The sequence below is a fragment of the Dendrobates tinctorius genome, unplaced genomic scaffold (genome assembly GCF_039654945.1).
Source record: "Dendrobates tinctorius isolate UK_male_01 unplaced genomic scaffold, ASM3965494v1 ptg000018l, whole genome shotgun sequence".
Classification (NCBI taxonomy): Eukaryota; Metazoa; Chordata; class Amphibia; order Anura; family Dendrobatidae; genus Dendrobates; species Dendrobates tinctorius.
The window spans coordinates 9,290,869-9,850,413 of NW_027361686.1; the positions used below are offsets into that span (position 1 = coordinate 9,290,869).

The 559,545-nt window shown below is 47.0% G+C and overlaps 3 protein-coding genes across 10 annotated transcripts; 2 read left to right on the forward strand and 1 right to left on the reverse strand.

Moving 5' to 3' along the window:
- Nucleotides 1–45,230: 45,230 nt before the first annotated feature.
- MFRP (membrane frizzled-related protein) lies at nt 45,231–274,118 on the forward strand. Of its 3 annotated transcripts, none has more exons than XM_073566439.1 (13): nt 45,231–45,330; nt 46,635–46,802; nt 76,861–76,984; nt 131,187–131,300; nt 135,880–135,984; nt 140,863–141,070; nt 141,152–141,282; nt 141,352–141,477; nt 147,095–147,320; nt 148,968–149,098; nt 158,047–158,181; nt 228,713–228,840; nt 270,573–274,118. In XM_073566439.1, the coding sequence occupies exons 2-13, from the start codon at nt 46,653–46,655 to the stop codon at nt 270,795–270,797; spliced, it is 1,803 nt and encodes a 600-aa protein (XP_073422540.1). In that variant the 5' UTR covers nt 45,231–45,330; nt 46,635–46,652; the 3' UTR covers nt 270,798–274,118. The 3 variants fall into 3 exon arrangements, with proteins under 3 accessions (XP_073422540.1, XP_073422541.1, XP_073422542.1); XM_073566440.1 differs by having other exon boundaries at nt 76,861–76,963; XM_073566441.1 differs by lacking the exon at nt 141,352–141,477.
- Nucleotides 274,119–276,403: 2,285 nt separating this feature from the next.
- C1QTNF5 (C1q and TNF related 5) lies at nt 276,404–327,988 on the forward strand. 6 transcript variants are annotated; one of them, XM_073566442.1, is made up of 6 exons: nt 276,404–276,784; nt 285,266–285,476; nt 299,205–299,285; nt 307,307–307,416; nt 310,320–310,534; nt 326,803–327,988. In XM_073566442.1, exons 3-6 carry the CDS (start codon nt 299,280–299,282, stop codon nt 327,339–327,341), a joined length of 870 nt encoding a protein of 289 aa, XP_073422543.1. In that variant the 5' UTR covers nt 276,404–276,784; nt 285,266–285,476; nt 299,205–299,279; the 3' UTR covers nt 327,342–327,988. The 6 variants fall into 6 exon arrangements, with proteins under 6 accessions (XP_073422543.1, XP_073422544.1, XP_073422545.1 ...); XM_073566443.1 differs by lacking the exon at nt 285,266–285,476; XM_073566444.1 differs by lacking the exon at nt 307,307–307,416 and having other exon boundaries at nt 276,405–276,784.
- Nucleotides 327,989–363,077: 35,089 nt separating this feature from the next.
- On the reverse strand, nt 363,078–365,646 carry RNF26 (ring finger protein 26). The gene has a single exon (XM_073566448.1). It carries the CDS (start codon nt 364,816–364,818, stop codon nt 363,502–363,504), a length of 1,317 nt encoding a protein of 438 aa, XP_073422549.1. The 5' UTR covers nt 364,819–365,646; the 3' UTR covers nt 363,078–363,501.
- Nucleotides 365,647–559,545: the final 193,899 nt, after the last annotated feature.

The following is a 559,545-nucleotide window of genomic DNA, read 5'->3' on the forward strand; positions in this document are numbered from 1 at the left end:
ATTCTTCTTATTCAACTATTATTCTTCTTCATATTCTACTTCTTCATCTTCTTCCTATTCTTCTTCTTCATCATATTCTTATTTGTGACAGGCATTCCTGTAGTTGTTATCTATAAAAGTTCAAAGATTACACCTTCCGTTCTGCCTGTCACAAAAGATTTACAACAGGATTTGTCCGCGTTCAGTTTGGAACGCAGCAGCGGGCATTTTCCAGGGGCACCACGAGGAGGAACGGACTCACCCCCATACACTGCTTAGTCTTCTTCTGCTTAGAATTTAGATAATATCTTTTGCTCTGATTTTTAGTCTTATGCTTAATGTTCTTCTGCTTTTTGTTCTTCTGCTTTTTATTCTTCTGCTTTTTGGTGTTCTGTCTCTTGTTGTTCTGCATCTTGGTGGTTGTCTTCATGTTCTTTGTCCTCTTAGTCATCTTCTTCAGGGTCTTCTTTGGGGTGGTCTTCAGGGTCGTCATCTTCAGGGTCATCTTCGGGGTCGTCATCTTCTTCGGGGTGGTCTTCAGGGTCATCGTCTTCAGGGTCATTGTCTTCGGGGTCGTCGTCTTCTTTGGGGTGGTCTTCAGGGTCGTCGTCTTCAGGGTCATTGTCAGGGAGATCCAGAGTGATTACCAAAAACCATTTCAAAAAGCTTGAACTTGGAAATGTAGCAGACGGTACAAGAAGACTGAGGAACTTCCGAGAACCAGCTGATGGTACTGGAACCCGGATGGGTAGCAGAAGGAACAAGAGCCAACGGCACTACCGAGGACCAGTTGATGGTACTGGAACCCGGTAACTAAGCAGGAGGTACCTGTACTAGAAAGCACTACCAAGGACCAGCAGACGTTGCTTGAACTCGGATTCCGAAAAGGAGGCACCTAAGCCAAAGGCACTGCCGAGAACCAGCTGATGGTGCTGGAACCCGGATGGGTAGCAGAAGCTACAAGAGCCAATGGAACTACCGAGGACCAGCTGATGGTGCTGGAACCCGGAGGGGCAGCAGAAGGAACAAGAGCCAAAGGCACTACCGAGGACCAGCTGATGTTACTGGAACCCGGTTACTAAGCAGGAAGTACCTGTGCCAGAAAGCACTACCAAGGACCAGCAGACGTTGCTGAAACTCGGATACCGAGAAGGAGGTACCTGAGCCAAAGGCACTGCCGAGAACCAGCTGACGGTGCTGGAACCCGGATGGGTAGCAGAAGGTACAAGAGCCAATGGAACTACCGAGGATCAGCTGACGGTGCTGGAACCCGGAGGGGCAGGAGAAGGAACAAGAGCCAATGGCACTACCGAGGACCAGCTGATGTTACTGGAACCCGGTTACTAAGCAGGAGGTACCTGTGCCAGAAAACACTACTAAGGATCAGCAGACGTTGCTGGAACTCGGACACAGAGAAGGAGGCACCTAAGCCAAAGGCACTGCCGAGAACCAGCTGACGGTGCTGGAACCCAGATGGGTAGCAGAAGGTACCCATGAAAAACAAAGTTGCAAGGCCGCGAGCCGGCTGCAGTTACCGAAACCCACAGTCCTACAGGGGGTGCTTGTCCTATTGGCACTACGGAACCAGCCTTTATTGCCAGATCCCGCAGCCCACATAGGAAGCCACAAAACTGCAGGAACCATAGAGTCGGCAACACGACAGGACAACGTATTGGTGGCAAAGTGATGTTGACACTACCCGGAAACAGCCGGCATGCTGGAACCAGGCTGGGCAGGGGTGAGTACCCGTGCCAAAGACACTGCCGACAACCAGCTGATGGTGCTGGAACCCGGATGGGTAGCAGAAGCTACAAGAGCCAATGGAACTACTGAGGACCAGCTGTCGGCGCTGGAACCCGGATGGGTAGCAGAAGCTACAAGAGCCAATGGAACTACTGAAGACCAGCTGACGGTGCTGGAACCCGGAGGGGAAGCAGAAGGAACAAGAGCCAATCGCACTACCGAGGACCAGCTGATGGTACTGGAACCCGGTTACTAAGCAGAAGGTACCTGTGCCAGAAAGCACTACCAAGGACCAGCAGACATTGCTGGAACTCGGATACCGAGAAGGAGGCACCTAAGCCAAAGGCACTGCTGGGAACCAACTGACGGTGGTGGAACCTGGATGGGTAGCAGAAGCTACAAGAGCCAATGGAACTACCGAGGACCAGCTGACGGTGCTGGAACCCGGAGGGGCAGCAGAAGGAACAAGAGCCAATGGCACTACCGAGGACCAGCTGATGTTACTGGAACCTGGTTACTAAGCAGGAGGTACCTGTGCCAGAAAGCACTACCAAGGACCAGCAGACGTTGCTGGAACTCGGATACTGAGAAGGAGGCACCTAAGCCAAAGGCACAAAAACCAGCAAATAATTCCAGCGGATGCTTCCTACTTGGCCATAAAATCCATTTTATTTTTATCTTTTAAAATAGTTCCATGTGGCCGAAACCCAAATATATACTGGGGGTCAGAAGAAAAAAAGGGCACACTGCTGCTTTATGCCTGCAGACTACGCGTTTCGACCTTACTAGGTCTTCTTCTAGGTCTTAAGCCAAAGGCACTGCCGAGAACCAGCTGACGGTGCTGGAACCCAGATGGGTAGCAGAAGGTACCCATGAAAAACAAAGTTGCAAGGCCACGAGCCGGCCGCAGTTACCGAAACCCACAGTCCTACAGGGGGTGCTTGTCCTATTGGCACTACGGAACCAGCCTTTATTGCCAGATCCTGCAGCCCACATAGGAAGTACCTAAACTGCAGGCTCCATAGAGTCGGCTAACCCGACCGCAACATGACAGGACAACGTATTGGTGGCAAAGTGACGTTGACACTACCCAGAAACAGCCGACATGCTGGAACCAGGCTGGGCAGGAGGGAATACCCCTGCCAAAGACACTGCCGGGAACCAGCTGGCGGTGCTGGAACCCAGGGTAAATACTACAAACAGAGTGGAGACAGAGGCCTAATTGGAGCAAGTTTAAAATCTGTAGTTGTGTGAGTGTGGACAGAGCAGGAGAAATTGCCGGAAACACAGCTGGGGATCAGCTGACATTACTGAACCCCAATTAAAACAGGAGCATATGTTGACTGTGCAGATGGCACTTCTGAGCAGCAACCGGCGTTGTTGGAGCCCAGGGTCAATAGCACAAACAGAGTGGAGGCAGAGATCTGTACCCGGCTCCACAACAATTACCCAATGGGCAGTGAGGGAAAGATATCGTCCCTGTCTATGGTTACTGGTCCACGCATCGGTGGTCAGGTGGACCTTGCTACTGATGGCGTTTAGTAGCGCATGTTTAATTTTTCCCTCCACATGCTTTTGCAGGGCAGGGACGGCTTGCCTGCTGAAATAAAAGTGGCTGGGCACGTTGTATTGTGGGACTGCCAATGCCATGAAGTTACGAAAGGTGTCAGTCTCCACCAGCCTGAATGAGAGCATTTCAAGGGACAGTAGTTTTGCAATGCCAGCATTCAGATCCTGTGCTCGGGGATGGTTTGCCGAGTATGGCCGCCTTTTCTCCCATGCCTGTGGCTGTAGAGTGGCCTGGGAGTGTGAGAATGACAGGGAACGTGGTGCTGTGGGTGGAATTACACTGGGTCTCTGGACAACAGTGCCAGAGGTTCTTCCATGGCGATCCTGTAAGGAAGCCGAACCTGCTGTGTGTGAGCTGGAGGAAAAGGCTACAACACGAGCTGAAGACATAGTAGGTGGTGCTGTAGGTTGGCCTACGTCTTCAGTGTGTCTTTGTAACTCCACCACGTGCTTGGTCCGCACATGTTTCCATCTATTTGTGGTATTGAGGTTGCTGACACTTTTCCCTCTTTTGACATTCTGATTACACAGCTTGCATTTGACAAAGCAAATGTCATCTGCAACTGTCAAAAAAGGACCACGCACTGCAAGTCCTGGGAGCGCCCATTTTGGGTTTTGGAAGAGGAATGCTCCTAATGGGTGCCGAAGTAGAGGCTACAGGCAACCAAGTCTGCCCCCTCCCTCTCCCTCCTGTTTTTGCCGTTCGGGGAATCTCTTCCTCAAAGCTGCTCCCACCACCTTCCTGTTCCTCACGCCATGATGGGTCAAGGACCTCATCATCTTCTCTACCCTCTTCAAACACTTGCTTCTCTTGGGTAGTCTCGCCAGCACAGTACGCACCAGAAAGTGGCACCTGAGTCTCATCATCAGATGCGTACTGAGGTGTGCTGACCATAGGCACTGGCCCACCCGCCTCTTCAGATTCAGAGAGACAAAGCTGTTGCGCATCACTGCATACTCCCTCTTCTTCACATTCTAGAATGTTGCTTGGCTGGCCCCCTCTTTCCAAGCCAAGAGATTCAGAGAACAGAAGTAGAGATGGCTCATGTCCAGGGCTCTCTGACTGCCTGGGCAATTTGGCAGGTGGTGAAGAGACAGATGGTTGCTCTTCAGTGCTCTGGACATGAGAGGATGTGGAAGTAATTGAAATCGATGCGTTAGCTGCCATCCATCCGACAACGGCTTCAATTTGTTCCTCCCACAGCAGTGGGGTACGGCGAGCTCCTACAAAGCTGCGCATAAAGGACTGTTCCCTGGTAAACCTGGGGGATGCTGAGTCACTGGTGCCCGCAGCAGGCACAGAATCCCCACGTCCTCTCCCTGTTGAAACTCCACGCCCACGACTACGTGCCTTACTCCCTGCCTTCTTCATCATGGTAGACTGATAAAGATAGGCAGAAAAGTACTAAGGGCTTAGTGTGCTTATTCCTGAACAGCTGCTAACAGGTATAAGAAATAACAGGTATAAGAAACACTAATTTTACAAAGTGTGGACTACACTTTAATATGAGCTAATGTGGCCTACACAACTGTAAAGTGGAGTGTTTGGTGAACTTTATTTACGTGTTTTTTTTCACAAAAAAAAAAAATGGATGTGACCAAAGATGTAAAAGCGATAGTATCACAAACTTTTTGTAGCTATTACAATGCAGGAAGGTAACCTACAATGCAATAGATGAGGCTCCAAAAAATAAGCTAATACTAATCTGGCTGGGGCTGCAGGGCACAAGCCAGCAGAAAGGCTCCTCTATCTACTCCTATATAGTGTTTGCAACCAATCTAGCTGGATACGGATGGAAGCACACTAATAGGAGAAATTCAGTAAAAATAAGCAGCACTACAGAAAAAAAGGACAATGTATGAGGCAGTGACGCACGCTGAGCGGACTACAACCAGAGGTGGCTGCAGAACACTACAGCGTGAGCTGCATCACACACACAGACCTTGCAGACAGCTGTGAACAGTGCTGCAAGGCAAAATAAAGCTACAGCGGTTGATAAAGTAGCCTGGGTAAAGCACTATATAGAAAATCGCTATCTCTAACTGTCCCTCAGAGTCTGAACAGCAGCAGCGTCCTGTCCCTAACTGAATTCACAGCAGAGTGAACCCAAAATGGCGGCGGCGGCTTTTATAGTGCATCATGACATCATTTTAGCAGCCAATCACAGCCATGCCATTAGTTAACATGCCTACATGCCTAACATGATGTGCCCACACTTCTTAGGATTCTTCATTGGCTGAATCAAATCAAACTGGCTCATAGCATTATGGGAAATTCCGATTCCGGTATACGATATGCAAAAAGTATCGGAACTCAGTATCGGAATTCCGATACCGCGAATATCGGCCGATACCCGATATTTGCAGTATTGGAATCCTCAACACTATCCAGGACATAACCTGAGATACGTTCCTGATCCAAGGAACCCACCTTGAGGAAGAACTCCTCTAAGTCAAAATTAACAACATTCTTAACCAGATTTACACACAAGGTCCTTTATCACAGATGCCCGTAACTCATGGGCTGCACTTACTTTTCATAGCAAATTTTACCACCTATTTTTTTTGCAAAAATATCTAATTATCCAAGAAGCAAAAAAATAATTTGAAGTGTCACAAAGTTTTATTTTTTAAAAAATATCAGTTTATTAATTACTCATTAAAATAAAATATTTTTTCTCAAAAATCTTTTTTTGCAGGAAAAGGTACTGAAAAAATAGAAGTTTTTAGGAGTTCTCAAATGACCATTGGAATAACACAATAACTAGATTTGTATAATCATATAGTGGAATAGCCAAATATAGACTGTAAAGTGCAAATATACTGTAATAATTAATAGACAAATTCTCATAACAAAGTAAAGTGCCAAATGCTATATATGTCTCATCAGAGAAAGAAATTTCCAAATGAAATTATTAATACTTTGCTATTAGGTCACAAGCTGGCAGTATTACTCCACAAATAGATTAAAACATCAAAAGAAACATGAAATTCACTAGTGAGCAGCTCAGCAAAAGGTATTTTTACATCTCACATTATATATGTACCAGCCACAACACTTTTTCTCTACTGAATACACCTAATATCAATCAATTGATTATACAATAACTATTATTCCATGAGGTGTTGGGCATAACATACATGGACTTATCTAAGAAAACACCGGTGTGCCATATAAAACAGGCCACAGTTCTCAATTCTCATATTTCTCGTCTGCTTGCAGTCGAAATGTTGCCTTTAAGTCTCATGGAGATGGAAGCTTTCTGCAACCTGATGGCGGTGGCCGTCCCAAGGTACTCAATCTCCAGCCACCAATATTTCTCCTGCTCTGCTGTCCCGGCATTACACAAGCACGTGTCCCACAACATTACCCGTGCCCTCAACATTGCAGTTACTGAGAAAGTACACCTAACCACGGACACATGGACAGGTGCTTGTGGCCAGGGATGGTACATCTCGCTGACGGCACACTGGGTTAACATAGTGGAAGCCGGAACCCAGTCAGACCTTGGGATGGAACACATCCTCCCGACGCCAAGAATTGCGGGCCCTTCGTCAATCAGGGTTGCCCCCACTGTGTCCAGCTCCTGCACCTCCTCCTCCTCCTCTTCAACCTGCATGTCCGAAATGAGCACATCAGTCACAAGCTGGAAGCACTGCAGCACTGCCAAAGCAAAGCGGTAACAGGCTGTGCTGAAGCTAATTTGCTTAGGTGACAAACCACACAATGCTGAAGAGTTGTTGTCAGCTCTGAAAGAGCAGGCAGATGTGTGGCTGACCCTGCTGAATCTCCAGCCAGGCATGGTTGTGTGTGACAATGGCAGGAACCTGGTGGCGGCTCTGAGTCGAGGCGAACTGACACACATACCATGCATAGCCCATGTGCTGAACTTTGTTGTTCAATGTTTTCTAAAAAGCTATCCGGAGCTGCTGGTTAAAGTACGCCACCTGTGTGCACATTTTAGAAAGTCAGCTACACCTTCAGCCGCCCTTGCCGTGCTTCAGCAGCTATTGCAGATTCCAGCTCATAGACTGGTGTGTGATGTCCCCAAGCGTTAGAACTCTACACTGCATGTGTTAGAAAGGATTTGCGAGCAGAAGCGGGCAGTTGAAGAATACCAGCATCAACAAGGCCGTCATTTTTTAGGTTTGACTCCACACATAAGACCTCAGGAGTGGACATGGATGTTAGACATATGTAGCATGCTCCAAAACTTTGAGGAGTCCACCAAGATAGTGAGCGGCGATGACACCATAATTAGCGTCATCATCCTGCTGATCTGCATTCTGAAAAACTCTCTGCTCACAATGGAAGAGGATGCATTGCAGGTAGAGCACGAGGACATGGATCAAGGAACCATACAGGGTGATTATACACAGCCCAGCCTCATGTCATCCCAACATGGATTGGTTGACAATGAGGAACAGGAGGAGGAAGAACAGGAGCTACTTTCATGCGCTACAGACGAGACTACAACCACTACTGTCATACCGTCTGTTCAGTGTGGATGGCCTGAGGACAGGCAAGAAGAGGAAGAGGAGGAGGACACCTTGGTCAGTCGTCCTCTTGGTGAGGACACGGAAGGCTTGCCTGTTAACAGTCTTGGCTGACTTTATGTTGCGCTGCCTTTCCGTGACCCTCGTATTGTCAAAATATTGGGTACCAGTCATTACTGGCTAGTGACACTTTTAGACCCACGCTACAAGGATAACATTCATTCTCTTGTTCCAGAGGCAGGTGTACCCAAATGGAGCAGTACCAATGGGCCATTGTTGCAGAATTATGAAAAAAAATTCCCATCTCAAAACGCTGGTGGCAGTTTGTTGGCCAACCAAGCAGGACAGGCGAGAGAGACAAAAGTCCACTCCAGCAGAGGCAGGGGAACACTGGCAAAGTTCTTGGACAGTTTTCTAAGACCCTCCCATCGCCCTGGCACTGAGGCGCGGGGTAATCTCACAAGGAATGCAATGTTTTCTAAGATGCAGAAGGAGTACCTTGCTGACTGTACCAACGTCCTCTCTGATTCCTCTGTGCCTTTTAATTATTGGGTATCCAAGCTGGACACATGGCACGAGCTTGCTCTCTATGCCTTGGAGGTCCTGGCCTGCCCTGCCGCTAGCATTTTGTCAGAGCGGGTTTCATACCCTCTCAACTTTTGAAGAAGGCAAAGAGGGACATAGTCTGCGGCACGCGTAGTGCACTGCGGCAAATTTTAGGCCACGTCCCCAGCCACACCCATTTTAGTAGTCACGCCCATATCCACGCCCCAACTGCACCCATTTAGCACTGCTGATCACACTGTTTCATAAACAACTATTATAAACAGAAAAAAAATAAATTTATTTAAAAGTAATGAATTAAAGTATTAATGCAAACTTGGTAAAAGAGGAGGGGTTTTCTGTGAAGACTTTAAGGGGCAGGATGCAGAAGGAGGCCGAGGAGCTCACCAAGGAGATGACTGTGCCCTTTTACACCAGCTGCATCGACGATGTATTACTGCACCAGGACGTGGACCTGGTGGTGCTCATCAACCTGCCCCCTCCTCTCACCAAGCAGACCCTAGGTGAGTGGCTATATACTAATCTCTCAGTCCTGAGGTATGACAGCCAAGTGAGACACTGTTTATAGCCAGAGAGTTACGCAGACAGGGCTTAGGCGCTGCACTGTGCCAGCCATTTGTTTCCACATCATCCAAAGCACTGAGGATGATATGAAAAGAAATGGCTGGCACAGTGCAGCACCTAAGCCCTGCCTGTCTGCGTCACTCTCTGGCCAGGTTGTAAACAATTCCTCCCCCTGGCCCGGTGGACAAGTGAGTGCTCCATACAGTACCCGGCTCTCACTCTCTAACATATGAGATCCCATCTTGCCTGTCTCGCTCTCACATGCTGCTGCTCCATGCGCTGCAGCAGCATGTGACAGAGACAGGCAGGATCTGGGATGATCATCTCTGTTAGAGTGAGAGCCGGGTACGGAGCGCTGATGCTCCGCCCGCCGCCGCTTCTCTGTCCTCCCGCGGAGTCCTGAGTGATTACCTCCTCCTGAGGTGACATGCTGTACTGTATACAGCGCTGATGCGCCGCAGCCGGATTTCTGTCCTCCCGCGGAGTTCCAAACGATTACCTCCTCCTGAGGTGACATGCTATAAGCTGACCTCCGGAAATGAGGTCAGCAATCATTTCCGGCGGTCAGCTTACAGCACGTCACTTCCGTTGGAACGTGATGTGCGGCTCAGAGTGCTGTATTTTGCGGTCATACACCGCGATCGCGGGATAGAAAGCTTCCCGGCGGGGATGGCGGGATACGGACCCGAAATCGGGACTGTCCCGCGGGAATCGGGACGGTTGGGACCCATGCACACGCGGCTCCACTCCGTACACCTCGCACATACAGTTGTGGCCAAAAGTATTGACACCCCTGCAATTCTGTCAGATAATACTCAGTTTCTTCCTGAAAATGATTGCAAACACAAATTCTATGGTATTATTATCTTCATTTAATTTGTCTTAAATGAAAAAACACAAAAGAGAATGAAGCAAAAAGCAAAACATTGATCATTTCACACAAAACTCCAACAATGGGCCAGACAAAAGTATTGGCACCCTCAGCCTAATACTTGGTTGCACAACCTTTAGCCAAAATAACTGCGACCAACCGCTTCCGGTTACCATCAATGAGTTTCTTACAATGCTCTGCTGGAATTTTAGACCATTCTTCTTTGGCAAACTGCTCCAGCTCCCTGATATTTGAAGGGTGACTTCTCCAAACTGCCATTTTTAGATCTCTCCACAGGTGTTCTATGGGATTCAGGTCTGGACTCATTGCTGGCCACCTTAGAAGTCTCCAGTGCATACTCTCAAACCATTTTCTAGTGCTTTTTGAAGTGTGTTTTGGGTCATTGTCCTGCTGGAAAACCCATGACCTCTGAGGGAGACCCAGCTTTCTCATACTGGGCCCTACATTATGCTGCAAAATTTGTTGGTAGTCTTCAGACTTCATAAGCCATGCACACGGTCAAGCAGCCCAGTGCCAGAGGCAGCAAAGCAACCCCATAACATCAGGGAACCTCCGCCATGTTTGACTGTAGGGACCGTGTTCTTTTCTTTGAATGCCTCTTTTTTTCTCCTGTGAACTCTATGTTGATGCCTTTGCCCAAAAAGCTCTACTTTTGTCTCATCTGACCAGAGAACATTCTTCCAAAACGTTTTAGGCTTTTTCAGGTAAGTTATGGCAAACTCCAGCCTGGCTTTTTTATGTCTTGGGGTAAGAAGTGGGGTCTTCCTGGGTCTCCTACCATACAGTCCCTTTTCATTCAGACGCCGACAGATAGTACGGGTTGACACTGTTGTACCCTCGGACTGCAGGGCAACTTGAACTTGTTTGGATGTTAGTCGAGGTTCTTTATCCAACATCCGCACAATCTTGCGTTGAAATCTCTTGTCAATTTTTCTTTTCCGTCCACATCTAGGGAGGTTAGCCATAGTGCCATGGGTTTTAAACTTCTTGATGACACTGCGCACGGTAGACACAGGAACATTCAGGTCTTTGAAGATGGACTTGTAGCCTTGAGATTGCTCATGCTTCCTCACAATTTGGTTTCTCAAGTCCTCAGACAGTTCTTTGGTCTTCTTTCTTTTCTCCATGCTCAATGTGGTACACACAAGGACACAGGACAGAGGTTGAGTCAACTTTAATCCATGTCAACTGGCTGCAAGTGTGATTTAGTTATTGCCAACACCTGTTAGGTGCCACAGGTAAGTTACAGGTGCTGTTAATTACACAAATTAGAGAAGCATCACATGATTTTTCGAACAGGGCCAATACTTTTGTCCACCCACTTTTTTATGTTTGGTGTGGAATTATATCCAATTTGGCTTTAGGACAATTCTTTTTGTGTTTTTTCATTTAAGACAAATTAAATGAAGATAATAATACCAAAGAATTTGTGTTTGCAATCATTTTCAGGAAGAAACTGAGTATTATCTGACAGAATTGCAGGGGTGTCAATACTTTTGGCCACAACTGTGCACGGCTCCGCTCCGTACACACATTGCTCTGCTCCATACACACACGGCTCTGCTACATCCTCCCTGTAAACCCCTCCTGACCCCACACATAAACTTCACTCATCCAGCACCATGACAACCAGCACAGCAGAGCCCTGCACACACTGAGGCACCTGATCACCGCTGCCCCTCCCCATACTTGCCCTCCCAGAGACGCCTCGCAGCCCCTCACAGCCTGCAATGAACGCTAGGGTGTAGTTAGTTCTCTTCTCTGTGCGCACAGGACCTGTGATGAGGTCACAGGAGGAGAGGAGTCAGGAGTTACCCAGCCAACCCTCATCCTAGAAGGGGTAACAGTCCAGATTGGTGCCGCTCTAGCTATGGAAGTCTGATGGACACCGGGTAGCCCATTGTAGGAGTTATTAGCCCACTTTGGGGGCTAATAACTCGGCCCCCTTTAATGCTAACCCCACCAAAATTGCTACACATATAGATTAGGACCCCCTGAACATGAATCCAGTGTCAAATTTCGTTTCCCTGAAATTTTTTCTGTCAGATTTTTTGGGGTACGGGGGGCCAACCCCCTGACCCCGAAAATGGCAAAATGTGACGGGACAGTCAATGAGAGAAAGTTAGCTCATACTGTCAGATAACTTTCTCTCATTGGCTGTCCCGTCACATTTTGCTGTTTTCAGGGTGCAAAACCACGCCCACCCATGCCCCCCCCACGACCGTGAAAAAAAAATGTCCAAACTTTTTTGACACTGGATTCATGTTCAGGGGTCCTAATCTATATGTGTAGCAATTTTGGTGGGGCTAGCATTAAAGGGGGCCGAGTTATTAGCCCCCAAAGTGGGCTAATAACTCCTACAATGGCCTAGCCGGCAACTGTGGGAGGGTCGAATTCTAGCCCAATTTGACGGTTCATAACTCGGCCCCCTTTAAAGGTAGCCCCACAAAAATTGCTACACATATATATTGGATTCCCATGAAAAATGTGGAGCAATTTGGGTGGGGCTAGCTTTAAAGGGGGCCTAGTTATTAACCCCCGAAGTGGGCTATAGGGTCAAATTCCTAACAAGGGTGGGTTGTTTTGCTGGGCATAAAATTCTTGTTATGGATAAGGTTGAGGTGTACCCCACAGGAGAAAATGTTTGACAGCCAACACACTTACTTCATGGGCCTTCCAAGTCAAGGAGACCCGCTCCTTTTTAATGGGACATTTTTTGTTAAGAGGCCCTCCTCCATGTTTCTTCCAAGGGGGATTGGGGTTATTGGGGTGCATGTGACTGGGTAGCAGGGCAGGCCTTGCAGTCAATGCATAAGAAAACAGAATGGGAGTACACAATGAATAATGTGAAGTGGATTTTCCTGTGCCCATCCAGTATGTGGGTTCAAAGGCATATTGGGGTGCATATGACTTGGTAGCAGGGCAGGCCTTGCATTCAATGCAATAATTTTTATGGAAGCCTTCCTGGACATCTCGTGAAAGGGGTATTGGGGTGCGTCGTAATTCTTGGCAGCCCATCAACTCACTGCATAGGCAATAACAATTTAGGAGACCCACTGATTAATAATGGCCTTTTAAGAAAATTAATGCCGCCTGATGCCCCGGTAAAAATAAGCTCTGTGACTTTAAGAGTCCCTCTATCATAAATGAAACAAGACGTGTCTGCTTATGTGTCACACACCACATGGCCAGCTAGGGTTGGTAAATGTTACAATGACATTTCCCAGTGAATGCATTTGGGTTGGTTGACAGCAATGTTAAAGTTGAAAAACTCTTCAAAAACGCTGCATCTGAACATAGCCCAAGTGGTAGAGGAACATTTTGGTCTGGGGTTAATTATTTTGCCTTATATACAAGTCACTAACCTGGAAAGGATGTACCTTAACATATTTCCCAGCAAAATCCGTTTTGGTTTTGTTTTGTTATGTTCTTTTGAGCACCGGTAAAAATGGCGTGAAACTCTGACATTGTTTAAAGCTGTGAACTAGGAGTCAGGAATGCTTCCAGGGGCGATCTCCATGATATCCCTGTGTCATTTGAGCAGTGTTTCCATCATTTTCAGACATTTTTAGACCTTAAAAGGACCCCCAGGGGGATCGCAGTAAAAATGCTCGGGTCTCCCATAGACTTACATTGGGCTTGTTGTTCTGTCCGACTACCCGAGTATTCCAATTTGCTTGACCCCCAGCAACACGCTCCCGAGCATTTTAGTGCTCGCTCATCACTACTGGGTACCTTGACTGTGTGCAAGGCATCATGAAATCTGAAGATTACCATAGCATTTTGAGTCGCAATGAAGGGCTCAGTGCCAGAAAGCTGGGTTTGCGTCCTAGGTCATGGGTCTCTCAGCAGGACAATGACTTCAAATACTTCAAGAATCATCCAGAAATGGATGGAAACAAAGCGCTGGAGAGTTCTGAAGTGGCCAGCAATGAGTCCGGATCTAATTCCCATTGAACACCTGTGAAGAGATCTTAAAATTGCTGTTGGGATAAGGCACCCTCTAAATATGGGAGACCTGGGGCAGTTTGCAAAAGATGAGTGGTCAAAAATTTGAGTTGAGAGGTGTAAGAAGCTTGTTGATGGTTATGTATTCCAAAGGGTGTGCAACCAAATATTAAGTTGAAGGTGTCAACAATTTTGTCCGGACCATTTTGGGGGTTTTGTGTGAAATTATGTCCAATTTGACTTTTTTCCTCATTTTTTTTGTTTTCCCAGAAGACACAATGGAAATAAACATGTGAATAACAAAACATGTAATTGCAATCATTTTCTGGAAGGAATACTTCATTTTCTGCAACAATTTCAAGGGTGCCAACACTTTCTATCATAGCTAAACAAGAAAAATATATAAATATGTATATATACTGTATATATATATATATATATATATACATACACAGTGGGGAAAAAAAGTATTTAGTCAGTCAGCAATAGTGCAAGTTCCACCACTTAAAAAGATGAGAGGCGTCTCTAATTTACATCATAGGTAGACCTCAACTATGGGAGACAAACTGAGAAAAAAAAAATCCAGAAAATCACATTGTCTGTTTTTTTTTTCATTTTATTTGCATATTATGGTGGAAAATAAGTATTTGGTCAGAAACAAAATTTCATCTCAATACTTTGTGATACATCCTTTGTTGGCAATGACAGAGGTCAAACGTTTTCTGTAAGTCTTCACAAGGTTGCCACACACTGTTGTTGGTATGTTGGCCCATTCCTCCATGCAGATCTCCTCTAGAGCAGTGATGTTTTTGGCTTTTTGCTTGGCAACACGGACTTTCAACTCCCTCCAAAGGTTTTCTATAGGGTTGAGATCTGGAGACTGGCTAGGCCACTCCAGGACCTTGAAATGCCTCTTACGAAGCCACTCCTTCGTTGCCCTGGCGGTGTGCTTTGGATCATTGTCATGTTGAAAGACCCAGCCACGTTTCATCTTCAATGCCCTTGCTGATGGAAGGAGGTTTGCACTCAAAATCTCACGATACATGGCCCCATTCATTCTTTCATGTACCCGGATCAGTCGTCCTGGCCCCTTTGCAGAGAAACAGCCCCAAAGCATGATGTTTCCACCACCATGCTTTACAGTAGGTATGGTGTTTGATAGATGCAACTCAGTATTCTTTTTCCTCCAAACACGACAAGTTGTGTTTCTACCAAACAGTTCCAGTTTGGTTTCATCAGACCATAGGACATTCTCCCAAAACTCCTCTGGATCATCCAAATGCTCTCTAGCAAACTTCAGACGGGCCCGGACATGTACAGGCTTAAGCAGTGGGACACGTCTGGCACTGCAGGATCTGAGTCCATGGTGGCGTAGTGTGTTACTTATGGTAGGCCTTGTTACATTGGTCTCAGCTCTCTGCAGTTCATTCACTAGGTCCCCCCGCGTGGTTCTGGGATTTTTGCTCACCGTTCTTGTGATCATTCTGACCCCACGGGGTGGGATTTTGCATGGAGCACCAAATCGAGGGAGATTATCAGTGGTCTTGTATGTCTTCCATTTTCTAATTATTGCTCCCACAGTTGATTTCTTCACTCCAAGCTGGTTGGCTATTGCAGATTCAGTCTTCCCAGCCTGGTGCAGGGCTACAATTTTGTTTCTGGTGTCCTTTGACAGCTCTTTGGTCTTCACCATAGTGGAGTTTGGAGTCAGACTGTTTGAGGGTGTGCACAGGTGTCTTTTTATACTGATAACAAGTTTAAACAGGTGCCATTACTACAGGTAATGAGTGGAGGAAAGAGGAGACTCTTAAAGAAGTTACAGGTCTGTGAGAGCCAGAAATCTTGATTGCTTGTTTCTGACCAAATACTTATTTTCCACCATAATATGCAAATAAAATGAAAAAAAAACAGACAATGTGATTTTCTGGATTTTTTTTTCTCAGTTTGTCTCCCATAGTTGAGGTCTACCTATGATGTAAATTACAGACGCCTCTCATCTTTTTAAGTGGTGGAACTTGCACTATTGCTGACTGACTAAATACTTTTTTTCCCCACTGTACATATATATATATATATATATACACATACATATATGCACATGTATATTTATATATATATATATATATATATATATATATATATATATATATATGAGGCGTGTTCATTAAAGATTTCCCTAGAACCACCTCTATTTATCACTGGATGCTGAAACTGCACATGTGTAATGATATGTCTCTATAGGTTACATGCCAGTTTGCAACTCAGAACTCATAACGGTTTTGATTTTACAGGTGCAGAAGTGGGGTGAGGTTTGATAACGGACCGAGTGGAATACAGAGGAGTCATCAAGTTCCTTTGAGGAGGAGGAGACGTTCTATGAGATGAAAGAGGTTTATGGTGATGATTCCCCATCATATGATGTAGTCAAGAACTGGCATTGTCAATTCAAATGTGGTCAGACTTCGGTGCAAACAGCTCCAATTCCAGGGCGACCCCACTCTGCTACTGATGAACACACCATCCAGCAAGTGGAGGATCGCCATTTTGGAAAATTGCTGCGTAACCATTGGCCACTTAGCCAAAAATGCAAAGATTAGTGTGGGGTCCGTGGAAAAAAAATCATCCAAGACCATCTTCACATGCATAAGGTATTTGCTCGCTGGGTTCTCCGGCTGCTCACACCTTTCTAGAAGCAGGAAAGAATCAAATGCTCTCAGGCTCTATTGACGATGTGCCATGGAAACTAGAAGGACTATTTCAACTGACTGATCACTCAGGATGAAAGCTGGGTCCATCACTATGATCCTAAGACTAAACTCCAGTCGATGCAATGGAAGCATCATGACTCGCCGCCTCTAAAGAAGGCATGTGCCAACCCTCAACAGGCAAAGGTCATGCTCACAGTATTTTGGGACCAGCATGGAGTAGTTTTGATGGATTTCCTTGCAAAGGGTACTATGATCACTGAGGCATACTATGGTTCACTGCTGCAGAAATTGCAGGAGACCGTCAAAACCAAGACATGTGGCATGCTCACCAAAGGTGTATGCCTTCTGCAAGACAAAGCACCAGTTCACAAATCACATGTTGCCCATATGGAAGTATGATAATAATAATAATATTTATTTTTATATAGTGCTAACATATTCCGCAGCGCTTTACATACATTATGATCCTGTGGCTTTGAAATTCTACCACATCCTCCTGTGCTGTTCCATCTGAATTATGCTTCGATGGTTTCCATAGATTGTGTTATTTTCCATGCCGTGTATAATTGTCTTGCATTTGCTCTGCTGCCACCTACTGGTCTTTTTTCTGTATGGCAGCCTGCAGCTAATTAATCCTCATGCATACCTTTCACTTCCGGTTCAGAGGTCACGCCTTCATTTCCTCCTTCTAGCAGACATTGTTAGTTTCACTTTCTCCTGGGAGAGACATGCTTGTACCAAGCTGTGAAATGCATCAGTCTTTTGACCACATACTTTGTTGCTCACACCTTGTTGTTAACACTGCATTTCTGGAGAACTTATTGTAATGCCAATCATACACTGTATGTCCAGATTTCCAATTAGACAAGTCTGGACTGTACAATCCCTGGTGCGCATCATCTCTCCGGATACTGAGCAACATATTGGTCCTGTCTGCCCTGCATTGAGGAAATAAAGGTATGAATCTCTCCCAGCCCCAATCAATTATACCTCCATTCGCCTCATGTGGGGACAGAACACCTCCTTATTGACCCGACCTCGCGCCATCGGACTTCCACATCTTTCAAACAATGAAGTTATTTTTGAAGGAAAAGCATTCTCTAGGTGATGAGACTCTGATTTCCGGAGTCACAATGTAGTTTTTGGAGCAACCAGTCGACTTCTACAAGCGAGGTGTTTACAGGTGCTTAAAGAGATGGGAGAAGTGTGTATCCCTAGGTGGCATCTATGTAGAGAAGGGCTAATAATTGTGCCAAGTTTCATTGCTCTCAGTCCACAGGAAGTGGGTCAGGGGAAATCTTTAATGAATGCCCCTCATACCCAGAATGCTGTTCTGAGCACAATAATTTTGTTTTCTATTTTCCCTTGGCGATGTGTTAATTGATAAAAATAAACTGTTAACACTTTCATTTTAAAAGCACTGTTACTTTGCAGATTTCTTTCCGCACCTGCCTAAGAACTTTGCACGCTGCTAATATATGTATATAGTACTGTCAAAGATTTTAGGAAGATGTCGGAAAAAGTCTGCAAAGTAACAATGCTTTTAAAGTTTTAACAGTTTATTTTTATCAAATAACACATCACCACCGGATTGAACATAATAGAAATGTAAATGTTTTCCTTTAAAACAGCATCAATTTTTCTACATACACTTGAAGTAAGGGAATCTGTAAAATTGTAGTCTGATGTATGAGCAACCAATTATAATGATTATCATTTCGATACGTAGGTTGAAGCACAGTCATTAATTGAAACAGAAGTATTTGTGTCAGAGGCTTAAAACTGGGTGAAGAACAGCCAAACTCTGCTACAAAGATGAAGTTGAGTTTCATGTCACAGGTCGTACACTATAGCAAGATTTAGTACAGCAACAAGACACAAGTTAGTCATACTGCATCAGAAAGGTATCTCCAAGGCAAAGATGTCAAAGCAGACTGGGGTTTCAAGATGTCCTGTTCAAGCTCTTTTGAAGAAGCAACAAGAAATGGGCAACCTTGAGAATCATAGATGCAGTGGTTGAGCAAGAAAACTTAATGCAGCAGGTTAAAGACACCTCATGCTTCCCTTTCAACTCCGTAGATGTCCAGCAGTTCCATAAGCTCACAACTGGCAGCAACCAATGTGACCCAGCTATACTTATCTACTGCTTGGAGAAGCCTGGCCAGTGGCCAGAAGTGGTCTTCACGGAAGAATTTTGTCAAATGCCATTCTTTCAATGTGGAAGCAAGGCCAAGCGACTCAACTATACATAAAAACAAGGAACTGGGATGCAGAATGACAGCAGGTGCTCTAACCTGATGAGCCAAAAACTCAAAATTAGAAATATCAGAATGCAGTTTGTTCACTGAAGGGCTGGTGAGCAGTGCAATAATGAATTTCTGCCAGCAACAGTGAAGCACAGTGGTGGGTCCTGGAAAGTTTTAGGGCTGCATTTCAGCAAATGGAGTTGGTGATTTTGTCAGGATTAATTTCTTCAATGTTGAAAATTAGAGGCAGTTACTTACTTATTTTCAGCCTAAAGAATAACTAGGAGTTCTGGAAGTGATGAAAAACATCATCGAGTCTGTTTGGGATTACATGAAAAGACAAAAGGATTTGTGTGCCCCTGCATCCATGGAATATCTGTACTTAAGATATTTGTAGCAACCTCCCTGACAAGTTCCTGTGTACAAGTGTACGTAGAAGAATTAATGATTTGATGCTGTTTAGAAGGTAAGGTGGTCACGCCAAACATTAATTTAATTTAGATTGTTGTTCATTCAACACAGCAGTTAAACATCAAGGAGAATAGCAATGTAATCCAATAGCTGCTTTCCTTAGCGTGATTTAAAGAGGTTCTCCAAAAATAAAAAAGTAAAGGAAATTTTACTATAAAAAATTCCAGATACTTTTATTAGTAAATCAAACACCTCTATGTCTGGGGAAGTAATCACTATATTACATTAAAATGACTGCCATCTTGTTACACTTGTTATCCAAAAACCTTTCCTAGATTGATAAAACGACCTGAAGATAGCTCAATAGTACATAATATAGGTTATCTATAGTTCACAGCAGTCGCTTAGCATTCAGACAAACAGGGTGAATTGCTGCGTAGCTGCATCTTTTGTTATCTCAGTACCCCTGCTCTTTCCAGTATTAGAAAAGATACACAGGGTGGACAGCAGTGTGAGCAGCCTCCTCTTACCTCAGCACCCTGGTATCTCCAGTATTAGATCAGATAGACAGGGTGGACAGTAGTATGAGCAGCCTCTTCTTACCTCAGCACCCTGGTATCTCCATTATTAGATCAAATACACAGGGTGGACAGCAGTATGAGCAGCCTCTTCTTACCTCAGCACCCTGGTATCTCCATTATTAGATCAAATACACAGGATGGACAGCAATATGAGCAGCCTCTTCTTACCTCAGCACCTTGGTATCTCCATTATTAGAGCAAATACACAGGGTGGACAGCAGTATTAGCAGCCTCTTCTTACCTCAGCACCCTGGTATCTCGAGTATTACATCATCTAGAAATGGTGGACAGCAGTGTGAGCAGTCTCTTCTTACCTCAACATCCTTTTTTTCTCTGGTATTATTTCAGAAAGGGTGAACAGCAATGTGAGCAGCCTCTTCATACCTTAGAACTTTTATTATCTCTAGAATTAGATCAGATAGACAGGGTGAACATTATTGTACACATCATTTTCTTACCTCAGCAACCCTGGTACAGTGGGTACGGAAAGTGTTCATGCTCCTTTAAACTTATCTCACGTTGTTTCATTGCAGCCATTTGGAAAATTCAAAAAAGTTCATTTTTTTCTCATTAATGTACACTCTGCATCCCATTTTGACTGAAAAAACAGAAATGTAGAAATTTTTGCAAATTTATTAAAAAAGAAAAAATTTGAAATATCACATGGTCATAAGTTTTCAGACCCTTCGCTCAGACACTCATATTTAAGTCACATGCTGTCCATTTCCTTGTGATCCTCCTTAAGATGGTTCTACTACTTCATTGTAGTCCAGTTGTGTTTAATGAAACTGATAGGACTTGATTTGTAAAGGCGGACACCTATAAAAGACCTCACAGCTCACAGTACATGTCAGAGCAGTATGTGTGGAAAAAAACAGGCACTGCTCATCACCTACTCAATACAATCCAGTGAAACGTGGTGGCAGCATTATGCTATGGGGGTGTTTTTCAGCTGCAGGGGCAGGGCGACTGGTTGCAACTGAAGGAAACATGAATGCAGCCAAGTACAGAGATATCCTGGATGAAAACCTCTTCCAGAGTGCTCTGGACCTCTGACTTGGTGTCACGGGGGCTTAGTTCAACTAAGGCTGAAATACCCGGGGCCCCTGTGGTGTCCCTTTTACTAGGGGAAACCCTGTCTGACCCTCAACCCAGGGTTTTTGCTGAAGGTGCAAATGCCTGAGCCTCCGACCTTTCCTTATCTCCTGCTCAGCCCTGCACTTAACCCTCCACCCTCCACCCAGTGAGGAGTCACACCACCAAAGCTCCCACACAAATAATGACAGACAGGGAGAACTTAAACTGCACTGCGCCGCACACACACAGGAATAAACAGTAATGTGAACAGGGCACAACTAAACACAAATATGGGAAGGAGAAAGGATAACGATGGATCATACGACACCAGATATGAATCTCTCTCTCTTGAACACCTCCACTCCAGACCGGAACCACTTGGTATGAAACACAAGCTATAATCGGCGACGCCCATATGCCAGTATGACTATTTAAAGACCGTGGGCGTGACTAACCTTCCAACCTGGTCTCCAGCAGGATTAACCCCCGAGAGCCTGAAGATCAAGCCGGCGCCATTGAGGCTATAGTGGCTGGAGGTGGAACTACCTCTGCCTGCCGGACGCTGTGGTGTGAACAGCGTCCGACATGACAGTACCCCGTCTTCTACGAGGGACCCCAGGGCCCTCAAGACTCATAGGACCCGGCTTGTCCGGATGACGACGGTGAAAAGAACTGACCAGCCGATCCGCATGTATGTCTGAGGCTGGAACCCAAGACCTCTCCTCCGGACCATACCCCCGCCAGTGCACCAAATACTGAAGAGTACGGCGTACTACTCGAGAGTCCACTACCTTGGCGACCTCGAACTCTAAATCGCCATCCACCATGACTGGAGGTGGCATCGGCGTCGTGTCCACCAAGCCTACCACCTTTTTCAATAAAGCCCTGTGAAAAACGTTATGTATTCTGTACACCGCAGGAAGTTGCAACTGATAAGCCACTGGGTTAATGATGGCAGAAATCCTAAAAGGCCCAATAAACCTTGGACCCAGTTTTAAAGATGGGATTTTGAGTTTTATGTTCTTCGTAGCTAACCACACCCATTCACCCACACACAGGTCCGGACCTGGCACGCGTCTACTGTCAGCCACCCGTTTGTACCTGGCACTCATGCTCAACAAACGCTGTTTCACCCGCCTCCAGACTGATGACAATTGGGCTCCTAGCTGATCCTCCTCCGGGACACCCCCGGAGTCACCCTGACGTAAGGTACAAAACTGAGGATGTTGACCGTACACACAAAAGAATGGAGACTCTCCTGATGACTCTTGGCGGTGATTATTTAACGCGAATTCGGCCAGAGGAAGGAAAGTAGACCAATCCTCCTGGTTGTCGGACACAAAGCATCGTAAATACTGTTCTAGATTTTGGTTCATGCGCTCAGTTTGTCCATTAGACTGTGGATGAAACGCCGATGAATGTGACAACTTGATCCCCAACCTTGAGCAAAAAGCTTTCCAAAACCTCGTCACAAATTGCGTACCCCTATCAGATACTATGTCAGACGGTACTCCGTGGAGTCTGACCACCTCCTTCACAAATACCTGAGCCAACGTCTTAGCATTGGGCAAAGAAGACAACGCCACAAAATGCGCCATCTTTGAAAAACGGTCAACCACCACCAGGATGACCGTGTTCCCTGCCGAGGCTGGCAAGTCAGTGATAAAATCCATGGAGATTTCTGTCCATGGCCTATTGGGTACCCCCAGAGGCTGTAGCGTGCCAGCAGGACGGGTTCGGGGTGACTTAGCCCTAGCGCACGTGATGCAAGCTGCCACGTACGAGACCACGTCCTGCTGGATTTTGGGCCACCAGAAACGACGCGATACCAGCTCTAAGGTGCCCTTCACCCCTGGGTGACCAGCCAGTACCGAATCGTGGTGTTCCTTCAACACCTTAAGCCGAAGATGCAGGGGTACAAATGATTTGTTGGCGGGAAGACCTGGTGGTACCTCCTCTTGGGCCTCGGCAATCGGCAATCTCCGCCTCTACCTCAGTCGTGAGAGCCGAGACCACTACCCCTTTCTGGAGGATGGGTACCGGCTCTTCCCGAAGTTCTCCCCCCGGAAAACACCTAGACAAAGCATCTGCCTTGGTGTTTTTAGCCCCGGGACGGTACGTCACAAGAAAATTGAAACAAGTAAAAAACAATGCCCAGCGAGCCTGCCTAGGAGACAGACGTTTGGCCGACTCCAGGTAGAGCAGATTCTTATGGTCGGTGATAACTGTGACCTGGTGAGCCGCCCCCTCCAAGAAGTGTCGCCATTCCTCAAAAGCCAGTTTGATGGCCAACAACTCCCTGTTGCCGATATCATAATTCCGTTTGGCCGGCGACAGCTTCTTGGAGAAGTAGGCGCATGGATGCATCTCGCTCAAGGACGAGCCTTGAGACAGTACTGCCCCCACTCCCACCTCCGACGCATCAACCTCTACCACAAAAGGTTTAGACACGTCTGGTTGCATCAGAATGGGGGCTGAAGCAAAACTATTCTTCAGACGCTCAAATGCACGTATAGCCACCTCAGGCCAGTTCGCCAGATCGGCACCCTTTTTTGTCATGTCCGTGAGCGGTTTGGCGACAGTCGAAAAGTGTTTTATAAATTTCCTATAATAATTCGCAAACCCAAGGAACCGCTGGAGTGCTTTCAGACTCTCCGGCCTCTCCCATTGCAGCACCGCTTGCACCTTAGCGGTGTCCATTTTAAAACCGGCTGCGGACACAATATATCCCAAAAAGGGCAACTCCTGGACAAAAAATAAACATTTTTCCAGCTTAGCATAGAGCTGGTTCTCCCGGAGCAACTGTAACACCTGCCTAACATGCTCCAAATGAGTGTCCCGATCGCTAGAATAAATGAGGATATCATCCAGGTATACAATCACAAATCTCCCCAGGACATGAGCAAATACATCATTAATAAAATGTTGGAAAACGGCAGGCGCGGTGGTCAACCCAAACGGCATAACCAGACTCTCAAAATGACCCTCAGGAGTGTTAAACGCCGTCTTCCACTCATCCCCCTGACGGACCCTTATGAGGTTATACGCCCCCCTGAGGTCCAGCTTGGAAAACCATTTCGCCCCCGCTACCTGGTTGAACAAATCCGGGATCAACGGTATTGGGTAGGGATCACGGATAGTAATCTGGTTTAACTCTCGGAAATCCAGACACGGGCGTAACCCCCCATCTTTCTTCTTAATGAAGAAAAACCCCGCGGCTACAGGCGAGGACGAAGGCCGGATGTGACCTTTGCTCAGACTCTCCGCGATGTAGTCTTTCAGAGCTTGTCTCTCAGGACCAGAAATATTAAACATCCTGGCCTTAGGTAATTTGGCCCCGGGTTTTAACCTAATCGCACAGTCATAGGCTCTATGTGGAGGCAGTTCTGAGCAACCCTTCTCAGAGAAAACATCCGCGAAATCCTGCAAAGCCTCCGGCAGGCTGGGCGTCACGGCGGACACACATGTGGCCAAGCAATTGTCTTGGCAGAAACCACTCCATTGTACTATGTCCTGAGTTTTCCAATCAATTACCGGGTTGTGCCTGGACAGCCATGGAAAACCCAGGACCATTTGAGCTGGGAGATTACGGAGGACCCTACATGTAACCGACTCAGAATGTAGGACCCCAATGTGGAGTTTCACCTCTGCCACAAACTCAGTAATCTCCCCTTGAGGGAGGGGAACAGCATTAATGGTCACCACCTGTATGGGGTGAGGAAGTTTTTCGATCTTAAACCCGGCGGTGTGTGCAAACTCCTCATCTATGAGATTGGTGGCGGAACCGCTATCCACAAACACTGATATAGGTAGCTCTCTGCCGGCGATAATAACCTTGGCAGGGAGCATACATTGAGATACCATCATGGAGGATATGCATACGCTCAGTTGGGTCTCCTCTATACCCTCTGAGCTTAACAGTTTTCCGCCGGTGTGACCCTCTTAGGTAGTACCGGGCAAACGTTAACATAATGACCTCCTTTACCACAGTAGAAACATACTCCGGGCTTCCGGAATCCCGGAGCGCGAGGCTGAACCTGTGCCACGCCAGCAATCTGCATAGGTTCAGGGGACTCATCTACTTCAACCACACCTGCACCTCTGTTTTCCCCCAGAGGTAGCGTCTCCTGTGCCCCCTGACGAAAACGGCGATCAATACGTATCACCAAACTCATGGCAGACTCCAATGATGCCGGAGTCTCATACATCAGGAGGGCTTGTTTCACCCTCCCTGATACCCCATGAATAAACTGGCTCCGCAGTGCTGGGTCATTCCACTGTGTGTCTACAGCCCAGCGGCGAAATTCCGAACAATAGTCTTCTGCCAAGCGCTCCCCCTGGCGGAGGGCGCGGATTTTAGATTCCGCTAGAGCCAGTCGGTCAGGGTCATCGTAAATGAGCCCGAGGGCAGAAAAAACATTATCGACCGAATGAAATGTAGCAGAGTCAGCTGGTAAGGAAAATGCCCATGCTTGGGGGTCACCACTCAGTAATGACAACACCAGCCCTACTCACTGGGCCTCATTACCTGAGGATATTGGCCGCATGCGGAAGTATAATTTGCAGGCCTCCCGAAATACGACAAATTTGCTGCGATCGCCTGAAAATCGTTCTGGCAGCGGAAACTTCGGCTCTGCACCGATACCTGCAGATGCCGTTTGCACCTTTGCTACTACCAGGCCCTGCTGCTGAACTGCCCCTTTCAACTCGGAGACCTGTAAGGACAGCGCCGCCAACTGGCGGGTTATGGAATCTAATGGATCCATGGACTCCTGAAAAAATGTGGGCCGATTATAATGTCACGGGGGCTTAGTTCAACTAAGGCTGAAATACCCGGGGCCCCTGTGGTGTCCCTTTTACTAGGGGAAACCCTGTCTGACCCTCAACCCAGGGTTTTTGCTGAAGGTGCAAATGCCTGAGCCTCCGACCTTTCCTTATCTCCTGCTCAGCCCTGCACTTAACCCTCCACCCTCCACCCAGTGAGGAGACACACCACCAAAGCTCCCACACAAATAATGACAGACAGGGAGAACTTAAACTGCACTGCGCCGCACACACACAGGAATAAACAGTAATGTGAACAGGGCACAACTAAACACAAATATGGGAAGGAGAAAGGATAACGACGGATCATACGACACCAGATATGAATCTCTCTCTCTTGAACACCTCCACTCCAGACCGGAACCACTTGGTATGAAACACAAGCTATAATCGGCGACGCCCATATGCCAGTATGACTATTTAAAGACCGTGGGCGTGACTAACCTTCCAACCTGGTCTCCAGCAGGATTAACCCCCGAGAGCCTGAAGATCAAGCCGGCGCCACTGAGGCTATAGTGGCTGGTGGTGGAACTACCTCTGCCTGCCGGACGCTGTGGTGTGAACAGCGTCCGACATGACACTTGGCTGAAGGTTCACCTTCCAACAAGACAATGACCCTAAGCACATAGCTAAAATAACAAAGGAGTGGCTTCAGAACAACTCTGTGACCGTTCCTGACTGGCCCAGCCAGAGTCCTGACCTAAACCCAATTGAGCATCTCTGGAGAGACCTGAAAATAGCTGTCTACCAACGTTCACCATCCAGCCTGATGGAACTGGAGAGGATCTGCAAGGAAGAATGGCAGAGGATCCCCAAATCCAGGTGTGAAAAACTTGTTGCATCATTCCCAAGAAGACTCATGGCTGTACTAGCTCAAAAGGCTGCTTCTACTCAATACTGAGCAAAGGGTCTGAATACTTATGAAAATGTGATATTTAAATTTTTCATTTTTAATAAGTTTGCAAAAAATTCTACATTTCTGTTTTTTTTTTTAATCAAGATGGGGTGCAGAGTGTACATTAATGAGGATAAAATGAACTTTTTTGAATTTACCAAATGGCTGCAATGAAACAAAGAGTGAAAAATTTAAAGGAGTTTGAATACTTTCCATACCCACTGTATCTCCGATATTAGGTTAGATAGACAGGGTGGACAGCAATGTGGGTGACTTCTTATCTCAGCTCCACTGGTATCTACAGTATTAGATCAGAAAGGCAGGATGGACATCATTGTTCTCACACCTTTTTTTTAAAATCCGCATCACTAATATATCCATTATTAGTTAAAAAAGGCAGGTTCACAGCTGTTTGAGTGGTCTTTTATTACTTTAAAGCTCATATTATCTCCAGTACATGCTTTTCTTAACTCTGCCTTTTACACCTCAGCACCCTGGTCTTTCCAGTATAAGCTCAGAAAAAAAACGGTATCAACAACCTTTTTTTTTTTACCTCTGCACCCCTGGCATCTCCAATAGTAGATTATGAGTGTGTGAGTGTTATGACTGCACAAGCACCAACACATGGGTGATGTACAATTCAGGGAGACTAATACCTAAACCTGACAAATCCCTGTTCAGACTGGTAAAAGCCCTACTCTGATCCTGGTTGGTCCCACACCATACCTGACTATGGAGGTTGGCAAAGTTAAATAAATGGCACCCCAAATCAACAGTAGCTCACCCTGAATGTCCTTAATAGCTCCTACAATATGTGTGCTTGTGTAGCAACTCCCTCAGGAAAATAGGCTATACACTAAAAACTGCAACTGACCCTGCCTATTCCTGTACAGACTAGGTATCCTGATTCCACAGTCCTCAAAGGTGCCTGAGGGTGCAGAGATAGCACTAACCGCAGACCAGGAGATGGCAACTCTGACCTAAACTGCCTAAAAGGCCCAAGATTTGCATCATGTTCCTCTTAAAGAACAGGAAGGCAGAGCAGAGTGTGAATACCTACAAGAGGAGTGTAACAACCCTGCTGGCATCACTGCATGGCCTCCCATCCCCTGCACATCAACTTACTCTCTGCTTTGGGTCATGCTGTGAATTCTGTCTGTTGCCAGTCCTGTGCTCTGTGCCTCTGCTCTATGCTTCCAAGCTATGTGTGTATAGGGGGGCGGCGCCAGAACTCTCTGGTTCTTATGCAGTCAGGGTGCACCTGTGTAATATGTCCCTGACCAATCACCTAGAGCCCTTGACTATTTAGTTCCTCCACTCCCACTAACCTGGGCCTGTGCAATGTCTATACTCAGTTAGTATCTTGCTGCTGAGGAAGCCAGGCCCTGTTCTGTGTATCTCCTTCTCTGTAGGAATACTCTTAGCCTTGCTTTGTGTTCTTTGTCTGCCCTCCAGGAGGCTGCATATCCTGGTCTCTGTGTCTTGGTTCTAGCTTTGTGTTTACTTGTCCTTCCGCCTGCCAGGAGGCAGAATATCCTGGTCCTTGAGTCTTTGTCCCTGTACCTTGTCTGAACTCTGTCCTACCTCAGTCTCCCTTTCTCCTTGTCTGTGGCTTCCTTCCCTGCTGTGTCTTTCCTTGTGTCCTCTCCGTCTGTGCATCTGCACCCTTGCAGCTCCGTCTGTGCATCTGCACCCTTGCAGCTCTGTCTTCTCTGCTGCTGCAGAACTTCTTGCTGCAGGTTCACCACAGACCTTGTGGTCCAGCTCTACTCCACACTACTGCGGCTCCGCCTAATCTGCACTACTGCGGCTCCGCCTACTCCGCACTCCTGCCTATATCCATACCTGCACCTCCAGAGTGAACAGGTCCAAATCCTGTTCCAACATACACCACTCCCTCCTACCTGCACCTGCTGTGTGACCAGGTCCCTACCTGTCCCTTCTCATACCACGCCAGTCTGTCCTGTGTCTCCAAGCCATGCCTGCTTGCCCTGTGTCTCCAAGCCGTGCCTGCTTGCCCTGTGTCTTAGCCGTGTCCGCTTGCCCTGTGTCTCAGCCTGCTTGTCACTCGCACCTGTCCAGGTGTCCTGTTCTCGAGTGTGATCAGCAGCCACAGCCAGACACCACCCTGGAGTGGCACCCGGCAGCTACCTGCCGCACAAGCCTGACCTCACCATCAGAGGCTCCAGTGAAGTCCGAGGGAGCTGCCGTAGTTACGCCCCTTCCAGGGTAGTTTGGTTTGTGGCACAGTGGGGCCACAACCCCCCGGCTCGCGCCATTCAGCCAAGGCGCGAGCGGGACAGTTAGTTTACACAGGCCATGGTCCCCGCTGAGTCTCATGTCCTTTCACTCCCGGAGCATGATGAACTGTTTTACCCAAATGGGCAATTGAATAAAGTCTTTACCGAATCTGAAGTCCAGTCCTTCACTGCTCCACCCACCATTGTTGTCTCCAATGAACTGTTTGCACAGCTGGAGGCTGGCATTCCTAAAGTTGAACCCCCTTCGGAGCCACCAAGATATGATGGGAATCCTGAGCAGTGTCGTGTCTTCTTTGAACAGTGCTTATGGTACTTCCAATGGCATGCTCCTTTCTTTGCCACTGATGGGGTAAAGGTAGGACTGCTATTGACCTACCTAACAGGAGATGCCTTGGAGTGGCTTACCCCCCTCTGGGAAGCAGGGGATCCCATCACCTCGAGTCTTCCAGCCTTCATGGTGACCATCTGCAGAGCCTTCCACAAGCCTAGTACCGCACCTCCTGAGAAGTCTTCCCCCCAAGCTTCCAGAAACGGACCAGACGAAGAGAACCCGAGGCTAATTCATCTCATCCGTCTATGACCGTCCATGACCCACCTGTTCCACAACCTGCCAGGACAACCCCCAGGGCAAGATCCAAGAGGTCTAAGAAAAAGGGGCTGGCTAGGTTGTCGTCAGAGTCCAGTCCTGAGAAGGAACATCCTGACGGTCTCTGCCCTGTGAAGCCAGTGCTCCAAGATCCTTGGCCGGTAGGAAAGACGGCCCTTGGCATGAGCACTCCCTCTCCATTAAAAGCTTGGACTGTTTCTCTGCCTTCTGGGAGCTTTGGTGTGTATGAACCGCCAGCCATACGGAGTCAGTGTGTGGTCTCTGTCATACAGCTCCCAAAGCCGGCATGGGCATTGTCTCGAGGTGGCCGAGCCCTGTTGGAGAACAGTCTAATCCTGCAAGGACAACTACAGCTCCAGATCGGAGCACTATACACGAAGAAGTTCGTCTTTCATTTTCTGTCTGGTGTACCCATGCGTCATTTTGAGCAAGAGATCCTTGTGCCCATTTATGTCTGGAGACCCAACAGGGTACCATGCTTGAAACAACCAACTGACAGAGGGTGTCTGGTTCCCTTGCATCAGACTCAGTTAGCTATGTCGTCTTCTTCGCCTGGTCTGCTGGTCGTCGAGTCTAGGGGTGATGACGCCTCCGAAGAGGGCAAAGAGGAGGCCTCCTCGTCACACATCTCCAGCAATAATACCAGTGATCTGCTCCCTAGAGCATCCCTGCCTCCTTATTGTCTTCCCCAGGATAAAGGGCTGAAGATGGATCCTGAGTGGATGTCCTCGGCTCCTCTTTGGCCAGTGGGTGAATGTCCCAAGATGGAGCATTACTCATCCTCTAACCTTAAAAATGGGGCCAGTTTATTCTGAGTAACAGGTTGAAGTGGCTCTCTGTATTTATGCCTCCAGCTTCCATATGGCAGGTGGATGCAGAGGTGGGAACAGTGGCCTACGTATCTCCGTTGTTCACTCACCTGGAGGAGATCCAATTTTCTTTGGATAACGGGCTAAAAATGGACTCAGTGAAGGTCTCCTCTGTTTCCAGCTGGCCGGCTGATGTAGGGGTCAAGTCTGAGGCTTCCAGGTCCCTGATTTCTGCCACTCAGGAGGAAGAGATCCAAGTTCTTACACCCTCTGTGTTGGACGCTGACTCCATCGGACACCAAGAAGTTTGGCACTCTGGGATTCCTGATGGCACACTTATTCCACCCTACCAGAAGGATGTCGTGTCAACCTGGACTGTGTGTGGTCCCATACTCCTTCAGGTCATTCTGGCAGGCTTGAGGAAGAGGGGCCGTAAGGGGGGGTACTGTAACAACCCTGCTGGCGTCACTGCATGGCCTCCCATCCCCTGCACATCAACTTACTCACTGCTCCGGGTCATGCTGTGAATTCTGTCTGTTGCCAGTCCTGTGCTCTGTGCTTCTGCTCTATGCTTCCAAGCTATGTGTGTATTGGGAGGTGGCGCCAGTACTCTCTGGTTCTTATGCAGTCAGGGTGCACCTGTGTAATATGTCCCTGACCAATCACCTAGAGCCCTTGACTATTTAGTTCCACCACTCCCACTAACCTGGACCTGTGCAATGTCTATACTCAGTTAGTATCTTGCTGCTGAGGTAGCCAGGCCCTGTTCTGTGTATCTCCTTCTCTGTAGGAATACCCTTAGCCTTGCTTTGTGTTCTTTGCCTGCCCTCCAGGAGGCTGCATATCCTGGTCTCTGTGTCTTGGTCCTAGCTTTGTGTTTACTTGTCCTTCCGCCTGCCAGGAGGCAGAATATCCTGGTCCTTGAGTCTTTGTCTCTATACCTTGTCTGAACTCTGTCCTACCTTAGTCTCCCTTTCTCCTTGTCTGTGGCTTCCTTCCCTGCTGTGTCTTTCCTTGTGTCAGCTCCGCCTGCGCACCTGCACCCTTGCTGCTCCGTCTGCGCACCTGCACTCTTGCAGCTCCGTCTGCGCACCTGCACCCATGCAGCTCCGCCTACTCCGCACTCCTGCCTATATCCATACCTGCACCTCCTGTGTGCACAGGTCTAAATCCTGTTCCAACATACACCACTCCCTCCTGCCTACACCTGCACCTGCTGTGTGAACAGGTCCCTACCTGTCCCTTCTCATACCACGCCAGTCTGTCCTGTGTCTCCAAGCCGTGCCTGCTTGCCCTGTGTCTCAGCCTGCTTGTCTCTCGCACCTGTCTAGGTGTCCTATTCCAGAGTGGGATCAGCAGCCACAGCCAGACACCACCCTGGTGTGGCACCCGGCAGCTACCAGCCGCAGAAGCCTGACCTCACCATCAGAGGCTCCAGTGAAGACCGAGGTAGCTGCCGTAGTTACGCCCCTTCCAGGGTAGTCAGGTTTGTGGCACAGTGGGGCCACAACCCCCCGGCTCACGCCATTCAGCCAAGGCGCGAGCGTGACAAGGATAAATGTGCTGAACAAAGGAAAGACCCCAGAGTGAGTAAAGTTAATAATGAAATACCAAACTAAGAAAAAAGCAATTACTGTTAACAAATATACTGCTTATTTCCTAATAATAAATAGAAGATAGGTGCAAATTATAGCTAAGAAACAGCTAAGCGAAAACCCTTAGCTGCAATCTCACAGACTGACCTCAACATCAATAGAATGTCAGAATATCCAATTGAATCTATCACAAGCAGGAAACTCCAGCATGGGGAAATAATATAAAGCTGCACCCAAAAGGTTATAGGAGTTAACAATCATGAAACCAAACACAAATAATGAGGAGGGCCCCACTAATTAGTTACAAGGAGATCAACCCTATGCATGTAGTTGAGTCATAAGTGAACACGAGAGATAAGATATGGGCAACTGGGGATCTCACAAAAAAAAAAAATATTTATTGGCATATAATAGAATTAAATTATATACCAATAAATATTTTCTATTCTTGTGAGACCCCGAGTTGTGCATATCGTTTCTCTCTTGTTCACAAAAGGTGATAGGCAGACAAATGAAAACACCTGTGTTAAGCCAGACAGACTGCAGCCAGAAAAGCGGAAACCCAAACACCTAGAGAAAAAGAGTGTCTCGCGTGACTCGGCAGAAAGAGAAGCCAAGCACAGAACACAAACTCAAGGGATCGAATAGAGGAGCATGAACAATGAGAATCATCTTATCTCATCACTACTGGTATCCATAGTATTAGATCAGATAGACAGTCTGGACAGCAGTATGGAGCTGCCTTTTCTTATCTTAGCACCACTGGTATCTCCAGTGTTAGATCATATAAATAGGGTGGACAGCATTGTGAGCAGCCTCTTCTTACCTCAGCACCCCAGGTACACACGTGGTTAAAATTGTTGGTGCCCCTCGTTTAGCGACAGAAAAACCCACAATGATCACAGAAATAACTTGAATCTGACAAAATTAATAATTAAAAATCGATGTAACTGAACAAATGAGAGTTGGACATTGCTTTTCATCCTTGCTTCCACAGAATTTTTAAAAAAATAAAAATCATAAAATAGGCCTGGACAGAAATGATGGTACCCCTGAAAATAATGTGACAAAAGGGAAATGTTAAATCAATGAGTGTCCACTAATTAGCATCACAAGTGTCTACAATCTTGGAATCAGTGAGCGGCCTGTATAGAGGGCTACAGATGCTCACTGTGTTGTTTGGTGACATGGTGTGTATCACACTAAACATGGACCAGAGGAAGCGAAGGAAAGAGTTGTCTCAGGAGATTCGAAAGAATATTATAGACAAACATGTTAAAGGTAAAAGTTATAGGACTTTCTCCAAGCAGTAGCAGGAAAAAAAGGATTGACGTTCCAGCTCTATAAAATCTCATTAGTTTTTTAGAAAAATGTAAAACACCATGGTAAGGCAGAAAAATCCTCCACAAAGTGCACATAAACACTGGTAATACGGCAACGCGTTTTGACCACAGATGGATTTTTGTCATAGCTATGACAAAGATCCATCTGTGATCAAAACGCATTGCCGTATTACAAGTGTTTATGTGTACATTCACTATTGTGGAGGATTTTTCTGCCTTACCATGACGTTTTATATTTTTCTAATAAACTAAAGAGATTTTATAGAGCTGGAACGTCAATCCTTTTTTCCTGCTATTGCCTTCACGCCTGGTTTTGACAGAGTTCTGAGCACCTGTGGCAGTCGGTCAGCTGGCTTGGGCTCTAGCTCATTATTATTGTTTTACATCTCCAAGCAGCTTAATGTTCCTGTGACTACAGTTGCACATATTATTCAGAAATTTAAAATCCATGGAAATGTAGCCAACCTCGTTGAACGTGGCTGCAGGAGAAAAATTGATGACAAATCATAGTGACGGCTAATATAAATAGCAACAAAAAAGCCCAGTAAAACTTCTAAACATATTAAAGGTGAACTTCAAGCTCAAGGAACATCAGTGTCAGATTGCACCATCCTTCGTTGCATGAGACAAAGTGGACTTCATGGGAAACGACCAAGGAGCCCACCATTGTTGAAAAAAATCATTAGAAAGCCAGACTGGAATTTGCCAAATTACATGTTGACAAGCCACAAAGATTCTGGGTTAATGTTCTATGGACAGATGAGACAAAAGTGGAACTTTTTGGCAAGGCACATTAGTTCTATGTTCACAGATGGAAAAATGAAGCATATCAAGAAAAGAATACTGTCCCTACCGTGAAACTTGGCGGAGGCTCTGTTATGTTCTGGGGCTGCTTTGCTGCATCTGGCACAGGGTGTTTAAAATCTGTGCAGGGTACAATGGAATCTCAAGACTATGAATGGATTCTACAGGGTGGGCCATTTATATGGATTCACCTGGGTGGGCCAGTTATAAAGTTGAATCCAAAATGGCTGACTTCAAAATGGCCGCCATGGTCACCAACCATCTTGAAAAGATTTCCCCCTCCCATATACTAATGTGCCACAAACAGGAAGTTGTCCTCACCAACTATTCCCATTTTATTTAGGTGTATCCATATAAATGGCCCACCCAGGTGTATCCATATAAATGGCCTTCCCTGTAGAGAGAAATGTGCTGCCCAGTGTCAGAAAGCTTGGTCTCAGTCGCTGGTCATGGGTCTTGCAACAGGATAATGACCCAAAACACACAGCTAAAAAACCCAAGAATGGCTAAGCGTAAAACATTGGACTATTCTGAAGTGGCCTTACATGAGCCCTGACCTAAATCCTATTGAGCATTTTTGAAAAGAGCTGAAATACACTACCATTCAAAAGTTTGGGGTCACCAAGGGAATTTTGTGCTTTCCATGAAAACTCATACTTTTATTAATCAAATGAGTTGCCAAATGAATTTAAAATCTAGTCCAGACTGTGACGGAGTCAGCTTATGCTGAGTCGTTTTCTTTAAAGTGGACCCTCTGGGTCGTGGCACCCACCTATGGCGAGCTAACGTTGTGAGGAACCACCCCCTATACAGGGAGTTTCAGGGGCAAGACCAAGGGGGTGAGCCACCACGACTGCTGGAACCAGACGGCCGGCTCAGGTAGGCACTAAGTACGAGTGTCTGACAACAAAGGACGTGCAGGAAACAAGACAAGACAAGACTTGAATTCAAGGTATCTTCAATAAGGCAAACTCAGGGTTACATCAGGTGCAAGACGTGATAACAGGGAAAACACAGCAAGGTGCGTGCCAGGGCATGCCAAGGTCCATGGTATGGTACGTGCCAGGTGGCACGCCTGGGTACAGGCAAGGGCTCAATGGCATCGGTGTTATGAATGAGCCACCGAGGAGGAAAAAACAAAAAGCAAGCTAAGCCCAGAAAACCGGAGAGGTTGGTAACTAGCGGATTGCAGACCCCTGATCCTATCCACAACAACTAGCAGTAGCCATGGAGCTAGCCTACGGTGATCCTAGACGCCTCGTCATGGCCGGAGAACTAAATAAGCCTAAAGAAAGAAAGGGAAAATCTAAACTGCCCCAGAGCAGACCCCAAAGCAATAGACAGCCCCCAACATGTATTGTCGGTGAAACAAGATGAAAACACAGACACAGGCAGAAAGATAGGCTGAGCAAACGACGGGGCCCTCGATATTTAGAAAGGGCAGGAAAGAAAAGCTGCTGTCTGCAATCACACAAAAAACCCTGCCAAAAAGAATGTTCAACACGTCTGATAGAAAAAGGCCCTGAAGTCGCTAGACTTGAAAACACTATATCAGCACTCAGGTATATTCTGAAGACAGAGCAAAAGAGATCAACTGATTAGGGACAAAATGGGGATTCAGCCCAGTCCCAGCCAGGGCTGGCTGAACACAAAAACGTAAACCAGACAAAAACTCATATGAACAATAGCAGAGAAAACTTAGCTTTAGGAAGGCAGGAACCAAACTGGAAACCAGGAGCCACAGTCAGGAAAAATCACCAGCAAGAATCTAGGGAGTCGGCTGCCTTAAATCCAATCAGAAACTCCTGATGTCCAGTCGCAGTCCTCTTCCTCAGGTGGCCGGTCTCTGCCATTTAGATCAGCTTCATTACCTCCCTTCACCAACAGAGGGAGTCCAGATAGAGAACTCACTACTCCTCTGTCAGCACAGCCAGCTCCATAACCCTCACCAGAAGCCAGAGGCAAACCCGAAAATGAGCTCACAACACACATCGGACTCCGGACAGCTGGCAAAGATCGACATGATCAGGGCATCAGGCTGCGGACATCAGCTCCGGAGATCAGGTCGCAGTCGTCAGGCTTACGATCTCTGGCAGCGATCGGCAGGTTCTGGGCATCCGGCAGGCAAACCAGGGTTCAGGCAAGGAGGCACGGCAGAGCTCCAGACATGGTGCGTGTTAGGGAACACTCCAAGGCAAAGTTCCAGGCAGGGTGTGTGCTAGGGGCACACCAGGGTCCAGGGCAAGGTGCAAGGCAAGGTGCGTGTGTAGGGGACACACCAGGGTTCAAAGTAAGAGACACAGTGCGTGTGTAGGGGACACGCCAGGGTTCAAGGTCCTGGGTGCACTAGAGGAGCCGCCAGGGTTCAGGCTAAGGTCCTGAACATGCAGAGGGGCACGCCAGGGTTCAGGCTAAGGCAAGGGCCTGCGCGTGCTAAGAAGGCACGCAAAGCACAGTGCAGAGACAGCGTGGGTGCAAGGAAGCACAGAGAGCACGGCTGGGGCACTGGCTAGCTGGTCAGGCTGAGGCACAGACAGACGGGCAAGACTGAGGCGAACCCAGCTGAGGCATAACAGGCGACACAACTGTCACTGGCCGACGAGCACGGCTGAGGCACAAGCAGGTGGGCACGGCTAGGGCGGGCACGGCTGAGGCACAGACAGGAGGCTAGGAAGGCCAGGCGCGTGCAAAGGGCACGCGAAGAAACAAGGCAAGGCAAGAAACAAGGCAAGGCTAGGCAAAGTACAGAACAAGGAGCGGAACGTAGGCAGAAGCACGGAGCCGTGTTAGAGAGAGTATAGGGCTAGCAGCGGAACGTAGGCCGAAGCCCAGAGTCGGGTCAAGGGAGAACCCTGAGACTAGCCATGAAATGTGCTAGAGAGCATGATAGGACAGAGTCTAGCAGCGGCGCATAGGCCGAAGCCCAGAGCTGGGTCAAGGCAGAACCTTGAGACTAGACATGGAATGCGCTAGTGAGCACCAGAAGACAGAGTAAGGAAAACCAGGCAAAGACAGGGAACATGAGAAGTACTACAAGGCTCAGAATAGCAAAGACCAGGCATGGCGAAACAGGCAAGGCAGAGAACATAGGAAGTACTACAAGGCAAAGCATAGCAAGGACACAACATGGCGAAAACAGGCAAAGGCAGAGAACATAGGAAATACTATAAGTCAAAGCATAGCAAGACAAGACATTGCACAAAAGACAACACAAGACATGGCACAAGACAAGAGGGAGAATACAAGCACAGAGCGTGTGCAGAGAAGCACTACAGGGCAGAGTGCAGTGGCACAGAATACAGAAAGCGACTGAGCAGACCATGCAGCCATGCAGGGAAGCAACACGATACTCGGGCACCGACCATAGGAAGGGGCGGTCTGATATAGGGCATTAGCACCTGCACTTCCGGGTCAGGATCAGGAGAGGACTTCCAGTTCAGATCCTCCAGGATCATAGAGAGGCTAGCTAGATAAGATTCTGCTGGACCATAGAGAGGGTCACATGATCAGGGAGTCCAGGACCATAGGGAAGATTGCTGGATCAGATTCTGCTGCACCATAGTGACGATCACAGCAGGCAGAGCAGAGATGGATGGTCACACAGCAACGGCGTGTAGCCATGAGGTAAAACACACATGCGCAATGGCAGGCAGCCATGAGATGAGGCGCACATGCACACTGCTCCAGGCATCTTGCAGCACAACAGTCATGAGGTGCGTGTGCACACTGCTTCCAGGGATCTTGCAGCATAAGACATAACGGGCATGATAGTTCAGTGCACGTGCACACTGCTCCAGGAGTCATGCGGCATCCCAGATAAGGCGGGCATGATAGTTTGGTGCGCGTGCACACTGCTCCAGGGTTCATGCGGCATAACAGACATGGCAGGCATGACACAGACATTGACATGGTTCGAAAAAAAGATTTTTATTTAAAATAATAATTTTCTCCTTCAAACTTTGCTTTCGTCAAAGAATGCTCCCTTTGAAGCAATTCCAGCATTGCCAACCTTTGGCATTCTAGCAGTTTATTTGCGGAGGTAATCTAGAGAAATTTAACCCCATGCTTCCAGAAGCCCCTCCCACAAGTTGGTTTGGCTTGATGGGCACTTTTTGTGTACCATACGGTCAAGCTGCTCCTACAACAGCTCAAAGGGGTTGAGATCTGGTGACTTCGCTGGCCACTCCATTACAGATAGAATACCAGCTGCCTGCTTCTTCCCTAAATAGTTCTTGCATAATTTGTAGGTGTGCTTTGGGTCATTGTCCTGTAGTAGGATGAAATTGGCTCCAATCAAGCGCTGTCCACATAGTATGGCATGGAGTGATAGCCTTCCTTATTCAAAATCCCTTTTACCTTGTACAAATCTTCCACTTTACCAGCACCAAAGCAACCCCAGACCATCACATTACCTCCACCATGCTTGACAGATGGCGTCAGGCACTCTTCCAGCATCTTTTCAGTTATTCTGTGTCTCACAAATGTTCTTCTGTGTGATCCAAACACCTCAAACTTGGATTTGTCTGTCTATAACACTTTTTTCCAATCTTCCTCTGTCCAATGTCTGTGTTCTTTTGCCCATATTAATCTTTTCCTTTTATTAGCCAGTCTCAGATATGGATTTTTCTTTGCCACTCTGCCCTCAAGGCCAGCATCCTGGAGTCGCCTCTTCACTGTAGACATTGACACTGGCGTTTTGCGTGTAATATTTAATGAAGCTGCCATTTAAGGACCTATGAGGCATCGATTTCTCAAACTACAGACTCTAATGTACTTGTCTTGTTGCTCAGTTGTGCAGGGGGACCTCCCATTCTTCTTTTTACTCTGGTCAGAGTCTGTTTGTGCTCTCCTCCGGTGGGAGTTGTACACACCGTTGTAGGAAATCTTCAGTTTCTTGGTAATTTCTCGAATGGAATAGCCTTAGTTTCTAAGAACAAGAATAGACTGTCAAATTTCACATGAAAGTTCTTTTTTTCTGATCATTTTGAGAGTTTAATGGAACTAACAAATGTAATGCTCCAGATTCTCAACTAGCTCAAAGGAAGGTCAGGTTTACAGTTTCTCTAATCAGCCAAACTGTTTTCAGCTGTGCACAAGGGTTTTCAAGAGTATTCTAACCATTCATTAGCCTTCTTACACAGTTAGCAAACACAAAGTACCATAAGAACACTGAAGTGATGGTTGTTGGAAGTGGGCCTCTATACACCTATGAAGATATTGCATTATAAACCATACGGTTGCAGATAGAATAGTCATTTACCACATTAACAATGTATAGAGTGTATTTCTGAATCATTTAATGTTAGCTTCATTGGAAAAAATGTGCTTTTCTTTAAAAAAATAAGGTGATTTCTAAGTGACCCTAAACTTTTGAACGGTAGTGTATGCCGTCTGGAAAAGGCAACCTTGAAAGACAACTGGAGCAATTTTCTTTTGAGGAGTGGGACAAAATACCTGCCGAGAGGTGCAGACGTCTCATTGATAGTTACAGGAATCGTTTGATTGCAGTGATTGCCCCCAAAGGTTGTGTAACAAAATATTAACTTAAGGGTACTATAATTTCTGTCCATGCCTATTTCATGAGGTTTTTTTTTTTTTTAATTCTGTGAAAGCATGGTTGAAAAACAAGGTCTGACTTTCATTTGTTCATTTTCATAGATTTTTAATTTATTATTACTTTTGTCAGATTCAAGTTATTTCTGTGACCATTGTTGGTTTTCCTGTCATTAAACAAGGGGTACCAACAATTTTGACCACGTGTGTATCTCCAGAATTGGATCAGATAGATATCGTGGACAGCAATGTGAGCAGCCTCTTCTTACCTCAGCACCCCTGCTACCTCCAGTGTTAGATCAGAAAGACAGGGTAGACAGCAGTGTGGGTAGCCACTTCTTGCCTCAAAATCCCAGATATCTTCAGTATTAGATCAGCTAAACTTAGCAGACATCACTGTGAGCAGCCTCTTCTTACCTCAAAATCATGGATATCTCCAATATTAGAGCCAATAGATATGGTGGACAGCAGTGTGAGCAACCACTTCTTACCTCAACACCTCTGGTACCACCAGTGTTAGATCAGACTGACAGGGTAGACAGCAGTGTGAGTAGCCTCTTACCTCAAAATCCCTGATATCTCCAATATTAGATCCGATAGATATGGTGAACAGTAGTGTGAGCATCTTCTTCTTACCTCAAAATCCCTGAAATCTCCAGTATTAGATCAGATAGACATAGCAGACAGTAGTGTGAGCAGCTTCTTCTTTTCCTGCACTCTGGAAGGTGACTGGAGTACATTACTGATACGGGTGTATCACAGTTGAAATATTCAGGTAAATAAATCCAGCTTCCAGGAACATCTATTAAGATCCAAACAATTTTATTGAAAAAGCATTTTAAAAACAACCGCAGCTACACACCTGTTATGGACTGACTTGACTTGGAGTAGTGATTACATAAAAGCAAGTGCATTTCAGACAAAAACGTCCTTAGTCATTTATACTACTAATTGGACAAGTTTGAGATTTTATTCATTCATGTATCAGTGTGCAGTGTACAATATGAGCTACAATAGTCCAGTCCGGTCAAGTCCCGTTATAAAGTTAGTAATTTTGCTTTGTTGGCAAAAATTGTATGTACAGTACTAATAAAAGGTATTTTCTTGCTGCTGCATATTGGGGTTCCCTAAATGTAAAGTATTTATAGGTGAACCATGCATGATAAAGTCTGTAAATACTAATCCAAAGATTCAAGTGATATATAGGAACTACTGCAGCTGGAAAGTTACTTAATGTGACTATGAATGAATAAAGCTCTGATATACTGCACTAACAACACTTTTATAAGATTAATTGTTTCACACAATGCAACCAAGGAAGGTCAGTATTAAATTCCTTGTTTCTAATTTTGCAAATAAAACTAAATTCTGAATTCAAAGCTTGTGTATTACTGAAAGAGTGATTCCTGTTTTAGATGGAAAAGCCAAATTATTTTTTGACTAGAGGTGTGCCCGATGCTATCGCATCGGGAGGGAAGTGTGTGTGTGGTGTGTGTGTGTGAGTACGTGTGTGTGAGTACATATGTGTGTGTACATGTGTGTGTGAGTACATGTGTGTGTACATGTGTGTCGCGCAGCTGCCTGCCCACCCACCTCCGTGCAGTCACAGCCGGCAGGAAAGAGAGTGGGTTGCGGCCTGTGCTGGAGATGTGAGTACATGTGTGTGTATGTGAGTACGTGTGTGTTTATGTGAGTACATGTGTGTGTGTGTATGTGAGTACGTGTGTGTGTGTGAGTACGCGTGTGTGAGTACGTGTGTGTATACGTGAGTACGTGTGTGTGTATGTGAGTACATGTGTGTATGTGAGTACATGTGTGTGTGTATGTGAGTACGTGTGTGTGAGTACGTGTGTGTGTGTATATGTGTGTGAGTACATGTGTATGTGAGTACGTGTGGGTGTATATGTGAGTACGTGTGTGTATATGTGAATATGTGTGTGTATATGTGAGTGTGTGAGTATGTGTGTGAGTACGTGTGTGTGAGTACTTGTGTGTGTATGTGAGTACGTGTGTGTGTATGTGAGTATGTGTGTGTGTGTGAGTAAGTGTGTGTATGTAAGAATGTGTGTGTATGTGAGTATGTGTGTGTGAGTACGTGTGTGTGTATGTGAGTACGTGTGTGTATGTGAGTATGTGTGTGTGTACGTGTGTGTACGTGTGTGTACATGTGTGTGTACGTGTGTGTACATGTGTGTGTGTACATACATGTGTGGGTGTGTGTACGTACATGTTTATGTGTACATACATGTGTGTACGTACATGTATGTGTGTGTGTACATGTGTGTGTATGCACGTGTGTGTGTGTGTACATGTGTGTATGTACATGTGTGAGTGTATGTACATGGTAGGCAGGCAGCGGTGGGTCCAGTGGGGGGGTCCGGCGGTGTGGCCAGCAGCGGCGGGTCCGGCGGCGGGGGGTTTGGCGGAGGGGTCCCAGTGGTGTCCCGCTGGCGGTACTCTGGAAGGGCCTGGTACCACAATGGAATACCCATCACTTGGGTATTCCAATATGGTGGTCGGCGTACTTCCGGTGCGGCACGGTGGATTGTGGGATTCGGGGACATCCAGACGGAAGTGGATGACAGACAATTTAAGGCAATTATATATATAGAAAAGCAGTCTGCATAATCCAAAAACAGAAACATTTTTGTAGCCCACATCATTGCTCTAGTAGTCTAATATGAGACACATACACATACCACATGAATTAATGCAAAATCTCAGATACAGAAACCATTATGCACAAAAGCATTCCCTAATCTATCTATTAGGACTGATAGAAGTTATAACCCTATGAAGCTCCACATAAAGTGCCAATGCATATATTTGTAAAGAAATCCAAACCAAAATGACAGACTCCTATCATCATCTAAGGGAACCAAGTCATAATATAGGTATTATGAAGTCAGTGACTAACAAAGTACTCTCTCAGATAGTGGTGCCTATATTACGTATTGGTTCCCTTAGGTCAGTGGTCCCCAGCCTTTCTGACATTGAAAGCCACATTCAGCACAGAGAGCGTCGCAAGCCACACCCAGCTTCCACCCCCTTCAAAGTAGTGTCAACCAAAGCCACCATTACAGGTATAATGATAACCAAAGCTTTTCCACATAAATCACTCCAAAGCAGTACACTGAGATCCAGGGGTTCCTACAATACCCCCATTCAGTATTCTTCCATCAAGGACTCCCAACACACTGTCACATCCAGCTTTGAACGTCTCTTCTAACAGGTAGGACCATCCTCCAGCGTACCATACCTAAAACATCTCTAAACCCCTAAGACCAGTAAATGTGCAGCCAGATCTGCTCTTCTGTGCAGGACTACTCACAAAATTCACCATTTTGAGATGTTCTCTTCATACCTGTTTGCTAGACCTGGAGCTAATGCACCAAGCTGGCAGACAGTCACGAGCCACAGTTCATGGGACCGTGAGCCACATGTGGCTCCAGAACTACAGGTTGGCTTTCTTTACAAAAATATGTACTGGCACTTTTTTGCCTATATATTATTTAATGTGAAGGCCCTACTCTCTGTGGTCATGCCAGTGGAGTGACACCATTTTTTGGTGCACCTTTGACCCGATTTGAACAGCTCTATGAATGATTAATCTGTTGTGATTCATGTATTGTACTGTATATTTTTAATTAATTGTCATTAAAAAATATACCTTTTAGAATATTTTATGGTGGTTTATATGCTCCGTGTGTTTTTGTTTCAAAACCACATGAATACAGTAGCCAGTTATACTGTATGTGCTTGCTTTTGGGACTTGATTCTACTCAGATTTTTTGGCCCCTTCCTATTGTAAAGGCACATGGCAAGGTTAAATTGTTTTTTTTTTCACTTTTAATATAAAAGGTCTTTTTTATTAATAACTTTTTTAATTGTCTACTTTACATAACATACTTCCCAGTAGCATACTGCAATTTTTTGTAAGTTTTCGGTTGTGAACTTATGTTTAGCAACTTCACAACTTAGCATTTTTGGCTTATTTAAACTATGGTTTGATTTAATTGAAGTGAGGGGGCCATCAATATTTAAACAAAAATAGTATAAAAAGCAAACAAACAAACAAACCCCAGAACACAAAAACTGAAGGTTACATTTTTGCAACTGTTTTAGTTGCATTAAACAATCGTAGGCATCACAACCAATACTACTGTACTTTCAGTTGCTACTCACAAAATTATTATATCATCAAAAAGTTAATTTATTTCAGTTCTTCAATGCAAAAAGTGAAAATCATATATAGAGTCACTACAAACACAGTGATATATTTCAAGTGTTTATTTCTATTAATGATTATGGCTTACAGCCAATGAAAACCCAAAAGTCATTATCTCAGTAAATTAGTATAATAAACAAAAAAAACACCTGCAAAGGCTTCCTAATCATTTAAAAAGGTCCCTTAGTCTGTTTCAGTAGGCTCCAGAATCATGGGGAAGACTGCTGACTTGACAGATGTCCAGAAGGCAGTCATTGGCACACTCCACAAGGAGGGTAAGCCACAAAAGGTCATTGCTAAAGAAGCTGGCTGTTCACAGAGTGCTGTATCCAAGTGTACTAATGGAAGGTGAGTGGAAGGAAAGAGGGTGGTAGAAAAAAGTGCACAAGTAACCGGGATAACCGCAGCCTTGAAAGGATTGTTAAGAAATGGTCATTCAAAATTTTGGATGAGATTCACAAGGAGTGGACTGCTGCTGGAGTCATTGCTTCAAGAGCCACCACACACAGACGTATCCAGGACATGAGCTACAAGTGTGGAATTCCTTGTGTTAAGCCACTCATGACCAATAGACAATGCCAGAAGCGTCTTACCTGGGCCAAGGAGAAAAAGAACTGCACTGTTGCTCAATTGTCCAAGGTGTTGTTTTCAGATTCAATTAAATTTTCATTTCATTTGGAAATCAAGGTCCCAGAGTCGGGAGGAAGAGTGGAGAGGCCACAATCCAAGCTGCTTGAGGTCTAGTGTGAAATTTCCACAATCAGAGATGGTTTGGGGAGCCAGGTTACCTGCTGGTGTAGATCCACTGTGTTTTATCAAGACCAAAGTCAGCACAGCTGTCTACCAGGAAATTTTAGAGCACTTCATGCTTCCCTCTGCCGACAAGCTTTTTGGAGATGTGGACATGGACATTTAATTCTCCAGCAGGACTTGGCATCTGTCGACAAAAGCACCAATACCTGGTTTACAAACAACAGTATCACTGTGCTTGATTGTCAGCAAACTCGCCTGACCTTAACCCCATAGAGAACCTTCATTTCAATAGGTCAACAGTTCAGATTTTAAAATAATTTTTCAAACTGGTGTTATAAAGTATTCTAATTTCCTGAGATAATGACTTTGGGGTTTTCATTGGCTATAAGCCATAATCATCAACATTAACAGAAATAAACACTTGGAATAGATCACTCTGTAATGACTCTATATAATGAGTTTTACTTTTTGTATTGAAGAACTGAAATAAATGAACTTTTTGATGATATTCTGATTTTGTAAGAAGCACCTGTAGATGTGTGTGCGTCTGTGTAGATACCAGTGCGTAGAAAAAATTAAAGTTGAATGAATGTTTGTATAACTAACTACTTTACATGAACTTACTTATAATCACACAAGAATGCAGGAAAGGGCAAAGGGATATATGGTAAATATAAAGATCACCACGGTAATACACATTCAAAACAAAACATGATTAAAACTTAGTGGTTTCCTCCGCAGTAAAGGGAGGGTTACTCACCTGACTCGGATTAGACTGTCTGGCACATTTTCTAGCAGACCCCTGCTCTGCTTTGGCACTCTGCAGAAGGCTTAGGGCATTTCACAAATAGTGCAAAGTTTGCTTGGAATCCAGAACTGGTGAGTACTAGTTACTGCATTAGTATATACAGATGTATGTACATTAAATGTAAGGGCTGGAATGCTTCTTTTTAGCATTTCCTAAGTGTTGACCTGCAGACGAATGTTACTGGTATCTGCTATGTTAGTGTGGTGGCTTCAGTTTATACCCTTTACAGACTGGTCTGTTTACTGTATATCCAAATTGCGTCTATTCTACACTATGCATTTCCAATACATCCAAATATTTTCCACCGAAAGGAAATATTATCATTGCCTTTGTCAAAGTCAACATGGATTTCTGGTCCGGTTCAGCCACTCATGGAATAACGGTGAGGGGTAAGCTGAGTGCAGGCTAAGAATGTAAAATATTCTAGTATTTTTCTTATTTATCTCAAGTTCACCATACAGAGAGCATCAGGAGATGACGATTGCTCTTATACTGCTGAGCAGTCTGTGAAATACAGGTCAGGGCAGGTCCTCCAGGGATAGAGACATTCTATAAGTTTCCATATACAAAGGACTAAGAAAAATTGGAGTCAAAGAATCTGTCTTTGAAGTATATACAAAGTCATTTTTATTTCTATATAGACCATAAGTATGAACATACAATAAAATCATTATATTCTAATAGAAACTTTAGTTATACATATTTAACTGGAGAGGTTTAAATGAAGGACACAGGTAAGAAATGTCTGGAAGTCATCACTAAACTACAAAGTGTAAGACCGGTAAGATCAAGTTCATGAGAAAATAGACCACTATATAATGTGTACATATGACTTTAAGAGGTGAACAGTATAATGGCTAACTCAGGATTGATCCTTCGTTACCCATATCAGTCTCAGTGTGACACCCGATGGCCAACCCCTATGTGCGTTTCAGGTAGGCTTCTTCGGGGGGCCGAAGCACCTCCAACTACTCAGATCAAGCTGCAGCTGTCAGTTCGGCTGGGTGGGCAGAGTACATTGGGACTTATGAGCTCTCCTGCTCAATAGCTGGACTTTAATATCACTATTATGTGGTTATTATGATACTATGGTGACAGATCCATTAATTTTATTATTCGAGAAGGTTGAGATCAGCGGTGACACCAAACGATGAGTTATACTGTATATCCCAGTGGATAAGTAGAAATGCCCTTCTGCAATAAACTCATCATGAGAACTATCATATAGAATCCTGACAAATAGCATAGTATGGAAAGATATACAGGAGACCAAACGCCACAAGTTAAGATACCCACTTTAGCCATGTGGATAGAAGTGAACATAACCAAAGAAATCCACTTTGGATAGATCAGATAACTCTACTTGTCTTAACAGAATCATTTGACTTCATTCATGACTATAACAAGACACATCCAGAGCTGGGTAACTTTGCATCCTTCAAACCCAGAACCAGGAGGATCTGGAGATGCAGAACTTATACAACAAGAACAAGCAATGAGTGAAAGCAGCTGCATTTCTATCTATGGGATATCTGATGAGGAGGTAAGAAGATACCAAGAAAATAGCATAACAGTTACAAATACAGGCACATCAAATACATGAAGGCCCCATTATTTAGGCATCATTTTTACAAATAGCCTACTTTGTAGTGTGCATTTTGGAATCTATGTGGATTGCTTCTTCATGCTTATCTGCCTGTTTTGAAGAATTCTTTGCTTATTTTTACACAATAATTTGTATTCTTCAGTTGTAATACTAGGCCATATGTAGGAAGATAATATTAATGGTTATTAACCTAATATGTGAGGAGAACATATATGCACATGGTGGCGGTTTTTCTAAGAATATACTTCCATCAGACATACAAGAAAGCGAGGTTAAATGCAAAAAAAAAACTGTAATGTGGTCCAAAATCCTATAAACCTGGCTAGTGTAATGGTTCTCAACATGTGGTGCGTATCCCCGAGGGAGTACATACATAACCTCAGGAGTTATGCCAGGAGTAGTAATTAAAAAAATGGTTGAGTGTCCTTGAGGTGGTTCACCTCTAATAGTGGGAGGACATGCAGCCACGATGAGGTCTGGGTCATGTGCTGGAAGGGCCCAGTGCTGTACAGTACCTTCCTATGTCTGTTGTGTCAAGTTCAACAATATCTTCATTCTTAGTATGCAGATATGGTTGAACACGACGTGGAAACTGAAAGTTGTCAGCTCTCTGAGAGGTCTCTGCCCAAGTCTCAGTTCAGTAGGCACGATGACATCGCTTTGTCAGTCAGTACTGTGTTGGGGACACTGTTGGGCTTCAAAATGTCTGTGGGGCAACTGTGGTGCATTATATAGTGTGCAGGGTACCATATAGTGAGGCAGTCACTGTGGTGGCATCATTCTGTGGGGGAGTTAATGGGGGCATCATACTGTGTTTCAGGAACTGTGGGTGCATACTACTGTTCTGTGATGCCATCTTACTGTTTTGGGGCTTCGTGGTAGCATCACATTGTGTTGGGCACTGTAAAGACATCATACTATGGGGGAATCACACTGTGTTGGGGGCACTGTGTGGACATTATACCGTGCATGTTGGTGCTTCGGTGGGACGAAATTGCATGGGGGGATTTTACTGTATCTGTATTGTACTGCGTGCAATGCAAGGAACTTATCTAGATATGGGGTGAGCACTTTGAACCCCCCAGGTACTACACAAATGGTTATAACGTAGAGCCGTGAAAAAAAGAAATCAATTTTTTTTCACGAAAATAATCTTTTAGCTCCAAATTTTTTATTTCCACAAGGGTAACATGAAAAAATGGACACCAAAAGTTGTGCAGTTTCTCCTAAGTACATTGATACCTCATATGTGAGAGAAAACCATCTTTTGGGCACACGGCAGGGCTTGGAAGGGATGGAGTAGCATTTGACTTTTTGAACGCAAAATTGGCTGCATTTGAGAGCGGACGCCATATTGCATTTGACAAGCCCCTAATGTATTTAAACAGTGGAAATCCCCTATTAGTGACCTCATTTAGGAAACTAGACCCATCAAGAAACTTATCTAGATGTGTGGTGAGCACTTTGAATACTCAGCTATTTCACAGAAGTTTAGAACAGAGTTGTGAAAATAAAAAAAACACATTTTTCAACAAAAATGATCTTTTAGCCCCAATTTTTTTTATTTTCACAAAGGTAACAGGAGAAAATTGACTCCCAAAGATGTTATGCAATTTCTCTTGCATAAGCTAATACTCCATATTTTGGTGAAAACCACTGTTTGGGCGCATGGCAGGGCGCACAAGGGAGGGAGTCATGTTTTGGGATGCAACCTTTGATGAAATACTCTGCGAGTGTTATGTCGCGTTTGGAGGTTACCTGATGTGTCTATACAGTGGACATGCCCCACAAGTAATCCATATTTGGAACTGATATACTGTTTCCTGTTATGTGAATTTTATAATGTGGTGGCGTGTGTAAGTTGTGTAGAGTGCATCAGGTTGATATACGTGAGTAGTTTAGAGTGCATCAGACTATCATTTAGTAGTCCATGGATGTGCTGTACAGTTTAAGGCATTCTTTAATACACAGGCCAGATTTGTCAGGGCAGGTGTCGCATTGATAAGAGGTGTCCTTGCGCATAACTCCTCTTTAACACACTCTGCTCCTCTTTTTGCTACCTTCCTTTTTTGTGTCTTGAGGGACCTCCCCAGAGAAATGTTGGCCTGGTACGATACAAACACCTTCAGTTCTGGAAGTATTGGGGCCTGCTCCTTCCTGATCTCCAGAGTAGGGCCTTGAATTGATCACTACCTTCTGGAACTGAAGTTACAACCGGTCTGACCTGCACATTGTGATACCATGAAAGCATTGTGCATTGCCATCTGTACCATTTGTATGGCCAGCTTCGCGTACCACACCTTGGTTTTTTTCTTGACACTGTATTGCTGGAGGCCTTGACCAGAGAGATCCACTCCCTTCATATTCCTGTTGTACCCCAGGGCACAGTGTGGTTTATGGACCAATGTAGAGGTACCTCATACAGTGCGGGGTGTTGCCATCACAATGTATGGTGGTCAAGAAAAGGATATCCCTCTTGTGTTTGTACTTGCACCAGCAGGTGTCCTTCCTTTCATTAACCCTAAATTTATGAATGTACCCTGAGGCACTCTCACACAGTTTGTAGAGCTTAATTCCATACCTGGCCCTCTTACTGTTCAGATGTTGCCAGAATTTGAGCCTCCCATTGAAATGGAATAGGAATGTCCCTTTGAGGCACGTATACCTCAGCAAACATGAGTGTGAAGTGATCAATGAACAACCGAGCTTTGAAAGGATTTGAAAACACGGTCAAAGTTGGTATCACCTCGGGGAGGGAGGACACCGTTCATTATCTTTGTAATGCAAAAATGTTTGGATGGCCTCAAAACATTTATGAGTCATAGCCATGTGGAACACTTGATTGTTATAAAAACCATCCACACTTCAATATTTCCGGAGCTCTGGCTTCTTCACTAACTCCATGTAAAGAACCAGGCCCCAAAACGTCATCATTTCTACTGCATCTACAGGCGTTCAGATAGAAAATGATGAAGGGCGATTTTGTGGCAAAAATTGCTGGGCGTACAAATTTGTTTGGGCCACCATGAGATTTACAAAATCCTCACAGAAAAAGTCAATTTCTGTAAGGTCAGTGGTGTCAACTTTGATTCTTGATTGTGGGTCGACCTCCCAGGGCTGTGGGGTACTCGGTACCGGGCCCGATGAGCTTCAATAGGAGATGTCACGGCAGCTGTGACCCGGCCCGTGGCCCTGGGCGCCCATTGTAAAAGGGGTTGTTTCAGTGTTTCTTGTGGTGATGAAAGTTTATAAGTGATTCGTGACGCCACCTGTGGTGTGTTCGGCAATGAAGATATAAGCCGACGCTGCAGACAGATCCTCTGGGACAGATGGTGTGGTGCAGCAATGATGTTATAGCCCTCCACAGGCAGGGCTGTAGTCCCAGGGCAGAGTAAATGGAGTGACACGTAGATGGTGTAGTGTCAGGTGCAAGGGATGTAGCAGTGCTGGGCAGGTTGGCGCAGGAATAAGTGGAGGACACCAGGGCATATAGTTCCAAAGCTTTACTCACAGTCTGTTGTACAAACAGGTGCCTGCCTCCGGGTCAGGGACTCAGTCAACCTCCAGGTCCGATGGAATACTCCTTTCCAACACTCCGCCAACATGTACCTTTCTGAACGTCTCCTCTTATAGCGCCTTTAGGTGAAGTACTCCTAGTACTGAGTTACACTGGAGTTCCTCCTGTCCGATGTTCTTATGAACTCTACTTGTACGGCAGACAGCTGTAGCCTGCTTCGGGGACTCCTTGCTACTAAGTCCCGGCTCACTATTATGTTGCTGTTGTGCCCCCAAGTCTTGTGTGGGAATAAAGTGGTCACTACTTCTATTCCTCCGGTGTCTGCTGCAGGACCATTAGTATCCATACAACCTCGGGGACCGGGCCCCGGTCTTGCGCTTAGAACTTCTAGGAAAGGTTCTCTTCTAACCCACGTCCTCTGTTCTCTTTTACTCCTCACGTTCCGTCCTGATCTTCCTCTCTATGGAGAGTCAGGCTTCCAGTCTACGTTGCTCTCTCTCTCTTCCTTTCCCGTGCCAGCAGACCCAGATCACTGGGATCTGCTGCAGCACTTCCATCCATCTAGCCCTCTCTCCGGAGATCTTCTCTCCAACTCTCTAACCAACCAACTGACTGACTGACTACCCGAAACTCTTCCCGCTCTTTGTAATGTCATCTAACTCCACCCACCTCCCAGTATGTTTCATGTTCCAAGCAGGGAGCCACCAATGGGTGCTTTTCTATAATCCAAGCAGGGAGCCACCAAAGGTGCTTTGCTACACTACTTTGTGGTGTGGGGTGCAGGTGTTGGAGTGTGGTCAGGAGTCTCCACCTTACCTGGATGGTGGGATACCACACCTCAGGAGGAGGTGCAGTACCTCTGTGGCGACTGAGCCTCAGGGGCGCCACATACCCCCCATTAAACACAGCACGTCCGTGGGCTGCAAGGCAAATACTGTTGACAATACAGGATCATACAAATTTTTTATATTGCATAATAAACATGACTTATACTAAACTTCCCAATGTGGGAGGCACTGTTTCTTGAACGTTGCAAACAATTTAACTGTCTATCTATATTTAAAGTTATGCTACCTAATTTAAAGTGCTATGGAAGCAAATTCACTATCAGAACACATTTTCTAGTGACACATTTCTTTTCTGTTATCTGTTACACTTTCCACTTTCTTCATGAGTGACAACCGTCAACACCTGGTTCGCCACCTGCATACTTTTACTCAATTTTCACATCTTTATTCATGTATTATAAAACATTCTCTATATTGCTTTCTCAATTGGACCCTATAAACTTTGTCATGAATACTGTTACTACACATTATCACTTTCTAGTTTCCTGTTCAAAAATACTAAGCATTATTCATAAGTGCAAAGAATAGACATTGGTCCGGCCATCATGTCTGGAAATGTCCTTATAACGAGGTAGTCCTTGTTCAAGGGAAGGTTCCTATGTAAAACCAAGAGAAAGCACCTAAAGAGGTGCAAACTATTTACAATGACAGTTCCCGATCGCTCAGCGTCCATGATCTCCACAGTTCCAGTATGCAAAACGCTGCCAATAAAACTGGGCAACAACAGGATCAACAAATAAACATCATAATCAAAAATATAAAAATATTAGAAAAAAAACTGAAAAAACAAGCACAATTGTGCAAATACCCTCCTGGGCAACAAAGTTAGTTTACTGTAAGTTACTAGTGATGGTCCCCTCCTGGGGTGAAAAACGAGTTGGCAGACCGCAGGTAGTTTTCCTCCCAAGGGGTGAAATTGGTAACATCCTGTACTCTTGGCTGCGGGACTGGTGCTGATGCAGCTTTTCTTATGGGGACAGGTACCCGCACGGCTTTGGTGATGACTGTGGGTGGAGGAGCAGCAGGTTGCTTCTGCCTGTAACGTTCGATGAATTCCTCTGGAATACGGTGTATATTTATGGCATACCACCCCCTTAACCCCTCATGCCGGGTGAAAGTCACGTAGTCCCCTGGGTGTAGGTTCCGGGAAGGGTGTCCCTTTTTCAGATGGGAATCCACGTCTCTCCGACTAAAGAACAGGTCGGAGATCAGGCTCAGAAATAAAGCCGAACCCCCGTTCATGGTTCACATTGAGAACCTGGCCCCATCCTGCCGAATCCCGGGGACAGTAGTGACCAGCACGGGTTTTTTCTTTGCGGGCTAGGTCAGGGCTCAGCACAGACAACCTTCTCTGTTCCCTCTCCCGCTGTTCAGCTGCCAGTTGTCGGATGGTCTCCTGGCAGTGGGCCTTTGTCACTTCCTCCTCTTCCCAGGACTGATCTCTGCCCACCCTAGCCCGTGGTACTATGGTTAGGGGTTCCGGTGTTCTCCCGGGGGGACTGGTATCCCAGTCCCAGACCAAATCTAGCACACTCTTTGTAATGTCATCTAACTCCACCCACCTGCCAGCACGTTTCATGTTCCAAGCAGGGAGCCACCAATGGGTGCTTTGCTATACTTCAAGCAGGGAGCCGCCGAAAGTGCTTTGCTACACTACTTTGTGGTGTGGGGTGCAGGTGTTGGAGTGTGGTCAGGAGTCTCCACCTTACCTGGATGGTGGGATACCACACCTCAGGAGGAGGTGCAGTACCTCTGTTGCGACTGAGCCTCAGGGGCGCCACAATTGCACAATTGCACCACAAAATCAAAAGATAGTGGCTCATAATCTTCGGGTGGTAAGGTCAGTAATAGTGGGCCCTGGTTCAGTTTCTGTCCTGGGGTGTTTGTGTAGTGGTTCAGCATTACTTGAGGAAGAGAAGGAGGAAAAATAAAAGCAGGTGGGATCCATTCCCTCCCTATCAGTGTCGGAGGGAAGAAAGCCGTATGTCTCCTCCACGGAATACAGTTATTGAGACAAGCGGGACATTTTTTTACGTATGAGGTTTTTGTGTGAATACCAAATTTTATTCTGGTGTGTGTATGTGTGTGTGTGTGCTTGGTGTAAACTTTTTTTATTTAGAAGATAGAAAATAATCTAGACAGAAAAAGCTAAAAATAAAATAGCAACCACTGGAGGTTCATCACTGATGTGCTTCAGTGATCAGCGCTTGATGACTGTAGGACGGACGCACGGATATGATTCATTTTTTCCACGCTCTCTGACACTAACTCCATTCAGTAATAAATACTGTAGTAGATGACGATTACTACGGTATATTTTACTGTCCCTAATCGAAATTATTTTTTTATTCTTTCTTTCATTAAAAAAACCCAATCCCAGGTTGATCACTGATGTCCATCAGTGATCATTGTTCGACGGCTGTAGAACACGCGCACAGATGTTATTCTTTTTTTCAGGTGCTGAAACTAACTTAACTCCTTAAAAAATACTGTAATAGATGACGATTACTGTGATATATTTTTATTATTCCTAATCTAAATTATTTTTTATGCTCTCTCAAAAATAAACAAACAACTACCAGAGGTTGATCACTGATATGCAAGCAGTGATAACCGCTAGACGGCTGTAGGACAGACGCATGGATGATTCTTTTTTTCTGTCCTGACACTAATCCTAACTCAATTCAGTAAAAAATACTGTAGTAGACGACAATTACTACAGTATATTTTTACTGTCTCTAATCTAATCCTATCAACCAATCTAAATTCCTTTTTTATGGTTTACTATCTGACACTAACACTAACTTAATTCAGTAAAAAATACTGCAGTATATTTTCACTGTCCCTAAGTTAGTCCTATCAACTAATATAATTTTTTAAGCTATTCTTTTTTCACAAATACGGATACGTCCAAGGTTCTAAAGGATTTAATATAAAAAAAATTGTGGAATATTTTTCATCTCACTATCTATGTATATACGTATATGTCAAAGAGGCAACACCAAACGGGCCACTCAGAATCCCACCGCTGCCACCAATTTGACAAATATCGCAGCCAGTGGGGTCGTAGCTCAGATCCACCAACTTTTATCTTTCGAGCGAACAGCTCTCTACTGTCTCCATTTTTCTGACAATTAAGCGATTGACCAACGATTAAAGGAGAAGGTCATATGCTGTTTCCACTAATAGGCTGGTTATTGAGAAGCTATCAGTGAACATATGGTATGCACCCCTCTGATTCCAACTCCTGGAATATATGCTTATACCCCCATACCCCCAATGAATCCCGTAGAAAACTTGGCACCCAGGTAAATGTTGTAAGAAGATAATTTTATTGTGTGCAGGCAATCCAGACATAGAGAAAACGTTTCGGTCATACAATGACTTTCATCAGTCAGACTGCATATAAAAAGCAAAAAAAACACACACACAAATATATATACTAGCTGTTTCCAGCCAGCTAACGCTCAGCACGCTCATTGCTATCTAATTAACGCTGCTGGTGATTAAACTAAAGTAAATAATGACAACATTCCATAGCGCTTATGCAGGTGGTAAATTAAATTAAAATGAAGTTAATAAAGTTAATAACAATAATAATCATTAAAAATCTGAATAATACTAATGATATATTTTATTCACAGTCAAAATCAAAAACAAACTGGATTCAGTAAGATGTGCGTTTTTTATTCATTCCAGCATCTAAACAAATTTCATAATGAAACATAAATTAAGTTAAAATTTCTCCGTAAACACAATTCAATGTATAGTCATTTTCATCATGTGTGAATACAGGATCAGGTAGGAGAACGCCAATCTTATCGAATGTGGTGATGTGGTGGGGGGGCGGGATTATGTGTGGTGATGTGGTGGGGGGCGGGATTATGTGTGGTGATGTGGTAGGGGGCGGGATTATGTGTGGTGATGTGGTGAGGGGGCGGGATTATGTGTGGTGATGTGGTGAGGGGGCGGGATTATGTGTGGTGATGTGGTGGTGGGGCGGGATTATGTGTGGTGATGTGGTGGGGGGCCGTACTATGTGTGGTAATGTGGTGGGGGGGCAGGATTATGTGTGGTGATGTGGTGGGGGCAGTATTATGTGTGGTAATGTGGTGGGGGGCGGGATTATGTGTGATGATGTGGTGGGGGCGGGATTATGTTTGGTGATGTGGTGGGGGGATTATGTGTGGTGATGTGGTGGGGGGCGAGATTATGTGTGGTGATGTGGTGGGGGGTGAGATTATGTGTGGTGATGGGGTGGGGGGCGGGATTATGTGTGGTGATGTGGTGGGGGGCGGGATTATGTGTGGTGATGTGGTGGGGGGCGGGATTATGTGTGGTAATGTGGTGGGCAGGATTATGTGTGGTAATGTGGTGGGCGGGCAGGATTATGTGTGGTGATGTGGTGGGGGGCGGTATTATGTGTGGTAATGTGGTGGGGGGGCGGGATTATGTGTGGTGATGTGGTGGGGGGCGGTATTATGTGTGGTAATGTGGTGGGGGGCGGGATTATGTTTGGTGATGTGGTGGGGGGGCGGGATTATGTGTGGTAATGTGGTGGGGGGACAGGATAATGTGTGGTGATGTGGTGGAGGGGCGGGATTATGTGTGGTGATGAGGTGGGGGGATGGGATAATGTGTGGTGATGTGGTGGGGGGCAGGATTATGTGTGATAATGTGCTGGGGGGTGGGATTATGTGTGGTGATGTGGTGGGGGCAGGATTATGTGTGGTGATGTGGTGGGGGTGGGATTATGTGTGGTGATGTGGTGGGGGGTGGGATTATGTGTGGTAATGTGGTGGGGGGCGGGATTATGTGTGGTGATGTGGTGGGGGGCGGGATTATGTGTGGTGATGTGGTGGGGGGTGGGAATATGTGTGGTGATGCGGTGGGGGCGGGATTATGTGTGGTGATGTGGTGGGGGGCGGAGCTATATATATATATATATATATATATATATATACACAGCTCTGGCAAAAATTAAGAGACCACTGTAAAATGTTCAGTTTGTCTGATGTTTCTTTTTATAGGTATATTTTTGAGTAAAATGTAAATTGCTCTTTTATTCTATAAACTACTGGCAAAAAGTCTTCGAATTTCCAAGCACTAAATTTTGATTTATTTTCAGAAAATGAGAAATGGTCAAAATAACAAAAAAATGCAGTGCTTGCAGACCTCAAATAATGCTAAGAAAACAAGTTCATAATCACTTAGAAACGACAATACTAATGCTTTACCTCAGGAAGAGTTCAGAAATCAATATCTTGTGGAACCACAATGATTTTTAATGCTTTCCACCAGTCTTTCACACTGCTTTTGGGTGACCTTATGCCACTCCTGGTACAAAAATTTAAGCAGTTCCTTTTTGTTTGATGGCTTGTGACTATCCATCTTCCTCTTGATTACATTCCAGAGGTTTTAAATGGAGTTCAGGTCTGGAGATTGGGATGACCATGACAGGGATTTCATGTGGTGGTCCTTCATCCACACATTGATTGATCTAGCTGTGTGGCATGGCGCATTGTCCTGCTGGAAAAACCAGTCCTCAGAGTTGGGGAATATTGCCTGAGCAGAAGGAATCAACTGTTTTTCCAGGATAACCTTGCATGTGTCTTGATTCATACATCCTTCCCAAAGATTTTCCTGCCTAACTCCAGCCTTGCTGAAGTATCCCCAGATCATCACCGATCCTCCACCAAATTTCACAGTGGGTGCAAGACACTGTGGCTTGTACACCTATCTAGGTCTACGTCTAACCATTAGATGACCAGGTGTTGAGCAAAGCTGAAAATTAGACTCACTTGAGAAGATTACCTTACTCCAGTCCTCTATGGTCCAATCCTTATGGTCTGGCAAACTTCAGCCTGGCTCTCTTTTGCTTCTCATTGATGAAAGGCTTTTTTCTACCTTTACATGACTTGAGCCCTGCCTCTAGGAGCCTGTTATGAACTTTTCTTGCCGTGCACTTCACCCCAGCTGCCATTTTCCATTCCTTTTATAGGTCACTTGATGTCATCCTGTGGTTGCTGAGTGACATTCGAATAAGATGACGGGCATCCCTGTCAGTGGAGAGTCATTTTTGCCCTCTACCGGTCTGTAGCTTTGTTGTCCCCAATGTGTGCTGCTTGACCTTGTTGTAATGGACTGCTATCTTAGAAACTTTAAGGATGGAGGCAACATGACGCTCACTGTATCCCTCTGCTAGAGCCAGAATTGAGCGCTTTTTTTCCTCACGCAACACTTGTCTTTTCAACTCCTTTGGCATGGTTAAAAGTTATTTTTTCAGTCCTATTACTTTTGGGATATTACTAGCACTTGTTTTGCCATCCAGCTTGTCCTATTGCAAGAGGATTGTGAACACCACAGCAGGGTTCTTTTTACACTTTCGTTCATTAAATAAGATTTGGTTCAGGTGATCACCTAATCAGAAGCACATTAAGTAGAATGAGATGTACTCTGGTTGGAAATGAACTGACACTGGAATGGCTGTCAAACATGTAGAGAAGCTGATTTTTTGATTTTTATAAAACTGTGCAGTGGTTTCATAATTTTTGCCAGAGCTGTATATATTGTGTGTGTGTATATATATATATACATATACTGTATATACTTGTGTATAAGCAAAGATTTTCAGCCCATTTTTTGGGGCTGAAAGTCCCCCTCTCGGCTTATACACGAGTAATATTTGGGGGTCAGTGGGGGAGGGGGAGTGGGGGGTGTCAGAGACCATACTCCCCCCTCCTAGCACGGTCTCTGCAGCCCCCCTGCTTCCCCCATGATCTCAGTGTCCCAGCTGTTCCTGCATTCAGCGGTCACGTGGTACCGCTTATTAAACTCATGAACACGGTGCATCAGTGGTTAGCACTGCGGCCTTGCAGTGCTGGAGTCCTGGGTTCGAATCCCACCAAGGACAACATCTGCAAGAAGTTTGTATGTTCTCCCCGTGTTTGCGTGGGTTTACTCCGGGTTCTCCGGTTTCCTCCCACATTCCAATGACATACTGATAGGGAATTTAGATTGTGAGCCCCATCAGGGACAGTGATGATAATGTGTGCAAAACTGTAAAGCGCTGCGGAATATGTTAGCGCTATATAAAAAAATAAAGATTATTAATATGCGCATATTTAATGAGCGGCTGCGGTACCACGTGACCGCTGAATGCAGGAACAGCCTGGGATGCCGACATCATGCTGGAAGCAGGGGCTGAAGAGACCGGGTGCCAGGAGTGGGGTAGTGAGTATGACGGGGGAGCAGAGCAATACTTACCACTCCCCGTTCCATTGCTGTCTCCCCTGTCTTCTGGCTGTGACATTTAGCGGAGGGCGCGATGACGTAGTCAGTGCGCGCCCTCTGCTAACGTCACTGCACAGGACCCGGGAAACAGCGATGGAACCGGGAACGGTAAATATAGCCAGTGCTGGGGGCCTGAGCCAGCAGCTACACCGGCACCTGGCCCCCAGCGACGGAGAGGTGAGTATGTCTTTTTTTTTATAGCAGCCAGCGGCAGCAGCAGCATATGGGGGTTATTTATGTATGGAGCATCTACTTGGGCCACCATTAACCCTTGTGCAGCATATGGGGGGGTATTTATGTATGGAGCATCTACTTGGGCCACCATTAACCCTTGTGCAGCATATGGGTTGTATTTATGTATGGAGCTTCTACTTGGGCCACCATTAACCCTTGTACAGCAATATATGGGGGGTATTTATGTATGGAGCTTCTACTTGGGCCACCACTAACCCTTGTGCAGCATATGGGGGTATTTATGTATGGAGCATCTACTTGGGACACCATTAACCCTTGTGCAGAGATATATGGGGGTATTTATCCTTGGAGCATCTTGTTGGGCCACCATTAACCCTTTTGCAGCATTTTATGGGGGTATTTATCTATGGAGCATCTTTTTGGACCACCATTAAACCTTGTGCAGCACCACCTTCAGCTTATACATGAGTCAATAAGTTTTCCCAGTTTTTTGTGGCAAAATTAGGGGGTCGGCTTATATGCGGGTCGGCTTATACACGAGTATATACGGTATAAATATATATATATATATATATACATAAAGTAAAAAACTAAATGCAAATTAAATGTCATGATGGCATAATGTGACAAAGCACAAATCCACCAAGAAAAAAGAGGAATGATGAGTCAAAAAGGTCGGGGGCCAGCCAGAATCATATTTATCAGCGAGTCCAACACAAAGGCAAAGAAAAGGGGAGAAAGAGGTTGAAAAAGGGAGAAAAGGGTATACCCTGTGGTATGACTGGTGGTCGCTTGGTTAATGGGAGGTATATGTCACAGGGATGAATGCTCCCTGCGATGCAACCCGGAGTATTTTGTCTTTAGTGCACATGAGCACTAACATGTCATTTAGTGGACTGGGTCCGGGTTGCGGGTAGCTATGAGAGATGGAAGGGTCTGGCTACCCATATTACCTCACCTCTGGGTGAGGGTGCTCACTGTATTTCTTTTTCCCTATGTGTGTGGTTGTGAGTTTCAGGACCTGCAGTAGTCATGACCATGTGACCAGCCCATGCGATCCATACCTCACCTGTGGGTGTTGTTACAAGCTATGCAATCAAGGTGTGTTTAGCATAGGGGGTGAGTGTTTGAGAGCCTGCCAGTGTGGACAGACTTCCATGTGTCCAGGCTGGACACTACAGAGTGGTCTTTGTCTTGAGAGGGAGAAGCCTTCCTGTGTCTTTGGCTCCAGATAGAGCATGAGTGCTGGACATTGCACAGCCTGTGTACCCACAGGCCTGAGAGAGCAGTGCTCTGCTATGGACATTGATGCTGTGTCTGCCTGATGTAAAGACTGTTTACCTTTTTGTTGCTGACTTGATGGTTTATGAAGCAAATAAACCCACATGGACGTTGAAGAGAATGTGCCTCCTGTTCCCTCCTACGCACCCGAGTACAAGCCTTACAACCACTAATACATTGACTGTAATCTCACACAATAACTCTAGACTACTCGCTGCCACCACCAGTTGTGTTTTATACAGACTGACCGAAGGCCTGGTTCTGGTAGCGTATGGGTTCAGGAGTGTGGTTTACCGAACAAAAGGAACAGAACTTTTCCATTTTATATTTAATCCAAAACAATAGGCAATGTTTATAAAAAAGATTTTACAAAGGGGACAAAGCAATTGTCACGGTCACGTGTGTCTGCACGCAGCGCGTACCGCAAGGCGAACCCATATGACACACGTGACCCTGGATACACCGCCTCCAGTTGTGCGAATTTAAATAATAAGACGTGCAGCTGGATACACCGCCTCCAACTGGCGAATTTAGGTATTACACGTATTTACAATAGTCTGGAAACCCCGCCTCCAGTAAGGCGAATTTAAATAATAAAGGGGAACGTGGCAACATTAACAATGGTGGGCCCTGCGATAGGGAATAGGGAAGTGGAGACCTCCTGTACTCCCCTGAGCCAGTGTCCCTGCACTCCTAACGTTCCCTATGCCGGTTCCGCACCAGGCGACGCACAGGAACCTAAAATCCCTAGCTCACCCTGAACCTAAACCCTCACTAGGGAATTAGTCGGTGCAGAGACTAATCCCACCACTGCACTAAACACACATGAGGGAAAATGACAATACAGGGGAAACACCACTTAGCTTTGCTCTGTTGCGTATGCTCCTAGCAACAGAGCCCACCACCTGCGTGCATCTTCTCCTCCACCCGGATCCATCACCATAATCAGATCCATCCCCATAGTGCAGCCTTAGAGCAGAGTCCACCACCAGTTGCAGCTGCCAAGTAAACAAAGTCCCAAAGATGAGTTCAGCTCCTGCCCAAAAAGTCAAGCATGCTTGAGTCCAGCTCTCAGCAACCAAGTCCCGCATGCTGAGTGCAACTCTCTCCATAGTCGCCACTGCACCAAGCCATGCAAGCACTTCCTGCCGACACCATAAACTGTGACTCCACCACGCCATGCCAGCCCTTCTTGCAGACCACATAGCTGCCACTCGTCCCCTCTGGCTGGGCTGCGCAGGACTCATGTTCAGCTCCTTCATCACCCATGCTTGCTTCCCAAATGGCGAACACACAATATCACCAACAGTGATTGAACACACCTGACTCTCTTTTATAGAGCCTCACACCTGATTTATAATTACGTGCACATTAAACCAAAGAAACTAAAGTGCAGTACCGCTCACCACCACCGGGGCAACTTAGAATGAACGACACCACGTGTAATAATTCTAATGGCCACCGGGGGCAATCACACCACTTTGGCACCTAGCCAAAGGAAAAAAAAGTTCACTTATCCATTTATTCTGTCAGATCCACGCTGGATCATGACAGCAATACAGTATATACAATACATAAAATAAAAAGCTCCAGAAATAAAATTGCGTCGTTCGGATTGACCCTGAGCACCACCCGTTCAGCACCGCGGCTGGTCACGTGACGTCACGCCCCTGGCTCTCTGTGCTTTGCAGTGTGTTGTCGGCGGCACTTCGGCCGGAGCCCACCGTCAGCCTCTGCCCTCTCCAAACTCCCTGCCTGCACCTTTCACGTGCTGGCAGCACGTTAACCCCTAGCAACGCATTGGGAGCTTTCTTCCTCAGACCATATGGCATCCTGACTTACCACCTAGCCTTAGTGCCTCACCACCTAACAAGTAAGTGTCTCATATCACCACTACCCACTGACATTGGCAGGCTGTAATTCTTTGTAACATTTCTGTGATCCAGCAGCATTTAACCACTATATTTTACAGCCGCACCAGTGGGGGTTACATTTCAACACTCTCTGCTGCAGGAAGTGAGAGGTTAATCTACATAGCGCTTACTCAGCACAGCTATTATCTGCTATTTTAACTCATTGCTATCTGGCAGAGGCAGTGAACAGTCTATCTGGAGGATTTTTTTAGGTACACATGTTTTTTCTTAGTATGTAATCTTGCTAGTTTTCAGTGAGCAAGCGCAGTGAATTTTATTTCTGAATCTTTTACTTGGAGCTTATCTGGCAGGACTTGCACAGTGCCTGTTTTCACCTGCAGCTTCTCCATCTAGGCATCTAGGTGCACTTGTAAAAGGAGCGCCAGTGTGTACATTTGTTTATAAAATAAAAAACAATAATGGAAGAAACTTACTAAGCTTTTCATAGAGATGAATCAACTTAGCTGAAGGAGAGCACTTTGATTGGGGATGTTCAGTGAATGGGATTCATGCATACACAATGTGTATCTCTCTAGAGAAACATTGATTGTAATGTGTCTTTACTTTTCATCAGTTCCTGAGTTATACCCACACACACCCTAGTGATGACCTCATGTGGGTCAGGTTGGGGGATGTCCTCAGCCTTTCAGGATTTTAAGAAACCCACAACTTATGCTATAAGACTTGGGTATACTAATAGGTCACAGACTGTACATGAGTCAATAGTGTGATGCAGCAGCAAAAAAGGCAAACACAGTTCTAGGATGTATTAAGAGAAGCATTGAGTCTAGATCATGTGAAGTAATTATCCCCCTCTACTACTCCATGGTCAGGCCTCATCTGGAATATTGTGTCCTGTTTTGGGCACCACATTTTAAAAAAGACATTGAAAAACTGGAGCAAGTTCAGTGAAGAGCTACCAAGATGATGAGCGGACTGCAAAGTATGTCCTACAAGGAACGGTTAAAGGATCTGGGAATGTTTAGCTTGCAAAAAAGATGACTAAGAGGAGACTTAACTGTGTACAAATATCTGAAGGGATGTCACAGTGTTGAGGGATTATCATTATTCTCATTTGCACATGGACACACAAGAAGCAATGGATGAAATTGAAAGGGAGAAGATATAGATTAGATATTAGAAAAAACTTTTTGACAGAGTGATCAATGAGTGGAACAGGCTGCCACAAGAAGTGGTGAGCTCTCCTTCAATGGAAGGCTTCAAACAGAGGCTGGTCAGATATCTGTCTGACATGGTTTAGTGAATTCTGCATTGAGAAGGGGATTGGACACGATGACCCCTGAGGTACATTACAACTCTAACATTCTATGATTCTAACTTCACTCCTGATGATCACAAAACTTCAAGATAACTGACATATTTTCCATTGGGATTTTACCTTTCCCCAGAGATTAAACTGTTGTCAGTTATCTGGCCACTTCAGATTTGTGGCTTATAGGCAGTGGTTACAGTTATGAGAAAGCATGCATATTCTTTCTCATTTAACCCTGAAGTTGAAAATGTATGTTCCATCCCTATTGCATATATACAAGCCCCAATATTCATACCTTTTATCGGTGCCAGGAGTCTGGAAAATATTCTGGGATGAAAGGACCTGTGAAGAAAAATAGCTATCTCAAAAGAATGTGAGGTATTCACTTTATTCCTCTCACTTCATAAAGGGGCATGCTGCATGTTAATGAGGTGGATTCACTTCACTCTCTAGGTAATTCCCTACCTTCTTATGTTCATTGTACTAATCTGAGTCTAGGAGATTCAAACTGTCAGCTGTTTTCTTCCTCACTGGAAATGTTTGCATTAAGGAAGGAGGGAGGGAGCGAGTGTCCCCTTCACTAGGCGCTTAGATATTTTAATATTTTCTATGACAGTAAATAAAAAACAAAATTAATAATGTTGAAGTTTTCAACCTGGTCACTGGGTCTGTTTGCTTGTAAAATGCCGTTGTCAATCTCTGACAGCAGCATTTGCAGTGCATGTCCTGGAGGATGCTCTATTTGAATATCCCATTAACTCCTCATGACACAATCAATGTGCATCAGTGGGTTGTCATGATAGCCATTGCTGGTATTCATAGGAGACCATGATTTTTACTATATAAAACAATGCTGTGATATTGCTTTGAATATTAATAGCAGTTATATAATTACAGGTTCACATCCCCTGAGGAGTCTACAAAATATAGTAAAAAAGAAAAAAAAGTTTATACAAATACGAAAAAAATGAAGATTTAAATAAACCTCCACTTCCACATTAAAAATAAAGAAATAAAGTAAAAAAATTGATCAAAATATAAAATTAATTATCCTGATCAGCAGATGATGTAATGAGAAAAAAATCATAACTGCATAAATGTAACATTTTTGTGACTGTCGCAGCACTGCAAAATAAAACAATAAAAAGCGACCAAAACATTGTGGCTGCCCCAAAATGGGATAAGAAAAACCTCAACTCAAGGTGCTAAAAGTCCCATTGATTAAAAACTTAAAGGGTCTTGGAATCAGTACATCGTGCCAACCCATGGGTGGCACCAATCTCTCACTGGCCGCAAATTAGAAGTAGCCTGCAGTCAGTCCCAATAGCTTCCAAATTGGCTGATTATAATAGTTACAACTTCTGTTCTATCTGTCAAAACATTTTTCTTCTTGTACTGTACATAAAATCTGGATGTGCTTTTTTGTTTCATCAAAGGCATTCATGTAATGAAAACATTCTTGGCCCAAATCTGATAAAACCAAGCAATAAATCGCAGAGCTTAATGAAAGCTATCAAATAGGAAACAAAACCAAAATTAGATTTTTGGCGCTGTGACAGCAGTAAAATGCTTTTATACTACGCTAAGCACAACTTCCAATAGTAATATTGTTATAGACCAGTGATGGCGAACCTTTCAGAGACCGAGTTCCCAAACTGCAGCCTAAAACCCAATTATTTATGACGAAGTGCTAACACGTGCCAAATGACCCATCATGATCCCCTTCTTGTAGTAATATGCCCCATCCTTGTCCCCTTCTTGTAGTAATATGCCCCATCATGATCCCCTTCATGCAGAAATGCTCCTTCAAGATCCCCTTCATGTAGAAATATGCCCCATCATGATCCCCTTCATGTAGAAATATGCCCCATCATGATCCCCTTCATGCAGAAATATGCCCCATCATTATCCCCTTCATGCAGAAATATCCCCCATCATGATCCCATTCATGTAGAAATATGCCCAATCATGATCCCCTTCATGCAGAAATATGCACCATCATGATCCCCTTCATGTAGAAATTGCCCATTCCACCACCTCCATCATTTCCTGCTCCCCATCACCCCATCATTGACTCTCTCCCCATTACTGGCCCTCACCTCATCACTCCCATCACTGGCCTTCTCCCGATCACCCCCATCATTGGCCCTCTCCCCATCACTGGCCCTCTCCCCATCACTCTCATCATTGGCCCTCTCCTCGTCACCTCCAAGTTGATATCACCAACCATTCTCTTTATATTTAGGTGTATCCATTTACATAGCCCACCCAAGTATATCCATAAAAATGGCCCACCCTGTATAATGTCCATTAAGAAATAAGGTAGACACTCTCTTAGGCCTCCTTAACATGTGCGTATATTATGTCCATATGCAATCCTTTTTTTAAGGACTGCAAATACAGACACACGCACACCCATTGTATTCAATGGTGGTGCCACATGTCAGGTTTTCACTTAGGTTGAAAAAAGACCTAGGTCCATCAAGTTCAACCTTTCTCCACAAATTGCACATTTTGCCAATAAATTAGCTATAACTCACAATGTTAGGTGTATTGTGGAAATCATCAAGACCTTTTTAAAGAGCTATGTCTGACATTACTACCTCTTGTGGTAGTGAATTTCACATTCTGACTGCTCTATCTGTAAAGAACTCTTTCCTATGTAGCTGCCGGAATCACCTTTCGTCTACCCATAATGAGTACCCCCTTGTCCTAAGTATGGTTTTTGGAAGGAATAAGTCATGTGCCTGTCCCTTGTACTGACCACACATATATTTATGCATATAAATGAGATTTCCTCTGAGACGTCTTTTTTTAAGCTAAAGCAAGCCTAACTTTTATAATAATAATAAGCTTTATTTTTATATAGCGCTAACATATTCCGCAGCGCTTTACACACATTTTCATCACTGTCCCCGATGGGGCTCACAATCTAAATTACCTATCAGTATGTCTTTGGAATGTGGGAGGAAACCGGAGTACCCGGAGGAAACCCACGCAAACACGGGGAGAACATACAAACTCCTTGCAGATGTTGTCCTTGGTGGGATTCGAACCCAGGACCCCAGTGCTGCAAGGCTGCAGTGCTAACCACTGAGCCAACTTTTCCAAACTCTCACCATATGAGATGCCTTCCATCCCTTGTAATAATCTTGTCTATGATAAACGAGCATGAAATAAATAAATTAATTAAAAAAACAGCATAGGGTCCCTCTTATTTTTAATATCTTGCTCAGGGAAAGCAGACAGCTGGGGGCTGGTGTTATTATTCTGGAAAGGGGCAAATATCCATAAAGTTTCCCATCCTATTAATATCAGCTCACAGGTGTTTGTGAAGCCTTTACTAGTTATTACAAAGGGGGTCTCAAACAAAAAATGACGTGTGGTCCCCTCTATTTTTAATAACCAGCAAAGGCTAAGCCGACAACTGCATGGCGATTTTAATAGACTACGAAGGGGCTATGGATATTGGCCTCCTCCAAGACTAATAACACCATCCCTCAACCACCCCAGAAATGGCGCATCCATTATATGCGCCAATTCGGGTGGTTAATTTTGGCTCTTCCCGCTTGCCCGCCCTGGTGCGTTGGCAAGTGAGGTAATGGTATTGAGGTTGATGTTAGTTGTGTAATGTTCTGACATAAAGCCCAGGGGTTAGTAATGGAGAGGCGTGTATAAGACACCCTCATTACTAACTCCATAGTTAAAAGTAATAAACACACGCACATGTGTGACCTGCGGTGACCTTACTGACGTCACAGCTCATAGTGTGAGAGCTTTCTCATGCTGCAAGCAGTAACGTCAGTAAGATTACAGCAGGTTGGTTCACACAGAGGTTAGTGTGAGGACCAACATCTGTGACCTGCGATAATCTTAATTACATCACCACTTGTCACTGCAGCCACATTCTCACACAACTTTCAGCAGGCGTGCTGTGCAGTAACATTACTGATGTCACCGCTCAGCACAGACTTTAGATGTAGAAGAGTTAGGGATTGTCGTTGGACCTCCTTCTTATGGATCTACAGTGGACAGGTGGGAATAACTTTTAATTTTGTGGTATTAAATGGTTAAAAAGGTTATTTATCGGGGAGTGATTTTTGCAATTAAAGGACTTTTCTCTGTGTTTTTCTTACTTTTGACTACGGGGTTAGTAATGGGGTGTCTGACTGACATCTCTCCATTACTAATCCCTGGGCTTGATGTCAGTAGACATTACACATCCATTATCCTGCTTGCCAATGCACCAGGGCAAGCGGGATGAGTCGAAGCTTATTGCCAGAATTGGCGCTTCTAATGGATGTGCTATTTCTGGTGCGGCTGAAGGCTGATGTTGTTAGTCTGGGAGAGGACCAATATCCATGCCCCTTCCAAGCATATGAAACTCAGCCAGCACTGTCTATTTAGCCTTTGCTGGTTAATTAATGTGGCGCCCCTGAGGCTCAGTCGCCACAGAGGTACTGGACCTTCTCCTAAGGTTTAGTGCCCCACCATCCGGGTAAGTTGGGGGCTCCTGACCACGCTCTTACACTCGCACCCCACACAATAGAGTAGTTCAGCACAACCACATTGCGGCTCTTTGCTTACAGAGAGGCAGAGCACCTTTGGTGGTTCCCTGCTTGGAACACTAGACGTGCTGGGAGGTGGGTGGAGTTTAGACTAGATATAAAAGAACAGGACAGTTCCACGATTGAAGCTCAGTTGGGGTTCAGCTCAGTTGAGTAGGAGAGGAAGACACTCGGGAGGAGTGGGGATCCCTGGAAGAAGGGATGGAGGAAGGAGTGCTGCAGCTGCCTCAGTGACCTGAGCCAGCTGGCACCGGAAAGGAAAGGAAAGAAGGAGAAGGACCTTGAACCGAAGCCTGAGGGAAAGAAAAGTACAGAACGTAGGAGTAAAAGGGAACATAGAGGACGTGGGTTAGAGGAAGAACCCTGCCTAGAAGTTGTAAGCGCAAGGCCGGGGCCCGGTCCCCGAGGTTGTATGGACACTAATGGTTCTGCAGCAGACACCGATGGAGTAGTGGGCTGTAAATGCACTACTCCCATCTAAGACTTGAGGGCACAACAGCAATAAGGATAGAGAGCCGGGACTTAGGAGAAGAGAGTCCCCAAAGCAGGCTTCAGCTATCTGCCGTGCAAGTAGAGTTCTTGGGAACATCTGTCAGGAGGAACTCCAGTGTAACTCAGTACTAGGAGATCTTCACACTTAAGGCGCTATAGAGGAGACGTTCAGGAAAAGCACATAAGTTGGCGGAGTGTGGAAGGGAGCTTTCCATCTTGCCTGGAGGTTGACTGCGTCCCTGACTCGGAGGACATTCAGACTGTGAGTAAAGCTTTGGAACTAAATGCCCTGGTGTCCTCCATTCCTTCCTGCATCTGTCCGGCTAGCACTGATGCATCCCCTGCGCCAGACACTACACCATCTAAGTGTCCCCACATCTACACTGCCCCGGGACAACAGCCCTGCCTGTGGAGGGCTATACCATCATTGCTGCACCACACCATCTGTCCCGGAGGATCTGTCTGCAGCGTCGGCTTAACACCTCCCTTGCCGAACACCACAGGTGGCGTCACGAACTATTCATCTAACTACATTCCACCATTCACATCTTCCTATTACTTGGGCGCCCAGGGCCACGGTCCGGGTCACCACCACTGTGACACGTCCCCCTGATACCGGCCCCACAGCCTTGGGAGGGCGACCCAATTTTGACGTCACGAATAGGATGATGAGAGTCGATGCCATCGGGTTCTGTGTGCCTAAGATTTGTTGGACTTAAAACTTTTGAGAATGTGCAGAAGACCCAGTTTAATAGACTGTGAAATGAACATTAAAAATGGCCATTGGCGTGGAGAAGCAGGGCGTGAAGAGATGGGAGATCCTAGGAAAAGACCGCGAAGAGTCTTGGGCCTCCCCTGCCTGAATTACTATGTGACAGCGACATGGCCCACCCCCCGAGGGGTTCGCATACTGGCTTGGTATGGAGGCGCTGGAAGAAGACGCTGCCCCAAAAAGAAGGGGCAGAAGCTATACCATCATTGCTGCACCACACCATCTGTCCCGGAGGATCTGTCTGCAGCGTCGGCTTAACACCTCCCTTGCCGAACACCACAGGTGGCTGTTGTGAATTCATTTTCCCCTTCACCATTGAGGTCTGATGAACTCCCTCTTCTGGTGAAGGAAGGTAGTGAGGCTGATTACAAAGCACCTGAGCAGAATGATGATGACTGGGTGACTGGAATTGCTGACTGGATATAAGGCAGCTGACGCCCTTCTGCCTTGCGGGTGATTTCTCTGAGGGATTCTAGGAGACCAGTCTGATTCCTGCTCCTCAAAAGCTAAGTTTTCTGCTCTGCTTTTTGCATTTGTGTTTTGGTTTTGTTTTGCCTTGTTTTTCTGGATTTCTGCCATTCCCTGCTGGGGTGAGCTGAATTTCTTTTTGCTCTGTCTTCAGAAAATACCTGAGTACTGATATAGTCTTTTTGAAGCCTAGCGTCTTCAGGGCTTTTTTCCCTATCAGTCTGTTGGCTCTTGTTTTGAGAGGTTTTTGGCGGATTGCAGACAGCAGCTTTTCTATCCTGTCCTATTTAGATAGCTTGGGCCCCATCATTTGCTCAGCCTATCTTTCTATCTGTGTGAGTGTTTGTTCATCTTGCTTCACCATCATTATATGTTGGGGGCTGCCTATTGCTTTGGGGTCTGCTCTGGGGCAGTTTAGATTTCCTTTTCTGTCTTTAGGCTATCTAGTTCTCCGGCTGTCATCGAGGGGTCTAGGGCACCGTAGGAACCCCCCACGGCTACTGCTAGTTGTTGTTGTTAGGTTCAGGGGTCTGCAATCCGATAGCTGCCAACTTCTCTGGTTTTCTGGACTTAGCTAGTATTTCTGTTTTTGCCTCCTATGGTGACTCATTCATAACAGAATCACCCGCCATACCACAGATCCTAGGGTACTCAATAGCAGGAAAGAATTGTAAAAAAAAAAAAAAAAAATGTGTGTATATTTTTTCCTCTATATCTCTGAGGCCGTAGGGGGAATTTTTTTTTCTCTCAGTGGAGATAAAGCAATTGTCTGATTGTGTGGAGCAGCTCGCTGCGGAAGTGCGGGGAATTTCCGCCTACCTTGCTCATTCACATGCTGCTGAACCAAAGATCCCTACTCCTGATGTGTTTTTTGGGGATCGGTCTAAATTTTTGAATTTCAAAAATAATTGTAAATTATTTTTTGCCTTGAAGCCTAACTCGTCAGGGAGCTCCGCGCAGCAGGTTAAAACTGTCATCTCTTTGCTGCGTGGTGAACCCCAGGATTGGGCGTTTTCATTGAAACCAGATGATCCTATTCTGACTAATGTGAATGCATTTTTTCAAGCCTTGGGGTTGTTGTATGACGAACCTAATGCTATTGATCAGGCTGAAAAGACCCTGTTGACATTGATTCTGCAGAATTGTACTGTCAAAAATTCCGAAAGTGGGCGGTCCTTACTACCTGGAATGATAATGCCTTGGCAGCTCTCTTTCGGAAGGGTTTGTCAGAAGCCGTAAAAGATACTATGGTGGGATTTCCTGTTCCCTCTGGTCTTGGCGATTCTATGTCATTAGCCATTCAGGTTGATCGGTGTTTACGTGAACGCAGGACTGCACGAGAGGTGTTGCCACTAGAGTTGAGCGACTTTGGTCGGATCGGGTTTCGTGAAACCCGAATAAAACAAAATAAGTTTCAGATGAAACTCGTCCGACTAGAGCAAAAAAAGTCGGAGTTTCGTCCGACTTTTATTTCCCATTGACTTGCATTGGGGTCGGGTTTCGGACGAAACTCCGACTTTGTTTTGCTCTAGTCGGACGAGTTTCATCTGAAACTTATTTTGTTTCATTCGGGTTTCACGAAACCCGATCCGACCAAAGTCGCTCAACTCTAGTTGCCACCTGTTGAACAAGTGTCTGAACCTATGCAATGTGATAGAGTTTTGTCCAGGGAGCAACGTCAGGAGTTTAGAAGGCGTAATAAACTGTGGTTTTTTTTGTGGAGATGCCTCGCATATTATTTCTGTCTGTCCTAAACGAGAGAAACGTTTTGCACACACGTTTTCTGTGGGTGGTGTTCAACCTAAGTTTCTTCTGGCAATTACTTTGATCTGCTCCCTGTCCACATTTTCCGCCAAGGCTTTTGTGGATTCGGGAGCAGCCCTGAACCTAATGGACTTGGATTTTGCTAAACGTTGTGGATTTCCGATGACACCTCTGCGGACGCCTATCCCTTTGAGGGGGATTGATGCTACTCTTTTGGCGAAAAATAAACCTCAGTTTTGGACCCAGGTGGTAATGCGGGTCCGCCCCAGACCATCAAGAAAATTGCAGATTTTTGGTGTTGCATAATTTGCATAATACCATTGTTCTGGGGTTTCCCTGGTTGCAAATTCATAATCCAGTTTGCATAATACCATTGTTCTGGGGTTTCCCTGGTTGCAAATTCATAATCCAGTTTTGGATTGGAAATCCGTGTCTGTGGTGAGTTGGGGTTGTCGGTGTGCCCTTAGTGACGCTCCTGTTTTCTCCACCTCTCCCCAGTTGCATGATGTTCCTGACTATTTGGCTGACTTTTATGATGTATTTAGTGAGAATGAGTCTGCGTCTTTGCCTCCTCATAGGAGTTATGACTGTGCAATTGAACTGAGCCCGGGGTCTAAATTTCCCAAGGGTCGGCTCTTCAATTTATCTGTACCAGAGCACGAGGCTATGCAATCCTATATTAAGGAGGCGTTGGAGAAGGGTCATATTAGACCATCCTCTTCACTCTTAGGTGCCGTTTTTTTTTTTGTGGCCAAAAAGGATGGTTCATTAAGGCCTTGTATTGATTATCGTTCCCTCAACAAAATTACTATTAAATATCAGTATCCTTTACCCCTGATTTCGGATCTATTCTCTAGAGTTAAAGGTGCTTGCTGGTTTACCAAGCTTGACCTCAGGGGGCATATAATCTTATCTGCATTAAGCATGGGGATGAATGGAAGATGGCATTTAATACTCCGGAGGGACATTGTGAGTACCTGGTGATGCCTTTTGAGCTCACTAATGCCCCTTCTGTCTTCCAGTGCTTCATGAACGACATTTTCCGAGACTTTGTGGATAAATTTTTGATTATCTATCTGGATGATATTTTGATCTTCTCCAAGGATTGGGATTCTCATGTGGAACATGTTCGGACTGTGTTCCGGATCTTGAGGGAGAATTCCCTGTATGTCAAAGGATCGAAATGCTTTTTTGAGGTACAGAGGATTTCATTTTTGGGATTTATTTTGTCTCCATCAACTATTGAAATGGACCCGGCCAAGGTACAGGCCATTTATGATTGGGTTCAGCCCACTTCTTTGAAGGCCCTCCAGAAGTTTTTGGGTTTTGCTAATTTTTATCGGAAATTTATAGCAAAATTTTCTAGTATTGCCAAGCCATTGACTGATCTGACTAAGAAGGGTGCTGATGTGTTGAATTGGTCTTCGGAGGCTGTTTCTTCCTTTCAGGAGCTGAAGCGAAGATTCACTTCTGCCCCGGTTTTGCAGCAACCTGATGTCTCACTCCCGTTCCAGGTAGAGGTGGACGCTTCTGAGATTGGTGCAGGAGCTGTTTTGTCCCAAAAGGATCCTGTAACATCTAAAATGAATCCCTGTGCTTTCTTTTCCTGAAAGTTCTCTCCATCTGAACGTAACTATGATGTGGGGAATCGGGAACTGTTAGCCATGAAATGGGCATTTGAGGAGTGGAGTCATTGGTTGGAGGGAGCTAAACATCAAGTCGTGGTCCTCACTGACCACAAGAATTTGATTTACCTGGAGTCGGCCAAACGCTTGAACCCTAGACAGGCTAGTTGGGCCTTGTTTTTTACACGTTTTGATTTTGTGGTCTCTTTTCTTCCTGGCACTAAGAATGTCAAGGCAGACGCCCTCTCTAGGAGCTTCTTTGCTGATTCTCCTGTGCTGACCAAGCCTGCTACCATCTTAGGCGAAGGGGTAGTTCTTTCTGCCATCTCGCCCGATTTGAGACGTGCCCTGAAAGAGTTCCAGGAGGACAAACCTGAGCCTTGTCCCAGTGGAAAGTTGTATGTTCCTGACCAGTGGAAGAAGAGAGTGATGTCTGAAGTTCATTGCTCTCCATTGGCTGGTCATCCAGGTATTTTTGGTACTAGAGATCTGGTGAGTCGGTCTTTTTGGTGGCCCGCCTTGTCTCGTGATGTCAGGAATTTTGTGCAGTCCTGTGGGACTTGCTCCCGGTCTAAACCTTGTTCTCGCTCTAGTGGGTTGTTGATGCCTTTGCCGGTCCCCAGGAGGTCATGGACCCATATTTCAATGGATTTCATCTCTGATATGCCTGTCTCTCAGAGAATGACTGTTATTTGGGTGATTTGTGATAGGTTCTCTAAGATGGTTCATCTTGTACCACTCACTAAGTTGCCATCTTCCTCTGAGTTGGTGCCCCTGTTTTTGCAACAGGTGGTTCGCTTGCACGGGATTCCTGAGAACATTGTATCTGACAGAGGAGTTCAGTTTGTGTCTAGATTTAGGAGGACTTTCTGTTCCAAGCTGGGAATTCAGTTGTCCTTCTCCTCTGCTTTTCACCCTCAGACCAATGGGCAGACGGAGAGAACAAACCAGACCTTGGAGTCATATTTGAGATGTTTTATTTCTGCTGACCAGGATGATTGGGTTTCATTTTTGCCCTTGGCCGAATTTGCTTTAAATAATAGAGCTAGTTCTGCCACTTTGATGTCACCTTTTTTTTGTACAGTAACTTTGGGTTTCATCCTCAATTTTCTTCAGGGCAGGTGGAGCCTTCTGCCTGCCCAGGTGTTGACACTGTGGTGGAGAGAATGCACCAGATCTGGGACCAAGTGGTGGATAAGTTATCTCTCTCCCAGGAAAAGGCCCAGCGGTTTTCCAACCGACATAGGACCATTGGTCCCCAGTTTAATGTTGGTGATATGGTTTGGTTATCATCAAAAAATATCGCTATGAAGGTGGCTTCTCCTAAGTTTAAGCCTAGATTTATTGGACCTTACAAGATTTTGGAGATTATTAATCCGGTCTCTTTTCGTTTGGCTCTTCCTGTCACATTTAAAATCCATAATGTGTTTCATAAGTCCTTGTTGAAGAGGTTTGTTGAACCAGTTGTTCCTGGGGTGGCACCTCCGGACCCTGTATTAGTTGAAGGTAACATGGAATATGAGGTAGAGAAGATACTGGATTCCCGTCTGGCTAGACGGAGACTCCAGTATTTGGTTAAGTGGAAGGGTTTTGGTCAGGAGGATAATTCCTGGGTCTCTGCCTCTGATATTCATGCCAAAAGATTGATGCGTGCCTTTCATCGGGCTCACCCTTATCGCCCTGGTGGCGTGGATGAGGGTTCGGTGACCATTCCCCAAGGGGGAGGTACTGTTGTGAGTTCATTTTCCCCTTCACCATTGAGGTCTGATGAACTCCCTCTTCTGGTGAAGGGAGGTTGTGAGGCTGATTACAAAGCACCTGAGCAGAATGATGATGACTGGGTGACTGGAATTGCTGACTAGATATAAGGCAGCTGACCCCCTTCTGCCTTGCAGGTGATTTCTCTGAGGGATTCTAGGAGACCAGTCTGATTCCTGCTCCTCAAAAGCTAAGTTTTCTGCTCTGCTTTTTACATTTGAGTTTTGGTTTTGTTTTGCCTTGTTTTTCTGGATTTCTGCCATTCCCTGCTTGGGTGAGCTGAATTCCTTTTTGCTCTGTCTTCAGAAAATACCTGAGTACTGATATAGTCTTTTTGAAGCCTAGCGTCTTCAGGGCTTTTTTCCCTATCAGTCTGTTGGCTCTTGTTTTGAGAGGGTTTTGGTGGATTGCAGACAGCAGCTTTTCTATCCTGTCCTATTTAGTTAGCTTGGGCCCCATCATTTGCTCAGCCTATCTTTCTATCTGTGTGAGTGTTTTTTCATCTTGCTTCACCGTCATTATATGTTGGGGGCTGCCTATTGCTTTGGGGTCTGCTCTGGGGCAGTTTAGATTTCCCTTTCTGTCTTTAGGCTATTTAGTTCTCCGGCTGTCATCGAGGGGTCTAAGGCACCGTAGGAACCCCCCACGGCTACTGCTAGTTGTTGTTGTTAAGTTCAGGGGTCTGCAATCCGATAGCTGCCAACTTCTCTGGTTTTCTGGACTTAGCTAGTATTTCTGTTTTTGCCTCGTACGGTGACTCATTCATAACAGGTGGCGTCACAAACTATTGATCTAACTACATTCCACCATTCACATCTTCCTATTACTTAGGCACCCAGGGCCACGGTCCGGGTCACCGCCACTGTGACACGTCCCCCTGATACCGGCCCGGTACTGAGTACCCCACAGCCCTGGGAGGGCAACCCATAAACATAGGAGGACCTCATGTCATTTTTGTGGGGATCCTCCCTTCTTAATAACCAGTAAAGGCTATGCAGACAGCTGTGAGCTGTTATTAATACACTGTAAACCTTTATGGATATTGCCCCCCCCTCCCAGAATAATAACACCACACACAATTTTATTTATTTATCTACTCAATAAAAACAAGCATAGAAAACTACTCACTCAAAGCACTGATTATACTGTATATTGCACTGACATCTATCTGTCTATCTATCTATCTATCTATCTATCTAGCTATCATTTATGTTCCTCATCGCTATCTATCTCTATCTTTGAACATCTTTAATACTTAACACTTTTTAATTTCTATGCTGCATTTCCACACTGACAGCACATGGACACAAAGATATGGACAGCACATGGACACACAGATGTCACATGAATGTCACACGGATGTCTCATACGTTCACACGGATGACAAACAGACATGGACCATGGATCTCACTAATACTGGTTTTTCCAGTGCTGGAATCATCAGGGTGTGTTAATGGGGCCTTACACATGGGAAAGGGAAGTTATGTTCAATGGTGAACACCATTCAATGGGAAACTGAAATGAAGCAAGATAGGTCCAATACTCCATTGACTAAAGATCCATTTAGATGAGCCAACAATCAGGAATGAGCATTCATCTGAATGCTTGTTCGCCAATTATTGGCTTGTGTAAAAAGCTGGCAATCATCAAAACGCTCTGTGGTTGAGTTATTAGATTGTTCATGTGAGCAGTAAATTCTTTATTATCGGTGGCACATTGTCCGGTGTAAACAGATGTGCTGCCAACGACAATGATATTCTGTGCATACAGAGTCATCATATTAACAATCATTCCGTGTGCAACGCTTCACTTTCCTGGACAAACGTGAAGGACATACAGTTTATATTTTCAGCCATCTTATGTTGCTTAGCAAAATGTAGGTAAACACAAGTATAAATTCAATATCCTCATCAACTGTATAGTCAGACATTGGATCTATTTTATAAAATGACAGCTATAAAGAAGAGAGTAATATCTCCTTTCTTAAGAGTCCTACATATTTGCCATATATTCTATATCCTTTCGGCGCTGATTACCTATAATTGAAGAATATAATATTATAGTAATTCGATATTATAGAACTAAAAATGAGTTGGTTATTAGGCAGGCAAGCTGCCCAAAGGTCTAAAGTAATATCTGTAGCACTCCTACAGGTTACATACTCCACACTCTGCCCCTCAACATCATCTTTTCAATCTCTCACTCATGAGTTTTTCTATCTGTGACAGACGAAGTACTGCAACCTTGTGTTTGACCCTGTGTCGGAGCTGTTATCAACAGGATCTTCTTCAGAAAGAGATTTTGTCCAAAATTCCTGCCAGGTCAGCACCGGTAAGAAAAAAAATCTCAAAGGTAAAATTTGTTCTGCTTATTTTTTACTCACTAAGCCCGGCATCACATTTACGTATGGAGGAGTTGTGGATGGATGCGGACTTCCTCTGTGAAGCTCCGCCCACTGCCGTGCCTCCTCTGGTCAGCTCCGCCTACATCCACATGCGGCCTGCGTATCCTATCTTTAACATTGGGTATGCGGGCCGTGCGGATGTATGCGGATGCCTACGCATGCGTCGTTCTGACTATGCGGCGACCCGCTTCGAACGCAACAAGTTGCAATTTTGATGCGGTCGTCGCATTGTCAAAATGACACATGCAGAGGTATCCGCATGCATCTGCATGGCCTGCGTACCCAATGTTAAAGATAGGGTACGCAGGCTGCATGCGGACATAGGTGGAGCTGACTGGAGGAGGTGCAGCAGTGGGCGGTACTTCACGGAGGAAGTCCGCATCCCTCCGCATCTCCTCCATGCGCAAATGTGAAACTAGCCTAAGAAAATATTAAAAAGTTTTTGTGCAAATTGCCAGAAGAATCAGAAAAGCAATTAAAAGCTATTTTTTTTTTCATTTTATTGAATAGAACCAAATTGGGTAATTTGTCCATGATACAGGGAATGGGATTCTGAAAAAGACAGTCAGAAAATTCTGAATTGATATTTCCATTTTAAAAAGTGATGGCATCGTTATGATTTAGAAAAAGTACAGCTCACCCTGTTATGTCCAGGTTCCTTGGTTGGTCATAGCGCACGGAACCGCCCTGGTCCCGGTGGTATGGAAATCCAATGTGCAAGAAAAGCTGTCTCCAGTGACCACAGGAAATATGATTCTTAAAACTTGACGTTTATTTGATCATCATATTAAAGAGCGCAGATATGGGCAATCCCACTGCAAGAAAAACCCTACATGTTTCTACCTACAACTTTTCTTGCACATTGGATTACATTATGATTGGTGGGTCTGTTCTGAGACCCTGAACATCCTGAAAATGAAGGTGCAGGTATTTTTTTTTTATATAATACTGGCCCAGTCACCAGCTGGTGGATTGGACTGACTGTAGTTACTGGATCTGACATCTGGGCCTGCAATGGTAATGAATTGATGGCATATCCTACCTGTATGCATCATTTTCTAAAATGGAATATTCCCTTAAATAAACATTTTTAGGACTTAATGTTATTCTTCAATATTTTACTTTCAGTTTATGACTAGTTGTAGAGCAAGACAGATAACACAACTACATGAATGAAAAATCACTTAAAATGGTAATTCAGCTATGTGTATGTTTTCTGATCGCGCATTTTAAAGGGAACCTGTCAGGCGATTCATTCTACCCAAACATCGGACAGCATGAATTGCAGCATGGCTCTGGGAAGAGCCAGTCGGGGCTGTGCTTCTCTCTGGTTATGGCCCCAACTACTCTAAGTATATTTTCTCTGAAACATGGGAACATTTCAGAGGATAATATACCTGCCTACAGTCATTCAGCCAGGCTGCAATTCATGCTGCCCAAACCACGGGCAGAATGCTTTCTACACTATGGCAACAAGTGACTGAAAGTAAACTAACCACATGACTGATGCGTATAAAATTGCCAGAAAAAAAGATGCATCACATAAAAGGTTCATTCTAAATTTTCCAAGTTACTTCATGTTATAATTTGTTTGCATCAATCAAAAGTAATAATAATAACTCAAATTTCTTGTTAAAGACTGTGGTGCATGATTGATCAGGTAACATTACGGCAATAATAATTATAAGATTTAAGAGACTTAAATGATTCAGTAGCTGAAAGAGGTTGTATGATTTAAACTTGAGAGGTTATTCCAAAAATCATAATGTTGTCTTATAGCAATGTACACATATCCTTATTTAAAGAAAGCAAAAAGCAAAAAACAAAATATCCTGAACTAAAAAGTAAAAAATAAACTGCAAATAATGCATAAAGGTAATAATAAAAATAAGGGTATTTAAATATTATTTTTATTATTACCTTTATGCATTATTTGCAGTTTATTTTTTACATTTTAGTTCAGGATATTTGTGTTTTTTGATTTTTACTTTCTCTGGTTAATGGTCATGTGTAACTTACTTTTTCAGTTCAGATTTGTTTTTTATACATATCCTTATTTGTGTCAATCTAAAAAAAAATTATAAAGAAGCACTCCCATCAAAGTTTTTATTCTCTTAATAAATTGCAATCATCATATTATATAGCACTGTGTACTTGTAAGAGGGAGGACATTGGGTCCTGTTCCCCCAGAAGATGTTGAGGCAAGATGCCAATCGTTATTGCTGTGTGAAATATATTTTCTTGTGGCAACAAGTGTTAATTTCTCTGTGGGCTGCAGTTCTAACTAAAGGCCACAAGATGTCACTGTCGCCCTTTTTACTCTTGCGCAGTAATGGGTGAAAGGTTAATGCTGGTTTCACATTTGCGTATGGAGGAGCTGCGGAGGGCTGCGGACTTCCTCTGTGAAGCTCTGCCCATGGCCGCACCTCCTCCGGTCAGTTCCGCCTCCGTCGGCATGCGGCCTGCGTACCCTATTTTTAGCATAAGGTATTCAGGCCGTGCTGATGTATGCGGATGCCTCCACATGCGTCGTTTTGATGGTGCACGACTGCACCAAAATGTAACACGTTGTGTGGCGCCCTGCGTCTTTGTCGCCACAAAAGGGTTAAATATGTACTGTTTTGTATGTGTTTTGTGAGCAATGGGAGTTAGGCTTTCTCTGCTAGAGTCCACAGCACACACACACAATTTACCTCACTCCCTTACTTGTCTGAAGCTTAGAGCTTTGCAGACATACCCTAACTGGGAGGGGGAGGAGTCAAGAGTTGTTGTTTTCAGTGAAGAAGATGGAGGAAAGATGGAGAACGCTCTTGGAAGCCATGCCATGTGCTCCCTCCAGGAGTAAAGCTAATAAGAATCAGGGAGTCAGCCCCTAGGCCATCCATGCTTTCAGAGCAAGGTGGTAAGCTGAGAGACTGTGTGAGTTTATACAACCAACAGCAAAGTGTTTTCCCCGGGAAGACTGCAGCAAAATAGGATCAGTGAAGGATTGTGCAAGAAGGAACTGGAGCTTCACACAGGATCCAAGCTGCAATTTGCCAGCAGAGGAATACACAGTGAGTAGTGGCTATACTGGAAGTTCTAGACTCCAGGAAGCCTTGGTTCCAGAAGGGATTAGAATAGCAGGAAGCTTACACCGAGTCACAGCAGAGTGAAGGATAACTCCCATTCTGCAGAGCAGACTGTACCCTGTTGAGAGTTGTAATATCTCCTCTGAACTGCACCTGAACTACAGTAAATGATAAAGTGACTTTCATTGTCTCCTGCCTTATTACTCCATGCCTTATACTTCCATCACAATCTCTGGGGGTCAGCCCTGGTTGGAGAGGGTTAAATATCTGCACTGCCATCACCATCTACTCCCCCAGGGATCATCTGCAGTGCCGACAATACTACAGTCGAACACTCCAACTGGCGTCACAAATCACTACATAAACTTTATCCCTAATCAATACTCCCCTTTTACATGACCGCCTGGGGCCATGGACCGGGTCACTGCCACTGTGACACATCCCTTTAAGACGACCGGTGTCATTTTGGCGTCATGAACAGAATACCATGCGTGTCTAATGTCCTACAGGAGCAACAACCTGCAGCAACTGAAGCGGTGAGTCGCACCCCTGCAAGGGTTAACTATGGGAGAAAGATGTCTAATCCTGGCTATGCTCAGGGTGCAGCAGCTGCAGCTTCCATATTGCCTCTCACCATGCCTTATTTACCAGGTTCGAAATGGCTGCCACAGTACACTGGCAAATTGTGCACCTTAAGTGACTTCAAAGAGAAGCTGCACAGCATGGTTGAAATTTACCCTATGTCAGAGGAGCAGAAAGTCAGTATACTTACAAGTCAGCTCAGTGACGCTGCTCAGAGACAAGTTAAATCTTGGCCAGCGACTGATAAAAAGACTGTAAAAGACATTTTTGCAAAACTAAGGGATACTTTGACACACATACTGCTTCAGAAATAAAGATGCGATTTTTCAGCTGCAGTCAGAAATCACAGGACGCTGTTAGAGTCTATGCCCTTAACCTGCACGAGGCGCTGTGGGCCATTAAACAAATTGATCCAGACAGTGTAAGAGATGAAAACAAAATGCTGAAAGAGCAGTTCATTGAAGGTCTTTTGTCTGATTCCAGTAAGGCACAACTGCGCATGATGTCATTGCAGAACCCTAACATTGACTTTGTTTAGTTTAAGGACAGATCCATCCGTATCTTAAGAGAATCTACCTATGTCTGCACTGAGCCAGTTAAACATCCAGCAGTTACATACCACCAGGGGGCTGTATCCTCACCCCAGGTGCCTGCAGTACAGCATGTGCAGATTCCAGTTGATGATTCTACTGCAGATTTACGACTGCAAGTACAGGAACTGACTAAAAATATGGCTGCTCTATGTAAAACTGTTCAGACTCTCCAGACTTGTTCCACCACAGAGAGGATCCAACTAGCATCAAGCCCGGATGATCTTCCATGGTGATGGCCAAAGAGGATGCCACAACATCAGCGACGACTGACTCTCACCGGCAGAAGAGCAATGGACCGATTTGACTCTTCTGGGAGACCCATCTGCTGACAGTGCCATAAGGTTGATCATATTGAAAGGGAATGTCCTTTAAATGGGCGACCCATGGGGCCGAGGACCAACCACCAGGAGTAAGACAATCTGGTCCAACTAACTGGAGGAACAGGTATGTTGGAGGACGTCCACATATACCCGTGGTAGTGGATGGTATCCCCTTCACCGCCCTCATGGACACTGGATCACAGGTAACCACAATGCCTCACACACTGTAACAGGGATATTGGACTGATGCTGATTTCACTCAACTTCCTGATGGTGACTTGTTACTAATAGCAAGTAATGGTCAACCTCTGACACAGGTGGGGTACAAGGAGGTTGTCGTTAAAGTGGGGAAAGTGGAGCTCAAAGCTCAAGGTCTCGTGGTGGTAGAGGTAGAAAGAGCAGAGTGTCAAACTATCATAACATTGGGCACAAATGTGATTGAAAATTGTTTAAGTGAGGTCATCACCATTTTGAAAGACATAGCCGAGTCGGCCCCATACAAAGAACAGCATGCCCTCAATAAAGATATCAAGGCCCCTGTGCAGCAACAGCAGGTGGTGTTAACTGGTGGAGAGATTGGTAGTGTAAAGCGGGTTTTACACTAAGCGATATCGCTAGCAAAATCGCTAAAACGTCACTGGTTTTGTGACGTTATAGCGATATTGCTAGCGATATCGCTATGTGTGATACTTACCAGCGACCGGCTCCCCCGCTGTCCATCGCTGATCGCGCGAGAATGTCCGGCTCCATTTCTCGTCGGGCGCTTCCTGCTGGGCTTCCTGCTGTGACGTCCAGCGACGCGTGGAGGCGGGCGGGAGGACGCAGGATCGCTGTGTGTGAAAGGTGAGTATCGTGCGCTGCGTCGCTGCTGCATCGCTGTGAGGTCTTTCTGTATGAAAGCTCACTAGCGATCATTTAGCGATGCACCAGCGATCCTGACCGGGTCGGATCGCTGGTTGGATCGCTGGTGCATCGCTAAATGTAAAAGGGCCTTAAGGGTGAGTGATCCCCACTCCATTATGCTTCCCCCTAGGAGTGAGATCCTCATCTGGTGCAGAGCAGCCATAGGCATCAGAAGACGGGACTACCAAGCTCTCCTTGAACCAGTCTACTCAGATAGCAGACCTACTGTGTGGACGGCCAGGGGATTTGTTGATGTTAAAAGGGGCAGGGTCCCGGTATGTGTTCTGATTCTGAACTGTGGAGAGGAGGAAGCTTGCTTGCCCCATTATGCAACCGTAGCCAAACTATTCACAGTCAGCAACAATGATATTCAGGCTGTAGGACCCTTGTATCTGTCAGAAGTGACGGATGGCAATGACTCTTCTGTTCAGACGGTGGAATGGTTCCAAAAGATACATGTTGGCACCGACTCCACTCCTGTACATCAGAAAAATGGAGTGCAGCCGGTGATGCAAGAATATGAGAGGGTTTTCGGTAAGCATCCCTTGGATTTTGGGCAGGTAAAAGGGTTTCAACATAACATCCCCACTGGAGGTCACCCACCTATCAAAGAAAGGTATCGTCTCGTGCCTCTAGCTCATTATCAGTGCGCAAAAGGTATGCTACGAGAAATGAAGCAAGCAGGGGTAATCAGGGATAGCTACAGTCCTTGGGCGGCTCCCCTGGTGTTAGTCAAAAAGAAAACTGGTACAATGCGCATGTGTGTAGATTACAGACAACTTAACAAAATTACTCACAAAGATGCATACCCCTTACCACACAAAGAGGAGTCTCTAGCAGCTTTAAAATCAGCTAGGTACTTCTCCACTTTGGACTTAACCAGCGGGTACTGGCAGGTTCCTGTTGCTGAGGCAGACAAAGAAAAAACTGCTTTTACTACTCCTATGGGGCTATGTGAATTTAACTACATGCCGTTCAGATTGAGCAGTGCTCCTAGGACCTTTCAGAGAATTATGGAATGTTGTCTGGGACATATAAACTTTGAAACTGTGCTATTGTACTTGGATGATGTGATTGTATATTCCAGGACCTATGAGGAACATCTGCAACATCTGGCAGAGGTCTTGGAGGCGTTGTCCAACTTTGGCTTAAAGGTAAAACCATCTAAATGTCATCTAAAGCCCAAAGTGCAGTATTTAGGCCATGTCGCGAGTTCAGAAGGATTAGCACCCGACCCAGACAAAGTGACTGTCATCAGAGACTGGCAGGTACCCACCAGCATCCAAGAGGTCAGACAATTCCTAGGCCTAGTGGGATACTACAGATGCTTTATCAAAGACTTTACTAAATTGGCAGCCCCCTTCAAGATCTCCTAGTTGGCCAATCCAAAAAGGCCAGAGGCAAGAGTCCCCTGATTGAGTGGAATTCTAGGTTGGATGAGTCATTCAACAGCCTTAAGCAAGCACTTACTGGAGAAGAGATCTTAGCGTATCCAGACTATGATCAGTCGTTTATCCTGCACACCGATGCCAGCAATGTTGGGTTAGGAGCTTTTCTATCTCAAATGCAGCAAGGTAAGGAGAAAGTCATTGCTTATGCCAGTCGGAAGCTTCATCCTACTGAGAGGAACTCTACCAACTATAGCTCCTTCAAGCTAGAATTCTTGGCTATCGTTTCGGCAGTGACCGAGAGGTTCAAGCACTATTTGGCCTCATCCAAATTTACCATCTATAAGGACAACAATCCGTTTACCCATCTGGAGACCGCCCGGCTCGGCGCCTTGGAACAAAGATGGATGGCTCGGTTGTCCAATTATGAGTTTGTCATTAAATACCGAGCTGGCACTAAAAACGCCAATGCCGATGACTTGTCCTGTAAGCTCCTGATCCAGTAGAAGATCTAGAAGACATGTGTCATGATCTCAGTGTGGGTTTGACTCCCACACGTGGGGTTAATGTCTGGAACCAGTGCTGATGACTGGCATTTATGGGGTTAAAGGTTGTGATCCCAGTGCAGGCTTACCTGCACACTTGGGGCTATGATTATGGCCTCTCCCTGGTTCTGGGAGAGACTTCTTATAGCCTCAGGATGCTCCTATCCCCATCAGTTATACTTTCGCCCTTGGCATTGTGTGGTGACCCCTGAGTGTGTTTGTGCTGTGTTCTGGTTGCTTGATTCTCTGTGTACGACTCAGTCTGCTCTCTGGATATTGCTTTGGATTCTGCTTGGTACCTTCTATGTCTGTTTGGTTTTGACTTCTGCTTGGCCCTGACTATCTGTCCTGTCTCATCCCTGGTGCTTTACTGATTTCTCTGTGTATGATCTCCATTTTGCCTGACTCTGAGTATTTCTGTATAGTGTCCTGCCATCTCTGAAAGCCCTGCCCCCTTGCAGTCACATGACCGTAGGTCCTGTGACTGCTTGCTGAACTTCAGCGTCCACAGGTCCTGTGTATCTGTACTTTCTGGCTGTACCTGACCCCTACAGTGCAGGTGAGTCCCTGCTCAGTGGAGGCTGCACGCTGGCGCTGACAGGATCCTGACATTATAACTGACCGTTAAGTTTTTTTTTCTTTTTTTTTTCTTTCTCTACTGAGAAATATGGATCCTATACAATCTCTTGCTGAGCAAATGTAAAATCTGAGTCAGATGTTTCAGGGTTTATCTCTGGAGCAGCAAGCTCTGGCTCATTCTCAGCAGCAGGTTTCTGAGACAGTGCGGGGGGCTTTAGCTGCTGGGTCTCTGGGGGCTGGGGCGAGTGATGTTGTTTTGGTGTCCCCAGAGCCACCTGTTAAACTGCCTGATTTCTTTTCTGGGAACAAAAAGGAGTTCAGAGTCTTCATGGAGGGGTGCAAACTCTTCTTTAGTTTGAGGCCACGTTCCTCTGGGGACGAAAGTCAGAAGGTTGGGGTCATTATGTCTCTGTTAAGAGGGTCCCCACAAGCTTGGGCTTTCTCCCTTCCTCCCACTGCCCCTGAGAGAATGTCTGTGAATGCGTTTTTTGAGGCCCTCAGGCACATATATGATGAGCCGGACCGAGTGCGATTGGCAGAGGACATGGTGATGAGTGTCTGTCAGGGGAAACACTCGGCTGAGTGGTTTTGTACAGAATTCCGCCGCTGGGCCTCAGAGGTCACTTGGGACGATGCCGCACTCCGAGGACTCTTTCGCAGAGGCTTGTCCGAGCGGTAACAGGATGCCTTGGCATTACATCCCCCAACTAACTCACTTGAGGACGCCATGACCCAGGCCGTCCGGATGGACCGCAGGCTGCGGGCCAGGGGGGTGATGCAGGCGGAGACTCCATTGTTCCCTAGTGGAAAAGAGACTGTTTCTGTGCCCATGGACGTAGGGGCTCTCTCCCTGAAGGAAAAGGAGAGACAACGCCGGAGAGAAAAGCAGTTATGCTTCTACTGTGGTAAAACAGGACATTGGAAAAGGGAGTGTCCTGATTGTCCATCCTCAACCCAGTCGACGGGAAATGACTAGGTCTGGGTAGTCAGCGGGGAGACTACTCAGACCCTCAGGTACCCTTTTCCTCGTTTTCTAAGGTGTTGCTTCATGTGGAACTGTTAGTGAACGATTGTTGTTTTCCCTCTACAGCTTTCGTGGACTGTAGATCATCCATCAATCTCATTGACTCCCAATTGGTCACACACTGTAAGATAGGGACAGTTAGACTTAAGGTTCCGATCAAAGTGGTGGCCATTGACTCCTCCCCCCTCACTAAAGAGGGAATTCTCTTTATGTCTGACTTATTTTCGCTCAAAGTGGGCGCTACCCATGTGGAAAACTTAAGTTGTTTGGTTCTGGACAATCTACCAGCAGGATTGGCGTTGGGCATGTCCTGGTTACAACGCCATAACCCAGTCACTAACTGGAAAACGGGGCGGATTGTTCAGTGGGGGTTTAATGATTTGATGTTATGTGATAAGTCTGCACTATTAGTTGAACCTGTTAAATCTGTATCTGTGTCATCTGTCGAGCTGGAAGGTATTCCGGAGTACCTGAAAGAATTCGAAGATGTGTTCTCTGAAAGCGAGGCCGAGACGTTGCCGCCACATAGACCCTTTGACTGCGCTATCGAGTTAGTCCCGGGGGCTAAATTGCCTAAAGCCCGTCTGTTTAATTTATCTGGCCCTGAGCACTTGGCCATGAAAGATTACGTTGCTAAGAGTCTTCGCAAAGGACACATACGTCCCTCAGTCTCACCTGTGGCGGCAGGGTTTTTTTTGTAAAGAAAAAAGATGGTGGTTTACGTCCCTGCCTTGATTTTCGTGAGCTCAACAAGATTACTGTAAGAAATACGTACCCTCTTTCGTTGATTTCCGATTTGTGTAACCGACTTTCAGGGGCAAAATGGTTCTCCAAACTGGATCTTCGGGGGGCATATAATTTGATAAGGGTCCGGGAGGGGGATGAATGGAAAACCGCGTTCCTCATGACCGAGGGACTGTTTGAAAATTTAGTCATGCCGTTTGGTCTTACCAATGCCCCAGCCATATTTCAGAATTTCATCAACGTGGTATTCTCGGATCTCATTGGTCGCTTTGTTGTTATTTACTTAGACGATATTCTGATATACTCTCCCGACAGTCAATCTTATCTGAATCATGTACGAACCGTTCTCCAAAGACTGAGGGAAAATCATCTGTATGCCAAATTGGAGAAATGTGTGTTTTTTGTTCAAGAATTGTCTTTTTTGGGATTAATTGTGTCCTGTGAGGGTTTTCGCATGGACCCCAAGAAGGTGCAGGCCATTGCGGATTGGGTGCAACCCCGAGACCTTAAGGGTCTTCAGCGCTTCTTGGGGTTCGCCAATTATTACCGCAAATTTATTCGGGGGTTTTCACAGGTGGTCAAACCACTCACAGATCTTACTTGTAAGGGTGCGGATGTGAGATACTGGTCCTCGTTCGCAAAAGAGGCCTTTGCGACCCTGAAAAGAAGCTTTATGTCTGCTCCCGTATTAGTACAGCCAGATCCGTCCAAACCATTCGTCGTGAAGTGGACGCCTCTGAGGTGGGGGTGGGGGCGGTGTTGTCCCAAGGGCCTGCCACTCTAACCAACCACAGGCCATGTGCTTTCATTTCCAAGAAGTTCTCTGCTGTGGAAAGAAATTACGACGTAGGCAATAGAGAATTTCTTGCGGTCAAATTGGCGTTTGAAGAATGGAGGAATTTTTGGAGGGGGCCAGTCACTCGGTTACGGTGATCACAGATCACAAAAATTTGTCATACATTGAGTCTGCTAAAAGACTAACGTCCAGACAGGCCCGTTGGTCACTTTTTTTTTCCCGTTTTCAGTTTACGGTTACATTTCGTCCAGGGTCTAAGAATGTCAAGGCTGACGCCTTATCGTGCAGTTTTCAGCCCGTGTCGCCCCCTGAGCCACCGTCCTCCATTCTTCACCCTGGGGTTGTGATAGCAGAGATCTGGTCTGAATTGGAAAGGGAGATTCAGGGGGCCCAGTCGCGGGCCCCGGCGGCCAAGCCGGAGGGGAAGCTGTTTGTCCCAGAGCAACTTCGCCTGAAACTCTTGCAGGAGTTCCATGAATCCAAGCTGAGTGCTCACCCTGGTATTTCAGCCATGCGTCTGGCGGTGGCTAGGATCTTTTGGTGGCCTACCCTTGGTTCGGACATAAAAAAATTCATTGCTGGTTGTGGGGTCTGCGCTCGTTCTAAAAGCTCTCATAGCCGGCCGGCAGGGGAGCTGATGCCCTTGGCAGTGCCCAAAAGACCATGGACTCACTTATCCATGGATTTTGTTACCAATCTCCCTCCATCTAAGGGTAATACAGTGGTATGGGTAGTGGTGGACAGGTTTTCTGAGCAGGCTCATTTTGTACCCCTGTCCGCACTACCGTCAGCTGAGACGTTGTCCAGGTTGTTTGTGCAGCATGTGATTCGGTTGCATGGGGTACCCCTGAATGCGGTGTCTGATCGTGGTGTGCAGTTTGTGGCTAAGTTTTGGCGTGCTTTCTGCAAAAAATTAGGGATGTCTCGGTCCTTTTTGTCTGCATACCATCTTGAAAGCAGTGGTATGACTCCTTCTTTGATCAATTATGGGTTCAGTCCTCATTTTGGTGAGTTTTCTCATCTGGACTCGGGGTGTCCCGGGGCTGAGGGCTTTGTTCAGCGATTACACGACTCTGTTACAGAATACATGGGCAGAAGTTCAGCGGAGTATATCTAGGTCTCAGGGCATGTATAAGTTTTTCGCGGACAGGAAACGAACACCAGGGCCCACGTTTCAGGTTGGAGACAAGGTTTGGCTCTCCACGCGAAACATTAAGTTGAAGGTTCCTTCAGCCAAGTTGGGGCCCAAATTCATTGGCCCATACAAGATTTTGGAAAAAATCAATCCAGTGGCGTATAGGCTGTGCCTTCCACCCACTTTCAAGATCCCTAACGTCTTCCACAAATCTCTACTGAAACCATTTGAAGCAGTCCGGGGAGACTCTGAGTCTGCTGCTCCTCCTGTTTTAGTCGAGGGGCAGGTGGAGTACGAGGTTGGTCATATCATAGATTCCAGGTTGGTACGGCGGTCGGTACAGTACCTGGTTCATTGGAAGGGGTATGGACCGGAAGACAGGTCCTGGGTACCAGCCCGGTTGATGCATGCTGATCGCCTGGTGCGGGCTTTCCATGCTAAGTACCCAGGCAAGCCTGGGGGTCCACAGGCCCCCCGTTGAGAAGGGGGTACTGACATGATCTCAGTGCGGGTTTGACTCCCAAACGTGGGGTTAATGTCTGGAACCAGTGCTGATGACTGGCATTTATGGGGTTAAAGTTTGTGATCCCAGTGCAGGCTTACCTGCACACCTGGGGCTATGATTGTGGCCTCTCCCTGGTTCTGGGAGAGGCTTCTTATAACCTCAGGATGCTCCCATCCCCGTCAGTTATACTTTCGCCTTTGGCATTGTGTGGTGACCCCTGAGTGTGTTTGTGCTGTGTTCTGTTGCTTGATTCTCTGTGTACGACTCGGTCTGTTCTCTGCATATTGCTTTGGATTCTGCTTGGTACCTTCTATGTCTGTTTGGTTTTGACTTCTGCTTGGCCCTGACTATCCGTCCTGTCTCATCCCTGGTGCTTTACTGATTTCTCTGTGTATGACCTCCATTTTGCCTGACTCTGAGTATTTCTGTATAGTGTCCTGCCATCTCTGAAAGCAGGATGCTAAGCCTCGCCCCCTTGCAGTCACATGACCGTAGGTCCTGTGACTGCTCGCTAAACTTCAGCGTCCACAGGTCCTGTGTATCTGTACTTTCCGGCTGTACCTGACCCCGGGCCCCCCTACAGTGCGGGTGAGTCCCTGCTCAGCGGAGGCTGCACGCCGGCGCTGACAGGATCCTGACAGCCTGGAAGAAATAGAGATGCCAGCATTCCTCTGCAATGGTGCCTCCCAAGACTCTAACAACATGACAGGGAGAAGTCTTGCCATTCACAAAGTTTCCCTTAATCCACTACCCCACCATGGTTGGGCAGAGACGCAGAGCAGTGACCCGGCTATATGTATGTTCAAAGAACTTGGAGAAACAGATTCGTCTCCAGCTCCTGATGTGCCAGTGGATGTCCAACAGTTGTGGAAAGAGAGAAAGAAGCTGTTCCTTTATGAAAGCAAGTTGATCCGAAGAGCTATTAACCCACGTACACATGAATTGGTATGGCAGATCGTGGTCCCCAAAAAGGATGTGCCCATGGTGTTAGAAGCTTACCACAACCAAGTGGGACACTTTGGTTGGAAATAGCTGGAAGTAGTCATCCGCGACCGCTTCTTCTGGACAGGTATGAGACGGTCTATTGAACAGTGGTGTAGGGAATGTGGCCCATGTAATCTCAGAAGAAAGAGTTCTGCCAATCAAAGGGCCCCCTTGAAGCCCATCATCATTAAAAAAACCTTTGGAACTGATGGCCTTAGACCACGTGCAACTAACCCCAAGCCGATCAGAGAATACTTATGCCTTAACAATAGTGGATCACTATTCTCATTTCCTAATGGTCATTCCGGTGAAAGACCAAACAGCAAGAACAGCTGCAAAGGCATTCCAGGAATATTTCTGCAGACCCCATGGCTACCCAGATCAAGTGCTGACAGACAGAGGTCCAGTCTTCGAAGCAGAATTCTTCCAAGAATTTTGCTCCCTCTATGGATGTAAAAAGATTAGAACTACACCATGCCACCCACAAGGCAATGGTCTTTGCAAAAACTGAACCATCTGGTAATCAATTTATAGCAGATCCTACCACTGGAAGAAAGGAACCAATGGCCTGAGAAATTACCTGATTTGATTAAAATGTACAACCATATCCCAACCAGTGCAACAGGATATGCTCGAGCTTACTTGATGCGTGCACGGCCAGGTAAACTCCCCATTGACCTAGAAATGGGAGTCCTAACTCCTGAAACCATATCCAGCCAATTGGACACTGATTGGAACACAGAAAGACAACTGCAGTATCAAAAAGTTCAGCAATGTGTAGAGGAAAGTCTTGCTCAAGCCAGGCAAAAACAGGAAAGGAACTTTAAAATTCATGCTGTGTCAACCCCCTTACCAACAGGTGAACAAGTGTTGAAGAAAAAGAGAAGAAACCACAAGTTAAATGACCAATGGGATGCTCAGCCTTACACTATTCAACCATCTAGCTATGAAAACAGCAAAGTGTGAACCATCTCCAAAGACGGCAGAAAAACGTGTACTACCGTATCCAGAGACAATCTGAAAGTAAGTCCAGTACAATTGCGTGAAAGAGTTGAGACTAATATGCAAATAAAGTCCGTGGAGCCTCATTTAAGAGTCTCAAACACACGAGAGTTGCGACTAAGAGAGATCCTCAGCTGATGGAAAAGACTGATACAAAGATTCGCACTGTTCTAGGTCAACTCCCTAGTTCTTGGCTACAAATTAACAACGCAGTGGTAGTTCCAGTAATGGTGTTCCCACAAGGGTCTTTACCAGAGACACCAAATTGTTCTGGAAGCATCGAATCGCTAATGCCAACCACCAACACTTTGCATGCGGAAGAATCAGAAAACTTGCCAGCAGTTAGCAGTGAACCTGTTGTACCCATGGTAGGTTCAAAGAGTCATAGGAAGTCGTCTAGTATTCCTATCTTGCGCAGATCACAGCATAGCACACAGGGCCAAACCCCTTCTCACTATAGAAATGATTTGTAAAATAGTCAAAGATTAATAAGTTAGATTTGAGTTGTACTTACATTGAACTTTGCCTTAGGTAACGTCACTAAAAATGTTAAAGAAATTGTGCCCACATGGACTAATATGAGATTTCGGTAGTTATTATGCCTTATTCTACTACAAGAACTCTTGTAAAGACTCTTAAACTTGAGAAGAAAAATCTGTTCATCGTGCCTTGGCAGGAAGCCATCTAAAACAGCCAGTGCAGTGAATTTTCTATTATGGTCTGTGTGCCCTGCAGCTGCACTCAGGGATGATCCAACCAATCAGAAGTGGTTTTGGGCTGTAATCTATGACTCAACTCAGGTTAAATGTTGTCATTTTATTATATGCTTATGTTCCGTGTGTAGCCCGATGATGTGCTACCTTTAACTAGGGGGGAATGTGGCGCCCTACATCTTTACCGCCACAAAAGGGTTAAATATGTACTGTTTTGTTTGTGTTTTGTGAGCAATGGGAGTTATGCTTTCTCTGCTAGAGACCACAACACACACAATTGACCTCACTCCCTTAATTGTCTGAAGCTTAGAGCTTTGCAGACATACCCTAACTGGGAGGGGGAGGAGTCAAGTTGTTGTGTTCAGTGAAGAAGGAAGAGAACGCTCCTGGAAGCCATGATGACATGGAGAAAAGCTAAGAAGCATCAGGGAATCAGCCCCTAGGCCATCCATGCTTTCAGAGCAGGGTGGTAAGCTAAGAGACTGTGTGAGTTTATACAACCAACAGCGCAGTGTTTTCCCCAGGAAGACTGCAGCAAACTAGGATCAGTGAAGGATTGTGCAAGAAGGAACTGGAGCTTCACACAGGATCCAAGCTGAAAGTTGCCAGAGGAGGAATACACAGTGAGTAGGGGCTATACTGGAAGCTCTAGACTCCAGGAAGCCTTGGTCCTAGAAGGGATTAGAATAGCAGAAAGCTTACACCAAGTCACAGCAGAGTGAAGGATAACTCCCAATATCTCCTCTGAACTGCACCTGAACTACAGTAAATGATAAAGTGATTTTCCTTGTCTTCTGTCTTATTGCTCCATGCCTTCTACTTCCATCACAATCTCTGGGGGTCAACCCTGGTTGGAGAGGGTTAAACATCTGCACTGCCATCACCATCTACTCCCCCAGGGATCATCTGCAGTGCCGGTTATACTACAGTCGAACACTACAACTGGCGTCATGAATCACTACATAAACTTTATCCCTAATTAATACTCCCCTTTTACATGACCGCCTGGGGCCACGGACCTGGTCACTGCCATTGTGACACACCCCTTTAAGATGACCGGCCTGGTACCGAGTATCCCACGGCCTCTGGGGCGCGTCACAATCATGCAACCAGACCCTTGTTAGGGATGAGTGAGCACTAAAATGCTTGGGTGAACGTCGCTTGAATCGAGTAATTCCTGATATTTACATGCTCATTTTGAGTTGCGAGTATAATGAGAGTCACTGGAAAAGCCAACCTTTTTTGGCAGACCCTACAAAGAGGTCTAGGGGCAGTGAAAATGTTCAAATGGATGGGAAAAACGCTGAATGGAAGGAGAACAGGATGGGGAAGACCGCTGGAAGCATCTCTGACTCCCAGATCTCTGCTGAGAGCAATGGTGTCACACTTTAACTCCACTTTAAGGACTGACAACAAAAATTGCATTTTACAGAAAAAAAAGTTAAAAAGTATTTTAAAAAATATAGAATCAAAATAAAATAGGAAATTTCAGTGTAATTTATTAAGGAAGCAAAAACTGCCAAAAATAAGATATCCATAAGGACTCAGATACACCCTATATTAAACATAAAGGAAGGCCTCATACACATTCTGTTCATATTGTCATGTATTGGTACTCCTAGACTATGCACTTTTGAGGGTTATACCAAGGAATTGTACTCCAGACCACGGAACAGTCTATAGGTGAGCAATAAAATACCAATACATTTTTTAACAAGTTTTTTTAGGTTTTTATATGAACTAAATGAATGTACTCCAGAGCATGGAATAGTCTATGGGTGAGCAATATAATACCAATAAAATTTTAATTACGTTTTTTGAGGCTTATAGAGCAACAAAATGTACCCAAGAGGATGTAATACCTTATGGAAGAGCAATTTAATACCAATACATTTTTGAGGGTTATATACCAATGAAATGGATTCCAGACCACAAAATAGTCTATATGTGATGAATATAATAACAATAACATTTTGAACCAGTTTTTTGAGGGTTAGATTACCAGCAAAATGTATCTAAGAACACATAATTCTGTATGGCTGAGAAATGTAACCAAGCAAATTTTTAAACATTTTTTTTTAGTCTTATAAATCACAAAAATATACTCCAGAATACAGAACAGTGTATGGGAAAGAAATGTGAACAAACAAGCAAAATTTTCAAACGCTTTTTTCTATTGCTAGATACCAATCAAATGTGAGAGAAAACACGTAATACTCTATGGATGAGCAACCTAATCCTGAAATATTTTTTTTACACTTTTTGTAAGTTTTACATACCACGATAATGCAACAATAACTGTGTTAAACTATATAGATGACAAACAAAGTTGCACTTTGTAGTGCTAAAGCATGTAAATATGAAATATATAAAATAAGACATAGCATTACTTCTTTAGATAATAAGAAAATATGGAGATACTTAGCACATAATTTGGCCAATTCATGCATTCCCAGCAGCCAATGACAAGGTGGTCTCTGGTTTGCTGGGAACCTATGTATCTAGTGTGAATACCTCTCCTAGGATAAAGCCTGAATTTATAGGTAGGTAGGGTGGGTATGTAGGATCCTGCTGCAATGAAAACCACCGGAGGCTGGAGATCGGAGTGCTTGGTCAAAGAGCAAATATACAAATAACAAAAAACTGACTGGCACTTCAAAATCAGAAAACTGGTGTTCATGAATTGGCAAAATTATGTGCTAAGTATCTCAATTTTTTTCTTATTATCTAGAGCAGTAAAGCTACAGGTGCTTCTCACAAAATTAGAATGTCATCAAAAAGTTAATTTATTTCAGTTCTTCAATTCAAAAAGTGAAACTCATATATTACATAGAGTCATTACACACAGAGTGATCTATATCAAGTGTTTGTTTTTGTTAATGTTGATTATTGTGGCTTACAGCCAATGAAAACCCAAAAGTCATTATCTAAGTAAATTAGAATACTTTATAATACCAGCTTGAAAAATGATTTTAAAATCTGAAATGTTTTCCTACTGAAATGTATGTTCAGTAAATGCACTCATTACTTGGTTGGGGATCCTTTTGCATCAATTACTGCATCAATGCGGCATGGCATGGAGGCGATCAGCCGTGGCACTGCTGAGGTGTTATGGAAGCTCAGGTTGCTTTGATAGCAGCCTTCAGCTTGACTGAATTGTTGGGTCTGATGTCTCTCATCTTCCTCTTGACAATACCCCATAGATTCTCTATGGGGTTAAGGTCAGGTGAGTTTGCTGGGAAATCAAGCACAGTGATACTGTTGTTTTTAAACCAGGTATTGGTACTTTTGGCAGTGTGGACAGGTGCCAAGTCCTGCTGGAGAATCAAATTTCCATCTCCAAAAAGCTCGACGGCAGAGGAAAGCATGAAGTGCTCTTAAATTTCCTGGTAGACGGCTGCGCTGACTTTGGTCTTGATAAAACACAGTGGACCTACACCAGAAGATGACATGGCTCCCCAAACCATCTCTGATTGTGGAAACTTCACACTAGACATCAAGGAGCTTGGAAGGTGTGACTCGCCACTCTTCCTCCAGACTCTGGGACCTTGATTTCCAAATGCAAAATGTACATTCCTTGTGGAGTGTGTACATGACTTCCTTCTGGACATCTGTCAAGTCAGCAGTCTTCCCAATGATTGTGGAGCCTACTGAAAAAGACTAATGGACCTTTTAAAACATCTAGGAAGCCTTTGCAGGGTTTTTTTGTTAATTATTCTAACTTACAGAGAATATGACTTCTGGTTTTTCATTGGCTGTAAGCCATATTCAACAACATTAACAGAAATAAACACTTGAAATAGATCCACGCTGTTTGTAATGACTCCATATAATATATAACTTTCAATTTTTGTGTTGAAGAACTGAAATTAATTAACTTTTTGTTGATATTCTAATTTTGTTTGAAGCACATGTATTTCATATTTTAGGTTTCATATTTACACGCTTTAGCACTACAGAGTATAGCTTTATTTGTTTGTTAGATATAGAGATGGCCACTCCTAGTTTGCACCTGTACACACTAGGTTTCTGATTTTGATGAGCATGTTATTTTTTTTTTTTGTTAAACTGTATGGATGAGTCATAGAATCCATAAAAAAATTTTTAAACAAAAATTTTTTTTTTAAAGTGTAGTTGATGTACTTATATGGTCATAAAGGCATTGAAGAAACTGCAAAGCCAGACAGAAATTATGAGGAGGGTCATCTATAGGCCTCTGAAAGGCAACAACTGCTGGGCCTCAACAAACTATTGAATGCTACAAACACTTTATGTGCTTCTGTCATCTGGTGGTGTGGAAAAGTGAGGACTAATCATGGCTTTGCTCATTTTTACGAGAGTGATCCTGTCTGCATTCACTGTTGACAGGTGAAAGTGCCTGTCTGTTATGACCCATCTGGCATCACTAAAAACCTGCTCAGACAAGATGCTATCGGTAGGGCAACACAACACCTCTAAGTCATAGAGGAACAGCTCATGCCAGGTGTCCAGTTTTGAGAACCAATAGTTGGAAGTCACAGAGGAATTAGGGAGTATGCTATTTTGGACAGCCAGGTATTGCTTGACCATCTTTAAAAACTTTTCCCTCCTTGTCAAAAATAACTGGTCATCAGGCCCTTGGCACTGGGCTGGTGTCATGAAATTGGCCCTCGCATTTGAAAGTGTACTCCTGCCTCTGCTGTCTGTCTCTTTGGCCTTTCCTCTCTGGTTGGGAAAGACACCTTGCCCACTACCGCTAGCATTGCTTGATGGGAATTTTTTCAACATATTTTCCACAATAGCCTTCTGATATAGCACCGTTTTATAAGACCTCTCCACCTCAGGAAGAAAAGATGCAAAGTTCTCCTTGTAGCATGGGTCTAGCAGGGTGAATAGCCAGTACTCTTTTTTTGTCTAAGATGAATGTAACGCAAGGGTCACGGGAAAGGCAGAGGTACATAAAGTTGGCCATATGTAACACTTCCCTGTCTTCACCATGAAGAAAAATCTCCGTCTACTCCTCCTCCTTACTCTCTTTCTCTTCATTCCCATCTTCAGCCAATACATGTAGGAGAGACAGGACGAAGATTGTGTGGCTATTGCCCTCTGTTGCGCTAGCCACTAGCTCCTGTTCCTCCTCAGACCACGTAACACTGTATGTCTGAGAAATGGAAGCCTACAAAATTTTTAAAAGCTTTTTAGCAGGTTTAGATATCACAGAAATGTACTCCACACTATGCAATAGTGTATGGATGAGAAATGTAGCCCAGGAAAATGGTTCAAGGATTTTTTCAAGCACGTAATGCTTCATGAATCAATATATACACAAAAAACTGCAGCTAAATATTTGCCAATGGACTACACAGCCCTAATCCCTGTCTACATACTGGATTCTGGCACTGTCCCTGCTCCTTACAACTCTCTCTCCCTACCTAGACTATATGCAGATTGTATGTGATATAAACAGCAAAACAAACAATTAGCCCTTAGAAGGGGTGTTAGTATGATGGCTCAGCTTCAGCACCAGTATCAACACTACAGTCCTCTGATTCACTATACTGTGAATCCAGGCCTAGACAAGCACTCTCTTTCTCCAATACAAAGTGTCACAGAGCTGTGCAATGGCATCAGGGTGATCAGTCGGGCAGCGCCTGTCCTTTTGTAATCCCTAATGATGTCATACTGCCAGCCAATCATAGTAATGCCACAACCAAGGTGGCTACTGCATTAGAGTGACTCACATTCAATCCACGCATGCTTATTGCCTGTGTAACAGGCGCCAAACATGCGGGGTGGGGATTTGAGTTTTACATTGAGCACCGCCCTTTACTCGCCGAATAAGAAGCACATCGGAGCACCGTGATACATGTGTAGCCAGGCTCAGACTCATGTACAGTCTTGGCCAAAAGTATTGACACCCCTGCAATTCTGTCAGATAATACTCAGTTTCTTCCTGAAAATGATTGCAAACACAAATTCTTTGGTATTATTATCTTCATTTAATTTGTCTTAAATGAAAAAACACAAAAAGAATTGTCCTAAAGCCAAACTGGATATAATTCCACACCAAACATAAAAAAGAGGGTGGACAAAAGTATTGGCACTGTGCGAAAAATCATGTGATGCTTCTCTAATTTGTGTAATTAACAGCACCTGTAACTTACCTGTGGCACCTAACAGGTGTTGGCAATAACTAAATCACACTTGCAGCCAGTTGACATGGATTAAAGTTGAATCTACTTCTGTCCTGTGTCCTTGTGTGTACCACATTGAGCATGGAGAAAAGAAAGAAGACCAAAGAACTGTCTGAGGACTTGAGAAACCAAATTGTGAGGAAGCATGAGCAATCTCAAGGCTACAAGTCCATCTCCAAAGACCTGAATGTTCCTGTGTCTACCGTGCGCAGTGTCATCAAGAAGTTTAAAGCCCACGGAACTGTGGCTAACCTCCCTAGATGTGGCCGGAAAAGAAAAATTGACAAGAGATTTCAACGCAAGATTGTGCAGATGTTGGATAAAGAACCTCCAGTAACATCCAAACAAGTTCAAGCTGCCCTGCAGTCCGAGGGTACAACGGTGTCAACCCGTACTATCCGTCGGCATCTGAATGAAAAGGGACTGTATGGTAGGAGACCCAGGAAGACTCCACTTCTTACCCCGAGACATAAAAAAGCCAGGCTGGAGTTTGCCAAAACTTACCTGAAAAAGCCTAAAACATTTTGGAAGAATGTTCTTTGGTCAGATGAGACAAAAGTAGAGCTTTTAGGGCAAAAGCATCAACATAGAGTTTACAGGAGAAAAAAGAGGCATTCAAAGAAAAGTACACGGTCCCTACAGTCAAACATGGCGGAGGTTCCCTGATGTTTTGGGGTTGCTTTGCTGCCTCTGGCACTGGACTGCTTGACCGTGTGCATGGCATTATGAAGTCAGAAGACTACCAACAAATTTTGCAGCATAATTTAGGGCCCAGTGTGAGAAAGCTGGGTCTACCTCAGAGGTCATGGGTCTTCTAGCAGGACAATAAGCCAAAACACACTTCAAAAAGCACTAGAAAATGGTTTGAGAGAAGGCACTGGAGACTTCTAAGGTGGCCAGCAATGAGTCCAGACCTGAATCCCATAGAACACCTGTGGAGAGATCTAAAAATGGCAGTTTGGAGAAGGCACCCTTCAAATATCAGGGACCTGGAGTAGTTTGCCAAAGAAGAATGGTCTAAAATTCCAGCAGAGCATTGTAAGAAACTCATTGATGGTTACCGGAAGCGGTTGGTCGCAGTTATTTTGGCTAAAGGTTGTGCAACCAAGTATTAGGCTGAGGGTGCCAATACTTTTGTCCGGCCCATTTTTGGAGTTTTGTGTGAAATGATCAATGTTTTGCTTTTTGCTTCATTCTCTTTTGTGTTTTTTCATTTAAGACAAATTAAATGAAGATAATAATACCAAAGAATTTGTGTTTGCAATCATTTTCAGGAAGAAACTGAATATTATCTGACAGAATTGCAGGGGTGTCAATACTTTTGGCCATGACTGTAGCTCATGGTTTGGACAGTATGCATCAGGTGACAGATTGCCTTCAAGTGAAATATGCACAAATATTATGATCACTGTAATGCACCATGCTACTAATGTGAAGTAATGGCTGTCAAGTTGGTGAATGCTAGATATGTTAAAAAGAGTGTTTCTACTGTAACACCCTCATCTGTTAGTGAGAGTGTCACGCTCGTGCCTTGGCTGATTGGAGCAAGCCGGGGGGTTGTGGCCCCGCTGTGCCACAGACCAGACTACCCTGGAAGGGGCGTGACTAAGACAGCTGCCTTGATCTTCTCTGGAGCCTCCAATGGTGAGGTCCGGGTTGTGCAGCAGGCAGCTGCCAAGTGCCACTCCAGGGTGGTGTCTCGCTGTGACTGCTGATCCCACTCGGGGACAGGACACCTGGTCAGGTGCGACTGACAGGCAGGCTGAGACACAGGGCAAGCAGGCACGGCTGAGACAAAGGGCAAGCAGGCATGGCTGAGACACAGGGCAAGCAGGCATGGCTTGATACACTGGCAGGCAGGCACGGCTTGGAGACACAGGGCAGGCTGGCATGGACAAGACACAGGGCAGGCTGGCATGGACAAGACACAGGGCAGGCTGGCACAGCTTGAGACACAGGGCAGGCAGGCATGGCTTGAAGCACAGAGCAGGCAGGCACGGCTTGAGACATAGGGCAGGCAGGCACGGCTTGAGACACAGGGCAGGTGTGTACGAAGGAACAGGTAGGGACCTGCTCACACAGCAGGAGCGGGTACTGGCTGGAAGGAATGGAATATGGAGGAACAGGTAGGGTCCTGTTCACACAGGAGGTGCAGGTACAGGTACTGATAGGAGGGAGTGGCATATGATGGGACAGCTTTGGACCTGTTCACACGGTATGAGCAGGTATGGATACAGGCAGGAGTGTGGAGTAAGCGGAGCAGCAGAAGTGCAGAGTAGGCGGAGCCACATTAGTGCGGGGTAGGCAGAGCCGCAGGAGTGCGGAGTAGGCGGAGCTGCCGGAGTGCAGCATAGGCGGAGCTGCAGGAGTGCGGGGTAGGTGGAGCCACCTGAGTGCGGCGTAGGCAGAGCCGCAGGAGTGTGGGGTAGGCGGAGCTGCAGGAGTGTGGAGTAGGCAGAGCTGCAAGGGTGCAGAGCAGGCAGAGCTGCAAGAGTGCAGAGCAGACAGAGCTGCAAAGGTGCAGAGCAGGCAGAGCTGCAAGGGTGCAGAGCAGGTGGAGCTGCAAGGGTACAGAGCAGGCAGAGCTGCAAGTGGGCAGAGCAGGTGGAGCTGCGTGGGTGCAGAGCAGGTGGAGCTGCAAGGGTACAGAGCACAGACAGGGAGGACACAGGGAAAGACACAGCAGGGAAAGAAGCCAAAGACAAGGAGGCAGGGGTAGGACAGAGTTCAGACAAGGTACAGGGACAAAGACTCAAGGACCAAGATATTCTGCCTCCTGGTGGGCGGAGGTAGTAGGCAAAACAAGGTGAGGAGTTATAGCACAGAGACCAGGATATTCAGCCTCCTGGAGGGCAGACAGAGAAGTACTAGGCAAGGTAAAGAGATAAGCAATAAGAGCCTTCAGAGAAGGCGAGACACAAGACAGGGCCTGGCTTACTCAGCTGCAAAACACAAACTGAGTTTAGACATTGCACAGGCAATGTTCCAGTGGAAGAGGCAGCCCTAAATAGTAGAGGGCTCTAGGTAATTGGTCAGGGACACATTAGAAAGGTGCACCCTGACTCCATAAGAAGCAGAGAGTTCAGGTGCCGCCGCCCTATACACACAGCCAGAAAACATGCAAAGAGAAAGCAGGAGACAAGAGGCATAGTGCATGGAGCTGGCAGCAGACAGAATGACCTGGAGCAGTGAGTAAGTTGGTGTGCGGGAGATGGGAGGGCATGCAGTGATACCAGCAGGGTTACTACAGAGAGTGCAGTTAAGAAGAAAATCTTTCTTTCTTCAAGCCTTAAAGGGTGTATCAAGGACTATTTTTTCTACTATTGGCCTAAAACTAAGTCAGGTAGTTGCTACCTTGCTTGTTGTGCCCAATGCCGAAGTCTGCTGTCACAGATTGTTCCTGTCAGTTATTCAGCAGCTTCCACTGATGTGATGTTGACAGAGCAGAGGCTTCTCTTCTACTCTGCTCTGCTGATGGGGCGTGACTGTTGATTTTATGCTGACAGCTGGCTCTCCACCGTTAGGCAGCAGGGAATCGGCTGTCAATCAGCATGACATCAGCAGCCACGCCCGGGAGAATTTCACTGTGGTGAATTTCAACTGCGGTGAACTCGCCTCTGCACTGTGCGACTTTCTCATGGTGCTAGTGGGGATCTCACCGAGGTCACTGCAGTTCAGCCTGGCTGGGAACACAGTCTCAGTGACGTCACTGCTAGTCACTGATGCAGCGCTCGCAGCAGCTCATTCCCCAGTGGTTTTCAGCCTGGACGGTCTCATCTTGGCACCATCCAGGCCAAGATGAGACCTTCTAATTATTCCCCAGACATGGCTTATGACATGGGACACATCAACAGACAGGTATGGTATATTGCTGTTTTTTTTATTTTAGGTTTATTACAGGTTATTACACTTGGGGGACAGGTTATTAGAGGGTGGGTGGCGCCTCTGAGGCTCAGTCGCCACAGAGGTACTGCACCTTCTCCTAAGGTGTAGTGCCCCACCATCCGGGTAAGGTGGGAACTCCTTTCCACACTCCAACTCTCGCACCCCACACAACAGGGTAGTTCGGCATAACCACATTGCGGCTCCTAGGAAAAGAGTCTTGGGCCTTCCCTGCCTGAATTACTATGTGACAGCAACATGGCCCACCCCCCGAGGGGTTCGTATACAGGCTTGGTATGGAGGCGCTGGAAGAAGACGCCACCCCCGGAAGGAGGGGCAGAAGAAGCCAGTGGCGGGAAAGGGGCTGAGGCGGGGAGAGGAACGCCAGAATGCCATTTTGGAGAGAGAGGGAAGGAGGCCTACAGAGCGCGCAGAGGTTGAATCGGATCTCCCTGGCGCCATGGCTGAAGGCTCCGACCCCGTCTCTGAGATGAGCCGCCAGCAGCTGGAGGATGACATCGCCCAGCTGACGTGCCGTCTGCAACTGAGGCAGGAAGCGCTATGGACATTGAATCTGCATTGCGCCCAGGAGGGGCCTACACCTGCGGTACCCGCGACACCGGTACCAGCCGCTGCTGCATCGGACCTCTTCCCGGCAGACCCTGGGGAGCCTGCAACCGCTGCCATGTCACCGGCAGCGTGCCTTGTTCCCTCTCTGCCACTACTATCGGAGAAGTTGTACACGCCCAGGGAGCTGACGCGGAGGAATATTTGAGGACTGTAGATGCGTTCTTTTCATCTGGTAGCAGTTCCCAATCAGCTTCCAGAACCCCAGGAGGGGATCAACATCAGTAACTCTCGTGACCCAGGAGGGTTTATTTGCACCGTTGTGCCTCTTGCTTTATTTTTGACCATCATGGTTAGTTTTTGTTTTTCCAGAGTTGCCCTGTGTTGTTGGCAGCCTTCATATTGAACTAGCGATCATGAACTTGGAGTGATCCACAAACTTTTACTTGTAAATAGTTGCACCTCTTTAGGTGCCCTCTCTTGGTTTTACATATGGACACCTTGCGAAGATGATGTCTACCTCAAAGGGCACTGCAAGAGATCCCGGCTGGGAGCGGTGTCCATCACTTACAAGAATAATTGTTGAAAGTTTTAATGTGAAGTATTTGATAATGTGTTTCATGATTGCTTTTATATAGAATGAGAAATGTTTTGATACAGGGATGAGAGCTTTGAATAAAGAGTTGAAAATGTAAATGGTGAACCAGGTATCATGGGTGTCACTTGAAAGAAAGTAGAAAATGTGCACTAGAAAGAGAAGAAATGTGTACTAGAGAAAGAAAGATGAAGAATACTGAAGTGATAGTGAGCCACAGATAATAGCACTTAGAATTACGTAAAGAATGAAAAATTGCACTTTTTGACTTAGAATTTTTGGTAGTTAATTAATAACTGTTTGCAACGTTCAAGAATGAGTGCCTCTCATATTGGGAAGTATAGTCTAAGAAATGTTTATTCAGCATTGTAAAATTTGTATGTTCCCGTATTGTCAACTTTGTTTGCCTTGCAGACCGCGGACGTGCTGTGTTTAATGGGGGGGTATGTGGCGCCCCTGAGGCTCAGTCACCACAGAGGTACTGCACCTTCTCCTAAGGTTTAGTGCCCCACCATCTGGGTAAGCTGGGAACTCCTTTCCACACTCCAACACTCGCACCCCACACGACAGGGTAGTTCGGCATAATCACATTGAGGCTCCTTGCTCAGAGGGTAGCAGAGCACCTTTGGTGGTTCCCTGCTTGGAACACTGGATGTGCTGGGAGGTGGGTGGAGTTGAGATACATAAAAGAGTGGGAAAGTGTAGGAGGACAGGTCAGTCTGACGGAAGGTCAGTCGGGTAGGAAGTCACTCAGACAGGAGTGAGGCTCCCTGGAAGAAGGGATGGAGGAAGGAGTGCTACAGCTGCCTCAGTGATCTGAGCCAGCTGGCACGGGAAAGGAAAAGAAGGAGAAAGACGTAGAACTGAAATCTAAGCTTCCATAAGAAAGAAAGACAATTACGGAACGAAGGAGTAGAGAGAACAGAGAGGACGTGGGTTAGAAGAGGAACCCTGCCTATAGGTTCTCAGCGCAAGGTCGGGGCCCGGTCCCCGAGGTTGTATGGACACTTATGGTTCTGCAGCAGACACCGGTGGAATAGTTGGCTGTAAATGCACTACTCCCATCTAAGACTTGGGGCACAACAGCAATTGGATAGAGAGCCGGGACTCAGGAGAAGGGAGTCCCTGAAGCAGGCTACAGCTGTCTGCCGTACAAGTAGAGTTCTTGGGAACATCTGACAGGAGGAACTCCAGTGTAACTCAGTACTAGGAGATCATCACACTTTAAGGCGCTATAGAAGAGTCGTTCAGAAAGGTACATGTTGGCGTAGTGTTGGAGGGGAGAATCCTATCTTGCCTGGAGGTTGATTGAGTCCCTGACCCGGAGGACACGGCCCAGAGGCAGGCACCTGTGTGTACAACGGACTTTGAGTAAAGCTTTGGAACTACAAGCCCTGGTGTCCTCCATTCATTTGTGCGCTAATACATTCAGCACCGCTATAGCTGGGTACCATTCTCCACACCGCCTGCACCTCTCCTCTTCTTTTGCATCCATGCTGCCCTGGGGCTACAGCTTCACCTGTGGGGAGCTACACCATCTAGGCTGCAACACACCACCAGCCCCAGAGGATCTGCATGCAGCGTCGGCTTAACACCTCCCTTGCCGAGCACCACAGGTGGCATCACAAACTATTCCATTCCATTAACTACATTCCCCATTGCTTGGGCGCCAAGGGCCACGGACTGGTTCACCGCTGCTGTGACACATTCCCCTGACACCGGCCTGGTACCGAGTACCCTACAGCCCTGGGAGGGCGACCCAACTTGGCGTCACGAACAGGATGACGAGACCCGATGCCATCAGGTTCTTTGTGCCTGAGATTTGTTGGACTTTGAACTTTTGAAAATGTGCAGAAGACCCGATTTAATAGACTGTGACATGAATATTAAAAATGGCTGCTGACGCGGAGAAGAAGGGCGTGAAGAGATGGGAGGTCCTAGGAAAAGTCTTGGGCCTTCCCTGCCTGAATTACTATGTGACAGCAACATGGCCCACTGTTATGAACAGGTCGCCGAGGAGGAAATAAAAAACAACAAGCTAAGTCTCAGAAAACCAAAGAGGTTGGTAACTTTGCAGACTGCAGACCCCTGATCCTAACACGCAACTAGCAGCAGTCGTGGAGCGTTCCTACGGTGGTGCTAGACGCCTCGTCACAATCGGAGAGCTAAATAAGCCTAAAGCAGGAAAAGAGGAAAATTCACTGCCCCAGAGCAGACCCCAAAGGAAAGACAGTCCCCCACATGTATTGACGGTGAAACAAGATGAAAACACAAACAAAGGCAGGAAAATAGGCTGAGCAAACGATGGGGTCAAACTAACTAGAAAGGACAAGAAAGGAAAGACACTGTCTGCAATCTGCCAAAAACCTTACCAAAATGTCCAACACAACTGATAGCAAAATTAACCCTGAAGTCACTACACTTCTCCCACTATATCAGCACTCTGAAATATTCTGAGACAGAGCAAAAAGAGGCCAATCTAATAAGGGACAAAAAAAAGGCAATTTGGCAAATACCGATAAATAAGAGTGGAAATTCAGCACAGCCCAGCCGGGCAGGCTGACCACACAAAAAACTGAATTGACCAACAAGAGCAAGTGTGAACATTAGCAAAAACAAACTTAACTTGAGAAGACTGGAACAGAACTGAGTCTAAGACCTGAGAAGCAGACTGAATCACCAGCACCAGGATAGGGCGTTGGCTGTCTTATATCCAGTCTGATACTCCAGAGATCCAATCGTTATCTTCTTCACCAGGTGGCAGATCACTACCAATTAAACAAACCTCACTACCTCCTGTCACCACCAGAGGGAGAACGGAAGGAGAACTCTCAACTGGTGGAGCAGAAAAAGAGCTCATAACAGTACCTCCCCCTTGAGGAGGGGTCACCGAACCCTCATCCATGCCACCAGGCCGATCAGGATGGGCCCGGTGAAAAGCACGAACCAATTTATTGGCATGAATATCAGAGGCAGAGACCCAAGAATTATCATCCTGGCCATAACCCTTCCATTTGACCAAATACTGGAGTCTCCGTCTAACCAAACGAAAATCCAATATTTTCTCTACCTCAAATTCAATATTGCCTTTAACCAGCACAGGGTCAGGAGGTGCCGCCACAGGAACTACTGGCTCAACAAACCTCTTCAACAGTGATTTGTGAAATACGTTATGCATTTTGAACGTAACTGGAAGAGCCAATCGAAAAGAAACAGGATTAAGAATCTCCAGAATCCTATAAGGTCCAATAAATCTTGGATTAAATTTTGGAGATGCAACCTTCATAGGAATATTCTTAGACGACAACCAAACCATATCACCCACTTTAAACCGGGGACCAATGGTCCTATGCCGGTTGGAAAAACGCTGGGCCTTTTCCTGAGAGAGTGACAATTTATCCACCACTTGGTCCCATATCTGCTGCATTCTCACAACCACAGTGTCCACACCTGGGCAGGACGAAGATTCCTCTTGCCCTGAAGAGAATCGAGGATGAAACCCAAAATTACAGAAAAAGGGTGACATCAAAGTGGCAGAACTAGCTCTATTGTTCAGCGCAAATTCGGCCAAGGGCAAAAATGAGACCCAATCATCTTGATCAGCAAATATAAAACATCTTAAATAAGACTCCAGGGTCTGGTTTGTTCTCTCAGTCTGCCCATTGGTCTGGGGATGAAACGCGGAGAAGGATAACTGAATTCCCAGATTGGAACAAAAGGCTTTCCAAAATCTGGAAACAAACTGGACCCCTCTATCAGACACAATGTTCTCAGGAATCCCTTGTAACCGAACCATCTGTTGTAAAAACAAGGGTACCAACTCAGCGGAAGATGGCAACTTTGGGAGTGGTACAAGATGGACCATCTTCGAAAATCTATCACAAGTTACCCAGATAACAGTCATTCTCTGAGAGACAGGAAGATCAGAAATAAAATCCATTGAGATATGGGTCCATAGCCTCTTGGGTACCGACAGGGGCATCAGCAACCCACTAGAACGAGAACAGGGTTTAGACCGAGAACAAGTCCCACAGGACTGTACAAAATTCCTGACATCACGAGATAAGGTAGGCCACCAAAATGACTGACTCACCAAATCTCTGGTACCAAAAATACCTGGATGACCAGCCAATGAGGAGCAATGGACTTCAGACATCACTTTCTTTCTCCACTGGTCAGGAACATACAATCTTCCCATAGGGCAACGCTCAGGTTTATCCTCCTGAAATTCCTCCAGGGCGCGTCTCAAATCGGGCGAAATGGCAGAAAGAACTACCCCCTCACCTAGGATAGTAGTAGGCTCGGTCACATTAAGAGAATCAGCAAAGAAACTCCTAGAAAGGGCATCTGCCTTAATATTCTTAGTGCTCGGAAGAAAAGAGACCACAAAATTAAAACGCGTGAAAAACAAGGCCCATCTAGCCTGTCTAGGATTCAAACGTTTGGCCGACTCCAGATAAGTCAGATTCTTGTGATCGGTGAGGACCACAAATTGATGTCTAGCTCCCTCCAACCAATGTCTCCACTCCTCAAATGCCCATTTCATGGCCAACAATTCCCGATTCCCCATGTCATAGTTGCGTTCAGATGGGGAGAACTTTCGAGAAAAGAAGGCACAGGGATTCATCTTAGAAGTCACAGGATCTTTTTGGGACAAAACAGCTCCTGCACCAATCTCAGAAGCATCTACCTCCATTTGAAATGGAAGTGAGACATCAGGTTGCCGCAAAACTGGAGCTGAAGTAAATCTCCGCTTAAGCTCCTGAAATGCTGAGACAGCCTCAGGAGACCAATTCAGCACATCAGCGCCCTTCTTGGTCAGATCAGTCAGCGGTTTGACAATACTAGAAAAATTACCTATAAATTTACGATAGAAATTAGCAAAACCCAAAAACTTCTGAAGAGCCTTCAAAGAAGTAGGCTGAACCCAATCATAAATGGCCTGTACCTTGGCTGGGTCCATTTCAATAGTTGATGGAGATAAGATAAAACCCAAAAATGAAATCCTCTGTACACCAAAGAGACATTTCGATCCCTTAACAAACAGGGAATTCTCCCTCAAAATCCGGAACACAGTCCGGACATGTTCCACATGGGAATCCCAATCACTAGAAAAGATCAAAATATCATCCAGATAGATTATCAAAAACTTATCCACAAAGTCTCGGAAAATATCATTCATAAAGGACTAGAAGACAGAAGGGGCATTGGAGAGCCCAAAAGGCATCACCAGGTACTCAAAATGTCCCTCCGGAGTATTAAACGCCGTCTTCCATTCATCCCCGTGCTTGATGTGAATAAGATTATACGCCCCCCTGAGGTCAAGCTTAGTAAACCAGCAGGCACTCTTAACTCTGGAGAATAAATCAGACATCAGAGGTAACGGGTACTGATATTTAACCATCATCTTGTTAAGGGAACGATAATCAATACACGATCTTAACGAACCATCTTGGCCACAAAAAAACCCCAGCACCTAAAGGTGATGAGGATGGTCTAATATGACCCTTCTCCAACGACTCCTTAATATAGGATCGCATAGCATCATGTTCGGGTACAGATAAGTTGAAAAGCCGACCCTTGGGAAATATACACCCAGGCATCAACTCAATTGCACAGTCATAACTCCTATGAGGGGGCAAAGACGCAGACTTACTCTCACTAAATACATCAGAGAATTCAGCCAGATAATCAGGAATATCATGAGACTGAGGAGACGTGGAGAAAACAGGAGCGTCCCTAAGAGCACACTGACAACCCCAACTCACCACAGACACAGATCTCCAATCCAAAACTGGGTTATGAGTTTGCAACCAGGGGAAACCCAGAACAATAGTATCATGCAAATTTTGCAGCACCAAAAATTTACAATTTTCTTGGTGGTCTGGGGCAACTCGCATTATAACCTGGGTCCAAAACTGAAGTTTATTCTCCGCCAAAGGAGTAACATCAATACCCCTCAAAGGAATAGGCGTCGACAGAGGTGTCATGGACAAACCACAACATTTAGCAAAGTCCAAATCCATCAGATTCAGAGCTGCTCCTGAATCCACAAAAGCCTTAGTGGAAAACGTGGACAAGGAGCAGATCAGAGTAATTGCCAAAAGGAAATTAGGTTGTACACTGCCCACAGCAAATGTGTGTGCAAAATGTTTCTCTCGTTTAGGGCAGACAGAAATAGTATGAGAGGCGTCTCCACAGAAAAAACACAGCTTATTACGCCTTCTAAACTCCTGACGTTGTGCCCTAGACAACACCCCATCACATTGCATAGGTTCTGACATTTGTTCACAAGGTGGCAGTGTTTCCCGTGTAGTTTTACGTTCACGTAAACGCCGATCAACTTGAATGGCTAATGACCTAGAGCCATCCAGACCAGAGGGAACAGGAAATCCCACCATAACATCTTTTACGGTCTCTGATAAACCTTTCCGAAAGAGGGCTGCCTGTTGTGAGTTCATTTTCCCCTTCATTACTGAGGCCCGAGGAACTCCCTCTTCTGGTAAAGAAAGGTAGTGAGCCTGATTATCAAACACCTGAGGCTGATGATGATGACTGGCTGAGTGGAGTTACTGACTGGATATAAGGCTGCCGACGCCCTTCTGCCCTGCGGGTGATTTCTCTGTGGGATCCTTGGAGACCAGTCTGAATTCCTGCTCCTCTAAAGCTAAGTTTGCTGCTCGGCCTTTTGCATCGGTGCTTTGACTTTGTTTTGCTCTGTTTTTCTGGATTTCTGCCATTCCCTGCTGGGGTGTGCTGAATTCCTTTAGCTCTGTCTTCTGAAAATACCTGAGTGCTGATTTAGTTTTTGAAGCCTAGCTGCTTCAGGGCCTTTTTCATATCAGCTTGTTGGCTTGTGTCTTTGATAGGGTTTTGGCAGATTGCAGACAGCAGCCTTCCTGTCCTTTCCTATCTAGGTAGTTTTGGGCCCCGTCTTTGCTCAGTCTATCTTTCTGTCTGTGTTAGTGTTTTCATCTTGCTTCACCGTCATTATTTGTTGGGGGCTGCCTATTGCTTTGGGGTCTGCTCTGGGGCAGTTTAGATTTCCCCTTTCTTTCTTTAGGCCTACTTAATTCTCTGGCTGTGATTGAGTGGTCTAGGGCATCGTAGGAACCCCCCACGGCTACTGCTAGTTGTGTTGATAGGTTCAGGGGTCTGCAATCTGATAGTTGCCAACTTCTCTGGTTTTCTGGACTTAGCTTGTATTTCTGTTTTTGCCTCCTACGGTGACTCATTCATAACAGAATCACCCGCCATAACGCAGATCCTAGGGTACTCAATAGCAGGAAAGAATTGTAAAAAAAAAAAAAAAAGTGTGTATATTTTTTCCTCTATATCTCTGAGGCCGTAGGGGGAATTTTTTTTCTCTCAATGGAGATAAAGCAATTGTCTGATCGTGTGGAGCAGCTCGCTGCGGAAGTGCGGGGAATTTCCGCCTACCTTGCTCATTCACATGCTGCTGAACCAAAGATTCCTACACCTGATGTATTTTTTGGGGATCGGTCTAAATTTTTGAATTTCAAAAGATAATTGTAAATTATTTTTTGCCTTGAAGCCTAACTCGTCAGGGAGCTCCGCGCAGCAGGTTAAAATTGTCATCTCTTTGCTGCATGGCGATCCCCAGGATTGGGCGCTTTCTTTGAAACCAGATGATCCTATTCTGACTAATGTGAACGCATTTTTTCAGGCCTTGGGGTTGTTGTATGACGAACCTAATGCCATTGATCAGGCTGAAAAGACCCTGCTGGCATTGAACCAGGGTCGTGATTCTGCAGAATTGTACTGTCAAAAATTCCGAAAGTGGGAAGTACTTACTACCTGGAATGATAATGCCTTGGCTGCTCTCTTTCGGAAGGGGTTGTCAGAAGCCGTAAAAGATACTATGGTGGGATTTCCTGTTCCCTCTGGTCTTGACGATTCTATGTCATTAGCCATTCAGGTTGATCGGCATTTGCGCGAACGCAAAGCTGCACGAGAGGTGTTGCCACCTGTTGAACAAATGTCTGAACCTATGCAATGTGATAGAGTTTTTTCCAGAGAGCAGCGTCAGGAGTTCAGAAGGCGTAATAAGTTGTGTTTTTTCTGTGGAGATGCCTCGCATATTATTTCTGTCTGTCCTAAACGAGAGAAACGCTTTGCACACACGTTTTCTGTTGGGGGTGTTCAACCTAAGTTTCTTCTGGCTATTACTCTGATCTGCTCCCTGTCCACATTTTCCACCAAGGCTTTTGTGGATTCGGGAGCAGCCCTAAACCTAATGGACTTTTGGATTTTGCTAAACGTTGTGGATTTCCGATGACACCTCTGCAGACGCCTATCCCTTTGAGGGGGATTGATGCTACTCCTTTGGCTAAAAATAAACCTCAGTTTTGGACCCAGGTGGTAATGCGGGTCGCCCCAGACCATCAAGAAAATTGCAGATTTTTGGTGTTGCATAATCTGCATGATACTATTGTTCTGGGGTTTCCCTGGTTACAAATTCATAATCCAGTTTTGGATTGGAAATCTGTGTCTGTGGTGAGTTGGGGTTGTCGGTGTGCCTTTAGTGAGGCTCCGGTGTTTTCCACCTCTCCTCAGTCGCATGATGTTCCTGATTATTTGGCGGACTTTTATGATGTATTTAGTGAGAATGAGTCTGCGTCTCTGCCTCCTCATAGGAGTTATGACTGTGCAATTGAACTGAGCCCGGGGTGTAAATTTCCCTAGGGTCGGCTCTTCAATTTATCTGTACCCGAGCACGAGGCTATGCGATCCTATATTAAGGAGGCGTTGGAGAAGGGTCATATTAGACCATCCTCGTCACCCTTAGGTGCCGGTTTTTTTTTTTGTAGCCAAAAAGGATGGATCATTAAGACTTTGTATTGATTATCGTGCCCTCAACAAAATTACTGTTAAATATCAGTATCCGTTACCCCTGATTTCTGATCTATTCTCCAGAGTTAAAGGTGCTTGCTGGTTTACCAAGCTTGACCTCAGGGGGGCGTATAATCTTATTCGCATTAAGCATGGGGATGAATGGAAGACGGCGTTTAATACTCCGGAGGGACATTTTGAGTACCTGCTGATGCCTTTTGGGCTCACTAATGCCCCTTCTGTCTTCCAGTGCTTCATGAACGATATTTTCCGAGATTTTGTCGATAAATTTTTGATTATCTATCTGGATGATATTTTGATCTTCTCCAAGTATTGGGATTCTCATGTGGAACATATTCGGACTGTGTTCCGGATCTTGAGGGAGAATTCCCTGTATGTCAAAGGATCTAAATGCCTTTTTGGAGTACAGAGGATTTCTTTTTTGGGATTTATTTTGTCCCCGTCAACTATTGAAATGGACCCGGCCAAGGTACAGGCCATTTACGATTGGGTTCAGCCCACTTCTTTGAAGGCCCTCCAGAAGTTTTTGGGTTTTGCTAATTTTTATCGGAAATTTATAGCAAAATTTTCTAGTATTGCCAAGCCATTGACTGATTTGACTAAGAAGGATGCTGATGTGTTAAATTGGTCTCCGGAGGCTGTTTCTTCCTTTCAGGAGCTGAAGCGAAGATTCACCTCCGCCCCGGTTTTGCGGCAACCTGATGTCTCACTTCCATTCCAGGTAGAGGTGGATGCTTCTGAGATTGGTGCAGGAGCTGTTTTGTCCCAAAAGGACCCTGTAACATCTAAAATGAATCCCTGTGCTTTCTTTTCCCGAAAGTTCTCTCCATCTGAACGTAACTATGATGTGGGGAATAGGGAACTGTTGGCCATGAAATGGGCATTTGAGGAGTGGAGACATTGGTTGGAGGGAGCTAAGCATCAAGTCGTGGTCCTCACTGACCACTAGAATTTGATTTACCTAGAGTCGGCTAAGCGCTTGAACCCTAGACAGGATAGGTGGGCCTTGTTTTTTACACGTTTTGATTTTGTGGTTTCTTTTCTTCCTGGAACGAAGAATGTCAAGGCAGACGCCCTCTCTAGGAGCTTCTTTGCTGATTCTCCTGTGGTGACCAAGCCTGCTACCATCTTAGGCGAAGGGGTAGTTCTTTCTGCCATCTCGCCCGATTTGAGACGTGCTCTGGAAGAGTTCCAGGAGGACAAACCTGAGCGTTGTCCCAGTGGAAAGTTGTATGTTCCTGACCAGTGGAAGAAGAGAGTGATGTCTGAAGTTCATTGCTCTGCTTTGGCTGGTCATCCAGGTATTTTTGGTACTAGAGATCTGGTGAGTCGGTTTTTTTGGTGGCCCTCCTTGTCTCGTGATGTCAGGAATTTTGTGCAGTCCTGTGGGACGTGCTCCCGGTCTAAATCGTGTTCTCGCTCTAGTGGGTTGTTGATGCCTTTACCTGTCCCCAAGAGGCCATGGACCCATATTTCAATGGATTTCATCTCTGATATGCCTGTCTCTCAAAGGATGACTGTTATTTGGGTGATTTGTGATAGGTTCTCTAAGATGGTTCATCTTGTACCACTCCCTAAGTTGCCGTCTTCCTCTGAGTTGGTGCCCCTGTTTTTACAACAGGTGGTTCGTTTGCACGGGATTTCTGAGAACATTGTATCTGACAGAGGAGTCCAGTTTGTGTCTAGATTTTGGAGAACTTTCTGTTCCAGGCTGGGAATTCAGTTGTCCTTCTCCTCTGCTTTTCACCCTCAGACCAATGGGCAGACAGAGAGAACAAACCAGACCTTGGAGTCATATTTGAGATGTTTTATTTCTGCTGATCAGGATGATTGGGTTTCATTTTTGCCCTTGGCCGAATTTGCTTTAAATAATAGAGCTAGTTCTGCCACTTTGATGTCACCTTTTTTTTGTAACTTTGGGTTTCATCCTCGATTTTCTTCAGGGCAGGTGGAGCCCTCTGCCTGCGCAGGTGTTGACACTGTGGTGGAGAGAATGCACCAGATCTGGGACCAAGTGGTGATAAGTTATCTCTCTCCCAGGAAAAGGCCCAGCGGTTTTCCAACCGACATAGGACCATTGGTCCCCAGTTTAAGGTTGGTGATATGGTGTGGTTATCATCAAAAAATATTGCTATGAAGGTGGCTTCTCCTAAGTTTAAGCCTAGATTTATTGGACCTTACAAGATTGTGGAGGTTATTAATCCGGTCTCTTTTCGTTTGGCTCTTCCTGTCACATTTAAATTCCATAATGTGTTCCATAAATCTTTGTTGAAGAGGTTTGTTGAACCAGTTGTTCCTGGGGTGGCACCTCCAGACCCTGTATTGGTTGAAGGTAACATGGAATATGAGGTAGAGAAAATACTGGATTCCCGTTTGGCTAGACGGAGACTCCAGTATTTGGTTAAGTGGAAGGGTTATGGTCAGGAGGATAATTCCTGGGTCTCTGCCTCTGATATTCATGCCAAAAGATTGATGCGTGCCTTTCATCGGGCTCACCCTGATCGCCCTGGTGGCGTAGTTGAGGGTTCGGTGACCCCTCCTCAAGGGGGAGGTACTGTTGTGAGTTCATTTTCCCCTTCATTACTGAGGCCCGAGGAACTCCCTCTTCTGGTAAAGAAAGGTAGTGAGCCTGATTATCAAACACCTGAGGCTGATGATGATGACTGGCTGAGTGGAGTTACTGACTGGATATAAGGCTGCCGACGCCCTTCTGCCCTGCGGGTGATTTCTCTGTGGGATCCTTGGAGACCAGTCTGAATTCCTGCTCCTATTAAGCTGAGTTTGCTGCTCGGCCTTTTGCATTGGTGCTTTGACTTTGTTTTGCTTTGTTTTTCTGGATTTCTGCCATTCCCTGCTGGGGTGTGCTGAATTCCTTTAGCTCTGTCTTCTGAAAATACCTGAGTGCTGATTTAGTTTTTGAAGCCTAGCTGCTTCAGGGCCTTTTTCATATCAGCTTGTTGGCTTGTGTCTTTGATAGGGTTTTGGTAGATTGCAGACAGCAGCCTTCCTGTCCTTTCCTATCTAGGTAGTTTTGGGCCCCGTCTTTGCTCAGTCTATCTTTCTGTCTGTGTTAGTGTTTTCATCTTGCTTCACCGTCATTATATGTTGGGGGCTGCCTATTGCTTTGGGGTCTGCTCTGGGGCAGTTTAGATTTCCCCTTTCTTTCTTTAGGCCTATTTAATTCTCCGGCTGTGATTGAGGGGTCTAGGGCATCGTAGGAACCCCCCACGGCTACTGCTAGTTGTGTTGATAGGTTCAGGGGTCTGCAATCTGATAGTTGCCAACTTCTCTGGTTTTCTGGACTAAGCTTGTATTTCTGTTTTGCCTCCTACGGTGACTCATTCATAACAGCTGCCAATGCAATATTATTCCATTTAGTAAGGACCGCCCACTTTCAGAATTTTTGACAGTATAACTCTGCAGGATCCTGACCCTGGTTTAATGCCAACAGGGTTCTCTCAGCTTGATCAACAGCCTTAGGTTAATCATACAACAACCCCAAGGCCTGAAAAAATGCATTCACATTAGTCAGAATAGGATTTTCAGGTGTCAGAGAAAACGTCCAATCCTGGGGATCGCCGCACAGTAAGGAGATGACAATTTTAACCTGCTGCACAGAGCTCCCTGATGACTTAGGCTTCAAGGCAAGAAATAATTTACAATTATTCTTAAAATTCAGAAATTTAGACCGATCCCCTAAAAACACATCAGGAGTAGGGATCTTTGGTTCAGCAGCATGTGACTGAATGAGGTAGGTGGAAATTCCCTGTACTTCAGCAGCAAGTTGCTCCACACGATCAGACAATTGCTTAATCTCCATTAGGAAAAAAAAAAAATCCTCCTATGGCTCCAGAAAAAAAAGAGAGGAAAAAATAAATAAAGATAAAAAAAAAATTCTGACACTTTTTTTCCCTTTTTTTTTAACTTTTCCTGCTTTTGAGTACCCTAGAATCTGCGGTGTGGCTGGTGATTCTGTTATGAACGGGTCGCCGAGGAGGAAATAAAAAACAACACAAGCTAAGTCTCAGAAAACCAAAGAGGTTGGTAACTATGCAGACTGCAGACCCCTGATCCTAACACGCAACTAGCAGCAGTCGTGGAGCGTTCCTACGGTGGTCCTAGACGCCTCGACGCCTCGTCAAAACCGGAGAGCTAAATAAACCTAAAGCAGGAAAAGAGGAAAACTAACTGCCTCAGAGCAGACCCCAAAGGAAAGACAGCCCCCCACATGTATTGACGGTGAAACAAGATGAAAACACAAACAAAGGCAGGAAAATAGGCTGAGCAAACGATGGGGCCAAACTAACTAGAAAGGGCAGGAAAGGAAATACACTGTCTGCAATCTGCCAAAAACCCTAGCATTAGCAAAAACAAACTTAACTTGAGAAGACTGGAACAGAGCTGAGTCCAAGACCTGAGAAGCAGACTGAATCACCAGAACCAGGATAGGGCGTCGGCTGTCTTATATCCAGTCTGATACTCCAGAGAACCAAACGTTATCTTCCTCACCAGGTGGCAGATCACTACCAATTAAACCAACCTCACTACCTCCTGTCACTACCAGAGGGAGAACGGAAGGAGAACTCTCAACTGGTGGAGCAGAAAATGAGCTCATAACAGCCCACCCCCGAGGGGTTCGTATATTGACTTGGAATGGAGGCGCTGGAAGAAGATGCCGCCCCCGGAAGGAGGGGAAGAAGAAGCCAGTGGAGGGAAAGGGGCCGAGGCGGGGAGAGGAACGCCAGAACGCCATTTTGGAGAGAGCGGGAAGGAGACCTACAGAGCATGTGGAGGTTGAATCGGATCTCCCTGGCGCCATGGCTGAAGGCTCCGACCCCGTCTCTGAGATGAGCCGCCAGCAGCTGGAGGATGACATCGCCCAGCTGACGTGCTTTCTGCAACTGAGGCAGGAAGCGCTATGGACATTGAATCTGCAGTGCGCCCAGGAGGGGCCTACACCTGCGGTACCCGTGACACCCATACCAGCCGCTGCTGCACCTGACCTCCTCCCGGCAGACCGTGTGGAGCCTGCGACCGCTGACATGTCACCGGCAGTGTGCCTTGTTCCCTCTCTGCCGCTACTATTGGAGGAGTTGTACACAGCCCAGGGAGCTGAAGCGGAGGAATATTTGAGGACTGTAGATGCGTTCTTTTCATCTGGTAGCAGTTCCCAATCAGCTTCCAGAACCCCAGGAGGGGATAAACATCAGTAACTCTCGTGACCCAGGAGGGTTTATTTGCACCGTTGTGCCTCTTGCTTTATTTTTGACCATCATGGTTAGTTTTTGTTTTTCCAGAGTTGCCCTGTGTTGTTGGCAGCCTTCATATTGAACTAGCGATCATGAACTTGGAGTGATCCACGAACTTTTACTTGTAAATAGTTGCACCTCTTTAGGTGCCCTCTCTTGGTTTTACATATGGACACTTTGCGAAGATGATGTCTACCTCAAAGGACACTGCAAGAGATCCCGGCTGGGAGCGGTGTCCAGCACTTACAAGATTAATTGTTGAAAGTTTTAAGGGAGGTAATGAAGCTGATCTAAATGGCAGAGACCGGCCATCTGAGGAAGAGGACTGTGATTGGACATCAGGAATTTCTGATTGGATTTAAGGCAGCCGACTCCCTAGTTTCCTGCTGGTGATTTCTCCTGACTGTGGCTTCTGGTTTCCAGTTTGGTTCCTGCCTTCTTAAAGCTAAGTTTTCTCTGCTATTGTTCATATGAGTTTTCGTCTGGTTTGCTTAGTTTTTGTGTTCAGCCAGCCCTGGCTGGGACTGGGCTGAATCCCCATTTTGTCTCTGATCAGTTGATCTCTTTTGCTCTGTCTTCAGAATATACCTGAGTGCTGATATAGGGAATTGAAGTCTAGCGACTTCAGGGCCTTTTTCTATCAGACGTGTTGGACATTTTTTGGCAGGGTTTTTTGCGTGATTGCAGACAGCAGCTTTTCTTTCCTGTCCTTTCTAGTTAGTGAGGGCCCCATCGTTTGCTCAGCCTATCTTTCTATCTGTGTTTGTGGTTTCATCTTGTTTCACCAACAATACATGTTTGGGGCTGTCTATTGCTTTGGGGTCTACTCTGGGGCAGTTTAGATTTTCCCTTTCTTTCTTTAGGCTTATTTAGTTCTCCGGCCGTGACGAGGCGTCTAGGTCCACCGTAGGCACGCTCCATGGCTACTGCTAGTTGTGTGGATAGTATCAGGGGTCTGCAATCCGCTAGTTACCAACCTCTCCAGTATTCTGGGCTTATCTTGCTTTTTGTTTTTTCCTCCTCGGTGACTCATTCATAACAGGGAAGTATAGTCTAAGAAATGTTTATTCAGCATTGTAAAATTTGTATGTTCCTGTACATGTAATAGATGTGCCTTTTCTGGGCAGCTGTGGGCTGCTATTTCTAGGCTGTGAGGGGGCCAATATCCTTGGTCCCTTACCAGCCTGAGAATGCCAGCCCCCAGCTGTCTGCTTTAGCAAGGCTGGTTGCAAAAAATGGGGGCCCCCAAGCCATTTTTTAAATTGTTTATTCAAATAATTCAAATAATTAAAAAATAGTGCATGGGGACCACTCTATTCTTGATAACCAACCTTGATGAATTTGACAGTTGAGGATTGCAGCCCCCAGCTAGGAGTTTTTCCTGGCTTGTTATCAAAAATAGGGGGAACCCATGCAGTTTTTTTTAAAATTATTTATTTACAGCACAGGAGCAGCTGATGAATACACCCATCATACTATTTCAGCTTTCTTTTCTGCTTGCTTTCTAAACCTGAACATGGACAAAACAGAACTCATCATCTTTCCTCCATCTCACTCTACCCCTCCACCAAACCTACCTATCAATGCTCACTTTCCCCAGTCCTGTATGCTCGGTGCCTCGGGGTGATCATCGACTCCATCCTCTCTTTCAAGCCACATAACTAAGCCCTTGCCTCCTCCTGCTGACTCATACTCAAAAATATTGCCTGGATCCATGAATTCCTTGACGATGAAACCACAAAAACACTAGTGCACACTAGAGTTGAGCGAAACGGGTCGAAAAATGTCAAAAGTCGCCGACTTTTGGCAAAGTCAGGTTTCATGAAACGAAACCCGACCCTAGGATGAGGTCGGCCACGAGGTCGGCGACTTACGCGCCAAAGTCGCGTTTCAAAAGTTTGTTTTGCGCTCTTTTTCAGCCAATCAGGATCCAAGGACACTGTGGGCAACGTGATGACATAGGTACGGGTCACCACCATCTTTCAGAAGGGCATGCAAGTGATTGGCTTGCTTTGGTGGGCGTCACAGGGGGTATAAAAGGGCGTGCACGCCGACCGCCATCTTACTTCTGCCGATCTTAGCATAGGGAGAGGTTGCTGCTGCTGATTCTGTAGGGAGAGCGTTAGGCAGGGAAGAAGAAAAGAAAACTGCTTCTGCTGCTAGCGATTGTGCCTGTACAACACACCAGTCACTGTGTGTGCAGTGCAAGGGGAGGCTATATTGTGGTGTATCAGTGGTGTTGGTTGTTGGGCTGCCTTCTAAGGCTTCCTGACCGCTGCATTGCTGTTTACCCACTGCTCTGCAAACTGCTTTTTTAAAAGCAATCCAATCTCCCTTATCCTCTCGTCACTTTTGTCACAGCTGTGCCATCGAGCCTGTGACATAGCACTCAGATATCAGTGGGCCTCACACAATCCAAAAGTGTCCAGTGTCCACAAGTGTCTGCAGAAATTAAAAATCTCCCTTATCCTCTAGTCACTTTTGTCACAGCTGTGCCATCGAGCCTGTGACATAGCGCTCAGATATCAGTGGGCCTCACACAATCCAAAAGTGTCCAGTGTCCACAAGTGTCTGCAGAAATTAAAAATCTCCCTTATCCTCTAGTCACTTTTGTCACAGCTGTGCCATCGAGCCTGTGACATAGCGCTCAGATATCAGTGGGCCTCACACAATCCAAAAGTGTCCAGTGTCCACAAGTGCCTGCAGAAATTAAAAATCTCCCTTATCCTCTAGTCACTTTTGTCACAGCTGTGCCATCGAGCCTGTGACATAGCGCTCAGATATCAGTGGGCCTCACACAATCCAAAAGTGTCCAGTGTCCACAAGTGTCTGCAGAAATTCAAAATCTCCCTTATCCTCTAGTCACTTTTGTCACAGCTGTGCCATCGAGCCTGTGACATAGCGCTCAGATATCAGTGGGCCTCACACAATCCAAAAGTGTCCAGTGTCCACAAGTGTCTGCAGAAATTCAAAATCTCCCTTATCCTCTAGTCACTTTTGTCACAGCTCTGCCATCGAGCCTGTGACATAGCGCTCAGATATCAGTGGGCCTCACACAATCCAAAAGTGTCCAGTGTCCACAAGTGTCTGCAGAAATTCAAAATCTCCCTTATCCTCTAGTCACTTTTGTCACAGCTGTGCCATCGAGCCTGTGACATAGCGCTCAGATATCAGTGGGCCTCACACAATCCAAAAGTGTCCAGTGTCCACAAGTGTCTGCAGAAATTCAAAATCTCACTTATCCTCTAGTCACTTTTGTCACAGCTGTGCCATCGAGCCTGTGACATAGCGCTCAGATATCAGTGGGCCTCACACAATCCAAAAGTGTCCAGTGTCCACTAGTGTGTACAGAAATTCAAAATCTCCCCTGTCCTATAGACACCTTGTACCTTGTTTTACATTACTATATAGTTTGTTGAATTTTGTCTACATTTCTACAAAAAATGAGGAAGTCTATTGGAAGAGGCCGTGGAATTGGGCGGGGGTTGGCAGCTGGTAATGATGGTGTTGGTGGTCGATCTGATGGTAGTGGCAAGAGCAAAATAGGACCGAATGCAGGAGGTGTTGAGCCTGCGTCATCGTCTGGCTCCATAAGGCTTCGAAGGCTTAGTTTTCTAAGAGTTGGCAAACCGCTTTTAAAGCCAGAGCATCAGGAAAAAGTTTTGTCTTACATTGCTGACTCAGCCTCCAGCTCTGTCGCCTCCTCTTCTTCAGTTGTAAAAAGTAAAAGCACTGAGTCGTCATTGGAGGCTCATGTTCATGAACCACACCTTTCCTTGTGTCCTTCACCCCAAACCACGATTGAAGGATGACGCAGGCCATACTACTTATTACTCCATGGAGCTGTTTTCACATACCATGCCTGGATTATCAAGTGAAATGGTGAATTACCCAGGCCAAGATGAATCTGACATGGAGTGCAATGATGCACAGCCGCTGATGGATGATTCTGCTGGTACATTCACTCAGAGCACTACATTGTCCACGCAGTGTACAGAGCCAGATTCTGACCCTGATGAGACTCAGGTGCCCCTTCCCGCACACTATACCACCATACACGGTGACACAGAGGAAGGTGCACATGACATTGAAGAGGAGGTGATGGATGACCCAGTTGTTGACCCAGATTGGCATCCATTGGGGGAAGAGGGTGCTGCTTACAATAGCTCAGATGAGGAGCATCCACAGCAGACATCGACATCGCATCAGCTGTTATCTGGCAGGCCTGGAGCACTCCAAAGACAGGTTCCAAAAATCAAAAGAGTTGCTGGACAGCTTGTCCAGAGTGTCAAAAGATCACAGCGTGCTAGGCCGCAAAATGTCTGCCAAAGTAGGAAGAGTGCAGTGTGGCACTTTTTTGAACAAAATCCTCATGATCAGGCCAAGGTTATCTGTAAGAAGTGCGCAAAGACCTTTAGCCGAGGGAAAAATCTGAAAAATTTGAATACCAGTTGCATGCTTAGACATTTAACCACCATGCACTTGCAAGCGTGGACACAACACCAAACCTCATGTGCAACTGATCACAACGAAGGTAGTCAGCAACGCTACATTGTTTCCCCCACTGTAAGCCCACCGGTTAGCACAGCAGCAAATGTTGAGGTGTCGTTGCAAGGCCACAGCAGTCAGGGAATCCCACTGTTATATCAACAAAAGACTGATTCTAGGCCATCAGAAAGAACACCAACTCCATCACCATCATCAACCCTCTCTCAGTCCGCCCTGTCCACCGCTACTTCCACCATATGCAGCTCTCAAGTCCAGCTCACCCTCCCAGACACTATGAGTAGGTCAAGAAAGTACTCAGTCTCTCATCCGCGTACACTGGGTTTGAACGCCCACATTGCCAAACTAATCTCGTTTGAGATGATGCCCTTTCGGTTGGTGGAAAGCGCAGCTTTCCGCGAACTCATGGCCTATGCAGTACCACGCTATGACCTACCCAGTCGCCACTTCTTCTCTTGCAAAGCCATCCCAGCCCTCCACCATTATGTGAAAGACCGCATTGTCCATGCACTCAAGCAGTCAGTGAGCGGAAAGGTGCACCTCACAACTGATGCATGGTCCAGTCGGCATGGCCAGGGCCGTTACGTGTCCATCACTGCGCACTGGGTTAATGTGGTGGATGCAGGGTCCACAGGGGACAGTGGTGGTGGGACAGTGCTGCCTAGCCCACGGTATAGGAAACAGTTGGCTGTAGGCGTTCGACCCTCCTCCTCCTCCTCCTCCAGAAGCGAAAGCTCGTCCACAGAGCGCAGTTGTACGAGCACTCCATCTGCAGCTGCCACTGTTGCACACGAGGTGTCCCCCTATCGAGCAGCTAGTGGAAAGCGTCAGCAGGCTGTGTTGCAGATGATGTGTTTGGGCGACAGACACACCGCCGAGGTGCTGGCCGAGTACTTGAAGCGACAAACTGAGTCATGGCTGGGCAGTGTACATCTTGAGGCAGGCAAGGTAGTTAGTGATAACGGCCGTAATTTTGTGGCAGCCATAGCCCTTTCAAAACTCAGCCACATACCTTGCTTGGCTCACACCTTGACCCTGGTGGTGCAGTGCTTCCTCAAAAATTATCCGGAGTTAACAGCCCTGCTCCAGAAAGTGCGAAGACTGTGCGCGCACATCCGCCGGTCGCCTGTACACTCCGTTCATATGCAGAAGCTGCAGCGATTGCTCCACTTTCCCAACCACCGCCTCATTATCGACATTGCAACAAGGTGGAACTCCACCCTGCACATGGTGGAGCGGCTGTGCGAGCAGAGGCAGGCCATAATGCATTTGTGGGAGGATACACAGCCAGGCACTTTGAGAGCAGACATGGAGTTGACAGGTGTGCAGTGGTCGAAGCTGAAAGACCTCTGTAAAGTCCTTCAGTGTTTTGTGGAATGCACACGGCTGGTAAGCGCAGACGACGCCATCCTAAGCATGAGCATCCCACTTATGCGTCTGCTCATGCAAACTTTGACGCACCTTAAGGAGCAGGCTTCTGCAGCCAATGTTGATGAGGAGGAAGAGGAGGAGGGAATCCTTGATGACATTCAGCCATTGTCTGCTCAGGGACCTCTCCTGGACGAGGTGGAGGAAGAAGAGGAGGAGGAGGAGGAGGAGGATGATGGGGATGATTACTTAGGGGAGGATGCATCTCGTGGGGCAAGTGAAAATGTTGGCGTGCCAAGGTCTGGTACAGGGTTTGTGCGTGACTGGAGGGATGTGGATTTTCCAGAAAGTGCTCCTCCACCCAGCACTCGCAGTGTATCATTGACACCGGGAACATTGGCCCACATGTCAGATTATGCCTTGCAGATCCTAAAAAGGGACCCCCGCATTGCCAAAATGATGAACGATGACGACTACTGGTTGGCCAGCATCCTGGATCCACGCTATAAAGGCAAATTACAAAACATCATGCCACAGGAGAACCTTGACCTAATATTGGCTAATAAACAAGCAACTCTGGTAAATCGGTTGCTTGAGGCATTCCCAGCACACAGCAGCGGTGATGGTTCTCACACGAGCCGTACGGGCCGGGGGCAGCTTGGCAGAGGTGTTCGTGGTGCACACAGCAGAAGTGGCGTTGGAGACAGGGGTTTCATGACAATGTTGTGGACTGATTTTTCAAGTACCGCTCACACAACTGGTAATACTGCATCGATGGAAAGTGACAGGAGACAGCAGTTGTCAACTATGGTTACAAACTACTTTTCCTCCCATATCGATGTTCTACCACACAGGTCATTCCCCTTTGACTATTGGGCCGCTAAACTGGACACCTGGCCTGAATTGGCACAATATGCCTTACAGGAGCTCGCTTGCCCAGCTGCAAGTGTGCTATCGGAAACAGTCTTCAGTGCAGCTGGATCAATCCTGACAGAAAAAGGGACCCGTCTGTCAACCCAAAATGTGGATGATCTAACCTTCATTAAAATGAACCACGCATGGGTTTCCAAGGATTTTGTCCCACCTTCCCCTGATGACACATAGGGTGACAGAAAAATGGCTTGATTTGGTCCACCTCTTCCTGGGACTTGACCTATTTCACCTTTTGCATCAGCTGAATGTCCAACATCAACATATGCCACTTTTTAAAACTCCCTAACTGTGCTGCCTCCCCCCCATGGCCGGGGTCACCACCTAGCGCACGACACCGTGCGAGTGCCGTTGCCCTGGACAGGTGGGTAGGCCGACTCTTGGGCACGGGCACTGGCACAGGGTCCCTCATAGTGCAATCAAGTGTCTCTGACGGTGGTGGTGCACACCCGCCATCAGACACACCGCCGTACTATGAGGGGCCCAGTGCCAGTATTGACGCCCACGAGTGGGCCCCCCTTGCTTGGGCAGGGCCCCAGCATTTGCAATCTTTACCTCTCCCTGCTCCTGCGCTGTGTAGTCTGGGCCGTCAAATCCATACTGTGCCTGACACCGTCTGAGCCTGCCTCCTGATGTATAGACATATATTTTGAATGTGTTCGCTATCCATACATGTTATCCGGGGATACGGTACCCTTTCTAACCTTTGTGCAATCACGTGCAATCCATACTGGGCCTAGCACCATCTGTGCCTGCCTCCTGATGTATAGACATATATTTTGAATGTGTACGCTATCCATACATGTTATCCGGGGATACGGTACCCTTTCTAACCTTTGTGCAATCACGTGCAATCCATACTGGGCCTAGCACCGTCTGTGCCTGCCTCCTGATGTATAGACATATATTTTGAATGTGTACGCTATCCATACATGTTATCCAGGGATACGGTACCCTTTCTAACCTTTGTGCAATCACGTGCAATCCATACTGGGCCTAACACCGTCTGAGCCTGCCTCCTGATGTATAGACATATATTTTGAATGTGTACGCTATCCATACATGTTATCCGGGGATACGGTACCCTTTCTAACCTTTGTGCAATCACGTGCAATCCATACTGGGCCTAGCACCGTCTGTGCCTGCCTCCTGATGTATAGACATATATTTTGAATGTGTACTCTTCCACACATGTTATCCGGGGATACGGTACCCTTTCTAACCTTTGTGCAATCACGTGCAATCCATACTGGGCCTAGCACCGTCTGTGCCTGCCTCCTGATGTATAGACATATATTTTGAATGTGTACGCTATCCATACATGTTATCCAGGGATACGGTACCCTTTCTAACCTTTGTGCAATCACGTGCAATCCATACTGGGCCTAACACCGTCTGAGCCTGCCTCCTGATGTATAGACATATATTTTGAATGTGTACGCTATCCATACATGTTATCCGGGGATACGGTACCCTTTCTAACCTTTGTGCAATCACGTGTAATCCATACTGGGCGTGAGAACGGCTGGCGAGCTGTTAAGCAAGCTACAGCACCTGTGGTTTGCACACGTAAGTTTTTCATTTTTTCAGGATTGACGGTTAGGCCAAATTCCGGAACTGCGGTGGATCTGCACTTACTGGGAAATCATCGTTCGCGGGTAATAATTGTAATCACAGATCCCCATCACTAACGTTGTTCAGCGGGTTATCTGCACCTGTAAGCGACAAACGCTGGCCTTTTCAGTGTAGCGCACATGCAGCCACGGACATGTAAGGGCATGACACACCAGTTATTGGCCAATCTCATGTGCCAGAGCCTCACGTGTCCCTCTAGTAAGCCGGACTCGGACCGCGGGGCATGACGGAGTCTCGTTCGTTAACGGAATTAAGCTTGCAATGTGTGCATCTTTTCTGTAGCTGGCATGGTTGAGGTTTCCCAGGTGGAGTCGAATTAAACCGTAGGCTCCACTCCTGGTGGTGCCCTTCTGGACATTCCTTTAAGGTTCAGCTTTGCAACCATACTGCCCACGTAAAACAAACACTTTGCCTTCATGAACGCTGTTTGGAGGGTCATGACTCGTGGGAATAACACCGCCCAATCAGTTAACCTGCTAGAGAGATCCTTCGTTGCTCCCAAGCATGACATCACACTCCCTAGGAGGAAGGTAATGCCACTGTGGCGACCGTACTCCTGGGGGCGACACAAGTGCACTGATGCCCAGCCACTGCTCGATGAATCTGCTGGTACATTGACCCAGACCACTACATTCCCCTCGCACGCTACCCGGCCTGAATCTGACCCTGATGAAACTCAGGTTACCCTTCCCATATACAGTTCCATCTTACACGGTGACAAAGAGGAAGCTGCAGATGAAAGTGCAGGTTCAGCCCACCCGCCATCAGACACACCACCGTACTATCAGGGGCCCTGTGCCAGTGCCGTCGCCAATGAGTGGGCCCCCCCTGCTTGCTCAGGATCACAGCACTTGCAAGGTTGAAATACTATGCAGTGAGATGGAAGATGGGGACGACGAGGAGTCCAGACTAGTACAGGGATTCCCTAGCGAGGAGACTTATTTGATTGTTTTCAATGTTGGGACAGCAATTTTTGGGGAGCACTATACTCTGGAGAATGATAGATGGGGCCCACCATACACTGGAACATTCCAAAGGTGGACATCAGACACTGGAGCAGCATTTACAGGGCCCATTATACACTAGAGCATTAGAAATGGGGCCCATTATGTTTGGAGCATTATTTGGGCCCATAAGACAGTGGAGCTTCATCCATGGGGACCAACATATACTGTAGCATTTTGTGGAGCGCATCATATACTGTTTCAAACATTATATGGGACCAATGATTCTGTATGGAGAAATAGATGGGCCTCGTCATGAGATGTAAAAAGTGAAGTATTTTTCATTGTACTATACCGCTTTTTCTCTGCCGTATCGGAGCATCATGAGTTGTGGTATGTGTTAAAGGGGTGCTCTTTCGCCCAGGGCACATGAAAATCTGGAGCCAGCCCTACCCCCCCACAACTTTAGCCAAATAACCCCCATTTTTCAGTGCGTAACTAGTATTATGAAGTAAATTAAGGTTGACAAGCTTAAGTAATAAGAATTGATGCTTTTGGCATTCAAATGGGCACTGTAGGTGTGTTTCCTGTCCTCCTCTCACTGCCGACTTTTATTCCCCATTGACTTACATTGGGTTTCGTGTTTCGGGACGACCCCGACTTTTCCCTATAATCGGCCGATCTTGCTCGACCCGACTTTTGGAAAAGTCGGGTTTCACGAAACGAAACTCGACCCTAAAAAACCAAAAGTCGCTCAACTCTAGTGCACACCCTTATCATCTCCCGCCTCAACTACTGCAACCTCCTACTCTCTTGCCTTCCCTCTAGCACCCTGGCAACATTACAATCCATCCTAAACTCTGCTGCCAGATTAATCCAACTGTCTCCCAATTATTCCCCAGCCTCTCCTCTATGTCAAGCCCTATTGTACAGAGGCTCCAATTCCAAACCCTAACTATGACACTCAAAGCCATCCACAACTTGTCTCCTGCATACATCTGCGACATGGTCTCCCGGTACTTACCTACATGCATCCTTCGATCCTCTCTAGATCTCCTTCTCTACTCCCCTCTTATCTCTTCCTTCCACAACCACATACAAGACTTCTCCCGTGTTTCCCCTATACTCTGGAACTCTACCCCAACAAATCAGGCTTTTGCCTACCACGGCAACCTTCAAACGGTACCTGAAGACCCACCTCTTCCAACAAGCCTACACCTGCAGTGATCCTCAGTCTGCTGAACCGCCGCACGACCAACTCTACCCTTTCCTAGTTTATCCTCACCCATCCCTGTAGACTGTGAGCACTTGCGGGCAGGGTCCTCTCTCCTTCTGTACTTGTGTGTGCCTTGTTTTGCTCATGTTTGTTGCACTTGTCTATATTTGCCCCTTTCTCATGTAAGCGCCATGGAATAAATGGCGCTATAAAACTATATTATAATAATAATGCGCTCCTGCTCTTACTGTTATTAGCGGCAGCAGGTGTCGGATGATAGGAGCAGTAGTCCCATCAGCTGACACCAGTGACCGGAGGTGAGCTCGAACACAGCTGAGAGCTCACGCTGTCTTTTGACAGCATGGGAATCGTGGCTCTCTGACTGGCTGGGATGATTTCACTGCCGATCAGAAGTGGTGTTTACCACACTGTCATGCATATGACAAAGTGTCAAACACTGTATTGTTGGGCCCCCCATTCAAGAGAATGGGATTCGAGTCCACTCTGCTGGATGACAGGCTGTATGGACGCATCATGCAGCCTGCCATCTAGATGTAGCAGAGCCGAGTGTGATGTCACATCTGAGCATCTGAGTGGTCAGAAGTGCTAGGAAGCAAAGGGAAAGCTGAGGCTGGAAAAACTGACAAAGTGGTTAAGTGCTGTACTGTAATTGCCATGGAACCTTTGAACTTGTTGAGTAAAGTTGGACTGTTAAAAATGGACACAGGGACTGTCGTTCAATGTGTGGTGGCATCTGGATCTGGGATCATGAAACCAGCAGAGACTACAGGCGTAAAAGTGAGTGCTATATATTTCACCTAAACCACATGACAGAGAGAGCACACTATTTACTCGTGGGGTGCCAGGGCATGAAAGAACAGTTGCCTCTCTCCCCTGACTTTTCCCCTGCGCCCCTCACAGTAGAGCAGCCCGGAAAGAGGAAAAGCTGCTCTGTTGACATTGTGCTGCTGAATCGCCGGCAGGAGTCGGTGCTGGTTACTCTGAGTTGGTGCCGGGTAGAACAAGTAGTTAGTTGTCTGTTAGTTTTTAGGTGCATAGTAAAAAAAATTAATTATATTGCTTTACTTTACCTGCTGCGGCGCTGCAGGAATAGTAAATATTTCTGCCAAATTCCCTCTCAAATTAGGATATTTCTGAGTATGATATTTATGGATTTTAATAACTTTTCCAACCCTTTGCTAAAAATGTCTTAAAATTTCAAAGCTAATTATTCTGACTAGAGCAGCATAAAGTCTATTAAATTACTAAAGATATACTGTTTTATTTTGTGAGCAAGAGTTAAAGGGAAACTGTCAGCAGGATTGTGCTCCTTTACCTACAGACATGCTGATTAATGATACCTAGTGATGAAATCTGTCTTGTGGTTGTTGTTTAATCTTTATTTTCAGTTTTCAGCTAAGTAGACTCTCGTGCTTCTCGGCGGCCTGTTTGCAGGGGTGTGGGGTGGGGGGTACTGTGGGCGGGGCTTTATTTGGTGTTCTGGCCTCATCTTCATTATGGCAACTTAACTGACTGGTCACTGATCCTTCAGTGACCTGCCTCCTATTTGAAATATTGCAGTTTATATTGTGGGCTTTGAAAAAAAATGTACCTCCAGAAAAATGGTGCCAACGACGGCTGCGCAGTAGCATCCATTGCATACTTATAAATGCTACTGTGGCACCCCAGAGTCCGGTTGCCACGGTGACATTGCCTGCCTCTAAGGGGTAATGTTATGCCTGAAGGCAGGGGGGTCCCAATGCCAGGTAACACAGTGTACATGTCAATTCCTGCTCCAGGCCAGTAAGGGGAGCGTCCTTATAAATTCTGGCCAGCAGGTGAGGTTAGTGAGGCAAAAAGAAGTCAGCTGAGAGAGTAAACAGGGGAGTTGTCATGGAAACGGGAGCTAGCTGGAGCTCGTGGCAGGACAGTGAGAGAGGAGAATTGGCAGTTGGTCTGTGGAGAGGGAAGGGACAGGAGCAGAGACAAGAGCTCAGGGGAATAAAAACTGCTATAGCTGACCCCAGAGTGGAGCCCTGACAGCCGAATATGGAGGGCAGGGGACTGCAAGCTCCCTGGCCACACCGAACACCTGAAGGCACGACAGCAGACCAAGAGCCCGGGATGACAGTGAAAAGGACAGTGCCCATGATAAAGCTCACGCTACCTGCCATACAGGTTAGAAACCATCACGCAGGAGAGGGCTGCAGCTTAGCTACAAGCAGCAGGGACCTGAAAAAAAAACGCAGAAGGAAGGTCCCCAACCCCACCTGACAGGGTGGATCCCTTGAATGCCTCCAGACAAGCCGGACTCAATCCGTCATCTGTAATTGGTACCCCAGATTGCATCGACTTTCAAGTAAAAGGTAAAGAAAACTGCACTTCTCTGTGTCCTTCACTTATTCTCTGCACCCCAACATTCACCACCATCTGAAAAATCATTATATTTGCCCTGGGGCCCTGCTCTACCTGTATGGAGCTGAACCATTTTTCCTGCGTCACAGTCAGCCCCAGTGGACCAAAGCCACAGCGTCAGCCACCCATTGCTGAACACCACGGGTGGCCTCATGGTTAAGCACCACATAACTATCCTCTATTTTATGACACGGCCAGGGCCACGGAAATGGATCACGGCCCCATGACCTCCCCCATAGAACTGTCTGGTCTGATTTCGGGTACCCCACGGCCTTAGGGGGCACGTCACTGCTATCCATGCGCCCGCACCATTTTGCGAGAACCAATTTTCTTCTCCAACAAAATAATGCCAGAGGCGGTGCACGTGCAGTAGCATCTATCTGCCAACAATGCTCATAATCTGCACAATCCCCATCCCCTGGTGGGTGGTGCTAGCGCAGACTCAGAGCATAGCTTGTCTATAGCTGCTACTGCTTATTCGCTACCATGGGCGCCATTTTGTTGGAAGTAAAAAATTTTTTTCAAAGCCCACAATACCAACTGCAATATTTCCAAACAGGGGCAGGTCTCTGATGGATCAATGATCTGTCAGTTAAGCCACAAGAATGAAGATGAGGCCAGAGCACCAATTAAAGCCCCACCCACAGCCAAGCCCACACGCAACCCCAAAGCACGAGAGTCTACTTAACTGAAAACTGAAAACAAACATTAAACAACAACCAAAAGACGGATTTCATCACCAGGTATCATTTTAATCTGTATAATGGCGCCGACCTGACAGTCTCTGTAGTTTACGTATCAAAATCCTGCTGACAGATTCACTTTAAGCTGAGTTCCAGCTACACACGGCATGGTAGGAGCAGAAGAATCTGTTTTTCTGCAGTAAATGAATAATAGTATTTCTTTTTTCAGTTTCTCTACAGAGCAGAAGACTTCGGACAAATCGCATCTCCATATTGATTATTACCACCATTATTCTGGTCTTTGTGGTGATTTTCAGCCTGACAATGGGGATTCTGATGAAGAGTGAGTTATTTTGTTTTTCATATTTGTACTAATGGATGCTTCCATTTTTTCTGCATTATGTATTTTTGCATGTTCCTGGTTTCTCCACTTGCTCCGGATGCTGCTATTCAATGTATGCAGATTCAGGAGGGCTTCTGACCGAGGAGGGTAGAGGAAACCTCTCTATTCTTCAGGGCAGAGAACCGGAAGTGTGGAAGAGTTTGGATTCATACACCACAGTAGTCGCAGTGACTTTGGAAAAAAGTTGCACGTTTGTTACACAGCAGGAAGAAATACTGCAGGAAGTCGCAAAATCTCGGATCTAGCTGTGGTTTAGTGTGGGATGGAGTCCTTAGGTTGTCTGGGGTGTAGACTGCCCAAGTCAAAAGGGTCTGCTTCCCAATGCATTCAGGCTTGCAACTGATACATAAGATGGACAGGCATAGTCCTAATTCCCCAAGAGCTCTGCTCTGTCTGCAGCACAATATGGCAGCTCACGTGCTACTGCACATAAGCCATGGACTTGCAGAGAGGTGGCCTCAGATGCCATGGTGTTGGAATATGTTTGGTGCAACAACTCCATTCCTGTCTATGAGTGCTTAGTTGCTAAATTTGTATGCTGTTCATAAAGTTAGAATGAAAAAAACTCCCAGTGGCTCACACAGGGATAGCATGTGACTGTATTTCCTGTTTCTGTGTATGAGAGAAGCAGCCTGCTGTAGATGCTGCACAGATAGAGACACATAAACGATTTACAGTATTCCTGATTTATTAAGCTTATCATATATTGTTACTGATTGTTCATGAATAAAGAAGCTGCGTTGTCACACACTTGGAGAGTATCCTGAATAATCCGCTGCCAACACACAGTATGACTACCACCGCAAGATCGCAGCAGTGGCCTAATCTAATGGAAATCTAAGATAAACGATAAAGATCCAGGAAATTATACAGAGAACATTGAAACATCCGAAGGTATTTGCAAATTTCCAATTTTAAATAAGGAAATCATTTGGAAATTGGCGATCCTTATTGAGGTTGGAATACTCCCTTAACGTCCTCTGTATTCATAAATTACACCCTTTTAGAGATTCTAAAACAAGTGGACAATGCAGAAGCTAACAGGCCAGTGTGAACAGAGCCTAATCCAGGACAAATAACAGCTGATACAAAAGTCATCTGAACCCATCGATTTCATGTGTATGGGAGCAACTGCAGGAGTCCAATATGACTCACCCTGTGCTTCCGGTGGAGATAAGCCTATGATGTGCAGGTATTTGGGCCATCACACAATAGATAGATGCAGAGAATATTTCACCCGCGAGCCTTTAGTAGCCATTTATCTATGGCATGCAACAAGTTAATTATGAACAGGGGAGATTTTCTACGGCAAATGTCACTTATGCTATGTGGGACATGTCTATCCACAGCAACGATAACACCTTGTACTGCTGTGTATCGGATCCAAGACCCTTAGAAACACACGTTCTTACAGCTTAGATTTGTAACTGCATGACATCCACTAATCCCTGAACGTTCATTTAGTGGCTCAGAAAAGAACAGTGGGTCTCCCTCCCAGGCCTGTGGGGTACTCTGTACCGGGCCGGCATCGGCGGGATGTGTCACAGCAGCGGTGACCCGGTCCGTGGCCCTGGGCGCCAAATTAACAGGGGAAGTTTCAATGGTGGAATGTAATTAATGGAATAGTTCGTGATGCCACCTGTGGTGTTCGGCAAGTGAGATGTTGAGCCGACGCTGCGTGCAGATCCTCTGGGGCTGGTGGTGTGTTGCAGCCAAGATGGTGAAGCTCCCCACAGGTGAAGCTGTAGCCCCAGGGCAGTGTAGATGTAGGGGTAGAGGAGAGGCACAAGTGGTGTAGAAGCTGGTACCCAGATGTAGCGGTGCTGGGTGTGTTGGCGCAAGAATCAATGGAGGACACCAGGTCTTGTAGTTCCAAAGCTTTACTCACAGTCTGTAGTACACACAAGTGCCTGCCCCCGTGCTGTGTCCTCCGGTTCAGAGACTCAATCAACCTCCAGGCCAGATGAAATGCTCCCTTCCAACGCTCCGCCAACATGTGCCTTTCTAAACGTCTCCTCTTATAGCACCTTTAAGTGTGAAGTACTCCTAGTACTGAGTTACACTGGAGTGCCTCCTGACAGATGGTCCCAAGAACTCTACTTGTACGGCAGACAGCTGTAGCCTGCTTCGAGGACTCCTTACTCCAGAGTCCCGGCTCACTATCAAGGTTGCTGTTGTGCCCCCAAGTCTTAGATGGGAGTAGTGCATTTACAGCCCACTACTCCACCGGTGTCTGCTGCAGGACCATTAATGTCCATACAACCTCGGGGACCAGGCCCCGGCCTTGCGCGTAGAACTTCTAGACAGGGTTCTCTCCTACCCCACGTCCTCTCTTCCCTTTTACTCCTTCTTTCCGTACTAATCTCTCCTTCTTATGGAAGATCAGGTTTCAGTTCAATGTCTTTCTCCTTCTTTCCTTTCCTGTGCCAGCAGACCCAGGTCACTGAGATCTGCGGCAGCACCTCCTTCCTCCATCTCTCTCCCAGGGATCTTCTTTCCTCACTCCTCTCTGAGTGACTCTCCGACTGACTGACTCTCAAATCCTAACCCTTCCCGCTCTTTTATGTATTCTAACTCCACCTACCTCCCAGCACATTTTGTGTTCCAAGCAGGGAGCCACTAAAGGTGCTCTGCTACACTCCAAGCAGGGAGCCGCAATGTGGCTTTGCTGAACTACTGTGTTGTGTGGGATGCAGGTGTTGGAGCGTGGTCAGGAGCCTCCAACTTACCTGGATGGTGAGGCATCACACCTCAGGAGGAGGTGCAGTACCTCTGTGGCGACTGAGCCTCAGGGGCGCCACAACAGCAAATCTTGTTTTCGGCTTTTGGAACCAAATCATTATTGTCAGTAAACAAACTGCAAATCCAGATGGGAATATTATCTTCCAAGGCCAAATAATCGTGTGCGGGAACAGATCTGAACTCCTCTCATCTGTCATTATTTTTACCAATGTGCATATTGTTCTTTATAATTGCTTGCTGTGAAACACTTTTATATTCTCTGGCTACTTATATCATTAACAGTATGTCTGTAGAGATGATTCAATTGGTTCTGAACTACCAAGTAGACATTAAAAAGCTTTATTTTAACAAATTTAGGAGCCTTAAAGGAAATCAGTCATCAGGCTTTACTGCCTAATTGAGAGCAGCATAGTGAAGAGGCAGAGACCCCGATTGCAGTGATATGTCACTTACTGGGCTGCTTGATTTTATCAGCAGGCGATTATCACTACCTTCTGTCATATTTCTGAGCTGTGTATAACCCCACCCCCACTACTGATTGGCCACTTTCTGCCTATGTACAGTGTACACAAAAAGCTGCCAATCAGTAGTGTGGGTGGGCTTAAACAGAGCTCAGCATACAGAGAACAGGTAGAAAACTGTAGCAAGCAGCTCAGTAAGTTACACATTGCTGGAATCTAATTATCTCTGTTCATACTCCACCCACACACACAAATGATACACCATTTGAAAGGTAAACTTGCCCCCTTCAGCAAGAAAATAGCCAAACAGATCACACATCCACGATTTGATCACAAAATACAGTTTAAACATTAATTTTCATAAACCTGCAGTAAGGAAATATGACCTGCAGGTGGCACCAAAGTACCCCAAAGCACACTGCCACAAAGCTGCTTACAGACATCCCAAACAAATCCAAAAATTTGCCTTGAGGGCTTTCCAGCTTGCTGAACTGCTTGCCCAGCCTTTTTTAGCCAAATTGGAGGATTGCACACTTCACTGCAAGTGAGGCACATATGCAAACACATTTGTAAACATGCATTACCTATTGAAATGCACACTTGCTCCGTTCATACTCCACCCACACAAACAAATGATACACCATTTGAAAGGTCAAATTACCTGCAGGTGGCAGCACATTACCGCAAAGCACACTACCACATAGCTGCTTACAGACATCACAAACAAATCCAAACACATTTGTAAACATGCACTGCTTTTTCGCTGATTACTTTGCACCACGCACACAAGTGATACACCATTTGAAAGGTAAACTTGCTCCCTTCAGCAAGAAAAGAGCCAAACAAACCACACATTCACGATTTTAAAACTAAATACAATTTAAACATTCATTTTCATAAACCTACAGAAAGACACAATGACCTGCAGGTGGTACTTCAACAGGAAGACATTTTTTGGCCTCTACTTGTCAAACCAATTTATTGTATTACCAATCTACTTATATAAATACCTGTCTGTGTTCATCATCTCATGAAATACATTTACATTTGACCAGCTTGCTTTTTCTGAAATTGCCTACGCCCGCGACAACCAATGTGCAAAACTTTTGCACGGGACAACTAGTGTTTTAGAATAAGAGCTAGCAAAAAAGTACAAAAGTTTTGTTATACTAACCAGATTCCACCTTTCATTTTTAAGGTTTTTCTGTGAAATGTAAGGATCAACACAATTGGTAATTCCCTTTGCAGTAGTGTTATTACCCCTCACCCTCTGTATGGTTTGCATAATGTATATATATATTTTTTCTTGAATGCAGGATATAACGTGGATGATGTAAAAGCGGTTCTTTTATCGTCCAATCAGAGTGCAGCTCCTGCTTCGGGAACCAATGTGATCAATGACTTTACAGAGGCTCCTCAAGGTTAGGCTCAGGCTTTGTCATTTGAACTTTCCGCTAATCTTTCAGTATTTCACGCTGTAAAAAGAGTTCTTCGATTACCAGGGGGTTGTCTCACAAATATATGTTATAATTCTCTGTTAGATGGGAAAAAAACATTTTAGCTGAAATAATATTTTTTCCCAATATGCCTAGATATTGCTGTTACATAACAGTTATGGCGACTCCTGGTGTTCGTTTGGTTCCCTGTAGGAATGTCCACATATAGTACTAGCCAGTGGTCACACATGCTAAGTAACTCCGTCCACCACCCAGATGGCTGAGTGCCAGGCCCGCTACTGGAGATGCTCATTAGCACTAGATGGCTGTCGACTGACTGCCATCTCTCTCAACTCCCATGTACAAAAGACAAATAAGGGCCAGCAAACGGTCTCACAATGGTTTGAGGAACAGTCGTTTCTCTGCAAGTAAAAAAAAACACATCACAGAATTTATCTGCCATGTTGGATTTTTTCATCAGATTGCAGTCATGGTTGATGGACCAGGTCGTGCAGATCAATTCACACCAACTCTACCAAAATCAGATGAAAATTTGATTCAGCACATAATGAAAATTGGCCTATTGTTTGTGAAAAGTCAAGAATGTGTAAATTTGATTTAAAGTGATCCCGACAGCTGATACATGCTGCCCAATTCACGGGGCACTAGTTGTATGATCTCAGCCAGATGGGGACTGAGCAGTGCTGGAGACTAGTCCAACAGGTGACTCCCCGGTGACTTCTCCCCACCTGCTGCCCTGAAATGACAGGTCTCTGCTTACATGTGGCTATTAAAGTATGTTTACTTTGAAATGCCAAACTTTTTCAGGGTCAAGCATACATGACTGAGATCATACAGCCAATGCCTCATGGATTGGACAGCATGTATCAGCTGTCAGATTCACTTACAGGATGAATTCTCACTTCAGTGTGTTGTTGTCCGACTGGCCTCAGGTCTCCTGACCTGAATTTTACCACCTCATATATGCCCATGAAGTTGTAGAGTTTGAATAGAGAGATCCGTGGCTGGTCCATGAAACAAGGTTCATTACACACAGATGTGTAAATTTGGTCCTATACAGATGGGAGGAGAGCACAGCCAAGATATAGGCAGCCATTCTCCCAAAAATGTACAATGTACCAGACAAGGTAGATCAGCAAATGAAATAAATGGTGAAGGTGGAGAAATTAAATCAGCAAATGAAATAAATGGTGAAGGTGGAGAAATTAAAATCTCCATTTTCTCTGCACTAGAGATGAGAGAACCTTTTAAGTTTCACGATGTTCGCTGAACATAACCAAACATAACCAAACAGCACTGAATTCAATGGGTGAGAAAACCAAACGCATAGACAATACCTTCAGGGGGGCTCAAAAGGTGCCAAAACAGATCAAATTAGGGGCAGACGCCATGAAAAGTAACATCAATTAGCCAATCAATTGCGCTATAGAAAAATTGACATGGGGTTCCCCTGTATTTTTTATAACCAGCCAGGCAAAACTGACAGCTGAGGGCTGCAACCCTCAGCTGTCAGTTTTAGCAAAGCTGGTTATTAAGAATAGAGGGATCCCCACATTTTTTTTTAATGATTTAAATATATAACTTAAAAAAAAGAGTGGGGTCCCCCCCTTTTTTGACAACCAGCCAAGCTAAAGCTGACAGCTTGGGGCTGGTATTCTCATGCTGGTAAGGGGCCATGGATAATGCCCACCCCAACAGAAAAATAGTAGCCCACAGCTGCAACATAAAAGGCACATCTATTAGATGTGCCAATTCTGGTGCTTTGCCTGAATTTTCCCACTTGCCCTGGCAAGTGGGGTTCATATTTCTGGGGTTGATGTCACCTTTGTATTGTCTGGTGACATCAAGCCCAATGCGTAGTAATGGAGAGGCATCTATAAGACAAATATCCATTATTAACCCCATACTGATATTGTATAAAAAATACACACAACCAGAATAAAGTCCTTTATTTGAAATAATGACAGAGACTCATTTATTGTCTCTCAATTAAACCATACTCACATCATTGCTCAGTACACTGAAGCCAATGTCCTCTGCAAATGGTTTAAAATAATAAATAACTATATTCTTCTCTTGTCTGAAGTGAAGAGATAATCCATAATGTCCCACGATGATCCTGATGACTGGTGGCAGGCAGCAACACACTGACAGGAGCATGTAATCACTCTTGCAGTGTGTAGCGCTGAGCTAAGATGAGAAAGTTCACCGGCGTTCATCAGCTGATTATCCCCGGTGATCTCACTTACGGAAAATATGCTGTGTGAGAACTTTCTCACTCAGCGGTGCCAAAATTGAGTATGAGAGAGGACCCTGCCCGCGAGGGCTCACAATCTACAAGGGATGGGTGAGGATACAGTAGGCAAGGGTAGAGCTTGTTGTGCATCGGTGGTTACAGCACCGGATGCATCGGTGGATCGGTGGTTACAGCAGGTTGTAGGCTTGTCAGAAGAGGAAGGTCTTCAGGTTCTTTTTGAAGGTTTCCAAGGTAGGCGAGAGTCTGATATGTTGTGGTAGAGAGTTTCAGCATACGGGGGATGCACGGGAGAAGTCTTGTATGTGATTCTGGGAAGAGGAGATAAGAGGGGAATACAGAAGGAGATCTTGTGAGGATCGGAGGTTTTGTGCAGGTAAGTACCAGGAGACGAGATCACAGATGTATGGAGGACTCAGGTTGTGGATGGCTTTGTATGTCATGGTTAGGGTTTTGAACTGGAGTCTTTGGGTAATGAGGAGCCAGTGCAGGGATTGACAGAGGGGAGAGTCCAGGGAATAGCGGGGGGGACAGGTGGATTAGTCAGGCAGCAGAGTTTAGAATAGATTGGAGGGGTGCGAGAGTGTTAGAGGGGAGGCCACAGAGCAGGAGGTTGCAGTAGTCAAGGCGGGAGATGATCAGAGCATGGACTTGGGTTTGTGCAGATTCTTGGTTGAGGAATGTACGGATCCGTGAAATATTTTTGAGTTGAAGTCGGCAGGAATTGGAAAGGGCTTGGATCTGTGGTTTGAAAGAGAGATCAGTGTCAAGTATAACCCAGAGGCAGCGAGCTTGTGGAACTGGAGAGAGTGGGTAGCCATTTACTTTAATGGATAGGTCCGTTGGGGGGGGTCACGTGAGATGGGGGAAAGATGATTAATTCTGTTTTGTCCATATTAACTTTTAGAAATCTAGCGGAGAAGAAGGATGAAATTGCAGACAGACAATGAGGGATTCTGTTTAGTAGGGAGGCGATATCTTGTCCAGAGATGTAGATCTGTGTGTCATCAGCATAGAGGTGATACTGAAAGCCAAGAGATTCTATGAGCTGTCCGAGGCCGAAGGTGTAAATGGAGAAGAGCAGGGGCCCTAGGACTGAACCTTGCGGGACTCTGATGGATAGGGGGCGCGGTGAGGAGGTGGTGTGCGAGAGGGAAACGCTGAATGTCTGGTCTGTTAGGTATGACGCAATCCAAGATAGGGCCAAGTCTGTGATACCAAGAGATGAGAGGGTCTGTAGTAATCTTGAGTTGACTCAGAGAGAAAACACAGATGTCCTCCAACAGCACCAAAGAGGAAGATAGCCGACTGCAATAGCTCCAGGGTTCAACAGGAGGAAATGGAAAGAAGCAGGGGATATCCCAGAAGTAGGCAGGAAGTCTATAAACACCCAGGTCCTGGTGTGTCAGTTACAGCCGGGGGAGGTTGCCACTGGGTCCAAGAGTCAGAAGAACTAGGAAGGCGTCTGCTAAGCCAACCACAGAGACCTTCTGCAGCCAGATGCTGTGTGACTGTCTGCAGCCTCTGACACACCCGTGACATCTACAAGTGATCTGAATCGTCATGGGACAGTATGGATTATGGCGGATAAGTGAGGAATGTGGTGGTTTATTATTTTTTCTCTTTACCAGGTGACATGAGCATGGGGTTTAGGCGTTAAGATGAGTACATGGTGTTTTTTATTTCTTATAGAAGACAAGGGCTTGAGGGATTAGGTTAAGGTGAGTATATACTGTTTTTTATTTTTATTTAAATATTTATTTCTTTATTTTAACTTTATTTTTTTTTTTACTTTGAGCACAGACGGCAGCTGATGAATATGTCCTTCAGCCGCCGCCTGCTCGTGCTGTTATCAGCAATAGCAGGCATCATTTATTTTATTTATTTTATTTTTGTTAGCCATTAAAAGGTATCATAACTACAATATTATCTTCTTTTTCACGCTGAGAGCAGGCATAGGCTGATGGGAGTAGTAGTCTCTCATCAGTCGACACCTGTGAAATGCAGTAAGCTTTTTACCCCGGGTCACAGTCACAACTGCGAGGTCACGCTGACATCTGACAGCGTGACCCTACAGCGCTCTGACCGAAGGTAACGATCTTACCGACAGTAATGTTACTGCCGATCGGAATCGCCGTGTACACACAGCCTTAATGGAAACTCAATCATTTACCGAACTTTGGCCTAATTTTGCCAATTTTGAGGAATCCGAACATTAATCCAAATGTGCAACGTTTGTGCTGAATTTGAGATTGACACAAGTTTTCTGAACAAGTTCGTTCATCTCTACTCTGCACCTGTGCTGCGATTCTCTCATGAGAGAGAATTGGACTACAGTAAGTTGACACTCTGACATTCTGACAGCGTTTGAGCTGAGGGTCAGTAGAATAATTGGCCTGATTCTCTCACATGAGAGAATATACGGCAGAGTGAGCAAGCCCTAAAAGTGATCTGTGATGGACAGGAATAGGTAGTGCCTGTGCTAGGCAGTGCCGCCCATCCCTCTTCAACTGTCCAGTTCGAGTACTAATAGCTGTTTCCTTTTTCATTTGTGCTTTTTAATACTTTTTTCTTCTATCCCTCCGTAGCATGTGGTGGATTTTTGAGGGAGTCTGAAGGTTCACTGCGTTCTCCAAATTACCCTTTTCACTACCCCCCAAACTGTCACTGCTCTTGGATGCTGCAAGCAGGTGAGGGACATCTGGTCCAGCTGAAGGTCACGTTCTTAGATGTGGGACGTTATGGATTTTGCATTTTTGATTGGTTGGAACTTAGAGATGGAAATACATCACGCAGGTACAATTATCACTGTGATATCGAGAGATAATAACAGGTCTATACAAATGTTACCTAGGATGACTCCTCCTAATATTGCAGATTCTGTGGATCCGTGGCTCCCACCACTTTCATTTCCACCTCCAACTGGTTGCAGGTTCAGTTTGTGTCCGATGATCGCAACGGAGGTACCGGCTTCCTCGCTACCTATCGAATGGTTGAAGTCACTCAGGGTAGGTAAGTCTGCGGAGTACGTGAAGAGTTACTGATTGTTCATCTTCACTGATCTTCTGTCTGTGCAGGGAGCTGCTCCTGGGATGAATTCTTGTGTGATGGAAGACGCTGCCTTCTGCTTCCTTCCCTGTGTGATGGCGTTTTAGATTGTGCTGACCAGAAAGATGAGCAGAACTGCAGTGAGAGGCGCTGGGGTATGTCTGTGGGGAGCAGAGTATATAATATGAAAGCTCTGCATGTGTAATGTAATGGTAAGAGTGAGAAATACTTAGGACTCGATTCATTGTTGCATAAATACCCTTTTTTTCAAGATTTTGGTGTTTTATGCCTGTTTTTAATTTGTGCCTTATTCTTTTCATTTGCGCCTATTGGACCCAGGGTTTGGTGTTTACAGATGTTTTCAGCTGATTCAGAAATTGCAACTTATTAACAAGCATTAGTGGAAATATCTTTAAGTTGTCTATAGGACCTTTTTTAATTTGGAGTCATGGTCTATTTAGATCTCATTTCCCATTTAAAACACTATTATTTTTTATAAAATGTTCTATAGCAACTTTTTTGCCTACAGGTCACAGTTACCTGTCACAATATTTTGCTTAAAAGTCCTGTGACAATGGCAAGAATTAAGAAGTGGCTGAAATTCTGGCACTTGTCAGTTTTACTGCTGATTTGTCTATTACAAGGAAAAATGTAAATTATACATAATTTACGATATTAATGCACTTTTATTGCTACGAATGGGCAACCAAAAATAACCAATGAGCGTTAACATTACAATGACTGGATGATATTTCCATGGAACGCTATTTGCCTGCATGTTGGAAACAATAGGTTGTAATGCTCATTTTTACATGTGCATATATATACTGTATATCATGCCTAATGAAATCTATTTCAAATTCTTAACCCCATCTAGAACTAGAACATATTACATGTTAATGGACATACAGGGGCATATAAAAGTTGGGGCAACCCTGGTCAAAATTACTGTTAATTTGAATAGTTAAGCAAGTTAAAGATGAAATTATCTGTAAAAGGTCTGAAGTTAAAGATGACACATTTCCTCTGTATTTTAGGCAAAAATATATATTTTCATCTTTTACATTTTAAAAATTAGAAAAAGAAAAATGGGCCAATGCAAAAGTTTGCACACCCTGCATGGTTAGTACCTAGTAGCACCCCCTTTTGAAAGTATTGCAGCTTGTAAACACACTTTGTAGCCAGACAGAAGTCTTTCAGTTCTTGTTTGATGTATTTTCATCCATTCTCTGATCATTGTGGCCAAGTATTCTATTTTAACCTCATCGGTCCACAGGACTTCTTTCCAAAATACATCAGGCTTGTTCTGATGTTCTTTTGCATTCTTTTAACACTGAATTTTATGGTGAGGACGCAGGAGAGGTTTTCTTCTGATGATTCTTCCATGAAGGCCATATTTGTGCAGGTGTCTGAACAGTAAACAATGGACCGCAACTCCAGAGTCTGCTAAATCTTTCTGAAGGTCTGCAGAGAATCAGGGGTTCTGATTTGCCTCTCTAGCAATCCAAGAGCTTCTTCCACTGAAATGTTGCTTGGTCTTCCATACCTTACCTGGACTACCACTGTTCCTTTTAACTATCATTTCTTAATTACATTTCAAATAGAGGAAAGGGCAATTTGAAAACGCTTTGCTATCTTCTATGCAGCTTTCTCCAGCTTTGTGGGCCTCCACTATTTTCATTTTCAGTGCTAGGCAGCCTCTTAGAAGAACCCATGACTGCTTTTATTTGGAACAAGGTTAGAGGAGAGTGGGTTTTTATAAAGCTGGGAAATTTGCATCACTTGGCCTTTCATAACGATGAAAGTGAGCCAGTCTTAACCCTAGCTGGATAATTAAGGTCTACAACCTTGGTCAAAGTTATCTAATCACAAAAATCTCCAAGGGTGCCCAAACTTTTGCATTGGGCCATTTTTCTTTTTGTAATTTTTAAAATGAGAAAAACGACAATATATATTTCTTTGTCTAAAATTAGGGATGAGCGAGTATACTCGTTAGGATTCGGTACTCAGCGATTAATGCGGTAATCGAATCCTGGCCAGTATTTCACTACTCGCTTCGCAATATTCGGCACAGCCCGCACAGTCCCCGCACAGCCCAGCACAGTTCCCGCACAGTCCCCAAACTGCCCAGCACAGTTCCATACAGCCCAGCACAGTCCCACACAGCCCGGTATAGTCCCCGCATAGTACCTGCAAAGCCCAGCACAGTCCTGCACAGTACCTGCACAGTCCCACACAGCCCGGCTTAGTCCCCGCACAGTACCTGCAAAGCCCAGCACAGTCTCGCGCAGTACCTGCACAGCCCAGCACAGTCCCATACAGCCCGGCATAGTCCCGCTAAGGCCACCACAGTCCCACACAGCCCGCCATAGTCCCATCACAGTACCTGCAAGGCCCAGTATAGTCCCACACAGTACCTGCACAGCCCAGCACAGTCCCACACAGACCAGCATAGTCCCCCCACAGTACCTGCAAAGCCCAGCACAGTCCTGCACAGTACCTGCACAGCCCAGCACACTTCCACACAGCACGGGATAGTCCCCGCACAGAACCTGCAAAGCCCAGCACAGTCTCGCACAGTACCTGCACAGCCCAGCACAGTCCCACACAGCCCGGCATAGTCCCCGTGTAGGGAGGAGGACCCCACAGAGTGTCCGGGCCGGAACCAAGGGGACCGCCATCTGAGTTCCTAAGGAAACAGTATCCGGGGGACAGAGGAGGAGAGTGGACTGTTGAGCGTGACAGGACAGCAAGGGGAGGGGCGAGTATAAAAGGGGCAGGGAGCGTGCAGAGGAGGCAGTTGGTGATACGTCAAACGCGGAGCAGGAGACGGAGGAGGCGTGAGAGTGCGGGAAGGACACTGACAGTTCAGAGAAGAGACCAGCAGCAGAGGGTAGATACGCAGTGGCCCTCAGGAAAGAGGCACCAAGCATACCGACAGGGGACTGCCTCTTCACCCCAATCCCGGGTTACGATCTGCCCCCGATCATCCTCGGCCGTTACCGCTGAGCTCGAGCCCTCCGCGGCCTGTCCGCTCCCTCCCCCGGCTGCTGCCATTCCCCTTCAGCCCGCGGTTGCAGCTTGCCCACTGCCACCCGCGGACACTGCCGGTTCAGGTCAGCCCGTGGTTGCGGCCTGTCTATCACCGCACACAGCCGCCTTCACCCCGCTGCAGTTGGCAGTTGGGGCCTGTTGCTCGTCAACAGAGACACTCTGCACACAGCCCCAGGCTGTGCGCGCAGCCAGTAAACCGCCACTCTTGAGCACTGCGACACAACCCTGCTTGGGGACAGGAGTCCCATTGAACTCGCTAAAAAGTGCAACCCCGCTGTTACAACAGGGGGTTACTCCCTCTCAGGACTCCATCAGGGTCTGTTGTGCCCCAACTCCTCCTGGGCGCTGGGGCACCCGAAGACTACTCCAAATCTTCAGCAGCTGGGCCCAGCGGCTGCTACGCCAAGGAAGCCTCATCACAGACGCCACAGCAGCCTCATCAAAGATGCCAGAACAGCCTTATCAAAGACGCCAAAGCAGCTTCATCAACAACGCAGCTTCCACAGAGGTGCCGAGGGATGTCAGGACGGATAAGTGACATTATAGAGTATAAGGACCCATAAACGGCCATACCGTGGCCCCATAGTAACTGGCCTCGGCCAGGTTAGTCGTGTTCTTTTCAAATAGTGTTTGGTTGTACTGAGTCCCTGCGAGGACAACTGTTGTTACCCCTTTTTGGTTGCTTAGTATTGCCCTAGCGGCTTTAAATTATAAAAAGTTTGCTTTTCAAAATTCAACCAGTCTCGCGTCTCATCACTGCATCCTGCGAACCTGCTGTTACCTACACCCGCACAGTACCTGCAAAGCCCAGCACAGTCCCGCACAGTACCTGCACAGCCCAGCACAGGCCCACACAGCCTGGCATAATCCCGCACAGGCCAGCACTGTCCCACACAGCCCGGCATAGTCCCCGCACAGTACCTGCAAAGCCCAGCACAGTCCCGCACAGTACCTGCACAGCCCAGCACAGTCCCACACAGCCCGGCATAGTGCCGCACAGGCCAGCACAGTCCCACACAGCCTGGCATAGTCCCGCACAGGCCAGCACAGTCCCTCACAGCCCGGCATAGTCCCCGCACAGTACCTGCAAAGCCCAGCACAGTCCGCACAGTACTTGCACAGCCCAGCACAGGCCCACACAGCCGGCATAGTCCCCGCACAGTACCTGCAAAGTGCAGCACAGACCCGCACAGTACCTGCACAGACCAGCACAGTCCCGCACCGCCCAGCACAGTACAGTCCCACACAGCCCGGCATAGTCCCCGCACAGTACCTGCAAAGCCCAGCACAGTCCCGCACAGTACCTGCACAGACCAGCACAGTCCCACACAGCCCGGCATAGTCCCGCACAGCACAGCACAGTACCGCACAGCACAGCACAGTACCGCACAGCCCAGCACAGTCCCACACAGCCTGGCATAGTCCCCGCACAGTACCTGCAAAGCCCAGCACAGTCCTGCACAGCCGGCATAGTCTCCGCACAGTACCTGCAAAGCCCAGCACAGTCCCGCACAGTATCTGCACAGCCCAGCACAGTCCCTCACAGCCCGGCATAGTCCCCCCCACACAGTACCTGAAAGCCCAGCACAGTTCCGCACTGCCCGACACAGTCTTCGCACAGGCCAGCACAGTCCCGCACGGCCCGACACAGTCTTCTCACAGGCCAGCACAGTCCTGCACAGCTCGGCACAGTCTTCACACAGGCCAGCACAGGCCCGCACAGCCCGGAACAGTCTTCACACTGTCCCCGCCCAGGCCAGCACACACACACAGCCCATTAATCGAATTTCCCATAGACTTACATTGGACTCGCTACTCATTACGAGTTCCCGAGTATTAGGAGGTACTCGTAACGAGTACAGCGAGTCCGAATACTACACTACTCGCTCATCCCTACCTAAACTACAAAGGAAATGTGTCATCTTTAACTTTAGGTCTTTTAGAGATCATTTCATTTTCAACTTGCTTAGCTGTACACAATGAGGCTGCGTTCACACGTTGCTTTTTTTTGCGTTTTCGCGGCGGTTTTAAACGCATGATTTTGCCGCGAAAACGCGAAAAATAAGCATCCCATGCAATCCTATGGGATTCCGCAACGCTGAGCTAATGCTGTGTTTTTTTCCGCGGCGGAATCGCTTTGCGGTAAAAAATGCAGCATGCTCATTAATTTAGCGGAATTGCAGCGATTCCGCCCACATAGGAATGCATTGTTCTGCTTACGTCTCGCGGTCATTCGCGCAAAGGATTACTGGGACCGGAAGATGCCGGGAGCATGGAGAGAGGTGGGAAGGCTGCGCGGGACGCCAGAAGGTGAGAATAACAATATTTTTATTTTTTTTATTTTTTACATCATTTCGTTTACTACTGATGCCGCATAGGCAGCCTCAATAGTAAAAAGTTGGTCACACTTGTCAAACACTGTGTTTGACAAGTGTGACCAACCTGTAAATCAGTTCTCCAAGCGATGCTACAGATCGCTTGGAAAACGCTAGTATTCTGCAAGCTAATTATGCTTGCAAACCGCTAGTTTTTCTGTGGTAAAATCGCAGGAATTTAAAATGCGATTTTCCCGCGGAATGGAATTCCGGAAGAGTTCCGCTACGTGTGTACGTAGCCTAACAGTATTTTCACCAAGCATGCCCAAACTTTTACATGCCACTGTAAGAAACTTCAAGGGCACAATATGAGTATGGAATGACATTGTGTTTATGATTCTAGATTGTGGGGGCTCCCTAAATAGTCTGCAGGGAACTTTCTTCTCCCCCAATCATCCGGATCTCTATCCTGGGAAAACAGTGTGTCGATGGCTCATCTCTGTCCCTGATGGGCTAATCATTCAAATTCAGTTCCACAACTTCAGCCTAGAATCAGAAAAAGGATGCACGTTTGACTATGTGGAGATCCATGACAGTGCTGGATTGGGAATTGCAAGTTTATTGGGAAGGTAAGCAGGAGGGTTTTTTTACACTAAATTCAAGCATAATGTCAACCTGGGGGTAAGAGTATGACTTTTCAATCAGATTGAACTAATTGTGGTTGGTTTTCTTCAGCCTGTGCCTATTTGTAACAGATTCAGCTTTCATGTGATCTTTCCTATAAAGTTTGTTCAGTTTAGAAACCCAGTGGTCAAAAACTGTTTTAGGGATTTAAAAGAGGTCTCATATATTAGCCAAGTAAAGAGTGGCTACAATGAGTGTCTCTACCCCTTTAGGAGACCCTCTGAGAGGGAACTATTTAATGCTTCATCATGTTAAAGGCCAGGCCATTTTCTTCTATTCCTTACCAAGCAGATTATATTTTGGTTCAATATTCAAATACTTTTTGCATTTTTTTCATGATATGTGCAATATAATTTTTTTGTTTTTTATATACTGCATATATATATTTTGACATTATTGTAGGGAAAAAGGAAACACGTGTCTATTTTTCACATTTCTTTAAAAAAAAAATTCCATAACCACAAAAGTACATTTCAACCGTTGTCCCCTTTTGGAAACAATTATTTTTATGTATCAAACACTTTTTTCTTATTCTTTTTTTTTATTTTTTTAGACAAGGGATGGACTAGTATCAGTGATTCGGAGGCACAAGCTGCATTGTTTTTAATTACATTCTGGATTTGTTTTTCCTTTTTTTATATACTTTCATTTCTTATATATAGTACATTCATTTTTTCACACATTGTTAACTTCCATAAATTCATCAAATAGAATTGTTTTTATTCTTTTTTTTCCCAGTTCACTGTGCAATATAAGTGATGAGACTTTATTTTTTGGGTTACTACAAAAAGAATGGTACCAGATTTATATACTGTATGTGTTTTGCATTTTGCTACTTTTGCACACTAAAATCATTTTCTTTTGAAAATGTGTTTTACAATGTCATATTCTTGGAGCTAGAGATTTTTTCATTGTTCCACCGACAAAACCATGTGACAGATTAATTTTTGTGGGAGAAGAGATACAAGTTTTCTTTACATACCACTTTTTGTTTTCAAAAACAAAGCAATTTTGACTTGTTTTTTTTTTCTTACAGCGTTCAACTTATGGGATAAATAATGTGACTTTTTTTTACTTTGGGTTGTGTTTTTTGTTTTTATATAAAAACTACATTTTTAAAGGCAAAACATTTTTCTGGGATTTTGTTTTTACAGGTTCACAAATTTTGTTGATTTTTTTACATTGTTCCACTATGGAACTTGAACTTTCATGTTCTGATCACTGATCTTATAGACTGCAATTTATGTTTTGCAGTACATCATAGGTGGCAGTTGTACACTGACAGATGTCTATTAGAATATTCTTATGGTAGGGCCACATAGAGCAGATCACCATAGGGCAGACCACAAGGACTTTACTTGGCCTAAAGTTGCCATATCAACCATCAGCACCCTCAATTCACATTATGGGAATACCAAGTAAGATAAAGAGGGAGCCTCTCCTGATAGCCATCTAGATACTATTGTCGCAATTGGCAGCGACATCTAGATAGTTATATGCCCGTGATTGGTGCCATCAGGCCCATCACCAATCATCATCATTGCAGTGGTTATTATTGGGCAAAATCTACTTCCTTCCCATCTGTTTTCTAGGTTCTGTGGATCTGACATCCCACCTACTCTTATCTCCTCTGGGGCACAGATGACAATTTTGTTTGTAGCAGATGAAGAAATTTCAGACATCGGATTCTTTGCTACGTATAAAGCATTCAATGCTACAGAAAGTAAGTGGAATCAAATATAACAGAAATCAGCCATCTGAAGTGTTGCTGTCGCTCCTAAGAAGTGACAGGATCTGAGACAGCAGAGATGGAGCTAGCAGAATAGATGTGGCTAGCACCTGAGGCAGATCTAGAAAAGTAGGCAGATATCTGGTTAGCATATTTGTGGGGTGTATTGTATGATACCATCATGTAATGACCAGATAATAGTAGATGAGTCCTACAGAGCTGCTCTGCAGACTATACAGGTGGTTACTGTAAATCTAAATCCAGAGACACACAGATGACCGTAAGGGTTGTCTCCCCTTTTCTTTCCCATTTGAGCCCAAAAGGTTTAGGCTGCTTCTGTCGTTGTGGCTTGATTAAATCCATTACAGTTTTCATTGTATCCAGGCACGTAACTGTAGTGAAGGTGACCTGATGGACGGACTTGTCTGTAGGGAGAAGGGACGGTTTGTGCACTGAAGATGGATGCTTGTAATAGTAGAAGGGAAACAGCTGGGGAAAATGGAATAGGAGTGCAGTACCTAAGTTTGACCACAAGATGGCAGGGGGGAGCGCGAGAACAGGACTTTACAGCAGCTTAGGGCTACGAAAATGCTTAGTCATGGGGGGCGGGGAAATAGGAACCCAGGAGGGAAATTCCCGAGGAAGGGAATGAATAGGACAGGACAGGGTTCCAGGCTAGGCTAGTCCCGGGAGGAGCTCAGGAGGAGAAGAATCAGTACGGAGAACTGACAACAGTGGAGAGCTCAACCACTGATAGGAAGAGACAGTCAGGGGGGTGGCCCTGACACAGGGAACCGCAGGACAGACGAGGCCCCGGGGGTACCAATTGGACGATGACCTCGGACTGGTGAAGCGCTGGCAGTAGATAGGCTTAGGGCAGCCCCAGTGAAAGATCTGTGAGGAATGTCACTATGACTGAAGGAAGGTGAAGGTACCTGGGCCTGAATACGGAGAGCTGTAAAGGTGCTGCGGTGTATTGCTAAGGTTGTCAGGAGGACGGCCAATAAACTTGGACCTGTTGAACCAGAAAATCTGCCTCCGTCTCGTCTCTGTGTCATCTGTGCGCAGTAAGCAGTGGACCACCCCTCAATCCGGGCCCCTACCACATTTGGCGTAGTCGGCAGGATCGCCGCTGCCAATACTACAACTTCAGCGACAGGCCTGCGTCAGGAGAACTAAAAGGACTCGAGTTGCTTTACCTGTGGATTACAAATTTGAGACTTTGTTCCAGATCATTGGCTGTCATCAGAGGATCCGGGGCGGTACAAAAGCCAGACAACATGGCTGTGGTACTCCAACGCCAGGAAGAGGCACAGGCGTTTGCAGCTGTACTGGTCGATCTGGGGCTAAATCAAATCCGCCCCCACATGCTGGACCCTGGAAGATGGGTGGAGAGGCCGACCATCGCCCCACCCACGAACGGGAGTGGCCTAGGTGGGAAGACCGTTGCGGCTGTTTGGCGCCATTCGACTGCTGTACACCGGACGGGATGCGACGTTACAGCTGCTGCAGGCTCGGACGCCTGGAATGGCGGTGGCGTCAGGAGGTCGAATGTCGTCGGGAGACCTGCCCCTGGGAGCCACTAACAGCACTCCAGACATCGGTCGGAGAAGAGGAGCAACTGCAGGCCCTGCTGGAGCAGCCACCAAAGAAATCTCCTGGGAGCCTCCCCGCGTGACTAACGAGCCTGGAGGCTAGCCCTGCCGTATGGCAGGGTGAAGATCGGAGGCTGCGGGACGAGCTGTGGGGTGGCCTGCTGGAGGCCACGGCGCCGGGGAAGGTGAGAGGTCCCCCGAGTCAGCCGGAGGCTCTGCTGCCGGCCCCCGCCACGCATCCTTCCCGCGCGGCCTCCTGCTTTCCAATGGGCCCGGCTGCGGAGGGCTTTGCGGCCTCCGCTGGGCCGAGCGATGCCTCTGCCCGCGTCCCCGAGCCACCCCGCCCGGCGGCACCATGTCCTGTGTCGCCAGTGAGGAACCCACCCGTGGCCATCCCTGCCACGCTCCACCTTGAGGCGACGGCCTATCCACCGGCAGACGCTGCCATCGCTGCTCCATCTTCGGCTGCGGCCTGTTTGCTGGAACCCGCAGCTGCTCCGGCCTCACCTGCGGCCTCCTTACCAGTGACGGTGGTCGCCTCGGCCCCGTCTGAAACTCTGGTTGCAGCCTGCCCCACGGCCACATCTACTTCGCCCCCCGGAGCCGGCTACGGCCCACTTGTCGGGCTCTGCGGTCTGCCCATCGGGACCCGCGGATGCCCCTGCCCATCGCCCGGCCCCAGCGGCTGCTGGGCCGCCGGAATCTGTGGCCGCCGCTGCCCCACGCTCGACCCCGGCCGCGTCCCGCCCACTGGACACCGCGACCTACACCGGACCCTCCGTTTGGTTTGCGGAGGTCATTGAGAAGAAGGCCAGAGAGCGGGAGATCTGGGGCCTGCTCCACGAGAAAGGAGAGGCTGGTATGGCGGCTCCACGGTCCACCGGGCGGCTCGTATACACCAACCTGGAGAAGGGATGCGGGTTCATTCGGGACCTTGCAACCGGCCAAAAAGTATACATTAACGTGACTTCCATCCATCACGGCCGGGCTTTGCGGCAGGGGGACTTAGTGTCCTATTATAAGGAGTACTGTCCCCGCGGCTATTTTGCTGTAGCAGTGGTCGCCGAACCCGAAGGCCACGAACCCCCGTAAAAAGGACCCCCAGAGACACTTCCAGCATCCCGGGAGCTCCACGGCTGTGGAGCCCCTTGCTACTGGCGGGACACCGGCTATCAGGAGATGGCCCGGACTACCGGGAATTCGATGCACCGTTGTGCAGGCCAGAGGACAGTTCGACATCCAAGATAAGGGACATGTTTTGCTGCTTATTACTTGCTCCTGACATAGCGCGATGCGGGGGAGGAAGTGCTCATGTAAAAGGAAGGGGGAGTGCTCGTGTTCTGTTTTGAAGTGTTATGTTTAAATAAAAAAGAGGTTACTCCTGTTGAGTTACTCATAGTGTTATTAAAACAAAGGTAGCTGTACATACGGTATACCAAAAATTGGTTTAATGTGTAATATGTGTAAGAATGTGCAACAGGTCCCGGGTACAGGGTAGGATAAAAACACTGACCATGACTCTTTTTAAAAATTGAAGGACAATAAGACGTAAGAGAAGGAATCAGACAGTGGTCCATCAGTCAGGTCCCCGACACCACAGACACCCCAAAAGGATAGGCAGGCGCTAACGATGACCTGGTGGGCGAAAGGCCTCGGTCATGGCATTCCGGACAGTTGAGGGTAACAGAAGGAAAGAGTAGTGGGAGTTACATGCTGTAGAGTAGTCCGGGTGGACCTAGCCAACCTGAAAGAAGTTGTCATGTGGCGTGCGCTTTGGCGAGTAGCAGTAGGCTGCTCGGAACATGGTGCTCCCGGTTTGGTTTGGCCCCCACGTGTGGCGGGTTTGACCCAACAACCGGTCCAACAACAGACAGTGGACAAGCTTCAAGACGACGAAGGTAGGGAATACGATTGTCGAGGATGACAATAGACAAAGGAAGGGGGAGTGTAGGGAAGGTGACCTGACGGACGGACTTGTCTGTAGGGAGAAGGGACGGTTTGTGCACTGAAGATAGATGCTTGTAATAGTAGAAGGGAAACAGCTGGGGAAAATGGAATAGGAGTGCAGTACCTAAGTTTGACCACAAGATGGCAGGGGGGAGCATGAGAACAGGACTTTACAGCAGCTTAGGGCTACAAAAATGCTTAGTCATGGGGGGGCGGGGAGATAGGAACCCAGGAGGGAAATTCCCGAGGAAGGGGATGAATAGGACAGGACAGGCTTCCAGGCTAGGCTAGTCCCGGGAGGAGCTCAGGAGGAGAAGAATCAGTACGGAGAACTGACAATGGTGGAGAGCTCGACCAGGGGACTGAGAGGAAGAGACAGTCAGGGGGGTGGCCCTGACACAAGGAACCGCAGGACAGACGAGGCCCTGGGGGTACCAATTGGATGACAACCTCGGACTGGTGAAGTGCTGGCGGTAGATAGGCCTAGGGCAGCCCCAGCGAAAGATCCGTGAGGAACGTCACTGCGACTGAAGGAAGGTGACGGTACCCGGGTCTGAATACGGAGAGCTGTAAAGGTGCTGCGTTGTATTGCTACGGTCGTCAGGAGGGCGGCCAATAAACTCGGACCTGTTGTAGCCGAAAATCTGCCTCTGTCTCGTCTCTGTGTCGTCTGTGCGCGGTAAGCAGTGGACCACCCCCCAATCCGGGCCCCTACCACATAACCACATCACTGCCGAGGGTAGTTCTTGAGTTTGCAAGACCCAAATTTCCTATATTGTATAACTGGTGTTACAATTGTAAGCCCCAAAACATCATGGATACTACCCGTGTCATCTTTCCCATGCTGCCTCGTTCTCATTCGCACTGCTTACTGTACCACCATCTTTCTCATACATTTTGCCCCGTGTCCCCCACTCTTGTCAAACAGCCTGCATCCATGCCTTCCTATATCTCATAGAGACTGCCCTCCATGCTCTGCACTTTCTCAATAAAAATGCATCCTGATCAATCCTCTGTTTAACACATTTGACACCGACTGCTCCCCATGTCCCTTCTCTCAGATTGCTCCCCCTGCCCCTTCTCTCTCATACTGCTTCCCATGTCCATTCTCTCAGACTGCTCCCCCTGCCCCTTTTCTCTCATACTGCTTCCCATGTCCATTCTCTCAGACTGCTCTCCATGTCCCTTTTCTTAGACTGCTCCTAATGCCCCTTCTCATGGACTGCTGCCCATGCTCCTTCTCTCTCAGACTGCTCCTCATGCCTATTCTCTCTCAGACTGCTCCCCATGTCCATTCTCTCTCAGACAGCTCTCCATGTACTTTTTCTCTCAGACAGCTCCCCATGTCCTTTCTCGCTCAGACTGCTTCCCTTACCCCTTCTCTCAGACTAAGTCCCATGTCTCTTCTCTCAGACTTCTTCCCATGCCCATTCTCTTTCAGACTGCTCCCCATATCCCTTCTCTCTCAGACTGCTCCCCATATCCCTTTTCTCTCAGGCTGCCTCCCATTGTGGGTATGTGTGCCGACTGCGGGTGGTCCTTCTTCGCCGTGAACTGACTAGAGACGGAAACCAACATGCGTTCAAACCAGTCCTCTTTATCGACCATCCTCCCAACGACCACAACACCACCACAGCTTCTACGCACAGGCCCGGGTACCCTGCACCTCCTGCTTTACTTTAAAGTGACGTCCCTCTTTCACTGTGGCTGCCTTAGGCCCACCACTACAGCGCTTCCCCTGGCCGAGTCCGTTCGTCTGGTACCTCGGGCTTCCTCTGTCGTGCGGCTATCCTGTTATGGTCACCCCTCTGACTGTCTCTCCTTCCAGTCCCTTCTGGGGCTTTTCCTTCTTCAGTCGCTTCCTGCGCTGACATCCTCCTCCTGGACTGGCTTCCCTGGGGCTCTCTCCCTTTTTATTCCCCTGCCTGGGAATTCCCCTCTCGAGTCCCCATAACTCCGCCCACCATGACTATGCGGTTTCTTAAGCATTAGCTGCTGTTAAGTCCTTTCCCTGCTTTCTTTAGTCTCCCTCTAGTGACCAAACCTCAGTATCGCACAGTCTCATTTTCCTGCTATTCTTTGTCTCCCCCTAGTGGCCAAAACCAGGTCCTTCACCTTTTCTTCCTAATTCTAGCTGTTTGCCCATACCTATATACAAATTCACATCAAGTATATTTACTGCCCATCTTACATTCGCTGTTCCTCTTCAGACAGGTCCATAGGTCAGTCCACTTCCCTACACCATATCTATTCTTTTTCATATTTATCTTCAACTCCCTTCTCTCTCAGACTGCTCGCCATGTCCCTTTTATCAGATTGCTCCCTATGCCTCTTCTCTCAGAAGGCTCCCCAGGCACCTTCTCTCAAATTGCTCTCAATGCCCCTTCTTTCAAACTGCTCCTCATTCCCCTACTGTCAACTGTTCCCCATGTTTTCTCATAGACTTGTATTAGCGATAGATTGCGACGGATGGCCTCACGTTTTGTCCGTCATTCACCGGATCTGTCCAAAATTCTTTGTCCGGCGGCCAGACATGACGCACAAAGCAACGTTTTTTGTGTCCATCGAAAAATCGGACGGCGACGGATCCGTCGCTGTCCTTCATTTGCTAGATTGAAAGCCTATGGGCGCAGGATCTGTCGTCATCCATCAAATGACGGATGCCGGCGACGGATCCGTTTTTTTTAACTGAGCATGCACCTGACAGGTTAAAACACAAAATAAAGAATAGATATATACACATAGAATGCACACATATATATACATACAGTATATACATGTCATTGAGACACATATATATATATTTATAGTTCGTAGAGTTCTACATAGCTTAATAGCCGCTAAATCAATTGCCGGCTTCAGTAAAATCATTCCCGAACCCGACATGAAATTACATATGGTTTACATATAGTAAACCATGACATATCAAAACGATTTATATATGTCATTTTTTAATCAATTTAGTAGTTTGTGTTAGGAAAAATGTGGAACTCTAGGGGTTAAATTTAAGGCTATAATCACGGGAAAAAATTACGTGGGCTCCCGCAATGATGATTTTTCACCGGATCCGCTAGCCAACAGATTGTGACTGATGGAAAAAAACTGATGTGTGAAAGTACCCTAAGACTGCTCCCTATTCTCCTTCTTTTAAACTGCTCCCCATGTCCCTTCTTTCTAAGACTGCTCTTCATATTTCTTCTCTCAAACTGTTCCCCATTTCCCTTCTCTCAGACTGTTCTCTATGCCTCTTCTTTCAAATGCTCAAAATTCCCCTTCTCTCAGACTGCTTCCCATGCCCCATCTCTCTCAGACTTCTCTTCATGTCCCTTCTCTCACTGCTTCCCATGCCCCATCTCTCTCAGACTGATCCTCATGTCCCTTCTCTCTCAGACTGCTCCCCATGTCCCTTCTCTCTAAGACTGCTCTTCATATTTCTTCTCTCAGACTGTCCCCCATTTCCCTTCTCTCAGATTGCTCACCATTCCCCCTCTCTCAGACTGCTCCCCATGCAATTCTTTTCTCATACTGTTCCTCATGTCATGTTCCTTCTCTCTTAGACTGCTCCCCATGCCCCTTCTGTCCCTTCTCTCTCAGAGTGCTTCCCATGTCTTTTCTCTTTCAGACTGCTTCCCATGTTTTTTCTATCTCAGATTGTTCCCCATGACCTCTCTCTCATGGACTGCTTTCCACAGTTTCTCATTGCCCCCTCTTATTGTCTGCTCCTTGTGACCTCTTTTCCTTAACAGACATAATGTTTCAGAGAAAAACATACTGTAAAAGCCACCAGGTGCCAAGCCGCACAGGAGACTGGTCACAGGCTTCTCCCAGCCCACTGCCTAGGACTGACTGATTTCTCACTACCACAGCATTCCAGTGAAGCATCCATGGCAGAAATTATACAGCCAGTGTACGTGGAACAGGCAGCATGTATTCACTGTCAGGTTTCCTTTAAAGAATCCACTAGCCTTGTAGTCTGGCCATGTTGCCTTCCCCTTCATGCTCCTCTCCATTATGGTGCAGGACTTTTCAAGTAACTATAATGTGAAGAAAGGACTAGACCTGTTTTAGTAGTGGTTTTTCAACAACTTGCACAAAATCCAGGCAAAAATATGACGTCTTTGCTGAGAAAACACATTTCTGGCACAGAGGACCTGTTATCAGATCATTCCAGCCACTAAACACAGTTGTCGGTTGGTACTTTATTGACAATACAACCTTGGATAACTGATAAATGATTATGTGGTAGGGGCCAGGATTGGGGGGTGGTCCACTGCTTACCACGACCAGACGATACAAAGACGAGACGGAGGCAGATTTCAGTTGTAACAGGTCCGAGTTTATTGGCTGTCCTCCTGACGACCTTAGCCATGCACCGCAGTTCCTTTACAGCTCTCCGTTTCCAGGCCTGGGTACCTTTCACCTTTCCTTTAGTCGTGATGACATTCCTCGTGGATCTTTCGCTGGGGCTGTCCTAGACCAATCTACCGCCAGCGCTTCACCTGCCCGAGGTCGTCATCCAATCGGTATCCCTGGGGCCTCGTCTGTCCTGCGGTACATTGTGTCAAGGACACCCCCTGACTGTCTTCTCCTCTCAGTCTTCAGGTCGAGCTCTTCACCGTTCTCCGTCTTCTGTCCTGAGTCTTCCTCTGCTGAGCTCCTCCCGGGACTAACCTAGCCTCTGGAACCTCAACCAGTCCTATTTATCCCCTCTCTCACTGGGAATTTCCCTTCTGGGTTCCTGCCCCCCATGACTAAGCAGTTTCTATAGCCGTAAGCTGATGTTAAGTCCTGAACTACACTCCCCCCTGCCAACTTGTGGTCAAATTTCGGTACTGCACTCCCTTTTCTGTCTTTCCCTGCTGTTACCTTTCTGTCATTACCAATCTCCGTCTGTAGTGCACACATCGTCCCCTCCTACTTCCAGTCAAGTCTGTCTGTCAAGTCACCTACCCCACAATTATATTTGTGGATTAAGGTTTTTCCCTTGCTTGTTTTGTCACAGGAGTGGGGGCACATATATTAAGGCTGTGTGCACACGCTGCGGATTAGGTGCGGATTCATCCGCGCGGATTTTACCTGCGGATTGCTCTGCGGTTTTGCCCTGCGGTTTTTCATCTCCTCAATGGAGGAGATGGCAAACCGCAGGAGAATCCGCAGCGTGTGCACACAGCCTAAGGCTAGAGTGCAAGTATTACAAACTGGTCTATGATAAATTCCTCAATAAAGATCACCTGTGGAATCACAGCACAATATCAGTTAAAAAAATAAATCTTACTAAGTTACAGACCCTTTTTTGTTGTGGTGGGCCTTCATACATATGGGGCTCATGTAGAATACCATTTTGTTTTCTAAAATGTAATTATGTCAAATTTCTAAATGTAGTAAATATTCCTCCATCAGATGAATGTGGTTCCATGGAGCTGAGGTGTGATGATGGAAAGTGTCTACCTTTGCAGTGGGCCTGTGATGGATGGCTGGACTGTTCTGATGGAAAAGATGAGCAGGGTTGTCTTATGGTACCAGATCCTGAACCAGGTGATTTCTCCCATGTCTTAGAATTGCTGTACTGCCCCCCCCCCCCCCAGCTTCATCTGTCGTGGGAGAGTCAGGAGGCCCCAATACACATTAAATGTTAAACCCATCCCGAACAAATGTTGAAGTTTCAGGCGATGTTTACTAATTTGTATGAGGGCCAAAGCAATAGAGTGGTTCACACGGCCATGCTCTTCTCCCCTTCTCGTTCTTCTGACTCACCACTTTTCCATTCTGTTACATGGTGGACCCAGTAATAAAATCTGAAAAACACAAATATTGGTTATTGGACACATTGTTCGCTACAGAAAATGTAATATTGGGCGAAGTGAAGGCATCAATCTCCAGATCAGACTCTAAAATAAAATCATACTTTGAACTAAACAGTAAATATACTCAGACCAGACCACTAAATAAATACAAACCATAGACTACACCCCAAAATTCATTCTGACCAAGACACTAACTACAGATCCCAGAGCGAAAATGAATTCAGAAGCCAGACTAGGTCGCAAAGTGTAGACCTAAAACCAATCCCACGAAATTAATGCAGATCCCAGACCAAGCCTCACAATAAATTCAGACTTCAGACCATACCCTAAACAAATAAGGATCCCAAGCAAGACCCCAATATGAATTCAGAGCTGAAATGAGACAATTAAGTAAATACAAAACCCACAGCTAATTGAGACCTCAGACCAGACCCCCTAAATAAATCAACTAAATTTTAGATTGCCTAAATAAATCAGGACCTGAACCCAACCCCCTAAATAAAAAAGATTATAGATCAAACCACTGAACTTAATCCAATTCTAAACAAATCAATCCACATACCCTATTATTATCTGACTTTAGACCTAATCCCTAAATAATTCCAGCCCTAACCTCAATAGATAAATTGATGTATGTTAAAAGGAGGGCTGAGCATTACTGTAGGAGGCTGGAAAAAGCAACACGACAAGGAAACGATTCATTACATGGTGGCTCAGTGGTTAGCGCTGCAGTCTTGTAGCGCTGAGGTCCTGGGTTCGAATCCCACCAATGACAACATCTGCAAGGAGTTTGTATGTTCTCCCCGTGTTTGCGTGGGTTTCCTCCGGGCACTCCAGTTTCCTCCCACACTCCAAAGACATACTGATAGGGAATTTAGATTGTGAGCCCCATCGGGGACAGTGATGAAAAATGTGTGCAAACTGTAAAGCGCTGCGGAATATGTTAGCGCTATACAAAAATAAAGATTATTATTATTACAACTCTTCCCGCAGGAGGCACTTTCTTTAGAAAATCTTGCAAGTTAACTTTCCAAAAATTTTAGTCTGATGGGTTATTCATCACCTCTACAACATGTTAGTCACAAGGAAATATTCCCAAACGCACATTTATAAAATGCTTGCGTTCAAATTCAGATTTTACAAAACAGGAATATAATGTTGTTTAATGCAAGGAATAAATCAGACTTTATACATATTCTGATGCAACATTTGTCTGTTCCTCAAACTTGCTATGTAGAAGGTTTATTTGTGAATATTTCCTTGTTGTGTTATGTAACTTGTTGTGTAGAGCTGCGGATACAGAGGAAGGACAAGACCTTCTAACAATAGGGCTTTTTTTAACAATATCGCTCCCATTATTTGATATTTATGGTTAGTCGTCACCTTCGACTCTCCAGGACACATCCTGTGCTTGTGAGAAGCACCTACTTTCACAGTTCTTCTAAGCGTCCATTCAGGCACAGCCAACCACTCCACCATGGACTTATCCATAACTTTCTCTTTGCACCTTCCTAGTCTCAGAGGTTTCCCTTTCAGAATCTCAAAGATGGGGTGTAGGAGGGAGAGTCCCCACTGTGTAACCGGACTGGAACTAAGGAGACTGTCACCAAGGTTCCTAGGGAGACTGTTTCTGGGGGACATACTGTAATTAGAGGACGGACCAGAGACAGTTCTAGAAGGAGTGAGGGCAGAGTAGTTATAAGGCTATGTGCCCACGTATGCAGAAAATTTCTGCATGGAAACCGGACTCCTTCCCAGAAAACGTGTGTTTTATTTCCGTGCGTTTTTTGCGCAAAAGACGCTTGTTTTTTATGCGTTTTTTCCGCGCGTCCCCAGTCTCATAGAAAATATCTAAAAATGCGGACTTTTCCGCAAAATTAATGAGCATGCTGCGTTTTTTACCACAATATGCACAAAAAGTGCAGAATGCATTAAAATGAATGGGATGCTTCTTTTATTCGATTTTTAAGCGTTTTGCCAGTAAAAATGCTTAAAAAACGTGAAAAAAATGCTTACGTGGGCACACAGCCTCAAATGAGCTGAGGACGCCAGCAGGGGGCACTCGACAGAGCGGGGAAGGAGCAGAAAGCCTAAATGGTGCCAGAGAGCCAGAGCCAGAAGGAGTGAGCGATGACCAGAGAGATTGCAGGGGGACTCACCAAGGTCAGGGAGGAGATAGCACCGAGCCCAGCAGAGGGACGCTGACCGAATGTCCGCGCTCCCGCTCCCATCACTCCAGCCCGCGGTTGCGGCCTGCCTGCCGCCACCCGCAGCCACCACCGCCCAACTCCAGCCCGCAGTTGCGGCCGCTGTTGTCCGACTCCAGCTCATGGTTTCGGCCTGCCTGCCTCCACCCGCGGCCGCCGCTGCCCGTCTCCAACCTGCGGTTGCGGCCTGCTTGCTGTCACCTGCGGCCGCCGCTGTCCAACTCCAGCCTGCAGTTGCGGCCTGCCTGCTGCCATCCGCGGCCGCCGCTGTCCGGCCCCAGCCTGCGGCTGTGGCCTACACACCCAGGGGCCCGGCCATCGCCATCCCGCTTCCGCCAGGAGGCACAACGATTGTGCCCTCACTCTACCTGGGCGTAGGACCGCCCGAAGCTTACGTCAACTCCTCATTGGCTGGGCCCAGCGGCTGAGATGCCGAATAGACACTGACCACCACTCTGCCGGATATCAGAGGAGGATAAGTGACACATTGTAGTTGATTAATCATAGTTCCTGGACCCGTAGTCAGCCATACCGCGGCCTCATAGTTACCAGTCCCGGCCGGGTAGTTATTATCGTGTTACCTGTGTTTTATTGTTCTAATCCCTGCGAGGATAACTGTTAGCTTGCTGGTTACTTGAGATAGCCGCTATACATATATATATTACATTCTAAGCTCACTCCGGCTCCCGTCTTGTCACTGCATCCCGCGTACTGCGATTACTACATTTGGCGTAGTTGGCAGGATGCAGTCTCCGAGCGCGAGCGGAGATGCTCTGGACCAAGGGGGCGACGGTGGTCCACGGTCCAGTTTATCATTGGGGGCTATGCTGAGTAACCTGCCCAGGTTCTCTGGCAGCAATACTATGCTGTGGAGCTGGACGGAACGGATGCGAGGGCTATTTAGAATGAATCCGATGACCCCTGACCTAGAAGCAGAAGTGGCCCTGATGGCGTTGGATGGGGAGGCCCAGGATTCCGTGATGTTGAGGCACCCGGGACAGTGAAACACCTTTATCAGGTTCTTACAGATCCTGGAGGAGACTCATGGGGACCCGACGGACGTGGGAGAATTGAGAACCCGATTATTCAGTCGTATGCAAGGGGAAGGGGAGACGGTCACCCAATACATGAACGTCCTTCAAGAGATATACACGGCTATTGAGCGAAAGGACGGTGTAGGCGTAGGACCCTTTGACATAACCCTACGCAACCTCTTAGTGACTGGGCTCCAAGGCCCCCTGACTAAACAAGCATTGCGGGAGCAGGTCCGGGTAAACCTGCATATGGCTTTCTCCAAGGTAGGGTGTCAGGCGCGCGCCCGAGAACAAGAACAAGGGCTGACAGTCCCCGTGGGAAAGGTCCGGAGCACTGAAGTCTCCATGTTGAAGTCTCATATTGGAAAGCCCCAATGGGTGGAAGAAATGAAACAAGAGCTGAAGAGCATTAGGGGCGAATTGGCCAAGGTGAAGAGAAGGGCCGAGACCACATGTGGTCGGCCCGGGCCGGACCCGGCACCCTGGGGCCCTCGTAATCCCAGGGGCGGTCGGCCCCTGCGGCCTCGGGAATGCTTTGATTGTGGCGAACTGGGCCACTTTGCCTGAGAGTTCCCTCGGAGTGGGAGATACCCACCCCGGAGGCCATTAAACTAAAGGGCTCTGAGCCGGGGGGACACTGCTCGGAGCCAGAACACACAAAGCGGGGTGGTGGAAGTCCCGAATATCTGATAGAAAAGTGTCCGTTGATATGAGCAGAGTTCGAAGGACGTGCAGTGCGCTGCCTGGTGGATACGGGGCCGCAAGTGACGACCATGCCGGAGACCTATTTCCGACAGCACTTTCCCGAGGCTGTAAGGCCCCAGTGAGGGTCCGTGAACAAGCTACTAGCCGCTAACCAGCTAACAGTCCCTGTCGTCGGAGTAGCCTGGATGCAAATTTCATTGTGCGGTAAACAACTCGGCCGCTGAGGTGTGATCCTGACCCAGAGAGACGCAGGCGAAAGACACACTGTCACCCTAGGTATGAACATATTGAGAGAGTTTGGCAGTCTATTCCTTAGCGAGCCTACACAAGAAACCTTGAAACAATGGGGCTCCCGCACTCCCTAAGGGCAGGTCTTCCAACAGCTGGTGGGGGGGGGCGCGGGTCCTACAGGACTGCCAAGAGTGGGAGGTGCTGGGAAGAGTGATCGCGTCAGTGGCCCCTCAGCTCCTGCTGCTGCCAGGGCGGACGGTGGTAGCCCTGCCCGTCCGGGCCCATGTACCCCTGGAGGGAGTAGAGGTGCAGGTGGAGCCGTGCTTCTCGGAGCGCCTACCCCTGGAATCCTAGTGGCCCGTGCCTTGGCCACCATGAGGAAGGGAGGGGACAGTCCTTGTGCACTGTGTCAACCTAGAAGATCAAGACGTCATCCTAAGACTACGCGCCGAAATGGCGAAACTGGTGAAACCTCTGGAGGAAGTGCTTCCGACCCCGGCATTACAGCTAAAAATGAATGCAGGGGACCCATGGGCGGTGACTATACGTGTTCCATCCAAACCGCCGGGCCCTCGCCTGAAGAGAAGGGCTGAGCCATCCTGGAGAAAATGCGAGCAGAACTCTCCGGCCTAACCCCGGCCCAAATACACCAAGTAGAAGCACTCCTGGGCCAGCACCAAGAGGTATTCACCAATCATGAAGACGACTTCGGGTGCACCAAGGCCATCACGCACGGCATTCCCACCGAAGGAACGGCCCCTATCAGAGAGAGATACCGGCAGATCCCCCCGCAATTACACCAAGAGTTCAAAACACTACTGAGTCAGATGCTGTGGAAAGGGGTTATCCGGGATAGCCAGAGTTCTTGGGCGGCCCCCATTGTATTGGTCCGAAAGAAGGACGGCACCTTGCGGTTCTGTGTGGATTACCGAAAGTTGAACGCCTGTACCATCAAAGACTCATACCCATTGCCGCGCATAGAAGAGTCCCTATCGGCTCTAGGGAAGGCAATGTACTTTTCTACCCTGGATCTGGCCAGCGGGTACTGACAGATGCCAATGTCGGAAGAAGACCGCGCCAAGACAGCGTTCATCTTGCCCATGGGACTGTTCGAATTTAATCACATGCCGTTCGGTCTAGCCAATGCCCCCGGGACCTTCCAACGGCTAATGGAGCGATGTCTGGGAGATCTCAACTTTGAGGCCACTGTGATAGCAGGTGCTCAGTTGGCTGCAAAAGTGCGGGTTGAAGGTAAAACCCAAGAAATGCCACCTGTTCCGTACCCAGATCGAATACCTGGGGCATACCGTCTCCGCCAAGGACGTTAGATCGTCTATAGAGAAGGTTGCCGCAATACAGAGGTGGCCTACTCCCGAGACGGTAAAAGATGTACAAACCTTTCTGGGGTTGGCCGGATTTTACAGTCGCTTCATAAAAAACTTTGCCCACCTGGCCCGAGCCCTGCAGGACCTGCTGAAGGGGGCCTCTGCTGGGACCAATAGTTGGAAGATCCAGTGGTGGGAACCACAGGAAGAGGCCTTCCATGATCTCAAAACCGCGCTCTTGGAAGCCCCAGTGTTGGCCTACACGGATTTCTTGCAGCCGTTCATACTGCACACCGACGGGAGCTGTGTTGTCACAAGTCCAAGATGGCTGGGAAAGAGTGATCACTTACGGTAGCTGATCACTTCATGACTCCGAATGCAATCCCGACAATTACAGCTGCTTTCAGCTCGAGCTTCTTGCGGTAGTGTGGGCCATGACGGAGTGGTTCGCGGAGTACCTAGCAGGCTCTGAGGTAGTGGTACGGACGGACAACAACCCACTGGCCCACCTCGACAATGCCAAATTGGGGGCCCTAGAACAACAGTGGGTGGCCCGGATGGCCAAATTCAAATATAAAATCATCTACAAACGAGGAGCGGAGAATGTACATGCCGATGCCCTATCTAGAATTCGATGTACGGCCCCTGGGCAAAGCCGGGACCAAGAAGATGGAGAGATTGGCCCCTTGCATCAATGGGTGGCTACAAGACAGCTACCCAACAATGCCCAAAGACAGACATTGACTAAAGACATTCTGCTAATGCTACGCCAGTGGGAGAAACTAGTGATCAAAGGAGGACTATTGTACCAAAAGGCAGTGCTGCGCACAGCACCAATGACAGCCTGGCAGGTGGTAATCCCGGGAGCACGGCTCACTGAACTTGCTCGCGAGGCTCAGGAAAAAGGGGCACAAAAGACTTTTCAGTGGGTGGAACAAATAGCCTACCATCCCCGTTTACAAGCCGAAGGGGAAGGAGTTTGCCGTGCATGCCGCGTACAAACAATAGTGACAACGGCACCCCTCGATCTCCTGATGATAGACTAATTAACCATCGGTCCCGCTCACCAGGGGTGCGAGCATTGTCTAGTCATGGTGGACCATTTTACCAAATTGACCGTGGTGACCCCAACTCGGGATCAAACAGCGGAATTGGCCACCTTCACGATCTGTAAGAACTTTATACAAGTATACGGCTGCCCCCCAGCGGATTCATTCAGACCAAGGTGCGTGCTTCTTGGGAAAAGAAATGGAAGAACTACATCATAGAATCATAGAGTTGGAAGGGACCTCCTGGGCCATCTGGTCCAACCCCCTGCTCAAAGCAGGATTCGCTAAATCATCCCAGTCAGATGTCTGTCCAGCCTCTGTTTGAAGACTTCCATTGAAGGAGAACTCACCACTTCTCGTGGCAGCCTGTTCCACTCATTGATCACTCTAACTGTCAAAAAGTTTTTTCTAATATCTAATCTGTGTCTCTTCCCATTCAGTTTCATCCCATTGCTTCTAGTCTTTCCTTGTGCAAATGAGAATAAAGTTGATCCTTCTACAATGTGACAGCCCTTTAGATATTTGTAGACAGCTATTAAGTCTCCTCTCAGTCTTCTCTTTTGCAAACTAAACATTCCCAAATCCTGCAACCTTTCCTCATAAGACAGGGTTTGCAGACCGGTCACCATTCTGGTCGCTCTTTTCTGAACTTGCTCCAGTTTGTTGATGTCTTTTTTAAAATGTGGTGCCCAAAACTGGACACAATATTCCAGATGAGGTCTGACCAAAGAGGAGTAGAGGGAAATAATGACTTCACGTGATCTAGACTGTATGCTTCTGTTAATACATCCTAGAATTGCATTTGCCTTTTTTGCTGCTGCATCACACTGTTGACTCATATTCAGTCTGTGATCTATTAGTATACCCAAGTCTTTTTCACATGTGCTGTCACTTAGCCCTATTCCTCCCATTCTATATATGCTTTTTTCATTTTTATTGCCCAGATGTAGTACTTTGCATTTCTCCCTGTTAAAAACCATTCTGCCGCTTATACGGCATCGATAAATCCCATACCACACCATACCATCTTCAAGGGAATGGGGCCTGCGAACGATTTAACCGGTCATTAATCTAAATGTTACGTACCCAGGAGGATGACCAAAAAGCCCGCTGGCCCGAAGACATCTCCAAACTGGTCTGGGTACATAACAACCAGGTACACCGAGTCACCGGCTATACCCCGTATTCACTACTGTTCGGCCGGGAAGGCAAAGGGATCACCGAGGTGGAGTTGAATCCGGAGAAGGAACAACCATGGACAGGAGTCTCCTCATTGGTCCGGAATCACCGGTATCGGCTACAAACCCTGCACCGAATCGTCCATACAAAACTTCAGGACCTGGAACATCCAGGGAAGATTCCGTCCCAACCCACCGAATTCCAGGCAGGAGATCGTGTACTCGTACGAGATCAGCACCCCCAAAACAAATTGGGACACCGCTGGGAAGAAAGTCCCTACCGAGTACTGCGACGAGCAAGCCCAGATGGGTCAGTGTACGAAATACAATCTGAAAAAGAGAGGGATCACCCCGCCCAAACAGTACATCACAATATATTGCGGCCCTGTACTTCCACAGACCCTGAATGACCAGAGGCCCCTCCTCAGGCCCCAGAACCTCCGCCAGCAATATGGAATGAGGACGACGAGGAAGACCTTCTGACTGTACAAATGAACACTTCAAAAACCAATACCCCAACAACCCTAGTCAATCCACCATCTTTCACCATCCCAGAAGACTCCACCATAGTCGAACCACGATGCTCTGAGCGGACCACAGCTGGCAAACCCCCCGAATGCTATGAACAGGACCAGTTCGTGTGGCATAAAAGGCTTTTACATCAAGAGGCAGGGCCAGACCCTTCCAAGCCCTCGCCCAAGGACTGGCGAGCATACAGGATGGGGGAGTGTAGGAGGGAGAGTCCCCACTGTGTAACCGGACCGGAACCAAGGAGACTGTCACCAAGGTTCCTAGGGAGACTGTTTCTGGGGGACATAATTAGAGGATGGACCAGAGGCAGTTCTAGAAGGAGTGAGGGTGGAGCAGATATAAAAGGAGCTGAGGACGCCAGCAGGGGGCACTCAACAGAGCAGGAGAGAAGGAGCAGGAAGCCTAGGTGGCGCCACAGAGCCAGAGTCAGAAAGAGTGAGCGACGACCAGAGAGATTGCAGGGGGACTCACCACAGTCAGGGAGGAGACAGCACCGAGCTGAGCAGAGGGATGCTGACCGAACGACCGTGCTCCCACTCCCATCACTCCAGCCCGCGGTTGCGGCCTGCCTGCCGCCACATGCAGCCGCCACAGCCCGACTCCAGTTCACGGTTGCGGCCTGCCTACCGCCACCTGCGGCCGCCGCTGCCCGACTCCAACCCGCGGTTGTGGCCTGCCCGCTGCCGCCCACGGCCACTGCTGTCCGACTCCAGCCCATGGTTGCGGCCTGCCCACTGCCATCTGCGGCTGCGGCCTACACACCCAGGGCCCCGGCCATCGCCATCCCGCCTCCGCCGGGAGGCACAACACAGAGGAACTCTTCAGGGGCCTGTTGTGCTCTCGCTCCACCCAGGCGTAGGAACGCACGAAGCTTACGTCAACTCCTCGTCGGCTGAGACGTCGAATAGACACCGACCACCACTCTGCTGGACGTCAGAGGAGGATAAGTGACATGTTGTAGTTGATTAATCGTAGTTCCTGTACCCGTAGTGGGCCATACGCGGCCTCATAGTTACCGGTTCCTGCCATGTAGTTATTATCCTGTTACCTGTGTATTATTGTTCTGATCCCTGCAAGGATAACTGTTGTTAGCTTGCTGGTTACTCGAGATAGCCCCTATACAAACACATGAATATATAAATATGTGTATATATATATATATATATATATAAAGGGTACATTCTAAGCTCACTCTGGCTCCCGTCTCGTCACTGCATCCCGCATACCAGCGATTACTACACCACGTTCCCAACATCTGCAGCATGCAAGCAGTCTCTTGTCTTGTGCAGCAACCACTGTCTGGTCCCACACACACACTGGTCTGCAGGCAATCTTTGTTCGGCAGCCAGACTTCTCTGTGTGTTGGTTTCACCTTTTCAGCAGCTCGTTTTCTATGTCCATCACATCTGCAACAACTCATGTGTACCCTGAGTTGTCTCAGTATCATCAGATCACTCACAGAGGAATTTTGCCTGGGGTCACCAACCAAACACCAAGGAGCCACCCATGCGCTCCAATCACTCAGTCCACTTCACTGTTTGTTTCCGAAAAAACACCCACACATGTTAGTGTAATAGAGTTAGCAAAAATGAATATAGAAAGAATACAGACTAGTGCCAACATGGCGGATCCCCATCCTGAACCCGTGTGTCTCATTCCTGGCTTTAGCCATATGTTCTCCCATCATGAGTATCCATTCTGCCCCATATGATCTCCATCGTATCCATCCTGCCCCATGATCCTGTGCGATCTGTCTCCAATCATGACCCATATCTCCATTCTGCCCCCATGTTCAGCATTCTGCCCCCATGTTCAGCACTCTGCCCCCATGTTCAGAACTCTGCCCCATGTTCAGAACTCTGCCCCCATGTTCAGCATTCTGCCCCATATCCAGCATTCTGCCTCAGTCCAGCATTCTGCCCCATGTTCAGCATACTGCCCCAGTCCAGCATTTTTCCCCCCATGTCCAAAATTCTGCCCCATGTCCAGCATTCTGCCCCATATCCAGCATTCTGCCCCATGTTCAGCATTCTGCCCCCAGTCCAGCATTCTGCCCTAGTCCAGCATTCTGCCCCATGTCCAGTATTCTGCCCCATGTCCAGCATTCCGCCCCAGCACCCATCATTGTGCCCCATGTTCAGCATTCTGCCCCATATCCAGCATTCTGGCCCCAGTCTAGCATTCTGCCCCCAGTCCAGCATTCTGCCCCCAGTCCAGCATTCTGCCCAATGTTCAGCATTCTGCCCCCAGTCCAGCATTCTGCCCCCATGTCCAGCATTCTGCCCCATGTCCAGCATTCTGCCCCAGTCCAGCATTCTGCCCCCATGTCCAGTATTCTGCCCCAGTCCAGCATTCTGCCCCAGTCCAGCATTCTGCCCCATGTCCAGTATTCTGCCCCATGTCCAGCATTCTGCCCCCAGTCCAGCATTCTGTCACCAGTCTAGCATTCTGCCCCATGTTCAGCATTCTGCCCCCAGTCCAGCATTCTGCCCCATATCCAGCATTCTACCCCAGTCCAGCATTCCGCCCTATGTCAAGTATTCTGCCCCATGTCCAGCATTCTGCTCCATGTCCAGCATTCTGCCCCAGTCCAGCATTCTGCCCCATGTCCAGTATTCTGCCCCATTTCTAGCATTCTGCCCCAGTCCAGCATTCTGCCCCATGTTCAGCATTCTGCCCCAATCCAGCATTCTGCCCCAGTCCAGCGTTCTGCCCCATGTTCAGCATTCTGCCCCAGTCCAGCATTCTGCCCCAGTCCATCGTTCTGCCCCATGTTCAGCATTCTGCCCCAGTGTCCAGCATTCTGCCCCCATGTCCAGCATTCTGCCCCAGTCCAGCATTTTGCTCCATGTCCAGCATTCTGCCCCAGCACCCAGCATACTTTCCCATGTTCAGCATTCTGCCCCAGCACCCAGCAGTCTGCCCCATGTTCAGCAGTCTGCCCCAGTCCAGCATCCTGCCCCATGTCCAGTATTCTGACCCAGTCCAGCATTCTGCCCAAAGTCCAGCATTCTGCCCAATGTTCAGCATTCTGCCCCAGTCCAGCATTCTGCCCCCATGTCCAGCATTCTGCACCAGTCCAGCATTCTGCCCCATGTCCAGTATTCTGCTCCATGTCCAGCATTCTGCCCCAGTCCAGCATTCTGCCCCATATCCAGCATTCTACCCCAGTCCAGCATTCTGCCCTATGTCCAGTATTCTGCCCCATGTCCAGCATTCTGCCCCATGTCCTGCATTCTGCCCCAGTCCAGCATTCTGCCCCATGTCCAGTATTCTGCCCCATATCTAGCATTCTGCCCCAGTCCAGCATTCTGTCCCATGTTCAGCATTCTGCCCCAGTCCAGCGTTCTGCTCCATGTTCAGCATTCTGCCCCAGTCCAGCATTCTGCCCCAGTCCAGCGTTCTGCCCCAGTGTCCAGCATTCTGCCCCAGTGTCCAGCATTCTGCCCCAGTCCACCATTCTGCCCCAGTACAGCATTCTGCCCCATGTCCAGCATTCTGCTCCAGCACTCAGCTTTCTGCCCCATGTTCAGCATTCTGCCCCATAGCCAGAATTCTGCCCCATGTCCAGCATTCTGCCCCAGCGCCCAGCATTCTGCCCCATAGCCAGCATTCTGCCCCATGTCCAGCATTCTGCCCCCACGTTCAGCATTCTGCCCCAGTCCAGCATTCTGCCCCATGTTCAGCATTCTGCCCCAGTCCAGCATTCTGTCCCATTTTCAGCATTCTGCCCCCAGTCCAGCATTCTGCCCCCAGTCCAGCATTCTGCCCCATGTTCAGCATTCTGCCCCCAGTCCAGCATTCTGCCCCCAGTCCAGCATTCTGCCCCATGTTCAGCATTCTGCCCCCAGTCTAGCATTCTGCCCCATGTCCAGCATTCTTCCCCAGCGCCCAGCATTCTGCCCCATGTTCAGAATTCTGCCCCAGTCCAGCATTCTGCCCCAGTCCAGCATTTTGCCCAAGCGCCCAGCATTCTGCCCCATAGCCAGCATTCTGCCCCAGTCCAGCATTCTGCCCCAGTCCAGCATTCTGCACCATGTCCAGCATTCTGCTCCAGCACTCAGCATTCTGCCCCATGTTCAGCATTCTGCCCCATAGCCAGAATTCTGCCCCATGTCCAGCATTCTGCCCCAGTGCCCAGGATTCTGCCCCATAGCCAGCATTCTGCCCCCAGTCCAGCATTCTGCCCCCACATTCAGCATTCTGCCCCAGTCCAGCATTCTGCCCCATGTTCAGCATTCTGCCCCAGTCCAGCATTCTGTCCCATTTTCAGCATTCTGCCCCCAGTCCAGCATTCTGCCCCCAGTCCAGCATTCTGCCCCATGTTCAGCATTCTGCCCCCAGTCCAGCATTCTGCCCCCAGTCCCGCATTCTGCCCCATGTTCAGCATTCTGCCCCCAGTCTAGCATTCTGCCCCATGTCCAGCATTCTTCCCCAGCGCCCAGCATTCTGCCCCATGTTCAGAATTCTGCCCCAGTCCAGCATTCTGCCTCAGTCCAGCATTTTGCCCAAGCGCCCAGCATTCTGCCCCATAGCCAGCATTCTGCCCCAGTCCAGCATTCTGCCCCATAGCCAGCATTCTGCCCCAGTCCAGCATTCTGCCCCATGTCTCGCATTCTTCCCCCATGTTCAGCATTCTGCCCCCAGTCCAGAATTCTGCCCCCAGTCCAGCATTCTGCCCCACTCTAGCATTCTGCCCCATGTCCAGTATTCTGCCCCATGTCCAGCATTCTGCCCCCAATCCAGCATTCTCCCCCATGTTCAGCATTCTGCCCTCAGTCTAGCACTCTGCCCCATGTCCAGCATTCTGCCCCAGCGCCCAGCATTCTGTCCCATGTTCAGCATTCTGCCCCAGTCTAGCATTCTGCCCCATGTCCAGCATTTTGCCCAAGCGCCCAGCAGTCTGCCCCATAGCCAGCATTCTGCCCCAGTCCAGCATTCTGCCCCATAGCCAGCATTCTGCCCCAGTCCAGCATTCTGCACCATGTCTCGCATTCTTCCCCCATGTTCAGCATTCTGCCCCCAGTCCAGCATTCTGCCCCATGTTCAGCATTCTGCCCCCAGTCCAGCATTCTACCCCCAGTCCAGCATTCTGCCCCATTTTCAGCATTCTGCCCCCAATCCAGCATTCTGACCCCAGTCCAGCATTCTGCCCCATGTTCAGCATTCTGCCCCCAGTCCAGCATTCTGACCCCAGTCCAGCATCCTGCCCCATGTTCAGCATTCTGCCCCCAGTCCAGCATTCTGCCCCCAGTCCAGCATTCTGCCCGATGTTCAGCATTCTGCCCCCAGTCCAGCATTCTGCCCCATGTTCAGCATTCTGCCCCCAGTCTAGCATTCTGCCCCATGTCCAGCATTCTTCCCCAGCGCCCAGCATTATGCCCCATGTTCAGAATTCTGCCCCAGTCCAGCATTCTGCCCCAGTCCAGCATTTTGCCCAAGCGCCCAGCATTCTGCCCCATAGCCAGCATTCTGCCCCAGTCCAGCATTCTGCCCCATAGCCAGCATTCTGCCCCATGTCTCGCATTCTGCCCCATGTTCAGCATTCTGTCGCCAGTCCAGAATTCTGCCCCCAGTCCAGCATTCTGCCCCAGTCTAGCATTCTGTGCCATGTCCAGTATTCTGCCCCATGTCCAGCATTCTGCCCCCAGTCCAGCATTCTGTCACCAGTCTAGCATTCTGCCCCATGTTCAGCATTCTGCCCCCAGTCCAGCATTCTGCCCCATATCCAGCATTCTACCCCAGTCCAGCATTCCGCCCTATGTCAAGTATTCTGCCCCATGTCCAGCATTCTGCTCCATGTCCAGCATTCTGCCCCAGTCCAGCATTCTGCCCCATGTCCAGTATTCTGCCCCATTTCTAGCATTCTGCCCCAGTCCAGCATTCTGCCCCATGTTCAGCATTCTGCCCCAATCCAGCATTCTGCCCCAGTCCAGCGTTCTGCCCCATGTTCAGCATTCTGCCCCAGTCCAGCATTCTGCCCCAGTCCATCGTTCTGCCCCATGTTTAGCATTCTGCCCCAGTGTCCAGCATTCTGCCCCCATGTCCAGCATTCTGCCCCAGTCCAGCATTTTGCTCCATGTCCAGCATTCTGCCCCAGCATACTTTCCCATGTTCAGCATTCTGCCCCAGCACCCAGCATTCTGCCCCATGTTCAGCAGTCTGCCCCAGTCCAGCATTCTGCCCCATGTCCAGTATTCTGACCCAGTCCAGCATTCTGCCCAAAGTCCAGCATTCTGCCCAAAGTCCAGCATTCTGCCCAATGTTCAGCATTCTGCCCTAGTCCAGCATTCTGCCCCCATGTCCAGCATTCTGCCCCAGTCCAGCATTCTCCCCATGTCCAGTATTCTGCTCCATGTCCAGCATTCTGCCCCAGTCCAGCATTCTGCCCCATATCCAGCATTCTACCTCAGTCCAGCATTCTGCCCTATGTCCAGTATTCTGCCCCATGTCCAGCATTCTGCCCCATGTCCTGCATTCTGCCCCAGTCCAGAATTCTGCCCCATGTCCAGTATTCTGCCCCATATCTAGCATTCTGCCCCAGTCCAGCATTCTGCCCCAGTCCAGCGTTCTGCCCCATGTTCAGCATTCTGCCCCAGTCCAGCATTCTGCCCCAGTCCATCGTTCTGCCCCATGTTCAGCATTCTGCCCCAGTGTCCAGCATTCTGCCCCCATGTCCAGCATTCTGCCCCAGTCCAGCATTTTGCTCCATGTCCAGCATTCTGCCCCAGCACCCAGCATACTTTCCCATGTTCAGCATTCTGCCCCAGCACCCAGCATTCTGCCCCATGTTCAGCAGTCTGCCCCAGTCCAGCATTCTGCCCCATGTCCAGTATTCTGACCCAGTCCAGCATTCTGCCAAAAGTCCAGCATTCTGCCCAATGTTCAGCATTCTGCCCCCAGTCCAGCATTCTGCCCCTATGTCCAGCATTCTGCCCCAGTCCAGCATTCTGCCCCATGTCCAGTATTCTGCTCCATGTCCAGCATTCTGCCCCAGTCCAGCATTCTGCCCCATATCCAGCATTCTACCCCAGTCCAGCATTCTGCCCTATGTCCAGTATTCTGCCCCATGTCCAGCATTCTGCCCCATGTCCTGCATTCTGCCCCAGTCCAGCATTCTGCCCCATGTCCAGTATTCTGCCCCATATCTAGCATTCTGCCCCAGTCCAGCATTCTACCCCATGTTCAGCATTCTGCCCCAGTCCAGCGTTCTGCTCCATGTTCAGCATTCTGCCCCAGTCCAGCATTCTGCCCCAGTCCAGCGTTCTGCCTCATGATCAGCATTCTGCCCCAGTGTCCAGCATTCTGCCCCAGTCCACCATTCTGCCCCAGTCCAGCATTCTGCACCATGTCCAGCATTCTGCTCCAGCACTCAGCATTCTGCCCCATGTTCAGCATTCTGCACCACAGCCAGAATTCTGCCCCATGTCCAGCATTCTGCCCCAGCGCCCAGCATTCTGCCCCATAGCCAGCATTCTGCCCCAGTCCAGCATTCTGCCCCCACGTTCAGCATTCTGCCCCAGTCCAGCATTCTGCCCCATGTTCAGCATTCTGCCCCAGTCCAGCATTCTGTCCCATTTTCAGCATTCTGCCCCAAGTCCAGCATTCTGCCCCCAGTCCAGCATTCTGCCCCATGTTCAGCATTCTGCCCCAGTCCAGCATTCTGCCCCCAGTCCAGCATTCTGCCCCATGTTCAGCATTCTGCCCCCAGTCTAGCATTCTGCCCCATGTCCAGCATTCTTCCCCAGCGCCCAGCATTCTGCCCCATGTTCAGAATTCTGCCCCAGTCCAGCATTCTGCCCCAGTCCAGCATTTTGCCCAAGCGCCCAGCATTCTGCCCCATAGCCAGTATTCTGCCCCAGTCCAGCATTCTGCCCCATAGCCAGAATTCTGCCCCAGTCCAGCATTCTGCCCCATGTCTCGCATTCTTCCCACATGTTCAGCATTCTGCCCCAGTCCAGAATTCTGCCCCCAGTCCAGCATTCTACCCCAGTCTAGCATTCTGCCCCATGTCCAGTATTCTGCCCCATGTCCAGCATTCTGCCCCCAATCCAGCATTCTCCCCCATGTTCAGCATTCTGCCCCCAGTCTAGCACTCTGACCCATGTCCAGCATTCTGCCCCAGCGCCCAGCATTCTGTCCCATGTTCAGCATTCTGCCCCAGTCTAGCATTCTGCCCCAGTCTAGCATTCTGCCCCATGTCCAGCATTTTGCCCAAGCGCCCAGCATTCTGCCCCATAGCCAGCATTCTGCCCCAGTCCAGCATTCTGCCCCATAGACAGCATTCTGCCCCAGTCCAGCATTCTGCACCATGTCTCGCATTCTTCCCCCATGTTCAGCATTCTGCCCCCAGTCCAGCATTCTGCCCCATGTTCAGCATTCTGCCCCCAGTCCAGCATTCTACCCCCAGTCCAGCATTCTGCCCCATTTTCAGCATTCTGCCCCCAATCCAGCATTCTGACCCCAGTCCAGCATTCTGCCCCATGTTCAGCATTCTGCCCCCAGTCCAGCATTCTGACCCCAGTCCAGCATCCTGCCCCATGTTCAGCATTCTGCCCCCAGTCCAGCATTCTGCCCCCAGTCCAGCATTCTGCCCCATGTTCAGCATTCTGCCCCCAGTCCAGCATTCTGCCCCATGTTCAGCATTCTGCCCCCTGTCTAGCATTCTGCCCCATGTCCAGCATTCTTCCCCAGCGCCCAGCATTATGCCCCATGTTCAGAATTCTGCCCCAGTCCAGCATTCTGCACCAGTCCAGCATTTTGCCCAAGCACCCAGCATTCTGCCCCATAGCCAGCATTCTGCCCCATAGCCAGCATTCTGCCCCATGTCTCGCATTCTGCCCCATGTTCAGCATTCTGTCCCCAGTCCAGAATTCTGTCCCATGTTCAGAATTCTGCCCCAGTCCAGCATTCTGCCCCAGTCCAGCATTTTGCCCAAGCTCCCAGCATTCTGCCCCATAGCCAGCATTCTGCCCCAGTCCAGCATTCTGCCCCATGTCTCGCATTCTTCCCCCATGTTCAGCATTCAGCCCCCAGTCCAGAATTCTGCCCCCAGTCCAGCATTCTGCCCCAGTCTAGCATTCTGCCCCATGTCCAGTATTCTGCCCCATGTCCAGCATTCTGCCCCCAGTCCAGCATTCTCCCCCATGTTCAGCATTCTGCCCCGAGTCTAGCATTCTGCCCCATGTCCAGTATTCTGTCCCAGCGCCCAGCATTCTGCCCCATGTTCAGCATTCTGCCCCAGTCCAGCATTCTGCCCCATGTCCAGCATTCTGCCCCATGTCCAGCCTTTTGCCCAAGCGCCCAGCATTCTGCCCCATAGCCAGCATTCTGCCCCAGTCCAGCATTCTGCCCCATAGCCAGCATTCTGCCCCAGTCCAGCATTCTGCCCCATGTCTCGCATTCTTCCCCCATGTTCAGCATTCTGCCCCCAGTCCAGAATTCTGCCCCATGTCCAGCATTTTGCCCCAGTCCAGCATTCTGCCCCATAGCCAGCATTCTGCCACAGTCCAGCATTCTGCCCCATGTCTCGCATTCTTCCCCCATGTTCAGCATTCTCCCCCATGTTCAGCATTCTGCCCCCAGTCTAGCACTCTGCCCCATGTCCAGCATTCTGCCCCAGCGCCCAGCATTCTGTCCCATGTTCAGCATTCTGCCCCAGTCCAGCATTCTGCCCCATGTCCAGCATTCTGCCCCATGTCCAGCATTTTGCCCAAGCGCCCAGCATTCTGCCCCATAGCCAGCATTCTGCCCCAGTCCAGCATTCTGCCCCATAGCCAGCATTCTGCCCCAGTCCAGCATTCTACCCCCAGTCCAGTATTCTGCCCCATTTTCAGCATTCTGCCCCCAATCCAGCATTCTGACCCCAGTCCAGCATTCTGCCCCATGTTCAGCATTCTGCCCCCAGTCCAGCATTCTGACCCCAGTCCAGCATTCTGCCCCATGTTCAGCATTCTGCCCCCAGTCCAGCATTCTGCCCCCAGTCCAGCATTCTGCCCCATGTTCAGCATTCTGCCCCTAGTCCAGCATTCTGCCCCATGTTCAGCATTCTGCCCCCAGTCTAGCATTCTGCCCCATGTCCAGCATTCTTCCCCAGTGCCCAGCATTTTGCCCCATGTTCAGAATTCTGCCCCAGTCCAGCATTTTGCCCAAGCGCCCAGCATTCTGCCCCATAGCCAGCATTCTGCCCCAGTCCAGCATTCTGCCCCATAGCCAGCATTCTGCCCCATGTCTCGCATTCTGCCCCATGTTCAGCATTCTGTCCCCAGTCCAGAATTCTGCCCCCAGTCCAGCATTCTGCCCCAGTCTAGCATTCTGCGCCATGTCCAGTATTCTGCCCCATGTCCAGCATTTTGCCCCCAGTCCAGCATTCTGCCCCATGTCCAGCATTCTGCCCCAGCGCCCAGCATTCTGCCCCATGTTCAGCATTCTGCCCCAGTCCAGCATTCTGCCCCATGTTCAGCATTCTGCCCCCAGTCTAGCATTCTGCCCCATGTCCAGCATTCTTCCCCAGCGCCCAGCATTCTGTCCCATGTTCAGAATTCTGCCCCATTTCAGCATTCTGCCCCAGTCCAGCATTTTGCCCAAGCGCCCAGCATTCTGCCCCATAGCCAGCATTCTGCCCAGTCCAGCATTCTGCCCCATAGCCAGCATTCTGCCCCAGTCCAGCATTCTGCCCCATGTCTCGAGTTCTTCCCCCATGTTCAGCATTCTGCCCCCAGTCCAGAATTCTGCCCCCAGTCCAGCATTCTGCCCCAGTCTAGCATTCTGCCCCATGTCCAGTATTCTGCCCCATGTCCAGCATTCTGCCCCCAGTCCAGCATTCTCCCCCATGTTCAGCATTCTTCCCCGAGTCTAGCATTCTGCCCCATGTCCAGTATTCTGCCCCAGCGCCCAGCATTCTGCCCCATGTTCAGCATTCTGCCCCAGTCCAGCATTCTGCCCCATGTCCAGCATTCTGCCCCATGTCCAGCATTTTGCCCAAGCGCCCAGCATTCTGCCCCATAGCCAGCATTCTGCCCCAGTCCAGCATTCTGCCCCATAGCCAGCATTCTGCCCCAGTCCAGCATTCTGCCCCATGTCTCGCATTCTTCCCCCATGTTCAGCATTCTGCCCCCAGTCCAGCATTCTGCCCCATGTCCAGCATTTTGCCCAAGCGCCCAGCATTCTGACCCATATCCAGCATTCTGCCCCAGTCCAGCATTCTGCCCCATAGCCAGCATTCTGCCCCAGTCCAGCATTCTGCCCCATGTCTCGCATTCTTCCCCCATGTTCAGCATTCTGCCCCCAGTCCAGCATTCTGCCCCATGTTCAGTATTCTGCCCCCAGTCCAGCATTCTGCCCCCAGTCCAGCATTCTGCCCCATGTTCAGCATTCTGCCCCCAGTCCAGCATTCTGCCCCCAGTCCAGCATTCTGCGCCATGTCCAGCATTCTGCCCCAGAGCCCAGCATTCTGCCCCATGTTCAGCATTCTGCCCCAGTCCAGCTTTCTGCCCCATGTCCAGCATTCTGCCTCATAGCCAGAATTCTGCCCCATGTCCAGCAATCTGCCCCAGTGCCCAGTATTCTGCCCCATAGCCAGCATTCTGCCCCAGTCCAGCATTCTGCCCCCATGTTCAGCATTCTGTCCCCAGTCCATAATTCTGCCCCCAGTCCAGCATTCTGCCCCAGTCTAGCATTCTGTGCCATGTCCAGTATTCTGCCCCATGTCCAGCATTCTGCCCCCAGTCCAGCATTCTGCCCCATGTTCAGCATTCTGCCCCCAGTCTAGCATTCTGCCCCATGTCCAGCATTCTGCCCCAGTGCCCAGCATTCTGCCCCATGTTCAGCATTCTGCCCCAGTCCAGCATTCTGCCCCATGTTCTGCATTCTGCCCCCAGTCTAGCATTCTGCCCCATGTCCAGCATTCTTCCCCAGCGCCCAGCATTCTGTCCCATGTTCAGAATTCTGCCCCAGTCCAGCATCCTGCCCCAGTCCAGCATTTTGCCCAAGCGCCCAGCATTCTGCCCCATAGCCAGCATTCTGCCCAGTCCAGCATTCTGCCCCATAGCCAGTATTCTGCCCCAGTCCAGCATTCTGCCCCATGTCTCGCATTCTTCCCCCATGTTCAGCATTCAGCCCCCAGTCCAGAATTCTGCCCCCAGTCCAGCATTCTGCCCCAGTCTAGCATTCTGCCCCATGTCCAGTATTCTGCCCCATGTCCAGCATTCTGCCCCCAGTCCAGCATTCTCCCCCATGTTCAGCATTCTGCCCCGAGTCTAGCATTCTGCCCCATGTCCAGTATTCTGTCCCAGCGCCCAGCATTGTGCCCCATGTTCAGCATTCTGCCCCAGTCCAGCATTCTGCCCCATGTCCAGCATTCTGCCCCATGTCCAGCATTTTGCCCAAGCGCCCAGCATTCTGCCCCATAGCCAGCATTCTGCCCCAGTCCAGCATTCTGCCCCATAGCCAGCATTCTGCCCCAGTCCAGCATTCTGCCCCATGTCTCGCATTCTTCCCCCATGTTCAGCATTCTGCCCCCAGTCCAGCATTCTGCCCCATGTCCAGCATTTTGCCCCAGTCCAGCATTCTGCCCCATCGCCAGCATTCTGCCACAGTCCAGCATTCTGCCCCATGTCTCGCATTCTTCCCCCATGTTCAGCATTCTCCCCCATGTTCAGCATTCTGCCCCCAGTCTAGCACTCTGCCCCATGTCCAGCATTCTGCCCCAGCGTCCAGCATTCTGTCCCATGTTCAGCATTCTGCCCCAGTCCAGCATTCTGCCCCATGTCCAGCATTCTGCCCCATGTCCAGCATTTTGCCCAAGCGCCCAGCATTCTGCCCCATAGCCAGCATTCTGCCCTGTCCAGCATTCTGCCCCATAGCCAGCATTCTGCCCCAGTCCAGCATTCTGCCCCATGTCTCGCATTCTTCCCCCATGTTCAGCATTCTGCCCCCAGTCCAGCATTCTGCCCCATGTTCAGCATTCTGCCCCCAGTCCAGCATTCTACCCCCAGTCCAGCATTCTGCCCCATTTTCAGCATTCTGTCCCCAATCCAGCATTCTGACCCCAATCCAGCATTCTGCCCCATGTTCAGCATTCTGCCCCCAGTCCAGCATTCTGACCCCAGTCCAGCATTCTGCCCCATGTTCAGCATTCTGCCCCCAGTCCAGCATTCTGACCCCAGTCCAGCATTCTGCCCCATGTTCAGCATTCTGCCCCCAGTCCAGCATTCTGCCCCATGTTCAGCATTCTGCCCCCAGTCTAGCATTCTGCCCCATGTCCAGCATTCTTCCCCAGTGCCCAGCATTTTGCCCCATGTTCAGAATTCTGCCCCAGTCCAGCATTCTGCCCCAGTCCAGCATTTTGCCCAAGCGCCCAGCATTCTGCCCCATAGCCAGCTTTCTGCCCCAGTCCAGCATTCTGCCCCATAGCCAGCATTCTGCCCCATGTCTCGCATTCTTCCCCATGTTCAGCATTCTGTCCCCAGTCAAGAATTCTGCCCCCAGTCCAGCATTCTGCCCCAGTCTAGTATTCTGCGCCATGTCCAGTATTCTGCCCCATGTCCAGCATTCTGCCCCCAGTCCAGCATTCTGCCCCATGTCCAGCATTCTGCCCCAGCACCCAGCATTCTGCCCCATGTTCAGCATTCTGCCCCAGTCCAGCATTCTGCCCCATGTTCAGCATTCTGCCCCCAGTCTAGCATTCTGCCCCATGTCCAGCATTCTTCCCAAGCGCCCAGCATTCTGTCCCATGTTCAGAATTCTGCCCCAGTCCAGCATTCTGCCCCAGTCCAGCATTTTGTCCAAGCGCCCAGCATTCTGCCCCATAGCCAGCATTCTGCCCAGTCCAGCATTCTGCCCCATAGCCAGCATTCTGCCCCAGTCCAGCATTCTGCCCCAAGTCTCGCATTCTTCCCCCATGTTCAGCATTCTGCCCACAGTCCAGAATTCTGCCCCATGTCCAGCATTTTGCCCCAGTCCAGCATTCTGCCCCATAGCCAACATTCTGCCACAGTCCAGCATTCTGCCCCATGTCTCGCATTCTTCCCCCATGTTCAGCATTCTCCCCCATGTTCAGCATTCTGCCCCCAGTCTAGCACTCTGCCCCATGTCCAGCATTCTGCCCCAGCGCCCAGCATTCTGTCCCATGTTCAGCATTCTGCCCCAGTCCAGCATTCTGCCCCATGTCCAGCATTCTGCCCCAAGTCCAGCATTTTGCCCAAGCGCCCAGCATTCTGCCCCATAGCCAGCATTCTGCCCCAGTCCAGCATTCTGCCCCATAGCCAGCATTCTGCCCCAGTCCAGCATTCTACCCCCAGTCCAGCATTCTGCCCCATTTTCAGCATTCTTCCCCCAATCCAGCATTCTGACCCCAGTCCAGCATTCTGCCCCATGTTCAGCATTCTGCCCCCAGTCCAGCATTCTGACCCCAGTTCAGCATTCTGCCCCATGTTCAGCATTCTGCCCCCAGTCCAGCATTCTGCCCCATGTTCAGCATTCTGCCCCCAGTCCAGCATTCTGCCCCATGTTCAGCATTCTGCCCCCAGTCTAGCATTCTGCCCCATGTCCAGCATTCTTCCCCCAGTCCAGCATTCTCCCCCATGTTCAGCATTCTGCCCCATTTTCAGCATTCTGCCCCCAATCCAGCATTCTGACCCCAGTCCAGCATTCTGCCCCATGTTCAGCATTCTGCCCCCAGTCCAGCATTCTGACCCCAGTCCAGCATTCTGCCCCATGTTCAGCATTCTGCCCCCAGTCCAGCATTCTGACCCCAGTCCAGCATTCTGCCCCATGTTCAGCATTCTGCCCCCAGTCCAGCATTCTGCCCCATGTTCAGCATTCTGCCCCCAGTCTAGCATTCTGCCCCATGTCCAGCATTCTTCCCCAGTGCCCAGCATTTTGCCCCATGTTCAGAATTCTGCCCCAGTCCAGCATTCTGCCCCAGTCCAGCATTTTGCCCAAGCGCCCAGCATTCTGCCCCATAGCCAGCTTTCTGCCCCAGTCCAGCATTCTGCCCCATAGCCAGCATTCTGCCCCATGTCTCGCATTCTGCCCCATGTTCAGCATTCTGTCCCCAGTCCAGAATTCTGCCCCCAGTCCAGCATTCTGCCCCAGTCTAGCATTCTGCGCCATGTCCAGTATTCTGCCCCATGTCCAGCATTCTGCCCCCAGTCCAGCATTCTGCCCCATGTCCAGCATTCTGCCCCAGCACCCAGCATTCTGCCCCATGTTCAGCATTCTGCCCCAGTCCAGCATTCTGCCCCATGTTCAGCATTCTGCCCCCAGTCTAGCATTCTGCCCCATGTCCAGCATTCTTCCCCAGCGCCCAGCATTCTGTCCCATGTTCAGAATTCTGCCCCAGTCCAGCATTCTGCCCCAGTCCAGCATTTTGTCCAAGCGCCCAGCATTCTGCCCCATAGCCAGCATTCTGCCCAGTCCAGCATTCTGCCCCATAGCCAGCATTCTGCCCCAGTCCAGCATTCTGCCCCATGTCTCGCATTCTTCCCCCATGTTCAGCATTCTGCCCACAGTCCAGAATTCTGCCCCATGTCCAGCATTTTACCCCAGTCCAGCATTCTGCCCCATAGCCAGCATTCTGCCACAGTCCAGCATTCTGCCCCATGTCTCGCATTCTTCCCCCATGTTCAGCATTCTCCCCCATGTTCAGCATTCTGCCCCCAGTCTAGCACTCTGCCCCATGTCCAGCATTCTGCCCCAGCGCCCAGCATTCTGTCCCATGTTCAGCATTCTGCCCCAGTCCAGCATTCTGCCCCATGTCCAGCATTCTGCCCCAAGTCCAGCATTTTGCCCAAGCGCCCAGCATTCTGCCCCATAGCCAGCATTCTGCCCCAGTCCAGCATTCTGCCCCATAGCCAGCATTCTGCCCCAGTCCAGCATTCTACCCCCAGTCCAGCATTCTGCCCCATTTTCAGCATTCTGCCCCCAATCCAGCATTCTGACCCCAGTCCAGCATTCTGCCCCATGTTCAGCATTCTGCCCCCAGTCCAGCATTCTGACCCCAGTTCAGCATTCTGCCCCATGTTCAGCATTCTGCCCCCAGTCCAGCATTCTGCCCCATGTTCAGCATTCTGCCCCCAGTCCAGCATTCTGCCCCATGTTCAGCATTCTGCCCCCAGTCTAGCATTCTGCCCCATGTCCAGCATTCTTCCCCCAGTCCAGCATTCTCCCCCATGTTCAGCATTCTGCCCCGAGTCTAGCATTCTGCCCCATGTCCAGTATTCTGCCCCAGCGCCCAGAATTCTGCCCCATGTTCAGCATTCTGCCCCAGTCCAGCATTCTGCCCCATGTCCAGCATTCTGCCCCATGTCCAGCATTTTGCCCAAGCGCCCAGCATTCTGCCCCATAGCCAGCATTCTGCCCCAGTCCAGCATTCTGCCCCATAGCCAGCATTCTGCCCCAGTCCAGCATTCTGCCCCATGTCTCGCATTCTTCCCCCATGTTCAGCATTCTGCCCCCAGTCCAGCATTCTGCCCCATGTCCAGCATTTTGCCCAAGCGCCCAGCATTCTGACCCATATCCAGCATTCTGCCCCAGTCCAGCATTCTGCCCCATAGCCAGCATTCTGCCCCAGTCCAGCATTCTGCCCCATGTCTCGCATTCTTCCCCCATGTTCAGCATTCTGCCCCCAGTCCAGCATTCTGCCCCATGTTCAGTATTCTGCCCCCAGTCCAGCATTCTGCCCCCAGTCCAGCATTCTGCCCCATGTTCAGCATTCTGCCCCCAGTCCAGCATTCTGCCCCCAGTCCAGCATTCTGCGCCATGTTCAGCATTCTGCCCCATGTCCAGCATTCTGCCCCAGCGCCAAGCATTCTGCCCCATGTTCAGCATTCTGCCCCAGTCCAGCATTCTGCCCCATGTCCAGCATTCTGCCTCATAGCCAGAATTCTGCCCCATGTCCAGCATTCTGCCCCAGTGCCCAGTATTCTGCCCCATAGCCAGCATTCTGCCCCAGTCCAGCATTCTGCCCCCATGTTCAGCATTCTGTCCCCAGTCCAGAATTCTGCCCCCAGTCCAGCATTCTGCCCCAGTCTAGCATTCTGTGCCATGTCCAGTATTCTGCCCCATGTCCAGCATTCTGCCCCCAGTCCAGCATTCTACCCCATGTTCAGCATTCTGCCCCCAGTCTAGCATTCTGCCCCATGTCCAGCATTCTGCCCCAGTGCCCAGCATTCTGCCCCATGTTCAGCATTCTGCCCCAGTCCAGCATTCTGCCCCATGTTCTGCATTCTGCCCCCAGTCTAGCATTCTGCCCCATGTCCAGCATTCTTCCCCAGCGCCCAGCATTCTGTCCCATGTTCAGAATTCTGCCCCAGTCCAGCATCCTGCCCCAGTCCAGCATTTTGCCCAAGCGCCCAGCATTCTGCCCCATAGCCAGCATTCTGCCCAGTCCAGCATTCTGCCCCATAGCCAGTATTCTGCCCCAGTCCAGCATTCTGCCCCATGTCTCGCATTCTTCCCCCATGTTCAGCATTCAGCCCCCAGTCCAGAATTCTGCCCCCAGTCCAGCATTCTGCCCCAGTCTAGCATTCTGCCCCATGTCCAGTATTCTGCCCCTTGTCCAGCATTCTGCCCCCAGTCCAGCATTCTCCCCCATGTTCAGCATTCTGCCCCGAGTCTAGCATTCTGCCCCATGTCCAGTATTCTGTCCCAGCGCCCAGCATTCTGCCCCATGTTCAGCATTCTGCCCCAGTCCAGCATTCTGCCCCATGTCCAGCATTCTGCCCCATGTCCAGCATTTTGCCCAAGCGCCCAGCATTCTGCCCCATAGCCAGCATTCTGCCCCAGTCCAGCATTCTGCCCCATAGCCAGCATTCTGCCCCAGTCCAGCATTCTGCCCCATGTCTCGCATTCTTCCCCCATGTTCAGCATTCTGCCCCCAGTCCAGCATTCTGCCCCATGTCCAGCATTTTGCCCCAGTCCAGCATTCTGCCCCATAGCCAGCATTCTGCCACAGTCCAGCATTCTGCCCCATGTCTCGCATTCTTCCCCCATGTTCAGCATTCTCCCCCATGTTCAGCATTCTGCCCCCAGTCTAGCACTCTGCCCCATGTCCAGCATTCTGCCCCAGCGTCCAGCATTCTGTCCCATGTTCAGCATTCTGCCCCAGTCCAGCATTCTGCCACATGTCCAGCATTCTGCCCCATGTCCAGCATTTTGCCCAAGCGCCCAGCATTCTGCCAAATAGCCAGCATTCTGCCCCAGTCCAGCATTCTGCCCCATAGCCAGCATTCTGCCCCAGTCCAGCATTCTGCCCCATGTCTCGCATTCTTCCCCCATATTCAGCATTCTGCCCCCAGTCCAGCATTCTGCCCCATGTTCAGCATTCTGCCCCCAGTCCAGCATTCTACCCCCAGTCCAGCATTCTGCCCCATTTTCAGCATTCTGCCCCCAATCCAGCATTCTGACCCCAGTCCAGCATTCTGCCCCATGTTCAGCATTCTGCCCCCAGTCCAGCATTCTGACCCCAGTCCAGCATTCTGCCCCATGTTCAGCATTCTGCCCCCAGTCCAGCATTCTGACCCCAGTCCAGCATTCTGCCCCATGTTCAGCATTCTGCCCCCAGTCCAGCATTCTGCCCCATGTTCAGCATTCTGCCCACAGTCTAGCATTCTGCCCCATGTCCAGCATTCTTCCCCAGTGCCCAGCATTTTGCCCCATGTTCAGAATTCTGCCCCAATCCAGCATTCTGCCCCAGTCCAGCATTTTGCCCAAGCGCCCAGCATTCTGCCCCATAGCCAGCTTTCTGCCCCAGTCCAGCATTCTGCCCCATAGCCAGCATTCTGCCCCATGTCTCGCATTCTGCCCCATGTTCAGCATTCTGTCCCCAGTCCAGAATTCTGCCCCCAGTCCAGCATTCTGCCCCAGTCTAGCATTCTGCGCCATGTCCAGTATTCTGCCCCATGTCCAGCATTCTGCCCCCAGTCCAGCATTCTGCCCCATGTCCAGCATTCTGCCCCAGCACCCAGCATTCTGCCCCATGTTCAGCATTCTGCCCCAGTCCAGCATTCTGCCCCATGTTCAGCATTCTGCCCCCAGTCTAGCATTCTGCCCCATGTCCAGCATTCTTCCCCAGCGCCCAGCATTCTGTCCCATGTTCAGAATTCTGCCCCAGTCCAGCATTCTGCCCCAGTCCAGCATTTTGTCCAAGCGCCCAGCATTCTGCCCCATAGCCAGCATTCTGCCCAGTCCCGCATTCTGCCCCATAGCCAGCATTCTGCCCCAGTCCAGCATTCTGCCCCATGTCTCGCATTCTTCCCCCATGTTCAGCATTCTGCCCCCAGTCCAGAATTCTGCCCCATGTCCAGCATTTTGCCCCAGTCCAGCATTCTGCCCCATAGCCAGCATTCTGCCACAGTCCAGCATTCTGCCCCATGTCTCGCATTCTTCCCCCATGTTCAGCATTCTCCCCCATGTTCAGCATTCTGCCCCCAGTCTAGCACTCTGCCCCATGTCCAGCATTCTGCCCCAGCGCCCAGCATTCTGTCCCATGTTCAGCATTCTGCCCCAGTCCAGCATTCTGCCCCATGTCCAGCATTCTGCCCCATGTCCAGCATTTTGCCCAAGCGCCCAGCATTCTGCCCCATAGCCAGCATTCTGCCCCAGTCCAGCATTCTGCCCCATAGCCAGCATTCTGCCCCAGTCCAGCATTCTACCCCCAGTCCAGCATTCTGCCCCATTTTCAGCATTCTGCCCCAATCCAGCATTCTGACCCCAGTCCAGCATTCTGCCCCATGTTCAGCATTCTGCCCCCAGTCCAGCATTCTGACCCCAGTCCAGCATTCTGCCCCATGTTCAGCATTCTGCCCCCAGTCCAGCATTCTGCCCCCAGTCCAGCATTCTGCCCCATGTTCAGCATTCTGCCCCCAGTCCAGCATTCTGCCCCATGTTCAGCATTCTGCCCCCAGTCTAGCATTCTGCCCCATGTCCAGCATTCTTCCCCAGCGCCCAGCATTTTGCCCCATGTTCAGAATTCTGCCCCAGTCCAGCTTTCTGCCCCAGTCCAGCATTTTGCCCAAGCGCCCAGCATTCTGCCCCATAGCCAGCATTCTGCCCCAGTCCAGCATTCTGCCCCATAGCCAGCATTCTGCCCCATGTCTCGCATTCTGCCCCATGTTCAGCATTCTGTCCCCAGTCCAGAATTCTGCCCCCAGTCCAGCATTCTGCCCCAGTCTAGCATTCTGCGCCATGTCCAGTTTTCTGCCCCATGTCCAGCATTCTGCCCCCAGTCCAGCATTCTGCCCCATGTCCAGCATTCTGCCCCAGCGCCCAGCATTCTGCCCCATGTTCAGCATTCTGCCCCAGTCCAGCATTCTGCCCCATGTTCAGCATTCTGCCCCCAGTCTAGCATTCTGCCCCATGTCCAGCATTCTTCCCCAGCGCCCAGCATTCTGTCCCATGTTCAGAATTCTGCCCCAGTCCAGCATTCTGCCCCAGTCCAGCATTTTGCCCAAGCGCCCAGCATTCTGCCCCATAGCCAGCATTCTGCCCAGTCCAGCACTCTGCCCCATAGCAAGCATTCTGCCCCAGTCCAGCATTCTGCCCCATGTCTCGAATTCTTCCCCCATGTTCAGCATTCTGCCCCCAGTCCAGAATTCTGCCCCCAGTCCAGCATTCTGCCCCAGTCTAGCATTCTGCCCCATGTCCAGTATTCTGCCCCATGTCCAGCATTCTGCCCCCAGTCCAGCATTCTCCCCCATGTTCAGCATTCTGCCCCGATTCTAGCATTCTGCCCCATGTCCAGTATTCTGCCCCATGTTCAGCATTCTGCCCCAGTCCAGCATTCTGCCCCATGTCCAGCATTCTGCCCCATGTCCAGCATTTTGCCCAAGCGCCCAGCATTCTGCCCCATAGCCAGCATTCTGCCCCAGTCCAGCATTCTGCCCCATAGCCAGCATTCTGCCCCAGTCCAGCATTCTGCCCCATGTCTCGCATTCTTCCCCCATGTTCAGCATTCTGCCCCCAGTCCAGCATTCTGCCCCATTTCCAGCATTTTGCCCAAGCGCCCAGCTTTCTGACCCATATCCAGCATTCTGCCCCAGTCCAGCATTCTGCCCCATAGCCAGCATTCTGCCCCAGTCCAGCATTCTGCCCCATGTCTCGCATTCTTCCCCCATGTTCAGCATTCTGCCCCCAGTCCAGCATTCTGCCCCATGTTCAGTATTCTGCCCCCAGTCCAGCATTCTGCCCCCAGTCCAGCATTCTGCCCCATGTTCAGCATTCTGCCCCCAGTCCAGCATTCTGCCCCCAGTCCAGCATTCTGCGCCATGTTCAGCATTCTGCCCCATGTCCAGCATTCTGCCCCAGCGCCCAGCATTCTGCCCCATGTTCAGCATTCTGCCCCGTCCAGCATTCTGCCCCATGTCCAGCATTCTGCCTCATAGCTAGAATTCTGCCCCATGTCCAGCATTCTGCCCCAGTGCCCAGTATTCTGCCCCATAGCCAGCATTCTGCCCCAGTCCAGCATTCTGCCCCCATGTTCAGCATTCTGTCCCCAGTCCAGAATTCTGCCCCCAGTCCAGCATTCTGCCCCAGTCTAGCATTCTGTGCCATGTCCAGTATTCTGCCCCATGTCCAGCATTCTGCCCCCAGTCCAGCATTCTGCCCCATGTTCAGCATTCTGCCCCCAGTCTAGCATTCTGCCCCATGTCCAGCATTCTGCCCCAGCGCCCAGCATTCTGCCCCATGTTCAGCATTCTGCCCCAGTCCAGCATTCTGCCCCATGTTCAGCATTCTGCCCCCAGTCTAGCATTCTGCCCCATGTCCAGCATTCTTCCCCAGCGCCCAGCATTCTGTCCCATGTTCAGAATTCTGCCCCAGTCCAGCATCCTGCCCCAGTCCAGCATTTTGCCCAAGCGCACAGCATTCTGCCCCATAGCCAGCATTCTGCCCAGTCCAGCATTCTGCCCCATAGCCAGTATTCTGCCCCAGTCCAGCATTCTGCCCCATGTCTCGCATTCTTCCCCCATGTTCAGCATTCAGCCCCCAGTCCAGAATTCTGCCCCCAGTCCAGCATTCTGCCCCAGTCTAGCATTCTGCCCCATGTCCAGTATTCTGCCCCTTGTCCAGCATTCTGCCCCCAGTCCAGCATTCTCCCCCATGTTCAGCATTCTGCCCCGAGTCTAGCATTCTGCCCCATGTCCAGTATTCTGTCCCAGCGCCCAGCATTCTGCCCCATGTTCAGCATTCTGCCCCAGTCCAGCATTCTGCCCCATGTCCAGCATTCTGCCCCATGTCCAGCATTTTGCCCAAGCGCCCAGCATTCTGCCCCATAGCCAGCATTCTGCCCCAGTCCAGCATTCTGCCCCATAGCCAGCATTCTGCCCCAGTCCAGCATTCTGCCCCATGTCTCGCAATCTTCCCCCATGTTCAGCATTCTGCCCCCAGTCCAGCATTGTGCCCCATGTCCAGCATTCTGCCCCCAGTCCAGCATTCTGCCCCATGTCCAGCATTCTGCCCCCAGTCCAGCATTCTCCCCCATGTTCAGCATTCTGCCCCGATTCTAGCATTCTGCCCCATGTCCAGTATTCTGCCCCAGCACCCAGCATTCTGCCCCATGTTCAGCATTCTGCCCCAGTCCAGCATTCTGCCCCATGTCCAGCATTCTGCCCCATGTCCAGCATTTTGCCCAAGCGCCCAGCATTCTGCCCCATAGCCAGCATTCTGCCCCAGTCCAGCATTCTGCCCCATAGCCAGCATTCTGCCCCAGTCCAGCATTCTGCCCCATGTCTCGCATTCTTCCCCCATGTTCAGCATTCTGCCCCCAGTCCAGCATTCTGCCCCATTTCCAGCATTTTGCCCAAGCGCCCAGCTTTCTGACCCATATCCAGCATTCTGCCCCAGTCCAGCATTCTGCCCCATAGCCAGCATTCTGCCCCAGTCCAGCATTCTGCCCCATGTCTCGCATTCTTCCCCCATGTTCAGCATTCTGCCCCCAGTCCAGCATTCTGCCCCATGTTCAGTATTCTGCCCCCAGTCCAGCATTCTGCCCCCAGTCCAGCATTCTGCCCCATGTTCAGCATTCTGCCCCCAGTCCAGCATTCTGCCCCCAGTCCAGCATTCTGCGCCATGTTCAGCATTCTGCCCCATGTCCAGCATTCTGCCCCAGCGCCCAGCATTCTGCCCCATGTTCAGCATTCTGCCCCGTCCAGCATTCTGCCCCATGTCCAGCATTCTGCCTCATAGCCAGAATTCTGCCCCATGTCCAGCATTCTGCCCCAGTGCCCAGTATTCTGCCCCATAGCCAGCATTCTGCCCCAGTCCAGCATTCTGCCCCCATGTTCAGCATTCTGTCCCCAGTCCAGAATTCTGCCCCCAGTCCAGCATTCTGCCCCAGTCTAGCATTCTGTGCCATGTCCAGTATTCTGCCCCATGTCCAGCATTCTGCCCCCAGTCCAGTATTCTGCCCCATGTTCAGCATTCTGCCCCCAGTCTAGCATTCTGCCCCATGTCCAGCATTCTGCCCCAGCGCCCAGCATTCTGCCCCATATTCAGCATTCTGCCCCAGTCCAGCATTCTGCCCCATGTTCAGCATTCTGCCCCCAGTCTAGCATTCTGCCCCATGTCCAGCATTCTTCCCCAGCGCCCAGCATTCTGTCCCATGTTCAGAATTCTGCCCCAGTCCAGCATCCTGCCCCAGTCCAGCATTTTGCCCAAGCGCCCAGCATTCTGCCCCATAGCCAGCATTCTGCCCAGTCCAGCATTCTGCCCCATAGCCAGTATTCTGCCCCAGTCCAGCATTCTGCCCCATGTCTCGCATTCTTCCCCCATGTTCAGCATTCAGCCCCCAGTCCAGAATTCTGCCCCCAGTCCAGCATTCTGCCCCAGTCTAGCATTCTGCCCCATGTCCAGTATTCTGCCCCTTGTCCAGCATTCTGCCCCCAGTCCAGCATTCTGCCCCATGTCCAGCATTCTGCCCCAGCACCCAGCATTCTGCCCCATGTTCAGCATTCTGCCCCAGTCCAGCATTCTGCCCCATGTTCAGCATTCTGCCCCCAGTCTAGCATTCTGCCCCATGTCCAGCATTCTTCCCCAGCGCCCAGCATTCTGTCCCATGTTCAGAATTCTGCCCCAGTCCAGCATTCTGCCCCAGTCCAGCATTTTGTCCAAGCGCCCAGCATTCTGCCCCATAGCCAGCATTCTGCCCAGTCCCGCATTCTGCCCCATAGCCAGCATTCTGCCCCAGTCCAGCATTCTGCCCCATGTCTCGCATTCTTCCCCCATGTTCAGCATTCTGCCCCCAGTCCAGAATTCTGCCCCATGTCCAGCATTTTGCCCCAGTCCAGCATTCTGCCCCATAGCCAGCATTCTGCCACAGTCCAGCATTCTGCCCCATGTCTCGCATTCTTCCCCCATGTTCAGCATTCTCCCCCATGTTCAGCATTCTGCCCCCAGTCTAGCACTCTGCCCCATGTCCAGCATTCTGCCCCAGCGCCCAGCATTCTGTCCCATGTTCAGCATTCTGCCCCAGTCCAGCATTCTGCCCCATGTCCAGCATTCTGCCCCATGTCCAGCATTTTGCCCAAGCGCCCAGCATTCTGCCCCATAGCCAGCATTCTGCCCCAGTCCAGCATTCTGCCCCATAGCCAGCATTCTGCCCCAGTCCAGCATTCTACCCCCAGTCCAGCATTCTGCCCCATTTTCAGCATTCTGCCCCCAATCCAGCATTCTGACCCCAGTCCAGCATTCTGCCCCATGTTCAGCATTCTGCCCCCAGTCCAGCATTCTGACCCCAGTCCAGCATTCTGCCCCATGTTCAGCATTCTGCCCCCAGTCCAGCATTCTGCCCCCAGTCCAGCATTCTGCCCCATGTTCAGCATTCTGCCCCCAGTCCAGCATTCTGCCCCATGTTCAGCATTCTGCCCCCAGTCTAGCATTCTGCCCCATGTCCAGCATTCTTCCCCAGCGCCCAGCATTTTGCCCCATGTTCAGAATTCTGCCCCAGTCCAGCTTTCTGCCCCAGTCCAGCATTTTGCCCAAGCGCCCAGCATTCTGCCCCATAGCCAGCATTCTGCCCCAGTCCAGCATTCTGCCCCATAGCCAGCATTCTGCCCCATGTCTCGCATTCTGCCCCATGTTCAGCATTCTGTCCCCAGTCCAGAATTCTGCCCCCAGTCCAGCATTCTGCCCCAGTCTAGCATTCTGCGCCATGTCCAGTTTTCTGCCCCATGTCCAGCATTCTGCCCCCAGTCCAGCATTCTGCCCCATGTCCAGCATTCTGCCCCAGCGCCCAGCATTCTGCCCCATGTTCAGCATTCTGCCCCAGTCCAGCATTCTGCCCCATGTTCAGCATTCTGCCCCCAGTCTAGCATTCTGCCCCATGTCCAGCATTCTTCCCCAGCGCCCAGCATTCTGTCCCATGTTCAGAATTCTGCCCCAGTCCAGCATTCTGCCCCAGTCCAGCATTTTGCCCAAGCGCCCAGCATTCTGCCCCATAGCCAGCATTCTGCCCAGTCCAGCACTCTGCCCCATAGCCAGCATTCTGCCCCAGTCCAGCATTCTGCCCCATGTCTCGAATTCTTCCCCCATGTTCAGCATTCTGCCCCCAGTCCAGAATTCTGCCCCCAGTCCAGCATTCTGCCCCAGTCTAGCATTCTGCCCCATGTCCAGTATTCTGCCCCATGTCCAGCATTCTGCCCCCAGTCCAGCATTCTCCCCCATGTTCAGCATTCTGCCCCGATTCTAGCATTCTGCCCCATGTCCAGTATTCTGCCCCATGTTCAGCATTCTGCCCCAGTCCAGCATTCTGCCCCATGTCCAGCATTCTGCCCCATGTCCAGCATTTTGCCCAAGCGCCCAGCATTCTGCCCCATAGCCAGCATTCTGCCCCAGTCCAGCATTCTGCCCCATAGCCAGCATTCTGCCCCAGTCCAGCATTCTGCCCCATGTCTCGCATTCTTCCCCCATGTTCAGCATTCTGCCCCCAGTCCAGCATTCTGCCCCATTTCCAGCATTTTGCCCAAGCGCCCAGCTTTCTGACCCATATCCAGCATTCTGCCCCAGTCCAGCATTCTGCCCCATAGCCAGCATTCTGCCCCAGTCCAGCATTCTGCCCCATGTCTCGCATTCTTCCCCCATGTTCAGCATTCTGCCCCCAGTCCAGCATTCTGCCCCATGTTCAGTATTCTGCCCCCAGTCCAGCATTCTGCCCCCAGTCCAGCATTCTGCCCCATGTTCAGCATTCTGCCCCCAGTCCAGCATTCTGCCCCCAGTCCAGCATTCTGCGCCATGTTCAGCATTCTGCCCCATGTTCAGTATTCTGCCCCCAGTCCAGCATTCTGCCCCCAGTCCAGCATTCTGCCCCATGTTCAGCATTCTGCCCCCAGTCCAGCATTCTGCCCCCAGTCCAGCATTCTGCGCCATGTTCAGCATTCTGCCCCATGTCCAGCATTCTGCCCCAGCGCCCAGCATTCTGCCCCATGTTCAGCATTCTGCCCCGTCCAGCATTCTGCCCCATGTCCAGCATTCTGCCTCATAGCTAGAATTCTGCCCCATGTCCAGCATTCTGCCCCAGTGCCCAGTATTCTGCCCCATAGCCAGCATTCTGCCCCAGTCCAGCATTCTGCCCCCATGTTCAGCATTCTGTCCCCAGTCCAGAATTCTGCCCCCAGTCCAGCATTCTGCCCCAGTCTAGCATTCTGTGCCATGTCCAGTATTCTGCCCCATGTCCAGCATTCTGCCCCCAGTCCAGCATTCTGCCCCATGTTCAGCATTCTGCCCCCAGTCTAGCATTCTGCCCCATGTCCAGCATTCTGCCCCAGCGCCCAGCATTCTGCCCCATGTTCAGCATTCTGCCTCAGTCCAGCATTCTGCCCCATGTTCAGCATTCTGCCCCCAGTCTAGCATTCTGCCCCATGTCCAGCATTCTTCCCCAGCGCCCAGCATTCTGTCCCATGTTCAGAATTCTGCCCCAGTCCAGCATCCTGCCCCAGTCCAGCATTTTGCCCAAGCGCACAGCATTCTGCCCCATAGCCAGCATTCTGCCCAGTCCAGCATTCTGCCCCATAGCCAGTATTCTGCCCCAGTCCAGCATTCTGCCCCATGTCTCGCATTCTTCCCCCATGTTCAGCATTCAGCCCCCAGTCCAGAATTCTGCCCCCAGTCCAGCATTCTGCCCCAGTCTAGCATTCTGCCCCATGTCCAGTATTCTGCCCCTTGTCCAGCATTCTGCCCCCAGTCCAGCATTCTCCCCCATGTTCAGCATTCTGCCCCGAGTCTAGCATTCTGCCCCATGTCCAGTATTCTGTCCCAGCGCCCAGCATTCTGCCCCATGTTCAGCATTCTGCCCCAGTCCAGCATTCTGCCCCATGTCCAGCATTCTGCCCCATGTCCAGCATTTTGCCCAAGCGCCCAGCATTCTGCCCCATAGCCAGCATTCTGCCCCAGTCCAGCATTCTGCCCCATAGCTAGCATTCTGCCCCAGTCCAGCATTCTGCCCCATGTCTCGCATTCTTCCCCCATGTTCAGCATTCTGCCCCCAGTCCAGCATTGTGCCCCATGTCCAGCATTCTGCCCCCAGTCCAGCATTCTGCCCCATGTCCAGCATTCTGCCCCCAGTCCAGCATTCTCCCCCATGTTCAGCATTCTGCCCCGATTCTAGCATTCTGCCCCATGTCCAGTATTCTGCCCCAGCGCCCAGCATTCTGCCCCATGTTCAGCATTCTGCCCCAGTCCAGCATTCTGCCCCATGTCCAGCATTCTGCCCCATGTCCAGCATTTTGCCCAAGCGCCCAGCATTCTGCCCCATAGCCAGCATTCTGCCCCAGTCCAGCATTCTGCCCCATGTCTCGCATTCTTCCCCCATGTTCAGCATTCTGCCCCCAGTCCAGCATTCTGCCCCATTTCCAGCATTTTGCCCAAGCGCCCAGCTTTCTGACCCATATCCAGCATTCTGCCCCAGTCCAGCATTCTGCCCCATAGCCAGCATTCTGCCCCAGTCCAGCATTCTGCCCCATGTCTCGCATTCTTCCCCCATGTTCAGCATTCTGCCCCCAGTCCAGCATTCTGCCCCATGTTCAGTATTCTGCCCCCAGTCCAGCATTCTGCCCCCAGTCCAGCATTCTGCCCCATGTTCAGCATTCTGCCCCCAGTCCAGCATTCTGCCCCCAGTCCAGCATTCTGCGCCATGTTCAGCATTCTGCCCCATGTCCAGCATTCTGCCCCAGCGCCCAGCATTCTGCCCCATGTTCAGCATTCTGCCCCGTCCAGCATTCTGCCCCATGTCCAGCATTCTGCCTCATAGCCAGAATTCTGCCCCATGTCCAGCATTCTGCCCCAGTGCCCAGTATTCTGCCCCATAGCCAGCATTCTGCCCCAGTCCAGCATTCTGCCCCCATGTTCAGCATTCTGTCCCCAGTCCAGAATTCTGCCCCCAGTCCAGCATTCTGCCCCAGTCTAGCATTCTGTGCCATGTCCAGTATTCTGCCCCATGTCCAGCATTCTGCCCCCAGTCCAGCATTCTGCCCCATGTTCAGCATTCTGCCCCCAGTCTAGCATTCTGCCCCATGTCCAGCATTCTGCCCCAGCGCCCAGCATTCTGCCCCATATTCAGCATTCTGCCCCAGTCCAGCATTCTGCCCCATGTTCAGCATTCTGCCCCCAGTCTAGCATTCTGCCCCATGTCCAGCATTCTTCCCCAGCGCCCAGCATTCTGTCCCATGTTCAGAATTCTGCCCCAGCCCAGCATCCTGCCCCAGTCCAGCATTTTGCCCAAGCGCCCAGCATTCTGCCCCATAGCCAGCATTCTGCCCAGTCCAGCATTCTGCCCCATAGCCAGTATTCTGCCCCAGTCCAGCATTCTGCCCCATGTCTCGCATTCTTCCCCCATGTTCAGCATTCAGCCCCCAGTCCAGAATTCTGCCCCCAGTCCAGCATTCTGCCCCAGTCTAGCATTCTGCCCCATGTCCAGTATTCTGCCCCTTGTCCAGCATTCTGCCCCCAGTCCAGCATTCTCCCCCATGTTCAGCATTCTGCCCTGAGTCTAGCATTCTGCCCCATGTCCAGTATTCTGTCCCAGCGCCCAGCATTCTGCCCCATGTTCAGCATTCTGCCCCAGTCCAGCATTCTGCCCCATGTCCAGCATTCTGCCCCATGTCCAGCATTTTGCCCAAGCGCCCAGCATTCTGCCCCATAGCCAGCATTCTGCCCCAGTCCAGCATTCTGCCCCATAGCCAGCATTCTGCCCCAGTCCAGCATTCTGCCCCATGTCTCGCATTCTTCCCCCATGTTCAGCATTCTGCCCCCAGTCCAGCATTCTGCCCCATGTCCAGCATTTTGCCCCAGTCCAGCATTCTGCCCCATAGCCAGCATTCTGCCACAGTCCAGCATTCTGCCCCATGTCTCGCATTCTTCCCCCATGTTCAGCATTCTCCCCCATGTTCAGCATTCTGCCCCCAGTCTAGCACTCTGCCCCATGTCCAGCATTCTGCCCCAGCGTCCAGCATTCTGTCCCATGTTCAGCATTCTGCCCCAGTCCAGCATTCTGCCCCATGTCCAGCATTCTGCCCCATGTCCAGCATTTTGCCCAAGCGCCCAGCATTCTGCCCCATAGCCAGCATTCTGCCCCAGTCCAGCATTCTGCCCCATAGCCAGCATTCTGCCCCAGTCCAGCATTCTGCCCCATGTCTCGCATTCTTCCCCCATATTCATCATTCTGCCCCCAGTCCAGCATTCTGCCCCATGTTCAGCATTCTGCCCCCAGTCCAGCATTCTACCCCCAGTCCAGCATTCTGCCCCATTTTCAGCATTCTGCCCCCAATCCAGCATTCTGACCCCAGTCCAGCATTCTGCCCCATGTTCAGCATTCTGCCCCCAGTCCAGCATTCTGACCCCAGTCCAGCATTCTGCCCCATGTTCAGCATTCTGCCCCCAGTCCAGCATTCTGACCCCAGTCCAGCATTCTGCCCCATGTTCAGCATTCTGCCCCCAGTCCAGCATTCTGCCCCATGTTCAGCATTCTGCCCCCAGTCTAGCATTCTGCCCCATGTCCAGCATTCTTCCCCAGCGCCTAGCATTTTGCCCCATGTTCAGAATTCTGCCCCAGTCCAGCATTCTGCCCCAGTCCAGCATTTTGCCCAAGCGCCCAGCATTCTGCCCCATAGCCAGCTTTCTGCCCCAGTCCAGCATTCTGCCCCATAGCCAGCATTCTGCCCCATGTCTCGCATTCTGCCCCATGTTCAGCATTCTGTCCCCAGTCCAGAATTCTGCCCCCAGTCCAGCATTCTGCCCCAGTCTAGCATTCTGCGCCATGTCCAGTATTCTGCCCCATGTCCAGCATTCTGCCCCCAGTCCAGCATTCTGCCCCATGTCCAGCATTCTGCCCCATGTTCAGCATTCTGCCCCAGTCCAGCATTCTGCCCCATGTCCAGCATTCTTCCCCAGCGCCCAGCATTCTGTCCCATGTTCAGAATTCTGCCCCAGTCCAGCTTTCTGCCCCAGTCCAGCATTTTGCCCAAGCGCCCAGCATTCTGCCCCATAGCCAGCATTCTGCCCAGTCCAGCATTCTGCCCCATGTCTCGCATTCTTCCCCCATGTTCAGCATTCTGCCCCCAGTCCAAAATTCTGCCCCCAGTCCAGAATTCTGCCCAAGTCTAGCATTCTGCCCCATGTCCAGTATTCTGCCCCATGTCCAGCATTCTGCCCCCAGTCCAGCATTCTCCCCCATGTTCAGCATTCTGCCCCGAGTCTAGCATTCTGCCCCATGTCCGGTATTCTGCCCCAGCGCCCAGCATTCTGCCCCATGTTCAGCATTCTGCCCCAGTCCAGCATTCTGCCCCATGTCCAGCATTCTGCCCCATGTCCAGCATTTTGCCCAAGCGCCCAGCATTCTGCCCCATAGCCAGCATTCTGCCCCAGTCCAGCATTCTGCCCCATAGCCAGCATTCTGCCCCAGTCCAGCATTCTGCCCCATGTCTCGCATTCTTCCCCCATGTTCAGCATTCTCCCCCATGTTCAGCATTCTGCCCCCAGTCTAGCACTCTGCCCCATGTCCAGCATTCTGCCCCAGCGCCCAGCATTCTGTCCCATGTTCAGCATTCTGCCCCAGTCCAGCATTCTGCCCCATGTCCAGCATTCTGCCCCATGTCCAGCATTTTGCCCAAGCGCCCAGCATTCTGCCCCATAGCCAGCATTCTGCCCCAGTCCAGCATTCTGCCCCATAGCCAGCATTCTGCCCCAGTCCAGCATTCTACCCCCAGTCCAGCATTCTGCCCCATTTTCAGCATTCTGCCCCCAATCCAGCATTCTGACCCCAGTCCAGCATTCTGCCCCATGTTCAGCATTCTGCCCCCAGTCCAGCATTCTGACCCCAGTCCAGCATTCTGCCCCATGTTCAGCATTCTGCCCCCAGTCCAGCATTCTGCCCCCAGTCCAGCATTCTGCCCCATGTTCAGCATTCTGCCCCCAGTCCAACATTCTGCCCCATGTTCAGCATTCTGCCCCCAGTCTAGCATTCTGCCCCATGTCCAGCATTCTTCCCCAGCGCCCAGCATTTTGCCCCATGTTCAGAATTCTGCCCCAGTCCAGCTTTCTGCCCCAGTCCAGCATTTTGCCCAAGCGCCCAGCATTCTGCCCCATAGCCAGCATTCTGCCCCAGTCCAGCATTCTGCCCCATAGCCAGCATTCTGCCCCATGTCTCGCATTCTGCCCCATGTTCAGCATTCTGTCCCCAGTCCAGAATTCTGCCCCCAGTCCAGCATTCTGCCCCAGTCTAGCATTCTGCGCCATGTCCAGTTTTCTGCCCCATGTCCAGCATTCTGCCCCCAGTCCAGCATTCTGCCCCATGTCCAGCATTCTGCCCCAGCGCCCAGCATTCTGCCCCATGTTCAGCATTCTGCCCCAGTCCAGCATTCTGCCCCATGTTCAGCATTCTGCCCCCAGTCTAGCATTCTGCCCCATGTCCAGCATTCTTCCCCAGCGCCCAGCATTCTGTCCCATGTTCAGAATTCTGCCCCATTCCAGCATTCTGCCCCAGTCCAGCATTTTGCCCAAGCGCCCAGCATTCTGCCCCATAGCCAGCATTCTGCCCAGTCCAGCACTCTGCCCCATAGCCAGCATTCTGCCCCAGTCCAGCATTCTGCCCCATGTCTCGAATTCTTCCCCCATGTTCAGCATTCTGCCCCCAGTCCAGAATTCTGCCCCATAGCCAGCATTCTGCCCCATGTCTCGCATTCTGCCCCATGTTCAGCATTCTGTCCCCAGTCCAGAATTCTGCCCCCAGTCCAGCATTCTGCCCCAGTCTAGCATTCTGCCCCATGTCCAGTATTCTGCCCCATGTCCAGCATTCTGCCCCCAGTCCAGCATTCTCCCCCATGTTCAGCATTCTGCCCCGATTCTAGCATTCTGCCCCATGTCCAGTATTCTGCCCCATGTTCAGCATTCTGCCCCAGTCCAGCATTCTGCCCCATGTCCAGCATTCTGCCCCATGTCCAGCATTTTGCCCAAGCGCCCAGCATTCTGCCCCATAGCCAGCATTCTGCCCCAGTCCAGCATTCTGCCCCATAGCCAGCATTCTGCCCCAGTCCAGCATTCTGCCCCATGTCTCGCATTCTTCCCCCATGTTCAGCATTCTGCCCCCAGTCCAGCATTCTGCCCCATTTCCAGCATTTTGCCCAAGCGCCCAGCTTTCTGACCCATATCCAGCATTCTGCCCCAGTCCAGCATTCTGCCCCATAGCCAGCATTCTGCCCCAGTCCAGCATTCTGCCCCATGTCTCGCATTCTTCCCCCATGTTCAGCATTCTGCCCCCAGTCCAGCATTCTGCCCCATGTTCAGTATTCTGCCCCCAGTCCAGCATTCTGCCCCCAGTCCAGCATTCTGCCCCATGTTCAGCATTCTGCCCCCAGTCCAGCATTCTGCCCCCAGTCCAGCATTCTGCGCCATGTTCAGCATTCTGCCCCATGTCCAGCATTCTGCCCCAGCGCCCAGCATTCTGCCCCATGTTCAGCATTCTGCCCCGTCCAGCATTCTGCCCCATGTCCAGCATTCTGCCTCATAGCTAGAATTCTGCCCCATGTCCAGCATTCTGCCCCAGTGCCCAGTATTCTGCCCCATAGCCAGCATTCTGCCCCAGTCCAGCATTCTGCCCCCATGTTCAGCATTCTGTCCCCAGTCCAGAATTCTGCCCCCAGTCCAGCATTCTGCCCCAGTCTAGCATTCTGTGCCATGTCCAGTATTCTGCCCCATGTCCAGCATTCTGCCCCCAGTCCAGCATTCTGCCCCATGTTCAGCATTCTGCCCCCAGTCTAGCATTCTGCCCCATGTCCAGCATTCTGCCCCAGCGCCCAGCATTCTGCCCCATGTTCAGCATTCTGCCCCAGTCCAGCATTCTGCCCCATGTTCAGCATTCTGCCCCCAGTCTAGCATTCTGCCCCATGTCCAGCATTCTTCCCCAGCGCCCAGCATTCTGTCCCATGTTCAGAATTCTGCCCCAGTCCAGCATCCTGCCCCAGTCCAGCATTTTGCCCAAGCGCACAGCATTCTGCCCCATAGCCAGCATTCTGCCCAGTCCAGCATTCTGCCCCATAGCCAGTATTCTGCCCCAGTCCAGCATTCTGCCCCATGTCTCGCATTCTTCCCCCATGTTCAGCATTCAGCCCCCAGTCCAGAATTCTGCCCCCAGTCCAGCATTCTGCCCCAGTCTAGCATTCTGCCCCATGTCCAGTATTCTGCCCCTTGTCCAGCATTCTGCCCCCAGTCCAGCATTCTCCCCCATGTTCAGCATTCTGCCCCGAGTCTAGCATTCTGCCCCATGTCCAGTATTCTGTCCCAGCGTCCAGCATTCTGCCCCATGTTCAGCATTCTGCCCCAGTCCAGCATTCTGCCCCATGTCCAGCATTCTGCCCCATGTCCAGCATTTTGCCCAAGCGCCCAGCATTCTGCCCCATAGCCAGCATTCTGCCCCAGTCCAGCATTCTGCCCCATAGCCAGCATTCTGCCCCAGTCCAGCATTCTGCCCCATGTCTCGCATTCTTCCCCCATGTTCAGCATTCTGCCCCCAGTCCAGCATTGTGCCCCATGTCCAGCATTCTGCCCCCAGTCCAGCATTCTGCCCCATGTCCAGCATTCTGCCCCCAGTCCAGCATTCTCCCCCATGTTCAGCATTCTGCCCCGATTCTAGCATTCTGCCCCATGTCCAGTATTCTGCCCCAGCGCCCAGCATTCTGCCCCATGTTCAGCATTCTGCCCCTGTCCAGCATTCTGCCCCATGTCCAGCATTCTGCCCCATGTCCAGCATTTTGCCCAAGCGCCCAGCATTCTGCCCCATAGCCAGCATTCTGCCCCAGTCCAGCATTCTGCCCCATAGCCAGCATTCTGCCCCAGTCCAGCATTCTGCCCCATGTCTCGCATTCTTCCCCCATGTTCAGCGTTCTGCCCCCAGTCCAGCATTCTGCCCCATTTCCAGCATTTTGCCCAAGCGCCCAGCTTTCTGACCCATATCCAGCATTCTGCCCCAGTCCAGCATTCTGCCCCATAGCCAGCATTCTGCCCCAGTCCAGCATTCTGCCCCATGTCTCGCATTCTTCCCCCATGTTCAGCATTCTGCCCCCAGTCCAGCATTCTGCCCCATGTTCAGTATTCTGCCCCCAGTCCAGCATTCTGCCCCCAGTCCAGCATTCTGCCCCATGTTCAGCATTCTGCCCCCAGTCCAGCATTCTGCCCCCAGTCCAGCATTCTGCGCCATGTTCAGCATTCTGCCCCATGTCCAGCATTCTGCCCCAGCGCCCAGCATTCTGCCCCATGTTCAGCATTCTGCCCCGTCCAGCATTCTGCCCCATGTCCAGCATTCTGCCTCATAGCCAGAATTCTGCCCCATGTCCAGCATTCTGCCCCAGTGCCCAGTATTCTGCCCCATAGCCAGCATTCTGCCCCAGTCCAGCATTCTGCCCCCATGTTCAGCATTCTGTCCCCAGTCCAGAATTCTGCCCCCAGTCCAGCATTCTGCCCCAGTCTAGCATTCTGTGCCATGTCCAGTATTCTGCCCCATGTCCAGCATTCTGCCCCCAGTCCAGCATTCTGCCCCATGTTCAGCATTCTGCCCCCAGTCTAGCATTCTGCCCCATGTCCAGCATTCTGCCCCAGCGCCCAGCATTCTGCCCCATATTCAGCATTCTGCCCCAGTCCAGCATTCTGCCCCATGTTCAGCATTCTGCCCCCAGTCTAGCATTCTGCCCCATGTCCAGCATTCTTCCCCAGCGCCCAGCATTCTGTCCCATGTTCAGAATTCTGCCCCAGTCCAGCATCCTGCCCCAGTCCAGCATTTTGCCCAAGCGCCCAGCATTCTGCCCCATAGCCAGCATTCTGCCCAGTCCAGCATTCTGCCCCATAGCCAGTATTCTGCCCCAGTCCAGCATTCTGCCCCATGTCTCGCATTCTTCCCCCATGTTCAGCATTCAGCCCCCAGTCCAGAATTCTGCCCCCAGTCCAGCATTCTGCCCCAGTCTAGCATTCTGCCCCATGTCCAGTATTCTGCCCCTTGTCCAGCATTCTGCCCCCAGTCCAGCATTCTGCCCCATGTCCAGCATTCTGCCCCAGCACCCAGCATTCTGCCCCATGTTCAGCATTCTGCCCCAGTCCAGCATTCTGCCCCATGTTCAGCATTCTGCCCCATGTCCAGCATTCTTCCCCAGCGCCCAGCATTCTGTCCCATGTTCAGAATTCTGCCCCAGTCCAGCATTTTGTCCAAGCGCCCAGCATTCTGCCCCATAGCCAGCATTCTGCCCAGTCCCGCATTCTGCCCCATAGCCAGCATTCTGCCCCAGTCCAGCATTCTGCCCCATGTCTCGCATTCTTCCCCCATGTTCAGCATTCTGCCCCCAGTCCAGAATTCTGCCCCATGTCCAGCATTTTGCCCCAGTCCAGCATTCTGCCCCATAGCCAGCATTCTGCCACAGTCCAGCATTCTGCCCCAGTCCAGCATTCTGCCCCATGTCTCCAATTCTTCCCCCATGTTCAGCATTCTGCCCCCAGTCCAGAATTCTGCCCCCAGTCCAGCATTCTGCCCCAGTCTAGCATTCTGCCCCATGTCCAGTATTCTGCCCCATGTCCAGCATTCTGCCCCCAGTCCAGCATTCTCCCCCATGTTCAGCATTCTGCCCCGATTCTAGCATTCTGCCCCATGTCCAGTATTCTGCCCCATGTTCAGCATTCTGCCCCAGTCCAGCATTCTGCCCCATGTCCAGCATTCTGCCCCATGTCCAGCATTTTGCCCAAGCGCCCAGCATTCTGCCCCATAGCCAGCATTCTGCCCCAGTCCAGCATTCTGCCCCATAGCCAGCATTCTGCCCCAGTCCAGCATTCTGCCCCATGTCTCGCATTCTTCCCCCATGTTCAGCATTCTGCCCCCAGTCCAGCATTCTGCCCCATTTCCAGCATTTTGCCCAAGCGCCCAGCTTTCTGACCCATATCCAGCATTCTGCCCCAGTCCAGCATTCTGCCCCATAGCCAGCATTCTGCCCCAGTCCAGCATTCTGCCCCATGTCTCGCATTCTTCCCCCATGTTCAGCATTCTGCCCCCAGTCCAGCATTCTGCCCCATGTTCAGTATTCTGCCCCCAGTCCAGCATTCTGCCCCCAGTCCAGCATTCTGCCCCATGTTCAGCATTCTGCCCCCAGTCCAGCATTCTGCCCCCAGTCCAGCATTCTGCGCCATGTTCAGCATTCTGCCCCATGTCCAGCATTCTGCCCCAGCGCCCAGCATTCTGCCCCATGTTCAGCATTCTGCCCCGTCCAGCATTCTGCCCCATGTCCAGCATTCTGCCTCATAGCTAGAATTCTGCCCCATGTCCAGCATTCTGCCCCAGTGCACAGTATTCTGCCCCATAGCCAGCATTCTGCCCCAGTCCAGCATTCTGCCCCCATGTTCAGCATTCTGTCCCCAGTCCAGAATTCTGCCCCCAGTCCAGCATTCTGCCCCAGTCTAGCATTCTGTGCCATGTCCAGTATTCTGCCCCATGTCCAGCATTCTGCCCCCAGTCCAGCATTCTGCCCCATGTTCAGCATTCTGCCCCCAGTCTAGCATTCTGCCCCATGTCCAGCATTCTGCCCCAGCGCCCAGCATTCTGCCCCATGTTCAGCATTCTGCCCCAGTCCAGCATTCTGCCCCATGTTCAGCATTCTGCCCCCAGTCTAGCATTCTGCCCCATGTCCAGCATTCTTCCCCAGCGCCCAGCATTCTGTCCCATGTTCAGAATTCTGCCCCAGTCCAGCATCCTGCCCCAGTCCAGCATTTTGCCCAAGCGCACAGCATTCTGCCCCATAGCCAGCATTCTGCCCAGTCCAGCATTCTGCCCCATAGCCAGTATTCTGCCCCAGTCCAGCATTCTGCCCCATGTCTCGCATTCTTCCCCCATGTTCAGCATTCAGCCCCCAGTCCAGAATTCTGCCCCCAGTCCAGCATTCTGCCCCAGTCTAGCATTCTGCCCCATGTCCAGTATTCTGCCCCTTGTCCAGCATTCTGCCCCCAGTCCAGCATTCTCCCCCATGTTCAGCATTCTGCCCCGAGTCTAGCATTCTGCCCCATGTCCAGTATTCTGTCCCAGCGCCCAGCATTCTGCCCCATGTTCAGCATTCTGCCCCAGTCCAGCATTCTGCCCCATGTCCAGCATTCTGCCCCATGTCCAGCATTTTGCCCAAGCGCCCAGCATTCTGCCCCATAGCCAGCATTCTGCCCCAGTCCAGCATTCTGCCCCATAGCCAGCATTCTGCCCCAGTCCAGCATTCTGCCCCATGTCTCGCATTCTTCCCCCATGTTCAGCATTCTGCCCCCAGCCAGCATTGTGCCCCATGTCCAGCATTCTGCCCCCAGTCCAGCATTCTGCCCCATGTCCAGCATTCTGCACCCAGTCCAGCATTCTCCCCCATGTTCAGCATTCTGCCCCGATTCTAGCATTCTGCCCCATGTCCAGTATTCTGCCCCAGCGCCCAGCATTCTGCCCCATGTTCAGCATTCTGCCCCAGTCCAGCATTCTGCCCCATGTCCAGCATTCTGCCCCATGTCCAGCATTTTGCCCAAGCGCCCAGCATTCTGCCCCATAGCCAGCATTCTGCCCCAGTCCAGCATTCTGCCCCATAGCCAGCATTCTGCCCCAGTCCAGCATTCTGCCCCATGTCTCGCATTCTTCCCCCATGTTCAGCATTCTGCCCCCAGTCCAGCATTCTGCCCCATTTCCAGCATTTTGCCCAAGCGCCCAGCTTTCTGACCCATATCCAGCATTCTGCCCCAGTCCAGCATTCTGCCCCATAGCCAGCATTCTGCCCCAGTCCAGCATTCTGCCCCATGTCTCGCATTCTTCCCCCATGTTCAGCATTCTGCCCCCAGTCCAGCATTCTGCCCCATGTTCAGTATTCTGCCCCCAGTCCAGCATTCTGCCCCCAGTCCAGCATTCTGCCCCATGTTCAGCATTCTGCCCCCAGTCCAGCATTCTGCCCCCAGTCCAGCATTCTGCGCCATGTTCAGCATTCTGCCCCATGTCCAGCATTCTGCCCCAGCGCCCAGCATTCTGCCCCATGTTCAGCATTCTGCCCCGTCCAGCATTCTGCCCCATGTCCAGCATTCTGCCTCATAGCCAGAATTCTGCCCCATGTCCAGCATTCTGCCCCAGTGCCCAGTATTCTGCCCCATAGCCAGCATTCTGCCCCAGTCCAGCATTCTGCCCCCATGTTCAGCATTCTGTCCCCAGTCCAGAATTCTGCCCCCAGTCCAGCATTCTGCCCCAGTCTAGCATTCTGTGCCATGTCCAGTATTCTGCCCCATGTCCAGCATTCTGCCCCCAGTCCAGAATTCTGCCCCCAGTCCAGCATTCTGCCCCAGTCTAGCATTCTGCCCCATGTCCAGTATTCTGCCCCATGTCCAGCATTCTGCCCCCAGTCCAGCATTCTCCCCCATGTTCAGCATTCTGCCCCGATTCTAGCATTCTGCCCCATGTCCAGTATTCTGCCCCATGTTCAGCATTCTGCCCCAGTCCAGCATTCTGCCCCATGTCCAGCATTCTGCCCCATGTCCAGCATTTTGCCCAAGCGCCCAGCATTCTGCCCCATAGCCAGCATTCTGCCCCAGTCCAGCATTCTGCCCCATAGCCAGCATTCTGCCCCAGTCCAGCATTCTGCCCCATGTCTCGCATTCTTCCCCCATGTTCAGCATTCTGCCCCCAGTCCAGCATTCTGCCCCATTTCCAGCATTTTGCCCAAGCGCCCAGCTTTCTGACCCATATCCAGCATTCTGCCCCAGTCCAGCATTCTGCCCCATAGCCAGCATTCTGCCCCAGTCCAGCATTCTGCCCCATGTCTCGCATTCTTCCCCCATGTTCAGCATTCTGCCCCCAGTCCAGCATTCTGCCCCATGTTCAGTATTCTGCCCCCAGTCCAGCATTCTGCCCCCAGTCCAGCATTCTGCCCCATGTTCAGCATTCTGCCCCCAGTCCAGCATTCTGCCCCCAGTCCAGCATTCTGCGCCATGTTCAGCATTCTGCCCCATGTCCAGCATTCTGCCCCAGCGCCCAGCATTCTGCCCCATGTTCAGCATTCTGCCCCGTCCAGCATTCTGCCCCATGTCCAGCATTCTGCCTCATAGCTAGAATTCTGCCCCATGTCCAGCATTCTGCCCCAGTGCACAGTATTCTGCCCCATAGCCAGCATTCTGCCCCAGTCCAGCATTCTGCCCCCATGTTCAGCATTCTGTCCCCAGTCCAGAATTCTGCCCCCAGTCCAGCATTCTGCCCCAGTCTAGCATTCTGTGCCATGTCCAGTATTCTGCCCCATGTCCAGCATTCTGCCCCCAGTCCAGCATTCTGCCCCATGTTCAGCATTCTGCCCCCAGTCTAGCATTCTGCCCCATGTCCAGCATTCTGCCCCAGCGCCCAGCATTCTGCCCCATGTTCAGCATTCTGCCCCAGTCCAGCATTCTGCCCCATGTTCAGCATTCTGCCCCCAGTCTAGCATTCTGCCCCATGTCCAGCATTCTTCCCCAGCGCCCAGCATTCTGTCCCATGTTCAGAATTCTGCCCCAGTCCAGCATCCTGCCCCAGTCCAGCATTTTGCCCAAGCGCACAGCATTCTGCCCCATAGCCAGCATTCTGCCCAGTCCAGCATTCTGCCCCATAGCCAGTATTCTGCCCCAGTCCAGCATTCTGCCCCATGTCTCGCATTCTTCCCCCATGTTCAGCATTCAGCCCCCAGTCCAGAATTCTGCCCCCAGTCCAGCATTCTGCCCCAGTCTAGCATTCTGCCCCATGTCCAGTATTCTGCCCCTTGTCCAGCATTCTGCCCCCAGTCCAGCATTCTCCCCCATGTTCAGCATTCTGCCCCGAGTCTAGCATTCTGCCCCATGTCCAGTATTCTGTCCCAGCGCCCAGCATTCTGCCCCATGTTCAGCATTCTGCCCCAGTCCAGCATTCTGCCCCATGTCCAGCATTCTGCCCCATGTCCAGCATTTTGCCCAAGCGCCCAGCATTCTGCCCCATAGCCAGCATTCTGCCCCAGTCCAGCATTCTGCCCCATAGCCAGCATTCTGCCCCAGTCCAGCATTCTGCCCCATGTCTCGCATTCTTCCCCCATGTTCAGCATTCTGCCCCCAGCCAGCATTGTGCCCCATGTCCAGCATTCTGCCCCCAGTCCAGCATTCTGCCCCATGTCCAGCATTCTGCACCCAGTCCAGCATTCTCCCCCATGTTCAGCATTCTGCCCCGATTCTAGCATTCTGCCCCATGTCCAGTATTCTGCCCCAGCGCCCAGCATTCTGCCCCATGTTCAGCATTCTGCCCCAGTCCAGCATTCTGCCCCATGTCCAGCATTCTGCCCCATGTCCAGCATTTTGCCCAAGCGCCCAGCATTCTGCCCCATAGCCAGCATTCTGCCCCAGTCCAGCATTCTGCCCCATAGCCAGCATTCTGCCCCAGTCCAGCATTCTGCCCCATGTCTCGCATTCTTCCCCCATGTTCAGCATTCTGCCCCCAGTCCAGCATTCTGCCCCATTTCCAGCATTTTGCCCAAGCGCCCAGCTTTCTGACCCATATCCAGCATTCTGCCCCAGTCCAGCATTCTGCCCCATAGCCAGCATTCTGCCCCAGTCCAGCATTCTGCCCCATGTCTCGCATTCTTCCCCCATGTTCAGCATTCTGCCCCCAGTCCAGCATTCTGCCCCATGTTCAGTATTCTGCCCCCAGTCCAGCATTCTGCCCCCAGTCCAGCATTCTGCCCCATGTTCAGCATTCTGCCCCCAGTCCAGCATTCTGCCCCCAGTCCAGCATTCTGCGCCATGTTCAGCATTCTGCCCCATGTCCAGCATTCTGCCCCAGCGCCCAGCATTCTGCCCCATGTTCAGCATTCTGCCCCGTCCAGCATTCTGCCCCATGTCCAGCATTCTGCCTCATAGCCAGAATTCTGCCCCATGTCCAGCATTCTGCCCCAGTGCCCAGTATTCTGCCCCATAGCCAGCATTCTGCCCCAGTCCAGCATTCTGCCCCCATGTTCAGCATTCTGTCCCCAGTCCAGAATTCTGCCCCCAGTCCAGCATTCTGCCCCAGTCTAGCATTCTGTGCCATGTCCAGTATTCTGCCCCATGTCCAGCATTCTGCCCCCAGTCCAGCATTCTGCCCCATGTTCAGCATTCTGCCCCCAGTCTAGCATTCTGCCCCATGTCCAGCATTCTGCCCCAGCGCCCAGCATTCTGCCCCATATTCAGCATTCTGCCCCAGTCCAGCATTCTGCCCCATGTTCAGCATTCTGCCCCCAGTCTAGCATTCTGCCCCATGTCCAGCATTCTTCCCCAGCGCCCAGCATTCTGTCCCATGTTCAGAATTCTGCCCCAGTCCAGCATCCTGCCCCAGTCCAGCATTTTGCCCAAGCGCCCAGCATTCTGCCCCATAGCCAGCATTCTGCCCAGTCCAGCATTCTGCCCCATAGCCAGTATTCTGCCCCAGTCCAGCATTCTGCCCCATGTCTCGCATTCTTCCCCCATGTTCAGCATTCAGCCCCCAGTCCAGAATTCTGCCCCCAGTCCAGCATTCTGCCCCAGTCTAGCATTCTGCCCCATGTCCAGTATTCTGCCCCTTGTCCAGCATTCTGCCCCCAGTCCAGCATTCTGCCCCATGTCCAGCATTCTGCCCCAGCACCCAGCATTCTGCCCCATGTTCAGCATTCTGCCCCAGTCCAGCATTCTGCCCCATGTTCAGCATTCTGCCCCCAGTCTAGCATTCTGCCCCATGTCCAGCATTCTTCCCCAGCGCCCAGCATTCTGTCCCATGTTCAGAATTCTGCCCCAGTCCAGCATTCTGCCCCAGTCCAGCATTTTGTCCAAGCGCCCAGCATTCTGCCCCATAGCCAGCATTCTGCCCAGTCCCGCATTCTGCCCCATAGCCAGCATTCTGCCCCAGTCCAGCATTCTGCCCCATGTCTCGCATTCTTCCCCCATGTTCAGCATTCTGCCCCCAGTCCAGAATTCTGCCCCATGTCCAGCATTTTGCCCCAGTCCAGCATTCTGCCCCATAGCCAGCATTCTGCCACAGTCCAGCATTCTGCCCCATGTCTCGCATTCTTCCCCCATGTTCAGCATTCTCCCCCATGTTCAGCATTCTGCCCCCAGTCTAGCACTCTGCCCCATGTCCAGCATTCTGCCCCAGCGCCCAGCATTCTGTCCCATGTTCAGCATTCTGCCCCAGTCCAGCATTCTGCCCCATGTCCAGCATTCTGCCCCATGTCCAGCATTTTGCCCAAGCGCCCAGCATTCTGCCCCATAGCCAGCATTCTGCCCCAGTCCAGCATTCTGCCCCATAGCCAGCATTCTGCCCCAGTCCAGCATTCTACCCCCAGTCCAGCATTCTGCCCCATTTTCAGCATTCTGCCCCCAGTCCAGCATTCTGACCCCAGTCCAGCATTCTGCCCCATGTTCAGCATTCTGCCCCCAGTCCAGCATTCTGCCCCCAGTCCAGCATTCTGCCCCATGTTCAGCATTCTGCCCCCAGTCCAACATTCTGCCCCATGTTCAGCATTCTGCCCCCAGTCTAGCATTCTGCCCCATGTCCAGCATTCTTCCCCAGCGCCCAGCATTTTGCCCCATGTTCAGAATTCTGCCCCAGTCCAGCTTTCTGCCCCAGTCCAGCATTTTGCCCAAGCGCCCAGCATTCTGCCCCATAGCCAGCATTCTGCCCCAGTCCAGCATTCTGCCCCATAGCCAGCATTCTGCCCCATGTCTCGCATTCTGCCCCATGTTCAGCATTCTGTCCCCAGTCCAGAATTCTGCCCCCAGTCCAGCATTCTGCCCCAGTCTAGCATTCTGCGCCATGTCCAGTTTTCTGCCCCATGTCCAGCATTCTGCCCCCAGTCCAGCATTCTGCCCCATGTCCAGCATTCTGCCCCAGCGCCCAGCATTCTGCCCCATGTTCAGCATTCTGCCCCAGTCCAGCATTCTGCCCCATGTTCAGCATTCTGCCCCCAGTCTAGCATTCTGCCCCATGTCCAGCATTCTTCCCCAGCGCCCAGCATTCTGTCCCATGTTCAGAATTCTGCCCCAGTCCAGCATTCTGCCCCAGTCCAGCATTTTGCCCAAGCGCCCAGCATTCTGCCCCATAGCCAGCATTCTGCCCAGTCCAGCACTCTGCCCCATAGCCAGCATTCTGCCCCAGTCCAGCATTCTGCCCCATGTCTCGAATTCTTCCCCCATGTTCAGCATTCTGCCCCCAGTCCAGAATTCTGCCCCCAGTCCAGCATTCTGCCCCAGTCTAGCATTCTGCCCCATGTCCAGTATTCTGCCCCATGTCCAGCATTCTGCCCCCAGTCCAGCATTCTCCCCCATGTTCAGCATTCTGCCCCGATTCTAGCATTCTGCCCCATGTCCAGTATTCTGCCCCATGTTCAGCATTCTGCCCCAGTCCAGCATTCTGCCCCATGTCCAGCATTCTGCCCCATGTCCAGCATTTTGCCCAAGCGCCCAGCATTCTGCCCCATAGCCAGCATTCTGCCCCAGTCCAGCATTCTGCCCCATAGCCAGCATTCTGCCCCAGTCCAGCATTCTGCCCCATGTCTCGCATTCTTCCCCCATGTTCAGCATTCTGCCCCCAGTCCAGCATTCTGCCCCATTTCCAGCATTTTGCCCAAGCGCCCAGCTTTCTGACCCATATCCAGCATTCTGCCCCAGTCCAGCATTCTGCCCCATAGCCAGCATTCTGCCCCAGTCCAGCATTCTGCCCCATGTCTCGCATTCTTCCCCCATGTTCAGCATTCTGCCCCCAGTCCAGCATTCTGCCCCATGTTCAGTATTCTGCCCCCAGTCCAGCATTCTGCCCCCAGTCCAGCATTCTGCCCCATGTTCAGCATTCTGCCCCCAGTCCAGCATTCTGCCCCCAGTCCAGCATTCTGCGCCATGTTCAGCATTCTGCCCCATGTCCAGCATTCTGCCCCAGCGCCCAACATTCTGCCCCATGTTCAGCATTCTGCCCCGTCCAGCATTCTGCCCCATGTCCAGCATTCTGCCTCATAGCTAGAATTCTGCCCCATGTCCAGCATTCTGCCCCAGTGCCCAGTATTCTGCCCCATAGCCAGCATTCTGCCCCCATGTTCAGCATTCTGTCCCCAGTCCAGAATTCTGCCCCCAGTCCAGCATTCTGCCCCAGTCTAGCATTCTGTGCCATGTCCAGTATTCTGCCCCATGTCCAGCATTCTGCCCCCAGTCCAGCATTCTGCCCCATGTTCAGCATTCTGCCCCCAGTCTAGCATTCTGCCCCATGTCCAGCATTCTGCCCCAGCGCCCAGCATTCTGCCCCATGTTCAGCATTCTGCCCCAGTCCAGCATTCTGCCCCATGTTCAGCATTCTGCCCCCAGTCTAGCATTCTGCCCCATGTCCAGCATTCTTCCCCAGCGCCCAGCATTCTGTCCCATGTTCAGAATTCTGCCCCAGTCCAGCATCCTGCCCCAGTCCAGCATTTTGCCCAAGCGCACAGCATTCTGCCCCATAGCCAGCATTCTGCCCAGTCCAGCATTCTGCCCCATAGCCAGTATTCTGCCCCAGTCCAGCATTCTGCCCCATGTCTCGCATTCTTCCCCCATGTTCAGCATTCAGCCCCCAGTCCAGAATTCTGCCCCCAGTCCAGCATTCTGCCCCAGTCTAGCATTCTGCCCCATGTCCAGTATTCTGCCCCTTGTCCAGCATTCTGCCCCCAGTCCAGCATTCTCCCCCATGTTCAGCATTCTGCCCCGAGTCTAGCATTCTGCCCCATGTCCAGTATTCTGTCCCAGCGTCCAGCATTCTGCCCCATGTTCAGCATTCTGCCCCAGTCCAGCATTCTGCCCCATGTCCAGCATTCTGCCCCATGTCCAGCATTTTGCCCAAGCGCCCAGCATTCTGCCCCATAGCCAGCATTCTGCCCCAGTCCAGCATTCTGCCCCATAGCCAGCATTCTGCCCCAGTCCAGCATTCTGCCCCATGTCTCGCATTCTTCCCCCATGTTCAGCATTCTGCCCCCAGTCCAGCATTGTGCCCCATGTCCAGCATTCTGCCCCCAGTCCAGCATTCTGCCCCATGTCCAGCATTCTGCCCCCAGTCCAGCATTCTCCCCCATGTTCAGCATTCTGCCCCGATTCTAGCATTCTGCCCCATGTCCAGTATTCTGCCCCAGCGCCCAGCATTCTGCCCCATGTTCAGCATTCTGCCCCTGTCCAGCATTCTGCCCCATGTCCAGCATTCTGCCCCATGTCCAGCATTTTGCCCAAGCGCCCAGCATTCTGCCCCATAGCCAGCATTCTGCCCCAGTCCAGCATTCTGCCCCATAGCCAGCATTCTGCCCCAGTCCAGCATTCTGCCCCATGTCTCGCATTCTTCCCCCATGTTCAGCGTTCTGCCCCCAGTCCAGCATTCTGCCCCATTTCCAGCATTTTGCCCAAGCGCCCAGCTTTCTGACCCATATCCAGCATTCTGCCCCAGTCCAGCATTCTGCCCCATAGCCAGCATTCTGCCCCAATCCAGCATTCTGCCCCATGTCTCGCATTCTTCCCCCATGTTCAGCATTCTGCCCCCAGTCCAGCATTCTGCCCCATGTTCAGTATTCTGCCCCCAGTCCAGCATTCTGCCCCCAGTCCAGCATTCTGCCCCATGTTCAGCATTCTGCCCCCAGTCCAGCATTCTGCCCCCAGTCCAGCATTCTGCGCCATGTTCAGCATTCTGCCCCATGTCCAGCATTCTGCCCCAGCGCCCAGCATTCTGCCCCATGTTCAGCATTCTGCCCCGTCCAGCATTCTGCCCCATGTCCAGCATTCTGCCTCATAGCCAGAATTCTGCCCCATGTCCAGCATTCTGCCCCAGTGCCCAGTATTCTGCCCCATAGCCAGCATTCTGCCCCAGTCCAGCATTCTGCCCCCATGTTCAGCATTCTGTCCCCAGTCCAGAATTCTGCCCCCAGTCCAGCATTCTGCCCCAGTCTAGCATTCTGTGCCATGTCCAGTATTCTGCCCCATGTCCAGCATTCTGCCCCCAGTCCAGCATTCTGCCCCATGTTCAGCATTCTGCCCCCAGTCTAGCATTCTGCCCCATGTCCAGCATTCTGCCCCAGCGCCCAGCATTCTGCCCCATATTCAGCATTCTGCCCCAGTCCAGCATTCTGCCCCATGTTCAGCATTCTGCCCCCAGTCTAGCATTCTGCCCCATGTCCAGCATTCTTCCCCAGCGCCCAGCATTCTGTCCCATGTTCAGAATTCTGCCCCAGTCCAGCATCCTTCCCCAGTCCAGCATTTTGCCCAAGCGCCCAGCATTCTGCCCCATAGCCAGCATTCTGCCCAGTCCAGCATTCTGCCCCATAGCCAGTATTCTGCCCCAGTCCAGCATTCTGCCCCATGTCTCGCATTCTTCCCCCATGTTCAGCATTCAGCCCCCAGTCCAGAATTCTGCCCCCAGTCCAGCATTCTGCCCCAGTCTAGCATTCTGCCCCATGTCCAGTATTCTGCCCCTTGTCCAGCATTCTGCCCCCAGTCCAGCATTCTGCCCCATGTCCAGCATTCTGCCCCAGCACCCAGCATTCTGCCCCATGTTCAGCATTCTGCCCCAGTCCAGCATTCTGCCCCATGTTCAGCATTCTGCCCCCAGTCTAGCATTCTGCCCCATGTCCAGCATTCTTCCCCAGCGCCCAGCATTCTGTCCCATGTTCAGAATTCTGCCCCAGTCCAGCATTCTGCCCCAGTCCAGCATTTTGTCCAAGCGCCCAGCATTCTGCCCCATAGCCAGCATTCTGCCCAGTCCCGCATTCTGCCCCATAGCCAGCATTCTGCCCCAGTCCAGCATTCTGCCCCATGTCTCGCATTCTTCCCCCATGTTCAGCATTCTGCCCCCAGTCCAGAATTCTGCCCCATGTCCAGCATTTTGCCCCAGTCCAGCATTCTGCCCCATAGCCAGCATTCTGCCACAGTCCAGCATTCTGCCCCAGTCCAGCATTCTGCCCCATGTCTCGAATTCTTCCCCCATGTTCAGCATTCTGCCCCCAGTCCAGAATTCTGCCCCCAGTCCAGCATTCTGCCCCAGTCTAGCATTCTGCCCCATGTCCAGTATTCTGCCCCATGTCCAGCATTCTGCCCCCAGTCCAGCATTCTCCCCCATGTTCAGCATTCTGCCCCGATTCTAGCATTCTGCCCCATGTCCAGTATTCTGCCCCATGTTCAGCATTCTGCCCCAGTCCAGCATTCTGCCCCATGTCCAGCATTCTGCCCCATGTCCAGCATTTTGCCCAAGCGCCCAGCATTCTGCCCCATAGCCAGCATTCTGCCCCAGTCCAGCATTCTGCCCCATAGCCAGCATTCTGCCCCAGTCCAGCATTCTGCCCCATGTCTCGCATTCTTCCCCCATGTTCAGCATTCTGCCCCCAGTCCAGCATTCTGCCCCATTTCCAGCATTTTGCCCAAGCGCCCAGCTTTCTGACCCATATCCAGCATTCTGCCCCAGTCCAGCATTCTGCCCCATAGCCAGCATTCTGCCCCAGTCCAGCATTCTGCCCCATGTCTCGCATTCTTCCCCCATGTTCAGCATTCTGCCCCCAGTCCAGCATTCTGCCCCATGTTCAGTATTCTGCCCCCAGTCCAGCATTCTGCCCCCAGTCCAGCATTCTGCCCCATGTTCAGCATTCTGCCCCCAGTCCAGCATTCTGCCCCCAGTCCAGCATTCTGCGCCATGTTCAGCATTCTGCCCCATGTCCAGCATTCTGCCCCAGCGCCCAGCATTCTGCCCCATGTTCAGCATTCTGCCCCGTCCAGCATTCTGCCCCATGTCCAGCATTCTGCCTCATAGCTAGAATTCTGCCCCATGTCCAGCATTCTGCCCCAGTGCCCAGTATTCTGCCCCATAGCCAGCATTCTGCCCCAGTCCAGCATTCTGCCCCCATGTTCAGCATTCTGTCCCCAGTCCAGAATTCTGCCCCCAGTCCAGCATTCTGCCCCAGTCTAGCATTCTGTGCCATGTCCAGTATTCTGCCCCATGTCCAGCATTCTGCCCCCAGTCCAGCATTCTGCACCATGTTCAGCATTCTGCCCCCAGTCTAGCATTCTGCCCCATGTCCAGCATTCTGCCCCAGCGCCCAGCATTCTGCCCCATGTTCAGCATTCTGCCCCAGTCCAGCATTCTGCCCCATGTTCAGCATTCTGCCCCCAGTCTAGCATTCTGCCCCATGTCCAGCATTCTTCCCCAGCACCCAGCATTCTGTCCCATGTTCAGAATTCTGCCCCAGTCCAGCATCCTGCCCCAGTCCAGCATTTTGCCCAAGCGCACAGCATTCTGCCCCATAGCCAGCATTCTGCCCAGTCCAGCATTCTGCCCCATAGCCAGTATTCTGCCCCAGTCCAGCATTCTGCCCCATGTCTCGCATTCTTCCCCCATGTTCAGCATTCAGCCCCCAGTCCAGAATTCTGCCCCCAGTCCAGCATTCTGCCCCAGTCTAGCATTCTGCCCCATGTCCAGTATTCTGCCCCTTGTCCAGCATTCTGCCCCCAGTCCAGCATTCTCCCCCATGTTCAGCATTCTGCCCCGAGTCTAGCATTCTGCCCCATGTCCAGTATTCTGTCCCAGCGCCCAGCATTCTGCCCCATGTTCAGCATTCTGCCCCAGTCCAGCATTCTGCCCCATGTCCAGCATTCTGCCCCATGTCCAGCATTTTGCCCAAGCGCCCAGCATTCTGCCCCATAGCCAGCATTCTGCCCCAGTCCAGCATTCTGCCCCATAGCCAGCATTCTGCCCCAGTCCAGCATTCTGCCCCATGTCTCGCATTCTTCCCCCATGTTCAGCATTCTGCCCCCAGCCAGCATTGTGCCCCATGTCCAGCATTCTGCCCCCAGTCCAGCATTCTGCCCCATGTCCAGCATTCTGCACCCAGTCCAGCATTCTCCCCCATGTTCAGCGTTCTGCCCCGATTCTAGCATTCTGCCCCATGTCCAGTATTCTGCCCCAGCGCCCAGCATTCTGCCCCATGTTCAGCATTCTGCCCCAGTCCAGCATTCTGCCCCATGTCCAGCATTCTGCCCCATGTCCAGCATTTTGCCCAAGCGCCCAGCATTCTGCCCCATAGCCAGCATTCTGCCCCAGTCCAGCATTCTGCCCCATAGCCAGCATTCTGCCCCAGTCCAGCATTCTGCCCCATGTCTCGCATTCTTCCCCCATGTTCAGCATTCTGCCCCCAGTCCAGCATTCTGCCCCATTTCCAGCATTTTGCCCAAGCGCCCAGCTTTCTGACCCATATCCAGCATTCTGCCCCAGTCCAGCATTCTGCCCCATAGCCAGCATTCTGCCCCAGTCCAGCATTCTGCCCCATGTCTCGCATTCTTCCCCCATGTTCAGCATTCTGCCCCCAGTCCAGCATTCTGCCCCATGTTCAGTATTCTGCCCCCAGTCCAGCATTCTGCCCCCAGTCCAGCATTCTGCCCCATGTTCAGCATTCTGCCCCCAGTCCAGCATTCTGCCCCCAGTCCAGCATTCTGCGCCATGTTCAGCATTCTGCCCCATGTCCAGCATTCTGCCCCAGCGCCCAGCATTCTGCCCCATGTTCAGCATTCTGCCCCGTCCAGCATTCTGCCCCATGTCCAGCATTCTGCCTCATAGCCAGAATTCTGCCCCATGTCCAGCATTCTGCCCCAGTGCCCAGTATTTTGCCCCATAGCCAGCATTCTGCCCCAGTCCAGCATTCTGCCCCCATGTTCAGCATTCTGTCCCCAGTCCAGAATTCTGCCCCCAGTCCAGCATTCTGCCCCAGTCTAGCATTCTGTGCCATGTCCAGTATTCTGCCCCATGTCCAGCATTCTGCCCCCAGTCCAGCATTCTGCCCCATGTTCAGCATTCTGCCCCCAGTCTAGCATTCTGCCCCATGTCCAGCATTCTGCCCCAGCGCCCAGCATTCTGCCCCATATTCAGCATTCTGCCCCAGTCCAGCATTCTGCCCCATGTTCAGCATTCTGCCCCCAGTCTAGCATTCTGCCCCATGTCCAGCATTCTTCCCCAGCGCCCAGCATTCTGTCCCATGTTCAGAATTCTGCCCCAGTCCAGCATCCTGCCCCAGTCCAGCATTTTGCCCAAGCGCCCAGCATTCTGCCCCATAGCCAGCATTCTGCCCAGTCCAGCATTCTGCCCCATAGCCAGTATTCTGCCCCAGTCCAGCATTCTGCCCCATGTCTCGCATTCTTCCCCCATGTTCAGCATTCAGCCCCCAGTCCAGAATTCTGCCCCCAGTCCAGCATTCTGCCCCAGTCTAGCATTCTGCCCCATGTCCAGTATTCTGCCCCTTGTCCAGCATTCTGCCCCCAGTCCAGCATTCTGCCCCATGTCCAGCATTCTGCCCCAGCACCCAGCATTCTGCCCCATGTTCAGCATTCTGCCCCAGTCCAGCATTCTGCCCCATGTTCAGCATTCTGCCCCCAGTCTAGCATTCTGCCCCATGTCCAGCATTCTTCCCCAGCGCCCAGCATTCTGTCCCATGTTCAGAATTCTGCCCCAGTCCAGCATTCTGCCCCAGTCCAGCATTTTGTCCAAGCGCCCAGCATTCTGCCCCATAGCCAGCATTCTGCCCAGTCCCGCATTCTGCCCCATAGCCAGCATTCTGCCCCAGTCCAGCATTCTGCCCCATGTCTCGCATTCTTCCCCCATGTTCAGCATTCTGCCCCCAGTCCAGAATTCTGCCCCATGTCCAGCATTTTGCCCCAGTCCAGCATTCTGCCCCATAGCCAGCATTCTGCCACAGTCCAGCATTCTGCCCCAGTCCAGCATTCTGCCCCATGTCTCGAATTCTTCCCCCATGTTCAGCATTCTGCCCCCAGTCCAGAATTCTGCCCCCAGTCCAGCATTCTGCCCCAGTCTAGCATTCTGCCCCATGTCCAGTATTCTGCCCCATGTCCAGCATTCTGCCCCCAGTCCAGCATTCTCCCCCATGTTCAGCATTCTGCCCCGATTCTAGCATTCTGCCCCATGTCCAGTATTCTGCCCCATGTTCAGCATTCTGCCCCAGTCCAGCATTCTGCCCCATGTCCAGCATTCTGCCCCATGTCCAGCATTTTGCCCAAGCGCCCAGCATTCTGCCCCATAGCCAGCATTCTGCCCCAGTCCAGCATTCTGCCCCATAGCCAGCATTCTGCCCCAGTCCAGCATTCTGCCCCATGTCTCGCATTCTTCCCCCATGTTCAGCATTCTGCCCCCAGTCCAGCATTCTGCCCCATTTCCAGCATTTTGCCCAAGCGCCCAGCTTTCTGACCCATATCCAGCATTCTGCCCCAGTCCAGCATTCTGCCCCATAGCCAGCATTCTGCCCCAGTCCAGCATTCTGCCCCATGTCTCGCATTCTTCCCCCATGTTCAGCATTCTGCCCCCAGTCCAGCATTCTGCCCCATGTTCAGTATTCTGCCCCCAGTCCAGCATTCTGCCCCCAGTCCAGCATTCTGCCCCATGTTCAGCATTCTGCCCCCAGTCCAGCATTCTGCCCCCAGTCCAGCATTCTGCGCCATGTTCAGCATTCTGCCCCATGTCCAGCATTCTGCCCCAGCGCCCAGCATTCTGCCCCATGTTCAGCATTCTGCCCCGTCCAGCATTCTGCCCCATGTCCAGCATTCTGCCTCATAGCTAGAATTCTGCCCCATGTCCAGCATTCTGCCCCAGTGCCCAGTATTCTGCCCCATAGCCAGCATTCTGCCCCAGTCCAGCATTCTGCCCCCATGTTCAGCATTCTGTCCCCAGTCCAGAATTCTGCCCCCAGTCCAGCATTCTGCCCCAGTCTAGCATTCTGTGCCATGTCCAGTATTCTGCCCCATGTCCAGCATTCTGCCCCCAGTCCAGCATTCTGCCCCATGTTCAGCATTCTGCCCCCAGTCTAGCATTCTGCCCCATGTCCAGCATTCTGCCCCAGCGCCCAGCATTCTGCCCCATGTTCAGCATTCTGCCCCAGTCCAGCATTCTGCCCCATGTTCAGCATTCTGCCCCCAGTCTAGCATTCTGCCCCATGTCCAGCATTCTTCCCCAGCGCCCAGCATTCTGTCCCATGTTCAGAATTCTGCCCCAGTCCAGCATCCTGCCCCAGTCCAGCATTTTGCCCAAGCGCACAGCATTCTGCCCCATAGCCAGCATTCTGCCCAGTCCAGCATTCTGCCCCATAGCCAGTATTCTGCCCCAGTCCAGCATTCTGCCCCATGTCTCGCATTCTTCCCCCATGTTCAGCATTCAGCCCCCAGTCCAGAATTCTGCCCCCAGTCCAGCATTCTGCCCCAGTCTAGCATTCTGCCCCATGTCCAGTATTCTGCCCCTTGTCCAGCATTCTGCCCCCAGTCCAGCATTCTCCCCCATGTTCAGCATTCTGCCCCGAGTCTAGCATTCTGCCCCATGTCCAGTATTCTGTCCCAGCGCCCAGCATTCTGCCCCATGTTCAGCATTCTGCCCCAGTCCAGCATTCTGCCCCATGTCCAGCATTCTGCCCCATGTCCAGCATTTTGCCCAAGCGCCCAGCATTCTGCCCCATAGCCAGCATTCTGCCCCAGTCCAGCATTCTGCCCCATAGCCAGCATTCTGCCCCAGTCCAGCATTCTGCCCCATGTCTCGCATTCTTCCCCCATGTTCAGCATTCTGCCCCCAGTCCAGCATTGTGCCCCATGTCCAGCATTCTGCCCCCAGTCCAGCATTCTGCCCCATGTCCAGCATTCTGCCCCCAGTCCAGCATTCTCCCCCATGTTCAGCATTCTGCCCCGATTCTAGCATTCTGCCCCATGTCCAGTATTCTGCCCCAGCGCCCAGCATTCTGCCCCATGTTCAGCATTCTGCCCCAGTCCAGCATTCTGCCCCATGTCCAGCATTCTGCCCCAGCGCCCAGCATTCTGCCCCATGTTCAGCATTCTGCCCCAGTCCAGCATTCTGCCCCATGTCCAGCATTCTGCCCCATGTCCAGCATTTTGCCCAAGCGCCCAGCATTCTGCCCCATAGCCAGCATTCTGCCCCAGTCCAGCATTCTGCCCCATAGCCAGCATTCTGCCCCAGTCCAGCATTCTGCCCCATGTCTCGCATTCTTCCCCCATGTTCAGCATTCTGCCCCCAGTCCAGCATTCTGCCCCATTTCCAGCATTTTGCCCAAGCGCCCAGCTTTCTGACCCATATCCAGCATTCTGCCCCAGTCCAGCATTCTGCCCCATAGCCAGCATTCTGCCCCAGTCCAGCATTCTGCCCCATGTCTCGCATTCTTCCCCCATGTTCAGCATTCTGCCCCCAGTCCAGCATTCTGCCCCATGTTCAGTATTCTGCCCCCAGTCCAGCATTCTGCCCCCAGTCCAGCATTCTGCCCCATGTTCAGCATTCTGCCCCCAGTCCAGCATTCTGCCCCCAGTCCAGCATTCTGCGCCATGTTCAGCATTCTGCCCCATGTCCAGCATTCTGCCCCAGCGCCCAGCATTCTGCCCCATGTTCAGCATTCTGCCCCGTCCAGCATTCTGCCCCATGTCCAGCATTCTGCCTCATAGCCAGAATTCTGCCCCATGTCCAGCATTCTGCCCCAGTACCCAGTATTCTGCCCCATAGCCAGCATTCTGCCCCAGTCCAGCATTCTGCCCCCATGTTCAGCATTCTGTCCCCAGTCCAGAATTCTGCCCCCAGTCCAGCATTCTGCCCCAGTCTAGCATTCTGCCCCATGTCCAGCATTCTGCCCCCAGTCCAGCATTCTGCCCCCAGTCCAGCATTCTGCCCCATGTTCAGCATTCTGCCCCCAGTCTAGCATTCTGCCCCATGTCCAGCATTCTGCCCCAGCGCCCAGCATTCTGCCCCATATTCAGCATTCTGCCCCAGTCCAGCATTCTGCCCCATGTTCAGCATTCTGCCCCCAGTCTAGCATTCTGCCCCATGTCCAGCATTCTTCCCCAGCACCCAGCATTCTGTCCCATGTTCAGAATTCTGCCCCAGTCCAGCATCCTGCCCCAGTCCAGCATTTTGCCCAAGCGCACAGCATTCTGCCCCATAGCCAGCATTCTGCCCAGTCCAGCATTCTGCCCCATAGCCAGTATTCTGCCCCAGTCCAGCATTCTGCCCCATGTCTCGCATTCTTCCCCCATGTTCAGCATTCAGCCCCCAGTCCAGAATTCTGCCCCCAGTCCAGCATTCTGCCCCAGTCTAGCATTCTGCCCCATGTCCAGTATTCTGCCCCTTGTCCAGCATTCTGCCCCCAGTCCAGCATTCTCCCCCATGTTCAGCATTCTGCCCTGAGTCTAGCATTCTGCCCCATGTCCAGTATTCTGTCCCAGCGCCCAGCATTCTGCCCCATGTTCAGCATTCTGCCCCAGTCCAGCATTCTGCCCCATGTCCAGCATTCTGCCCCATGTCCAGCATTTTGCCCAAGCGCCCAGCATTCTGCCCCATAGCCAGCATTCTGCCCCAGTCCAGCATTCTGCCCCATAGCCAGCATTCTGCCCCAGTCCAGCATTCTGCCCCATGTCTCGCATTCTTCCCCCATGTTCAGCATTCTGCCCCCAGTCCAGCATTCTGCCCCATGTCCAGCATTTTGCCCCAGTCCAGCATTCTGCCCCATAGCCAGCATTCTGCCACAGTCCAGCATTCTGCCCCATGTCTCGCATTCTTCCCCCATGTTCAGCATTCTCCCCCATGTTCAGCATTCTGCCCCCAGTCTAGCACTCTGCCCCATGTCCAGCATTCTGCCCCAGCGTCCAGCATTCTGTCCCATGTTCAGCATTCTGCCCCAGTCCAGCATTCTGCCCCATGTCCAGCATTCTGCCCCATGTCCAGCATTTTGCCCAAGCGCCCAGCATTCTGCCCCATAGCCAGCATTCTGCCCCAGTCCAGCATTCTGCCCCATAGCCAGCATTCTGCCCCAGTCCAGCATTCTGCCCCATGTCTCGCATTCTTCCCCCATATTCATCATTCTGCCCCCAGTCCAGCATTCTGCCCCATGTTCAGCATTCTGCCCCCAGTCCAGCATTCTACCCCCAGTCCAGCATTCTGCCCCATTTTCAGCATTCTGCCCCCAATCCAGCATTCTGACCCCAGTCCAGCATTCTGCCCCATGTTCAGCATTCTGCCCCCAGTCCAGCATTCTGACCCCAGTCCAGCATTCTGCCCCATGTTCAGCATTCTGCCCCCAGTCCAGCATTCTGACCCCAGTCCAGCATTCTGCCCCATGTTCAGCATTCTGCCCCCAGTCCAGCATTCTGCCCCATGTTCAGCATTCTGCCCCCAGTCTAGCATTCTGCCCCATGTCCAGCATTCTTCCCCAGCGCCTAGCATTTTGCCCCATGTTCAGAATTCTGCCCCAGTCCAGCATTCTGCCCCAGTCCAGCATTTTGCCCAAGCGCCCAGCATTCTGCCCCATAGCCAGCTTTCTGCCCCAGTCCAGCATTCTGCCCCATAGCCAGCATTCTGCCCCATGTCTCGCATTCTGCCCCATGTTCAGCATTCTGTCCCCAGTCCAGAATTCTGCCCCCAGTCCAGCATTCTGCCCCAGTCTAGCATTCTGCGCCATGTCCAGTATTCTGCCCCATGTCCAGCATTCTGCCCCCAGTCCAGCATTCTGCCCCATGTCCAGCATTCTGCCCCATGTTCAGCATTCTGCCCCAGTCCAGCATTCTGCCCCATGTCCAGCATTCTTCCCCAGCGCCCAGCATTCTGTCCCATGTTCAGAATTCTGCCCCAGTCCAGCTTTCTGCCCCAGTCCAGCATTTTGCCCAAGCGCCCAGCATTCTGCCCCATAGCCAGCATTCTGCCCAGTCCAGCATTCTGCCCCATGTCTCGCATTCTTCCCCCATGTTCAGCATTCTGCCCCCAGTCCAAAATTCTGCCCCCAGTCCAGAATTCTGCCCCAGTCTAGCATTCTGCCCCATGTCCAGTATTCTGCCCCATGTCCAGCATTCTGCCCCCAGTCCAGCATTCTCCCCCATGTTCAGCATTCTGCCCCGAGTCTAGCATTCTGCCCCATGTCCGGTATTCTGCCCCAGCGCCCAGCATTCTGCCCCATGTTCAGCATTCTGCCCCAGTCCAGCATTCTGCCCCATGTCCAGCATTCTGCCCCATGTCCAGCATTTTGCCCAAGCGCCCAGCATTCTGCCCCATAGCCAGCATTCTGCCCCAGTCCAGCATTCTGCCCCATAGCCAGCATTCTGCCCCAGTCCAGCATTCTGCCCCATGTCTCGCATTCTTCCCCCATGTTCAGCATTCTGCCCCCAGTCCAGCATTCTGCCCCATGTCCAGCATTTTGCCCAAGCGCCCAGCATTCTGACCCATAGCCAGCATTCTGCCCCAGTCCAGCATTCTGCCTCATAGCCAGCATTCTGCCCCAGTCCAGCATTCTGCCCCATGTCTCGCATTCTTCCCCCATGTTCAGCATTCTGCCCCCAGTCCAGCATTCTGCCCCATGTTCAGTATTCTGCCCCCAGTCCAGCATTCTGCCCCCAGTCCAGCATTCTGCCCCATGTTCAGAATTCTGCCCCCAGTCCAGCATTCTGCCCCCAGTCCAGCATTCTGCGCCATGTTCAGCATTCTGCCCCATGTCCAGCATTCTGCCCCAGCGCCCAGCATTCTGCCCCATGTTCAGCATTCTGCCCCAGTCCAGCATTCTGCCCCATGTCCAGCATTCTGCCTCATAGCCAGAATTCTGCCCCATGTCCAGCATTCTGCCCCAGTGCCCAGTATTCTGCCCCATAGCCAGCATTCTGCCCCCATGTTCAGCATTCTGCCCCAGTCCAGCATTCTACCCCATGTTCAGCATTCTGCCCCCAGTCCAGCATTCTGCCCCATTTTCAGCATTCTGCCCCCAGTCCAGCATTCTGCCCCCAGTCCAGCATTCTGCCCCATGTTCAGCATTCTGCCCCCAGTCCAGCATTCTGCCCCATGTTCAGCATTCTGCCCCCAGTCTAGCATTCTGCCCCATGTCCAGCATTCTTCCCCAGCGCCCAGCATTATGCCCCATGTTCAGAATTCTGCCCCAGTCCAGCATTCTGCCCCAGTCCAGCATTTTGCCCAATCGCCCAGCATTCTGCCCCATAGCCAGCATTCTGCCCAAGCGCCCAGCATTCTGCCCCATGTCCAGCATTCTGCCCCATGTCCAGCATTTTGCCCAAGCGCCCAGCATTCTGCCCCATAGCCAGCATTCTGCCCCAGTCCAGCATTCTGCCCCATAGCCAGCATTCTGCCCCAGTCCAGCATTCTGCCCCATGTCTCGCATTCTTCCCCCATGTTCAGCATTCTGCCCCCAATCCAGCATTCTGCCCCATGTTCAGCATTCTGCCCCCAGTCCAGAATTCTGCCCCCAGTCCAGCATTCTGCCCTATTTTCAGCATTCTGCCCCCAGTCCAGCATTCTGACCGCAGTCCAGCATTCTGCCCCATGTTCAGCATTCTGCCCCCAGTCCAGCATTCTGCCCCATGTTCAGCATTCTGCCCCATGTTCAGCATTCTGCCCCAGTCCAGCATTCTGCCCCATGTCCAGCATTCTGCCACATGTCCAGCATTTTGCCCAAGCGCCCAGCATTCTGCCTCATAGCCAGCATTCTGCCCCAGTCCAGCATTCTGCCCCATAGCCAGCATTCTTCCCCAGTCCAGCATTCTGCCCCATGTCTCGCATTCTTCCCCCATGTTCAGCATTCTGCCCCCAGTCAAGCATTCTTCCCCAGTCCAGCATTCTGCCCCATGTCCAGTATTCTGCCCCTTGTCCAGCATTCTGCCCCCAGTCCAGCATTCTGCCCCATGTTCAGCATTCTGCCCCCAGTCTAGCATTCTGCCCCATGTCCAGCATTCTGCCCCAGCACCCAGCATTCTGCCCCATGTTCAGCATTGTGCCCCAGTCCAGCATTCTGCCCCATGTCCAGCATTCTGCCCCATGTCCAGCATTTTGCCCAAGCACCCAGCATTCTGCCCCATAGCCAGCATTCTGCCCCAGTCCAGCATTCTGCCCCATGTCTCGCATTCTTCCCCCATGTTCAGCATTCTGCCCCCAGTCCAGAATTCTGCCCCCAGTCCAGCATTCTGCCCTAGTCCAGCATTCTGCCCCAGTCCAGCATTCTGCCCCATGTCCAGTATTCTGCCCCATGTCCAGCATTCTGCCCCAGCACCCAGCATTCTGCCCCATAGCCAGCATTCTGCACCAGTCCAGCATTCTGCCCCATAGCCAGCATTCTGCCCCAGTCCAGCATTCTGCCCCATGTCTCGCATTATTCCCCCATGTTCAGCATTCTGCCCCCAGTCCAGCATTCTGCCCCCAGTCCAGAATTGTGCCCCCAGTCCAGCATTCTGCCCCAGTCAGCATTCTGCCCCAGTCCAGCATTCTGCCCCATGTCCAGTATTCTGCCCCATGTCCAGCATTCTGCCCCAGCACCCTGCATTCTGCCCCATGTTCAGCATTCTGCCCCATGTCTCGCATTCTTCCCCCATGTTCAGCATTCTGCCCCCAGTCCAGCATTCTGCCCCAGTCCAGCATTCTGCCCCATGTCCAGTATTCTGCCCCATGTCCAGCATTTTGCCCAAGCGCCCAGCATTTTGCCCCATGGCCAGCATTCTGCCCCAGTCCAGCATTCTGCCCCATAGCCAGCATTCTGCCCCAGTCCAGCATTCTGCCCCATGTCTCGCATTCTTCCCCCATGTTCAGCATTCTGCCCCCAGTCCAGCATTCTGCCCCCTGTCCAGCATTCTTCCCCCATCCCAGCATTCTGCCCCATGTTCAGCATTCTGCCCTAGTCCAGCATTCTGCCCCAGTCCAGCGCTCTGCCCCATGGCCAGCATTCTGCCCCAGTCCAGCATTCTGCCCCATAGCCAGCATCCTGCCCCAGTCCAGCATTCTGCCCCATGTCTCGCATTCTTCCCCCATGTTCAGCATTCTGCCCCCATTCCAGCATTCTGCCCCCAGTCCAGAATTCTGCCCCCAGTCCAGCATTCTGCCCCAGTCCAGCATTCTGTCCCATGTCCAGCATTCTGCCCCAGCACCCAGCATTCTGCCCCATGTTCAGCATTCTGCCCCATAGCCAGCATTCTGCCCCATGTCCAGCATTCTGCCCCAGCACCCAGCATTCTGCCCCATAGCCAGCATTCTGCCCCAGTCCAGCATTCTGCCCCATTGCCAGCATTCTGCCCCAGTCCAGCATTCTGCCCCATGTCTCGCATTCTGCCCCCATGTTCAGCATTCAGTCCCCCGTCCAGCATTCTGCCCCATGTTCAGCATTCTGCCCCCAGTCCAGCATTCTGCCCTAAGTCCAGCATTCTGCCCCATTTTCAGCATTCTGCCCCCAGTCAAGCATTCTGCCCCCAGTCCAGCATTCTGCCCCATGTTCAGCATTCTGCCCCATGTTCAGCATTCTGCCCCCAGTCTAGCATTCTGCCCCATGTCCAGCATTCTGCCCCAGCGCCCAGCATTCTGCCCCATGTTCAGCATTCTGCCCCAGTCCAGCATTCTGCCCCATGTCCAGCATTCTGCCCCAGTCCAGCATTCTGCCCCATGTCCAGCATTCTGCCCCATGTCCAGCATTTTGCCCAAGCACCCAGCATTCTGCCCCATAGCCAGCATTCTGCCCCAGTCCAGCATTCTGCCCCATGTCTCGCATTCTTCCCCTATGTTCAGCATTCTGCCTCAGTCCAGAATTCTGCCCCCAGTCCAGCATTCTGCCCCAGTCCAGCATTCTGCCCCATGTCCAGCATTCTGCCCCATGTTCAGCATTCTGCCCCCAGTCCAGCATTCTGCCCCATGTTCAGCATTCTGCCCCCAGTCTAGCATTCTGCCCCATGTTCAGCATTCTGCCCCAGCGCCCAGCATTCTGCCCCATGTTCAGCATTCTGCCCCAGTCCAGCATTCTGCCCCATGTCCAGCATTCTGCCCCAGTCCAGCATTCTGCCCCATGTCCAGCATTCTGCCCCATGTCCAGCATTTTGCCCAAGCACCCAGCATTCTGCCCCATAGCCAGCATTCTGCCCCAGTCCAGCATTCTGCCCCATAGCCAGTATTCTGCCCCAGTCCAGCATTCTGCCCCATGTCTCTCATTCTTCCCCCATGTTCAGCATTCTGCCCCCAGTCCAGAATTCTGCCCCCAGTCCAGCATTCTGCCCCAGTCCAGTATTCTGCCCAAATTCCAGTATTCTGCCCCATGTCCAGCATTCTGCCCCAGCACCCAGCATGCTGCCCCATAGCCAGCATTCTGCCCCAGTCCAACATTCTGCCCCATAGCCAGCATTCTGCCCCAGTCCAGCATTCTGCCCCATGTCTCGCATTCTTCCCCCATGTTCAGCATTCTGCCCCCAGTCCAGAATTCTGCCCCCAGTCCAGCATTCTGCCCCAGTCCAGCATTCTGCCCCATGTCCAGTATTCTGCCCCATGTCCAGCATTCTGCCCCAGCACCCAACAGTCTGCCCCAGTCCAGCATTCTGCCCCATGTCTCGCATTCTTCCCCCATGTTCAGTATTCTGCCCCCAGTCCAGAATTCTGCCCCCAGTCCAGCATTCTGCCGCATCACCCAGCATTCTGCCTCATGTTCAGCATTCTGCCCCCAGTCCAGCATTCTGCCCCCAGTCCAGCATTCTGTCCCATGTTCAGCATTCTGCCCCCAGTCCAGCATTCTGCCCCCAGTCCAGCATTCTGTTCCCAATCCAGCACTCTGCCCCCGTGCCCCCTGGATTGCCGCTGTCAAAAAAAAAAAAAAAGTTTTCCTTACCTGGCCGCGGTCCAGCGGCGGGCAAGGCTCCCTCCGTCCCTCCACGCTGCAGCACGCTCTAGCCGGCAACTGACACTGACGTCAGACGCCGGCGAGGTGCGCGCTGCGGCTGACGTCAGCTGCCAGCCTCCGATTGGCTGGCAGCTGTTAACTATTGACATGTCAATAGCGTTTATCTGCCGCCCACAGCGCCGCTAGCCATGGCCCGGTTTACCTGCCGTTAAGGGCCCGGTGAGCAGAGAGAGACCGGGCCCGATGCGAGCCCCATACGCCAGTCTGGGCAGTAATTCCCTGATGGCGGCCCTGACTGTCCCACAAGGGTTACCTTGACTTGGCGGGATGGCTTTTGTTTTTTGTTTTCTGAGAGTAGCATTATGTAGGGTCAGAGATCCCTATCCCAGCAATGTGTCACTTACTGGGCTGCTTGTTGCAGTTTTGTTAAAATCATTGTTTTCTCTTCTGCAGATCTAGCAGTTCTCTGAATGTTGAGCTCTGTATAACCCTGCCCACACCACTGTTTGGTATCTCTCTGTGTACTCTGTGCTTAGGCAGAAAGCTGCTAGTCAGTGGTGGAGGTGGTCATATATAGGGCTCATGAATATGGAGGACTACATAATCTCCTGCTGATAAAACCGTGATTTTATAAAAACTACGGCAAGCAGCTCAGTAAGTGACACATCACTGGAATCAGAGTCTATTTGCCTACATTATGCTGCTCTCAGATTAAACACCTGCTGACAGATTCCCTTTAAATCAAGATTTATATGGTTGGTTTCATTTTTTGAGCAAGTGTTGCAAAGTCATATAGAATATATTCTTTTGATCTTTGTCATATGTGTTATATACAACTATTCTAAGCCATTTTTCACATAACTACTTTTCCTTTTTTTCGGCAGAGAACCCATGTCAGCAATTGAAGGTTCCTTTGTGCCAGGGCCTTTCTTACTCTCTCACTGTGTTTCCAAATCTCTGGGTTTCGCTTCTGGAGCAGCCAGCGGTCAGCGAGCAAATGACAGGATATGAGGTAGTGCTGTGAGCAATTTCCACATTATTTGCTTTAGAATGAATTGTTGTCACATATAATAATGATAATAATTTTATTTATGTAGCACCAACATATTCCACAGCATTTTATGATAAAGTGGGACATGTACAGACAATACAATGTAACCCATAGTTCACCAGTTACAGGATGAGCGAGGGTACTACTCACAATTAGTGATGAGCGAGTATACTCGTTGCTCGGGTTTCCATGAGCATGCTCGGGTGGTGTATTTGAAAGTGCTCGGAGATTTAGTTGTGGCTACTTGACAGCCTGAATACATGTGGGGATGGCCTGTTTGTTAGGGAATTCTCCCATGTATTCAGCCTGTCAAGTAGCCGCAAATCATGCAGTTGCGGCAACAGAAACTAAATCTCCGAGCACGCCAAAATACTCGGAGGACACCCGAGCATGCTTAGAGAAACCCGAGCAACGAGTACACTCACTCATCACTACTCACAATCTATACAGAAATAGGGAGAAGTAATGGGTAAGAAGTGCTTGTCATGTATGTTCCTGCCAATATTGTAATGAATAGGGCATTTCAAATAAGCTGTATGATCCGTTCATCAGCCATGTTCACACATTCAGTATTTGGTCAGTATTTTACCTCAGTATTTGTGAGCCAAAACCCGGAGTGGGTGATAAATCCAGAAGTGGTGACGTGTTTCTATTATACTTTTCCTCTGATTGTCCCTCTCCTGGTTTGGCTTAGGCCGGTTTCACACATAAGTGTCTCCAGTACGTGTGTTGACAGATTTCTCACGTACCGGAGACACTGACACACCAAGACACATTCAAATGAATGTGTCTATGCACATGTCAGCGTGTTTTCACAGACTGTGTGCACGTGTGCAAAACAGGTTGACATGTCCGCTTTGTCCCGGACGCACGGGCCACAAAACATCCCGCACATGTGCACATGGAAAATACACATTGATGTCCTCCGTATACACGGACAGCTGCCAGGGAAAAAGCACTACTGTAAGTGCTGTTCCGCGGCGGCTGGTGCTGAACACAGCTTTCATCCATTCTCCCCTTCTCTGCCGTGATCAGCGCGAGCAGAGAATGAATGAAAGCAAAAACCCGACGTGGGGTCCCCTTATGTTTTTGAACTAACCCGGCAAAACTCACAGGTGCGGGCTGCTATTATCAGACTGGTAGGGGGCCATGAATATGGGCCCTCGCCCGCCTAAAAATAGCAGCCCGCAGCTGCCCAGAAAAGGTGCATCTATTAGATGCAACAATTCTGGAGCTTTGCCCTGTTCTTCCCACTTGCCCTGTAGCTGTAGCAAGTGGGGTAATGGGGGAGTTAATGTCACCTTTCTATTGTAAGGTGACATCAAGCCCGGCTTAGTAATGGAGAGGTGTCAATAAGACACCTATCCATTACTAATCCTATAGTTGTGAAGGGGTTAAATAAACACACAGCATGAATAAATTCTTTTAATGAAATAAAACACCACACAGTTTTGTCATCTTTATTGTTCTCCTAATCCAAGCGACGCCCTCGATCTCCTGTAATAAAATTTAAAATAACAAACCAACAATATACCATACCTTTAATTTATACATCAACCCCAGTAAAAAAAACACTGAAGACTTTCCATTGGGATGTTTTTTCGGGGCCATCATGAATATCGGTTCTTATTTGGATCCAATTGAAAGAGTCTTCTCATTGAGGATTTTTCATCTGCAAGGTTTATGTATTTTATTTTATTTGGACTGTGTTCTATTTAATATCGTAGTGTGCATTTTTCTATAGGGAAATTATATATTTGATTTTGTTTTATGTTATGTTAGAAATATTATGTCTATATTTAAATAGAAATTTTTGCACTTTATAAAGCTAGAGGAATCTACATATTTATTTGCACATACAGTATATATATGTAGGCAAACTTTGTAAAAAATGCACATATTCATTGCATAAGATAATTTTTTTATTTATATGATATTTATTCACCTTATCACTTTATTGCTAACTATTATAACTAATCAACTGACTATGGTAGCCTTCTATATGGTTCCCTTTTTTTTTTCCCCCATTTTATTTTTATTTAATTATTTATTGACATTATTTTTCACTTCCTCACTTTTAGTCACATCCCTTACTTAATTTAATATATTTATTAATGTCCCACTATTGGATATAAAGTATTTGCGCTTTCCTTCTTTTCGTTGAGTAAATATTATAGCGTCTTTTCATGTGTCTTGGCTGGTCTGGTGGCGCATGCGCGCTTTGGGATCACCCCATGACTTCCGGGCATGTGCCATCATGGTGTGCAGTGCGTTTCACGCCTGCGTTCCAGGCGCATGAATCAGGAAGTCAGATTTACCAGAGGGGAAATCCGGAAAATAGCGCATGCGCAATGGTAAGCCAACCTTGCCGGTAGTAATATCAGCTGTGAGCTCTGCATAAATAAGGATCACGCGGCACATAACACACATTGCCCCCATTGTGAAGAAGCCATTAAGGCAAAACGCCGCTGTCAGGGTAAGGCAGCGGGCATTACAAGACCAGGACACACGTCTATAGGTAACAAGATGTTTGTTTATTAGCATTGTTTTTTTATACATGCACTGAAGCACTTTATAAATTTACAGGCTGGGATATGGTTACTCCTTTTTGGTTGACACTGCTGCAATATATGGGCACTATGCATATGTAAACTGATTTGCTTTTGGTTGATATCTAATGATAACTCTAGCCATCAAAATTAACATTTGTTATGGTGTTTTTACCACTACTTTTTTTTTGTTTTTGCCCATTGTCCCCTTCTTTCTTACTTGTTTGGGAGACTCCCTTGGAAATTGTATTTTTAATGCTATAAATAAATATTGAATTTTATTTCACTATTGCCTATGCCACTTTATCCCGTTTTTTGACTGGGGTTGATGTATAAATTAATGCTGAAATGAGGATGGTGTTATATTTCCAAAGGACATTTGATATTCAAATATACCATACCTGTCCAGCGTTCAGTCCCACGGCGTAATCCATATCTGGGGAATAATCAGTTTACAACCGAAGCAGTACTAATGCGACATTAGTACCGCTCCGGCTGTAAATTACTGCTGAATGACTGAGAAGCAGCGGGCACAGGCTCAGTAACTAGCGGTGATGTCACTGAGTTTGTGCTCGATGCCGACATGAACTCCTGTGACCTCAGGACAGTGGGAGAATGCAAGTGATGCGGTCACGGCAGTTCAAGCTCTGTCAGAGTGACCTCATCATTTGCGTTCTCCCAAGGTCCTGAGGTCACAGCAGGTCAGTTTTTCATTCATTCATTCTCCTCTGCTCGCGCTAATTGCGACAGAACAGGGGAGAAAGGATGAAAGCCATGTTCAGCACCTGCCGCTGGGGAACAGCACTTACAGTAGCGCTTCTTATCCCAATGGTCATCTGTGTAGTACTGATGCGGCACACGGGTGGCACACGGTTGCCACCCGTGTGCCGCACGTATTACACACACGGACACTGATATCTCCTGTACCGGTTTTTCCGGTACCGTAAATATCAGGATCTGTAAAACCGGCCTAAGGCTGGAGTCACAAACAACGATAAAAAAAATTGGTCCGATTTTTACGGTCCGAAATCACACAAAGGTTTCTTGACCAGTGATCCGATTTTCCAGCGTTGATCCGATTTTATTCACATCTAAGCATGTTTGACATCCGTCTGGTGATTTTTTTATTGGAGCCTTAACAAAATGGACAAATAACGGTTTTTAGGCCTGAAACTAATTTAAAAAATCATCCCGCCCTATATTTATGTGTTCTCGAACAGGTGTGAGCCTGCTACCTTTGCCATACAGTCAGTACTTGGCTTTTCTTATCTCTGCTTTGTGCTAAACATGACAGACAGGCTGACTTTTAACACCACTGAGCGTGTTCTTTTCTATTGGGTTATATCCCGACGTTTTGGTGAGCAATACCCTGTGATTGTGGATCTGAGGAGGCGTAGACGAATGTGGGTCCATCCGCTTTTGGTGCGCAGGATATCTAAAGGCCATTTCCATCGTCTCAATATATATATGCATAGCCATCCAGAGAAGTTCTTTCAATATTGTCGGATGAGCCTTGCTACATTTGATATTTTGCTGGAGATTGTGCGCCCTGGTATCACGTTTCAGGACACGAGGATGCGCAAAGCTATTTCTGCAGAGGAGCGTCTTCTCCTTACCTTACAGTATGTCTTAAAGCAATATGTTGATGATGTGTGAAGCAGCATATTTCATTTCCACACCTTGAACCTTATTTATTATTGCCATTTTTGATTAGATTTGTTCAAGCACATTTCCCAAGAAACATTATATGCTTGTGTTTTACTGAACCAAGCCATGGCATGTAATTTAATGTTGATCATGCATACTTTCGAATTGATAGACTTTAAATGTGATTTAAGCTTTATCTGTTGTTTTTAGGGCTGTATACTCATGGTTTTATTTTTTTTTAGCTTCCTTTCAACTGGCCTTTCATATGCTGGTCTGCATTTAGAATTTTTAATTGGGAAATCAACAATCTATGGCATTGTCCAGTCTACATGCTCCGAAATCTGGACCAGACTCCATCATGTGGTAATGCCGGAACCCAAAATGGCAGACTGGTTGCGTATCTCCCGTGGATTTGAGGCCACGTGCCTGTTTCCACAATGTATTGGAGCCCTGGATGGGAAGCACATCGGTGTGCGTAAGCCGCCGAACTCAGGGTCCCAATTCAATAATTATATACAATATTTTTCGGTAGTATTATTGGCTCTGGTTGACACTCACTACAGGTTTATAATTGTAGATATTGGGGCCTATGGATGAACTGGAGACTCCAGAGTCTTCAATTCTTCCATTATGGGTCGGCGGCTGCGTAATAATGAGCTGGACCTACCACCACCACGTCAGCTTCCAGACTCAAATCTGGAACCGGAGCCTTATGTTCTTATAGCAGATGAGGCATTTCAATTGATCAGACATGTAATGAAGCCATATCCATGACGAACCCTTGACCACCGGCGTCGAATATTTAACTTGCGCCTATCACAATGTTAGGAACGGCGGAACGCACTAAATAAAAATAATAATAAAGTGCGTTCCACCGTGCAGTAGGTGTTACAACCGCTGTTGAGTAATGGCAGACGAGCAATATGGCGATATAATGCGCACGGGTTCAACTTCACCGGAAGTGCGCAGAGCGGGCTCTGTTCACACACAGAGGCGCCGAAACAAAAACATACGAACAGGCTAAGCCTGTTAGAGTCACAGGCCTCAGGTATATGCACACACAGTGCATTTGTACGCGTTTGTATGCGCATGCGTTTTTTTGTAGTGTGCGCTCGAGCGCACAAAATGCATCCTGTTGCATTTTTTGTGCGTCCGAATTGCCCCCAAAAAACGCATGCGCACGCAATGCGTTTTTTTACAGCAAAACACCCATTGTAGTCTATGGGTGCGCATACGTGCGCATTGTAATGCGCACGTATGCGCAAAAAAATGCATGCATTTTTTTTAAAAAAAGGCACCAAAACCTGCAAAAAACCGCACAAACGCATGATGCGTTTTTTCCATGCGTTTGTGTGCGTAAAAAACGAGCAGCAAAAAACGCAAGTGTGAAAGTAGCCTTAGATGTATCTAACACATTACAGAACATGTACGAACAGGAACAGGCACACATCGTGAATCTTAACAAGTTTATTACTTGTTTTTCTTTTTTTGGAATGCCGAAAGCAAATAACCATATTAGTACTATATGGCGTAATGTTAGTAGCACATTAGTAGGTAACATTCCGACACAAAAAATAAGCATAATGTAAAAAACACAAACCACAAAAAAAGGCCAAAAGGAAAACCTACAAGTCATGGTATGTTGGGGGTGGTGAAGGTGGGGGTCCTGTTTGGACATTTGGCCTTGGTTGCTGGGCCACATCTCTGTCCCCCTGTGCGCTGCCAGTTGGCTGTGCCATCTGTTGCATCCTGGCAGGATCTATTTGGGGGTTTGGGTAGGGGTAATTTGGAAATTGCTGGGGGTAGTCCTGGTAGGGCTGCCCTAATTGACCATATTCCCCAATATGGCCATGTCTACCATACCCATGTTGGGGCCACCCTCCAACATTGGGTAAGTTAAAGTGGCCATATTGGGCATGTGCGCCCTGGCCCATATATTGGACCTGTGGAGCCACATTGTGTTTGTGTGCAGGCTGATGCGGAGGTGTTGGCACCCGTGTCGGAGGAGGAGGAGGAACAGGTTCCAAGGATCGTTGACTTGTCACATCAAGTCCAACCAGCCTATCTATTTGATTTTCATCCGACAGCTGCCACCTTTCCAAAAACTGAAACACAGTGCAGGGATTATTGGGTGTGTGCTGGCATCTAAAACGATTTGGAGAGCCCCTCTGGTACGCAGCCTGTACCCACGGGGAATTGCCCTCAAGTACTGTGCCAGACTGCGCCCATAAGCCTTCTTCCCATCATCATGAGCAGCTGTGGACAAGTAGTCCAAGACACCTCGGTCAACCCGCATCCTTGTTCCCAAAGCTGCTCCTTCTCTCCTGCGCCTGCCTCGTCATGGTAGGGCAGAAGGCTGTGGCGAGGTCTCCAGTGGCATGGTGGGGCTGCTACTGTTGCCCTGGTCATCATGTTGTGCTGCCTGGCTACCAGATTCTGGTGGTGGTGATCTTGGTGGTGGGGGTGTGGCTCTGGGAAGTCCTGCAGATGGGCCTGACCCTGCAGCAACATCAGACTCTGGATCTATCACCACCTCAGAGTTGGAACCCGTCTCCCTTTCTGTGAGGTTTGACTCGGTGCTACAATGAAAAAATTGAAAAAAAAAAAACATTTAGATTTGGCATTGAGAAAATACAAAGTCAAAAATGAAACCCTGCACTTATGGTCTCAGATCCATCACAGGAGCTAGGAAATGTAGGTGGTCGAAGTAGAGGTATTTCGTCTTGGTGGTCCCAGCCGCTCCACTATGGGCCCTCAGCTGTCTCTCCCTCCTATATGTGTCCCTACAGCTGCGCCAAGGCCTCATCACATCAGTCACTACAATGTGAAACAAAACACAGGATTTCATAAGACAACACATATGGCTATGTTATCAATGGATTACATATGCTTAGGCACCCATTTTTAAACTTATATGAATTAGATTTCTGATGGCTCTACACCAATACTCCAAAAATCAGGACCTGGTGGCAGCTAAGGATATCAATTTTTTGGAACACAAATCGGAATGGGACCACTAGTCAGGGAGGTGTAATTTAGATGTTGAAAATATGCACACATTAAATGGCGTAGTAATTTTGTAAAGATATGTGAGCAATGACGCCACATATTGTAACGTACATTGAGCATATTACATTTTTAATTTTTATTATGTGTACACATTTTTACAGTGCAATCGATTTTTTGGTGGATTATTTAACTTACTAATTTGCTCCTGCTCCTCCCGAGGTCTTGCCGCATAACCACTGAACATCTGGGAACAGATTCTTCTCCACGCTGCCTCCTTGCGTGTCCGGTCAGCATAGTGGGGATCTCTCTGGTCCCATAGTTCTGGCCTCTCCTGGACCAGAACTATCAGCATTTCAACATTGACTGGCGTGGACATGATGGAGGACTCCATGGAGGCGTTCTTCCTGGTTTTTTTTGCATGCTGTATGTGAAATTTGCATCCCAAAGCTTCCTGCCAATGCCTGATGCTATTTCCTGTTGAGCAGGAGAAGTGTTGTGATTTTATCGCAAGTCACACGTGTGGTGCGTTTTTAATCCGATTTTTAATCACACCCATAGACTTGCATTAGCGAATCCGATCCGAAAATCGGTAACAATCGCAGCATGCTGCGATTGTCTCGGTCCGAGGAAAAGATCCGATAAAAAAATCGGATGATGGATGAATGTGGCCTAAAGTAGTACAGAGAAACCACTGCTCAGGCAGTTAATGCAGATAAAAGTTTATTAAGGTTGTGCAAAATCATGAAAAATTCAATATTGCTCATAATTGCGACTAGAGTTGAGCGAAACGGGTCAAAAAATTTCAAAAGTCACCCACTTTTGGCAAAGTCGGGTTTCATGAAACGAAACCCGACCCTAGGATGAGGTCGGCCACGAGGTCGGCGGCTTAAGCGCCAAAGTCGCGTTTCAAAAGTTTGTTTTGCGCTCTTTTTCAGCCAATCAGGATCCACGGACACTGTGGGCAACTTGATGACATAGGCAGGGGTCACCACCATCTTTCAGAAGGGCATGCAAGTGATTGGCTTGCTTTGGTGGGCGTCACAGGGGGTATAAAAGGGCGTGCACGCCGACCGCCATGTTACTCATGCTGATCTCAGTATAGGGAGAGCTGCTGCTGCTGATGATTTTGTAGGGAGAGCGTTAGGCAGGGAAGAAGACACCAAAAACTGCTTCTGCTGCTAGCGATTTTGCCTGTACAACACACCAGTCACTGTGTGTGCAGTGCAAGTGGAGGCTATATTTTGCTGGATCAGCGATGTTGGTTGTTAGGCTGCCTTCTAAGGCTTCCTGACGGCTGCATTGCTGTTTACCCACTGCTCTGCAAACTGCTTTTTTAAAAGCAATCCCAATTTTTTTTTTTTGTCCTGGTGAGGTACTGAGCGTGCATTTTTTCACACCATACAGCGGTGCACACTCCTCACACAGTACCGTGTAACAGCTGTTATCACAGCCACAGAGAAGCTATCTGTGTGTCACTCTGTAAGGATAAGTCGAGGACATGTTCCGTCCTTACAGACCTGCACCTTCTAGTTTTGTCTAGCTTTCAAACAGTTAAATATATTTGCTGTTTGATCACATTCAAAACTATAGAGAGACAGCGTGTGTCAGTCCGTATACTTAAAAAACACGGAGCTTGACAATTTTACGTACACCGGACAGCCGTGTACGTGCACGCTCCTCTCTCAGTACCTTGTAATGGCTGTTATCACGGCCACAGTGAAGCTGTGTGTCGCTCTGTAAGGATAAGTCGAGGACATGTTCCGTTCTTATAGACCTACACTCTAGGGATATTCCTATTCTGCCCAATTCTATATACACCTTGTAGTTTGTCATACACTAGCCAATTTCTGCCTGTGACATAGCGCTGTGATATTCAGTGGGCCTCACACAATCCAAAAGTGTCCAATGTCCACAAGTGTGTGCAGAAATTCAAAATCTCCATTATCCTCTAGTGACATTTTTCACACCTGTGACATCGAGCCTGTGACATAGCGCTGTGATATTCAGTGGGCCTCACACAATCCAAAAGTGTCCATCGTCCACAAGTGTGTGCAGAGAAATTCAAAATCTCCGTTATCCTCTAGTGACATTTTTCACACCTGCGACATCGAGCCTGTGACATAGCGCTGTGATATTCAGTGGGCCTCACACAATCCAAAAGTGTCCAGTGTCCACAAGTGTGTGCAGAAATTCAAAATCTCCGTTATCCTCTAGTGACATTTTTCACACCAGCGACATCGAGCCTGTGACATAGCGCTGTGACATTCAGTGGGCCTCACACAATCCAAAAGTGTCCAGTGTCCACAAGTGTGTGCAGAAATTCAAAATCTTTTTCCTCTAGTGACATTTTTAACACTTGCGACATCGAGCCTGTGACATAGCGCTGTGATATTCAGTGGGCCTCACACAATCCAAAAGTGTCCAGTGTCCACAAGTGTGTGCAGAAATTCAAAATCTCCGTTATCCTCTAGTGACATTTTTCACACCTGCGACATCGAGCCTGAGTCATAGCGCTGTGATATTCAGTGGGCCTCACACAATCCAAAAGTGTCCAGTGTCCACAAGTGTGTGCAGAAATTCAAAATCTCCGTTATCCTCTAGTGACATTTTTCACACCTGCGACATCGAGCCTGTGACATAGCGCTGTGATATTCAGTGCACAAAACCGTGCGAGTGCCGTTGCCCTGGACAGGTGGGTAGGCCGACTCTTGGGCGCGGGCACTGGCATAGGGTCCCTCATAGTGCAATCAAGTGTCTCTGACAGTGGTGGTGCACACCCGCCGTCAGACACACCGCCGTACTATGAGGGGCCCAGTGCCAGTACCGACGCCCACGAGTGTGCCCCCCTTGCTTGGGCAGGGCCCCAGCATTTGCAATGTTTACCTCTCCCTGCTCCTCCGCTGTGTAGTCTGGGCTGTCAAATCCTTCACTGGGACTGCCACTACAAATTGATTGAACTGAAAGATGATGGTTAAGATGTAGCTATGCCCTGTCCTGCTGGCCGGACTCTAGCTCCAGATGATCAGTGGCTTCCATTTCTTATGGATGTCGACTCACAATTACATGCAGCGGTGGTTTATCATCAGCTTTCACAGTTTTCCTACTCACAAACGTGTGACATTCCGGCGCACATTTCAAAATGTGCCCTCTCATGCCAATCAAATAGAATCGCCTACGGCCTGTGGCTTCTGTCTTTTGCACTCCAAAGTTACGTGACAGATCATGATAGCCAGTGAGCACCATGTTTACATCGCTCCCTGTGATAAAAATTGGATTGAGATGAGTAACAGTGATGGAATCAACGGAAGTGCGATACAGCAAGACTTTATTCACAAAAAAATGTTTTCACTTTCTCAACACACAAATTAATTGCGGGTCAGCATTGCCTATGAGAATTGTGGCGGAAGTTTTTCCCGTGAATAATAATTCCTAGATTTCTGCAATCAATAGCCTTTATGTCACTAATTGTATGCATCTCATTTCCTATTGCGGAGAGGCTGGACTGTATTACTGAGACAGAAATATATATGAAGATTTAAAAATAACACCAAAAGTATATAGTTGTGTACGCCTCAAATGCATTTCCTTTTTTCCACTTTTTAGATTGCTGTGTAATCCATACTGAGAACACAGAGATTTTACATGTTTAAACTATGCTATATATACCTGCTATCCAGTGATAAAGTACCCTTTCTCAACTTTGTACAATCCGGTCAAATCCATACTGGGCCTGAGAACATCTGAGTCTGCCTCCTGATCTATAGACATATATTTTTAATGTGTAAACTAGGCTACATATATACGTGTTATCCGGTGAAACTGTACCCTTTATCAACTTTCTACAATGTTGTTGAATCCATACTGGGCCTGAGAACGGCTGCCGAGCTGTTAAGCAAGCTACAGCACCTGTGGTTTGGACACGTAATTTTTTCAGGAATGACGGTTAGGCCTAACTCCGGAATTGCGGTTGACCTGAACTTACTGGGAAATCATCGTTCATGGGGAATAATCTGAATCCCAGATCCCCATCACTAACGGAGATCAGCAGGTTATCTGCACCTGTAAGCGACAAAAGCTGGTCCTTTCAGTGTAGCGTGCATGCAGCCCCGGACATGTACTGGAATGCTAGACCTGTTATTGCTCGATCTCACGTGCCACAGCCTCTCGTATCCCTCTAGTAAGCTTGACGCGTACCGCGGGGCCATGCCGGAGTCTCGGTCGTTAACGGAATAAAGCTGAGAAATCGCAAGCACAACTACAAACGGACATACCACACCACACACAGAATCGACAAAGCTTGCAATCTGTCCATCTTTTCTGTAGCTTGTATGGTAGTGGCTTCCCGGGTGCAGTCCAATTAAGCCACAGGCTCCACTCCTGGTGGTGCCCTTTTGGACATTCCTTTAAGGTTCAGCTTTGCAATCATACTGCCCCCGGAAACCAAAAACTTTGCCTTCAGGGACGCTGTTTGGAGGTTCGTGGGAATAACACCGCCCGATCAGCAGTCGGCATATGGGTCGCCCTCCCAGGGCTGTGGGGTACTCGGTACCGGGCCGGTGTCAGTGTGATGTGTCACAGCAGCGGTGACCCGGACGGTGGCCCTGGGCGCCCATGTAAATGGCGTGGTATAATGGTAAAGAGTTTATATAGATAGTTTGATGCCACCTGTGGTGTTCGGCAACATAGATGTTAGGCCGACGCTGCATGCAGATCCTCTGGGACTGATGGTGTTGTGCAGCAAAGATGGTGAAGCTCCCCACAGGTGGAGCTGGAGTCCCAGGGAAGTGTAGATGTAGTGATGGGGGAAAGGCACAGGCGGTGTAGGTGCTGGTACCCAGATGTAGCGGTGCTGGAATAACTGTAGGACACCAGAGCGTGCAGTTCCAAAGCTTTACTCACAGTCTGCAGGTTACACAGATGCCTGCCTCCGTGCTGTGTCCTCCGGGTCAGGACCTTTGCCAACCTCTGGGACCAGAATGGAAAGCTCCCTTCCAACACTGCGCCAACATGTACCTTCCTGAACGTCTCCTTTCTAGCGTTTGTGGGGGAAGCACTCGCATGACCGTGGTTCACTGAAACGCCTCCTGTCTAACAGATGTTCCTCAGACTTTACTTGTATGGCAGACAGCTGTAGCCTTTTCCTTCTGCCTCGCACACGACGATGCTGGGGCCTCCGAGCCTTAGTTGGGTACAGAGCATTTATAGCTGCTACTTCCCCCCCGGTTTCTGCTGCAGAACGTCAGTGTCCCTACAAACTCGGAGACCGGAATCCGGACTGTTATGATTGAGTCACCGTAGGAGGCAAAAAACAGAAATGCTAGCTAAGTCCAGAAAACCAGAGAAGTTGGCAACTATCAGATTGCAGACCCCTGAACCTATCAACACAACTAGCAGTAGCCGTGGGGGGTTCCTACGATGACCTAGACCCCTCGATCACAGCCGGAGAGATACATAGGCCTAAAGAAGGAAAGGGGGAATCTAACTGCCCCAGAGCATACCCCAAAGCAATAGGCAGCCCCCCACATATAATGACGGTGAAGCAAGATGAAAACACTTACACATACAGAAAGACAGGCTGAGCAAAGACGGGGCCCAAAAACTACCTAGATAGGAGCGGATAGGAAGGCTGCTGTCTGCAATCTGCCAAAACCCTATCAGAGACAAAAGCCAACAAGCTTATATAAAAATGGCCCTGAAGCAACTAAGCTTCAAAAACTAAATCAGCACTCAGGTACTTTCTGAAGACAGAGCTAACGGAACACTGCACACTCCAGCAGGGAGTGGCAGAATCCAAAAAGCAAGAAAAACAAAAAACAAATCTTAAATGCAAAAAGGCAAAACAGAAAACTTAGCTTTAGGAGAGCAGGAATCAGACTGGTGTCCAAGAGTCCACAGAGAAATCACCCGCAGGGCAGAAAGGGCGTAGGCTGCCTTAAATCCAGTCAGTGACTCCACTCAGCCAATCGTCTTCATTAGTCCCAGGTGCCTGATAATCAGGCTCACTACCTTCCTTCACTAGAATAGGGAGTTCACCAGGCCTCAGTGACGGAGGGGAAAATGAACTCACAACACCGGACCATGTGCTCCAGCTAGGAGTGAGCCTTAACTCTGCTCATCCTCCAGCTCCTCTTCTCACGTCCACACACTTCCCCTTCCCTGCACAGAGTGCCCTAACTTACCTCCTCCCGACCACAGAGAGCAGCTCCTCAGCAGTCAGGTTCAGAGGTCTCCCTGCTGGCCTGGAGTGGGAAATGTGTTGTGTGTTGGTTTCACTGCTACAGAGATCCTTCGTTGCTCCCAAGCTTGACAACACACTCCCTAGGAGGAAGGCAATGCCACAGTGGCGACCGTACTCTTGGGGACGCCACAAGTGCACTGAGGCCCAGCCACTGCTGGATGATGCTGCTGGTACATTGACCCAGACCACTACATTCCCCTCGCACTCTACACAGCCAGAATCTGAACCAGAGGAAACTCAGGTTCCCCTTCCCGCATACTATACCACCTTACACGGTGACAAAGAGGAAGGTGCAGATGAAAGTGCAGGTTCCTTGAGCAGGTGGGGGGGCATACTCATGGGCGATGGCACTGGCACAGGGCACCGCATAGTACGCAAAAGTGTCTCTGCCGGTGGGAGGGCCTAAACAGCCAAGTGCAGTGAGATGGAAGATGGGGACGACAAGGAGTTCAGAGTAGTGCAGGGATTCCCTAGCAAGGAGACTTATGTAATTGTTTTCAATGTTGGGACAGCAATTTTTGGGGAGCACTATACTCTGGAGAATGATGTATGGGGCCCACCATACACTGGAGCATTCCAAAGGTGGACATCAGACACCTGGAGCAGCATTTACAGGTCCCATTATACACTAGAGCAGTAGAAATGGGGCCCATTATATATGGAGCATTATTTGGGCCCATAAGACAGTGGAGCTTCATCCATTGGGACCAACATATACTGTAGCATTATGTGGAGCTCATCATATAAGGTTTGAAACATTATATGGGAATAATGCTTCCGTATGGAGAAATATATGGGCCTCATTACTCTGTATAGCGCACTAAGCGCTGGCCATAATACTGTATGGAGTTATATACTGTCCGTTTTTGGAGGTATTGGAGAATTTAAAATGGATATCAGTCATGAGATGTAAGAAGTGAAGTATTTTTCATTGTACTATACTGCTGTTTCTCTGCCGTATCGGAGCATCATGAGTTGTGGTATGTGTTAAAGGGGCGCTCTTTGACCCTGGGCCCACGAAACCCTGGAGCCAGCCCTCCCCCCCACAACTGTAGCCAAATAACCCCCATTTTTCAGTGCGTAACTAGTATTATGAAGTTAATTAAGGTTGACAAGCTTCAGTAACAAGAATTTATGCTTTAGGCATTCAAATGGGCACTGTTGGTGTGTTTCCTGTCCTCCTCTAACTGCCGACTTTAATTCTCCATTGACTTACATTGGGTTTCGTGTTTCGGGACGACCCCGACTTTTCCCTATAGTCGGCCGATTTTGCTCGACCCGACTTTTGGAAAAGTCGGGTTTCATGAAACGAAACTCGACCCTAAAAAACCAAAAGTCGCTCAACACTAATTGCGACCATTATGACCTTTCAAAATCTTTCTAAAACTGCCGCTGTATGGAAGGCACTGCAGTCATGTAATAGTCTTATATGGCTCTGTAAAAAATTAATAAACTTTTATCTGCATTATTTGTGTCATGGTCACGTGTGTCAGGACGCAGATGTTTCCGCAAGGCGAACCCATGTGACACACGTGACCCTGGATACACCGCCTCCAGTGGGGCGCATTTAAATAATAAAACGTGCCGGTGGATACGCCGCCTCCACCTGGCAAATTTAGGTATTACACGTTATACAATAATCCTGGAAACCCTGCCTCCAGTACGGCGAAGTTAAATAATAAAGGGGGAACCTGGGAAACTTTAACAATGGTGGGCCCTGCGATAGGGAATGGGGGACGTGGAGACCTCCTAAGCTCCCCTGAGCCGGTGTCCCTGCACTCCTTACATTCCCTATACAGGCTCCGCACCTGTCGCCGCACGCGTACCTTAATGCCCTTGCTCACCCTGACCCTAAACCCTCACTAGGGAATGGGTCGGTGCGGTGACTAATCCCACCACTGCACTAAACACACATGAGGAAAGAGACAATACAGGGGAAACACCACTTAGCTGTGCTCTGTTGCGTGAGCTCCTAGCAACAGAGCCCACCACCTGCGTGCGTCTTCTCCTCCACCCGGATCCATCACCATAACAGGATCCTTCACCTTAGTGCAGCCTTGGAGCAGAGTCCACCACCAGTTGCAGCTGCTTAGTAACAGAGTCCCAAGGATGAGTTCAGCTTCTGACACGAAGTCGATCATGCTTGAGTCCAGCTCAGCAGCCAAGTCCCACATGGTGAGTGCCACTCTCCATAGTCGCCACTCCACCAGCCCATGCAGACACTTCCCGCTGACACCATCACTGCGACTCCACCACGCCATGCCAGCCCTTCGTCCAGACACCATAGCTGAAACACGTCCCCCCTGGCTAAGCTGCGCAGGACTCCTCACCAGCTCCATCCTTCCACCAGGCTCTCCAAACTCAGAGTGAACACAATCTCACAATATCACAGGCAGTGATTGCACACCCCTAGCACACCTTTATAGGGTGTCACACCTGATCCATAATTAAGTGCACAAAAGCCTAAAGTGCAATACCACTAACCACCACCGGGGACAGTCAAGACACCTTGGAACTTTCCAAAGTAAAAAAAGTTCACCCAGTGCAATTTAAAACTGTCAGATCACTTCAGATCATGACAGTTTGGGTGTTAAGTGGATACTCTACTATTGGCCGGAGTCACACTACCATAGAATACGGGCGAGCGCTATACGAGTAAACAGCACATAGCACTAGGCCCAGTGTTAATCTATGGGGCAGCGCACATCACCAATTTTTTTTCTCAGGCGTACTCGGCGTGCATGTAAAATCACAGCATGCTGCAATTGTATATGTATATCATCCAAGACTCGCCAGTGCAAGCCTATGGGTGCGAAAAGAAATCGCAAAGCATTCGGACCATGTGAGAATGATGTCCCTTGAAAAGCTGGCAATTCATCTGCTGCGTACAGTAAAATCAATGAGTGACAGGTTAGAATAGAATCGATATATACCATATAGACGCACCAGACCATAAGACACACCTAGATTTTAGAGGAGGAAATAGGGAAAAAAAAATTGAAGCAAAAAATGTGGTCAATTTTTTATTTAATATCCACTATTCTGATATATATATGCTCCCTTCATTCCCATCCTGATACACATGGCTCCCTCATTCCTATCCAGGTATGCATGGTCCCACTCATCCCTACCCTGGTGTGCATGGCTCCCTCATCCTGGAATGCGGGCCCCATCCTTAACCTGGTATGATTGGCCCCCATCCTTTCCTTATCCTGGTATGCATGGCCCCATCGGAAAACATTAAAAAAAACAAACCATTACACTTACCTTCCCGGCGCTCCCTCGCAGCATCTTGTTCCGATGCCAGCAGCTGCTTTATGCTTGTAAGTAGCGCATGGCATGGACAACATGCGCTGCTTGCAAACCGAAGAGCAGCTATTGGAATACTCCCTGCTCTCTGCACAGCGGGACTGTGTGTGCGGAGAGCAGAGAGTATTCATTGCTCTTCAGTAGCGAGTACAGTGTCAGCCAGAGCCTTCCTGCAGCTGCTGCGGTCATGTGTGCCGCTAGTTAAAAGAAATGAATAGAGTTGAGCGACTTTTGGTTTTTTAGGGTCGCGTTTCGTTTCGTGAAACCCGACTTTTCCAAAAGTCGGGTCGAGCAAGATCGTCCGATTATAGGGAAAAGTCGGGGTCATCCCGAAACACGAAACCCAATGTAAGTCAATGGGGAATAAAAGTCGTCAGTGAGAGGAGGACAGGAAACACACCAACAGTGCCCATTTGAATGCCAAAAGCATCAATTCTTCTTACTTAAGCTTGTCAACCTCAATTAACTTCATAATATAAGTTACGCACTGAAAAATGGGGGTTATTTGGCTAAAGTTGTGGGGGGGGAGGGCTGGCTGCAGGTTTTCAGGTGCCCTGGGCGAAAGAGCGCCCCTTTAACACATACCACAACTCATCATGCTCCGATAAGGCAGATAAATAGCGGTATAGTACAATGAAAAATACCTCACTTTTTACATCTCATGACGAGGCCCATCTATTTCTCCATACAGAATCATTGGTCCCATATAATGTTTGAAACAGTATATGATGAGCTCCACATAATGCTACAGTATATGTTGGTCCCCATGGATGAAGCTCCACTGTCTTATGGGCCCAAATAATGCTCCAAACATAATGGGCCCCATTTCTAATGCTCTAGTGTATAATGGGCCCTGTAAATGCTGCTCCAGTGTCTGATGTCCACCTTTGGAATGTTCCAGTGTATGGTGGGCCCCATCTATCATTCTCCAGAGTATAGTGCTCCCCAAAAATTGCTGTCCCAACATTGAAAACAATCAAATAAGTCTCCTCGCAAGGGAATCCCTGTACTTGTCTGGACAGGTGCTGTAGCTTGCTTAACAGCTCGCCAGCCGTTCTCACGCCCAGTATGGATTGCACGTGATTGCACAAAGGTTAGAAAGGGTACCGTATCCCTGGATAACATGTATGGATAGCGTACACATTCAAAATATATGTCTATACAGCATGAGGCAGGCTCAGATGGTGTTAGGCCCAGTATGGATTGCACGTGATTGCACAAAGGTTAGAAAGGGTACCGTATCCCTGGATAACATGTATGGATAGCGTACACATTCAAAATATATGTCTATACAGCATGAGGCAGGCTCAGACGGTGTTAGGCCCAGTATGGATTGCACGTCATTGCACAAAGGTTAGAAAGGGTACCGTATCCCCGGATAACATGTATGGATAGCGTACACATTCAAAATATATGTCTATACAGCATGAGGCAGGCTCAGACGGTGTTAGGCCCAGTATGGATTGCACGTCATTGCACAAAGGTTAGAAAGGGTACCGTATCCCCGGATAACATGTATGGATAGCGTACACATTCAAAATATATGTCTATACAGCATGAGGCAGGCTCAGACGGTGTTAGGCCCAGTATGGATTGCACGTCATTGCACAAAGGTTAGAAAGGGTACCGTATCCCCGGATAACATGTATGGATAGCGTACACATTCAAAATATATGTCTATACAGCATGAGGCAGGCTCAGACGGTGTTAGGCTCAGTATGGATTGCACGTCATTGCACAAAGGTTAGAAAGGGTACCGTATCCCCGGATAACATGTATGGATAGCGTACACATTCAAAATATATGTCTATACAGCATGAGGCAGGCTCAGACGGTGTTAGGCCCAGTATGGATTGCACGTCATTGCACAAAGGTTAGAAAGGGTACCGTATCCCCGGATAACATGTATGGATAGCGTACACATTCAAAATATATGTCTATACAGCATGAGGCAGGCTCAGACGGTGTTAGGCCCAGTATGGATTGCACGTCATTGCACAAAGGTTAGAAAGGGTACCGTATCCCCGGATAACATGTATGGATAGCGTACACATTCAAAATATATGTCTATACAGCATGAGGCAGGCTCAGACGGTGTTAGGCCCAGTATGGATTGCACGTCATTGCACAAAGGTTAGAAAGGGTACCGTATCCCCGGATAACATGTATGGATAGCGTACACATTCAAAATATATGTCTATACAGCATGAGGCAGGCTCAGACGGTGTTAGGCCCAGTATGGATTGCACGTCATTGCACAAAGGTTAGAAAGGGTACCGTATCCCCGGATAACATGTATGGATAGCGTACACATTCAAAATATATGTCTATACAGCATGAGGCAGGCTCAGACGGTGTTAGGCCCAGTATGGATTGCACGTCATTGCACAAAGGTTAGAAAGGGTACCGTATCCCCGGATAACATGTATGGATAGCGTACACATTCAAAATATATGTCTATACAGCATGAGGCAGGCTCAGACGGTGTTAGGCCCAGTATGGATTGCACGTCATTGCACAAAGGTTAGAAAGGGTACCGTATCCCCAGATAACATGTATGGATAGCGTACACATTCAAAATATATGTCTATACAGCATGAGGCAGGCTCAGACGGTGTTAGGCCCAGTATGGATTGCACGTCATTGCACAAAGGTTAGAAAGGGTACCGTATCCCCGGATAACATGTATGGATAGCGTACACATTCAAAATATATGTCTATACAGCATGAGGCAGGCTCAGACGGTGTTAGGCCCAGTATGGATTGCACGTCATTGCACAAAGGTTAGAAAGGGTACCGTATCCCCGGATAACATGTATGGATAGCGTACACATTCAAAATATATGTCTATACAGCATGAGGCAGGCTCAGACGGTGTTAGGCCCAGTATGGATTGCACGTGATTGCACAAAGGTTAGAAAGGGTACCGTATCCCTGGATAACATGTATGGATAGCGTACACATTCAAAATATATGTCTCAGGAGGCAGGCTCAGACGGTGTTAGGCCCAGTATGGATTGCACGTGATTGCACAAAGGTTAGAAAGGGTACCATATCCCCGGATAACATGTATGGATAGCGTACACATTCAAAATATATGTCTCAGGAGGCAGGCTCAGACGGTGTCAGGCACAGTATGGATTTGACGGCCCAGATTACACAGCGGAGGAGCAGGGAGAGGTAAAGATTGCAAATGCTGGGGCCCTGCCCAAGCAAGGGGAGCCCACTCGTGGGCGTCGGTACTGGCACTGGGCCCCTCATAGTACAGCGGTGTGTCTGACGGCGGGTGTGCCCGCCGTCAGAGACACTTGATTGCACTATGAGGGACCCTGTGCCAGTGCCCGCGCCCAAGAGTCGGCCTACCCACCTGTCCAGGGCAACGGCACTCGCACGGTGTCGTGCGGTAGGTGGTGACCCCGGCCATGGTGGGGGAGGCAGCACAGTTAGGGAGTTTTAGAAAGTGGCATATGTTGATGTTGGACATTCAGCTGATGCAAAAGGCGAAATAGGTGAAGTACCAGGAAGAGGTGGACCAAAGCAAGTCATTTTTCTGTCACCCTATGTGTCATCAGGGGAAGGTGGGACAAAATCCTTGGAAACCCATGCGTGGTTCATTTTAATGAAGGTTAGATCATCCACATTTTGGGTTGACAGACGGGTCCTTTTTTCTGTAAGGATTGATCCAGCTGCACTGAAGACTCTTTCCAATAGCACACTTGCAGCTGGGCAAGCGAGCTCCTGTAAGGCATATTGGGCCAATTCAGGCCAGGTGTCCAGATTAGCGGCCCAATAGTCAAAGGGGAATGACCTGTGTGGGAGAACATCGATATGGGAGAAAAAGTAGTTTGTAACCATAGTTGACAACTGCTGTCTCCTGTCACTTTCCATCGATGCAGTATTGCCAGTTGTGTGAGCGGTATTTGAAAAATCAGTCCACAACATTGTCATGAAACCCCTGTCTCCAACGCCACTTCTGCTGTGTGCACCACGAACACCTCTGCCAAGCTGCCCCCGGCCCGTACGGCTCGTGTGAGAACCATCACCGCTGCTGTGTGCTGGGAATGCCTCAAGCAACCGATTTACCAGAGTTGCTTGTTTATTAGCCAATATTAGGTCAAGGTTCTCCTGTGGCATGATGTTTTGTAATTTGCCTTGATAGCGTGGATCCAGGATGCTGGCCAACCAGTAGTCGTCATCGTTCATCATTTTGGCAATGCGGGGGTCCCTTTTTAGGATCCGCAAGGCATAATCTGACATGTGGGCCAATGTTCCTGGTGTCAATGATGCACTGCGAGTGCTGGGTGGAGGAGCACTTTCTGGCAAATCCACATCCCTCCAGTCACACACAAACCCTGTACCAGACCTTGCCACGCCAACATTTTCACTTGCCCCACGAGATGCATCCTCCTCCCCTAAGTAATCATCCCCATCATCCTCCTCCTCCTCCTCCTCTTCTTCCTCCACTTCGTCCAGGAGAGGTCCCTGAGCAGACAATGGCTGAATGTCATCAAGGATTCCCTCCTCCTCTTCCTCCTCATCAACATTGGCTGCAGACACCTGCTCCTTAAGGTGCGTCAAAGTTTGCATGAGCAGACGCATAAGTGGGATCCTCATGCTTAGGATGGCGTCGTCTGCGCTTACCAGCCGTGTGCATTCCTCAAAACACTGAAGGACTTTACAAAGGTCTTTCAGCTTCGACCACTGCACGCCTGTCAACTCCATGTCTGCTCTCAAAGTGCCTGGCCGTGTATCCTCCCACAAATGCATTATGGCCTGCCTCTGCTCGCACAGCCGCTCCACCATGTGCAGGGTGGAGTTCCACCTTGTTGCAATGTCGATAATGAGGCGGTGGTTGGGAAGGTGGAGCAATCGCTGCAGCTTCTGCATACGAACGGAGTGTACAGGCGACCGGCGGATGTGCGCGCACAGTCTTCGCACCTTCTGGAGCAGGGCTGTTAACTCCGGATAATTTTTGAGGAAGCACTGCACCACCAGGTTCAATGTGTGAGCCAAGCAAGGTATGTGGCTGAGTTTTGAAAGGGCTATGGCTGCCACAAAATTACGGCCGTTATCACTAACTACCTTGCCTGCCTCAAGATGTACACTGCCCAGCCATGACTCAGTTTGTCGCTTCAAGTACTCGGCCAGCACCTCGGCGGTGTGTCTGTCGCCCAAACACATCATCTGCAACACAGCCTGCTGACGCTTTCCACTAGCTGCTCGATAGGGGGACACATCGTGTGCAACAGTGGCAGCTGCAGATGGAGTGCTCGTACGACTGCGCTCTGTGGACGAGCTTTCGCTTCTGGAGGAGGAGGAGGAGGAGGGTCGAACGCCTACAGCCAACTGTTTCCTATACCGTGGGCTAGGCAGCACTGTCCCACCACCGCTGTCCCCTGTGGACCCTGCATCCACCACATTAACCCAGTGCGCAGTGATGGACACGTAACGGCCCTGGCCATGCCGACTGGACCATGCATCAGTTGTGAGGTGCACCTTTCCGCTCACTGACTGCTTGAGTGCATGGACAATGCGGTCTTTCACATGATGGTGGAGGGCTGGGATGGCTTTGCGAGAGAAGAAGTGGCGACTGGGTAGGTCATAGCGTGGTACTGCATAGGCCATGAGTTCGCGGAAAGCTGTGCTTTCCACCAACCGAAAGGGCATCATCTCAAACGAGATTAGTTTGGCAATGTGGGCGTTCAAACCCAGTGTACGCGGATGAGAGACTGAGTACTTTCTTGACCTACTCATAGTGTCTGGGAGGGTGAGCTGGACTTGAGAGCTGCATATGGTGGAAGTAGCGGTGGACAGGGCGGACTGAGAGAGGGTTGATGATGGTGATGGAGTTGGTGTTCTTTCTGATGGCCTAGAATCAGTCTTTCGTTGATATAACAGTGGGATTCCCTGACTGCTGTGGCCTTGCAACGACACCTCAACATTTGCTGCTGTGCTAACCGGTGGGCTTACAGTGGGGGAAACAATGTAGCGTTGCTGACTACCTTCGTTGTGATCAGTTGCACATGTGGCACTTGAGGTTTGGTGTTGTGTCCACGCTTGCAAGTGCATGCTGGTTAAATGTCTAAGCATGCAACTGGTATTCAAATTTTTCAGATTTTTCCCTCGGCTAAAGGTCTTTGCGCACTTCTTACAGATAACCTTGGCCTGATCATGAGGATTTTGTTCAAAAAAGTGCCACACTGCACTCTTCCTACTTTGGCAGACATTTTGCGGCCTAGCACGCTGTGATCTTTTGACCCTCTGGACAAGCTGTCCAGCAACTCTTTTGATGTTTGGAACCTGTCTTTGGAGTGCTCCGGGCCTGCCAGATAACAGCTGTTGCGATGTCGATGTCTGCTGTGGATGCTCCTCATCTGAGCTATTGGAAGCAGCACCCTCTTCCCCCAATGGATGCCAATCTTGGTCAACAACTGGGTCATCCATCACCTCCTCTTCTATGTCATGTGCACCTTTCTCTGTGTCACCGTGTATGGTGGTATAGTGTGCGGGAAGGGGCACCTGAGTCTCATCAGGGTCAAAATCTGGCTCTGTACACTGCGAGGACAATGTAGTGCTCTGAGTGAATGTACCAGCAGAATCATCCATCAGCGGCTGTGCATCAGTGCACTCCATGTCAGATTCATCTTGGCCTGGGTAATTCACCATTTGACTTGATAATCCAGGCATGGTATGTGAAAACAGCTCCATGGAGTAATCAGTAGTATGGCCTGCGTCATCCTTCAATCTTGGTTGGGGTGAAGGACACAAGCAAAGGTGTGGTTCATGAACATGAGCCTCCAATGACGACTCAGTGCTTTTACTTTTTACAACTGAAGAAGAGGAGGCGATAGAGCTGGAGGCTGAGTCAGCAATGTAAGACAAAACTTTTTCCTGATGCTCTGCCTTTAAAAGCGGTTTGCCAACTCCTAGAAAACTAAGCGTTCGAGGCCTTATGTAGCCAGACGATGACGCAGGGTCAGCACCTCCTGCATTCGGTCCTATTTTGCTCTTGCCACTACCATCAGATCCACCACCAACACCATCATTACCAGCTGCCAACCCCCGCCCAATTCCACGGCCTCTTCCACCAGCCTTCCTCATTTTTGGTAGAAATGTAGACAAAATCCAACAAACTATATAGTAATGTAAAACAAGGTACAAGGTGTCTATAGGACAGGGGAGATTTAGAATTTCTGCACACACTTGTGGACAGTGGACACTTTTGGATTGTGTGAGGCCCACTGATATCTGAGCGCTATGTGACACGCTCGATGGCACAGCTGCCTGTGACCAAAGTGACGAGAGGATAATGGAGATTTTGAATCTCTGCGTACACTTTTGGACACTGGACACTTGTAGATTGTGTGAGGCCCACTGATATCTGAGCGCTATGTGACACGCTCGATGGCACAGCTGCCTGTGACCAAAGTGACGAGAGGATAATGGAGATTTTGAATCTCTGCATACACTTTTGGACACTGTACACTTGTGGATTGTGTGAGGCCCACTGATATCTGAGCGCTATGTGACACGCTCGATGGCACAGCTGCCTGTGACCAAAGTGACGAGAGGATAATGGAGATTTTGAATCTCTGCGTACACTTTTGGACACTGGACACTTGTGGATTGTGTGAGGCCCACTGATATCTGAGCGCTATGTGACACGCTCGATGGCACAGCTGCCTGTGACCAAAGTGACGAGAGGATAATGGAGATTTTGAATCTCTGCGTATACTTTTGGACACTGGACACTTGTAGATTGTGTGAGGCCCACTGATATCTGAGCGCTATGTGACACGCTCGATGGCACAGCTGCCTGTCACCAAAGTGACGAGAGGATAATGGAGATTTTGAATCTCTGCGTACACTTTTGGACACTGGACACTTGTAGATTGTGTGTGGCCCACTGATATCTGAGCGCTATGTGACACGCTCGATGGCACAGCTGCCTGTGACCAAAGTGACGAGAGGATAATGGAGATTTTGAATCTCTGCGTACACTTTTGGACACTGGACACTTGTAGATTGTGTGAGGCCCACTGATATCTGAGCGCTATGTGACACGCTCGATGGCACAGCTGCCTGTGACCAAAGTGACGAGAGGATAATGGAGATTTTGAATCTCTGCGTACACTTTTGGACACTGGACACTTGTAGATTGTGTGAGGCCCACTGATATCTGAGCGCTATGTGACACGCTCGATGGCACAGCTGCCTGTGACCAAAGTGACGAGAGGATAATGGAGATTTTGAATCTCTGCGTACACTTTTGGACACTGGACACTTGTAGATTGTGTGAGGCCCACTGATATCTGAGCGCTATGTGACACGCTCGATGGCACAGCTGCCTGTGACCAAAGTGACGAGAGGATAATGGAGATTTTGAATCTCTGCGTACACTTTTGGACACTGGACACTTGTAGATTGTGTGAGGCCCACTGATATCTGAGCGCTATGTGACACGCTCGATGGCACAGCTGCCTGTGACCAAAGTGACGAGAGGATAATGGAGATTTTGAATCTCTGCGTACACTTTTGGACACTGGACACTTGTAGATTGTGTGAGGCCCACTGATATCTGAGCGCTATGTGACACGCTCGATGGCACAGCTGCCTGTGACCAAAGTGACGAGAGGATAATGGAGATTTTGAATCTCTGCGTACACTTTTGGACACTGGACACTTGTAGATTGTGTGAGGCCCACTGATATCTGAGCGCTATGTGACACGCTCGATGGCACAGCTGCCTGTGACCAAAGTGACGAGAGGATAATGGAGATTTTGAATCTCTGCGTACACTTTTGGACACTGGACACTTGTAGATTGTGTGAGGCCCACTGATATCTGAGCGCTGTGTGACACGCTCGATGGCACAGCTGTCTGTGACCAAAGTGACGAGAGGATAATGGAGATTTTGAATCTCTGCGTACACTTTTGGACACTGGACACTTGTGGATTGTGTGAGGCCCACTGATATCTGAGCGCTATGTGACACGCTCGATGGCACAGCTGCCTGTGACCAAAGTGACGAGAGGATAATGGAGATTTTGAATCTCTGCGTACACTTTTGGACACTGGACACTTGTGGATTGTGTGAGGCCCACTGATATCTGAGCGCTATGTGACACGCTCGATGGCACAGCTGCCTGTGACCAAAGTGACGAGAGGATAATGGAGATTTTGAATCTCTGCGTACACTTTTGGACACTGGACACTTGTAGATTGTGTGAGGCCCACTGATATCTGAGCGCTATGTGACACGCTCGATGGCACAGCTGCCTGTGACCAAAGTGACGAGAGGATAATGGAGATTTTGAATCTCTGCGTACACTTTTGGGCACTGGACACTTGTAGATTGTGTGAGGCCCACTGATATCTGAGCGCTATGTGACACGCTCGATGGCACAGCTGCCTATGACCAAAGTGACGAGAGGATAATGGAGATTTTGAATCTCTGCGTACACTTTTGGACACTGTACACTTGTGGATTGTGTGAGGCCCACTGATATCTGAGCGCTATGTGACACGCTCGATGGCACAGCTGCCTGTGACCAAAGTGAAGAGAGGATAATGGAGATTTTGAATCTCTGCATACACTTTTGGACACTGGACACTTTTAGATTGTGTGAGGCCCACTGATATCTGAGCGCTATGTGACAAGCTCGTTGGCACAGCTGCCTGTGACCAAAGTGACGAGAGGATAATGGAGATTTTGAATCTCTGCGTACACTTTTGGACACTGGACACTTGTAGATTGTGTGAGGCCCACTGATATCTGAGCGCTATGTGACACGCTCGATGGCACAGCTGCCTGTGACCAAAGTGACGAGAGGATAATGGAGATTTTGAATCTCTGCGTACACTTTTGGACACTGGACACTTGTAGATTGTGTGAGGCCCACTGATATCTGAGCGCTATGTGACACGCTCGATGGCACAGCTGCCTGTGACCAAAGTGACGAGAGGATAATGGAGATTTTGAATCTCTGCGTACACTTTTGGACACTGGACACTTGTGGATTGTGTGAGGCCCACTGATATCTGAGCGCTATGTGACACGCTCGATGGCATAGCTGTGACAAAAGTGACTAGAGGATAAGGGAGATTGGATTGCTTTTAAAAAAGCAGTTTGCGGAGCAGTGGGTAAACAGCAATGCCAGCATGTCAGGAAGCCTTAGAAGGCAGCCCAACAACCAACACCACTGATACACCACAATATAGCCTCCCCTTGCACTGCACACACAGTGACTTGTGTGTTGTGCAGGCCAAATCGCTAGCAGCAGAAGCAGTTCTTTTGTCTTCTTCCCTGCCTAACGCTCTCCCTACAGAATCAGCAGCAACCTCTCCATATACTAAGATCGGCAGAAGTAAGATGGCGGTCGGCGTGCACTCCCTTTTATACCCCCTGTGACGCCCACCAAAGCAAGCCAATCACTTGCATGCCCTTCTGAAAGATGGTGGTGACCCGTGCCTAAGTCATCACGTTGCCCACAGTGTCCGTGGATCCTGATTGGCTGAAAAAGAGCGCAAAACAAACTTTTGAAACGCGACTTTGGCGCGTAAGTCGCCGACCTCGTGGCCGACCTCATCCTAGGGTCGGGTTTCGTTTCATGAAACCCGACTTTGCCAAAAGTCGGCGACTTTTGAATTTTTTCGACCCGTTTCGCTCAACTCTAGAAATGAATATTCACCATATTCCACTTCCATGGGCATGGAATGCGGTGAATATTCATTCCATTTAGTATCGGCACATGTGACCACCTGCAGCTGCAGGAAGGCTCCAGCTGACACTGTGCTCGCTATTAAAGATCAATGAATACTAAATACCACTGAAAACATCATATTGTCCCCAAAAAACAAGCTGCCATACAGATCCATCAGAGGAAAAATAAAGAATTTATAGCTCTCAGAATAAAGCGATGGAAAAATAATTATTTTTTCTATAAAGTAGTTTTTATTGTGTAAAAGTGCCAAAACATTAAAACTATATAAATCAGGTTATCATTGTAATGGTACTGACTAGAGTTGAGCGACTTTGGTCGGATCGGGTTTCGTGAAACCCGAATGAAACAAAATAAGTTTCAGATGAAACTCGTCCGACTAGAGCAAAACAAAGTCGGAGTTTCGTCCGAAACCCGACCCCAATGCAAGTCAATGGGAAATAAAAGTCGGACGAAACTCCGACTTTGTTTTGCTCTAGTCGGACGAGTTTCATCTGAAACTTATTTTGTTTCATTCGGGTTTCACGAAACCCGATCCGACCAAAGTCGCTCAACTCTAGTACTGACCCATATGAATTTTACCACACGTGGAATGACATAAAAAAAAAAAAATGTTTTTGAAATGCTTTTTTTTTGTTCACTATGCATCCCAAAAATCGGAATAGAAAGCGATAAAAAAACATGTCTGAAAAGTTAACAATAAAAACGTCAACTCGTCAAGCCTTCACATGACTCTGTGGTCCAAAACAAGGAAAAATTATAGCTCTCAAAATACGGCGATGCAAAAAACTAATTTTTGCAATAAAAAGCGTCTTTTAGTGTGTGACACCAGCCAAACATAAAAACCCGATATAAATCTGGTATCATTGTAATCGCACCGACCCGAAGAATAAAGTCACCTAATCACTTGCACCTGCATGAGGAACAGCGTAAAAAATAAATAAAACCAATTCTTCATCTGCTGTTGATTTTTTCTTTCTGCTTCCCAAACATCGTAGAAGGCTCAGCGCACATCTATCCTGCACTCTGCGCTGAGCGCTTACACCAGAGTTTCCATGTAAATCTCTGAAATACGTGATTCAGTCGGAACCTTCAACGGAAGATTCCCTATAATGAGGCAGATGTAGGCACTGTGGATGCTGACTGACCTGTAATCCGGCAGTATCCGTCTTTTTAGGATTGCATAAAAGTGCTGTCAGCCACAGTTTTATGCACTTCTGAAAAGAAGGCTACCGCTGAACAGAGGCCAGACGGAGTTTAGAGTAACTCTGCTTCCTCATTATAGTGAAGGGATCCCTCATGGGTCTCATCTGTCATGTCACTCAGAAATTTAGATGGAAACCCCAAAGTAAGTGCTCAGAATAGAGCACCGTATAAATGCGATCCCAAATGTGTAAAATGTTCTCAATAAAAGCTTCAACTCAATCCACAAAAAAAGCAAGTCCCCACTCAGATTTGTCATCTGTTAACAGAAATATAGGGGGCTTCCACATTACTGGGAGTACAAAGGTTCTAGAACAGGGTTCCCCAACTCCAGTCCTCATGGCCCACCAACAGATCATGTTTTAGGATTTCCTTAGTATTTGTCATGATCCAGGACGGGGTTTCGCTTTGGCCCGTCCTGGTCTGACTGGGGGTTTATTGTTCCGCCTCTGGCAGAGGGCAGCTATTTAATGCTCACTTGACCTAGGCCCGGTGTCAGTTATACTCCTGCCCTCAGCTGAGTTAGTTGACTTTGTGCGTACGTGTGCCTTGTGCCTGATATCTTGCTTGCTTGTTTGGTTTTGATCCGGTTCTGTCCCTGTTTCGAGTTCTGCCTGTCTCTCTTGTACTGTGCTACCTCTCGTGTATGACTCTCTGCTTGTGACCCGACTTCTCTCTGCTTGTCCCCTTGGTACCGCGTCGCCCTCTTGTGTATGACCTTTGGCTTTGTCTGACCTCCCGTCTGTTTATCCCTCCTGTACCTCGCTGTCCGTACTGTGAATGACCTCCGTTTTGCCCGACTCTGAGTTTTCTGTCTTCTCTGAAAGCAGGACGCTAAGCCCCGCCCCCTTGCAGTCACATGACCGTAGGTCCCGTGCCGGCTTGCTAAACTTCATCACTCAGATCCTGTGCACCTATACTTTCTGGCTGTCCTGGTCCCCAGGGGTCACCAGGGGTCCCTACGGTGCGGGTGAGTCCCTGCTCAGCGGAGGCTGTACGCCGGCGCTGTCAGGATCCTGATATTATAACTCACCGATACCATTTTTTTTTCTCTGCTCCCTTCTCCTGTGTGTGTGATGGATCCTATGCATGCTCTTTCTGAGCAGGTTAAACACCTGACCCAGATGTCTCAGAAACTCCTTGGAGAACAACGAGTCCTGACTCAGTCTCAGCAGCTGATCGCTGACACTGTGCAGGGGGTTTTTTCATCGGGGGCTCGGGATATTACTTTAGTTTCCCCTGAGTCTCCAGTGAAGTTACCGGATACCTTTTCTGGATATAAAAAAGTTCAGAGTTTTCAAGGAGGGCTGTAAGCTTTTTTTTTCCTTAAGACCACACTCTTCTGGGGATGAAAGTCAGATAGTGGGGGTCATTATGTCTCTGTTAAGGGGAGCCCCCCCAAGCTTAGGCTTTCTCCCTTCCGACCACGGCCCCTGAGCTTATGACGGTAGATGCATTTTTTAAGGCCCTGGGGCATATTTATGATGAGCCTGATCGGATGCGTATGGCTGAGGACATGGTGATGAGTGTGTGCCAGGGGAAGCACTCAGCCGAGTGGTTTTGTTCAGAATTCAGACACTGGGCTGCTGAGGTCTGTTGGAATGATGTCGCCCTCCGGGGTTTGTTCCGTAGAGGCCTGTCTGAACATCTGAAACCCTCCGCCTGATTCCCTGGAGGAGGCTATGACACAGACCGACCGAATGGATCGCCGGCTACGGGCGAGGGGTGTGATGCAAAGTGAAAGACCGTTATTCTCCCAAGGAAGGGGGGCCAGTCCTATATTGGAGATCACGGAGATGGGAACCATCGACCTCAAAGAAAATTAAAGGAGACAACGGCGCGTGGGAAAAGGCTGTTTTTACTGTGGCTATTCTGGACATTGGAGAAAGGTTTGCCCCTCCCGTCCACTAACCAAGCGACTGAGCCCAGGTGATTGTTGTGGAGGTCACCCAGGCTCTCAGGTGCCTTTTTCTGCCTTCTCTAAAATGTTGTTGCAAGTGGAACTTTGTTGTGGGAGTGTCTCCACATCCACTTCTGCCTTCGTGGATTGCGGATCAGCATTGAACTTTATTGACTCTGATTTGGTATCCAGGTGTAAGTTAGGGACAGTTAGGTTGGAGACTCCTATTCACATTGTGGCCATTGACAAAACACCACTGGTAAAGAACGACATTATGTTTCGTACTGAAGAGTTTCTCCTTAAAGTGAGTTCCTTGCACCAGGAACGTATTTCATGTTTTGTGATGGACAACTGTTATGAATGAGTCACCGTAGGAGGCAAAAGCAGAAATACAAGCTAAGTCCAGAAAACCAGAGAAGTTGGCAACTATCAGATTGCAGACCCCTGAACCTATCAACACAACTAGCAGTAGCCGTGGGGGGTTCCTACAATGCCCTAGACCCCTCGATCACAGCCGGAAAATTACATAGGCCTAAAGAAAGAAAGGGGAAATCTAAACTGCCTCAGAGCAGACCCCAAAGCAGTAGGCAGCCCCCAACATATAATGACGGTGAAGCAAGATGAAAATACTAACACAGACAGAGAGATAGACTGAGCAAAGACGGGGCCCAAAACTACCTAGATAGGAAAGGACAGGAAGGCTGCTGTCTGCAATCTGCCAAAACCCTATCAAAGACATAAGCCAACAAGCTGATATGAAAAAGGCCCTGAAGCAGCTAGGCTTCAAAAACTAAATCAGCACTCAGGTATTTTCAGAAGACAGAGCTAAAGGAATTCAGCACACCCCAGCAGGGAATGGCAGAAATCCAGAAAAACAAAGCAAAACAAAGTCAAAGCACAAAGCAAAAGGCCGAGCAGCAAACTTAGCTTTAGAGGAGCAGGAATTCAGACTGGTCTCCAAGGATCCCACAGAGAAATCACCCGCAGGGCAGAAGGGCGTCGGCAGCCTTATATCCAGTCAGTCACTCCACTCAGCCAGTCATCATCATCAGCCTCAGGTGTTTGATAATCAGGCTCACTACCTTTCTTTACCTGAAGAGGGAGTTCCTCGGGCCTCAGTAATGAAGGGGAAAATGAACTCACAACAGACAACCTGCCAGCGGGACTGGTGTTGGGGTTCCCCTGGTTACAATTGCATAATCCTGTAATTAATTGAGAATGACGGGACATTGTTAAATGGGGTCCCTATTGTTCTGAGAAATGTCTTGATACTGTGTCTTTGTCGTCCGTGGATCTGGAAGGTATTCTGGAGTGCCTGATAGACTATACGGACGTTTTCTCCGAAAAAGAGGCTGTGGTTTTACCACCACACCGCCCATTTGATTGTGCCATTGACCTGGTTCCAGGTGCTAAATTGCCCAAGGCCCGCTTGTATAACCTTTCGGGTCCAGAACGGGCTGCAATGAAGGAGTATATTTCCGAGAGCCTCCGTAAGGGACACATTCGTCCTTCTGTTTCTCCTGCGGCGGCGGGGTTCTTTTTTGTAAAGAAAAAAGACGGTGGTTTATGCCCATGCCTCAATTTTCATGAGTTAAATAAGATAACTGTGAGGAATACGTATCCCCTTCCACTTATTCCTGATTTATACAACCAATTGTCCGGAGCTAAGTGGTTTTCAAAATTAGATCTACGGGGAGCGTATAACCTTATCCGAGTCCGAGATGGAGATGAATGGAAAACCGCTTTTCTCACTACTGAAGGGTTGTTTGAAAATCTGGTCATGCCTTTTGGCTTGACCAGTGCTCCAGCGGTCTTCCAAAACTTCATAAATCACGTGTTCTCTGATTTTATTGGACGTTTTTTGGTGGTATATTTGGATGACATATTGATCTATTCTCCTGATAAACAGACTCACATTGGTCATGTTCGGGCAGTTCTCCAAAGGCTCCGGGAGAACTGTCTCTTTGCTAAACTGGATAAATGTTTGTTTTTTGTTCAGGAACTGTCGTTTCTGGGGTTCATCGTGTCTGCTGAAGAGTATCGCATGGATCCTAATAAGGTGCAGGCCATTGTCGAGTGGGTTCAACCTTGTGATTTGAAGGCTCTGCAGTGTTTCCTAGGATTCGCTAATTACTATCGCAAATTTATAAAGGGGTTCTCACAGGTGGTTAAACCCCTCACAGACATGACTCTAAAGGGGGCCGATATCAAGAATTGGTCAACCGCAGCGGTAGCGGCATTTCAGTTTTTGAAAACATGTTTCATGTCGGCCCCGGTTCTTGTTCAACCGGACCCGTCGGAACCATTTATTGTTGAGGTAGATGCCTCAGAGGTGGGGGTGGGGGCGGTATTGTCCCAGGGACCCACCACTTTGACCAATTTAAGACCTTGCGCCTTTTTCTCAAAGAAATTCTCTCCTGCGGAGAGAAACTATGATGTGGGAAATCGAGAACTTCTGGCCGTTAAGTTGGCCTTTGAAGAATGGAGGCATTTTTTGGAGGGGGCTGTCCATCCTATAACCGTAATTACGGACCACAAAAACCTTGCTTATACTGAGTCAGCTAAGAGGTTGACTCCTAGACAGGCTAGATGGTCACTTTTTTTTCCCCGATTCAACTTCTCGATCACTTTTCGGCCAGGGTCCAAAAATGTCAGAGCGGATGCTGTCACGCAGTTTAGATCCGGTGTCCCCTCCGGAACCTCCATCCTCCATTCTTCAGCCTGGGGTGGTGGTGGCAGGTATTTTGAATATGTTGGAATGAGAGATTCGGGAAGCCCAGTCTCTTGCACCGCCGGCTAAGCTGGTGGACAAACTTTTTGTGCCAGGTCAGCTTCGCCTTAAGGTCCTCCGGGAGTTCCATGACTCAGTTCTGGGTGGACATCCAGGGATCTCAGCTACCCGGAAGGCTATTGCTAGAGTATTCTGGTGGTCTGCTTTAGCCTCTGATGTTGGGGAATATGTGTCTGCTTGTGATGATTGTGCCCGTGCAAAAAACCCCATAACCGGCCGGACGGCCGGGGAATTGGTATCACTGCCAATTCCTGAGAGACCATGAACGCATTTGTCCATGGATTTCATCACCAACCTTCCCCCCTCCAAGGGTAATACCATCGTCTGGGTTGTGGTGGACAGGTTTAGTAAGCAGGCATATTTTGTACCTTAGATAGCTCTACCTAATGCGGAAACATTGTCCAGATTGTTTGTTGAGCATGTGGTGCAGTTGCATGGGGTACCCTTGAATGTGGTGCCCAATAGAGGAGTGCAATTTGTTTCCAGATTTTGGAGGGCTTTTTGTAAAAGGTTGGGTATTGGTCTGTCCTTTTCATCCGCTTATCAACCAGAGACTAATGGGCAGACCGAGCGGACCAATCAGTCGCTGGAGCAAATTCTGCGTTGCTTGACATCAGACCGACAAGATGATTGGTGCTCTGTGTTACCGGTGGCTGAGTTTGCATTTAACAACCGCGTTAACCAGTCTACGGGTACATCTCCCTTTTTCTGCAATTATGGGTTCCATCCTCATTTTGGACAATTTTCCCGTTTGAATTCTGGGTGTCCTGGGGCGGATGAGACGATCCAGCGGTTGTGGGAGGTATGGTGTGAGGTCCAGAGTAACATTACGAAGGCCCAGGACAAATTTAAATGTTTTGCGAACAAAAACCGATCCGCGGGACCGGTGTTTCAGATTGGGGATAAGGTATGCTTGTCCACCAAGAATATAAGACTCAAGGTCCCCTCTGCGAAGCTTGGACCCAAGTTTATCGGTCCTTATGAAATTACCGAGGCAGTTAACCCGGTGGCTTTTCGGTTGCGTCTCCCGCCATCTCTGCGGATCCCAAATGTTTTTCATAAGGCCCTTCTGAAACCTGTGAGGTCCGCTGGGGAGGGATCATCAGCTTCCCCAACACCGGTTTTGGTAGACGGGCAGTCGGAGTACGAGGTGGAACGAATTGTCGACTCCAGGTTGGTCCGTCGTGCCCTTCAATATCTGGTACATTGGAAAGGCTACGGTCCTGAAGAACGCTCGTGGGTTCCTGCTCGATCGGTTCATGCAGATCGGTTGGTCCGGGCCTTTCACGCCAAGTACCCTGAGAGACCTGGGGGTCCAGTGGCCCCCCATTGAGAGGAGGGTACTGTCATGATCCAGGACGGGGTTTCGCTTTGGCCCGCCCTGGTCTGACTGGGGGTTTATTGTTACACCTCTCCCTGGCAGAGGGTGGCTATTTAATGCTCACTTGACCTAGGCCCGGTGTCAGTTATACTTCTGCCCTCGGCTGAGTTAGTTGACCTTGTGTGTATGTGTGCCTTGTGCCTGATATCTTGCTTGCTTGTTTGGTTTTGTCCCTGTTTCGAGTTCTGCCTGTCCCTCTTGTCCTGCGCTACCTCTCGTGTATGACTCTCTGCTTGTGACCCGACTTCTCTCTGCTCGTCCCCTTGGTACCGCGTCGCCCTCTTGTGTATGACCTTTGCCTTTGTCTGACCTCCCGTCTGTTTATCCCTCCTGTACCTCGCTGTACGTACTGTGAATGACCTCCGTTTTGCCCGACTCTGAGTTTTCTGTCTTCTCTGAAAGCAGGACGCTAAGCCCCGCCCCCTTGCAGTTACATGACCGTAGGTCCCGTGCCGGCTTGCTAAACTTCATCACTCCGGTCCTGTGCACCTATACTTTCTGGCTGTCCTGGTCCCCAGGGGTCCCTACGGTGCGGGTGAGTCCCTGCTCAGCGGAGGCTGTACGCCGGCGCTGTCAGGATCCTGATAGTATTGCTCAGGTGATAATTGCTTCACCTGTGCAATCCAAAGGAAATCCTGAAAACATTATCTGTTGGTGGGCATTGAGGACTGGAGTTGGGGAACCCTACTCTAGAAAAGCAAAATCACTCCTCACCCCTCAAAATAATTTCAGAAAATTCTCTGCTCCCAAATCCAAATGCCACCTCCCTTCTGAGCCCCAGAATGTACCTAAACCACATATAGCATCCACATGCTTGGCATTTCTGAAGCGATGAGAGCCTAACTTACGGGTGCATGTCTCCAGAAGTAAGGGCTGGGCATAACATACTGGTGACTGCAACATACTGGTCATTACAGCGTACTGGTCACTACAATGGAAGTTTGCAATTTTCACTCAGCAACATTCATTGCTGCTGGTTTCTGGAAAATACCTATCAAGTCAAAATCGGCACTACACCTGTAAATGTAGAGGTAAAATGCATTCATATATAGGAGGTTTCTGTTGTTCTGGCACCTCAGGGGCTCTGACAATGTGACATGGCACTCTCAAACCATTCCAGCAAAATCTGAACTCCAATATGGTGCCTCTTCCCTTCTGAGATTTGCACTGTGCCTCAAAAGTAGTATTCCCTCACATATGAGGTATTGGCTTACTCAGAAGAAATTTAACTACAAATTGTATGGTTCAATGTCCCCTGATAACCTTATGAAAATGCAAAATTTGGGTCTAAAATAACATTTTTGTGGGGAAAATGTGATTTTATTATTTTCATGGCTTAACATTATAAACTTCCGTGAAGCACCTGGGTTTCAAGGTGCTCACCACACATCTAAATACATTCCTTGAGGGGTATAGTTTACAAAATGGGGTCACTTGTGGGGGGTTTCCACTGTTTAGACATATCAGGGGCTCTCCAAATGGGACATGACGTCCGCTAATGATTACAGGAAATTTTACATTCAAAAAGTCAAATTAAACTTCTGTGAAGTTCCTTCAAGGTGCTCACCACACATCTAAATACATTCCTTGAGGGGTATAGTTTCCAAAATGGAGTCACTTGTGGGATCTTTCCACTGTTCAGGCACATCAGGGGCTCTCCAAACATGCATGACACCAGCAGACCATTCCAGCAAAGTCTGCCTTCCAAATTGTCACTACTTCATTTCTGAGCCCTACTGTGCACCCAAACAGTAGTTTTCCCAAACATATGATGTCTCTGCATACTCAGGAGAAATTGCTCAACAAATTTTGGGATCAATTTTCTCCTGTTACCCTTGTGAAAATAAAAAATTGGGACTAAAAAAAATTTGTGTGGCAAAAATGTGATTTTTATTTTATTTTCACAGATTACCGTCATAAACATATGTGAAGCACTTGGGGGGTTCAAGCTGGTCACCACACATCTAGATAAATCCCTGAGGGGTCTAGTTTATAATAGGGTGTCACTTGCAGAGGGTTTCCACTGTTTAGGCACATCAGGGGCTCTCCAAATGCGAAATAGCGCTAGCAAATTATTAACCCCTGCATTCTCTGCAGGATTTCTACAAGACTACCTATAGATAGCTGTCTTGTAAGCCAAAGTGCAACCTATTGTAGAATTTTCAGATATGACTGGAGGTGTCCACCAGGTCAGTTTTCTGGAGAAGAGGTATTCTGCATACTTTCCACCAGAATCATTGCTGATTCTCACCAAGGAGCATCTGTACTTTTGTTTTATTAATTTCAACATTTTACATGTATACAATACAAAATGATTCCTCTCTAGAGGATCAGAGTGAAAGACATTGACTATAGCATTGCTGAAAGTGTAGCACACAAACACCATTAGCGGACTGGGCCATTGATCTCCTTTTGCTGGCATTTCATACTCCATGTAGTAGTCATAAAACTGATCAATTTATGAAAGTGCTAATGTTAATGCCTTCTTGGAAAAGTGATGCTTTTACCTTCTGTATCATATTGCGTATTCATTCTGCACCATTAAGGACCTCTTCAATAGCAGCTGAAGAATAATCTTGAGGAGCATGCAGAATATGTGAAAGTTTCATGACATGGCAGAAAATAAATGATATTGGCGCAGTGAATAATATGTAATAATCTGCCAGTTCTGATATCAGCATTCATTAAAAAATTATTTGGTGCCATCTTGAGACCCTCATTTCCACATCGGACGTGAGCGCTGGCGATGACGTTATGATTAGAGATGAACAAATTTTTTCGGATTCGGTTCTGAATACGATCGGAATCGAATATTGTTTTTGCAATATTTGTCGAACAGTGCAGAACGTCATTAGAGTCAATGGGAGTAGAAATTACCAAAAATGTTCGGAACTGATCATAAGACATATATTTGGCCCGAATAGTGTTCGAATATGGCACGAATATGTCAAAATCAGATTCGGGGCCAAAATTCGAACAAATTCGCTCATCTCTAGTTATGACCCCACACACCAGGACGCGATCAGCAGGGAGCGCCTCAGCCGATGTGTTGGGTAATAAAGCAAATGATACATCTCAGATCTCTATGTTCCTTTGAGATCCAAAATGTTGAATTTCCAAAGTTAATGAGAGTGTATGAATGACGGGACAACTAATTGTATCCATTACTGTTTTTTATTCCATGGGGACCGATCAGGAGAGATAAAAGGTTCTGTAATTAAGGTCAAACATCATTTTAAAAACAATCTGAAATATGTGATATAAATACTCCTCAACATTGCAACAAGAAGGAAATTAAAGGATTTATGGAAATAACAGGATCATTTGACAGTTTAATGATATGCAAATGGTGGAAAATGAAATACACGGTAATTTGCAAAACATCTTGATTTATTCAGTGTCAAGTATAAGCGCCATGGACAAAAATATATGCACCTAATTGCCTTGGCTGTATCAATGTGATTATTAATAGTTGTAAAAGGAATGTTCTGTACTTGGCAAATCATCAAGATCTGCCTTTGGTAAATCCGTTTGCAAATGCAAATGAGCAATGATGTCTCTGAGCTGCTCAATGGAAAACAAGTCCTGACACGTCTCAAGGCATTGTATCAGGCTGCTCTCGCTGACCTCACCGCTCTCAAAAGCTATCATCTGCTGAGCAAGACAACAATGGTGGTTGGAATGAAGGTCTGTCCTCTTCAGTGATGAGTCCCATTTTTGTCTTGGAGACAATAATACCTAAAGGTTGGTTTGGAGAACACATGGGCAACACCATGAAGAGGCCTTCAAAAGGCCACTTCACTCTAGTCCTATTCCCAGGATTATGATGTTATGATGTGGGATAGTGGGTCGCCCTCCCAGGGCCGTGGGGTACTCGGTATAGGGCCGGTGTCAGTGGGATGTGTCACAGCAACAGTGACCCGGTCCGTGGCCAGGGGCGCCCAAGTAATGGGGAAATGTAATGGTGTAATGGAATAGTTTGTGACGCCACCTGTGGTGTTCGGCAAGGGAGATGTTAAGCCGACGCTGCAGACAGATCCGCTGGGACTGATGGTATGGTGCAGCAAAGATGTAATAGCTCCCACAGGTGAAGCTATAGTCCCAGGGCAGTGTAGATGTTGTTGGCACAGGGATGTAGCAGTGCCGGAAAGGTAGGAAGCAGACAAGACACAGGGGGGTGCAATTTCTGTACCTTTACTTGATAACTGCAGTCCAGGGTCCTGATTACAGATGGTATTGGAGCAGGCTAGCCTAGAAGCAACTCAGGGATTCTCTCTCAGCAGACGGCTGTGCAGTCTCCTTCCTAGCACCTATTTGAATGAAGTACTCCAAGCACTGAGTTACTCTGAAGTTCCTCCTGTCAGATGTTCCCAAGAACCTTACTTGCACGGCAGACAGCTGTAGCCTCTCTCGGGGACTCCTTTCTCTAGTCCTGGCTCTCTATCCAAGCTGCTGTTGTGCCTCAAGTCTTAGATGGGAGTAGGGCATTTACAGCCTCCTACTCCTCTGGTATCTGCTGTAGGACCTTTAGTATCCGTACAGCCGTGGAGAACAGGCTCCAGTTCGTGTGCTCTCAAGCTGAGGGAGCGCGCCTTCCGCAGCTCAACCTCCAGCTTCTCTCTACACGTCTGCACATTTCACCCTCCACAGTCTAACTGACCACTCCTTCCTCTTGGCCCTCAGAGGGCACCCCTCCCCTTAATCCCTCTGCTGGCCTGGAGTGGAACTGTGTTGCATGTATGGATTGACTGCGAGAGAGACCCATCATTGCCTCCAAGCCTGGCATTACCCTCCCCTGGAGGAAGGCAAAGCCACTGTGGCGGCCATACTCCTGGGGGCGCCACAATAGCATAATGTGAATGGTAGCCAAACCCCTCTAGTCTTCATTCCTAGTGCACTAACAGCTCAATATTACATTGATTTGGTCATGGAACTAGTGCTACAGCCATTTCACCAAAGTATCCCAAGAGACATTTTTCAGCATGACAACACCAGACCACAAGTGCTGGTACTACTGTGAGCAGCCTGCATGGCCTAAACAGGCTACCATGGCCTGCAGCGTCTCCAGATTTGTCTCCCCATCGAGCACATCTGGGACATTATTGTCGGCAATTACAAAGGGAGCTGCCAGCAGCAGATGTTGATGATTTGCCCAAGTGCATACAACCACTAATAACCTCTGAGAGCAGTCAGGATATGTAAGTGCGGGCATTTGTGCATGTGGCTTATATTCTATATTGAATAAATCAAGATTTATTGAATACTAGCTGAAGAGGCCGGCGTTGCCCAGGCATAGTACCTAACTGTTGGTTCCGCTTCCTTAACAGACCCGCTCTCCACCCGCCATCATGCTCTCTCCTTCCGCAGCCCCGCTCTCCACCCACCGTCCCGCTCTATCCCTCTGCAGCCGCGCTCTACATCCGTGTCCCGGTGTCCCTCCACAGCTCCGCTCTCTTCCTTCACAGCCCTGCTCTCCCGCTCTCTCCCTCTACAGCCCTGCTGTCTTCCTTCCTCCACAGCCCCCTCTCCATGCACCACATGACGTCGGGACCAGGAGAGAGAGATGCGCAGATTTTTTGTTCGGACGGAGTGGGCGGAGCTGGGTGTAGTGGGTGGAGCTAGAGCTGAGCTGCAGTGCATGTGATTGGGTGACCTGCGGGGTGGCGTGGCCTAGTACTGTAGTAGGCCACAGTAGAAGTCGGAGACTAAATTTATGCTTCCCCGGAGTGGATGGAGCTGGCCGGAGTGGGCGGAGCTAGAGCAGAGCTGCGGTGCGTGTGATTGGGCGGCCTGCAGGGGGCGTGGTCTAGCGCTGTAGTAGGCCGCAGTAGAAGCTGGGGACTAAATTTAGGCCGGGAAGCTGCAGGGGAGAGGGGGATAGCGCAGTTGAGGCGGGGAGCGCCGACTGAGCCGGGACAGGGCTGAGATTGTGCCGGCACTATTCGGCCCCTGTCCTGAAGACTGTCTTCCTCACAGCCCTGCTCTCCATGCACAGTCCTGCTGTATCTGTCCTCAGCCCTGCTTTCCAACCGCGTCCCATTCTGCTGCTTCATGATTGGTTGGTGTCCCACTCTGCTGCTTCATGATTGGATGATGATACACACACACATTCAGATTTATATATAGAGATGTTGTTTCCACTCTTCATAATTTGCACTTCATTACAATGTCTGTCCATCCTGTGATTTCCATAATTCCACAATCTCAATGATGCGAAGTGTGTGTATTTTAAATTTTATATATACATGGTGGGCCATTTATATGGTTACACATAAATAAAATGGGAATGGTTGGTGATATCACGTTCCTGCTTGTGGTACATTAATATATGGGAGGGGCCTTAGACTTTTATCTTTGGGGTCATCTGAAGGCAATTGTCTATGCTGTGAAGATACGAGATGTGCAGCATCTGAAACAACGGATACTGGAAGCCTGTGCTAGCATTTCTTCTGCGGTGTTGCTATCAGTATGTCAAGAGTGGGAGAAGAGGGTCGCATTGACAATCCAACACATTGGGAAGCACTTTGAACACATTTTATAAGTGGTCATAAACTTGTAAATAACTCCTGGAAGAATAAAGTTACGTTAAAACCAAGCACACTATTGTTTTTCTTGTAAAATTCTCAATAAGTTTGATGTATCACATGACCCTCTTACCATTGTAAAAATTAAAGTTGGATCCAAAATGGCTGACTTCAAAATGGCCGCCATGGTCACCACCCATCTTAAAAATTTTCCCCCTCCCATATACTAATGAGCCACAAACAGGAACTTTGATATCACCAACCATTCCCATTTTATTTAGGTGTATCCATATAAATGGTCCACCCTATATATACATATCTATATATATACATTTATATACTGTACATACACTCACATACACAATATATTTGTGTTGATATTCTCTAACAGAGCCTGGTTCTCCCTGTTCTTCCTTGACAGATACTTCAAGAACTGCCCTGTTTCCCTGCCTTGCGTCCATTGTTGTGCGCCTTGCTCCTTCCCAGCTGTTCCCCGGATGGAGGAGCATTGCAGCCATGTCGCTCGGTCTGCCTAAATGCGATGAACCTGTGTCTGACACAGATAGAGCAGCTTGGTCTGTCATGGCCGTTTAACTGTGAGCACTTACCATCACAGAGTCAGCAATCAGATTGTGTAATTCCCTAAAATGTATTCAGTCCACTGAAATCTCAGTAAAATGTCTCACAAATAATAAATCTTCCTTACAATAAACCTGCATCAGATCTTCAGCTAAATAATCTGGAAACCTTTTTCTGAGATGTTCTGTGTCATCATGGATCATGGTCAACAAGAAAAACATTACATTCACAGTGAGCCTGTTTTTATTAACATACTGTATGTATTATTCCACTTTCAAGATTATTTTAATGAAAAACATTTCTACTTATAAAATCAAGTAATTGTGTGTACAATGTGCTTTACTTATCTTCTGCTGATCTCTGATTTACACTGTGTAGATTCCTGCATTATATGTATTTATCAGTGGACTATTGGAAATTACCATTTAAGGGGAACCTGTCAGCAGATTTATGCAGTCCAAACCACGGTTATTGCAGCCATGTGTGTTTTACTCAAATGCTGCCGCATTTCAGGGAAGATTTACTTTGAAAAGCCGCTGAGGACTATGCAATTTAAATGACAAGTCCGGAGGAGCAGCTTCTCCCCACCTCGCTGGCTATGACTGACACTTCTCTCGCTTCATGTGTGTGTATACCTGGAAACAAGAGAGAAAAAAACAATCAATTGTCCTTGGTAATTATGAAATAAATACATATTTTATTGAACGACTAGCAGTTGGGGGGAGGGCTATAAATACACATAAAGAAAGGGACGCACATTTTACACCGAAACGCGCGTCGGGGTGGACACCATTCCAAAAGGAGTTTTTCACAGTACCTCCTCCAGGTAACCAATGATCCAACTGTGCATAATGATACACTAACACTTCAGGTCATTTCAGGTTACAGCATATTTGTAGATTAGGTGCAATAGAGTACAAGTGGGGTAGATGAACGTTGTGGCTTTGCCATTGTGCATTTATTATGTAAATTACTCCCTATGAGAAAATAATTTACATGTATTGGTAATATGTGACTATGAAATGTGCATCCCTTTCTTTATGTGTATGTATACCACACTCCCTCAACTACTGGTCCTTCAATAAAATATTTATTTATTGGATCTTTACTGAGGACAATTGTTTATTTCTCTCTTGTTTCCATATATATATATTTATGTGATCCGTCCATGAACCTCATAGTAGTCCTATTACAGTATATGATTGCACGCTAAGTATCTCACTAGAAGTTGCTTATACTCTACATACAGGTGCTTCTCACAAAGTTAAGGCTTTGTTATGGCTCTCTCACAAAGTTATGGCAAAGATTATGGCTTACAGCCAATGAAACCCAAAAGTCATTACCTCATTAAATTAGAATATTTAACAAAAAAACACCTGCAAAGGCTTCCAAGCATTTAAAAAGGTCCTTTAGTCTGTTTCATTAGGCTCCACAATCATGGGGAAGACTGCTGACTTGAAAGATTTCCAGAAGGCAGTCATTGACACACTCCACAAGGAGGGTAAGGCCTCTTTCACACTTGTTATTTGCATCAGTTAAAATCCACCAAAAAGGCAGACAAGCGGATCCGTTCTCAACTGATGTGAACGGATGGCACAGGATCCGTTTTTAGACGGATCCTGAAAATGAGGAAATTTAAAGGAACCGCTGGCCGGGAAGGAGAGAGAGAGAGAGAAAGACAGAGAGAGAGAGAGAATTTTTTTGTCCGGAACCCAGACAGATTTTGGGGTTAATTCTGTGTCTGGAGGATCCGCCGGCCAAAAAAAACGTTGCAAGCTCCGTTTGGAAATCTTTGAGGATGTTGACGGACACTAACATTGTGGCGGATCCTCAAAAAAACGGATGCAACGGATGGCAATCAGTCAGGATCCGCCAATAATGAAAGTCAATGGGGAAAAAAACGGATCCGCAAAGAAAAATGGCGGATCCGTTTTTTTTCAAAATTGGCGTATCTTGACTGATTGTCAAAAACGGAAGTGTGAAAGAGGCCTAAGCCACAAAAGGTCAATTCTAAAAAAAAAGCTGGCTGTTCAAAGTGCTGTATCCAAACATAGTAAAAGAAAGTTGAGTGGAAGAAAAAAGTGTGGTAGAAAAAGGTGCACAAGCAACCGGGATATCTCAGTCTTGAAAGGATTGTTCAGAAAAGGACATTCAAAAATTTGGGGGAGATTCACAAGGAGTGGACTGCTGCTGGAGTCATTGCTTTAAGAGCCACCACACACAGACGTATCCAGGACATGGGCTACAAGTGTCTCATTCCTTGTGTCAAACCACTCATGACCAATAGACAATGCTAGAAACGTCTTACCTTGGCCAAGGAGAAAAAGAACTGCACTGTTTCTCAGTGGTCCAAGGTGTTGTTTTCAGATGAAAGTAAATTTTGCATTTCATTTGGAAATCAAGGTCCCAGAGTCTGGACGAAGAGTGGAGAAGCCACAATCCAAGCTGCTTGAGGTCTAGTGTGAAGTTGATGGTTTGGGGAGCCATGTCATCTGCTGGTGTAGGTCCACTGTGTTTTATCAGGACCAAAGTCAGCGCAGGAAATTTTAGAGCACTTCATGCTTCCCTCTGCAGACAAGCTTTTTGGAGATGGAAATTTCCTTCTCCAGCAGGACTTGGCATCTGTCCACACTGCCAAAAGTACCAATACCTAGTTTACAAATAGCAGTATCACTGTGCTTGATTGGCAGCAAACTCGCAGTCAAGAGGAAGATGAGAGACACCAGACCCAACAACGCAGACGAGCGGAAGGCTGCTATCAAAACAACCTGGGCTTCCATAACACCTCAGCAGTGCCACAGGCTGATCGCCTCCATGCTACGCCGCATTGATGCAGTAATTGATGCAAAAGGAGCCCCAACCAAGTATTGAGTGCATTTACTGAGCATTTTTCAAGCTGGTGTAATAAAGTATCCTAATTTACTGAGATAATGACTTTTGGGTTCTCATTGGCAGTAAGCCATAATCATCAACATTAACATAAATAAACACTTGGAATAGATCACTCTGTGTGTAATGACTCTATATAATGTATGAGTTTCACTTTTTGTATTGAAGAGCCAAAATAGATTCACTTTTTGATGATATTCTAATTTTGCAAAAGCACCAGCATATATAGTAGGCATGCTATTTTATCCTATGAGAAGTTTTTGGAATGTGTGTACCTGCCTCAGACTTGTCATCCAAGAAACATAGTCCCCAGCTGGGTTTTCAAATTATGTTTTCTTTGAAATGCTACAGTGTTTAAAGGTAAAACATACACGGCTGCAATAACACAGCGAGTGTCTAATTCCTAATGTTAGTGGTTTGTGCAGCATAAGTCTCATGTCATGTTCTCTTTAAAGCTGACGCTCTCCTCTCACTCCAATAAAGTCTCCTGAATTGTGAATTATCTGAATATTTCTTTTCTTACAAAATGTGTACCGCTAAATCCTATTCTGCCACTTGGTAATTATACCCATATCCTGGAATGTTTGGTGGTGATGTAAGGAGGTGGACCGGACCGTGGGTACCTGCATGCCTGGTTCGGAACGGAAGGGGCTGCATCCTCTGTTTCTGGGGGGAAGCCTGAGGGAGGTGGACCTTCCCCTGCTGCAGGAGGGAAGGACAGTAGAGACGGAGTTTCCTGCTGACAGAAGGAGGCGAGGAGAGCCCAGAGAGAGCATGCTGACACAGGGGTATAAGAAGGAAAAGTGCGCGCTGCAGCAGGAGATGGCAGAGCTAAGCCAGGTGCCGTACACTAGGAGACAGTGAGTACCGCACCCACTCTGCCCAAGAGTGACCGTATACTCAAAAGAGACCAGCTGAGGACTGAGACAGACCGACATTATTCCGTGAGTGCCCTCCCTCTCTCTCTAAACGTGGACCCGCCAGCCTCCGTGACCGGAGGAGACTCCCTTGACAAGCCTGAGACAGTTGCTAGTGCATGCAGACCCGACGTGCGCAGTGACAGTTCTGAGTCCCAGAGAGTAGTTTCTGGACTGACCAAGGAGCGCGGCACTAATCCTGCTGTGACATGTTCTGAGTGTGGACTTGTGACTAAAGGTACTGTCACACTTAGCGATGTACCAGCAATCCCGACCAGCGATATGACGCGGTCAGGATCGCTGGTACATCGCTAAGTGGTCGCTAGTGAGCTGCCACACAGGCAGATCTCACCAGCGACATCGCTGGAGACGGGGATCGCTACTTACCTGTCACACTAGGCGATCCTGCGTCCTCCCGCCCGGCTCCACGCGTCGCTCGTCGTCACAGCAGGAGCGCCGCAGGAAGCAGACGACGAGAAACAGTCCAGGACGTTCTCGCGCAATCAGCGATAACCAGCGGGGGATCCGGTCGTAGGTAAGTATCAGACACAACGATATCGCTAGCAATATCGCTATAACGTCACAAGTTAAAGCGATATTGCTAGCGATATCGCTTAGTGTGACATGCCCTTAAGAGTGGTGAGAGCAGAACCCCCCTCTCACCCCCCAGCATCCTGTTGTTTTCCCCGGAGGCTGTTTCTTTATCGTGGACAGAGACTTGAAAGACTGCATGTGCTGCTGTTGTCAGTGCCACCATTGGATTCTCACCTGTCTGAGACTGCGACTAGATGACCCACAGCACTGTTGCCGGTGCCACCGTTGGAACCCTGTATGCCCTCACAACAGAAGTCCGATAAGTTTAACCCCTTTATTACTGAAGTCTCGTTTGTCCCTCACCTACCCTGCCGACTTTCCAGTTCTGCTCCATTCCTTGCCATCACCCTACATGCACATCTCCCTGTAAATAAACCTGTTTAACCCTTGCTCTGCCTCCACGTGCGTGACGGCATCCCGCATTCCTGCAGGTTATTACAGTGACAAATAATGCGGTCAGGGGTACCGCTCCCAGGGGTCCCCAGAATTAGACCTAGATTGGCCTTACACATACACCATTCATGGTATGAGTACGGACCGTGAGGTACAGACCGAACACAAGTCTAGTGACCCTAACTCGGCCAACTCAGGCATATATGAAAGCTGCTGTGTTTGGGTCAGAAGACCTGAAGCCAGTTCGGACATCACTGTCCATACTCAGATCGGGATTGTTGGACACGTGAAATCAACCATAGGTTCATATGGTCACTATTAAAATGGAACCACACAAATGATAGATGTGACTGGCTCCAGGTGTTCGACCTTATCATGGACAGGAGCAGGAGCTACCTCCAATAACATGTACTAGTCTGCTAATGGACCATACTAGTGCATGCTGCAATTTTTTTCCAAACAGACCATCCATTCTGTGCCCTGGCACATAAACTATTATTGTCTAGTTTTCTGTCTGTTCCATCCTCGGACACAACACTCACCAAAAATACAGAACAAGGCCTTACAGAGAACGATATACTTGGCGTCATGCAGTAGGAAGGAGTGGCATGGGGTCAAGGACATTTCTGAGTAGATTTGCTGCTTCGGAGCATCTCCTACGGGTGCTTCGCCCTGGCAGTATTGGTTATCCAGCTTTCCTGTAAGCAGATGCAATGAGAGAACAGCTAAATACATTTATGTGTAAACATGATACAATTCTTTTTTTCTGGGAATTACTATGAAACGTTTTTTTTTTTTACGCAAATTCCTTAGTTAGTGATTCACCCTGTTGTGTAGCTGTTCTGTGCACTGAGTGTATGGACATGTCTGATTACCCTGCAATTCTTCCGCTATTACTCACTGCCCCATTGCAGCCAAGATCTACCGTCTCCTGCGGACCTCGCTCCTATTGTGATGTATTCACTTGCCGTTTGGTATTTTCCCCACTTGCCTCTTGTGCAGTTTTCATCTATTTTATACTTTTCCCGTTTCCTAATTTTCACCCATTATTAACCTCGTCGTGCGATCAGCCTCATTTCCTGCCTCCAATTCCCTTTCTTCCCACTGTACTGGATTTTTTTTCCCTTGTGGTTTTTGGCTCCCTGATGGAATATTTTGACTCACATTAGGGGGGCGAAGGGTTGAAAACGTCATGGCTGGAAGGGAGAAAGAACTAGTTTAAGACTGGATCAGACACCAAGGGATCAAGACAAAGAGCAGAGTGAGTACAATGTGTGAGTGCGGAATACGGAATGCAAGGAGATACCAGAATATAGTCTGGTGATCCAGGAGAGTTGTGCGCAGGATCCTACACTGAAAAAACAAAAAATGTGACACTGAGTAATGCTGAGAGTAGTAATAGACAGGAGCGAGATTTCGCATCTTTCTTTCTATACTTATTCACCCATTTGCTCACTGACTGATCCACTTTCTTCTATGCTTCCTTTGCTAACCTGATGCCATGAAATGCTTGTGCAGAGAAGACACGTTCCTCATAAATACATGTTAGTGCAGATCATTGTAAAAAGTTGCAAAAAGAGGTTTTCCAATCCAACAAAGCACATTAATAGCAAAAATACATTCTAATGACTTAATTAAAACAGTAGCATGGGCATAAACTCCAAACGCATCGGTATATTATTTATAACCATGCTACTATTTTAATGAAGTCATAATAAAGTAATTTTGCTTTTAATTTGCTTTGCTGGATTGAGAACTCTTTTCACAACTTAGAACGAAGCTCCTTGATACCGCACGAGCTTTACCGGTGCACAGTGGAGTGGACTGCCAGGAAACCAGGAGTGAGCTCTACAAACTTTTCTATATTACTGCCGATCTTTGTGCGAACCAAAGACTCCGCACGAATCAGAGGCCGGCTCCTCCATGCTACACATCTAGGTTTTACTCCTAGACGCTGCATAATTTCAGCCCCAATTTTTTTTTAACTGTATTTATGATGCCTTCTACACACTTTCTGCACCTTGTCTGACAAGGGGGAGTGGCCTCACCAAAAAGAGGCGTGGCACATTTCTGACTCCAAGCCAAGTAAAAAGTCATGAGCATTTAGACTAGAAAGTGTTAAGATACAACAGCTTTATTAAACAGCATCGAGGACAATGGAGCTGGAGCATTTTAGGACTGTCAAGTCTAAGTTTTCATTGTCTTAAGAATAAGATAGTTTAGATAAATGTGCCCCATAATTGAAAGCATGCTCAGGATGAGGTGACTAGTCCAAGAGGATGATCTCCACTGGCTTCTGTCCATCTGCTGAGCTAGACTGACAGTTCTTACCCTACATACACAGGCAAGGAGAAGACCTGTCAGTCTAGCTGAGGAGGCAGAGACTAGTCACCTCATCCCGGATACGCTTTCAACTCTTCAGGGAACTATCCATACACACTACCTGAGAGAAATAATCTAAAATTATAAGGAGAAATATCTTTTTAGTATTTACAATACATAGATTTTATTGAACAATTAATTAATACTAGATGCACATTTCCTGAAGGAAATACATGGTGCTTGAACAGCGCTGCCAGCTTTACAGCAGTGTATCAGGTGTCGTCTGTAAGAAAATAAAGTTAGAATATGAATGTTGTGTATAGCCACTTTGACACATTCGGCACCTCAGTAGCCATTTTGGCCACTTGGTAGCCACTTTCACACATTCAGCCCCTTGGTAGCCACTTTGGCCACTTGGTAGCCACTTTGGCACATTCGGCACCTCGGTAGACACTTTGGCCACTTGGTAGCCACTTTGTCTACTTGGTAGCCACTTTGGCACGTTCGGCACCTCGGTAGCCACTTTGCCCACTTGGTAGCCACTTTGGCACATTTGGAACCTCTGTAGCCACTTTAGCCACTTGGTAGCCACTTTGGCACATTCGGCACCTCTGTAGCCACTTTGGTCACTTGGTAGCCACTTTGGCACATTCAGCACCTCAGTAGGCACTTTGGCCACTTGGTAGCTACTTTGGCACATTCGGCCCCTCGGTAGCCACTTTGGCCATTTGGTAGCCACTTTGGCATATTCGACACCTCAGTAGCCACTTTGGCCACTTGGTAGCCACTTTGGCACATTCGGCACCTCGGTAGCCACTTTGGCCACTTGGTAGCCACTTTGGCACATTCGGCACCTCGGTAGCCACTTTGGCCACTTGGTAGCCACTTTAGCCATGTTGACACATGCTGCCACTTTGCTTCGAGGGCCACTTTGGTGCTCCGGGCCCCTCAGGGGCCACTTTGGCACACTGGGCTTCTAAAGCCACTTTGGCGTCCAACTCAGGCAGTGATGGCGAACCTTGGCACTCCAGCCGTTGGAGAACTACAACTCCCAGCATGCCTCAACTGGTGCCTCAACTGCTGCAGGTTGCAAGGGCATGCTGGGAGTTGTAGTTTCACAACAGCTGGAGTGCCAAGGTTAGCAATCACTGGGTGAGGCTTTTCAGAAGCCATTGGCGCGCTGCGCCTTTAAGACCTTGAATCAGTGATCTGTCAGCCTCTATTAGCTAATACGGGTCATGTGTGGAAGCTGCATTTGCATAGCTGCCATCTTTGTAAGGTCACTGCACCTGTGCTGTGGCTTCAATCCATGTCAGTTGGGGGTTATGGAAAGGTCGCCATTAATTCCTATGGGAAATTTTTTGCTTAAAATGTGATTTTTTTAAAAACTACACATCGGATCGACTCCAAAAATACATAGCACACCTGTCCCCACTGAGGGCTTCGAAACGCCTCCGGAATGGGATCTCTTCGCCGAGCAGTTTGGGCCCCACTAATTGCAGAAAACGCGGAGAAGAAGTAGAATAATAATAATAAAATATAAGAAATCGGATTACAATATGTCGCTTGCACCTAGAGGTTCAAGCACCATAAAAATATTAATATAAAATGAGCAGGGAATGCCTTCAAAAAACCTACAGGGATTATGCAGGATGGACATTAATGATATATGTTGGCGATATGTATAAGAAAGATGTGGAAACAGTGGTGATGTCACATCAGCATGCACATGGCATTTTCTTGTTGGCCATCTAAAAAAATAAATTATAATGTGCCACGAAAAAACAGTATCAAAATCAATGGGATTTATTGAAGCATTCCAGAGTTATGATCACATAAAGTGACATTGGTCAGAATTTCAAAAATTGTCCTGGTCACGAAGGGGTTAAACAGCACTATACCTTTCTTTTGCTAACACACCCTGGAAGAAGCGTGGCGAAATGGCAGCGTCATGGTGTAACCACAGAACATGCAGAACACACCATTTTATCTATTTTGACTACTAAGTGTATGTTTGCATTTACCTGAGTGTCTATACTCACTGTACATGTTGCAACTCCTAATTATCTGATTTGTAAGGCTATAACATACGATTTGGTTTCCATAAGCTCTTGCACTTGAGCCTGGCTTTGATACATGGATTTGTTTACTTGTATATACTTGATATTCATTAATGTGCATTCTGCATAATCCCTGTATTTTTTTTAAGGTATTCTCTGCTTATTTTATATCATTAATTTTTAATTAATAGCTCAATAAAAATATATATTTTAATTACTAAAAGCATATTTCTCCTAATAACTCATTTATCATCAGTGACAAGTGTGCTAAATTATCCAGAGAACTAGTCTGATTGCCGTACAGAGGAGACGCTACCCAACACATGACCACAAGTATGCCGGTCACATGAAGACCTCTTGAGCTGAAAATAGAGGGGAATCCTGACAGTGTGCATAGTCCTTATTGTGAGAATTCAGAAACCTACAGTGAGATGGGGGCATTGTAGAAATATATGTATAGCTTGGAACACCCTTGTAAGATACTGTATAATACGGTAAATGGTTTTTACAGTATTATTATATTGATGACCCATCCGGATCTATCAAATTTAACCTAAAACCTAACCTGTTGATCAAGAAGAAGTCAAAAACCCCATGATGTGGAGGCTAATCGCCCCAAAAAACCCTATATACAGAGCGAATGTCAGTCAGGGCTGGGGGCACGGTTACAGCCGCCACTCTCTATTCTTAGAGCCATGACTGGACCAGCGCCGGCTCTGCCAGAATGACTGAAACCAAATGCCGTCAGGGAGAATAAAGATCACCTTCTCCCCGCAGCATTTGGCTAAGTACAGGTGTCGGGCAGGTTAGTAATGCTATTAACCTGCACATTAACCCCATAGCTGCAGGATAATAGCGTTTTTGCTGGTGACAGATTCCCTTTAAGGAACACAGATAAAATGATTGTTTTATACAGGGCTGATTCAGTCACAAGAAATTAACAACCATCAACAGGTTATCTCATGGATTTACCGTAAAGGTTGCTTCAAATATGTGCAATCTGCATCAACCTCTCAGTGGCGCTATAGCATTGGTGGCTCTCTGGCAGACTTTGCTCCTTAATTAGTGGGATTAGTGGTGTGGTTGCACAGGTTCTGAGGGCCGGCGATAGGGGCAGGCAGACCAGGCAGCTGCCTAGGGCCCCCGATCCTCCATGGGCCTTGAGCCAGTGGCTGCTATGGGGCCCCTCTCAGTAAGAGGGTCCTGGCGCTGCCCATCCCCCTGCACATTTTACTATATGTACTATATGGGACCTGCATCATGCTATATCAAGGACTATCTGTACCAATCATTCTTCGTCAGCCAGAGTAAGGGTAGGTGCACACAGTCAGTAAACGAAGCGGATTGGACGCTGCGTACTTGTGAAGAATACAGATGTTACAGCATAGTGGATGTGATTTCAAGAAATCCCATGTCCACTATGCATGCACAGACACCCGCGGATCATCCGCAGAGATAGACATGTGGCGTGTGTCTCCAGACCGCAGCATGTCAATTTATCTTGTGGAGACGCGAGCCTCTGCAAAATAAATTTCACCCATACAATGTATTGGAAGCGGTGATTCCGCACGGTTCAATGAACACATGCGGATTCACCTGCATTCCATAGCCAGCAGCGCTTTGGACACAGTGGACATGTGCTGCGTCCAAATCGCTGCCAATTACTGAACATGTGCCTCTACCCTAAGGAGGCCGGGAAACAAGTGTCTAACGACTTAAGTATTGTCGATCGCACTCGTTTAGCGGCCTGAACTCAGAGCATGTAAATACAACCAAAATGTTTCTGTGTGATGTGCAATATGTTAGCAATTGGGGCTCCACTTTAAGCTTTTGCCCAGGGCCCCATTTTATCTAAAACCGGCCCTGCAGGTCCTAGGACAACAATACAAAGGATACCTGCATTGTAGTAATCCAAACTCTGGAGCCATATGTGAATTAGCCAGGACGTGTACTGGAGGCGGACAAATTAAGGCCAGAGCAGAGCTGCCTCCCCACCCCACGGCATGGGCATAGGCCGACAAGACAATGGGTTGGAAAGGGTGGGGGCATCATATTAAGGGAGGGTACTGTGTGAGGTCAGTTATATGGCCAGGTCAGGGGTGTGGCCCACTCAGTTCCCGCTCACAGGGGTCAAGAATAATCACACCGTAGCACAGCTTACCATGGCAGCTGTGGAGCAGATCCTGGAGAGTCTCGGGATGGTGGCATTGTCACAGCCTCCTGGCTGGTTGGAGAGGCAAGCAGCTGGCATTATTGGTGGGGGAGCAGGGACGGTGGCAGAGGATCCCCCACGTAAGTGGCGTCCCCTTTTTGGGTGAGGCCATTGGAGTGGCTATCGCTGGATGCAGCTCCCCGGATCCCCGGACCCAGCGCAAGCGCCGGAGCCCCTCTGGGGACCCTCCAGGCTGGGCGCCAGTAAAAAAGTGTGTCAGCAGGTCCCGATCTGGGAGGAATCTGCCTGCCAGGCTGGGTTAAGCAGAAAATAGAAAAAAGGAAACAGCCGCACTCAAACAATGCAATACTTTGCAAAATTAATTCATATTTATTTACAAATGTAAGTAATACCACAGCAGAAACAACATTTTTTAGTGAAGATAGGGTAACGTTTCGACCCTACCAGGGTCTTTGTCAAGTTCAGTGTGGGGGAGACAGAGCGTGTCCTGCGTTCCTTGTGTGGAATGCAGGACACGCTCTGTCTCCCCCATACTGAGCTCTTAAGGGGATCCTCTTTAGAATGCTATGTTGAACCTATTCACTATCCAGTGAGGTTTTGACAGGTGCCCGAGAACTGTTTTCACAGAGCAGGCGCTGGCATAGGAGACAGAAGGAGGCGGGGCACAGACGGCAGAGCAGGGGCATGGTGGACTGCTATGGGAGGCGGGGCCTCACTGGGACGCATTACAGGTATGAGGACCTATTTATAAAAGTTAATATTTCGGTGTTACTGGGGGTCAGAAACAGAAGAGCCACCTTCACAGAATGCAGCCTTAGTGCTGCTGAAGGTGGCTCTTTTAGTTAAAAACGCCCAGGGGGGGTGACAGGTTCCCTTTAAAGAAATTGTCTTTGCGGGAATTTCAGTCACATCTCAGGAATCTTAATTTTGCTTGCTCGATTATCCCCATGGGGAGAGTCTTTTCTCGGCGGTTGACCAGTGCTACGGCAGGAGTTCGGGCTCCTCATCACTTTGTGCGGCTGTCTGCTATAGCTGATTTAGTGGTGTGGGGTAAATTTTTGGTTTGGAGCAATATAACAACTGTTTGTTGCTCATGGAGGAGGTGGTGGATAATTGTACGTTGGATTTGTTTATGGATGCGGCAGGCGGGATTTGCTTTGGAGCATACTTTAGGGGGCAGCGGTGTGCACTTGGACAGCCTACCAGTTGGTATGGTATTTATGGAGGGATTTTTGGCAGCGAGTATGAATCAATCGACTGTTGAGGATCAGTTGGGAGTGTTACTTTAATGGTTAAGTCGTGGGGCAGGGGAAGGCCGGTTGTCGGTGAATGTATCGCGCATTATTGCGGCTTTAGTGTTTGATTTTAAGTTACAGGGTCAGCAGGATTTGACTAAAATGTTTTTGGTGAAGCAGGAGGTAAGGGGTTTTAGGAGGGGATCAGTGGCGGATCTTAATAGGGGCGGATGGGGCGGTCGCCCCGGGCCCAAGGTTTTTTGGGGGCCCAGGGCAGGGGCCAATCCGGTCGGCATCTGTGTGAGCCGCCGCCGCCCAGTGGCGTAGGAAGGGGGTTGCGGGGGGGTGCGGGGGGGTGGGCCGCCCCAGGCGGCACGTGTGTGGGGGCGGCGCAGCACGGCAGGAGCAGAAATTCCTCCTTTCTGTGCTGTGGGACTCGGGAGAGAAGCATGGAGGCGGCCGGCCGAGGCACAGTGAGGAGAGAAGAGGACTGAGTATTAGCAGGAGATTTTGGCAGCGGCTAGCGCAGGTGGGTCACAGGTCACTCACCATTTGGGAGGAGGATGCTCTGCCTCTCCCCAGCCTCCCTCCATGCTCAGTCAGCTGCTGAGCTCTCCCTGCGGGCGGCTTCCTTCCTCAGTGGCCTTCAGAGTCACTCACACTCACACACACAGCAGCCAGGCAGTCGCAGGCAGCCTGTGTAAGGCTGTGTGTGCACACACTGCGGATTTTGCTGCGGTTCCACAGCGGTTTTTGACATGTCTATTGAGGAGATGAAAAACCGCAGGGCAAAACCGCAGAGCAATCCGCAGGTAAAACCGCAGGTATTTTGACCTGCGGTTTCACCTGCGGATTTTACAAAATCCGCGCGGATGAATCCGCACCTAATCCGTAGCGTGTGCACACAGCCTAAGTGTAACTTATATGTTAACACAAAAAAATGGAGTGAAAGTCCAAAATATTTTAGAAACGTAAGAAATTTATTTGAGGAACAACCCCGTTATCCCGTGCTAAAGTGCTTACCCATCATGTGCTCCAGGACAAGTGCAGCGCCGCCACCAGCGCAAGTGCAGCGTGGCGGCGCTGCACTTGTCCTGGAGGCTGGAGCACATGATGGGTAAGCACTTTAGCATGGGATAACGGGGTTGTTCCTCAGGGTGCGCACCTGGGTTCTTCCCTACACTTTGTATCCCGGTTTTATGGCCCATCATTACAAGAAGCACTTGGCTCCTTTTCACTTAATATTATATGGACAGGACAATTAGCAGCTGATATTACCCGATTCCTTCATTGTAGATGTTGTTTATAATTGTCAGTACGATTTTTATGCATAATAAATTTCTTACGTTTCTAAAATATTTTGGACTTTCACTCCATTTTTTTGTGTTAACATGTTATGTGGGAGTGTCCATTATCGATCCCCTTTGAGTTATAATTTTACAAATGGTGACTCACCTGGGGTACATTGCGAATTGTTCCATTTGGTATTGTTTTATATATACAGTATATATATATATATATATATATATATATATATAAGTGTAACTTATACTGCGGCCAGGGGCAGAGGAGGCGGAGCTGAGCCTGCACATTACTGTCTGTGCTGCCTGGGAGCACTGTCGCAGGCAGTGTGTCAGAAATGAATGTCTGTCTGTGACTGTGTGATTAATCATTAACATCCCTAACCAGTAGCCGGCCAGGCCGGTACCCCCTCCCAAGCGCGGCCATTTTATTCCTTTCCAGACCCCGCATCCAAGCAGGCCATTCACCGCCCGGGGGGGCGCCAAATTCGGGAACAGCCCCGGGCGGCAAAAGCTCTAGCTTTCGCCTCTGCTGCCGCCGCAGCGCAATTTTGGCTTCCCCCAATAGTCGCGTGTCGTGGCAATTGTCGGCGGCTGCGCTGCGCTGAATGGCTGGCTCACTCACCTGATCCTCCTCCCCTCTCTCCGCAGCGTCCGCGCTCATTCCGGCCTGCAACTTGCATCACGTGGCTGCATCAGAGTGACGCTGGCCACTCACACTCTGGCAGCGGCTCCTCTGTTCCCTCCCCTTCGTTGTTGTCCATAGATACAGCGGGGCCCGACAACTGACAGCCCAGCCGAGGCCGTGTATCACAGGAGGAAGTAGAACTCTCTGGTGCCTGGTGGACACTGTGGGGCGGAGGTATGTCATGACTGACTCATATGGATGTGGGCAAAAACACTCTTTGTTATACATGTATTTTAGCCCTATGTTGATTGCTCATTAAATATTATAAACTGAATGTACATTTCCTGCCTATTGATGATTACCCTCTCTAAGAGTACCCCGCATAACATCTGGGCCTCCATCCTTGATCGCCGGCACACGTGTTTTAGCCCTTAGTTGCCTTGCCTACCACATCTTTCTCTCACCTACTTTATGTGGATGTGGGGGGCATGGGGGGGTGGGCAGGGGGGGGGCCTTGGTCAAGAGGGGTGCCGGGTGGGGTGCCCAGACTTTAGGAACAGCCTCGGACCAGTGAGCAGTGCACTGCACGCATTATGTAACGTAACCCATTCAGGTCCTCACATCACGTCCCCTATGGCCAGGATCACGTTGGGCGATTTTGTGCGTATTGGCCATAGGCCTACAGCTTATGTGCAACATCTTTTTAGGCCATGTCCACACGTGGTGGAATGGTGGCGGGTTTTCCATATGGACCCGCAGCAAACCAAGTGCTGCGGTCCATACGGCTGTCAATTCCCGCACGGGGACCACAGCGCTCAGGTAGCTGTGGTCCCCGCCCGGGAATTGACAACCGTACAGACCGCGGCACTTGGTTTGCTGCGGGTCCATACGGAAAACCCGCCACCATTCCGCCACGTGTGGACATGGCTTTAATCTGGTTTAACCCATAGGGACCAATGTTAAATGTGCACACCTGCTTGCGTACCGACCGGATTTGTACGCAATTGCAGTTTTTCCGCCCACAGCATGTCATTGCTGTCATCGGATCCGCTGCGGAAAGTCTATAATGGACTCCTATGGGGCCACATACATTCCGCACAAAAACCGCATGAAAACCGCACCAAAAACACCACGTGATTGCGGATTTTCAAGGAAGGCGGGCCGCGGGGATATTTAAATTTTTCCGCAGATTCAAACCGCACGAAATCTGCAATTCTTGTTCGCATTCAGTACCGGATGTTCAGTACCGAATGTTCGGTATCAGTACCGAACATTTTTCCAATTAACCGGTCGCTGTTGTGGATATTCGCAACAGCGAATGTGTTGATGCGCTGTATCGATAGCAATTGCAGTTAAATTGCATTGCTGGAGTCTCTCTCTCTTTTCTCTCTCTCTTTTCTCTCTCTCTTCTCTCTCTTCTCTCTCTTCTTCTCTCTCTTCTTCTCTCTCTCTTCTCTCTCTTCTCTCTTTTTCTCTCTCTTCTTCTCTCTCTTCTTCTCTCTCTTCTTCTCTCTCTCCTCTCTCTTTCTCCTCTATCTCTTCTCTCTCTTCTTCTCTCTCTTCTTCTCTCTTTCTCTCTCCTCTCTTCTCTCCTCTCTTCTCTGTCTTCTCTCTCTGTCTTTTCTCTCTTCTCTTCTCTCTCTTCTCTTCTCTTCCTCTCTTCTCTCCCTCTCTTCTCTCCCTCTCTTCTCTCTCCTCCCTTTCTCATCTCTCTTGCTCATCTCTCCTTCTCTCTCTTCTCTATCCTCTCTCTTTCTCATCTCTCTCCTCTCTCTCTCATTTGTCTGGAAATACCGAACAAATTTTGTTCGGTATTGCAATACCGAACAAAATTAATGTGTGGTAAATCGATCCGAACCGAATATCCGAATGAAAAAATACCAAACATGCTCGGTAAGCCCATCACTATTCACAGGCAACTTTTAGGCTAGTTTCACACTTGCTTTTTTTTGCAGCGCGTTTTTCCCGCAAAAAAACGCATTAAAAAAACGCATACAAATGCATACAAACGCTGCGTTTTTTTCCAGCATTTTAATGCGCATGCAGGAAAAAAACGCAGCGTTTTTGCGCGTTTGTATGCGTTTTTTGTGCGTTTGCGTTTTTTTACAGATTTTGGAAAAACCCCACAAAAAAGAAAAAACAACCATTCAACAACACACAAGACCAATGGGACTTCATTGTGGGTGTGGTATGTTAATATATATACACCCTGTCTACAGTATTCTTCACATTTGCTTGATTCTTCTCGTGACCATGGATCTGCGCTGGAAGAGTTTTCACTTCAACTTGGATTTGGACATCGCGATGGCTCAGGCGTATGCAGTTGCTTGCCATGAACAAAGGAAGAGAGAGAGGCAGCGAAGACGGCGGCGTATGTGGATACATCCGATTGTTGAACTCCGGGAGAGCCGTGGGGCATACCATACCCTCTACAGCGAGCTCCAGTCAAACCCGGAGAAATTTACAGATTATATCCGGATGTCCCACGAAAGTTTCATGGATTTGCTTGCTCGTGTCCAACAATCCATCCGGAGACAGGACACACAGCTCCGTCGTGCGATTCCTCCTGAGGAACGGCTACTGGTGACATTACGGTATGTTTTAAAAACAAAGGGGTGTGGTCTGATGTTTTTTTTTGTAAATTTAGTATTCAAAACCTTGGGTAATTAGTTTTCGTGAATGTACTAATATTTTTTTTATAGTTTTTAAAAATAATATACATAAATATTAATTTTACTTCTTTGTCTGTTCACAGATTCCTGGCGACTGGAGAAACCCTATCCTCACTACACTTCCAGTACCGTATTGGAATCTCTACCTTGTCTGGAATTGTTGCTGACACCTGCCGGGCTCTCTGGAATGTTCTTTGCCCAGAATTTATGCCCCTGCCCACCGCTGAAAAGTGGATGGAAATTGCTGACAAATTCTGGACAGTATGCAATTTTCCCAACTGTTTGGGAGCTGTTGATGGGAAACACATACGGATCATCAAACCCCAAAGAACGGGATCTGAGTACTATAATTACAAAAAGTACTTTTCAATAGTACTCATTGCAATTGCGGATGCCGGATGTATGTTTGTAGCAGTGGACATTGGAGCATTTGGCCGTGGTAATGACTCGCAGGCTTTTAAAAACTCAGACATGGGCCGGAGGTTGTATGGCAACCAATTTAATTTCCCTATGCCACGGCCTCTTCCTCACACCGAAGCTCCGCCACTGCCCTTTGTAATGGTTGGCGATGAGGCTTTTCAAATGTGCGGAAACTTACTGAAACCCTACTCCAGCCGGGACTTGGACCACACCAAAAAAATTTTTAATTACAGGCTGACCAGGGCCAGAAGAACTGTCGAGTGTGCTTTTGGGATTCTTGTTTCCAGATGGCGAATTCTGGGCACGGCCATTAATCTTAAACTTGAAACAGTCGATGAGGTGGTGAAGGCCTGTGTGGTTCTACATAACTTTGTGATGGCTAAAGAGCACCCGACCTTTGAACTGGACGATGATGCTCCTAACCCATTGCCTGAATTCACTCAGCACACTCTCAGGTCATCCGTTGAAGTTGGCCAAATGAGGGACAAATTTGCGGCCTACTTTATTTCTGATGTAGGACGGGTGCACTGGCAAGATGAAATGGTGTAATGTTGTTGTTTATGGTAATAAAAATCCTTATTTGATACCATTACTGAGTGCACTATATTTTTTAAACTCCGATTAATTAAAAAACTTCCCATGTATAACTGAATTTTGTTATGTTCACACACCTGGGCAGGTAAATACACATACGAGTTAAAATGCAGCATTGCTAGTCTGCGTGAAATATATTGGAATGAGCAAAGCTGCAGGCCATGAATCAGGAAACCATTTTTTTTCAAGATAAAATTGTGCAAATAGTTTAAAACAAAGTATGTGATTTTCTCAAAACACAACACTCAAAACCCAACCCCAATGAAAGTCCATGGGGAATACAAGTCAGCATTGAGTGGATGAATGTAATCTGCTCCATTAAAAGTTATTACACTAGGCCTTTGAATTGACTATACTAGGCCGTGGTATTTCAAATATGAGTATACTAGGCCTTGGGGCTAGTAGTATAGTAATATGTGAAATACCACGGCCTAGTATAGTCATACCAAGGCCTACTGTTATAACTCGATTTTTAACAACTAGCATCTTGTTTCAACAAAAACAAACTGGTGAAACTAGAAAGAAACTTATTTTTTAGACAAGTTTCAACAGTTTGTTTTTCATGAAACCAGATTCTATTTGGTAAAACTAGAGTTATTACACTAGGCCTTGGAATGACTATACTAGGCCGTGGTATTTCAAATATGAGTATACTAGGCCTTGGGGCTAGTAGTATATGTGAAATACCACGGCCTAGTATAGTCATACCAAGGCCTACTGTAATAACTCGATTTTTAACAACTAGCATCTTGTTTCAACAAAAACAAACTGGTGAAACTAGAAAGAAACTTATTTTTTAGACAAGTTTCAACAGTTTGTTTTTCATGAAACCAGATTCTATTTGGTAAAACTAGAGTTATTACACTAGGCCTTGGAATGACTATACTAGGCCGTGGTATTTCAAATATGAGTATACTAGGCCTTGGGGCTAGTAGTATATGTGAAATACCACGGCCTAGTATAGTCATACCAAGGCCTACTGTAATAACTCGATTTTTAACAACTAGCATCTTGTTTCACCAAAAACAAACTGGTGAAACTAGAAAGAAACTTATTTTTTAGACAAGTTTCAACAGTTTGTTTTTCATGAAACCAGATTCTATTTTGTAAAACTAGAGTTATTACACTAGGCCTTGGAATGACTATACTAGGCCGTGGTATTTCAAATATGAGTATACTAGGCCTTGGGGCTAGTAGTATATGTGAAATACCACGGCCTAGTATAGTCATACCAAGGCCTACTGTAATAACTCGATTTTTAACAACTAGCATCTTGTTTCACCAAAAACAAACTGGTGAAACTAGAAAGAAACTTATTTTTTAGACAAGTTTCAACAGTTTGTTTTTCATGAAACCAGATTCTATTTTGTAAAACTAGAGTTATTACACTAGGCCTTTGAATGACTATACTAGTCCATGTTATTTCACATATGACTATACTAGCCCTTGGGTTGGTTTTTAACATGTATTTACCCATCAGTGTGTGTGAGCGGCGCAAACAACATTAATGAAACTTATTAATGGTGAACCACAAATGTAAATTTATTTTTTATCACAAAAAAAAAATTTAAAAATTATTTTTTACGGCGTTTGGGGGCAGATGGTTTCAATTTGGGGGTGTGCAGGGAATATGCAACACTTGCAGTTGAAGACGGTGTTTGAGGGGAAGGGGCAACAAAACTTGTGGGGGAAGGTAGTCCAGTTAAGGGAATTAAACTTGGAACACTTGTAGGAGAGGAAATCTGTTCAGTTACATTAGTTGTAATGGCATGTCGCCGTAGGCTTGTGTGCCTGGACCGACTTTGGCCCAATGCCCGCCTTGAATGATTTCGCCTTGAAGTAGGGGCAAATATGGAATGTAGGTCCCCCGTCTGCTGGTATGGCTGCTGCTGCTGAGGTGGCGGCTGCTGCTGCAGAGGTTGCGGCTGCTGCTGAGGTGGCGGCTGCTGCTGAGGTGGCGGCTGCTGCTGAGGTGGCAGCTGCTGCTGAGGTGGTTGCTGCTGCTGAGGTGGTTGCTGCTGCTGCTGAGGTGGCGGCTGCTGCTGAGGTGGTTGCTGCTGCTGCTGAGGTGGCGGCTGCTGCTGAGGTGGCTGCTGCTGCTGAGGTGGCGTCTGCTGAGTTGGCTGCTGCTGCTGAGGTGGCTGATGCTGCTCTTCTTGTTCAGTGCTCGTCCTTGCAGGAGGACTGGTGGCGGCAGTGATGGCCCAGGTTTGCAGAGTGGTGGTGGCAGGGCTACTACATGTTGTTGTAGCGGCAGGGCTGTTCCATGTTTGCCTAGTGGTGGCTGAGCTCCACGCATGCATGGGATTGGCGGTGGTGCTCCAGACAGGAGCAGCGCTTGCCATGGTGGTGTCGGTGAAGTGACCAGCTGCACTCAGACTTGTGGTGGTGTAACGGTGGGTGTCCAGCCTTTGAAGAGAGGTGTCCGTGCAGTGGTATGCAGCACAAGTCGGTAGTGAGGTGAAGCGAGTCAATGGTGGCACAGGTGGAAAGGACACCACTGACTGCTGACCGTACCGATTATGCTGCATAGCCTGCAAGAAAGCATTGTTGCAGGCCTGCAGCACATTCAGCTGTTGATCAGGACTAAGGTGTTCCGCCATGCCCTTTTCAATCTTACTAAAAAAATGGTGTGCTGGTCTGTTGAGGTCGGCCTCCAGACGGTCAAGGCGCTGTTCTACAGAATTGAAGCGGTGTTCAAAGTGGTTAAAACCACGTTCCATCAGTGCAAAACCGCTTTCAACTCTGTCGGACAGTGACTTGAGGCTGGAATTAAATGTCTCGCTCAAATGCATAAACTCGGGCAAGACATTCCTGTCCAAGGCCCTCTGCCGCTGGCGGGTAGTGCCCGCATAACCAGTGGCAGAGACCTGGGACAGGGGAACACCTGATGGCCCAGCTTCCTGGTCACCAGCTGTGTGTGTGTGGGACCTGCAAGGTGCTTCCTGGCTGTCGGATGGCTGGGACGGGTCAGAGGACGTCCGACGAAGGACCGCTCCAGGGCCAGGTTGCAGGGTGCTGCTCCAGGTGCTGTGGAAGAAAGGAAAATCATTACTACCATGCCTTTACAAGAAGCATCAGCTGTGGATTAGAAAAACACAGATTAATAAAAATAAAAACCCAAAATGTATAATACTTACGATCTTGTGGCAAGGACCGGTCTTAGGAACTGCAACGCGTGATAGTGACGGTATCTAGTTCTGGTCCTTGACGCAGATCCACTGCGAACCTGGCCCTCAGCACGAACATCACTGTTGAAGCGGTCCTTGATCGAACGCCAACGTGTTCGGACTTTGTCCACTGTTGATAAAAAAAAACAGTGCCGTCAAGTACAACAGTCACTGCTTCACAATTTAGCAATACAATAATCAAAGCAGTCACTGTACACCCCGATGACACTGTTGGGTTTCCTGCTAGAATACACCTAGCACGAAACCCAACAGTGCCGTCAAGGACAACAGTCACTGCGGCACAATGTAGCAATACAATACTCAAAGCAGTCACTGTAGACCACGATGACACTGTTGGGTTTCCTGCTAGAATACGCCTAGCACGAAACCCAACAGTGCCGTCAAGGACAACAGTCACTGCGGCACAATGTAGCAATACAATACTCAAAGCAGTCACTGTAGACCACGATGACACTGTTGGGTTTCCTGCTAGAATACGCCTAGCACGAAACCCAACAGTGCCGTCAAGGACAACAGTCACTGCGGCACAATGTAGCAATACAATACTCAAAGCAGTCACTGTAGACCCCGATGACACTATTGGGTTTCCTGCTAGAATACGCCTAGCACGAAACCCAACAGTGCCGTCAAGGACAACAGTCACTGCGGCACAATGTAGCAATACAATACTCAAAGCAGTCACTGTAGACCACGATGACACTGTTGGGTTTCCTGCTAGAATACGCCTAGCACGAAACCCAACAGTGCCGTCAAGGACAACAGTCACTGCGGCACAATGTAGCAATACAATACTCAAAGCAGTCACTGTAGACCACGATGACACTGTTGGGTTTCCTGCTAGAATACGCCTAGCACGAAACCCAACAGTGCCGTCAAGGACAACAGTCACTGCGGCACAATACAGAGCAGGGAAATACTCACTAAACGCCTTTTTGGCGGATGCTGTGGCGCTGTCCCAGCCATCCATCAACGCTGCGGCCACCTCATTCCATAGCCGCCGTGTCACCACATTGTCCTTGTACAGCCGGTCACGGCTGTCCCACAACGGCGAACGCTCCTGGACCAGGCTGATGAGCTGCTCATTATCCAGGTAGACGTCTTCATCCCGTTGTGGAACCTAGACAAAACACATTCATTAGAATAATCAAATTTAAATTGACTAAAAAGTTACAAAAAAAGAAAAAAAAAAAAGAGTAAAAATAGAGGATAAAAAAAAAAAAAAACATTACAAATCATTTGATACTTACATTACGTATCACCACCGGGACTTGGCTTCGCTGCTCCTGCTGTTCGCCCTCACTATTCCCGTCCGCAGATGATGATGACGATGTCTGAAAGTTGAAAAAAACGTAAGAGATTTGGAGAAGCAGCAGATATACTTACCAGATGCACGAAAATAATCACCTCACGGTCTGCTTGCGCCAATTCCTGCCGCGATGGGGAATACTCCGATTCTGAAGACATACTGCATGTAAAAATAATAAAAATCATTAGTACATACATAATTTAAAAGGACAGGCATATAATGTAATATACTCACATTCTTCGCTGATATAATGTGTTCTTGGTTGAATGTCTGCTCTTCAATCTGTCTAGTGTAGTAGTGGCAGAGTTTTGGCAGGCACCTCCTTTATATAGCCTTTTTTTTTTGGACTTTAGAAGATTCTAACTAGGATAAAAAGTGGACACCACCCAAAAAACGCTGCGCTAAAAAAGCGCATACCTGCGCATGCCAGTGCGCACGTATGCGCATCCATAGGCTATAATGGCCATTTTTAGCGCAAAACGTGCGCATACGTGCGCATGCGATTTTTTCAAGGGCCAAAAAATGCAACATGCAGCGTCTGGAAAATACCATCGCACACCCCAAAAAAACGCAGCGCATGAAAATCGCATACATGCGCTTACAAGTGCGCAGGTATGCGCACCCATGTTAAATATAGGGGAAAAATCGCATGCGCACGTATGCGTTTTTTTCCAGCGCTAAAAAACGCAAATGTGAAACCAGCCTTAGACCTTGAAAATCCTACCCTGTTGAAAATCTCTCTCTCTCTCCCCCTCTGTCTCTCTCTCTCCCCCCTCTGTCTCTCTCCTCTCCCCCTCTGTCTCTCTCCTCTCTCTCTCCCTCACATTATTCATTTTCGGGACTTGGGTGCCACAATTATTAGTAAGATGAATAGTATGGATTATCAGTTATAAAAATTGGTCTGATTTGCAACACCAGAATTAGACTGATCCCGAAAAACAAATTTGATAAATATCCTAGTACTGTGGTGTGACATCTTGGATGCCAGTCACCTATCCAAGTCAATGGTTGCACGAAAGAAATCTGATTGCACGTGGAAGAGATCAGTTCGTGCGCCGTTATTCACGGATCATTGCTAAGCAATAGTCTTGAGCGATATTTTCTGTCACACAGCCGGAAGAAGAGGACATGTGTGTGATGACATGGCCAGCAGACACTTCGCACACAGAAGATAGAAGAGATTTATTTATTTTTCTAAAGTGATGAGCGAACCTGTAACAAACATCACCAGTTCGATGTAGTCGACCCCAAATGGGCGATGTTCGGTACGGACCCCGAATCATCACTTATTACACTCTATTAGGAAATAAGGGTGAGGGTCTTGCTCATAAAAACCCTTTAGTGAATTCAACCCTTTTCCCCCTCTCTTGGACACAGACTGGCAATCTTAGGAGCATTCAGTACATTAAGTTGAAGACTCCAATTCCAAAATATCAGGATTGGGACCTCCATTTTAGAAGGTAGGTACTTTTCTCTCTATTACACATTAGACAATGCACTATTCTCACACTTATTTTCACAACCATCACCATTTTTAACTACAGAATTTTACTATCTTTTAATAGATGCATTCAACACACAAGTCTGGTGCTCAGAAAAGAAAAGACCAACATTTAAGAGAACAACAACAAAGATATGAGGTTTCTAAAATGACCAAGTTAGGCCTCTTTCACACATCAGTTTTTCGCCGTCAGGCACGATCCGGCTTTTTTTTGTAAAACTGGATCCGGCAAAATGCAATGCCGGATCCAGTTTTTCCCCATTGACTTGCATTAGCGCCGGATCGCGCCGGATGGCATTGCGTTTCATCCGTTTTTTGCCGGATCCGGCTACTTGTCTCATTCCGGCGTCTGGAAAAAACGGCTAATGTAACGTTTTTTGTCTCCGGCGAAAAAGCCGGAAGCGCCGGATCTGACGCTTCCGGCTTTTTGCCACAATGAAAGTCTATAGGCGCCGGAATGCGCCAGATCCAGAAAAAGACGGATCCAGCCACCGGATCCGTTTTTTTAAGTCTGCGCATGCTCAGATCCAATTGGCCAGCCCCCAGGAAACAGATATAACCTGCTAGACGGATCCGGCAGAAAAACGGATCCGTTTCTACAGTTCTCCAAAATTTATGCCGGATCCGTTTTTTCTAAAAATAGCCGGATCCTGCCTGACAGCAAAAAACTGATGTGTGAAAGTAGCCTAAGATACATTTTTTAAAAAGAAAACTCAAACGGAACAACACCAAGAGCCGAGCAGCAGTGAAGCTTCTACATCTGCATCTGTCGCAACTAATATATCTATTGACTCAGAGTTAGCTGATGCTGTGTTAGACATTCAAAGAGATCCAGTGGAAAGTGTTGAAGAGCTAGGTGCACATGTGGAAATGTTGCAATTTCCTTGTGATATTGGATTGTGGGGAGAAAATATCTCCAAAGAATTGTTGGAGTATTGGGTTATAAAGGGAAGCAAACTTTGCAAAAATGCTGATGCTGACTTTAAAGTCTCTGGTGTTTTGACAATTGAGGGATATTATCGCTACTGCAAAAAATCATTCTTCACCCATGTTAACCCCAAAACAAAAGAAATATCCGAAAGAAATTGGTTATGTTATTCACCATCTGATGGAAAATTATATTGTTTTCCATGCAAACTGATTGCCAGTAAACGTTGCCTTTTTACTCTTGGATTTAATGACTGGAAACATGCAGAGGATCGGCTTTTTCGGCATGAAAGTAGTGATACTCACAAACAATCTGTCTTATCAATAGTGGCAAGAGGTCAAAGCTCTGGACGAGTTGATAGTCAGATAATTTTGCAATTGGAGGGTGAAACGCTGTACTGGCGTAAGGTACTTAAGAGAAGTCTCATTGTTATCCAGCACCTGGCTGAACGAGGCCTTCCACTGAGAGGCAAAGATGAAATTATTGGTTCTCCCCACAATGGCAATTACTTAGGGATCTTAGAAGTTATGGCAAATGTAGATGAATTTCTAGATGAACACATCAAACAATATGCCAACAAAGGTAAAGGCCACACATCTTTCCTCTACTGTCTGTGAAGAACTCATACAAATCTTGGGAACAAAAGTTCTGTGTATAATTGTACAGGAGATAAAGAAAGCCAAATTTTATTCCATATCTGTAGATTCTACACCTGACATCACCCACCGTGATCAACTAACCTTCATTGTACGATATGTTTTACCAAGTGGGCCTGTGGAGCGGTTTTTGCAGTTTCTACCAGTTCTTGGTCACAGTGGCAAAAACATTGCAAAACTAATTTTAGATTTCTTGAGCAAACATAAAATTGACATTAAAGATTGTGGAGGACAATCTTATGATAATGCAGCTAACATGAGTGGCAAGTACATTGGTGTCCAAACAATTATAAGAGAGCAGTGCCCTTATGCAACATATATTCCATGTGCTGCACACTCTCTCAACTTAGTGGGTAAAAACAGTGCTGAGTGCAACATAGTTGTTTACAGATTTTTTTAACAATCTTGAGCTGCTTTATGTTTTCTTTTCAACTTCATGTCATAGATGGAGACTGCTGGTGGAGAAACAGAAAGCTTTAGGACTACCAGTTGTCAAGCATCTGTCTGCTACAAGATGGTCTGCCAGATATGATGCTGTATCAGCACTTTGCAAAAGTTATGAGTCTATCTGCAGTCTGCTAGAATGCATGTCCTCTGACCCAGACTACAGTTCATGCAAAAATGAAGCTAGCTCTTTGCTGGATAAATTGTCAGAATTGGATTCTACTATTCTTGTTGTTTTTGGAACACCATTTTGGAAAGATTTCATAAAACAAATTTGTCACTGCAAAAAGCCGGTTTGAATTTAAACACTGTTGTTGCTCTACTGAAGTCTCTTTCAACCTTCGTACAGAGTCAACGAGAAGAATTTGAACACTACGAAAAAGCAGCAATTAAGTTGTGTGGCCATAATGAATACAGTGCTTCTCAGAAACGGTTTCGGCCACGTAATCGACGTTATGATCATGGAGAAGGAGAAAACACTGTACTCACACCAAGGGAAAAGTTTAAAATTGAAGTTTTTAACACTGTAATTGATCACTTATATAATGGTTTACAGCAACGTCTGGAGGCTTATAGTGATGTGTGCTCCAAGTTTGGATTCTTATCTAATCTGTGTACGCTGTCCACTCACGAAATTCGTATAGCTGCTGAAAATTTGGGTCAGTCATATCCAGAAGACTTAATGCCAGGTGTGACAGAAACTGAGCTGATTCAGTTTGCAAGTTTTCTTCGGTCCAAGTCACAATCAATAACATGCTGTGGTGATAAAGGAGCCGAACTCCAGATGTTCTTTTTTCTTCATCAACATGGCCTCACGCAAACATTTTTCAATACAGAGATAATTCTGAGACTATATATATGCATGATGGTTTCAAACTGCACAGGTGAGAGATCCTTTTCAAAACTTAAACGAATTAAAAATGAGTTGAGGAGTCAAATGGGACAAGACAGACTCAATCATCTCTCTTTAATGAGCATTGAACAAGAGCTTTTGAAGAGTCTAGACCTCTCAGAAATCATCAACGACTTTAGCACCAAAAAATCTCGCCGAAAAAGTCTGTGAGCAGTTCTTCAGTGTCAAAAAAAATCCGAGTTTCTAGTCCATTAAGAAATTGTTGCCTGTGCTCATTGCACTTTTCCTGTTAGGCTACCACCCACACAGATATACATCTGTATAGATGAATAATTATGTTGAATTATTGTTTAATATTATGTTTACATGTTCTTACTTGCACTTACATGTGGTACGGTGAATGTAGCCTTATGTTTACCTTGTATGAAGAAATACAGGCCAGTATATACCACATTATATATTTTGACTGTTGATTTTGAGGAATATTTAATATTATTTATATTGTTTGACCATACAATACAATTTCTTGTGAGAAAAAAGTAATTTTTCTTTGTTTTTATGGTCTAATAAATGTCACAATTTGTATACCTAAAAATCAGCATATGCAGTGTTTTTGTGAGAAGAGCCACAAAATTTTGACAGAAAATGTTTTCCTGGGAAGTGGGGTACAGGGGCCCAGGTTTTATGAACAGCCCCGGGCCCATAGTCCACTTAATCCGCCACTGGAAATAGTTGTGCGGATTGTAGGCAGCCTGTTTCTTTTAGTGTTTTAGAGAAATTAGGGGGAATTTTGGGTTCACTATGTAAGGTGAAGTTTGAAGGCTGTCTTTTTCGGTTAGCATTTTCCCTTGCTTTGTTTGGGGCGTTGAAAGTTGGTGAAGTGGTATCGCCTAGCAAAAGTATAGGAGAGCACCTAGCTAGGGATGTTGTGGTTACATCGACTGTTTTAGAGTTTTGGATCTGAAGGTCCAAAACTGACCAGGAGGGTAAGGGTAAGCGTGTAATTTTGGGTGCAATAAAGGATTCTTTGATGTGTCCGGTAACGTGTTTTCAGTGTTTTAATGTTTTTCATCCCAGTCGTGAGGGTCCCTTGCTGTGACAGGTTTTTCTTGTCTGAATACCAATTTACCACGGTATTTATGAAGGGTTTGCAGTTGTTGGGTTTGGATGCATCCCACTTTGCACCTAACTCATTTTCTATAGGAGTTGCGACAGAGGCGGCGGTGTGTGGGCTTGGTGAGGAAGTGGTGCAGCAAATTCGGAGGTGGGGGTCAATGCGTTATCGCAGTTACATTAGGCCTCAGGGGTTGGATGCTGAATTTCAGAACTGAGGTAAATTGTGGGGAAGTGGTTTATTGTAGTTAGGCTGGTGTTTAAAGCCTTATGTTTTGTTTCAGGTTCCAACCCGCTGTTGATTTGGATTCTGGGCTATTCGTACATCCATTGGGGAGCGCTGCGAGCAGACATCAGGAATGAGGGTAAGCTCGGGTCTCTCAGAAGCACGATTACAGTTGTGGCCAAAAGTATTGACACCCCTGCAATTCTGTCAGATAATATTCAGTTTCTTCCTGAAAATCATTGCAAACACAAATTCTTTGGTATTATTATCTTCATTTAATTTGTCTTAAATGAAAAAACACAAAAAGAATTGTCCTAAAGCCAAATTGGATATAATTCCACACCAAACATAAAAAAGAGGGTGGACAAAAGTATTGGCACTGTTCGAAAAATCATGTGATGCTTCTCTAATTTGTGTAATTAACAGCACCTGTAACTTACCGGTGGCACCTAACAGGTGTTGGCAATAACTAAATCACACTTGCAGCCAGTTGACATTGATTAAAGTTGACTCAACCTCTGTCCTGTGTCCTTGTGTGTACCACATTGAGCATGGAGAAAAGAAAGAAGACCAAAGAACTGTCTGAGGACTTGAGAAACCAAATTGTGAGGAAGCATGAGCAATCTCAAGGCTACAATTCCATCTTCAAAGACCTGAATGTTCCTGTGTCTACCGTGCGCAGTGTCATCAAGAAGTTTAAAGCCCATGGCACTGTGGCTAACCTCCCTAGATGTGGACGGAAAAGAAAAATTGACAAGAGATTTCAATGCAAGATTGTGCGGATGTTGGATAAAGAACCTCGACTAACATCCAAACAAGTTCAAGCTGCCCTGCAGTCCGAGGGTACAACAGTGTCAACCCGTACTATCCGTCGGCGTCTGAATAAAAAGGGACTGTATGGTAGGAGACCCAGGAAGACCCCACTTCTTACCCCGAGACATTAAAAAGCCAGGCTGGAGTTTGCCAAAACTTACCTGAAAAAGCCTAAAACGTTTTGGAAGAATGTTCTGTGGTCAGATGAGACAAAAGTAGAGCTTTTTGGGCAAAGGCATCAACATAGAGTTTACAGGAGAAAAAAATAGGTATTCAAAGAAAAAAACACGGTCCCTACAGTCAAACATGGCGGAGATTCCCTGATTTTTTTGGGTTGCTTTGCTGCCTCTAGCACTGGACTGCTTGACCGTATGCATGGCATTATGAAGTCTGAAGACTACCAACAAATTTTGCAGCATAATGTAGGGCCCAGTGTGAGAAAAATGGGTCTCCCTCAGAGGTCATGGGTCTTCCAGCAGGACAATGACCCAAAACACACGTCAAAAAGCACTAGAAAATGGTTTGAGAGAAAGCACTGGAGACTTCTAAGGTAGCCAGCAATGAGTCCAGACCTGAATCCCATAGAACACCTGTGGAGAGATCTAAAAATGGCAGTTTGGAGAAGGCACCCTTCTAATATCAGGGACCTGAAGCAGTTTGCCAAAGAAGAATGGTCTAAAATTCCAGCAGAGCATTGTAAGAAACTCATTGATGGTTACCAGAAGCGGTTGGTCGCAGTTATTTTGGCTAAAGGTTGTGGAACCAAGTATTAGGCTGAGGGTGCCAATACTTTTGCCTGGCCCATTTTTGGAGTTTTGTGTGAAATGATCAATGTTTTGCTTTTTGCTTCATTCTCTTTTGTGTTTTTTCATTTAAGACAAATTAAATGAAGATAATAATACCAAAGAATTTGGTGATTGCAATCATTTTCAGGAAGAAACTGAGTATTATCTGACAAAATTGCAGGGGTGTCAATACTTTTGGCCACAACTGTAGGTGGCTCGGTTTTAGGGGGATGGGTTGGAACGGGGTGTTACAGGAGGCACACGACAATGCTCGGTTGGATAAGGCTCCTGATATTCTGGTTTTACATGTTAGGGGTAATGTTCTGGGGGTTCGGCCTTTTAGAGAGTAAGTGAAAGACATGAAGCACAATTTGTTACGGCTTTGGATGTCATTTTCAGGGATCATCATTGTGTGGTCAGAGATCGTTCCGCATAAATGTTGGCGGAATGTGAGGTCGGTGGAGAAATTTAATAAGGCCAGAATAAAGGTGAACAAGGCAATGTCTGGTTTTGTTTGTAGGAACGGGGTTGTTTCGGTTTGGCTTTTTGAGTTGGAAAAAGGGGAGGATGATTTCTGGCAGGCAGATGGGGTTCATTTGAATGCAATGGGTAATGACCTCTAGGCACTTGGTTTACAAGATGGTATTGAAAGGGCCATAGCACTTCGGTGTAGGGGAGTTTCGGATATTTGAGGTGGTCAAAGGCCCTCATTGTAGCGGTTGGGGGAGTCGTTGAAGTTGGTTATAAATTAGTCTGGGGGATCAATTGGAATATGGATTCCTCTATTTGGAATTTAAATATGGTCCTGGATCTGGTGAATTTTTTGGTGGAGTTTCGGAAAGGGTTTGTCGGATCCCCTGGGAAGTTAAGTGAACAATGGAACCCTTGTGGCTATGGTGCTTCTGAGCTAGAGGGGTTATGGCTGGGAGTAATTTATGGTATCTTTTACGTTCACTTTTGTATGTTTGGTAATCACCAGATTTTGGAGCTTCACGGACCCTTATTATCATTGTATGTTTGTTTCAAATAAAGGTTGCTGTAGCCATAATTATCTAAAGAAGTGGTTTTCTCATTTTATTTTATTGGGAATTAAAGGGGTGGTGTTATTAGTTAATCGGGATAATAATGAGTTGGGTAATCCCACCGTAAACATCGACAATACCACTGTCAAGGTTGAACCGAATGTGGCTTATAAGCTTGATAAGCGCTGTTGATTACTATAGAACAGGTATCGTTTGTATTGTTATACTAGCACCTGTACAGAATACCAATAGTTTCAGAAGCAAAATCATCCTGATAGATTACTTTTAAATCTTACAGTCTCTTTCTGACCCTAGGAAACCTCGCTGATAGATGGCTGTTCTCTCCCACTTGTGGAATCCTCTGATCCACGAATCTCTGGCCATCTATTACTGTTCTGCTTTATGTTGCATAGAGGCTCTTGCCACAAAAAGGATCAAACCTTTCTCAGAGACCCTTCCAAGCAACTCCAGGGCATGACTGTAACAATGTCTAATGGGTGTCGATCGCACCACCCCAGCTTCACTATGGGGGGTTATGGAAACCTTGACCCGTCACTATGTTGGACCCATCTCCCACTTGCCACATACGTCACTCACCACTTTGTCATTGGGTTCATAGTTACCAGCTTATTTGGATCTATGCCCATGGCTACTGCATCCTAAATTCAATCCCATTTACACTGACTTCCCTTTGGATACTCTCCTCACTGTCATCCATGGTTTCCTTCCTCCTCCTGACAGTTTCTCTCTGCTACTAAGTCTGCAGTCTCTCTGCTTAGCTTTAGTGACTCAACAAACTCTTTCACGTACATGGAGCCAACCCTGACAAATATTCCAGCACAGTGAGTGTATGTTTGTCCAAAATGGCATCACTGGGCCTGAACACTGTCAACAAAATGCTACTTTTCATCGAGCCTCTCTGGTCCCTCAACAGTAGTCAGAATTATTAATTTAGTAGGAACAGTAATTTCAATTGAGCAAAAAGATTTGCCAGACACAGACCGAGGTCTGGAGTTTACACCATTACTCCGTGACATCCAGATCAGGGAAGTGCGATCTTCCACTAATGCTGCCATCCTGTGATTACTAGGCACTGGTAATGTCCTGACATTGCATAAGGTCTAGTCACTGGGTCTCATAAGATGTCATGAAATGCTTCCCACCACAACATCTTAACGTCACAAGGTAATCACAAGAGGTGCCAGGGATGTTGATACTCAAGATTTCTGAGGAGGTTCGCATTACGCTAGCACTACTGCCACAGAGTGATGGCATGGACACAGGATATATATATGATACATACATTATAATTCAGCAGCTTTCATGTCTGTGCGGCAATGATGCAGTGACCCAAGAACGTTCAACTTAAATGTCTTTATTGTCAAAACTCACACAATTAAGGCAAATGTTATCCTCCGGATTGCAGCTGGGTTGCCCATAATAGTCCATATCAAACCTGTTGCTGTGGGCGACAGTGCCACCGTATCACTCGTGGGTGCATCAGTGGCTTTGCCTTCTCTGGCCTATGTTCAGTCTCAAACAGAAATGTACTGCACAGAGCTCCCTGCTCAGATGCTTGCAAACAACACACTGACACACCCAAACCTTAACTGAAAGATTAAATGGGTTTTGTGGACATGGTCCAAACCGAAGACCCGGAGTAGAGGGAGAGATCCACCTCACTACCAATCCTGCACATTCCTTAGAAAATAAAAATAAAATGTTGGGTTTTCTGAAAATCTGACTTGATCAAATGGTATGACGTTAGTAGAGTAGCTACCGTGGGAGCAGAGGGGGCGGTTGCCCAGGGCCCCGTGCTTTGAGGGGGCCCAACTGGAGCTCCACTACTGTAACTGTATTGGCATGCACATCGCCCATGCAGTTACATTCTATGGCAGAGCAGGGAGAATCGATCTCATTGCTCTGCCACCCGGCTGCTATGGGGCCCCTGAGCATGCGGTGGGGGCCCGGTGCCCGCAGTGGTCCCCCGCCTGGCATCGCAGCATCACTGTATCGGCCTGATCCTGTAGGGAAAAAGGACTTTCTGATAATTTCTACATGTCATAATAGGACGATAGGATGGCAGCATCATGACTGTAGAGGACCTCCCTGATCTCTGACAATGTGATTCTGCCGTATGTCCACACATCAATAAAGGATTCCATGGTGTCCAGTGTAGTTGTCACAGGGTTGTCGCAGCCGAGCGGAGCCAGAAGACGACAGCATCTGGTTGCTCCTACTCCGTAGCTGAGAAGAAGCACTTCTCCAGTTCATTAAACGTGTTGATTTCTTCCAGCAGAACAGGGGTTAATTGGCAATGTTGGAAATCCCTGTGTTAAGCTGTGCTCAGTTAGTCATTCCTTTTCCCTATAAAATATGAGCTCTATTAACTAGTCCTTGTCAGAGTTAGCACTTGCTGAATGAGGAGGGAAAGAAGTTGGTATGAGGAGTGCTGGAGTAATTACAGTTGCGCTCAAAAATTTACATGCTCGCACAGAATTTTTGCTTTATTGACCTTTTTTCAGAGAATATGAATGATAACACCAAACCTTTTTACCACTCATGGTTAGTGGTTGGATGAAGCCATTTATTGTCAAACTACTGTGTTTTCTTTTTTAAGTCATAATGACAACCCAAAACATCCAAATGACCCTGATCAATAGTTTACATACCCCATTTGTATTGCCCCCTCTAACGTCAATGACAGGCCACAACAGAGCATGAGAACCACAAGACGGATTTCATCACCCAGGTATCATTTTAATCAGTATAACAGCGCCAACCTGACACTGTTTGTAGGTTACTGTGCACAATCCTGCTGACAGGTTCCCATTAACTCTTCTAGCTATGTCCTTGAAAAGAAAACAAAAGAAGGTGGTTCTAGAGAGTTATGAATGCTATCTATCTATCACATATCTATTTATCTATCTATCCATCATATATCTATCAATGTATCTATCTATCTATTTAGCTATCATCTATCTATCTCATATCTACAGTGGGTACAGAAAGTATTCAGACCCCTTTAAATTTTTCACTCTGATTCATTGCAGCCATTTGGTAAATTCAAAAAAGTTCATTTTTTTCTCATTAGTGTACAGTCATGGCCAAAAGTTTTGAGAATGACACAAATATTAATTTTTACAAAGTCTACTGCTTCATGTTTTCTAATGGCAATTTGCATATACTCCAGAATGTTATAAAGAGTGATCAGCTTAACAGCAATTACTTGCAAAGTCAATATTTGCCTAGAAAATTAACTTTAACCCCCAAAACACATTTTAACATCATTGCAGCCCTGCCTTAAAAGGACCAGCTAACATCGTTTCAGTGATTGCTCCATTAACACAGGTGTGGGTGTTGATGAGGACAGGGCTGGAGATCAATCTGTCATGATTAAGTAAGAATGACACCACTGGACACTTTAAAAGGAGGCTGGTGCTTGGCATCATTGTTTCTCTTCTGTTAACCATAGTTATCTCTAAAGAAACACGTGCAGTCATCATTGCACTGCACAAAAATGGTCTAACAGGGAACAGTATCGCAGCTAGAAAGATTGCACCTCAGTCAACAATCTATCGCATCATCAAGAACTTCAAGGAGAGAGGTTCCCTTGTTGCCAAACAGGCTCCAGGGCGCCCAAGAAAGACCAGCAAGCGCCAGGACCGTCTCTTAAAAGTGTTTCAGCTGTGGGATCGGGCTACCAGCAGTGCAGAGCTTGCTCAGGAATGGCAGCAGGCAGGTGTGAGTGCATCTGCACGCACTGTGAGGCGGAGACTCTTGGAGCAAGGCCTGGTCTCAAGGAGGGCAGCAAAGAAGCCACTTCTCTCCAGAAAAAACATCATGGACAGACTGATATTCTGCAAGAGGTACAGGGAGTGGACTGCTGAGGACTGGGGTAAAGTCATTTTCTCTGATGAATCCCCTTTTCGATTGTTTGGGACATCTGGAAAACGGCTTATTCGGAGAAGACCAGGTGAGCGCTACCACCAGTCTTGTCTCATGCCAACTGTCAAGCATCCTGAAACCATTCATGTGTGGGGTTGCTTCTCAGCCAAGGGAATGGGCTCGCTCTCAGTCTTGCCTAAAAACACAGCCATGAATAAAGAATGGTACCAGAATGTCCTCCAAGAGCAACTTCTCCCAACCATCCAAGAGCAGTTTGGCGATCAACAATGCCTTTTTCAACATGATGGAGCACCTTGCCATAAAGCAAAGGTGATAACTAAATGGCTCAGGGAACAAAACATAGAGATTTTGGGACCATGGCCTGGAAACTGCCCAGATCTTAATCCCATTGAGAACTTGTGGTCAATCATCAAGAGACGGGTGGACAAACAAAAACCTTCAAATTCAGACAAAATAAAAGCATTGATTTTGCAAGAATGGACTGCTATCAGTCAGGATTTGATCCAGAAGTTGATTGAGAGCATGCCAGGGAGAATTGCTGAGGTCCTGAAGAAGAAGGGTCAACACTGCAAATATTGACTTGCTGCATTAACTCATTCTAACTGTCAATATAACCTTTTGTTACTCATAATATGATTGCAATTATATTTCTGTATGTGATAAAAACATCTGACAAACACACATAAAAACCAGAGGGCAGCAGATCATGTGAAAATATAATATTTGTGTCATTCTTAAAACTTTTGGCCATGACTGTACACTCTGCACCCCATCTTGACTGAAAAAAACAGAAATGTAGAAATTTTTGCAAATTTATTAAAAAAGAAAAATGAACTATCACAGGGTCATAAGTATTAAGACCCTTTGCTCAGAGACTCATATTTAAAAGGAATCTGTCACCTATTTTTTGGCATATAAGATGCGGCCACCTCCATCAGGGGCTTATCTACAGCATTCTGTAATGTTGTAAATAAGCCCCCGATGTAACCTGAAAGATAAGAAAAACGAGTTATATTATACTCACCCAGGGGCGGTCCGGGTCTGGTCCGGGTCCGATGGGTGTCGCGGTCCGGGTCCGGCTCCTCCCATCTTCTAGCGATGACGTCCTCTTCTTTGCTTCCCGTCGTGGCTCCGGCGCAGGCGTACTGCCCTGCCCTGTTGAGGGCAGAGCCTGGTACTGCAGTGCGCAGGAGCCGGACCTCTCTGACCAGAATGCTGTAGATAAGACCCTGATGGCAGTGGCTGCATCTTATATGCCAAAAAATAGGTGACATATTCCCTTTAAGTCACATGCTGTCCATTTCCTTGTGATCCTCCTTGAGATGGTTCTACTTCTTCATTGGCGTCTAGCTGTGTTTAGTTAAACTGATAGGACTTGATTTGTAAAGGCACACACCTGTCTATATAAGACCTCACAGCTCACAGTGCATGTCAGACCAAATGAAAATCATAACGTCAAAGGAACTGGCCAAGGAGCTCTGTTCTGCCCATTTATGTGCAGCAAGTTAATTCATAGTGTAGCATCAGTTATAACCATTAGAGGTTAGTAGGTACCCATTTGTCCTTTTCCTGGATACAGGAACATTTCCCCTTTAACAAGTAATGTATTCTGATTAGTACTGCCCCCTTAGTTTCCCAGGCAAAGAAGGCTTCCAGACATTTCCCGGGCTTTCCTGAGTGATTCACATGTACTCCAGGCTCTGTCTCCCTACAAATCACTGCTCCTGACCAGCGGATTCCGGTGAGGGTCAAATGTACCTGTGTGTTTATGCAAGAATCTGTATATGAAGCCACCATGTAATATACTGTGTAGTGACATATCCTGCAGCTTAATTATAATGCTCTTTGCACTGCATCATTTCTGTATAGCGTGCTAGCAGTGTGACTTGCTCTAGGTGTTAGGGACGGCGGAGCGCACTAAATATAAATAATAGGAAGTGCGTTCGCCGCCCGGGGTCCACCGTGCAGTAGGTGTAACAACCGCTGCTGAGTAATGGCAGACTCGCTATATAGCGGTATACTGCGCTCGGGTTAAACGTCACCCAAGGTGCGCAGAGCGGACTCTGTTAAACTCACAGAGGTGCTTTAGTACAAATAAAGCATAAACGCTGAGCCTGTTGGCTTCACAGGTCTCAGCTGGCATGCACACACAGTATATGGTCACAAGACACGGCCCAAGGCAGAGGTCGGTGTCCGTCTTGACCTACCGTGCGTGCGGCGTAGCTACCGCGGACGCCAGTAAATGCTGCTAACTGCAGCGCGGCGGTAACTACTGTCGCTGTACGACAGTGCCGTGAGGCATCTCACTATCGAACGCTAGTGTAGCGCTGCAGTATGCACTGTGGCGTATGGCTTGCCACTGACTGGCATTGACTATAACTCTAATTCCCTATCCACATGCGTAATATCAGAGGGAAGGGGTTTCATAATGAGTCAGTCACCAGAATCATACATCCATCACCATTCACACATAGCAAGTATAGTCTATACTAGCGCATGGGCGAGCGGCCATTCGGGCCTTTTATAGCCATGCGCTTCCGGGACCTTCCAGACCTCTGAGATGGGCCAATCAGATCAGGACAAGGACCTGAGCATGTGACCCCCGATCTCCACTGGGAGATCGTCTCGTGGGCATGCCCAGTAGCGCGGTGAGAGGACTTAGCCTCTGGAGTGGTTTCCTGCAAAGCAGGTTGCGCTACCATTGCTGGTCCAGAGGAGGCAGCAACATCCAGACCCAGAGAGCTGGTCTGAGCAGGGCGCCTGGATTGCCGAGATTGCTGTGCAGGTCCCTGAGCGGTCGGAAAGGAAAAGGAGACCGCTGGATGTATGGCTCTGGATTCCCGCTGTGCAGCTGCAGGAATCCGACGCCTAACACTAGGTAGCCATTATAACTGCATTTCTGTGTTATGCTGTTGTTGTGCTATCTCTGCAATGTCCCAGTTGTTCATGTTAATTACATCCATGCTGTTGTCTCTGTAATGAGCGAACAACTGATACACTGTTATTTCCTTGTAGTTTTTACCATCTCATATTGTCCACTCCGTTATCGTCCATTATATCGTCCATATCATCACTATTGTTCACGTCATTGTTCACTATTACCAAGTTCACATCATCACCTCAATAAATATAGACTTAAGCATCCATACAGTCTGTGCACTAGGGAAGTGACGAGGGTTTAGCTGTATTCTGAAATCCACACAGCACCATACGTGGAGGAAGGCAGAGCAAGCTCTCAGACAGAATTATGGCAAGGCACAGATCTGGCCAAGGTTACAAAAGAATTTCTGCAGTACTCAAGGTTCCTAAGAGCCCAGTGGCCTTCATAATCCTTAAACAGAAGGAGATTTGGACCATCAGAAGTCTTCCTAGACCTGGCCTTCCAGCCAAACTGAGCAATCGTGGGAGAAGAGCGTTGGTGAGAGAGGTAAGGAAGAACCCCAAGATCACTGTGGTAAGCTCCACAGATGCAGTAGGGAGATTGGAGAAAGTTCCACAAAGTCAACTATCACTGCAGCCTTCCACCAGTCGGGCCTTTATGGCAGAGTGGCCCAACGGAAGCCTCTCCTCAGTGCAAGACATATGAAAGCCCGCATTGTTTGCTAAAAAACACATGAAGGACTCCCAGACTATGAGAAATAAGATTCTCAGGTCTGATGAGACGAAGATAAACCTTTTTGGTGATACTTCTAAGCAGTATGTGTGAAGAAAACCAGGCACTGCTCATCACCTGCCCAATACAATCCCAACAGTGAAACATGGTGATGGCAGCATCATGCTATGGGGGTGTTTTCAGCTGCTCGAACAGGACGACTCATTGCCTTTGAAGGAAGCATGAATGCAGCCAAGTACAGCGATATCCTGGATGAAATTCTCTTCCAGCGTGCTCTGGACCTCAGACTTGGCCGAAGGTTCACCTTCTAATAAGACAATGATCCTAAGCACACAGCTAAAATAACAAAGGAGTGGCTTCAGAACAACTCTGTGACCATTCTTGACTGGCCCAGCCAGAGCCCTGACCTAAACCCAATTGAGCATCTCAGGAGAGACCTGAAAATGGCTGTCCACCAACATTCACCATCCAACCTGATGGAACTGGAGAGAATCTGCAAGGAAGAATGGCAAAGGATCCCCCAAATCCAGGTGTGAAAAACTTCCTGCATCATTCCCAAAAAGACTCATGGCTGTACTATCTCAAAAGGGTGATTCTACTCAATACTGAGCAAAGGGTCTGAATACGTATGATCATGTGGTATTTCAGTTTTTCTTTTTTAATATATTTGCAAAAATTTTCTAAGTGTCTGTTTTTTTCAGTCAAGAAGGGGTGCAGAATTTACATTAATGAGAAAATAAATTACTTTTTTGAATTTACCAAATGGCTGCACTGAAACAAAGAGTGAACAGTTTAAGGGGGTCTGAATACTTTTCGTACCCACTGTATCTATATATCTCATATCTCGCTATCTAATAATTGCTGTATTTATTATACCATATATACTTAGCATTTTGCTCTCCTTCTATCACCTACTTATAAAATCCCTTTCTGTCTATCCTTAATTCTGTCTTCACTACTTAACGTAGATCTATTATTGTCAAAATAATGACTTCCATATCTGAATAACTGATAAGTTTATTTCTTCACAGAACAATGCTCCTTCCTGTTAGTGTTATATTTTCCTTCATTATAAGTTCTTTACAAGTAGAAGATAATCAGATAACGTCACCTTGCTGTGGGACCCCTGGGATTCCTGGGGTTCCTGGGACGCCTGGCAACACAGGATTATCGGGAAGAGATGGTCGAGATGGTAGAGATGGAGCAGCAGGGATAAGCGGACCTAAAGGAGACCCTGGAGAGCCAGGTAAAAAACGGGGTGTGGTGCTGCTGTTTCATGTAAAAGGAAGTACTATACTGTAAACCTTTTTCAAAGCACAATGACCATAACCAATACATACAACAAGGGCTTCCACTAGGAATTTCAGAGCCCCATACTGTCAAAATTTTCAGGCCCCCTTGAGACTCCGCCCAGGCTCCACCCCAGCTCAGCATTCATCCCAGCTCCGCCTTCACCCCTCAAACCTTTTACAGTCCACTGCCAACTCTTGTAAAAACTCCACGACCAATAATACCACATACAAGAGATAAATACTGCCACACCATGACCAGATCACATATTACCACCACACAGTGACCAGAATCCCCTCACCAAACTAACCTCACCAGTATCCTCGCAGCAGCCTTCCATCAACAGACTTCCCTCTCCAGACTCCCCTCACTTCCTTTATCAGACTCCATTCACCAGAATTCCTTCACCAAACTTAGCAGCCTCTTCCTCACACACTGCACGCCACCGCCTCCAATGGAGCCTGTCCCCAACGCATGCTGCTCTGCTCTGGAATAAAGATGAGCGCACAGGGTGTCACGTGAATGGCATCAGGATCCTTAAAGGTACAGTGCTCCTTTCCGGCCATTGGGTACTTTATGTGCTGAGTTGTTTTACCTGAGCCCCGGTGAGCTGAAACAAAGGGCTGGGGGGCAGATCTGGACTGGCCGCCCCCCTTTTTGCTTCTGCTCACCAGGTCCCATACATTAGTAAGGGCAGTAATGCCCTTATGGTGGCCTTACATACAACATAACGTTATCTTCACTTCTGATGATCACCATGAGCAAATTGCATGCTATCGATTTGGATGAAACATCAATACTGAGCCAAAAATTATGTGAGTGTTCTTATTGTAGACCTTACATCCAAAAGTTTCCCGAACCTAATGCCCAAGTAATGCACATAAACCATTTAAGCCAGTTTTACATGTCCAATCACAATGTCTGGAGAGTCCATGAGTCTACTGACCCAAAATCAACAGCTTCAAAGACATATGTACATAGGTGCTAGAGTAACCCTAACAAACAACTATTGGGTCCATAAATTGCTGTGAAGATTGGAACCCTACATAGTACATAAGTGCCGCCCCCACTCAACGTCGGCTCTCCATGACTGGCCCTATAAGGCCCTTTTATGAGGAGATATGGACAAATATGCAGACAAGAATTTTTAGTACCAAATAAGTTGCTTCATACCAATCGGGGTAATTAAATTATATAAGTAGATATTTTTCCAACTTTCAACTGTGGCACACACAAAAGTCAATTGATATAGTGTGCTTTCATGCTCAATTATATAGGCTGGTAATATGTACACGTTACCCCAGGTATGGGGTGCGGTACACAGGGATGAATAGATTGTCTGAAAAACCTCCAAGCATGCACTGTTCTCGACGCGTTTCCCCAAAATACGTTCATCTGGAGAACATACTTTGTTTTCAATAGAAAATGAATACCATATATAAAGATGATAATACAGTCATGGCCAAAAGTTTAGAGAATGACACAAATATTATATTTTCACATGATCTGCTGCCCTCTGGTTTTTATGTGTGTTTGTCAGTTGTTTTTATCACATACAGAAATATAATTGCAATCATATTATGAGTAACAAAAGGTTATATTGACAGTTAGAATGAGTTAATGCAGCAAGTCAATATTTGCAGTGTTGACCCTTCTTCTTCAGGACCTCAGCAATTCTCCCTGGCATGCTCTCAATCAACTTCTGGATCAAATCCTGACTGATAGCAGTCCATTCTTGCAAAATCAATGCTTTTATTTTGTCTGAATTTGAAGGTTTTTGTTTGTCCACCTGTCTCTTGATGATTGACCACAAGTTCTCAATGAGATTAAGATCTGGGGAGTTTCCAGGCCATGGTCCCAAAATCTCTATGTTTTGTTCCCTGAGCCATTTAGTTATCACCTTTGCTTTATGGCAAGGTGCTCCATCATGTTGAAAAAGGCATTGTTGATCGCCAAACTGCTCTTGGACGGTTGGGAGAAGTTGCTCTTGGATGACATTCTGGTACCATTCTTTATTCATGGCTGTGTTTTTAGGCAAGACTGAGAGAGAGCCCATTCCCTTGGCTGAGAAGCCACCCCACACATGAATGGTTTCAGGATGCTTGACAGTTGGCATGAGACAAGACTGGTGGTAGCTCTCACCTGGTCTTCTCCGAATAAGCCGTTTTCCAGATGTCCCAAACAATTGAAAAGGGGATTCATCAGAGAAAATGACTTTACCCCAGTCCTCAGCAGTCCACTCCCTGTACCTCTTGCAGAATATCAGTCTGTCCATGATGTTTTTTCTGGAGAGAAGTGGCTTCTTTGCTGCCCTCCTTGAGACCAGGCCTTGCTCCAAGAGTCTCCGCCTCACAGTGCGTGCAGATGCACTCACACCTGCCTGCTGCCATTCCTGAGCAAGCTCTGCACTGCTGGTAGCCCAATCCCGCAGCTGAAACACTTTTAAGAGACGGTCCTGGCGCTTGCTGGTCTTTCTTGGGCGCCCTGGAGCCTTTTTGGCAACAAGGGAACCTCTCTCCTTGAAGTTCTTGATGATGCGATAGATTGTTGACTGAGGTGCAATCTTTCTAGCTGCGATACTCTTCCCTGTTAGGCCATTTTTGTGCAGTGCAATGATGACTGCATGTGTTTCTTTAGAGATAACCATGGTTAACAGAAGAGAAACAATGATGCCAAGCACCAGCCTCCTTTTAAAGTGTCCAGTGGTGTCATTCTTACTTAATCATGACAGATTGATCTCCAGCCCTGTCCTCATCAACACCCACACCTGTGTTAATGGAGCAATCACTGAAACGATGTTAGGTGGTCCTTTTAAGGCAGGGCTGCAATGATGTTGAAATGTGTTTTGGGGGATAAAGTTAATTTTCTAGGCAAATATTGACTTTGCAAGTAATTGCTGTTAAGCTGATCACTCTTTATAACATTCTGGAGTATACGCAAATTGCCATTAGAAAAAATGAATCAGTAGACTTTGTAAAAATTAATATTTGTGTCATTCTCTAAACTTTTGGTCATGACTGTACTTGGCTTAAAGGTAGATGAATACAAATGCATGGGCCATGCACATAGTGAATAAGTTGGTAGGACAGTATTCACACTACCAAGAGACTAAAACACAGAGAAACACAGTACAACAAATGCGAAAAAATACAAAAAACGTATCAATTAAATACCCTGTTTTGTTGTCATCTTTTTGCTAGCACTTGATGTTTATTGTTAGATATTTTTTTGCAGCAGAGTATTTTTTTGCGTTTGTTGTACTGTGTTTCTCTGTTTTAAGTCTCTTGGTGGTGTGAATATGGGTCGCCCTCCCAGGGCTGTGGGGTACTCGGTACCGGGCCGGTCTCTCAGAGGGGATTGTCAAAGCGGCGGTGACCCGGTCCGTGGCCCTGGGCGCCCATGTAAAAGGGGTTGAGTTGAGAATAAAGTTTATAAGTGATTCGTGACGCCACCTGTGGTGTTCGGCAAGGGAGGTGTTAAGCCGACGCTGCAAGTAGATCCTCTGGGACAGATGGTGTAGTGCAGAAATGATGTTGTAGCCCTCCACAGGTAGGGCTGTTGGTCCCAGGGCAGTGTAGCGGAATGTTTAGGAAGAGGGTGCAGTGTTTGGCACAGAGATGTAGCAGTGCTGAGGATGTTGCAGGAAGGAGGCAAGGACACAACAGGGTGCAGTTTCTTTACCTTTACTTGGCAAATGCAGTCCAGGGGCCTGATTACAGATGGCACAGGAGCAGGCTAGCCTGGAAGCAACTCAGGGATCTCTCTATCAGATGGGTGGTCTTGTCTCCTTTCTAGCGCTGGCTTGAGATACATCCAGTACTGTGTTACACTGAAGTTCCTCCTTCTTATCTTCTCTTAGAACTACCTCGTATGGCAGACAGCTGTAGCCCTCTATCTCTCTTGGCTCACCTGTCGCTGTTGTGCCTCTGAGTCTTAGTTGGGAATAGAGCATTTACAGCTTCCTATTCCTCTGGTTTCTGTTGCAGGACCTTCAGTATCCATACAACCGTGGAGACCAGGCTCCAGATCGTGCGCTCTCACTGGGAGGGAGCTCTCAATCCTCAGCTCAACCTCCAGCTTCTCTCCACACGTTTACTTTGTTGCCCTCCTCACACTAACTCCTCACTTCCCTTCCTGGCCCTCAGAGAGCACTCCTCCCGCAATCCTGGTTCAGAGCTCCCTCTGATGGCCTGGAGTGGGAACTGTGTTGCATGACATCGTTAACTGTTAGAGAGACCCTTCATTGCCTCCAAGCCTGACATCACCCTCCCTGGAGGAAGGCAATGCCACTGTGGCGACCATACTCCTGGGGGTGCCACATTTACTGTCCTACTGACTTATTCACTATGTGCATGGCCCATGCATTTGTATTCAATTGGTCTCTTGCTTTTTCAAGTTTTTGGGAGGTTCCCATCCCTCTCTTGTGGGCGATGCACATATAAAGCCGTCTCACACAGCGTGTCCACTTCAGGCATTACCTTTCAGAATCCTGCTCATATAGGTACTGTTCAAATGGTCAGTTTTTAAATACATTGGTTAGGACTGCTCTGAAGGGTATGCCTTGGCATTTGGTAGAGCGGCTTAGTATACATTTTTTGCAAAAAACGTATCAACTAAATACCCTGTTTTGCTATCATCTTTTCGCTAGCACTTGCTGTTTATTGTTAGATATATTTTTTACAGCAGAGTATTTTTTCGCATTTGTTGTACTGTGTTTCTCTGTGTTTTAAAGGTAGATGAGTTAATCAAAGAATATTTGGGTCAAGGAGAACGGTGTCCATCCATAAATGCCAAATGGAGTTATGTCCCTGCAAGTAGCATATGTCTGTGGCAACCACCATACATATGCGCATTTTCCCATTAGTGTTATTGCACATCTGGGTTAAAGTGGCAGGAAGTAGTTTTTTGACTACGTCGTAATGCTATGACTCCGTCGCATACGTGCTTACGCCTCTTACAAGATGGGAAAGCGCTCCATTTCGCACATGCGCCATGGTTATATACCTTTACAGTATAGGTAAGGCAGGGGAACCTGAATGCATATGCGTCCATGCAGTTCTGTGGTGCTGCGATGTTCCACCAGAGTCCCATATTAAGTATGATGATGCTTGCAGACCCACTGACAGCCTCACAAGAGAATCTGTCTCATCTAGCCAGACTATATTCTCCCAATATTTCACAGGCTTGTCTAAATGTTGTTGAGCAAACTGTATACTTGATGAACATGCTTTTTGTTCAGCAATTGAGTCTTGTGTGGTGAGTGTACGTAGAGACCATGGGGGTTGAGTGCATTACTTTCTTTGAAACCATTGCACCTGCTGATTCCAGGTCTTTCTGCAGCTCACGGCAGGTGGTCCTTGGCTATTGGACAACTTTTCTGGTAATTCTTTTCACTCCATTGTCTGAAATCTTGGGGGGAGTACTGGTCATGGATGGCTTATGAGGAAATTATGTTCTTTCCACTTTCTGATTCTGGCCCCAACACTGCTCACTGGAACCTTCAGTAGTTTAGAAATTGTTATGCCATTCAGTATGTTTTGTAACAATAAGGTTGTAAGGTTGTAAAAGTGTTGAGACAGTTCACTGGTTTTACCCATCATGAGATATTGTATGGCATCTTGGTAATGTGAGACCTCTTTATCAGCCATAAGTTGAACCAGCTAATGATGTCATGACTTTCCATGGGTTTTTGCACAATTCACGACAACACAGGCCCCACTCTCATACATGAGAAAAAAGGACACAGGACACGGAGTTCTAAGTTTGGCATAAAATGGCCTTGGCGTTTATTTTGAGTTACTCAACAACCAATTTTATTTCATCATAACCATTAAAACTATTAAATATCTCCATCACTGATTAAAATTATTACTCTCATGACCCAATCCTCCCTAAAACAGGGAGATTATCTCACAAATAAATGACACGACAATACAATGAAATACTTTTTAACAGGGCGGGAGGGAGGGATCTTGAAATCTTTTTGAGGTAAACTGAGGTAACTGTCACAAATAGCTGATTATATACCACAAATTCTTCCCACTCTTACTCTGTCAGGAAATCAAACAGGTTCAAAAAAAGAGCAGGAAGCCAATCTGCCTAACAACAGGGAACCTGCTCGTGAAATATCACAGCTTACTGAAACATTAACTCTTTGTAAACCAGAGCTTAAAAAAAAACAACTGAACACCATCAAATTAATAGTTATGGGAGCCGCGTTATCATGCGACCCCCTTGTATTCACTAAGGGGAGGGCGTTCATGACAACTCAGGCCCCACTCTCATACATAAGAAAAAAGGACACAGGACATGGAGTTCTAAGTTTGGCATAAAATGGCCGTGGCGTTTGAGTTACTCAACAACCAATTTTATTTCATCATAACCATTAAAACCATTAAATATCTCCATCACTGAATAAAATTATTACTCTCATGACCCAATCCTTCCTAAAACAGGGAGATTATCCACACGCCGTGCATATTAATGCATGGCCCCCCCAAAACGCCACATCCATTTTTCAATGATGTCCTGGACATCCAAGTTAAAGATGTCCAGGCCAACATCTGAAAGGTGCACAAGGTCCCTTCTGTACATACCGGGGATCTTTTTTTCCAAGTCGACGTGTCTGTAAGAAAATCCGTCAATCAAAGCCATAAACGTCTGCATACTCCTGGTAACCCTTTTTCTTATTTTTTTCAACAAACAACATATTGTATTCTGCCCATAACAATCTAGGGACAATTTCTGAAAATACAAAAAATGATTTAAACAATTCCATTTTTAGCAAACTCAAATCCTTCCTCTTGAAGGCTAATAAATCGAGTGTGTTAACTTTACCTAATTCGTTACCCTCTAAATGCAAAATTATTACATCAGGATATGGATGACTCTTTGACAGCTGTTGCATACATCCAACCAAATTCTCCCATAACATTCCTCTTCGGCTAAACCAAAAAAGTGGAGGGAAGAAGTATTAAATGAGAGATTCTCTGTATAGTACCGCATCGTCGCCCTTTTTTCGTCCCAATAAATATACGAGTATCCGATGATCCACACAATTAGCGGACCTACAAAATGAATAAGATGTTAGCATTCATATAAATTTGGTCGAACATACAATTTGAACCTTTTTGATTCCCACCTTCCAATTTTCATTATATTATTGTCTTGAAAACCCAACCTAGCCGCTTCCGTTGCTGCTCCAATACAAAAAGAGTGAGATGTGATTTTAACATTTTTCAAACCCAATTGGACCAGACATTTTTTTCAAATGAAATTAAATTGAAAAAACAGTCACCGGTGTACTATTGCGGTGAATGAAAAATGGACCTTCTACACTTGGTCTCATGCTAAGCCATCTCTTCACAATCGAGACTGGACAAATGACTGAATCTGAGATTGCAGATAAACTAACTGAAGCTCCTCTTCCTAACTGATCCGTTTTTGACTTTTTTATAAATAAAACGACAGAGGATTCAAATACCTTTATATCCTCCATTAACAGGCCAGAAGGTGAATTTTTTGACTGAGAAACTATTTCCCCGACACGAAGAGCTGCAAAAAATGCTAATGTAAATGTTGCTGAAAACAAACAACTTTCTTCAAAATTGTCGCAAACCGATGGGAGAGACACGCATATGTCTTTTAGCAAGCGAAATGATATGGGATGACGATCATCCTGTTTAAAATTAAACCTTCTGAATCCTTTTAACAATTGTTTCCTTAAAAAAAGTCATTCAACGGTTTCTTGCCCAAAGTTTTAAGGAAAAATGAAACACCAGCAATGTGTTTTGCTAATGCTGAATAAGACAGACCATTCAAGACCAAATGCTCTGCAAATTTCAGAGCTGTTTCTTCCTTTGCTTCGTTATATGAGTAAACGTTTGTTGTACAAAATCTTATCCATACATTCCAAGTGCCCGAACACTCGGACCAAGGTTTTTTTTAGCCAAGGACTTTCCAATAAAATACTGAATTAGACCTGTACTATGTCCCATATATTCTCTGGGCAAATCGTTCGTTTGTCGGCTCCGGGAACATGCTCCAAAAACTTTGACCACTGGCAGTGACAAATAAGTTTATCACAATCATTAATTAACTCATTTGAAAATGACGCTTTTAACCAGATATTACACTCCATACAGGCAAGAACTAACGGCCTAAGAATCTGGTTAGCCCATTTGTTTTTATCCGAAAATGTATTTAACATAAAAACAAAACCTTGGTTGTTAGAACAAAATAATATATGCTTATTGCAAAGGCTAGGTCCCCACAAAAGAATGGCTACATATATGGCGAAAAGGTCTAAAATTGCTCCCTTCTTAATAATATTACTGTAAGACCAAGAAATAGGCCATCTGTTTGACGACCAGTGCTATTTAAAAGATAAACCAAAACCTTCTGATTCGTCCGTAAAAATATACAAATCTTCGGCAAATACAAACGGGGTCTGCCACATTGTCTTGCCATTAAATTTAGATAGGAAACGACAACCAAGTTTTCAAATCCTCCTTAAGCTCGCTACCTAATCTCAGGTGTGAATTAGGCGCAAGGTTACCTGCTGTGGCATCGTATGGCCTTCTCGAAAAAACCCTACCCATGGGTATGATTTTTAAGGCAAAGTTCAAGGAACCTAATAACGACTGCAAATTTTTTCAATAAAACTTTTTCCTTCGACAAAAACAGATTAATCATATAACAAATTTTGTCAATCTTTTCAGCAGGGAGAGAGCATGTCATAGATTCAGAATCTATCAGAATACCCAAAAATTCCAAAGAAGTACAAGGAGACACGTTTTTTTTTTTTTGCCATAGGTATTCCAAAATGCTCACAAACTTTAACAAACTTATCCATTAAAGCAAAACAAACGTCAGAATCTCTGGGACCAATAAACAAGAAATCATCAACATAATGCACTACTTCGCCGCCTTTTGATTTGGACTCCACTACCCATTGAAGAAAAGTTGAAAACGTCTCAAAATAATAACAAGATAATGAAAAAACCCCATAGGGAGACCTTTATCAAAAAAAAATTTATCTTTAAAACAAAAACCAAGGGAATTGAAACCTCTCAGATCAACTGGTAACAACCTGAACGCAGCTTTTATGTCAGATTTTGCTAGCAATGACTTGTGACCAAAGCTTTGCAGGAACTCCACTGCAACATCAAACGAAGTGTACATCAATGAACAAATTTCCGTATCCACTTCATCGTTTAGGGAACTTCCTATGGGATACGATAAGTGATGAATCAATCTAAACGAACCCATCTCTTTTTTAGGAACTAAGCCCAATGGAGAGACCCTGAAATTACCAAATGGAGGAGAGTCAAATGGGCCCTCTACTCTACCTGCTTCAATCTCTTTTAATATTTTTTCCTCGACTATCATTGGATAATCTAACGCTGATTGCAAATTGTTCCATTGTTTACAACCAGTACCTGAAAATGTTGGAACAAAAAATCCATTACAGAAACCATTTTTTAGCATGTAACTACTCTCCGTGTCTGGGTGCATTTCTAACCATGGGACCATATTTTGTAACTTCACTGGAGTCAGCGCTCTTTGAAAGCGCATCTTTATTGGGTCCTTGTTGAACATTTTGTGACGGACGTTTGAAGCATCTAAACATTGCATGTGTACCCCCGCAAAACGAGCACCCATGGCGAAAATGACAGTTTGCAGCCCACTTACAGCTTGATTCGTTGAATGCAAAACACACCCCTTTTTTACTAGGTGTAGACATATTCTGCTTATATGATGGGAACTTCTGGGGTAACATCAAAATTAGCCATAATCCCAGGTCTTTTTTACCCCATGATAGGTTAGGGTGCATGGATAATTTTTGACGAAATGCTTCGTCATATTGTAACCATGACATGCCCCCAAAGTTCCGATATGCATCCAAAATTAAATCTAACTGCTGAAACAGCCCCGAACATAACGAAGGGTATTTTTCACCCAGTACAGCAGCATAGATAGCAAATGCTTGAAGCCAATTATTAAATGACCTCTGAATAACCACCCGTTTCTTTTCTTCCGCTTCATCTTTTCTTTTATATCTATGATAATGTTCTTTAATTGACGGTAAAAGGGAGAAAATATCAATGTATTTGGGTCGCCCCTCACACCCAGGGCAGCGGGGTACTCGGTACCGGGCCGGTGTCAGGGGGATGTGTCACAGCAGCGGCGACCCGGTCCGTGGCCCTGGGCGCCCAATATCAGTGGCGGTGATGTCAATAGTGTTATAGCTTAGTTGAATAGTTCGTGACGCCACCCGTGGTGTTTGGCAAGTAAGATGTTGAGCCAATGCTGCATGCAGATCCACTGGGACTGATGGTGTGGTGCAGAAAAGATGGTGTAGCTCCCCACTGGTGGAGCTGTAGTCCCAGGGCAGTGTGGGTGCAATGGATGAGGAGAGGCGCAGAATGGTATAGATGCTGTTACCCAGATGTAGCGGTGCTGAAGGTGTTAGCGACGAATGAATGGAGGACACCAGGGCTTGTAGTTTCAAAGCTTTACTCACAGTTCATGGTACCCACTGGTGCCCGCCTCCGTGCTGTGTCCTCCAGGGTAGAGACTCAGTCAACCTCCCGGGCAAGTCAGGGTTCTCCTCTCTAACACTCCGCCAACATGTGCCTTTCCTGAACGACTCCTCTATTGCGCCTTTTAATGTGAAGAGCTCCAGTACCGTAGTTCTCTGGAATTCCTCCTGTCAGATGTTCCTAGAACCTTACTTGTATGACAGACAGCTGTAGCCTCTATCGGGAACTTCTCTCAGAGTCCTGGCTCGCTAATCGGTTGCTGTTGTGTCCCAAGTCTTGGATGGGAGTAGTGCATTTACAGCCAACTACTCCACTGGTGTCTGCTGCAGAACCATAAGTGTCCATACGACATCGGGGACCGGGCCCCGGCCTTGCGCTGAGAATCTATAGGCAGGGTTCCTCTTCCAACCCACAACTCCTCTCTGTTCTCCTACTCCTTCGTTCCGCACTGTTCCTTCTCTCTCTTATGGAAGCTTAGGTTGCAGTTCTACGTCTTTCTCCTTCTGTTCCTTTCCTAGGGAGCTCGTTCCACTAAGACCAGTCCTCAGCCTCTCCTGACTGACTGCCTTCCTCCGCCTTGAGCTCCACTCAGGCTGACCTCCTGTCAGCCTGCTCTCAGCCTCTCCTCCAGACTGAACTGTAATTCTAAGCTTTCCCCCTCTTTTATACTAACTCCACCCACCTCCCAGCACATCTCGTGTTATGAAGCAGGGTTCCACGAAGGGTGCTCTGCTACCCTCAGCCTGAAGCTGCTAGGTGGACCTACTGAACTATCCTGTGTGTGGGATGCAGGTGTTGGAGTGTGGAAAGGAGTTCCCAACCTACCTAGTTGGTGGGGCACTACACCTTAGGAGAAGGTGCAGTACCTCTGTGGCGACTGAACCTCAGGGGCACCACATACCCCCCCGTTAAACACAGCATGTCCGCGGGCTGCAAGATAGCAAAGTAGACAGCAAAGAAACATAAAAAAATTTTGTAATGCATAACAACTTTCCTTATACTAATCTTCCTAATATAGGAGGTACTCATCTTGAATGTTACAAACAATTCGATCTTAGATTCTATCTAAAATTTTTAATTCTAAGTGCAATTCTCAATTCAAAGTGCTATTCTCTGTAACATATTTTCTCTCATGTTTCCTCTCTTCAGTACACATTTATTTCTCTACTTTCACTGTCTCTTCTAGATGCAAGACGCTGACCACAAGTGCCTGGTCCGTCACCTGTCTACTTTCAATTCTTTATTCATATCACTCATCTCTATATCAGACATTCCTAATTCTTCTATAAAAGCCATTTCTCAGTTACTAATACTCAATAAACACATTATCAAATACTTCACAGTAAAACATTCAACAGTTAATCTTGTAAGGTGCTGGACACCGCACCCAGCGGGGATCTCTTGCAGTGTCCTTTGAGGTAGACATCATCTTCGAAAAATGTCCATGCAAAAACATTATCTTCGCAAAGAGTCTCTAAATGTAAAACCAAGAGAGGGCACCTAAAGAATTGCAACTATTTACAAGTAAGAGTTTTTGGATCACTCCAAGTTCATGATCGCTAGTTCAAATTGTGAAAACGCTGACATTGCAAAAACTAGGCAACAAAAGTGCTACCAGAAAAACAAAACATGATAGCAAAAACAACAAAGCACAACTGGTGCAAACAAACCCTCCTGGGTAACAAGATTTGAAAAGTGTAATTCTTAGTGCTGATCCCCTCCTGGGGTTCTGGAAGCTGAACTGGAACTGTTCTCAGAGGTGGTATCATCGTGATTCTGGCTTCCTGCCAAAGGGTCTTGAAGCTGTGGCAAATGGAACCCATGATGTATCTCAATGCCCGTCAACTGTTCTTCCTCAATAGGTGGTTCCACTGTTCTGGTACGAGGTCTATCTCCTTGGGCCTCTGCAGCTTGCCGGCTCTGACAGGCCACTACCTGGGGACTCGGCAGTGAAGGAATCCCAACATCACCGTCCCAAAACGATCCAATCCCCCTTCTGGCCTGTAGATGTCGAATCAGGCACGCTGGCTCCAACCGTACCCCCACCACCATGGTCCTCCTCCTCCTCCCCATCAACCCATTAGGAAGGCCGGTGTATATACCTGGGAGTTCCCGGTGGTGCGGCCTCTGCTCCGGTGCAGGCGTGGTGGTAGCGGGTGCTGCCCGGTGAGATGTCGGGGACGGCGGTGGAGCCGATGGCAGCTCCGGTTCCGCGGGGGTTGCTGGCGGGACCTGCGCAGCCGTGCCAGGTCCAGACAGGGGCCTCTCTTCCACTTCAGCTCCCTGGACCGCGTACAGCTCCTCCGGTATTAGCGGCAAAGAGGGGACAGAGTACGCTGCTGGTGGCATGGCAGTGGATCCAAGTTCCGCAAGGCCGGCCAGGAAAAGATCTGGTGCAGCGGCGGCGGGTACCGGTGTCGCGGGTACCGCAGGTGTAGGCCCCTCCTGGGCGCGTTGCCGGCTCAGTCTCTCTAAGGCCTCCTGCCTCAGCCGCAGCCGGGTGGTCAGCGTGACTATCTCTTCTTCCAAATGCCGGCGGTTCAGCTCATAGATCGGCTTGGAGCCTTTAGCCATGGCGCCAGGGAGATCCGTTTCCCCGCACTCCGCAGGCCTCCTTCCCTCACTCTCCAAAATGGCGTTCTGGCGTTCTTCCTGCCTTGGCCCCTTTCCCGCCACTGGCTTCTTCTGCCCCTCCTTCCGGGGGCGGCGTCTTCTTCCAGCGTCTCCATACCAAGCCAGGATGCGCACCCCTCGGGGGGTGGGCCATGTATCTGTCACACAGTAATTCAGGCAGGGAAGGCCCAATACTCTCCGCGGTCCTTTCTTAGGACCTCCCATCTCTTCACGCCCTTCTTCTCCGCGCCAGCGGCCATTTCTAATGTCCATTTTACAGTCTATTAAATTTGGTCTTCTGCACATTTTCAAAAGTCTCACAAATGTCAGGCACACAGAACCCGATGGCATCGGGTCTCGTCATCCTGTTCGTGACACCAAAATTGGGTCGCCCCTCACACCCAGGGCAGCGGGGTACTCGATACCGGGCCGGTGTCAGGGGGATGTGTCACAGCAGCGGCGACCCGGTCCGTGGCCCTGGGCGCCCAATATCAGTGGCGGTGATGTCAATAGTGTTATAGCTTAGTTGAATAGTTTGTGACGCCACCCGTGGTGTTTGGCAAGTAAGATGTTGAGCCAATGCTGCATGCAGATCCACTGGGACTGATGGTGTGGTGCAGAAAAGATGGTGTAGCTCCCCACAGGTGGAGCTGTAGTCCCAGGGCAGTGTGGGTGCAATGGATGAGGAGAGGCGCAGAATGGTATAGATGCTGTTACCCAGATGTAGCGGTGCTGAAGGTGTTAGCGACGAATGAATGGAGGACACCAGGGCTTGTAGTTTCAAAGCTTTACTCACAGTTCGTGGTACCCACTGGTGCCCGCCTCCGTGCCGTGTACTCCGGGGTAGAGACTCAATCAACCTCCCGGGCAAGTCAGGGTTCTCCTCTCCAACACTCCGCCAATATGTGCCTTTCCTGAACGACTCCTCTATTGCGCCTTTTAATGTGAAGAGCTCCAGTACCGTAGTTCTCTGGAATTCCTCCTGTCAGATGTTCCTAGAACCTTACTTGTATGACAGACAGCTGTAGCCTCTATCGGGGACTCCTCTCAGAGTCCTGGCTCGCTAATTGGTTGCTGTTGTGTCCCAAGTCTTGGATGGGAGTAGTGTATTTACAGCCAACTACTCCACCGGTGTCTGCTGCAGAACCATAAGTGTCCATACGACCTCGGGGACCGGGCCTCGGCCTTGCGCTGATAACCTATAGGCAGGGTTCCTCTTCCAACCCACAACTCCTCTCTGTTCTCCTACTCCTTCGTTCTGCACTGTTCCTTCTCTCTCTTATGGAAGCTTAGGTTGCAGTTCTACGTCTTTCTCCTTCTGTTCCTTTCCTAGGGAGCTCGTTCCACTAAGACCAGTCCTCAGCCTCTCCTGACTCACTGCCTTCCTCCGTCTTGAGCTCCCCTCAGGCTGACTTCCTGTCAGCCTGCTCTCAGCCTCTCCTCCAGACTGAACTGTAATTCTAAGCTTTCCCCCTCTTTTATACTAACTCCAACCACCTCCCAGTACATCTCGTGTTACGAAGCAGGGTTCCACGAAGGGTGCTCTGCTACCCCCAGCCTGAAGCTGCTAGGCGGACCTACTGAACTATCCTGTGTGTGGGATGCAGGTGTTAGAGTGTGGAAAGGAGTTCCCAACGTACCTAGTTGGTGGGGCACTACACCTTAGGAGAAGGTGCAGTACCTCTGTGGCGACTGAGCCTCAGGGGCGCCACATATTCCCCGTGCCAAATTTGTTCTTTTACTGACATATTAATATGGAAACCAAGTGGGGACATCTCACTCTGAGTCTAAGAGCGATGTTTGCTCGAAACGCGTTCAGAGAATCTTGGATCATTCCCATGCGGTAAATTTTTGGTTTACCAGCTTCTGATCATTTAGCAGCCATGTATCTGATTTTATAAGGTTTTGAATAAATCTTTGAATTTTACTCTTGGAGCTGGACGTTCTTTTTCTTCTTGGAATTGCACTAAAAGACGTTTTGGCAGAGACGTGTCCGTGCTCAGAGACATTGCTAAGGTTGCACAAACTAATGAAAGGTGAGCTGAATCTCCTCTTCTATCGTTCACTTAACACTTCTTTAACCAAACACTTCAAATTAGCATACAATGGGGTAGATAAAGGGACATTAAAAATCTCACCCCTCTGATCCTGTGTGTCGACCGGGTCCAAGGAAGCTTCGGCACTCAAGCCTGTCACGGCAGGCGAATGCTGCTGAGGAGATGATTCCTGGCATACTTCGGTATCCATTGCCGTCGAGACTGCTCTATATGATAAAGCAGCAGCCACAGCCTCGCTGTCTTCATTGGCACAGACCGCTGCTGAACGCTGCCTGGCTTGTACTGGGGTTCCCTGGGCCGCTGCAGCTCTTTTACGGCTGCCGCGGCTAGATGTCTCCGGTAAGTTCAAATTCACCACTGTTTCCCCGGGTGCTCCTCCCCGTCGCCTCACTGACATGCCGGCGTCTGTGTTTGATGACGTGGACCGGCTACGCTGGAGTTCTTGCGTTGCCTCATAAGTAACTGCTGAAGTAGTGAATCCATCTCCATCCTGCTTATCTTGAAATCTTCTTGAGGTAAACTGAGGTAACTGTCACAAACAGCTGATTATATACCACAAATTCTTCCTCTTACTCTGTCAGCCAATCAAACAGGTTCAAAAAAAGAGCAGGAAGCCAATCTGCCTAACAACAGGGAACCTGCTCATGAAATATCGCAGCTTACTGAAACATTAACTCTTTGTAAACCATAGCTTAAAAAAAAAACAACTGAACACCATCAATTTAATAGTTTTGGGAGCCGCGTTATCATGTGACCCCCTTGTATTCACTAAGGGGAGGGCGTTCATTCTTTATGTGTTCACATTTTTCCCCTGTATCATTTCTCATTATTACTCTTAATTTATGGACATCTGTGGTGTGATTTATTTGCCTGTGTGGACTGGATGCGTTGTTACCGACATCTGGTAAGAATTTCATCTCAATGGCACATTTAGAAATAGATTTACTTAGAAAAGTGGCGATGTGTTCAAAATTTGAATGAATAATATGTGTAATATGTTTTCCTAACAGGGATGTCTGGAGCCAGAGGCCAGCCGGGTGATGCTGGGCCAAATGGTGCACAAGGAGAGCGGGGCGAGCAAGGAGAGTGTGCAGTTTCTCCCCATTCTGCTTTCAGTGCCAAGCTTTCTCAGTTGCGAAGCCCTCCTATCTCTGGACAATCAGTCCCATTTGGAAATGTTCTTACTAATGAGCAAGGCCATTACAACCCAGAAACTGGTCGCTTTAAGTGTGTCGTCCCCGGACTGTATTATTTTTCTCTCCATGGCACAGTATACCGTGGGAACCTTCATGTGCAGCTGATGAAGAATGGACATCCACAAGCCTCATTTTTCCAGCCAGGGGATGCAACAAAGCCAGGAGGCCTGTGTGGAGGTGCAGCATTTCGCCTAGAACCTGGTGATGAGGTATGGGTACAGCTCGGGGACTATCCAGGTCTTTACTCCAGCAGTGGGACAGACAGCATTTTCACTGGATTCCTTATTTATTCTGACTGGGAACCCAATCCCGTGTTCCACACTCAGACTTCAGATGATCATAAACCAGTGTAATATGAGATAAACAGGTGAAATATTGTCGGTTACCTTGAAATAGACTACACAAGTACACAGATGTTGTAGATTGTAGATGATACACATAAGGCTTCATACACATGACTATATATTGCAAGATTAGGATTATGTGCTGTTCACATTCAGCTGAAAAATAAAAATGTCATGCACAATTGGATGCTGTATGGATGACAATTTTGAAGTCAAGTTTGACTGATTTTAAAGCAAAAAATGAATCGACACTTCTACTATTACAGTAGAATATGATAAAGAAACATAAAAATATTAAAAAATGCATCATGCAGATCCTTATAACTGCAGTGTGCTCATCTGTACGGAGTGTCGAATATTTGTACAATCGTGTGTAAGAAGCCTGATTGTACGTTCTGCGCACAATAATACAGAGAAAACACAATGCTGTACTGTACATTACATGCTGAGCTGCATCTCCAAAGTATTTTATCGTGGAAACTACCTGATAATAAACTTCATGTGCTGAGAACCAAATATGATAGATCCTCTGTATCTCATGTACAGTGCTATGCAAAAGGTTTTGGCAGTTGATTAAAAAATTTTGGAAAATAAAAGTGTTAATAGTTATTTTTATCAATCAATAAAATGCAAAGTGAATAACCACAACACAATAAGTCTTCTTTGCATATGATTTATTAATTATTTTATTATAGGAAATATAAAAAAACAATACTTCCAGGGAGACATTTTGGATGCCTATGATTTTATTTGCAATCTCCTGAAAAAAAGAAGAAAAAAAATCACATTTACAAAAACATCTCAATCCATTTCTGCCAGGTGAAACAAGAAAATGGCACACAGAAAATTATTTAAAAAAAATGCTTTTTACAAGCCCCTGGGACACTTTGGAGAAATGGCCGTACCATCGGTTCCATCACCAAATCAATGTAACACCAAGTGTTATTGTATCTAGAATGTAGACGAGAGGGGTCCGGCTAGCGTACACTATGTCACCACACATACCATAACCCTGGGAGTAGGACCGGAGTGACGTTCCCTCATAAAGGCTTCTTCATGGCATTGTCTATGTAGTCTCAAGACCAATCTCCGCCTATCAGTATGTCCAGGACAAAAGTGGGACTCATCACTGAAGAGAACAGACCTCCATTCCAGCACAGCTGCCTTGTTCTGCACTATGATAACCTTTGAGAGCGGTGGTGTGAGGTCAGTACTCCAGTAGGTGGACGTCTGGCACATAGCCCAATCTCGTGTAAACACCTCTTGATGGTTTGTGCAGACACTGACACCTTACACTTGATATGTGGTGAGTGTGACCAATTTCACCTGCACTACAGAATGGATCACTATGTACCATTGATCTAATGCGATGCTTCCTCCATGCACAGGTTCGCTTCTCTGCACTTCTTGCTGTAATTCCAGTTTGCCATAAGGTCTCCCAACCACTGGGACATATAACGAGTAACAGTGCTGACATCTCGGCCTTCGCGCATTGTGATCGGCCAGACTTGTAAACCAAGGTCTCATTTCAAGGATTCTGTCCCTCTCTGTTTGCAACAAGTGATGATAGATGGCACGCCAGTGATCAAGAGGCACCGCATAATTTGCAGATCTTAGCGACATCAGCTGCCTTCTTGATTTGTATAACCTGACGACAATTGCAACCTGATGTTGCAATCTCAATACTGAGGAGGGTAAGTTTTAATTCTTTCATTATAAACCAGACATCACACATTTGTCATTTTAAAAGAAATGTGTCACCAAGTTCTTGCTACCCCATCTTATAGCAGCGTGATATAAGTGTGTATTTTGCAGAGGGGCAGTGTGTGTGGGTTTATTTTGCAGAAAGGCAGTGTGATGAACAATTGGGTTTTGCGTTGCTGTTTGGGCTCTCAGTCTCTAAAACATTCTCCATCACTGGCCTGGTTGCAGTTGTGTATGTAATGATTTCAACCACAAGATGGCGCAAAAGTCTTAACATGATAAAAGTTTTCATTTCTTCATTAACTTCTGTTTACCAGTATGGAAACTTTTAAGTAACCAGTAGTGTTGAGCATTCCGATACCGCAAGTATCGGGTATCGGCCGATACTTGCTGTATCGGAATTCCGATACCGACTTCCGATATTTTTTCAATATCGGAAGTCGGCATCGGAATCGGAAGTTCAAAGTTGATTGACAGCCGAAATGACGTCATCATGATGCGCGGTGTGTGCGCATCATGATGCGCCGTCATTTCGGGCCTTCCGGGGGTCTCTGCCGGCCTGCCGGGGGGCTGTGTGGACTGCCCGGGGTCTGTACCGGCCTGCCGGGGGGCTGTGCCGGCCTGCCGGTGGTCTGTGCACCCTGTGGGGGTCTGTACCGGCCTGCCGGGGGGCTGTGCTGTTGTCCGGGGGTCTGTGCAAGCATCGTCCGATGGGACTACAAGTCCCATCTGGCGATGCCTGCTACCATGACAGTGATTGACACATTAGCCAATGATGGGACAGTAGTAGTCCCATCATCCGGCTAATGTGTTGAATGTAAAAAAAAAAAAAAAAAAAAAAAATTACATGCTACATACATGCTACATACATACAACATGCATACTACATATATACTACATGCAACATGCATACTACATGCATGCTACATACTACATACATGCTACATTCATACTACATATATACTACATGCATGCAACATACATACTACATATATACTACATGCATGCAACATACATACTACATATATACTACATGCATGCAACATACATACTACATATATACTACATGCATGCAACATACATACTACATATATACTACATGAGAAACTGGGTCTGAGCAGAAAAAGTAAATTAATGTGCATGCAAAATGTAATTGCATATGAACACATGACCTTTACACAGAGAAAACCAAAACACAAAACAAATATCCTGGAATAAAAAAGTAAAAAAATGTATTGCAAAAATTGCATGAAGGTAGTAATAATAGTAATAATAAGGGTATTTAGTTAACATAATTTTGATCAAAATAATGTAGAAGCCATCCCGCCACGTCACGGCAACCCTTGTGGGACAGTCCTAACTCTTGTATTTAAAACCTTTCCACTTGTCAAGTGACGTAAATGTGAACAAGGACAGAGGGACTGAACCACCAGTAATAGTATAAGCCAGACAGGATGGATTTTCCAACTCAGAAACAGGGCGGTCACACCCTTATATGCACAGAATGCACAATGAAACAAATGAGAAACTGGGTCTTGAATAGACTTGAATGGGACTTCCGGTATCGGAATCGGCGATACCGATACTTTTTTTTAAGATCGGCCGATCCATTCCGATCCGATACTTTGAAGTATCGGACGGTATCGCTCAACTCTAGTAACCAGGCATCCTTCAAGCTTCTATAAAGTCTAAATCCGATCCCCTACCCTACCTCACCCCCAAAAAATCCATACAAATCCCCAAACAGCATAATTCATATAAACCCCATGAAAATAAGGCACATGGAGTCACTTTGGACTAAGTCTGCCCTCTGTTCCAGCAATGTCGGTCTTTTTAGACACACACTGTGGTTGACCACATATTTGTGTGCTAGAAGGATGCATCTGCCTCTTTATAGTGAATACTTGCGCACATATTGAGTAAGTGTGCATATACAGTCATGGCCAAAAGTTTTGAGAATGACACAAATATTATATTTTCACATGATCTGCTGCCCTCTGGTTTTTATGTGTGTTTGTCAGATGTTTTTATCACATACAGAAATATATTGCAATCATATTATGTGTAACAAAAGGTTATATTGACAGTTAGAATGAGTTAATGCAGCAAGTCAATATTTGCAGTGTTGACCCTTCTTCTTCAGGACTTCAGCAATTCTCCCTGGCATGCTCTCAATCATCTTCTGGATCAAATCCTGACTGATAGCAGTCCATTCTTGCAAAATCAATGCTTTTATTTTGTCTGAATGTGAAGGTTTTTGTTTGTCCACCCGTCTCTTGATGATTGACCACAAGTTCTCAATGGGATTAAAATCTGGGGAGTTTCCAGGCCATGGTCCCAAAATCTCTGTTTTGTTCCCTGAGCCATTTAGTTATCACCTTTGCTTTATGGGAAGGTGCTCCATCATGTTGAAAAAGGCATTGTTGATCGCCAAACTGCTCTTGGACGGTTGGGAGAAGTTGCTCTTGGAGGACATTCTGGTACCATTCTTTATTCATGGCTGTGTTTTTAGGCAAGACTGAGAGAGAGCCCATTCCCTTGGCTGAGAAGCCACCCCACACATGAATGGTTTCAGGATGCTTGACAGTTGGCATGAGACAAGACTGGTGGTAGCGCTCACCTGGTCTTCTCCGAATAAGCCGTTTTCCAGATGTCCCAAACAATCGAAAAGGGGATTCATCAGAGAAAATGACTTTACCCCAGTCCTCAGCAGTCCACTCCCTGTACCTCTTGCAGAATATCAGTCTGTCCATGATGTTTTTCCTGGAGAGAAGTGGCTTCTTTGCTGCCCTCCTTGAGACCAGGCCTTGCTCCAAGAGTCTCCGCCTCACAGTGCGTGCAGATGCACTCACACCTGCCTGCTGCCATTCCTGAGCAAGCTCTGCACTGCTGGTAGCCCGATCCCGCAGCTGAAACACTTTTAAGAGACGGTCCTGGCGCTTGCTGGTCTTTCTTGGGCGCCCTGGAGCCTTTTTGGAAACAAGGGAACCTCTCTCCTTGAAGTTCTTGATGATGCGATAGATTGTTGACTGAGGTGCAATCTTTCTAGCTGCGATACTCTTCCCTGTTAGGCCATTTTTGTGCAGTGCAATGATGACTGCACATGTTTCTTTCAAGATAACCATGGTTAACAGAAGAGAAACAATGATGCCAAGCACCAGCCTCCTTTTAAAGTGTCCAGTGGTGTCATTCTTACTTAATCATGACAGATTGATCTCCAGCCCTGTCCTCATCAACACCCACACCTGTGTTAATGGAGCAATCACTGAAAAGATGTTAGCTGGTCCTTTTAAGGCAGGGCTGCAATGATGTTGAAATGTGTTTTGGGGGATAAAGTTAATTTTCTAGGCAAATATTGACTTTGCAAGTAATTGCTGTTAAGCTGATCACTCTTTATAACATTCTGGAGTATATGCAAATTGCCATTAGAAAAAATGAAGCAGTAGACTTTGTAAAAATTAATATTTGTGTCATTCTCAAAACTTTTGGCCATGACTGTACTCTTAAACAGAAAATCCAATGTTAGGCTGTGTGCCCACGATGCGATTTTTAAGCGTTTTTGCTGCGATTTTCAGCGCGAAAACGCTGCAAAAACGTTTAAAAATCTTGTACATGACGCACCCCATGCATTCCTATGGCATTCCGCACATGCTGTGCTAATGCTGCGCTTTTTTCAGCGGCGGAATCGCATCGTGGAAATAATCGCAGCATGATCATTCTTTTGTGTGGAATCGCAAAGAATTGCCGTGATTCCCCACCCATAGGAATGCATGAGAATCGCTTACTTCCCGCATGTGGCTATGTCTCCTGTGCGGTTGGTACCCACGGTGTGGAGGAGAGGAGACTGTCCTCCAGGCCCTGGGTACCATACCCCTGTAAAAAAAAGAATAAAAAAATCGGGGTATAATTACCTTCCGACGTCCCGCGCTGCCTTCCCGGCCTCAGCGTTCCCAGTAATGCCTTGCGGCAAGGTCCTGTGATGACGTAGTCTCGCGTGACTCTAGCGGTCTCGCGAGATCGCTATAGTAACGCGAGACCAACGTCATCACAGGTCTCGCAAGGCATCGCCGGGAACGGGAGCGTCGCTGAGACTGCGCGGGACGTCGGAAGGTAAATATACCCCGATTTTTTATTTTTTTTTATCATTTTTAGCATTTTATCTTTTACTATTGAGGCCGCATAGGCGGCCTCAATAGTAAAAAGCTGGTCACACTTGTCAAACACTATGTTTGACGGGTGTGACCAACCTGTCAATCACTTTCCAAGCGATGCTTCAAATTGCTTGGAAAGTGCTTGAGAAAATCGCGGCAAAATCACGAACAGATTCGCAGTAAAATCGCGGTGAAATCGCGCAGAAAAAAACGCACGATTTCTTGGAAGGAGTCCGGTTTTCATTGTGCGTTTTAAAACGGTATGTGGGCCCATAGCCTAAGGCTAAGTTCACATGTAGTGGAATTCCCACGAAAGTTACCGCGAGAATTCCGGAATTCCATTCCGCGGGAAAATCGCATTTTAAATTCCCGTGATTTTCCTGCGGAAAAATTAGCGATTTGCAAGCGTAATTAGCTTGCAGAATGCTAGCGTCTTCCAAGCGATCTGGAGCATCGCTTGGAGAACTGATTGACAGGTTGGTCACACTCGTCAAACATAGTGTTTGACGAGTGTGACCAACTTTTTACTATAAGGCTGCCTATGCAGCATCAGTAGTAAAAGATAGGATTTAAAAAATAATAAACAAAATAGAAAATATTGTTATTCTCACCTTCTGGCGTCCCACGCAGCCTTCCCGCCTCTCTCCACGCTCCCGGCATCTTCCGGTCCCAGTAATCCTTTGCGCGAATGACCGCGAGATGTCGCGCTCCCGCGATACCACGACGTCATCGCGGTCATTCTCTCAAAGGATTACTGGGACCGGAAGATGCCGGGAGCGTGGAGACAAGGCGGGAAGGCTGCGTGGGATGCCGGAAGGTGAGAATAACAATATATTTTATTTTAATTCTATTTTTTACAGGGATATGGTACCCACAGCCCGGAGGACAGTCTCCTCTCCTCCGGACCGTGGGTACCATCCGCAAATGTTCTGCTTACTTTATGCATGGTGGGCACAGCCACATGCGGAAAGTAAGCAGAACAATGCATTCCTATGTGGGGGAATCGCTGCGATTCCGCTAAATTAATGAGCATGCTGCGTTTTTTACCGCAAAGCGATTCCGCCGCGGAAAATAACGCAGCATTAGCACAGCATTGCGGAATCCCATAGGATTGCATGGGATGCTTATTTTTCGCGGCAAAATCGCGCGTTTAAAACCGACGCGAAAACACGAAAAAACCGCGACATGTGAACGCAGCCTAAGTGCTCAGCGTAGAGCACAAGATAACTGTGAACCCGAGCATTATACTGATTTTTGGGAGGCAGAATAAAAAAGTAAACAGAGTACAAGAATTATTTTTATTTTCTTACGCCAATGACAGTACGATATAAATGATAAGCCAGCTTTATTCTTCAGATCAGTACGATTACATTGATACTAAAAATATGCACTTTATTTTTTGCTTCTCTTGCACACTAAAAATGACTTATTTAGTTAAAAAAAATTGTTTTTCTGTTGTCATATTCTAAAAGCTATATATTGATTTATTTCTTAGCCAACAGCTGCATCAGGGCTTTGTTTTTTTTAATGAATTGAAGATTTATTGGTGCCATTTTCAGGTATATGAAATTTTATAATCACTTTTAATTCAGAATTTTTGGGCGTAAGAATGAACCATACTCAGGAATTCAGGAAATATATATTTTTTTTATACTTTTCACCATGCGGTATAAGTGATAAGACACAGGTCAGTACAATTACTCTACAGTGATATAACTTTTTAGATATATTATGCTTTACAGTACTACTTTAATTTCCCTTTCCACAAAAGCCGTATTTTCAGTGGAAAAACAGTTTTCCACTATGTTTTGTGCGGTTTTCTTTTACATTTTTACTAACTTTATAGAATTTTATTTCACATTTTACTTAGTCACGTAGTGAGAGTGTTTTCTCTTAGATTGTTGGTCTCATACACTGCAATACTTCTGTACACGCGGGAGACCTATCAGTGTCACACTGACAAAGCCTCTTAGGCCCCGTTGATGGCAGGGTCTTACAGCCAGTGTTCCAGAGGTCATTACTTAGCCATGGGTTGACATGACAACTATTGCAATGTTATGATTGAGTCACCGTAGGAGGCAAAAACAGAACTGCTAGCTAAGTCAAGAAAACCAGAGAGGTTGGCAGCTATCGGATTGCAGACCCCTGATCCTATCACAACAACTAACAGTAGCCGTGGGGGGTTCCTACGTTGCCCTAGACCCCTCGATCACAGCCGGAGAATTAAATAGGCCTAAAGAAAGAAAGGGGAAATCTATACTGCCCCAGAGCAGACCCCAAAGCAATAGGCAGCCCCCAACATATAATGACGGTGAAGCAAGATGAAAACACTAACACAGACAGAAAGATAGACTGAGCAAAGACGGGGCCCAAACTACTTAGATAGGAAAGGACAGGAAGGCTGCTGTCTGCAATCCGTGAAAAACCCTATGAAAATAAGAGCCAACAGACTGACAGTGAAAAAGGCCCTGAAGACGCTAGGCTTCAAAAAAGCTATGTCAGTACTCAGGAATATTCTGAAGACAAAGCAACCGGCAAAAGGAGATTCAGCTCATCCCAGCAGGGAATGGCAGAATCCAGAAAAGCAAGGAAAACAAAAACAAAACATAAATGCAAACAGGCAAAGCAGAAAACTTAGCTTTAGGGAAGCAGGAATCAGACTGGTGTCCTAGAAGTCCACAGAGAAATCACCCGCAGGGTAGAAGGGCGTCGGCAGCCTTATATCCAGTCAGTGACTCCACTCAGCCAGTCATCCTCATTAGACTCAGGTGCCTGATAATCAGGCTCATTACCTTCCTTTACCAGAATAGGGAGTTCACCAGACCTCAGTGATGAAGGGGAAAATGAACTCACAACAGTACCTCCCCTTTGAGGAGGGGTCACCGAACCCTCAACCATGCCACCAGGGCGATCAGGGTGAGCCCGATGAAAGGCACGCACCAATCTTTTGGCATGAATATCAGAGGCAGAGACCCAGGAATTATCCTCCTGACCATAACCCTTTTACTTAACCAAATACTGGAGTCTCCGTCTAGCCAGACGGGAATCCAGTATTTTCTCTACCTCAAATTCCATGTTACCTTCAACCAATACAGGGTCTGGAGGTGCCACCCCAGGAACAACTGGTTCAACAAACCTCTTCAACAAGGACTTATGGAACACATTATGGATTTTAAATGTGACAGGAAGAGCCAAACGAAAAGAGACCGGATTAATAATCTCCAAAATCTTGTAAGTTCCAATAAATCTAGGCTTAAACTTACGAGAAGCCACATTCATAGCAATATTTTTTGATGATAACCACACCATATCACCAATCTTAAACTGGGGACCAATGGTCCTGTCGATTGGAAAACCGCTGGGCCTTTTCCTGGGAGAGAGATAACTTATCCACCACTTGGTCCCAGATCTGGTGCATTCTCTCCACCACAGTGTCAACACCTGGGCAGGCAGAAGGCTCCACCTGCCCTGAAGAAAATCGAGGATGAAACCCAAAGTTACAAAAAAAAGGTGACATCAAAGTGGCAGAACTAGCTCTATTATTTAAAGCAAATTCGGCCAAGGGCAAAAATGAAACCCAATCATCCTGATCAGCAGAAATAAAACATCTCAAATACGACTCCAAGGTCTGGTTTGTTCTCTCTGTCTGCCCATTGGTCTGAGGGTGAAAAGCAGAGGAGAAGGACAACTGAATTCCCAGCTTGGAACAGAAAGTCCTCCAAAATCTAGACACAAACTGAACTCCTCTGTCAGATACAATGTTCTCAGGAATCCCGTGCAAGCGAACCACCTGTTGCAAAAACAGGGGCACCAACTCAGAGGAAGATGGCAACTTAGGGAGTGGTACAAGATGAACCATCTTAGAGAACCTATCACAAATCACCTAAATAACAGTCATTCTTTGAGAGACCGGCATATCAGAGATGAAATCCATTGAAATATGGGTCCATGGCCTCCTGGGGACCGGCAAAGGCATCAACAACCCACTAGAGCGAGAACAAGATTTAGACCAGGAGCAAGTCCCACAGGACTGCACAAAATTCCTGACATCATGAGACAAGGTGGGCCACCAAAAAGAGCGACTCACCAGATCTCTAGTACCAAAAATACCTGGATGACCAGCCAATGCAGAGCAATGAACTTCAGACATCACTCTCTTCTTCCACTGGTCAGGAACATACAACTTTCCACTGGGACAACGCTCAGGTTTGTCATCCTGGAACTCTTGCAGAGCAAGTCTCAAATCGGGCGAGATGGCAGAAAGAACTACCCCTTCGCCTAAGATGGTAGCAGGCTTGTTCACCACAGGAGAATCAGCAAAGAAACTCCTAGAGAGGGCGTCTGCCTTGACATTCTTAGTTCCAGGAAGAAAAGAGACCACAAAATCAAAACTTGTAAAAAACAAGGCCCACCTAGCCTGTCTAGGATTCAAGCGTTTAGCCGACTATAGGTAAATCAAATTCTTGTGGTCAGTGAGGACCACAACTTGATGTTTAGCTCCCTCCAACCAATGTCTCCACTCCTCAAATGCCCATTTCATGGCCGACAGTTCCCGATTCCCCACATCATAGTTACGTTCAGATGGAGAGAACTTTCGGGAAAAGAAAGCACAGGGATTCATTTTAGATGTTACAGGATCCTTTTGGGACAAAACAGCTCCTGCACCAATCTCAGAAGCATCCACCTCTACCTGGAACGGGAGTGAGACAACAGGTTGCCGCAAAACCGGGGCGGAGGTAAATCTTCGCTTCAGCTCCTGAAAGGAAGCAACAGCCTCCGGAGACCAATTCAACATATCAGCACCCTTCTTAATCAGATCAGTCAATGGCTTGGTAATACTAGAAAATTTTGCTATAAATTTCCGATAAAAATTAGCAAAACCCAAAAACTTCTGGAGGGCCTTCAAAGAAGTGGGCTGAACCCAATCATAAATGGCCTGTACCTTGGCCGGGTCCATTTCAATAGTTGACGGAGACAAAATAAATCCCAAAAATGAAATCCTCTGTACTCCAAAAAGGCATTTCGATCCTTTGACATACAGGGAATTCTCCCTCAAGATCCGGAACACAGTCCGAATATGTTCCACATGAGAATCCCAATCCTTGGAGAAGATCAAAATATCATCCAGATAGATAATCAAAAATTTATCGACAAAGTCTCGGAAAATATCGTTCATGAAGCACTGGAAGACAGAAGGGGCATTAGTGAGCCCAAAAGGCATCACCAGGTACTCAAAATGTCCCTCCGGAGTATTAAACGCCGTCTTCCATTCATCCCCCTGCTTAATGCGGATAAGATTATACGCCCCCCTGAGGTCAAGCTTGGTAAACCAGCAAGCACCTCTAACTCTAGAGAATAGATCCGAAATCAGGGGTAACGGATACTGATATTTAATAGTAATTTTATTGAGGGCACGATAATCAATACAAGGCCTTAAAGAACCATCCTTTTTGGCCACAAAAAAAAAACCCGGCACCTAAGGGTGAAGAGGATGGTCTAATATGACCCTTCTCCAACGCCTCCTTAATATAGGACCGCATAGCCTCGTGCTTGGGTACAGATAAATTGAAGAGCCGACCCTTAGGAAATTTACACCCCGGGCTTAGTTCAATAGCACAGTCATAACTCCTATGAGGAGGCAAGGACGCAGACTCATTCTCACTAAATACATCATAAAAGTCCGCCAAATAGTCAGGAACATCATGCGACTGAGGAGAGGTGGAAAAAACCGGAGCCTCACTAAAGGCACACCGACAACCCCAACTCACCACAGACACAGACTTCCAATCCAAAACTGGATTATGAATTTGCAACCAGGGAAACCCCAGAACAACGGCATCATGCAGACCATGCAACACCAAAAATCTGAAATTTTCTTGATGGTCTGGGGTGACCTGCATGACCACCTGGGTCCAAAACTGAGGTTTATTTTTAGCCAAAGGAGTAGCATCAATCCCCCTCAAAGGGATAGGCGTCTGCAGAGGTGTCATCGGAAGTCCACAACGTTTAGCAAAATCCAAGTCCATTAGGTTTAGCGCTGCTCCCAAATCCACAAAAGCCTTGGCGGAAAATGTGGACAGGGAGCAGATCAGAGTAATTGCCAGAAGAAACTTAGGTTGAACACCACCAACAGAAAACGTGTGTGCAAAGCATTTCTCTCGTTTAGGACAAACAGAAATAATATGCGAGGCATCTCCACAGAAAAAACACAGCTTATTACGCCTTCTGAACTCCTGACGTTGCGCCTTAGACACAACTCTATCACATTGCATAGGTTCAGACGTCTGTTCAACCGGTGGGAACACCTCTCGTGCAATCCTGCGTTCACGTAAACGCCGATCAACCTGAATGGCTAATGACATAGAATCGTCCAGACCAGAGGGAACAGGAAATCCCACCATAGTATCTTTTACGGCTTCTGACAAACCCTTCCGAAAGAGAGCAGCCAAGGCATTATCATTCCAGGTAGTAAGGACCGCCCACTTTTGGAACTTTTGACAGTACAACTCTGCAGAATCTCGACCCTGGTTTAATGCCAACAGGGTCTTTTCAGCCTGATCAATAGCATTAGGTTCATCATACAACAACCCCAAAGCTTGAAAGAATGCGCTCACATTAGTCAGAATAGGATCATCTGGTTTCAAAGAAAACGCCCAATCCTGGGGATCGCCACGCAGCAAAGAGATGACAATTTTAACCTGCTGCGCGGAGCTCCCTGACGAGTTAGGCTTCAAGGCAAAAAATAATTTACAATTATTTTTGAAACTCAAAAATTTAGATCGATCCCCAAAAAATACATCAGCTGTAGGGATCTTTGGTTCAACAGCATGCGAACGAGCAAGGTAGGCGGAAATTCCCAGCACTTCCGCAGCGAGCTGCTCCACACGATCAGACAATTGCTTTATCTCCATTGAGAGAAAAAAAAAAATTCCCCCTACGGCCTCAGAGATATAGAGGAAAGAATATACACACACCCTTTTTTTTTTTTTTTTTTAAACACAATTCTTTCCTGCTATTGAGTACCCTAGGATCTGCGGTATGGCGGGTGATTCTGTTATGATTGAGTCACCATAGGAGGCAAAAACAGAACTGCTAGCTAAGTCCAGAAAACCAGAGAGGTTGGCAGCTATCGGATTGCAGACCCCTGATCCTATCACAACAACTAACAGTAGCCGTGGGGGGTTCCTACGATGCCCTAGACCCCTCGATCACAGCCGGAGAATTAAATAGGCCTAAAGAAAGAAAGGGGAAATCTAAACTGCCCCAGAGCAGACCCCACAGCAATAGGCAGCCCCCAACATATAATGACGGTGAAGCAAGATGAAAACACTAACACAGACAGAAAGATAGACTGAGCAAAGACGGGGCCCAAACTACCTAGATAGGAAAGGACAGGAAGGCTGCTGTCTGCAATCCGTGAAAAACCCTATGAAAATAAGAGCCAACAGACTGACAGTGAAAAAGGCCCTGAAGACGCTAGGCTTCAAAAAAGCTATGTCAGTACTCAGGAATATTCTGAAGACAAAGCAACCGGCAAAAGGAGATTCAGCTCATCCCAGCAGGGAATGGCAGAATCCAGAAAAGCAAGGAAAACAAAAACAAAACATAAATGCAAACAGGCAAAGCAGAAAACTTAGCTTTAGGGAAGCAGGAATCAGACTGGTGTCCTAGAAGTCCACAGAGAAATCACCCGCAGGGCAGAAGGGCGTCGGCAGCCTTATATCCAGTCCGTGACTCCACTCAGCCAGTCATCCTCATTAGACTCAGGTGCCTGATAATCAGGCTCATTACCTTCCTTTACCAGAATAGGGAGTTCACCAGACCTCAGTGACGAAGGGGAAAATGAACTCACAACATTGCAACCTGTGATTTCGGGATACCTCTGTTAACCTTCTAGGTGCCATTGTGGCAATTTACTGAGGCATCTAGGAGGGGAAATAAAACTCCACAATCAGTGCTAAAACAGATCATGGCTGATTCAGCAGAGTGCACATATTATATACTAGAGGTGTGCCCGATGCTATCGCATCGGGAGGGAAGAGTGTGTGTATGTGAGTATGTATGTGTGTGAGCGTGTATGTGAATACGTGTATGTGAGTGTGTGTGTATGTGAATACGTGTGTGTATGTGAGTACGTGTGTGTGTGAGTACGTGTATGTGTGTATATAAATACGTGTGAGTGTGTGTGTGTATGTGAATATGTGTGTGAATACATGTGTGTATGTGTGTGTATGTGAATACGTGTGTGTATGTGAATACGTGTGTGTGTGTATGTGAGTACGTGTGTGTGTGTATGTTTAGTACATGTGTGTATGTGAATACGTGTGTGTATGTGAGTACGTGTGTGTATGAGTACGTGTGTGTGTATGTGAGTATGTGTGTGTGTATGTGTGAATGTGTGTGTGTATGTGAGTACGTGTGTGTATTTGAGTACGTGTGTGTGTGTATGTGAGTATGTGTGTGTATGTGAATACGTGTGTGTATGTGAATACGTGTATGTGTATGTGAATACATGTGTGTGGGTGTATGTGAGTACAGGAGGTGGTGGGGGGTTCAGCGGCGGCAGGTCCAGCGGTGGGGGTGGGCCTGACAGCGGCCAGCCGGCAGGAAAGACCGTGGCTTGCGGCCTGTTCTCAGGCCGAAAGCCGCAGTCTTTCCTGCCGGCTGTGACGGAGGTGGGTGGGCGAGCAGTGGCAGGTCCGGCGGCGGCGGGTCCGGCAGCGGCGGCGGGGGGAGTCCGGTCGGTGTCCCGCTGGTGGTTCTGGTACCACCAGCGGGCGCCATATTGGAACACCCATCACTGGGGTATTTCAATATTTTATATCTAAGCTGCTGAAATTATAACTTCTAAATTTGGCAAACATTTTCCAGAACTTTCTGTACAGTTAATGTGTAACAAGGTGGCATGGGGTGGTAGTCGTGGGCGAGTCTACTAGTTCACAGTCAGTGAGCACCCCGGCCCTTTGCAAATGAAAAGACAGTTCAAGTCGCAGTCCTATGGCACAGTTGGTTACCTCTGGCACACGGTTGCTCTCCATACTGGAACGGCATCCTCTGGATGCACCATAAGTCACTCCTCGGTTCCAACAGTGGCAAAACTTTAATAACGATGAAATAGAAGAGATAATGCTTCCTGCGCTGTCCCTATCCAGATATTCTGTCCCAACAGCTCTCGTCCAGTTCTGAGAAGATGACAGTCCTTTAATGGGCACTCGCGCAGTCCTTTGGACGCACTTTCTCCCCTCCAGGGGTATATTGTGCTCCCATCATTGGAGCACGTCCTGCCATGGGCAAGCCTGCCCAGGCTCTGCTCACAAAGCAGGAGCTTCCTGCTTCTTCCAGACTGCTAATCCAGCCTCTTTAGTTAACCTGTTTTAACCCTGAACTAATTACATACATGCAGTACACTCACAAAAGAACAATATCAGACATACAGACACATTAATAAAACAGTGATACCCAATGTTAATACATTAACTGATAGCCAAACCATCAGGGAACTGCATGGGGTACAAATGCCGGGCAAACTGGAGAGAGGAGGCAACTGAGGGTCCCCGCCACCTCCTTACAGATGTCATAGTTCTGTAGCAGTGGTTTACACCTTAGTACTCGCCCATATATACAAATTATCCCCAATATGAAATAATCTGGGGCCAATAAAGGCAAAAGAAAGTGTTTTTTGGGTAATACTATATTATAAAGCCTGAAAAATGTAATGTTCCCTGAGATAAATGTACAGAAGGAAAATATAATAAGTAATTGTCTAACGATGTGTGGCTTTGATGTCGGTCCACAGCTCCCTAATATTATTCTGTGAAAGAAGCTGTGGAAATGAAATGACCACTAATGTTTTAAGAAACTTGTGATTATCTGTTCTTCCTTACCTTTCTTTTAAAATAGCATTCGACAATTACTAAAAAGAAGAGTTTCAGATCAAGGTCAGCATTACATTAGATAAAATAGAAGTGTACGCTGTGAAGTTAGGAAAGTGAAGTGCCAGAACATATTGTGCTGGCAGACTTCTTAAACTGTGTTCATGCTCCCCAGAATGGGAAGGAGGAACTGAAACAGAGTCGTGACCTGAGGTGGACAAAAACAAAGATATGAGTGTTAAAACAGTATGAATACTATCAGTAAGAAAAAATCTACCTGCAGATGTATTTATTCCATGTCTGAGTGACAGGTAGGCGATAACAGCAGAATATAAAGCATTAACACCACATAGATCTATGTTAGGAATGCTATAGATAAGGCGGCTCCATCCCTGCCTTGACTGGCACTTCTATGCTGACAGCACACATCTACCAGGCATCGCCAAGTGACTGACAGCTGCTCAGTACTCACCAGTACAGCAGTGAGTACAGTTATCTCACAGGGAATCCCACTCATCTGACTCAAAGGTTCTTACTTCTCAGGAACTCAAACCATTTATAGCACACGGACTATTACTAAAGTCATCCGTTCCTCTTCACAACTTTGCGTCTGGACTCGGTTGATGATAATACGACGTAGCCGTACAGATTATGTCACTCTGGCAGTAGCCTATACTCATCCATATCATCTCACAGGGGGTAATAATCCCTTCCTGACCCCATAGGGGCAGTCATATAAATTCCCTGGCTCTGTCTAACATTGTCCCCAGTGACCTGATGAATTATTATGTCAGGCAGTGGATGATCTGTTTATGAACGCTGCTTGCGACCATGGCCACATGAAGTAGCTTGTAATGGTATGCAGTAATGTTGGCAGGAGAGTACAGCACACAGACACCGCTGCCCGACACAGGGAAATACAACAAATGGTTATAATGAACAACAAACAAATGTTTTTAAATATTTAATAATCTTCCCTAAACAGGAAAACTCAAAGATCCAGATACATTTCCTGCTCCAGTTGTTAATTGTCCGGCTGTGTGTGAAAGCACAGACTGCAGAACCCCCACCATTATTGTTATAGCCAGCGGTAACGCTACCCCAAAAATGTGCCCCCATCCTCCATCAATATAGAACGCCTCTCAATAATAATAATCACATCAACATGGCCAAATTGTTACAGGACAGATCAACAGCCGGCAGAAAAACCCTAGTCTCAATTAAAGATAACATTTCTCCATCTTTACCATCTGGCCCAGACGGAAGGTGTCTTCCAGCTACGACGCGCCACTGCAGAAATTGCTGCCATCATACCTTCCACATCAGCTACAATGTCCTTTATGCCATCCGCTATGTCCGACATTACATCCACATACTAAGAAATGGATATTTGCTCAGCGTTACCATCGTACGACTCTCTGAAGTCTCTTCTGATGCAGAAAAATCGCTCTAATTACACAATATGGCGTAACAGTTATTTCACACAAACCAAAACCATTTGCTGTTGGGTCACTTTCACATATAATTATATTTTATTTCTATAGCGCCAATATATTCCGCAGCACATTATAATTTACAGGCTCCATTCACATCACATTAGACCATGAAATTGGCAGTACACATCTATTAATAAGAAAAACAGCACAGTACACATAAGTATAGGTTTAGCGTATAGGATAGGAGATAGTTAATAACAGAACTAGCCCGGTGGGTGGGGACAAGTAGTTGGTAAAAGGTGAGCACTTCCTGCTAATGCAGATATTGGGATGCCATACTGGAATCCTGAGCGTACTCTCCTGTCGAGCCCGGAGCCCAAGGTCTGGCATAGGGGCTGCTGATGACATTGTGTCCTTTGGCATACAAGGGAAGAGGAACAGGGGCCCACCAAGACAGAAAGTAATGGATCCCATATGAACTGCCAAGCGGGAAGGGGGATCCCTGGGGTTAACAGAGCCAGTGGGCAAATGGATGCTCAATGGGGAACAATAATAGGGCTGAAGATGTGTTGTGCTAAGAAAGTAAGGAATATGAAGTGCTGTACCCTATCTCACGCGTTACCACTTGATAAACTTGGACTGACTAGTAAACGTTTGCTTGTTGCAATGAACTTGGTGTCCCCTGGATTATGTGCGGCAGCATCGGAGGATGGAGGCCTGGAGTCTGCGGCCTACAAGTCAGTGTGATCCCCTCCACACCTGACTGTGTAAAGAGAGAGAGTTCGTTGAATGCAGTGGAGAACCGGAGGCAGAGAAGGGGTTGACAAAGGTTTACTGTACAGGAAGTTAAAGAAGGAATACTCCATGCAGGGAGGCAAGACAAACAACATCAACTATGGCTATTAAGCACAACCACAATGCACAATAGATATGCATAAACGGGGTAAATTATCGCTTGCAGTCCTTGCAGGGGAAAGGCTGGAAAATCTCCCGACGGCGTTGCAAATCGTGAACAAAGTCTCTGGCTCTATTACGGAGGAACGAGAAGCACTGTCTTCCAACAATGCTGATGGATCCAGTCCTGGCTGGCTTGAGTACGCTGGGTTGAAGAAACAGTCCTTTGTGGGGATTACTCAGTGATGGCGCCGAACGTGAGCTGGTGCCCGCTCACAAACCGTGGTAGTGGACGGTCCTCTGGTTTAGTCTCTAGGAACACAGCAAGTCAGCTTATCAGTCATCACAGGCAGGACTGGACTGTCCACAAGAACAGGGTCAGACGATAACTCATAGCTTCAAAGTCAATTGTGGGGTCAACACTCTGTGGGAAGGGTGGCATGGAGTTGTCAGCTGGAGCAGCGAGGGAGTCAACCTTCTCCTGACGCTTTCCCGCCAAGTATACCTCGTTCCCTCACTCAGTCCTCTTTATACTCCCCGTGCCCCCTGCTGTCCAGCGTGAAGGTCCTTCCCTCCCAGAAGATCCCTCCCCCGGCAACAGTGGTGACAGCCCAGATAGTTCCGGCCTTAAAGGAAACCGGAAACCGCTTACTCTGCCTCGGCTCATCCTCTTACAACTGCACACTGGGACTGGGACACCACTTGTCTGTAAAGTGCCAGAGCGTAGCCCGACAGCAGCTCGGTAATGACTACCGCTCTGCAGCACTTTACAGTATCACTAGTTATTAGCAAACATTTCCATACATTCTAGGGTGTAGACAAGAATCTGTGTGAACAGAGTAAATCAACCAAAATTTCAATTTATTCCTGTTACATTTTATTTTCTACGTCTATCTTCAGGCACAAAGATAGTGGGAATATCTCCGAAGAAGTAAGAAAAATAAACCAGTCTCCCAGAGATGGTGAGATGAGCCTTTCCATTCTTCATATACATAATTGTGACTGACAATCATTAGTCATCTAGGAAATACACATCAGCAGAGACGTATTATATACTTCCCAATGTTAAGTGCTTTTGAACCATTTCAGGATTGGCCCTGACAAAGTGATGTTACCGCACTCAGACTCTCTAAATATTTCAAGTGTTTGGCAAGGACTTAGTACATAAAGAAAATATCATTATTTGTATTCTTCCTTTTACAGCTTTCAGGTCAGTTCCAAACTCATCCATGAAGCTTTACCATTTATATTGACACCACCGGACTGATCCAAAAGGAAGGCAGAACCCTACCTGCCAATTAACCATAAGGCTATGTTCACACACAGTATTTTTTATACAGTTTTTAGAGAAGACACTCTCTGTCTCACCAAACTTGTGTGATTTTTAACTCCTTGTGGTTTCTTAATTAAAAAAAATGAACTGGAGTACAAGTTTTTAGTCATGCAAAATAGGAGTATGTCTACACTGGCCAATAAACAGACAAAACCTACAACAGAAACAAAATAGACATACACCCTGCTGTAAGGAAGTAAAGCAATAATGAATAGAAATAACATAAGGTACTTAGCAAACACTGAGTTTGATAAAAAAAAAGCGTAAACTATCCAACCAACGTCAAGGTGTACCCAATAGGGACGGTCCTAACTTCTAGTATTAAAACCTTACAAGAAAAAAAAACGAGCTGGAGTATAAGTTGGTTTGCATGCAAAATAGGAGCATGTTCACACTTATTGCAGGTAATGGCGTGCCCTACCTTCCTTTGATCTGGACATTATGCTGATATGGCTTCCTATTTGCTGGGTGTTCGTATTCGGGCCCCGGTTCTGCTCGGCCCTTATTCACACATGACGTCACTATGACACATGGAAAGGTTTTGAAACTAAAAGTTAGGACCGTCCCTACTGGGTACACGTCAGCACTGGCGGGATGGCTTTTAAACTGTGTTTATTAAGTACCCTACTTACAGCAGGGTATATGTTCATTTTATTTCTGTCCTAGGTTTTCTGAGAGTTTCTGTTTCAAAACCTCCTGTAAAAAGACTCTGTGTGAATATTACACTTTTGTGCATAAATATAATTCTGTGAATAATTCTGTTAAAAACTAAGGAATCAGGGCGCTGGCTTTCACAATCTGACATGTTTCCTACCCCTTATTAAGGGAGTTGCCCTTTATAAGGGTAACCATATTTTCCCAGACATAGTAATACACTGCAGGGTGCAGCACCCCCATGATAAAGGCTGAGGCAACACAAGGGCAAGAACTTATGAAACAATCACACACTTAGGCCGGAGTCACAATAGCGAGAAATACGAACGAGTGCTATGCGATAAAAAAATCGCATAGCACTCGTCCCAATGTTAATCTATGGGTCAGTTTGCATAATCCATTTTTTCTCGCACGTTTTATATGTGCGAGAGAAATTGCACCCATAGACTCCAAAGCAAGTCTATGGGTGCGAGAAAAAAATGGATAACACACGGACCATGCGTGTGACTTGCGAGAAATATGCATCGGTGTCCTTTAGAAAAGTCGACAATTCATTGTGCTATACTGTAAAATCACACTGACAGGTTAAAATAGAATAGATAGAAAACATGTATACACATAGTATAGATATATATACTGTATATACCTCCGGTAGACACGGAAGCTGTGCAGAGCCCCCGCTTGACCTCAGGTGAACTCAGGAGCGTGGAGAATGTTCAGAAACTTTCCCACGCGAATCAGTTCATCTCCCGTCAGCCGGGGTGCCTGCGCAGACAGATTTTCCTTCAATCCTTCGTGGTTTACAGCCGGGTCGGTAGCATTAGCACCACTCCCGGTTGTAAACTATTTAACCCCTTCAGATGGATTGCAGCAGGAGACACGACTGAACGGCGGAGAGATATGGATATTGTTGCTTTTTTTTAAAAAACAACAACTTTTTTTACAGGAGAACGATGGCTTCAGTTGGATTGGCTGTCTAATAAATTTGGTCAAAACTGTGTGTCAATATTTCATTAAAATATTTTCTAATTAATGTATGTGTATTTTTAACCCTTTCATACTATTGGATTAATAATGGATAGGTTTCTTATTGATACCTCTCCATTATTAACCCGGCTTAATGTCACCTTTCATTTGCAAAGTGACATTAACCCCTTATTAACCCATATGTCATCACTAAAGGCAGTGGGAATAGAGAGGCTAAGTGCCAGGAAAGGCGTATCTTACAGATGCGCCTTTTCGGGGGTGGCTGGGGGCAGATGTTTTTAGCCAGGGGGGGGCAATAACTATAGTCCCTTCCTAGGCTATTAATATCTGCCCTCAGTCACCGGCTTTCCCTCTCTGGCGGAGAAAATTGCGTGGGAGCCCATGCAATTTTTTTTCCAGGAATGTACCTGTTAATTTAACACCTACATGTCCCAATTTTTACACACATGCACTAACCTAATTATTAGTCAAAGTCATATATAACTCTAGATGAAATGAAATGGTATACTGTATGTAAACCATGTATCATTTCATGTCGGGTTCTATAATGATTTTTACAGAAGCTGGCAATTGAATTATCGGCTATTCTGCTATATATCTTACTATGAAATATATATATATATATATGTATCTCAATGACATATATATATATATATGTATATATATATATACAGTTGTGGCCAAAAGTATTGACACCCCTGCAATTCTGTCAGATAATACTGAGTTTCTTCCTGAAAATGATTGCAATCACAAATTCTTTGGTATTATTATCTTCATTTAATTTGTCTTAAATGAAAAAACACAAAAGAGAATGAAGCAAAAAGCAAAACATTGATCATTTCACACAAAACTCCAAAAATGGGCCAGACAAAAGTATTGGCACCCTCAGCCTAATACTTGGTTGCACAACCTTTAGCCAAAATAACTGCGACCAACCGCATCCGGTAACCATCTATAAGTTTCTTACAATGCTCTGCTGGAATTTTAGACCATTCTTTGGAAAACTGCTCCAGGTCCCTGATATTTGAAGGGTGCCTTCTCCAAACTGCCATTTTTAGATCTCTCCACAGGTGTTCTATGGGATTCAGGTCTGGACTCATTGCTGGCCACCTTAGAAGTCTCCAGTGCTTTCTCTCAAACCATTTTCTAGTGCTTTTTGAAGTGTGTTTTGGGTCATTGTCCTGCTGGAAGACCCATGACCTCTGAGGGAGACCCAGCTTTCTCACACTGGGCCCTACATTATTCTGCAAAATTTGTTGGTAGTCTTCAGACTTCATAATGCCATGCACACGGTCAAGCAGTCCAGTGCCAGAGGCAGCAAAGCAACCCCAAAACATCAGGGAACCTCCGCCATGTTTGACTGTAGGACCGTGTTTTTTTCTTTGAATGCCTCTTTTTTTCTCCTGTAAACTCTATGTTGATGCCTTTGCCCAAAAAGCTCTACTTTTGTCTCATCTGACCAGAGAATATTCTTCCAAAACGTTTTAGGCTTTTTCAGGTAAGTTTTGGCAAACTCCAGCCTGGCTTTTTTATGTCTCGGGGTAAGAAGTGGGGTCTTCCTGGGTCTCCTACCATACAGTCCCTTTTCATTCAGACGCCGACGGATAGTACGGGTTGACACTGTTGTACCCTCGGACTGCAGGGCAGCTTGAACTTGTTTGGATGTTAGTCGAGGTTCCTTATCCAACATCCGCACAATTTTGCGTTGAAATCTCGTAAATTTTTCTTTTCCGTCCACATCTAGGGAGGTTAGCCACAGTGCCATGGGCTTTAAACTTCTTGATGACACTGCGCACGGTAGACACAGGAACATTCTGGTCTTTGGAGATGGACTTGTAGCCTTGAGATTGCTCATGCTTCCTCACAATTTGGTTTCTCAAGTCCTCAGACAGTTCTTTGGTCTTCTTTCTTTTCTCCATGCACAATGTGGTACACACAAGGACACAGGACAGAGGTTGAGTCAACTTTAATCCATGTCAACTGGCTGCAAGTGTGATTTAGTTATTGCCAACACCTGTTAGGTGCCACAGGTAAGTTACAGGTGCTGTTAATTACACAAATTAGAGAAGCATCACATGATTTTTCGAACAGTGCCAATACTTTTGTCCACCCTCTTTTTATGTTTGGTGTGGAATTATATCCAATTTGGCTTTAGGACAATTCTTTTTGTGTTTTTTTCATTTAAGACAAATTAAATGAAGATAATAATAACAAAGAGTTTGTGTTTGCAATCATTTTCAGGAAGAAACTGAGTATTATCTGACAGAATTGCAGCGGTGTCAATACTTTTGGCCACAACTGTATATATATAGTACAGACCAAAAGTTTGGACACACCTTCTCATTCAAAGAGAAAACTCTTTGAATGAGGTGTGTCCAAACTTTTGGTCTATATATATACAGTATATATCCATGTATTCTATGTGTACATATCTATTCTTTCTTTTCTATTTTAACCTGTCATTGGGCTCCATTATATGTCCATTTTGCAAGCCGGGGAAAAAATCTCGCCATACGGATGCCACACGGATGTCACTTGGCTACCTAGATGAGAGAAAATCGCATCTTCGCATTGCAAACGGATGACATACGGATCACTGTTCATGAAACATTTGTGCGATTCTCAGCCGTGAAAAACGGATAGATTTTTTTGTACGTCGCGTGTGACTCCGGCCTTAGTGTTATAACTGCACATGGATAAGACGTGTACAGGACGCCAGTCACACAGGTACGTGTGGTTCACAGTGTCGAGCTTATAGGCTACAAGCAAAATACCCATGGATTTACTAGAGAGCAGAGATCTAATATAAAGCAGAAAATGTGTGACAGCCTCACAGACTGCTCTAAGAGTCAGACGTTCTAGTTGTCCATAGCAACCAATCAGAGCTCAGCTTTCACTTTACCTCAGCATCTTCCATGCTGAAAGCTGCACTACGGTTGCTATAGGCAACCAGAGCGATCTTACTGTGAGACAATTCTCATAAATGAGGCCCCAGTTACTTCTGCCACAACCATCACTATAGATACAGACTTTAGAGCGACTTATCAGGTTGCCCCACTTTAGCGACTACATGGTTTCTGCCTATTTAAGAGCGACTTTTTCGGTGCTGTCGTTTCAATTTTTTAAGACCCTTTGGTCAAAAACTGGGGTTTTGCATTCAACACACAGACACCCATTTTCTTCTTTATTTCTATAGAGCCTAAATTCAGGGGCCAAATCTTGTGAAGGGGATGATTTCAATAATAATAATAATAATAATAATAAGTTTTAATGTTTGCAGCATTTTTAGTCTGCTGGTAAAGACGGGCCGTGCAAAATTTCCCTCACATTGGGTGAAAAATGTGGGCCACCAGACACTCTCTGCTTTATAATCTGTATATAGATTAGTGACACATACACTATTAGATCAGCCGGGCTGCCTAGCACTATATGAGATCACCCAACAAGGACAGACACCCGATTCCCCAAGTCAGTACCAATGAACCCGACTGTAGTCTGCAAAAGATGAAAAATGTGTAACAAAAATTATGAAAAAAACATATAAAGTACACGAGATATTGGTCAATATTTTTGCCAAATGATGTAAACTTGCAACCCGCATTAAGGATCCTGATTGTCTTGCAAGTCCCTACACTGAAATGCAGAGCAACTCGCCGAAAGGACATAAAATTAAAAAACCGTCCCAGAAAAATGGCAGCCTCATTTACCAATGACAAGACACAATAATAATGCAGTGCAGGGTGCAGCAGGGCCATGATGATAAAGGCTGAGGCAGCACCAGTACAAAATACAGATGAAACAACCACTCAGACCATTCATGGTGTCTTGGTGTTGGTAAATCTTTTTTTCTGGAATTTTTTTTACATTTTAAATCCTTTTTGTTGAGTTGCATAGTTAAGGGCACATCCACATGGGATGTACAGTGGGTACAAAAAGCTCCTTGGCCAGTTCCTTTGACCTCATGATCCTCATTTGGTCTGACTTACACTGTGAGCTGTGAGGTCTTAAATAGACAGGTGTGTGCCTTTACAAATCAAGACCTATCAGTTTAATTAAACACAGCTGGACTCCAATGAAGGAGTAACATAACATAGTTTTGAAGGCTGAAGGAAGACCTTATGCCCATCTAGTTCAGCCTATTTTTAGTGCAGCTGTTCTGCATTGTTGATCCTGGGGAAGGCAAAAAACCCACAGAGTAGAAGCCAATTTTCTCCATAGTGAAAAAAATTCCTTCCCCTAAGCTGGGTCAACCATCTACCTATAATATTCTGTTATTCGTAACCTTCTATACTGTTACTCACAAGAAAAGCATCCATTCCTTTATTAAATTCATTCAGTGAGTTGGCCATCACCACTTCCTCAGTAAGAGAATTCCAGAGTCTCACTGCTCTTACCATGAAGAACCCTCTTCTATGCTGGTGCAGAAATTGTCTTTCCTACAAACGAAGAGAATGCCCCCTTGTTCTTGTCACAGTCCTTGGTACAAACAGTTCATTGGAGAGATCTCTGTATTGCTCTCTGATATACTTGTACATATATATTAAGTCTCCCCTAAGTCTTCTCTTTTCTAGAGTAAATAGACCTAATTTTGATAACCTTTCTGGGTATTGTAGTGAACCAACTCCATTTATCATTTTAGTAGCCCGCCTTTGAACCCTTAGAACCATCTCAAGGAGGATCACAAGGAAATGGACAGCATGTGACTTAAATATGAGGTCTGAGCAAAAGGTCTGAATACTTATGACCATGTGATATTTCAGGTTTTCTTTTTTTTATAAATTTGCAAACATTTCTACATTTCTGGTTTTTATCAGTCAAGATGTGGTGCAGAGTGTACATTAATGAGAAAAAAAATCAACTTTTTTGAATTTACTAAATGGCTGCAATGAAACAAAGAGTGAAAAATGTAAAGGGGTCTGAATACTTTACGTACCCACTGTAAATTGTGCAGAATTAATCTATAACTAATTTGCAGTAAAACCTGCACCACCGGTTAATTTCCCTGCAGATTTGTCCTTATCTACTTCCTGCCCAGATGCCGCAGACGAGACTGGCATTGAATGGTACAATTAGGATTACCAATAATTAGATTGAACTTATTCTCCATTATACAGTCACCCAATGAAGACTGATCTACGGTGATCAGTGGTAGGATCTACACAGAACCTCACCTGCCATTGTGACGGCTGATCTGACAGCTGTCCATCCTGTACAGTGACCAAGAGCTGAGGCCATGAGCGTCCAGTAGTTATCAGTTACAACACATCCAGCACCAATCCATTGACCAAAAAAATAATAATACTAGTTTTTGTCTTTCCATGCCTTCTCCTTCGGCCCGTCTTATCCTAATAGCGGCAGCAGACAATTGGACCCGGAATTTACTCTTTACGTTTGGATTATTTTCGTAGCATAGTATTGGCTGTTTAGTGGACGTGTTGTTAGCACAAGGTCTAACTATACTGACTGTGTATCTAAATTGTCATAATTCACAGTTTCACATCAAACACAGGAAATGAAGATGACAATATACACTGGAATATCACAATAAGTTCTGGACGGTCATGTGTATACAGCTTTCATTAGCAATTTCCAGGTCTTTGTCACAGCAATTCCTGTTGCAGAGTGTTGCATGTCAGCCTTTCACAAGCTGAGGTCAAAACTGGATGGTAGACAATAATAGGAAACTGCCGAGTGACTGAAGTCAACTGGTGTTTTCTTAAGGAATGATATGTGGTATCCTTCAGTTATTGGCCAAGGGCCATAAGACTCGAGCCCAAAAATAGTACATCCTCCAATGTATACTGAATACAAGACCCCTTCTAGTGCTTTATAATTTACTGGATCATATAAACTGCAAATGTCCAACTCCCGAGGCCAAGAAATGCTTGATATTTCAGTGTCTGAAGAAGGTGTTGAACACTGTAAAAATGTAAAACTTTGCGGATTTATAATACAATGATGTTTGCCATTATATAACCGGCATTTTGAGTGTAATTTTATTCTTGGAAGCTTGGTCCATAAAGAGTGACACATTTTATCCATTTTTTTGGACTCATTTGACTGTCCACAGGGTTCAAAATACCAAACGGAAGCGTCCAGGACCTCTGCTGTACCAAATTCTATCTGCACTAAGAGACTTGTGCGCCCAGCACAACTGAACTAGGCGAGATGCTAAACTATTGCTCTCTGTTATCAGCCTAACTCTCATTGAAGAACATATTAATCTATGAGGTTGCTGTCCTGGATTGTGTTTTTCAGGACAAGTTGCAGTTTTGAACTACATCATGTATTGGAAGTCAGGAAAAAAAAAATTGCAAGTAGGATGAAATGGTGAAAGTAATGTAATTTTGCCATTGGTTCTTGGGTTTTATTTTTACAGCGTTGTGTGGTAAAAAGACCCATCAGCACAATTCTACTGGTCAGTACGATTCTACAGGGGCACATAATTCTCCAGGGCAGAGAGATTTTACTGGTCAGTACGATTCTACAGGGCCGCACAATTCTCCGGGGCAGAGAGATTTTACTGGTCAGTACGATTCTACAGGGGCGCACAATTCTCCAGGGCAAAGCGATTTTAGTGGTCAGTAAGATTCTACACGGCTGCCCAATTCTCTGGGGCAGAGAGATTTTACTGGTCAGTACGATTCTACAGGGGCGCACAATTCTCCAGGGCAAAGCGATTCTACAGGGCCGCCCAATTCTCCGGGGCAGAGATTTTACTGGTCAGTACGATTCTACAGGGGCGCACAATTCTCTGGGCAGAGAGATTTTACTGGTCAGTATGATTCTACAGGTCCGCATGATTTTACTGGTCAGGACGATTCTACAGGGCCGCACAATTCTCCGGGGCAGAGATTTTACTGGTCAGTATGATTCTACAGGGCCGCACAATTCTCCGGGGCAGAAAGATTTTACTGGTCAGTATGATTCTACAGGGCCGCGTGATTTTACTGATCAGGACGATTCTACAGGGCCATGCGATTCTCTGGGGCAAAGCGATTTGACTGGTCAATACGATTCTACAGGGCAGCGCGATTCTCTGGGGCACAGCTTTTTTTTTATTGGTCAGTATGATTCTACAGAGCTGCGCAATTCTCCAGGGCAGCACTATTCTACTGGTTAGTACGATTATCAGGGGCAGCACGATCCTAATGATCAGTATGATTCTCCAGGGCAGCACGATCCTAATGATCAGTACAATTCTACAGGGCCATACGATTCTCTGGGGCAAAGGGATTTGACTGGTCAGTACGATTCTACAAGGCCGCACGATTATCTGGGGCAGAGTGATCTTACTGGTTAGTACAATTCTACAGGGCCGCGCGATTTTACTGGTCAGTACAATTCTACAGGGCCGCGTGATTTTACTGGTCAGTACAATTCTACGGGCCGCGCGATTCTCTGGGGCAGAGTGATGTTACTGGTCAGTACGATTCTGCAGGGACACACAATTCTATTGGCCAGTACGATTATACAGGGTCACACGATTCTCCAGGGAAGAACGATTTTACTGGTCAGTACGATTCTACAGGACCGCGCGATTTTACTGGTCAGTATGATTCTACAGGGCCGCGCGATTTTACTGGTCAGTACGATTCTACAGGGCCGCGCGATTTTACTGGTCAGTACGATTCTACAGGGCCGCGTGATTCTACTGGTTAGTACAATTCTCCGGGGCAGCACGATCCTAATGGTCAGTAGGATTCTACAGGGCCATGCGTTTCTCCGGGGCAGCGCAATTCTATTGGTCAGTATGATTCTACAGGGCCGCACGATTCTCCAGGGCAGAGCGATTTTACTGGTCAGTACGATTCTACTGGTCAGTATGATTCTCTGGGGCAGCATGATTCTACTGGGCCACACGATTCTCCTGGTTAGTATGATTCTCCACGGCAGCACGATTTTATTGGTCATTACGGTTCTACAGGGCCACGCAATTCTCCTGGCTTCTACGATTCTCCACGGCAGCATGATTTTATTGGTCATTACGGTTCTACTTCTACAGGGCCACGCAATTCTCCTGGCTTCTACGATTCTCCGCGGCAGCACGATTTTATTGGTCACTACAATTCTACAGGGCCGCACAATTCTTCCAGAGCAGACATTTTACTGGTCAGTATGATTCTACAGGGCCACGCGATTTAACTGGTCAGAACAATTCTACAGGGACACGCGATTCTCCTGGTCAGTACGATTCTCCAGGGCAGCGCAATTTTATTCGTCATTACAATTCTACGGGGCAGCCCCATTACGGTGCTATCAAAGTTGCATACAAGTTTTTCATTGAAGTGGGAAAAACAATTCTTAAGTTTGTGGGAAAAAAAGTTGGCTTGTGTCATCATTTTCCAATAACCATGTTTTTTTTGTCGATAGAGCTACGTGAGAGATTGTTTCTTGCCTGCCCAGATGACGGTTTTGAGGAACATACGTTTTAAATGCTTTTTATCGTTTTAGTGAAGGCAGTGACTGCAAAACAGCACTCCTGACCCATTTTCTCTTTATGGGATTTACTATATTGGTTAATTACCGTAAATGTATATTTTGACTTGAGACATCAAATCTTTACAGATACAGGAAATATTTAATTTTTTTTTTATGAGGGGGGGAAGGGTTATATAAATTTGAATTTTTATATTTTTGAAAACTTTTTTTCTTCTTTAATCCCTTTATAGGTCTTGAACCGGTGATCATGATCTGACTGCTTGGAATATATTCTGCAATTCTACTGTGTTGCATTATGTAGGAAAACTTACAGTCTCCGATGACCAAAATGGAGGGGGATACATGATGTCTGATCTAAGGGCAGCGTGTATCAGGCACTGGCTGTATATTAGTCAGGTATATTAGACTCTGAAATGCTGTGGCATTAAAGAAATCACAGTGCTATAGTTTTCATGTTGAACTTATAATGGCTGCTGCAGAGCAAAATAAAACTTTTCTCTTTTATGTCACCTTTTCCTTGCAGAGATATTAGCAATCACAGTATTTGGCTCCTAGTTACTTTTGAAAAGGTCAAGTGTTACCAGATCCCAACTCATACGGGGAGAAGTCTCTGATCAAATCCACTTGGCTTATCCAAAGTAAACTTGTTTGGTGCCAAATATTAGATTGCTAATATCTCCACAACAGAGACGGGATAACACAAGAAATAAAAAAAAACATTGAATTCCACTATGCAGCCAGCATTACATCTTGTGTCCAGCAAATCATGTAGAATTTGGAGAAAGGTCCGATATGCCATTCAGTATTTCACATCCACACAGCAACTCGACAGCAGAGAATAATAATGTACGGAAATTGGCTTTTAAAGCGAACCTGTCAGCACTTTTGGCTGATGTAAGATGCGGCCACTGTTTTTCAGGGCTTATTTACAGCATTCTATATTATACTCACCCAGGGGGCGGTATGGTCTGATGGGTGTCACAGGTCCCCGGGTCTGGCGCCTCCTATCTTCTTGCGATGCCGCCCTTCTGCTTGCTTCACAGGCTCCGCGGCATCGCGCTCCTGTTCAGGCGTACTTATCTGTCCTGTTTAGGGCACAGTAAAGTACTGCAGTGTGCAGGCTCTGGGAAAGGTCACAGAGGACCAGCGCATGCGCAATGCCGTACTTTGCTCTGCCCTCAACATGACAGATAAGTACGCCTGTGCAGGAGTGCAATGCCGGGGAGTCATGAAGCAAGCAGGAGGACGGCATTGCAAGAAGATGGGAGGCGCTGGGCCCGGACCTGCAACACCCAGTGGATCGGACCACCCCGCGGGTGAGTATCATAAAAACTTATTTTTCATATCTTGCAGGTCGGATCGGGGATTATGTACAGCATTATAGAATACTGTAGATACGGTAAGCCCTGAAAGGCGGTGGCCATATCTTATATCGGCCAAAACTGCTGACAGGTTCGCTTTAACAAACTGCTTTCAATCACAGCGTGCTGCGGAGTGTCAGCTGTGCGTTTGTAGGATTTGTTAGTTGCTGCAGAAACGCTGCAGGTTTTCACAGTGGATTTCATAGTTTTTATGGTTAATGATAGATAAATCCATCGAGTTCCACCTGTAATCTAACACGTTATAACAATTCATTGGGAAGCAAAGAGTTAAATCAGTGTCTGGATCCAAAGCAAAATCCACATACACTTGCAAATTTGATTTTGGAAAACAACTCAAAGCAGAAATGAGAGGGAGTGTCCAATAAACATATCACACTCACAGGATAGGATTGCTAAGGGTCCAACAACTAGGACCCCCACTGATCTTAAACGGGTGGTCCAAAGGCAGTCATTTGTGGTTATAATCTAAGCTTCCTATGTGAACTTGTGCGGCCACCATTCCTATAGCTGTAAATGGAGCAGTGGTGACACGCTTTCCACCACTTTCTTCACACTTTGGAACGCTTGTTCATAAAGGGGTAGAGCGAAGGCAGTCATTTTCCTTATCTATTTAATGCTATACTCTAGGCTATTTTCTAATATATTTGCTTTTAAAATTCCCCACCGCTCCCTAACTACACTGTAACAGCTGGTGTATTTTTCCCTATTTCCTGTGTGATGGTTTGAGCATTCCAGTGCATGCTGGGATACTTAAACTAAGCGTCATCTAAGCAGGGGGAGGAGGCTGCGGTCACTGTCACAGCCCCTGCCTGAAACTAAGCATCATCAGTGATGCTCATTCCTGGGCAGAGACCAGTGACGTCAATTGTGGGGAAGGAGCTGTCTCCTGCACCGCCGGGTATAGTGACACCACTGCGCAAAGGGGGAAGGGGGATGGTACAAGGCGCTGCGCACATCGCACGGGGAGGGACAGTTCACGAGGGAAACAGCAGGGACAGCACCACCCCTGAAGCGACCGTCATTGATGACACTTATTTTCAAAGAGGGAGCAGAGGCTGTGCCAGTGACCACAGCCCTTGTCTCCAGCTATGAAGACACTTCGTGCACTGGTGATACATGAAAAAGAAATACACTAGCTGTTACAGTGTAGTCAGAGAACGGTAGGGAATGTTTAACCCCTTTACCCCCAAGGGTGGTTTGCACGTTCATGACCAGGCCAATTTTTACAATTCTGACCACTGTCCCTTTATGAGGTAATAATTCTGGAACGCTTCCATGGATCCCGGTGATTCTGACAGTTTTCTCGTGACATATTGTGCTTCATGTTAGTGGTAAAATTTCATTCAAATAACTTGCGTGAATTTGTGAAAAAATGGAAATTTGGCGAAAATTTTGCAATTTTCCAAATTTGAATTTTTATGCCCTTAAATCACAGAGATACGGCAGACAAAAAGCTTAATAAGTAACATTTCCCACATGTTTACTTTACATCAGCACAATTTTGGAACCAAAAATTTTTTTTTTGGTAGGAAGTTATAAGGGTTAAAAGTTGCAAAAATGAGAAATCACTGGTCAACAAAATTTTATTTTTACGGACCACATCACATTTGAAGTCACTTTGAGGGGTCTATATGATAGAAAATACCCAAAAGTGACACCATTCTAAAATCTGCACCCCTCAAGGTGCTCAAAACTACAGTCAAGAAGTTTATTAACCCTTCAGGTGCTTCACAGGAATTTTTTGAATGTTTAAAAAAAATGAACATTTAATTTTTTTCACCAAAAAATTAATTCAGGTCAAATTTTTTTTTATTTTACCAAAGGTAACAGGAGAAATTGGTCTGCAAAAGATATTGTGCAATTTCTCCTGAGTACGCTGATACCTATGTGTGGGGAACCACTGTTTGGGCGCATGTCAGAGCTCAGAAGGGAAGGAGCGCTGTTTGACTTTTTCAATGCAAAATTGGCTGGAATTCAGATCGGACGCCATGTCACGTTTGGAGAGCCCCTGATGTGCCTAAACAGTGGAAACCCCCCACAAATTACACCATTTTGGAAACTAGACCCCCCCCCCCCCCCCCAAGGAACTTATCTAGATGTGTGGTGAGAACTTTGAACCCCCAAGGGCTTCGCAGAAGTTTATAACGTACAGCTGTACAATTAAAAAATCATTTTTTCCACAAAAATGATCTTTTCACCCTCAATTTTTATTTTTCCAAGGGTAACAGGACCCCAAAAGTTATTGTGCAATTTGTCCAGAGTACGCTGATACCCCATATGTGGGGGTAAACCACTATTTGGGTACATGGCAGAGTGTGGAAGGGAAGCAGCGCCATTTGATATTTTGGCTGGAATTGGACGCCATGCCGCGTTTAGAAAGCCCCTGATGTGCTTAAACAGTGGAAACCTCCCACAAATGACACCATTTTGGAAACTAGACCCCCCAAGGAACTTATCTAGATGTGTGGTGAGCACTTTGAACCCCCAAGGGCTTCACAGAAGTTTATGATGCCCGGGCGTAAAAATAAAAAAAAAAAAATCATTTTTTTCCACAAAAATTATATTTTTGCCCCCAATTTTTTATTTTCCTAAGGGTAACAGGAGACATTGGACCCCAAAAGTTGTTTAGCAATTTGTCCTGAGCAGGCTGATACCCTATATGTGGGGGTAAAACACTGTTTGGGCGCATGGCAGAGCTTGGAAGGGAAGGAGCACCATTTGACTTTTTCAACGCAGAATTGGCTGGAATTGAGATCAGACGCCATGTTGCATTTGGAGAGCACCTGATGTGCCCAAACAGTGGAAACCCCCCAATTATAACTCCAACCCGAACCCCAACACACCCCTAACCGTAATCTCAGCCCTAACCCTAATGGGAAAATGGAAATACATTATTTTATTATTTTTCCCTAACTAAGGGGGTGATAACGGGGGGTTTGATTTACTATTTATGGCGGTTTTTATGTTTGGCAGCTGTCGCACGCTAAAAGACGCTTTTTATTGTAAAAATAGTTTTTGCATCACCACATATTGAGAGCTATAATTTTTCCGTATTTTGACCCACTGAGTCATGTGAGGTCTTATTTTTTGCGGGACGAGTTGACGTTTTTATTGGTACCATTTTCGGGCATGTGACATTTTTTGATCGCTTTTTATTCCTATTTTTTGGACGCAGAATAAACAAAAACCAGCGTTTCATGAACTTATTTTGAGGGGTGCGTTTACACCATTCGCGTGTGGTAAAATTGATAAGGCGGTTTTATTCTTCGGGTCAGTACGGTTACAGTGATACCTCATTTGTCTTTATGTTTTTGCGCTTTTATGCAATTAAAACAATTTTATATAAAAAATTATTATTGCATCGCTTTATTCTGCGAGCTATATCTTTATTTTTTCGCTGATGACGGCTCGTTTTTTGCAGGATAAGATGACGTTTTCAGCGGTACCATGGTTATTTATATCCGTCTTTTTGATCTCACGTTATGATGATAAATCATTATTTTTTGCTTCGTTATTTTATTTTTTAAGGGGTTCAATAAAGGGGTTAACTAATGGGACAGTTTTATAGGGCGGGTCGTTACGGACGCGGCGATACTAAATATGTGTACTTTTATTGTTTTTATTTCCAAAAAATGAATTAGGGAATATTTTTTTTTGTATTAATTTAGCGATTTTTATAAATTATTTTTACTTTTTTTTTAACTTTATTACAATGTCCCAGGGGGGACATAACTGTCATGTGACAGATCGCTGATCTGTCACATCACAGATCGCTGTTACGGATCAGCGATCTGTCACAGGCAGTGTAGAAAGCTTCCTCGTGCCTGCATTTTGCAGGCACTGAGGAAGCTGGCTCCCTGCAAGTCCCCGCCGCCATTTTGGATCCAGGGACCTGCAGGGAAGGAGACCCCCACAGCAACGCTGCGCTACTGTGGGGGTCTCAGGCCAGTTTCACACTAGCGTTTATCATCTGCAGCGCACGGTGCCGCTAAGCCCCGCCCCCTCCGGTCATCGCTGCCTACTAGCGCACATGGGCGCTTGCGATCTGCGCACCCTATCTTTAGCATAGGGTGCGCAGATCGTTCGCTGGTCGTGCGCTAGCAGGATTTTGCCGTGTGCTGCGCATTTTTAAAGGTGCGCCGTGCGCGCCGAAATGCAACATGCTAAAGATAGGGTGCGCAGATCGCAAGCGTCCATGTACGCTAGTAGGAGCCGATGACTGGATGGGGCGGGGCTTAGAGGCACCGTAGGAAATAAACGCTAGTGTGAAACTAGCCTCAGGGAAGCACGGAGGGAGCCCCCTCCCTGACAATGCTTCCCTAAACCCCTGGTACACTGCGATTGTGTGTGATCGTAATGTGCCAGGTGTTAGCATGTTGGTGACGGTTCGTGACCGCCCCTGACAGTGCCGGGTGTCAGCTGTGATGATCAGCTGACACCCGGCCGCGATCAGCGACGCTCACTACGTGAGCGCCGCTAATCGCTGTGACGTACTATCCCGTCCCTGGGAGTTAAGTCCAGGGCACATGGACGGGATAGCACGTCTTATGGCAGAAAGGGGTTAAAGCAAGTAGATTAGAAAATAGAATCAAATAAATAAGGAGTTAGGAGGAAAATGACATTGCCTTCGGACCATCCCCTCTAACAACAAGCATTCCAAAGTGTGAAAAAAAAAAAAAAAAAAATATTGGTAGAAAGCGGTGACCACTGCTCCATTCCCTAGGAATGGTGGCCGTACAAGTTCACACAGGAGACTTTTCACAAGCTCAGTAGAGACCAAGTAATCAGATATGAAAGATCCTGTGCATGGGTTGTTTATGGGACAACATCTTTAAGGAATTAAATGTCTGCTCCATGGGTTACATAAAAAAAAAAAAAACTGGTACAAAATTGGTCCTTAATGCAGGTTTAATCCTAGTGAATAAATGGCACATAATACAGCAACACTGCTGAAAGTCGTACTGTGCGAAATGATAGGACAACGCATGGAAAATTACAAAACTAAACTTGAAATAGCCGCCACATCCAACATTTGCTACATTGTACAAAACATGTGGAATGATCAGGTGACAACGTGGAAACAACGCAGGCCGTTACACCAATATATACGATCCCTTTCACAGCTTCACAGACACATGGACCTTCTCAACGAGTACAAAAATATTCTCCTTGCTCTTCATATTCTTAAAAATAATGACTCAGTGTCCAACAATTAAAACAAGGGTATAACAAAAGAAAAAGAAAATATTGGGCGCTGTTTAATTCTCCGCTGTCCCCATGTCCTGGAGTTACACAGACCCAGTCGTTCCTGTCATTACATGTACACTGTGAGCGTCTGCAGGATCATTTTTCGGCACAGCGGACAGTTACGCTGGAGTATCGGCTGCTGCAGGAGGATCTCGGCGCACTCGGAGCACAGACACAGGTGGCGGCATGGAAGCAGGAGGACAGTTTTGTTTTCATCCTGGCAGATCACACATTTCTTGCTCTCCTCCTGCTGCTTTAGGAGCTTCCAGGGGTCTTCTGCAGCTTTCTCCGTCCCACGTGAGGATGAAGCATGGGGTTGTGGCACAGGTGGGGGTGGTCTCTGCGGGGCTTGGCGCCACTCAGGTGTGGCATTCTGTTGCACCCGTGCAGGTGGTGGATTGTGCGCCCATGTAGGTGGTCCAGCTGGATTCTGCACCCTTGGCACCCTTACTGGTGTATTTTGTGCTCTAGTCCTCATCCGGTTCTGGTCTCTGTCCCAAGCGGCTCTGTACATCCTGACAAGCCGGAGACACCCGTCTGCCGTCCTCCTCCAGACCTCGGCATTTAGTAAATTATGGACGATTACCTGGACAACGTGGCCGAGCCGGATAAGTCTTTCCTGGAATGAATGCAACGCAGGCGAGGGTCTGAGAATCAGACAGGAAGCCCAAATTAAGAAAAGCAGCAGGAGGACTTCATAAAGGTGTCGGAAGAGGATGTCTCCAATGCCCGCACTGCAGGACACCAGCAAATCTACCGCCAACTGGAATGGCGTCCAGAAAAGAATGACCACGGCCACAGCGGTGCTGGAGATCTGGGAGAGCAGCGCTGCGATCAAGTCTTTCCCAACAAAGATGACGTTCACCACAGTGATCCACACGCCCAGGGCGGCCGAGAACATGTTCTGCACACCAATAAGGCACACGTTCACCATGCTGTTCACAATGTATGCCACCAGGCTGCCGGCTATTCCCAGCGCCTCCCAGACCTGGCGGTGAAAGTTCTGCCCGGACAGCGCCATGTTGAGAATGCCGCGCTGCATCATCTCCTTGCTCCGCAGTAACAGGTGGCACATCAGGTTCCAGACAAGCTGTAAACTGTCCAATCCGGAGAGCAGCCCCCGCAGGCCATCCACGACGGCGTACACCGAGCCCAGTGCCATGTTACCACACGCCTCACCCAGCAGGGCCACGGACACCAGGGCATTCTCCCAGCAGCGGAGTAAGCCCAGGGAGATGGTCCCGGGAAGATTGAGGATGAAGTGAATGGTCCAAAACAGGAAGGACACAACGGAGGAAACAAGCCAGTAATTCAGGTCCAGCACAAGGAGCAGCAGGTCCAGGCCCCAGCCCAGGCCACTGAGCAGCAGCAGGAGGCCCTGCATGGCCGGGGAGGAGAGCCGGCATCTACCGAGGGCTCACAGCACGGGGGACGACGGAGATCGGGATGACCTCCAGCCTCGTCACAGCACGGAGGAGATCGGGCGGACCTGCGGCCTCGCACAGCACGGGGGAGATCGGGCGGACCTCCGGCCTCGGCACGGGGGAGATCGGGCGGACCTCCGGCCTCGGCACGGGGGAGATCGGGCGGACCTCCGGCCTCGGCACGGGGGAGATCGGGCGGACCTCCGGCCTCGGCACGGGGGAGATCGGGCGGACCTCCGGCCTCGGCACGGGGGAGATCGGGCGGACCTCCGGCCTCGGCACGGGGGAGATCGGGCGGACCTCCGGCCTCGGCACGGGGGAGATCGGGGGGACCTCCGGCCTCGGCACGGGGGAGATCGGGGGGACCTGCGGCCTCGCACAGCACGGGGGAGATCGGGCGGACCTCCGGCCTCGGCACAGCACAAGTCTCTCAGGAGCACAATGTCACCAGTGCTGGGGGAGCTCAGCTGTCGGATCCGCACAGAGAGCGCCCGGGGCCCATTTGTGGCTCTTCACCTCTTGGAAGGACCAGACAAGTCACTGCTCACACGGGTCCAGTGAGCAACAAACAGCACTCAGGGCGCCGCCATGTTGGTCCTCCAGCAGTTTGTATCAGGAAGTAAGAGTAACATTGTTCAGGCAGGAGTAAAGGAGCGCAGATCGCACCGAGAGTAATGTGTACGCGTCGCCAGCCTCTGGAGCCGTCGTGGATACAGTTAATGCTGACACGCTGTTGATTGGTGGAGCCCCTGCCAATGAAGTTCTTTTGAGCGATTTAAAGTTTGTGCTGCACACTGGGAGTATCGGGGATTTAAATAATGCGGGAGGGGGCGTGGCCACAGCAGCAGGTGAAACATGCGATTTGGGGGGAAAGCTGGGAGAGCGCATGCGCAGAGAGAACATGCCGTACCTGAGCGTGTTGTTTATTACGTGGTGTGTGTAGAAATGCGCTCACATTACTGTGCGGTACCGCAGGCCACTGACATCAATTTATTCTTTTTTTTCATCTTCCAAAAACCATCATTTATTTTTGCTTTCTTCTGTCCTCATCGCTGCATGAGGGCTCGAACTGAGCAGGATCAGATGTGGTGTTTGAATGACGCCATTTACATTACTGTCCAGCATGGTAAAAGCTCGCTGATTTCCGGCCCAGTGATACACAACATGGTTAGTGGTCACTGGGTGTTGGTTGTCGTCACCATCTTCTCATATCCCCGGGGGTCTGGGGGGGTTGCGTGGCGACCTGAGGGGTTTTTCTGGTACCAGCCGATGTTATTGTTGCATTTTTCTGGAGGAGGGACAGTTCATTTTTTTATTTTCATAGGTGACATTTTTGCAAATACTTTGATGCCAATCATGTCTATATATAGCTTTTATTTCGTTACTACTTAAAGGGGTTCCCCAAAAAATGTAATAAATAAAATAAATAATACACATTTAAATAATAAACATTTGTCTAGATACCTTTATACAGTAAAAAAGCCTGCTTTATCTACTGCACTTTGTCAGGATTCCAAGATGGCCGCTGCCAGGACACACAGTAGGACGGACTGACAAGCGCACGAGACATGCGCACTAATACTGTCATCTCCTGTAATTATATCTTCTCCTGTAGTCCCCTCTGCCCAGTGTCCTGTCAGGGTGACTGATAGGTGTTCATTTTCCGTCAGCTAAAGAAAGGGGTTTATCTTCTGTAGTCCCCCCCTCACCGCTCAGTGTCCTGTCAGGATGACTGTTGGATGGTCATTCTCCGTTAGCTGAAGATAGGGGTTTATCATCTCCTGTAGTCCCCTCTGCTCAGTATCCTGTCAGGGTGACTGATGGGTGTTCATTCTCCGTCCGATTTTTTTGATTTTTATTCTCCATCAACTAAAGAAAGGGGTTTATCTTCTGTAGTTTCCTCACTCAGTGTCCTGTCAGGGTGACTGATGGATCTTAATTCTCCATCAGCTAGAGAAAGGGGTTTATCTTCTGTAGTCCCCTTGATCAGTGTCCTGTCAGGGTGACTAAAGGGTGTTCATTCTCCGTCACGGATGCTTATTTTCAATTAGCTGAAGAAAGGGTTTTATCTTCTGTAGTCTCCTACGCTCAGTGTGCTGTCAGGGTGATAGATGGGTGTTCATTCTCCGTCAGAGAAAGGGGTTTATCTTTTGTAGTCCCCTTGCTCAGTGTCCTGTCAGGGTGACTGATGGGTGTTCATTCTCCATCATGGATGCTCATTTTCCATCAGGTGAAGAAAGGGTTTTATCTTCTCCTGTAGTCTCCTCCGCTCAGTGTCCTGTCAGGGTGACTGATGGGTGATCATTCTGCATCATGGATGTCCATTTTCAGTCAGGTGAAGAAAGGGTTTTATCTCTTCCTGTAGTCTCCTTCACTCAGTGTCCTGTCAGGGTGACTGAACAGAGGGATGTGCATTCCTAATGCCTGACAGGCTGCTGCTCTGATGTGACCTCTGCCTCATGCTTCACACAGCCCGTGCTACTCCTACTGTGTGTCCTGTGAGATCTAGGACGCGATGTCATTGATGGTGGCTACCATCTTGAAATCCTGACTGAGTACACTAGATAAAGAATACCTTTTTGCTATAGAAATGTATTTAGAAAAATGTTAATTATTTGTTTTAGTGCATTTTTCAGAAAACCCCTTTAAGAAAAAGAGAAGGAGTTGGGGGGTTATTTAAACATATTTAAGAAAACACTGGGTTTTCTTATACGTTATGTGCAGACGTTCAGTATTTGCAGCAGAAAGATCTGCAAGTACTGGAGTGTGGGCAGGAAAAACGCATAAATTTTGTACATTTTTATGCATTTTTTTCCTAAATATTTATAATGGGTGAAAAATGCTGAAAGAATTGAATGTTTTGAAACTGCTTTAAATCTGCAGAGAAGAGCTAAGCAGCATGTGCATGAGATTTCAGAAATCTCACTCACTTTGCTGGGGCACTTTTTTTCGTTGCAAAATCGCAATGTGTGAACCATCCCTTAATTTTTCGTCCACTTAAAAAAGGTCACACAATGTTTTTGAACACTGCATAGTCTAATTGCTAAAAAAAACCAGCGTCATACAGTTCCAGCAGATTGGATGGACTTTATAGAAATCTCATTTCTACTGTGCTTTAAAAACAAAAATTAAGTTTCAGGTTCCTAAACTCTTGGGGCAGTACTGTGGGTAGGATCTTCTGCCCCTCGGCTGCCTCTGGGGTCTTTATCTTCTTCCTCATTTACATGTTGTGCCCCAATGCACAAAGAGTTTAGGAATCCAAAACTTCTAATGATGATTTATCAAAAATCAGGTTGCAGGTTCCTACATGGAAAGTATCTAGTAAATCAGTATGACAGCGCCATTATGCCCATACCTATAGCTTAACATGGATAATCCTTCCTGATGACAGGTTCTCTTTACGATGCTGTGAGGTTTTTTTTTTGCATTTTTTTCTATATAGGCTTTTAGTGGAAGACTGAAAAGATGCATGTAAAAAATTAAACAGTTTTGGTTTTAAGTGCAGAATCAAAGCTTTTCTACACCAAAAACCCCACTGATTCATATCTGCACAAAAATGCATCAAATAAAGACAAAAACACAATAATCAGAGAAGGTTATGTCTGTATTTTGTTGCAGACACCTGCAGGACATGTGAATAAAGATCTGCAGAAAATAAAGCAGCACATGCCTTACATGTGACCATATCTTTAAAGGGAACCTGTCAGCTCATTTTTCGCATATAAGCTGCTAGGGGCTTAACTACAACTTTCTATAATGCTGTAGATAAGCCCCCGATGTAACCTGAAAGATAAGAAAAACAAGTTATTAATAATAATAATACATTTTATTTCTATAGCGCCGACATATTCCGCAGCACTTTACATTTCAGAGGGGACTTATACAGACAATAGACATTACAGCATAACAATAATCACATAGATCATAACAGATACCAAGAGGAATGAGGGCCCTGCCCGCAAGCTTACAGTCTATGAGGAAAGAGGTAGACACGAAAGGTGGGTGGTAACAGTTGCCCTGATTGTATGGACCAGCCATAATGTTAAGTGTGTAACAGTACAGACACAGAGGGCTAATGGATGCATAAAGCATGTGGGAACATGATGCGGGGATCCTGGTTATGGTAAAACTTTTGGCTGTGCCACACGGATAGATTAGGTTAATCTGTTGAGGCGATAGGCCAGTCTGAATAAATGCGTTTTCAGGGCACGCTTAAAATTGTGGGGATTGGGGACTAATCATATTGACCTGGGAAGTGCATTCCAAAGAATTGGCACAGCACATGTAAAGTCTTGGAGACGGGAGTGGGAGGTTCTGATTATTGAGGATGCTAACCTCAGGTCATCAGCAGAACGGAGGGCACGGGTAGGGTGGTATACTGAAAGAAGGAAGGAGATGTAGGGTGGTGCTGAGCTGTGGAGAGCTTTGTGGGTGAGGGTAATAAGTTTATACTGAATTCTGGAGTGGATGGGTAGCCAGTGTAATGACTGGCACAAGGTAGAGGCATCGGTGTAACGATTGGTGAGGAATATGATCCTGGCTGCAGCATGCAAGTCAGATTGGAGAGGGGAGAGTTTGGTAAGAGGGAGACCGATTAGAAGAGAGTTACAATAGGCGAGACAAGAATGAATAAGAGAAACAGTAAGAGTTTTTGCAGAGTCAAAAGTAAGAAAAGATCAAATTCTAGAAATGTTTTTGAGGTGCAGATGACAAGAGTGAGCCAGTGATCGAATGTGGGGGCAAAGGAAAGCTCGGAGTCAAGTATGACCCCAAGACAGCGGGAATATGGCTGGGGAGTAATAGTGGAACCACACACAGAAATGGCAATGACGGGTATAGGTACATTAGTAGCGGGAGGAAACACAAGGAGTTCAGTCTTTGACAGGTGCAGTTTCAGATATAGTGAGGACATGATGTTAGACACAGCGTTTAGACAATCGCCGGTGTTTTCTAGAAAGGCTGGCGTGATGTCAGGAGAAGAAGCGTATAATTGGGTGTCATCAGCATAGAGATGGTACTGGAAACCAAATCTACTGTTTGCTTTACCAATAGGGCAGTGTACAAGGAGAAGAGGAAGGGGCCTAGAACCGATCCTTGAGGAACCCCAACAGTAAGGGGAAGGTGAGAGGAGGAGGAACCGGCAAAAGATACAGTAAAGGAGAGGTCAGAGAGATAGGTGGAGAACCAGGAGAGAACGGTGTCCTTGAGGCCAATGGAACGGAGCATAGTGAGGAGGAGCTGATGATCCACAGTGTCGAATGCTGCAGAGAGATCCAAGAGAATTAGCATGGAGTAATGACCATTTGATTTAGCAGTTAGTAGATCATTAGAGACTTTAGTGAGGGCAGTTTCAGCAGAGTGTAAAGAGCGGAAACCTGATTGGAGAGGGTCGAGAAGAGAGTTATCAAAGAGATAGCGGATAAGACGGGAATGGAACAGGTGTTCCAGGAGATTAGAGATGAAGGGAAGATTAGAGACAGGTCTATAGTTAGCGGCACAGTTTTGGTCGAGGGATGGTTTTTTAAGTAGTGGATGTATGATGGCATGCTTAAATGAGGAGGGAAAGATGCCAGAAGAGAGAGAGAGGTTAAATATTTTAGTTAGGTGAGGGGAGACAGCAGGGGAAAGGGACTGGATGAGATGTGATGGAAATAAGTCACTGGCGCAAGTGGTTGGGCGAGAAGATGCAAGGAGCCTGCTTACTTCTTCTTCTGTGACCAGCTCAAAATCAGAGAGTGAGCTAGATGCAGTGGGGGAGGGAGGACAGTGCATGGTATGAGGTGATTGGGAGATATTTTCCTGTCGAATCTGGTCAATTTTTTCTTTGAAGTAATTGGCCAGATCGTCAGCTCGGAGCTCCGTGGTTGGGACCTGTACTCTTGGGTTGAGTAGAGAATGAAAAGTGTCAAAGAGATGTTTCGGGTTATTGGACAGTGAGGTGATGAGGGTGTTGAAATGGGTTTGTTTGGAGAGGTGACGGGCAGTGTTGTATGTTCTAAGCATAAAACTTATAATGGATGAGTTAGATTATACTCACCCGGTCCGGGTCCTGGTACTGCTGTGCGCAGGTGCCGGGAAAGGTCAGAGAGGCCCAGCGTCTGTGCACTGCAGTACTTTACTCTGCCCTCAACAGGGCAAATCAGTAGGCCTGCGCAGAATCCGCGACAGAAACAAGGAAGAGGACGTCATCGCATGAAGGGAGGCGCCGGACCAGGACCTGCGACACCCATTAGACCGGACCGCCCCCCAAGGTGAGTATAATCTAACTTGTTTTTCTTATCTTTCAGGTTACATCGGGGGCTTATCTACAGCATTATAGAATGCTGTAGATAAGCCCCTGTATGCGAAAAATGAGGTGACGGGTTCCCTTTAAAGCTTTTTTTTTAGTGCAGAAATTGTGTAAATACACACAACTGTGTAATAGGTTAACTGCTTATGTGGGATCTTTCTTGTGCCTCATTATGTTGTGGCCAATTAGCAGTGCAATCTTACACTGTTAGGCCCCATGGACATAACTGATATGGGATGCATATTACGAGTACAGCCTGCCCTGTTTTGGGCTATTCTGTGCCTCCAGAAGTTGGGCCATCCATGTGCCTCCAGAAGTTGGGCCATCCCTGTGTGTCCAGAAGTTGGGCCATTTATGTGCGTCCAGAAGTTGGGCTATCCATGTGCCTCCAGAATTTGGGCCATCCATGTGCCTCCAGAAGTTGGGCCATCCATGTGCCTCCAGAAGTTGGGCCATCCATGTATTTCCAGAAGTTGGGCCATCCATATGGGATGCATATTACGAGTACAGCCTGCTTTGGTTTGGGCCATTCTGTGCCTCCAGAAGTTGGGCCATCAATGTGCCTCCCGAAGTTGGTCCATCCATGTGCCTCCCGAAGTTGGTCCATCCATGTGCCTCCAGAAGTTGGGCTATCCATGTGCCTCCAGAAGTTGGGCAATCCATGTGCCTCAAGAAGTTGGGCCATCCATGTGTTTCCAGAAGTTGGGCCATCCATGTGCCTCCAGAAATTGGGCCATCCATGTCCCTCTAGAAGTTGGGCCATCCATGTTTCTCCCGAAGTTGGACCATCCATGTGCCTCCAGAAGTTGGGGCATCCATGTGCCTCCAGAAGAGGACAGTGTCTCAGGGAGACATTATGGCCGACTGAGCACCATACAGGCGCGCACAGTCACCCACAACATATTTCGTGTACAGCAATATGCCTGAGTTCATGTGAAATTGCTGAGTGCAAGCTGCAGCTACATTTCCATAATTTTCATCTGTTTGCATTTCCTGTTCTGGGTTCCCGTCAAGGTTTCCACCACTTTTATGACGGCAAGAAAAGTAGAGCATGCAGCTCAAGGTTCTGCTGCTTATTTATGGCTTATGGTAATCATCTGCACATACTTAGCTTATTATAGGACCAAAGTATGCTGTGGCATCTGCTTTACCCGCGAAGCATTCATGTAGTCTGCCCTGAGAGCATGACATGTCTGCAGTAGAAGAACATATGCCTTTATGTATGTATTGGCTTTCATATTATGAGATCTTATAAGAGGGGTTTGCACTCTTGCCAAACTGACACCAGCCGCTTTCATAGCTCCTTATAGTAAAATAGACACAGCAGCAGTCCCAATTCACACCTTGTATGGAAGGACTGCAGACAATAAGCCCCATCCAAATGGTATGCCACATTTAGTAGAAATGGGGATAACAAATAAAATATTCAGTAGTATGCTAATATACCCCTTCATAACACAAATGTGGGATAAATTAGTGGAAGCTACCGACTACCTGGATGATCAGATTTTCTAGATTCTTGAGGTTCTTAATGAGACTAATACAATACAGAGACAATTAATCATAGTTACTAACCAACATACTATAGTACTAGATTACATGACAGCAAAAGAAGGAGGAATGTGTCAAATAATTGGTTCCACCTGTTGAAATTATATTGACCCCACTGATAATCTCCAGGTCAGGGCAAGCATAGACAAAATAGGTGAACTTAGAGACCAATGGTTAAAGCAACACAGTGCAAACAGAGACTCCTGGTGGGGTAACATATTCTTTATTAATCCAGCCAACTGGTTTAGTGACCTAGTGGGATGGATTTCTGGTATTGTACAGGCTTGCATGAGGATTTTATTGTTTTGTTTAGTGCTCTTTGTAGCTGTAAAAACACTAATATACTGTAAGTATTACCTAAGCTATTGACTAGTGCATGTGTAAAAAAAGAATCTAGGGCTGAACCTTCAATAGTATATCATAGACCCCAGATAACCACAGCTGATAAGGATGTGGGTTTCCACACTGAGGGTGGATGAGCGAAGCAGGTAGGAAGCCCCCTTATGGGTACTAGACCCATGAGACAGTAGCTCTTTTGTGGACACCAACTTACCCTGTGGCAAAAGGATATACCATTTACAAAAGGGGGAATGTTATGATTGGGTCACCGAGGAGGAAAGCAAGACCAAGCTAAGCCACAGAAAACCAGAGAGGTTGGTAACTAAGCGGATTGCAGACCCCTGATCCTATCCACTCAACTAGCAGTAGCGTGGAGCGTACCTACGATGATACTAGACGCCTCGACACAGCCGGAGAACTAAATAAGCCTAAAGCAAGAAAAGGGAAATCTAAACTGCCCTAGAGCAGACCCCAAAGGAATAGATAGCCCCCAAACATATATTGTTGGTGAGACAAGATGAAAACACAAACACAGGTAGGAAAATAGACTGAGCAAGCGATGGGGCTCACACTAACTAGACAGGACAGGAAAGGAAAGACTGTCTGCAATCACACAAAAAACCCTGCAAAAAATGCCCAACACGTCTGAAAGAAAAATACTGAAGTCACTAGACTTCGCCCACTATATCAGCACTCTGGTATATTCTGAAAGCAGAGCAAAAAGAGGCCAATCTAATAAGGGACAAAAACAAACTGGCACAAGCAGTAACATAAGGATGGAAATTCAGCACAGCCCCAGCCGGAGCTGGCTGAACACACAAAACTGAAATAGACAAAACCAGATCAAATGTGAACAATAGCAAAGAACACTTAGCTGAGCATGCAGGGACTGAGCTGGAAACTAAGACCTCAGGAGGCAGGAAAAAATCAGCAGGGATAGAGGGAGTCGGCTGTCTTAAATCCTGTCAGAAACTCCAGATCTCCAGTCATCCTCCTCATTATCAGGTGGCAGGCCAGTCTTAATTAGATCAGCTCCATTACCTCCAGTAACCACCAGAGGGAGCCCGGAAAGAGAACTCGCGACCCCTCTGTCAATACAACCAGCTCCACTACCTTCACTAGTAACCAGAGGTAGGCCAGAAAGCGAATTCACAACAGGGAAAATTGATATAGACGGGTTAATGTTTTTCCTTCTTTTGCTAGAATTTGTTTTTATATTGTTGTAGCATTATAGTCTCCAATTCAAGGATTTTAAACTTCTTATCTCATATGCAATGTTTTCAAGAGGGTGCAAAAACATGTTTTGTGTATGTAGAAGGGGGGGACTGAGCTGCTTTGGCTGCTGAAGTGTCAGGTCCGAAATTGCTGGGGCCGAACTTCCTGTTCCTGTGGGGAACGAGACTGCAGCCAGAGCGAACCAGTAACCAGGGTGAAATGTGGCCAGTCAGTGTAAAATAGGTTGCACGGCAACTGAAGCAGTTTTCCTGACAGAATGCCGACGAGATGCAGACCGCAACCGCTGTGAAGTGAGCAACAGGCCGCAGCTAGAAGAGAAAGGGTGACAGAGTGAGGGACTTACCGAAACCGACGGGTGTGCAGGGGAGCGTGCAATCAACAGAGCATGGTAGTACGAACGTCTGGGTGTCGACTGATATCCAGAGAGGTGCACGCTGGGTAAAGCATTGCAGCACAGCCCCTCAGGTTACAACAGCTGCTCAAGGAGACCCACGCCGAGAGGAATCTGGTGGAGAGCTCTACTCTTTTACTCCAAAGATATATGGACTAGGGGCTTAGCGGGAAAAATCGGAGACTGCCCATTTCCGCCAGAATAAGGATCGCGTGCTAGGTGAGGACACCAGGAGACATTACACCAAGCACCGCCGGCATTCTGCTACCCACGGGGCCTTCAGAGAGTGACAGGCTGTGGAGTCACGGTATGTGAAACCTTTAACAAGAGACTCTTTAGTTAACCGACTTTTATTTAGTTTTACCTTTGTACTCTTTGTTTACCCTGTTATCTCCCTGTGAGGAGTGTTCCCACTGTTAAATAATTAAATATAGTTGATCCCTGCTCTGCAGCAATTGTGTTACTGCATCCCAGTACCTGCTCCTTACAGGTACATGGTAAATAAAGACATCATGACCTGGGTAACAGGGGAGGCTACATGAGTTATATTTCTGTAAATGGTATAAAATACTGCATTCTTGGTTGAATAAAAAGAAAAGTGACTTGTTCACAACCAGTATGCAATCTTTCCTCTGAACGCTCGCTATTTGGGGACCTAATCTCTTAATACGGCCTCACTGGTGATCCGACATATCTGACTTTGGGTCAGAACTAAAACAGCTACAACAGTTGCATGATACATGATTTCATTGAAGAAAAAAATAATATTTTGATAATGTGACATGAAAACAAAAGTGGGCAATGTGCAGTTTGTTTCACAAAGTAAAACTCGTTTTCTAGCTGAGTAAGGCCGGCTGCCCACAATCAGAAATAGCAGCATTTTGGATGTATTGTATTTTTGCTGCCCCAAAAATGCTGCGTTCTAATCAATACAACAATGTGAACTAAACCAACTATAATACAAGTAATTAAATGTGGATATTCGCTGATCAGAACCGCTTATATCTACTCAAAAAAGTGAATGAACCATAGAATAAATCAATAAAAAATAATTTTTATAAGACTGACAAATAAAATATAGGAAATAATAAAAACACATGAAGGGGAAGCAGGTACAATATTACGAGACCACTGAAAAAAAGTGTTGGTAGTGGGTATAATGGCTATACAACATAAGGACATCCATACAAATGGCCTATGGCTGAGGTACTTGTAGAAAATGTGCATACACATGTATACATTAAACATAATTAATGTTAGTCACATACTAAAGTAAGCAATTAAAAATCACAGGAAGAAAAAAAGGGGGTGAAAGAAGTTACATTTACAAATTGTACGTACCCAGTGACCTCAACATATGTTTCAAATAGTGGCTTTCTCAAGGAATGTACAGGGGAAGTGAAAGGGGGGGGGGGGTATTTATATGTTGTACCAACCAATAGGTAAAAGGTTCATTACACAGGTGTTAAGATGTAGGTGAATGTTCTGATGTCCATAATTGTAATATCGCCATAGAAATTCAATATAACCATCAGTGGATCAATAAATCAAAATCCATAATATAAAATACAATATAGAGATTGCGATAGTGGTCTGTGTTACACCACCGTGGAGTGCATTGAGGTATGGAGGTGTAAGGAGGTCGACGAAACAGCGTGTACGTGCGTGCTGGGTCCGGAACTTGAGAGGCTGCATCCACTGTTCCCGAGGGGGAAGCTTGAAGGAGGCTGTCACAGACCCACCACTGACACCGGTATGTCACAGACGGGGGGATGAGACGCACTGCCGACACACGGCTATCACAGGCACAGGGGGGCTTATCTTAGTTATCCCACCACTGCCACTATGTGATAAAAACAGCAAGCTAGTTTTGCTCTAACAATTTGTCGCAGGGAGATTATTTTGGATGCCCCACCACTGCAAAACAATCTTCCACGAACTGCGGGGATTTATGTATATCCCACTTTTTCAGTTCCACTTTGGAACTCGCAGCTCTCCGGCGCCTCCCCTTACCCTCAGGTCAGTCAGGAAACTACACCTGGGATAATGGGTCACAGGCCGGCTGCTTCAATGAGGTCTGGCCACCTGGCACGCTGCAGTGAGGGAATTATAAAACGCTCTGGCCGCAGCCACCCAATTAGCTTATAAAACTCCTTCTGGTCACTCTCAGCAGTGCCCAGGGCACAGACCACACGTTGCCGCCACCAGCTCCAGATTTCTCTGCTTAAGTTATTAACTTAATAGGGGGGTTCGAAGCCAACCCAATTCAGTAGCGTAATTATCTTAAAGGCACGTGTATGTTCGTTCTTAGAGCATGAAGGCAGACTAATACATTTTATAATTTATTCACCCAAAGGGGGGCAGTGATTACACAGATAAAAGATGTTACAAAGTTGAGACAGTAGGTATGTACAATGCAAATATAAAATAAATGGGATTAACATAGAAAATCAACACTTACAGTTGCTTAAAGGTCTTTAGGCTAGCCATGTGGGGAAGAGGCAGAGCCACATGTCTCCCTGCATCTGGAGTCCTTTAGGCATGAAAACCTCCAGCTCGACTGACTGATTTTTGGAAGGGAATACCATATAGCTTTGGGTTTGTGATATCATAAAAGGGGCCATCTGGGGTCGGTCCTCCCCCCTGCTCTAAGTTACAATTCTGACTACAAAACTTACAATGACTATATCTCGCACAGGGTACCTCGTATAAACACGCACATGGTATCGAACTTTTTAGCCTGTTGCAGACAATAATTAAAAAACAAACATGCAGTAGTTATGTCACACCGTTTAGGAGGAACCCATTTCTCGGATTCCCTTGGGGTTAGAACTTCGCAAGAACCACCATAATGACGCTGGACCGGAGCATGTCGCAGAAATGTCCGTTTCATTTTCCTGTTGCGAACGGTTTTCGAGATTCAGCCTCCTGAATATTACCCATACCTATATCCAGCTGCATGTTGCTTCAAGCAAAGACATTCTTTCCACTCAGCTTAATTGACATTCCTTAGCTGTGGAGAATGTTTGCACAGGAAGTGTCTGGTGTAGGGTTACAAACAGGCACAGAGAAGATACACACAGCTGCAGCTTTTAAGGGGGGAAGGAGAGGTCACCTCTGCAGCGTGTGACAAGCAGAAATCTAATATGTAGTGTAACAATGGGAGATTCTGGAATGATCCAGCAAAGTCATATCTTACTTATTATTACACCTCCCCCTTTTTGAGTGCGCTACGGAAGCATAACCTGACGGTAATCCGCCATGCGCACCTCAGCGGGTTCGCCCCGGCGGGACAACCCATCGGCATTCCCATGCTCGCTACCCTTTTTGTGTTGTACGGTAAAGTCGTACTGCTGAAGGGCAAGGCTCCAGCGTAGCAACCTTCCGTTGGTTCCGGACACTGCAGCCAGCTCAGAGGGTTGTGGTCGATTACCACCGTGAAGGTGCGCCCGTACAGGTAGGGCTGCAAACGTTGCAGTGCCCACACCATGGCCAGGCACTCCTTCTCGATGGTGGAGTATGCCACTTCCCTCGGCAAAAGTTTCTGGCTCAGGTAAAACATGGGGTGCTCCTGGTTCCCTGAGTCGACCTGGCTGAGCACAACACCGAGGCCAAACTCGCTGGCGTCGGTCTGTACCAGGAACAGGCGACTGCTGTCGACTGCTTTCAACTCTGGAGAGTTACACAGGGCTGTTTTCAATGCTTGGAAGGCCGCCTCGCAGCCAGCCGTCCAGTTAACTGTCTGCGGTAGCCTCTGGTGAGGTCAGTCAAGGGTTTTGCAAGGGCGCTATAGTCCTGTACGATCCGCCTATAGTACTCTGCAGTTCCCAAGAAGGACTTTACCTGTTTCTTGGTCCTGTGGGTGGGCCTGGACACGATTGCTTCCACTTTCTCTTTCTCCGGACTCATGGAACCCCTGCCTACCCGGTGCCCCAGGTAGTGGACCTCGCTCATGCCCATTTGGCACTTTCCCTGCTTGATGGTCAGGCCTGCCTGGTGAAGACGCTTGAGCACCTCCTGGAGATGCTGAAGGTGTTCCTTCCAGGTGGAAATGAAGATGGCAATGTCATCCAGGTACACCACCGCATACTCCTCAAGTCCCCGGAGCAGGTGGTTGACTATCCGCTGGAAAGTGGCAGGGGCGTTTTTCATACCGAAGGGCATGACTGTGGACTCGTACAGTCCAAAGGGGGTGATAAAGGCGGATCTCTCCTGCGCCTCAGGGCTCAAGGGAATCTGCCAGTATCCCCGATTCAGATCCATGATGGTGGTGATGCCATGCAACCGACCAGTGCCACCGAGGAAGGTAACTGGCCCATAAGTAGCACTGCTCCTGAAGTGTTGGGGGTGGATGTGGAGGTAGAGCCCATAGCAGCGCCGGCAAACACCTCCAGCTCTTTGCCTTTTAGCCCTGGAGTCAGGTACCTGGCCCATTCGTCCTTCTGCAGCCGGTACTGTCTGCAGGCTTTCTCAAAGGCCTGCAGAAACGTATCCAAGTCCCCATCCTTTTCCATCATGGGAAAATGCTCTGGCCGGGGTGTAGGAGTCTGGGCGCTTATCAGACTTGGAGGTGGGCGTCTTGGCGAGGTCTCTCAATTTCTCCAGGCTCGCATCTGAGTGCAGAACGGCCTGGAACTCCTGGCTGGAGGCAGCCAGAAGTGACATCAGGGTTCCTTCCTCACTGAGACCCTCTGGAACCTGCTCTAGGTTCACCTCTGGTTCAGTCTCTCCTGTAGCGGAAGAGGGTCCAGAAGGCAGGGCGCTACCTGCGATCCGGACACTGACTGCGTGTGACAGCTGCTATGTATGCTGCCTCCCCGGGGATTTCTACAGACCCACCAGCCGGTAATAGGCTGCTTCTCCCCGCATAGCCGTGGTTGCCAAATAAAAGATAGAAAAGAAAAACAAAGAGGAGGGAGGGGATACTCGCACGTAAGCACAAATGTCTCAGGACTAGTAAACACTGAGTCTCTGCTCCAAAACCTATGACGCAGGGTTAACCGTGCAGGTTTTTAGTGAGAGGAATGCTTGCTCAAACCAGATCACTAATGCTCTGTGATTATCCCACCGCGCTGCCACCAATATGTCACAGACCCACCGCTGACACCGGCATGTTATGGACGGGGGGATTCGACGCACTGTCGACACACGCTATCACAGGCACTGGGGGGGGCTTATGCTAGTTATCCCACTGCTGGCACCATGTGATAAAAACGGCAAGCTAGTCTTGCCCTAACAATTTATCGCAGGGGAGTTATTTTCAATGCCCCACCACTGCTAACAATCTTCCACGAACTGCGGGGATTTATGTATATCCCACTTTTTCAGTTCCACTTTGGAACTCGCAGCTCTCCGGCGCCTCCCCTTACCCTCAGGTCAGTCAGTGAACTACACCTGGGATAATGGGTTACCAGCCAGCTGCTTCAATGAGGTCTGGCCACCCGGCACGCTGCAGTGAGGGAATTATGAAACACTCTGGCCGCAGCCACCCAATTAGCTTATAAAACTTCTGGTCACAATCAGCAGTGCCCAGGGCACAGACCACACATTGCCGCCACAAGCTCCAGATTTCTCTGCTTAAGATATAAACTTAATAGAGGGGTTCGAAGCCAACCCAATTCAGTAGCGTAATTATCTTAAAGGCACGTGTACGTTCGTTCTTAGAGCATGAAGGCAGACTAATACATTTTATATTTTATTCACCAAAAGGGGGGCAGTGATTACACAGATAAAAGTTGTTACAAAGTTGAGACAGTAGGTATGTACAATGCAAATATAAAATAAATGGGATTAACATAGAAAATCAACACTTACAGTTGCTTAAAGGTCTTTAGGCTAGCCATGTTGGGAAGAGGCAGAGCCACATGTCTCCCTGCATCTGGGGTCCTTTAGGCATGAAAACCTCCAGCTCGACTGACTGATTTTTGGAAGGGAATACCATATAGCTTTGGGTTTGTGACATCATAAAAGGGGCCATCTGGGGTCGGTCCTCCCCCCTGCTCTAAGTTACAATTCTGACTACAAAACTTACAATGACTATATCTCGCAGAGGGTACCTTGTATAAACATGCACATGGTATCATACTTTTTAGCCTGTTGCAGACAATTATTAAAAACCAAACATGCAGTAGTTATGTCACACCGTTTAGGAGGAACCCATTTCTCGGATTTCCTTGGGGTTAGAACTTCGCAAGAACCGACATAATGATGCTGGATCGGAGCATGTCGCAGAAATGTCCGTTTCATTTTCCTGTTGCGAACGGTTTTCGAGATTCAGCCTCTTGAATTTTACCCATACTTATATCTAGCCACATATTGCTTCAAACAAAGACATTCTTTCCACTTAGCTTAATTAACATTCCTTAGCTGTGGAGAATGTTTGCACAGGAAGTGTCTGGTGTAGGGTTCCAAACAGGCACAGAGGAGATACACACAGCTGCAGTTTTTAAGGGGGGGAAGGAGGGGTCCCTTCTGCAGCGTGTGACAAGCAGAAATCTAATCTGTAGTGTAACAATGGGAGATTCTGGAATGTTCCAGTGAAGTCATATCTTACTTATTATTACAGAGGCAGACCTTCACTTGCAGCCTGGGGGAACCTTGAGTGAGCCAGACCTTCCTTTTGACCCAGGAGAGTAGGAGGAGCCAGAAAAGGGTGTGCAGCATTGGAGGCATAACAGGAAAAAGCGGGTGAAGCAGGGCAGTCTGGCGCCGGCGAAGTGCAGAGGGCAGCACAGAGAGCAGCGCGCAAAGCGGTAAGCAGCGCACCCTGCTTCCCCCACCAGAAGGTATCAGTGTGGCAACAGGCCATATAGAAGGAGCCCCGGTCGTCTGCAGAGAGAGCCAGGCAGAGCAGAGCCGTACCAGTGAAGCAGAGCTGTGCCAGCAGAGTAGAGCCGTGCAGATCAGAGCCGTGACAGTGGAACAAAGCTGTGCAGAGCAGAGCCGTGAGAGTGGTGCGGAGCCGTGACAGTGGAGCAGAGCCGTGCTAGTGGAGCAGAGCCGTGCCAGCAGAGCAGAGCCGTGCCAGTGGAGCAGAGCCATGCCAGCAGAGCAGAGCCATGTCAACAGAGCAGAGCTGAGCCGGGTGTTGTAGCAGCCAAACAGTGGAGTGCTCTGCTCTATCCTAGAAGTACCAGGGGCATACAGACCAACGTCTGCCATCACCCACCGTCAACAGCGGGGAGCAGGGAGAGCGGGTCGTGCAGTGTGTGTCCAATGACGAATAGAGAATCAGATGCCGTACACTACGTGACTGTGAGTACCGCACACGCGCTACCCAAGAGGAACCGCATACGAGACTGACACTTACATCCTGACATTGCCAGCTGTTAGGTGCCCTGACCCTTGTGACCGGACTTCGCCAGTTAAGGTAGTTAAGGAGCCAGTTGGGCTCATACAGGTCTGAGGCCCTCACCGTTGTTTAGCCACTACAGTAAATAGACTAGGGACATTGGAAGGTACCGAAGACCAAACACAGAAGATGGACCAACAACTACAGTTCCATCCTGGAAAAGGTGCTGCTCCCGCCGTTGCCAGTGCTATTGAGTGCGCAGCAGTAGCTGCAGTGTTAAGGACTTCCTGATACGCTTATTACCGAATTGCTGTTAATTGAACCGTTGTACTTCACTTTTTCACTTATACTGTTTAACCCTTCACCTTCCTGTGTGTAGTTTTCGCTGTAAAAAAACCTGTTAACCCTTGATCTGCCTCCCGCGCATCAATCCATCCCGCGTTCCTGCGATTTCTACAGAAGCGCGGCTAGGAGCTGAAATGACATATCGCTATTCGGATTAATGATAAGCAAAGCGCACGAGGGTCTGTGAGCATCTCCCATCCAAATGAGGAGCATCAATACTGATGGCAGTGTGCTCCACAGTAGAAAGTAAACAGGAAGTGCACTGATTCACTGGGTACATGTGGTAGAAAGAAGGTGATAACGAAATCTATATCAATGGACATAATTACAGGAATAACGACTAATGAATTTAGAAGGTACATAATGATCAGAATATTAATTTGGTCCTGGAAAAGCATACATAGGAAATTAGATAAAGTGACGTGTATGCAAACAGTGTCAGACAGAAGAACATTGGGCCCACCAGAGAATTTGATTCTAAGGGCCCACCTTTCTCCTCCACTGAAGAGCCCCATAGCAACTGCAAGGTTTGCACTATGAACTCTCCTGAAGGAGAAGCCAGGGCCCACCGGAGGATTCTCCGGTTCTCTGGTGGGCCAGTCCAACCCTGTATGCAAACGTAAGTATAGTACAATAACTACATACAATATCATATAAAATACCATGATACAGGAATAAAACAATATATTTAAACACATTACTAAATAAGTGCTAAGTGAAGTGACTCACACGTGCAAACGAGTGAAGGTAATATATATATGTAGTTGAATAACAGATAAAAAGACCAGGAACCAAATATAGCGGATTTGAGAAATGTAGAGATGCTTGGTTTTAATAGGGGATGACATAGGTGAAGCTAAAAAAAGAAAGAAGAAATATAAAAACACAAATATCATAAAAATGAACTATAAGGGCGGCACGGTGGCTCAGTGGTTAGCACTGCAGCCTTGCAGCGCTGGAGTCCTGGGTTCCAATCCCACCAAGGACAACATCTGCAAGGAGTTTGTATGTTCTCCCCGTGTTTGCGTGGGTTTCCTCCGGGCACTCTGGTTTCCTCCCACATTCCAAAGACATACTGATAGGGAATTTAGATTGTGAGCCCCATCGGGGACCGTGATAAAAATGTGTGCAAACTGTAAAGCGCTGCGGAATATGTTAGCGCTATATAAAAATAAAGATTATTATTTATAAGAAATCTATTCATTGAGGCCTTTGGGTTGCTTGGGTTCTTTTGCCAATGACTGTGTACCAGTAAGTCACAAAAGTTTTGGCATCGTCTATATGTAATGACTAATTTTGGTGGCAAGTACTTCAATAATACAGGGTCCAGTTGCAGGACTTTCCAATGTCCAGCCAAAATTTCTTGAATCTTGTGCCGCCTAGAATTGTATGAGTGGATGAAATGTACCATGTCAGGAAGTTTGGATTGGGGTCTTTTTTGGTAAGTGCCTGAGATCGCTTCATCGTCTTTGCTCTCTAATTGCCATGTTTGATATTTGACGATGAATAGTTTTTTTCTTTAAATCTTCTACTCAAATCTTTGTTTTTCAAAGAGTTCCTTATCCGAGCAGATGTGCTGCATCCGCAGGAATTGTCCCACTGAGATGCCTCGAATGAGGCTCTGTTGATGTGCAGATGATGCATGGAGTAAGGTGTTTGTGGTCTTATAGAATAAAGCTGTATAAATCTTAGTTCCACCTGCAGAAGGATGTCAAGAAATTCCATGTTGGATCTTCCGGCCTTATTTGCCACGCTAACAATGAGGACATTCTGGTTTAAGTGGTTCATGAAAGTTTGGAGTTCTTCTATGGATCCCTGCAAAATACATATAATGTCATTAGTATACCTCCCCCAATATTGCACCTTCTCCACCAGAGGTGTGGGTTCGTAGTGAAGCTCTTTCTCTCCCACAGCCCCAGAAAGAGATTGACATATGAGGGTGCACATGCCGTCCCCATGGCTGTTCCTTGGAGCTGTAGGAAAAATTAATCATTGAAAAGGAAAAAATTGTAAGTACAAGTTGGAGGAAGTCTAGGATGAATAGATCAAACTCAACATCCACATTTGACATCAACAGGAATTGTTTAACTGACACACTTTTGAGCAGCAAGGTGGTGTGCTAGTAAAAGGGGAAAAAAAAAAACTCTTTCAAATCTTCTGCCTGAGCGAGTGTGAACGAGCTGAGTGTGACCTGAGCGTAAGTGCCAACTGTGGTAAGTGTGTGACTTTAGATTCAGTGAAGAGGTATTTGGAAAACCTATAACAAATACCTGTGTGAGTTGCTGAATTGTAGGTTGCTGAGTGCTTTCTACCTGTTCAATTTTTGGGAGGCTTGGGGGCTTGTTTAACCTATTTTTTTCTCTCTGCAGGGTTAATCTCTTATTTTACTATCTGTGTTTTTAAGGGTTAACTATATTGCATTTAAATCTTGAGGTGTAACTATATTCACAAGGGGTTAATTAAGGGTGGGAGTTCATACAGTAATTAAGGGTTTATAAGGGGCAGCTGGTTGGGGCTCAACTCCTTTTGAAAGTGCATTGAGCAGCAAGGTGGTGTGCTGGTAAAAGGGGGGAAAAAAAACCTCTTTTAAATCTTCTGCCTGAGCGAGTGTGAACGAGCTGAGTGTGACCTGAGCATAAGTGCGAACTGTGGTAAGTGTGTGACTTGAGATTCAGTGACTTTGGATTCAGGGAGTTTCCAAGGGAGGTCTTACTGAATTGCTGTTATATTAATACTTTTTTTTTATATTTTGGCTTATCTTATTGTCTGGTGCAATCCCCATTAGGATGTGCTCCACTATTGCCAATGCCATCCAGTGCACATCTTGCCGCATGTATGAAATCCTTCAACAGCCGGTCGAGGGTGCATACTGCTGTGCGAGATGTGAGCACGTTGTGCATTTGGAAGCCCAGATACTGGATCTAAATGTGCAGCTGGCAACACTGAGATCCATAGACAATATGGAAAGGAGTCTTCTGCTCACTGAGCAGACGCTCAATGGGATAGATGAGGGGGGGGGATGCTAGGTTGGAGTTGCAGGACAATGAAGCAGCTAGCTGGGTGACAGTTAGAAGGCGGGGTAGAGGGAAGAGCACCAGGGAGGCTAGTCCTGATCTGGCACACCCCAATAAGTTTGCTAAATTGGCAGATGAGGGGAGTGTTAGTGCAGGAGTAGCACTGCTGCAGCAAGGCATGTCCTCTGAAAGCCGGAGGAGTGTCTGCTCCAGTAAGGGGGGAAATAGGAGAGCAGGGCAGGACAGACAGGTTCTGGTAGTGGGAGACTCAATTATTAGGGGAACAGATAGGGCAATCTGTCACAAAGACAGGGATCATCAGTGTGCTGCCTACCTGGAGCTCGAGTCCGACACATCGCTGATCGGGTTGACAGATTACTGGGAGGGGCTGGTGAGGATCCAGCGGTCATGGTGCACATTGGCACAAATGACAAAGTTAGAGGTAGGTGGAAGGTCCTTAAAGATGATTTCAGGGAATTAGGCAGTAAGCTTAAAGCAAGGACCTCCAAGGTGGTATTTTCGGAAATACTTCCTGTACCACGTGCCACGCCAGAGAGGCAACGGGAGATTAGGGAGGTTAATAAGTGGCTCACGAATTGGTGTAGGAAGGAAGGGTTTGGGTTCCTGCAGAACTGGGCCGACTTCTCAGTTGGCTACAGGTTCTACGCTAGGGATGGGCTGCACCTCAATGGGGAGGGTGCAGCTGTGCTGGGGGTGAAAATGGCTAGAAGGCTGGAGGAGTGTTTAAACTAGGGACGGGGGGAGGGTATTCCTTTTATAGGAGGGGAAGACAGTGCAGATAGAGACCTCGGCAAAAATAATGACATTGGGGGTGGCATGGGGGGTGGGGTTAGAACAGTTAATAATTTAAGGAAGAATAGAGGTACAGAGAGATACATAACGTGCATGTATACTAATGCCAGAAGCCTCGCCAACAAAATGGAGGAATTGGAGTTAATGTTGTTGGAACATAATTATGACATGGTGGGGATATCTGAGACATGGCTGGATGAGAGCCATGACTGGGCTGTTAATTTACAGGGCTATAGTCTGTTCAGAAATGACCGTACAAATAAGCGAGGGGGAGGCGTGTGTTTATATGTAAAATCATCCTTAAAATCCATCCTTCGTGATAATATATATGAGTATATATGAATCTAATGAAAATGTAGAGTCCCTGTGGGTAGAGATAAGGGGAGGGGGGAAAAATAATAAATTACTGATAGGGGTTTGTTATAAGTCTCCAAAAATAATGGAAGCAACAGAGAATATCCTCATAAAGCAAATAGATGAAGCTGTGACTCAAGGAGAAGTAATTATTATGGGGTACTTCAACTACCCTGAAATACATTGGGGAACTGAAACCTGCAGTTCCAGCAAAGGTAAAAGGTTTTTGACTACTATGAGAGACAATTACCTTTCACAACTGGTTCAGGATCCAACAAGAGGGGGGGGCACTGCTAGACCTAATATTAACCAAAAGGCCAGACCGCATATCAAATGTAAGGGTTGAGGGTCACTTGGGTAATAGTGATCACAAATTAATAAGTTTTCATGTATCCTTTAATAAGATGTGTAGTAGAGGGGTTACAAGGACACTAAACTTCAGGAAGGCAAATTTCCAACGGATGAGAGATGATCTTGGTGCAATTAACTGGGACGATATCCTGAGATGTAAAAATACACAAAGAAAATGGGAGACGTTTATTAGCATCCTGAATAGGACCTGTGCACAATATATACTGTATGGGAATAAACATGCTAGAAATAGGAGGAAACCACTATGGCTAAATAGAGCTGTAAGGGGTGCAATAAGAGATAAAAATAAAGCATTTAGAGAATTAAAGCAAGTAGGTAGTGATGAGGCATTAACTAAATACAGAAGATTAAATAAATTCTGTAAAAAGCAAATCAAGACAGCAAAGATTGAGACAGAGAGACTCATTGCCAGAGAAAGTAAAAATAATCCCAAAATATTCTTTAACTACATAAATAGTAAGAAACTAAAAAATGATAGTGTTGGCCCCCTTAACCCCTTCACTACCAAGGGTGGTTTGCACGTTAACTACCGGGCCAATTTTTACAATTCTGACCACTGTACCTTTATGAGGTCATAACTCTGGAACGCTTCCATGGATCCCGGTGATTCTGACATTGTTTTCTCGTGACATATTGTACTTCATGTTAGTGGTAAAATTGCATTCAAATAACTTGCGTTTATTTGTGAAAAAAATGGAAATTTGGCGAAAATTTTGAAAATTTCGCAATTTTCCAACTTTGAATTTTTATGCCCTTAAATCACAGCGATACGGCACACAAAAAACTTAATACATAACATTTCCCACATGCTTACTTTACATCAGCACAATTTTGGAACCAAAATTTTTTTTTGTTAGGAAGTTATAAGGGTTAAAAATTGACCAGCGATTTCTCATTTTTGCAACACCATTTTATTTTTAGGGACCACTTCACATTTGAAGCCACTTTGAGGGGTCTATATGATAGAAAATACCCAAAAGTGACACCATTCTAAAAACTGCACCCCTTAAGATGCTTAAAACCACATTCAAGAAGTTTATTAACCCTTTAGGTGCGTCACAGGAATTTTTTGAATATTAAAAAAAAAATGAACATTTAACTTTTTTTCACAAAAAAAAATACTTCAGGTTCAATTTTCTTTATTTTACCAAGGGTAACAGGAGAAATTGGACTGCAAAAGTTATTGTGCAATTTGTCCTGAGTACGCTGATACCTGATATGTGGGGGGGAACCACTGTTTCGGCGCATGGCAGACCTCAGTAGGGAAGGAGCGCCGTTTGACTTTTTCAATGCAAAATTGGCTGGAATTCAGATCGGACGCCATGTCGCGTTTGGAGAGCCCCTGATGTACCTAAACAGTGGAAACCCCCCAAGTGACCCCATTTTGGAAACTAGACCCCCCAAGGAACTTATCTAGATATGTGGTGAGAACTTTGAACCCACAAGGGCTTCACAGAAGTTTTATAACCTACAGCGGTACAATTAAAAAACCATATTTTTTCCACAAAAATGATCTTTTCACCCCCAATTTTTATTTTTCCAAGGGTAATAGGACCCTAAAAGTTATTGTGCAATTTGTCCTGAGTACGCTGATACCCCATATGTGGGTGTAAATGACTATTTGGGCGCATAGCAGAGCTCGGAAGGGAAGCAGCGCCATTTGACGTTTTTGGCTAGATTTGAGATCGGACACCATGTCGCGATTGGAAAACCCCTGATGTACCAAAACAGTGGAAACCCCCCACAAATGACACCATTTTGGAATCTAGACCCCCCAAGGAACTTATCTAGATGTATGGTGAGAACTTTGAACCCCCAAGGGCTTCACAGAAGTTTATAACGTACAGCAGTACAATTAAAAAATCATATTTTTTCCACAAAAATGATCTTTTCACCCTCAATTCTTATTTTTCCAAAAGTAACAGGACCCTAAAAGATATTGTGCAATTTATCCTGAGTACGCTGATACCCCACATGTGGGGGTAAACCACTATTTGGGCGCATGGCAGAGCTCGGAAGGGAAGCAGCGCCATTTGACGTTTTTGGCTGGAATTGAGATCGGACACCATGTCGCGTTAGGAAAGCCCCTGATGTACCTAAACAGTGGAATTTCCCCACAGGTGACCCCATTTTGGAAACTAGACCCCCTAAGGAACTTATCTAGATGTGTGGTGAGCACTTTGAACCCCCCAGTGCTTCACTGAAGTTTATAACGTCCGGGCGTGAAAATAAAAAAATCGTATTTTTTCCACAAACCTCATCTTTTAGTCCCCATTTTTTTATTTTCCCAAGGGTAACAGGAGAAATTGGACCCCAAAAGTTGTTGTCCAATTTGTTCTGAGTACGCTGACACCCCATATGTGGGAGATAACTACTGTATGAGGACACGTCGGGGCTCGGAAGGGAAGTAGTGATGTTTTGGAATGCAGACTTTGATGGAATGGTCTGTGGGTGTCATGTTGCCTTTGGAGAGCCCCTAATGTACCTAAACAGTGGAAACCCCCCACAAATGATCCCATTTTGGAAACTAGACCCCCTGAGGAACTTATCTAGATGTGTGGTGAGCACTTTGAACCCCCAAGGGCTTCACAGAAGTTTATAATGCCCAGGCATGAAAATAAAAAAATCGTATTTTTTCCACAAACATGATCAATTAGTCCCCAATTTTTTTATTTTCCCAAGGGTAACAGGAGAAATTGGACCCCAAAAGTTGTTGTCCAATTTGTCCTGAGTACGCTGATACCTCATATGTGGGAGAAAACTACTGTATGGGCACACGTCGGGGCTCGGAAGGGAAGTAGTGACGTTTTGGAATGCAGACTGATGGATTGGTCTGCGGGTGTCATGTGCGTTTGGAGAGCCCCTGATGTACGTAAACTATTGAAACTCCCCACAAGTGACCCCATTTTGGAAACTAGACCCCCCACGGAGCTTATCTAGATGTGTGGAGAGCACTTTGAACCCCCAAGTGCTTCACAGAAGTTTATAACGCCTGGGCGTGAAAATAAAAAAAACATTTTTTTCCGCAAAATTATATTTTTGCCCCCAATTTTTTATTTTCCTAAGGGTAACAGGAGAAATTGGACCCCAAAAGTTGTTTTGTAATTTGTCCTGAGTAGGCTGATACCCTACATGTGGGGGTAAAACACTGTTTGGGCGCATGGCAGAGCTTGGAAGGGAAGGAGCACCATTTGACTTTTTCAACGCAGAATTGGCTGGAATTGAGATCAGACGCCATGTTGCCTTTGGAGAGCACCTGATGTGCCCAAACAGTGGAAACCCCCCAATTATAACTCCAACCCTAACCTCAACACACCCCTAACCCTAATCTGAGCCCTAGCCCTAACCCTAGCCCTAACCCTAGCCCTAACCCTAACCCTAGCCCTAACCCTAGCCCTAACCCTAGCCCTAACCCTAACCTAACCCTAACCCTAGCGGGAAAATGGAAATAAATACATTTTCTTTTAGTTTTATTATTTTTCCCTAACTAAGGGGGTGATAACGGGGGGTTTGATTTACGATTTATGGCGGTTTTTATGTTTGGTGGCTGTCGCATGCTAAAAGACGCTTTTTATTGTAAAAATAGTTTTTGCATTACCACATATTGAGAGCTATAATTTTTCCGTATTTTGACCCACCGGGTCATGTGAGATCTTATTTTTTGCGGGACGAGTTGACGTTTTTATTGGTACCATTTTCGGGCACGTGACATTTTTTGATCGCTTTTTATTTCGATTTTTGGGACGCAGAATGAACAAAAACCAGCGTTTCATGAATTTCTTTTGGGGGGGTGCGTTTACACAGTTCCTCGTGCGGTAAAATTGATAAAGTGGTTTTATTCTTCGGGTCAGTATGGTTACAGCGATACCTCATTTAGGTCGTTTTTTTATGTTTTGTCGGTTTTTTGCAATGAAAACAATTTTATATAAAAAATTATTATTTTTGTTTCGCTTTATTCTGCGAGCTATAACTTTTTTATTTTTTTGCGGATGATGCTGTATGGCAGCTCGTTTTTTGTGGGACAAGATGACGTTTTCAGCGGTACCATGGATATTTATATGCGTCTTTTTGATCGCGCGTTATTGCACTTTTTGTTCGGTGGTATGATAATAAATCATTATTTTTTGCTTTGTTTTTTATTTTTATTTTTTAAGGGGTTCGCTAAAGGGGTTAACTAATGGGACAGTTTTATAGGGCAGGTCATTACGGACGCGGCGATACCAAATATGTGTACTTTTATTGTTTTTGGGTTTTTTTATTTTGAAAAAATGGATTTATTGGGGAATATTTTTTTTTTTTTTTACTAATTTATTTAGCGATTTTTTTTTTTATTATTTTTAACACTTTTTTTTTTTTTTTTTTACTTTATTACCTTGTCCCAGGTGGGACATCACTGTCCTGTGACAGATCACTGATCTGTCACATCACAGATCACTGTGACAGATCAGCGATCTGTCACAGGCACTGCTGCAGACTTCCTCATGCCTGCGCTTTGCAGGCACTGAGGAAGCCAGCTTCCTCAGGCCCCCGTCGCCATCTTGGATTCGGGGGCCTGGAGGAAAGGAGCCCCCCGCAGCAGCGCTGCACATTGCGCTGCCGTGGGGGGCTCAGGGAAGCACGGAGGGAGCCCCCTCCCTGCCGATGCTTCCCTTTAACCCCCGGTACACCGCGATCGCGTTTGATCGCGGTGTGCAAGGGGTTAACGTGTCGGGGGCGGTCCGTAATATATGCAAATAAATAATATGCAAATAAAATAAAAAAAAAACAGACAATGTGATTTTCTGGATTTTTTTTTCTCAGTTTGTCTCCCATAGTTGAGGTCTACCTATGATGTAAATTACAGACGCCTCTCATCTTTTTAAGTGGTGGAACTTGCACTATTGCTGACTGACTAAATACTTTTTTGCCCCACTGTATATGATGTTGTAATGAGTGATTCCCTACTAAAATTTAAGAAGGGACTGGATGCCTTCCTTGAAAAGTATAATATTACAGGGTATATATACTAGTTTCCTTAATATTGCGTTGATCCAGGGAGCTAGTCTGATGGCCATATGTGGAGTCGGGAAGGAATTTTTTTCCCCAATGTGAAGCTTACTGTTTGCCACATGGGGTTTTTTTGCCTTCCTCTGGATCAACATTTTAGGGCAAGTTAGGATAGGATATGGGTTGAACTAGATGGACTCAAAGTCTCCCTTCAACCTTAATAACTATGCTACTATGTTACTATGTTACTATGAAAAGCCATCCTATATCACAAGTCACTAATATCATGTTGTTCTACAATTGTTAGCCGTTCAATTTGCGGAGTACATCATTGGTATCTTTGAGGTATGATGTTGTGTTCTCACCTATAGGATGGAAAATAAAATCAATGAGTTTACAAATTGGTTCACTGAGATTATTATTGAGCGATACAATAGGGCAATCCTGAGGACTAGACATGTTTTTGTGTTCCTTGGAAAGGATATAGAAAGTAGCAATTGTAGGATGTTCCAAAATCAAGTATTCTAACATTCCAATGGTTTTTTACTGATAGTATGGGAATTGACTGCTTGTTCTAAAATATCTCTTAACTGTAAATGGAAGGATGATAAGTAGTTAAAAGTAAGTTTACGATTACGATAGCATTTAGCATCCTGTAGTTGTCTATAAGCCTCTTTCTCGTATATATCACAGCGCCAGATAACAATGTTCCCCCCTTTGTTAGATAGTTTGATGACTATATCAGTCCTTGAGTACAGCTATTCAATAGCCATTTTGTGTTACTAGGAATAGTTAGATTCGAGGTGGCAGTAGGAACATTTCTTAAATCAGCACTGACTAGCTTAACAAACATGTTGATATTGACATTCAAGGCCTGATGTTGACATTCAAGGCCAAGAGGGGAACTTCTTAGATTTGCGAATCAATGACGGGGGAAATTTACTTGTTGGTAAGATTTCTTGTTCCATCAAGAGTTCATTCATACCAAGGGCCTCCAACTCCTGATCAGTTTTAAATATATCATCAGTTTGTTCCGTTGTGGGTTTATGACGTAGTTTCTTAAGAAATTTGCAAGCAAAAGGATGTAAGTCTTTTGTTGCTAAGAAAGGATTAAATTTAGCAGTAGGTGAGAAACGAAAAGGGAACTTGTTAGCAGGATTGTGCACAGTAAGGCTGGGTTCACATCACGTTTTAGCAGCCCGTTCAGCGCATAGCGTTGATGGGCTGCTAACGGTATAGCATAACGCGATACCATGGCTGGCACCTGCCTGCAGAAGTTTTTTTTTCAGTATGTACATGCAGTGGGTACAGAAAGTATTCAGACTCCTTTAAGTTTTTCACTCTTTGTTTCATTGCAGCCATTTGGTAAATTCAAGAAAGTTCATTTTTTTCTCATTAATGTACACTCTGCAACCCATCTTGACTAAAAAAAAAAGAATTGTAGAAATTTTTCTAATTTTTTAAAAAAGAAAAACTGAAATAACAAATGGTCATAAGTATTCAGACCCTTTGCTCAGACACTCATATTTAAGTCACATGCTGTCCATTTCCTTGTGATCCTCCTTGACATGGTTCTACTCCTTCATTGGAGTCCAGCTGTGTTTAATTAAACTGATGGGACTTGATTTGTAAAGGCACACACCTGTCTATATGAGACTTCACTGCTCACAGTGCATGTCAGACCAAATGAGAATCATGAGGTCAAAGGAACTGGCCAAGCAGCTCAGAGACGGAATTGTGGCAAGGCACACATCTGGCCAAGGTTACAAAAGAATTTCTGCAGTACTCAAGGTTCTTAAGAGCACAGTGACCTCCATAACCCTTAAATGGAAGAAATTTTGATCCACTACAAGTCTTCTTAGATCTGTCCGTCCAGCCAAACTGAGCTATCGTGGGATAAGAACCTTGGTGTGAAAGGTAAACAAGAACCCCAAGATCACTGTGGCTGAGCTCCACAGATGCAGTAGGGAGATGGAACAAAGTTCCACAAAGTCAACTATCACTGCAGCCCTCCACCAATCGGGCCTTTACGGCAGAGTGGCCCGACGGAAGCCTCTCCTCAGTGCCAGACATATGAAAGCCGGCACAGAGTTTGCTAAAAAAACACATGAAGGACTCCCAGACTATGAGAAAGAAGATACTCTGGGCAGATGAGATGAAGATAGAACTTTTGGTGATAATTCTAAGCGGTATGTAAGGAGAAAACCAGGCACTGCTCATCACCTGCCCAATACAATCCCAACAGTGAAACATGGTGGTGGCAGCATCATGCTATGGGGGTGTTTTTCACCTGCAGGGACAGGATAACTGGTTGCAATTGAAGGAAATATGAATGCGGCCAAGTACAGAGATATCTTGGATTAAAACCTCTTCCAGAGTGCTCTGGACCTCTGACTTGGCCGAAGGTTCACCTTCCAAGACAATGACCCTAAGGACACAGCTAAAATAACAAAGGAGTTGTTTCAGAACATCTCTATGACCATTCTTGAGTGGCCCGGCCAGAGCCCTGACCTAAACCCAATTGAGCATCTCTGGAGAGACCTGAAAATGGCTGTCCACCAACGTTCACCATCCAACCTGTCGGAACTGGAGAGGATCTGCAAGGAAGAATACCAGAGGATCCCTAAATCCAGGTGTGAAAAACTTGTTGCATCATTCCCAAGAAGACTCATGGCTGTACTAGCTCAAAATGGTGCTTCTACTCAATACTGAGCAAAGGATCTGAATAGAACCATGTCAAGGAGGATCACAAGGAAATGGACAGCATGTGATTTAAATATGAGTGTCTGAGCAAAGGGTCTGAATACTTATGACCATGTGATATTTCAGTTTTTCTTTTTTAATAAATTTGCAAAAATTTCTACATTTCTGTTTTTTTTCAGTCAACATGAGGTGCAGAGTGTACATTAATGAGAAAAAAATGAACTTTTTGAATTTACCAAATGGCTGCAATGAAACAAAGAGTAAAAATGTAAAGGGGTCTGAATACTTTCCGAACGCACTGTATAGCCAGTATACCCACTACCAACACTTTTTGAAGTGGTCTCGTCATATTTTACTTGTTTCCTCTTCATGTGTTTTTATTGATTCCTATATTTTATTTTTCAGTCTAATAAAAAATATTTTTTATTGTCTATTCTATGGTTTATTAACTTTTTTGAGTAGGTATAAGCGGTTCTAATTACGCAGGTGATCCGCATGTTCTTAGTGAACTATGTGGATTTAACGCATCTAAAGACTTGCTACGTCCAAAACGCTGCTATTCCTGATAGTGGGCACGCAGCCGAAAGGTAGGCATCATATAGTTAGGCTAAGTGCACACTGAGTTTTCCAAGCAGAACCTGAGCGGATTCTCTCCAACTCTCAAAGAGATTCCGCATATGCAAAAAGACTCTGTGTGCACATGCTTTTAGGGTCCTCAATAACATACTGTTTAGAGAAGGTCTTCTCAAACTTTGTTTATGCTTCTGCTTTGGCTTCAGTAGATAGACAAAAATAATATCTGGGCCTCACGAGCTGTGATGGACGTCCATGATCAAGATAAAAATATGTCTGAATTTTATTTTTTTGTGTCCTAAACCCAGCAAGCCATTGAAAGTTATCAGGGGGCTCAGTGAGCTCTTGATGTGGCTGGAAGGCTCAGAGCAGCCTTCCACACACTAGTTTTGCCTGTCCCCAGCTTCCCTCACTGGTGACTGATATCTCTGGCCTGAGCTTTCTTCGCAGACAGTGAGGGAGGTGGTGCATGCAGAACCATTGGGCACAATGGCCTATCCTTACCATGGCTAGTTAGCATGTTGAAGTCATATATCTATCATATCTATTTTGCTTGAACTGATAAACGCAGCAGAGATTCTGCACAAAAAAAGCAGCAGAAAAAAATGCAACATTTACACTCCATGGGAACATAGCCTAAATGCGCGTCTTATTTTATTTTACACTACCTGAAGAGCCCGGCGCTGCCCGGGCATAGTAACTAACTACGGTGAGTTACAACAAATTATAATGATTATATCTCTATATATAAAGCTGAGTGTAGAGCACCGCCCATTCCGCATAGCCACATTCACTATAATATCCCACATCATCCCATCAGCCAGAGCCACCAGACTACTACCACTAATATCCCACATCATCCCGTCAGCCAGAGCCACTGGATTACTACCCCTAACATCCCACATCATCCCGTCAGCCAGAGCCACTGGACTACTACCCCTAACATCCCACATCATCCCATCAGAGCCACCGGACAACTACCACTAATATCCCACATCATCACGTCAGCCAGAGCCACTGGACTACTGCCCCTAATATCACACATCATCCCGTCAGCCAGAGCCACTGGACTACTACCCCTAACATCCCACATCATCCCATCAGCCAGAGCCACCGGACAACTACCACTAATATCCCACATCATCCCGTCAGCCAGAGCCACTGGACTACTGCCCCTAATATCCCACATCATCCCATCAGCCAGAGCTACTGGACTACTACCCATAATATCCCACAACATCCTGTCAGCCAGAGCCACTGGACTACTACTCGAAATATCCCACATCATGCCATCAGCCAGAGCCACCGGACAACTACCACTAATATCCCACATCATCCCGTCAGAACCAGAGTGCTGAGTGGAACGGTCCTAACTTCCATACTGGGGATCCCTTTAAGAGAGGCCTGACATCAGAACCAGAGCACTGAGTGGATTTGCCCTGACTTCCATACCAATGATCCCTTTAATAGAATCCTGGGGTGAGAATCAGAGCGCTGAGGGATTTACCCTATCTTCCAGACCGGAGATCCCTTTAAGAGAGGCCTGGGGTCAGCACCAAAGCGCAGAGTGGATTTTCCCTCACTTCCGTACTGAGGATCCCTTTAAGAGGGGACTTGGGTCAGAACCAGAGCACTGAGTGGATTTGCCCTAAATTCCATACCGGGGATCCCTTTAAGAGAGGCCTGGGGTCAAAATTAAAGTGGTGGATGGATTTGCCCTGACTTCCATACCGGAGAGCCCTTTAAGAAAGGCCTGGGGCAGTACCAAAGCGCAGAGTGGATTTGCCCTAAATTCCATACCAATGATCCCTTTCAGAGACCCTGGGGTCAGTACCAAAGCGCTGGATGGATTTGCTCTGACTTCCATACTAATGATCCCTTTAAGAGGGAAGATGTGCCTATGGGATGGAGGAAGTGTGATGGGTATATGGGCACAGGAGGGGGGATTCATTTCCATCATGTGCTCTCTGCGCCTTTCAGTGGGGCAGACTATGGCTGGGAGCTTATGTTCCCATGGATGCTATTACTTTAATCAGCGGTACCATGTGACCGCTGAAGGAAGGAGCCTGACACCAGGAGAAGCAGGGGGGCTGCAGAGACCATGCCAGGAGGGGGTAAGTATAAGCTATATTCACCTGTCTATCACTGCGCGCTGCTGTCCTCTCCATCGCATCCTCTGTCTGTGATGTTCAGGTCAGACGGCGCGGTGACGTAGTTAGTGCGCGCCACACCCTCTGCCTGAACATCACTGACAGAGGGACCCGGCAGACAGAGCAATGCGCAGCCATGGAACGGGGATCGGTAAATATCGCCAGTGCAGGGGTCCTGAGCCAGCGGTGACATCAGAACCTGTCACCGCCTGCTCATGACACCGGCATCGGGCCCCCAGCGACGAGAGGTGAGTATGTCATTTATATTCTTATTTGCAGCGGCAGCAGCAGCAATATATGGGGGCATAATGTATGGAGCAGCATATGGGGGCATAATGTATGGAGCAGCATATGGGGGCATAATTATGGAGCAGCATATAGGGCATAAATATGGAGCAGCATATGGGGGCATAATTATGGAGGAGTATATGGGGGAATAAACTATGGAGCAGCAAATGGGGGCATAAACTGTTGAGCAGCATATGGGGGCATAATTATGGATCAGCATATGGGGCATAAACTATGGAGCAGTATATGGGGGCATAATCTATGGAGCAGCATATGGGGGTATAATCTATGGAACGGCATATGGGGGCATAATTATGGAGCAGCATATGGGGGCATAATTATGGAGCAGCATATGGGGGCATAAACTATGGAGCAGCATATGGGGGCATAATTATGGAGCAGCATATGGGGGCATAAACTATGGAGCAGCATATGGGGGCATAATCTATGGGGCAGCATATGGGGGCATAATTATGGAGCAGCATATGGGGGCGTAATCTATGGACCAGCATATGGGGGCATAAACTATGGAGCATCTTATGGGGGGAATAATCTATGGAGCATAATCTATGGAATATCTTATGGGGCCATAACCTTTATGGGGCAGCATATGGGGCATAATATTCTATGGAGCATCTTATGGGGCATTATTAACCTTTGTGCAGCATTAGATGTGGTGTATTTTGTATGGAGCATCTTATGGGGCCATCATTAACTGTATGGAGCATTATATGGGGTGTATTTTGTACAGAGCATCTTATGGGGCCCATCATGAACTGTATGGAGCATTATATGGGGCTCCTGATTCAGTATGGATATTCAAAAACATTTAACCTACTGATGTCTCAATTAATTTTACTTTTATTGGTATCTATTTTTATTTTTGAAATTTACCAGTAGCTGCTGCATTTTCTACCCTAGGCTTATACGAGAGTCAATAAGTTTTCCCATTTTTTGTGGCAAATTAAGGGGGGTCGGCTTATACAGGGGACAACTTATACACGAGTATATACGGTATATTGAAAACATTTTACCACTATCAAGAAGTACAATATGTCATGAAAAAACAGTCTCAGAATCACCAGGATCTGTTGAAGCATTCCAGAGTTATTACTTTTTAAAGTGACAGTGGTTGGAATTGTAAAAATTGGCCTGGTCATTAATGTGCAAACCATCTTTGGGGGTAAAGGGGTAAAAGTCTCTTGTCAATCACTGACAGTGGCCTTTAGATAGAATGATGGCCAGCAAAAATAAAAAAAGGCAGGGTCCAGAGATAACTCAGTAGTGTAACAGTCAATCGTAGAGTCAGTACGTTGAGGGATGAGTGGCGCAGAGTTATCAGTCAGGCAGCGGAGAGGGTGTCAACCTTCTTCTGATCCTTTCCCGCCAAGTCTCACCCGTTCCCGCGCTCAGTCCTTTTTATATCCCCCATGCCCCCTGCTGTACAGCGTGAAGGTCCCTTCCTCTCAGAAGAACCCTCCCCCGGCAACAGTGGTGACAGTCCCGATAGTTTCAGCCTCAAAAGGCACCGGAAACCGCTGACTCTGTCTCGGCATATCTTCTTACACCAATGCTACGCCCCGACTGTAAACCACTGAGGAATGAATGAGAAGCTGCCAGCGTCAGCATCAGTGATGTCAGCTCAGCCTCCCAGCCTGACTCGAGGTGAACTCTTGAGCGTGGGAAAGTGACAGTTCATTTTCCCATGCTGCCAAGTTCATTGCAGGTAAGGCTGTGAGCCCGCGCAGCATCAGTGACATCACAGCTAATCACTGCTGAGTAAGGCAAAGTCAGTTTACCTGTAAGCCAATCCAAAGTGTTCACACAGATAGGTTTCACCTCAGCGCTAAACACTGGCTGACCTCCTGCTCACAGGCACCCGAACTTGCATGCGCCACCGCCTCACGTCACCAAAGTACGGCCACCTGACTAGTGTCAAGTGATCGGACTCTCCGGACCCCGAGTGCAGTGCGCACTACGCATCAGACTAGAGGCAGCCGGAGGCATAAGGCATATACAAAGCCGTATCTATGGCAATGTTAACATCCTGTGGCAAAGAGAGAATACAGCCCCTCTGATCCTATACTCGCATAGGCAATCAGCCCATCAGTATTAGACTACATATGTAAGCGTCTCTTTAAACAATAAGAGAAAAATGCATAACTGATAAAACAGCTGATCAAGACAAAAAAAATGCAGAACAATATTTTTTAATTCAAGTAAATAGAATAACAGCAAAGGGAGAAACAGAGGGTGGGGGAAGATATCGGTGAATTATGATATCTCACAACATATAAGTCCACTGTGACAAATGTATCTTCAAACGATCCCCATCCCCATATCTCCTGGTTATCCCCAAGGAAAAAAGGCCCTACAACAATAAAGAAAAAAGAAAAAACATAAATAAATAAGTGATTAAAACAAATACTAATGTGATATCTCAAGATATACACATCTGTAGATTATATTCAATATTGAGACCACTGGGTTGTAATGTACTCAATGTAGAAATCCACTTCAATTCTTTTTTTCAATCTATCTTCCCCTCTCCTCTGCATCGGGACACTCTAAACCTAAGTTGGCTAACTGAATGTCTATATTCACAAAAATGTTTAGGGACTGGTAAATCCAGCAATCCAGTTCGAATGGGGCTTTTACGCTTATTGTTTGATTCTTTAACCTACATTGTGGTCTCACCCATATAAACCAACCCACATGGGCACACAATCATGTATACAACAAAACTCGAAGTACAAGTATACCTGTCTTTCATTCATTTTTTTTCCCAGTATGGGGATGATAAAATGAATCTCCTTTTAATATGTTACCATAACATGAACAAACTAGGCAGGGAAAGTTTCCCTGTCTGGGTGGGCATAGCGTTTTCTGTAATGAGAGCTCTAAAAATGAAAACTAGGATCTCATTGGTTGCTATGGGAAACTAAGCCATTTTTACTTCACACAATTTTGACAAATTTCCTCCATTCGCCTCCCTAGTTCACAGCATCCATGTTCAGCAATACAATAAGGATGGGAAATCAGTAATAACTAAAATCAAAATGCAGCCTACTGTATCAACATGATCTTGCCCATGTCAAGTATTTCAGTTACCTCAGTTGCAGCTGACACTGTGGTACTCAATGTCCCCTGCTCTTTAGATGTTTGAGTCCCCCAACTACATCTGCCTACCATCATTAACTACAATAAAAAACTTGCTTAACCCCTTAAAGTGTATATCCAGCATAGGTCATCTCCCCCTGTGATTTGTGCACCAGCGCTGAGCCTGCACCTTTTCCAGAACATGACAGCTGATCTGATCAGTGTCATGTGCCCATAACAGCCACATGTGGAATCTCAATCCACCCATGGCTGTTAAATAGTTAAATGGTGCTGTCAGTCTCTGACAGCGCCATCTAACTCGCACAAACTGGATCCACATCTTGGCTCCACCCATCGATGCCCCTGTCACATGATTGCGGGGCACCGATGGGTTGCTAAGACATCTGGGGGTCTACAGGAGACCCCTGTGGTTGTCATTGCCAAACTACTTTGAGCGACGCACAGTGGTGGGTGCTCATAGCAGCTGAGCACTAAGCTACACATAGCAGGGCTGAAGCTTTGCTATGTGTGACACAAGCGATATGTAGATCGCAGCCTCTAGTCTCCCATGGAGACTATTGAAGCAAGTAAAAGGTAAAAAAAAGTTAAGTTAAAAAAAATTAAAGCTCAAATCACCCCCCTTTCGTCCCATTCAAAATAAAACAATTAGAAAAAAAATACACATATTTGCTATCTTCACATTCAGAATCACCCTATCTGTCAATATATAAAAAGAATCCAATTGGTAAACGGTGTAACGAGAAAAAAACATCAAAACGTTAGAATTACGTTTTTTAGTCGATGCAACTGTAGCGGTCAGTCAGGGCCATAGTCGTGGCTGAGTTCATCATGCCTTATGTGCCCTGGCCTTCCAATACATAAAAATCATGTTTCACTGTCAGCTTACTTGTCTCTCTGTCCCCTGCGCCGTCAGGGCCTGTTCTCCATTCTTTAAGGTCACCTCCTGCCACTTCTGAATAAACAGAGACACGGTCCGGGTGCAACTCAAAACGTAAAACTTTACTTTCATGACTTCACAGCACATCCAGGTTCGTTACAACAACATGATTGGCAGCTTGTACATTACATGTTACTTCATCTTTCTCTGCACTCCTCTGCCTGTCACACTGCACGTTCCTGGGTCGGACTATTTCCAACGACTCCTCAGCATCCTCCCTGGCAAGCCTCACTTCATGCGGGTGTTCCCTCAGCTGTTTCGCCCCAGATCTGAGGGCATCAGCCCAAGCAATGACCTGCCACATGGTGAGTGACCTGTCCTGTTGTGCTGCGGTGACTTCTCCTGTAGCCCAAGTTCCTGTAGCTGCTGCTGCTGTATCTGTAGCTAACTTGTCCCACTGAATCTGGATGGCTGGGCTCCTCCTTAAAGGTTGCAGGGTGCTGAGTAGCTCGGGCATTTAGCCTACCCGAGCACTTTGGGCTACCCAGCCCTGACTGACTCTAACCAGGAACTATTCCTGCCTTACACCTCAGCTAGCACCTCCTATGTTAACCATTTACTTTCTATGGAATGCTTATCCTACACTATATACACTATTACATCTCCACCTAGTGGCCTAATAACAGTACTACATTTTTCTCTATACATCACCTTAGGAATATATACATAGAAGTCGTCCACAAATTGAGAAAATAGATATCCGGCACCGTTGTGTGGAAAAATACCCTGGATGTCTGCACATATATTTTTCACATTAATAAAAAAACACCTTAATCCCACTTGGAACGGGTGCTCAATCCCATGTTGAAAAAACAGAACATTTCATTGTGAAGAGAAAGAAAAAATAGGATGGCACTCACCCTTCATGTGAATCAAATCACTTTATTTCACATACACAAGGCATCGGCATAGGCACGGGAGCAATGTGCTGGAAGACGGACAACAGCCGTTTCGCGCTCAATACGCTTCAACAGGTCCTATGCTCAGAATACAGGTAATTACCTTCACAATGATATACATAGAAGCATTATGTACACATCTTGAAAACATCATGAGGCAACAATATATATACAATTATACACACTAAACCGGGATATGTTTGGAGGTTCAGGACAGCTTCTATGACCCCCATACACAACACTGCAATAAAATGCAATAATTGGCGATCAAAAGATCGTATCTACACCAAAATTAATTAAATATAAGTGTCAGCTCGGTGTGCAAGAAATAAGCCCCCACCCAGACACAAATCTCGAAAAATGGAGACGCTACAGGTCTTGGAAAATGGCAACCCTAGGGTCAATTCTCCTGGTGGGCCCTAGCACCCCAGTCCGACCATTGTTACAGCAGTGCTGAATCTGTCGTGTGTGCACTAACTGAGAATGACTACATTATTCTGGATTCCTCACATTATGACGACTATTACTGAGTTTGATAAGTTTTCTGTGTTGAAAAATGTAGAGGTGCTGGGAGGGAGAGGGGACGGGCACTGTGTCTGGTGAGGAGTGAGAAGCAGCCCAAATTTAGAAGCACAGAACTATTTCTGCCACATGCAGCTCATGGTGAGGAATGTTGGAGGGGGGAGTACGGCTGGTATGTGCTGCGGATGGTAATAAAGGAGCTGGCATGGTGTCTGTTGATGGAGATGAATTTTGTAGTGGCAGATACAGATGCTTCTACTAAGGGAGACAAAGAAAGAAATAAAGGTACGTATTGTATAAAGGAGCATTGTAGAATCATTAGATCTGGATTACGAGAGGCACCACAGTGAAGTAGAGATCTACTGTGTTATTACAGAAGCTACTGCAATAAAAATATCTTGTTCTACGAACTGTACTCATCAAGTATCTCAAGATGCTCTAAAATACATTTCTTGGCCTATTTAATGATATGTCCTAAAATTAGAAAAAGTAATGTATTCACCAGATGTTTACCACAGAACCTACCAGATTATTATTTTGAGAAAATTTAGGATTCTGCCAAAACTGAAATTTTGGAGGGACTTGTTTCACACAAATCCATCCAATGGCAGCCAGCCTCAGTTTTTCTGAATATTTTTGAGAATAAGAGTTTTGGTCTAAAAAAAAAACAACAAATTATACTCACCTATCCTAGCTCATCACCTGGCTCCTTATGGGGTAAAAAAATGAAGAGACTTATGTGGAGCACAAGTGATTTCCGGTGGAGGTGGAGTCAGGTGAAGGCCTAGGAGAAGTGTCATGGGAAGCAATGGGAAAACAGGAGATGAGGAACCTGGGCCCTTGAACTGCCCCTCAGGCAAGGAGAGCCCTGTCTTTCCTTAGCACAGGGGCACCCTTGAAGGTAGGGAGTCCTGAGCCACCAACCTGTCCCTATTTCCTGTCTTGCCCTGAGCTTAACCCCCAAACAAACAACATTGTGTACTTCACCAAACTCCTAAATAAAGACTGAGTATCTAGAGCTACTCCAACACAGGACTGGTATGCAAGAGACACGCAAATACTATAGTCGGCATCCAGGAATGTCCAGAGCCATACTTAAAGGGATAAGGTGTTCCCAGCAGCCTCAGCCTTCAATTGTAACCAATCAAAAAGTTAACTCATGCAAAGCTGAATTTCAGAGAACAAACCACTGCTGGCGCCCAAACTCAGGCTGAGCAACAGGAAGGTCTCAGAGTCCCTTGTGTGAAAAGAGACTAAAGCCGGCATGACAGTACCCCACCCTCTACGAGGGACCCCAGGACCCTCAGGATGCAGCGGACCGGGTTTATCAGGGTGACGATGATGAAAAACAGCAACTAGTCAATCAGCATAGATATCTGTCGCAGGCACCCAAGTCCTTTCTTCAGGAACATAGCCAAGCCAATGCAGCAGTTATTGTAGAGACCAACACATGATACGAGAGTCAGCAATCCTGGATACCTCAAACTCTAAACAGCCATCCATTAAGACTGGAGGCAGAGGAGCGGGAACTGCCCCTCCCCGGAACCCACAAACTTCTTCAGAAGAGACTTATGAAAAACATTACGAATCCTGTACACGGGGACTCCCCAGAGGACTTGTGAGCAGGTTTCGGGATGCAGTGACAGACAGAAGGAAGCAAGAATTATTAACTTTATTTGAACAGGGAATACTCCACGCAGGGAGGTAAATGGTTAACAGGGGCGTAAGCAGTTCAAAGTATAAACAGTATGCATAGTTAAAGAACACCAGAAAGGGTATCACACTTCTTGTTAGATCGCTTATCCTGTTAGACATTCCGCAGGATGGGATGAATCACGGAGCAGGAGATGATGTCCACAACGGCTGGCATGGAACTTGTTCTGTGGGGTCCAGAAGATAACGTGGATCCGTCTTCTAGCAACAGTGGTTGGTCTCCAGTATCTCCCTCTGCCCCTAGTCCATATACAGATGTAGCTGGGAGGGTGCGAGACACCACACTGTCTGCACCCACCATGGTCCGGAGGATATACACTGGGGAATCAGGGTGAAAATGATGGTCCTGCACCCGGTCTCTCTTAGGCGGCACCAGCATGGTGCTCACAGGCCCGGATCGTCTGGCACCTCGTTTAGTGGCGACCAACAGACACACTGCACGTCTCTCCTCACAGTCTCTACCGGTGGCGGCGGCGGTGCTCAAGCGCAGGCCTGCACTGTGTGGAACTCCAGGACTAGAGCACTCAATCGTCCCTGCTGCGCACTGTCTGTTCCCGCCAAATCTGCCTGTTCCGCGCATGCTGAATTAGTCCCCCCTTAACCACGCCCCCTGTTTCCGCATGCATGGATTGGTCCAGTCCCTTAAGGTTTCCCCCAGACAACAGAGGAGACAGCTCTGACAGTTCCGGAACCGGCACAGAACAGGTACCCACGGCATGGTCCTTCTTACACTCACCCTCTCCTTTAGCTCGCCATTCTACGGGAGAGAGTTTTTGTAGTAGAGTTTGATATTCCTCCATCTCCTGAATGATCCACTGCCAAATAAATTGGTTTTGTTTGTATCGATTGGGTGGTCTTCCTGCTGCTGTCCATTCTGTATGACGTAAATCAGGTTGAGTAGTGGGGACAGGCGGGGTAGTGGAGTCATGTTGGGTAGTGAAGTTAGGTTGAGCAGGCGAGGATGGGGACGCACCTAGATTCAATGAAGCAGCCAATTTGGGAGCTTTAAGTTCCTGTTCCTCTTCTGGGTCGGCGGGTGGCAGGTCAGAGAATTCTCCGTCATCATCATCGACAGCTGTGGAGGGGAGTGTTTCAGGAACAACTGGTGTTCTCTCTGTTTGATCAGGATCCTGTGGCAAGCAAGGATGCAACATGTTCCGACGAACTACTCGAGTTGGTTGCGTCTTTTTCCCCTTCAGGCTGAACCTCATAGACGGGACCTTCAGATCCGATTCTGCGTTTCACCCGATACAGAGTCTTCTCCCATTAACACTCCAGCTTGCTTTGAGGATGTTTGTCTTGGACCAACACGCGGTCCCCGGCCTTAGGAGCTGTGTTGTGAATTCTCTCTCTGGCTTCCCTCTGGTGATTTCTGAAGGTAGTGGAGCTGGTCAGATTGACAGAGGGGTTGCGAGTTCTCTTTCTGGGCTCCCTCTGGTGGTTACTGGAGGTAGTGGAGCTGATCTGATTGACAGAGGCTTGCCACCTGATAATGGGGAAGACGATTGGAGATCTGGGGTTTCTGATTGGGATTTAAGACATCTGACTCCCTCTATCCCTGCTGGTGATTTTCTTCCTGTGCCTTCTGAGGTCTGATGTCTCCTGCTCTTTCCCTGCATGGTTCAGCTAAGTGGTTCATTTGCTATTCTGTTTGCATTTGATCTGGATTTGTCTAGCTCTGCTTTGTGCGGGTCAGCTAGCTCCGGCTGGGGCTGTGCTGAATCACCACCCATATGTTACTGCTTGTGCCAGCTTGCTTTGTCCCCTGTTATATTGGTCTCTTTTTGCTTTGCTTTCAGAATATACCACAGTGCTGATATAGCGGGCGCGAAGTCATGCGACTTCAGTGTTTTTTAGGCTTAGTTAGCTCTCCGGCTGTGCCGAGGGTCTAGGACCATCGAAGGTACGCTCCACAGCTACTGCTAGTTGTGTGGATAGGATCAGGGGTCTGCAATCCGCTTAGTTACCAACCTCTCTGGTTTTCTGTGGCTTAGCCTGGGCCTGCTATCCTCCTCGGTGACCAATTCATAACAGAGCTGTCCCTCACAGGGGAGTCACTTCATGATGTTCAAGTTCACGGAACTTGGTCTACACAAGCCAATCGAGAGTCTGCAGATGGTGGTGATGTTCGCGGACCCAGGTGGACACCCACATCCATGGGTAGTCCTCCTCTGGATCCAATTCCAGCTCTGATTTCTCTCCCCTTCTGGCCAAACAGTAGGGTAGATGGTGTATATCCAGTCATGCTGTGCAGCAGATTGTTGTACACCCAGACTAATTCAGCCACAAACTCAGGCCAGCGACCTTCTGGTCTTCCTCCAAGGTTTTCAGCATCTGAATCAGCGTCCGATTAAAATGCTCACAGGCCCCATTCCCTTGAGGATGGTAGGGCCTCGTTCTGGATTTCTCAATCTGATACAGGGGATGCAGCTCTTCCATAACCCATCCTTGAAAGAAGGCTCCTTGGTCAGAGTGAATCCTCTTCGGGCAACTGTACTATAGAATGAAGTCTTTGCAAATGGCCTGTGCCGCCGATTCAGCAGTTTGATCCCGGGTTGGGATTACCACCGCGAATTTGGTGAAGTGATCAGTCATTACCAGACAGTGTTCATATCCAAGGTAAGCTGGGCCCACAGTCAGGTAGTCAATCATCAATGCCTCTAGGGGAGCAGAAGTCATGATGATTTGTGTAGGGGCCCTGCGTTCTGGGGGCTTTGCCAACTCACAGTTCCTGCATTGTCAACAAGCTTCATCCAATGCGGCTTTCAGTCGAGGATGGTAGACCAACTTCTGCAGCTTCCAGAACGTCTTTTCCGGGCCAATGTGGGCTCCTGTCTCATAAGCTTCTGTGGCCACCTCCCGGAGCAACTTTTCCAGGAGCACCTTTGCCAGGTGATCCCCAACTCTCGTGCCAACTGCACCTTCCTGTACAGCAGGCCATCTTCCAACTGGAGCCTCTCCCATAGCCAAAGGATCTGTAGAATGGGTTGCATCAAGGCAACCCATTGCTTCATCTGAGCGAGTTTCCTATCCTCCTGTTGAAGCCGTACCCAATCGTCATTGGGTAACCCAGCATGGGTCCCTGGACTTCTCCCCGATCTGTCCCTGCATCTCTGCCATCGTCCTGGTGGAGATATGGAAATCAGGAATCTCTTCAGCCTCCAGCTCTTCATCCTGGTCAGGTCCAGGTCGCTCGTGAGTGACAATGGATAAAGCATCAGCATGTGTGTTCTCTGCTTCTCTCCAATAGGCAATCTTGTATCTGTAATTGGCCATGCGAGTCACCCATCTCTGCTCCAGGGAACCTAATTTTGCATTTTCTAGATGAGCCAGAGGATTGCTATCGGTGCGCACTAAGACTTCAGACCCTGACAGGAACTCGGGGAACTTCTCGGTCATTGCCCCCAGCAATATACTAGCCCTTGGAGCACTCATGATTAGTGTTGAGCATTCCGATACCGCAAGTATCGGGTATCGGCCGATACTTGCTGTATCGGAATTCCGATACCGACTTCCGATATTTTTTCAATATCGGAATTCGGCATCGGAATCGGATTTTCAAAGTTGATTGACAGCCTGACGTCATCATGATGCGCGGTGTGTGCGCATCATGATGCGCCGTCATTTCGGGCCTTCCGGGGGGCTGTGCCGGCCTGCCGGGGGGCTGTGTGGACTGCCCGGGGTCTGTACCGGCCTGCCGGGTGGGCTGTGCCGGCCTGCCGGTGGTCTGTGCACCCTGTGGGGGTCTGTACCGGCCTGCCGGGGGGCTGTGCCGGCCTGCCGGTGGTCTGTGCACCCTGTGGGGGTCTGTACCGGCCTGCCGGGGGGCTGTGCCGGCCTGCCGGTGGTCTGTGCACCCTGTGGGGGTCTGTACCGGCCTGCCGGGGGGCTGTGCCGGCCTGCCGGGGGGCTGTGCTGATGTCCGGGGGTCTGTGCAAGCATCGTCCGATGGGACTACAAGTCCCATCTGGCGATGCCTGCTACCATGACAGTGATTGACACATTAGCCAATGATGGGACAGTAGTAGTCCCATCATCCGGCTAATGTGTTAAATGTTAAAAAAAAAAAAAAGATACTACATACATACTACATGCATGCTACATACATACTACATGCTACATACATACTACATATATACTACATGCATGCTACATACATACTACATGCTACATACATACCACATACATACTACATACATGCTACATGCTACATACATACTACATATATACTACATACATACTACATACATACTACATACATACTACATGCATGCTACATACATACTACATGCATGCTACATACATACTACATGCATGCTACATACATACTACATGCTACATACATACCACATACATACTACATACATACTACATATATACTACATGCATGCTACATACATACTACATGCTACATACATACCACATACATACTACATACATGCTACATACATACTACATATATACTACATGCATGCTACATACATACTACATATATACTACATGCATGCTACATACATACTGCATGCTACATGCATGCTACATACATACTACATACATACTACATGCTACATACATACTACATATATACTACATACATACAATACATTCATACAATACATACATAGACATACAGTACATGTAACATAGAGTAACATACTTACCAATACTTGTCACATTGTTCCCCGAAGCCATTGTCTTTTCCGGAATAAATATTAACATAACAAACCACAAAAATACTCACCCACGATCCGAAGCAGTCCACGAGTGTGTCCCACGACGATCTTGGGTAGAGAACTGCAGCATCAGATGATGCTGCCGTTCTCTACGGGCTGCAGGAATCCAATGACGGAAGGTAGGTATCCTTCCGCACTGTATTCCTCCGCCACTTAAAAAAAAAAAAGTCCCTAGTCTCACTTTATGCCATTGCTGCGTGGGAAATTCCCACACAGCAATGGCATAAAGTGAGACTAGGGACTTTTTTTTTTTTTAAGTGGCGGAGGAATACAGTGCGGAAGGATACCTACCTTCCGTCATTGGATTCCTGCAGCCCGTAGAGAACGGCAGCATCAGCTGATGCTGCAGTTCTCTACCCAAGATCGTCGTGGGACACACTCGTGGACTGCTTCGGATCGTGGGTGAGTATTTTTGTGGTTTGTTATGTTAATATTTATTCCGGAAAAGACAATGGCTTCGGGGAACAATGTGACAAGTATTGGTAAGTATGTTACTCTATGTTATATGTACTGTATGTCTATGTATGTATTGTATGAATGTATTGTATGTATGTAGCATGTATGTAGTATGTATGTAGTATATATGTGGTATGTATGTAGCATGTAGTATGTATGTAGTATGTATGTAGCATGCATGTAGCATGCAGTATGTATGTAGCATGCATGTAGTATATATGTAGTATGTATGTAGCATGTAGTATGTATGTAGCATGCATGTAGTATATATGTAGTATGTATGTAGCATGTAGTATGTATGTAGCATGCATGTAGTATATATGTAGTATGTATGTAGCATGTAGTATGTATGTAGCATGCATGTAGTATATATGTAGTATGTATGTAGCATGTAGTATGTATGTAGCATGCATGTAGTATATATGTAGTATGTATGTAGCATGTAGTATGTATGTAGCATGCATGTAGTATATATGTAGTATGTAGCATGTAGTATGTATGTAGCATGCATGTAGTATATATGTAGTATGTAGCATGTAGTATGTATGTAGCATGCATGTAGTATGTATGTAGTATGTATGTGGTATGTATGTAGCATGTAGTATGTATGTAGCATGCATGTAGTATATATGTGTTATGTATGTAGCATGTAGCATGCATGTAGTATGTATGTAGTATGTATGTAGCATGTAGTATGTATGTAGCATGCATGTAGTATATATGTAGTATGTATGTAGCATGTAGTATGTATGTAGCATGCATGTAGTATATATGTAGTATGTATGTAGCATGTAGTATGTATGTAGCATGCATGTAGTATGTATGTAGTATGTATGTGGTATGTATGTAGCATGTAGTATGTATGTAGCATGCATGTAGTATATATGTGTTATGTATGTAGCATGTAGCATGCATGTAGCATGCATGTAGTATATATGTAGTATGTATGTAGCATGTAGTATGTATGTAGCATGCATGTAGTATATATGTAGTATGTATGTAGCATGTAGTATGTATGTAGCATGCATGTAGTATATATGTAGTATGTATGTAGCATGTAGTATGTATGTAGCATGCATGTAGTATATATGTAGTATGTATGTAGCATGTAGTATGTATGTAGCATGCATGTAGTATATATGTAGTATGTATGTAGCATGTAGTATGTATGTAGCATGCATGTAGTATATATGTAGTATGTAGCATGTAGTATGTATGTAGCATGCATGTAGTATATATGTAGTATGTAGCATGTAGTATGTATGTAGCATGCATGTAGTATGTATGTAGTATGTATGTGGTATGTATGTAGCATGTAGTATGTATGTAGCATGCATGTAGTATATATGTGTTATGTATGTAGCATGTAGCATGCATGTAGCATGCATGTAGTATGTATGTAGTATGTATGTAGTATATATGTGGTATGTATGTAGCATGTAGTATGTATGTAGCATGCAGTATGTATGTAGCATGCATGTAGTATATATGTAGTATGTATGTAGTATATATGTAGTATGTATGTTGCATGTAGTATTTATGTAGTATGAATGTAGCATGTATGTAGTATGCATGTTGTATGTATGTAGCATGTAATTTTTTTTTTTTTTTTTTTTTTTTTACATTCAACACATTAGCCGGATGATGGGACTATTACTGTCCCATCATTGGCTAATGTGTCAATCACTGTCATGGTAGCAGGCATCGCCCGATGGGACTTGTAGTCCCATCGGACGATGCCTGCACAGACCCCCGAAGCCTGCACAGACCACCGGCAGGCCGGCACAGCCCCCCGGCAGGCCGGCACAGCCCCCCGGAGCCTGCACAGACCACCGGCAGACCGGCACAGCCCCCCGGCAGGCCGGCACAGCCCCCCGGAGCCTGCACAGCCCCCCGGCAGGCCGGCACAGCCCCCCGGCAGGCCGGCACAGCCCACCGGAGCCTGCACAGACCACCGACAGGCCGGCACAGCCCCCCGGCAGGCCGGCACAGACCACCGGAGCCTGCACAGACCCCCTGGCAGGCCGGCACAGCCCCCCGAAAGGCCCGTACAGACCCCAGAGAGGCTGTACAAGGGCAGGAAAGGGTTTTTCTTATTCCGATACCGGAAGTCCCATAGACTTGAATGGGACTTCCGGTATCGGAATCGGCGATACCGATACTTTTTTTAAAGATCGGCCGATACCATCCGATACGATACTTTGAAGTATCGGACGGTATCGCTCAACTCTACTCATGATTGATTGGTCTGTCCCCTCTGTGCCTGTAGACTGCATCCTGCCGACTACGCCAAGTGTGAGCAGGTTGCGGGATGCAGTGACACACAAAAGGCAGAGCAAGAGTTAATAACTTTACTTGAAAAATATTCAGAATTGAGAGTCCTCAGTGGTTGATACCTTTTAATGGCTAACTGAAAAGATGGTAACACATTGCAAGCTTTCGAGACTACTCAGGTCTCTTCATCAGGCATTGACTAATACAAAATCTGAAGAATTACATATTTATACACAACATAGCACATGCAATAGATAAGACAAGTGACGTGATTGTCTTATCTATTGCATCATTTTTTCTGTGCTGTGTTGTGTATAAATATGTGATTCTTCAGATTTTGTATTAGTCAATGCCTGATGAAGAGACCTGAGTAGTCTCAAAAGCTTGCAATGTGTTGCCATCTTTTCAGTTAGCCATTAAATATGAATATTTTTTATCTACTGGCTAACACGGTGCAAAGATATACATCTTTCCTGTAACTTTACTTGAACAGGGAATACTCCACGCAGGGAGGTAAATGGTTAATAGGAGCATAAGCATTTCAAAGTATAAACAGTATGCAGCGTTAAAGAACAGCAGAAAGGGTATCACAGTTTTGTTAGGTTGCTTATCCTGTCAGGCATTCCCCAGGATGGGATGAATCACGAAGCAGGAGATGATGTCCGCAACGGACGTCGTGGCACTTGTCCGGTGGGGTCCTGAAGATAACGCGGATCATCCTTCTTCTGGCAACAGCGGTTGGTCTCTGGTACCTCCTGCTGCCCCTAGGCCATATAGTGATGTAGCCAGGAGGGTGTGAGCCACCAAACTGTCTGCACTCACCGTGGTCTGGCAGATATACACTGGGGAATCAGGGTGCAAATGACGGTCCTGCACCCGGTCTCTCTTAGGTGGCACACGCATGGTACTCACAGGCCGGATCATCTGGCACCTCGTTTCATGGCGACCAATGGGCACACTGCACGTCTCTCTTCACAGTCTCTGCCAGCGGCAGCGGTGGTGCTCGGGTGCAGGCCTGCACTGTACGGATGCTCCAGGGCTGGAGCACTCACTCATCCCTGGCGGCGCGCTCTCTGTTGCCACCAAATCTGCCTGTTTCTGCTCGCTGAAGCTGTCCCCCCTTAACCATGCCCCCTGCTTCCACATGGTCCGGTCCCTTAGGCTTTCCCCAGGACAACAGAGGGGACAGCCCCGACAGTTCTAGAACCTGCACAGAACAGGTACCCGCAGCATGGTCCTTCTTACAGTCTCATGATGATGATTATTAATGGCGAACTCCGCGAGAGGAAGGAAAGCCGACCACTCCTCCTGATTGTCTGAGACAAAGCAGCAGAAATACTGTTCAAGATTATGATTCATGTGCTCTGTTTGTCCATTTGACTGAGGATGAAAAGCCAACGAATGAGACAACTTAATCCCCAAGTGAGAACAGAAAGCTTTCCAGAAATTAGCAATAAACAGGGTACCCCTATCAGATACAATGTCAGACCAAACCCCGTGGAGCATGACCACCTCATGCATGAGTATTTGAGCCAGTGACTTGGCATTGGGCAAGGAATGGATAGTAGCGCAACGAAGTGTGTCATTTTGGAAAAACAGTCGACGACAACTAAAATAACAGTGTTACCAGCAGAGGAAGGCAGATCCGTAATAAAATCCATGGAAATATCTGTCCATGGATTGCTAGGCACACTAAGTGAAAATAAAGTACCAAAGGACGAGAATGTGAACACTTGGAACACACACAAGTGGAACAGGCTGATACATAGCAATTTTGGGCCACCAAAACCGATGCGACAGAAGCTTCAACGCTCCCTTAAACCCTGGATGACCAGCCAAGACTGAATCATGATGCTCCCCCAACACCTTAAGATGAAGGTGAAGAGGAACAAAAGATTTGTTAACTGGAAGATCTGGCAGTACCTCCTCCTAAGCCTTAGCTATCTCAGCTTCTACCTCAGTACTGAGAGCTGACACTACCACACCCTTATGGAGGATAGAAACCAACTCCTCACGTGGTTCTCCACGAGGAAAACTTCTGGACAATGCATCAGCCTTAGTATTTTTAGAACCCAATCGGTAAGTAACGAAGAAATTGACCCTGTTAAAGAACATTGACCAGCGAGCCTGGCTAGGTGAAAGACGCTTGGCTGACTCCAGATACAAGAGATTTTTGTGGTCAGTAATCACCGCAACAGGATGAGCGGCCTCCTCCAAGACATGTCGCCATTCGTCAAAAGCCAACTTAATGGCTAGCAATTCCCTGTTACCTATGTCATAATTGCACTCTGCTGGCGACAGCTTCTTCGAAAAAAAGGCAGAAGGGCATAATTTACCAAGAGACGGGCCTTGAGACATCACCGTGCCCACCCCTACCTCAGAAGCATCCACCTCCACAATGAAGGGAAGAGACACATCTGGCTGAACAAGGATGGGTGCTGAAACGAAGCTTCTCTTCAAACAATCAAAAGCGCGTACAGAATTCTCAGACCCGTTAGTAAAGTCTGTACCCTTTTCAGTCACGTCAGTTAAAGGTTTAGCAAGCACAGAAAATTTTTTGATGAACTTCCTGTAATAATTCAAAAAACCCAAGAACCACTGTAATGCTTTGAAGTTATCGGGATGATCCCAAATTAACACAGCCTGCAACTTAGCGGGATCCATCCTAAACTCCGAGGCGGAAATGATGTATCCTAGAAATGGTAATTCTTGTACTGTACAGCGAAAACACACTTTTCAAGTTTAGCATATAGCTTGTTCTCCCTGAGCAATTGCAACACCTGTTTACCATGCTCCATGTGTGAAATGCGGTCAAGCGAATAAATGAGAATGTCATCCAAATAAATAATCACAAATTTACCTAAGAGATGAGCGAATACATAATTTATAAAATGCTGAAAAACTGCCGATGCGTTGGTTAAACCAAAAGGCTTTACTAAATTTTTGAAGTGATCCTCAGGAGTATTAAAAGCTGTCTTCCACTCATCCCCCTTATGGACTCTTATGAGATTGTACACTCCCCTGAGGTCAAGTTTAGTAAACCATTTAGCCTCCGACATCGGATTAAACAGGTCCGGAATCAGTGGCAAAGGATATGGATCGCAAACTGTAATCTGGTTCAGCTTCCTAAAATCCAGACACGGACGCAATCAGCCATGTGTCTTCTTGACAAAGAAAAAAACGGATGCTACTGGAGACGATGATGGTCTAATGTGACCCTTGAACAAACTTTCAGAAATATACTCCTTAAGGACTTGTCTCTCTGGACCGGACAGACTATACATCCTGTGCTAAGGAAGTTTGACCCCCGGTTTCAACCTTATATCACAGCCATTGGGCCGGTGCAGCAGCAGCTCCTGACACTCCTTTTCAGAGAACAAATCAGAATACTCCAGTAAAGGTTCAGGGATACAAGGAATGACAGCTGAAATATACACTCCTAAACAGTTCTCCTTGCAGAACATGCTCCACTGGATTATGTCCTGTGTCCTCCAGTCAATTACTGGATTGTGAACGGATAACTAATGAGACCCCCAAACCATCTGTGCTGGTAGTTTTTTTTAGCACATTGCATGTTAAACGTTCCAAATGGAGGGCCCCAATGTAGGGTTTCAAATGCAGTACACACTCCTTAAAAACCCCTTGAGAGAGTGGAGACACATGGCAACAATCCGTATAGGACTAGGAAGCTTGTCTACTCTTAACCCGAATGTGCAGGCAAAATGTTCATCAATAATATTCGCTGCAGAACCACAATCCAAGAATACCTCAACAGAAACCTCCTGACTCCCAATTATTACCCTTGCGGGGAGAATACACTGAAATGTCATCATGGAGGATATACGTAGGTTCAGGGTGGGATCCACCGAGCCCCCTGAGTCTACCAGTTTTCCGCTGGCGCACCTCTCCTTGGTACCATGGGACAAGCGATAATATGGTGTCCCTTTTTGCTGCAGAAAAAACAGACCCCATCCTCTTTTAGCGATAAAGTGCTTTTTAGCAACAGGAAGGACTAAGACTGCACATCAGACTCCCCAGTGTGAAGAAAGTCCGAAGCCGGCATAACAACAAGTGAGTTTAATGTGTGTTTTTATTCTTTGCTCGTTTCTCTCTCCTCCATTCATGATACTTCATGGTCTGGTTGAGACTTGAGACCTCAGAACATAATGAACATTTTTTCCTGGAAATCGGGGCACTTTTCATTGGTAACTAATCGATTCTGACTGAATTCGATCATCTCTAATCTTGATTGCATATATATGATCGCAGCTATGATAATGAAAACTACAGTAATGTTTGCAGCTGGCTAAAGAATTCATTGATTCTACCTTATTTGTTTTATTAAGACAATGAAGGTCATTTATGAACACCAAAAGACACAAGGGAGCATTGCCCCTCCTCATGAAGGCTGCATGAGAGCAAGACTGCATTGTTTTGCCATAGGGAGATCTATAGTCTAGCAATGCTCCCTGGGAAGTAAGTTTGCAGGTTAGCCCTTCTCCCAGAAGATGAAAACAGACTCTCTGGTACCATTCATTGGATAGAGCTCATCTGTCAGTCAATACCTGAACATTTAGCAAGCTTTGATGCATTACATAGGATATTTAATCATACCAGATTATTTTCCAGAAGGAAAAGACACCAATCTGCAGACAGTTTTTTTGGTCTTCTTGGTTCAGAGCAGGATAACTGGATGACATAGTGGGAGGCCTTTGAGAGAAGTCTAAAGTTCGTCATACACATAAGATGGCTGTCAGCTGAGCGATGCTTCTGCCACTTGTTCTTATCTCTGGGAATACAATGCGATCAGCAGTCTAAAATCAGACATGCTGGATTGACATCACCTCATACACATTAGGTTGTCAGCCAAAACCATTGATATTGGCATGTTCACAACTGACATTAGTTAAATATGTAGGGGGTATTAACTTCCAACAATGAGTTTTTGGTGATTTTTTTTTATGCTGTGTAAGCTGACCTGCGGTTCATGTCAGAAATCTACAACATGCAATCACGTGCTGACTAGACATGCATGGTTGAACACGCTTGTGTTGATCGAGGTCGAGCACATCTAGTCGGAATGTGGTCAAAGTTATGCAAATCACACACTTGAGGTCACATGATCTGCCGCTTTCACTGTCAACACCACAAAAGGCAATGCACAAGCTGTAAGGATTCACAAATCTGTGGTAACATAGAGTGACTGCAGACTTTAATCACAAGACAACCCCTTTAAGAACCAGGCAATGGTCCCTGAGAAAAACGTATTCAAAGTAGCCTTCCTTCAAGAAGAAGAAAGCTGGTTCTCTAGTGCCATCCATTGTCGGAAGCTATCCTGTATGTTCAACCTTCTAAAGAACCTTGCCATATCACTAAGCCTAATAGATACCACTTTGGTGATCCTTACTTTAATAATAATAATAATAATAGCCTTTATTTATATAGCGCCAACATATTCCTCAGCGCTTTACAGTTTAGCAGTTTCAAACACAACAGTCATAAGTAACAACGTTAATAATGCAATATTTAAAGCAAAATAAGATGACCCTGCTCGTGAGAGCTTACAATCTACAATGAGGTGGGGGAGATACAGAGTACAGGTGTGTATTTACAATGGTATATTTACAATGAAGTATAGAGGGGCTGATGTGTATGAGTTGTGATGGAGGGGGGATGGGGCGGTAAATGCGGATGGCAATGCAATACAGGAGGATAGAAATAAAGCACATGGATAATAGGGAGAGCAAAGTGTGGGTTACCTGTCTCCTGCCCTAACTGCCATGGATTAACTGCTTAGCTTCGGTGATGCTTTGCTTAGGGGATGCGTGCACCCCACACTGCGTGCATCCATTAGAATGCTTCTAAATTTAAATTTACTTTCTCAGCATTTGGCCTTGTCATGGATTTAAAAAGGTTTCAAAGCTTTCATGTTTAAACATTTGCGTTTGCACTTTAGACTCAGATGTATTTCAAGTGCAACATGGATGATCCTGCATACAGAAAGTAGACTTTCCTCCTGACATTATTTCATGAATGTGGCATCAGATGAAGGTCTGGTAGAAAGTGGAAAGCTGTCAATCATGTTCCTGGAATCCATCCACATTCACTGCCCTTTCCCCCCTCCATCACGACTCATACACATCAGCCCCTCTATACTTCCCTCTCCCATGTACAGCTCCCATGCACTCATCACCTTCCTGAAAAACCTCAGCCCATCTTGCCCAAACACATTGCACAAAAAAACTTCTTACAATTCCAAAAAGTACTTGCTCTGTGGAATGGTGTTAGAATCATCTTCACCATGAGGATCAATTGATAATTTACTAACATCAGACCCAGATTATGTTCTAACACATTGGCATTGGCTGCATAAGAAGAAACATCTACATTATTCATAGAAATGAAATTCACACCATTCTACTATGTCTCGACAGGACAGAAATGTGTCATGAACTCAGTGCGGGTTTGACTCGCACACATGGGGTTAATGTCTGGAACCAGTGCTGATGACTGGCATTTCTGGGGTTAAAGGTTGTGATCCCAGTGCAGGCTTACCTGCACACCTGGGGCTATGATTGTGGCCTCTTCCTGGTTCTGGGAGAAGCTTCTTATAGCCTCAGGACGCTCCCATCCCCGTCAGTTATACTTTCGCTCTTGGCATTGTGTGGTGACCCCTGAGTGGGTTCTGGTTGCTTGATTCTCTGTGTATGACTCGGTCTGTTTTCTGGATATTGCTTTGGATTCTGCTTGGTACCTTCTATGTCTGTTTGGCTTTGACTTCTGCTTGGCCCTGACTATCCATCCTGTCTCATCCCTGGTACTTTACTGATTTCTCTGTGTATGACCTCTGTCTTGCCTGACTCTGAGTATTTCTGTATAGTGTCCTGCCATCTCTGAAAGCAGGACGCTAAGCCCCGTCCCCTTGCAGTCACATGACCGCAGGTCCTGTGACTGCATGCTAAACTTCAGCGTCCACAGGTCCTGTGTATCTGTACTTTCCGGCTGTACCTGACCCCGGGCCCCCCTACAGTGCGGGTGAGTCCCTGCTCAGCGGAGGCTGCACGCTGGCGCTGACAGGATCCTGACAAAATGCTGCAGCTATGGTAGCCAAAACCTATATCTAACCAGGACAATTAAGTTATTACCACTATTACTACTACCACTATAAGGCCAGGGTCACACTACCGTTGAATACGGACGACCGGGACGAGTGCTATGCTAGAAAAAATAAGACACTCAGACTAGTGTTAATCTATGGGGCAGCATAAATTTTCTCGGGCGTATTCAGCGTGCCTGTAAAATCACAGCATGCACCGATTGGCACCGAGACTTGGCCGAGACTCGCCAATGCAAGCCTATAGATGCATGAAAAAAAATCGCACAGCACTCGATCCACAAGAGTGCTGTCTGAGTTATATGCACCGGTGTCCTTTGAAAAGCCAGCAACCCGGCAACTCATGTGCCGCATACAGTAAAATCACACTGACAGGTTAGAATAGAATAGAAATAATAGATCTATAAATATATATATAGATGTCAGTGACACACACATACAGCTTTGGCAAAAATTAAGAGACCACTGTAACATTTTCAGTTTGTCTGATTTTTCTCTTTATTTATTTTTGAGTAAAATGTAAATTGCTCTTTTATTTGATAAACTACTGACAACATGTCTTCGAATTTCCAAGCACTACATTTTGTATTTATTTTCAGAAAGCGAGAAATGGTCAAAATAACACAAAATGCAGTGCTTGCAGACCTCAAATAATGCTAAGAAAAAAGTTCATAATCATTTAGAAACAACAATACTAATGATTTAACTCAGGAAGAGTTCAGAAATCAATATTTTGTGGAATAACCATGATTGTTAATCACCGCTTTCATGCGTCTTGGCATGCTTTCCACCAGTCTTTCACACTGCTTTTGGGTGACCTTATGCCACTCCTGGTACAAAAATGTAAGCAGTTCTTTGTTTGAATGCTTGTGACTATCCATCTTCCTCTTGATTACATTCCAGAGGTTTTAAATGGAGTTCAGGTCTGGAGATTGGGATGACCATGACAGGGATTTCATGTGGTGGTCCTTCATCCACACATTGATTGACCTAGCTGTGTGGCATGGCGCATTGTCCTGCTGGAATAACCAGTCCTCAGAGTTGGGGAATATTGCCTGAGCAGAAGGAATCAACTGTTTTTCTAGGATAACCTTGTATGCGACTTGATTCATATGTCCTTTGCAAATATTAACCTGCCCAATTCCAGCCTTGCTGAAGCATCCCCAGATCATCACCGATCATCCACCAAATTTCACAGTAATTTGCCCTGTTGAGGGCAGAGTAAAGTACTGCAGTGCGCAGGTGCCGGGCCTCTCTGACCTTTCCCGGCGCCTGCGCACTGCAGTACTTTGCTCTGCCCTCAACAGGGCAGGGAATTACGCCTGCGCAGGTGCCACAATGTCATCAGAGGACGTCATCGTATGAAGATGGGAGGTGCCGGACACGGACCTGCGACACCCATCGGACTGGACCGCCCCCCCAGGTGAGTATAATCTAACTTGTTTTTCTTATCTTTCAGGTTACATCGGGGGCTTATCTACGGCATTCTGTAATGCTGTAGATAAGCCCCTAATGGCAGTGGCCGCAGCTTATATGATAAAAATGAGATGACAGAGTCCCTTTAAGTCCTTTATTATTGGAAAAAACTACATACCGTATTTTTCGCTTTATAAGACGCTCCAGATTATAAGACAGACCACAAATTTTGAGGAGAAAAATAACAAAAAAATATTTTTTAATAAAATGGTGGTGCTTCTTATAATCCTTGCATCTTATTGCTTACAGGGGTTGGTGGTTGCGGTGTAGCGAGGTCCCAGGCTTGCTGCTGGAGGAGGCAGGCGTGGAGTAATGCTGCAGGCCGCATTCAGGGATGAGGGGGGCTCTGATGTGTGTCGCTGCTGCAGGGGTCTTGTGCTGCTGCAGGGTCTTGTGATGCTGCCGGGTTTCTCCGGGTGTCCGGCGGTTGCTGGCCAGTGCTGCGGGTGTCTCTGTTGCCCAGCGGTGCTTCGTGTGTGCCCGATGTTGCCCGAGGCTCTGCCGACATTGTGCGACAGGCCAGAGCCCCGGCATTTCCACGGTTCCCTGTGTGTGCGGCGGTTCCGGTAAAAAATGGCCGCAGGCGCTTGCGCAGATGGGATCTCGGGATCCAGCTCTCGAGAGATGAGATCTCAGCGCTGAAATCTCATCTCTCGAGAGCTACAGTTGTGGCCAAAAGTATTCACACCCCTGCAATTCTGTCAGATTATATTCAGTTTCTTCCTGAAAATGACTGCAAACACAAATTCTTTGGTATTATTATCTTCATTTAATTTGTCTTAAATGAAAAAACACAAAAAGAATTGTCCTAAAGCCAAATTGGATATAGTTCCACACCAGACATAAAAAAGAGGGTGGACAAAAGTATTGGCACTGTTCGAAAAATCATGTGATGCTTCTCTAATTTGTGTAATTAACAGCACCTGTAACTTACCTGTGGTACCTAACAGGTGTTGGCAATAACTAAATCACACTTGCAGCCAGTTGACATGGATTAAAGTTGACTCAACCTCTGTCCTGTGTCCTTGTGTGTACCACATTGAGCATGGAGAAAAGAAAGAAGACCAAAGAACTGTTTGAGGACTTGAGAAACCAAATTGTGAGGAAGCATGAGCAATCTCAAGGCTACAAGTCCATCTCCAAAGACCAGAATGTTCCTGTGTCTACCGTGCGCAGTGTCATCAAGAGGTTTAAAGCCCATGGCACTGTGGCTAACCTCCCTAGATGTGGACGGAAAAGAAAAATTGACAAGAGATTTCAACGCAAGATTGTGCGGATGTTGGATAAAGAACCTCGACTAACATCCAAACAAGTTCAAGCTACCCTGCAGTCCGAGGGTACAACAGTGTCAACCCGTACTATCCGTCGGCGTCTGAATGAAAAGGGACTGTATAGTAGGAGACCCAGGAAGACCCCACTTCTTACCCCGAGACATAAAAAAGCCAGGCTGGAGTTTGCCAAAACTTACTTGAAAGGGCCTAAAACGTTTTGAAAGAATGTTCTCTGGTCAGATGAGACAAAACTAGAGCTTTTTGGGCAAAGGCATCAACATAGAGTTTACAGGAGAAAAAAAGAGGCATTCAAAGAAAATAACACGGTCCCTACAGTCAAACATGGCGGAGGTTCCCTGATGTTTTGGGGTTGCTTTGCTGCCTCTGACACTGGACTGCTTGACCGTGTGAATGGCGTTATGAAGTCTGAAGACTACCAACAAATTTTGCAGCATAATGTAGGGCCCAGTGAGAGAAAGCTGGGTTTCCCTCAGAGGTCATGGGTCTTCCAGCAGGACAATGACCCAAAACACACTTCAAAAAGCACTAGAAAATGGTTTGAGAGAAAGCACTGGAGACTTCTAAGGTGGCCAGCAATGAGTCTAGACCTGAATCCCATAGAACACCTGTGGAGAGATCTAAAAATGGCAGTTTGGGGAAGGCACCCTTCAAATATGAGGGACCTGGAGCAGTTTTCCAAAGAAGAATGGTCTAAAATTCCAGCAGAGCATTGTAAGAAACTCATTGATGGTTACCGAAAGCGGTTGGTCGCAGTTATTTTGGCTAAAGGTTGTGCAACCAAGTATTAGGCTGAGGGTGCCAATACTTTTGTCTGGCCTATTTTTGGAGTTTTGTGTGAAATGATCAATGTTTTGCTTTTTGCTTCATTCTCTTTTGTGTTTTTTCATTTAAGACAAATTAAATGAAGATAATAATACCAAAGAATTTGTGTTTGCAATCATTTTCAGGAAGAAACTGAGTATTATCCGACAGAATTGCAGGGTGTCAATACTTTAGGCCCAAACTGTATATATATATATATTATACACTGCTCAAAAAGATAAAGGGAACGCTTAAACAACAGAATATAACTCCATGTGAGTCAAACTTCTGTGAGATCAAACTGTCCAATTATCAAGACACCCTCAATAAAGGAGTGGTTCTGCAGGTGGGGACCACAGACCACATCTCAGTACCAATGCTTTCTGGCTGATGATTTGGTCATTGTTGAATGTTGGTTGTGCTTCCACACTCGTGGTATTATGAGACGGACTCTACAACCTACACAAGTAGCTCAGGTAGTGCAGCTCATCGAGGATGGCACATCAATGTGAGCTGTGGAAAGAAGGTTTGCTGTGTCTGTCAGCGTAGTGTCCAGAGGCTGAAGGCGCTACCAGGAGACAGGCCAGTACTCCAGGAGACGTGGAGGGGGCCATAGGAGGGCAACAACCCAGCAGCAGGACCGCTACCTCCGCCTTTGTGCAAGCAGGAACAGGAGGAGCACTGCCAGAGCCCTGCAAAATGACCTCCAGCAGGCCCTAGAGACTGCAAGGAAGAATCAGCACACTGCTGTGCTCCCTGCTGCAGGATGCAGGAGATATGAAAAAGGACTCGTACACTCCTGTGCTCCCTGCTGCAGCCTATTTCCAGTCATACACTAGAGACTGTGGAATATAGGAGCAAAAAACTATTACATTGCTCTACTTCCTGTCGCAGTCTTTCTACAAGTGCGCCTAAAAGACTTCAAGAGAGTCGGATGGTATTGCACAAGCATGATGTCATGGGTGTGTCAGAGGCTGCATACAGTCGCACTGCATCTGGCTGCAAAATGTCTCAGTGGGTGGCCTTGCAGACTAGTGGCCCCCTCCCTCGGTCTTAATGGTGTCATCTGGATTTGGGTTTTTATAACTCCCAACTTTCTGTTGGGCATTGTGGGTATCATTTTCTATTTGCACTTCCTTGTTGCCGCTTGGAGCCAATGCAGTCAGCTATCTTCCTCCTTGGTGTTGCTGGAGGACGTCTTTGTTTCTCTCTGAGTCTTCTCAAGCTAAGTGTTCCCTTGTTTTGTGTATCCTAGCTGTCTATAGCGGTAGTGGGGATTGACTAGCACTTATCCTGTCCTTCCGGTTACAGGGCTTACTGCTAGGATCGGGCAGGGATTAGGTATCCTGCTCGGTGATAGGTATAGAACCTATATAGGGACAATAGGACAGGCAGGGTGGTGTTAGATCTGTCTAGGGATCTCCACTTCCCCCTTCCCTAGTGTTTAGTTCCCCTTCCCTTATCCCATTGTGTTGCACTTAGTCTGTCCTACTCTGTGCGTAATACACAATCACAGGAATTCAGTGCCACCACACGTTAAAGTCAGGAGTGACATTACATATACTGGGCAGTACAGGTCAGGCAGGCAATCATATGGGCAGTGTAAAGCCTCTGTCACACACAGCGATCTCGGTAGCGAGATCGCTGCTGAGTCAAAAGTTTTGTGACGCAACAGCGATCTCGCCAGTGAGATCGCTGTGTGTGACACCTATCAGTGACCGGCCCCCCCGCTGGGTATCGCTGATCGTTGTGGAAAGCCCTGGACTTTTTTTGATCGTTGGTCTCCCGCTGGCCAGCACGCATCGCTGCGTGTGGCAGGCGGGAGACCAGCGATCAGCGAGCTAGAGCTGGCAACCAAGGTAAACAGCGGGTTTCTAAGCGCGGCGCTTAGAAACCCACTGTTTACCTTGGTTACCAGCTCCCTGCATCAGCGCGCTGGTATCTAAGGTACACAGCGACGCACACGCTCATCGTCGCTGGTGCTGATCGCTGGTGAAGATGTCTGTTTGGCAGCTCTCCAGCGATCATGTAGCGACACACCAGAGATCCTGACAAGTTCATATCGTTGTCGGGATCGCTGGTGAGTCGCTATGTGTGACGGGGCCCTAAGGAATGCCTCCAGAGTGACATCACAGCCCACATGACAAGCACACAGAAAATAAGTTAGGGACAGGATTTATAATGTACAAGTACATTTAAAGGGAGTCTAACAGTACAGAATGACTGTTCAAACAAAGCACAGGTTCTCAATGCACCCTTGGCATGGCCAAATAGTAAAGTGCACCTTCCCATATACTTGTTTTCCCTCAGTCTCGACCCTTCTCTCGCCCTATAGAGACAAATTTTTCAATCAGGGTAGAGGATGGGTTGAAGGGGTGGAGATAGTGGGAAAAATATTAAGACGAAGGTGCACTTAAATGTTAAATATTTGGCCCAGCCAAGAAGCACCTCGCACCTAGACTTGGTTTGAACAGTCATTGTATGCTGACAGATTATCTTATATTTGCTGAGAGAAAATGTAGGGATAATTAGGAAATGCTTTTATACAACTTTGTTAAAGGGGATATGGTGAATCTAATTTTCTGTTTGGGCCACAATTTTAGCACTAATCTTAATTTTTATGCATTTATTTTACAAAAATTTAACGTTGATGCAAAATATGCACCCATTCTCTGGACTGCTGCACTATCCATATTGATCTAACTAATTCTCCTATATTTTAACTTTTCTGATGAAGGTCTGAGTTACAGACTGAAACGTCACCTACGTTGGATTGCGTTTCCTAATAAATCAGGTTTTTCCTTTTGCACCATATGAATGCCGGATTCTAATTCTTATATTGTTATTGGAGTGGTATCCTATCTGAGTACAGCACAATACAGTGACCTACAGTATATTTTTACCGGTCCGTCTTTTTTTTTCCGAGTTAGTCGCATTTTACAAAATAATGCATGATTTTGGGCATGGCATTTTTTGGTGTTCTTTTTAATAGAACATATAAGTGCCCAAAAAAATCATGGTGCAATTGTAACAATATAAAAATGACCCCAAAAATGTAATAAAAATGTGTAGTGTTTCTTTCAAGCAAAAAAGAGAAAAAGAAATGAGCAAATAAAGCCTAAAAGAAGCTGGAAAAAAGTCCCCTTATGCCCCTATCTTCACTTATTATGTAATCGCATGTTATTATCTGTCGCCTGCTCTTCTCCAACTGGATGAGTGAGGACAGCTGAAAGGATTTCATTCAGCGCAGCCAACAAGAAATCAATAGTAGATTAGCAGAAGTGATCCTCTTACAGTACATGCCCTGTATGCTCGGACCTTTGTGATACTACAGATATGAATGATAATAATGATGATAACATAATGGTTCTTCTTAACAGAAAGCAATAATGTTTGATTATAAGAACCAGAATAAGGTTAATAAATGTTTCCAGGAGCATAACTAAAGAGTGTGCAGGGGCTGCAGTCGCATCCAGGCCCAGGAGCTCCAAAGGTCTCTTCACTCATATGGAAACACCAATACCATTACCCAGTTCAAGAAGAGGCCATTTGCCCTCATTCCTCATCAGGCACGTTCAGTTTTTTTGTAGACGATATATTTTCTCATTTGGGTTCTATAATAATTTTTGCATCTTTTTATCATAATATGGGACTTAATTTTGTGTTATTTTTATACTTTTTTTTGCCTACATTTGATCCCTTGCTGATTTTTAGGTTTGCCCACTGACAAAGACATGAACAGTCTATAATTTTAAGGAAAGGTTAGTTTTAGCAATGAGAGATAGAATATCAAAAATAAAATCCAGAAAATGACATTGTCTAAATTATATAAATCTATTTGCATTTTGCAGTGAGAAATAAGTGATCTTAGCTCTCTTCAGGTCATTGACCAGGTCCTCCCCTGTAGTTCTGGGCTGATTCCTGGCCTTTCTCAGAATCATTCTTACCCCATGAGGCGAGAACTTGCATGAAGCCCCAGATGTTGGCGTGTGAGTGAGTGTGGACAGGTGTCTTTTAGGTGGCAAGATCAAACAGGTAATGAATGCAGAGTAGGAGGCTTCTTAAAGAAAAACACAAGTCTATGAGAGACAGAATTCTTGCTGGTTGGTCGGTGATCAAATACTTATTTCATGCAGCAAAATGCTATTTAATTATGTGAAATTCATACAATATGATTTTCTGGATTTTATTCTTAGATTCTGTCTCTCACAGTTGAAGTGTACCTAAGATAAAAATTACAGACCTCTCCATTCTCAGTAGGTGGGAAAACTTGCAAAACAGGCAGTGTATCAAATACTTATTTTCGTCACTGTAATGCTAATATAATTTGTATTTTTTGCTGCATCAATCTCTATGGCATGAGACTTGTTATAATACTGGAATATATATAGGATGTATTAAACCAAGTCTTTATGTATTGATAGTTATTATATATTTTCCTATATCTTTCTGCATATATGGACATTTAAATATGCTAAATACTATTGTGTCCACACTGCCCAAATTTTCCTCTTATGTGAGTTTTATGTTTTTTTTATGGGTTTTTTCTTTTTATGTATAATTTATTGTTTGTAATAAAGGTTGTTATATTTTGATAATTTTTGTCTTGTACATTAATTCTCTATTTTGTTGGTAGTTATTTAATTACGGTCTGTATTTGTGTTTTGGTGCTTCCAAGAATTTAATTATATTTAGTATTCATTAAGGGATTACACTAAACCACACTTGGGCACTTCCCTTGTCAGGAGTCATAGCAAGGGGCACGACAAGGTACATAGTGTGATCCAATCTACCTTTGCAGATAAAGTCCCTGGAATTTTGGCATCCCAACGGTCTGAATGCACATTGTTTTTGCACTTTTGACACTTAATAATTATCTAGTCCTTCTGTGATATTCTGCTCCATGCATGGTACCTTATATGTGAACCTTTATGGTTGTTGTTTACTTAAGGTTAAAGTTCTTATCTAATATCCTATTCAATTAAAGGTTCTATTTTCAGAGTAACAGATTGGGGCATTGTTATTGTTATTTTTATTCATACTATTAAGAGATTATCTTGAGGAGTACACTCTGTTCTAGGAGAAGCACAGTTTTTTGCTAAAATTGTATATAATCTGAGAGCAGCATAATGTAGTGACGAAGAGCCTGATTCCAGTGATATGTCACTTATTGGGCTGCTTGGTGCAGTTTTGATAGAATCCTTGTTTCTCTGATGTAGAAGTAACAGATCTAAGACTTCTGGGCTGTGTATGACGCCTCCCCACAACCCTGGGTGGCAGCTTCCTGTGTACGCTGTGCATTGTGAGCATGTTGCCTGTCAGTGGTGGGGGTGGGGTTACACAGATTAGCTGGACTGTCTGGCACGAGATCTAGTCCAGAAGTGATAATCTCTTGCTGATAAAACATTAATTGTATTGAAATCACAACACATATTATTTCATTTATTTCACAAAAAATATTATTTGATTTTAGTTAAGTAAAATTTGAAAAATAATTGAAAAAGGTTTGACATTTTCCACTTTTAAACACTAGGGGGAGGAGCTGCTGAAATTTGCCATGAAAATCTAGTGTACAACTGTCTCACGTTACGATTGCAGTAAATGTGGGCAGTGTTACTGACAATACTATGTAATGGGGGCTGTGGTGGACATCATACTGCATAGGGGCTGTAGTGAACATCATAGTTGTCATGATCCAGACCGGGTTTTTGCCTGGTCTGGTCATGTCAGGGGTTAACTTTTCTCTGCCTCATTCTGGTGTCAGGTCGGCTCTTTCTCTGCGCTGCATCCTGCAGGCAGTGTCAGTTATATTTTCTGCCTTAGGCATGAGTAGCTGACTCTGGTTGTACCCTGATTTGTCCTGCTGTGTTTTGCTGACTGTGCCCATGTCTATTCATTCCTCTCTTCCAGCCCCAACTCAGTGTTTCCCTTCATGTTTGGACTCCCCGATACCCGACTCTGCTTTGGCTCTGACCTGCTCCTGTCTCTTGCTTCTGGTATTTCTGCTTCTGACCTGTTTGGTATTTCTCTGACTCTGTGTTTGGTATTTCCCTTGGTACTGCGCTACTCTCTGGTATCGACCCAGCTTGTTTGACTATTCTGCTGCCACCAGGTGGTAGCCTCGCTGCTCTGAGCAGTATTTCAGTCTTCTCTCCACTCTGCTGCCATCTTGTGGAGTTTGCATTTACCTGCAGTACTGCTGCGTGACAATAGTGTATATTTGGGGGCTGTTGTGGGTATACTGTAGGGGTGGCTGTGGTGACAATAATACTGTGTAGGGGTACAGTTTGGAGAGGACAAAACTATGGGAAATATGAGGGCATAGTGTGAAGAGGGGATACAGAATGGATATGGAAAATGGACATTGTGAAATGGAGGCACAGATGGATATTTTTTATGCAAAGGGCATTTTAATAACACTTTTATTTTTAAGGACACCTTGTGGAGATGTGCTGCAGAAGACCAGAGAAGAGAGAAGTCTGCATAGAAGAGCTGTGGATGTGAAAGTCATCATGGCGTCTGGTTAAGAAGGAGACATAAAGAAATAAACGAGTCAATCAGAGAAGATGTCACCTATAAGGTAACTAGATGTAAATATTTAAGTGCCTGTGATTCGTCAGTATTGTGCTTCCTACAACAACTCCCAGCATCGCCTTACCATTTTTTAAGACGTGCTGGTAATTGTAGCTTTATGGGATACATATGTATATGGGCCTGACTTGACATTACAACTGATTGCTGTACTGATGGTGGTTTTGGTAATATAATCATGTACTAATGGTGGTTCTGGTGACGTATACATGCACTGATGATGGTACAGGTCTTGTATTTATTTACTGACTGTGGTTCTCGTGGTGCATTCATGTACTGACGGAGGTTTTGGTGATGCACTTATGTACAGATAGTGGTTCTAGTGATGTATTCATGTACTGATGATGGTTTTGGTGATGCATTTATCTACAGGTAGTGGTTTTGATCCAATATCCCTTCACTAATGGTGGTTCTGGTGCCATATTCAGGTGCTGATGGTGGTTTTCGTGGACTAGATACTTACTGATTATTGTTCTGGTGCCATATATATGTACTAGTGATGGCCCTGGTGTTCTATTTTTATACTGAAGATGATTTTGGCTTCACATTAATGATGGTTCTGGTTATGAATAAGTCACCGGAACAATCATCACTACTTGAATGATTAAAAGAATCACCATCTGTACATGAATACGTCACCAGAACCACTATCTGTACAGGAATATGGCACCAGAACCACTATCAATTTTGTTACAAACTGTATATTTGTCGTATGACGGACATAAAAACCATCATATGTATCCCTTTATCTATAATAGAGTCTGTTTAGTTTCCATTAAGATGTCCACCAATTGCTGGACATCTTAATTGAAACAGCCTTTGGTATTGTTAAGCTAAGTTAGTTTCCATGGCCTGTTTTCACCTTCATGACTGGCCAATTTTACATTTCTATCCAGTGTCATTTTATGAGGTATTAACACTGAAACGTTTCAACGGATCACACTGGTTCTGGTACTGTTTTTTCAAGACATATTTTACCACATGATAGTGGAAAAATGTATTCAATACTAGCTGAAGAGCCCGGCGCTGCCCAGGCATAGTAACTAACTACGGTTAGTTATAACCGTATAACCACATAACCACATTCACTATGATATCCCACATCATCCCGTCAGCCAGAGCTACCGGACAACAACCCCTAATATCCCACATCGTCCCGTCAGCCAGAGCCACCAGACTACTACCCCTAATATCCCAAATCATCCCGTCAGCCAGAGCCACCGGACTACTACCCCTAATATCCCACATCATCCCGTCAGCTAGAGCCACCGGACAACTACCCCTAATATCCCACATCATCCCATCAGCCAGAGCCACCGGACAACTACCACTAATATCCCACATCATCCCGTCAGCCAGAGCCACCGGATTACTACCCCTAATATCCCACATGATCCTGTCAGCCTGGGGTCACAACCACAGCGCTAAGTGGAACGGTCCTAACTTCCATAACGGGGATCCCTTTAAGAGAGGCCTGGTGTCAGAACCAGAGCACTGAGTGGATTTGCCCTGACTTCCATACCAATGATCCCTTTAATAGAAGCCTGGAGTGAGAATCAGAGCGCTGAGGGATTTACCATAACTTCCATACCGGAGATCCCTTTAAGAGAGGCCTGGGGTCAGTACCAGAGCATTTGAAGGCAATTGCCCTGACTTCCATACCGGGGATCCCTTTAAGAGAGCCTGGGGTCAGAACCAGAACGCTGAGTGGAATTGCCCTAACTTCCATACCGGCGATCCCTTTAAGAGAAGCCTGGCATCAGAACCAGAGCACTGAGTGGATTTGCCCTGACTTGCATATCAATGATCCCTTTAATAGAATCATGGGGTCAGAATCAGAGCGCTGAGAGATTTGCCCTAACTTCCATACAGGAGATCCCTTTAAGAGAGCCTGGGGTCAGTACCAAAGCATTTGAAGGCAATTGCCCTGGCTTCCATACCGGAGATCGCTTTAAGAAAGGCCAGGGGTCACTACCAAAGCACAGTGGATTTGCCCTAAATTCCATACCAATGATCCCTTTAAGAGAAACTGGGGTCAGAACCACAGAGCTGAGTGGAACGGTCCTAACTTCCATACCGGAGATCCCTTTAAGAGGTGCCTTGGGTCAGAACCAGAGTGCTGAGTGGATTTGCCCTAACTTCCATACTGGGGATCCCTTTAAGAGAGCCTGGGATCAGAACCAGAGAGCTGAGTGGATTTGCCCTGACTTGCATATCAATGATCCCTTTAATAGAACCCTGGGGTCAGAATCAGAATGCTGAGGGATTTGCCCTAACTTCCATACAGGAGATCGCTTTAAGAGAGCCTGGGGTCAGTACCAAAGCATTTGAAGGCAATTGCCCTGACTTCTGTTGAGAGTTCATTTTCCCCTTCACCATTGAGGTCTGATGAACTCCCTCCTCTGGTGAAGGAAGGTAGTGAGGCTGATTACCAAACACATGGGCAGCTAGATTATGACTGGGTGGCTGGAACTGAGGACTGGATATAAGGCTGCCGACGCCCTTCTTCCTGGCTGGTGATTTTCCTGCTGGATTCTTGGAGACCAGTCTGATTCCTGCATCTCAAAGCTAAGTTTTTCTGCTCTGCTTTGTACTCTTCAGTTTTTTTTTGTTTTGCCTTGTTTCCTGGGCGTTCTGCCATCCCCGGCCGGGGGTGAGCTGAATTCCATTTTTGTCTCTGATCTGTTGATCTTTGCTCTGTCTTCAGAATATACCTGAGTGCTGATATAGTCTTTTGAAGCCTAGCATCTTCAGGGCCTGTTTTTCCTATCAGTCGGTTGGCTCATTTTGATAGGGGTTTTGCGGATGGCAGACAGCAGCTTTCCTATCCTGTCCTATGTAGTTAGCTTGGGCCCCATCATTTGCTCAACCTATCTTTCTATCTGTGTTGGTGTTTTCATCTTGCTTCACCATCATTATATGTTGGGGGCTGCCTATTGCTTTGGGGTCTGCTCTGGGGCAGTTTAGTTTTTCCCCTTTCTGTCTTTAGGCTATTTAGTTCTCCGGCTGTGATCGAGGGGTCTAGGGCACCATAGGAACCCCCCACGGCTACTGCTAGTTGTTGTGGATAGGTTCAGGGGTCTGCAATCCGATAACTGCCAACCTCTCTGGTTTTTCTGGACTTAGCTGGTATTTTGTTTTTTCCTCCTTCGGTGACTCATCATAACAGACTTCCATACCGGAGATCGCTTTAAGAAAGGCCTGGGGTCACTACCAAAGCGCAGAGTAGATTTGCCCTAAATTCCATACCAATGATCCCTTTAAGAGAAACTGGGGTCAGAACCACAGAGCTGAGTGGAATGGTCCTAACTTCCATACCGGAGATCCCTGTAAGAGGGAAGATGTGCCTATATGATGGAGGATGTGTGATGTGTATATTGGCACAGGAGGGGGGATTCATTTCTGTCATGTGCTCTGTGCTTCTTTTTGGGGGGCAGACAATGGCTGGGAGCTTATGTTCCCAGGGACGCTAGATTTCTCCCACCATGTCAGTGTCTGCTGAGGTGTTGTCAAGTGGGAAAACTTGCTCATAGCAACCAATCACAGCTCAGCTTCTTTTAACCAGCTCTGGTGAAATGAGAGATGCTTAGTGATTGGTTGCAAGGAAAACTGATGCTCATAGCAACCAATCATAGCTCAGCTTCTTATGAACAGCTCTGTTGAAATGAAAGATGCTTCGTGATTGGTTGGTGATACACACACACATTCAGTTTTATATATAGAGATGACTTGTGCTTTTTTGTAAAAAACAAACAAAAAAAAACCCAACAAAATAAATTTGGCAAAAATTTGTTCGGAAAATGATGCAGTTTTCAACTTTTAATTTGTATACCCTTAAACCACAGCGTTATCTGTCACACAAAATAGTTAATAAGTAACATTTCTCACATGTCTACTTACATCAGCACAATTTTTAAAACATATTTTTTTTTGGTAGGAAGGTAAAAGGGTTAAAATTTGACCAGTGATTTCTCATTTTTACAACAAAATTACCAAACCATTTTTTAGGGATCACATCACATTTAAAGTGACTTTGAAGAACCTATATGGCAGACAATACCCAAAAGTGACAGCATTCTAAAAACTGCACCCCTCAAGGTGTTCAAATCCACATTCAAGAAGTTCATTAACCCTTCAGTTGCTTCACAGGAACTAAAACAAATGTGGAAGGAAAAAATGAACATTTTTTCACCAAAATTTTACTTTAGATGCCTTTTTTTAATTTCACAAGGGTAATAGGGAAAAGTCAACTCCATAATTTGTTGTGCAATTTATCCTGAGGATGCTGATACCTCATATGTGGGGGAAAAAACACTGTTTGGGCGCATGGCAGGGCTCGGAAAGGAAGGAGCACCGTTTGAATTTTTGTACGCAAAATTGACTGGAATCGAGAGGGGACGCCATATTGCATTTAAAGAGCCATTGATGTGCCTAAACAGTGGATACCCCTTCTTGAAACCATATTTTGGAAACTAGACCCCTCAAGGAACTTATCTAGATGTGTGTTGAGCATATTGAACCCCCAGATGCTTCACAGAAGCTTATAACGTAGGGCCAAGAAAATAAAAAATCTAACTTTTTCCACAAAAATGATCTTTTAGCCCCAAATTTGTTTTTGCTATTTCTCCTCAGTATGTAGATACCCCATATCTGGAGGAAAACTTTTGTTTGAGTGCACGGCAGGGCTTGAGAGGGAAGGAGTGACTTTGATGGATAGGTCTGCGGGCGTTATGTTGCATTTGCAGAGCTCTTGATGTGCCAGTGGAAACCCCTACAATAGTGACGCTATATTAAAATTGTTCTTGTGTTTTCCTGGTATGTAAATTTTTTAATGTGATGTCATACGTGAGTAGTGTAGCGTGCATCCAGTTAGCATATGTGAATATTGTAGAGTGCATCAGGTTTGCATATATGAGACCTGATGAGTCCTGTTGAACAAGAGGCTATCCGGATTCTGGAGAACTAGCATGTGAATCCAGTGCAAGCAACATCCACAGGTATTTCTCCCCTGTCTATTTCTGCCTGCTTTACCACTTTCCCTCCATGTCCTTGTGTCCCAAGGTTGAGATCTTCACCAAACTTGTGGCTGAAGATTTTCGAACCATTAGCAATAGGGATAAAAAAGACAATTTGACCAAACAGGAAAGGAGGGCACTGCATGAACTAAAGTCATTTAGGGAAGTGGTGTAGTCATATGGCCAGTGGAGAAATATGAATGGGAAGCCTTCAAACAATTACAGAACAGGGAGATGTATACTCCTCTTTCTCAGAATCTATTACTTACATTCAAGGGTAAACTGATGGAGATTTTGAAAAAAAATATGGACAGTGGAGCAATTAGTAAAAAAATCTTTGATGGGTTTGGTTGTTAAGTATCCTACTTTCCCTACTTTTTATCTCCTCCCCAAGGTCCACAAACATGCAATTAATCTTCAGGGGCATCCGATTGTCTCTGACATGGAAGGACTGTGTGACCCAATAAGGAAATACAATGAGTACTATCTGAGACCACAAGTGGAGACCCTGCCCTCCTATGTCAGAGACACTACAGACGTCTTGAGGCGTCTTGATGGTTTACACCTCAAAAATGACATGCTTCTTGTCATGACGTTGAATACACTTGTATCCGTCATGAAGATTTGTTTGGAGGCTGAACATTTTAATCACCAATCTAGCAACATCGATCCTGAAATTAGTGGCCTGGTGTTGGAACTGTTGTGATTTGTGCTGACTCATATTTTTTATACATTCAAGGATTGATTCATTTTGGAGAGATGGTGTACCGCCATGGGAGCAGCTTGTTTGTCCTCGTATGCTAACCTCTTCCAGGGACACTGGGAGAATCATGTACTTAATGGGGGCGAATATTCTGCTCCTCAAATCCTTGGATGGTATCATTATATTGACAATATACTATTCTTATGGCAGGGTGGTCAATATTTTATGTCAGCACTGAAACGCAACGGGTCCAACATCAGGCTTACATATAGATACCACTGTAATGAGATTCCGCTTTTGGATATTAAACTTAAGGTTCAAGACGATGGGTATGTACATACTGATCTGTTTCATAAGGACGGCAGTGAATGCCCTCTTACATGCATTGTCAGCTCATACTGCCGCCTCTATTTGCAAGTTAAGAATACCAAGTGGAATGATATGTTTATCTCCACTTATCTCAATTAAGTTTTTGCCTCGTTCTTCTAAATGTACTATATACTTAATTGTTCTTTGTTCCTTAAATTTGGATACTAATCTATGGGTTTTTTCTTTGGTTTTATTATTAGTCTGATATTTTGGATGAATTCTGAAGTCATATTATGTGGAGCTTGTTTCTTTACATTCATACATTCCCTCTGGATTTGAGGAACAATTCTTATGGCAGTCATTTTCCTATGGAGCAACCTGAAATGTTGAATGGATACATTACTATGTCTGGCCTTTTGAAACACTTTTTTATGGTCTGTTTCTTTACATCTTATATAGCATTGGGTCTATGTTGCTTTAATTATGTTAATCGTGTGGTTCGTTTTCTGAGACTTTTTGTTTTTTACTACACTTGTCGCTTTATTTATTGCACTTTATTCATGCCTATAGTGTGTGTGTGCTGCGTGTCTAAACCTGTCTCAATTCAGTAAAAATACTGCAGTAGACGTCAATTACTACGGGATATTTTTACTGTCCTTGATCTAAGACCTGACTTGTCCGTCACTGGTCAGCTTCTCCATGCCCCTCTGCAGTTGATTGACAAGTCTCTTCTGATCTACATACACGGGAGAGACCTGTCCATAACCTGGACTGGTGAGGAGTGAAGTCGGCTGTGGATGGCACCAGACTAGACTCATCTCTCCCTATAGTCCTCGGCCAGCTTTTCTGGAGTGTTTCAGAGTAAAAGATTCCTGGCTGCAGTCGTGCAACCAGTCTTTGATTCATGACTGTGGCTTGAAAACCATGTATTATAGGGTGCAGATCCCTTTAATTCTGTCATCATTCGTGTTTCTCTCTTGTCCTTGGGCAGGTGCCTGGCACCCATCAGCAGATACAGCTGCATACACAGTTTAGAAGAAGAAGGAGCAGGTGGCTGTGTTTGGGGGAGGGTGGATGAGATCTGGTTATGCAGTTGTCCTTACGAGTCAAGGTTATGTATGATTTAGTTACACTTGAACCACTTGTTTGATGAAATGTGTTGGGCTTTGTCAGTGGCTTTGATGTGCAGCATACGTATCAGACCACGCTCCGCTTCATAGCTGAATACATGGCATTGCTGCAATCACCAGTTCTCTTTCTCACACCTACCATCCCACATTATTTCTATAATGCTTTCTGTATATTTCTCCTGCTCTGGGAATTGCATGTGATTTCCAGTATAATGATGCATAATATATGTTTTCTGCAGAGAATTACTTGTAAATTGCATAACATGGCTACAAACAGTATTATCTCCACAAAAAAAACAAGCCTGGAGTTAATGGTATTATTATCATACAGCAATGAGGGAATTATAGGGGTATGGCACAGATCCAGTGCAATTATTAACATAGGAAACTGGATTTGGCCTTGGAAAATTTTTAATTTGTTGATGCATATAAATGTATGCCATATTAATGTGAAAAACAGACATAAGGATGGCATACCGCTGATGGCATTAATGAGAAATCTTACCTTTTATCTGCTTGAAAAACAGATGATTCAACATAAGCTCGTAAACCCGACCCAAAGGCTCGTACAGACAAAAGTATTAAACACACCTGTGCTGCACACGTATAATCAGATAAAACAGTGTTTTTATCAAAATGGCAGCAAGCAGCCCAGTAAAGGCCCCGTCACACTAAGCGATATCGCTAGCAATATCGCTGTAACGTCACTGTTTTTTTGTGACGATGCAGCGATATTACTAGCGATATCGCTATGTGTGATACTTACCTCCGACCGCCCCCCCCTGGTTATCGCTGATCTCGCGAGAAAGTCCTGGGCCGTTTCTCGTCGTCAGCTTCCTGCTGGGCTTCCTGTGGCGCCGACGAGTGACACGTGGACGCGGTCGAGAGGACATCAGGATCGCCGCATCTGACAGATAAGTAGCGACAGAAATGAAGGGATTGTCCAGCTCCACGATGTAGTGAAAATAAACTATTCTTTTATTCACTTCGATTCATATGTACCTTGACGAGGTAAAATGCCAGCATAGTACAATGGTTGCTTGCGTTATCAACGCGTTTCTGGTGACTGCGCACCCTTAGTCATGATGTCAAGCAAATGTGACAGACAGCACTTTTATGCCGAATCCGGTCAACACACCGGTAAAATAATTAAACAATTAACAAATTGAGAACACATGAAATACAAATACATTTAAAATCACAAAAAAGAAAATCATAAATTTAAGAACAACTGAAGGGTACAAATAGGATAATTAGCAATATGCATAAAATATTTTTACATTAATAAATAGAGTTGAGCGAAACGGGTCAAACAATTTCAAAAGTCGCCGACTTTTGGCAAAGTCGGGTTTCATGAAACGAAACCCGACCCTAGGATGAGGTCGGCCACGAGGTCGGCGACTTACGCGCCAAAGTCGCGTTTCAAAAGTTTGTTTAGCGCTCTTTTTCAGCCAATCAGGATCCACGGACACTGTGGGCAACGTGATGACATAGGCAGGGGTCGCCACCATCTTTCAGAAGGGCATGCACGTGATTGGCTTGCTTTGGTGGGAGTCACAGGGGTTATAAAAGGGCGTGCACGCCGACCGCCATCTTACTTCTGCCGATCTTAGCATAGGGAGAGGTTGCTGATTCTGTAGGGAGAGCGTTAGGCAGGGAAGAAGACAAAAAAACTGCTTCTGCTGCTAGCGATTTTGCCTGTGCAACACACCAGTCACTGTGTGTGCAGTGCAAGGGGAGGCTATATTGTGGTGGATCAGCAGTGTTGGTTGTTAGGCTGCCTTCTAAGGCTTCCTGACAGCTGCATTGCTGTTTCCCCACTGCTCTGCAAACTGCTTTTTTAAAAGCAATCCCAATTTTTTTTTTGTCCTGCTAAGGTACTGAGCGTGCATTTACTCACACCATACAGCGGTGTACGCTCCTCACACAGTACCGTGTAACGGCTGTTATCACAGCCACAGTGAAGCTATCTGTGTGTCACTTTGGAAGGATAAGTGGAGGACTTGTTCCGTTCTTACAGACCTACACTCTAGGGAGATTCCTATTCTGCCCAATTCTACAATTCACTTTTTTCACACCTGTGCCATCGAGCCTGTGACATAGCGCTCTGATATTCAGTGGGCCTCACACAATCCAAAAGTGTCCAGTGTCCACAAGTGTCTGCAGAAATTCAAAATCTCCCTTATCCTGTAGTCACTTTTTTCACACCAGCTGCATTGAGCCTGTGACATAGCGCTCTGATATTCATTGGGCCTCACACAATCCAAAAGTGTCCAGTGTCCACAAGTGTCTGCAGAAATTCAAAATCTCCCTTATCCTGTAGTCACTTTTTTCACACCTGTGCCATCGAGCCTGTGACATAGCGCTGTGATATTCAGTGGGCCTCACACAATCCAAGTGTCCAGTGTCCACAAGTGTCTGCAGAAATTTAAAATCTCCCTTATCCTGTAGTCACTTTTTTTACACCTGTGCCGTCGAGCCTGTGACATAGCGCTGTGATATTCAGTGGGCCTCACACAATCCAAGTGTCCAGTGTCCACAAGTGTCTGCAGAAATTCAAAATCTCCCAGAAATTCAAAATCTCCCTTATCCTGTAGTCACTTTTTTCACACCTGTGCCATCGAGCCTGTGACATAGCACTGTGATATTCAGTGGGCCTCACACAATCCAAGTGTCCAGTGTCCACAAGTGTCTGCAGAAATTCAAAATCTCCCTTATCCTGTAGTCACTTTTTTCACACCTGTGCCATCGAGCCTGTGACATAGCACTGTGATATTCAGTGGGCCTCACACAATCCAAGTGTCCAGTGTCCACAAGTGTCTGCAGAAATTCAAAATCTCCCTTATCCTGTAGTCACTTTTTTCACACCAGCTGCATTGAGCCTGTGACATAGCGCTCTGATATTCATTGGGCCTCACACAATCCAAAAGTGTCCAGTGTCCACAAGTGTCTGCAGAAATTCAAAATCTCCCTTATCCTGTAGTCACTTTTTTCACACCTGTGCCATCGAGCCTGTGACATAGCGCTGTGATATTCAGTGGGCCTCACACAATCCAAGTGTCCAGTGTCCACAAGTGTCTGCAGAAATTTAAAATCTCCCTTATCCTGTAGTCACTTTTTTTACACCTGTGCCGTCGAGCCTGTGACATAGCGCTGTGATATTCAGTGGGCCTCACACAATCCAAGTGTCCAGTGTCCACAAGTGTCTGCAGAAATTCAAAATCTCCCAGAAATTCAAAATCTCCCTTATCCTGTAGTCACTTTTTTCACACCTGTGCCATCGAGCCTGTGACATAGCACTGTGATATTCAGTGGGCCTCACACAATCCAAGTGTCCAGTGTCCACAAGTGTCTGCAGAAATTCAAAATCTCCCTTATCCTGTAGTCACTTTTTTCACACCTGTGCCATCGAGCCTGTGACATAGCACTGTGATATTCAGTGGGCCTCACACAATCCAAGTGTCCAGTGTCCACAAGTGTCTGCAGAAATTCAAAATCTCCCTTATCCTGTAGTCACTTTTTTCACACCTGTGCCATCGAGCCTGTGACATAGCACTGTGATATTCAGTGGGCCTCACACAATCCAAGTGTCCAGTGTCCACAAGTGTCTGCAGAAATTCAAAATCTCCCTTATCCTGTAGTCACTTTTTTCACACCTGTGCCATCGAGCCTGTGACATAGCGCTGTGATATTCAGTGGGCCTCACACAATCCAAGTGTCCAGTGTCCACAAGTGTCTGCAGAAAATCTAAATCTCCCCTGTCCTATAGACACCTTGTACCTTGTTTTACATTACTATATAGTTTGTAGGATTTTGTCTACATTTCTACCAAAAATGAGGAAGGCTGGTGGAAGAGGCCGTGGAATTGGGCGGGGGTTGGCAGCTGGTAATGATGGTGTTGGTGGTGGATCTGATGGTAGTGGCAAAAGCAAAATAGGACCGAATGCAGGAGGTGTTGAGCCTTCGTCATCGTCTGGCTCCATAAGGCTTCGAAGGCTTAGTTTTCTAGGAGTTGGCAAACCGCTTTTAACGCCAGAGCATCAGGAAAAAAGTTTTGTCTTACATTGCTGACTCAGCCTCCAGCTCTATCGCCTCCTCTTCTGAAGTTGTAAAAAGTAAAAGCACTGAGTCGTCATTGGAGGCTCATGTTCATGAACCACACCTTTCCTTGTGTCCTTCACCACAACCAAGATTGAAGGATGACGCAGGCCATACTACTGATTACTCCATGGAGCTGTTTTCACATACCATGCCTGGATTATCAAGTGAAATGGTGAATTACCCAGGCCAAGATGAATCTGACATGGAGTGCTCTGATGCACAGCCGCTGATAGATGATTCTGCTGGTACATTCACTCAGAGCACTACATTGTCCTCGCAGTGTACAGAGCCAGATTCTGACCCTGATGAGACTCAGGTGCCCCTTCCCGCACACTATACCACCATACACGGTGACACAGAGGAAGGTGCACATGACATTGAAAAGGAGGTGATGGATGACCCAGTTGTTGACCCAGATTGGCATCCATTGGGGGAAGAGGGTGCTGCTTCCAATAGCTCAGATGAGGAGCATCCACAGCAGACATCAACATCGCAACAGCTGTTATCTGGCAGGCCCGGAGCACTCCAAAGACAGGTTCCAAAAATCAAAAGAGTTGCTGGACAGCTTGTCTAGAGGGTCAAAACATCACAGCGTGCTAGGTCGCAAAATGTCTGCCAAAGTAGGAAGAGTGCAGTGTGGCACTTTTTTGAACAAAATCCTCATGATCAGGCCAAGGTTATCTGTAAGAAGTGCGCAAAGACCTTTAGCCGAGGGAAAAATCTGAAAAATTTGAATACCAGTTGCATGCTTAGACATTTAACCAGCATGCACTTGCAAGCGTGGACACAACACCAAACCTCAAGTGCCACATGTGCAACTGATCACAAAGAAGGTAGTCAGCAACGCTACATTGTTTCCCCTACTGTAAGCCCACCGGTTAGCACAGCAGCAAATGTTGAGGTGTCATTGCAAGGCCACAGCAGTCAGGGAATCCCACTGTTATATCAACGAAATACTGAATCTAGGCCATCAGAAAGAACACCAACTCCATCACCATCATCAACCCTCTCTCAGTCCGCCCTGTCCACCGCTACTTCCACCATATGCAGCTCTCAAGTCCAGCTCACCCTCCCAGACACTATGAGTAGGTCAAGAAAGTACTCAGTCTCTCATCCGCGTACACTGGGTTTGAACGCCCACATTGCCAAACTAATCTCGTTTGAGATGATGCCCTATCGGTTGGTGGAAAGCGCAGCTTTCCGCGAACTCATGGCCTATGCAGTACCACGCTATGACCTACCCAGTCGCCACTTCTTCTCTCACAAAGCCATCCCAGCCCTCCACCATCATGTGAAAGACCGCATTGTCCATGCACTCAAGCAGTCAGTGAGTGGAAAGGTGCACCTCACAACTGATGCATGGTCCAGTCGGCATGGCCAGGGCCGTTACGTGTCCATCACTGCGCACTGGGTTAATGTGGTGGATGCAGGGTCCACAGGGGACAGCGGTGGTGGGACAGTGCTGCCTAGCCCACGGTATAGGAAACAGTTGGCTGTAGGCGTTCCACCCTCCTCCTCCTCCTCCTCCTCCTCCAGAAGCGAAAGCTCGTCCACAGAGCGCAGTCATACGAGCACTCCATCTGCAGCTGCCACTGTTGCACACGAGGTGTCCCCCTATCGAGCAGCTAGTGGAAAGCGTCAGCAGGCTATGTTGCAGATGATGTGTTTGGGCGACAGACACAGCGCCGAGGTGCTGGCCGAGTACTTGAAGCGACAAACTGAGTCATGGCTGGGCAGTGTACATCTTGAAGCAGGCAAGGTAGTTAGTGATAACGGCCGTAATTTTGTGGCAGCCATAGCCCTTTCAAAACTCAGCCACATACCTTGCTTGGCTCACACCTTGAACCTGGTGGTGCAGTGCTTCCTCAAAAATTATCCGGAGTTAACAGCCCTGCTCCAGAAGGTGCGAAGACTGTGCGCGCACATCCGCCGGTCGCCTGTACACTCCGTTCGTATGCAGAAGCTGCAGCGATTGCTCCACCTTCCCAACCACCGCCTCATTATCAACATTGCAACAAGGTGGAACTCCACCCTGCACATGGTGGAGCGGCTGTGCGAGCAGAGGCAGGCCATAATGCATTTGTGGGAGGATACACGGCCAGGCACTTTGAGAGCAGACATGGAGTTGACAGGTGTGCAGTGGTCGAAGCTGAAAGACCTCTGTAAAGTCCTTCAGTGTTTTTAGGAATGCACACGGCTGGTAAGCGCAGACGACGCCATCCTAAGCATGAGCATCCCACTTATGCGTCTGCTCATGCAAACTTTGACGCACCTTAAGGAGCAGGCGTCTGCAGCCAATGTTGACGAGGAGGAAGAGGTGGAGGGAATCCTTGATGACATTCAGCCATTGTCTGCTCAGGGACCTCTCCTGGACGAGTTGGAGGAAGAAGAGGAGGAGGAGGATGATGATGGGGATGATTACTTAGGGGAGGAGGATGCATCTCGTGGGGCAAGTGAAAATGTTGGCATGGCAAGGTCTGGTACAGGGTTTGTGCGTGACTGTAGGGATGTGGATTTGCCAGAAAGTGCTCCTCCAACCAGCACTCGCAGTGCATCATTGACACCGGGAATATTGGCCCACATGTCAGATTATACCTTGCGGATCCTAAAAAGGGACCCCCGCATTGCCAAAATGATGAACGATGACGACTACTGGTTGGCCAGCATCCTGGATCCACGCTATAAAGGCAAATTACAAAACATCATGCCACAGGAGAACCTTGACCTAATATTGGCTAATAAACAAGCAACTCTGGTAAATCGGTTGCTTGAGGCATTCCCAGCACACAGCAGCAGTGATGGTTCTCACACGAGCCGTACGGGCCGGGGGCAGCTGGGCAGAGGTGTTCATGGTGCACACAGCAGAAGTGGCGTTGGAGACAGGGGTTTCATGACAATGTTGTGGACTGATTTTTCAAGTACCGCTCACACAACTGGTAATACTGCATCGATGGAAAGTGACAGGAGACAGCAGTTGTCAACTATGGTTACAAACTACTTTTCCTCCCATATCGATGTTCTCCCACACAGGTCATTCCCCTTTGACTATTGGGCTGTTAAACTGGACACTTGGCCTGATTTGGCACAATATGCCTTACAGGAGCTCGCTTGCCCAGCTGCAAGTGTGCTATCGGAAAGAGTCTTCAGTGCAGCTGGATCAATCCTGATAGAAAAAAGGACCCGTCTGTCAACCCAAAATGTGGATGATCTAACCTTCATTAAAATGAACCATGCATGGGTTTCCAAGGATTTTGTCCCACCTTCCCCTGATGACACATAGGGTGACAGAAAAATGGCTTGCTTTGGTCCACCTCTTCCTGGGACTTGACCTATTTCACCTTTTGCATCAGCTGAATGTCCAACATCAACATATGCCACTTTCTAAAACTCGCTAACTGTGCTGCTTCCCCCCCCCATGGCCGGGGTCACCACCTAGCGCACGACACTGTGCGAGTGCCGTTTCCCTGGACAGGTGGGTAGGCCGACTCTTGGGCGCGGGCACTGGCACAGGGTCCCTCATAGTGCAATCAAGTGTCTCTGATGGTGGTGGTGCACACCCACCGTCAGACACACCGCCGTACTATGAGGGGCCCAGTGCCAGTACCGACGCCCACGAGTGGGCCCCCCTTGCTTGGGCAGGGCCCCAGCATTTGCAATCTTTACCTCTCCCTGCTCCTCCGCTGTGTAGTCTGGGCTGTCAAATCCATGCTGTGCCTGACACCGTCTGAGCCTGCCTCCTGATGTATAGACATATATTTTGAATGTGTACGCTATCCATACATGTTATCCGGGGATAGGGTACCCTTTCTCACCTTTGTGCAATCACTTGCAAGCCATACTGGGCCTTACACCGTCTGAGCCTGCCTCCTGATGTATAGACATATCTTTTGAATGTGTACGCTATCCATACATGTTATCCGGGGATACGGTACCCTTTCTCACCTTTGTGCAATCACTTGCAAGCCATACTGGGCCTTACACCGTCTGAGCCTGCCTCCTGATGTATAGACATATCTTTTGAATGTGTACGCTATCCATACATGTTATCCGGGGATATGGTACCCTTTCTCACCTTTGTGCAATCACTTGCAAGCCATACTGGGCCTTACACCATCTGAGCCTGCCTCCTGATGTATAGACATATCTTTTGAATGTGTACGCTATCCATACATGTTATCAGGGGATACGGTACCCTTTCTCACCTTTGTGCAATCACTTGCAAGCCATACTGGGCCTTACACCGTCTGAGCCTGCCTCCTGATGTATAGACATATCTTTTGAATGTGTATGCTATCCATACTTGTTATCCGGGGATACGGTACCCTTTCTCACCTTTGTGCAATCACGTGCAAGCCATACTGGGCCTAACACCGTCTGAGCCTGCCTCCTGATGTATAGACATATCTTTTGAATGTGTACGCTATCCATACATGTTATCCGGGGATACGGTACCCTTTCTCACCTTTGTGCAATCACTTGCAAGTCATACTGGGCCTTACACCGTCTGAGCCTGCCTCCTGATGTATAGACATATCTTCTGAATGTGTACGCTATCCATACATGTTATCCGGGGATACGGTACCCTTTCTCACCTTTGTGCAATCACGTGCAAGCCATACTGGGCCTAACACGGTCTGAGCCTGCCTCCTGATGTATAGACATATCTTTTGAATGTGTACGCTATCCATACATGTTATCGGTACCCTTTCTCACCTTTGTGCAATCACTTGCAAGCCATACTGGGCCTTACACCATCTGAGCCTGCCTCGTGATGTATAGACATATCTTTTGAATGTGTACGCTATCCATACATGTTATCCGGGGATACGGTACCCTTTCTCACCTTTGTGCAATCACTTGCAAGCCATACTTGGCCTTACACCGTCTGAGCCTGCCTCCTGATGTATAGACATATCTTTTGAATGTGTACGCTATCCATACATGTTATCCGGGGATACGGTACCCTTTCTCACCTTTGTGCAATCACTTGCAAGCCATACTGTGCCTGACACCATCTGAGCCTGCCTCCTGATGTATAGACATATCTTTTGAATGTGTACGCTATCCATACATGTTATCCGGGGATACGGTACCCTTTCTCACCTTTGTGCAATCACTTGCAAGCCATACTGGGCCTTACACCGTCTGAGCCTGCCTCCTGATGTATAGACATATCTTTTGAATGTGTACGCTATCCATACATGTTATCCGGGGATACGGTACCCTTTCTCACCTTTGTGCAATCACTTGCAAGCCATACTGGGCCTTACACCGTCTGAGCCTGCCTCCTGATGTATAGACATATCTTTTGAATGTGTACGCTATCCATACATGTTATCCGGGGATACAGTACCCTTTCTCACCTTTGTGCATTCACGTGTAACCCATACTGGGCGTGAGAACGGCTGGCGAGCTGTTAAGCAAGCTACAGCACCTGTGGTTTGCACACGTAAGTTTTTGATTTTTTTCAGGAATGACGGTTAGGCCTAATTCCGGAACTGCGGTTGACCTGCACTTACTGGGAAATCATCGTTCGCGAGTAATAATTGTAATCAGTGATCCCCATCACTAACGTTGTTCAGCGGGTTATCTGTACCTGTAAGCGACAAACGCTGGCCTTTTCAGTGTAGTGCACATGCAGCCACGGACATGTAAGGGCATGACACACCAGTTATTGGCCAATCTCATGTGCCAGAGCCTCACGTGTCCCTCTAGTAAGCTGGACTCGGACCGCGGGGCATGACGGAGTTTCGTTCGTTAACGGAATTAAGCTTGCAATGTGTGCATCTGTTCTGTAGCTGGCATGGTTGAGGTTGCCCGTGTTGAGTCAAATTACGCCGTAGGCTCCACTCCTGGTGATGCCCTTCTGGACATTCCTTTAAGGTTCAGCTTTGCAACCATACTACCCACGTAAAGCAAACACTTTGCCTTCATGAACGCTGTTTGGAGGGTCATGACTCGTGGGAATAACGCCGCCCAATCAGTTAACCTGCTAGAGAGATCCTTCGTTGCTCCCAAGCATGACATCACACTCCCTAGGAGGAAGGTAATGCCACTGTGGCGACCGTACTCCTGGGGGCGACACAAGTGCACTGATGCCCAGCCACTGCTCGATGAATCTGCTGGTACATTGACCCAGACCACTACATTCCCCTCGCACGCTACCCGGCCTGAATCTGACCCTGATGAAACTCAGGTTACCTTTCCCATATACAGTTCCATCTTACACGGTGACAAAGAGGAAGCTGCAGATGAAAGTGCAGGTTCGGCCCACCCGCCATCAGACACACCACCGTACTATCAGGGGCCCTGGGCCAGTGCCGTCGCCAACGAGTGGGCCCCCCCTGCTTGCTCAGGATCACAGCACTTGCAAGGTTGAAATACTGTGCAGTGAGATGGAAGATGGAGACGACGAGGAGTCCAGACTAGTACAGGGATTCCCTAGCGAGGAGACTTATTTCATTGTTTTCAATGTTGGGACAGCAATTTTTGGGGAGCACTATACTCTGGAGAATGATAGATGGGGCCCACCATACACTGGAACATTCCAAAGGTGGACATCAGACACTGGAGCAGCATTTACAGGGCCCATTATACACTAGAGCATTAGAAATGGGGCCCATTATGTTTGGAGCATTATTTGGGCCCATAAGACAGTGGAGCTTCATCCATGGGGACAAACATATACTGTAGCATTATGTGGAGCTCATCATATACTGTTTCAAACATTATATGGGACCAATGATTCTGTATGGAGAAATAGATGGGCCTCGTCATGAGATGTAAAAAGTGAAGTATTTTTCATTGTACTATACCGCTATTTCTCTGCCGTATCGGAGCATGATGAGTTGTGGTATTATGTGTTAAAGGGGCGCTCTTTCGCCCAGGGCACATGAAAACCTGGAGCCAGCCCTACCCCCCCACAACTTTAGCCAAATAACCCCCATTTTTCAGTGCGTAACTTGTATTATGAAGTTAATTAAGGTTGACCAGCTTAAGTAAGAAGAATTGATGCTTTTGGCATTCAAATGAGCACTGTTGGTGTGTTTCCTGTCCTCCTCTCACTGCCGACTTTTATTCCCCATTGACTTACATTGGGTTTCGTGTTTCGGGACGACCCCGACTTTTCCCTATAATCGGCCGATCTTGCTGGACCCGACTTTTGGAAAAGTCGGGTTTCACGAAACGAAACTCGACCATAAAAAACCAAAAGTCGCTCAACTCTATTAATAAAGTTATTCTCATTTATCCATATATAAGCGCACAATTTTTCTTTGATTTATTTTTCTTATAATTATCTTTGTATTTTCTTGTATGTTCTTATATTCTTATTCTCTGTATATTAAGACAAACTATTTGTATAGAAAAGGAGAAGTAGAAGGAATAGTTATAAATTATTTGTATTTCTGCAGTTCAAGCGCCCTGACACGGCGGCTCCGTGCTCCAATGTTCAAGATGCCTTCTCTGGTGAGCTGGAATTTTTGATTTACAGGCAAGTAACGACCCCTAACTACTGCTATGTCGTTGGTGAGATCTGAATGTGTGGCAGCTCACTAGCGACCACTTAGCGATGCACCAGCGATCCATATCGTTGTCGGAATCGCTGGTGCATCGCTAAGTGTGACAGTACCTTAAGTGACACGTTGCTTAAAGAAGTACTCCTCCTTCCAACAAACTTTTTATCCACTTAATATGTTGCAATCATCATATTATATAGCATTGTGTACTTACAATTGCTCATTTTACCCTTCAATTCAGCTAATTCTTCTATTTTCTTGGTTCTCAGTAGAAACTGGTAGTCTCTTGTCTCTGCATAAATCATTCCTCTTCACCGCCTGACCCAGCTGCCTTAGACTTTTCTCAGTTACCCATGACTTGTGCAAAAAAAATGACTTCCTGTTTGTACGTAAAGCTTAGGGGGATTCAGCTAGTCAGGTTTTAATCATGTGATGTCAGAGACCTAATGGAAAAGAGAATACACTGTGCTACAGTGGCTCGCAAAAGACTGAAACAGGTTTTGCTCAACAATATACTTGTATTTTGCACCATCCATTTTCCTTTCAACTCAAACTGTTTTCTCTTCCCTTGTTTCCTGAAAAACATCCCCATAGCATGATGCTACCACCACCATTTTTCATTGTGGGGATGGTGTTCTTGGGGTGATAAGCTGTGTTTATTTAGTGACAGACATAGCGTTAACCTTGGTGGCCAAAAAGTTAAATTTTCCTCCATACATTTGTGGAGTCTCCCACATGTTTTTTGGCAAACTCAAAATGAGCCTTACAAATTTTGTGTATAAGTAAAGGCTTTTTCCTGCCCATTTTCCATAAAAGTCACCTCTACGTAGTGTATGACTTATTTTGGTTGTATGGACAGATACTCCAGTCTCTGCTTGAGAACTCTGCAGCTCCTTGTTAGGCGTCGGGTTTCTGCATCTGCTCTGCAGGAATCCAGAGCCTCACATTTATCTACAGCAGAGGAGATTGCTCTGCAGCAAAACTCTCCAAAGACTAAGTCTCTCTATCCTCCTACTGGGCATGCTCACGAGACGATCTCCCATTGGAGATCAGAAGTCATGTGCCCAGGTCCTGCTCCAGATCTCATTGGTCCATCGTGGATATCTGGAAGCTTCCGGAAGGTCCCGGCTATAAAAAGCGCACATGGCCGTTTCGCCATGCGCTAGTATAGTCTCTAGTTGCTACTGTGTGAATGATGATGGATGTGTGATTCTGGTGACTGACTCATTAATATTCCCTCCCTCTGATATTACGAATGTGTACAGGGACTTAGCTTAGAGTCAGCGCCAGCACGTGGCAAGCCTCAAGCTACTGCTATATCATCCACAGTGCTAGCGTCTGACATTGCACTTGCTTCCTTGCTTTGTCGACTAGCGGCATTGTCCTATGCCACACTGCAGTTGCAGCCCTCTTTGGCATCCGCAGTAGCGACGCCGCATGCAGGGTAGGTCTAGACGGATGCAGTTCTTCAGCTTTGGGTCCCGCTCCTGTGACCAGATACCGTGTGTGCAGTTACCTGAGACCTGTGACAATTACAGGTTCAGTCTTTTGTGTTTACCTCTGCTGGCATCTCTGTGAGCAAACAGAGATTGCTTACCGCACCTGGGTGACTTTTAACCCGTGCGCGTTATTCCGCCATATTGCTCATCTGTCACTACTTAGCAGCAGTGATATCACCTTCTGCACGGTGGACCCCGCGCGGCAAACACACTTTATTATTTATTTTATTTAGTGCATTCCGCCGTTCCTAACACTCCTTCAGTGTTACATTTGGTCTCTGTGCTGTCTCTCTAATTAATGCCCACCTTGCCTGGGCTGAGAGTTTGGTAGGAGACCCTCTCTTGGTAGGCTTGTTGTGGTACCATGTTCTTTCCATTTGATGATAATGGATTTGATGATGCTCCAGGGGATCATAAGAGATTGGGATTTTTTTTATAACCCAACCCTGACTTGTACTTCTCAACAACTTTATCCCTGATTTGTTTGGAGACTGATTGGTTTTCATGGTGTTGTTTGGTTGCTGATGCCTCTATTTTAATGGTGTTGCAACTTCTGTGGCCATTGAGAAAAGGTGTATATATACTGACAGATATAAGCATGTGCACAGCAATGTTGTTTTGACATTGCTGTGCATTGTTCCATTTTATTGGGCACTTTTATGTTGCTTTTTGCAAAGATACTGTGTGCACTTAGACTATAACTCACTTCACCTATCGGACGTCAGCGCGAGTACCATTAGAAATTTTCCCAGGGCGCTCGCGCTGATGTTAGATAGGTGAAGTGGGTTAATTCGCTGTGAAGTCCCAGGACCTTTCTGACAGAACCGTGAGCATGTGCTATCAGACAGGCAGTAGGAGTTCACAGGGAGACACTGGGCAGCGGAAGTAGACGCTGCTCAGTGTCTCTGCTGGATGATAGGCTGTATGGTTGCAACATGCAACCATGCATCCTGACATCTAGATGTAGCAGAGCTAGACCCATATTTTGACAAAAGGATTATCATCTTCTCAGTGAAAAGGTGAGGAATGTTGTTTTTTATTTTAACTCTTTTACAGGAGACAGTGGCATCACTGGATTGGGCGATGTAGTAAGTATGGTTTAATTAAGATTTATTAAAGGAGCTTGTGTCATTCTTTCAATTAACCCCTTTGTTACATTGGACATACTATTCCGTCCATGTGACCTGGGACTTAAATCCTATGGACGGAATAGTACGTCATGCCCTTTAATGCGACATCATGACTTAAGTCTAGGTGATCACATTAAAATTCTGAGGCCATCTTTCCTTTAGGAAGATGGTGTCGGGATCCTGGGCTGTCTCATTCCTGGTCCGGACCACCCGAGCACTGTGATTGGCTGTTCAATTCCGAACAGCCAATCACAACCTTTCTCATTGTTTCAGCCAATGAGAGCTGCTGAAACAATGAGGTCCTAGGCTAGGATGGATTACCGATGTACTCGATCCTAGGCCAGTGCCTGGCAATGCCAGGCACCAGCAAAAAGCCCCCGGATTGGCGCGATTGTCGATCGCATCGATCGCGCTAATCGCAGGGCACAGCAGTGGTATTACCGTACTGTGCCTTGCCGGTACCAGCCTGGATCGGTGCTGTAATAGCACTGATCCTAGGCCAGAGCCTAGGACAGGCACAGTAGGGCCTGCAGGAGCTGATTGGCACAATCAATGTCATCGTCAATTGCGCCAATCACAGGGCACAGCTTTAGTCACGCTGTGACCGTGCTGTGCCCTGCTCGTGTCCTACTGGTGACCTGTCTAGGAATCAGAGCTGTGAGTTCCGATCCTAGGCTGTTGTCAGGGTCACCAGGGGAAGCTCTGATTAGTGGGATCGATGTAATCATTCGTTCCCACCAATGACAGGTCACAGCAGCGGTGTGACTGCTCTGTGACCTGTCTGTCACCTGCATGTGACCTGTTTGACCACATTGCAGGGGTCCTCACACATAGCTGAGGATTCCTGCAGAGCGGTCACACACTGCCAGAGCTCCTCCTGTGCTGGGATTTGTGGTGCCGCAGCAGCCTGTAGCACCACAGTCCCTGCTGAAGAAAGAAGACATAAGAAAGAAAAAAGTAAAAAGAAGAAACACAGTTCAACTGTAAGTGATACCTCATCCCAGCCCAATCTATCTTCATTCCACCCTTCCCACTCTTTTTACCCAACTCCACCCCCCCTTTGCACCGCCTCCGTGCGGACATTTAGCAGCCGCCGAGCATTGATAGATGACGCAGTTCACCGATCAACACTCGTGCTCCCTTTTTTCCTTAGCCCTCTTTGTGCCACCTCCGTATACACATCCCGCAGCCACCAAACTTTGATAAGTGACGCAGTTCACTTATCAGAGCTTGTGCCTGCCATTTTCCATTTTTTCACCCCCTTTTGTGCCACCTATCTACAACCCTAACTGTTGATCCCTGCACGATCTCTCTTCATCCACCCCAATCCCCCCATCCCCCCTCTCTCTACCCCCCTCCACCCCCCTTTGTGCAGCCGCTGAGCATTGGTTGGTCAAGCAGTTCACCGATCAACACTCGTGCTCACTTTTTTTCTCAGCCCCCTTTGCGCCAACTCCGTACACACATCCCGCAGCCGCCAAACTTTGATAAGAGACGCAGTTCACTTATCAGAGCTCGGGCCTGCCGTTTTCCATTTTTTTCATCCCCCTTTGCGCCATCTGACTAAATCCGTAAGTGTTGATCCCTGATCCCTCCCCTATCTTTCTTCATACACCCCAATCCCCCCTTCCTCTTCTTTTTACGCCCTTCCACCCCTTTTGCACCGCCTTCACATGCACATTTAGCAGTCATTGAATTTTGATAAGTGACAGAGTTGACTTATCAGAGCTCATGCCGGCTGTTTTCCATTTTTCCTTTCACCCCCCCCTTTGCGCCACCCCTGTGCGCACATCCAGCAGCTGCTACATTTTGATAAGTGACGCCGTTCACTTATCAGACCTAGGGCCTGCTGTTTTAGACTTTTAGTTGTATGGAGCACCGATCTTCCCAAGTCGTCTGCATAGGGAGAAGAAAAGACATCAGGCAGCTGTACGGGATCTGGAGGCTTCTCTTTCACCTCATAGTGATGAGGGCATGGTTTGCAGAAAGTATCTCGTCCGTCTCTGCGTACATAGGTCTTAAAGGCGTCGACTCTTGTTCTGTCCAAGCACACATTTCCTATGATTACCCACCCCAAGTTGAGTCTCTGTGCGTAGGGGGCATAGTCGGGACCTTTACACTGTTGGCGGACCTTATGTATCCTTAAATTGTCTCTGCCGAGCAGAAGTAGGATTTCAGCATCTATGACCATAGGTGGGATAACACTGACTAGGTGCCTTAGGTGTGGTTGGTGGAACACAGCTTCTGGGGTAGGGATCTCATCCCTTTGGTCGGGTATTGGATCGCATTCGATTAGCGTAGGTAAGGGTATTTCTACGCCTCTGTTGACAGGAGAAGCAATGAAACCTTGTGCCCTCCTGCCGCTGGTCTCTATACGGCCTGAGTATGTATTCAGAGTATAGGGCGTTGCTTGTCCCTTGATTCCAAAGGCTTCAAAGAACTTAGGTCCAGCTATAGATCGATTGGTCTGATCGTCAATGATGGCATACATTTTTACTGCGTTCTCTGGTTGCCCTTCTGGATAAACTCTGATTAGGCATATCCTGGCACAGCATTTATCACTTTGGCTCACCCCACATACTTGTGAGCATGAGCAGGAGACAGCCGTGGTAGAATTTGTGTTATTCTGTGGCTCCCCACCATGGCTTGTAGCCGGACTAGAGGTAACTGCGACTGCTGGATCACTGGTGGCTGAGGTTGGATGCAAAGCTGATGGGTGATTGTCACTATGAAACTCTTCACACTTAATGGCAGATTTACAGTCCTTGGCCATGTGTTCTAATGAGGTTTAGCACTTGAAACATACCCCAAGTTCGCTGAGGATTTTCTTGCGCTCCTGCATGGTTTTGGACCTGAAGCCTCTACATTTATTCAGTGAGTGCGGTTTTTTGTGAATGGGACACTCACGATTGAAAGACTTTTCTCTCGATGGAATAGTCTACTGTTTATCGGCAGTTACTGCAGATGGTGGCAGGTTAGTCTTTCTGACACTTATACTGCTCCTGTAGTCCTTGCATCTATGTGAGACACTTTCATACCTTGATGACGGTGTTGCTGGAGCTGTAGTGTTAGACTCCAGGAAGTCTAGACTAGGGTCGTTCCTCATTTGGGCCTGTTCGTCGACAAACTTGCAGAACTGATCGAACGGAGGAAAGGTGACATCATGTGATCTTTTGTACCTGGAAACGCATACTGTCCACTTCTCTTGCAGACTGTGCGGCAGCTTTGAGACGATTGGTTTCACCCCATGGGCAGTGTCCAGGTAGCATTATCCAGACAGACGAGGGTTTCTTTTTGCAAGTTCCAGCTCCATAAGCAGATCACTTAAGTCCAGAAGCTTGTGGGCATCCTTAAGGTTGATCCTTGGAGCATTCTGCAGTCTCTTGAATAGGGACTTTTCTATGGCTTCAGTGCTGCCATAGGTTCTTTCGAGTCTCAGCCAGGCAGCAGCGAGACCTGCTTCAGCTTGCCCCACGTAGACGGTCCGAAGACTCTTGATACAGTTTGTGGAGTCAGGACCCAACCATTTTACCATGAGGTCGAGCTCCTGTTCTGCAGATAGGTTAAGATCAGCAATGGTGGCCTTGAAGGTTGCTCAAACTTTGAGAGGCTAGTGCTGATTAGATCTTTGCTCACCATAAACCTGGCAAACTTAGACATGTCCGATCCTTCACTCCTTGTTACCGTGTTAGCTTGTGTTGCACCTCGGGCATATAAGCTGTGTGGCGTGGAAGGGTGAATCGTTCCCCGGTAGAATGATGTTGCTGCAGGGTTGAGCTGTGGTTTAACCTCTGGAGGTTTCGATGACTGAGACTTGAACTGTGGAGTTGGACTGGAATGCGTCCTGTGGTCGTCTTGTGATGATTGCTGCTCCTTAGGGGACACATTATGGCGTTGGTTTTGGGTCTCTGCAGATGCTGTGGGTAACACTGGCACCGTAAGTTCGGCTGACTTGGATGTTTCCACATTGTTGGGTTGAATGTCGCTGGAGAAGGTGTGTGCTGCAGATATCTGTTTTTGCACGTAATCACTGGTACGGACGGCTGGGTCCTCTTCTTCCAATGGTGGTAGGCAAATCGGGTCGAGGGTTTGATTCAATGCTTGCTCAAGTATTTTTACTTCAGCTAATGCGATTTTTTCCTCCATTTCTGTTTGAAAAATCTTTGCCCGAGCCTCTGCTTCTGTTTGAAGGATCTTTGCTTGGGCCTCTGCCTTTGCTTTCTTGGCTTCTGCCTATGCCTCTGCTTTCTTGCTTTCTGCCTCTGCTTCCGCTTTCTTGGCTGTGTAGGAGCGTCTTAGTTTGGATCGCCCTGTGTTTAAACAGGCCTCTAGGATTCTGTCGCTGAGGGCTGAAGTTCTTGAGCAGGATGATTTGTATGACCGAGCAGAGTGTCTGGATGAGCCTGACCTATGAGATCCCGCTTCTTGCAGATAAGTGATACGGAGCTCCGCTTTATCTTTGGCGTCTTGCACAGCGGCGTCCCTTTCTCTTTCTGTGGAATCCACTTTGCTTAATTCTGATGAGGCTTCATCAATATTAGAGTCTTTTAGGAAGGCAACGTACCTTGCGGACAGTCTCTTGTATCTTCCGTGGGCCGTTTTATAGTGCCCTGTAGACTCGCTGCATCATTTTTGTGGCGTTGGATGCTTGACATGAGGGAGGTGACTCGTTCCCATAGGTCGTCCAGGTTGTCATTAAACTCATCCTTTGTACTGTGATAGTTTTCGATGACCTTTATGGTTAGTTTGACAGAGCGTCTTGGTCGTGAGTCTTGGTCTGTTTCTGAAGCTGGCTCTGTTTCCCCTCTTCATTATGGACAGTATCGGGTAGTATTTGCTCTGTTTCAGCAGTGGGAGACTGTGCAGGGTCTTTTTCTGCCATTTTGATTTACGGTGCACTGTCTTTTTAAGAAACTGAACTTTTGAATTGGGGGCTGGAAATCGCAGTGCAGCTTAGTTAAGACGTCCTGACAAGATCCCCAATGTGTTTTTAGAGAATTGTGGGGTTTTGCAGTCCGGCAATCTGCAGCAATGTTGTATAATATACAGACAGTCTCTATGCACAATGCGGTCTGGGGTGACACTGCAGAGTTTCTTAGCAGAGCAGGGCTGCAGTATGTGAGTGGGCAGGCGGGTTAGGATCGAAGGGTGATTTTTGCCAGGCTTCAATGCAGTTTTTTGACTGTTCTGTCCCCACATGAGGCGAATGGAGGTGTAGTTGAGTGGGGCTGGGAGAGATTCCTACCTTCCGTTTCCTCGATGCAGAGCAGACAGGACCATTGTTGCTGTTTTGCTGTTCATGCATCCGGAGAGATGATACACACCAGATATTGTGAAGTCCAGACTTATTTATTGGAAATCTGGACATACAGCGTATGATTGGTAATGCAGTACTTCTCCAGAAATGCAGGTGTCACAACCCAGGTGGTACAGCAAGATGTGTGCAGCAAGGTATGCATCATGAAGATTCAGCAAATTTAGCAAATTGTGTGTGGTCAAAAAACTGATGCCTTCCACAGCCTGGTAAGCGTGTCTTTCCCGGGTGAAAAAGAAACTAGTAATGGCCACCGGCAGGAAGAGAAGGAGTCAGCTGACCTGGAAGTGGGAGGCATGTACTAGAATTAATTAGCTGCCGTCTGCTATACAGAAAAGGACATCAGGTGGCAGCAGACCAAATGCAAAACTGAATACAAAGAAAGGTAACATAACACAATTATATAAGCATACAATCATAACCTTAGATTGAACAGCACAGGTATTCCGATATGGCGGCGCGGGATTCAAATCCCCCACCCCGCCGGCTGAGACAATGAGCATTGCAGCGTGGGATTTGAATCCTCCGCCAAGCCGCACGGCACCGCTCATTGGCTGAGCGCCCCTTACATACTTACCTCACTGGGAGGCGCATTGCCGCGGCGCTTCTCTTCTTCCGGAGCCCGGGGCAGGAGTGTGTGTGAGAGTTGCGCATAGTGCTATCCGGCGCCATTTTACTGAAGACACATTTGCAGTGTATCTTCAGCAATATGGCGCCGGACAGCGCGGTATGGGCATGCGCCACACTCCTCCCCCGGCCTCCAGCAGAATGGGACAGCGCTGGAATACAGGATCTAATCTAATTTTTATCGGATTGCATTTGTCCGGTTTCATCGCCAGTAGGAATGAGCCTTTAGGCTTCAGTCAGATGTCTGATTTTTTTTCATACGATTGCTACTGTGTTTTGCACGGATAGCATTTTCAAATGTCCCATTTTTTCTTCTTTTTTTTTTAAATTTCCCCATTTACTAGAAAATTTCATGACACTCGAACCACACTCTGATCAATCTCTGATCAGAATAATCGTTCCAATCTTCTGAAACGTGAAAAAAATCGGACATCTGCATGAGGCCTTAGGCCAGATTCATGAGCATGTGTTCAGTTGCCTGTTTTTCAATTTTTAGGTGAAGCCTGGAAAACCCCTTAATTTGAAGTTGGCTTCTTCAGTTTAATACGTATTAGCAGGAAATACAACTACAATAAAGATATTTTACACCAATAGTCTCCATCCTCTAGCAATTCATCTGTGGTGACACTATAACTCCCAGCATGCGGTCAGCTTGTTGTATTAGTATCAAAATACCAAAACAAGCTTTGAAGTAAATTGTGTTTCTTCATCTTCAGACTGCAGTGTATACAGCAAGAGTCTGACATCTAACCGGACGGAGTGGCGGACCCCCGGCAAGCTGGGAAACGACAGTCCAGAAGAGACACATATACTGTACATGAAGCACTCCAGCCTGAAATAGAACTGCAGCCCTGGGAAAGAGCCCAAGGCGCGTGAGAAGAGCCAAACTGATGGAGAGAGGATGTGTGCCCCCCTCATCATTCCCCACCTTCCTCTGGGGGATCAACTACAAGTGCTTCTCTGGGAAACAAGGACCTTAGTATCCAAAGACTGCTGAGTGACAGAGGCAGCTGCAGAGTACAAGTGCGGGAGGGGTATCTCGGGTGAAGTGGAAAGCCTGAAGAAATGCTGTCTTAGTCAGAAAGTCATGGGCATTGGCAATGACATAAGCCATGGAAATAGGAAAACACTAATGGGACATAAGGGATGGGCGACTATCCCACTGATAAGACTAATGGGTTAAAAATAACACTGACATTGAGGAAGACTCAAGCGAAGAGACGTCAGTCAAGCAAATACGGAAAGGCAACCAGATAGTAATCACCAATGTTCAGGAGTCCCGATAGATAGACCAGATAGTGATCACCAATGTTCAGGAGCCCCGATAGATAGACCAGACAGCGATCACCAATGTTCAGGAGTCCCGATAGATAGACCAGATAGTGATCACCAATGTTCAGGAGTCCTGAGAGAACTGTCAGCCCCTTGTAGGTCTCTAAAAATCATGTTTTTCACATTATTGTAGCTATGTGACTTCCAGCCCGTGTAAGCAGTGATCCGTAAGTATCATGGCTGGTCCTTGCATGGAATGTGAAGTCCTTATGAATGGCCACCATATTACCAAACACTTGTCATACAAGAACGTGCACTGACTTTAGTGTTGTATTTATTGCATCTCATTCTCTGTCTGGTCAGACATTATATATTTATTACCTGATTTGCTAAATTACTTGCGCTCTATCTGCTATTGTTACACGTCTTGTCTATGAACATCTTTACTAAGAAAACAGAAAACCCCTTTAAGCCACTTTGACAATGTATGCACACATGTATGCAGCAAGCATACGTTATTTCAGGAGGATATGCCATCAGTGTCAGTGGCAGGGGGCGGATTGCTGTCACCTATGCCAGTCTCTGGGATAAGGTGTTGGTGGTGCTAGTAAAGGAGGACCCTATTATGTTGTCTCCTTTGGATTTGCTCAGCGTTCTCCAGAAGCAACTTGTCCTGAGATAACCCCTATAGGTTGTCACTCTACTTTCACTTTGATTTTCTGCTTCTCTATTCTAAGTTCTGACAGATGTTCCATGAGAACTGGCTGCAAACTTCCACTATTTTAGCATCTACTGACTTACAAAGTCATTTTTAGACTGTTGCTAAAATTTTATAAGTTTTAGAAATTCTGTCATTTTTCTCCATTTTTTTCCTTAATGTGAAAAATATGCAAAGTTTTCCATGTAAGTAAACAAATGCTAATCATAAAACATGATGAGAGGGAGATATAGTCCTATCTTCTGTTCAGGCGCAGGGTCAATAGTAAGTCTATGGGTCCATCCAATACTTAGGCTGAGCACTTCGTCATACCATCGAAAGTGTTTATGGGAACCTCCCGACTCTCTCCTAACAGAAATTAAGGCTTAGACAGGTTGATGCCAAACATCCGAATCTATGATTTACAGCTGGATAATCTGATCCAAGACGTGTCAGTCATCACTTACACCACTCTCCTCTTAGAAAACACAAGAGTGCTTGGCCAAGCTGTGTATGTGCACGTGGGAGTTGCTCGTTCAGCCATCACCTTAGATGTAAGGGCACCTTAAAGGGAACCTGTCACCAGGTTTTCCCAATATAAAGTACAACCACCACCATTAAGGCCTCTTTTACATCAGTCCAGTAACCAGTACCTAAGTCCCCAATCCCTTCTGCACATTACAAAAAAATTAACTTTTATTATAACTCCATAAACGAGAAGTCCGGTCCAATGGGCATTGCTGGTCTTTATCCGGCACCTTCTCTCTTCCTATGATCGCTGTCCTCCTTCCATGCTTCATGTGGATGATGCATCTTACGTCATGCTCCTCCTCAGGCGTACTTCATCCTGCCCTGCCGAGGGCACGGCGAGGTACTGTACTTTCAGACTAGGGCTACATGTAAATTTTATTCATCTCTATCAAAAAATTGCTGTCAAAAGGAATGTTGTTAAGTGTTCTATCTGTGATTTTCATTATCCAGTGCAACCCATAGGCTGGTTCACATGTTCAAGTTCACAAGAGACCTGGAGACTTGTGCCTTTTCTTTCTTACTCTAGAATCAAATTTACTATTGAAAATCTATGGATCCATGAAAGAAAAATGTACAGCACTAGGGCGCCATTCTGGTTATACCTCATTGCTGTCCGATTTTCATGTTTGCTAGATAGAAGCCTGAGAAACTTCATACAGAAAAAAGAACTACTGAAACTCTGATAGTAAGAATGGATAGATGATGAAAATCAATGTTTTTTTTTGCATTTGAGAAAAATAATTGATGTTTGAATAAGGCCTGGCTAGTTAGATTACCCTGGCCTCAGACTCGCTACCCCGGCCAGCAGCTAATTCATAGATGCCACCCAAAGACATAAAGGTAAGGTAAAAACTATCAGGCAGGTATGTTGCTAACTGCCTGCTCTGCCCATTGCAGATCTCTGCTGGCACAGAGCGGTCAGTGACCTCTAATGCTGGCAATTCTAACTTCCGCTAACAACACATCAACAGAGCAGCAGCTCTTGTTCTTCCTTTCTGCTGTGCTGACACGAGGGGTGTTACTGCTGATGTAATACTGATTGACAGCCAGTTCCATGTTGAATAAGTGTGTGGAGTTGGCCGTCAATCGGCATGATGTCAGCAGTCACGCCCCATCAACACAGCAGAAAGGAAGAAGAACTGCTCTGATTATGTGGAGCTGCTGAATCGCCGGCAGGAGTGATCAGTGACAGCTCTGAGCCGGCGCCGGGTAGAACAGGCAGGTACTTGCTGACTAGTTAGCAACTACCTGCCTGTGAGTTTACTGCTTAGGCCTGTTTCACACTTCAGTTTTTTCTGTCAGTCTAAATCCGCCAAAATAGCGGAAAACGGATCCGTAGGCGGACTGACAGAAACGGGGGACAGTGGATCGGCGGATGTACGGATCCGCCGATGGTAAAAATTTAAAGGAACCGCGGCAGGAAAAAATAAAAAAACTAATACCGGTCATCTCGCGGGATGGGGCTGGAGATCGCGCGATGAGAGATGTGGGGCTGGAGATCGCGCGATGTGGCTGGAGATCACGCGATGAGAGATGTGGAAGATCGTGCGATGAGAGATGTGGGGCTGGAGATCGCGCGATGTGGCTGGAGATCGCGCGATGAGAAATGTGGGGCTGGAGATCGCGTGATGTGGCTGGAGATCGCGCGATGAGAGATGTGGGGCTGGAGATCGCGCACGAGGAATGGAGTTTGCAGGTAAGGAGAGAGAGAGAGAGAATATTTTCAACCAGCAGTGACACTTGATTCAGGGTTAAAAAGCAAAAATGCAGATCCAGACTGCAAAAAAACATTGCATGGTCCGTTCAGTGATCTCTGCGGATGCCAAAGTTTTGGCAGATCTGCAGAAATACGGATTCAACGGACAGTCATCAGTCAAAATCTGCCGATAATGAAAGTCAATGGGGAAAAAAACGGATCCGCGGGGAAAAAAACGGATCCGCAAGGAAAATTGGCGGATCCATTTTTTTCACAAAATGGCGGATCTTGACTGATTGTGAAAAACTGATGTGTGAAACAGGCCTTAATAGTAAAAGAATAATTTAGTTCTAGATAACCTATAAAGAGAACTGTGAGCAATACTGGAGAATTGTGTTAGTAAAAGATAGGACTATGGAGCTGCAGGCGTGGTGGCTTTTTAACATGACATTTTAAAGAACAGACCAATTAATATAATTCAATAAAACAGGCTCTGCAATAAAAGCAGTATAGAGTACGGCCTGCCTGTTGGTTTCCATTCTCCCGTCAGCGACTTGCTGCCTTGTGTGGGATTCGCATCATTTTAGGAATCACCGCCTTGCTCTGCACTTGAATGAAATACTCGGAGACTTTTCCCCGGCGTCACTTCGCCTTATATAGATAGAAGATGTTCACATTTCACCAGCATCCTGTCCTTCCTCTGCCTTCCCCTCCAGACTGCTGCTACATATTCACAATGAGACCATTTTTACCCTGGAGAATAAGACAAAAGATTCCCATTTTACAAGACAAAGTCTATAAATAGTTTCCCCCCTCATCAGCGAACGATTTCCTGCAGGACGGCTGTAGTGGGGCCGGGGATGAGAACTTCTTCAATCAGGGCTTTTTCTCATTACTCTTCTAATGGTTTCAGCATTTTCGCCTTCACGGCTGTAATGTATATACATGGGGTCATTTATGGACAAGACCTTCGCTGTTAGTGTTCAGTAAATGCAGCTTTAAGAAAATAAAGTGGAACATGAATGTATGAGAACCGACAATACAAACACTTGTCGGCCTGTGTGCATGGGAATTATCCCTGGGAGATGCAGCAGTGGTCTTCACACAGGTTTCCATTGGTGAAGCTCAGCATATGTATTTCATAAACAGCAATTCCCACATTTAGTGTTACTATTGGAATAGCTCCTTAAAAGGGATGTCCATTTTTTAAATGTAATGTCTAGTGATGAGCGAGTATACTCGTTGCTTGGGTGATCTTCGAGTATTTTGGAGTGCTCAGAGATTTAGTATTTGTTGATGCAGCTGCATGATTTGTGGCTGCTAGCCAGCCTGAATACATGTGTGGAATGCTTAAAACACCAAAGGAGAAAAAAAAGGAGCAAAAATCCAAAAAGTACAAAGTTTATTTAAAAAATAATACAGAATCACAACATAATAAAATATGTATATACACAAAGCACAAATAAGGAGGTAAATACCTCACCTGAATATATAGAAAAGCTATGTAGTAGACAAGATGAATTGTATAAGGTCACAACCAAAGGTCTAAACAGCATGTAATCATATAGCATAAATCCTTATATTGCACCACAAGGAAGAATAAAAATAACATATTTCTTTGGTCAGCAAGATACTGTTGTTCACATAATACTAAAGACTTCCCAGTGTGCCATAAGGAAAGAAACCATCGCTTCCATTAGACATAAATAAGCAAATATTTAGGCAAAGATTACATAATCCATATACCTGTAGTCATGCTGCTGCCTGGTTGTGGACCCGTGACGCACCCCGACGCGCTTTTCACCGCCTCTGCAGTTTCATCAGGAGGTGTGGAATGCTTGCTTGTTAGGAATTCTCACATGTATTCAGCCTGTCTAGCAGTAACAAATCATGCAGCTGCGTTGACAAACACTAAATCTCCGAGCACGCCAAAATACTCGGAGATCACCCGAGCAACGAGTATACTCGCTCATCACTACAGCTAACCAAACCATCAAATTACCCCAGCCTTTTTTCCTCTTACCTTCTCCCACTCACTCCACCAGTAACAATAAACACTATTGGTTTGGATAAAATGGCCACAGCAGCCATTACTGATAATATTAATATTAACAATATTATTAATCATATTGACCTAAATATAGGAAAGTGCCTTTGGACGCACAACCAATAAAAACCTGACATCTCTGGATTTTCTAAAAAGCAAGAAGGATGGAAAAGAATTTTTTAAATGAAATTCTCACCGCACAATCGTTAACAATAAGAAGAATTGGAACCATTTAAAGAGACCAGGGTGGAAGAATACAAAACTTAATCACTTGTTAAAAAGGAAAAAAGAAATGTATATCGAATGTAAACGGGGGGCATATATACATAAGAATATAATGCTGCCTGCAGAGAATGCAGGGCAAGAGTTAGAAGAACTAAACTCAATAATGAAGTGAGGCTTGTAAGGGAGACCAAAAGTAACAAAGACGGATTTTGAGGATATGTCAAAAGCAAAAGTCAAGATTAGAGTTGAGCGAAACGGGTCGAAAAATTTCAAAAGTCGCCGACTTTTGGCAAAGTCGGGTTTCATGAAACGAAACCCGACCCTAGGATGAGGTCGGCCACGAGGTCGGCGACTTACGCGCCAAAGTCGCGTTTCAAAAGTTTGTTTTGCGCTCTTTTTCAGCCAATCAGGATCCACGGACACTGTGGGCAACGTGATGACATAGGCAGGGGTCACCACCATCTTTCAGAAGGGCATGCAAGTGATTGGCTTGCTTTGGTGGGCGTCACAGGGGGTATAAAAGGGCGTGCACGCCGACCGCCATCTTACTTCTGCCGATCTCAGTATAGGGAGAGGTTGCTGCTGATTCTGTAGGGAGAGCGTTAGGCAGGGAAGAAGACAAAAAAACTGCTTCTGCTGCTAGCGATTTGGCCTGCACAACACACCAGTCACTGTGTGTGCAGTGCAAGGGGAGGCTATATAGTGGTGTATCAGTGGTGTTGGTTGTTGGGCTGCCTTCTAAGGCTTCCTGACATTCCTGCATTGCTGTTTACCCACTGCTCCGCAGACTGCTTTTTTAAAAGCAATCCCAATTTTTTTTTTTTGTCCTGCTGAGAAGAAAAAAAACCTGCTTCTGCTGCTAGCGATTTGGCCTGTACAACACACCAGTCATTGTGTGTGCAGTGCAAGGGGAGGCTATATAGTGGTGTAACAGTGGTGTTGGTTGTTGGGCTGCCTTCTAAGGCTTCCTGACACTCCTGCATTGCTGTTTACCCACTGCTCCGCAAACTGCTTTTTTAAAAGCAATCCCAATTTTTTTTTTTGTCCTGCTGAGAAGAAAAAAAAACTGCTTCTGCTGCTAGCGATTTGGCCTGCACAACACACCAGTCACTGTGTGTGCAGTGCAAGGGGAGGCTATATTGTGGTGTATCAGTGGTGTTGGTTGTTGGGCTGCCTTTAAAGGCTTCCTGACAGGCTGGCATTGCTGTTTACCCACTGCTCTGCAAACTGCTTTTTTAAAAGCAATCCAATCTCCCTTATCCTCTAGTCACTTTTGTCACAGCTGTGCCATCGAGCCTGTGACATAGCGCTCAGATATCAGTGGGCCTCACACAATCCAAAAGTGTCCAGTGTCCACAAGTGTCTGCAGAAATTCAAAATCTCCCTTATCCTCTCGTCACTTTTGTCACAGCTGTGCCATCGAGCCTGTGACATAGCGCTCAGATATCAGTGGGCCTCACACAATCCAAAAGTGTCCAGTGTCCACAAGTGTCTGCAGAAATTCAAAATCTCCCTTATCCTCTCGTCACTTTTGTCACAGCTGTGCCATCGAGCCTGTGACATAGCGCTCAGATATCAGTGGCCCTCACACAATCCAAAAGTGTCCAGTGTCCACAAGTGTGTGCAGAAATTCAAAATCTCCCTTATCCTCTAGTCACTTTGGTCACAGCTGTGCCATCGAGCCTGTCACATAGCGCTCAGATATTCATTGGGCCTCACACAATCCAAAAGTGTCCAGTGTCCACAAGTGTGTGCAGAAATTCAAAATCTCCCTTATCCTCTAGTCACTTTGGTCACAGCTGTGCCATCGAGCCTGTCACATAGCGCTCAGATATTCATTGGGCCTCACACAATCCAAAAGTGTCCAGTGTCCACAAGTGTGTGCAGAAATTCAAAATCTCCCTTATCCTCTAGTCACTTTGGTCACAGCTGTGCCATCGAGCCTGTCACATAGCGCTCAGATATTCATTGGGCCTCACACAATCCAAAAGTGTCCAGTGTCCACAAGTGTGTGCAGAAATTCAAAATCTCCCTTATCCTCTAGTAACATTGGTCACAGCTGTGCCATCGAGCCTGTCACATAGCGCTCAAATATTCATTGGGCCTCACACAATCCAAAAGTGTCCAGTGTCCACAAGTGTGTGCAGAAATTCAAAATCTCCCTTATCCTCTAGTCACTTTGGTCACAGCTGTGCCATCGAGCCTGTGACATAGCGCTCAGATAGCAGTGGGCCTCACACAATCCAAAAGTGTCCAGTGTCCACAAGTATCTGCAGAAATTCAAAATCTCCCTTATCCTCTCGTCACTTTTGTCACAGCTGTGCCATCGAGCCTGTGACATAGCGCTCAGATATCAGTGGGCCTCACACAATCCAAAAGTGTCCAGTGTCCACAAGTGTCTGCAGAAATTCAAAATCTCCCTTATCCTCTCGTCACTTTGGTCACAGCTGTGCCATCGAGCCTGTGACATAGCGCTCAGATAGCAGTGGGCCTCACACAATCCAAAAGTGTCCAGTGTCCACAAGTATCTGCAGAAATTCAAAATCTCCCTTATCCTCTCGTCACTTTTGTCACAGCTGTGCCATCGAGCCTGTGACATAGCGCTCAGATATCAGTGGGCCTCACACAATCCAAAAGTGTCCAGTGTCCACAAGTGTCTGCAGAAATTCAAAATCTCCCTTATCCTCTCGTCACTTTGGTCACAGCTGTGCCATCGAGCCTGTGACATAGCGCTCAGATATCAGTGGGCCTCACACAATCCAAAAGTGTCCAGGGTCCACAAGTGTCTGCAGAAATTCAAAATCTCCCTTATCCTCTCGTCACTTTTGTCACAGCTGTGCCATCGAGCCTGTGACATAGCGCTCTGATATCAGTGGCCCTCACACAATCCAAAAGTGTCCAGTGTCCACAAGTGTCTGCAGAAATTCAAAATCTCCCTTATCCTCTCGTCACTTTTGTCACAGCTGTGCCATCGAGCCTGTGACATAGCGCTCAGATATCAGTGGGCCTCACACAATCCAAAAGTGTCCAGTGTCCACAAGTGTCTGCAGAAATTCAAAATCTCCCTTATCCTCTCGTCACTTTTGTCACAGCTGTGCCATCGAGCCTGTGACATAGCGCTCAGATATCAGTGGCCCTCACACAATCCAAAAGTGTCCAGTGTCCACAAGTGTCTGCAGAAATTCAAAATCTCCCTTATCCTCTCGTCACTTTTGTCACAGCTGTGCCATCGAGCCTGTGATATAGCGCTCAGATATCAGTGGGCCTCACACAATCCAAAAGTGTCCAGTGTCCACAAGTGTCTGCAGAAATTCAAAATCTCCCCTGTCCTATAGACACCTTGTACCTTGTTTTACATTACTATATAGTTTGTTGGATTTTGTCTACATTTCTACCAAAAATGAGGAAGGCTGGTGGAAGAGGCCGTGGAATTGGGCGGGGGTTGGCAGCTGGTAATGATGGTGTTGGTGGTGGATCTGATGGTAGTGGCAAGAGCAAAATAGGACCGAATGCAGGAGGTGTTGAGCCTGCGTCATCGTCTGGCTACATAAGGCCTCGAACGCTTAGTTTTCTAGGAGTTGGCAAACCGCTTTTAAAGCCAGAGCATCAGGAAAAAGTTTTGTCTTACATTGCTGACTCAGCCTCCAGCTCTTTCGCCTCCTCTTCTTCAGTTGTAAAAAGTAAAAGCACTGAGTCGTCATTGGAGGCTCATGTTCATGAACCACACCTTTCCTTGTGTCCTTCACCCCAACCAAGATTGAAGGATGACGCAGGCCATACTACTGATTACTCCATGGAGCTGTTTTCACATACCATGCCTGGATTATCAAGTCAAATGGTGAATTACCCAGGCCAAGATGAATCTGACATGGAGTGCACTGATGCACAGCCACTGATGGATGATTCTGCTGGTACATTCACTCAGAGCACTACATTGTCCTCGCAGTGTACAGAGCCAGATTCTGACCCTGATGAGACTCAGGTGCCCCTTCCCGCACACTATACCACCATACACGGTGACACAGAGGAAGGTGCACATGACATAGAAGAGGAGGTGATGGATGACCCAGTTGTTGACCCAGATTGGCATCCATTGGGGGAAGAGGGTGCTGCTTCCAATAGCTCAGATGAGGAGCATCGACAGCAGACATCGACATCGCAACAGCTGTTATCTGGCAGGCCCGGAGCACTCCAAAGACAGGTTCCAAACATCAAAAGAGTTGCTGGACAGCTTGTCCAGAGGGTCAAAAGATCACAGCGTGCTAGGCCGCAAAATGTCTGCCAAAGTAGGAAGAGTGCAGTGTGGCACTTTTTTGAACAAAATCCTCATGATCAGGCCAAGGTTATCTGTAAGAAGTGCGCAAAGACCTTTAGCCGAGGGAAAAAGCTGAAAAATTTGAATACCAGTTGCATGCTTAGACATTTAACCAGCATGCACTTGCAAGCGTGGACACAACACCAAACCTCAAGTGCCACATGTGCAACTGATCACAACGAAGGTAGTCAGCAACGCTACATTGTTTCCCCCACTGTAAGCCCACCGGTTAGCACAGCAGCAAATGTTGAGGTGTCGTTGCAAGGCCACAGCAGTCAGGGAATCCCACTGTTATATCAACGAAAGACTGATTCTAGGCCATCAGAAAGAACACCAACTCCATCACCATCATCAACTCTCTCTCAGTCCGCCCTGTCCACCGCTACTTCCACCATATGCAGCTCTCAAGTCCAGCTCACCCTCCCAGACACTATGAGTAGGTCAAGAAAGTACTCAGTCTCTCATCCGCGTACACTGGGTTTGAACGCCCACATTGCCAAACTAATCTCGTTTGAGATGATGCCCTTTCGGTTGGTGGAAAGCACAGCTTTCCGCGAACTCATGGCCTATGCAGTACCACGCTATGACCTACCCAGTCGCCACTTCTTCTCTCGCAAAGCCATCCCAGCCCTCCACCATCATGTGAAAGACCGCATTGTCCATGCACTCAAGCAAGTCAGTGAGCGGAAAGGTGCACCTCACAACTGATGCATGGTCCAGTCGGCATGGCCAGGGCCGTTACGTGTCCATCACTGCGCACTGGGTTAATGTGGTGGATGCAGGGTCCACAGGGGACAGCAGTGGTGGGACAGTGCTGCCTAGCCCACGGTATAGGAAACAGTTGGCTGTAGGCGTTCCACCCTCCTCCTCCTCCTCCTCCAGAAGCGAAAGCTCGTCCACAGAGCGCAGTCGTACGAGCACTCCATCTGCAGCTACCACTGTTGCACACGATGTGTCCCCCTATCGAGCAGCTAGTGGAAAGCGTCAGCAGGCTGTGTTGCAGATGATGTGTTTGGGCAACAGACACACCGCCGAGGTGCTGGCCGAGTACTTGAAGCGTCAAACTGAGTCATGGCTGGGCAGTGTACATCTTGAGGCAGGCAAGGTAGTTAGTGATAACGGCCGTAATTTTGTGGCAGCCATAGCCCTTTCAAAACTCAGCCATATACCTTGCTTGGCTCACACCTTGAACCTGGTGGTGCAGTGCTTCCTCAAAAATTATCCGGAGTAAACAGCCCTGCTCCAGAAAGTGCGAAGACTGTGCGCGCACATCCGCCGTTCGTATGCAGAAGCTGCAGCGATTGCTCCACCTTCCCAACCACCGCCTCATTATCGACATTGCAACAAGGTGGAACTCCACCCTGCACATGGTGGAGCGGCTGTGCGAGCAGAGGCAGGCCATAATGCATTTGTGGGAGGATACACGGCAAGGCACTTTGAGAGCAGACATGGAGTTGACAGGTGTGCAGTGGTCGAAGCTGAAAGACCTCTGTAAAGTCCTTCAGTGTTTTGAGGAATGCACACGGCTGGTAAGCGCAGACGACGCCATCCTAAGCATGAGCATCCCACTTATGCGTCTGCTCATGCAAACTTTGACGCACCTTAAGGAGCAGGCGTCTGCAGCCAATGTTGATGAGGAGGAAGAGGAGGAGGGAATCCTTGATGACATTCAGCCATTGTCTGCTCAGGGACCTCTCCTGGACGAGGTGGAGGAAGAAGAGGAGGAGGAGGAGGAGGATGATGGGGATGATTACTTAGGGGAGGAGGATGCATCTCGTGGGGCAAGTGAAAATGTTGGCGTGGCAAGGTCTGGTACAGGGTTTGTGCGTGACTGGAGGGATGTGGATTTGCCAGAAAGTGCTCCTCTAACCAGCACTCGCAGTGCATCATTGACACCGGGAACATTGGCCCACATGTCAGATTATGCCTTGCAGATCCTAAAAAGGGACCCACGCATTGCCAAAATGATGAACGATGACGACTACTGGTTGGCCAGCATACTGGATCCACGCTATAAAGGCAAATTACAAAACATCATGCCACAGGAGAACCTTGACCTAATATTGGCTAATAAACAAGCAACTCTGGTAAATCGGTTGCTTGAGGCATTCCCAGCACACAGCAGCGGTGATGGTTCTCACACGAGCCGTACGGGCCGGGGGCAGCTTGGCAGAGGTGTTCGTGGTGCACACAGCAGAAGTGGCGTTGGAGACAGGGGTTTCATGACAATGTTGTGGACTGATTTTTCAAGTACCGCTCACACAACTGGTAATACTGCATCGATGGAAAGTGACAGGAGACAGCAGTTGTCAACTATGGTTACAAACTACTTTTCCTCCCATATCGATGTTCTCCCACACAGGTCATTCCCCTTTGACTATTGGGCCGCTAAACTGGACACCTGGCCTGAATTGGCACAATATGCCTTACAGGAGCTCGCTTGCCCAGCTGCAAGTGTGCTATCGGAAAGAGTCTTCAGTGCAGCTGGATCAATCCTGACAGAAAAAAGGACCCGTCTGTCAACCCAAAATGTGGATGATCTAACCTTCATTAAAATGAACCACGCATGGGTTTCCAAGGATTTTGTCCCACCTTCCCCTGATGACACATAGGGTGACAGAAAAATGGCTTGCTTTCGTCCACCTCTTCCTGGGACTTGACCTATTTCACCTTTTGCATCAGCTGAATGTCCAACATCAACATATGCCACTTTCTAAAACTCCCTATCTGTGCTGCCTCCCCCCCCATGGCTGGGGTCACCACCTAGCGCACGACACCGTGCGAGTGCCGTTGCCCTGGACAGGTGGGTAGGCCGACTCTTGGGCGCGGGCACTGGTACAGGGTCCTTCATAGTGCAATCAAGTGTCTCTGACGGTGGTGGTGCACACCCGCCGTCAGACACACCGCCGTACTATGAGGGGCCCAGTGTCAGTACCGAAGCCCATGAGTGGGCCCCCCTTGCTTGGGCAGGGCCCCAGCATTTGCAATCTTTACCTCTTCCTGCTCCTCCGCTGTGTAGTCTGGGCCGTCAAATCCATACTGTGCCTGACACCGTCTGAGCCTGCCTCCTGATGTATAGACATATATTTTGAATGTGTATGCTATCCATACATGTTATCTGGGGATACGGTACCCTTTCTAACCTTTGTGCAATCACGTGCAATCCATACTGGGCCTAACACCGTCTGAGCCTGCCTCCTGATGTATAGACATATATTTTGAATGTGTACGCTATCCATACATGTTATCTGGGGATACAGTACCCTTTCTAACCTTTGTGCAATCACGTGCAATCCATTCTGGGCCTAACACCGTCTGAGCCTGCCTCCTTATGTATAGACATATATTTTGAATGTGTACGCTATCCATACATGTTATCCAGGGAAACGGTACCCTTTCTAACCTTTGTGCAATCACGTGCAATCCATACTGGGCCTAACACCGTCTGAGCCTGCCTCCTGATGTACAGACATATATTTTGAATGTGTACGCTATCCATACATGTTATCTGGGGATACAGTACCCTTTCTAACCTTTGTGCAATCACGTGCAATCCATACTGGGCCTAACACCGTCTGAGCCTGCCTCCTGATGTATAGACATATATTTTGAATGTGTACGCTATCCATACATGTTATCTGGGGATACGGTACCCTTTCTAACCTTTGTGCAATCACTTGCAATCCATACTGGGCCTAACACTGTCTGAGCCTGCCTCCTGATGTATAGACATATATTTTGAATGTGTACGCTATCCATACATGTTATCCGGGGAAACGGTACCCTTTCTAACCTTTGTGCAATCACGTGCAATCCATACTGGGCCTAACACCGTCTGAGCCTGCCTCCTGATGTATAGACATATAATTTGAATGTGTACGCTATCCATACATGTTATCTGGGGATACGGTACCCTTTCTAACCTTTGTGCAATCACGTGCAATCCATACTGGGCCTAACACCGTCTGAGCCTGCCTCCTGATGTATAGACATATATTTTGAATGTGTACGCTATCCATACATGTTATCTGGGGATACGGTACCCTTTCTAACCTTTGTGCAATCACTTGCAATCCATACTGGGCCTAACACCGTCTGAGCCTGCCTCCTGATGTATAGACATATATTTTGAATGTGTACGCTATCCATACATGTTATCCGGGGAAACGGTACCCTTTCTAACCTTTGTGCAATCACGTGCAATCCATACTGGGCCTAAAACCGTCTGAGCCTGCCTCCTGATGTATAGACATATATTTTGAATGTGTACGCTATCCATACATGTTATCTGGGGATACGGTACCCTTTCTAACCTTTGTGCAATCACGTGCAATCCATACTGGGCCTAACACCGTCTGAGCCTGCCTCCTGATGTATAGACATATATTTTGAATGTGTACGCTATCCATACATGTTATCTGGGGATACGGTACCCTTTCTAACCTTTGTGCAATCACGTGCAATCCATACTGGGCCTAACACCGTCTGAGCCTGCCTCCTGATGTATAGACATATATTTTGAATGTGTACGCTATCCATACATGTTATCTGGGGATACGGTACCCTTTCTCACCTTTGTGCAATCACGTGTAATCCATACTGGGCGTGAGAACGGCTGGCGAGCTGTTAAGCAAGCTACAGCACCTGTGGTTTGCACACGTAAGTTTTTCATTTTTTCAGGAATGACGGTTAGGCCTAATTCCGGAACTGCGGTTGACCTGCACTTACTGGGAAATCATTGTTCGCGGGTAATAATTGTAATCAGTGATCCCCATCACTAACGTTGTTCAGCGGGTTATCTGCACCTGTAAGCGACAAATGCTGGCCTTTTCAGTGTAGCGCACATGCAGCCATGGACATGTAAAGGCATGATACACCAGTTATTGGCCAATCTCATGTGCCAGAGCCTCACGTGTCCCTCTAGTAAGCCGGACTCGGACCGCGGGGCATGACGGAGTCTCGTTCGTTAACGGAATTAAGCTTGCAATGTGTGCATCTGTTCTGTAGCTGGCATGGTTGAGGTTTCCCAGGTGGAGTCGAATTTAACCATAGGCTCCACTCCTGGTGGTGCCCTTCTGGACATTCCTTTAAGGTTCAGCTTTGCAACCATACTGCCCACGTAAAACAAACACTTTGCCTTCATGAACGCTGTTTGGAGGGTCATGACTCGTCGGAATAACGCCGCCCAATCAGTTAACCTGCTAGAGAGATCGTTCATTGCTCCCAAGCATGACATCACACTCCCTAGGAAGAAGGTAATGCCACTGTGGCGACCGTACTCCTGGGGGCGACACAAGTGCACTGATGCCCAGCCACTGCTCGATGAATCTGCTGGTACATTGACCCAGACCACTACATTCCCCTCGCACGCTACACGACCTGAATCTGACCCTGATGAAACTCAGGTTACCCTTCCCATATACAGTTCCATCTTACACGGTGACAAAGAGGAAGCTGCAGATGAAAGTGCAGGTTCGGCCCACCCGCCATCAGACACACCACCGTACTATCAGGGGCCCTGGGCCAGTGCCGTCGCCAATGAGTGGGCCCCCCCTGCTTGCTCAGGATCACAGCACTTGCAAAGTTGAAATACTGTGCAGTGAGATGGAAGATGGGGACGACGAGGAATCCAGACAAGTACAGGGATTCCCTAGCGAGGAGACTTATTTGATTGTTTTCAATGTTGGGACAGCAATTTTTGGGGAGCACTATACTCTGGAGAATGATAGATGGGGCCCACCATACACTGGAACATTCCAAAGGTGGACATCAGACACTGGAGCAGCATTTACAGGGCCCATTATACACTAGAGCATTAGAAATGGGGCCAATTATGTTTGGAGCATTATTTGGGCCCATAAGACAGTGGAGCTTCATCCATGGGGACCAACATATACTGTAGCATTATGTGGAGCTCATCATATACTGTTTCAAACATTATATGGGACCAATGATTCTGTATGGAGAAATAGATGGGCCTCGTCATGAGATGTAAAAAGTGAGGTATTTTTCATTGTACTATACTGCTATTTCTCTGCCGTATCGGAGCATGATGAGTTGTGGTATGTGTTAAAGGGGCGCTCTTTCGCCCAGGGCACATGAAAACCTGCAGCCAGCCCTCCCCCCCACAACTTTAGCCAAATAACCCCCATTTTTCAGTGCGTAACTTGTATTATGAAGTTAATTAAGGTTGACAAGCTTAAGTAAGAAGAATTGATGCTTTTGGCATTCAAATGGGCACTGTAGGTGTGTTTCCTGTCCTCCTCTCACTGCCGACTTTTATTCCCCATTGACTTACATTGGGTTTCGTGTTTCGGGACGACCCCGACTTTTCCCTATAATCGGACGATCTTGCTCGACCCGACTTTTGGAAAAGTCGGGTTTCACGAAACGAAACGCGACCCTAAAAAACCAAAAGTCGCTCAACTCTAGTCAAGATGTTATAGGACTTTTACAGGATGTAAAGAGTGAAGTAGTCATAAATAATTTTGCATCTCTGTTCTTTAAGACAGTAATTGTAACATAAACTGATCTTCACGGTGCCATTGAAGGAATAAAAGAATCCACACCATCTATAAACAGAGAGCTTGTGAGAGAAAACTTAGCTAATTTCAATTAATTTAAATCTCCTGGTTCAGATGAAATACATCCTAGAGTACTGAAAGAGTTAGCAGAGTAAATTCCAGAACCACTAACCAGAATCTATGTAAAATTTGGGAGAACAGGAGAAGTCCCAGAAGATTGGAGAAGGGCAAATGTTTTCCCTATCTTCAAAATAGGAAAAAGATGGAGCCAGGAAATGACAGGCCAGTGAGTCTTGCTTCTATACCAGGAAAGATCTTTGAACAAATTATTAAACAGCATTTATGTAAGTAGTAGAATTAAGGGGGTTTTACACATAGCGATATCGCTAGCAATATCGCTAAAGCGTCACCGATTTTGTGACGCAGCAGCGATATTGCTAGCGATATCGCTACATGTGATACCTCCGACCGGCTCCCCCGCTGGCTATCACTGATCGCGCGAGATCGTCCACATCCATTTCTCGTTGGCTGCTTCCTGCTGGGCTTCCTGCTGGCGCCGACAAGCGACGCGTGGACGCGGGCGGGAGGACATCATCATTGCCGCGTCTTAAAGGTAAGTAATGACCGCCGCTGCGTCGCTGCATCGCTGATGAGATCTGCCTGTTTGGCAGCTCACTAGCGACCATTTAGCGATGTACCAGCGATCCTGACCGGGTCATATCATGGTCAGGATCGCTGGTGCATCGCTAAATGTAAAGGGGGCTTTAAAATACAGTAATTAACCAGAGCCAGCATGGGTTTGTAACAAACAAGTGATGCCAGACTAATCTAATTTCCTTCTATGATGGAATCACTGACTGGGTGGATCAGGGAAATGTGGTAGATATAGTATATCTTGAATTCAGCAAAGTATTTGATAAAGTATCTCATGTTATCCTTATTGCGAAAATGACCAAGTATGGGATTGACAAAGCTATGTTTAGGTGGATTCATAACTGGCTCAGCGATCGTACTCAGAGAGTGGTAATAAACGGTTGCACATCCATTTGAAAGAGTATTTCAAGTGGGGTACCACAAGGCTCCGTCTTGCTCCAGTGTGGTTCAGCATTTGTATAAATAATCTAGATAAGGAAACTAAAGGTAAACTAATCAAATTTACAGAAGAAGGAAAGCTAGGAGGGATAGCTAACACTAGAGAAAATAGAGAAAGGATTCAGAAGGATTTAGATAAGCTTGAATGGCGACTAATAGAATGGTATTTAACAGGGAGCAATGCAAGATTCTACATCTGGGCAAGAAAAATGAAAATTCCATCTACAAAATGGGAGGAATAGAACTAAGCTCAACTCAACTCAAATAGGCTTCATTGGCAGTTCCAAAATACATTTAGTGTTGCCAAAGCAAGGAAAATAGATGTGACAGGGGAGGGGATCGGGGATTAGGGAATGGAGTGTTGGTGGCACAATTTGGGAAATAATAGTCCATTTGGGGGTTTTAAGTTCTTCTCAGCTTATGACATATGCTGATGTATTGGGCGATCTCACCATATGTCATAAGCTGAGAGGAACTTAAAACCCCCAAATGGACTACAGCAACAGCACGTGTGAAAAAGACTTGGGTTTACTAATAGATCACAGACTGCACATGAGCCAACAGTGTGATGCAGAAGCAAAATAGTAAACTCAGTTCTGGGATGTATTAAGAGAAGAATAGAGCTTAGCTCACATGAAGTAATTATCCCCCTCTACTCCTCCTTGGTCAGACCTCTTCTGGAATACTTTGTCCAGTTCTGGGCACCACATTTTAAAAAATACATCGAAAAACTGGAGCAAGTTCAAAGAAGTTGTACCAGGATGGTCAGCGGTCTGCAAAGTATGTCCTCTGAGAAATAATTAAAGGATCTGGAAATGCTTAGCATGCAAAAAAGAAGGCTAAGAGGAGACTTAGAGGGATCATCCTTATTTTCATTTGCACATGGGAACTTGAGAAGCAATAGAATGAAATTGAAAGGGAGAAGATACAGTTTAGATATTAGAAAATCTTTTTGACAGTCAGGGTGATCAATGAGTGGAACAGGCTGCCACGAGAGGTGGTGAGTTCTCCTTCAATGGAAGTCTTCAAACAGAGGCTGGACAGACATCTGTTTGAGATGGTTTAGTGAATCCTGCATTGAGCAGGGGGTTGCACAGAATGACCCTGGACGTCCCTTCCAACTCTTACATTCTATGATTCTATCATCGGCTACTCCTCTTTGCATCGAATTGCATTGTGCCAATTCGGGGACCCTCTATCTGAATGGTGCCCCATGATTTGTTTCTCTTAAACCTCAAATCAGTAGGGACCCCGCCAAGTATATCTTAACACTTATAAAAGAGGGAAGGGAGCTGATCTCACCACTAACCCCCCACTTACCATATCACCAATTGTCTTTCCAAATACCCATTCCTGCCAGCTGCCATGACATGATGTTACAATCCCGAGCAACCAAACAATACTTAAACCTTGACTTTAAAATCTCCTTACAAAAGGTATGGAGCCAACTTTAGAGAAAGGTGATGAGATGCTGACCTACCAATGGACGCTCTCTTCAACCCCTATATACTCGGCTACAACCACCAATCAGGTATGATGCATCAGGATGGCATTCCCATAAACACACCTTAAATGTTTTCTGTTTGGTCTTGCCCCCAACAAACTAAATACCATCTTAGGATAACTGTTAGAGATGCAACAGCTCATTACCCCACCCAGGCCCCATGGTCCAACATACATCGTAATCATGAGGTCCTCCTTTTGGGTCGCAGTATGAGCCCCACATATCATGCAGTGTGCAGATAACATAGTTGTACTATGCATCAGTATCCCTCCCGATCCTACCAGAAACTTGTACATGTGAATATTCTCAAGTGAGAGAGAAGTACGTCACTGTCAGATACTGTACCTACCTAAGAACAAAATTATTGGATATGTTACAAATCAAACTTTCTACGAAACATCTTATTGGGGGAAAAGTCGTTGGGACCCGTCCCCAGTATTTTGTCTGTTATCCTCGCCTAAATCAGCTGGGTTTGGCCCACATTAGTCTAACATATATGACCATCTTAACAGCGCAATATCTAGAATATCTACAGATGTCAAATATTGCTGACATTATTTTATAGTATATAGATAATAATGCCTCCGTCACCCAATATAAAGAATATTCATTATTGTAAATTATGGCTCGGTGATGTTAATTATTCATGATTTATGATGAATGAGTCTATGAACTGTATATTTCTAAACCCCTTTGGGGGTGCTTTAGATGGGACACAATAAACGTAATTTTAATATTGTTTTTTCCCCATAAATCAATTGTACAAGTGAAAATAAGAAACTTTGTAATATATCTTATCAGAGAAATCTGCTTCTTTCTCCTCTGGGACTCATCACTAATTCTCAAAATTCTCAATTCACTGGTAAAATGTGTCTTCAGTGAATGCAGGCTTTTCCATCACTGAGACTGGAGATGGCCGTTGGTGCTCGTAACATTCTGTGGAGAACTGTTACTGTCTTTTGAACTTGCAACAGAATGTCTGGTGGAATTGTGACAGGCATGAAGAAAAACAGTGGTGCTGCCTGTGGCTGGTTGGTGGTATACATCCTTTGTATCCAGTTGGATGAAACATGTGAGGTGGGATGCGCTGCTGGATCAAACCGATTCTTCAACAATGATGACAATTATTATTATTATTATTATTTATTTATATAGCACCATTGATTCCATGGTGCTGTACATGAGAAGGGGTTACATACAAATTACAGATATCACTTACAGTAAACAAACTAACAACGTCAGACTGATACAGAGTGGAGAGAGGACCCTGCCCTTTCGGGCTTACATGCTACAGGATGGTGGGGAAGGAGACAGTAGGGTAGGGGGTTGCTGCAGTTCCGGTGTTGGTTGTGGTGATATCACCGGTAGTGGAGAGAGAGAAGGAGGTAGCGGGGTCACTGCAGGCTGTAGGCTTTCTTGAAGAGGTGGGTTTTCAGGTTCCGTCTGAAGGATCCAAATGTGGTTGATAGTCGGACTTGTTGGGGCAAAGAATTTCAGAGAATGGGGGCTATTCGGGAGAAGTTTTGGAGGCGGTTTGGTGAGGAGCGAATAAGTGTGGAGGAGAGAAGGATGTCTTGGGAGGGCCGGAGATTACGTGAGGGAAGGTATCGGGAGATTAGTTCAGAGACATAGGGGGGAGACAGGTTATAGATGGCCTTGTAGGTCAGAATTAGTTATTTGATCTGGATACGCTGAGGGAATGGGAGCCAGTGAAGAGATTTGCAGAGGGGAGAAGCGGAGGAGTAGCGAGGAGAGAGATGAATTAGTCGGGCGGCAGAGTTAAGGATGGACTGGAGAGGTGCGAGGGTGTTAGCAGGGAGACCACAGAAAAGGATGTTGCAGTAGTTGAGGCGGGAGATGATGAGGGCATGCACAAGCATTTTAGTAGATTGAGGGTTGAGGAAAGGACGGATTCTGGAAATATTTTTGAGCTGGAGGCGACAGGAGGTAGAAAGAGCTTGGATGTACGGTTTGAAGGACAGGGCAGAGTCAAAGGTTACTCCGAGGCAGCTGACTTCTGGTACTGGGGAAAGTGTGATGTTATTAATTGTTATAGCTAGGTCGGGTAAAGAAGATCTGTGAGATGGAGGAAAGATGATGAGTTCAGATTTGTCTACATTGAGTTTGAGGAAGCGAGAAGAGAAGAAGGAGGATATGGCTGATAGACACTCTGGGATTCTGGACAGCAGAGAGGTGACGTCTGGGCCAGAGAGGTAGATCTGAGTGTCATCAGCATAAAGGTGGTAGTGGAATCCGTGGGACTTTATGAGTTGCCCCAGACCAAGTGTATAGATTGAGACGAGTAGGGGTCCTAAAATAAGGTTTTATATTCACAATGCCGTACCAATATCTTTATCAAATGAAAAACACTAATGTCAAATGTCAAAGCCTCATGACGTTTGTTTTTTTCATTTGATAAAACCTTTTTATCATCATCAATGTTGAAGAATGAATTTACTCCAGCAGAAGTCCATCCAACCGGATCCAATATTTCCAACATGGAAAACTCAGCAAGAGCTAAAATCTTGCCAAAGAGAACCTCATTATAGTGCCTCCATATTTCTACAGCACTATGATGGGGGTCTCTCTGGCTTGGTTATGACTGTTACTGAGTTTTTTATGTTAGAAATTTTTAAAGAGTAACTGTAAAGGTGTCACAGATAAGGAATGTCACAAAGAATATCACCGGCCAGATCCTGCCATTCATAGGCAGGGTCAGTCAGAAATGTCCCAATTAGAAAGGGTAGTATACGTGCTAGAGGGTCGCCCCACTATCAGAATCAACCAGTGTTTTCTAGAGAATAAAGCCATATACTGACCTTTATGTCCCAGGGCTGACGATCGGTGACAGATGTGACTACTCCAGAACAGACTGCTCCACAACATACTGCTCCAGAACACACTGCTCCAGGACTGACTGCTAAAGACCACAGTGCTTAAGAACAAACTGCTCCACAACACACTGCTCCAGAACAGACTGTTCCAGAAAACACCAGTCCAGAACAAACTGCTCCAGAACACACTGCTCCACAACATACTGCTCCAGAACAGACTGCTCCACAATACACTGCTAACATTACTGGAGACTTCTTACCTTTCCTGGAACCTGGGGTAGCTAGCATTTATTAGACTGAAATCAGACTCCAGTTTTGGTTCTTTTTTTATGGCGTTTCTGGTATTTTTCACAGCTCTATTTCAGATATCACTTTAAAAGCTTTAGTCAAATAATGAAAATTCTGCATTTGCAGCATTTTTGCCCTTGGTGTGATGTTTTTTTTCCTGCCATTTTTCTCATGGGTGTTTTTCTAATAGCGTTCATCTCATGTGTGCTGATCACTAGCACCAGTCTGAATGAGACCTAACTAGTTAGGGGAAAGTAAACTTATCATGTGGAATAAATATTTTGAATTCAGACTCCTGTTACCAGATAGTTTACATTGCGTAGATTTACCTTTGTCTCTGTATATACAGTCCTGAAAAAATTATTTGCGTTGCCTATCGCTACACAACAAATAATGATATTGAATTATTACTGTTTTTTTTTTTAAATAGCAAAGTTCTCTATTATCTGTATGTTGCACATTTAAAGGGAATCTGTCAGTAAAATTAACCCTCCTAAGGCGTCTATATGGGCAAGTAGGTCCTAGGAAGCTGAATAAAATAATACTTTGATATCTGTGTTCCGATGTCTTATTCCAGACAAATCCAAATATTTCTTATATGCAAATGGGCTTGAAAATATCTTTTTCAGCTCATTTACATATAAGAAAAATGAGAATTTTTCTGAAACCACTCATCAGATAGCAGATATCAAAGTATCATTTTATCCAGCTTCCTATGACCTACATGCCCATATAGACGCCTTAGGAGGGTAAATCCTACTGACAGATGCCCTTTAAGCAGTAATCCAATGAATGTAGTTGATCATGACCTATAAATTTGAAATTGCTGGTGCAGATTGACCCATAGTGAAAGCCATTAACTAAAAAAAAATTGTTGCTGATAAGTGTTCACAATATATGAACACAGCAAAACCTCATCCAAGAGATCACTAAACATCCCAGATTACAGGATTCTCTAAGAGCAAAGTATAAAAAAGATAAGAAAGGGAAATGATACATTTTGGATTGATGGGTTTGTGACATAGCAAAAAATGAACATTCGTCAAATTCATTTTTATGCACGCCATTCTATCTGTCTTTAATGTGATTGATCTAGGCTGCTGTACACACATACAGCAGCACTCCCCTCCCCCAGGCTCTGTGTCTGGGCCTGTTTCACCCTTCATCTATGGTTGCTGGTTTGGTAGTGTGGAGGTCAGATCTGAAATGTCCATGTCCGGACGTGGTCGGCCATTATGTGCGCTCGCACTTCTGGCGCCATGGGAGTGATTCAGAAGTGCTTTGGGCACGTTTGCATTTAATATAGTCTTGCTTTTAATACATTTAGGAGGCCGTAATGGCACAACGAATATAAAACAAGTAGAGTAGGACTGCCCCATATGAGAATGCCTTGGCGTGGCGGGGTGGCTCAAAGAATTGATCAATTGTTTGCTAAATGTAATGTAAAATGTCTGTAAGGTATGACTTCTAAAACCTTACCCCCCTCCTTATCAGCTCTGTGCCTGCTGGTAATAGGACAATTCCTGCTACAAGCATTTGTCCTCCACAGCTATCTGCCTGCTTGCAGCTCTGTGAAATCTGAAATCACAGTAGGATTCCTTCTTCCTCCCCCCCCCTGCTCAGCCAGGAAAAAGATTCCCCCTATTGTTCTCAACCTTGCGGCTGAGTAAAACTATGAGAAATGTTAAGAGAAGCTCCGGCCGTGACAGAAAAACGAAACGGACATTTCTGTGATCTGCGCGGACCCGGCTTCCCTACGGTGGCTCTTGCAAAGTTCTAACACCCCCAGAAACTGAGATATGGATTGCTCCCAAATGGAGTGTTTTAATTATGGCATGTGTGGTGTTGTTTTATTATATTCGATAAACTACAACCAACTAGACCCTCCATGAGTTTATATGAGCTTTTCTCATCTAGATATAGTTAGTATAAGTTTTTAGTTAAATTGCAAGCCAGAGAGAGTAGGGAGGTTGAACCTCACCAGACCACCCCTTTCGTGATGTCACAGACCCTGGGCTATAAGGTACCCCTCCCGTACAGTGCTTCAGTTTTGAGCTGCAGATGCCCTGCTAGAAAGATCTGCCGATGTCTTGGGATGTCCGGTTGCGGCCCATCCCCCAGCCACATGGTCTGCCTAATACCAACTATGCACATGTAAGTGAACTTTCTGCTTTCATCCCTGTTATTTTTATATATTTGCATTGTACATATTTAATGTTTCAATTTATAGCAATTTTATCTATGTAATCACTGCCCACATTTTGACAATAATTGATAATATCTACTAGTCTGCCTTCATTCTCTAAGAAACGAACTATGCGCCTTTGTTAGATAATCGCTACTAATTTGGGCGTTTTCCGCGGACCCTCTCAATTAATTCTTTGATTAAGTGAATCGTGGCTGGTGGCAGCGTGGTGTGCACGGTTGGTTGGGCTAGTTTGCAGTCCGGAAGGGTCTTACTGTATTGATAATTCCCTTACTGCAGTAGTCTAATTGCCCGGGCACAACAAGCAGCCCATTCGGCGACTAATTATCCTAGGTGAAGTTCCCTGACTGACCTGAGGGTAAGGGGGGCGCTGGAGAGCTGCGAGTTCCAAAGTGGGACTGAGAAGGTGGGATATACATAAATCCCCGCAGTTCTTGGAAGGTTGTTAGCAGTGGTGGGGCATCCAAAATAACCCCTATGGTAAATTGTTAGAGCGAGATTAGCTTGCTGTATATTTTTGTCGCATGGTACCAGTGGCGGGATAACTAAGATAAGCCCCCACTGTGCCTGTGATAGCCATGTGCCAGCAGTGCATCGCATCCCTCTGTCCGCTGACATACCCGTGTCAGTGGTGGGATCGTGACATATTGGTGGCACAGGGTGCTGTTGTTCTTCACAATTTGGTGGCAGCGGCGTGCTTTCGTCACATATTGGTGGCAGCGGCGTTCGGTCATCACATATTGATGGCTGAGCGGTGGGATTATCATAGAGCATTAGTGATTTGGTTTGAGCAATCCTTTCTCTCACTAAAGACCTGCACGGTTCCTGCGGGAATCCTGCATCATAGGTTTTGGAGAACAGACTCAGTGGTTACTAGTCCTGAGACATTAGTGTGTACATGCAAGTATTCCCTCCCTTTTCTTCATTTTTTCTTTTCTATCTTTTATTTGGCAACCATGGCAGCAAAAGGAGAACACTGGTACAAACAGCAGAAAAAGGAAACCCTTGCTGCAGTATGCACGTACCGAGGCATTGACGCCACAAGCAAAACCAGAGACCAATTGATCATGGCTCTGGTGCAGCTGGACAACGACCAGAGCCCAGCGGATGCAGAAGCTGGCCCACGTTACAATGGGGCTGCAGGAGAGGCTCCACTCATGAGTGCTGGCCCCACATTCAACCAGAGCGGGGTGGACCCCTATCTGCAAATGGCCCTGCAGCAGATCTCCGATGGCGATACGGACAGTCGCCTACAGCTGATCCAGGAAGCTCGGGAGAGAGCCGAGCGGGAGGCCCGAGCCGAGCGCCAGGCGCAGAGGGCCCATGAACTGGAGGTGCTCCAGCGCGGGGGGAATGCCCCCACAGCTCGAAGCAGTGAGCCCAGCAGCGTCCAGAGTCCTAAACCCCGGCTAGAGCATTTTCCTGTGATGGAAAAGGACGGGGACTTGGACACATATCTGCGGGCCTTTGAGAAAGCCTGCAGACAGTACCAGCTGCCTAGAGCACAATGGGCCAGGTACTTGACCCCAGGGCAAAAAGGCAAAGCTCTGGAGGCATTTGCTTCTCTTACGCCAGAAGACAATGACGACTATGATGCCATAAAGAAGGCTCTGATCGCCAAATACCGGCTGACACCTGAGGTATACCGAAAGAAGTTCCGGGACCTCCAACGTGGCCCACATGATAGCTATAGCGATGTGGTGCAAGGACTCAGGACCAACTTTGACCAGTGGATCCAGGGACTGTCCGTTGATTCCTTTGAGCTGCTACGGGACCTGATGATTAAAGACCAGTTCCTGCATCTCTGCCCAGCTGAGGTCCGACAGTTCATCCTGGACCGCGAACCAACGAATGCGGACAAAGCAGCGCAGATCGCCGACAACTATGAAGCCATCAGGAAGCCGGAGATGCGGAGGCCAGTCACCACCAGCTGGAGAGGGGTAAGCCTGCAACCAACCCCAGTGCCCCAGCTAGCCGTCACTCCGGAGGCCCTTGCCCTGTTGCGAAAACCAGGCCTACTACTGACAGTCGCCAGTGTTACAACTGCAATCGGACTGGTCACATTAGTTACACCTGTCCGGAAAAGCCAAAGAACCCCCCAGCCAAGGCCTCTGGGCCCAACGCCTCTGTTCTGTTGGTGGGAGGTGTGGTTGGGAGGATTGACAACAACGTTCAACCTGTCCAGGTGGGGGCCCGTCTTGCTACAGGCCTCAAGGACACCGGGGCTGAACGAACCCTCATCCGTCCTGGACTGGCGGCCCCTGAAGAGTTGGTTGAGGGGAAAACCCTGACTGTCACCGGGATCGGGGGTACCTGCTGTCCCTTGCCAGTGGCCCGGGTATTCCTTGATTGGGGTGCTGGGAGCTGGTTGAGGGAAGTGGGAGTGTCTGAAAACCTGACCACTGATGTTTTATTGGGGACTGACTTGGGGAGGATGGTTGCATACTATGTCCCTGACACCCCTCCCCAATTTGACAATAAGGGTAACATTAACCCTGATGATGATGGTGATGATGATGACGGGAAACTGAATGTGTTACCTGCTAATGACTTGATGAGTAATGATGCAACTAACAACCATTCTTTCCCCAGGAATGATGCTGATGGTGATGTAAATGTACCAAAGAAACCTGATAACCATTCTTTTCCTAGGAATAATAATGATGATGATGATGTATCTGTGCCGACTGAACCTGTTAACCATTTCTTTGAAACGGTAGATGTGTCCACAGGTACTGAAGTGCTCAGTCCCGTCACTCTGCAGAGTGAGACGGCTGAGGAACCCCTGACAGGAGCAAGCAACGGTGCTCAAGGAAATGGGGAGGTTCATGGGAACCATGAGGAAGGTAATGCCATGCAACTGACCAGTGCCATCGAGGATGGTAATTGGCCCATAAGTAGCACTGCTCCTGAAGTGTTGGGGGTGGATGGGGAGGTAGAGCCCATTGCAGCACCGACTGGTGGGTCTGTAGGAATCCCCAGGGAGACAGCATACATAGCAGCTGTCACACGCAGTCAGAGTGCCCAGATCGCAGGTAGCGCCCTGCCTTCTGGACCCTCTTCTGCTACAAGAGAGACTGAACCAGAGGTGAACCCAGAGCAGGTTCCAGAGGGTCCCAGTGAGGAAGGGACCCTGACGTCACTTCTGGCAGCCTCCAGCAAGGAGTTCCAGGCTGCTCTGCACGCAGATGCGAGCCTGGAGGAATTGAGAGATCTCGCCGAGACGCCCACCTCCAAGTCTGATAAGGAGAGGGTATTCTGGGAGTGAGGAAGGTTGTACCGGAAGACAGTACCCAGAGATTTCCAAAAGGAGTGGTTGAGGGAAAGACAGCTGGTCGTCCCCCTACAGTTCAGAACTGAGTTGTTGCGGATTGCCCATGAGATTCCACTCGCTGGACACTTGGGGATCAGCAAAACAAAGGCACGGCTGTCTCAACACTTCTATTGGCCAAAGATGGGGACAGATGTAACACAATACTGCCGCTCCTGTGGCACCTGTCAAAAAGTGGGTAAGGCGGGGCCTGCTCTTAAGGCTCCCCTTATTCCTTTGCCGGTGATAGAGGCGCCTTTCCAGAGAATCGCGGTGGACATTGTAGGCCCGCTGGCCATCCCCAGCAGCTCTGGAAAGCGATACATTCTCACCGTGGTAGACTACGCTACCCGGTACCCAGAGGCAGTAGCTCTGTCTTCAACCAGGGCAGTTAAGGTGGCTGATGCACTAGTGACAATCTTTTCAAGGGTAGGATTTCCCAGGGAGATGCTTACTGATCAAGGGACCCAATTCATGTTTCGCCTAATGGAGGCTCTCTGTGAGAAAATTCAGGTGAAGCACCAGGTATCGAGTGCGTATCACCCACAGACTAATGGTTTGTGTGAATGCTTCAACGGTACCCTCAAACAGATGCTCCGCATGCTGGTTGAGACCCAAGGGCGCGACTGGGAGCGGTACCCCCCACACCTGCTGTTCGCTTACAGAGAAGTTCCACAGGCCTCGATCGGGTTCTCCCCCTTCGAGCTCCTGTATGGCAGGCGAGACCATGGACCCCTTGGGTTGATTAGAGAATCCTGGGAAGATGAGCCAACCCCCACAGAAGTGTCCATCGTGGACTATGCCATGCGCTTCCGTGACAAGATGCAGACCTTGACGCAGTTGGTGCATGACAACATGACACAGGCTCAGGCTGACCAGAAGCACTGGTACGACCAGAACGCCCGGGAGCGGACCTACCAGGTGAGTCAAAAGGTGTGGGTGCTGGTCCCCGTACCAACGGATAAGCTTCAGGTAGCCTTGGAAGGCCCATACGTCGTCCACCAACAGCTCAACCCGGTCACCTACGTGGTCACGCTTGACCATGCTCGGGGTAGGCGCAAGGCCTATCACGTCAATATGCTGAAGGCGCACCACGAACGTGAAGCTTGCGTCCTACCGGTCTGCAACCTACCCGAGGATGGGGAGGAAGATCCCCTCCTGGACATGCTGGCCCAAGCCAAGGCCAATGGGTCCATTGAGGACATGGAGATAAGTAGTTTGCTAACCGTATCCCAGCGGTCGCAGTTGGTGGCCACCCTGGAACTCTTCCGGGCCGTGTTCACCAACCGACCTGGGAGGACGGAGTTAGCGGTTCATGCGGTGGACACTGGGAATCACGCCCCACTACAGCGAACAACTTATCGGATCTCTGAGGCAGTGCAACAGGTCATGCGCCAAGAGATCGATGAGATGTTAAGGCTGGGGGTGATTCGATGGTCAAAAAGCACGTGGGCCTCACCTGTAGTCCTCGTACCTAAAAAGGATCGAACGACCCGGTTCTGCGTGGACTACAGGGGGTTCAATGCCATCACAACCTCTGATGCCCACCCGATGCCGCGCATTGAGGATCTGCTTGAGCGGTTGGCGAAAGCAAGGTACATATCCATCATGGATTTGAGTCGGGGATACTGGCAGATTCCCCTGAGCCATGAGGCGCAGGAGAAATCCACCTTTATCACCCTTTTGGCTGTACGAGTCCACAGTCATACCCTTCGGCATGAAAAATGCCCCTGCCACTTTCCAGCGGATGGTCAACCACCTGCTCTGGGGACTGGAGGAGTACGCGGTGGCGTACTTGGACGACATCGCCATCTTCAGTTCCACCTGAGAGGAACACCTTCAGCATCTACAGGAGGTGCTCAAGCGTCTTCACCAGGCAGGCCTGACTATCAAGCCGGGAAAGTGCCAGATGGGCATGAGTGAGGTCCACTATCTGGGACACCGGATAGGCGGCGGTTCTGTTATGAATGAGTCACCATAGGAGGCAAAAACAGAAATACTAGCTAAGTCCAGAAAACCAGAGAAGTTGGCAGCTATCGGATTGCAGACCCCTGAACCTAACATCAACAACTAGCAGTAGCCGTGGGGGTTCCTACGGTGCCCTAGACCCCTCGATCACAGCCGGAGAATTAAATAGGCCTAAAGAAAGAAAGGGGAAATCTAAACTGCCCCAGAGCAGACCCCACAGCAATAGGCAGCCCCCCAACATATAATGACGGTGAAGCAAGATGAAAACACTAACACAGACAGAAAGATAGACTGAGCAAAGACGGGGCCCAAACTACCTAGATAGGAAAGGACAGGAAGGCTACATAGTCTAAAGACAGAAAGGGAAATCTAAACTGCCCCAGAGCAGACCCCAAAGCAATAGGCAGCTCCCAACATATAATGACGGTGAAGCAAGATGAAAAAACACTCACACAGATAGAAAGATAGGCTGAGCAAATGATGGGGCCCAAGCTAACTAAATAGGACAGAATAGAAAAGCTGCTGTCTGCAATCCGCCAAAACCCTCTCAAAAACAAGAGCCAACAGACTGATAGGGAAAAAAGCCCTGAAGACGCTAGGCTTTCTCTTTCTTTCTCTGTTCTTTCATTCTCTGTTCTGTCTTTCCCTCATTTTCTTTCTCTCTCTGTTCTTTCTTTCTCTCTTTCTTTCTTTTTCTTTCCTCTCTTTTTCTCTGTTCTTTCTTTCTTTTCTTTACTTCTTTCTTTCTCTCTCTGTTCTTTCTCTGTCTTTCTCTGTTCTTTCTTTCTTTCCCCTCTTTCTTTCTCTCTCTGTCTCTCACTGTTCTTTCTTTGTCTCTCACTCTTTCTTTCTTTCCCCTTTCTTTCTCGCTCTCTCTGTTTTCTTTTTTCTCTCTCTCTCTGTTTCCTCTCTTCTTTAGTGCCAGTCAGTGTGCCCATAATGCCAGCCACTGTGCCCTCAGTACCAGTCAGTGTGATCAGCAGTGCTAAATGGGTGCGATTATGTGTGGATATGGGTGTGAGTAGTTGTGAAATGGGTGTGGCTGGGCGTGGCCAAAATTTGCAGTCTTTGTCCGTCTTTCCCTTCTTCAAAAGTTGGGAGGTATGATAGGGGCGGCTATGACCAGGGGGTCTGGTTGCCCAACAGTTCTGCCAGGAATTCTGTCACCGTGCGTACAAAAGGGGACAGAGCTTTGGGAGGAGTACTGTACCTAAAAGCAATAAATAGGACTGAGCTGAAATACTGGGCACAGCTGGGACTACATGTTATATAGTCGTGTTAATCTCCTCTCACTTCTTGTAAACTACAAGTGTACAAAGATATTATATAGTCACCATGTGACTAGTGGGCCTGTGTAACTTCAAATGCCAGGGCTGAATTTTAGTCCCAGTCCGGCCCTGATGCTGACCATAGGCAGCGCTGACTTCTTGGCTTTTTTTTTTGTAAAAGATTTGTGGCTGACCCCCACTTTTTGCCATGCGCGCTTGGTTATGCACGACATTCTATCAGGCTTTATTGTGATTGATCTAGACTGTTGTACAAACATACAGCAGAACTCCCCTCCCCCAGGCTCTGTGTCTGGGCCTATTTCATCCTTCATCTATGGTTGCTGGTTTGGTAGTGTGGAGGTCAGATCTGAAATGTCCATGTCCGGACCTGGTCGACCTTTATCTGCGCTTGCCCTCCTGGCAACACGTGAGTGATTCAGAAATGCTTTGGGTACGTTTGCATTTTAAGCAGTCTTGCTTTTAATACATTTAGGAGGCAGTAATGGCACAGAGAACATAAAAAACGTAGAGTAGGACTGCCCCATATGAGAATGCCGTGACGTGGCAGGGTGGATCAAAGAATTGATCAATTGTTTGCTAAATGTCTCATTTTAAAGTACAGTTAGAAACTAATATGTGCATGTGCACTTTATGTATTGCGTGCTGACCATAGTCTCATTTCAGAAAAAAAACACTTCATGATAAATCTCCGCAAACATTTGATCCACATAAGTAAAGGGTGGATCCTAGCTAACATGGGAGGTCTGGGCTGTTGGATCTCTTGGTAGTTCTGGTCCACCATTTTTCAGGATCAGGTGTCTGCTTTGTTATTAGCATCAATATGGTATCTCTGGGTCTGCTAAGGGACATGATGATTAGGCCGAGGTGTATCAGGTCAGAAGCAGAGCAGTCAAAAGTACCCATCCTCTTCATTAAAGATACTGTGTCTCATCAAATATGTCAAATGAAATTTTTTATTTTGGGGAAAAAAGGATGATTTTATCAATCCAATCACAGTGTACAAATTTATGTGCAGGGAATGCATCGTTCTGGAAGCCTTTTACTACTTAGGTGTGCGGTCATACCCAAGGGCCACGTAATAAATAAAAGACAGATGAGTTCACCATCAGTATATGCCCCATCACACTAAGGCTACTTTCACACATCAGGTTTTCGGCGTCAGGCGCGATCCGGCGTCGTGCCGGAATGCCGGATCCGGCAAATGTTTTGTAAAACCTGATGTGCCGGATCCGGTTTTCTGCCGGATCCGTCTTGTTCTTGACAGACAAAACCGGATCCGTCTCATCCGGTTCATCCGTTTTTCTATCCGTTTTTCGACGGATTACGCCGGATCCGGTTTTTAAAATTGACCCTTGTGGCCTTCCGAACGGGATTGGCTACTGGAAAACTATATATAGCATGTTCCTACAGCCCTTCTTTGACAGGTTGTAGAGAAGAAAGTGCAGGTTGGAGAGAAGAGCAAGTTACTGGCGAAGATGGATGTTGTCATTGGAAATATTACCACTAGAAGTTCTGTGACGGTTTCAGTAATGAGGGACAATTTTGCACTATACTTTATGTCACCTCAAGGCAGAGTACACTGGCAGGATGACAGAGTGTGAAAGATTTGTGCCCTAACCAAACTTGTGTACCTTCTGGACCAACAGTATATACCTTTGCCAACCAAAGTTGGCTATCTTGTCATGGTCTTACTATTTTTACCTTTAGGCCACAGGTGTGTACCTGGTTGTGTTTTATGCAAAGTATTTCACCTTTTAACAAAAGTTGTGTACATTGTTAGGAAATCAGCAACAATAAACACAACTTTTTAGGTGAAATACTTTGCTTCAAACACAACCAGGAACACAACTGTGGCAAAAAGCTAAAATTTACCCACAGTTATACCTGGTTTTGAATACCTTTTTACCTTTGAAATACCCTGTATTTAACCTTTTTTTTAAACATAGTTCGCCGCAGAAAGAAATGACAGACAGCCATTGTGAAACGATAATTTAACTTTTATTTAAAATTTTTTTTTTTTTTGTAAAATGTTTTTAAAGTGCAAAAAACTTTTTTAATAAAGGTTTTAAACCCAATGGGCATTTTTATTAAAAAACACACATTACAAATCTGTGTACTGTGGGGTGGAAATACTGCTGGAGGGGCTGCGGGACACTTCGACACTTTGGGTGTGTGGAGAGAGGACTGGGATCGTGGTGGGGAAGGAACAGTTAGAGGTGAAGGTGTGGAAAAAGTTACAGAATGGGTGGACATGTGGGAGGCAGAAGAGGTGGTGGGCGGTGGAGTGGAGGGTTGGGCAGGGACTGTAGGAGCAGATGATGTTGATGGAAAGTTGTATGGGGAAGGAGTTTGGTACGGGGAAGGAGTTTGGTACGGGGAAGGAGTTTGGTACGGGGCAGGTTGCTGGAAGTGGGGAGATGTCTGGTACTGGGGAGGTTGCTGGTACTGGTGAGGTTGCTGGTATGTAATAGGAGGGGGAGGATGGAAAGTGGCTGGAGGGGGTGCAGATGTAATAGGAGGGGGAGGATGGAAAGTGGCTGGAGGGGGTGCAGATGTAATAGGAGGGGGAGGATGGAAAGTGGCTGGAGGGGGTTCAGGTGAACTCCTTCTTGAAACGATCCCTCACAGACCGCCACCGATTCACAATTCTGTTCCCTGAAACGAGAAAGGAGTGGTTAGTATACAACATCAGTGTTTCACAAACTCCAGTCCTCATGGTCCCCAGGGGTCATGTTTTCAGGATTTCCATAGTAAATAGAAATCCTGAACACATGATCCGTGGGGACCACGAGGACTGGAGTTCGGGAAACACTGGTTTACATCAAGCAACCGGTACTGTATATACTTACGCTCTTTAATCTGGGCCCGAACATCGAGGTCCTCCCAGCGGCCCACAAGGAGCGAACAGATTTCCTCCCAGAGTCGTCGGGTAACGATAAGGTCAGCGTGGCGGCGGTCAGCCATATTCCAGAGCGGCTCCCTTTCTCTGACGAGATCGATGAGGTGGTCCACATCGAGTCCTCCATCCTCACCGTCAGAGTCGGGAGCACGCTGTGAAGGCTGTTAAAGAAAAAGACAAAAATAACATAATTAGCCTCCACAAAAGAAATGAAATAAAAAGTGCAAAAAAACAAAGCAAAAATATTTATACTTACACGCTGGTGACCGCCGCGTTGCTGTCGCCGACGACCCTGGGAGGCACTGCGAGGACCTCTTGGCCGAGCACCAGATTGGGAAGACTAGAGAAGAAAACAAAAAATGTTATGTCTTTGGATGTAGGCATTTGTTTGCTGTGTGTGGTCTGCAGAACATTGTTTTCTATGTGTTGTGTGTAGTGTGATGTTGTGTTTCTGCGTTTGATGCAAAAAACTTACCAATTGTGAGCCCACTCCAAGTGTCTGTCCACCCCTTCCTTCTTCTTCTGGGAGCTCCTCTTCATCTAGTGAATCCTGTTTTGAAATAAAAGGCAATGAATAGACATATATTACAGAGATGATGGATTTTGGAAATAAAAACTTACCGTCAAACGCTGACGATGCGAGGGAGGGCTCCCAGAAGAAGATGTGCTGTCCTGTTGATGGCCAGACTCCATGGCTGTGGGTATTGCTGCTGCTGTTGCTGCTGCCAGTGATGCCATTTCTGCTGCTGCTGCTGCTGCTGCATCTCTTGGGCGGCTGTTGAATAAAGAGAAACAAAGGGCCAATGAATATCTTGATATTCCATGGCCCTAGTTTGGAGGAATGGGGGATTTGATAATTACCGTCTCTCATCTGCTGCTGGACTCCCCTCCCGCTGTTCAGCATGCTGCTCCATTTGGGGTGGTGGTGGTGCTGATGGTGCTGCTGCAGTGGTCTCCTGCCTTCTCCTGCGCCTGGTTGCTGTCTTGGGTGGCATGTTGGTTGTGGCTGAGGGTCCCACTGTCTTGCTTTTATATATGTGTCTTGTGGACAGAGCTACTGAGCATGCTCAGACCAAAAAAACCGGATCCGGCCACCGGATCCGGCTTTCGCCGGATCAGGCGCATTGCGGCGCTCATAGGCTTTCATTGTGTGAAAAAGCCGGACGCGCCGGATCCGGCGTGTCCGGCTTTTTCGCCGGAGACAAAAAACGTTACAGTAGCCGTTTTTTCCAGACGCCGGATCGCGACACATTGCCGGATCCGGCGAAAACCGGATGAAACGCATGGCCATCCGGCGCGATCCGGCGCAAATGCAAGTCAATGGGGGGGAAACCGGATCCGGCATTGCATTTCGCCGGATCCGGTTTCTGTCAAAAGCGCCGGATCGCGCCTGACGGCGAAAACCTGATGTGTGAAAGAGGCCTAAGCGATATCGCTAGCAATATCGCTGCTACGTCAGTGGCTTTGTGACGCAGCAGCGATATTGCTAGCGATATCGCTATGTCTGATACTTACCTCCGACCGGCTCCCCCGCTGGTTATCGCTAATCGTGCGAGAACGCCCTGGACCGTTTCTCGTTGTCAGCTTCCTGCTGTGACGACGAGCGACGCGTAGACACGGGCGGGAGGACATCAGGATCGCCTCGTCTGACAGGTAAGTAGTGACCACCGACCCCTGCGATGTCGCTGGTGAGATCTGCCTGTGTGGCAGCTCACTAGCGACCACTTAGCGATGCACCAGCGATCCATATCGTTATCGGGATCGCTGGTGCATCGCTAAGTGTGACAGTACCTTTTAGAGGTGTTCTTTACTGTAAAGTGGTCTTGTACTACAGATTTTGGGTGGCTGACAAGACAGATTTAGACCATTCATTCCTGCACTGAATGTGTCGAAAGTTTCATAAGTTTTGCAGGAATGAATGTGTCGCATGGATTTATGTCTTTTTACATCACTTAAGGAATTTGCTCTTCAGACCTTCTGGGGTCATCACAACACAGAACTAGACCCCCATCAGAGGGCAATGAAACCTTCAGGCTCCTTATCTATGAACTGCTCCAATATTTATGTTTAACCCTCTCCCATAATGACAATTCTGCGTCACATCACTTGTCTTATCTATTGCGTTATTTCTGTGCTGTGTTGTGTATAAATATGTGATTCTTCAGATGTTGTATTAGTCTAGCCTGATGAAGAGACCTGAGTAGTCTCGAAAGCTTGCAATGTGTTACCATCTTTTCAGTTAGCCATTAAAAGGTATCAACCACTGAGGACTCTCAATTCTAAATATTCTTCTATATACTGGCTAACACGGTACAAAGATATACATCTTTCCTGAATTCTTCTGGACAGCTCTAGACCAGATTCAAACATATGTTGACTGAAATTTGATCTCAGGTCTCTTCTACATGTTCCCAAAGTTGGTGCACACCGGTCGCTTCACTTGGGTATGTATATAGTTTTTTCTTCAAGTCTACCCACAAGTGTTAACACAATCTACATTATAATCTTCATTCAATTATCCTATGTTGCTAGTGTGTGGTTTGATACTTATGGAATACAACTATAGTGAGAACATGTAAGGCAATAATGGTAACCACTGACCACTGTTTTATGGTGAAGTTTGCCTTGTCTAGCATGGTAAACTATGCTGCAAATGTTATTGTAGGTTTGTATGAAATACTCAATTTAGCCTCTGATTGCCCTGACAAAGCAGTAGTGAAACGCGCGTCAGGTGCTTGGTGGATGAGCCTCTATGTTATTGATTACTTCTATCCATTATTGTGAATATCTGATGTGGCCTGATTAGTTGCCAACATCTTTGTATAGACACTGTAGGCATTTATGTATTTTTAAATAAACACAGAAGTAGTCTGCTTTAGTGACGCTTGTGTACACAAGGGTGACATCCATCAAATGGCGAACTAACTTTTGCCTAGGTTCTCTGAATAATTGTTACTAACACTGGGACATTTTTATATATTTTTTATGTGGACTATGGAACACATGTACTGGATTTTTCTGTGATCTGCAAGTTTGATTGTGTGGGTTACAATTTAACACACCAGCCTTGGTGTATAACTCTGCAGTATACTTTGCATAAAAGTAAGAACTTATTTTATCTCGTTAGAACAAGTGGTCCAAGCGCGAATATACTCTATACGTGATTTATGTATTTTTGCCTTTGAATACTTATTCTTAAATGCTGTTAAATACTATATATAACATATAATTATGTGATATATACTGTTTACTCTGGGGTCACCCACCAATTTTAACTCTTGTCTGTAATGCTGGAATCACCAATATTTCTCTGTTTTTAGGATTTATATTTCAATAAAGTTTATTATAAATTTTTGGGTAATTCAGATTAGCATATTATGCCCTGGCACACATTCCCCATTTCTTCGGTTATACTTGCTGCTTTGGTACCATGTGGGGACATCAATATATATTGCTCTCTAGGATTATAACTTTTGGTCTCCCATGTAAAATAACAGCAGGTATACTTGCTTTCGGTGCGGGTGCCTTTCCAGCGATGTTGGCACCTGCTCTACCGGGGCTCACGTGACATTGTTATGTCACACAAGCCCTCCAGCCAACCAATGGCCACATTTGGAGGAAGTTATAGAGAAGCACCATGCTCTCACTTCTTCCGATTGTCAGTTTCATGAGTGGGAATCTGCAACTGATTGGCTGCAGAGCTTGCATTCCAGGCACCGACATCGTCGGAACCGCGCAGGCATCGGAGATGAGTATAGTTGCTGTTATTTTACATGGGGGAACTATGATGATTGAGCAGGTGCTCTCTGGGTAGTGGATAGCCGCTTTCAGGCAAGAACCCTGTAATTTTGGTGAGACTGGGTGATTATCTAATATGTAAGGGGTTGTCCTGAAATGATGTCAGGAGAGAGAATAGCCAGCATTTTTGTACACACCCTACGTTTTATCTATTTTTTGCATGTTTTAGCATGGAATTACAAAGTGAATGAGATTTCTGAAATATCATCATTTGAACAACTAAGCTGAATTTTCAAATCTGCAGCATATCTATTCTTTCAGCATTTTGCAGTAGTTTTGACCCATTCACATCAATAGGAGGAAAAATACAGAAAAAATGAGTATTTATCATACCGATACTTGTTTTTTTGACAGGAAAATTTGCTGCAAATATTTGTGCACTCGTACCCTTATTCACTGACTGATCGGACTGAAGACTGGCTAAAAGCTTGGCTAAGGGTGTGTGCACACGTAAGCGTTTTTTTTCCCGTTTTTTAAGCGTTTTACCGGCAAAAACGCTTAAAAAACACTTGCAAGAAGCATCCCATTCATTTTAATGAATTCTGCACTTTTTGTGCATATTGATGCGTTTTTTTCCGAGGTAAAAAGCGCAGCATGCTCATTAATTTCGCGGAAAAATCCGAATTTCTAACTATTTTCTATGAGACTGGGGACGCTCCGGAAAAAACCGCATAAAAACCACTCGTTTTCTGGGAAGGAGTCCGGTTTTCAGTCAGGAATTTTCTGCATACGTGGGTACATAGCCTTATACTGATTCAGTTCTGATTGAAGTGATGGATGTGTGGCCACTTTCTTGTCAATAGTAGGGCAGGGCAGAGATGTTATTGAGCAGATGAGGTGTGTATAGGTGTTCTTTTCCTGAAACATACTGGCTGACACTTTGTGGGACACTCTGGTGGGCAATGTAACTTAATCAATAGCTTACAACATGATGTCCCACAGTTCCCACACACAGCATGATGTCCCCACACGGCTCATCACATACTATGATGTCCCCCACATGGCTTTCCACATAGTATGAAGACCCCACACGGCTCTCCCCATAGTATGATGACCCCACACGGCTCTCCACATAGCATGATGACCCCACACGGCTCTCCACATAGTAGCTCTCCACATAGTATGATGTCCCCAGACTGCTCTCCACATAGTATGATGTCCCCACAAAGTTCTCCACATAGTATGATGTCCCCACCAGGGGCGTACATAGAAATCATGGGGCCCCATAGCAAAAGTCTGAATGGCCCCCCCAAAAAAAAAAAATCAACGGGTGCTCTTAACTCCAGGCATGCATGTTATAGGTCAAACAATTAATTTTATAGCTAGTCTTTGATTTTTTTCTCATTTGAGTAAAAGAAAAAGTAAAACACTTACAACCAATTTGATATATTCCTTGTTAAAGTCAAAATGGCAGATTAAGCAGGACAACCTCGTTAAGCTGTCTACAATAAGACCAGCGATTATGGAATCTGTCAGCACAAAATGACTGCTCATACCAAATATGTCCTCAGTGCACCCTTGGCAGAGCTAGATAGAAAGCAGACAGAAGGTGTCCTAGACTGGCCTCACCAAGGGTGCACTGAGCACATGTACTTTCATGCCTAGCATGGTTTGAGAGACCCCACCCCTCTCTTGTGTGGCATGCACAAAAGAGCTGTCTTGCACCACAAGCCCATACTAAGAAGCGCCTGTCCGAATCCTGTTCATTTTAGACACTGTTCAGATGTTCAGGTTTTAAATACATTAGATAGGGACTGCTTCGATACGGGTTACCTTGACGCGGTGAAGCAGCTTGGTATACATTTTTTTGCAAAAAAGTATCAACTAAATACCCTGTATTTGTTATCCAGCACTTGCTGATTACTGTCATATATTATACTGCAGAGTATTTTTGCAAATCTGTTTTCTTGTTGTGTCTCACATACTATATACTGTATGTCCATGCCATGGATGAGGAGACAAGTGAAGTATATCTTTATTTGGGACTAAAGGTAATGCACAGGTCACTCAGATGATGATGATTACAAACAATGTGCTGAGTCCCTCCTCCTACACATAGTCACATGCCATATATGCCATGGAGGAACTGGCAGGATATATTTGGGACTGAAGGGTTAACTCACGCGCATTTATTTACAGCCTACAACTCCACATCTCCTACTCTCCTAACCGCTCCTCACCCCAGATGAGTCACAGTCAGGCTTCACTAAGCTGAAGCTGCCAGGCGCCAGAAAAAAAACCAAAAAAACCTCGGCTGTTCTCCCTGCAGAGCCGGCTCATTTCGTTCACAGCAGGGAGTCGGCTCTTTGAATCGGATCATTCACGAAAGACACATCACTACTGAAGAAGCAATGTTATGTCACAATTCACAGGGAGGAAGCCAAAGTCCTTCACCCACCTCATCCACCTCCTGACAGACGGCTGGGTCTCCTCCCTCCTCCCAAGGAGCAACATCTTAACTCCTTCTTGTGAGCTCATGTTCTGCAGGGGGAACACACAGCACTCTGCTACATCCTGACCAAGCACAGCCCACCACTGACAGACAGCCTACACGTGCAGACAGGACCCTTCATTATAACACATCACCTTGTACATGTAGCCCTGCAATGCACTTGTGCTGGCTCTCTGGCTGCCAGGAAGCGTGGCGTTCTTATGCAAATCCAGCCAGAGACTTCAGCCAACTGCTGACCAGGAAACAAGGAAAGCTTCAAGGGGCCCGGGGGTATACAGCGGCCGGTGCTTACATTTAATTAAAGGAGATAGTACTGGGCCGGCACAGCACAGCTGCCAAACTGCAGCGGCCGTCGCGGGCCCCCTCACCTCTCTGGGCCCCATAGCAGCTGCATGGTCTGCTACTATTGACGGTATGCCACTGGTCCCCACACGGCTCTCCACATAGTATGATGCCCCAACTTTTCTCTCCACATAGTATGATGTCCCCACTGTCATGGTTAGGACATGCTTAATGTCCTGGTTTCTCAGGGTTAAGTTTGCTGGCCTCCCTTTGGATCTGGGAGGGGTATTTATACTCACTCCAGACTAGGATTCCCTGTCAGCTATACTGTTATTCTGGCTGTGTGTCTGATCCCCTGGTGTGCGTGCATATTGCATTGCTTGTTTGATTCCCATGTATGACACGGTCTGTCCCCTCACGCTGTTCTCTGTCTCACGTTTTGGTATTATTGTCTTCTCCGGTTCTGACCTCCTGGCTTGGCTATTGTTACTCCGCTACCATTTGCCCCTATTGTACCGTCCATTGTCCGTTCTGGTTTTCTGATCTATTGCTACATCCTGACTATCCACTCTGTCTAAATCCTTTGGTACTGTCCTGCTATCTTGTGCTTTGACCCCGGCTTGATCTGGTTTCTATCCCTGTCTATGCCCCTTGGTAACTTGTCCCGTAGTTACCTTTCTAGGAGTTTCCCTGCAGCTCCTAGCTCTGTGGAGCTTAGGCCACGCCCCTAGCAGTCACGTCCTTCAGGTCCTGATAGTCTGAAGCACGCATCATCACCACTGCTGCCCTGCTCCACAGTTATCTTTGAGCACTGTTTTTGTACTCAGGACATGCGCACTGGCTCAGTGAGCAAGTGCAGTGCGGTGTTCCTGACATTATAGCTGACCATTTCAGGTTTTTTTTTCCTCTGAAGGAAGTGTGTTATCCTCATGGATCCCATATAACCTTTGGCTGATCAGGTCAAGCACCTGACCGAAATGTTCCATAGACTCAATGTGGAACAGCGCACGATGGCTCATACCCAGCAACAGTTGGTGGTTACTGTGCAGGGGGCTGTCAATGCAGGGGCTCCTAGTGCTGGGGATAGAGATGTGTCATTGGCATCCCCTGAATCTCCGGTCAAACTGCCAGACCCTTTCTCAGGGGATAAAAGGGAGTTCAGGTCTTTCAGAGAAGGATGCAAGCTTTTTTTTTTCTCTAAGGCCCCGCTCCTCCGGGGACGAGTTCCAGAGGGTGGGGGTCATTATTTCCCTACCTCGGGGGGGCTCCACAAGTATGGGCTTTCTATATGTCTTCCTCTGCTCCTGAACGTATGTCAGTGAACTTGTCCTTTGAGGCTCTGGGGCACATCTATGATGAGTCTGATAAAGTGCGTCTGGCACAGGATATGGTGATGAGTGTGACACAGGGGAGGCACTCTGCTGAATGGTTCTGCTCAGAGTTTAGATGTAGGATGTCCGAAGTATCTTGGAACGATGCCGCCCTGAGGGGGTGGTTTCGCAGGGGCCTGTCTGACCGTCTGCAGGACGCTCTGGCATTACATCCGCCTCCTGATACCCTGGAGGACTCTATGATGCAGGCGGTCCGTATGGACCGGAGACTCCGTGCTAGAGGAATGATGCAACAAGAGTCTCCCTTGTACCCCAAATTGTGTGACACTGCCCCTGTATCTGAGCCCATGGAGGTTGGGTCAGTCTCGGTTAAGGAGAAAGAGAGAAGGCACCGTAGCGACAACCTACTATGCTTTTACTGTGGAGCCTCTGGACATTGGAAAAGGAATTGCCCCTCCTGCCCTTCTTCAGAGAAACCATCAGAGAAACGACTGAGTCTGGGCAACAATCGAGGAGGCTGTCCAGACTCCCAGGTACATTTTTTTCACGTACAAAGATGGTGCTCCAGGTTGAATTGGAACTTGCTGGCGGTCCTGTTATGACCACCGCCTTTGTTGACTGTGGTTCCTCCATTAATCTGATTGATGCCCAAGTTGTGACTCTTAATAAGATAGGGACAGTCAGGTTAAAAGACCCTGTTAAAATTATGGCTGTGGATTCAACCCCTCTTACCCGGGATGGAATTTGCTTTATGTCTGAATTTTTTTCTGTGAAAGTGGGTTCCACTCACATGGAAAAGTTAAGTTGTTTCATTATGAATAATCTGCCTGCAGGACTGGTATTGGGGATGCCCTGGCTGCAACGCCACAATCCTCTCATTGATTGGGTGAAGGGGGAGATCATCCGATGGGGATGTAATGATAATGGTTTGTGTGGTGACCCGGTTCCTTTGGTCAATCCGATAAAATCTGTATCTGTGTCGTCTGTCAGTCTGGAGAGTATTCCGGAGTACCTGAGAAACTTTGAAGACGTGTTTTCTGAAAGCGAGGCTGATGCGCTCCCACCACATAGACCATATGATTGTGCTATCGATTTAATACCTGGAGCAAAATTACCCAAGGTGTTATGAATGGGTCACCAAGGAGAAAAAAACAAAACAAGCTAAGTCACAGAAAACCAGAGGGGTTGGTAACTATGCAGATTGCAGATCCCTGATCCTAACCACACAACTAGCAGCAGCCGTGGAGCATACCTACGATGATCCTAGACGCTTCGTCACAGTCGGAGAACTACATAAGCCTGAAGCAAGAAAAGGGGAAAACTAACTGCCCCAGAGCAGACCCCAAAGGAAAGACAGCCCCCACACATGTATTGATTGTGAAACAAGATGAAAGCACAAACACAGGCAGGAAAATAGGCTGAGCAAACGATGGGGCCCAAACTAACTAGAAAGGATAGGAAAGGAAAGACACTGTCTGTAATCTGCAAAAAACCCTACAAAAATAATGTCCAACACTTCTGATAGCAAAATTAACCCTGAAGTCACTAGACTTCTCCCACTATATCAGCACTCTGAAATATTCTGAGACAGAGCAAAAAGAGGCCAATCTAATAAGGGACAAAAAGCAAATTGGCAAATACAGGTAAATAAGAGTGGAAATTCAGCACAGCCCCAGCCGGGGCTGGCTGACCACACAAAAAACTGAATAGACCAACAAAATCAAGTGTGAACATTAGCAGAAAAACTTATCTTTAGATGACTGGAACAGAGCTGAAAACCAAGACCTGACAAGCCAGAAGGAATCACCAGCACCAGAATAGGGAGTCGGCTGTCTTAAATCCAGTCTGAAATTTCTGAGGTCCAATCGTCATCCTCATTATCAGGTGGCAGATGTCTACTGATTAAATCAGCCTCACTACCTCCTGTTACCACCAGAGGGAGCCTGGCAGGAGAACTCACAACTGGTGGACCACAAAATGAACTCACAACACCAAGGCTTGTTTGTTTAATTTGTCCGGGCCTGAGCGCCAAGCTATGAAAGAGTACATCAAAGAGAGCCTTCGCAAGGGGCATATTTGGCCCTCGGTCTCCCCCATAGCAGTGGTGTTTTTCTTTGTAAAGAAAAAAGATGGTGGATTGCGACCGTGCCTCGACTTTCGGGAACTGAACAAAATTACTGTTAAGAACACGTACCCTCTCCCATTGATTCCTGATCTATGCAGCCAACTCACGGGGGCCAAATGGTTTTTTAAGCTCGATCTACGAGGGGCTTATAACCTTATAAGGATCCGGGAGGGTGACGAATGGAAAACAGCGTTCCTGACAACTGAGGGGCTGTTTGAAAACCTGGTTATGCCCTTCGCCCTCACTAACACTCCTGCTGTTTTTCAGAATTTCATTAATGTTGTTTTTTTTACTTGTTTGTGCATTATGTAGTCATTTACCTGGATGACATCTTGATATACTCTGAGGACAGTCGGTCACACTTACACCATTTACGTACGGTTCTTATGAGACTCTGGGAGAACCATTTGTATGCTAAGCTGGAGAAGGGCTCATTTTTTGTGCAAGAACTATCTATTCTGGGTGTAATTGAATCCGGGGAGGCATTCCGCATGGATCTAGGGAAGGTTCAGGCCATTACCAATTGGGTGCAGCCTCATGACCTGAAGGGGTTGCAGCGATTTCTGGGCTTCACTAGCTATTATAGGAAGTTCATTAAAGGGTTCTCGCAGGTGGTGAAACCCTTGACGGACCTCACTCTTAAAGGGGCAGATGTAAAAAAATTGGTCCGTGGCTGCAAAAGATTCCTTCCTTACATTAAAGAAGTGTTTTACCACACCTCCTGTGTTGGTGCAACCCGATTCGTCAAGACCTTTTATCGTCGAGGTCGATGCTTCGGAGGTGGGGGTGGGGGCAGTATTGTCGCAGGGCCCCTCTACCCTGACTAACCTCAAACCCTGTGCCTTTTTCTCTAAGAAGTTCTCTTCGGCCTAGAGAAACTATGATGTCGGTAACAGGGAATAGTTAGCGGTTAAATTGGCCTTCGAAGAATGGCGGCATTTTTTGGAGGGGGCCGCTCATCCCATTACAGTCATCACTGATCATAAAAACCTGGCCTATATCGAGTCTGCTAAGAGATTGACCCCCAGACAGGCTCGGTGGGCACTTTTTTTTCTCGATTTCATTTTACCATCACGTTCCGACCAGGGTTTAAAAATGGAAAGGCGGATGCCTTATCCAAATGTTTTGATTCTGTGTCCCCTCCAGAACCTCCTTCCTCCATTCTTCAACCGGGAGTGGTTGTAGTCGAAATCTCCTTTGAGTTACAGAGAGAGATTCTGGAAGCACAAGCACAAGCTCCGAGGAATAAACCCCCAGGTAAATTGTTTGTACCCTAACAATTCCATCTCACACTTCTTCAAGAATTTCATGATTCTGTGTTAAGTGCACACCCTGGTATTGCAGCTACCCGGGGGGCAGTAGCTAGGGGTTTTTGGTAGCCCTCTATGGGTACTGACTACTGATATAAAAAGGTTTGTAAATACTTGTGGGGTGTGCGCTCGCTCAAAAAGTTCTCAGGTCCGTCCGGCCGGGGAATTGGTGCCTTTTCCAATTCCGGATAAACCATGGACACACCTGTCCATGGACTTTATCACTAATCTTCCATCTTCCAAGGGCAACTCAGTGGTATGGGTAGTGGCTGATAGATTTTCTAAGCAAGCCCACTTTGTGCCATTACCTGCGTTACCATCTGCTGAAACCTTGGCCCGCTTGTTTATACAGCACATTGTTCGGTTGCATGGAGTGCCTGTGAACGTGGTGTCGGACAGGGGTGTGCAATTTGTGGCCAGGTTTTGGAGAGCATTTTGTATGAAGTTGGGAGTCACGTTGTCATTCTCCTCTGCCTATCACCCGGAATCCAACGGACAGACTGAACGCACCAACCAGTCGTTGGAGCAGATTCTGAGGTGCCTGGCTTCCTTCAGACAGGAAGACTGGTGTGAGGTATTACCCATGGCAGAATTTGCATTTAACTGTTGTATTAATCAGTCTACAGGAAAGTCTCCCTTTCAGGTCAATTATGGGTTTGTTCCGCAGTTTGGGGAATTTTCCCGTATGGATTCGGATTGCCCTGGTGCCGAGGGGATGGTACAACAGTTAAAAACCCTCTGGAGAGAGGTGCAGGGGAACATCTCCAAAGCCCAGAAGAGGTACAAACATTTTGCAGACAGGAGGAGGGGGTTGAGTCCTGCGTTAACTGTGGGGGAAAAAGTCAGGTTGTCCACCCGTAACATCAAACTGAAGATACCCTCTATGAAGTTGGGCCCCAAATTTATTGGCCCATACAAGATTGTAGAGGTGATCAACCCGGTGGCATACAGATTACAGTTGCCCACCTCCTTCAAAATATCTAACGTCTTCCACAGGTCCCTATTAAAGCCTGTGGGGACAGTTAGAGAAGTTCGCTCATCCGTGGCTCCACCAGTATTGGTAGAGGGTCAACTGGAGAACGAGGTAGGGCGCATCATTGATTCACGGTGGGTGCGCCGGAGACTTCAGTACCTTATTCATTGGAAGGGATATTCCATTGAGAATCGGTCATGGGTTCCAGCCAGTTCGGTGCACACTGATCAACTGGTGCGGGCTTTTCATGCCAGATACCCTGAGAAACCTAGGGGTCCAGTGGCCCCCCATTAAGAGGGGGGTACTGTCATGGTTAGGACATGGTTAATGTCCTGGTTTCTCAGGGTTAATTTTGCTGGCCTCCCTTTGGATCTGGGAGGGGTATTTATACTCCCTCCAGACTAGGATTCCCTGTCAGCTATACTGTTATTCTGGCTGTGTGTCTGATCCCCTGGTGTGCGTGTATACTGCATTGCTTGTTTGATTCCCGTGTATGACCCGGTCTGTCCCCTCACGCTGTTTTCTGTCTCACGTTTTGGTATTATTGTCTTTTCCGGTTCTGACGTCCTGGCGTGGCTATTGTTACTCCGTTACCGTTTGCCCCTATTGTACCGTCTATTGCCCGTTCTGGTTTTCTGATCTATTGCTACGTCCTGACTATCCACTCTGTCTAAACCCTTTGGTACTGTCCTGCTATCTCGTGCTTTGACCCCGGCTTGATCTGGTTTCCATCCCTGTCTATGCCCCTTGGTAACTTGTCCCGTAGTTACCTTTCTAGGAGTTTCCCTGCAGCTCCTAGCTCTGTGGAGCTTAGGCCATGCCCCCAGCAGTCACATGCTTCAGGTCCTGATAGTCTGAAGCACGCATCATCACTGCTGCTTCCCTGCTCCACAGGTATCTTTGAGCACTGTTTTTGTACTCAGGACACGCGCACTGGCTCAGTGAGCAAGTGCAGTGCGGTGTTCCTGACACCCACAAACCCTCTCACATTGTATAATGTCCTTTCATATAGTATGATGTCCACACAGAGCCCCCATGCAATACAGTGGCTTGCGAAAGTATTCACTCCCTTGGCTTTGCATCTATTTTGTTACATTACAACCTGTGTTTAAACAGTTTTGTAATTTGATTTGTGTGTAATGCATCAGCACTAAACAGTCTAAGTTGGTGATGTGAGAAAAATATAAGCATAAATTAAATTTATGGAATCAAATAACGAAAAATTGCCATGTGCATATGTATTCAGCCTCTTGGCCATAAAGCCCCTGAAAATTTCTGGTGCAAGCAATTACGTTCATAACTCTCATACTTAATGGCAGGACGTCCACTTGTGTGCAATATAAGTGTCACATGTTTGTCAGTACATATATACACTTTACCTTCTCTGAAAGGCCACAGAGGCTGCAACACCATTAACAAGAGGTCCCGCTAACTAATCACCATGAAAACCAAGGAGATCTCCAAACAACTCAGGGACAAAGTTGTTGGGAAGTACAAGTCAGGGTTGGTTTATAAAAAAATATCCCAATCTCTGATGATCACCTGGAGCACCATCAAATCCATTTTCATCAAATGGAAAAAACATGGTGCCACAACAAACCTGCCAAGAGAGGGCCGCCCACCAAAACTCTCAGCCCGGGCAAGGAGGGCATTAATCAGAGAGGCAGCACAGAGACCAAAAATAACCCTGAAGAAGCTGCAGAGTTCCCAATCAGAGACTGGAGTACCTGTCCATACAACCACAATATGCTGCTCAACACCCCAAGAATACCATCCGGACAGTGAAACATGTCGGTGGCAACATCATGCTGTAGGGATGTTTTCGGCAGCAGGGACAGGTAAAATGATTTGAGTCAAGGGGAAGATGGATGGTGCAAAATATAGGGATATATTTGGTGGCTTTTCTTTCCATGACATTGCCCCTTCCCTCCCAACCTTACTCCTAGCTGTGAGACTCAGAAGCACCATTTAACCGAGGGAAGAGGTTGTCCTCCTGACAATGTGAACCCGACGTTCCATCGCCGGGTATCACCCGAACTCGTAATAATGTGACCGCAATTTTCCTTCGCCGGGTATCATCCAAAACTCCTTTACTGTGACCCCGACGTTCCATCGTCGGGTGTCATCCAAATCTCCATTTAATATGAATCCGAAGTTCCATTGCCGGGTATCACTCAAATCTCACCAGACCATCACCACATCACCATCCACTGAAAGGAATCCATGTATTTAAAGAATCCCCAAACCCGAATTTTAGCCAACTTCGAGGACCCACCAATGCCATAAAATATCAATGAAACTCCAGGTATCAAAATCCCACTGCTCACGAAGAGCCATCCGACAGCCGCCAGGTGAGGAAAAAACCCCTGTAGGGGAAACGTCCAGGGAACCATGGCTGATGAATTGCCCTTCCCCATGGGCTTAGGAGGTAAATGCCAATGCTTAATAATTTCTGTTTTTATTTTTTTTTATAACATTTGCATATATATACACCATCAAACTTGCTAAATCCGCCGGTACTCACCGCTGTGACCCGGAATTTCTTCTCCTCTTTGGTCGGTGGGTGGGACTTGCTGTCATTCCATCCGAAGTCAAAGAGGGCCACTCGCCCCAGGCCAGTCCTTTTGTGTCCTTACTTTACCCCACCTCCCCTATGTCATTTCCCCTGTAACCTTAGACCTGTCGGCTCATCTCCCCCCCTTCCCACTCAACCCTCTTGTCACTCCCTCCCATCATCATGTCAGCCTACCCTTATCACTGCATTTCCACGTCTGGCTGATACTTTATGATGTTTTCACACAGTCCCCTTATATAGTATAATGTCTCCTCACAACCCCCTTACAGAATGATGTCCCTATACATGCCCCTTAGGACACATCATGATGTCGCTATCCCTTGGATACAATATGGTTTCCAAGGATTAATTAGTGCCATATATACCCAAACAATTTGGAACCTTAAGACACTTAGGGGGAAGTTTGAAATTAGTTATACTTGCATTTACTTGCATCAGACTAATACTTTCTTATGATGAGAATTTCAGTTATTTATTATGATTCTTTAACCACTATCACTTTCCCAAACACTTTTTAAAAGTAGTGAGAGCAGATTTAAATCATAGATAGGTGCAATTTTTTATGCAAAAAGAATGCGCGACAAACTGGAAGTTTTTGATGCTAGAAAATTGGCCAAAACTTCTTTTCTAGGAATGATTCTGTATGTTACTGTTCTGTTAAGTAAAGTTGACATAATACTAAAACAATAAAAAAGTTATTTCATGGCACTCTTTGATTCCTTTGATGTTATTTGCTGCTGGTTTATTTCTATATTAGAAACTGCAGTGTGTGTATAATAGAGACCCAGATAATTTGAAGGTTGGTAGTATTTCTGCATATTGTACATAAAAAACAAGCAGTCCTTTTGAAGATCACACTTAATGGGGTATTCATATCTTCAAGATCCAAACCCAATATGTAATAGATGTAATAATTAAATTAGCAAATATCTCCAACTAGAATGTAGTATTGTTCTGATTTGTTATGTCACTTACCCCATGTGCAGGGCATTGCCATGGTTATGAACACTAGTAACTAACAGTGACAGTGACAGTGTTTGTGGAGAACAGGAGAAGTCCCAGAAGACTGGAGAAGAGCAAATGTTGCTCCAATCTTCAAAAAGGGGAAGAAGGTGGACCCAACTATAGGCCGGTGAGTCTGACTTCTATACCAGGAAAGATCTTTGAACAAATTATTAAACAACATGTATGTCAGTACCTGGATAAGAATGAAGTGATTAAACAGAGTCAGCATGGGTTTGTAACTAATAAGTCATGTCAGACTAACTTAATTTCCTTCTATGACAGAATCACTGATAGGGTGGATCAGGGAAATGCTGTAGATATAGTATATCTTGACTTCAGCAAAGCATTTGACAAAGTATCTCATACAATCCTTATTGAAAAAATGACTAAGTATGGAATGGACAAGGCAACTGTTAGGTGGATTCATAACTGGCTTAGTGATCGGACCCAAAGAGTGGTCGTAAATGGCTGCACATCCAGTTGGAAGAATGTCTCAAGTGGGGTACCACAGGGCTCTGTCCTGGGCCCTGTAGTGTTCAACATCTTTATCAATGATTTAGATGAAGGAATTGAGGGTAAACTGTTTAAATTTGCTGATGACACAGAGCTAGGAGGGATAGCTAATACTAGAGAAGAGAGAGAGAAGATTCAAAAAGATATAAATAAACTGGAGCAGTGGGCAGCAACTAACAGAATGGTTTTTAACAGGGAAAAATGCAAAGTACTACATCTGGGCAATAAAAATGAAAAAAGCATATACAGAATAGGAGGAATAGGGCTAAAAAGACTTGGGTATACTAATAGATCACATACGAGTCAACAGTGTGATGCAGCAGCAAAAAAGGCAAATGCAATTCTAGTATTAACAGAAGCATACAATCTAGATCACGTGAAGTCATTATTGCTCTCTACTCCATTTTGGTCAGACCTCATCTGGAATACTGTGTCCAGTTTTGGGCGCCACATTTTAAAAAAGACATCAACAAACTGGAGCAAGTTCAGAAAAGAGCGACCAGAATGGTGACCGGTCTGCAAACCCTGTCTTATGAGGAAAGGTTGCAGGATTTGGGAATGTTTAGCCTGCAAAAGAGAAGACTGAGACGAGACTTAATAACTGTATACAAATATCTCAAGGGCTGTCAGTGCTGTCACATTGCAGAAGGATCATCTTTATTCTCATTTGCACAAGGAAAGACTAGAAGCAATGGGATGAAACTGAATGGGAGGAGACACAGATTAGATATTAGAAAAAACTTTTTGACAGTTAGAGTGATCAATGAGTGGAACAGGCTGCCACGAGAGGTGGTGAGTTCTCCTTCAATAGAAGTCTTCAAACAGAGGCTGGACAGATATCTGTCTGGGATGATTTAGCGAATCCTGCTTTGAGCAGGGGGTTGGACCAGATGGCCCAGGAGGTCCCTTCCAACTCTACGATTCTATGATTCTATGATTCTAAGTCACTGGTAAAGTACTGGAGGGGAGATATGTGTCACTGAAGTTGTTAGCTTCAGTGATATGAATCTAGGAAAATGCTCCAACACACTAAGTGCTGGGAGAGGTTAATTGGCCATGTTCATGCCTAGGTTTAGTGAACAGTGAAGAGTGGGTTGTAGATTGTTCACCATATCTCCACCCCAGGGTGGGGTTTAGAAAGACCTGAATGTGGTTGTTTACTGTGAGCGGGCTAATACCCACAGCCACATGGACTGTGTTATATGCTATGTTTTGTTTTCCAATTATACCAGAAAGGCTGTGTTTATATTGCTGAACTTTGCAATTGTTTATACTGAACCTTTGAAATAAACCAGTAGAAGACAAAAAACATTCCTCTGTCTACCTCTGTGAACATCTGAATGAGCCAATCTACATCAGTTGGTGCTAGAACTGCGGGCAACTTTACCAGCGAGCACATGTGGATAGCCTGCATGCCTTGGGTGAAGCCGGTGGTGAGCCAGGAAGTGAAGTCAGACAGCATGGAAGAATTGATCAAGCATCTGGTTCAAGCCCAGCAGCAGCTAAGACAATAAGAAAAAAACTGCAGCAGCAATGGCAAAGGGAGGTGCTTATGCGGCAGATAGAGCTCCTCTCATAGGCTGCTCATGGAAGGTCATCAGCCCCTCCCTCAAGTTCAAGAAATGACTCATACATTTGAAAGGCAGCAAGACAAGCCATGCCAATGATGACCCAGGTTGACGATGTTGAGGCATTTTTTACTGTGTTTGAAATGGTAACAGATCAGGATAAGCTGCAGCTGGAGCAGTGGGCAGAGGTGCTAGCCTCTATCTAACTGGGAAGCCCCAAAAGGCTTGCTATGACCTGGCCTTATAGGATGCACAGGAGTATGCTAAATTAAAAACTGAGATATTAGCAGCCTCAGGAGAGACTATGTCTGTCAGAGCACAAAGAGTCTATCACTGGGCATATTGCGGTGACAAACCCCCTTGCTCCCAAGTGTACTACTTACTACATCTGATATAGAAGTGGTTGCAGTCGGAGTCCTCCACCTCAGCCCATATGGTTGAGCATGTTTTATGGACAGATTCATACACTCCCTTCCTAGGCCAGTGCGGACCTGGGTTGCTCAGAGGGACCCCCTGAATGCGAATGACCAGATTGCACTACTGGAAAGGTACCAAGTAGTCGAGAAGTCTTTAAGGAAACCAGGCAGTATTACATCCCAATACTGGGGTACTGAGTAGGAGCCTGATGCTCAAAAGAAGCAACAACTGAAGGAAGTCTGAAGTCACAAGGGGTCCCTGAGGGGTTGCCAAAGGAGATGTTACAGTCCGGGACACATTGTTGTCCGTTGTCCTATGTCTGCCAACCAGATGGACTGCAGTTTGGTGACCATGGTAAGGGCCACATTCCCCCACCATTTGATCCCCGGGAAACTCGTGGACGTCCACTGTATTCAAAGGGACACCAAAGACTATACCGGTGCTAGAGTGACTATAAAAACAAACTGTGGCACTGACTATCATGAGTTTGGAGTAGTTAAAGACCGACTGTAAACAGTGATAATAGGGCGGGACTCTAGCTTGGTCTGAGACTTAGGTGAGGGTACCAAGTTACTCAGACAGAAGGCAATCCAACCATGAAGATTTCCCATCACAGTCGGAGGCGGATGAAATTCCGCTGTGTAACCTTGCTGGTGACAAGATGGTGACCTTTGAGGCTGAGATTTCTGAGGGGTTTCTGGGGGGAATTTTGGACCTGCTCAAATGGAGGACCTTACATTAAAAGGGGCATTGTACAATGTTAATGTGATAAAGGGGTTGCCCAAAAACCAGGAGCCAACATCAGGTTTCCATATTTTGGGTAAATGAGGATTTCCTATATCGCATCACTAAACTGAAAGGGGAAATATTAGAGCAGCTATTAGTATATGCGTAGGGTACTAGACCTGGCCCATTTTCATGTCTTGGGTCGGCATCTTGGTGTAGGTAACACTTGAGAACTGGTCCTGCAAAGGTTCTACTGGCCTGGGTGTCACCGAGAGATTAGTAATTATTGCCGATCCAGATGCAGTACAGGATTGCGATAGAGATGCCGATTGTGAGAGCATCTTTTAGGCACAAGAGGCTCAGGCATGGGTCTACAATCAATCTGTGAGACTGAGACAGTTTAGCCCTGAAGACCGGGTATTGGTGTTGATCCCCACGGTCAAAAGTAAATTTCTGGCCAAGTGGCAAGGACCATACGAGGTGGTCAAAAACCTGAGTAAAGGTTGAGGAAGTCACAATGGCAGGGACACTGTTACCGGCCCAGAAACAACAGTGCAGAAAACTGCTTCAGCGGAACCGGGACCTGGTTTCGGAGTTGCCAGATGTATGCAGAATTCCCAAAGTCTGCCACAAGTTGATTTTGAAGTAGGTGAGGAGAATGTTGAGCCTGGGCCTCATTGAGGAGTCAAAGAGTGGCTGGTCTGGCCCAATGTCCTGGTGACGAAAACTGATGTAGAATGGCATTTTTGTAATGATTACAGGAAGCTAAATGAGGTGTCAAAATTTGATGCATATCTGATGCCCCATGTCGATAAACTCATTGAGAGGCTAGGGTCAGCCAGATACATCACCACACTGGCCCTAATGAAAGGGTACTGGAAAATCCTCCTGTCCCAAAGTGCCAAGGAAAAGCTGGCCTTCTCTACAACTGACAGTTGCTTCCAGTATATTAGAATGCCATTCGGGCTGCAAGGAGGCCCAGCAACCTTCCTTAGGCCCATGGACTGGATAATAGCCCGTCACAAAAAGTATGCTGCAGCTTACCTAAATGATATTGTGATCGTCAGCCTGGATTAGGGTAGTCATCTGCAGTATGTCCAGGTGGCACTAGATGCACTGAGGAAGCCAGGTTTTACCATAAACCCAAAGAAGTGTATCAGAGGGAAAGAAGAGGCAAGATAAGTGGACTATATCGTTGGATGGGGCAAAATAAAGCAACTAATGAATAAGGTGGAGGCAATCAAAAACTGGCCGCGACCGATCTCCAAGAAACAGGTTAAGACATTTCTGGGAATTGTGGGATACCCTTAGCGCTTTATCCCAAATTTTGTCATGATGGCTGCACCCCTGGCTGACCTTCTTAAGGGCACAAAGACGTTAATGGCAAAGTGGTCTTTTGAAGCAAAGATGGCATTCCGGGAGTTGAAGCTTGCCCTGTGTAAATAGCTGGTGTCGGTCATGCCTGACTTCAGTAAGGAGTTCGTGGCCCAGACGGACACCTCTGAGGACGGGTTGGGAGCCGAGTTGTCTCAGTAGATAAATGAGGAGGTACATCCAATGCTATACTGAAGGGGAAAAATGCCCACGTGACTAGGTGGTTTCTAGCACTTAAGGAATTCAGGTTTCATATGGAGCACATGCCTGGGAAGCTACACGGTAATGCAAATGCCCTGTCTACATTTCCCTATTTGGTAACTGAATATGCCAAGACCCCTGGCTTTAGGCAGAGGGGGGATATGTGAAAAAGTCTCTGGCAAAGTACTAGATATATGTCACTGAGGTTGTTAGCTTCAGTGATATGAACCTAAGGCTACTTTCACACATCAGGTTTTCGGCGTCAGGCGCGATCCGGCGTCGTGCCGGAATGCCGGATCCGGCAAATGTTTTGTAAAACCTGATGTGCCGGATCCGGTTTTCTGCCGGATCCGTCTTGTTCTTGACAGACAAAACCGGATCCGTCTCATCCGGTTCATCCGTTTTTCTATCCGTTTTTCGACGGATTACGCCGGATCTGGTTTTTAAAATTGACCCTTGTGGCCTTCCGAACGGGATTGGCTACTGGAAAACTATATATAGCATGTTCCTACAGCCCTTCTTTGACAGGTTGTAGAGGAGAAAGTGCAGGTTGGAGAGAAGAGCAAGTAGCGAAGATGGATGTTGTCATTGGAAATATTACCACTAGAAGTTCTGTGACGGTTTCAGTAATGAGGGACAATTTTGCACTATACTTTATGTCACCTCAAGGCAGAGTACACTGGCAGGATGACAGAGTGTGAAAGATTTGTGCCCTAACCAAACTTGTGTACCTTCTGGACCAACAGTATATACCTTTGCCAACCAAAGTTGGCTATCTTGTCATGGTCTTACTATTTTTAGCTTTAGGCCACAGGTGTGTACCTGGTTGTGTTTTATGCAAAGTATTTCACCTTTTAACAAAAGTTGTGTACATTGTTAGGAAATCACCAACAATAAACACAACTTTTCAGGTGAAATACTTTGCTTCAAACACAACCAGGAACACAACTGTGGCAAAAAGCTAAAATTTACCCACAGTTATATACCTGGTTTTGAATACCTTTTTTCCTTTTAAATACCCTGTATTTAACCTTTTTTTTAAACATATTTCGCCGCAGAAAGAAATGACAGACAACCAGTGTAAACAATAATTTAACTTTTATTTAAAATATTTTTTTTTGTGTAAACTGTTTTTAACCCCTTCCTGACATGAGACGTACTATCCCGTCCATGGTACCCGGGCCCGTATGACCGGGGACGGGATAGTACGTCTACCGCGATCAGCGGCGCCCACGTGGTGAGCGCCGCTGATCGCGGCCGGGTGTCAGCTGATTATCACAGCTGACACCCGGCACAATGTGTCAGGGGCGGTCACGGACCGCCCCCGACACGTTAACCCCTTGCACACCGCGATCAAACGCGATCGCGGTGTACCGGGAGTTAAAGGGAAGCATCGGCAGGGAGGGGGCTCCCTCCGTGCTTCCCTGAGCCCCCCACGGCAGCGCAATGTGCAGCGCTGCTGCGGGGGGCTCCTATCCTCCAGGCCCCCGAATCCAAGATGGCGACGGGGGCCTTCGGGGGCCTGGGGAAGCTGGCTTCCTCAGTGCCTGCAAAGCACAGGCATGAGGAAGCCTTGTGCACTGCCTGTGACAGATTGCTGATCTGTCACAGTGATCTGTGATGTGACAGATCAGCGATCTGTCACAGGACAGTGATGTCCCACCTGGGACTATGTAATAAAGTAAAAAAAAATTAAAAAAAAGTGTAAAAATAAATTTAAAAAAATCGCCAAATAAATTAGTAAAAAAAAAAAAAATATTCCCCAATAAATTCATTTTTTTAAAATAATAAAAAAAAAAAACAATAAATGTACACATATTAGGTATCGCCGCGTCCGTAACGACCTGCCCTATAAAACTGTCCCATTAGTTAACCCCTTTAGCGAACCCCTTAAAAAATAAAAAACGAAGCAAAAAATAATGATTTATTATCATACCGCCAAACAAAAAGTGCAATAACGCGCGATCAAAAAGACGCATATAAATATCCATGGTACCCCTGAAAATGTCATCTTGTCCCGCAAAAAACAAGCCACAACACAGCATCATCAGCGAAAAAATAAAAAAGTTATAACTCGCAGAATAAAGCGATGCAAAAATAATTATTTTTTATATAAAAAAGTTTTCATTGCATAAAACCGACAAAAACATAAAAAAACGACCTAAATGAGGTATCGCTGTAACCGTACTGACCCGAAGAATAAAACCGCTTTATCAATTTTACCGCACGCGGAACGGTGTAAACGCACCCCCCCCAAAAGAAATTCATGAAACGCTGGCTTTTGTTCATTCTGCGTCCCAAAAATCGGAATAAAAAGCGATCAAAAAATTTTATGTGCCCGAAAATGGTACCAATAAAAACGTCAACTCGTCCCGCAAAAAATAAGACCTCACATGACTCGGTGGGTCAAAATACGGAAAAATTATAGCTCTCAATATGTGGTGATGCAAAAACTATTTTTACAATAAAAAGCGTCTTTTAGCGTGCGACAGCCGCCAAACATAAAAACCGCCATAAATAGTAAATCAAACCCCCCGTTATCACCCCTTTAGTTAGGGAAAAATAATAAAATAAAAAAAATGTATTTATTTCCATTTTTCCATTAGGGTTAGGGCTAGGGTTAGGGCTAGGGGTGTGTTGGGGTAGGGTTAGGTTAGGGTTAGGGTTAGGGTTAGGGCTAGGGTTAGGGTTAGGGCTAGGGTTAGGGTTAGGGCTAGGGCTAGGGTTAGGGCTAGGGTTAGGGCTAGGGTTAGGGGCGTGTTGGGGTTCGGGTTGGAGTTAGAATTGGGGGTTTCCACTGTTTGGGCACATCAGGGGCTCTCCAAATGCAACATGGCGTCTGATCTCAATTCCAGCCAATTCTGAGTTGAAAAAGTCAAATGGTGCTCCTTCCCTTCCAAGCTCTGCTATGCGCCCAAACAGTGTTTTACCCCCTCATGTAGGGTATCAGCCTACTCAGGACAAATTGCAAAACAATTTTTGCGGTCCAATTTCTCCTGTTACCCTTAGGAAAATAAAAAATTGGGGGCAAAAATATCATTTTTGTGGAAAAAAATGATTTTTTTATTTTCACGTCCGAGTGTTATAAACTTCTGTGAAGCACTTGGGGGTTCAAAGTGCTCACCACACATCTAGATAAGTTCCGTGGGGGGTCTAGTGTCCAAAATGGGGTCACTTGTGGGGAGTTTCAATAGTTTAGGTACATCAGGGCTCTCCAAACGCACATGACACCCGCAGACCATTCCATCAAAGTCTGCATTCCAAAACGTCACTGCTTCCCTTCCGAGCCCCGACGTGTGTCCATACAGTAGTTTTCTCCCACATATGGGGTGTCAGCGTACTCAGGACAAATTGGACAACAACTTTTGGGGTCCAATTTCTCCTGGTACCCTTGGGAAAATAAAAAAAATGGTGACTAAAAGATCATGTTTGTGGAAAAAATACGAATTTTTTATTTTCACGCCCGGGCGTTGTAAACTTCTGTGAAGCACTGGGGGGGTCAAAGTGCTCACCACACATCTAGATAAGTTCCTTGGGGGGTCTAGTTTACAAAATGGTGTCATTTGTGGGGGGTTTCCACTGTTTAGGTACATTAGGGGCTCTCCAAAGGCAACATGACACCCGCAGACCATTCCATCAAAGTCTGCATTCCAAAACGTCACTACTTCCCTTCCGAGCCCTGACGTGTGCCCATACAGTAGTTTTCTCCCACATATGGGGTAGCAGCGTACTCAGGACAAATTGGAAAACAACTTTTGGGGTCCAATTTCTCCTGGTACCCTTGGGAAAATAAAAAAATGGTGACTAAAAGATCATGTTTGTGGAAAAAATACGAATTTTTTATTTTCACGCCCGGGCGTTGTAAACTTCTGTGAAGCACTGGGGGGGTCAAAGTGCTCACCACACATCTAGATAAGTTCCTTGGGGGGTCTAGTTTACAAAATGGTGTCATTTGTGGGGGGTTTCCACTGTTTAGGTACATTAGGGGCTCTCCAAAGGCAATATGACACCCGCAGACCATTCCATCAAAGTCTGCATTCCAAAACGTCACTACTTCCCTTCCGAGCCCCGACGTGTGCCCATACAGTAGTTTTCTCCCACATATGGGGTATCCGCATACTCAGGACAAATTGGACAACAACTTTTGGGGTCCAATTTCTCCTGGTACCCTTGGGAAAATAAAAAAATGGTGACTAAAAGATCATGTTTGTGGAAAAAATACGAATTTTTTATTTTCACACCCGGGCGTTGTAAACTTCTGTGAAGCACTGGGGGGGTCAAAGTGCTCACCACACATCTAGATAAGTTCCTTGGGGGGTCTAGTTTACAAAATGGTGTCATTTGTGGGGGGTTTCCACTGTTTAGGTACATTAGGGGCTCTCCAAAGGCAACATGACACCCGCAGACCATTCCATCAAAGTCTGCATTCCAAAACGTCACTACTTCCCTTCCGAGCCCCGACGTGTGCCCATACAGTAGTTTTCTCCCACATATGGGGTATCAGCATACTCAGGACAAATTGGACAACAACTTTTGGGGTCCAATTTCTCCTGGTACCCTTGGGAAAATAAAAAAATGGTGACTAAAAGATCATGTTTGTGGAAAAAATACGAATTTTTTATTTTCACGCCCGGGCGTTGTAAACTTCTGTGAAGCACTGGGGGGGTCAAAGTGCTCACCACACATCTAGATAAGTTCCTTAGGGGGTCTAGTTTCCAAAATGGTGTCATTTGTGGGGGGTTCCACTGTTTTGGTACATCAGGAGTTTTCCAAACGCGACATGGTGTCCGATCTCAATTCCAGCCAAAAACGTCAAATGGCGCTGCTTCCCTTCCGAGCTCTGCCATGCCCCCAAATAGTGGTTTACCCCCACATGTGGGGTATCAGCGTACTCAGGACAAATTGCACAATAACTTTTAGGGTCCTGTTACCCTTGGAAAAATAAGAATTGAGGGTGAAAAGATCATTTTTGTGGAAAAAATATGATTTTTTAATTGTATGGCTTTATGTTATAAACTTCTGTGAAGCCCATGGGGGTTCAAAGTTCTCACCACACATCTAGATAAGTTCCTTAGGGTGTCTAGTTTCCAAAATGGTGTCATTTGTGGGGGGTTTCCACTGTTTTGGTACATCAGGGGTTTTCCAAACGCGACATGGTGTCCGATCTCAATTCCAGCCAAAAACGTCAAATGGCGCTGCTTCCCTTCCGAGCTCTGCCATGCGCCCAAATAGTGGTTTACCCCCACATGTGGGGTATCAGCGTACTCAGGACAAATTGCACAATAACTTTTAGGGTCCTGTTACCCTTGGAAAAATAAGAATTGAGGGTGAAAAGATCATTTTTGTTGAAAAAATATGATTTTTTAATTGTATGGCTTTATGTTATAAACTTCTGTGAAGCCCATGGGGGTTCAAAGTTCTCACCACACATCTAGATAAGTTCCTTAGGGGGTCTAGTTTCCAAAATGGTGTCATTTGTGGGGGGTTTCCACTGTTTTGGTACATCGGGGTTTTCCAAACGCGACATGGTGTCCGATCTCAATTCCAGCCAAAAACGTCAAATGGCGCTGCTTCCCTTCCGAGCTCTGCCATGCGCCCAAATAGTGGTTTACCCCCACATGTGGGGTATCAGCGTACTCAGGACAAATTGCACAATAACTTTTAGGGTCCTGTTACCCTTGGGAAAATAAAAATTGGGGTGAAAAGATCATTTTTGTGGAAACAATATGATTTTTTAATTGTACCGCTGTACGTTATAAACTTCTGTAAAGCCCTTGTGGGTTCAAAGTTCTCACCACATATCTAGATAAGTTCCTTGGGGGGTCTAGTTTCCAAAATGGGGTCACTTGTAGGGGGTTTCCACTGTTTAGGTACATCAGGGACTCTCCAAACGTGACATGGCGTCCAATCTGAATTCCAGCCAATTTTGCATTGAAAAAGTCAAACGGCGCTCCTTCCATTCTGAGCTCTGCCATGCGCCGAAACAGTCGTTCCCCCCCACATATCAGGTATCTGCGTACTCAGGACAAATTGCACAATAACTTTTGCAGTTCAATTTCTCCTGTTACCCTTGGTAAAATAAAAAAAATTGAACCTGAAGTATTTTTTTTATGAAAAAAAGTTAGATGTTCATTTTTTTTTAAATATTCAAAAAAATTCCTGTGACGCACCTAAAGGGTTAATAAACTTCTTGAATGTGGTTTTGAGCACCTTAAGGGGTGCAGTTTTTATAATGGTGTCACTTTTGTGTATTTTCTATCATATAGACCCCTCAAAGTGGCTTCAAATGTGATGTGGTCCTAAAAATAAAATGGTGTTGTAAAAATGAGAAATCGCTGGTCAACTTTTAACCCTTATAACTTCCTAACAAAAAAAAATTTTGGTTCCAAAATTGTGCTGATGTAAAGTAAACATGTGGGAAATGTTAGTTATCAAGTTTTTTGTGTGCCGTATCTCTGTGATTTAAGGGCATAAAAATTCAAAGTTGGAAAATTGCGAAATTTTCAAAATTTTCGCCAAATTTCCGTTTTTCTCACAAATAAACGCAAGTTATTTGAATGAAATTTTACCACTAACATGAAGTACAATATGTCACGAGAAAACAATGTCAGAATCACCGGGATCCATGGAAGCGTTCGAGAGTTATGACCTCATAAAGGTACAGTGGTCAGAATTGTAAAAATTGGCCCGGTCATGAACGTGCAAACCACCCTTGGGGGTGAAGGGGTTAAAGTTAAAAAAACTTTTTTAATAAAGGTTTGAAACCAACTGGGCATTTTTATTACAAAACACATCATAAATCTGTGTAGTGTGGGGTGGAAATACTGCTGGAGGGGCTGCGGGACACTTCGACAATGGGAGTGTGGAGAGAGGACTGGGATCGTGGTGGGGAAGGAACAGTTAGAGGTGATGGTGTGGAAAAAGCTACAGAATGGGTGGACATGTGGGAGGCAGAAGAGGTGGTGGGCGGTGGAGTGGAGGGTTGGGCAGGGACTGTAGGAGCAGATGATGTTGATGGAAAGTTGTATGGGGAAGGAGTTTGGTACGGGGAAGGAGTTTGGTACGGGGAAGGAGTTTGGTACGGGGCAGGTTGCTGGAAGTGGGGAGATGTCTGGTACTGGGGAGGTTGCTGGTACTGGGAAGGTTGCTGGTACTGGTGAGGTTGCTGGTATGTAATAGGAGGGGGAGGATGGAAAGTGGCTGGAGGGGGTGCAGATGTAATAGGAGGGGGAGGATGGAAAGTGGCTGGAGGGGGTGCAGATGTAATAGGAGGGGGAGGATGGAAAGTGGCTGGAGGGGGTGCAGGTGGAGGAACTACAGTGGTGGGAGGTGGAGGTTGGGAGGTAACCTGCTGTAGAGCACCGTGGCACGAATGCATTACATGCATCTGCTGGGTAGGAGATAGTGTTGCCATGCGCTCCACAACAGACCTGAAAAAGGTGTGGTTTGGCGAAGATCTTGCTTCTGAATGCATGGTTTGCAGAAGTGTCTTCACCTCCAGAATGCTGGAGTAGATCTGCTGAAAGCCTGCGGAGATTTGCTCTGACAAGACTTTTAGACAGTTCTGGAAAGATGCATTCAGATGCAAGAACTCTGGCGCATAACTCTTTTCCTGACCCCTCTGCCGCTGCCGCCCAGTACCCGCAGGTGTACTAGAGGTGGCAGGGGCAGAAGGGTGGGGTAAAGGGAAAGCGATCTCCTCACCAGCAGCTTCATGTAATGTAGGCGGCCACGATGCTCCTGTGCTGGTGGATGGGACAGATGGGTCGAATGTGTGGGAAGGCTGGGAAGGTGCAGATGTACCGGGGCGGTCGAAGTGTCCCTCGGTGCCGGTCTCCTCAGGGATCGCCTCAGAAGGGTCCAATCGTGCAGGCTCCCGAGTGCTGCTCACCGTGCTGTGGAATAAAGAGAAAAAAAAACAATTAAAATACTGACATGGTATGGCCCTGGCTGAAAAAAAAAAGTTACATCTAACATTTTTTTTCACATGTGGTGTGTAATATTTACCTTCTAGTGACCATTGTTTCCCGGAGGAACGACAGGGCTTGTGCGTACTTGTACTTGCTCCTGCGTCCTCCAGATCCACTCGGGTCCCGCATCTCTTTATTGAACTCCTTCTTGAAACGATCCCTCACAGACCGCCACCGATTCACAATTCTGTTCCCTGAAACGAGAAAGGAGTGGTTAGTATACAACATCAGTGTTTCCCAAACTCCAGTCCTCATGGTCCCCAGGGGTCATGTTTTCAGGATTTCCATAGTAAATAGAAATCCTGAACACATGATCCGTGGGGACCACGAGGACTGGAGTTCGGGAAACACTGGTTTACATCAAGCAACTGGTACTGTATATACTTACGCTCTTTAATCTGGGCCCGAACATCGAGGTCCTCCCAGCGGCCCACAAGGAGCGAACAGATTTCCTCCCAGAGTCGTCGGGTAACGATAAGGTCAGCGTGGCGGCGGTCAGCCATATTCCAGAGCGGCTCCCTTTCTCTGACGAGATCGATGAGGTGGTCCACATCGAGTCCTCCATCCTCACCGTCAGAGTCGGGAGCACGCTGTGAAGGCTGTTAAAGAAAAATACAAAAATAACATAATTAGCCTCCACAAAAGAAATGAAATAAAAAGTGCAAAAAAACAAAGCAAAAATATTTATACTTACACGCTGGTGACCGCCGCGTTGCTGTCGCCGACGACCCTGGGAGGCACTGCGAGGACCTCTTGGCCGAGCACCAGATTGGGAAGACTAGAGAAGAAAACAAAAAATGTTATGTCTTTGGATGTAGGCATTTGTTTGCTGTGTGTGGTCTGCAGAACATTGTTTTCTATGTGTTGTGTGTAGTGTGATGTTGTGTTTCTGCGTTTGATGCAAAAAACTTACCAATTGTGAGCCCACTCCAAGTGTCTGTCCACCCCTTCCTTCTTCTTCTGGGAGCTCCTCTTCATCTTGTGAATCCTGTTTTGAAATAAAAGGCAATGAATAGACATATATTACAGAGATGATGGATTTTGGAAATAAAAACTTACCGTCAAACGCTGACGATGCGAGGGAGGGCTCCCAGAAGATGATGTGCTGTCTTCCTGGTGGCCACACTCCATGCCTGTGGGTGGTGTTCCAGCTGCTGCCATTGCTGCTGCTGCTGCTGCTGCTGCATCTATTGGGCGGCTGTTGAATAAAGAGAAACAAAGGGCCAATGAATATCTTGATATTCAATAGCCCTAGTTTGGAGGAATGGGGGATTTGATAATTACCGTCTCTCATCTGCTGCTGGACTCCCCTCCTCAGCATGTTCCATTTGCTGCTCCATTTGGGGTGGTGGTGGTGCTGATGGTGCTGCAGTGGTCTCCTGCCTTCTCCTGCTGCGCTTGGTTGCTTTCTTGGGTGGCATGTTGGGTGTGGCTGTGGGTCCCACTGTCTTGCTTTTATATATGTCTTGTGGGCAGAGCTACTGAGCATGCTCAGACCAAAAAAACCGGATCCGGCCACCGGATCCGGCTTTCGCCGGATCAGGCGCATTGCGGCGCTCATAGGCTTTCATTGTGTGAAAAAGCCGGACGCGCCGGATCCGGCGTGTCCGGCTTTTTCGCCGGAGACAAAAAACGTTACAGTAGCCGTTTTTTCCAGACGCCGGATCGCGACACATTGCCGGATCCGGCGAAAACCGGATGAAACGCATGGCCATCCGGCGCGATCCGGCGCAAATGCAAGTCAATGGGGGGGAAACCGGATCCGGCATTGCATTTCGCCGGATCCGGTTTCTGTCAAAAGCGCCGGATCGCGCCTGACGGCGAAAACCTGATGTGTGAAAGAGGCCTAAGAAAATGCTTCACCACACTAAGTGCTGAGAGGGGTTAATCGGACATGTTAAGGGCTAGGTTTAGTTAACAGCTGAAGAGTGGGTGGGAGTCTGTTCACCATATCTCTACTACCAGGGTGTGGTTTAGAAGGTAACTAGTCAGCCTTCTGAATCATTCAGCGTTTGGTGTGCCTGGAGACGAGAGCTCCACAGCTGTGTCTATGATAAAGAGAGCTGAACCTTGTTGTTTACCCAGAGCTGGCATATCCCCACAACCACATGGACTGTGCTATATGTTATGTTTTCATGCTATGCTAGAAAGGCTGTGTTTATTTTGTTGAACTTTGCACTGGTTTATGCTGTACCTTTAAAACAAACCGGTAGAAGACGATAAACGTTCCTGTGTCTACCTCATGACTAACTGTCACTATATAAGTGTTTGTATCCATGGATACCGAGCTACTGCAATGCGCTGCACATGGGGTAAGTGAATTAGTGAATCAGAACTATACTACATTTCTAATTCAATGTATTTCCTATTATTATTATTATTACACCAACTACATATTGGGATAGGGTCTTGAAGATGGAAATGCTCCTTTAATCACCTTACTAGCACATTCTGAGGCTGCTGAAAAATTTATTGATTAAAATGTATAACAACTTAGTGATAAAAGATGCAGTCAAAACATCTACATATGCATGAATGTTCGGTACAGCAATGTGCTGCACAGAGGGCGTTATCCTGCTGCTCACTAGGTAATGTTACCCGGATAGATGCTGAATATGTAGATGTAGTTTTATTAAAAAAAACAGTTTGTCCTCATATAAAACACCTGTAACTAAAAGTTCTAGAGTATCTGAGTAGTCCAAGTATTGGCACCCAGAATGAAATGCTACCTGTCAATCACACATAGGGTGCAGTGTTAGGAAAAATGCTCTTATAAATAAAGCAGAATCCTTTAATCACTGTCAGATCAGAGAAATGTGCACATATTGGGCTCTTAAAGGAGTTTAAAAGCCCAATATGTTAACATTAAAGTTTCCTTAAAGGAGTTGTGTGGCCTTCAGATATTGATGACCTTCCCTCAGGATAGGTCATCAATAACTGATCGGTGGGAGTCTGACAACTCCACTGTCTGATACTGATTATCTATCCTGCACCTTATACTGCGGATATTTTGATGGTTTCCATGTAAAACAGCACAAATATGTGTGCTTTCTCTACAGCCTTCCATTATCCCAATTCTGTTAGGAGTTGGATTTCTGTGTTTACTCAGCAGGGATCCAGATCCTCACATTCTGCACTCTCCTCCTATTTTTCCACTGCAGAGGAGATTGCAGAGGATATTGCCTTGCAGCAAATCTCTCCTGAGGCTAAGTCCTTCTGTCCTCTTACTGGGCATGCTCATGGGACGATCTCCCATTGGAGATCGGGAGTCATGTGTTCAGGTCCCGCTCCAGTTCTCATTGGTCCATCTCAGAGATCTGGAAGCGTGCAGAAGGTCCCGACTGCTATAAAAGTCGCTCATGGCTGTTCCGCCATGCGCTAGTATAGACTATACTTGCTATGTGTGAATGGTGACGGATGTATGATTCTGGTGACTGACTCATTTGAAACCCCTTCCCTCTGATATTACGCATGGTGATAGGGAATTAGTTTATCAGTCAGCGCCAGTCAGTGGCAAGCTTTTAGCCACTGTGCACACCGCACCGCTACGCTAGCGTCCAACATCGCGCATGCTATCTGGCTTTGTCGTCGAGCGGCAGTGTACTAGGCAGCGCTGCAGTTGCAGCCCTTCTTGGCGTACGTAGCAGCGACGCCGCACACACGGTAGGTCTAGAGGGACGCAGCTCCTCTGTCTTGGGTCCTGCTCCTGTGACCAGATACCGTGTGTGCATTTAGCTGAAGACTGTGTCACTAACAGGTTCAGTGTTTTGTATGTTTATGTTGCGGCCCCTCTGTGTGTGAACAGAGCCCGCTCTGCACACTCCGGGTGAAGTTGAACCCGTGTGCATCATACCGCCATATTGCTCGTCTGTCATTACCTATCAGCGGTGTAACACCTACTGCACGGTGGACCCCGAGCAGCGAATGCACTTTATTATTTATTTTTATTTAGTGCTTTCCGCCGTTCCTAACATATTCAGTAGGATCTGTGTTCCCCCCCCAGGGCAATCAGGAATGTTTTTATGGCTAATTATTTAAATTAGAGACTAAGCACAGGAGTGACAATTGGTCATTGTCTGGAATATGCATGTCATTAATCTGTATTATGTATTAGATTTGGGAAGAAGGTCCAGAATCATAGAGCGAAATGTCACGCATGTTCTGTTTTGGACTGCACATGCATAAGTGATCTCATCCACTTCTAAGAGTGGAATAATGAGTTCTTTATTATTGATCTGGATGTGGCGTTGAACCCTACTCGGGCACCAAGGAGCCAGGACTGCCATATAGCCGACGTACCTACTGTCTGTCCTAGAGAAAGGTCATCAGTATCATAAGGCTGGACAACTCCTTTCACATAGAAACTATTTTAGTCTTTTAGTGTATTGCATTATTAGACATGACAGTTGTCAGGCCTGTTAGTTCTTAAACGCTGTGACTGCAGACTTATGAATCCTCACATTGTATGCATGTCTAGTGGCCGGGAGTAAGTATATCACATACTGGGGAACACATGACCACCCGCTCCTTGCACCAGAGAATAGTCAGAACATGCAGTGCATGTGATGAGAGGATGCAAAGGTCTACAGTCAGAAAAAGGGACTGCAGACTTGTAGTTTAAAATTGGGCAACCCCTTTATTTTACTTTCTGACAACTTGGTATTTATTTGATGGATATAATAGCCTTTACCAGTCTTTAGGTGAAGGGATTCTGTCTAAGTTGCTGTCCACTGCCTGTTGTCAAGTGTAATCTGTCTCTAGCAGAGACACTGATCAGAATACAGAAAGTGTGTTCAGGTCTTTGTCGCTGATCCTGCTCTTATGCCTATTTAACTGCATAAAGAGATTTCTTAGTCTGAGGCAGGCAAACCACTGGATACATGCAGGTTCAATGCATGTCAGTAAACGAGGGACATTTTATCGTATATGGTGCAGGAAGAATAATGATGAATGAGAATGGCCTACTCCAATATAATGGATGGCAAGTTACAGAACACGAAAATAATTGGGACCGTTCCTGGACATGTTAGACTGGTATGTGCTCCAAAAAGCATTTTGAACTAGTGTTGTCGATGATGGCAGGAGATGATGGAGACATACAGGTTTTACGTGAAAGGACGGTTACACTTCAAATCCTACAACACACAATGGTTACACAGTTGCCTTTCTGCCCTGGAGACAATGGAACATGTTAGCGCTATACAAAATATTAAAGAATATGAATGGTTTTAGTGCAGATTGATTTCCATCATTTCATACTGTCCGTTCAGGTAGTTATCCTTCATTTCCATCTCCCGAGCTTATCAGCTTTCATTTTGTTCCCACTCTCAACATTATAAACATTCACCATTGTAGTCATGGATAGTAATCCATTTACAGAAAGATGCGACTTTCCATCTGGTCTGCTGGTGACTCACGTAGAGCATGTGTGCAAGATCACACTGACACTTCAAAAGAGGCAATGGCTTTTGCCTTCTAACAAGTGTTTTTCACATCATCTGAGTTAAACTGGAACCTTGATGCTTAAATAATTATACACTGGGATGTCTGAAATATGAAGATTATTTTTATTTCAGCCGTTATTCCATTGTGTCCTCTTCATTGGATGCACAGTGCACTGTCTGTCTATTTAAAGGGAATCTGTCTCCAGGTGTTTGCTACCTCATCTGAGAGAAGCATAATGTAGATAAAGAGACCCTGATTCCAGCAATGAATCACTTACATAGTTTACTGGGTGCAGAAGTTGTGACACAAGAGTTTTTAGATGTAGCTGAGCTCAAAAGCTGATCCCACCCACACCCCTGATTATCAGCTTTCTGTGTACATTGTCTATTGACAGTGAGCTGCTAATCAATGCTGGGGGCGTGGTTGGACCAGGAGGCACAGGGTCAGTAATAATCTCCTGCTGATAAAGCACTCGTGGTATAATGAGCCTAATAAGTATAAACCGCTTTACAGAAATGGAATAGCAAATCTCCCGGTATGTTAACATTTTCAATACTAATATCTGCTTATTGCTGTGTATAAATGCATTTACTCGAAGGTCGGCCAACGAAACTGAAAATATAGACCTAGAATCGCCAGCTCTGAACTATGTGACTATGATGATAATTTCCATGGAATTACCAAGTATAGACTGACCTTGTACATTATTTTCAGATAGTCACGTGAGTAAGAAATGGATGAATTGTCCAAGTTCTCGAATGGGCGCTCTTTGACTTAAACATTTAGTGATGTGAGCCATATACACCACTCATACGCCCATATACTAATCTTGGTGTGGCATGTTACTCTGCTGCAGACAAATTGGAATTAAGTGAAAGTCCAAGTCTCCAGAGATAATGAAAAAAAAAACACTTTATTATCAAAAATAGAGATGAGCGACTTTGCCTTTTTTCGGGTCGAGTCGGGTTTCATGAAACCCGACTTTCTCAAAAGTCGGGTCGAATGAAATCGGCCGATTATCGTGTAAAGTCGAAGGCCAACTGAAACACGAAACCCAATGCAAGTCAATGGGGAAGCAAAGTCGGCAGGGAGTGGAGGACAGGAAACACACCTACAGTGCCCATTTGAATGGCAAAAACATCAATTTTTATCACTGAAGCTTGTCAACCTTAATTTGCTACATAATAATAGTTACGCACTGAAAAATGGGGGTTATTTGGCTACAGTTGTGGGGGGGTAGGGCTGGCTCCAGGTTTTCATGTGCCCTGGGCCAAAGAACACCCCTTTAACACATGCCACAACTCATGATGCTCTGATACGGTAGAGAAATAGCGGTATAGTACAATGAAAAATACTTCACTTTTTTATATCTCATGGCTGATATCGATTTTAAATTCTCCAATAGCTCCAAAAACGGACAGTATAATACTCCATACAGTATTATGGGCACCGCATAGTGCGCTATACAGAGTAATGAGGCCCATATATTTCTCCATACAGAATCATTGGTCCCATATAATGTTTGAAACAGTATATGATGAGCTCCACATAATGCTACAGTATATGTTGGTCCCCATGGATGAAGCTCCACTGTCTTATGGGCCCAAATAATGCTCCATATATAATGGGCCCCATTTCTAAAGCTCCAGTGTATAATGGGCCCTGTAAATGCTGCTCCAGTGTCTGATGTCCACCTTTGGAATGCTCCAGTGTATGGTGGGCCCCATCTATCATTCTCCAGAGTATAGTGCTCCCCAAAAATAGCTGTCCCAACATCAAAAACAACTAAACAATTCTCCTCGCTAGGGAATCCCTGTACTAGTCTGGACTCCTCGTCGTCCCCATCTTCCATCTCACTGCACTTGGACTGTTCAGGCAGAGGGTGTACAGACGTGATGTCATCGCGCTCTCTGACCAGAATGTCACAGTCAGGAAATGCGGAAGACGTCATGGCGGTGGAGCAGGGAGAGGTAAGTATTTCAACTTTGCAAGTGCTGTGATCCGGAGCAAGCAGGGGGGCCTACTCGTTGGCGACGGTACTGGCACAGGGCCCCTCATAGTACGGCGGTGGGTCTGACAGCGGGTGGGCCTGGGCCCTCCCACTGGCAGAGACACTTTTGCGTACTATGAGGGGCCCTGTGCCAGTGCGTCGCCCATGAGTATGCCCCCCCACCTGCTCAAGGAACCTGCACTTTCATCTGCACCTTCCTCTTTGTCACCGTGTAAGGTGGTATAGTATGCGGGAAGGGGAACCTGAGTTTGATCAGGGTCAGATTCTGGCTGTGTTGAGTGCGAGGGGAATGTAGTGGTCTGGGTCAATGTACCAGCAGAATCATCTAGCAGTGGCTGGGCATCAGTGCACTTGTGGCGTCCCCAGGAGTACGGTAGCTACAGTGGCATTACATTCCTCCTAGGGAGCGTGATGTCATGCTTGAGATCAACGAAGGATCACTCTAGCAGTTAAACCAACACACAACACAGTTCCCACTCCAGGCCAGCAGGGAGACCTCTGAACCTGACTGCTGAGGAGCTGCTCTCTGTGGTCGGGAGGAGGGAAGTTAGGGCAGTCTGTGAAGGGAAGGGGAAGTGTGGACGTGAGAAGGGGAGCTTTAGGATGAGCTGGAGCGCATGGTCGGGATTCCGGTCTCCGAGTTTGTAGGAACACTGACGGTCCTGCAGCAGAAACCGGAGGAAGTAGCAGCTGTAAATGCTCTGTTCCCAACTAAGGCTTGGAGGCCCCAGCAGCGACGTGTGTGAGCCAGAAGGAAAAGGCTATGGCTGCCTGCCATACGAGAAAGTTCCAAAAGAGAGTCAACAGGGGGAACTTCAGTGAACTCAGTACTGCAAGTACCTCAGATAAGCGCTAGAACAGAGGCCACACTGCCTATCTGCAGAGAGAGAATTCCAAATTTGCTTCCAGGCTGACCAACTCCTTCTCCATCTGTACTCTGGGTCCTGGACGGCACTTACCAAGTACAGGTAAAGGAACTGCACGACTGTGTCAGTCATCTTTCTCCTGCGCCTGGCGCACGGCTCTGCTACATCCTGCACTGCACACCATCTACCAACTCTTTCATCTGCCCTGCGACTACGGCCCTACCTGTGTAGGGCTTCTACATCTTAGCTGCACCACAACATCTGTCCTAGAGAAGCGACACTGCAGCGCGGGTCAATCTGATCAGAAACCATAGGTGGCGTCACGTATCATTCACCTATAAATGTTATTCACCCCTTTGCATGGACACCCAGGGCCATGGAACGGGTCATCACCACCAACGTGACACATCCCTCTGAGACACCGGCCAGGTACCGATTAACCCCACTGCCCTGTCTGGCCACCCACACTCCATGTCAGATTCATCTTGGACTGGGGAATTCATGATTTGACTTGATAACCCAGGCATGGTATGATAGAAAGAGCTACATGGACTAATGTAAAGTGTGGCCTGCTGCATCATTCACTTTTGGTGGGGGTGAAGGACACAAGGAAAGGGGTTCTTCCTGACCAGGAGCCAGCACTTTATGACTCTGTGCTTGCATTTTTTGAAACCTCAGAAGAGGAGGGCATATTTGTTGGCGTCTGTTTCGGCAATGTAAGCCAAAACCAGTTCCTGATGCTCCGGCTTTAAAAGCGGTTAACCTACTCCCAGAAAAGGTAGCCTTCCAGGCTTTCCGGAGCCAGACCATGACGCAGGCTCAACACCTCCTGCCTTAGCTGCTATTGTGCTTTTGCCACTACCAGCAGATGCACCACCACCATCAGCACCAGCTAGCCCCCCACGCCCACGTCCGCGGCCTCTTCCACCAAACTTCAAAATGTTGCAGAAAATGAACCCAAAATAACATCAGATATATGGTACTGTATCAGAAGTGTACAGCTCTATACAGTCAAAGGATGATTGTCAATCTCCCTATATATACCATCAGTCACACAGAGACGCTCACAGGCTCAGTATGGATTGGACAAGAATATAAAAAGTAGAAAAAGTGTACAGTATCATCAGATAGCAGGTATATATAGTATAGTTGAAACATTCTAAATCTCCGTAGATATTTCAGGAGGCAGACACAGACGCTCTCAGGCTCAGTATGGATTACAACACAATATAAAAAGCCATAAAACAGTAATGGATCTGAAGAGTACAGCTGTACACAGTTTAGGGGTCATTGTCAATCTCAGTATTTATTTCCACAGTCAGAAAATAACTCTCACTTGGTCAGTTTGGATTAGACCAGAATATAAAAAGCAGTAAATGGGTAATGTATCACAAGCGTAGAGCTCTATACACTAGTGTTGGGGTAATTTTTAACTCTACATATAAATTGCAGGAGTAACCATCAGACTCTCACACGCTCAGGATGGATCACACCACAATATAACAAGAAGATCCACAAGAGATAATCACACATGTGGGACAATGTTCCAGGTGTCAATGATACACTTAGAGTGTTGGGTGGAGGAGGACTTCCTGGCAGAAAGGGTACAGTATCACCAGATACCAGGTATATATAGCATAGTTTAAACATTAAAAAGCTATGTCTATATATCAGGAGGCAGACTCAGACGGTCTCAGGCCCAGTATGGATTCGACGTGATTGTAGAAAGTTGAGAAAGGGTACAGTATCACTGGATAGCAGGTATATATAGCATAGTTTAAACATTAAAAATCTGCGTGTATATTTCCGGAGTCCGACAGACACTCACAGCCTCAGTATGGATTAGACAAGAATCTAAAAAGTAGAAAAAGGGTTATGTATTCGAAGCGTACACCAGTATACACTGTTGGGGTATTTTTCAACCTTCATATATACTTCAGTCTCAGTAAGACAGTCCAGACTCTCCGCAAGAGGAAACGAGATGGATAGAAGTACAGACGGAAAGTCAAGTGATTGCAGAATTTTTGGAATTACTAATCACGGTAAAAACTCCAGGGAGAATTCTCAGAGGCGATGCTGACCCTCAATTACTTTGTCTGTGGAGACAACGAAAACAGTTCTTGTGAAGAAAGGTTTGCTGTTTCGCAGTACCGTGGAACCCATCACCATTACTCATTTCCATCAAATTGTGATCACAGGGACAGATGTAGACATTGTCCTCACTGCCTGTGATGATCTGTCAGGTAACTTTGGAGTGCAAAAGATACAAGCCACAGGCCGTAGGCGATTCTATTGGATTGGCATGAGAGGACACATTTAAAAATGTGGGCAGGAATGTCACACGTCTGTGTGTCAGAAAACCGTTAAGGCGGATGATAAACCACCACTGCATCTCATTGTGAGTTGACGTCCATAACAAATGGAAGCCATTGATCATCTGAAGATAGAGCCCAGCAGGACAGGGCATAGCTACATCTTAACCATCATCTATCATTTCACCAAATTTGTATTGGCAGTCCCCTGTCTCTAACGCCACTTCGGCTGTGTGCACCAAGAACATCTCTTCCATGTTGCCCCCTACGGCTTGGTGGAAAAACATCACCGCCACTGTATGCTGGGAATGAATCAGACAAACAGTTTACCAGAGTTGCTTGTTTGTTAGCCAATATTAGCTCTAGGTTCTCCTGTGGCATGATGTTTTGGAATTTGCCTTTATAGCGTGGATCCAGGATGTTGGCCAACCAGTAGTCCTCATCGTTCATCATTTTGGCAATGCAGGGGTCCCTTTTTAGGATCTGCAAGGCATAATCTGACATGTGGGCCAATGTTCCCGGTGTCAATGATGCACTGCGAGTGCTGGGTGGAGGAGCACTTTCTGGCAAATCAACATCCTTCCAGTCACGCACAAACCCTGTACCTGACCTTGCCACGCCAACATTTTTTCTTGCCCCCTGAGAAGCATCCTCCTCCCCAAAATAATCATCCCCATCATCCTCCCCCTCCTCCTCCTCTTCCTCTTCTTCCTCCACCTCGTCCACGAGACATCCCTGACCAGACAATGGCTGACAGTCATCAAGGCTTCCCTCCTCCTCTTCCTCCTCGGCTGCAGACGCCTGCTCCTTAATGTGCGTCAAAGTTTGCATGAGCAGACGCATAAGTGGGATGCTCATGCTTATGATGGCGTCGTCTGCGCTTACCAGCTGTATGCATTCCTCAAATCACTGAAGGACTTTACAGAGGTCTTTCAGCTTCGACCACTGCACACCAGACAACTCCATGTCTGCCTTCAAACTGCCTGCCCGTGTATCCTCCCACAAATGAATTACAGCCTGCCTCTGTTCGCACAGCCTCTGAACCATGTGCAGGGTGGAGTTCCACCCTGTTGCAACGTCAATAATTAGGCGGTGCTTGGGAAGGTGGAGCAATCTCTGCAGCTTCTGCATATGACTGGAGTGTACGGGGGACCGGCGGATGTGCGAGCACAGTCTTTGCACCTTATGGAGCAGGGGTGTTAACTCTGGATAATTATTGAGGAAGCACTGCACCACCAGGTTCAAGGTGTGAGCCAGGCAAGGTATGTGTCTGAGTTTTGAAAGGGCTATGGCTGCCACAAAATTCCGGCCGTTATCACTAACTACCTTGCCTGCCTCACGATATAGACTGCCCAGCCATGACTCAGTTTGTCACTGCACGTAGTTGGCCAGTACCTCCGTGGTGTGTCTGTTGTCTCCCAAACACATCATCTTCAACACAGCCTGCTGACACTTACCACTAGCTGTTCGATAGTGGGACGCCTCGTGTGCAACACTGGCAGTTGCGGATGGAGTGCTCGTGCGACTGCGCTCTGTGGACGAGTTTTCGCTTCTGGAGGAGGAGGAGGGTCGAACGCCTACAGCCAACTGTTTCCTATACCATGGGCTAGGCAGCACTGTCCCACCGCCGCTGTCCCCTCTGGACCCTGCATCCACCACATTAACCCAGTGCGCAGTGATGGACACGTAACGGCCCTGGCCATGCCTACTGGACCATGCATCTGTTGTGAGGTGCACCTTTCCACTCATTGATTGCTTGAAAGTGCCAAATGGGTAGGTTATAGCGTGGTACTGCGTAGGCCATGAGCTCACGTAAAGCTCTGCTTTCAACCAACCGGTAGGGCATCATCTCTGACGAGATTAGTTTGGCAATGTGGGCGTTCAAAGCCAGTGTATGCGGATCAGAGGATGAGTACTTTCTAGTCCTACTCAGAGTCTCTGGTAGGGTGAGGTGGACTTGAGAGCTGCATATGGTGGAACTAGCGGTGGACATGGCGGACTGTGAGACGGTTGGTGATGGTGATGGTGTTGGTGGTGTTGCTGATGGCCTAGATTCAGTCTTTCGTAGCAATAACATTGTGATTCCATGACTGCTTTGCCCTTGCGACGACACCTCGACATTTGCTGCTGGTGGTGTGCTAACCGGTGGGCTTACAGTGAGGGAAGCGATGTAGCCTTGCTGACTACCTTCATTCGGAGCAGGTGCACATGTGGTACATGAGGCTTGGTAGTCCGTCCACGCTTGCAAGTGCATGGTGGCTAAATGTCTAAGCATGCAACTGGTATTCAAATTTCTCAGATTTTTCCCTCGGCTAAAGGTCTTTGCGCACTTCTTACAGATAACGTTTGCGTGATCATTAGGATTTTGTTCAAAAAAGTGCCACACTGCACTCTTCCTACTATGGAAGACATTTGGAGACCTTGGACGCTGTGCTAATTTGACCGTCTGGCCAAGCTGTCCTGCAACTCTTTTGGTTTTTGTAACACGCTTTTGGACTGCTACGGTCCTGCCAGATAACAGCTGTTGCGAGGTCGTTGCCTGCTGTGGATTCTTCTCCTCCTCTTCTGAGCTATTGGCAGTGGCACCCTCTTTCCCCAATGGATGCCAATATGGGTCAACAACTGGGTCATCCATCACCTCCTCTTCAATTTCATGTGCACCTTCCTCTGTGTCACCGTGTAAGGTGGTATAGTATGCGGGAAGGGGCACCTGAGTTTCATCAGGGTCTGATTCTGCCTCAGTACACTGCGAGGACAATGTAGTGCTCTGAGTGAATGTACCAGCAGAAAAGTCTAGCAGTGGCTGTGCATCAGTGCACTCCATGTCAGATTCATCTTGGACTGGGGAATTCACGATTTGACTTACTAACCCAGGCATGGTAGGTGAAAAGAGCTCCATGGAGTAATCGGTAGTGTGGCCTGCCACATCCTTCACTTTTGGTAGGAGTGAAGGACACAAGGAAAGGTGTTGTTCCTGACCAGGAGCCTCCAATGACGACTCAGTGCTTTTATTTTTTGAAACTTCAGAAGAGGAGGCGAGAGAGCTGGAGGCTGTGTCAGCAATGTAAGCCAAAACTTGTTCCTGAAGCTCCGGCTTTAAAAGTGGTTTACCTACTCCCAGAAAAGAGAGCCTTCGAGGCCTTGTGGAGCCAGACGATGAAGCAGGCTCAACACCTCCTGCCTTAGGTGCTATTGTGCTTTTGCCACAACCAACAGATGCAACACCACCACCACCATCGGGACCAGCTGGCAACCCCCGCCCACTTCCATGGCGTCTTCCACTATACTTGCTCATTTTTGTGAAAATGTACCCAAAATACCACCAGCTATATGGTACTGTAAAACAAGGTAGAAGGTGTATCTACTATTGGTGAGACTATGAGTCTCACTAGAGATTTGAGGATGCTGAACTATTATCTCAGGCCCAGTAGAGATTTCACCTCAGTGTAACTGACTGAAATTGGATGGTGAATGACAAGGTGGAGGGTGTCTATAGGATGGGTGAGATTTTGAATCTCACTATAGATTTGAGGACGCAGAACTATTGTCTCTGGCCCAGGATAGATTACACCTCAATGTAACAGGCTGAAATTGGATGATGAATGACAAGGTGGAGGGTGTCTATAGGATTGGTGAGATTTTGAATCTCACTATAGAGTTGAGGACGCAGAACTATTGTCTCAGGCCCAGTAGAGATTACACCTCAATGTAACAGGCTGAAATTGGATGGTGAATGAGAAGGTGGAGGGTGTCTATAGGATTGGTGAGATTTTGAATCTCACTATAGAGTTGAGGACGCAGAACTATTGTCTCAGGCCCAGTAGAGATTACACCTCAATGTAACAGGCTGAAATTGGATGGTGAATGACAAGGTGGAGGGTGTCTATAGGATTGGTGAGATTTTGAATCTCACTATAGATTTGAGGACGCAGAACTATTGTCTCTGGCCCAGTAGAGATTACACCTCAATGAAACAGGCTGGAATTGGATGGTGAATGACAAGGTGGAGGGTGTCTAGGATTGGTGAGAATTTGAATCTCAGTATAGATTTGAGGACGCAGAACTATTGTCTCTGGCCCAAGAGAGATTACACCTCAATGTAGCAGGCTGAAATCGGAGGGTGTATGACAAGGTGGAGGGTGTCTATAGGATTGGTGAGAATTTGGATCTCACTATAGATTTGAGGACGCAGAACTATTGTCTCTGGCCCAGGAGAGATTACACCTCAATGTAACAGGCTGAACTTGGATGGTGTATGACAAGGTGGAGGGTGTCTATTTGGATCTCACTATAGATTTGAGGACGCTGAACTATTGTCTCTGGCCCAGGAGAGCTTACACCTCAATGTAACAGGCTGAAATTGGATGGTGTATGACAAGGTGGAGGGTGTCTATAGGATTGGTGAGAATTTGGATCTCACTAGAGATTTGAGGACGCTGACAATGATGCTCTCAGTCCAAGTATGGGCGCAGGCAGCCTAATAAGCAGGACTGCTGCACAGTGCACACACAAAAGGGTGGAAAAATGAACGCTTGGTAGCTGTGCAGAAAAGAGGAAGAAAAGTATTTTTGCTTTTAAAAAAGCAGTTTGCACAGCAGTGTGCAAACAGCAATGCAGCTATCAGGGAGCCTTATAAGGCAGCCTAATAACCAACAGAGTTGATGCACAAAAATAGAGCCTCCCCTGTCACTGCACACAAAGTGTTGTGTTGTAAGTGGAAATCGCTAACAGCAGAAGCAGTTTTTTGGTTCTTCTTCCCTGCCTAATGCTCTCCCTACAGAATCATCATCATCAGCAGCTCTCCCTATGCTAAGATCGGCGTAAGTAAGGTGGCGGTCGGCGTTCACGCCCTGTTATAGCCCCTGTGACGCCACACAAAGCCAGCCAATCACTTGCATGCCCTTCTCAAAGACTGTGGTGACCGATGCCTATGTCATCGCGTTGCCCACAGTGTGCATCCTCCATCATTGGCTTAAAAAGGGCGCTAGAAGCATCTTTTGAAACGCGACTTTGGCGCTCTGGTCGCTGACCTCGTGGCCGACCTCACGCTATGGTAGGGATTCGTTTCATGAAACCCGACTTCAGCGAAAGTTGCCGACTTTTGAATATGACCGACCCGTTTCGCTCAACTCTATTGGTCATAGTTCAGGCACCCTCAATAGCTGTTTCATGTCAGAGGTTACTTTCATGTGGATTGCAAAACCAACTGGAATTGAAGGTAGCGCACTGCCATGATGGAGCAAAACGACCTTTAGGCTTGTTCTGAATTAATCAATGAAGAGCCTCCAATCTTTTGGATTGTGACTTATTTTCAGAGCTTCCATTAAACGGTTGATGTTCCTCCATGCCACAAGATCGCCCTCCATGAAGAATTACTGGGCAAGATATTTATCACAGTTGCAGAGCAAAGAAATTTGAACATCTCCCACTAAGAGATTCCATTGCTGCAGCCTAGAACTTAACAGCTCAGTCTTACTGCTGCAACCTGGAACCTAAGAGCTCAGCCTTACTGCCGCAGCCTGGAAACTAAGAGCTCAGCCATACTCTTGGGTAGTTCCAAATCTCTAAGAAGATCGTTCAATTCACTTTATGTTATAAAGTTTGGTTCAGTTGAGGTTGCTAACAGAAAGTCTGGGTCGTGAGAGGAACATGCTTCATGACACCAAGCGCCCTATTCTTCCTCACTTGAGTCAAATGAAAATGTTTTAGTAGTTCTTATGTATGCGTTACTGAGTGTATTGCAGATATAATATTTGGATACTGTAAAGTCCACTTCTTCCTTGGAACTCCTTTCCTAAAAGGGGGCACCATGCATAAATATCAATTGTGAAGCGAAAAAAGAAGAAATATGCAGCACTCACCGATATAGCTGAAAAACTGTGCGTTTTTATTTCACATAAATTCCATCAATAGATGTGTGGACATGCAGGACGTTAGAGGAATGCTAGGGGAGGGAGGTGCCGGACAACGACCGTTTCGCGATTACTCGCTTCTACGGGTCTAGGTAGAAGCGAGTCCAGTTTTTCAGCTATATCGGTGAGTGCTGCATATTTCTTCTTTTTTTGCTTCACATTGAAATATTCATGTTTTTCAGGCAAGTACCTCCATTTTTTGACTGAATCACATGCCGCAATACTTCAGATAAATAGCTCCGTCTGGTAATGTGGTGATTTGTGTGCCCTAGTATGCCGTTCATCTGTTTGCTCTTTGCTGGGATCATAAATATCAATTGGTAGTGTGATTAGTTGCCTACTCCAGATCATTGGGACTGGCTCATCCCATGCAATCCATTGGTAAGATGTGATGTCCTTCTATTGCAGCATATCTGTAGAGCCCAACTCTTGTCCTGATCTTCTATTCTGCAGCCAAAATACAGGTTGCAGGCTTTCCTTATCACGTAGTCAAGTTTCGCCTTTGTGATGCAAAAGTGATTTCTTAACATATGTAGCAAAAACTATCCGCTTTGTTAATGCAAGAATGAGGCATATCTGAGAAAAACATGTCAATATTCTAAGAAACTAAGCTAAGAAATCTTAAAACGGTAAACCTTACGCAGAGTCGTAATGCAACTATAATTAGGATTATGTCATTGGAGAGGAGTTGGCATAATTTGGTCACCTTAAGATGATAGAAGACAGAAGGCTTGATAGACTAAATAGATAATGTAATAGACAAGCTACTAACAATGCAATAATGATGATGAAATAATAAGACACAATTGGAAATGGAGGATGGAATGTGAAAAGCGGACCTCTGAATGAGACCAAGGAAATTGGTCATCATTCCTTCAGATGATGTGCACTAGACTGCTGGAAATGCATTCTTGGTCCAGACGTTTATTGACTGCCATATTTAGAGTCGGGAAGGAACCTTTTTTCCCTAACACGAGACTTGGCTTTTCTCCTAATATGAGTTTTGTTTATTCTCTGGGTCAGTATTGCAGAAAGAATAAGCTGAACTAGATGACCTTTTGTTTTCAGCATTACTAATGATGCTCCTGTGTTACCAGAGTCATGTGTGAAGCAGGTCTAGGAAAAGTTGTGGGGTTCTGGCTTCTTTGCATTATTAGGAGTTTGTTCACGTGAAACAGATTTGTTACAGAAGTTTCTGAGACTAAAAAAATCGTTACATATATCAGAGTGAGATTGTTTCTGCAGATGACAAATGCTGCAACTTTGGAAAACAAATATTCCTCTTGGGAGAAATTCATCATATCCTATCACAGTTTTGATTCAGAGTCTGCTGGAGCAATATGCACCACATTTATTATGGAGTTTGGCTTATCTTTTAGCTGCCCATGCACCTGAGTCAGAGCATGTACTTCAGTGATGGGCTGCTGATTGGCTGCAGCGCTCACATGACATAAACAACGTCATGAGATCGCCAAGGCACACAGCGATCAGATTGGAGGAGCTCTGTTGGTCGGGGAAGTAAGTATGCTTTTATTATTTTATTAAAAGAGTGTTGTCATTTTTAATAGTGATGCCTTATCTATGGGATAAGGGATAGCTTTCCGGTCACTGGGGGTCTGACAGCTGTGGCCAAGAACCGGGACTCTGAAGATCCCTGGTTGAGTAGATCGGAGGTTGATCATGTGTACTCACACTCCATTCATTCAAGTCCCTGACTTTGATGTGGGCTCAGTTCACATCTTCTCCCCCTCCGCACATGACAGCTGATTTAATCAGCCATCAAATGCCTTTAACAGATGCAGGTGGATCGGCGTTCCGCCCACCGCTATTAACCAGTTAAATCCTGCTGTCAATCATTGCATCGGTTATAAGCACGTAATTACAGCTCTGCCATGGGATCGCGGGGTGACAATGGGTTGTCGTGACAGCCAGGGAACTACAGAAGACCCCCATGCCTGTCATTACTATACTCCTTTGAATGCTGGCCCATGAACGGCGTTCATAGGAGATCGTGATTTCTGCTATATATAGCAGGGTTCATGCAGTGCTACGTATATCACAGGTGATCAGACAATCACAGCTTCTAGTCTCCTAACAGGAGTTTTAAATAGAGTAAAAAGTGGGAAAAAGTTTTCAAAAATAAAAAAATAAACACAAATGTTCAAACACCTCTCTTTGGCCATATTGAAAATAAAACAAAAAACATACTTGGTATCTCTGCATTCAGAAATGTCTGATCTATGAAAATATAAAGTAAATTAATCTGATCAGTAAACGGTGTAACGATAAAAAACATAAAAAATGCCAGAATTACACAATAAGAGGTGATCCCAACATCATATCCATCCCAAAGTGGTATCAATAAAAACATCAGTTCAGGACACAGAAAATTAGCACCCACACAGCCCTCTATCCCAAAAAATGAAATCACTACAGGTCTCGGAAAATGATGACAAACCTAAAAAAAATTTCATTCAAATTTCAGAATTTTTTTCACCACTTTAATAAAAATTAAGCTACACATGTTTGGTACCGTAGAGATGAAGTGGAAAAGCCAGCAACCGCAAAGTTCATTAAAACATCACATTTATTTGTAGATTAAAATGTAGAAAAAAAACAAAAATGATGTGTTTCCAGCTCTACTAGCTCTTAATCCTGATCTCACTTCATCTCTATGGTTCACTTGCTCAGGAAACCAGCCTGAAGCCTCCGTGCACTGTGCCCTTGTAAGGAGAAGGACCGGACCGGGAGTATCTATTCCATGATGGATCCAGAACTGTCTGGGCTGTCTCCCATGTTGCATGGGGGAAAGCTTAAAACCCCGGACCGACCTTTGCACTCAGTGATAGGGGGCGTGGCTAAGTTTAAAAAGTCGCAGTGCGCGGGAAACAGGGGAGACTTGGCCAGAACACGTGGCGCACAGGAGGACAGTGTTGCTGCTCCGACCTCTGAGCATCGGGATGAAGGAGGTCCACGCCATAGGGGCCCACGATCCTTGCGCAGAGATTGCTGACAGAAACTTGTAAAGTGCCCGTTGCCACCTGTGACCGGGAGTGACCAAATCTCCAGCCAGAGAATAGACGCGTGCATGCTGAGACAGAGAAACCTGGCGACCCACTGTGAACTGTATCCTGATTCACTCGTATACAACTGTCGAGCAACGTTAAGCTCTGGCAATGATAAAGCCTGTTCACGTTCCTGCACTAAAACTCCTGACCCAGGACCCTCGTCAGGACAACGTGGAACCACCGCTGCCGGCAACCAGATCCTCATTTTCTTCAGGACCATGCTGGACCCATCATGCGCCACAGATTTGGAGCCACCGTTGGAAACTAGTATTCCACATTCTGACGTCGTCGGACTGATAAGTTTATTGTTACTGAACTTCCCCTTTAAATTCCCAGCTCCTGTTTTATCCCATCTTGCATAATCTCTTGCAAGCCTGTTTTATTCTACCCTCTCCCTGCGTGGAGCATTCCCTGTTAAAGAAAATCACACGTTAACCCTTCCTCTGCCTCCTGTCCATTACTGCATCTTGTAACCTGCTCCCACCCTCATCCTGAGCATTTCTCAACCCGGTGGGCTGATGATTGCTTCGTTTTGGTTTTATACATGTTTGGCATCTGCGTACTCGTACTGACCTGGGGAATCATATTACAAGGTGAGTTTTACCATATAGTGAAAATGGTAAATAAAAATCCCAAAAAACAATTGTGGAATTGCACTTTTTAAAATTTTTATCGCATTTGAATTTTTTTTTCCCGTTTTCCAGTACGTTATATGGTAAAATCTATGGTGGTTCCATCCAAAAGTACAACTCATCCTGCAAAAAAAACAAACCATATAGCTATATTGATGGAAATATAAAAAAGTTATAACCTTTGGAAGAAGGGAGGAATAAACAAAAACGAGGAAAACGAGGAAAAAAAAATGGCCATGGTGTTAGGGGGTTAGGAATATAAAAAACAGAAATAAGGGGAAGCTTTATATTTAATTCATGTAGATTTTGCAAATATTTAATGATAAGTTGAAGCTACATTTTTATTTAATAACAATATAATATTTGACGAATACTAAATTATTACTGCAAAGGGTGAAACGTGCAGCAGATCCTCAGCATTTTTCAAACTAAATCCGCAACGTTCTGTTTTTTGTCGCAGCCAGTTCTCTGCCTGGTGATACACTGCACAGCACAAAGACGCTTTCCTCTCTGCTTGTTAGCTATATTGTCATTGGTTCCTAAGCTACAGGACATAGTCTGTCATTGTTAGCTCTTACATTAGGTTTTCCCAACAGTATAGGTGATACAATATCTGATTGCTTGTAGTGTTAATGCTGGGACTAGAGTTGAGCAAAACGGGTCGAAAAATTTCAAAAGTCGCCGACTTTTGGCAAAGTCGGGTTTCATGAAACGAAACCCGACCCTAGGATGAGGTCGGCCACGAGGTTGGCGACTTACGCGCCAAAGTCGCGTTTCAAAAGTTTGTTTTGCGCTCTTTTTCAGCCAATCAGGATCCACGGACACTGTGGGCAACGTGATGACATAGACAGGGGTCACCACCATCTTTCAGAAGGGCATGCAAGTGATTGGCTTGCTTTGGTGGGCGTCACAGGGGTTATAAAAGGGCGTGCACGCCGACCACCATCTTACTTCTGCCGATCTTAGCATAGGGAGAGGTTGCTGATTCTGTAGGGAGAGCGTTAGGCAGGGAAGAAGAAAAAAAAACTGCTTCTGCTGCTAGCGATTTTGCCTGTACAACACACCAGTCACTGTGTGTGCAGTGCAAGGGGAGGCTATATTGTGGTGGATCAGCGGTGTTGGTTGTTAGGCTGCCTTCTAAGGCTTCCTGACAGCTGCATTGCTGTTTACCCACTGCTCTGCAAACTGCTTTTTTAAAAGCAATCCCAATTTTTTTTTTTGTCCTGCTGAGGTACTGAGCGTGCATTTTTTCACACCATACAGCGTCAGTGGGCCTCACACAATCCAAAAGTGTCCAGTGTCCACTAGTGTCTGCAGAAATTCAAAATCTCCCTTATCCTGTTGTCACTTTTTTCACACCTGTGCCATCGAGCCTGTGACATAGCGCTCTGATATTCAGTGGGCCTCACACAATCCAAAAGTGTCCAGTGTCCACTAGTGTCTGCAGAAATTCAAAATCTCCCTTATCCTGTAGTCACTTTTTTCACACCTGTGCCATCGAGCCTGTGACATAGCGCTCTGATATTCAGTGGGCCTCACACAATCCAAAAGTGTCCAGTGTCCACTAGTGTCTGCAGAAATTCAAAATCTCCCTTATCCTGTAGTCACTTTTTTCACACCTGTGCCATCGAGCCTGTGACATAGCGCTCTGATATTCAGTGGGCCTCACACAATCCAAAAGTGTACAGTGTCCACTAGTGTCTGCAGAAATTCAAAATCTCCCTTATCCTGTAGTCACTTTTTTCACACCTGTGCCATCGAGCCTGTGACATAGCGCTCTGATATTCAGTGGGTCTCACACAATCCAAAAGTTTCCAGTGTCCACTAGTGTCTGCAGAAATTCAAAATCTCCCTTATCCTGTAGTCACTTTTTTTACACCTGTGCCATCGAGCCTGTGACATAGCGCTCTGATATTCAGTGGGCCTCACACAATCCAAAAGTGTCCAGTGTCCACTAGTGTCTGCAGAAATTCAAAATCTCCCTTATCCTGTAGTCACTTTTTTCACACCTGTGCCATCGAGCCTGTGACATAGCGCTCTGATATTCAGTGGGCCTCACACAATCCAAAAGTGTCTAGTGTCCACTAGTGTCTGCAGAAATTCAAAATCTCCCTTATCCTGTAGTCACTTTTTTCACACCTGTGCCATTGAGCCTTTGACATAGCGCTCTGATATTCAGTGGGCCTCACACAATCCAAAAGTGTCCAGTGTCCACTAGTGTCTGCAGAAATTCAAAATCTCCCCTGTCCTATAGACACCTTGTACCTTGTTTTACATTACTATATAGTTTGTTGGATTTTGTCTACATTTCTACCAAAAATGAGGAAGGCTGGTGGAAGAGGCCGTGGAATTGGGCGGGGGTTGGCAGCTGGTAATGATGGTGTTGGTGGTGGATCTGATGGTAGTGGCAAAAGCAAAATAGGACCGAATGCAGGAGGTGTTGAGCCTGCGTCATCGTCTGGCTCCACAAGGCCTCGAAGGCTTAGTTTTCTAGGAGTTGGCAAACCGCTTTTAAAGCCAGAGCTTTAGGAAAAAGTTTTGACTTACATTGCTAACTCAGCCTCCAGCTCTATCGCCTCCTCTTCTGAAGTTGTAAAAAATAAAAGCACTGAGTCGTCATTGGAGGCTCATGTTCATGAGCCACACCTTTCCTTGTGTCCTTCACCCCAACCAAGATTGAAGGATGACGCAGGCCATACTACTGATTACTCCATGGAGCTGTTTTCACATACCATGCCTGGATTATCAAGTCAAATGGTGAATCACCCAGGCCAAGATGAATCTGACATGGAGTGCACTGATGCACAGCCGCTGATAGATGATTCTGCTGGTACATTCACTCAGAGCACTACATTGTCCTCGCAGTGTACAGAGCCAGATTCTGACCCTGATGAAACTCAGGTGCCCCTTCCCGCACACTATACCATCATACACGGTGACACAGAGGAAGGTGCACATGACATTGAAGAGGAGGTGATGGATGACCCAGTTGTTGACCCAGATTGGCATCCATTGGGGGAAGAGGGTGCTGCTTCCAATAGCTCAGATGAGGAGGAGCATCCACAGCAGACATCGACATCGCAACAGCTGTTATCTGGCAGGCCCGGAGCACTCCAAAGACAGGTTCCAAAAATCAAAAGAGTTGCTGGACAGCTTGTCCAGACGGTCAAAAGATCACAGCGTGCGAGGCCGCAAAATGTCTGCCAAAGTAGGAAGAGTGCAGTGTGGCACTTTTTTGAACAAAATCCTCATGATCAGGCCAAGGTTATCTGTAAGAAGTGCGCAAAGACCTTTAGCCGAGGGAAAAATCTGAAAAATTTGAATACCAGTTGCATGCTTAGACATTTAACCAGCATGCACTTGCAAGCGTGGACACAACACCAAACCTCAAGTGCCACATGTGCAACTGATCACAAAGAAGGTAGTCAACAATGCTACATTGTTTCCCCCACTGTAAGCCCACCGGTTAGCACAGCAGCAAATGTTGAGGTGTCGTTGCAAGGCCACAGCAGTCAGGGAATCCCACTGTTATATCAACGAAATACTGAATCTAGGCCATCAGAAAGAACACCAACTCCATCACCATCATCAACCCTCTCTCAGTCTGCCCTGTCCACCGCTACTTCCACCATATGCAGCTCTCAAGTCCAGCTCACCCTCCCAGACACTATGAGTAGGTCAAGAAAGTACTCAGTCTCTCATCCGCGTACACTGGGTTTGAACGCCCACATTGCCAAACTAATCTTGTTTGAGATGATGCCCTATCGGTTGGTGGAAAGCGCAGATTTCCGCGAACTCATGGCCTATGCAGTACCACGCTATGACCTACCCAGTCGCCACTTCTTCTCTCGCAAAGCCATCCCAGCCCTCCACCATCATGTAAAAGACCGCATTGTCCATGCACTCAAGCAGTCAGTGAGTGGAAAGGTGCACCTCACAACTGATGCATGGTCCAGTCGGCATGGCCAGGGCCGTTACGTGTCCATCACTGCGCACTGGGTTAATCTGGTGGATGCAGGGTCCACAGGGGACAGCGGTGGTGGGACAGTGCTGCCTAGCCCACGGTATAGGAAACAGTTGGCTGTAGGCGTTCGACCCTCCTCCTCCTCCTCCAGAAACGAATGCTCGTCCACAGAGCGCAGTCGTACGAGCACTCCATCTGCAGCTGCCACTGTTGCACACGAGGTGTCCCCCTATCGAGCAGCTAGTGGAAAGCGTCAGCAGGCTGTGTTGCAGATGATGTGTTTGGGCGACAGACACACCGCCGAGGTGCTGGCCGAGTACTTGAAGCGACAAACTGAGTCATGGCTGGGCAGTGTACATCTTGAAGCAGGCAAGGTAGTTAGTGATAACGGCCGTAATTTTGTGGCAGCCATAGCCCTTTCAAAACTCAGCCACATACCTTGCTTGGCTCACACCTTGAACCTGGTGGTGCAGTGCTTCCTCAAAAATTATCCGGAGTTAACAGCCCTGCTCCAGAAGGTGCGAAGACTGTGCGCGCACATCCGCCGGTCGCCTATACACTCCGTTCGTATGCAGAAGCTGCAGCGATTGCTCCACCTTCCCAACCACCGCCTCATTATCGACATTGCAACAAGGTGGAACTCCACCCTGCACATGGTGGAGCGGCTGTGCGAGCAGAGGCAGGCCATAATGCATTTGTGGGAGGATACACGGCCAGGCACTTTGAGAGCAGACATGGAGTTGACAGGTGTGCAGTGGTCGAAGCTGAAAGACCTCTGTAAAGTCCTTCAGTGTTTTGAGGAATGCACACGGCTGGTAAGCGCAGACGACGCCATCCTAAGCATGAGCATCCCACTTATGCGTCTGCTAATGCAAACTTTGACGCACCTTAAGGAGCAGGCGTCTGCAGCCAATGTTGATGAGGAGGAAGAGGAGGAGGGAATCCTTGATGACATTCAGCCATTGTCTGCTCAGGGACCTCTCCTGGACGAGGTGGAGGAAGAAGAGGAGGAGGATGATGATGGGGATGATTACTTAGGGGAGGAGGATGCATCTCGTGGGCAAGTGAAAATGTTGGCGTGGCAAGGTCTGGTACAGGGTTTGTGCATGACTGGAGGGATGTGGATTTGCCAGAAAGTGATCCTCCACCCAGCACTCGCAGTGCATCATTGACACCGGGAACATTGGCCCACATGTCAGATTAATCCTTGCAGTTCCTAAAAAGGGACCCCCGCATTGCCAAAATGATGAACGATGACGACTACTGGTTGGCCAGCATCCTGGATCCACGCTATAAAGGCAAATTACAAAACATCATGCCACAGGAGAACCTTGATCTAATATTGGCTAATAAACAAGCAACTCTGGTAAATCGGTTGCTTGATGCATTCCCAGCACACAGCAGCGGTGATGGTTCTCACACGAGCCGTACGGGCCAGGGGCAGCTTGGCAGAGGTGTTCATGGTGCACACAGCAGAAGTGGCGTTGGAGACAGGGGTTTCATGACAATGTTGTGGACTGATTTTTCACGGACCGCTCAGACAACTGGTAATACTGCATCGATGGAAAGTGACAGGAGACAGCAGTTGTCAACTATGGTTACAAACTACTTTTCCTCCCATATCGATGTTCTCCCACACAGGTCATTCCCCTTTGACTATTGGGCCGCTAAACTGGACACCTGGCCTGAATTGGCACAATATGCCTTACAGGAGCTCGCTTGCCCAGCTGCAAGTGTGCTATCGGAAAGAGTCTTCAGTGCAGCTGGATCAATCCTGACAGAAAAAAGGACCCGTCTGTCAACCCAAAATGTGGATGATCTAACCTTCATTAAAATGAACCATGCATGGGTTTCCAAGGATTTTGTCCCACCTTCCCCTGATGACACATAGGGTGACAGAAAAATGGCTTGCTTTGGTCCACCTCTTCCTGGGACTTGACCTATTTCGCCTTTTGCATCAGCTGAATGTCCAACATCAACATATGCCACTTTCTAAAACTCCCTAACTGTGCTGCCTCCCCCCCCATGGCCGGGGTCACCACCTAGCGCACGACACCGTGCGAGTGCCGTTGCCCTGGACAGGTGGGTAGGCCGACTCTTGGGCGCGGGCACTGGCACAGGGTCCCTCATAGTGCAATCAAGTGTCTCTGACGGTTGTGGTGTACACCCGCCGTCAGACACACCGCCGTACTATGAGGGGCCCAGTGCCAGTACCGACGCCCACGAGTGGGCCCCCCTTGCTTGGGCAGGGCCCCAGTATTTGCAATCTTTACCTCTCCCTGCTCCTCCGCTGTGTAGTCTGGGCCGTCAAATCCATACTGTGCCTGACACCGTCTGAGCCTGCCTCCTGATGTATAGACATATATTTTGAATGTGCACGCTATCCATACATGTTATCCAGGGATACGGTACCCTTTCTCACCTTTGTGCAATCACGTGCAAGCCATACTGGGCCTAACACCGTCTGAGCCTGCCTCCTGATGTATAGACATATATTTTGAATGTGTACGCTATCCATACATGTTATCCGGGGATACGGTACCCTTTCTCACCTTTGTGCAATCACGTACAAGCCATACTGGGCCTAACACCGTCTGAGCCTGCCTCCTGATGTATAGACATATATTTTGAATGTGTACGCTATCCATACATGTTATCCGGGGATACGGTACCCTTTCTCACCTTTGTGCAATCACGTGCAAGCCATACTGGGCCTAACACCGTCTGAGCCTGCCTCCTGATGTATAGACATATATTTTGAATGTATACGCTATCCATACATGTTATCCTGGGATACGGTACCCTTTCTCACCTTTGTGCAATCACGTGTAATCCATACTGGGCGTGAGAACGGCTGGCGAGCTGTTAAGCAAGCTACAGCACCTGTGGTTTGCACACGTAAGTTTTTCATTTTTTCAGGAATGACGGTTAGGCCTAATTCTGGAACTGTGGTTGACCTGCACTTACTGGGAAATCATCGTTCGTGGGTAATAATTGTAATCAGTGATCCCCATCACTAACGTTGTTCAGCGGGTTATCTGCACCTGTAAGTGACAAACGCTGGCCTTTTCAGTGTAGCGCACATGCAGCCACGGACATGTAAGGGCATGACACACCAGTTATTGGCCAATCTCATGTGCCAGAGCCTCACGTGTCCCTCTAGTAAGCCGGACTCGGACCGCGGGGCATGACGGAGTCTCGTTCGTTAGCGGAATTAAGCTTGCAATGTGTGCATCTGTTCTGTAGCTGGCATGGTTGAGGTTTCCCAGGTGGAGTCGAATTTAACCGTAGGCTCCACTCCTGGTGGTGCCCTTCTGGACATTCCTTTAAGGTTCAGCTTTGCAGCCATACTGCCCACGTAAAACAAACACTTTGCCTTCATGAACGCTGTTTGGAGGGTCATGACTCGTGGGAATAACACCGCCCAATCAGTTAACCTGCTAGAGAGATCCTTCGTTGCTCCCAAGCATGACATCACACTCACTAGGAGGAAGGTAATGCCACTGTGGCGACCGTACTCCTGGGGGCGACACAAGTGCACTGATGCCCAGCCACTGCTCGATGAATCTGCTGGTACATTGACCCAGACCACTACATTCTCCTCGCACGCTACACGGCCTGAATCTGACCCTGATGAAACTCAGGTTACCCTTCCCATATACAGTTCCATCTTACACGGTGACAAAGAGGAAGCTGCAGATGAAAGTGCAGGTTCGGCCCACCCACCATCAGACACACCACTGTACTATCAGGGGCCCTGTGCCAGTGCCGTCGCCAATGAGTGGGCCCCCCCTGCTTGCTCAGGATCACAGCACTTGCAAGGTTGAAATACTGTGCAGTGAGATGGAAGATGGGGACGACGAGGAGTCCAGACTAGTACAGGGATTCCCTAGCGAGGAGACTTATTTGATTGTTTTCAATGTTGGGACAGCAATTTTTGGGGAGCACTATACTCTGGGGAATGATAGATGGGGCCCACCATACACTGGAACATTCCGAAGGTGGACATCAGACACTGGAGCAGCATTTACAGGGCCCATTATACACTAGAGCATTAGAAATGGGGCCCATTATGTTTGGAGCATTATTTGGGCCCATAAGACAGTGGAGCTTCATCCATGGAGACCAACATATACTGTAGCATTATGTGGAGCTCATCATATACTTTTTCAAACATTATATGGGACCAATGATTCTGTAAGGAGAAATAGATGGGCCTCGTCATGAGATGTAAAAAGTGAAGTATTTTTCATTGTACTATACCGCTATTTCTCTGCCGTATCGGAGCATGATGAGTTGTGGTATGTGTTAAAGGGGCGCTCTTTCGCCCAGGGCACATGAAAACCTGGAGCCAGCCCTACCCCCCACAACTTTAGCCAAATAACCCCCATTTTTCAGTGCGTAACTTGTATTATGAAGTTAATTAAGGTTGACAAGCTTAAGTAAGAAGAATTGATGCTTTTGGCATTCAAATGGGCACTGTAGGTGTGTTTCCTGTCCTCCTCTCACTGCTGACTTTTATTCCCCATTGACTTACATTGGGTTTCGTGTTTTGGGACGACCCCGACTTTTCCCTATAATCGGCCGATCTTGCTCGACCCGACTTTTGGAAAAGTCGGGTTTCACGAAACGAAACTCGACCCTAAAAAACCAAAAGTCGCTCAACTCTAAACTATCGTCCGAAGTCTTGTGGAAGTTTTCCACAAATAGGAAAACTTGAGATGAAGTCGCACAAACATGCGCACTGCCTCATTCAAAGTCTATAGTAGTGGGGCTTATATATCATCTATCCTATGGACAGGTAATAAATGCCTATTCTAGAAAGACTGAAGACTTTGTTGCCAAAACTAGTTCTATTAACCTAAAAAGAGTTTTTTTCTGATGAATCCGTTAGTTGCTAACATTCAGTATTCTGGTTGGCCACATTGGGAGCATCAGCTATTTTACCATCTCCATAACAGTGTTTACAAGCTCTATTGGAAAGGGTTTGTAAGCACTGTGCATGTTCGGCAATCTCTGCTAACGTAGGCGCTGAGCAGTATTCTGGTTGACCGTTTTGGGAGCTAACAGAAGGCATCATCTGTCCGTCAACCTGCTCCATTAGAGCGTTTACAAGCCCTATTGGAAAGGGTCTGTAAGCACTGTGCATATTCGGCAAGCTCTGCTAACGTATGCACTGAGCAGTAAACCAGAAAATCACAAATCCCTAAATTCTTGAGAACAGAGGGGATTTTTAATAGCAATGACTTTGTATCATTGTTTGCTTTTATCAGCTCTTTGCCATTTTACCCATTTAAAAACAGAATTAATAATATCCCTGCTGTAAATAATTTGGAAATAGTAAAGATATCAGTTGGAAGACAGATTCGAATAATTCTCATATACCTGCACAGACCAAATCATAAATGAACAATTATATATATTAGTTGAATAATAGTTATTTTCATATTTTTTGGATATTAAAAAATAAATTCTGTGTGTTTTAGAATTGATGATGCTAAAATAAATTCAGTGCCAAATGTTGGTTTCCGCAATCTACTGTAAGTACTATTATTTCAGAAATTATGTCATAGGAAGTTTGTGTGCGCTGCAGCTGAAAATATTGTTTCTTTAAGGCTGCTACATTGTTTCTTTTAGCTCCTTATAAGGTTCTGTTTTAAAGGTTGAAATAGAGGATCTCTTCTTGACAATAAGGTAAAATAACTCAGGAAGGATATAGTATTACCCCGAAGACTTTAGCGGGAAAACAACAAAGGCGTGTAACGCAGACTGCTACACAATGAGATTAAAAGAGGTGAAGTGGATAACTCACTTCCAGTATGGGCAAGGAAGGGACGGCTTTTCACTGTTTAGATAAGAACTTTTAAACAATCTTTATTGTTTTTACAGCTAAAAAATAAATAAATAAATAAATAAATAAATACAAAATAAATTGTCAAATGAAATGGGATAATTGTGGAGTCATGCAGACTGGATTGTCGGGGTGAGACTGTGCGCTCCCTGACGACCGGTGAAGTTTCTTCTTGTATAGCTAATTGTAACCTTGTGGACATTTGAGGCCAGGGAACAAATATTGTTTTCTCCTCTCCTGTATCAGCAAACAAAATATTCCTGAACAATGTATTAGCATACAAGAAAAGGAGTGCAGGGAAATACATTTATCTTTTGGCACAACGTCATGGAACTTTACAGAAGATTGGAAATAATACTGAAATGGGAAGGATTAGACAGGCCAATATGTATATATAGTGTTATACAGTATATAGCTATGACATTGGAAAAATTATTTGTAACTATAGAGAAACTACATGAGAACAGCGGCAGATAGCTGCCAAAAGTACATGAAAGGAACAGTTAAAAAATTGTCCATAGCAATCAATCAGGTTCAAACTCTAATTTTTTGGAAGGTTCTTTAGAAAATTAGAAAAAATTATTGATTGCTTTTACAGCCCTTGCAGTTCTTAGTACTGACTTTGATACCTTTTCCGTAGTGTGGCTTAATTTCTACAAATCTTCTTCATTTCCACTGTAATGGGAGTGGTGGAATCAATGTGCCGTGGTCCAAAGCGAGCCTGGAGGGGCATAACTAAAACAACTGACTCTTCGCTATAGCCCCTGATGATGGGGTTAGTCTTGGCTCCACATGTATACCAGGTGCTACACCAGGACGGACCTTGGACAAATGGCATCTGACCAAAAGGACCAGGAAGCTGGAGTGGCCTAGAAGGGAAAAATTCAGCTGGTACAAGCAGGCACGGCAGGAACACAGGACCAGCAGGTGCTGACAGGAACGTCTTGTTCTCAGGCGGACACTGGCAAGTACAGTCAAGTACGACTGGTATACAGGCGGGCACAGCAGGTGCAGGCAGGTATAGCTGGTAAACAAGTGGGCACGGCAAATGCAGGCAGATACAGAAAAAATAGAGGCAGGTACAGGCAGTTACTATAAGATAAAAAGAACAGAGGACCTGAGAAATAGCAAGCACGTAACTAACAACATAAACACGCTGCTCAGGCACCTCCCATAAGGTGGAGGTGCCTTAAATAATAAGTGCACTCAGCCATTGGCTGGGAACACTTTAGGATGATGCATGCTGTGTGTGTCCTAAGCACAGTGCCCAGGTGATCTGTGAGCCGTGTACAGACCCAGGGTAGCAGCAGGAAGAGGAGAATGAAGTGCGGTACGGGGGCCTCAGAAGTGAGTGAGTCGGAGTTCCTGCTGGGGGGGAGGAGGGAAGCGTGCAGGGACGCCGGGGCTACATCCACCTTCAGGTTGGTAACTAGTCTGTTGTAAGCTGAAGAGCTAAGTTGTGTGAGGCAACCTCATATACAAAAGGTTTACATGCACAGTATACACAATTTGATGAAGAACTAACAATTCCAACTAGCCACTGAGACTAGAGTAACTGGGACCTGTAGTCTTGTCAAGTGTGGCAGTATGGGTGGGTGTGTTGATGAAATAATTAGCTCCCTGCTTTGGACAATGGGCCAGCACCACACCTTACAAAACTCCCAATTTACTGCTGGGAGTTGCCAGATATAGTTATGTTTTCCCTGGATGAGCTCTGTAGTTCAGCTCATGTGTTTTCCCATTCTGGTCTCGGCTCATTTCTTGACTATTTTCTGTCTTTCAATCTCGTTGCTTGTCTGCCCTACTGGTTCTGAACTAGCATTGTGACTATTCCTGCCAGCCAGCTTCATCTACCAGCGACTACTCCGAGGACCTCTGGGACCCTGCATAAGTCCAAATCCCTGTACAGGGACTAAAGCGTGAAGTCCAGGGCAAATCTGGGACCTGTTAGGGTAGCCAGAAAAAAGACTGACCTTGGAAGCTCTCCTAATGGTCACCAATATAATAAATTATAAATTAATAACACGTAACTAAGATTAAATTTATTAAAACATGACCATCAAATAATTATATGACCAAAGGAACTGAACAAGTCCACCTAACATCAGCCTTGTAATACAACATTGCGGCATAAGAAATTGGGAGATTTGGACAGGCGGCTGATTCAAGTATTCACAATGGCTGGATGACCACCGAGCTGCTGTATTTAGACCTTCAAAACTTTCCTGGTAAGAACTAACTAACATAACAAAAGGGTTGGTGCATCCATGGGTCCATCAAACTATAAGCTGTGGGGGGGAACCTTGTCTCTCGTCCTTCGTTTGATGTCATTGAATATGTATGACCGGTTTAAAAGCTTGTAAGGGCCAATATGCCTGAAAATATGACGATTGTTCTTTCAGTGTGTTAGCGAGGCGCTAGGCAAGAGGTTTTCCCGGAGTGGACCCTCTGGACCGTGGCACCGAGGGGCCCCGGACGAGCAACTTGGTGGGACCGACCCCTATACAGGGAGCGTTAGGCGCAGGCCCCAGGGTTCGAATACCACGGCAACCGGAACCAAGAGGGGCGGCTCGGACTGGACTGGAGTGAGACCGAGGACCTGGTCCAACGGGCACAGGGAGAACGTAGGCCTCAGAGGAAGACAAGAGTAGGATAGCAGGAGGCTGAGACACGGGTAAACAGGACCAGAGCAGGACTGCAGGAACCAGACACGGTTAGGCATGGGTAGGCAGGACCAGAGTAGGACTGCAGGAACAGGCACAGATAGGCACGGGTAGGCAGGACTGGAGTAGGACTGCAGGGACAGGCACGGATAGGCACGGGTAGGCAGGACCGGAGTAGGACTGCAAGGAAGCACAGGAGGTGAGAACAGGAGCCGTACTCTAGCAAGGCACAGGAGCCTAAGGCTGAAAATACAACAACGATCAGGCGCCTCCACTAAAGGAGGGCGGCCTGATATAGGCGAGGATCTGCCCCCATTGGTCCGGCGGTGATACCGGGTCAGGGCACCGCCGGAGAATAAGATCAAGCGGGGAAAGCCGGCCGCAGCCTATGGCGCATGCACAAAAGTCGCAGTGACGTCACAGGCCGCGGCCTGGGCAGAGAAGGACGCCGCCGGCGCTGGAGGGGTAGAGGCTGCGGTGCAGGCAGGTAAGTAGGAGAGCGTGCGATGGGGGCCATGGAGGGGTGCGCGACGGGGGCTGTGGCATGGTGCGCGGTGGGGGCCGTGACAGTACCCTCCCCGTTAAGCCGCCCCCTACTGTGATTGGCAAAAAATCTCCTGAGAATGCGGGAGCGTTAATGTTCTCCCGAGGCGCCCAGGATCTTTCCTCAGGACCAAAACCCCTCCAGTCAATCAGGAAAAAGGTCCTCCCTCTGACTCTTTTCATGGCGAGAATATCTCTTACCTTGAAGGTGTTGTCGGAGCCCACCGGCCGAGGAGCAGGACAGAGTGAGGGATGGAACTAATTTAGTACCACGGGTTTCAGGAGAGAGACGTGGAAGGTGTTCGGTATACGGAGCGAAGCAGGCAACCTCAACTTGTAGGTGACTTCATTGACACGTTCCAGGATCTCAAAAGGACTGATGTAGCGGGGACCCAGCTTGTAAGAGGGTAACTTTAACTGGATATAATTGGACGAGAGCCAGACTTTATCCCCGATGTGAAACGGCGGAGGATCTAACCTCCTCTTGTCCGCATGATTCTTCATCCACTCACTGGCCCTCTTGAGTGCCATGGTGGTCTCGGACCAGATTTCAGAAAATTCTTGGGACAAGGAGTTAGCAGCAGGTACCTCGGAGGCCGGAGCTACAGGGAGAGGTATGTTGGGATGTCTGCCAAACAACAAGAAGATCGGCGACTTGGTAGAGGATTCGCCAGCATGATTGTTGTAGGCGAATTCCGCCCAGGGAAGCAGGTCAACCCAGTCGTCCTGAGGCGCGTTGGAGAAGTGACGAAGATATCCCGTCAACTTCTGGTTAGTTCGCTCTACTTTGTCCGTTGGTCTGCGGGTGGTAGGCGGATGAGAGATCCAGGGATATATACTGGAGTCTGCAAAGGGCTCTCCAAAACTTGGAAGTAAACTGGACGCCACAGTCAGACACAATACGTTGCGGTAGCCCGTGAAGCCTAAAAATCTGATGGATGAAGATCTTGGCTAATCTGGGTGCAGAGGGGAGGCCGATCAGAGGAATAAAATGTGTCATTTTGGAAAAGTGGTCCACTACTTCTAGAATCACCGTACAACCGGAAGAGCGGGGCAAATCAGTGATGAAGTCCATGGCAATATTCTCCCAAGGTGACGTAGGAGCCGGCAGAGGGAGCAGCAGACCAAACGGAGACCGACGAGGTATTTTATTCCTAGCGCAGGAGGGACAGGAAGCAACGAAGTCTGCCACATCTTGGCGGAGAGTTGGCCATCAATAGTGCCGAGATATGAGGGCAAGAGTCTTCTGAATTCCGGCATGGCCTGCCAATTTGGAGGAATGACCCCAAAGCAGAACTCTTCTTTTGGCACTCTCTGGCACCAGAGTCTTGCCTGGGGGTGGAGAAAGCAAACTCAGCAGTACCACGGTGATAATCTTTGTGGGCTCGATGATGTGAGACAGTTCCTACCCTACCTCGGACGGTTGGACGACTCTGGTTAGGGCATCGGCTTTGGTGTTTCTGTCCCCAGGGCGAAAATGGAGCTCAAATTCGAAGCGAACGAAGAACAAGGACCACCTGGCCTGCCGAGGGTTGAGTCTCTGGGCGGAATGAAGGTAGGCCAGAATCTTGTGGTCTGAGTAGATAACAAGCGGGTGGACATTTCCCTCCAGAAGATGATGCCACTCCTCCAATGCCAACTTGATGGCCAAGAGTTCACGGTCGCCAATCGAGTAATTGCACTCGGATGAGGAGAAGGCTTTGGAGAAGAATCCACAAGGGCGTAGGTGACCAGAGGCGGTTTTCTGAGATAATACAGCCCCAGCACCTGTCGAGAATGCGTCCACCTCCAGCACGAAGGGTTTGCTGCTCTCAGGACGGGACAACACAGGGGCCGTGGAAAATGCCTGTTTCAGTGACTGGAAGGCCTCTTCAGCCTCTGGTGTCCAGGAGTTTGAACTCATCCCCTTACGGGTAAAGGCAGAGATCGGCTTGGTAAGTGACGAGAAGTGCGGAATAAACTGCCTGTAATAGTTAGCGAATCCGAGAAAACGTTGGATAGCTCTTATACCGACGGGGCGGGGCCATTTGGCCATTTGAGAATGGCGGACAGTTTCTCGGGATCCATCTGCAGCCCGGCGTCGGAGATGATGTAGCCCAAAAATGGTAGCGAGGTTTGCTCGAACAGGAATTTCTCCATCTTGGCGTAAAAAACAATTCTCCCGAAGACGCTGAAGCACCAAGCGGACAGCCCTCCTATGAGACAGAAGGTCTGGGGAGAAGACAAGGATGTCATCCAAGTACACTACTACACAGGAGTACAAAAGTTCTCGGAAGATCTCATTGACGAACTCCTGAAACACAGCCGGAGCATTGCACAGACCAAAGGGCATAACCAGGTACTCATAGTGACCGTCACGAGTGTTAAAAGCGGTCTTCCATTCATTGCCGGCACAGATGCGGATAAGATTGTATGCTCCCCTGAGATCCAACTTGGAGAAGATCCGTGCCCCTCTGAGGCGATCAAACATCTCTGGGATGAGTGGAAGAGGGTACCGGTCTTGATAGTGATGTTGTTTAAGCCCCTATAGTCAATGCAAGCACGCAGCGAACCGTCTTTTTCCTTAACGAAGAAGAAAGCGGCTCCTGCGGGGGAGGAGGTCTTCTGTATGAATCCCTTGGCAAGGTTCTCCTGGACGTACTCAGACATGGCGGCGGTTTCTGCTGGAGACAATGGATAAATCCTACCCCTAGGAGGGGTGGAATCGGGGATTAACTCGATTAGATAGTCGAAAGGCAGGTGCGAGGTAGGATCTCTGCCTCCTTCTTGTCAAAGATGTCTGCATAGGACCAATAGGCCGAGGGAAGCTCCGAGAGTTCCAGAGGTGGACGTGTGGTAACAGCCGGACGAGTAGCGTTCAGACACCAGCCTTGCCATGCATGTCCCCAGCGCAATACCTCCCCGGAAGACCAGTTGAGGACTAGCTGATGAATCCGTAGCCATGGGAGACCAAGAAGAGTGGCGTGAGACAATGCGGGCAGCACGTAGAAAGCCACTCTTTCCCGGTGGAGAGCGCCAACTTGCAACACAACCTCCTCGGTGACCATGGTGATGGGTTCCGGTAATGGTTTGCCGTCAACTGAAGCAATTAATCGGGGGTTCTTCAGGGTAACCATGGGAATCCGGTACTTGTCAACCTCTTCACGCCAGATGAAATTACCTGCCGAGCCCGAATCCACGTAGGCCACCTCGGACCCACGCCCCTCCCCTGAAAGCAAAATAACAGAAATCGTGAGGGCTTGAGAGGAATCATTAACACCTAGAGAGGCCTCTCTTACCTGGCCTAGGTGGAAGAGTTTCCCAGTCTCTCAGGACAAGAACGGATGAAATGCGACACTCGACAATAGAGACAAAGACCTTGCGCCCGTATCTCTCTCTGACGCGACTCAGCCAACCTGATGCGGTCAACTTGCATGGGCTCGGGAGGAGGCGCGTGAGCGGACCCCGCTGGTTGTGGACTAAGGGACCAATTCACGGACGGGACGCGCCTGGTGGGTCTCCTGTCGCTAGCTGATTCCCATTCGCGCTCCTGAAACCGGGGGTCTATGCGAGTAGCCAGGGAGATGAGGTCCTCGAGAGTGGTGGGAGTATCCCAACCTGCCAAATCATCCTTTATCCTGCCCGATAACCCACGCCAAAAGGCTCCTACCAGTGCCGCATTATTCCAACCCAATTCTGAAGACAACGTGCGGAACCGGATGGCATACTGACCAACACTCAGGGCACCCTGGTGGAGGTTGAAAAGCGACTCAGTAAGAGAGGCTACCCGTCCTGGCTCATCAAACACCTTACGAAAGGTATCCAAAAAGACCGGAATATTAGAAACTACGGGATCATCCCTCTCCCAGAGAGGATTTAGCCAAGACATGGCCTCCCCCTCCAGATGGGACATGATAAAGGCCACTTTGGCTCTATCGAAGGGATACTGGTGAGGTAGAAGCTCGAAGTGGAGACTACATTGGAGACTGATATAGGCGAGGATCTGCCCCCATTTGTCTGGCGGTGCTACCGGGTCAGAGTATAAGATCAAGCGGGGAGAGCGGGCCGCGGCCTATGGCGCATGCGCAGAAGTCGCAGTGACGTCACAGGCCATGGCCCGGTCAGAGGAGGACTTCGCTGTCGGCGCTGGAGGGGGAGAGGCTGCGGTGCAGGCAGGTAAGTAGGAGAGCGTGCGATGGGGGCCGTGGAGGGGGCGCGACGGGGGCCGTGGCATGGCATGTGGTTGTCCAACCACCTGTATTCCAAGTAACTGATCTGCCTCAATGTCTCAACCGTTTCACCTGAAACAGGATTAGCTCAGTAATGCCAGCAGAGACAGAGAACAGTCGTTTATCAGCTTTTTGGTCTTATTTCTTCCCTGCCAACCCAACATTTTTAGTCAAATCTTTATAAGAAAACTTTTTCCCTTGGAATTTTTCATAATAGCTATTGATATCCAATGGGGAAAGAACTCATGTACTTATTAAACTTAATAACACCGACAAATAAAATGTTTGCCTATGCAGAAAGGTAACTTGAAGCACAGTGAAAATTTGGTCAGATCTTCCCATCTCTCATGCATTATTTGTAGTATTGTTCTTCTCAGGGCTTCCTAGACCCCTTGACACTGCAGAGACTGAATGTAACCTCGAAATACAGCTGTATTCAGCATAGATAACGTTCTCAAGTGATTCCCCATTAATAAAGTAGTAAATTAGACTAGAGACCAAATGTGTTGGAACTCATCAACATTTCTGAACAGAAACTACATGGTAAACATGAACTATTGCAGAAAATAGAGCGCTTTGGTTACTGTTAATATAAGCGGGGCAATACACTTAGAGGTTCCACACTCTTATAATTCTTAATGTTGCAGTATAAACTAAACTGATGAGACCTCACCAAGACGGAGCAGTTTAGTACGGGACTATATTACCAGACAATAACGAAGACTTACAGGGAAGCCAGCCTCACCCGGTAGGTGTTCGCCATCTTAAGCGGGAGTCACACTTAGCAATCTCGCTAGCGAGATCGCTGCTGAGTCTCAACTTTTGTGACACAACAGCAATCTCACCAGCAAGATCGCTGTGTGTGACAGTAATCAGCGACCGCCCCCCCTGCCGGTATCGCTGATCGCTGCAAGAAATCACTGGACATATTTTTCGTCACTGGTCTCCCGCTGGCCAGCACGCATTGCTGCGTGTGACAGGCGGGAGACCAGCGATCAGCTGTAAAAAATAATAAAAGAAAAATAAAAAATATTGTTATTCTCACCTTCCGACGTCCCACGCAGCCATCCCGCCTCTCTCCACGCTCCCGGTCCCAGTGATCCTTTGCACGAATGACCGCGAGACGTCGCGCTGCCGCGAGACCGTGACATTCTCTCGGTCATTCTCACAAAGGATTACTGGGACCAGAGCGTGGAGAGAGGCAGGATGGCTGCGCGGGACGTCGGAAGGTGAGAATAACAATATTTTTTATTTTAATTCTATTTTTTTACAGGGATATGGCATCAGCGCTAACGAACACAGCGATGCCGGGCGCTCGGCATCGCTGGTGCTGATCGCTAGTGAAGCTGTCTGTTTGACAGCTCACCAGTAGAGTTGAGCGATATCAGCCGATACTTGAAAATATCGGATCGGAATGGATCGGCCGTTCTTAAAAAAAAGTATCGGTATCGCCGATTCCGATACCGGGAACCAATGCAAGTCAATGGGGCCAAAATATCGGAATTAAAAAAAACCCTTTTTTTCCTTGTAGGTTAATTCTACATGAAGAAAAACAACTAAGAATAATGTAGAATATATTGTGGGAGGTGGAGGAGACATTAAAGCCATAGAGGTTTAGCCCAATCAAATGGAATAGCAGGAATTAAACTTTTTTTTTAAAGACGTTAGGAGTTACAAAGATATTGACTATGTTAGCCTCATTTATATTTTGCCAGACATGTATGTCTTCTTCTTCTTTCTTCTTTCTTCTTCTTCTTCCTTTTTTTACCTTCTTCTTCTTATTATTCCTTTTTTTACATTCTTCTTCTTCTTCCTTTTTTTACATTCTTCTTCTTCTTCCTTTTTTTACATTCTTCTTCTTATTCCTTTTTTTACATTCTTCTTCTTCTTCCTTTTTTTAAATTCTTCTACTTCCTTTTTTTACATT

Coding starts and splice junctions, on each gene's coding strand:
- RNF26 (XM_073566448.1), bottom strand. CDS start 364,818: ATGCAGGGCCTCCTGCTGCTGCTCAGTGGCCTGGGCTGGGGCCTGGAC.
- MFRP (XM_073566439.1), top strand. CDS start 46,653: ATGACTATAACAAGACACATCCAGAGCTGGGTAACTTTGCATCCTTCA. Junction 135,985..140,862: donor CTTTACAGAGGCTCCTCAAG/GTTAGGCTCAGG, acceptor ATCCCTCCGTAG/CATGTGGTGGATTTTTGAGG. Junction 158,182..228,712: donor GGTACCAGATCCTGAACCAG/GTGATTTCTCCC, acceptor TTTTTTCGGCAG/AGAACCCATGTCAGCAATTG.
- C1QTNF5 (XM_073566442.1), top strand. Junction 307,417..310,319: donor CTCCTGACCAGCGGATTCCG/GTGAGGGTCAAA, acceptor ATTTCTTCACAG/AACAATGCTCCTTCCTGTTA. Junction 310,535..326,802: donor AGGAGACCCTGGAGAGCCAG/GTAAAAAACGGG, acceptor TTTTCCTAACAG/GGATGTCTGGAGCCAGAGGC.